This window comes from Schistocerca nitens, chromosome 7, assembly GCF_023898315.1.
Source record: "Schistocerca nitens isolate TAMUIC-IGC-003100 chromosome 7, iqSchNite1.1, whole genome shotgun sequence".
Taxonomy (NCBI): domain Eukaryota; kingdom Metazoa; phylum Arthropoda; class Insecta; order Orthoptera; family Acrididae; genus Schistocerca; species Schistocerca nitens.
Window position 1 is genome coordinate 429146208 of NC_064620.1, and position 576716 is coordinate 429722923.

Sequence of the window (576716 nt, forward strand, 5' to 3'; positions counted from 1 at the left end):
GACAGAGCACTGTTGACATTCCTGTTGTTGTTAACAGGCACTGCTGAATGACACTTTGTTTAACAGCAAGTAACAAGAAGAGCCTTTCGATAGAACACCGTTGAGTGTTCAATGAGCGTACAGTTGAAATTACTGTTATAACCAAATATGTCGTTGCTCTGTGATTATTAATAACTTGGCAAGATTACTATCTTTTGACAGAGTGCTGTTGATATTTCCTGTTGTATTAATGTGCACCATTGAATCACAATTTGTTTAATGGCAAGCTACAAGAAGAGCCTTTCGACAGAGTGCCGTTGAGTGTTCAATCAGCGTACAGTTGAAAATACTGTTATTACCAAATGTTTTACAGGTGCTAGCAGTTATACTCTGTGCTTGTGACTTAGTTGATTACATAGTTTTAGTTTTTTAATATATATATATATATATATATATATATATATATATATATATATATATATATATATATATATATATATAAAAAGAAAGATGATGAGACTTACCAAACAAAAGCGCTGGCAGGTCGATAGACACACAAACAAACACAAATATACACACAAAATTCAAGCTTTCGCAACAAACTGTTGCCTCATCAGGAAAGAGGGAAGGAGAGGGAAAGATGAAAGGATGTGGGTTTTAAGGGAGAGGATAAGGAGTCATTCCAATCCCGGGAGCGGAAAGACTTACCTTAGGGGGAAAAAAGGACAGGTATACACTCGCACACACACACATATCCATCCACACATACAGACACAAGCAGACATATTTAAAGACAAAAAGCTTTTTGTCTTTAAATATGTCTGCTTGTGTCTGTATGTGTGGATGGATATGTGTGTGTGTGCGAGTGTATACCTGTCCTTTTTTCCCCCTAAGGTAAGTCTTTCCGCTCCCGGGATTGGAATGACTCCTTATCCTCTCCCTTAAAACCCACATCCTTTCATCTTTCCCTCTCCTTCCCTCTTTCCTGATGAGGCAACAGTTTGTTGCGAAAGCTTGAATTTTGTGTGTATATTTGTGTTTGTTTGTGTGTCTATCGACCTGCCAGCGCTTTTGTTTGGTAAGTCTCATCATCTTTCTTTTTAGATATATTTTTCCACGTGGAATGTTTCCCTCTGTTATATATATATATATATATATATATATATATATATATATATATATATATATATATATATATGACTTAAGGTTTCGGAAGAGAAGAAACATTGGTATTTATGATCATTGCAGGGCTGAAATTGGTTTCCAATGTTCCACACCCATCTGTGCTCTTACACCCTGACCTTGGGCATGTATTTGGATTGAGAGAGTTGGCTATTCTGAATATTTTTCCACGTGGAATGTTTCCCTCTGTTATATATATATATATAGAGGGAAACATTCCACGTGGAAAAAATATATCTAAAAAGAAAGATGATGAGACTTACCAAACAAAAGCGCTGGCAGGTCGATAGACACACAAACAAACACAAATATACACACAAAATTCAAGCTTTCGCAACAAACTGTTGCCTCATCAGGAAAGAGGGAAGGAGAGGGAAAGACGAAAGGATGTGGGTTTTAAGGGAGAGGGTAAGGAGTCATTCCAATCCCGGGAGCGGAAAGACTTACCTTAGGGGGAAAAAAGGACAGGTATACACTCGCACACACACACATATCCATCGACACATATATATATATATATAAAATTTATGTATGTGTTGAATCGCAACAGGTTGGCGACTAATTATTAGCATTGTCAGCATAACATATTTCTAGTTATATTGCTGTTTAAACTCCCTTATTTCTAATGTATGTATTTGCTGGGTTGCAGGAGGTCTGGTGACTAAGTATTATTGTTGTTAGTAACACCTGCTACTTGTTGCTTCAACGATTATGTTGTTGTAGTCCTTTATCTATGTCTGTTAATATTTAAAGGTAAAATAATTCTGGGCATTTAACAGTCTTACCTGCAGCAGGTTTACCTGGTATTAAACCATCATTATTGAGAATTGTGCCCCTGGTTGTTTGATTGCGTAGTGACCATAATTTTGGTATATTCTTTTATATACATTCTTCTGACTTAAGGTTTCGGAAGAGAAGAAACATTGGTATTTATGATCATTGCAGGGCTGAAATTGGTTTCCAATGTTCCACACCCATCTGTGCTCTTACACCCTGACCTTGGGCATGTATTTGGGTTGAGAGAGTTGGCTATTCTGAGGCTCGCCGCTTGCTACCTCTGTCGGAGCCTGTATTTCTCGATCCCCTGCAACTTGGCCTAGCCCTCCCACTCTCATTCCTATTTAACAATAAATCCAGACTTGAGTAGGGCCATATCAATGGAAGCAAAGCGTGGTTTTTTCTGGGTTATGAGCAGAGCGTGTCAGGTTTTATAGGAGCATGGCTCCAAGGTACTATCCAGGGTTGTCATACTTAAAAATTGACCATTTGGGTTATGAGCTCGCCTGTCTCAGCGGTTTGGCAGGTCCATTCAGGATAGGATTTGCTTGCCTCAGATCCTTGTTCAGCCCACCTTTAAGTATTTTCATACTTCACTCCTAGGCGGGCATTTAGGGATGACCAGAATGGTCGCCAAAATGTGCCAGCATGTCAGCTGTACCGTGATGTATAAGGATGTCTGTTGATTAGTTAGGCAATGTGAAGCCTGTAAAATCAGGAAACCAGGAAATAACGTTTGTCAGGGATTATTGCAATCCGACCAAGAGTTTACCCCCATGGATAAGGTCTTCATTGATCACATGGGAACCTTACCCAGGACCAAGAATGGGAACTGCTATATTTTGGTCATCATGGATACCTTTAGCTGCTTCATGTGGCTCCTACCTAGCAGGGAGATTATGACGCACAGCAGCATTAACCATCTTACTAAAGTTTTCATCCTCTTTGGCCCCCCTAAGACCCTGGTTAGCGACAATGCACCCTGCTTTATTTCAAAAGGGTTTCGCAGGTTCTGCTTTAATAATGCCATCAAACATGTTACCACCACACCTTGCTATCCCCAGCCTCCATTTGTTGAGCTTATTAACCAGAACCTAAAGGCAGCCTTAATTATTTATCATGCCAAAGCACAGGACAAGTGGAATTCGTCATTGCCGTGGCTCAATCTTGCTTTTTACACTGCTCAGCATGAGGGTTCTGGCACGACCCCCACCTTCCTCATGCTTGCTTATCCAATTAATACTCCCTTAGCCAATATGTGGACTATCAAAGACTTCTTACCAGCAAATTTGGATCACCATCAAATTAAGCACAATTGGGAGAATGCTAGGTGCAATATTAAGCGAGCATAACTTTGGCAAGCTCAGCACTATAATGTTGGTAGGGTCCTGGTCTGAGTAAAGGTAGGGGATCAGGTTTTTGTGAGTAACTTTAATGCCCATGTGACCAGAGGAGCACCTAGTGTTGGTAAGTAACCCCCCCCCCCCCCACACCCCCCCCCTCCCTTTCCTCCCTTTATTGGTCCATGCCAGGTCCATAAGAGACTGGGTCCGGTCAACTTTCTGGTTAAAAACCTTGCTAACAATATGTTCATTTGAGTGCTTGTTAGTCAAATTAAGGCCTAAACTGTCATGCTGCCGTCCTTTGACATTCCCACTCACCTCCCACTAGCGTATGAGCAGTTGATGGCAGGTGGCCCGCATGGATGGCCATGTTTTGCGAGCGGGATTGTATCATACGGTGAACTGTTTTGAGGTGGGAAGCCATGCCTAGTCGAGGTTTACAATTGCGACTCATCGGGAAGGGTGGTGAGGCGCTGTGCCTGGAGGAATGATGTTCTGCCGTTTGTATTATTGAGTTCCTGGCTTCTTGTGGTAAGATTGCTCTTTCTTTGTGTAGCCCCCCCCCCCCTCCCCCCCTAAAGAGAATGTGGTGGTTTAAACTGTGGCCGTTGGTCTGTGAAACTGTGGCTGTTGGTATTCGAAACTACCTCAGGCAGACTAGACTCTTGGTTGCTAGTGTGCGCCAGTTGTTTGCTATTTATTTTGCTGTCCACAAGGTTGCACCAGTGAGATTGCCTCCTGGTAGAGTGACGTTCACTATTCGACAGTTTGAATCTGCCTATGGTCACATGTATGTATTAAACACTAAATGCTATATTGTCAACTTGGTCAGCAAGTTTGCATCTTATGGATTTGTGTCATTTTCCTGTTGTTGTTAACAAGCACCATTGAATTACAATTTGTTTAACATCAGTCAACAAGAGGAGCCTTTTGACAGAGCAACATTGAGTGTTCAATGAGTGTACAGTTGAAATTACTATTATAACGAAATATATCGTTGCTCTGTGGTTATTAAATACTGTTGACAAGATTACTACTTTTCGACAGAGTGCCATTGATATTCCTGTTGTTGCTAATGTGCACCATTGAATGACAAATTGTTTAACAGCAAGCAACAAGAAGAGGCTTTCGACAGAATGCCACTGAGTGCTCAATGGGATTACAGTTGAAATTACTGTTATAACCAATTACGTCATTGCTCTGTGATTATTAATAACTCGGCAAGATTACTATCTTTCAACAGAGCGCTGTTGATGTTTACTGTTGTATTAACATGCACCATTGATTCATAATTTGTTTAACGGCAAGCTACAAGAACAGCCTTTCGACAGAGGACCGTTGAGTGTTCAATCAGCGTACAGTTGAAAATACTGTTAGTACCAAATGTTTTACAGCCGCTTGCGGTTGTAATCGGTGCTTGTGACTTGGTTGAATATGTAGTTTTAGTTTTTTAAAAAATATATATATATGTTGCGGTTTAAGCCCCGTTTATTTATATATATGTTGTGTCACAGCCGGTCTGGTGACTGATTATTAGCATTGTCAGCAAGGTAACATAGTTCTAGTTATATATATATATATATATATATATATATATATATATATATATATATATATATATATATATATATATATATATATATATATATATATATTATATATTGCTGTTTTAACTAACTTATTTTTAATGTTTGTCTATGCTGGGTCGCAGGAGGTCTTTCGACTAAGTATTACTGTTGTTAGTAACACCTGCTACTTGTTGCTTCAATGATTATGTTGTTGTAGTCCTTTATCTATGTTTGTTAATATTTAAAAGGTAAAATAATTCTGGGCATTTAATAGTCTTACCCGCAGCAGGTTTACCTGGTAGCTTACGGCCATCAGATGCAGTATTATTCTGGGCTTCTTGCTTGTTTGATTACATTTTTCTAGGGAAACATTCCATGTGGGAAAAATATATGCAGGACCAACATTGGTTTTTGATATTCTCCATCCAACCGTGGCCTTGTACCCTGTACCTTGGGCACATATTTGGGTTGAGAGAGTTATCTATTCTGAGGTGCACCACTCACTATCTCTGTCGGAGCCTGTATTGCTCGATCCCCCAGAACTTGGCCTAGCTCTCCAACTCCCATACCTACTTAATGATAAATCCAGACTCGAGTAGGACCATATCAGGAATGTTATGGGGTTGATATAAGGAAGCGTTGTGTCACCATTATTATTTGTAATGGTGATGGATTAAATTATGAGAGAGAGAAATGAAGCATATAGAGGAAAAGAAATGCTGTTATTGCCAATGGTATCATATGTGGAGAACTAACAGTAAGGATGTACAAGAACAACTGCACATATTAAATGAAAAATTGAGAAATACAGCTTGAAATGCAGTCTGGAGAAAAAAATAAAACTATGCTGGTAACCAGAGGAGATAGAGAAGGGAAAGGACAAATTAGTATTAAAAGACAAGAAATTGTAACTAAGGACATCTTCAAATAGATAGAAAATGAGTTAATGCAGAATACAAGGATGGGGCTACAAATCAGTAGAAGGGTGCAGCAGAACAATGCATTTTACTAGTATGTGAGGGGCTTAGTCTGGGGAAGAGAAGTGCTAAAGAAATGTAAGGAAGTGATGTACAAGACATGCTTTGTACTCATGCTGCCATACACATGGGAGACCTGGACAATGATCAGAAGAGAGGAGTGAGAAATGAAGAAGTTGTGAAGGAAACTGGCATAGAAACATTGAGTGACAGAACTGAGAAGAATAGACTAAAATTGGGTGGATGTGTAAAGACTATGGAATATGGGGGAATTGCAAAATGAATGATGGAGACCAAGTTTGAAGGCAAGAGGAATGCCTAAAACAAGCTGGATTAATTCAGTTGAGACCAGTATAACAAGAAGGAATTGGGATAGGAACATAACAGTTATACAAGAAGGCTGGTGGAAAGACAACAAAGAGTAAAGAAACAAAGCCTGATGGGGGATTACATTCAAATCTCCTGCTTTACAGTACCCACTCAGTGGAGACAAAGAGGTTTGACCTGTATGTTCTACAGTGGCTGCTTTACATGGTGACCTTGCTGTTCATTGCATAATGTGTATCTGCAATGCATGCTTTCGTACACATGATCCACAAACCCAGGAACACATCTGTGGAGCACTGCAGTCAGGTCGCTTAGTTGCAAAGGTATCCATTTCTCGGAGAAGTTGTTGGAGTCAGATGAAAATGGTATGTGACGAACTGATATGATCCAGAAAATGTTCTTGATGCATGAGTTGTGCAGCTCTACCTTATACAGTGAACTGTGAAGTGGGTCATTTGAAAGTAATCTGATGTTCACCATCCAAACAGCACATTTCTGAATATGGGTTCCTTATCAGAACTTTATCTATCAATTCCCCTTGACATCCACTACAATCCTGTTATGGGAATTATGAAACATCATGTATACAGCTGAGATCTTGGTAGTTATGGAAGGATAACATATTAAGGTAGGATAACATATAGAATACAAAAATTTCTAAAATTATAATACTAACAGATTGCAGAAGTACATTACAAAAATTGGAATATTCCAACATCTAGACTCAAGCAAGTAAATATGTAAAAGATGTTTTGCATGAAATATGGATTACAAAATCGAACCATCAAGATATTAATTTGATATGTATTAATGATCATGATGATAGGTAACACAACAAAAGCATGGACACATTAGCAAAGCATAGTGTTACAAAAGACCACTCTCAAGTCATTTCTTTACATTACACTGATTTTATTTCTTTAATCCAGAAATATGTTCATGAGAAATGGTTCAGCTACTGGTTCACTACACAGATGGACAGAAGAAAATTGTATCTCCAAGCTCAACCTGTCATCCAGCAAAATAAACTTAAAATGAATTTTGGCATACTGCATTTCCCATTAGGACATGCCTACAACATGCACATTATCAAACCCATCTTTAATGGTTAATCTATACTACTCCCAGGAAGTTTTTGAAATAGTCTATCTCAATCACATTATTCTGGTATGCAAAATGTAGAGGAAAAAGTAAGAAAACTTTATAAACATAACTTGGAGAACAAAGATTTCCGATCCCCATGTCAGTATCTGATTTAATGCAGGGAAACAGATACACCATTTATAAAAATTTAGCTTCTCATTTGGCTGAGGTAAATATCATTTTTTGAATTAACAAATAATCTAATACTATTCAAATATCAACTCATGACAATGAATGTAAATGAACACTGAGTGTCAATGCTAATATGACACTATGTTTCAACAGATTTCAGTGTTCTTATACTTTACTAAACCATTCAACAGTGGTCTTAATTTAGGTTCACTGCATCAGTAATTGTTAAAGAGGCTGGCTGTACAGTTTGATTGACTGAGGTGGATAAATAAATAAATAATGATAACCATAGCTGCAGTAAAAATGTCTACAGGATGTATTTCCTTCTCATTCTGTTCTGCTATATCTTTTTTGGTGTGGGATCCTGGGTAGATTCCTTATTTAATCATGTCATTATATGTTTGCATCACTTTGAATTGAAAAGAAAATTCATTTTTTTTTAAAAAGAAAAGGAAAAGAAAAATATTGGATTAGAAAAATGGACAGTATGGTTAGCCAGTACTTACCTGGAAGAGATGAAATTCCAGTCCTGCTGATACATTTAAAAGGTAGGAAAATGATCTCATTTTCAGAACTTTTAGTTTATACTTCCAGGAAGAAAGAGGGGAAGGTTAGGAAGGAGGGGCAGGTGGCTTACACCCCAGTATGAAAGGGAGCCACCTGTTATGAGGAAAGGGCAAAAGACAAAGGGGGAGGTGCCAGAGAGAGGAGGAGGCCAAATATGTTCTTTTTTTTATAATGAACTCAGACTGATTCTCAGTAATGTCTTAGGAAAAACTCATTAATGGTAAAAGCTGTTGCAAGTGTTATATTAGTACATCCGTTTTGCTTAAATTTATGTGTGTTTGTCTTTAATTCATCACATCATTTCTATTTATTTTTGGTAAATTATCACAGTTGGTAGTGAGCAAACAAATAATTAAACTATTCACAATATTAAAAATATTTTAAGAAATATGTATTTAATTTCATACATTGGTCATAAATATGCATTTCTGTGTTAATTTATATATATTACACTCACAATGTATGAAGTTCAGCTTTGTAACTAAAATATTTATCTTAACACTCCACTAATAATATAATACATTTCTTTTGATTATAAAAAAGAGTACAACAAGATACCTGCAATGTCAGTCTCATGCAAATTTACAACTTCTAAGGAAAATCACAGACATTTAAAGGTAAACATGAATACACAGAAAAAAATGTAATTAATCATAACAGCTTAAGTGCTCAGCTGTACTCTAAATGAAGTAAGTTGCAGTACATATTTCTCACACTATCATTTAGAGTTAAGAAATGAAGTGAAGATCATAACTCTTAACATATAAGTACTGCCCTGAGACAGTGTCTGAGGCAGCCTCACTACAACTGTGTAACAGGTACAGACTCTGTTGGCTTGAAACTAAAATTGTCATTTCCTTCATAATTATCTGTGTTTGTCAGATTTCCGTTGGCAAGAGGATTTACACTTTGAGTTTTCTGATTAAGATCATTAGCATCATTGTCATATTGCAAAATAAAATTGTTATTAAGTGTTTCAGTAATTCTTCTTGGTTGTTGTCCTTCACCTAACGAATCAGGGCTTAGGTACTGACTTTCAGTTTTTAATTTGTCGTCAGAGTCATCTGGATGAAAAGTGAATTCTTTGTTGAGAATCCCAGTAAGTTTTCTTGGCTGTGGACCGTCAAGGAACTGTGATTTGTTCTTACTGGGCTGAAACTCAGGATTGTCTTCTATGCCAATCATATCAGAATCACCACTACTTTGGCTGTAAAAAAAGGATATGTCTCCATTAATTTAAAGTTTATAAATTTTGTATCACTGTAACAAGTAGGCAGAATTATTAAGGATTTACAAAAGATCTGCTACGATATTCTACAAAGTTTGTTAGATGTGATTTCACATCTTCATCTTATCATCCTTGTATTGAGGAGGCATTATATATGCAACGACAATGCAAAATATCATTTCGTGATTCATTTCCAAAAATTAGTAAATTGCAGTTTATTTGAAAAAAGATTGCATGTAGACACACACACATCATAAATAATAAATTACATAAGAAGAAGAATCTCCTTTGATATTATGTAATACATAAAAGGCAAGTTTGCAGAGCTTTATGTATAATTGTATACATAAAAATAGTTAATTATATTATTCCTATTAAAGGAAAAATTCAATCCAAAAAACTATAAAATCACATGACTACATGGTTGGCCAGAACTTACCTCCAGGTAAGCTTAGCATCATTGCACATATTTAAAATATGGTATATAATGAGTCACAGTGTCAGTGCAGTCATCTTGTTAACAGCACTATTGTATGAAACTAACTGATGAACAGTCAGCACAAAAGGACTGTGTCATAAGCTCATTAGATGTTGCTATTGTAGGCTTACTCGTGTTCATCAGTTGTATAATTGTATGATATGGGATAAAAAGAAGAATACAATATGTACAGTCGATAGTGGCCTTACCAGGTGTATAAGTTATTACAGTAATAAAATGATATAAATCAAAAACATGACTGAAGTTAAACATAGATTCTTAAAAAGGAAATGGTTTAGTGACAATAATTCTGATACATTGTTGTAGTGATTTTAGATAAAAATATAATGACACACATATTGACACGCTTACAGAGCCAAATGAATAAAATAAGAATGATAAAATAAATAGGGGAAGAAGGCAAATCTATGAAACAACAGACTGCAATAGGTAATTAGTGGCCTCCAGACTGCCACTTAGGCAAGAAATGATCAGAGGAATTTAAGTCAGAGGGCCTGTTGTACCCTTTGACATGCTGTTCCAAGAAAAAAATTATAAAACACCACACACATCAATTAATTAGATTATCTAGTTAATGAAATGTATTACATAATCAGAGAAGGGACAAGTAAACATGAGACTAATATGCTCAGTGTAAGAATGTGAAGCAAATATGTAATGCAGTTTATAATGGGTAAAGACAAAGGTGATATATAAGAGAGGCATTCAGTAATTAGAGGAGAACATTGTTAAACAAAGCAAAGAAGGCACTGGGCACAAAACTGCTCTATCCATTGAGCTCTTTTGCTGGCTCTTGGTACAGGTGATGTACTGTGTCTGTGGATTGGAACCAAAAGACAACTGAACACATTCTTTGAACACCTAAACTCCCATCACAAAAACATATAGTTTACCATGGAGATTGGTGAGAAATCCATTAACTTCTTAGATTTCAACATAGATATCACTACAAATATACATAGTTTCAAAATTTACAGAAAACCCACTACAACAGATACTGTAATACCCTCATGTTCACAACACCCAATATCTCACAAAAATGCTGCCTTCCATTCCACCTTCCATTCCATTGTACATTGTCTTACATCCATACCAATGTCAAAAGAGAATTGTCAAACAGAGTTAGACACCATTAAATGTATTGCGTCAAACAATGGCTATCCCCCTGAATTAATTGATAACATTTTACACAAAAAACAAAGAAGAAAAATGTTGCCCTTTGTGTATGCCCCCTCTGCAGCAAGAGTCATATCTAAAACCAACTGGTGTACCATTCCTTATTTAGAAAAGCTATTTGACAAATTGGCCAAAACCCTCAAATCATGCATTTACAGAACTTCATTTTATGTAAAAGGCAGTATGTCCTATTCAACAGGAAGGGCAAAACAGAATTATTAAATAACAGTGGTGTTTATAAAATCACTTGCAATGACTGCAACAAGCTGTATATTGGTTAGATTGGTAGGTCCATAACAATGAGGCTGATTCAACACAAAGGCAGCTGGAGATCACTTAATTCAGATGCCACCTTTGCTGAACATGTGTTGAAGAAAGAACACAAATACCAAATTCATACAGAAGTACTACATTTAATCAATAAAGGAAGAAAACAGCCTATCAGAATCACTTGAGATATACAGACATTTAGCTTAAAATCCCTAGCTGCTTCTAAACAATTATTTGCAGCTGAACATGTTCCCACTTTTAAACTTCACATGATGCTATCAACCAGCCACATACCCACAAACTGCCACAGTGAAACATACTGCTACAAAAACATAACAGAATTTCCCATTTCTTACCAGACAAACTTCAACATAAAAAATTTATTTGCAATATAAAACATGTTTTCTCCTCAAAATAAGTTACTAGTGCCCAGTGAGACAGTTCTCAACCAATGTCATAACCTCAACCTCACAACTGTGACATAACCTTATATACAGTAATAATGAATGATTATGTATTATAATTATTGTGTATAATACTGTCCATTGCCTAAAGTTTAGTTTACAATTAAAAAAAGGTTTTTTGTACAACATAAATGAAGACTACCCAGTTTAACATTATCTCAGGTGGGCGGGGGTGGGGTGTGGGTGTGTGTGTGTGTGTGTGGGGGGGGGGGGGGGGGGGGAACTGTGTAAAGAGCAACTGCAACATTAAGAAACAAGTGTGATGCACAATGCTCTATGCAAATAATTGTATCTTCATGTATAATGTTTGGTCATCTAAGAATTAGTGTCCATTCCAGATGCTAGGCAGTTGTTTCCTGAACATGACTTAATAAGCTGAAAACTAGTTCAAAATAAACATTATTCAACCTTAAAAGTATTGTAAAGTTGTGAATCTTGAGAGCTGTGTCTTAAAATAATCTCTATACAAAATTAGAGAATAAAGTAGTGGTCATTGAAGCACACAAGAGGAATGTGGCAGTACTTACATATGAAGGTGATGACATTAGGAAAATAGACTAATTCTTTGCAGAAAATGAAATAGAAGAAATTTACAGAGATCCAGCTTAGTAGTTCCAGACTGGTCTACGTAAAATGATAGACAGCCCCCAATATCTTCTTAATGACCATGAAAAGATATCAGTTAAAATGATGAGTACTAAGATTCACAAAGATGAAAATACAGTTCATCGATTGTGAACAACATGTTGCCACCATGCTATAAATTAAATAAATTTCTTAACAATTAACTTATATCAGTTCACACATTTCAATTTTGTTTTGGAGCTTAAAACAGTGATGTGACTTACCAAACGAAAGCGCTGGAAGGTCGATAGACACACAAACAAACACAAATATACACACAAAATTCAAGCTTTCGCAACCAACGGTTGCTTCATCAGGAAAGAGGGAAGGATAAGGAAAGACGAAAGGATGTGGGTTTTAAGGGAGAGGGTAAGGAGTCATTCCAATCCCGGGAGTGGAAAGCCTTACCTTAGGGGGAAAAAAAGGACAGGTATACACTTGCACACACACACACATATCCAACTGCACATACACAGACACAAGCAGACATTTGTAAAGGCAAAGAGTTTCGCCAGAGATGTCAGTCGAGGCAGAAGTACAGAGGCAAAGATGTTGTTGAAAGACAGGTGAGGTATGAGCGGCGGCAACTTGAAATTAGTGGAGGTTGAGGCCTGGCAGATAACGAGAAGAGAGGATATACTGAAGGGCAAGTTCCCATCTCCGGAGTTCTGACAGGTTGGTGTTAGTGGGACGTATCCAGATAACCCGGACGGTGTAACACTGTGCCAAGATGTGCTGACTATGCACCAAGGCATGTTTAGCCACAGGGTGATCCTCATCACCAACAAACACTGTCTGCCTGTGTCCATTCATGTGAATGGACAGTTTGTTGCTGGTCATTCCCACATAGAAAGCTTCAAAGTGTAGGCAGGTCAGTTGGTAAATCACGTGGGTGCTTTCACATGTGGCTCTGCCTTTGATCGTGTACACCTTCCGGGTTACAGGACTGGAGTAGGTGGTGGTGGGAGGGTGCATGGGACAGGTTTTACACCAGGGGCGGTTACAAGGGTAGGAGCCAGAGGGTAGGGAAGGTGGTTTGGGGATTTCATAGGGATGAACTAAGAGGTTACGAAGGTTAGGTGGACGGCGGAAAGACACTCTTGGTGGAGTGGGGAGGATTTCATGAAGGATGGATCTCATTTCAGGCCAAGATTTGAGGAAGTCGTATCCCTGCTGGAGAGCCACATTCAGAGTCTGATCCAGTCCCAGATATATACACCAAATAATACAGCATTAGCATCCTTGGATGTAAAAAACCTGTACAGTACTGACCCAATAAAAGAAATGATTGAAATTATTGGATGTTATCTGTCAACCCATAACGAGATCAGAACTGCTTCTGCAGAATATACAGAACTAATTGATTTTTACCAACGTTGGTTGAAATAGATCCAATATTTTAGTAGTAGATGTGGAACACATGCACAACCATTACAACTGTGCTCATAAATTGAGTAGCTAGTATGTGAGTATTGATGCTACAAACACAAGAGCAAGATACACAATACACTCTCTATATAAGCAAAGTTGCTGCTTTTGTTAAAACTGACATCCCTATATGCATAATGTCCTTAGTATTATTAAGTGTGAGTAGCTTAGCTATATTTGATGTGCAGATATGTGAACCCTTTCTATGTTGCACCATTATTTTCAAGCACTTCATCAAATTTGCAAATAAATTTCTTTTTTTACAATCAGAATTGACTAGAAGAAGGGATCGGTTGGTAGGACATGTTTTGAGGCATCAAGGGATCACAAATTTAGCATTGGAGGGCAGCGTGGAGGGTAAAAATCATAGAGGGAGACCAAGAGATGAATACACTAAGCAGATTCAGAAGGATGAAGGTTGCAGTAGGTACTGGGAGATGAATAAGCTTGCACAGGATAGAGTAGTATGGAGAGCTGCATCAAACCAGTCTCAGGACTGAAGACCACAACAACAACAACAATCAGAAAAACTATTTACAACTACTAATTGAATTATTAAACAGTAGGTGTGATCAGCAAGGACTACACTGGTCCCTTTACATTGTCAGTGCAGCATTAATGTTTTGTTCAGTATATATTTTGGGAGGGAGGAGGTTAGATTATCAGTTTTTATTGCAGTGTCCTCTTTTGAACTTTTCTGTGGCTTGCTGAATCATATAAAATTTATGACACACACACGCACACACACACACACACACACACACACACACACACACACACACACACACACATATACACATACAATGAATCTCAATTATAATATGACAGGAGTTTAAGGAAGGCTACACAGCATATGTGACTAAGCTACAACCATCAAACTCACAACATATTTCTGTAGTACACAAAAGCTATCAGTTTTCTCAACGTTTCTTAACAATTTTTGTAAATGGAAATATGCAAAGCATTTCAACAACTTACAGGTGTAAAGATAGTTTGAAATGCCTTTTAACACAAAATATACTGAAGTTCATTCCTTGAACAGCTGATCTCAGTATGTTCATTCTGTATTTTATGATTGTGTATTAAACCGGGGACCTAGAAATGTCAGAGAGGCTTCAACCCTCCGTAGCCCTCAGTGGTTGACAACCCTACAACAGGCCACAGCAGTCCACCCACTCCACCGCCACCCCACACTGAACCCAAGGTATTTTGTGATACTCGCTATTAATTTCAACAATGGAAAATCCAGGATGGAATGTAACAACATTATGAAAAGAATAGTTGCTACTCACCATATAGTGGAGATGCTGAGTTGCAGACAGAACAAGACTGTCAGAAAATGAGCTTCAGGCAACAAAGCCTTCATTGGAGATAGAACATACACTCTCTCTCTCTCTCCCTCCCTCCTTCACACACACACACACACACACACACACACACACACACACACATACACATACACATACACATGCAAATCACACATACATGACCACAGTCTCTGGTTGCTGAGGCCACACTGCCTATCTACGACTCAGCATCTTCACTATATGGTGAGTAGCAGCTGTCCTTTTCATAATATTGTTACAATCCCTATTAGTTTTTGAGGTATTAAAATGTTCTAGTGTATTGACAAGAGCTGCCACAATGATGAAGAACGGAAGAGGAGAGAAGGCTGTGAGACTATTTCAGCCAGTAGTATGCTGGCTAAGATGACACCAAGACAGGAGTGGCATCTATACGAACAGAATATAAGCTCCATCCCACATAGCCACAGCCACAGTGGAAGACGAGCCATCATATAAATGCTACACCAGTGACTTATGAACAGAATTGTTTTGCTTGCATTGAAATTGTATATACCAAAGGACAATGATTATTTGCATGTCGGCATTTGCTTTTGACAACTCTTTGTGAATATGCAGAGTTAAGCATCGTCAATTTAACTTACTGTAATAAACTCCATTAATATGATTTGCTTGAATTGTTGTCCAGCAATCCGAGAAAACAGCTTCCTAGTCACCCTATATTAGAAGAGTGGGCAGGATACTACAAAAAAAGTATCTAAGAACTATTTGTAAATCTACCTTATCACTCTTTTGTCTGTGTCCTATCATATGGAATGTGAAGAATTGATTAGAACAACTGTATAACTACAAACATCTACTGTGTGGCCTTTTTTTTCTTTGTAATGCAAAATCGGTTAATTAAATGAAGAAAAGACACTGTACTTTATGTGACTATATGCTGAATTTTGTATGACAATTGCACCTTGTAACACAAAGTTTTGTTTACTATTGTTGCAAGAGTCTATTCAATAATTAGGACTATAATATAAATGGATAGATTAAAAATCTGTTCACCAAGTGATGGCCGGAGATAACAGATACAAAAGTTATGGATATGTGCAATCTTTTGGAGCCAGTGGCTCCTTCTTCTGGCAGAAATCTCGAAGAGAAAGGGAGAGGGATGAAGGAAAAGGACTGACAAGGTTTGGGAAATGGGAAGAGTTACAGAAAAGTCACTGAGAACACTTGTTGAGGAACATTTTCTGGATGGGATGAGAAGGAAAGACCAAATGTTGGGAACTGCACTGGAGAAGATTTGAAAACCTGAGAGCTTAAAGGTGAATGATTGGATAGCAATCAAAACAGATTATTGACAAAACATCATGAAAGAATTAATAGAAGCACAAAGCTAAGTGTATTACACACGGTAGATAGGTGGCGGGAGGGTGGGATTGGGGAGAGAATAGACAGGTATGAGAATAAAAGATATAGAAAAGTAAAAGAGAGTGAAGAAAAGGAATAACTACTGAAAAGAAATGTTGAGATTGAACAAATTAACACAAATTTAGGTCCAGTGCATGACAAGAGGCAAGGATGTGTTGTACCACAAGTTCCCACCTCTTGAGTTTTCAGAGACTGATATTGCAATGTCAGGAGGGGGGTTGGGGGGGGGGGGGCAGACTTTCATGTTGTAGAGCATGCTCTGGCACAGGATATTGTGTGCTGTTGGTGTATAACTGTGCCCCTTCATCCTAACTGATAACTTGGTGGTAGTCATACCTACATAGAAGGCCAAACAGTGCTTACGTAATAACTGGTATGAGACGTGTTGGATCTTCCTTTGGCAGTATGTTTGCTAGTTACAAGGCTGGTATATGTGGTGGTAGGAGGGTGCTTAGGGCAAGTCTCACAGCATGGACAGTCACAGGGGTAGGTGCCATAGCATAGAGAAATGGGTGCAGAAGGAGCATAGGGTCTGACAAGGATATTATGGTGATATGTGCGTGAGTGGAGGGGAGGAAGGAGGGCAACAAAAAACTATTCTCTAGTTGTGATGGGCAAAATGTCAGATGGAATGGACTTCATTTCAGATCAAGATTTTAGAAGGTCACAGCCCTGTTGAAGTAGCTGATTAATACATTTAAGACCAGGCCAGTACTGACTGAGAAGGGGTGCACTCCTAAAGCCATTTTTTTGAGGATTCATCAATACCAAGGTTGGATGTGATAGCCCAAGAAAATTGCTTTTAAATTAGATTAGTAGGGTAATTATGTCCGGTGAAGGCTAAAGTGAAAATTGTGGAATATTGCTCTAATGAGTGTGCATCTGAAAAAATACCTTTGCCTCAAATGCTAAGGCTGTATGGGAGGGAATATTTGACCTGGAAAGGATGACAAAATGGAAGTACTATTATTTAATTGCACGTTTAATGTGAACAGAAGTGTGTAGCTGAGCCTTGGTGAGGATGAGGTTAACATCAAGGAAAGTAGCATGTGATTCAGAACAGGACCATGCAAAATTTAACTGTGGGAAAGTATTTAGAGGTTCCAAAAATTTTAACTGGTCAGTCTCATTATGTGTTTATATGGCAAAAATGTTATTCAAGCAACCCATGAAAACATTGGCATAGATAGGAGACATCCTGGTTGCCAAGGTTGCACTACCAATCTGTATGTCTGCCCCATAAAGGTAAAGTAGTAGTTCATAAGTATAAGGAAAGCAGGAAGGATGTCATAGGTCTGGAATCAAGTGGACACTGATTGACATAATTTTCAGCAGCAGACAGATCATGTACAAGGGGAATGTTGTTATAGAGGGAGGTATCATCAATCCTGATACTCAAGGTGTGTGGTAGGAGTGGGACTAGCACAAACTGTAGATAATCTAGGAAATGGTTGGTGTCTTTCATATACGAAGGGAGTCTTTGTGCTACAGGTTTCATGTGTTCAGCTATGGTATTCAGTTGGTGCCTTGAAGACAACAGTTTTGGGGTGGCTGGAATGATTGGCTTTGCACAATGTTCTGTCAGTAATTTCTGACTTTTTATTGCCCTACTTCCACCTTGAAGGTCTCAGGTTTTCAAATTTCATCCAGTACAGCCCTCAACAGTCAGTCTTTCATCTCCTCAACAGTCAGTCTTTCCTTCTCACCCGGTCCCATAAGTTTCCCCGACCAGGGTTGCGGGCAACTTTTCAGTAACTCTCCCCATTTCCTCAACTTTTCCAGTCCTTTTTCTTCATCCCTGTTCCATTCCCTTCTACCTTTCTTTAGGAAAAGGAGCTACTGGCTCTGAAAGCGTGCAGAATTGCATAACTTTTATATGTATTTTCTCCTGCTTTTGCTTGGTGAGTAGATTTTTTATCTACCTAGTAATGTTATATTTTCAAAAACTGATTAATTTTAATATATAGGAATGTACCTTCCATCATACTATGGAAGATTATCAATGATGTTTTGTAAGGAACATACTCAAAGCCCCTATGAAACTGGTAGAGAACCCTTTGCAAAGGCCAAACTATAAAGAGCACATTGCGCCTTTTTGTGGGAAGTGGGCACTGGTCTTTTTACAAGGAATCTAGGCAAATTTTTATGACAAAAGCTGACTCAAAAGATGAGCTGATATTTATGTGATATGCTTGTAGCATCTGTTGTGAACTGGTTACACTACTAAATATGTGTGTCACTCACCCAGAATATAAATGTTTTTAGTACATCCTTTGATACATCAGTTTACCCAGAAGAACAGGTGCTTTTTGGGAAGAATTTAATGATCCTTATTATATTACTAGTAATTCCACTTTCTGAGAAACTCTAGCTACATTTTCCATAGTGAGCTTAGTATATTTTGCTTGCATTTTACAGTTGATGTAAGAACAGATTCAGTGATTTCTATGTAAGCTAATTTCATGTTTATTAGAACTATCATTGACAAGCAAATAAAATACTCCTGCTGTTGTGATTTTCTCTCCCTAGTTGACTCTTGTATTATGTTAGTTCACATGATTACAACTTAATGTTTGGAAATTCCCTGTGTACTGTATTATACACAAATGTTGGCCTACCTAATAGAACAACAGTTCAGATGCGTATAGACACACACACACACACACACACACACACACACACACACACACACACAGATTATATTCCATAAATCCTATCTAAAAGACAAGCATAATCCCTGAGAAAGCCCATATAAAAAAGAAATGGGCTTTTAGGAAACATATACAACCCTATTTACAAAAACACATAATTTAAATGCAGTGATTAATATTTGATTTAGTCTGCTGTCGTTTACACAAAATTCTCTCCTTTAGAACATATTAATATACATAGTATCATCTTAATTTCCATGTATACATTAGTACCATAAGTATTACCACAGACACTGATTTAGGTACGTTCAAGTGAAGTTCTGTGAATTTATTATATTATCATATAATGTTAGTCTTTACTTCAAGTACAAGTGAAGTTCTACAACTCTTATGAATTAAGCTACAGAGACAAGCAAACAATTATAAAAATTCAGTTTGTTTGCTCAAGGTGAAAATGTTGACCAGAGAGGAGTTTCAAATGTAGTAGTAGTAGTAGTAGAGACAGAGAGAGAGAGAGAGTGAGAGAGAGATAGAGAGAGAGAGAGAGAGAGAAAGGGCAGCCATTGAGAGCACACACAAGGATGTGGATGGATGGTCAAATACTTCTCTGGTCAACTGCTGCAAAAATATTTCGTGCTGATGTGTACGAATACAAGAATTATAGTGGATTAGCCACAGTTACCCCACATCCCCTGCCTACCATAGTTTTTGCTGTGTGTTACAGTAACTGTGATCCTGGACAATCAGGAGAATGTTTGTTCCATCCAAGAAAACCTTGGATATTACTTTCCAAACAAGTAAAATCTGGATGGATTTGGTTTTGCACAAAGACCTAAGTGACAGAGTTGTGATGATTGCTTGTTTTCTGGGACAAAGTAGGCATCCCACATGTCACCCCAATCAAAATTATGCCTCAGATGTTAAGTCCCACAGTGCTTCGAGCCATTTTTTAACTATTTTTTGTTTATTATTGTTGTCATTAGAGCATACCTGACATTGTCATAATCAATAACTGCTTCTGTTCTCCACATAGGATTTGACCCTTCTACTGCATGTTTGTTGGTATTAGGTACAGCAACTCCAACACGATTCAAGCCAGAATTTTGGGATCCAAATTTTAATTCTTGGAGAGCCTCTAAGCGACGTTTCAATCTGAAATACAGAGTTCAAATACTTTAAGAAAGTACATTACTTTTAACATTCATGAAGGTTTGCCAAACAGAAAACATTATCAATGGAAATATGTGTTACGGTCTCCAATGAAAGAAAAAATGGAACACAGAAAAAAATAATATATGAGTCACAGATTTACAATGATTTTTTGGATGGAAAACATCGTTATGTATAAAACCATAAGCTTTTTTACAAGATGAGAGAAAGATGGAGAGAGAGAGAGAGGGGGGGGGGAGGAATGGGGGGAGCAGAGGGTAGGAGGGATCGAGGGTGACAGAGAGGAAGAAGGAGATATTTATGTTAGGCAAAATGGTTTAAAATTTAAATAAAATATCTGGTACAAGCTGCTAAACAATATATGTAAACACAAAGAATTTGAGATGCATTTTATTCTTTTATAAGAAAAAAGAAAGGCTGTTATAGCCAGGTCATTTCACATTGATAACTATCAGCTGCTAAGAATGAGATAATCTTCATTTGAAAACAATTTCTTACAAAATAAGTTTATCAAATAACAAACAATTAATTTATGGATCTTATGGTTTGTTACCATAAGGAACATGATAGGAACTAACCATATTACTTCTGATGGTCCAGTTATGTGAGTTGAGTGGTGAAAGGGGAGGGGGAGTGCAGACTGGATATGGAGTGCAGACTGGATATGAGAGTGTTATGGTGAGGATGTATAAGGGCTACATATCCAGAATGAGATTTGCACTCTGCAGCGGAGTTTGCACTGATATGAAACTTTCTGGCAGATTAAAATTGTGTGCCGGACCGAGACTCAAACTTGGGAGCTTTTCCTTTTTCAGGAAAGTGCTCTACCAACTGAGCTACCCATCATGACTCATGACCCATCCTCACAACATTAATTCCACCAGTACCTCGTCTCCTACCTTCCAAACTTCACAGAAGCTCTTCTGCGAACCACACAGAACTAGCACTCCTGGAAGAAAGGATATTGTGGAAAAATGGCTTAGCCACAACCTGGGTGATGTTTCCAGAATCTCAGTTGGTAGAGCACTTTCCCATGAAAGGCAAAGGTCCTGAGTTCGAGTCTCAGTCAGGCACACAGTTATAATCTGCCAGGAAGTTTCATATAAGGGCTATGTACACTTACAAGTGATAGTTATTTTTTATTTTCTTTTTATTTGTATATCAATAAAGTTCCCATTGGTGGTAGGATGATGACAAAGGACAAGCAACATAATTCTGTTTAATTCTGTTGAAAAGTAAGAAAAGTATGCTGCTGACTGCCAACAATGAACTATAAAGGAGCAGTGTTACAGCTGCCTGAATTCATAGTAGTTTATTGTGAGGCACAATGCATGGACAAAACTTATGCTAGCATATAGAGCTGATGGTCAAGAGCATGAGCATACCAGATTATAAAATGAAGTTGCACATTAATCTTGAGGACATATAAGTTATCTAGAATTTCAGTGTGAAAAATCTTATTGGCGTCTCAAGGCAAACAGTCTCTTGAGCTTTATTGTGCATCATTATGGGGCACTGGATCATAAATCAATTAATAAAATAATGTTTGTTTGCTGAATGTTAGAGTTCTTTTGTTCAAATCTGAACTACCAAAATCATTATGGAGGAATATTCATATATCATAAAGCTGGAACAGGAATGCAGCCTGTAACAGTTTCAGAAAAGTAGTCAGATCACCACAACAAAGCTACGGCAAGTGTATTTCTAAATTCAACAGCACTTGTGAAGATACAAACTTTATGCATGTGTCTCAGTATATAATTTATCCTGTTTTAATAGTTGAGTTACCATTTGATATTTTACATGGAACAAGTTGTAAGAGTATTTTCTTCTTCTTCTTTGTCTTCTTGTTCTTGTTCTTCTTCTTCTTCTATGGTGATTCACCCCGGGAGTTACCCTTTCTGACCTCCACAGGCTTCATTTGTTCCAGTCACCAGTCCTAAATTTCTGTCTTCCATCACTCCCTGTGGTTGAAATTCTCTGTACATATTCCCTTGTTAATTGCAGATGTCTTCTCTCATAATTGTGCCTCACAATGAACTACTATGAATTCAGACAGCTGTAACACTGCTCCTTTATAGCTCATTGTTACATAGTATTACCACTGTCCTAATTTTATTTCTAGCTTTCCTTGTCTGAGGTTACATCTCAATTCTGTATAGAATTATTTTCTCCACAAAAGCATGAAATACTCTTTCTTAATGTCCCACTGAATATTATTATTCCATATTATCCCATGCAAAACTTTATCAGTTCTCTTCCCCATTGTTATTCTGGAAGTAATGTCCTTGTCTCTTGTAATGGAATTATCCATTATTGTTTCCAAATATTTGTGTTCAGAGTATTTTATTTCTCCTTCCTCTGCCTTAATTTCCACAGAGTCAGTCCTGTCCCATACACATACACTCTGCCTTGTCCAGATATATTCCCAAACCCAGTTTGTTATACCCCTCCTTAAGCTTTCTCAGCCAAGTATTCCATATCATCTTCATTATGAGAGAAAATTGTCTGGTCACCTGCAAATAAAAGAGAATGAAGAGCATTGTCACCATCTTTATTCCCATGTCTGAGCATTTCCTATACCAGCCATCCAGTGCTTCTTCCAAATAAATGTCAAACAAAACAGATGACAGTCCACAACCTTATTTCAGAACTTCATTAAGGGAAATACTTTGGGTAACCTAGTTTTCATTTATGTCTCATTAACCCTCCTCATTGCTTCCCATTCTAGGGACATTTTCGTAGACTTTCTGCATGGCCACAGAGTCATATATACACTTTTATTTTTATTTCTATATTTTTCCAATAATTGTTGACACAGTGAATGTTATAAAGACAGGATGGTCCTTGCCTAAAACCACTTTGCTCTTCACTAAAATCTGACACATCATTTTCTATTTTCTTACTGATAAAACTAGAAAAAAACCTAGCTGTTGCTGGGATAACATCTATTCCTCTATAATTTGTACGTACCCTCTAGCTGTTGCTGGGATAACATGTATTCCTCTATAATTTTTACATACCCTCTTGTCATCTTTTTTTATAAATCAACATATGACAAATTTCATTCCTTAGGGGATCTTCTACTTTCCCAAAAAGTTTCTGTTGAAAACTTATTGTTAAACTTCCTCCACACCTCATAAGTTACATTCATATACTTCCTGGTCCTGGAGTCCTATCTACTTTTCTTTAGACATTGCTGCCTCCATATCTTCCTCTGTTATTTCTATATGTTTTCTTCTAAGATACTAACTTCTTCTTCTCCATTGTAGTTCAACTTATTTAGGTGCAATAACATTGAATGATGTCCTATTCATTCTTGAGTGAGAATTTTTCTTACAATGTCCTTACTCTCATGTTACTTCTCACTTTTTAAATAACCTCCTATGCTTCATTAGACTTATTTCATACTATTGTCCCATCCATATTCCTGCATATACTGTCCTGATGTTCATTCCTCTCCATCCTGGCACTCATTTTAGCCTGTTGTCTGATCTTGATATATAAGTCTCTTGATTATGACACCTTATCACTTACACATTCCATATATGTTCTTTTCTTTTCATGAATCATGCCTTCCAGCTTACTGCAAAACTCATCTACATATTTCTTCTTCTTTTCATCCTATACAAGGGCTGTTCTTTCTGCTTCCAAAACAATTTCTTTCTGGGATTTGTACATAGTTATGATGTCTTCCATCCTTCCTGTGTTAAGTTTATTCTGGAGCCTACTTAAGTATAGCATTTTGATGCTATATTGTCCAAGAAGGTCTGTCTAAAACTTCACTTCTGTAACTTCACCCTCTATTCTTATCCTAGGTGGTCTTGCCTTGTTGTAGCATGTTTTCCCCACTACCAGTATTTTTTAAAGTGCTGAATAAATTCCTTGCTGTTCGACCCTGTATACAGTCAATTAGAGTTGAGCACAGATCAGAAAGAGAGAGAGAATGAGAGAGTTGGTGGACAGGCATTTTAAAGTGTGTCAAAGAAATAGAATGTACACTCCTGGAAATTGAAATAAGAACACCGTGAATTCATTGTCCCAGGAAGGGGAAACTTTATTGACACATTCCTGGGGTCAGATACATCACATGATCACACTGACAGAACCACAGGCACATAGACACAGGCAACAGAGCATGCACAATGTCGGCACTAGTACAGTGTATATCCACCTTTCGCAGCAATGCAGGCTGCTATTCTCCCATGGAGACGATCGTAGAGATGCTGGATGTAGTCCTGTGGAACGCCTTGCCATGCCATTTCCACCTGGCGCCTCAGTTGGACCAGCGTTCGTGCTGGACGTGCAGACCGCGTGAGACGACGCTTCATCGAGTCCCAAACATGCTCAATGGGGGACAGATCCGGAGATCTTGCTGGCCACGGTAGTTGACTTACACCTTCTAGAGCACGTTGGGTGGCACGGAATACATGCGGACGTGCATTGTCCTGTTGGAACAGCAAGTTCCCTTGCCGGTCTAGGAATGGCAGAACGATGGGTTCGATGACGGTTTGGATGTACCGTGCACTATTCAGTGTCCCCTCGACGATCACCAGTGGTGTACGGCCAGTGTAGGAGATCGCTCCCCACACCACGATGCCGGGTGTTGGCCCTGTGTGCCTCGGTCGTATGCAGTCCTGATTGTGGCGCTCACCTGCACGGCGCCAAACACGCATACGACCATCATTGGCACCAAGGCAGAAGCGACTCTCATCGCTGAAGACGACACGTCTCCATTCGTCCCTCAATTCACGCCTGTCGCGACACCACTGGAGGCGGGCTGCACGATGTTGGGGCGTGAGCGGAAGACGGCCTAACGGTGTGCGGGACCGTAGCCCAGCTTCATGGAGACGGTTGCGAATGGTCCTCGCCGATACCCCAGGAGCAACAGTGTCCCTAATTTGCTGGGAAGTGGCGGTGCGGTCCCCTACGGCACTGTGTAGGATCCTACGGTCTTGGCGTGCATCCGTGCGTCGCTGCGGTCCGGTCCCAGCTCGACGGGCACGTGCACCTTCCGCCGACCACTGGCGACAACATCGATGTACTGTGGAGACCTCACGCCCCACGTGTTGAGCAATTCGGCGGTACGTCCACCCGGCCTCCCGCATGCCCACTATACGCCCTCTCTCAAAGTCCATCAACTGCACATACGGTTCACGTCCACGCTGTTGCGGCATGCTACCAGTGTTAAAGACTGCGATGGAGCTCCGTATGCCACGGCAAACTGGCTGACACTGACGGCGGTGGTGCACAAATGCTGCACAGCTAGCGCCATTCGACGGCCATCACCGCGGTTCCTGGTGTGTCTGCTGTGCCGTGCATGTGATCATTGCTTGTACAGCCCTCTCGCTGTGTCCGGAGCAAGTATGGTGGGTCTGACACACCGGTGTCAATGTGTTCTTTTTTCCATTTCCAGGAGTGTATACACCTTAGATAATTGTTTTACTAATGACGCAGAAACCCATAAATCACCATAGACTGTGTACTGAGACAGGTGACTGTACTCTTTGTAATAGATAACTGTGTGATCAGTGAAGGGATCAGACAAACAAACTGGAGTGAATACCAGCGCTTTTTTACGAGATTGCAGTTTTTCTATCATGTCATGTAGTTCTTCACACATGACAGTATCCATCTTGGAAATCAAAAGCAGCCTGTTCACCATTTGCTCAGAAAATAGATGTTTATGAAAGATACAGGATCTCACATGTTCTATTATGTAATTATTGTTTGTTATATTAAAAAAATGTGAATAGTATTCTCTCAGTAGTGAGCCAATTATAATGAAGTGATTGTTGCCCATCTTGGATTATTTTTTTTGTTCTCAGTTCACAGTTTCAAAACACTGACTCAGAACTTTATGTTTGCATTAATAAATATATCAAATAAAACATTGAAGGCAGTACTAAATTTGGAATTAATTCTTTTCTTTTGTTAACATTACATCCAAAATACAAAATTTCATAACCAAACCATTACTGGTATGTAGGTACTATGTGCTGTTAAAGAACATTACTGGTATGTTGGTACTATGTGCTGTTAAAGAATGTTCAAAAACACCTTCTGAGACACATTTACAATACTACCTAAAAACATAAAATATTATATAATTACACTGCAATTCTCACTATTGTCAAGTAAACAGTATTGACTTGTGTATATATGATCTTTTGAAATTTGCACCTGTGCTCTCGTCTTCAAATATTCTGGCACTGTGCCTCTTCATCAATAACATTTCAATGCATGCAAAAATTCCTAGGTTGAAACTTTGCCTGCAGTAATTTTTCTGAAATTTGAAGTGAATGCTTATTGCTCTCGCTATTGAGGGAGCGGTCACTGGCCAATCAAAATATTTTTTATAATTCACTGTTTGCCATATTGTGGCAGTTTTAGACAATCAGGTGGGATGTTTTGACATATTGTTGCTGAAGATACCAGTAGAGCCCAGACCCGAGCTACCATTTTTATGACATTGCCAATCACAGCAAGCAATTGTGCTGTAGATGTTGAGACATACAAAGTTAGATTTACTTCCATCTCTTATGATTTCCACTCCTGTGTTCTTTCTCTAGTTTTCTTACTACTTGGATAAAGATACTTACATAATTGAAATGTGGCAAATGCATAAATATTTCAAAATTCTATTTAGCAGCACACAAACTAAGGTAAAGTCACCTCCTTACCTACGGCAGATCAGTGTGTGGACTTATCTACAGCAGATCAGTGTGTGGAGCACAGAAACAAGTAACAGAAAACAGCGTTCACACTAGCTTTCGAGCAATAGCTCTTTTTCAAATACAAGTACACACATTCACACATACAACCACTTGGACAACCAAATGCACGCTGCTGTAGTCATGGCAATATGGCAGTCTTCTGTTACTTGTTTTTATGTTCTATGCATCAATATCGATCTGCTATAGGTGAGCAGTTGCCTTTCCCTTATTTTATTTATTGCTTCAGCCAGGAATTTTCAAAATGTTGTTTAGGCTGAATTTCATTTAGGTTCATGGTTCAGGATGTTATTTTTAATGTGATAATTCTTCTAGTGCACATAGTTTTCATGAAAGTGTTGCTAATCAAAAGATAAGGGCAGATAAAATTTTTACTGCAGTGTAATTCACCAGATATCTTATGAACCAATATGTATTTCCACACTTAGTGACACCACTTCTTATAAAGATTGACATTCTGACTGTTTGGTAATGGGGCTCAAGTTAACTTACAAAATCATCAACAGTAAATTTCAGAAGCATTTACATTTTCCATACCAGACTTGGCCTCTGTGATTGTTAGATTCTGACTATATTTTGTTGACCTCATTTTTATTCACAAGGTGATTAGGATATTAATTAAGATTTTTGCATAATTTATCAAAATTCTTGATATGGTGCTTATACTCACAAATAAAATGGTCCCACAAATGACAGCCCTTAAATAGTCAGACATCACCCTGACTAGTCTGTCTGTGACCAGAAAATAGCTGCATAGCATCTTTGAGAGTCCCAGTTGAGTGAGTAAACAATGAACACTTCATTGAGTCTGCTGTGTGTAACCAGTCTACACAAATATGCATATCAGCATCCATGAACACTCGGTAATGTTGGTTTTCTTTAACACAAACTCAGAATTTTTTGTTCCTGAACTGCTTTGTGTTTGGTAGGATGGTTGGAGAATAATTGCCATTGGAATGATTGATTGTTGCAAGTGGTGACTTTGCCTAAGTGAAACACTGCTTTGTGCTTTTCTATGATACTTTACTTACTGCAAGGCAGTATGTGTACTGTGAGACACAGTATAAATCTGGACTGCATTTTGTGTTACACATAATCTCTTGCTTTTGTGACTCGTTAGAGTTACTACTGATCTGTGGGCAGTGTTTCTATAAAATTACAATTCATTTCATGAATTCTAATACTGGACTCTTGTTTGTTTGTGAGTGCTGAGCTGGTTTGAGCACTATTAATCATATGAGATTGAGAAACTGGTCATCAACCAAATAACAGGTCATTAAAGATAATAAATGTGTGAAAAATTTAAACCAAAATTGTGGTGTTGTCCACATTATTGAGCAAATACGTTCCAGTATTCATTAAGCTTTTCAGCTTCACAACTACAGACTGATGTGACACTGAAGAGGCGATGGATAAGAGGTTATGAAAACCAGATTAATCACCTTACTATGTTAACAAATGCTTTATTTTGTGATATGCATTGCTCATTTTCTGTTTTCTTACTTTTAAGTGAGCCAAAAGACTAATCCTGGACCATGATAGATGTCAAGTATGCTCTTCACAACAGAATAAGGGGTCAGTGATCTCTGTGACTATTACTTCAGTTTGGCTTTTCCAGGAGCACAAAACATGGATGCGTATTGCCAGCTCTGAGAAATGGAGGTGGGTGTTTCCCCATAAACCCCTCTCAGCTCAGACTGAAGTTTGATAGTTGACAATTGCATGAACCAAAAATTTGCTTACTTTGTTCTCCATCTGTTATCAAAGCATTACAATAGAGATTTATGGAAATTGGTTGTAATTGTACATCACAATGGGTGACACAGACACACTATGCTACAGGAATCCCTGGCTTGTTTATTTTATCTAATATCTTTATTTACTTTTTGAAATGTGCCAGTCAATGGATATTGTCAGCGTGACAGAAGTAATTCTGGGTTGTTCATAGAGAGTATAAGATGTGGAATCAATGGCATATACAGATAACATAAAGTCTGATTTGGTGAATAACCATAGCTGAGGATCATATTGATAAAACTGAGAAGTTGTAAATGACATTTTAACTGGCATGACACCCGCCACCGGTAGCTGAGTAGTCAACATGACAGAATGTCAATCCTAAGGGCCTGGGTTCAATTCTCAGCTGGGTCAGAGATTTTCTCTGCTCAGGGACTGGGTGTTGAGTTGTCCTGATCAGAATCATTTCATCCCCATCAACGCGCAAGTTGCCGAAGTGGCGTCAGATTAAAAGACTTGCACTTGGCGAAAGGTCTACCTGACGGGAGGCCCTAGTCACATGACATTTACATTTATTTAACTGGCATGACTAGTTTTGGAGGGTATTGCTTCATAACTGGGTGCTGCACACTGCAAAAAGGAGGGGAAAGTGTGGTGTAATACAGTGTTAACATTACAAGTCAAAACTGTTAAGGCCTTGGTTAATGGCTGCTTACACACATGGAATGCCAAGTCATGGGTGTGGGACAAGTGAGCCCATTAACAACAATCATTTTACTCAAAAAATGGAAAGTTCAGGTTGGGACATCAACAATATTGTGAAATGGTAGACTGCTACTCACAATGAATATGACACTTTGCATTGCAGATAGGCACAATAAAAAACACTGTTGAACATTGAGATTGTGGCCAAAGCCTTCTTCAGGAAGGACAAGAAAAACACAAAGCATTCACACAAATAAGCACATCTACTGCACACATGTCCATTATCACTGGGTCCTCTCTGGCTAGATGAAAACTGTATCATTTTGAGTGGAAGCAGCAATCTGGAATGGGGTAATGAAGGGGGAGGGTTAACAGGGGTGCGGGGGGGAGTCAGCACTGCCTGGAAGAGCAAGCATGCACTAGGTGGCAGGATAAAGCTGCCAATTGCAGCGTCTGGAGGCTGTGGGGGTGGGAGGGAGAGGGGAATAGGTAGTGGAAAAGAAGAGGAACAGCAAAGGGAAAGACAAGTGGGTGCACTGGCAGACAGTGACACATAATGAAGGTGGCAGGACGTGAACTGGGAAGAGATGATAGGACAGAGGGGCCAGAAACTGTTGGGTGGGGATGTGGGGACAATAGATTACCATAGGCTGAGGCTGAGATGAGAGTGTAGAATGTGTTTCAAGGGTAAAACCCATGTGTACAGTGCAGAAAAGCTGGTGATGGATGGGAGGACCCACATGACTAAGGTTGTGAAGCAACCATTGAAATCAAGCATGTTATGTTCAGCTGCTTGTTGTTCAACAGGGTGGTCATTTTAATCATGGAACAGTTCGTCTGTGGCCATTCATCCTGGTGGACAACTGGTTGGTTGTCATACCAACATAAAAATCTGTGTGATGATTGCAGCAGAATTGGTATATGTAATGGCTGCTTTCATAGGTACCCTGATCCCTGATGGTGTAGGATAAACCTTTGGCAGGTCTGGAATGGGAAGTGGTGAATGTGTAGACTGGGTCTTGCAGCGATGTCTTGCAGCTGGGCCTTCCACAGGGATATGATCTGTGTTGCAAGGGGTTGGGATTGGCAATGGTATAGGGATGGAATAGGATGTTGTGGAGATTGGGTGGGTGCTGGAACACTACATTAGAAGGGTTGTGAAGAAATTCAGTTAGGTTGTCCCTCATTTCAGGGCGTGAAGATAGATAATAAGATACCCAATGAAGGATGCTGTTAAGTTGTTCCAATCTGGGATGGGATTGGGTGATGAAGTGGGTGCTCCTTTGTAGCTGGTTCAAGTTTTTGCTTCTTTGTAGCTGGTTCAAGTGGGTGCTTCTTTGTAACTGGTTCCTAGGGGTGGTGGGAGGACTGAAGTTGTATGGGGATATAGATTTTGGCAAGCATGTAGAAGATGGGAGTGTGGGGTGTCATATGTTGAAGAAGGAAATGGATTTAGGTGAGAGGTTCTGGAAAAGGCTCAAGGCTTTAGGAAAGGAGGATCTGCTCCATTTCTGGGATGGGATAACTTTGGCCAAGTTTATAGGTAGAGTAGCCAGACAGCAGGCATAGGCCTTCACTATCCTCCAGCCCTAGTCTGCATGCCTGCATGCATAGTTCCCATGTTGTATCCCAATACAACCCCCCCCCCCCCCCTCCGGAGTTCGGAGATGGGAACTTGCCCTTCAGTATATCCTCTCTTCTCATTATCCGCCAGGCGTCAATCTCCGCTAATTTCAAGTTGCCGCCACTCATACCTCACCTGTCTTTCAACAACTTCTTTGCCTTTACACTTTCACCTCGACAGACATCTCTGCCCAAACTCTTTGTCTTTAAACATGTCTGCTTGTGTCTGGATGTGTGGATGGATATGTGTGTGTGCGCGAGTGTATACCTGTCCTTTTTTCCCCCTAAGGTAAGTCTTTCCGCTCCCAGGATTGGAATGACTCCTTACCCTCTCCCTTAAAACCCACATCCTTTCATCTTTCCCTCTCCTTCCCTCTTTCCTGATGAGGCAACCGTTGGTTGCGAAAGCTAGAATTTTGTGTGTATGTTTGTGTTTGTTTGTGTGTCTATCGACCTGCCAGCACTTTCGTTCGGTAAGTCACCTCATCCTTGTTTTTATATATATATATATATATATATATATATATATATATATATATATATATATATAGGGAAACATTCCACGTAGGAAAAATATATCCAAAAACAAAGATGATGTGACTTACCGAACGAAAGCGCTGGCAGGTCGATAGACACACAAACAAACACAAACACATACACAAAATTTCAGCTTTCGCAACAAACTGTTGCCTCATCAGGAAAGAGGGAAGGAGAGGGAAAGACGAAAGGATGTGGGTTTTAAGGGAGAGGGTAAGGAGTCATTCCAATCCCGGGAGCGGAAAGACTTACCTTAGGGGGAAAAAAGGAGGAGAAAAGGACGGGTATACACTCGCACACACACACACACACACACATATCCATCCATATATATATATAAAACATGTCTGCTTGTGTCTGTAAGTGTGGATGGATATGTGCGTGTGTGCGAGTGTATACCTGTCCTTTTTTCCCCCTAAGGTAAGTCTTTCCGCTCCCGGGATTGGAATGACTCCTTATCCTCTCCCTTAAAACCCACATCCTTTCATCTTTCCCTCTCCTTCCCTCTTTCCTGATGAGGCAACAGTTTGTTGCGAAAGCTTGAATTTTGTGTGTATATTTGTGTTTGTTTGTGTGTCTATCGACCTGCCAGCGCTTTTGTTTGGTAAGTCTCATCATCTTTCTTTTTAGATATATTTTTCCACGTGGAATGTTTCCCTCTGTTATATATATATATATATATATATATATATATATATATATATATATATATATATATATATATATAAAAGTACTGTGTAAATTTATGTTATGTTGGTGATTAATAATGGAGACAGTTCAGTGCATCCAAATGACACTGGGAGGCCCTCACAAATTGCCAGTTCCAGTTGCATGCAAATTGTTTTTATAATATACTGATTGAAAGGGGAGGAAAACTAAAAATAAATGGAACAGTGACATAATAATAATCAAACAGAATGTTATTATGACATACATCAAATGATTCTGTCTCATTGGAGGATTAAAAAACCATAATTGGATTTTGTCTTGGTAAAGTATTAAGAAAGTTATTGATATGTCTTTATCAATGTTTTAACTAATTAACAGTAATCAAGACATTTCTTTTACGTGAAAGTAACTGTCAGAAGTGAGATATTGTGACCTGTTTCAAATCATGTACATCAACTGCTTCAAAAGACTTTTATAAAAATGTGTCAAAATTAAGATGAGCAGTGTTATCATACAGCCTTTGCAGGATTAGTTGATGGATAGTGTCTCCAACGAAACCTTTTATGTGACTGCCAATAAGAGGTGGTTCTGACTTTTAATACATGTTAGCAAAGATGGGTACAATTTCTGAAAGAGAAATCAAATATGAAAATGATAACCATATGAAGAAAGCTGGTAAAGAAAATATAGGTAAAAAAGTTGGATGAAAAGGGATGCATAATTTCAAGCAATTTTGACTTAAGACCAAAACGTTTCTATTACGTTACACCAGAACCAACTATTGTTGTGTAAAATTTAGAGAATGATAAAGAAAGCAATATTCATCTAAAGTAAGCAATCCAGAATAAATTGATTGGTCACAGTTGGTAGCAGATTGATGAAAAATTCAGTGATTTGAATAGAACTATATCACAACCAGTTTTACATTTGTGTAGGCAATTGATATTTCAGATGTATTGTCATATACAAAATTTAACATACTGTTTTAGGATTTTATTTTAAAATCATAATCAAATTGATTTTAGCAAGTAAATTTATTTGTGACTAAGTTTATAACATTAAATAATTCTTGGTAAGTGTTACAATAGGTTCTTGTCATAATTGAAGATTTTCACTCAGACTGAATCCCAGTATTGCACATTTCTTCATAGTTTTATATGTTTCATAATCTAATCAAATGGCATTGCATGGGAGTGAACTTTAAATGGTAAATTCAAATAATTTGAATCTAAGCAGCACTACTTAATGTTTGTAAAATTGTGAGACTGAAATAGCAGAAATGACTCAAATTAGAATGTCATAATGAGCTAAAAGTCACAAATAATCAGGAGTATGCAAAGTCTAATGTAAGTAAACTCCCATATGCAGGTACAAGATTTGGCAGTGAGTAATCCTGAGGCTAATAATGTGCAAGAGAATAATAACCCTAAACCACACTTCTTGCTAGGACTGAAGGTAGAAAGTAGGTTGTGTCACATGATAACCTGGCAGTGAATGCAAAAATTCATCCATTGATTTAGTCATCATTTTCTGTAACTCCCCTAAGCTGGTGGAGACAGTTGCAACACCAGCAGATGGATACATCTTGATTAATCTATCATTAGTTTGAATGAGAGCACTGAGGTCACTGTTGCAGACTGTGAGTATTTTCTGTTTATAAACAGGCAATGTGTGACAGATATATGTCCTGAAGATTTTTGTCATTAATTTCCTTGCCTGCCTTTGTTTAAAAATGATGAAGTAACTGGGATGATTGTGGTTGCTGAGTTCTTGAGTGTGGAGCACTGTGCTTGATGTGAAGACATATTTATGGAGATATCTGAGAGGTGACTCATTGATTTGAGAAGGGGCAGGTGAAGTGGATTTGGGAGTAGATGTTGAGGTAATGGAGGAAAGAGCAAAGAGCTTTGCCACCTTCCTACATGTCAATCTCCACCTCTCAGTCATCTCCATAAATACATCTGTTTATATAAAGTGCACCAAGCACAGCTGTCATCTGTTCCATGTCAAAATGTCTCATCCTTACAGCCTCAAAACCTATGGATGTCATATCTGCAGCAGAAAGCAAGAGTTGCTAAAATGTACCTTATATCTTACCAGAGCCTTTATTGACAGACAGTATTCTATCAAGCTCATACATAAACAGATCTCCTGTGCCATCTCCTCCTTTGATGCTAATAAACTTGTTAAACAGCCACCAACCAGCAGTCCTCTGATCAACCAGTATTGTCTTGTCCTTAAAAAACTTTACATTATTCTTCATCAGGGCTTCAGCTACCTCTTGCCATTCCCTGAGATGCGGGATCTCCTAGCCAAAATCCTACCCACATCACCCAAACCTACAGAATATCTTTGTCCATCCATGTTCCAGCCCTACTCCCGATCCTGCACTCCATGGGTCATTCCCTTGTCGACAGCCCAGGTGCAAGACCTGTTCCATACACCCATACACCACGTCCTACCACAGTCCAATCACAGGCATTTCCTACGCAATAAAAGGCAGGGCAGCATGTGAAAGCAGCCACATTATATATCAACTATGCTGCAATCACACTACAGTATTCTATGCGGGCATGACAAGTAACCAACTGTTCATATGACTACTTCCAAATTGTGGCGAGCCACCAAACTTGACCATCAAGTTGTCAAATGTGCCACACACCAAAACACAAATGACTTCAACAGCTGATATTACTCTCCTACCCAAGTGTCACTGAAGCCCACAGGTTGGAACTGCCTTTCAAGGATATCCTGCACTCTTGCAACTCCCTAGCCTAAAACTCCATTGATTTGTTTCCCACTGCCTCTTCTCTCCTTTTCCCGTCTCTCTTCTGTCTACACCACTCCTCCCCCATCCATATAATGTACTGCATTTTCCCACAACAGCCTTCCACTCCCTCCATGTGGACATTCTCTCTCTTCCATCACTCTCCATCTTAATATTTCTTATATGCTCTGCCATCTTAACTCCTGTCACCTGTCACCTGTTATGTGGCTTCTGAGTCATCTGTCAAAAGACCTGCTTTACACTATCCCATTACCCATTTCGTACCTCATGCATAATTCACTACCCACTCTTCACCTCTATGACAACAGGCAACTGCTCCCAATAATGTCTCACTATGGTTGTGCATGTTAATGTGCATAGTGCATACTTTTGCCAAATAACACAGCACTCGCTTGGAAGCTAGTGTGAATACTGTTTTCTGTTACATTCATTTATGCATCACACATCAGATCACTATAGTGAATGCGAGTGGTTGCTTTTACCATACTTTACATTTATATTTGTATTAATTAGGTTCAGGATTTTGGTCTCTTTTCTTTGTTTGGTGGGCACTGTTTTTGATTTCGCACTAAAACTGTAGGTTGCTCCTAAACTTCCAGTTTAAAATTTTTTATGGTCAGGAATGAATAACAGCTTTGTATTATTGCACATAATATTTCTGAATGATGTTATTTACTTTTGTACTTAAAAAAGTCTTTCATTTGCAGTCTAGCTGATTATGATTGGTAGGAACACACCTGAAACTCAAGTAACATGCACCTGTTGAAAGAATAAGAAATGTATATCACTGACCATCAACAATGGACATAGAGAAGCATTATCAGAGCACGCTGCATTCAAAGTTCTTCACTGTAAGATGGAATGCTGTTGTCATGGGGAAAGAGACTTGATGATTTGATGAAGAATGGTTCCTTGAAAGTTAAATACATTTTCTGACCAGTTACATGTATCTATATACAACCCATCATTCATCTGCTAGTGGATGATAGCACTTTGTCAGTTTTGTTTGTTCATGTCCCAAAATTTTCATAATTGTTATATGGAGAATAAATTTTGAGAAAGAAAAATATGGCAATGGTTAGTGTGTTTATGGGTCTCTGTAACAAAGTGAATTTCCAATCTCAGTATAATTTCCCTTGGTATAACAATTGGGATGCTTATTGTAATAATAATAGAACGTGCAATTAAGCTTATAGACTTATTAAAAGAGATATATGTTGCTCTAAGTCTACAGAATACACTTCAAAGGCACCAGAAACTCAGGATAATAAAAGTAAACTTATCGTTCTTTTTCCTGTAATTACTTAACTTGGAAAAGCGACTCTGATACAGAGTTTTGTCAAATATCAGTATCAGAAAATTTATATAGCCTAAGCAGTAGAATGCAAAAAAGTTCCAATCATTCTTACGTTTTTGTTCGGAGGAAGAATGCCACGAACAGCACTATTACCATTGTTCCAAGCACTGCTGAAACCACAATTAATATTATGGTTAGAATGCCTTCTATGTTTGTAGCATCTTTGCTGCCTACTTCCTGGTAACTCTTAAGGTTAAGGTTCAGCTCTATCCAAAACCTTGACTGCAGCTGGATGAAGGTGTCTTGCTCATAAAATTGCCTGAAAAATGTAATTGTCTTTTTTTTATCATATAATTTTTCTGTCAGGTAATCCATCATAAAGATTTACATTTCTTAAAGTCTTAACTTTTTATGGGCGGTGCATCACATTCTTAGTAGGTCTTAAGAGGAATGAAATTTGTGAGACAGAAATATTTTATAAACATGTTGATTCAGTTTGTACCACTATGGAAGAATTTTTTATGACAATAATTATTTATCTTTAATTCCTTTGAGATAACATGCTATCTTCAGAACCGCAATACAATACATCTAGCATAAGACTGAAAATAAGGATGATAATTTAAAGATAGACCACCAAAATGTCATGTGATACTGAAAAAAAGCATGTGTATGCAAGAATTTTGGTCTAAACTGAGTGAAAAGTCATCCCAACAAATGTAGTTACAGATATGAATTCCAATTAACTATCTTCAACATTTTTCAGAGTTAATTAGATATCTAAGAGCACTAAATAATATTTTTCCATTTCCCTAATGTACATGGATGTAGATAATTAAGGTTCATGTTAATAACAGTGGAATTATCTCAGACAGAGTGCTGCTCACATCTTATTCGTTATTTCTTTCCAGAGAACAATATTCATGTTTCTTCTCCTGTACTTTAACTTTAGACCTTTTTCAGCTATAGTGCCCATCTCATCCTTGGCCTTGTCTGATATGCCCCTTACTTCAGTTATGTCACATGTCCACCATTCAACAGTTTTATTTGCAACATGTCACATTATCTAATTTCTGAAGAATAACTTCCTTGACCAACTGAATCCTCAAATAAACTCAGTTCCAAAAATAACAGACACAGGTTTAATTCTTTAGAGCCTGTATGAATGAAGTTTGTTATAATGACACTAAGTCTGACACCTTCCAAGCATGAGAGATGTAGGAAAAACAGAATACCAAGCTCTCTCCACATGGCAACATCCCTTTTGCAAAGTCCAACTTCCTAATAATGGCAAAGAGTAATAGAGCTGATTGTGGTAGTGCATCATCCAGGCAATGTCTTCCCAATGTAGCTGGCTGTTCTGGAACCACTGGCTGCCACTGCAGAATGGGCCTACATAGTTGTCTCACAAAGGGACACTTTCGCCTAATTAGCTCAAACCCAGTTTTGCTGGAAGATGGAAATAGTTCAGCATGCAGGCACTGATCAGGAGTACTACCACTGTGATTTACATTGTTCAGGTAGCTGTTGGCACTTGTTACACTTGTTGTCACAGCATTCCTGTCTTTCTTTATCATATCGCATTATAATTTCTGACTGCATAAGGTAGTCTTCGATTGTTCCTTCTGATAAGATGTTCACTCCATTTTCATCTGTTGTCTTCAATTTTGTTTCTTCTGTTAAATATGTCACTCTTTATTGATATATCTACTTTGGTGCATCTTTTCAAAAGCCTTCATTTCAGCTGCCTGGATCTGACTTTCTTGTTGCTTGTAAAAGACCCTTGACTCACTTTCATAGAGTTATGTGGGGATGGCCATTACTTTAGAAATCTTCACAAATTGCTTTTTGTGTCTTCTTTCTAAAGTATCTCTTTATTGTACCATGTATCTTTCCTTTTTCTTCCTTGTTTTTGCTTTCTCATCATCATACTTGCATGTGATATCACATCCCAGAGAATTAAAATGGCTGACCAATTTTGCTGCTGTATTTTTTTCCAATGACTTTCCTCTGTTACAATTGTGACATCATCGGAATATAAAATACAATCCAGAGTAATTTCTTTGCCTATTGTAATACCTACATTAAAAACTGATTTTCCCTATGCATTCAATATATTTTTTATCTCATACGTTAACCAAATAATTTATGGTTTTCAATCACAAACACATCAAAACAAGTTTTGCATCACCCTGGTTACGAGAACTCCTGAAGATAGACGCTGACTGTGGATATTGGCCCTTTCCTATTTTATTTGACTGTTCTGAGATGTCACTAAGCCCGCACAAAGATGTAAACAACCATGCATGAGTAGCACCTATTGGACGGAGGGGTCTGACACCCGATCAGTTCCAGTTATTCCGCCAGTAAGGAGGTACATGGCTTGTGTTGTCTGTAGTTCAACCATGCCTAGATGGTCAATATTGTGGTTTGATTATGTCTGCACTGTTACTTTATGCTAGGAAGGGCTCTGAACAAGGGAAGTGTCCAGGTGTCTTGGAGTGAACCAAAGCGATGTTCTTTGGATATGGAGGAGATATAGAGAGGCAGGAACTGTCAACGACATGCCTTGTTCAAGCTTCCCAAGGATTACTACTGCAGTGGATAACTACTATCTATGGATTATGGCTTGGAGGAACCCTGACAGCAACACCACCATGTTGAATAATGCTTTTTGTGCAGACACAGGACATTGTGTTACAGCTCAAACTGTGCGCAATAGGCTGCATGATACACAACTTTACTCCTGACGTCCATGGCTTGCAACCAAGACACCATGCAGTGCAGTACAGATGGACCAAACAACATGCAGAATGGACCACTCAGGATTGGCAACACGTTCTCTTCACCGATGAGTGTCACATGTGCTTTCAACCAGACAATCGTCGGAGATGCCTTAGACAACAGTCCAGCAAGTGCAGCAAGTTGAGGGTTCCCCGGCACTACATTGGGCCGACTTACGCCACTGCTGGTCATGGAAGGTGCCATAATGGCTGTATGATATGTGAATGCCATCCTCCAACCAATGGTGCAGCCATATTGGCAGCATGTTGGCGAGGCATTCATCTCCATGGATGACAGTTTGCACCCCCATCCTGCACATCTTGTAAATGGCTTCCATCAGGATAACAACATTGCTTGACTAGAGTGGCCAGCATGTTCTCCAGACATGAACCTTTTCAGACATGTCTGGGGTAGATTGGAAAGGGCTGTTTATGGATGATGTGACTCACAAACCACTCTGAGGGATCTATGGCAAATCGCCATTGAGGAGTGGTATAATCTGGACCAACATTGCCTTGATGAACTTGTGGGTAGTATGCCACCACAAATACATGCATCCATCAATGCAAGATGACGTGCTACTGGGTATTAGAGGTACCAGTGTGTACAGCAGTCTGGACCACCACCCCTGAAGGTCTCGCTGTATGGTGGTACAACATGCAATGTGTGGTTTTCATGAGCAATAAATAGGGCAGAAATGATGTTTAGGTTGATCTCTGTTCTGATTTTCTGTACAGGTTCCAGAGCTCTTGGATCCAATGTGATGCAAAACTTTTTTTGAGGTGTGTATTAGTATACATCAAATGTTCTAAATTCAATGTAGGAGTTCTTGATCTAGACTAAATTTGAAAATGCCATGCATAAAAAAGGAGAAATCTTCAACAGAAGTATGATGACTCTCATTCACATATGGCACAGAAAGGCATTTAAAATTTACACAGGTAGCAGTGAAGTTCTCAATGAAATATGTAATGGTGATCAAAACCATGAATTTTCCTGAACTGAAACATTAAAATCCTGATTTTGCTGGTAGTCTTATGCATGCAACAAAGTCAGTGGAAAACTGTTCTGGGGATATTGTGTTCCGGTGGAGAGCTTACCGTGTGATTACATCTCTCTCAACTGGATGTTTCCCTACAGCATCAACGAAATGAGCAACTACATCAGTTGAATCTGCTAGTGCCAGTCCACTTGAAGGATCAACACTTTGCTTGGTGCTCTCAATGCCACAGTCATACTGGAATACGTCACTGAAAATGTCTTCCATCTGAAACAAAAATGAATATTGCCATGATACTCTGAATTCCATAGTTAGTGTTTCAGTAGTTGGAAGTGCTAGAAGACTGTGAATAATTTAAGGAGTAAAGGTACCAACTCACGAAATTGTAGATCAGTTGTGGGGAGTGAGAGGAAGGGTTGGGAAAGACTGACTGATGACTGGGGGGGACAGATGGTGCATGAAATATAAGTGTGGGAGAATAGCAGGTGCACAGGATAGGAATGGAGCATGGGGACCCTGAGCAGTATGTTTTTGCAGTGTCCAATAACAATGATGTGAATGACTGGACTGATGGGGGGAGGGGGACAGAACTGGGAAATGGGCAACTGCAGGAAAGAAGTTATGGATGTAAGATGAATGATGATGTGGTGTTGCCCTAGAAAAGTTCTCAGTCTTGTTTATGTGCCTATCAGCAACTCAAGGCTTCTACTATTTTACTCCTTAAATTTTTACACATGTAATATCTTAAGTATCCTATACAACAATACATGGTATTTTAATTACATAACCTTGCCCAGTCACAGTAATACATGCCAGGAATGAAAATTGCAATAAAAATATTATTTTACACCAAAGTTACAAAAATTAATCAAATACCTTTTTAGTGCCGTTTTTGGTTATATTTGTGTTTCTTGGGGGTCAACCTTAATGCTCTTTGTTGATTATTCTAGATTATACTTCTTTTTCTCTAGTTTATTGTAATTATTCTCATTATTTTTAACATATTGTTCCACTTTATTTTGTTGATAGCTTCCTCTAGGTGCACTAACATCATTAATATAGTGTAGTTTTTATTTATCAATTCTTTCATTAGTATCCACAGAGTCAGAATTGTTTCTCTGCTATCTTTATATTTCTCAATTGCCATTTTCAAGTTTTTTCTGTTCATTAATGTGTGGATAATAAAGTGATAGACAGCATTTTTACCAAGTACCACTTGTTCACAACTGGTGTTCAAAGCAACAGCAGTGTAAATACAAGTCCCAGAGAAAAAAAGTCTTTTTCTGGGCATATATTGCTCTTATTGCACAAAGGCAGATAACTTCCTGTTGGAGTTTGAAGTATTACTAAACAGGATTAGAGGAGAATCCACAAGCTTTATGACAAAAGGTGAGACAAAACATTAGTGAAAGAAACTTACAAGACTTACTTTCAACCTTCAGACATGTACGAATATCTTAACAAAATGTAAAGATACAGCATGCAATAAAAGACCATGTAATCACTAACATACCTGAGAATATGAAGAGCTGTGTAAGTTGTAGATGTAATAATTATTTATCACTATTGCCAAAAAATTGGAGTATATGGTAAGCCCATGTAAAATGATGAAACAGAGATAGACTAGACTAGGACATATAAATGGCTTGGAAGTATTTAAAAAAAGTTCAGTAAAGACAGCATCACAGCAAAAATTATTCACATCAGGGTGGAACAAATGGAAGTGTGTAAAGATTATGAGGCACTCAGATATCTAACAAAGAAATTACCAGTATATGGATGTGAATAAAACTTATAGCAGGGTCTTAAAGGAGGCAAAATTCAGATATTACATACATAAAATTGTAACTTCTTAACATATCTCTGGAACAAGAAAGAGTCAGATGTACCAGTCCATTGAAACATAGCACTTACTATGGAAGGTACAAAATTGAATGAGCCTTATGAAGTATGTGATATATTCAAAGAGCACAACATAGCAGTAGTGGATGGACTGCTCAAATAGCAAAACATCATGATAGCAGATACCATGAAAATTTCCACAGTGGCTACAGAATGTGTATTTCTGTCACCTACAGATGAGTCATAAGTCAGAAATATAATAAAATGAGAGAAAAGTAAAAATTGTATGAGCTTAAATGACATATCCCCAAAACTAGTTAAGTATGTATGATAGGTTTCTGGAAGCATGTGGTACCAAAGGTCTATGTACAGGTCATGCAATTTGTGTAAATTATGGGCTGCTGGTTTGTGAGCATGGAGCTGATGCCCAGTAGTGTCCCAAATGTGTTCCATCAGGTTCAGATCAGGAGGTTTTGGTTGCCAAGATGGCAATGTGTGTACACTATCACCAGCATGAAACCATACAGCATGATTGTGGCCTTGTGAAAGGGACAGTCATACTGCTGGAAAAAGTCATTGTTGTCATGAAAGACATCAAGTATGAAGAGAAGCAAATGGTCCACAATAATGTTTATGTAGTCAACAGCTGTTACAGTGCTTCAGTGCCATGGATTCCACAGATTACAAGTGAATGATACCCCCAGCACGTCACTGCACCCACCAGTGTGTGCCCATGGTGAGGTACGCTTTGAGCAGGCATTGATATGGATAATGGCATATCCAGATAAAACCACTGAACTGGAGTAGCAACAAACATGATTCATCTGACCAGAAGACATGTTGCAATTAATCCATGGTCCAGTCAGTCTCTATGTTCCCATGTCTACTACAGTGGTAATTAATGATGATACTGGGTCAACATGGAAACATTCAGGAGCTGTCTGCTGCAGAGCCCTGTGTCCAACAACATGCATTGAACTGTGTGCTTTGAAAAAAACACTTGTGCTTGTACCAAGATTGTACACTGTCATTAGATCTGCAACAGATCACTGCTTACCCAGCTTTACAGACCAGGTAAGGCTGACCTCCAATTTGTGTGATGAGGCACTGACAGTCAACATCTTATTGCCCACTCATGGTTTTACAATCCTTCAATCATTTTCCATATATGCTCACAACTGTAGTACGCTAACAGCCAAACATCTTCACCATTACTGAGTTGTCCATTTCCAGGTACATGGCAATAACATCTACCCTTTTTCGAATTCACGTGTGTCAGTTGATTTTTCAGTTAGCAGCTCATATCACCACTGCTCTGCTTATATACAAGTTGCCCTTAAGTCAGTTGTAAATAATGTGTTTGGTGCAATAACACTAAACAAATGAAAAAACAAACTTATTATCAACACAACAATGCATGTAGAGTTAAATGAACCTACAAATGATGCTCAAGTGGTCCCCACACTGTTCTGTGCAAACATGGCATGTTTTCAACAATCATTTGCAAATTTGGTTACAAATCTTTCAGGAATGTAGGTTTTTCTAATTCTGATAGGATACATTCCTTCAAATGCCCAACATCACTAATTTTTATGAAATAAGCATCATTTTTTAGTAAACCCCAGAATGAAAAATCAATATGTGTGATATCTGAGGATCATGGAGGCCTTGCAATAGTACCCAGGCTTCTAATCCATTCATTAAAGTTTTTTCATAGAAAGTCAGCCACTATAACTCCATAATGCAGGGATGTTCCATCTTGTTGCCATACCCAGTTTCTCTTAACTGGCTGCACTTATTCCAAAAGTTGACTATTTTCCAGTTCTTCTAACACTTCAGGAAGCAAATCTTAATAATTTAAAGAACTAACAGTACCATTATAAAAATGAGGACCAGTTAGCCCACTGCTGAAAATCCCTGTGCATACACTCATGCCACTCTGTCTGTACTAGAATTAATAAATAAGAAATTATTATTATTGGGAATATTTTGCAATTTGACTATGTCTTTTGATTGTGTGGACTATGATATCCCTAAGCAAAAGTTGAAATAATGTAGGATAGCAGATACAGAAGGTTTATAGTTTTTGTCTTATCTGCATAAGAGAATCTCTGTTTCATGTCACATAGAAATAGGCACTCAGAATTTAAAACAATCAACACAGTTTACCAAAGGTTTCTATATGAGCCCTCTGTTGTTTATGAAACACATAAAATATGATCGTGCAGGTGCTCTGTTAGAAGATGAAAACGTTGTCCATATTTTTCAAGAAAAATGGATTACAATTAAATTTTGACAATACTCATATCTACAAACATCTTATTACTTCTCATACAACTCCACAGTCCATACAAAATAGTCTACTAAAAAGAAAAAAAATACAATAAGCATGTAACATTAAAGTTTTAAAACTATAATTAGGTAATATAGTTAATTTGGAGAACACTCACTTTCAATTTGATGAAATGCCTTAGTTGAATAACTTTTGCAGGCTGCATGATTTCTGCAATACTGATTTTTTTTTTAAAAAAAAAAAGTTTCATGTTGTGATGATTGTTTCACAATACATATGATCATTACTGTCTTCTGTTACTAGCAGTATTTTTCTTTTCTCAAAAAATAGCATAAAACATGATTATAATACTGTAGAAGAGTCTACAAAGACTTCAAGGGCTTAACATTAACGTTAAATTATTTCTTTGTATTACACTTAAATAAAACATACATCCTTGATGGGACCAGATGATGCTTGTTTCTCTGTAATATGATTAAATGACAGGGCAGAGTATCTTCATAAACTTTTTGTGTAACTCAAATTGTGCTGTGCCAATATGTACTACAACATTGCAGTGAGAGATGACCATTTATACAAGAGAGAGAGAAGTACTTGCAGAGGCATGTCACTAATTTCTGTAAAATGCTTTCCATAAGCTATGGAAAATTACAAAACTGGAACTTAAGGAATCATAATGGGACTGTCACAAAAATTACTGTTGTTAACACTATAATGTCACAATTATCACACAAAACTTGTGGCACTGCAGTCTATTGGCAGCATCTGTACGCAGTAATAGCTACATGTCTAAGAGTAGGGTGGGAACTTGTGCTGTGAAACTGAAATGAGACTGTTGCGATAACTTAATAGTCTTGAGGTATCATTTTTCTGACTTAGTGATATGGAGGAGAGGTGTCACATGTGAGGCAGATAAAATTCAGACAAGAGATGTTTGAGTTGCCAATTGTTGTTCCTTCTGTTGGCTGCAAGCTGTAGCAACAAATTTTAATCACATATTCAGCACATAGGATGTTCCCCTCAGTGACTAACAATGGCTGCATTGCACTCACATGACTTCACAAAGGTGGTGTGCGTTTAATATGATCAGCTACTTGCGCACTTATCAGTCATCACTTGGCGAGTGTTCACAAGTAGGTGTACCAATTTTTACAATGGCTTTCAGATTGATAAAGTTTCATTTTCTTTCTGGATGAGCCTTGATTTATATCATGAAGTGATAACAGATGAGCCTTCATTTGGTAAGAAGCCAGTCACTGAAACCTTTTAGCACCCATCAGATGTGAATTGAAGGATGCCTTTTGACAAGTTGGTCTCTGTATCTTGGGAGCTACACCCTTAAGTGCCACTGACAATCATGTCTTTTTTAACTTTGTTGTAGACATTGGTGCATGACACCTTGTGCTCATAGTATGTGGGTATTGACAACTGCACAATAAAATAGTTACCCTAGTGTGCAAACTTAGTTATATTAAATTTTTAAGATTAAGTCTTCAGAAAAAATCTCTTTACTGAACCAACTAGAATGCTCAACAGGTAGTAACACATGCTGCAACAATTATTGTATTCAACATATATTAAAATATTATAAAATATCATCTTACAAGGGCCATAAATTAATTTATACTGAAATTCAAATTGTAAAACTGTTTTCCGATGTGAATTCAATAATTACTGTAAGAAGTAGCAAATTATTCTGAGTGAAAAGTGAAATCTACATTTGTCCTCGTCACTTCCCCCATTTTCCTGTTCCAGTTGCATATGGTTTACGGGAAGAACAATTTCTGCTAGGCCTCTGTGAAGACTAAAATCTTTCTAATTTTATCTTCATGGGCTTTTTGTGAGTATACTGGTTGACTCTTCTAGGCCCTTAGGACTTTAAGAATAAACCACACCATGATGCAGTATGCCACTCTTGAAGCAACTGCCACTGAAGTTGGTTGAGCATCTCCATGACACTTTCACAATTACTAAATGCATCTGTAATGAAACATGCTCCTCTTCTTTGAATCTTCACTATTTCCTTAATCAGTCCCATTTGGTTTGGATACCGTACTGACAAGCAATGTTCAGTTATTGATTGAACAAATGTTTTGCAAGCAACTTCATTGATGGACTACATTTCCTGAGGATTCTCCAAATGAATCTCAGTCTGGCAGGTGCCTTAGTCAAGATTAATTCTAATTGCTCCATATTCATAGTCCTAGATATTTTATGGAAGTAACTGCTTCCTGTGACTGTTCTGCAGTTTTTTAATCATAGAATAAGTCCTTGTCTGCCTATGTATTCACAATACATTCCATTTCTTTATGTTGAGAGTCAATTGCAATTTCCGGCACCAAGCATCAATTCTGTATATTTTCCTGCATTTTACTACAGTTTTCTAGCATTGTAACTTCTCTGTGGACAACAGCATCATCTGTGAAAAGCCTCATGGAACTTCTGACATTATCTACAAGGTCATTTATACATATTGTAAAAAGTAATGATCCTGCAACACTCCTCTGGGGCATGCCCAAAGTTACTTTTATGTCTGAAGACTACTCTCTGTTCAGAATGGCATGCTGTGTTCTGTTTGCTAAAAAGTCTTTGATCCAGTCACACAGCCTGTCTGATATTCTGTACACGTGTAATTTGTTCATTAGGCAGCAGTGCAGAACTGTAAACTGTATTAAATGCCTTCCAGAAGTTAAGGACCTATCTGGGTACCTGCATCTACTACTTTCTACACCTGGTGGATGAACAGAGCATGTTGGGTTTCTCATGATCATTGTTTTCAGAACACATGTTGGTTCCTACAGAGGAGATTTACAGTTTCCAGAAATGTCATAATATACAAGCATAAAACATGTTCAAAATTCTACCACGGACCATCACCAGAGATGTGTGGGGAATGTTTTATGTGTATCTTTGACGACCCTTCTTGACAATGGTGATGATCTGTGCTTTTTTCCAATCATTAGGAATACTTTGTTCCTCAAGATAAATAATATGATTTGGGGACTGAATACATAATGAACTCAGCTGCTGTCATTGTAACTTCTTATTGGTTGCAAGAGAACAACTGGTGCTTTAAATTTCCATTTGACTCTTGTCACAATCACTAAATGCTGTTTCATTGATGCTAACTCTATGCACATGAGACAGAGAACATTCGTCACCAAATGTTAACCTGGAAATTATGGCAATGTGTAGTACCTGAGCATGGTACCTTCTAGGAATGAATTTTTTGTGTTACATTTTGTAGTGAATCAGTGACCTGACACAGTATTTTCATCTTCAACAGTAAACATTTCAGTGTATGGACTGGCCTGCTTGATCTCCTAGGCAGAATACCACAGAATAATTGAGATACTTTCAGGAAGAGTGTTGTTGGTCACAATCCTTATTCCTGATCAATTCTGCACTCAAGTAGCATTGTTAGAAGAATAGTATTCATTTGATGTCAAGACAGATTATCACTCCCATTGCTGCTTGGACTGGTTTTACTTGTGTCGTATGTAACTTCCACAATCATTTTGCACCTGAATTTAAATATACAGTACATTCTTTGCTTGGAATAATACATCCAGTGTTATTTGTGATGTATTGTACTTTGTATGGTTCGGCTACATTTCTTCAGTTTTACCACATGATCTTTTGAGCTGTTACATTTTTTCTGTTTTTTTTTTCTTTGATTTGTGCAATGTAGAGGGTGTGCATAACACAGAAAAATAGTACATCTAATGTACACATTTGCAAGAAGAATGAATCATAAGAAACTGGTTAATGAGTTCTCTATTATTAGTTTTCAAATTACTTAAACAGAAAAAACAATTGTTGATAATTGAATCTGTAAACATTGTAGAATATCTAGCTTTTACTTGCCATATCTCTTGTGCTCTCAACATATGTCCTGTTGTTGAGGAACTGGAATGTGACTCGATGAATATTTGATATTACATGCACCTGCACTTCCGCATCTGCATAATGACCAAATACGTCTAGAAGAAAGCAATAAAACATATCATTAATTGGCTATGTACCTAAGTACATCACAGGCTATTAAAATTGTAACATCATGACGATGACATGCAACAAACTTCAAATTCACTTGAAATGTAGAATATGCTTGGATATTCAAGTTAACATTTCAGCTCAACCACCTAAAGCACATAGGTGTAATGCCAGCAATATCCTGTAGATAAAGAAATTTTGTGCCTGGGTTTGTCAGTCATTAATCACATTTTACTTGAATTTGTTTGTAGGAAGCTCATGTTATGCCTCATTTAAGTACTACAAACATCTACCAACATGTCAGAGTTCGACACTATACAGATTGTGGCTTACTGAGACTACAGTTTATTGTCCTTAAATTTTGCTGCTCACATTGCCAGGGATCACAACTGTCATGTGAATGTGGAATCATGGGGTTCAGGAGGGCAGTACTCAACATCATGCAAGATCTCAGCAATTCCATGTGATTAGCAACCAAGAGGATGGATATTGTTTGTTCAGTTGGCAGGATTGTAAAGCCATGTCAGTTTCCTTCCATCAGGAAGATGGCATGTTTGGAACAAGACAAGTATCAACAAGCAACATCTAAACACTGTCAGCATGGTAACCACATTGTTGTGGCTTCCCTTGAAGCAGCAGCAGAGACAGGCATGCCAACAATGGTCTGCCCAATGGGAACACTGGTCTCAGATGTGGCAAAACATCATCTTTTTGGATGAGTCCTGTTTCCAATATAACACCACATGAGACATATCTGTGCGCAGAGACTCTGAGGAAAATGAATGAACTGCCTTCATCGTCATCGTATTGGCCTAATAGGTACTTAGCAAGATGGTACAAGATGATCACCTCTAATTATTAGACACCAGGCACTGCATATCTAATGGGTTAAGGCTGGTGGCTGTTTCCTATCTTCAGTATCAGCATGATGTTATTTTTTGACAAGATAATGCTTTGTCGTATCTTTGTAGTTTTCTTCAAGCAAGTAACACAAGTCCCAATGTTGTCTGTGCTGTCTTGATCTAGCTCAGGACAGAGGGAGTTTGACTGTTGTTGTGACCAGCACTTCCCTCAGTTCCCTCCCCCAGTGAAAACGTCTGGTCATAGGTTGTAAAGAGATTGGAAAGTTGCTGCTTGCAACTATGATTGATGAAATCTATCATAGAGTTGAAGAGGCATGGAATGACATACCCATATTTTTTTATCCTACCTCAGTTTGACTCAGAACCCAGCTGGGTTCAAGCCCCTTTTAGTGGTAGAAGTGGCAGCTCTATGTATTACATTTTGCACCCTATAAACTCCCAAATCATCTACAAATTTAGCCATATATTCTTCATATTATACTGTATATGTACAATAAGTAAAACTTTGTTATTTGCTGTTCTTAAAGACCAACAGTGTAGTATTGATCCATATTTTATTTATAAGTGGACTACATTTTATCTTTTGCTAGTGGTAATCTGCATATTTCAAATCAAATTGTTGATAATGTAAGAGAAAGCTGAAAAAGAGTAAATTTATTGATAAAGGAAAAAATTTACTGCATGGATTCATAAACACTGTGAGTACAGGAGTTTGTATTCTTTAATATTTTTTTATTTACTACACTATTTCAGTTACAGCCATTGTCAGATATCAAACTGCTTAGAACTTGCTAAACAAGGTTCTGTGTCACTATTAAGATAATGTGCACCATTGACACACCCCAATTAAGCATCGGTTTTTAATACTGATACAAAATCTTGTTTAGCAAGTTCTAACCTTTTTGATATTTGATCATAATAGTAGCCAAAATGGAGGAGAAAGAGAAAGTGGTTATCTCCCTTTCCCAGATGTACTAATATGGGAAAGGGCAGATGGTACAATGGACCATTCAGTATATAGGCAGAAGACACATGCAGACCTGTACATGCGTGCAACAGGCTGCCACCATCCAGTGCAACAGCAGACAGCACTGACCCCCTGATACATAAGGCGTTTGTCATCTGTGATAAAGAAAGCTGTCCAGACAAACTGCAACACTTAAGGAATGAATTCTGCAACAATGGTCACAATGGAGCACAGATTAGGAGGGCATTCAAGAAGAGACAGGATAGTGGAAACAGTGAAGAAGAGGAAGAAGACAGGAGGCTCACTTTTCCTTCTGTACTTGGATTAGATTAGGTTATAGATTAGATTGAGTTTTCGTTACATAGACCCAAAAAATTAGATGATTCTTGTGGGCGTGGAACATGTCAGAAAGTATAACATAAAACCATAAAACATTTGAATATAATACTTACTACCCTGATCATTTGTCAGGGGATTGTCGAAATAGGTAAATACAATGAAGTTAACTGGAACAGCTAATATTTACAGAATTAACACGCTGTCAGAATGAAACACTGTTATGTACTATTAACAAATATTCATACACAAAATACCTAATCTTGACTGTTGTGACCAAGCACTGTCAAAACTGAAATCTAACAGATATTTTTACCTAAGCTGGCTTAACAGTCTCTGCTAAAATATTCATCCATGGAGTAGAAGGAGTTGCCTATCAAAAAGTCTTTCAAACTCTGTTTAAACCAAATCCCTTTTTGTGCACTAGAATCATACACAAACCCAGTGATGAACCAGGATTAATCTCTTCAATCATTTCAAAATTAGAAAAGAAAACAATGAACCATTGTAAACAAGATATATCAGGCCCAACCTCTACAAGCATCTTACTCAACCTTAGTTCAAAATAAACCACATCCAATGGCTATGTGTAAGTATGGGTAATTTTGTATGATACAAACTTTAGCTAGACAACATGTGTTTCTTTGTTCTGAGACACTAGGTCCTACTGCTGAGTCCTAGATAGCCATATGCAACACATTTTATAGGGACAATTTAATCACCCACTGTGTAACATGGCACCTGAATGTAATTTACAAGTGCACCAATATGTTGTGATTGATCAGAGGTTTACTATTTATTTTGAAAATCCATCCTGATGAACATTATCTTTTCCAACTGGTCCATGCCAGATGTGCTATACCGGTAACAGAAAATTGGTAATTTTTTCAGTTTTCATCTGCTGAAAATAATGCTATTTCAAACAATCCCTGATACAATAGTACATCTGGAAACAATTCACTATGAAATAGCTTTTATTACATAAATTCATATTTTCATGTTCTGAGGCAGAATTTGCACCTAAACTTGCATTTGTCAAAGAAAGTGAATTTTTAGATCCCTAGCAGTTAGTTATACCACAATACAGTGTGAGGAGTAATAGTGGGGATCTGTGCATTCTAAGAGTTCACAGTGGGTATGGTAGACTCATACATTATCATCTTGAAAAATGAACCCACCACTACAGTGTCGAGTACAGGGCAGAACAATAGTTTGGAGGGTACCTTTATAATAAAACTTGACAGAAGTGAGAGATACCCAACAGCTGTAAATGATATAGGCTCAGAACATGATTGACATACATACCTTCTGAGTCTACAAGACTTTATGCCTGAGACTTTAGATTCACTGCATGTGGTATGGACAGATAGTCTCATGAGTAATTTGAACACATTTTCCTAAAATTGTCTTGAGCAGCTAATTTTGTAAAATTAGCTGCTCAAGACAATGCAATGCAATCCAATGGAAATATTTTAGACCTTATAGTTACAAACATGCCTTATAGACAGTGTTGTATAGAGATAGGGATTAATGATCTTGATGTCATCACGGCAATGATGATTGCAAAAGTTAATAAACCCATCAAGAAGGGTAGGAGAGTATTTTTGCTCACTAGAGAAGATAAGAAATATTTAGCATCCAATTTAGACAATGAATGAACTTCATTTGGTTCCAATGAGATGGACATAGAGGAATTTTGGGCAAAGTTTAAACTGATTGCAAATTACACTCTGAGGAAGTATGTGCCAAGTAATTGGATTAAGCATGAAAAAGACCCAATGTTGCTTAATAACAAAATGCTGAGAAAGCAAAGGCTATTGCACTCTCTAGTCAAAAAGAATGTACAAAAGTCAACAGGCAAAAGTCAGTAGAAATTCCTGGATCTGTGAAAAGTGTGCTGTGCGAAGTATACATTAACTTTCTCTGTCATACTTTAGGAAAAGAACTTTCCAAGAACATGAGGAAATTCTCATTCTACACAAAATCACAAAGTGTGTTGAAATCTTCTATATAGTCACTCAACAACCAGTCTGCAGTTTTAAATTTCGTGTTTAAGAAATCACTCCACAGAAAATCATACAAACATACTGTTGTTTGACAGTCACATAGACTCCAATATGCAAAACATTGTAACAGAGACTCAAGTGATAGAGTTGAACACAAATAAATCATTTATTCCAGAAAGAATCTGAGTTCAGTTTAACATAAAATACACTATGGCACTGGTCCCTTTCTTAGTTTGTATTTATTTTGAATTTGCCTGGAAAAAGTGCAGGTATCTCATAAGAAAGGTAAAACAATGGAACTGAAAAATTATAGACAAATATCATTAACATCATTTCCCTGCAGAATTCTTGAAAATATTGTAAGTTTGAGTGCGACAGATTTCCTTGTCATGGGAAAGCTCCTGTCCACAAATCAACAAAGATTTAGAAAGAATAACTTTACTTGAGGACAATATTATGGAAATGGAAGAGGATGTAGATGAAGATGAAATGGGAGATACGATACTGCGTGAAGAGTTTGACAGAGCACTGAAAGACCTGAGACGAAACAAGGCCCCCGGAGTAGACAACATTCCATTGGAACTACTGACGGCCTTGGGAGAGCCAGTCCTGACAAAACTCTACCATCTGGTGAGCAAGATGTATGAAACAGGCGAAATACCCTCAGACTTCAAGAAGAATATAATAATTCCAATCCCAAAGAAAGCAGGTGTTGACAGATGTGAGAATTACCGAACAATCAGTTTAATAAGCCACAGCTGCAAAATACTAACACGAATTCTTTACAGACGAATGGAAAAACTAGTAGAAGCCGATCTCGGGGAAGATCAGTTTGGATTCCGTAGAAATACTGGAACACGTGAGGCAATAATGACCTTACGACTTATCTTAGAAGAAAGATTAAGGAAAGGCAAACCTATGTTCCTAGCATTTGTAGACTTAGAGAAAGCTTTTGACAATGTTGACTGGAATACTCTCTTTCAAATTCTAAAGGTGGCAGGGGTAAAATACAGGGAGCGAAAGGCTATTTACAATTTTTACAGAAACCAGATGGCAGTTATAAGAGTCGAGGGACATGAAAGGGAAGCAGTGGTTGGGAAGGGAGTAAGACAGGGTTGTAGCCTCTCCCCGATGTTATTCAATCTCTATATTGAGCAAGCAGTAAAGGAAACAAAAGAAAAATTCGGAGTAGGTATTAAAATCCATGGAGAAGAAATAAAAACTTTGAGGTTCGCCGATGACATTGTAATTCTGTCAGAGACAGCAAAGGACTTGGAAGAGCAGTTGAACGGAATGGACAGTGTCTTGAAAGGAGGATATAAGATGAACATCAACAAAAGCAAAACGAGGATAATGGAATGTAGTCAAATTAAGTCGGGTGATGCTGAGGGAATTAGATTAGGAAATGAGACACTTAAAGTAGTAAAGGAGTTTTGCTATTTGGGGAGCAACATAACTGATGATGGTCGAAGTAGAGAGGATATAAAATGTAGACTGGCAATGGCAAGGAAAGCGTTTCTGAAGAAGAGAAATTTGTTAACATTGAGTATAGATTTAAGTGTCAGGAAGTCATTTCTGAAAGTATTTGTATGGAGTGTAGCCATGTATGGAAGTGAAACATGGACGGTAAATAGTTTGGACAAGAAGAGAATAGAAGCTTTCGAAATGTGGTGCTACAGAAGAATGCTGAAGATTAGATGGGTAGATCACATAACTAATGAGGAGGTATTGAATAGGATTGGGGAGAAGAGGAGTTTGTGGCACAACTTGACCAGAAGAAAGAATCGGTTGGTAGGACATGTTTTGAGGCATCAAGGGATCACCAATTTAGTATTGGAGGGCAGCGTGGAGGGTAAAAATCGTAGGGGGAGACCAAGAGATGAATACACTAAGCAGATTCAGAAGGATGTAGGTTGCAGTAAGTACTGGGAGATGAAGAAGCTTGCACAGGATAGAGTAGCATGGAGAGCTGCATCAAACCAGTCTCAGGACTGAAGACCACAACAACAACAAACTTATGCAAACCTCAACTTGTCCTTTTCTCACATTATACCCTGCAAACCACAGATGAAGGACAAATGGCAGATTCCATATTGCTAGATTTACAGAAAGTATTCACCATTATGTGTCACTGCAGACTGTTAACGAAGGTCCAGGTGCGCAGATTGGGGTTCCCAGTTAAGTGAGCGGCTGAACGACATCTTAAGTAATAGAAACCAGTATGTCATCTGCTATGGTGAATGTCCACCAGAGACAAGTGTATCATTGGAAGAACCTCTGGGAAGTGTGATACGATTGCCCTTACTCACTATATACCGGGTGATCAAAATTGTAGATAGAGAGGTAAAAATTGGCATACATGCTTGGAATGACATGGGGTTTTACGAGAACAAAAAAAAAAAAAAAAAAAAAAAAAAAAAAAAAAAAAAAAAAAAAAAAAAGGAGCAAAGTTCACAAGACGTCCGACAGATGGTGCTGGACAGCAAAACGTCAGTGACTGTGCATGACAATTGTTTATAAAAGGAGCTGTAATGAGAGAGAGAATCAGATGTGCCAGCAGTCACAACATGTTCATGTTACCTGAAAAGGTGCTTTCAGTGAAGCTGTATTATCAGAATGGGTAATGTGCTAGTTCAGCATTACCATCCTATCACCATAGGAAGGGGATTCGAATGGGTAAAGGTCTGTTGACAATTGCAGCTGTGGCGAGAATGATTTTGAAGTTCGTAGCCATGGGTTGTTTAGATGATAGACCCCGTAGTGGTCGACTGAGCACAAGGCGTAATGCTGCTGAGACAGTTCAGGAAGAAATGGAGACTGTAGTGGGTTCATCTATGCATGGGGAAGTCAGCACTCGTGCAGTCGCACATTGCACCGGCATTCCGTACCCTACTGTTTGGTTGGCACTGAGGCGTACCCTCCAATGCTATCTGTCCAAAATCCATCGGCATCATGAACTGTTACCTGGCGATTTAGTGAAGCGGAGTGCATTTGCGGTGTGGGTTTTTCAAAAGATGGTGGAAGATGACGATTGGTTGAGTAATGTGTTGTGGACTGACGAAGCTCATTTCGTGCTCCGAGGGTCTGTCAATGTCCACAACTGCAGAATTTAGGCTACAGAAAATCCTAGAACTGTTCTGGAAACTCCATTGCATGATGAGAAAGTCATGGTATGGGTTTGATTTACCACATCTACCATTATTGGGCCTTTTTTCTTCGAGGAAATGGGTGATTCTGGTTTTGTAACTGCTACCGTGACGGGTAAGAGGTACGCCGATATGTTACAGAATCGCATCATCCCCAGCCTGGCTGATAAATACCAGCTGGAACGTACGATGTTTTTGCGGGATGGTGCACCACCCCATATATCTAGATGCGTGAAAGATCTCTTACGCATGTCGTTTGGTGATGATTGTGTGCTCAGCCACCACTTTCGTCATGCTTGGCCTCCCAGGTCCCCAGACCTCAATCCGTGTGATCATTGGCTTTGGAGTTACCTGAAGTCGCAAGTGTATCGTGATTGACCAACATCTCTAGGGATGCTGAAAGACAACATCCAACGCCAATGCCTCACCATAACTCTGGACATGCTTTACAGTGCTGTTCACAACATTATTCCTTGACTACAGCTATAGTTGAGGAATGATGGTGGACATACTGAGCACTTCCTGTAAAGAACATCATCTTTGCTTTGCCTTACTTTGTTATGCTAATTATTGCTATTCTGATCAGATGAAGCACTATCTGTCGGACATTTTTTGAACTTTTGTATTTTTTTGGTTCTAATAAAACCCCACGTAATTCCAAGCATGTGTGTCAATTTGTACCTCTCTATCTACATTATTCCGTGATTTATTCAGTTTTCAAATTTATACTGATTTTTTGATCGCCTGGTACACAAATGACCTGACAGACAGGGTTAGCAGGAACCTGCTGCTGTTAGTTAATGATTCTGTGGTGTATGGCAAGGTGTCATTGAATGGACTGTGGGAGGATACAAGATACTTAGGGAAAATTTCTAGCTGGTGTGATGAATAGCAGCTTGCTCTAAAAGAAGAAAAGTTAATGCAGATTAGTAGGAAAAACAATTCTGTAATTTTCATAAACAGTGCTGCTTGACACAGACACATTAAATGTCTAGGCATAATGTTGCAAAGCAATATGAAATGGAATTGGCACATAAGGATGGTAATAAGGAAGGCAAATAGTTGACTTTGGTTTATTGGAAGAATTTTAGGAAAATATAGATCATGTGTAAAGGAGATCATCTATAGAGCAGTTGTGTGACCCACTCTTGAGTACTGCTAGACTGCTTTGGATCCCCACCAGTTTGGAGGAAAGAAAACACTGAAGCATTTGAGAGGTATGCTGCTAGATTTGTTGCTGGTAGGTTCAATCCATATGCAAGTATTACAGAGATGCTTCATGAACTCAAGAGTGAAATCCTGGAGGGTAGATGATGTTCTTTTCATGAAACACTATTGACAAAATTTAGAGAAGTGGTATTTGAAGCTGAATACAGAATGATCCTACTGCTGCCGGGATACACCTTGCATAAGAACTACGAATATAAGGCAAGAGAAATTGGGGTTCATATTGAAGCTCTACTTGAGTTTGTGTCAGAAAATATATTTTTATGCATATTTCCTTTAAAATGGATATTTGTAAGTTTGAGAATTGAAATGTTTGATACTGGTGAATTATAATATTATTCAGTTACTATGTCGGTTGTTTCTAATGTGACTGAGACTGTCCCCTTCATAAGGTTTCTCATGCCACAAAAAAAGATTAACATTTAACACAGGTTATTCATGCACAATGCCTGTAAAAAAAAAGGGATGCAATACCATGCACATGTGTTCACATTAGACATCTATCATATCCAAATGAGTATCAACAGTGATTCTGATGGTTGCAGCTAATTCATAATAAATTATCTTCATTTCCAAGAGTTGCAGTGTTCTAATACATCCACACTGGACAAGAATTATTAACTAAATTAAACAATGGAAAAATCCAGGGTGGAATGTAACAATATTATGAAAAGGAAAGTTGTTACTCACCTTGTAGTGGAGATGCTGTGCTACAGATAGGCACAACACAAAGACTGTCACAAATAAGCTTTTGGCCAACAAGGCCTTTGTTGAAAATAGATCTCTATCTCTCTCTCTCTCTGTCTCTCTCTCTCTCTCACACCCACACACCCACACCCACCCACCCACACACCCACACACACACACCCACACACACACACACACACACACAACACCCCCCCCCCCCCACACACACACACAAATGCAACTCACACATACACATGACTGCAGCCTCTGGCAGCTGAAGCCAGAGACTGCAGCCATGTCTGTGTGAGTTGCCCTTGCATGTGTGTGTGTGTGTGTGTGTGTGTGTGTGTGTGTGTGTGTGGTCTTTTGTTGACAAGGATCTTGTTGGCTGAAAGCTTATTTACGACCTTCTCCACTGTATGGTAAGTAGAAACTTTCCTTTTCACAATATTGTTACTAAAATTAATTTGAGAAGGAGTATGAAACAAAGTTTGGCAGTTAGGTAGGCAATCCCAACTACAAACAAGAAGCAGAAGTTCTGTGATTTTTGGTCACAGGCAAGTCATTCAAGTGTTTGAAATTTAGTGTGGTCATATCTGTCAACACAATTAGCAAGAATTTTTGTAAATATTTGTCCAAAAATACTTTTGATGATTGATCATATAGGGGTGCATAATTTCTGTACATTAAATAAATTAAACACTTTCTCTCTCTTTTTCTTTCTTGGGGGAGGGTGGATGGATGGTACATCTGCAATGTCCATGAGGAACTTCTTCACAAATTCACCTTGAGCAAAACGCCTTAACGATTTGGCAGTTCTTCTGCTCATTATGAAACTAGCCTTAACCAAATTGTCACACGGTGTCCTCAATTTGGTGAACATTTGCTGTTTCTAGCCCAGATTAGAAATTATTATTTTCATTTTGTCTTTCTACAGTTACACTGTAAACTGTTAAGCAATGTGTTTTGTAGAAAACTGTCTTCTCATACTCCTTCACAACAAATAGTGATTCACTAACAAGTAAACAGGTTTACCTTTGTGTATGCTAAAGAAATAATTCTCCATCACTTTCTCCTGGAATTGGCAACATTCAGCTTTTACTTTTATCTTCCTGATAACCGATAATTTGTAAATAAACTCAGTAAAGAAGGAAGCAACATTTGCACAAAATTAACAAACAACTAGCATAGGATTTCACATGTGAGCTTTGAGCAGTTTGTTCATCAAGTTATGGCCCCTACTGTCATTGTTCAAATCAGCGCATTTCATGAGTAGTAGGTAATTTTCATGAGATCGTTTTCTATTATAAACCTTTTTTGATATGTCAGTGTATAGTGCAGTTGTAGGCAGTTAGCAGTAAATAACATGCGTGCTTTCAGCAATGATCCAGAGGTGAAAATATTTCTCCCCACACCACTCCCAGGTAGTGAGCTACTTCCCCCATTGTCCATATACACATGAGCACACTCAGACTGGAAACATGTTTCTCTTTCTTGCTCAAATCCAGTGGTGGCAAAATGGCACTGCTCATGCACTGAGCAAGCAAAACTTTCACTGGTCTGCATCATAAGCCATAAACCCGAAGTGTGCCAAGCATAGTTGAAAATATCTGAAAATTCTTCACAGGCTGAGTGTAAAATGAGAGCACAATGCTATCTTTCCCACAGATTTCTTCTATGGCTGTATTGAAACCATTCATCACTGGTTGCCCACTCTTGCTCTACATGCACATAGAGAGTAAAATTGATGAAAATTATCAGAGCTACTGCTATTACATTTAATTCAAATTATGAAATTCATATTGCTATATGAATACATTTATTTCACTCATGAATCTGTAACTACACAATTTCCCACAACCATATATTATCATTTTAAGATATTTACATTTCTCGGCAGCAAATGAATACTTACTGCTAGTATGAATGGAACATTTTTAGATAAAAAATAAATTTAAAAAATGTGGTTGAAATTAGGAACTATGTGAATAAAATTTCCACCAAAGAAAAAAGGATGGTTACCTCCTTTCAGATTCTTACCATCTGGACTAAATGAATCCCTAGCACGTACTTCAAATGAAAAGAATCCATCCAGTGACTCATCTTGTGGTTCAAAATTGAGAACTATATCACCATTTTCTTCTACCAATAATGCATTATCTTTAATACTGGTTAGACTGTCAGTGGATGCACTAATGTCACCGTACAGACGATAAGTTACCACGTCATTCAGATCTGGATCAGTGGCCTATATGAAAACATGTTGGGAAGTGTTCATTATTAGAATGTAATCTTATAATTTTATGCATTGATTTCAGATTATTTGCAAACAAATAATTTTTGCAGGAAGCAAATACACGAAGAAAAAATATTTCAACAAATTAAATGTTTTAAATTATCAAAAATTCTTAACACTATTTTAGTACAAAACAATTTTAAACATATACATTTATGACATGCAAAAACTATTGCAGCATCAGCCTGCAGAAAGAGCATTGTGATCTTTGAGTTAACCACCAAGCTCTTTCAGCCATCCTCAGCAGAAGTATGCTAAAAGCCTCTTTGAAACTATTATTAAAAATCATCCATTGTACTCACATTAACGATGAACACTATGTTTTTAAAATAGATACAAATGTATCTAAGTGACTAAAATTAAATTACTTGTCAGGGCACAATGTAAGGTGTTGTATGAAGACAGGTTAATATGAACATGTTTCCTATCAAAAAGATTTTCAATACAGCCCACTTATTGCTTTTATACTTGTGGCACCTCTGGCATAAAGTGCCATATCTTTGGACATGAGGATCTTTGGCTTACTTTGGCTATGTCTGCTGAGCACACTACATTTGTACAACCAGGTTGTATTCTCCTTGTTCTGTGCTTAAATAAATGTTCATTCAACAGCTAAAGTGTGTTATTACTAATCTATGACCTGTAATATCCACAGTGGTGACCCCAACATCATCATCATGTGTTTGGGAATTATTTAGTTCTTCATTTCATCATTAACGGACTTTGTGTGCCGGTCCACATTGTCTTCGGAACAAGGGATCTACCAGTGTCCTTTTGTGCTAGTGCCTCGGACCCTATTGACTGCACTTGCGTATTTACTAGTGTACCTAATGTGCATTTGGTGAGAAGTGAACAATTACCTGGCCCCAGCCATGCCAGCGACCACTTAACCATAACCAGCCCCACAGTCAAGTGCAACTATGCAGCAACAGCTTATACATGGACAGAGCACGCCGCTTAGTGATATTGTGGATGATAATCAAGTGATGGATGTCGTGGTTCACCCCTCAGCTAAGTAGTCCCCTTTGGTTTGGTCTGATGTGCCGAACTGTAATCCGAACGTTCATGTGCACAGGGTCACACATTCTTATATGCCTGACATATGCCCCCGCAGGCCGTCTCAGTGACACCAGTCACCTCAACCACACTGGTTTCCACGACCATGGCTTCATGGTGGCGCAACATCTCTACATGATGGACTTGTCATCAGTCACTCACTTTCTCGTTGACACTGGCGCCAAGCGCTATCCCAGCCAAGCATGCACCAGAATGCATTCTCCTGCTAACCTCATTTAGATCACTGCAAATCACTCTCCTATCACAGTCCTTGGCTCCATCAAGATGTCGCTTCACCTATCATCAGTCATCACCCTTCCTTGAACTTTTCACGTAGCCTATGTGGATGCACCTGTGATCGGGTTGGACTTTCTACACCGTTATGAACTTTCACCAGACCTGCAGGTTGCAGCACTCTGCCACGCATCTGGTTCTACCGTTCTGTGCCAAAACAAGTTCGCACAACTCTGCTCTCCGCCCCCTTACCTACCCTCTCCACATGTGCATCTCTGCTCGAGGGTATTACTGCACGACTCTCTGATTTATAGGATGTGCTTACACAGATTGATGAGCTCCACAACATAACGAGGTTTTACGCACTTGCATTACCACCACATCTGCTGAATTGGCTCACACATGGAGTATGATTCGCGGCCTGTCCATAGAGCTGCATCATTTGGAACTATCATTCACTTCTACTGCAGCTTCACACTGCATCACTCCTGTGTCAAGTTTCCCTCCTCCTGCTGCCGGTTAGGATCCTTCACAGGTGCATCTACAAGACACTCATGTTCTTGCTTCACGAGATCTCTTGCATCACATGGCTGTCACGCCACATCCTCTGCCACCGTCTGCTGCCGATGCCCCAGCCATACCATTCCGGCCTGGCAAGGTCAGTGAATGAACCAATCGTGCCCCCCCCCCCCCCCCCCCCCCCACGTGTGTGTCCCTTGCCAAACTAGTGAAGTGGACAGACATGCACAGCCTCCTTTAGGACAGTTCGACGTCCACAGCGGTCACCTTTGGGACGTGGACATTGACAGGGTCACTCCTCTCCCCCCTTCCGAACGGTACAAATACATACTGTCTATGATCGAGAATGCAACCCGTTGGGTTGAGGCAATTCCTCTTGTCAACATAATGGCAGAGACCATAGCTCGTGCTTTCCTATCGGCATGGGTCATGATATTTGGCTGCCCCCTTTCACTTACTATTGATCAGGGATGACAATTCGAGTCCACACTTTTTGCTCAACTGTGTGAGCTGTGCGGAGTAGCAAAATTCCACACTATGGCATATCAGCTGCAGGTGAATGGCCAGGTTGAGAGATGGCATTGAACTCTAGAAGCTGCTCTGATGTGCCATGGTGGGCTGTGGTCTGAGGTACTTCCTTGGGTCTTACTCAGCATCCATTCTGCCCACAAGGAGGTCCTGAATGCTTCACTGGTGGAGGTCTTATATGGAGAACCCCTCCTTCTGCCAGCTGAATTCATCAAGGATGCACCCCAACTGATGCAACCAACCATCTGGCCCTTGTAGAATGACTGCGTATGCATGTTTCCCACCTTTGATGACCCCTGCCTACCACTCAAGGTGTTTGTACACAAAGACCTGGCATCGTGCGAGTTTGTAATGCAGTTTCAGTTAACCGATTAAAACTGGCATGGTCCCTTGCCAAACCGTGTTCTGACACCTCCAATCTGCCTGCCGTCACTGCCACTGATGTGGCCTCTAGCGACACTCCACCACCTGCGCAGCAGTCCGGCGCACATTACCTTGTCGATGCAGCTTCTGAGGATACACAGAGGCGCACACTTCTTGTGCTGGACCTCACCTTTAACCACCATGCTGGCATGAGGATTTTGTGTTCAAGTGAGAAAGCTTCCCTCTGCTATGCTCCGCTCTGCCGGGAAAGGGGGGGGGGGAGAGGGGTGCTCTGTGGCACCTCTGGCATGAAGTGTCATATCTATATCTCTGGACCTGAGGATCTTTGACTTACTTTGGCTATGTCTGCTGAGCATGCTAAATTTGTAAAGCCATGTTGTATTCACCTTGTTCTGTGCTTACATAAATGTTCATTCGAGAGCTAAAGTGTGTTATTACCGATCTGCAACCTGTAATATCCACATACTATATAATATTATTATTGTCTACAATAATCTTTTACCTCATGCTACATAACTTTTAATGTCATATCTTCAGTGAAGATTTGCCAATAAATTGGATTATATCAGTTATTTACTATGAATCTACATTTGCATCTGCACTCTGCAAATACTGCAAAGTGTGCTGTAGTGACAAGTCTACTTCCCATTGTTCCATGTAAAATGCTTTCTTCCTGTTCCATTAACGTACGAAGTGTGGGAACAATGAGTGCTTAAATGTCTGTGTATGTAATTATAACAGCAGAAAAAAACAATTATTGACAAAATTATTTAATTGGATAGATAAAAAATCTACTCACCGAGCAGTGGCAGAATACACACATAAAAGACGTTTGTAATTGGCAAGCTTTCAGAGCCTATGGCTCCTTCAGGGGTGAAGGCAAAGGACTGGAGAGGTTTAGGAAAAGGTGTAGATTTTGGGAAAGTCACCCAGAACTGTGGGTCAGGGGATGGGATGAGAAGTAAAGACTGATTGTTGGAGACTGCATCGGATAAGATTTGAATACCTGAGAGCTTAAAGGTGGAAGATATGGTAATATGCAGACAGAGATTACTGCTTAAATATCATGCATGAGTTAATAAGATTGAAAAGCTGAGTGCATTGTATGTAACACAGGTGGGAGGGGCGTGTGGGGGGGGGGGTGAAGGGGAGGAAGTGGGGGGGGGGGGAGGAAGTGAAAAATAGATGGGAAAGACAATGAAAGATTGTTTTCATTGTTACTTTAACCTATGTGGCCATCTTAACTTCTTATTTAAACGTCTTGCCAGTCTTTGTTGATGTCTGTCTTGTTCAAATGGTCGTCTATTTTCTACATTATGTGCTAATCCATTGGTTTATTTATCTGTATCTCCAACATTAAACAACACTTTGGCCTTACTTCTTTTATAGTACTGATTTCCGTGCTCGTAGATGAATCCATTTGTATTTGCATATATTTGTTCCACTGTTATTTACGAATTTGTACACAACAATTAACTGTTCATTACACTGCATGACTCTCTCTTGATCATCTTTCGCCAATTTATCTGCAGTTTTGACAGCTATTTTCTTTTCCACCATCCACTTATTTATGTGTAATTCTTTCGCGTTTTTGTGGGTTTGTATTTCGGCAAACTGCTCTGATTGACTTTTATTGCCACATATTGCATAACTTTAATCTCCGAGCTAAGTAGTTTACATTTTCTCCTATGACTTTTGTTTCTGTTTGCCAGTTTTTAAAATTTCGTCTGTTTCCACGACTTTCCTGATCGGTTTTTTTCCTTTTTTCTTTTAAAATCATTTGTTCATATCATGTAGATTGCCCACTCATTACCTCTTATTAACAATTTTTCTAATTTTTCTGATTTTTCCGACTTCTTCTTTGCTTTTCTTCTGTTTTTCTATCTTTTCCACCCTCTGATTAATTTTTTTTTTGCCACTCCCACGATTTCTAACCCTCCAAACTGTCCTCTCTTGCCATGATGAATCACATCTCCATTGTTTCCAAAAATATGCCTTTGCACTATCAAACCTAAGGTCCCACATTCTGTTTTTTGAAATCTGCTTGTCCCTTGGAGTTACTCCAAAAGCGCTAACATTAAAAGTCCCTGTTTTTGGATGCAATCCTACCCTACACCAGGCTCTTTTATAGTTTCAAACACAGCAATCTCTTACTCTTACCTGGCTAATCTGTGACATATATGCCTCATCAGCAAATTTCCACTCTACCAGACTTCCCTCCTTCTGAAAAAATGCTGCAGTCATCTGCCCCTCATGTTTCCTTGAACGTTATCATCCACCAAGCCAACTTCAAGCTGCAACAACATGCCAGACTTCACTTCAGAAATGTATCCCACCTTCTCCTAAACCACCTGAAAGTGGTGTTTTCCTTGCTGTTAGTGCCCACCTGATTCCAAAGATATGACATCCTCCATACTCACCTTAATCAGCTTTATACTTACCAACAACTACTTCACCTTTGAGGGACAGACATACAAACAGATCAGGGGTATGGCCATGGGAAATGGGATGGCTCCTGCCTGTGCCAACCTTTTCATGGACTGCTTGGAGGGGGCTTTCCTGGGATCCATAAGTCTTCAGTACCTGGATTAGTTTGTATACATTGATGACATCTTTACCATATGGACTCATGGTGAGGCTGACCTGCTAAAATTCCTCACATCTCTGAATACCTTCTACCAATTAAATTTCACATGGTCCTAATCTGAATCCCATGTCACATTCCTTGATGTCAGTGTCATCCTCACCAGAGGTCAGCTACATGCTTCCATCTGCATTAAACTGACAAACAAACAACAGTACTTACATTTTGACAGTTGCTATCCTTTCCATGTCAAACGTTCCCTCCCATACAGCCTTGGCATCAAAGGCAAATGTATTTGTTCAGGTACAGACTCTTTACAGCAATACACCACCATTTCACCTCAACCTTCACTGCATATAATTACCCAACCAGCCTAGTTAAAAAGCAGATTTCCTGGGCCATCACTTCCAATCCTGGTACTCTGATCCCCCCAAAATACAGCTTTGAGCACACCATTGGTGAATCAGTATCATCCTGGTCTGGAATGTGTTAATCAGCTACTTCAACAGGGCCATGATTCCTAAAATCATGCCCTGAAATGAGATCCTTTCTATCTGAAATGTTGCCCATTACACCTAGAATAGCTTTCCATTGCCCTCCCAATCTCCATGCCCACCACACCTAGAACAGCTTTCCATTGCCCTCCCAATCTCTGCAATATTCTTGTCAGACCCTATGCTACTTCTGCACTCATCTCCCTATCCTATGGCTCCTGCTCCTGTGACCATCCCCACTGGAAGACTTGCCCTATGCACCCTCCTACCACCGCCTATAATAATTCTGTAACTGGCAAAACATACTGTGTACCATCAAAGGGAGAGCCACCTGTGAAATGGCACATGTCATATACCAGCTGTTATGCCACAGGCTCCAAAAGCTTACCAATTACAACTGTCTTTTATGTCTGTGTTCTGTAGCCAAATTGTGAGTAGACTTTTTATCCATTTAATTAAATAATTTTGTGTATGTAATTAGTCTAATTTTGTTATTGTGGTCCATGCAGAAAGGTTGTTTTTAGAGATTTCTCACTTAATACTGGTTAACAGTTTATAGGTAGGATTTTAAGAGATAGTTGGAGTTGCCAAAGTCAGTTTTTTCAGCACCTCCAAGACAGTCTCACATAGGTCAAACAAGCTTGTGATCATTTGTGTTGATCTTGACAAATGTTCAGTAGACTCTGGTAGTCCCATCTGGTATGGGTCCCACACATTTCAGTAATGTTCTAGGATGAACATATGTTTTGTAAGCAATCTGCTTTGCAGACTAACTGCCTTTTTGTACTATCCTAATAAGAAACTGAAGTCTGCCACTGACTTTACCTTTGACTGAGACTACTTGATCATTCTGTCTCATATCCTCATGAATTGTTAGCCTGAAGTACTTGTATCAGTTGACCAATTCCAACTGTGACTTACTGATACTGTAGTAATATTATACTATATGTCTGGTTTTGTTTTGTAAAGAGCACATTTTTACATTTCTGGATATTTAAAGCAAGTTGCCAATGTTTGCAGTGTTTTGAAATCTTGCTGAAATATAAGTGAACATTTTTTCAGCTTTCTCTAGATAATATTTCATTAATTTTGTATGCCACATCATTAATATACAGCATGGACATGAAAGTTCCCAACAGACTCCCCTGGACCATGCCTAAAGTTACTTCTACTTGCAGTACTGATTCTCCATCCAAGATAACATGCTATATCTTCCATAGCAACAAATCCTGAATCCAGTCACAAATACCATTTGATAACGAATGTGATTGTACTTTCATTAATAAGTGTTGGTGGGCTAAATGCCAAATGCTTTTTGGAAGATGAGAAATGCTATTTTTTCACTGCTTCGATCCATGGCTTGCAGGATGCTACAAGAGGAAAGCCCAAGTTGGGTTTCATGTGACTGATTTTTTCAGAATCCACACTGGATAAGATGCACTGGTCATTCTATTTCATCTATTTAATTAATTATGAACTCAGAATAAATGCTAAGATTCTACAACAGACAGATGTCAATGGTACTGGATAGTAGTTATATGGCTCATTCCTGCTAACCTGCTAGAAGATAGATGTGACTTGTGATTTCTTCCAACTACTGGGCACATTGTTTTCTTTGAGGAATCTACAGTGTATTACAGATTAAAGAGAGGCTAACTCAGTCACAAACACTGTATAAAATCTAATAAGTGTTTGGTCACTCTAAGTGAAATATAGCAAATGGATTTAATCCATCTGCAATAGTTCTGCTCCTTGTAAATGACTAATTTTTTACCTTATCTTTCATCTGAAGCTATTAATGCTCATAGTGTATTTGTAGGGAACATCTGGAACTGACAAAATGATGTTCATACAATATTTCACATGATTTTATTATCGATGAGTCTGCTGATCATAATGGTCTATTTAGTTCTGCTTAAAACCTAGTTAATTATTGGAAATTAGTAATCAGAATTGTTACAGTCACATGCTATAGTACAATTAGTGGCATAAATTGAAGCAGGGAATTCACTGTGAGGGCATACAGTGTGCTAGTCAAATAATACTGTGAACTTTTATGGAAGGAGGAAATTCGCTGCACGGGCATGCAGTATGGTAATCAACTAGTACTGTGAACTTACAAATTTTTCTATCCATCTAACATTTAGTTAAAGCAAATCATTGTTGGAACCTACAGGTCATCTGCTATGGTAATTTTCACCCTACAGTTCTATAAACTAAAGTGTAAAACTTAAGACCATAAAATATCATTATGTCAGTCTAAATGCACTACACCCCCCCCCCTCCACACCACCATCACCACCCCAAAACCCTCACCTGGAGCCTAATAAGAATAGAGACAACATATACATAAATGTTCAAGCCTAATAACTGTAAAACACACGTACATGTGTTGAAGACAGAGTTAGTTATGAACATATTAACATTTAGACACTAAACTTCTTCGATTGTTACAAATATGAGCTGTGTCAGTCAACTGGTGTGTAATATTGGTGTTTTTACCCTTGCATTTAAGATAGATTTTATTCAGTCAGTGAATTTTCATGTATTATATATATAAGAGGATGGAATACAATGCTGTGACAATAAAATTTGAGAAAAATGTCTTGTGTTATTCTTGTGTTTAGTAATAATGAAATTTGTGTAAGTAGTAACAAATATTTTACAGATAAAGCAATATAAAAGCCTGAAGTAAGCCAAGAATATGGTAATTATTAAAAAGTTTTGTTGAACAACTAAGAAAGAAGCATAAATATTTCAAGCTCTAGATATCCATGCAGGAACAGTAAATGAAATAGTTTGAATAAAGAATTCAATGCTGTTTGCCATCCACATAAATTGCACTAGTTGACTGTTCTGTCAGTTTTTGGCAGAATATTTAAAACATTATGAATGAGAATACACACAACACTGGTGTAATATTCTATAATACTTATTATTTCTCTCATGAACCGTTTTTCAGCTGCTATCTGATGATGGCATTAACAGCTAAAAACCAGTTTGTGAAATAAATAGTAAATATTGTACAATATTTCATCAGTGCTGTGTGTGTTTTCATTCGTAATCTGTAGAGATATTGTTAATATGATATATTCAGCTTAAAGTCAAGTTCAGTTGCCCATGTGAAAGACTATTTTTCAGTAAAACTTTGTCACATTATGGTCCTGCAGTTTAAAGTAACTAAAGTTGAAATGAATGGCCCTGGGCACTTTGGGACTTAACATCTGAGGTCATCAGTCCCCTAGACATAGAACTACTTAAACCTGACTAACCTAAGTACAGCACACACATCCATGCCCAAGGCAGGATTTGAACCTGCGACCGTAGCAGCAGTGCAGACCCAGACTGAAGTGCCTAGAACCACTTGGCCACAACTAATGTTCCCTACAGTAATGTTTACTGAGAACAAAAGTTTGTCAGCATGTAGCCCTTAAGGCTTGAGTAAAGAGATATATGCTGTTTAAAGTAGAGTAATGTTTGAAGTAACTAATATTTTGTCTGTTATAAAGGTAAAGTTTTGTCTATAATATGATTGTCTACTACTGTGAAATATAATTCTTCAGAATTAGTTTTTGTAAGGAATTAAAGCAGTGGTTTTGAAGTGTAAGGAGTATGTAATGCAGAAACATGTAATACAATATGAAGTAATGAACTGACAAAATATAACGAGGTATATGCAATAATGACATATCACTGAAATTTTATGATGTATGTGTATTAATGCAGTAATAACAACTGATGCAAGTAGTATTATGTGGAGTAGTAATGATTAGGGACACTGTCTTTGTGTCAGTTAAATTTTATAAATGCACTTCTTCAGTTAATGTTGGTAATGTGGATGAATAATTAAATATAAACATGAGTAAGAGAGTTTATTCTTATCATGATAAGACATCCACATGAAGTCAGGCATTTCCAGTATACAGTTTGAATAGAATAACCTGTAATATCCAAGATTACAAAATATCATTATACCAGTCTATACACAGTAAACTCTCCCTCCCCCATCCCCCCTCCCCACCGTCCCTCACCCAAAAATCCTGTCGGGGCCTAACAAAAACATGTCCATAAAAGTTCACACTTGGTAATCACAAAATATAGATATGTGTGTTAACAGTTCAGGTTAGTTCTGCACACATTAACATTTCTGTGAACATCATACAGTCACCAAACTTCTTTGGTTATAACAAATATGAATTGTGTCTGTCAGTTTGTACTTGGTATTGGTGTTTTTACCATTGTTGTATTAAATGTTTTGGTGACTTACTTTGAGAAATGTGCATAATGGGTCATTTCCTTATGAACTGTGACCTGTGGAATGCTGATATATACAAAATGTGTTGCCACCGAGTAATCAGGCAGTGTATGTTCTAACATGGTGTTTGTGAATTGTGAACCAAAGCACAATGTATAATGGTCATTAGTCATCTGCAATTTAAACACAATAAATGTGCAGACTATGATAACTTAAAGCATCAATGTTGCAACAGTTATTATTTGACTTCATTAAGTATCCAAACTATTTTCCATAACAGACTATGAATTTAAGGTGCTAATGAGGGTCTTCAGTCTATAAACAGGTTAGTAATATTACATATGGAGTTTTTTTATTGGATTCAGGTGTCTTTCTATGCCACTAATGATAATATCTCTTCCACTGAGTTTGTTAAATTAAGGCAGTAATCCACGATTTTTCTTCATAAAGGAAGACCTGAAAACTGAGTTCAGCATTCCTGATCCTACTTTGCTGCCTTCAGTTTCAGCTCCTGTGACAGTGGAAATTAAAATCTGAGGTCCTAAGGTATTGTTTAATTTACTGAAAGAGCAAAGAAGTACTTTTCAGTTAAATTTATGGAATAAGTACTCAGAAGAGAGAACAGTTACCTACCTTAACAGTCAAGATGACTGTACCAACTGCAAAGTCAATAGTAAATCCTCCAGCAATCAAATTATTTTCAAATTCTGGAGGCATGTCATTTACATCTGTTACCTGGAAAAAATTTAAGTTGATCAAATGTATTTGGCATATAATAGTGAAAAAAGTGTCACATACAGCTTTAAAGTGTTTGTGAAAACAAGCTGTTGATCATAAGGAAGATTTCATAAAGTTAGTTTAGGAGAATATATTTAACTGTGGACATAGATTGCTTTTAGTTCTCTAATTCATCAGCCACAATAAATTATTAAGTGCCTATGCATAACTTTACATACATGGATAAGCACTCTATTTACTGATGGAGCCACTGGCATACATTCAAAAATTCTAAGTTGATTTAGGACATTTCTTGCTCACTGTCTTGTCCATCTTGACAACCTTCTGGCTAAATATGCAAGATGAGATTTGTCAGACAATCTTGGTTCAAATGGCTCTAAGCACTATGGGACTTAACATCTGAGGTCATCAGTCCCCTAGACTTAGAACTGTTTAAACCTAACTAACCTAAGGCCATCAGACACATCCATGCCCGAGGCAGGATTCGAACCTGTGACCATAGCAACAGTACAGTTCCGGACTGAAGTGCCTAGAACCGCTCAGCCACAGCGGCCGGCTCAGAGAATCTCTTCATTTATATGTCATATGCAGATTTCCTAATAACCCTTTTTGTTAAACTATGATTCTGGATTCAGTGTGATGCATTGTTGACTTCAGCCTAAAATGATGATGGTAGTATGGTAGTACTGATTTAATCAACAAGCAGTGAGTCATTTCGACCAAGGTAAGGTTCTATTATTTGTTGCACCATCTTTCTGTGGTATGTATGGGTGGCACTGTTGAACATCACTGCATGCCTACCAGCTTGAGAATGGTGTCCACTCTGTAATTTCAGCTTGCCTTACCATTTTCTGACTGAAGTAATTTAATCTTATGACTAGTCTGATTTTACAACAGCTTTTTAAAGTGTCAGCAGCCTCTTCCATAAGATGCAGGAAATCCAGTGGGCATTACATCTGCTGTTATAATTTATGAATTTCACAAAAATCATGCACCATCTTAAAATATGTACATCATTAGTTTTTAATGGAACTGGTCAGTGACACACCTATAGTTTCCAATAAGCTACATGATACATACAACACATTTACCATGCAATATGCTAACAGTTCTCCCACAACATTAATTCTTGATTTTCTGTTGCATCCAAACTAGTATTAAAGTCTGCCTTGCTTATGTGAATATGTAAAACTATGTGTAAAAGAGATATTTTTTTCAGGTTTAACAGCAAAATTTGTCAGACATATTTTGTAATCTTTAAGAAACTAGTGACAACAATTATTACTATTTTTCATAATTATTATTATTATTTGTGTCAGATTTTAAAATTTTAGTACCAGAACACTAAATTGTAAATGAAAAATAAACAAATTTAACTTTATGGAATTCACAAGTAACACCTTTCTATAGATTGATGTATCTGTGTTCACTTTGCTTCTGGTGGGACTGTGTCATCAGGAATTGTGCCTATTTCTTTGTGTTGTGCATACTAGTTCAATGTAATGTACTGTGAATAATGAATCTAACAAGCGTTTATTAAAATGTTGACAAAACAAATTACATTTCTGTTACTTTTCTTTAAAAATTAATGAAGTTGTTTCTTAATGGAAATCGAATAACCTCTTTTACCAAACAGCAAACAAATCATAGTCCAAGACTAGCTGTGCCAAGAATATGAAGAAGCTGTGATTGACATCGCTCAAAAGATAAGCAAGAAACTGAGCTATTAACATTCAGAGACAAATTAAAGTGGAAGTTCTAATCCTGAGCTTTATGTCACTTTTTTATTTTTTAAATGCTGAAAAATGTTTGTGTGAACAAGTTCATTGTGAAAGGGAGTTAAGCTAAACATTATTTTAATTTTCAAATTTGTCATTATTAGAAAAAGATCAGAGCAGAATAATGGCTTGAAGTTCTTTTTTGAGTTAACTTCACATTTCCTTAAAAGAAAGAGCATTGTCTTTCCTTGAATTCATGCTGTACATTTTCAGAGATCAGCTTTATTACTGGATTTCACATCTTTCACATGCTCATTTCTGAGCATTTTGATCAAGTCTCTTGTGGCTCACTAAAGAATGACAAATACCCCTTACAACTTTCTGTGACCTGTCTGTTCAGCAATGACTCACACCATTGGATGATTTCTTTGTAAACAGAATATGTTACCTAACCTTTTCACAATCACTTTAGCTTGGGCTTAGCACTCTGACAGCAAATCCCATCGACTGACAAGACACAAAAATTTCAGTAGACTATCCTTCCCATCTTTTGTTGGGGTACATGAAATCGTATATATTGACAGCTTAATAGGTTTCCATTGTTGGCTACTCTTCTTAATAAATGCTGAAAAACTTTAAAAATGGCCAGCATCCTAAGAAAAACCAATGTTTATATGATCAGCAGTCAAAGAGTTAAAATCTCTCGTAACAGCAGGAGTTCTATCAGGTGACAATTTGTAGTTCTTGTTCACAGTTTTTGCCATTCAAATGATATAAATTCTGAGGTTTGGTTCATATCAAGCACTGTGGAGTTGTGAGAATTGTTTGACATACCAATTTGGATGCTGCCTTTAGCCTTTAATTGTATGGTATTGTCACCACATGCAGCTGCAGATAGTAGCCGTGTGTGTGTGTGTGTGTGTGTGTGTGTGCATGTGTATGTTTTACACATTGGGAGGATCTTTTTCCAGAAACTTAAATGTTTAATGGTCCTTTTTATTGTGATTGCCTGGAGCTCAATACCTCCTCTATGTGGTGAGTAGCAATGTACCCTTTTCATATTATTGTTATTCCATCCTGGACTTTCTATTTTTTAATGATAGAAATTACTCTTGTACAATGTTTTTAAATGATAACACTGCTGTGTCTTGACCACATGTTTTTAATTATTTCCATTATCATAGTTTCAGCTTCTGAGACATTGTCAAGAGCAACTAGAAGCCATAAATATATAGATGCTAAATGTATGGCTGGGGAAACTGAAAACAAAACATGTATAAATGGTGAATATATGGCATATTGTGATAACATTAACATGTCTGCATGAAACACTACTAACAATATTAGTTCATGTCAGACATGTTTGGGTAACACATTATCATCAAAATATTATAATTCTTATCTGTGTACCCCAAATGATTCAGTGTAAAATAAGAGCACAAATCATGCACAGGGGTTACACTTAACATTGTACATGGCACTTTTACATCTTGTGCTGTATTAATTTTGGAAAAGAAAGTGCTGCAATATGCACAAAACATGTCTAAACAGTAAATGACAGTGTAATTTTCATGTGACAGCTTACAGCTTCTTATTCGAGTCAGAGTCACATATACCACTATATATTTTAATTGTGAAGGTAATCTTTGGTGTGCTAATGGCATGTTAAGGATGAGAAACAGTTAGTCTGTTGAACCTGTGGCAATTTCTATTCCACAGCAAACTGATAAAGAAAGATCACCAACACAAAAATGAACTTAGAGAAAGTATTTTTATTGAAGTTAACAAAACACAACAAGAGCCATTAACAGATACAATGGAGGTTGAAAACAGGCTGAGTGAAAGATAATCACACAGTCCTTCACAGTATTTTTTATTCAGTGCTGGCAGTCACCAAAAACTCAAAGCTCGGACTATAATTATATAATTCATATTTAAAGTGCTGAAAGCAAACTTGAGTGCCGAGTGGCTCATCTGAAGAATCTGCCTCATTTGTATGGGGCACCTTCGGTTGCAGTATGCCACAAGGCTTCATTTTGGGTCCACTACTATTTCTTGCTTTCATTAATGACTTTGTTTCGACACAAAATGTAAATTTACCTTTTTTGCAGACGATACTACAATTCTCATTGACGGCCTTGAACAAAGTTTTCACTAAAAATCACAAACTTGTTTTCTTCAAGCTCTGTCCATATAACATCTATTACATAAGATTCCCTGCACCTCAAAGAAATCTTGTAGAAATTAACACAACGTGAAGATAACAAACAATAGTGAAAGCTGAGGATAAAAAATTCCTGTGTGCTTATATAGACAGCAAATGTAACTGGTCAACTCACATTCTTCAATTTTTTAAATTATATTGCTCAACAACGGTTACAATATGGATTAGTGCTTCAGTGGCTGAAGCAGGTATCTTTGAAACTTCCTCCTATGTCTACTTTCATTTATTATGCCATATGCAATTATATTCTTGGGGCACCCAACTCTCTTAAAAAAATTTCATTGGAAAAATATCTTTCCGTACAATGAGTGGTGTCTGTCATAGACAGTCTTACAGTTTCCTGTTTTGACAGAAGGAGATCATTAAAACTACCTTGTAGTAGATTTTTTTCCCCTTGGTAATTTTTTTCTGTAATAAAGTTTCTGTTCCGACATAAAGTCAAGTGCTGCCACACCGGTTGGGAACTTTAGAACACAGAGGGCTGCGAAGAGGACGTCAGCCAATCACACTTGATCGACCCCTCTCTAGGACAACAACAGTTGCACCCTCGATATGAAGAGGATGTAAGGGCTGCGGTGCCCGACCATAGTCCAGATGAAGACTAGTAGTTTGCCAGCTCCAACAGCAGTGTCAAAAATAGGCACTTGTATAGCAGTGACTTAGGAACTGTATTACCTTCACTTGTGTTGGAGTTGCACATACTGAAGAGATTGCTTATGTCGCATGTCACCCTTTGCTTGCGACACATTGTTGTGCCAAAAAAGTCTGTGCATTGAATTAAAAACTCTTAATCTGGTCGAAAAAGAATTTTATTGCTTTGGTGTTAAGCTATTCAATGGATTTGCAGCACATATTCAATGTCTTAATGAGCAATTGCCCAAATTCAAATAAATTCTCAGTGAGTGTGTAACAGATAAATCTTAGACAAAATGATTATGATTGGTAACCTTAATACATGTTTCAGAACTAGTTTGAATTAATTTTATATTGGAATATATAGATTGAACATGTTTGTGGTGAAATACTTAAGAACAGCGTAAACAACAATGTCTGTATCATATTTTTCACCTTTTCTGCCTTCTTAAGTGTGTGTTAAGTTTGAACTTTTACCACTCTTATATTACTTTGGTTTATGTATTTATTTATTGTAATATTTAGCGTAACTTTACTCCTTCTATACAAGGTGAATCATCTAGAACTTGCACCACGAACTTTGAGGAAATAGAAAGTGCTATTGATGTGCAATTTTCACAAAATGGACTGGTAGCTGGGGCTCATATTGTTAGCCAATAAAAAGATTGTAATAATACATCAAAAGTGAATGTTTGTGGAAACATATGCTTTTTTAAATGGAACGATACCTACTGAATATTAACAAACTAGAAGTAGGTTAAATTATAATGTCAGTGGTGTTTGTTGTTTACAAGATATCGTATTTTAAGAAGTTTCCATGCCAGTATTTGTTTGTGTTATTCAACCTGGCTAGTAGCTAGGTACTATGTTGTTATGTTTGCTTACAATGAGCTTGTGCATTCCTTGATTGAACTGTGACTTGCTAGTCAGTTAGTGTGTTGTGTCCCAGGCAGTAGGTCATGAGTGGATGATGGTATTTATTAATTTAGAACAAGCTGACATGTTCATGGTGTAAGGAGAATGTAGGAAGCACTCAATTTGTTCTTTTACGGTGTATGTGGTAAACTATACAATAGAAACCAACCATCTCAGCAATTATTTATCAACCTCTTTAAGCACTTACATGAAAGTGGTAGTGTAACACCTAGGCAACATAACAGAAGGATGCAAGTGATGGCAGGAGAAGGAGAAATTAATGTTTTTAGTGCTGTTGCAGATGATCCACATGTGAGCTTCCACATAATCACACAAGGAAATGGAATGAGTCACGCAAGTGTCCTACACTTTCTCCATTAACATAGTTTCCAACACTGTCACATCTCTCTCCATCAAGAGCTACATGGAAACGATCATGAGAATTGTGTTAACTTCTGCACATGGGCATTAAGACAGGATTCTCCAGATGTATCGTGTATCTTGTTTAGTGATAAAGTCACATTTAGCAATCATGGGCAGGTAAACCGTCAAAATTGCACTACAGGTCTGTTGACAATGTCTGTTGGCTTTTTTAGGTAGAACATCAGTTTCCATGAAGCATAAATGTGTGGTGTGATAGTGAACCATCAGCCTGTTTTTCATAGGCAGAACACTGAATGTGAACAAGTATCACAGACTCCTAACAGACAACCTTCAATTGATGGTAAAAGATGCCTCTATAGGCTAGGAGGAACTTGTGGTACTATCATAATGGCTGTCCACCCCATAATGCATGAAGTACTACACTATGTCTTCATGAATTGTTTCCAAATCCCTGCACTGAATGCAGAGGATCTGTGCCTTGACCAGCCCATTCCCTGCATTTGATGCCTGTAGAATTTTTTCTGTGGGGGAAGCTCAAAGATGCTGTCTACAAGGATGTACCAACTAATCTTATGATATCCAACCATGTATTACTGCAGCCTGCTTGGACATATCTGCTGAAATCCTAGCACGTGTGCAGCAGTCACTCCATACCAAATTGGAAGTGTGTATTTCCACCGCCAGTGGGCAGAAATGAATCATTTGGACAATTTTTATGTGACAAGAACATTTATGGGCAGAAAATGCATTCAAATGGGCAACACGAGTCAGGCCTAGAGAGGCGAAGGTGAGCCAGAGTGTAGTGGTAGGCGATGCATAGTTTGCATCAAACCTGAGCAAAGTTAATGCATAGTGACGTCTGCCATTTGGGCAAGTGTGAATTGCGTGGCAGCTACAGAGACAAAGTCCACGGCACTGCAGCACCGGGAGAGGCAGGTGGTATTCACAGCTACAGGGCATGCGGCAAAGAGAGAGCCTTGCCGATGGGTGATGGGGTACGTCTGGCACGGCTGCATGGCTTCCTCCACCCTGATTGGTCAGAAAGAAGCCGAGAAACCCACAGGGGCAGCATGGAAAGTTCCGAAGCGTGGCCTGGTCAGCGTCGCCTAGGTGGCATTACCTTGTCAGGATCTGAGGGAGGCACGTGATCGAGATTTCCCACCCTGGTGCTAACTTGCTGTTGTCAGACTGTGGGACGAGAAAATTACAGGCAGCCGAAGCTCCCGGCTAATGCCTGACTTTAATGAGAGAATGAAATTAACCTTTTGAATTGAATTAATGATAGAATCCCCTACTACCTGCCTCAACCTTACAGTACTTACAAAATAGCTTTACTGTTTATGTTTCTTGTGCAAATGGCTAAATACAAATTAGTCAAGGCTCGCAGTGTAAATGAAAACAAAGCACGCAGCTACTCAGGTGTAGTAACATCTGTATATACAAAAGAAAGTGTATGCTGGTAACAACTTAAATCTTAACAGTGAATTCACAAATTAATCTAAATACGGTTGCTTCCAATCTTACATTAAGAAAAACTTTATTATCTGAAAATGGTAGAATAAAACTGATGGGGTGGCAAATAAGACCATCATGATTTACAAGTTACAGATTTAACCAAACATATAACATGCAATAACTCAAGATTATGCTCGTGTTAGTTAGTGTTTTCTTCCACCCAGCCCTTCAATTGTTATACGTTATTTGTCTTACACAATACAGCAACTACAGGTGAGTACAAAACATTAACAGTAATGTAAGGGAATATCTATAGAAGTGGAATATGAGGATACTAATGTTACAATTTGTAGTTGGATAGCAATCTCTAAACATGTGAAATTGTTGAACAATGATCACTACTGAACAATCTCTAAACGTCTTATCACCATGTGCAGTGGATCAGAAGAACACTGATACTTCTGAATCCATACAACATAAAAATGGTGAAGTGAAACAGTAACATCACCCAGTCTGTCATCCTTTAGACTCTTATAAAAGAACAGCACAATTGTATGTATAGTGAATGTTCACTGAGGCTTATCGTTATGTCTCCCTGCTTTCTCGCATTATATGTTCAACATCTTTTTAACCTAGTCCACATCTGTAAGAAACATTTCACTAAGGGTGTATGGCAGGAACATTCATAAATCTCTTTGTATATATGTATCAAATATTTTTGTTTTATGACATGTTTAACATTCCTAGCACTAGATGATATCATTAGTAGTTCAGAGGCTTTACAGCTCACACATGAAGAGAGCCACCAGAGGCATAAAAGGCATGTCATGTTGACTCAGCCACTCACCGAAATGAGCTAGGCAAGCAGCTGCAGTTCAACCTAGAAAAGTACACTGCATGAGCAATGATGAGTTCCCATCCTATTTTGTTTATGGCATTGTGCTCACACCCAGTTCCTGTGTTACAGACCCCAAGTTTTTGCAACTTTGGCAGCAACTGCTGTGACTGCAACAACAGCATCAACAGTTTGTACCTTAATAATAATCCACAAAGAATAGCAGGCCACTCTCTAGGCTGTTCTCCTGCAGCTAGTGTCTTAGCAACAACAACCACATCAGTCAGTGGCCATGGCTACACCTCCACCACTGTTCACTGCTGTGGGGAGCTGGGAAGTCTAAGTCCACCATTTTGAAATGTACTGTTTTTCTTACGGCATTTTTTGAAGACAACAAATTGCATTGCTCTCATCTTCTAGTACTCCCTTATATGAGATGGTGCAGTAACTGCAACCAAGTGAATTGTCTTTCAGTGATCTCCTTGACCTGTCACCTGAATGCTATGATGGGAGAGCACCATGCCATGGCTAGCCTCCAGTTGAATCCATGTCAAGAAGAACATGGACAATGCAGCATGGGCTGCTGGCTTATAGGTTCTCACACACAAATGCAATTTCATGTGGCAGAACTGAAATTTTCATTTGGGTAATCTTCGATTCAAGATTTGATTGTGCACCTTGCACCTCACAGGGAGTTCACAGCTAAAGCTTTGCAAAGTATGGTCCCAGTACAGCTGAAGTGCTTACAATTCTAAATCTTTTAGGTTGCTTTGACAGTTTAGATGGTTTTACAAATGAAATTAATATTTTACAAATTTTTAGCCACCGTTACAAGCAGCAATTGACTGATGATTCTGACTCTTCATCTTCTATTTCTGTCTCTAAGTCCCACCCAAGTTCACAGGGATCTAGGTTACCAGCATTTCATTACAGATTTAGGTACATCAATCATTCTTCTCCCACTTCACCACTGAATGCATTTTTTGCAATGTCAATTGGGTAGGTCAGAAACCCCTCCCTCCTCAGTGTTGTGAAGCATGTCATGCACATTGAAGAATCCCTAGTCCTGTCATAATTGTGGCAGTGGAATACCAGAAACAGATGCCTATATCATGCAGCAGACTGAACAGAAAGAGGCCAACACTGCAGTCCCCACAATCATGGCTACAGAGCAGGTGGCTTCCCTATCACTGTGAACACTCACTTTGGATTTTACACTATTTATATGAGAACACTTTGGGTAGCTTCCTTGTGATGTACAGATCTACCCCCACTGTTGGAAGCAATCTAGCCAAAATCCTGCACCAGCAGTGGCATCACACCCTGTTAAACATCCTTAGGCCCATACAATGTGTCCATTCTGTGTACAAAATAATGTAATTGGATTGATAAAAAATCTACTCATCAAGTGGTGACAGAACACACACATGAAAGAAATTTGTAATTAGGCAAGCCTTTGGAGCCAGTGGCTACTTCTTTAGGCAGAAGTCTGGAAGGGGAAGGAAGAGGCGTGAAGGAAGAGGATTGGAGAGGTCTAGAAAAGGGGGTAGATTTTGGGAAAGTCACCCAAACCGTGGTCAGGGGAGACTTACTGCATGAGATGAGAAGGAAAGACCTCTCCAGTCCTTTTATTTCACCCCTATTTCTTCCCATTCTACCCTTCTGCCTGAAGAAGGTGCCACTCCAAAAGCTTGCCTAATTACAACCTTCTTTTATGTCTGTGTTCTGCTGCTGCTTGGTAAGTAGATTTTTTATCTACCCAATTAACTTATTTTGTCAAAAATTGATTGTTTTCATTGTTACATCCTGTGTATCAATGCATCTATATGTGGTGACACCTTTGTTGGGTCACGTACATGTGACCAGCACCTGGCTCAGATGCAAGGAGTCATCATAGGCCACAGGCAACATCAGCTGTTTGAAATAGTATCTGGGTAAGTCTGCCTGACCCACCACAACAACCAGCTCCAGCTGCAACTGTAGTCGCAAAAGATGCCATTGCCCTCATTTCTACCTCTTACTCTTTAAACAGATACCAGGGTTGCCACCAGCTAGGTCTCTTGCTGTCTCTCTGCACCGGCTGCACTTCAGTGTGACAACCGCCCCTCCGCCCATGTTGAATGGTAGGTTGGTAAGGGGGTCATGGTCTGGGAGTCTATAGAAGTAGAACCACTTACTCCATTCAGACTTCCCTCACTCTGGTGGCATCACAGCAGTCTATTGCTGAGGGCACTCTGTTGCCTCCACTGCACCCTCAGTTTTTGGCCGAGTCTCCTGATGAAGTTGGCCCCAAGTTTACACTACTTGAGTCACTGACGGTGAGTTCTGCCACTCCACCTACACCGCACCATTGATACTGGTATCATCTAGGGCATTTTTATCCCTACATGCTGATTTCAGGGGGCAGGGATTTAATATTCCTGCCAGTGGATGGCATCAATAGTGACTCAGAGGTGTTGCAGCTCACTAGAGGTATAAAAGGTGTATCATATGGGCTCAGCTGCTCGCAGCTATGGGTGAAATAAGCAGCCATGACTCAATCAAGAATAGTATGCCACATGCTCTACTCATATCTCACTTAGGTACTATTTTGAATCTGACCTGGCTATCAAGGCAAAGAGTACTTGGTATGCAAATAGAATAGTTAATTCACAGGATAAAATTAAAACCATATGGTCAGTTGTGAAGGAAGTGTCTGGTCAGGAGTACAAGATCAATGATATAAAGTCAGTTCCTAGTAAGACTATTTCTGTTACTGATAAATCAGATATATGTACAGTACTTAACAATCATTTTCTGAGCATTGCTGGTGAATTCAATAAAAATTTAGTTTCTACAGGGAATCATATAACTTTCTCAGGAAATGCCTTTCTGAGATTGATGTCTGAAATACTCCTCTGTGGTACAGACAAGGGGGACATTGAGTCAATAACTACTAAATAACTGAACACTAAGGACTCTCATGAATGTGATGGAATGCCTAGCAGATATTAAAGTCCTGTGAACATGTTAGCCATATTTGTAATTTTTGCTTTAGGAATGGTCAGTTTCCTGAATGATTAAAGTACTAAGTAGCAAAGCTGCTTTATAATAAGGGAGAAAGGGATAATGTAGGTAATTTTAGATCTATTTCTATGCCATCAGTATTTGCTAAAGTTATTGAAAAGACTGTGTATGTAAGGATAATTGATCATTTTATATAACTTAATTTGCTATCAAATGTACAGTTCGGCTTTAGAAGTCATTTAACAACTGAAAAAGCTATATTCTCTTTTCTCTGCGAGGCACTGGATGGGTGAAACGAAAGGTTTCAAGTGCTAGGCATACTTTTTTGATTTAACTAAGGTGTTTGATCATGTTGGTCAGAAAATATGGCCCCAGAAGTTGGACCATTACGGAATATGGGGAGTAGCTCACAATTGGTTCACCTCTTGCTTTAACAACAGACAGCTAAAGATCATTATTCAGTGTTGAGAATGGCTGTGATGTGGGGTCTGAGTGAAGTATGATCAAATGGGGAGAGTCCCAAGGATCAGTGTTGGGGCCACTCCTGTTCCTTATTTATATAAATGATATGCCCTCTAGTATTACGGGCAACTCTAAAATATTTCTGTCTGCTGATGACATTAGCTTGGTAGTAAAGGATGTTGTGTGCAACATTGGCTCTGTTTCCAATAGTGCAGTTCATAACATAAGTTCATAGCTTGTAGAAAATAAATTAACACTAAATCACAGTAAGACAGTTTTTACAATTTTTAACACACAATTCAGCAAAACCCAACATATTAATTTCACAGAATTGGCATATTATTAGTGAAACTTAACAGTCCAAATTTCTAGGTGTTCAGATAGATAGATAACTGTTGTGGAACGCCCATGTTCAGGATCTTGTTCAAAGACTTAATGCTGCCATTTTTACTATTAGAATGGTATCTGAAGTAAGTGATCATTCAACTTGAAAATTAGTCAACTTTGCTTATTTTCATTGGCTTATGTCATATGGGATTATATTTTGGGGTAACTCTTTCCATTCTCTAAGGATATTTTTGGCTCAGAAATGGGTGGTTCGGGCAATAAGTGGTGTAAGTTTGCAAACCTCTTGTCAACACCTGTTCACTAGTCTGGGTATTTTGAGATTGGCCTCTCAATATATATAAATATATATTACTGTTGTTTCTTGTTAACAATATCAGATTATTCCCATGAATAAACAAGTTTCACTCAGTTAATACTCTGTGGAAATCCAAACTGCATTTGGATTGGACTTCATTAGCTCTTGTGCAGAAAACGATGCAGTATACTGCTGCATCCATTTTCAATAAGCTACCACAAGAATTAATAAATCTTAGCAGTAATCCATGTGCTTTCAAATCAAAACTGAAGAGTTTCTTCATTGGTCACTCCTGTTCTGTTGAAGAATTCCTTGAAAAATTAAGCTGAATCTTATGTTACATTGTTGATCGCGTTTACTTAAACTTATGGCTTGACTTTTTTTGGGTTCATAAACATTTTATTTTTATTTGTTATTTCTTTTACATTGTAATTTCATGTACTGACATATTCCATGACCCTGGAGATTTGCTCCCCAATTTGGTCTTACGGAACTTGATGTGTAAATAAATAAATAAATAAACTTGGGATATTCTGGTAATAGTTATTGGCATTCCTTCTGTTTTCTGCTCATAAAGTACTAGGGAATTGTTAATTGATTATGCATTTATATTTGGAGCAGACATAAAAACTTGTAATACATCCTGAGGATAGCTTCACTATGGATCCATGGAGTGAAAAGTACATCTAATATAGTCTAATCTGTGCCATGTTTATACAAGATGCATCTGTAACTATGCAGGTTATGGTGTAATAATACTGTATTAGTCCCATCACTATATATAATTTGGCAGTAATAATCTATAAGACAAGGCTCCCTGATGATAACTCAAGTGGACTATTTTTAGGCATGATCAGAAATACTTGAAACAATACTGGGAATAACATGAGAACTGCTATTATCCAACTTTGTAACTAATGTAGGTAGCAAAATTTACTAATTTTCAAAAAAAATTTTGAGACTTTCTAAAGGACAGAATTGCTGTTAACAATGGCCAAAAGCTCTAATGAGATGTATATTAAAAAGATGATACAAACATCATGCTTAATTCTGTAACTGTGTAATTAATGAAACTGTTAAGAGCATTATTCATTCTGCGTATGTGACATAAATTCAAATGACAATATTGTTTTCTGACTGATTTTATGTATGAAAGAAATAATTGTGACTGCAACACTTCTGCATGTATGTCACACTAAATTGATGAGATATTTTTAATTGTAGTATCTAAAACCACAAATATCAACAATGAAGTATTTGTTTTAAAAATATGTATAAGTGTATGAGTTGTGGAGTCTGTATCATTTTCACTGTCAAGAAATAAAATGAATTTAGTTGAAGTTACATCTCAGAGAGACCACAGGAGAGAAACAAACTAATTAGTGGTTGTAGTTATGTTCAAAGGTAACAGAATGACAAGTTGGAATAGGTGGATTAAGAAGTTCTGGTATTTAAACATAGCTGCAATGTCAGAATCAATATTAAAAGAAAATGTACATCAGCATAAAATGGGCAGTGTAAAGATCTGTGCAAAATATATGAAAAATACTGGATGAGTGTTGATAAATAAAGGTTATTTATATAGTTTCAGATTTCATTGGTTTCAGCAAAACAATGAAAAAGATTTTTTTCTGGATGTACAAAGTAGTTCAGCATTGGTAGCAACTGCATACAACATTATGGTGTTATGGCTGAGCAGTGTAAATCATCAAAGTGTTTTATTGAAATGTTTAATTTTTTAAAAATCTGATGGCAATATATTCAGTGAACAAGAAAGAATCAAAACTAGAGCAATAAGAGCGTGCTTCATATTTTGTGCAAAGCAGTATGAGAAAATTTCTTATTATTACATTTTAGCATATAAGTAAGAAAATAATCAAGTTGCATCATTTTACTATTTAATATCAACATTCCAACTAATGTTGTTTTATTTTCTGTTAAGAACAAAAATTAAGTTAGTCTACTTACTTGTATTATGCATTTCAGCACTGAATCATTGTTCTCAAGAGCAGGGTCTTCTTCTGGTTTTTTTTCACTATTAGTTGCTAGTACATATATGGTGTGGCTTGTAGCATCTTCATAATCTAATTCTTGACCATTCAGTTTTAATTCACGAGAGGTGTTATTCAGCTGAAACAAATCCTCATCTCCACCTAATAGAAATGAATAATTTTCCATTTATAACTTTACTATAAAAACTGAGGAACAAGGGCATACCCAGAAAAGGGCAGAGAAGGACAACTGGCTCCTCCCCCAACGCTCCCCCAACCCTCACCCAACCCTCACCCAACAACTCATTACAAAAAATATTATTATCTTCACTAACTGAACTCATGATTTACCCTCAAGACAGACAGACGTGTCAGTTTGAAAATATCAACCGTATAAGGGAAACTGACAAATATCAAAGGCGCCAAAAGGCATTTGTCATGAAATCTCAAAGTTTTTTGCTATTCTCTTCTTGGAACTAATAATGTTGATTCCTTCAAGTTCTAAAAACTTCCAGTAATGTTATACTTCCAAATTGCAATGTTTTTCTCTTGTTTGTAACAAGAACCTATACTAAAAATTTCTAAAATGTAAATACAATTAGCGTGTAACTGAATGTTACCTGTCACTCAGAAAAAAGTTCAGCAAATCTAATACAAACTACAATAAATAAAATAGAAAGAAACATTCCATATGGGAAAAATATATTAAAAACAAAGATTCCATGACTTACCAAACGGGAAAGCGCTGGTAGATAGACACAATAAAAAGACACACAAACACACACACAAAATTTCAAGCTTTTGCAACCAATGGTGGCTTCGTCAAGAAAGAGGGAAGGAGAGGGAAAGACGAAAGGATGTGGGTTTTAAGGGAGAGGGTAAGGAGTCATTCCAATCCCGGGAGCGGAAAGACTTACCTTAGGGGAAAAAAGGACGGGTATAGACTCACACACACACACACACACACACATACACACACACACACACATATCCTTCCACACATATACAGACACAAGCAGACATATTTACAGGCAAAGAGTTTGGGCAGAGATGTCAGAGGCGGAAGTGCAGAGGCAAAGATGTTGTTGAATGACAGGTGAGGTATGAGTGGTGCCAACTTGAAATTAGCGGAGATTGAGGCCTGGTGAATAACAGGAAGAGAGGATATATTGAAGGGCAAGTTCCCATTTCTGGAGTTCGGATAGGTTGGTGTTAGTGGGAAGTATCCAGATAACCCGGACGGTGTAACACTGTGCCAAGATGTGCTGGCCGTGCACCAAGGCATGTTTAGCCACAGGGTGATCCTCATTACCAACAAACACTGTCTGCCTGTGTCCATTCATGTGAATGGACAGTTTGTTGCTGGTCATTCCCACATAGAATGTGTCACAGTGGAGGCAGGTCAGTTGGTAAATCACGTGGGTACTTTCACATGTGGCTCTGCCTTTGATCGTGTACACCTTCCGGGTTACAGGACTGGAGTAGGTGGTGGTGGAAGGGTGCATGGGGCAGGTTTTACACCGAGGGTGGTTACAAGGGTAGGAGCCAGAGGGTAGGGAAGGTGGTTTAGGGATTTCATAGGGACGATCCAAGAGGTTATGAAGGTTAGGTGGATGGCGGAAAGACACTCTTGGTGGAGTGGGGAGGATTTCATGAAGGATGGATCTAATTTCGGAGCAGGATTTGAGGAATTCATATCCCTGCTGGAGAGCCACATTCAGAGTCTGATCCAGTCCCGGGAAGTAGCCTGTCACAAGTGGGGCACTTTTGGGGTTCTTCTGTGAGAGGTTTTGGGTTTGAGGGGATGAGGAAGTGGCTCTGGTTATTTGCTTCTGTACCAGGTCGGGAGGGTAGTTGCGGGATGTGGAAGCTGTTTTCAGATTGTTGGTGTAATGGTTCAGGCATTCAGGACTGGAGCAGATTGGTTTGCCACGAAGGCCTAGGCTGTAGGGAACGGACCGTTTGATATGGAATGGGTGGCAGCTGTCATAATGGAGGTACTGTTGCTTGTTGGTGGGTTTGATGTGGAAGGATGTGTGAAGCTGGCCATTGGACAGATGGAGGTACCCTCTCCCTTAAAACCCACATCCTTTCGTCTTTCCCTCTCCTTCCCTCTTTCCCGACGAACCAACCGTTGGTTGCGAAAGCTTGAAATTTTGTGTGTGTGTTTGTGTGTCTTTTTATTGTGTCTATCTACCAGCGCTTTCCGATTTGGTAAGTCATGGAATCTTTGTTTTTAATATATTTTTCACATGTGGAATGTTTCTCTCTATTTTATTTATATAATTAATTTGAACCCAACAATTACGTTTGTTATTGTCACTGTTGCATTTCGAAATCTTTTCTGTTGTCTTACTTTCTCTTTTTGTTTGTACAAGTAGTTTCACTTTGTATTCATCTTCCCTTTTTTCCGTAATCTACCATATATTTTATCCTGCCTAAATATACTCAATAATACATAATTTACTTCCAAACCATAACCTAAAAATTTTTAATGCTTTCAACATTACTGCTGCTATAAAATCCACTGTTCCCAGTTTACAAACATTTCGTGTAATCTCTTGAATACTATTTCACAGCTTCAGTTCCTTTCACCCATTAAACAACCATTTCAGCTATTTCCAACAACTTTCGTTTTATTTCCATTCCCGTTTTTTCCCACATAATCGATCATTTTTTAGCAGCTTCCCACAGGCTTATACGTTATTATTTCTTTGTCAGACAATTGTTAGCCTCATTTTCATAATCTGCCAGCACATAACCAGTCCATTGAATACATTTACACGCAGTTTTTTCGAAATTTTCCTGAATTTCTCCACCCTTTAACGTGTTTTGGAGGCAACACAACTACCTAACCTTTGTACCCATCATTGTTCGCCAACCTAAGTTCAGCACAGGATCAACATAGCTCATCTAAAACCAACACTTTTTCGACTTTTTTCACACCTTTATCTCTCCCTATATATTTTTATTTTCACTTTAGCCTCATGTTAACGACCCCATTAAATTTTATTTACATTCCCTCCGCAAACATGCCTTCACCCTAGCCAGATTATGCTCCCATATTTTATTTACTCAGGCTTGTCTGACATTTGGCATTACCCCCAAAGGCCTCACACTTAAAGTTGCCATCTCTGGCTGTAATCCTTCTTTCCATCAGTCCCTATACCAGTTCCAAACTGCACAATCCATAGCCCTCACCCACCTAATCCTTCACCTACACATCGACTCAGCCAATGAATACACCCATCAACTCCTATCCCTAATCAAGGTCCTCAATCTTTCCTCTCCCACATCCACACCGGCTGTTCAGAGCATCCTCCTACAGGCCAACCGCAAATTAGAACAGCATGCCACCCTCCACCTCAAAAAAACCTATCCAATCTCCTGGTTTCCCACCTCCGGAAAGGCAACTCACTCACCCTGCACAACCTTCCCAACAAACCTCAACCTCCTCTCATTGCACACAGACCCAGTCTCTCCCATCTACTCAATCTCCCACTTCCAGCTCCACTCCCCCCAACACCTCAAAATTCTAGTCAACACAATCTGGAACCACAACACCCCAATTCAGTAGTTAACCTTTCCTCCAAACCTCTCTCCCAATCCAAAACCTCTGTCCTATCCAAAGGCCTCACCTTCAGCCCCACTCCCAGATTCAACCAAACTGCCCTTGTCAAAGATTTACTATCCTACACTCGTAGTCTCCACTGGAAATATCACTTTGCCACGAAGAAAAATAATCCTGATCCCACTCCTAATGATTCAACTCCCCAAGACACTATCCAAATTGAACCCTGCCTGGAACAGTTCCGTCCTCCATGGCAGCAGGACCCACCTCCTCTTCCTCAATATCACCCTCTCCAAACCTTTCAGGAATTTCTCACTTCCAGCCTTGCCTCTCAATCTTTCTTGAAAAACCTTAGTCCTACTCCCAACATCACCACAGCCAAAGCCCAGGCTATCCGTGATCTGAAGGCTGACCGATCCATCATCATTCTTCCGGCTGACAAGGGTTCCACAACCGTGGTACTTGATCGTCGGGAGTATGTGTCAGCTTTCAGACAACATGACATACAAAGTTTGCCAAGGTAATCCCATTCCTGATGTCCAGGCAGAGCTTCAAGGAATCCTCAGAACCTTAGGCCCCTTACAAAACCTTTCACCTGACTCCATCAACCTCCTGACCCCACTGGCATCTCGCACTCCTACCTTCTACCTACTTCCTAAAATTCACACACCCAAACATCCCGGCCGCCCCATTGTAGCTGGTTAGCAAGCCCCCACAGAACGTATCTCTGCCTACGTAGATCAACACCTTCAACCCATTACATGCAGTCTCCCATCCTTCATCAAAGACACCAACCACTTTCTCGAATGCCTGGAATCCCTACCCAGTCTGTTACCCCCAGAAACCATCCTTGCAACCATTGATGCCAGTTCCCTATACATGAATATCCCGCACGTCCAGGGCCTTGCTGCAATGGAGCACTTCCTTTCACGCCGATCACCTGCCACCCTACCTAAAACCTCTTTCCTCATCACCTTAGCCAGCTTCATCCTGACTCACAACTTCTTCACTTTTGAAGGCCAGACATATCAACAATTAAAGGGAACAGCCATGGGTACCAGGATGGCCCCCTCGTATGCCAACCTATTTATGGGTCACTTAGAGGAAGCCTTCTTGGTTACCCAGGTCTGCCAACCCAAAGTTTGGTACAGATTTATTGATGACATCTTCATGATCTGGACTCACAGTGAAGAAGAACTCCAGAATTTCCTCTCCAACCTCAACTCCTTTGGTTCCATCAGATTCACCTGGTCCTACTCCAAATCCCATGCCACTTTCCTTGACGTTGACCTCCATCTGTCTAATGGCCAGCTTCACACATCCGTCCACATCAAACCCACCAACAAGCAACAGTGCCTCCATTATGACAGCTGCCACCCATTCCATATCAAACGGTCCGTTCCCTACAGCCTAGGCCTTCGTGGCAAATGAATCTGCTCCAGTCCTGAATGCCTGAACCATTACACCAACAATCTGAAAACAGCTTCCACATCCCGCAACTACCCTCCCGACCTGGTACAGAAGCAAATAACCAGAGCCACTTCCTCATCCCCTCAAACCCAGAACCTCTCACAGAAGAACCCCAAAAGTGCCCCACTTGTGACAGGCTACTTCCTGGGACTGGATCAGACTCTGAATGTGGCTCTCTAGCAGGGATATGACTTCCTCAAATCCTGCTCCGAAATTAGATCCATCCTTCATGAAATCCTCCCCACTCCACCAAGAGTGTCTTCCCGCCATCCACCTAACCTTCATAACCTCTTGGATCATCCCTATGAAATCCCTAAACCACCTTCTCTACCCTCTGGCTCCTACCCTTGTAACTGCCCCCGGTGTAAAACCTGTCCCATGCACCCTTCCACCACCACCTGCTCCAGTCCTGTAACCTGGAAGGTGTACACGATCAAAGGCAGAGCCACATGTGAAAGTACCCACGTGATTTACCAACTGACCTGCCTCCACTGTGACACATTCTATGTGGGAATGACCAGCAACAAACTGTCCATTCGCATGAATGGACACAGGCAGACAGTGTTTGTTGGTAATGAGGATCACCCTGTGGCTAAACATGCCTTGGTGCACGGCCAGCACATCTTGGCACAGTGTTACACCGTCCGGGTTATCTGGATACTTCCCACTAACACCAACCTATCCGAACTCTGGAGATGGGAACTTGCCCTTCAATATATCCTCTCTTCCTTTTATTCACCAGGCCTCAATCTCCGCTAATTTCAAGTTGGCACCACTCATACCTTACCTGTCATTCAACAACATCTTTGCCTCTGCACTTCCACCTCTGATATCTCTGCCCAAACTCTTTGCCTGTAAATATGTCTGCTTGTGTCTGTATATGTGTGGAAGGATATGTGTGTGTGTGTGTGTGAGTGTATACCCGTCCTTTTTTCCCCTAAGGTAAGTCTTTCTGCTCCCAGGATTGGAATGACTCCTTACCCTCTCCCTTAAACCCACATCCTTTCGTCTTTCCCTCTCCTTCCCTCTTTCTTGATGAAGCAGCCATTGGTTACGAAAGCTTGAAATTTTGTGTGTGTGTTTGTGTGTCTTTTTACTGTGTCTATCTACCAGCGCTTTCCCGTTTGGTAAGTCATGGAATCTTTGTTTTTAATATACAAACTATAATAATCAATATATGCAATTCTGAATTGTTGTGAGATTAATTTTGCAAAAACATGGTTTTCATTCCCTCCACCCTTCATTTTTCCATATCAAAGCAACTTTAATACAAGCTACCATCCCCCTTCTCACCACAGATCTTGGGTAAACTCTTGTCCAGAAATATGAAGTACATATGTAAGATAAAGACTAAGATTTGTGTATCATTGATTGCAGTACTCATAAATGATGTAGAACATGATACATGTATACATTTCATTTTTGGTTGTTCATCTTTCAGTTTTTTACTGCTTCATAGCATTACATTTGTATTATTCAATAATGCTCATTTTTCAGTGGTTTTCCTTTTTATCATGCTCATCATTCTAAAAAACAAATCAAATTAGAACACTGATTCATAAATCATTGTATTGTTAACATCACATAATTCATGCAATTTCCACAAAAAGATACAAAGAGTTGTATTTACCAGAAAACTGCTTATGCTAATTAATATTACAGATGTTATGAAAGTGTAAAATAAATAAGATAAACATGTAAAAATAAGGTAAATTTGGGAACTCTACTAATTTCATCAAAAAAGGATAGCTATGACAAAAATCCTTGTTTTCATTGTGTTACTCTATATTGTCAAGGAAAATTTTAACCTGACTCTTGCAGGGAAATTCATTTGCAATTCATCATAAGCTCTAACAACGAGGTTAACACTATTCTCATTTGTGCGCCTACAACTTTTTGTGCTGTAATAATTGATCCATTGAAATTCAGAGTCCAGTCGCAAAAACTCTATTTCTGCTACTACTAACATTTTAGCTTATCTTCAGATTGAGCCAGCAGACTGAAGTTTCACTACTTCTTGCATAATTTTTTTAAACCACCAATACACAACTGCCAGAGGCGCTGATTGGTGACTAAGAGTAAATTGAACCTAGGGCTGTATGGTCAATCCGTGATGGGATATTGATGTATCATTATTAGCTGCACTGGAAAGACATCTTTACAAGTTTATTAAAGAAAGCACCAGATGCCACAATTTGCTCATGTTGAAACTGCTATCTCTGTTAATAAAATTCTACCATTGCTTTCATTTTTTTGGGACTTGGTGGTGAAAGAAGCAGTTGAATTTTCTTTTTGGTGACTATTTTAATTAACAAAGATAGTGGTTCCAACATGGACAAATCATGGACTCTGGCACTTTCTTTAATAAATTGGAAAAGATGTTACTACAGTGAAGCTAATAATGATACATCAATATTTCAGGAATGATTGTGTAACCACAGATTAAATTTATTCACACTCTTTGTTGGCAATCAACATCACTGTTGTCTGTGAATCTGCAGTTTAAAGCTCTTTAGCTGTGGTCTGTAGCTTTACTCTGAAGATTGCTGAAAAGCATACAATCAAATGATTAGAAGGGGAAGAAAGCACTTCTGAATTTAATGAATAAACTATTCTCATTGCTAAAATGATGTATATGTAATATGGCTGTAACCCCACAGCACAGATTCAGTTCAGTTTTTAGTTCCATACAGTTCAGGCTAGTTTATGCTCAGTTCCTTTGTAACCTTCCGTCATAAAGTGTCTGCCTAGTTTAATTGCCAATGAAAAGTTTTGCAATGGGAACATGATAAATTACAATGATACTCATAGGTCCTGCTCCTACTCCTCATGTCATGTATCCCTTTCAATATAAACAATCATGAAGCATTAGTACACTATGTGATCAAAAGTATCTGGACACCTGGTTGAAATCGGTAATGCTGGAATTCAATATGGTGTTAGCCCACCCTTAGCCTTCATGACAGCTTCCACTCTCATATGCATATGTTCAATCAGGTGGTGGAAGGTTTCTTAGGGAACGGCAGCCCATTCTTCATGGAGTGCAGCACTGAGGAGAGGTATCAATAATGGTTGGTGAGGCCTGGTGCGAAGTCGGTGTTCCAAAACATCCCAAAGGTGTTCTATATAATTCAGGTCAGGACTCTGTGCTGGCCAGTCCATTACAGGGATTATATTATCATGTAACCACTCTGTACAGGCCGTGCATTTTGAACAGGTGCTCGATCGTGTTGAAAGATGTAATTGCCATCCCTGAATTGCTCTTCAACAGTGGGGGGCAAGAAGGTGCTTAAAACATCAATGTAGGCCTGTGCTATGATAGTGCCATGCAAAACAAGTGGTGCAAGCCCGCTCCATGAAAAACACAACCACATCATAACACCACCATTTCTGAATTTTACTGTTGGCACTATATGTGCTGGCAGATGACGTTCAATGGGCATTCGCCATACCCACAATCTGCCATTGGATTGCCACATTGTGTACTGTGATTTGTCACTCCACACAATGTTTTTCCATTGTTCAGTCTTCCAATGTTTATGCTCCTTACACCAAGAAAGGCGTTGTTTGCCATTTACCAGCATGTGTGGCTTATGAGCAGCTGCTCGACCATGAAATCCAAGTTTTCTCACCTCCCGCCTAACTGTCAGTGCTTGCAGTGGATCCTGATGCAACTTGGAATCCATGTGTGATGATCTGAAAAAATGTCTGCCTATTATACATTACGACCCTCTTAAAATGTCGACGGTCTCTGTCAGTCAACAGATGAGGTGAGCCTGAACACTTTTGTGCTGTACATGTCCCTTCACATTTCCACTTCCCTATCACATTGGAAACAGTGGACCTAGGGATGTTTAGGAGTGTGAAAATTTCACGTACAGACTTATGACACAAGTGACACACAATCACCTGACCACGTATGAAGTCCATGAGTTCCGTGGAGTGCCCCATTCTGCTCTCTCAAGATGTCTAACGACTACTGAGTTCACTGATATGGAGTACCTGGCAATAGGTGTCAGCACAATGCACCTAATATGAAAAACATATGTTTCTAGGGATGTCTGGATACTTTTGTTCACAAAGTATAAGTTCTGTGAGGGTTTGGCTGTACACCATTACTCCGTAGTACAACAACTGAACAAAATAATGTTTATATCAAAACCTTACACTAACAGTGAGATACATTAGTGAATAATTAAATAAGGGGAACCTAAGTTGGATCTGTTAGTCAAAATTCTGAAGCATAATAATATTGTCTAAAATAGACTGATTTTAACTTTGATATGAATCTCACTTATTTTTCATAAATGCACAATGTATGCAAATGGTGGCCACATACAAATAACTCATTGAATAACAGTCAATATCTTTCAGCAGTACTGTCTACTTTGTACAAACAGCTGTTACACCCAACAATATGAACTAAATAATGAAGTACATCAGGGAAATAAACTCTCAAAAATCTAAACTGTCTCTCAACATTTGTTAGCATGAGCATTATCATTCCCAGCAAATCTAAATGTCACAGCCATTAATGTTATTCCAACTAAATCAGTTAAGTCCATCACAATAAAAATCCATTAAAACCACAATTTTTAGAAATTCACCATTGCAATGACATACCAGCAGCTCATGAGTTGTCTCATCACTAACTAAACTGCCTCTAAAGATTGAAGTCAGAGTCCTGAGATTTATAAGTTATCACACGTACCCAAGATTATTGTAAGTACTGCTGCATGAAGGTACAATCACAGTAAACACACAACCCACAATTTTACAACAAACCACCTGAACTGACCAACTCCAGACAAAACCAAGATGAAAACAGCTTGCCAAAAATCCAGGTGCAAGACGACAGACTAAAAACCATGAGCTCTGCCCTCACTCATATGTATAGTTTCGGTCACATGACCATTCACCAATTCAATGAATATACTTTCATCCTGATCACTATTCATAATTTTCACAATCATTCCATATAAATATTTATGATAAAACATAAAGAAAATCTTTGCAATATGTTTGCAACATCTTAATAAAATAATTTATTATTATTTGAATAATTTTAAACAAATCTCAGACACATAAATCACCACATCTTGCACTCAAACCAAAAAATATTAAAGGAAGAAACTCATGCTGATAAAATCATTTGTATATATGTAGAGGATTCCATAGTTAGGGGACTACAGGCATAAGTAAACCAAACTGATAATCAAATTTTTGCATATTTTTTAATTAGAAACTTAATCTGTTGATAAGATTTCTTTTGATGTACAAATCACACAGATTACATGATGGGCTTTGCAGTTATAATTTTTATTACTATTATTATTAATAATAATAGCAATAATAAAAACAATCCCATGGATTACACAAGTCACACTTGACTTAGAAAAAACATAAATTGATCCAACAGAAATTGAAGAAAGAAACATATACAGAGACAAGTGGAATGTTAGGGCAGAGTATGAAGTCCCAAGGAAACCAGAGACAAAGTGAACTGAGGACAGAAAGATACTGCATGCAGAAAAAATGAGAGAATCATGGAAGATCAGAAAGAATGCGCAAATGAGCCAGAATGCATTACATGATCCTACTGGATCTCAAGGCAGATAACAATAATAATGATAATAATAATAGTAAATGTTAATAACTTTTGAAGTGTTTAATTTACAATCATAGTTTAATTTTCAATTGGTCTGTGGCATTGCCAGGATTTTAAAGCTGCCAGTTGTTGTTTTTCTAGCATGTCTGTAAGGAATTGTAAATATTTTCCATTATAATATTTGGTGATAATATTTCAAGTCACATGGGTCATCCCATCTTAGCTCATTCTACTACCATGCTGTCAGAACTCACACATACCACTTTCCACTGTGGAAAAATCACAATGACCACAGCTCTTTTGAGCTTGCTAGCCACTCCTATACTTGCGCTCAGTGCTCTGACAATCTCAGTTTGGCTTCTCACAATCCATTGGACAGCTCCCCAAAAAACTTTTATATTGCCCTAGAGCTGTCTGATATGATTTAAACTGCCCTGTGGTAATGGAGTCTGCCGCTCATAACATTACAAAATGTAGAAACTACTAATAAATCAAATGTGTTGATAAAGAATTTTGCTTGTGTAAAAAGATATTTATAGTGTCATAAGAATATAACATATTTGAAGAGGCACATCAGTACTTTCTGCAGTGAATGAAATTGAGGTGCTAATTTGGTCAACAATGATCATCACCTACAATTCATCAAGGTACATATTTGAATTGTAATGAATCATTTCCACTCCAGTCTTTTGAAAACATAAAATAATGAGAAGACTGCAATTTTTAAACTGAAACTTTCAATCAATTTACAGTCCATGGGTGTACTGCTGGTTCTCAGTGTCTAACGGGCCCAATATTTCTTTCCACCTTGAAAACTAGAATTCATTAATTTTTACATAATGGTAATGGTATCTATATAAAATTGATTGGTTTCATTTACTACACATACCATCATGTTTAGTATTAGGAATATTATGAACGATGACCATTAATTTGAAGGCCTGCTGAGTATGGAAGACAAGTCATGAAACTTACGTGCAACTGAATGAAAGTCAATTTTTCTAAGTAAAACGTACATCATAACCCCCTTTTTTACACTTTTTAGTAGACTGATTCAAAGAAGTGTACATTCAATGAATTGATGATTGAATTATCAACACTGACATTCTCTTGAAATGTAGATAATATGCCTACCACAGAAAAATCAAGACTCAGACAGGTCTTTTTACAGTGGCGTCTGTGTGTTTTCTGTGAACTTAAATCCTGCTTTCATGAAACAGTTACAAATGATTAATGGAGTCACATCCATCCAAGTTTTGGCTATGTAATGCATAGCATCCAAAACTGAATGGTCATAGATTTTGGGTCCGTGCTATTATCATACGGCCTTCTCAACAAGCATTTTTCTATACCTACATTTAAATGAATGGATGATTCGTAGATCTAATGGTTGAGGCCCACTCACACAGTCAGGAGGCAGTAACACTAACTTAATAATTCTGAGCTGCAGACTGTCAGGGTATGCTGGACAGCTATCTAGTAGCAGCATTATTTTCCTATTTTTTGTCCCTATTTTAGCATCCAGTGCATGCATGGTGGATGTGAATATGGAATTGGTCATACATGTGGTGTTGTTGGAATCATAATTAGTGGCCAGAGTTCTCACATTTGTGAAACACATTGGCTTTTTCAATTTACCATCTACCAAATGAAGTAATTTTTCAGACCCATCAGCTTTGACCAGAAGTAAAAAAAAAATATTCTCTGCATACTTAGTTTCCCACCTAGGCATTTCTCACCTTTAAAGTGTAAGGCCTTACTTGGTAATGTGATGCAAAAAAGATCAGCTTCATGAACATTAAAATTTTTTTGGATCATAATGTTTAAAGATATTTTGCAGTTCTTTTTTCCATTGGCCCACAGTTCCACTATCAACACTTACACTTTCACAAAACTGTTGGTTGTAAACAATATTGTGATGAGAAGGAAATGTATGTTTGTGCGTGGGCAGTGGCTGGGTGCTGACAAACACAAATGTGTACATGTGTTTCACTGTTTGTTCTGATCATGTCCAACAGTGTAAATAAAACAGGGAAGCAAAAGTCTTTTGTGAAACCACATTAGAAACATATTCATGGTCTAATACAAGACTTATTATTGATAATAATTATAAAACTATGGTAAATAAAACTTTTAACACAGTATTGGTTAAATCACTAAAGTTTGCAGTTTTCGTAATAAGAGAACAACAAGCATGAAATCTATAGCTTGTTGCCAACAAGGTCACTAAAGGACATCCTGGGTGAGAAAGAGCATGGAAACTTCATCAAGTTACAGGGCTTCTTGAGGAAGAATGTTTACATCTGATATCAGATCATACCAATGTAAGACTGTGTCCCTAGTATGGATTAGTGTATTTCACATGGACGTAACAATGATTCATGAAAACCCATTACAGAGGTGGTTTACTGCAAATGTAGTGTTTATTTGTATATATGACAGTGACATTAAATTAAAGCTGTTGTAATACAACACAATGATCAGAAGGAAAGTTGTTACTAGAGTCACTGTCATCAGATTGTGATTATTACTTAGGGAGTGATTCTGGATACTTTCCCACTCTTCCAAACTCTGCAAACAAATAATACCGGTGGCAATGACCCAACAACTGGCAGTGAAAGTCTACTAGAGTCACTATCATCAGATCGTGATTATCATTAAGGGACTCAGGATACTTTCCCACTCATCCAAACACTGAAAACAAATAATAGAGGTGGCCATGACCCAACAACTTGCAGTGAAAATCTTAATTGCTAATGCTGTGTTACATGAGCAATAACTTTGTGTATAGTCTGCTTCTTCTGCTTTGTTCCAAGGCTGACTTTGTGCAGGAATATGCTGCACTTTTTGCAGAAAACGGTATTTAAATCAATGTTAAAGATCATAATAACATCAAGGAAAACTTAAAATGTAGGAAATTTTGTAAGACAAGTCATTAATGACAGGAAAGCATTGTATGACAAAGCAAGACTTCTTTTATAAATGTGTGGTTTCTGCTCTTTTGGACATGTCCAAAAGACACCATGCATTTTTATAATTGATTACTCTCAATGGGAAATAAATCCACTACCTTCAGTGCAGATGCACAGTTATGTCTGACCTCCTGCAGGAATCGAAGCATGGTGAACAGGGAGAACATGGACAAGGATTACGGATAGGTGGTGCTAGGTGTGAATTTAGGTCAGCTAAAAGGCATGCTGAGATAGTCCGCGTAATAACAATGAACACTGTGTCTAGGTGGTGCAATAGTTAACACAACTGCCAAGTAAGTGGTAGGTCCTAGTTTCAAATTCCAGTCTGGCACACATTCACACTCATTGCAACTGATTCTGCATTAAGTCCTGATGAAACTGACATCAATAGTCCCTTCTCTTTCTTTTCCCTTCTCCCACCCTTTAGATTCCATTTACATAATAGGACTTCTATTGGGACTAATGAAAATGAACATAAAAATTGGGAAAATGTAAAATACTAGAACATAAAAAAGGGGTTTAGTATATTGCTAATGCACGGTCCTTTTCCAAGACTTTCACCACTCTTTCAGATTCTGTGGAACTGAAAATGACAATTGTGTTTATACCTGCTTGAAACACAAAAGACAGGAACAACTACATTTACTATATTTCTACTCCTGTGACAACTAATTTTTTTTCCTTTTTACTGTTACACTGCTAGTAAATGTACTACAGTTAAGTAAATTATTGAAATCTTATTTAGGCAATATTTCATTATTACTTATTATTCAGTAGTTTGTTAAGTTATGCTGATTCAAATTACCCAGTTTGTTGTCCTTTCCCAGGAGATGTCTGTAATTGCCTATTTTTGTATATCACATGATCATAAAAATGTTGTGAGTTAGTACTTGTTTATCCACAAAAGGATGCAGCTTGCTTGAAATACCTATCTTTCTCTTTGCAGTAAATAGTTAACTTTATCTGAAAAGTCATTACCTAAAAAATTATTCTTAACTAAAGTTCTCACCCACTTGATAATATTTTCATTACTTCAAATTTTAAGTTTTAATTCCAAGAACTGGTTTCATAATTTTGTTGTTCAGTTTTGCCTAACTTTGAAAACACCTCTGGCTATCCACATAATGTGATAATTAAAAAATGAAACAAATAAGGAAAATTGTTATCCTGTAAAATTTACATTAAACTTGGTAAATCCCCATAGAAGTATACACTGTATTAACTAAACAGTCCATCTAAATTTATTAGTTTTACAGTTATCTAGCATGTAGTTAAATCTAATAATTATGTTACATTTAAGTCATTATTACATGGTGCACTATAATGCAATCAGCATAAATTTGGTCTTTGGTGTCTTTGTAAAGTATAATGTAATAACCAACTTCACCTTTTATCCTTACACATATTTATACACACCATCACCAGACAATAAGTCAGCAGTTTGTACCTGGTAATCACTCAGTCAATGTCTCTGCATCAAAGTCTGTACTTGAAAATCATCTTAACCAAAAAGTTTTCAGTTAATGTTCACTACCATGTAAAGTTCAGAGTGTGAAAGTTATTCTTAATTACTCAAGTCACCACAATTAAACAGTGTGAGTCCTTTATGAACTTATTTTGAGCAGTATGGATGTAGTAATAAACATAACTTTCTGTGTTAATAGACTACTAAAGATCCAATCACTGATACAAAGAACTGTTTGTAATTATCCATTTTCTTTTAAGCTGTGTTTTGGTGAAGGTGCTTCATTTGTAGAAACATGCGTAAGGACTTCATTATAATAGCACATTTTCCAGAAATTGCCACTGGCTTTAAACCAGTTGGTGGACTTACTAACTTGGTTTACTGGTAGTGTTATCTTGAAGGAAAGTGGTCTCCTCAGACTAGATTTAATAATGACAGTCCTCCTGACAAACAATTAGTAATATAAAATGCATAGAGTGAACTGATCATCATAAAATGCATTTTGATCTTGATAAATATAAAATATTCTCAAGGTTAATTTAATGGTTTGCATCAGTTATTGAACAGCAAAACTAACAGCTCAGACAATTTCAGGAGACAAGACTTTGAATCATCAAGCATTACTGAGGACATTACTGAGGACCTGCATCAGCACAGCCATATTAATGTTGTCATGTTCTGAAATTATTTCGAGATTAAAGTATTCTAACAATGTTTAGCAGTTAACAGTTAATCTCCTTTTTAGCTCTACAATACCAAGAATTTTCTCCTCTGTGAAAATATGATGCTTTTCCATTTCTTAGCAGTGCTGAAATGTACTCCACCTTTGACAAGAAGAATAATGAAGATAACATTAATCTAATGACAACAATACAGACTAGATAGAAATGTGAAGAGATGCCAGAAATAGCAACAAAAGACACCAACAGCAAACATCTGCAAGTATACATGTAAATAACCCAAACTTTGAGAAGCTGCTGGCTCTACAGGACAAAAATATGGGTGAGAGTCTGAGTGGCAGCACATCTGTATGCATCCACAGCACTCAGCAGCAGAGCAGGAAGCCCATGTATACAAATTCACAACACTGTTGGAAAGGCAAGTCGGCTGTGCAAAAGACAGGAAGCCATGCATAAGGTGTCCCCAGGACTGGGGAAAGTTACATTGCTTTATCTTAACACAAACACTCCAATCAAGTGATTGAGTATAGTGCCATTCATAATAGTTAGTTGTCATTGTAAGTTAAGGAACCAGTTAATTGTAATTCTACAGCTGTGACATAATTTAGCTGTACTTGTTCTACATCCTTGACTGTTCCCCCTCATGATTTAATATAGAAAACATTTCTGTTAAATTGTCACATGTACACATCCCTTGCCATTTTATTAAAGTAACAAAGTGTTTCAATCTTTTGCTTGTCTTGCAGCCAGTGCATTACTATCTCTTTATGTTATCTGTCACAAATATATTCATGTTACTACTCACCAACAATATAATAGTATATAGCCTGTTGGTCATCTTCATCAAGATTTTCATTGTTGGGATCTGTTGCCTCTGGTATTATTCTGATCTCGTTAATGCCGCTGCTATTCTCTGCAAACAGAAGTTACAAGAAAAAAAGAATGACATATTTATTCACTAAAGGTAGAAGCTGCTACTACAATGCTTAATAATTACAGTTTTCAATGTCCTTTGTAAAAATAAACAATTAAAAATGTTTTCAATTGGTGATTATCTTCTAAAGCTCCTTTGTATCTTTCATTAACATAAAACAACTAGAATATCTATGACTGTCAGCATATAGTCACATATTGACAGTGGTGGGAGCCCAGAGACTATGTTTGGAATTAGTAGTTCTATGGCAGATTAGGGGTTTCTGACAGTGTGAGGCAGTAGATCAGCAAGACAGGATCTACATACTGCTAAGAAGTGATAGAGTTGGATGGATAGACAGTGGTACCTCCACATGTCATCAGGACGTAAGTTGTTTAGATAGCTTCCACAGATGGTTCTGAGAATGTTGTTGCAGCTGTTGTAGTGCAAGTGTTTTAATCAGAGATAAGTAACAGGGAATACTTGTTACAGAATAAAACAATCTTGTGAAAGAAAGACATGCAGTTGAGTAAAGCCTATGCTTGTGTGATGTAATTATGCTGGACCAGAGAAATGACGGTTAAGATCTTTGCAAAATAGCAGTCAGCAGAAAGAGGTAATAATTTTGTTTGTTTGTGAAGTCAGAGTGATACCAAACCCCATGCATCTGTAAGCAGTTTGGAGTAAAATGACTGTCCAAATTGCCCTTTTAGTTTCATTATAAAAAAAAGACTTATTTCAGACCCTAGGGCTGTAGTTATTGAAGCACTATCAGAATATGATGTACAAAGGAATTAGTTATATAGAGAAGAACAAAGTAACATGTACCATTAACAGCAAACAGATTAATGCAGCCCCATTGTGAAAGCCATTCTCAAATACGGGATGAGTTGGTTGACGTTTGTAAGCAGTTGAAAATTGCCCTGAGTACTGTCTAACAATTTATGGCTGCTGCAAATTGGCATGTTGGAAGAGCTCTGGAGATTCGTGTTGCTCTGATACCTGTTACAGAAATAACTCAGGTACTATCCTCACCTGTGGATCGTGTCTCCTCTGCAGAAAGTGCAAGATCTGTCATGACCCATCCACTTGACTGCAAGTGGCATGTCAGTGGTAGATATAGATATCCTGTATAGGGTGCACGAGGACCAGGGAGGACTCAGGGTGTTGTACTGATCTCCCTAACTAACAAGTTCAAAGTGCTGCTTTCACTGAAACTGGGACTCACTTCAATTATTTTGGGGAAACTTGTTTTGTCTAGTGTCAGGAGGAGCAAACACAAAAGCAATGGGGTCTATTAATTCTTGGCAGTTCAGAGATACAGTGAATGATGGCATCACTTAGGGAAATGGCAGTAAGGGACAGGGAAGGACATCAGTGGCAGTCAGTGTATGGCTGGGGGCCTCATTCAACATGTTGAAGAGGCTATTCCAGCAGCCATTGAGGGGACACGTTGCAACTAACTGCAGATTGTGGTGCACGTTGGAACAATGATGCCTGTTATCTGGGTTCCAAAGTTATCCCTGGGTCATTCCAGTGACTGACAGAGAAGATTCTGAAGACCAGCCTTGTGCATGGAGTTTCAATGAAGGTCACAATTTGCAGCATTATCTCCAGAGCTGATTGTTGGCCTTTGGTTCTGAGTAAAATGGAAGGACTGAACCAGAGACTTTAAATTTCTGTAACGAGGTAGGCTGTGACTTCCTGGACTTGCGCCATAGGTTCAAGGACTATAGGCTCCCCCTAATTAGGCCAGGTGTGCTCTACACATCAGAGGCTGCTATTCAGGTAGTTGACTGTGTGTGGGGTGCAGACAAGATTTTCTTAGATTAGGCAACTCTCTATCCAACCCAGATAATGATTGCTATAGGAAACCCAGAAATACCAGTGTCAGATTGAAAGAAATGCCACCGGCAGTTGAGAGTATTAAAATAATAATAAACTGCCAAAGCATTCGCAACAAAGGGCCAGAGCTTGAAACACCTGTGAAAAGCAGTGAAGCTCAAATAATACTAGGTACAGAAAGCTGGTTGAAACTGAAAATTGATAACAGTGAGGTTTTTTGGGAAAAAAATAAGTTTGTATTGAAAGGATGGGCAAAGGGGAAGTGGAGGTAGTGTATTTGTTGTAGTAGACAAAAAAGTCAAATCCACTGAGATAGAAATTGAAACTGCATGTGAGATTGTTTGGGCAAGACTCAGTATCAGGGGTGGGCATAAAATGATAACTGGAACTTTCTGTCGCCCACCAGTGTCATCTCCAGATGTAGCTAGAAACTTCACAGAAAACCTCATTTCACTTGTACATAAGTTCCCCAATCATACTGTGTTCTTTGATGTAGACTTTAATCACCCAACAATTAATTGGGAAAATATAGTTTTGTTAGTGGTGGATGTGATAAGATATCATGTGAAACTTTACTAAATGCCTTCTCTGAAAACTACCTAGAACAAATAGTTAGGAACCCTACTCATGATGGAAATACATTTGATCTACAGGTGACAACCAGACCTGACCTATTTGAGGATGTCCACATCAAAACTGTTATCAGTGACCACAGCACAGTCCTGGTAACAGTGATTACCAAAGTACAAAGCACAACTAAAACAAGCAGAAAGATATATATGTTCAGTAAAGTAGATAAAAAGTCAGTAATGTCATATATCAAAGAGAAACTTGAAACTTGCAGCAAATGTCAGGATCATGTAGAGGAACTCTGGTCCAAGTTTAAAAGAATAGTTGACTATGCACTGGATAGATATTTACCATGTAGAACAGTTCATAATGGGTGGGAGCCTCCATGGTATACAGTTACTGTAAAGAAACTTCTAAACAAACAGAAATTACTGCATATTAGGTGTAAAACAAAGTGTAGGGCTACAGATAAACTGAAGCTAAATGAAACTCATTTGACTGTCAAGAGAGTGATGCATGATGCCTTCAATGACTACCATACCAGAATATTGTCAACTGTCATGTGTAAGGGCTGTTAGTTGCATCAAAGTTTGTGTCCAGTACCTAGCAAACTGAGACAGGAACTGAAATTGAGAGTAGCAAAGCAAAGGCTGAAATGCCTAACTCCATTTTCAAATGTTACTTTACAAAGGAAAACCCAGGAGAACTGGTCCAATTTAATCCTCATACCACTGAAAAGATGAATGAAATGAGTATTAGTATCACTGATGTTGAGAAACTGCTGAATTTTTTAAAACTGAGCATAGCTCCAGGTTCCAGTGGAATCTCTATCAGATTCTATACTGAATTTGTGGCTGAGTTAGACTCTCTTCTCACTATAATGTAACATAAATCCCTTCAACAATAAACCATGCCCAGTTCTTGGAAAAAGGCACAGGTCACATCCATCTACAAGAAGGGTAGTAGAAGAGATCCATAAAACGACCATACAGTATCATTAACATCGATTTGTTGTAGGATCTTAGAACATATTCAGAGCTCAAACATAATGAGGTACCTTTAACAGAATTACTTCCTCAGTGCTGACCACCATGATTTTCAAAAACATTGATCATGTGAAACACAACTTGCACTTTTCTCACATGGCATCCTGAAAGCTTTGGATGAAGGCAATCAGATGTACTCAGTTGATTTCTGGAAAGCATTTGACTCAGTACCACAACTATGCTTACTATCAAAATTACAATCATATGAGGTATCAAGTGAAATTTGTAACTGGATTGAGGACTTTTTGGTACGAAGGACATAGCATGTTATCTTGGATGGAGAGTCATCATCAGATGTAGAAGTGTGTGCCCCAGGGAAGTGTGTTGGGACCCTTGCTGTTAATGTTGTATATTAATAACCTTGCAGACAATATTGATAGTAAAAACAAGCTTTTTGTGGATGATGCAGGTATCTGTAATGAAGTACTATCTGGAAGAAGTTGCATAAATATTGTCAGAACTCGATAAGATTTCAACATGGTGCAGAGTTTGGCAACTTGCTCTAAATGTTCAAAAATGTAAAATTTTGCACTCCACAAAATGAAAAAACATAATATCCTATGATTATAATATTAGTGAGTCATTGTTGGACTTGACCAACATACATATACCTGTATGTAACACTCTGCAGGGATATGAAATGCAATGATCACATAGGTTCAGTTGCGGGTAAAGCAGAATGTAGACTTCATTTTATTGGTAGAATAGTGGGGAAGTGCGATCAGTCTACAAAAGAGATGGCTTACAAATCACTTGTGTGACCTATCCTAGGATATTGTCAAATGTATTGAACCTGTACCAGATAGGGCTAATTGGTGATATTGAATGTATACAGAGAAGGGCAGCATGAATGGTCACAGGTTTGTTTAATTCATGGGAGAGTGTCACAGAGATACTGAAAGGACTGAAATGGCAGACTCTTGAAGAAAGATGTAAATTATACTGAGAAAGTATATTAATAAAGTTACAAGAATCAGCTTTAAATAGTTACTCTAGGGATATACTAAAATTCTGCATGTATTGCTCACACAGGGACTGTGAGGATAAGATTAGAATGATTACTGCATGCACAGAGGCATTCAAAAAATCATTCGTCCCATGCTCCATATGTGAGAAGAACAGGAAGAAACCCTAATAATTGATACAATGGGACATACTCTCTCCTGTACACCTCATGCTGGTTTCTGCAGAGAATAGACATAGATGTAGATGTAGAAATAAAATAAATAATATTGAAAAATAACTCATCCAAAAACATCATAAACACATCATAGAGATGATACATATAGTAAATAATGTTGTATAAACTTGTCCAAAATTTAAGAAATAGCTGTATGTGAAATGCAGCTATATGTAACATGTATGTAGCTGTGACTTTTCATGCTTTCCCGACGGATCTGCTGCAAATACGCTTCTTGGGTTTGCCGCCAGATCGTATTGTGTAAATCGTACAATATTTCCTCGATGCAACTGCTCGACATCATCAGGTGGTGGTAGCTGCTGCTGTCACTGCTGCAAGGCGTGACTGATGATAATCGCGCGGCAGCGTCGGAATTTATCATGACGGGAGCAGGCAACACGCGTGCGCGAGAAGGCGCTCATAGTTGGAGAAAGCGGCGCTCCTGGTGCCCCCTACTGGGAGCTGCAGAAAGGCCATCCACGTGTGCGCTTTGGGCAATAACTGTGCTGCCGGACGCTCCACATTGGCATGGGATTTTGTACACGCCACGTTTTCTGAGGCCAAGGTCGTCTTTGACAGAGCACAATAAATTCCTCAATTTTGCCAAAAAACACACTTGACGTCGTGCTTTTTGAGGATTCTTTTTATTCTCGAAGACATGCCGCCAAAATAGGGCAAGAACGCTGTTGGAGTGGGTGCCTCCGCATCTTCATATACATCCCTGCGTCGAGTTTGCTGAGAACGGAATGCATGGCGTATCTGCCTTTCTGAATAGCCATTCTGTTGGAATACCGTTCTCAGGTGTTGTAGCTCACCAGGTAGACTGTCGGCATCTGAGACTACATGTGCTCTATGCACCAAAGAGCATAGGACACTACCGCGTTGAGCAGGATGATGGCAACTTGTGGCCTGCAAATATAGCTCTGTATGAGTTGATTTGCGATAGACGCTGTGTCCCAATGTACTGTCAGCTCTTCTTCTGACTAAGACGTCCAGGAATGGTAAGAGGCCATCCTTTTCCACTTCCATAGTGAACTGTATATTGGGATGTAGCGAGTTCAGATGTCCGAGAAACACAGGTAATGCCTCTACTCCATGGGGCCACACCACAAAGGTATCGTCTACATACCGCCAAAAATAAGAAGGTTTGAGACTTGCCAACTGCAGTGCTTTTTCCTCAAAGTCTTCCATAAAATAGTTGGCCACCATGGGAGCTGCCATTAAACCAAAAACAGGGAAAACAAGAACTTCCGTTTCCTCAAGTGACTCAACGCGTAGCTGAGATTTAGTTCAAACTTTATCCGCAAGAGCGTCCGGCAGCACAGTTATTGCCCAAAGCGCACGCGTGGATGGCCTTTCTGCAGCTCCCAGTAGGGGGCACCAGGAGAGCCGCTTTCTCCAACTATGAGCGTCTTCTCGCGCACGCGTGTTGCCTGCTCCCGTCATGATAAATTCCGACGCCGCCGCGCGATTATCATCAGTCGCGCCTTGCAGCAGTGACAGCAGCAGCTACCACCACCTGATGATGTCGAGCAGTTGCATCGAGGAAATATTGTACGATTTACACAATATGATCCGGCGGCAAACCCGAGAAGCGTATTTGCATGTATGTAGCTATTTATTAAATTGTGGAAGAGTTTATGTAACATTATTTACTTTTTTGTGTTGTTTTTGTGATGTTTGTGCATGAGCTGTTTTTTAACATTATTTATTTTATTCATGCCTCTTTTTGATTATGCCTGCTGCCGACATTATTTTCTGTATAACTAATTTCACAGTAGGTTGTTTTTTAATACTGCATAGGTAACCTATGGATAATAGCCTTGGAGGCAAACCTGCCCATGGTTTTTAAAATAAAAATAAAGGTGCAACTAGGGCTATCATTTTACTCCACAGCAACACTGCTATTGCAAATCATGCATCACATGAACAAGAAACATTTCTGGAAGTATATATGATATTGGCTTTTGGCTAGAATGAAAGAGGGTTTTCTGAATTGGGAGAAATACAATGAGCAAATGAGCTGTTACAAACTTGTGGTAAACATAGTGAAATGGAGACAAGAAGTTGTGAATTTGAGTCCACATACTCCATTAATTTTCAGACTGCATTTTGGCTGTCTGCTCAAGTAATTGGTCAGATGAAGTATTATAGATAATTCACCAATAATAGCAATAAACTTCCAGAAACACTTCTGAAAAACAGCTTGTGGCTGTGCTGAGATCAGAAAGTACAGGCATGAGAGATTCCTTGCTCTATTGTGGCCACTGGCTACCAGCAACCGGCCACATGCCATACACTGCCTCACATCAAATGCCTACTGACCAGATGACTGTGCCATGATGTGGTGCTATGAGTGTAGTAATATAGTTCTTGTCTGAAGTCCTAGTATTTACCTTGCAGTTATGTATAGGATTTTGCATGCTTGAAACTTATGAACATTGCATAAACATTGTGAAATAGAGTCATGAGTAGAAAAAACTTTAACCTTTGTCACTTATTGTTTGCTTTGGGTTTAATACAGTGGTGCAGGCAGCAGCACAAGCATGAATTCTTTGTATTTTGTATGGGATGAGAGGTTTTGGGCTAAACATGTGGCAAAAAGATTTACTTGTTTTAAGAAAGATATTTCTGTCATGAATGACATTCAACACTCAGAAAGTCTCAGTAACTGATGTATATGATGAGGTGGAACGATTTAACTGCTGTGTGACACTTGCATTTAATAAGCAAGGTTCAAGAGTCAGGTTAACTGCATGATCAAATTCAAAGCAACAAAACTAATTGCATTACTTCATATTTGCTTGAACATCAGTTCACTTATTGGGAATTCCTGTGCAGTATTGTTACTGGTGGTAAGTTATGATGCATTTATGTTAACTTCTTAACAAAAAATTAATGGTTGTACCCTAATGAGAAATATATACTTGAGTAAAGGCCAATGTCAACATAACATTTTTTCATCTGGTGGTTGAAATACGGTGTTTTGGTATACAAACTCCTCCCCAAGGCCATGTCCATCACAGCTGGTATTGGTTGCCAGGAACTGAGAACTTTTTGGTCACAGCGTAAGCAAAATGACTGACAAAACTTCATCACACATTTCTACTATGTGATATGTGCTCAAGTGTATATGTTTCCTGCTCCTTATTGGACAACCATGAAGAAAATTCCTTTCAGGATGAAAATGCAGTTCAAACCTAGTTTGATGAAAAATTTAACTCAGAATCAGAAGGTTTCTAAAGGTGTGGAATCAGTAAACTACCTGCGCATTGTCAGACTGTTTTAGATATTGTGAAAGAATATACAGGTTGTCCCAGAAAGGTTGAGAAATATTCAGGTATATGACAAGAATGAACTTTTGAAGCAAAAAAAGTCTAGTGAATATTGCATCTAAGATGCACACATTAAGAGCTATGAGCCTTTCAGCTTTTATGCAGTGAAACAAAACTCTTGTACTGAATCCCTTTGCTTTCCATACTTTTGGAAGAGGTAGTATGGATCAAAACAGGTAATAATTGTCACGTAAACATGGGCTCTAAAGTGCATACCTTAAGCACTATGTTGTTCAGTATAATAGATGTGAACCACAGTAGTGAAATGAATTTTGATGGGGAAGATTTCTATACATTTCCTTACTGATTTTCAATCTGGCCAATTGTAGCTTTGTTACAGAAAAGCTAAAAATATAGCCTTCAGCAAGACTGGAACTGTGATCTGAAGCAGCCTTCATTTTACAGGTGACCATATTGACTCAGTGCTAGCACAGAGCTGCCTTATCCATATCTCCCTTATTGTCCCAGTGTTGGCCAGCACAGATAAATCACAATGCAAAAGATGAGAGTAGTTGCAATTTCTGCATAGGATGACTTTTCTGGGCTCAAAATCATACACTGATAACCTTATATCACACCTTAAGTGAAAATCATTCTGATTATTCAACGAAAATGGCACAGATAATCAAGTGAATTTAGCATGATAATACTGTGCTAACCAAGAAGTAAGTCATCAGTCACAGAGCTGCCAAAAATATTCTGTGTTGTTGCCAAGATTCAGTTATACTACCAGCGTCAAGATTGCCACTCAATGAGTTCCTTGAGTGGGCTAGGAAGTGACTACACCTCATGTCTCAAAGATGCAGTTTTTGAAGGCTGAAATACCCAAAGTGTATGTCATTGAGCATTATTCACATTTCTATAACTAAGTTTAGGGACTAGAGCATTGTTACTAATAATACTCAGATGCACTGACTGCAAAATAAATATCATAAATCAGTAAGTGTCACACTTATTTGTCTTTTTCTGTCTTGAGCATACTGAAAACTAAAAAGCTCATTCACCCGATCGGATTCACTTTTTTGAAGTGTCGCAGTGCCTATACTGTAAACATTATGAGTAGGCCACATATCTTTTAATCATTATGGACTTTGAATATATTTTTCTTAAGAATGCTGTCATTGGTACTATCCCCAAAACACGGTAATACAAATGAATATATAACAACACAGCATTTATTGAAAAATGTGAACAACCTCAAATACCCTTTGTAAGATATGAATTGCATAAACTTCCATTTAAAGGAAGTTTATTGTGCATGGACACCACACACCATGACCAACAAAGAGGGCTCAAAACTTGGTGGAGAAAGTCAAATGAGCTAACATGAAGCTGATGCAGTTATCACCAGAATGTGGACCAAGGAACACAGAATGATGACAATATTGTGTATAATGAAATATTCTTAAGCAAACTATAATTCATTCTATAGATACTGAAAACATGTCAAAAATCTTCTTCTTGTAATTTTTACAATATTACCATTTCCAGGGCTTTGTCAGTAAAAGTGGAAAGCATTTATGTTGAAGAGCTTTTCAATTTGCAATATCCTTACGATAGAGAGAGAAACAACCTGAACATGGTGCTACCTGTCCATGCAGCACTTCACAGTCAGCATAGTCAGATATTAATTTATTCCCCTATGACACTTCTAGATTTCCAAGTTATTCATATGAGAATTATCGATGCATAACGCTACAGCTTTGAAGTAGGTGATTCCCTCTTATGAGCTGGTGGGTGCCAGATCATATCTACATCTACCTATTTATGTGCCATCTGAAGAAATACTTCCTAGCTGTCCAGAATCCCCAAACCTAACAATGATACCTGGCTGCCAACTGTTCCACACTAAGTAACATCTTCCAGCAAACCTACCCCCCTGTGATCCTCATATTTGCAGTCTCAAGCAGTCTGTTTTGAAGTGTGCCAAGCATGCCGCAACAGCGTGGACGTGAACCCTATGTGCGGTTGACGGATTTTGAGCGAGGGCGTATAGTGGGCATGCGGGAGGCCGGGTGGACGTACCGCCGAATTGCTCAACACGTGGGGTGTGAGGTCTCCACAGTACATCGATGTTGTCGCCAGTGGTCGGCGGAAGGTGCACGTGCCCATCGACCTGGGACCGGACCGCAGCGACGCACTGATGCACGCCAAGACCATAGGATCCTACGCAGTGCCGTAGGGGACTGCACCGCCACTTCCCAGCAAATTAGGGACACTGTTGCTCCTGGGGTATCGGCGAGGACCATTCGCAACCGTCTCCATGAAGCTGGGCTACGGTCCCGCACATCGTTAGGCCGTCTTCCGCTCACGCCCCAACATCGTGCAGCCCGCCTCCAGTGGTGTCGCGACAGGCGTGAATGGAGGGATGAATGGAGACGTGTCGTCTTCAGCGATGAGAGTCGCTTCTGCTTTGGTGCCAATGATGGTCGTATGCGTGTTTGGCGCCGTGCAGGTGAGCGCCACAATCAGGACTGCATACGACCGAGGCACACAGGGCCAACACCCGGCATCATGGTGTGGGGAGCGATCTCCTACACTGGCCGTACACCACTGGTGATCGTCGAGGGGACACTGAATAGTGCACGGTACATCCAAACCGTCATCGAACCCATCGTTCTACCATTCCTAGACCGGCAAGGGAACTTGCTGTTCCAACAGGACAATGCACGTCCGCATGTATCCCGTGCCACCCAACGTGCTCTAGAAGGTGTAAGTCAACTACCCTGGCCAGCAAGATCTCCAGATCTATCCCCCATTGAGCATGTTTGGGACTGGATGAAGCGTCATCTCACGCGGTCTGCACGTCCAGCACGAACGCTGGTCCAACTGAGGTGCCAGGTGGAAATGGCATGGCAAGCCATTCCACAGGACTACATCCAGCATCTCTACGATCGTCTCCATGGGAGAATAGCAGCCTGCATTGCTGCGAAAGGTGGATGTACACTGTACTAGTGCCGACATTGTGCATGCTCTGTTGCCTGTGTTTATATGCCTGTGGTTCTGTCAGTGTGATCATGTGATGTATCTGACCCCAGGAATGTGTCAATAAAGTTTCCCCTTCCTGGGACAATGAATTCACGGTGTTCTTATTTCAATTTCCAGGAGTGTATTTGTTGTCATAGCACAGCACTGTTCCTGTCAATGACGTATCAACCATTAAGGAGAGCAGTGCCTGCAGGACATGGTGCGCTAACAGAGAGCCTTGGTGATAGCTGTCTTCATATTGTTGAAAGCTGTCTCAGCTTCATTACTCCACAGCAGTCTATCAGTTATTAGGTTTAGGTGAGCCAACAACGCATGATTGCATATGCAGTTATGGTAGAAGTTGGTGACGTCTAAAAAGCACCATAATTCATCAACAGTCAGAGTTTGTGGAAAGTTTACCACATTCTCTTGTGGTGAGCCAACAATGCTTGATTGCATATGCAGTTATGGTAGAAGTTGGTGACGTCTAAAAAGCATCATAATTCATCAACAGTCAGAGTTTGTGGAAAGTTGACCACCTTCTCTTGTGGTGAACAATTTCTATGGGCATTGATTGTGCAGACCAAGGAGTAGACTTCTAAAACTCCAAACGCACATTTTCAAGGATTACTGAGTAATCCGTGGGACTAAAGGTGTGTAAATATCTAGTGCGATATCCCAGATGATGGGGTTTGGAACTGGACATAATCAACTCATTGTCAATATATGTAGCAAAAATATAGATCTCACATCACCTTGTCCACAAAATGCTGAAATTTCTGTGAAGCACTGCATAATCCAAATGGCATTTTTTTAAATTTCAAGAGACCACATGGAGTTGTGCTGGCAGTTTTAGCTATGTCTCCTGGCACTACAGTATCTGATAGTATGTATGCATGAAGTTGGAAGCCGGCCGCTGGTGGCCGAGCGGTTCTAGGCGCTTCAGTCTGGAACCGTGTGACTGCTATGGTCGCAGATTCGAATCCTGCCTCGGGCATGGATGTGTGTGATGTCCTTAGGTTAGTTAGGTTTAAGTAGTTCTAGAGGACTGATGACCATGCCTCGGGCATGGATGTGTGTGATGTCCTTAGGTTAGTTAGGTTTAAGTAGTTCTAAGTTCTAGAGGACTGATGACCTCAGATGTTAAGTCCCATAGTGCTCAGAGCCAATCTAAGTTGGAAAAGATGTGCTTGACATAGATGTTGCACATGAAGCCTTCAATATGTGGAACTGGGTAGCAGTCAGGGGTTGCTAGTCACCACATGGATGCCATCCATTGGTCATTTTGGAAAAAACGTGTAGTAATACTGAGCCCAGCTGCTACTTAATGGTCACCGGATCCCTTATTCAAGCCTGAAAGGAAATTCTTGTTTGGCTATTTTTAGCTTCTCCAGTGTCAAGCAGCATGGCCAAGAATGGGCTGGTGATCATGGTCTTATTAGGACATACTGTACTGTTGAATGGCCTTGGCATACTGGTGCTAGTGTAAGTTGTTGTTGGGTTACCTCTGGGAACTGTTTAAGAAGCTCTACATAAGAAGAGTCACCAGAGATCATCCAAATCGTGGTACTGTCCACAAAATGTACACATGCCTGACTGCCCTGATTGTTAGTGGTGTCAAGAACATGACGATGTCAATGGTCTGATACCGGGCCATGAAATAACAGAAAGTAGTTCCAAGTATAGAATATGTCACATTAACCACAATAAATTACCATTCAGCATAGAAATAAGTTCAGTGAGTGTGTCACAGGACCATGTGACTGATCTACTAATGGCAAAGAGATGACAGTCATCACTGCTACATCAAGGCAGATTGGAGGATAAGTATACAGACATCTGTGTATACCAGGAAGTGAAGCTCTGTGTACAGGTAGGAGATGAAGAGTAGCTTTTACCATATTAGTGACTTGAATAGACTGGAGCTCTCTTCCTGCATCTGTCCTAAGGAAACTGAAGAAGTCCATTGTCAAATGGACACTTCACTTCAGTCTATTGCCACTGCACAGCAGGTCCACTAAAGTGAGGAAAATCAAGAATGGTGACTGCAAGATATTTATAAGGTAAAAGTTGGCACATATATCAGCAGGGTGATAGATCATGTGTGGTGTGGAACACTTCGCATAAAAATCCCACTTGTGTCTCTCCAGCACCTTGTACCTCATTTGAGCTTTGTATTGTAATAACAGATTGAAATGATTATAAATATGGACACAGACTTCTGAGCTAATGATTAGTATAAAACTGCTCAGGCACTTAATATTTTGTCAAACTGGCACAACCTATGCAATAAAGATACCTCCTCTCATCCTAAATCTGCTTATTTACTGCTATGCTTGTGGTGGCATTCTGTCATTCAGATTAATTATTTTATCTTATTCTTTTTGTATGAACACTGCATTATGAGAACCTTTTACTTTGCCACTTGTTACTAATGTAGCACAAATAATGTAATTTTTCAACTCAGTCTTATCACCTGGTGGCAGTTCGTAACAGATACTTTTTATAAAGCTGTTTTTTTTTGTATGAAAAGTGCATTATGAGTAGTTTACATTTCATCATTCACTATTAATGTGATGCAGTTATCATCTTTTTTCAACTTAGTGTCACCACCTATCAGGAGTTTCTGTCAGCTACAAATCTTGTATTTGTACAAACTGTTGTATATACTCTTGGTTTATCACATTTTTAAGTCTATAATTAGGTTTTTCTTTTATTATTTATATGTTTAATAGGAGACAGTTCAACTTTTTCTATGGATACAATACAGTACCACTGTCCTTACATATTCAGGCTATCTGGAATCAAGTGATACCAGTTAAGCTTTGTAACACCAGCCTGCACTCAGTTAAGTTCCAATGCTAATGGGTGATGCACATGACTCCAAATCCTGTATGAAGACTTTGTTCTTATTTTTGGTACATCTGCTTCTGTACTATATGTGCTACCTTTTGTAAAACTTACTTTAAGTAATGTATCATTAACTGCATTTGTGGCTTTGAGTTTGCATTCTTCCTTGGCAGATATTTTTGATGGTGGCAGAGCCCAAAACATGTCAGTTAATCAGTTATGAACAGCAATATGAATGGTTATTTCAGGGACCTATTCAACAGTGGATAAAGATTCAAGTTTATATTTAAAATCATTAAAGGAGTATTCTGATGTCATTCACAAGAAAGAATTTTGGGAAGACATTTGCATAGATGTATTTGGCTGGGAAGATCTGGATGCAGAAAGTTGAAGAAAATTTAGTAAGTTGTTATTTATTACATATTAATTCGCACTCATATCTTTAATTATTACATAACACTGCTGCAGTAATCATTATATGAATTCAGATTCTGTCATACTGCTATGCTATAAATACTTCTGACCAAAGTGGTTCACAATACCTAGCAACAGAATCTTTGAACCACATATGCAGTGATAATATGTAAATTCTATTTTTTCATTCACAAGATGTGTTTATAACAACAGTGCAATATTGTTGATTTCTTGCTGATTCCACAGATATGATACAATACTTCTGAACATGTATTTTAGGATTCAAGTAAGAAATCCGTATCTCAAAGTTGAAACCAATTAAATTCATCACCCAATATTTTGCTGCCATGTATTGAGGATCTATAACAGCACAATATCATAATAGGATAATAGGTTTCAGGGGGAACAACTCATTTGTGTAATTCTAAGACTGTGCCACATATTAATGATGGAAGTTATGGCGCAACATTTTTCCCTTCAGTGTCGTATATATGTACATCACTGTTCTTCTCAAACTGTGATGGATTATTTATGACAAATTTCATTAGTGAAAATATGCTTTGTGACAGTACAGCTAAAAAGCCTAGCTTCCTGGAGAGATACCTACATGACATCAGTGGATAGATGCCGCATCTTATTCTTACTCTTTGCTTTTGTGCAATCAATACTTTCTTTCTAACTACTGAGTTACTCTAGAAAATTATTCCATACAACATATTTGCATTCCATTTACATGTATATATACTCTTGTGTATTTTAGTTTTTCAAATATTTTGGAAAAAGATATCAGTAAAGAAACTGGACAATAATTGTTTAAGTCTGTCTTGGTACCTTGCTAATGAAGTGATTTAATAATTGCATATTTTAATCTGCATGGAAAAATTCTCTGTGTTAGTGATGGACTGCAAATATCACTAAGAACATTACTTATTAAGTTGGAACAAATTTTCCGAAATTTTACTTGAAATTCCATCGACCACACATTGCTTTTATTTTTAGAATTGTATTAATTTCAGTCAAGGATGTTGGTGTTACTTTTAGTTTCTTAAAGTTTTGTAGAATGATATTTTTAATACATGCTTCTTCTTTTTCAACTGAACCATTTAATCCTATATTTGCTACTACATTTAGAAAGTGATTGTTAAAAGATATTACAGCTTGTTAAAAGTGAGTTGTACCATTGTTATTTAGTTTAATTTTTATGGAATGTGTACACTGACTGGCTGTCCTGTCTCCCATTGGCCAATGTCTCATATAATTTTCATCTTATTTTATGCATTATTTATTTGTGTCAGGACATGCATACTTTGGAACACTTTAATGACTTTCCTTAAAATACTGAAGTACATTATATAGTATGCAAGTAATGTTGAATATTGACTTACTCTGGACTTACTTTATATTTCCCTCTTAAGTTTACAATGGAAAATCCAGGATGGTATGTAACAGTGTTATGAAAAGAATAGGTGCTACTCACCATATAACAGAGATGCAGAGTCACAGACAAGCACAACAAAAAGACTGTCAGAAATTAAGTTTTTGGCCAACAAAGCTTTCATTGGAGATAGAACACACACACACACACACACACACACACACACACACACACACACACACACACACACACACATGCAAACACAACTCATGCACACATGACCTTAGTTTCTGGCTGCTGAGGACACACTGCTAGCAACTGCATGTGATGGACAATGCAACTGGACAGTGGGGATAAAGAGGAGGCTTGGGTGGTGAGGCAGAGAGATATCAGGGTAGGGGATGGGAGACAGTAAAGTGCTGCTTATGGAAGCGTACAGGACAGGATGGAGGGTAGGGCAGCTAGGTGCAGTTGGGTGGCTAGACAGAGCACTGGGGTGGGGGTGGGGAGGAGTAAAAAGAGAGAGTTAGTCTCTGTATGCTCCTACATGCAGCAATTTACCATCCCCCACACCTACCCTGCTATACCTCCCTTCACCACCACAGTCTCCTCCTTACCACCACCACATGGTTGTGTCTCCCATCATGTGTAGCCTCAGCAGCCAGAGTCTGTGGTCATGTGTGTGTGTGTGAGTTGCATTTGTGTGAGTGTGTGTGTATGTTCTATCTCTGATGAAGCTCATTTTCTGACAGTCTTTTTGTTGTGCCTATCTGCAACTTAGCACCTCTTGATCTTACATAAGATTTTAATTCCCTCAGTTATCCATGGCTTACTTGTTTTTTAAATGGTTCTTTTGAATTATTTTTTGGGAAAGCAACTTTCAACTATTGACACAAATTCATTACAGAACAAATTGAATTTCATGCTAGTAGTTCTTTCCACATACACCTCATTCCATACCACACTTTTTAGCTTACTCTCAAAACACTATCCTGTTCACACTAAGTCTCTCTGCTATGTATGGACCTGTCTCCAGATTGAAAGGTGCCATATTGTTTATTTCCATTAATTGTGCATCATGATCACATTGTCCATTAGCAACTGGATGCACAGTAATTGTTTCACCCTAAGTGCTGTCTATAAAAACACTATCATTGTCCTACTATTTTGCTGCATGTGAGTTGGAAAACTGGCTACTGAAATTAGAATGAAATACCCAAATAATAACTCTAGAATAATTTTAGAACCTGTGCAAAGAAATACAATGCAACTGCAGAAGGGACAGGTCACACTTCATTAATGGTATCTGTGATTAGATACAAAAATATCAAAATCACAATCAAATACTAGATCTGTTCAAGCAATTCACCAACATCACTGGTCAATTTAATCTTTGAATGTGAGTGCTAGATGATGAGAATGGCAACCCTATTGGAAACAAGGAAGGCACTGTTGCAAAGTACTGTGGAAAGTTGTATTCTGGAACTAACAACAGTATGGACAGTCGAGGAGTCATGTAACTTACATCAGAACCTACAGTATTATTCTGCAACACAGAGAATACTGTTCAACATCTGAAGAACTTTAATTTGCCTGGTCCAGACAATATATTTGGGGAGAGGATCAAAGAAATGGGGCAGGAAGGTGTTGATATGATGCATTCATTGTGTACAAGAGTATGGGGAACTGAGGAGTGGCAGGAGTCTAATCAAAGCCTCCCCTACACAAGGAGGAACTGCCCCAACAGCTGAACTATTGTTCTCATATCCCATGCAAGCAAAATTCTTCTCTTCATGTTGAACCAGCATTTGAAGCCATTTATTCTGCCTCTTATCCTCAAAGAAAGCAAGTTTTGTTGAAGGAAATGGAACCTATGAACAGGTTCTGAACATATGACAAATAATTGAGAAATCGTGAGAATTCTGTGTTCACACTTTCATCTGCTTCCTAGACTATAGGAAAGCCTTAAATGGTGTAGTTTGGGAAATATGTGACAGTTGCAAGCAGAATTTGGTGTAGCACCACATTTGCACTATTGATCAGAAGTCTGTATAATAATCATCTTGCAACTCTGAAGGCAAGTGAACCATTATAAAAGCTTGTTAGTGACTTGAAATGGTAAGATTTAGTGGCACACATTTTAAATTTTGCTTCAAGTGATATTGGATTTAGCTGGTTTGTATTGTGGAACAATAGTGAGAATTTATCATTGAACTTTAGTGTTAGATTAGAGTTACTTCTGCATGGAAAATAATTGATGTACTTACATAAATAACAATTCATTTATTCAACACAAGTAAGTTATTCTGAGGAAGTGGTGATTTTACATGAGACTTACAACATTGGAAAAATGCACACATTAAAAAAAAAAAGTTTTGCATCACCTCATTTCGGAGAGTTCTGGAACCTGCACAGAAAACTGGAGTAGAGATCAACATTAACATCATTATCACCATTTTAGTTGCTCATGAAAACCACACATTGCATTTTGTACCACCATACAGTGAGACCTTCAGAGGTGGTAGTCCAGATTGCTGTATACACGGTACCTCTATTACCCAATAGCACGTCCTCTTGCATTGACGCATGCCTGTATTCATCATGGCATACTATCCACAAGTTCATCAAGGCACTGTTGGTCCAGATTGTCCTACTCCTCAATGGTGATTTGATGTAGATCACTCAGAGTGGTTGATGGCTCACGTCGTCCATTAACAGCCCTTTTCAATCTATTCCGGGCATGTTCGATAGGGTTCATGTCTGGAGAACATGGTGGCCACTCTAGTCAAGGAATGTCATCATCCTGAAGGAAGTCATTCACAAGATGTGCCTGATGGTAGCACGAATTGTCATCCATGAACATGAATGCCTTGTCAATATGCTCTGATGCAGTTGCACTATCGGTTGGAGGATGGCATTCACGTATCATACAGCCATTATGGTGCCTTCCATGGCCTCCAGTGGTGTACATTAATCCCACATAATGCCACCCCAAAATAGCTGGGAACCTCCACCTTGCTGCACTCACCAGACAATGTGTCTAAGTCATTCAGCCTGACCGGGTTGCCTCCAAACATGTCTCCAATGATTGTGTGTTTGAAGGCATATGTGACACTCATTGGCGAAGAGAATGTGATGCCAATCCTGAGTGGTCCATTTGGCATGTTGTTGGGACCATCTGTACCATGCTGCATGGTGTCGTCATTACAAAGGTGGACCTTGCCATTGACGTCACGAGTGAAGTTGTGCATCAGGCAGCCTATTGCGCACAATTTGAGTCATAACACGGCGTCCTGTGGCTGCACGAAAAGCATTATTCAGCATGGTGGCATTGCTGTAAGGCTTCCTCTGAACCATAATCTGTAGGTAGTTGTCATCCACTGAAGTAGTAGCCCTTGGGCAGCCTGAGTGAGGCATGTAATCAACAGTACCTATCCCTCTTTGTATCTCCTCTATGTCCGAACAACATCGCTTTGGTTCACTCCGACATGCCTAAACACTTCCCTTATTGAGAGCCCTTCCTGGCACAAAGTAACAATGCAGACATGATTTAACCATGGTATTGACTGTCTAAGCATTGTTGAACTACAGACAACATAAGCTGTTTACCTCCATCCTGATGGAATGACTGGAACTGATCAGCTGTCGGACCCCCACCATCTAATAGGAACTGCTCATGAAAGGTTGTTTACATCTTTGGGTGGGTTTAGTGACACCTCTGAACAGTCAAAGGGACTGTGTCTGTGATGCAATATCCACAGTCAACATCTATCTTCAGGAGTTTTGGGAACTGGGGTGATGCTAAACTTTTTTTGATGTGTGTGTGTGCCCAAAGTCTGTTGTTACTGTGAATTAGTGTTCTGAACTGTGCTTACGTACTGAATATAATTCTATGGAGACATGTTTTGACTTATTACTTGATACATGGAAACAGCACATAGCTCAGTCCTGAGACCAAACTCCTAGAATAAACTGAAGCCAGTTCAGTTAATCATTTACTATAAATAAAATCCATAAGATGTATTTTAACATCATTTGAATGAGGGCTCAGAATTTAATTTTTTATTGATCTTAATCAGAAAATGCTACAACAATAAAGTATTGAAAGTAAATTCTACTGTTAGGTGAGCTCTTGTACACCTGTAAGCTTAGACATTTTTGTCATATGAAGGCTGTTTTTGGAGTAAGGTTATAAGACATTACTTGATAACCCAAAAGCATCATCAACAATAACATCAAAGGGAAAGATTTTCCCTTCTTTATCATTGTGCAACCTTATTTTACTGACATATAGAATTTATTATCAAATAATATTTTTCTCATCATCAAGCATGTAAAAATGCTCAAATTGCAAGAATGTCAACTCAGACCATTGTTTGCAGTGACAAATTTCAGTCCAGGTCATCAATCAACATGAAAATAAAAGTAAATAAATAAATACTTGGAGCTCAAAAGTGTGGATCTACACTCATACTATGAAAACCACAGCAAACTGCAAGACTGAGTGTACTTCCCATTGTACCACATGTTAGAGTTTCTTCCCCTTCCACTCACCTACGGAGCACAGGAATAATGACTGTGCTCTGTAATTAGTCCAATATTGTGTTTATGGCACCTCCTGTAATGATATGTAGGGGGTTTCAGTATATTCCGAGCTCCCTTGCTTAACACATATTTGAAACTTGTAAGTAGCTTTTTGTGTGATAGTTAGTGATTATCTCCATGTTTTTTAGATTCCTCATGATGCTCTACAATTAGTCAGATAAACTTGTTACAATATATGGCTACCCTTCTGTGTGCATATTCTGTTAATTGTATTTGGTTTGTGTCCCACACACTTGAGCAGTATTCTAGGATGGGTTACATGATCATTTGTAAGCAATATATTTTTTAGACTGATCACATTTTCTCAATACCCTACCAATGAACTCAAGTTTGTTACCTGCTTCACCTATGACTGAGCCTAAGTTATCATTTCATTCTTTATCTCTAAAAATTTCTACACTCAGATATTTACATGAGCTGACTTATTTCACTTGTGACTGATTCTAATACAGTTTTACATTTCTGAACATTTAACAATTTCCATTGTGATGGTGAGTGGTATTCGATAGTGTGAATTTGGTTTTCCGTTCAGGTGTCGAGCCTCATTCAATGTGATTTTTCACAGGTCTCACATGCTCCATTTTTGAATGTGATTGTATTAGACATCAGTGCTGCATAGTACTGCCATCTAGGGAAGTCTGTGTTAACTTGAGAAAGAAGTTGTAATTATTACATTCAAGTTAGTATGTGCAAAATGGCTAGTTCTTCATGCACAGTCCTTTCTGAGGAAGAGGCTGTAGAGCTTTTAGAGGAATGTCTAAGTGAAAATGAGAGTTACAATGATTTTGATTTTGATGTCAGTGATTTTGATGGTGACAGTGATTCATTTGTAAATAATTTGAATGGAATGATGACTGAAAAAGTTCACCCTGAAGTTTTAGAAAATATTACACAAGGAAAAGTTTTGTATTGTGATGCATTTGCCAACTTATATGACTGGAAGTGCATTTTTTGCTTTCAAGTAAATCCTAATTGTTGATCAGTGGCCTTATTCTTTCCACAAAGAGTTTTGCAGAATTCTATGTGGCGAGCTGGCTGCCCTCATGACAGTGTTTTAAATAAGAGTGCTCTTAGATGCACTATGTCTGCATTATGGAGTGTAAAGGGTTGAAAGTGTGTTGACAATCTTTATATCAGTTTCAATTTTTTAAGGTCTGACTGAATATTTGTGTACCAGAAAAAGAATGAGGTTACTAATAATATAATATGCTAAGTCATTATACACATCATGAAGGGCAATGGACCTAACACACTTCCCTGAGGCACATCGGATGTTAAATCCACATCTGTTGAAGAATCATGACCCAGAATAACAGGCTGTATCTTCCCTACCAAGAACTCCTCAGTTAAGTCAAATATTTATTTTAATACACACACTACATGACACCCTTTCATTAATAAGCATTCATGTGGTATAGAGCCAAATGCTTTTCAGAAGTGAAGAAATACTGCAGATACCACAACGGCCTTGATCAATGGCTTATGGGATATTGTGTCCACGGTTTTCTGGTTGTATAACCAAAGGTGCTTTGTACCAAGTGTGTATCAGCTTATTCTGCACATAATATTATATGTCATTTTTAGTTCAGTCTCATTTAGCCTTGCAGGACATATAAATTGACTACAGTATGTACTAGAATTTGTTGTATTTTCACACAATCTCTTTTATGTTATTTCTTCTATAAATGGCACAATCCTGAAATTTGCAGCAGATGACACATATCTAAAATAATACTGTGACATGTAAATTTGCAGGTTTGTTTCATATTGGAGATGCAGACATGCAGAACTGGATGGTACTGAAATCTCAAACTAAATCAAGAAAAGTCACTAGTAAATGTCAAAATTACATAAACTTTGATAAGTTTCAATTTTGAAGTCCAAAGCTAAAATCAAAAACTTTCAAATGAAATCAGTCATTTGACTGATTGGATGTTGTCCTGTCTCTTTTCCTTTTCCTTCCAAGTTTATGAGAGCAAAATTCAGAAAGAATCACAGAGTTTGCAGCAGAGTCTTCTGTGCACAATCAGCTATCTCACTTTAAGCACCCTTCTTCTTCATTAACTCTGAATTCTCTGTAAATCTGCCAACAGTCTTCATGATGGATTTCTGTCCTTTGCCAGAGTATTATACTTCACTTGTTATGATTTACATGATGTTTACTTAATAAAAATGAAATCAAAATAGCTAAAATATGTTTTGCATACCACCTGATGATATTGAGCATTTGTGTGGTGTTTGAGGATGTCTGTATGTATAGCTCAGTTACTGACAGAAGTTCATTAAAACAGAAACTCATTCTATAAAAGTTGAACCCATTTAACAATGCATTGCTTATAATGAGATGTGCACAAAACTCCCTCTGTTTCTCTTTGTTATTTATATAAAGCAAAGTACAAGCAAGTGTTTTTCTATTAATCATTTGGTAGGCATAGCATGAGTAAGAGGCTTGCATATGAATATCTGTTACAAAATCTCTGTAGCAAATGACACATTGTCCTTCCAGGTAAACACTTCTGTCTAGCTTCAGTCATGAGGCCCATCAATTTGAACTCAATAGCTAAGTCAGTCATGTACTATAACCTATGTTTAAGTGAAACAAAGTTGCTAAGATGAACAGATGGCATCACAAACTGGACCAGTTACACAAAATGACATTGGGTAATGCACTATTATAGTGCCAGTTCAGCAAAAATTAATTCTGAAAAATCTGGTTTTGGTTTTTTTGGCATCTGCTGCATGCCGAAGATCATTATCAAAATTAGACTATAGAATGGGTGTTGAACAAAAGAGGCCCATGGCTTGACCAAGATAATACTAGGCAAGCATCCTATATATTGAGCTAAACAATATAAAAATCACCTTGATACAGTGCAAAAGCGTGTTAATTGGAGAAGATATGCAATATGGATTGATATTTGTTAAACAATAAGAATAAGATCAAGCAAAGAAACACAAATGACTGCACAATAACGATTAACACATTTACTGCTGTGACTGAGGATGCAACAAAGTATTCTACAAAGCACTCTGGTTTTATCTGGTCTTACGTGGAATTATAAATTTCTGTAACCACAAAGATCATGATAATAATAATAATTTTTATGATATGATTCCAATATCTGTTTTGATGTACATTCATACCCTAAAGTAGCAGTTCAACAACAAAATTCACATTTTTAAAATTTACAAATAGATTACCTGGAAAACTTGTTGTCCACTGTGGATTTGAGAAAATAGGGGGCTGTTCTGTAATAGTTATGATCTTGATGTCCAACGTTATATTTCTTGATTGTACTGGAACTCCACCATCCATTGCTGTCAGTTGTAACTGAAATGTTGTAAAATGTACTTCATAAAAATTAATTTTGGTGAAGAAAACAGTTACTTGTTATGGTGACTAACACATGCAAAAAGCTTGAGAAGCCCATGTGTTGTTACAATTAACAAAAACTATTAAGAAGATATCTCTTTATTGTTACTTACAACAACTGAAGTGCTGTTTCAGTTTCAAAAGTATTTGTGTAGTTATTGTGAAAAATAAATTTATGTGCTGGTCTTACTAAACAAGAATGGAAGCCACATTTTTAAAATGACAACTTTTTATCATGCAAGTGTACTTAAAAGTCACATGCTCTCTGCTTCTCTGTAAATTAACTACTAAGATGGCACACTGAGATTTCTCACTTATAATTTAGTTTTTAATATGTTTGTAATACCTGAGACTTTGACTTAGCAGCTATCATCAATCACAATATAATCCATATAGAGTAAAAAGTGTAAAACAGTTCTCAACTAGGAAGTTGGTTTGAGCTCCACAGTGCTTTATTGGGCACAGTTCTATTTTAAATGTTGTGCCCTGCATTCCCTTCACTTTCGTTACTGTGTTATTCATCCAGTTATGTAGGGATCCACAGCTATTCATGGAGTCAGAATCACAGAAGAACTTATCATTTTCATCCTAAAAACTCATTTCTGGTCTAAATTAAGCAATAAATTACAGAAAAAATTATAGGACTAACATATCATTGAAAGCCACACTTTAGATTTGTAATTCAGCTGACCAGAGTTTTCAACACAGAGACTTCTACTAACTTTAGATGGCTCAAAATCAATTGCTTTCATCTAACTGTTAACTGAATCACTAACCCATGGCTTTTTTCCAGAGAGATTGAAAGATCCCGATGTTAAATTCATCTTTAAGAAAGGTGATAATACAAATGTCAAACTCTTTGGGTAGGTGATATGTTCTAGAATAGTATCTCACCTTAGCAACAATAAAATCCTCAGAAAACCACAGTTTGTGTTTCAGAAGAGTTGCTCTACTGAGAAAGCCATTTACAAGTTCACTCAACAAATTTTACAAGCATTAAATAATAAAAAAACCAATAACAGTAGATATTTTCTGCAACCTATCTAAGGTGTTTGTATATTCTCCTAAATAAATTGCAGTCTTATGGGTTTGATGGTACAGCCAACCAATAGATTATGTCATATCTAATGAAAATAAGTCAGAGAATTGTACTTAGTAATTCAACCAATACACCCTGGGGATGTAATTCTGAATGGGGATTAAAAAAAAATCATGACTGGGGTTCCCCAAGGTTCAATCATAGGTCCACTATGGTTCCTCATATAAGTTAACAATCTTCCATCTAATATACAAGAAGCACTATTCGTTCTTTTTGCATACAACATTAGTATTGTAAATATCCCAAGCAAACATACAAAAACAGAAGAATTAGTGAAAAATGTTTTTAAAAGCATCATTGATTAGTTTTCCGCAAATGTTCTCATTCCAGTTTTAAAAAGACACAACACATTCAGTTTTGCACATTTAGGGCCACTATACTAATAAGTGTAACACATGATGTGGAAATAATAAATAGGATGGACACTTACAAATTCTTAGGTGTCCATGTTGATGTGACAATGCCATCTTTAAGAAAGAAAGTCCTCATTGCTCAAAATTCTGCTGTAGGTATGATGTGTGGTGCCCACATATGATCATCTTGCAGACATAGGTTTAAGGATTTGTATATCCATCCTTCTGACAGAAAATCTGAGGGACTTTGGCTGTTCACTTATGTAATAAAACTGAGTACATACAACCATACTTTCAATGTTATTTATTGTATGGCTACCACTTTCAGTGATTCAATACACCATCTTCAGGCCTTAACTGACACTGAGGGCGTTAACTCTAATTGCATACACAATTTCAGCAGTGGTCAACATCTATGAACTGGTTTCCATAGACCTGTAGAAATGGTGTTACATCAGTTAAGGCCTCAAAACAGCAAGTTGCATCAACAAAACTGGCAGCCATATAACAAATAACATAGAAAAGAGGCTACAGGTGTTCCATTTTAATACATCTGTTTAAGGAACTGTTTAGGAATAAAGGAGATGACTGACCAAAAGGCAGAAGTGTTGCATCGTCTACAAGTACACAAATGTAAGGTAGAGAGCATGGCTAGATTTTGGAATGCACTCCCTTTTTGAGGCTTGCAGGAAAAACATGCACACAAACACACACACACTTACTCACATGCACCCACCTGTCTCCCTATATTGAGCTCAGTCTAATGTAGCTCTTTCCTAGCCTACAGTGAGTGTACTGGGGTGAGGTGGCGATGTGGGGTGGGGTGGGATAAAAGATGGAAATAAGTGGGAGGCACAGAGGAATTGGGGACAAGCATCTAGCAGATCATGGGAGACTGGGGAGCTGTCTGTGGGCTAGCTAGGGGTACAGGTAGAGGGGACAGGTGGTAGATGGCAGGCACATGGTTTCATGCACTAGGGAACGAGACAACAGCACACAGCCAGCTGATGAGGTTAAATACATTTGGCAGGGGTACTGGGGCAGGGGATGATGTGTGGACACACACACACACACACACACACACACACACACACACACACACACATACACACACACACAGGCACATGCACATGCACACACACACAAACACACACTATTGTGTGAGGTGTGGGCAGTGGGTTACCTTATGTTTACACCAGGAAAGTTACAGGAGTGAACAGTGTGCTGTAAGCATAGCTCCCATCTCTGCAGCTCAGAAAAGCTGGTGGTGGAGGGGAGGTTCCTGATGGCACTGGTTGTGAAGCAGCCATTGATATCCCACATGTAGTGGTTTGCTGTATGTTGTGCCACTGGGTGGTCCACCTCGTTTTTGGCAACAGTTTTGTGGTGGCCATTCATTCTAGTTGACTGCTGGTTGATTGTCATACCAATGTAACCTGCTGTGCAGTGGTTGCAGCAGAGCTGGTATGTAACATGGCTGCTTTCACAGGTGGCCTGGCCTCTGATGGTATGGGATAAGCCTGTTACAGGATAGGAGTAGGTGGCATTAGGTGGGTGGGCTAGGCAAGTCTTTCATCTGGATCTTCCATAATGGTATGACTCCTGTGCAGAGGATACGGGGTGGGATTGGTGTATTGGTGGACTAGGATGTTGTGGAGGTGGGGTGGGTAGCAGAACACCATTCTGAGAGGGGTTGGATTTATCTTGGAAAGGATGTCCTTCATTTCAGGGCATGATGATGGACAATCAAGGCCCTCATGAATGACGTGGTTTAGTCTTTCCAACCTGGGGTGGTGTTGGGTGAGAAGGGGGCTGCTTCTTTGTAGTTGGTTCTTGGGATAGATGTGAGGATCAGGTGTGTATGAGGATTTGACATAGGAGATCTGTCTATGAATTAAGTCTGGAAGGTATTGCCTGTCTGTAAAGGCCTTTGTGTGGCATTCAGAATACTGGGCAATAGAGTTCTTACCACTGCAGATGCATCTACCACAATTTGCCAGACAGCAAGTGAGGGATTTTTTGGTGTGCAAGGAGTGGCAGCTGTCTGAGAGCAGGTACTGTTGGCGATGGTGTATAATGTTCTATGGGTTGGTTTTACTCATTGTAGCTGGCAATCTGTTGCAGCAGAAGTCCTGGCAACACAAACACAAATAGTCACAAGTTTGTTTGAATAGTGGATTTGGGGGCAGGGAGTCATAGAGATGCTGACAGAAATGAACTTGGAGACACTTGAAGAAAGATGCAAACTATCTCAAGAAAATCTGCTTACAAACTTTCAAGAACCAGCTTTAAATGAAGAATTTAGGGGCACACTGCAACTCCCTATGCATAGCTTTCATAGGAATCACTAGAACAAGATGTGACTAACTACAATGTGCACAGAGCCTTAACAAGTAGAACAATGGGCAGTATCCTCTGCCATACACTTCACAGTCATTTGCAAAGAATGGTTGTAGATGTTGATTGCAGATATAGACATGGCCAACTGCAGCAGACAAAAGTGCATTCTGCAGTACAGGCAGTATGCTTCTCTGTTTGAATGACCCTAAAGAGTTGAATAAGCTAGTGCAACACTACGAAAATCACTTAAAAATGAATGAAAATTGTTTAGAAAAGTGAAGTGTTTTCATAGAAAACTGTAACTGTCACTGTAAGCTTTTTATAATGAAGATGTTTTTTGTAGCCAACCAGCCCTTACTTCTCAAATACATCTAGTATATACATTAACACTGACCTACAGAATTCCCTCTGTCATGTATGACATTTGATTTGTACATTGGCTGACTGACAGATCCAGATCTGTCACATGTTATCATCACATCCATAACCCACATAACTGCCTACATCCAAATACAAACTTAATTACCAAGTCACTTAATAAACACCTTCCATGTGACAGATCCAATCATTAAAAATCATTATGGCATGTAGAAGCAGTTAAACAACTCTGCAATTGAAAATGTAAACTGATTAGGGAAAATTAATCACAGCAGTCATTCAAGAACCAAAGCCTAAAACTTTCTATGTTCCACTGTTAGAGTATGATATTACAAAAGTTTCTGCAAAAGATTTCCACTTAGAATATATTACAGTAAAACTGGACAAAGGAAAATTCATTTCCTCAATTGAAATAATCAGTTCATTGTAAATTGTAAATATATTTCAGAATTAATGACATGTTTTAGTTAGGTTAATTTTTGTGTACTTTTATGTATCCCTTGAAAATACTGATCAGTTTAATACAAAAACAGTATCTACATAAGAAATGAGGAATCAGGGAAGGGCTATGTATTAAGTTTGAAACATGCATCTATTAATATAAAATTAATGATATTAATATAATAGAGGGAAACATTCCACGTGGGAAAAATATATCCAAAAACAAAGATGATGTGACTTACCAAACAAAAGCGCTGGCAGGTCGATAGACACACAAACAAACACAAACATACACACAAAATTCAAGCTTTCACAACAAACTGTTGCCTCATCAGGAAAGAGGGAAGGAGAGGGAAAGATGAAAGGATGTGGGTTTTAAGGGAGAGGGTAAGGAGTCATTCCAATCCCGGGAGCGGAAAAAAGGACGGGTATACACCCGCACACACACACATATCCGTCCACACATATACAGACACAAGCAGACATATTTAAATATGTCTTTAAATCTTTGTTTTTGGATATATTAATATAAAATGATGAACATTTAAGAAATTATCTTTTATGGAAATGATGTGTAGTCATAGATAACCTTCACAAGTTTCATGCCCATTTGAGTTTTGTTACTGCATTATTGTTCTTCAGCAGTCAAATATTTTGTGTATATTTAATTTAATTTCTATAGCAATTACTGTGTCTGTAAAAGAAAACTTACGTCAAAGCTTGTGTTTTTGGGGAAGTCAGAAAGTGGCTGTAGGAGTAAGAGTTGGAATTTATTTTTATCCTTACTGTCACCTATTGTGAAGATATCTTCAGCCCCACCTGCAAGTTAAAGCAACACTTGTAAGCTTGAAAAACATATAAACTATAAACTATGTTAAAGAATAAACTATTCCATGTTTAATGGTATGTATGAATATGACAAATTACTATTTGTATATTTCTTTTGAATGATTGCCAATGTAATTTTGGCATAACAGTGTTATTATCCTTGGTATTTAATAAAAAAATAAGAATGTTACTCTAATGTTGCTGTGATTCAGATTCCATTGTGTGCAAAAGAAAAAAATAAATAAATGGAATGATCCACATTAAACTGTGTCCTTAATGAACCAAGTGTGCAACAATTTGGAAACCCCAGTGTGATTGGCAAGACAACATTTGTGATGCAATTTTTGACAAAGTTTTCAATGTGACATTTTTAGCTTGAATTTGTCTTATACTGAGTTTAAATACAACAAAGAAAAGGGGGAGAGAAAGAGAGAGACAGAGAGAGAGAGAGAGAGAGAGAGAGTTTTTTTAATATGGTCAAAAGTAATTCTTTCACAGGAGAATATTTATTGTTCGCATCACTTGTAACTATATTCCACATATTATCAACAAATTTTGGCTCCAGCTGAGAGAGCAAGTAGTTAAATTTAGTCACTGCAGTAGCCATACCAATAATACTCAAAGTATTTTAGTTATATCTGATTGTCAAAATGCACTCTGTTGAGGATGTTCAAACTGCATTAGTTCAGTCCATTCCATCAAGACTGTCATCTATGTCAGTTCAAGATCTTCTCGTAAGAATTGGAGAACTAGAAAATGAGATTAAGATGCTTTGAAAACCAAGCAGGCAAAGATCATGCAGTAGAAATAGAAACAGAACAAAATTCAATGAAAACTGTAAAAACTGTTGTCATGTTTTAAATTTAGCACACAGTGTAGGCTATAAAAATTTGTTCAGCCTTGCCTATGGTAAAGAAAGGAAAACTAGAAAGTGTCCACACAACAGCTGCTGAGTGTTCTACCCCAGTACCCACATCAAGGTGCCAATACTGCCTACTTGTTAAATATTGAAATTATGGAAGAAATTTTCTTGTAGATAGTGGTGCAAGTTCATCTGTCATGGCAGTTTCAAAAGGCAAGAAAATTAAACCTTCTAACCTCAATATCTATGCTGCAAATGAGTCAGAGATAAGAATTGCTGCTCAAAGCCATTAACCACTGACATAGGGCTCAGCTGCAATTTTGAATGACCAGTTATTGTAGCAGTGTATTAAAATGTATATTGGGAGCTGATTTCCTTCATCATTAGGGTTTACTTGTTGATCTCAAAAATAAAAAGTTGATAGGCAGCAGCACCAAATTGAAAATTTCAGCAGAAGTAACTGCTGTGAATACTGAAGACTAAGTAAGCTCACTCTATGCAACATGCTAGTTTCCCAAACTTTTGGAGATATTCCCTGTACTAACAAAAGCATCCATATTACCTATGGTAATGAAGTGTAAAGAGCAGCATTATATCACTATGTCTAATAGCTGATCAGTATACAATGCAGTAGTGCTTGTAGATTGGACCCAGATAAGTTGAAAACCAGTAGCAAAGAATTTCAGTTTCTGTCAAATAATGGTATTGCATGTCCATCACAATCCATTACACCTTGTTATGAAGCCAAATGGACATCGGCAAGTTTGTGGAGATTATCACTGTCTGAATGAGAGGACTCACCCAGTTCAGTACCCAGTTGTATGAATTGATGATGCTTCAAAATAAAAAGATAATCTAAAGGCTTATTACCAAATTGCACTGGCTGAAGAAGATAAACCATAATCAGAAATTATTACACCTTTTGGACTTTAGAAATTTAATTATATGCCCTTCTGCCTTCACAATGCATCTAGCACATTTCAGTGGTTTATAAATGAAATTGTAGGAGAACTAGATTTCTGATATTTTAATAGCATCTGACTCTCCATAGTAACATGTTGAATATCTAAATTTACTCTTTTCATAGTTGAATAAGTATGGTCTCATAATAAATAATGGAAAAATCAGCATTTGGTATGAAAAAATTAACATTCTTAGAACACTTTATTACACCTGCAGTAACAAATCCAGATTCAGAAAGGGTTGCAGCAATAATAAACTAAAAGTGACCCAAAACAGTTCTTGAATTTAGAGCATTCTTAGGGAACATCAACTTCTATTGTTAGCTTTTGGGACATGCTGTTGAAAATCAAGCCCTGCTAAATGAATACCTAAAAGGCACAACTAAAAGTGAGCAAAGACATACTGCCTGGACAGAAGTAGCAATTGCTCAGTTGTAAAAATGCAAAGAAATCTGAGAAATACCATGCTTTTGACATTTCCTAGTTTGCAGTTTTTTTTTTTTCAATACAGTTCACAGTGTCTCAGAAGTATTCCACATATGACAAAGAGCTGCTCAGTATACACATGGCTGTCAAATATTTCAATTATGTTGTGAGGAAGAGACTTCATTATTTATACCAACCATGCTTCTCTAAAATATGCATTTAAGCAAAAGAATGCAAAAGCAACACCAATCCAATTATGTTATCTCCAGTATATTTTGCAATTTACTACAGATCTGTGCCATGTATCAGGTAAAGAAAATGTTGTTGGTCATAACTTATCAAGACTTGAAGAATTAGTTCCAGTTAACTATGAAAATATAGCCCAAGCACAAGAAGATAATGAAGAACTTCATCAGCTACAGTCCAGCTGTGTTATGTCACTTAAATTAAAATACCATTTGACACATGAAGGAAAGCAACTGCATTGTGATGTGTCAAAAACAATTATTCGCCCATATACAGGGTGTACATAAAGTCCAGGAACACTTTCAATTATTTATTGCACAAGAACCAAACATTGTATAGATATCAAACATATGTTATTTTGAAAAGAAACCCTGAAAGTTTTTTTTTTCATGTATACTGTCACAGCTTAGTTTGATAATTTGTTGATAGTCAATGCTAGTTGCAAACTTGGGGAGTTCAGGTGAGGAGCGAGCTCTCTGTGTGTTGGAGTTCGACAAAAACAAGTATGCTACAGCTGTTCAACGGATGTTTAGAACCAAGTATGGTAAGAAGCCACCAACAAGGAAGGCCATTTACCACCGGCACAACAAATTAGTTACAAAGGGTTGCTTTTGGCCAGCAAAGAGAAGCAGATGTCCCAATGTGAGTGAAGTGAATGTGGAGTGTATACGAGAGGCACTCATAAGGAGTCCAAGGAAATTGGTGTGTTGTGCATCCCGTGAACTTGAAATGGCTCCAATGACAGTGTGGAAAGTCCTGTGAAAGAAGCTGTCTATGAAACTTTTTAAATTGTAGCTACTGCAGAAGCTCAGTGATGATGACAAAGACAAGCATTTTGAGTTTCGTTTGCAGCTGCAACAGTTGAATGAGGATGGCGATGACATTGTTGATTGCTTAATTTTTAGCAACGCAGCCACTTTTCACACTAACAGGGCAGTGAACAGGCATAACTGTCAAATCTGGGGTACAAAGCATCCATACAAATGCATTGAATTTAAGTGTGATTCCCCAAAGGTAAATGTCGAAAACTGTATGGGCCATTCTTCTTCACAGAGAGCGCAGTCACTGGCTATTTTTACTTGGACTTGTTGCAGCAATGGCTGATGCTTCATATGCAATTGAACTCTCCATTCATCTTTCAGCAGGATGGGGCTCCACCCCATTTTCATCATGAAGTTCGTGGGTACCAGAACATGGAGCTGCCACATTGATGGATTGGCTATGCTACAGAAGGGGACAGCTGTTTCATGAAACGATGCCATACTGGGATGAGTATGGCAAGAATTGGATTACTGTCTTGATGTCAGCCAGGTCACTCATGGTTTGAATATTGAATATTTGTGAAAAAAAAGAAAAGAAAAGAAAAACCTTTCAGTTTCTCTTCAAAATGCAATATCAATGACATCTGTACAATGTTTAATTCTTGTGCTATAAATAATTTAAAGTGTTCCCAGACTTTATGTACACCCTGTATTGCTGAACCATTTAGATACCCCATTTCCCAACACTATCATGATTTGACTCGTCTGGGCATTAAGACAATTGTAAATATGATCTTAAGACGGTTTGTCTGGATCAATATAATAAAGGATGTTCAAAATTGGGCTTCACTGCTTGTAAGAAAAACAAAATAACATGTCATGTTCCAGCATCTTTAGGACATTTTCTTGGTAAAGAGAAATACTTCAAAATAACTCTCCTTGACTTGACAGGAGCAGTGCCTTCTTCTAATGAGTATACTTATTGGTTAACATGTATTGCCAGATTTAAAAACTGGACCGAAGTAGTACCTCTTCAAGGCGTACAAGCAGAAGCAGTAGCACGAGCATTTTTCAGCTCTTGAATCACTAGATTTGAAATGCCATATCAAATAGTGACTGACCATGGAAGACAGTTCAACTCTGAGCTATTCCAAACACTATCAAAAACATGTGGCCGTAACCAAACCTAAACTATAGCATATCATCCTCAAATAAACGGAAAAATTAAAAATTTCATCACACACTTCAAGCAGCCACACATGCCCATGTTACTGCCAAATAAGCTCAATCAATATCTGTAATCTTTTTTGTCTTTGATTCCCCATCAGAGAGAACAGTAATGCTACAATTCCAGAAATGGTTTATGGCTCACCCATCAGGATACCAAGGGACTTTTTTCAAGAGTATGGCACTCAATTTGTTTTGCATCTGAAACAGCAAATGAATCATTTGAAATCTGTACAATATCCCCAAAAGAAAAGGATAAAAACATTCATATGCAGGTATGTCAGCAACTTAACACATGTTTGTAAGGGCTGACAGTGAAAAGACATTAGAGCCCCCATACGTAGGCCTATGCAAAGTAATTGACAATTCCCCAAACTTTTCTGGACAAAATGAATAACCAGGTAAGGAATGTCTCTGTCAATTGATTGAAACAAATATATCTGATGGATGAAATGACAAAGAGCCTGAAGACACTCCAGTTGAATCATCACCTCTGGGCAAACAACCAAACTCTACAGAGAGGGTGAAAAACCAAAAAGAACAAGAAGCTCTGTGCTATTGAGAGGGAGACAATGTGGAAGCATGAGAAATTGTTATTTGTATGTCTCTGTAGAATGTTTGCCATGATAAGCTTAGCTTAATAGCATTATTATCTTTAGTATTTAACAAGAAAAGGAGGTTGAAACTTTGTTGTTGTAATTCAGTCTTAATTGTGTGTGAGACAAAAAAATAAATAAATAAATAAATAAATGAAAAGGATAATGTTAAATTGAGTCATTAAGGAACTTAGTGTGCAACAGGAATTTATGTAAAAATAACTATAATCTTTTATGTAACGAACATTTTCTAGACATCAAGGCCAGTCTCTTGATATACAACAGTATAGTGATATTAGCTCCTGTCAATACAACATAGCATGGCAGTTACAACATTATACTTTCTGGTTTACATCATCTTGGGCATTCAAAAATAGTTGTAACTAAATTTTTTTATGTTCACAGGAACCATTTATTAAACAAATGAATACTGATTATATTATAAGTATTCCCTGCCAATAACTTTTCACTTTTGCTACCACTGTGGCAACTACAAACTATTCTTTGGGGGGCATTACAGTGCCACTGATGGACCACTGCAAGAACTTCATAATTGGTGGTGAATTTCTTAGCCTGTGTGCCCTCTTTTATTGTGTCAAATACGGCATAGTCACTAAGATCCATATCTGGTGAATACGGAGGATGTGGCAGCACAGTAAACCTTAGTTCACTCATACTGTGGCAATGGCTGTGGCTGTGCATTGCCATGCTGGAGCAGAAGACCATGGCCCCATTTTCTGTGGAAACATTGTTGAATGCTTCAGTTAAGTTGGTGCAGTGAACTGGAGTACCCAGCTCCCATTCACTCAACAGACTGGAAGAGCCATGACTCATTGACAGTGACCAGAGGTTCATTGAACTCTGTTGGGTCCACACACTACTGTTGCACCAATTGTTAGGATATCTCCACACACTTCCATTTCTGTGCAGTGGAGACAGAATGGGGCATTCATTATGCACATACCTTTTTCATCTTGTCTTGTTAATGTCCACCAGCGTACTCACAAGCCAGAGCACCTGGCTGTCTAGCCTTGCCCATTCATCCTGGGAGGTTTACTAGTTATCAGGAGCTCCAATGTTAGATGTGATATGGAACCCATTAGGCAGGAAGCATTCAGGGCCAGAAAGAGAGCCAATGTCCATTTGGGATGTCTGCTTGGAGGGGGGGAGGGGGGGGGGCACTCGTCCGAGACGTAGAGAGGGAACAACTGTCAGCAAGTTGTGGCTAATGTTGGCACCAGTGACGCCTGTCGCTTGGGTTCTGAGGCCATCCTCAGTTTGTACAGGGAGCTGGCAAATGCTTCTGTCTTCAGGCATCAAGCACAAGCAGAGCCTGCAATTTGCAGTATTGTTTCCAGAGTTGACTGAGGTCCTCTGGTGTGGAGCTGAGTAGAGAGTCTCAGCCAGAGGCTTTGTCAGCTCTGTGGTGGTCTGGACCGCAGGTTTCTGGACCTGTATTATTGGCTGGGAAATTGTAGGACTCCTGTTGATAAATCAGGGGTGCACTACACAAAGGAAGCAGCTACTTGGGTAACAGAGTACTTGTGGAGTACAGATGGGGATTCTTTAGTCTAAGTGGTAAATGGAGATTCTGTGACAAACATTCACCAGATGACGCGCAGATAGTGAAATCAGATTGCGTTCAGAATAAAGACACATTGACTGTCAAAATGTCATCAATAAACTATCGCAGTATTTGTAACAATGTTTCTAAAAGTACTGTCAACCAGGAAACTTCTCACACTCGAATTACTCTCCGGGCTGAGAGCTGGCTGCAACCAGAAGTAGAAAGCTCTGGGATATTTAGTGATTCATGGAGTCCAGGTGAAATCAACTTAATTGTTGGATGTTTTTACTGGTCACCCAATTCACTGTGACAGTTTTAGTCACTGAAAGAAAGTCTAAAGTCAGTAGTGCAGAAATACTCAAAACAAGCAATATTAGTTGTAGGTGACTTTAACCTACTGAGTATATGTCTATGGATTCATTGCAGGGAGTACAGACAGACAGTCTTGTGAAGTTCTTTTGAACATGTTTTCCAAAACCTGTCTGCAGCATCTAGTTCAACAGCCCACATACAATGGAAATATTTTAGACCTTGTAGCAACAAACAGGTATGCATGACCTGAATGATGAATCAGTATAGAGACAAGGATTAGTGTCCACAATGTCTTCATAGTGACTTTGGTAGTTAAATTTAATAAATCAATCAAGAAGTCTAGGAGAGTGTTTTTACTAGAAAGAGCTGTTAACGTCACATTTAGACAATTAATTAGTTCCAGTGTGATGGACATAGAGAAATTATGGGGCAAACTTGAAACAGATTGTAAATCATACTCTACTGAAGCATGTGCAATGTAAGTAGATTAAGGACGGAAATTCTCACAACAGCTCAACTTGAAAAATGCTGAGAACATAAAGGCTGTTGCACCCTCAGTTCAAAAGAGGACACACAAATGAAGACAGGCAAAACTTAATAGAAATTCATCCACCCATAAAAGTATCTATACGCAAGCTGACAACAACAGTCAAGATGGTAGCAAGTAAAAGTGCAATGTTTCTTAGTCAATGTAAAAACCCTAATTTAGACAATGAACAGTGTAGAAAATGCGAAAAAGTGTTAAAAACTGGCATCAGGTGCATGGAATGTAAACATTCTTCCCATTTCCGATGTGCTAAAATTGATCCATCAGTGAAACAAAGCAACAAGTTCATGACAAGCTGGAACTGTATTATTCAATGCTGCCTCAAAGATGAAAGGAAAATAAGAAATGGGAAAAATTGTGACCATAAGTGCGAATTTTCTTTTGAAGATCATTGCCTAAAGGCCGAGGTAACTGCAAAAAGCTGCCAGTAACAAATTCAAAAAACAAGCCCTATCCTTATGTGCTAACCTAAGTGAACGTGAACAAACTGTCCAAGATAACAAAAGTGAAATCTGTGAAAGTGTATGGAAGAGACCTGTCCAAGAAAACAATTAAAGAAATGAGGTGAACCAGAAACACAAGAAGGGACAGAGTCTAATATATGGAGACAGTCACAGTCGTGGAATAGCGCAAAACATCGCGAGTATCAAGGACGACATTACAATTGTGACTCACATTCAACCTGGAGCTCATCTTTCTGCTGTAGTGAAGCTGTGTGTGCAGATGATTGTGTCATAATCATGTTAAGTGCAAATGATGTAGCAAAAACCCAAGCAAATGACGTAATAGGCACATGGAAGTGGCACTCGGTAAGTTGATTGACACTAAAGTAATTATCATTAATATTAGGCAGAGACACGGGTAATTTCCAAAAATTATTGTCTATCAAAGTTGCATGGTCCAAACGATACATATCAAACATGCAATCACAAATCGATCATGCGACTCTGGTGGCGGGCGTTATGAGTATGTTTATGGTGGTCACTACAGCAACGACAAAAGAAGAGCATTACAAAAATACTTGTAATTGCAAAGGCGGTGACTTACTCTGCTCATCGTTGGTGTTGTCATCACGTGAAAGTCCCTTACAGTGGCCTGGTTGGATAATTTGGAAGAGTCAAACCATGTTTCTTTCTGATACTTGTTCATTTTCTGCATTGTCATAAATGAAATTGTAGTATTTCAGCATCGAAACTGTTCTTACGAAGTTTTACATACTTCACACCACCACAGTCCACACAGTCCCTCCGCTCCTCGTCCAGTAGTAGTCCATATTCACAACAAGAAGTCGAACAATTTTATACGCTGGATAAATATGGAATTAGATATTTCCATGTGAGAGGATCCGCCAAAGAAATGTCAAAAACACCAGACATCCCACTAACTGCTGACATAGATCGCCTGGGTTTTCCTAGCAACCAACTCTGTCTCTTCTTGTGTTTCTGATTCACTTCATTTCTTTAATTGTTTTCTTGGACAGATCAAAATGACAATCAAAAATAATTGATCATAACGCCCGCTACGAGAGTCGCATGATCGACTTACGATCGCATTTTCGATGTGTATCGTTTGGACCACATGACTTTGATAGGCATTAGGCAATCATTCTTGGAAATTACCAAGACACGGTCTAATGGAACAATCTGTAGTGAACTTTGAAATGCACGAGACATATGACAGACTTAAAACAACATGTAATAAATTTCACAATGTGTTCCTGGCAAATGTGAGCAATCAGGACAGAGACATGTACACAACACATGGTATGCGCATGAATAAAAGAGGGAAAAATACTGCCAGAAAATTAACTGTCAATAAAATTAGATGAAATTCTCCATAAAGTGGTGTAAATAGATGCATTGCCATGGAATGGCACAACCCACCAAATCAGAATCTGCCACACAAACAGCCACTGCAAGCAAGCCTGGGAAACTTGTAAAGCCTGTTTGACAGTTTGGTAGCCCAAAATCATACTGTATAATCCAACAGGAAAAACTCAGACTTAATGCCATACACCAGAATTTCAGTAGTCTTAAAAAGAAGCACGATGATCTGGATATTATTACATGTCTTGGTAAACCTGATATTTTAGTCATAAATGAACATTGGCACACTGTAGACCTAATTAGCATTAGTCAACCACCCTCCATGAAATTTTGTACTGCCTTTAGTAATAAATACAAATCTGGGGGTGACATAGCAATCTTCACTGTTAAAGTAAGTAATTTCAGTATTATTGATGTAAGGGCGTCCTGCATTAAATGACTTTGTAAATACTCTAATAACAGGGGATATAAATATAGATTTATCAACCAATGATGCCAACACCAAAAGGCTACACTTCCTACTTGATGAATTCAGTCTGACCCCAATTATCCATAAGCCAACTAGAGAGATTGGCAACAGCAAAACATGTCTGGATAATATAATAACAATTTTTTCTTATTTAGTGGTCTTCCTTTGGTATTGGACATTACCAACACATTTTTCTGGTCAACCTTTATCTGTACTTTTCCCTATAGTGTTTTTCTTATTTATTGGTCTTCCTTTGGTATTGAACATTACTAATATAATAACAAACATGACATACCTTTCCTACAGTTCATCTGTTCTAAAACTAGTCATCTCTGATCACCATGCAGTACAGCTTCAATTGGAGGCAAATGAGATGGCCTTTGTCACTAAAAGGAAACTATATCTAAGCAAAGGAATTATGTATAATGATAATATCAATAGACTGAACTGTATGTTAGCACACATACCATGGTTTGAAAATGATAGCTTTTCCTATGATAACTTTGCTGCTGACTTCTAATACTGTATTGATACCACATGCCCAGTTGTAGCCAAAAAAGTTAAATAAACTAAAAATATAAACAAAAGTATCTGGTTAAATAATGATGTCATTGAAGCAAGGGAAAATTTAAAATTATTCCATAGTGCAATGGTGAATAATAGGCAAAATCTCTAGGTAAAGGAGGCCTTCAAAACTTATCAAGAATATATAATGATTTATTAATACAGCCCAGGAGCAACTACTTTGGAAACAAGCTTCAGGCTTCACACAGTGTTACCACTGGTGTCTGGGGAGTGACAAACAGGTTTAGAACAGGCACAGACAAATCCTGTATGGACTTTATTATTGATCAAAATGAGATAGTAACAGATCAACTTGAAATTGCTAACATATTCAATGAATATTTTTCTTCAGTAGGGGAAGCTATCAATGTCAAACATAATAACCTGCAGTATGTTTTTAAAGGCATTCCATCTGAGCATAGCATATATCTAGCCCCCACAAATTGCAAAGGAATAGTTAACATCATTAGCTCTGTAAAATCTTCCAGTTCTGCAGAGGATGATGACCTCAGTATTAATGCATTAAAAGTGTGCAGACAAAATGTTTCTATACCTCTGTCTGTAGCAGTAAATAATATAATATAATCAGGCACCTTCCTAGACAGACTAAAACATCAATCTTTAAAAAAGAAGACAAACTCAAAATTCAAAACTCCAGACCAGTTTCAATACTTCCTCTCTTTTCCAAAATAGTTAAAAAAAGTCATATACAGCAGAATTATAAACTTTCTCCAGATGCACAATCTAATGTTTGAAAATTAAAATGGTTTCTTAAAATGTAAATCAACAAGCACAGCAGTTGCTCAGTTAATTGGAGAGATAATAAGTGGCATCAAGAACAAGCAACATGTTGCTGGTATATACCTGAATATTGAGAAAGCTTTTGATTGTGTGAACACCACAGCCCTATTGGAAAAGCTATGGAACACTAGAATCAGAGGCACTGCTCAGACCTAATAAAATCTGACTTGTGTCACTGAAAACATTTCTACTGCTTGAAACTGAAAGTGGTGTTCACAAATTCAAAATCACTAACATAAAGTATGGGGTGCCCCTGGGTTCAGTACTGGGTCACCTTCTGTTTCTGAATTATATAAATGACATAAGATATTGCACTAAGAGTTCCAAAATAGTTCTTTATGCAGGTGGCACATCCACTGCATGTAAAAAGGGATCATTTAATGAACTGGAAACTCATAGTAATAATTTGACAAACGAAATTGTTCAGTACTTTAATGAGAGCCACTTAAATGTAAGCCATAGTAAAACATGTCTCACGGATGTAACTAACAATTGTTTTAATGATGAAATTAAACTATTAGTAAAAACAAGAGTTTAGTGTAAATTTCCTAGGTTTAATTAGTCAAAGCAATCTAAAATGGGACACACATGTTGACACTCTTGCATATGAGTTGTCTAAGAATACATTTGCAATTAATATGATTAACAAATTCTGCAAATATCCTGTTGCCCTAAAAACTACTAACCATGCTCTATTTTCCTCCCACCTGAATTATGGAGCAACAACTGAAGCAAATGTAAATAAGCTATTGCTACTTTAAAAAAAGCGCTATAAAAGTCATGTGCAGAGCAAAATATAAGGAATCACAATGTGGTTTGTTTCCAAAAGCTGGTGTACTAACATTAGTAAACATGTATATTCAAAAATCCATATTATTTGTTAAAAGACTGCAGCTCAACATTTGTTCTAATTTATATCACTACAATACCATAAATAAAGAAAAATTCTACATCAACAGCCACAGAACAGCACTCTATGAAAAGGGTCCACAATATGCAAGTTTAAAGTTAGCCAACACACTGCTCAGTACAGTTATGACCCTACCCCAGCGAAGCTTAAATTTCAGTTAAAGAAATTCCTAAGACAAAATCCATTTTACACATTAGAAGAATACCTTGCTGACATGCAGAATAAGAAGTGCTCCAAAAAATTGTAAAAAGTGTTGAGCACCATTTTATTTGTAATTTAATCATTGTGTTAAACAATGATGTCTTCAGAAGAATGTAATATTGTGTTATGTATCAAGAATGGTAACCTGTTTTTATACATATGCAATGAGTCATCTGATGTTGAATAAATTATTATTATTATTATTATTATTATTATTATTATTATACCTTAGCTAAATATCTTGCTGAGAACCCAAGAAAATCCTGGTCCTACATAAAATTGCTATGTGGGTCTAAGGATTCTATCCATTTACTTGTTGACCAGTCTTGTGTGACAGTAGAAGACAGCAAATGCACAGTGGAAATTTTAAATTTCTCATTTAAAAAAATAGTTCATGCAGGGGAATCGTACAAACATACCATCATTTTACCATCACACAGATGCCCATACGGAAGACATAGTAATAAGCATCCCTGGCACAGACAAATGACTGAAAGAGTTCAAAGCAGATGTCACCAGGATTGATGGAATCTTGATTTGGTTTTACAAAACAAGCACAAAGTCCTAAGTAACTAGAAAAATGTGTAGGTGGCTCTGCATATAAGAAGAAAAAAAGAACGTAGCAAAAAAATTACAGACCAATATCCTTAACATTGGTTTGCTGCAAAATTCTTGAACATATTCTCACTTTGAATATAATAAATTTGCTCAGCTTGCCCTTTTCTCATAGATATCTGGCAAACTATGGATGAATGGCAACAGATGAATTCCACATCCCTAGATTTCTGTAATGCATTTCACACAGTGCTACACTGCTAACTGGTATCAAAGATACAAGCCCACAATAGATTCACAGATATGTGAGTGGTTTTAAGGCCTTTTAAGTAACAGAACCCAGTAAGTTGTCCTCGACAGTGACTCTTCATCAGAGACAAGTATACCATCAGGCAGACAAGGGAAGCAGCAGTCTACCAATGTTTGCTGATAATGAGATGGTGTAGCAGATGGTGTTATCATTGAGTGACTGTAGGACAATACCAGATGACTTAGACAAAATTTCTAGTCAGTGTGATAAATGGCAGCTAGCTCTAAATGTGTAAAAATGTAAGTTAATGCAGATGAATAGGAAAAACCAACCCATAATGTTCAAATAGAGCATTATTAGTGTGTTGCTTGCCACAGTCAAGTCAATTAAATATCTGAGCATGATGCTGCAAAGCAATATGAAATGGAATAAGCATGTAAGGATGATAGTAGGGAGTGGTGAACTTCAGTTTATTGGGAGAATTTTGAGTGCTGTTCAAGTGTTTGGAATCCAAACCAGGTCAGATTAGAGGAAGACATCAAAAAAATTTAGAGGCAGGCTGCTAGATTTGTTTACAGTACATTCAAACAACACAAAAGTATTATGGAGATGGTTCTGCAACTCAAATGGGCATCACTGGAGGGAAAGCAACATTCTTTCTGATGATTACCACTGAGAAAATTTAAAGAACCCACATTTGGGGCTGATTGCAGAATGATTGCGTAAGTATCACGAAGATAAGATCAGAGAGACTAGGGCTCATATGGAGGCACATAGACAGTCACTTTTGTCTTGCACTGTTTGCCAGGGGAACAGGAAAGGACATGTCTAGTAGTGGTAAAGGGTATGCTCTGCCACATACCAGAAGGCAGCATGTGTAGTATGTATATAGATGCAGATATAGAACATATGCTGCTGCAGTATACCACCTATTGGAAGCAGCAAAACCATCTAGTGGTGGCAGACTGTAATATAGTCTTGACACATATTTCCAACTGCTGCTCTGCAGCAGTTAAAGGGGGAGTGCCAGTCAATAATGAGTGAACTATATATATATATATATATATATATATATATATATATATATATACAGTTATAAATGATTAGTGAATGATTATTGTTTAATTTAGGACTCTAAAATGATCCTTCAATTTTTTTCTCTTGCATCTGCTTCACATGTTATGATCCATTAAGGCTAAAAGTTGTGAGATTGTGTAGCATATATTTATTTTTAATTTTTAAATTTTCTTTGAGGGAAATATGAAAGAAATGACTCCTTTGTTGTGAGTTGAGAGTGGCATAGCTTCACAATAGGTGTGTCAGTTTATGATATATCCAATACACTGTGATACTGAGAGTTGCAAAAGTAAGTCTTTGTAATGTCTATTAATGCTGCAAGTTCAACTATCATATTACTGATATGGAAGCACTAACAACAAACTAAGTGTGTTGAATCCTCATAAGAAAAAAATTACAAGCAAAACATTTCAAAAAAATATCTTTTGTGATAAGGACACACCCTAGTTTTTGTGTTGATGCTATTTATTAAAAGTGACTGTGATAAATTTCACAGTTCCTGTTACAGCAGCAAGTTCAAACATGCAGTATTGTGATTAGCAGAAATAAATCATTTCAAATCCTCAGAGACAGCAGCAGAAAAAGTAACTAATATTAGGATGGAAAACATTGATTTTACAAGGGAAAATACCAAAATTAGAAAGTAGCTTCAGTTTACAAAATTTGAAAGATATTAGCTAAAACACTCCATTTACTGACTGCAGCACTTATACAGCATGTTTTCAAATGAGTGTAATATATTACTATGAGAGGTAGTACCAGTTGAAACAAAAAGAAAAGTTACTATGGTTGCATTTCCATTAACCAATAGCTGCTTAGATGTGAGCTGTTTTACATCTGACAAGTGAAACATAGTGTTCATTGATGTAGGTTTCCCTTCTGTTGCAGTAAGTTGTGCAATGTACTACCAGCACTTTTGAGAACTTTATCCTTGGAGAAAGATAGCAGCTGTGGTTTTCGCATGTTGTAGCACCTCTATCTTCTATAGATTGTGTGACAGTTCTGCACAGCAATGTCCATTTGTAATAGATTGCTTGAAGAGGCTCAGCAGGAAGACCACTCCATTCACTGGACATGAATACATTGTATTTCTGACTATGGGGACATTTAAAGGCATTGGTTTATGTCTAACCCATTAACCTTGTGTAGACATCACAGGAGCAGGTGATTAAAGCATGTGATGCAGTCTGAAAGGAGGCAAGTGTATTTGAAGGAATGCATGACTCACTGTGAAAAAGTGCTAAAGTGTGTGTCAGGATGTGTGTTAACCACATGTAGCACTGCCTGTAGTGTCTACTTCTACATAATACACAGGCAGTTTCTAGACATGTCATTATAGGCATGTCAAGTTTTGACCAATTCTGTCTCTTGTAAAAATCTGCAAGACTTATTTTTAAAGACCTGTACAAGTGATCAGGTGGAAAATATCTCCCCTTCAACGTTTCATATTACACTGCTTTCATAAACACTTATGTATTACACAGAATCACAATAAACACTGATGAGCCAAAATATCATGACCATCTGCTTAATAGTTTGTTTGTCCATCTTTGGAATGAAATACATCACTGATTCTGCATATCAGGCTTCTAACAATTTCTTGGTTTGTTTGTGGAGGTATGTGGCATTAGATGCCTATTCACAGGTCATGTAATTCACGTAAATAATGGGCTGCTGAATTGCATACACAGTGTGGCACCCAGTAGTTACCCAGATGGCTTGCATAGGATTTACATCAGGAAAATTTGGTCCCCAAGACATCAACATGAGTTCATTATAATGCTCCTCAAATCACTATAGCACAGTTCTGGCTCTGAGACATGGACAGTAATAATGCTGAAAGATGACACCACCATTGGGGAAGACACCAAGCATGAAGGGATATAGGTGGTATGCAGCTGTCAGTGAGTCTTCAATTACTACCACAGATCACATGCAAGATCCCATGCATCTCTCATAGCATAATACTGCCCCCACCAGGTTGTTGTATTGCACATTTTGAGCCACTGCTCACCTCGATGACAGTGTTTGTAGAGACAACCACAGACCTAATGTCACAAAAATACGATTCACCCAATGAGCCAACACGATCCATTGATCGACTGTTGAATCACAGTGGTCCTGTGCCCGGTGTAATCATAATGATGATGTCACTGGGTCAACATGTGAACACATAGGGTAGTCTGCTACAGTGCTCCATGTTTAACAGTGCACAATGAATGTCGTGTTCCAAAACACTTGTGCATGCACTGCATTGCACTCTTTCAGCATAGATGTCACATGTCTGTCCTACTTTACAGCAGACAAGCCTCCAAGGTCCATGTTCTGTCAAGAGTTGTAGACTTACAATATTTAACACCTACTGGTAGTTTTACTGTCCTTCTGCCTCTTTCTATAGATGCTCACAACAGTAGCATGTGAACATTCAACCAGCCTCACCATTTTCAAGATACTCATTCACAGGCTCTGTGTAATAATATTCTGCCATTTTTCAAAGTGATTTATCTCAATGGATTTCCCTATTTTCAGCCAATAGGATGATTCCCTGTCCGTGTCTTCTCCACTGACATACTTTTGTTACTAAATGTGCCATGCGCCAGCCTGGTGGGAGCAGTATTATGCCATGGGAGATATTCTCCTATGCTTGCATGGGATCTGTGGTAGTAATCATAGACTCACTGACAGCTGCAAGCCAGCTTATCCCTTCATGCTTGGTGTCTTCCCCAGTGGTGGTGTCATGTTTCAGTATTATGTTCCTGCAACACCAACAGGCAGTCACAGTGGGCAGTGGCTGTAATGTTTTGGCTTATCAGCATATTGCATATTGCGCCTGCGATAAAACTGTTGTTTTTGGCAATGGTCTATATATGTATCACTGAAGTATGAAGAATTCACAGTGGCCACATACAGTGGTCATGTGATAGTAAGTTCTGCTTGTATGAATGTGTGTGAGTTTTCTACTTCAGAAGACAGTATCTGAGTGAGAGCTTAATATATAGAAGTCTTTTTGTCATATCTGTCTGTGGCTAAAAATGTCTCCTCTATATGATGAATCATCAGCAGGAGTAAATGAAACCTTAGGGATATTTATTGGTATCCTTGCTTTCCAGGTTGTACATTTATGACATGGCAGAAAATATTAATTTTATAATCTCAGACTTTTTGCACATAATAGGCCTACAGTTGTTTATAATGATGTACTATCTGAAAAAGTTGTACATATATCTAGTCAGATCTGACAAAAATTTCAACCTGATGCAGAGGCTGCCAATTTACTTTAAATGTATGGAAATATAAATTCTGCACTGCACTTCACAAAATGTAGAATAGTGATATCTTATGATTGCAGTATCAATGAGTCACATTTGGATTCAGTCAACTCATACAAATACTGGGGTAGAACTATTTGTGGGGACATGAGAGAGGAAGGGGGGGCATTATCTGTTGAGAAGTCAGATAAATGTGTGGTTCCTGGAGAGGGGCAGCAGCCTTTGCAGTATTTGCAGGGGCAACAGTCCAGATGATTGACTGATCTGGCCTTGTAACATCAACCAAAACTGCCTTACTGTGCTGGTACTGGGAAGAGCTGAAAGCAAGGGGAAACTACAGATAAAATTTTTTCCAAGGGCATGCAGCTCTACTGTATGGTTAAATGATTGTGGCATCCTCTTGGGTAAAACTTTATGGAGGTACAATATTCCCCACTTAGATCTCTGGGTGGCACTACTCAGGAGAATGACATCATCAGGAGAAACAAAACTGGCATTATATGGTCTGAGTATAGAATGTCAAATCTCTTAATTTGGCAGGTAGCTTAGAAAATTTAAAAAGGGAAATGGATAGGCTGAAGTTAGATATAGTGGGAATTAGTGAAGTTTGGTGGCAGGAGAAACATGACTTCTGGTCGGGTGAGTACAGGGTTATAAATGCAATATCAAATAGGCATAATGCAGCAATAGGTCTAATAACGAACAAGATAACAGGAATATGGGTAAGCTACTACGAACAGCATAATGAATGGATTATTGCAGCAAAGATGTACATGAAGCCCACACCCACCACAGTAGTACAAGCTTGTAGGCCAGCTAGCTCTGTAGATGAAGAAGAGATTGAAGAAATGTGTGATGAGATAAAAGAAATTTTTGAGATAGTTAAGGGAGAAGAAAATTTAATTGCAGTTGGGGGTCTGGAATTAAATAGTAGGAAAAGGAGGAGAAGGAAAAATAGGAGGTGAATATGGACTCGGAGAAAGGAATGAAAGGGGGAGCTCCTTGGTAGAGTATTGCACAAAGCATAATTTAATCATCATTAACATGGTTTAAGAATCATGAAAGAGAATTGTATATGTGGTAGAGACATGCAGACACTGGAAGATTACAGACTGATTGCATAATCACAAGACAGAGATTCTGGAACCAGATTTTACATTATAAGACATTTCCAGGAGCAGATGAGGACCCTGATCACAATTTTTTGATATAAATTATAGATTGAAACTGAGGAAATTGCAAAAAGATAGAAATTTAAGAAGCTGGGACACAGATAACTTGAAAGAACCAGAGGGTATTGAGAGTTTGAGGCAGCATTAGGCAATGATTCACTACCATGAAAGGAAGGAACACAGTAGAAGATGAATGGGTGTTTTTGAGAAGAGGATCAAATAGGTAAAAAGACAATGTCTAGTAGAAATCCTTAGATAACACAGGAGATACTGAATCTAACTGATGAAAGGAGAAAATGTAAATACGCAGTAAATAAACCAGGTGAACCAGAATATAGACATGTAAAAAAATGAAATTGCAGCTTGTAGAGACATATGTCGTGTTCACATGAAAAAAAACTGAAAATTATACTAGTAAAAGCAGTGTGTATACAAAATTTTAGTGATCAAATTAACATTCTAATGAGTGATATGGAAAAATTTACACCTGAAAAGTGTGAGCCATCACGAAAATTCCATATAGTTTCACATCATAGCCAAACTGTTTCAGATATGAATACAAAACAATTAATGTCTAAAGAGTGTTGTGAACCATTATTGCTATAAAATTGCATATATTTATGAATGATAGTCAAACTTTTCCAAATAAGTGGACTACAATTACTACTAAAACATTTTTAGTGATAAGTATGAAAGAGTGAAAAGTGATGGCAATAAAGTTTGTAAACACTGCACCAGTGGAGCAAACAAATCAGCAATGAGACACAGTGGCAACAGAACCAAGAATCTGTTGCAGAAAAGGTACAATATTCTTATCTTAACAGAAAACCATGACATAAATGTGGCAAGTATTTTGCAAGAAAATAACAAAGATTTCCAAGCAATTGGAATAATAAATCTGGGTGCAAGTATGTAAAATGTTGCTGATGTCAACCTGCAGGAAAAAAATAAAAGATGAAAATGAATATGTCATGTGTATAGCTAGTGCCAACATTGGCACAAGAAATGAGGCACAAAACTGTTTAGCAAAACTTGAAAAGTTCTTAGAAGTTAAAAAAAACTCAAAACAATAATTACAATGGTGTTTCACAAACATGACCTAATATACAATTTGTGTGCGTAAACAAGGAGATACAAAAACTGAACATCAAAGTCAAACAGATGTGTGCTTGATTTGGAAAATGTAGAATAGTGGATATAGATAAAATGGACAAATGCCTGCATACCAAACATAGGATGCATCTAAATACTGAAAGCAAAAAACTCGTATGTGAGAAAACAGGTAAAATTATTGTAGAATAAGATTTAAACAAGGTTATCAATCACAAAGGCAACAGGAATGCTTTTTTAGAGTAAAACACAACAATCTAATCCTTACATACTGGAATGTTCAGTATATACTGAATAAAACAGAGCACTTGGATGTATGCCTGAATTAATCAAAACCACATGTTTTCATAATGAGTGAATTAGGTCACAAGGTACAGGATGCTTATGGATACATGCTAAGAAATTATGAATTCATAAATTTGTACTGTAGAAGGACACGTAAAGATGGCAGGGTAAGCATTTTAGCAGAAATAATATAACATGTGAATAAGTTAAATGGACCGATGATCTGAGTAAAGAAATGGTTGAGGTTTGTAATGGATCTGGGAGATGTTATTTTTTTTTTTTTTTACTGTATTTGTCGATACCAAATTGTAAATGTTTTTTTTATACTTTTTGTCAGAATTTATTGTAATTTGCCTTATTATATGTTAATTTACTTATGTTTTTGAGAGTGAAAGCATATTGATTACTATTAGTAAATGTATCGAAGAATAGCAAAGAGACTGATTACAAGTGGAAACTTGTGTGTTGTGTAAAATATCTTTGACGCTGGAGTCGTTTTTGACTATAGTCAGTCGGCAGCTAACTCTTGGTGTGTGTTGACGGAAGAACAATGTGAAGGTCGCCGTCATAAATAATTTTGAATTATGTTACTATCTTTTTTGTATTAACCATAAAAAAAGAAACTACATTTGAAGAAATGGTATTTGAAACACCAAAATGAGGCAAACACGTTGAACCACGTCTTTCTGCAGCCGACAAAGATGCATTGTGAATCATACTTAGACAACTGAAGCCAAGACTAATATTGCCTTGCAAACGTCTAACGGAAAAGGTACTGTCACGAAATATGGCAAATTTAAGTATATAAAAAATAGTGACCATATTTTCAACTTGTGTCTTAGCCGGGATACAATATTTCAGGTTGCAGCAATAAATTTAATGCTAGGGAACAACAACCTGATTATTGCAGCTCTGTACAGGTCACCTGGAAGCAGTATTGAAGAATTTTTCAATTGTCTGAAGGATGTGCTGGGGAAATCATCAGTGTATAAAAAGCATGTGCTGTTTGTTGAAGACATCAACATAGACTCTTTAAATAACAGCAATAATTATTTGTGTTATGTTGGCTTACTTCAGTGTTATAAGTATTATCAAATAATTCAGAACCTACAAGAATTACTGTAGAAACATAGACGTACACTTACCACAGTCTCACAAATGTAACAAAGGAGTACATAAAAATAACCACCATAGGAAATGACATATCTGATCACAAAGCCCTTTCTATGGAAACTGATGTAGGGACTGTGGATATATCCAAAACTGATATGTTTATGAATAAAATAAAATTTAATTATAATAAACTTATGAAAGCATTAGGCAATGAAAAATGTGAACTGGTTTACAATGCAACAAATATGAAAGATAAATGGGAAAATTTCTATAGACTATTCAATAAAACTTTAAATGAAACATGTGCTTTAGTAAAACAAGTAAACAATGCTATTAATCACAAAGGTGAGAAGTTCCCTCCAGCAATCATTGAACTGAGAGAGAACATCAAAGACTGTTAAATACTCTTTAGAGATACCAATTTACAATACCATTTAACAAGATACAAACTGCTCAAAATAAAACAAAAAACAGAGGTTCCGTGAAGGGGATAAAAACTGACACAAAAAACTATGGGCCAATATCATTAACTTCAGACCTTGGGAAATTATTAGAGAAAGTAATATTAAATCAATCTGAGGCATATTTCATCAAACATAATCTATTTAATGATCTACCACATGGTTTAGAAAAGGAAGATCTAGGGTAATAGCAGTAGCAATTTTTATACATAAAATATTAAACAAGCTAGATGAAGGAGACAAGGTAAAATGCTTCTTCCAGGATATCAATAAAGCTTTTGATACTGTGAATCATACAATTCTACAGTTGTGTAGGGGAGCTGCATGGTCTGAGGTGCCTTGTCATGCTCTATGCAGCTCCACCCATCGGAGGTTTGAGTCATCCCTCAAGCATGGGTGTGTGTGTTTTGTCCCTAGTGTAAGTTAGTTTAAGTTAGATTAAGTAGTCTGTAAGCTCAGGACTGATGATCTCAGCAGTTTGGTCCCATAAGACCTTATCACAAATTTCCAATTATAATGCATAAATTAGAAGCATATGGGATGAGAGGGGTAACTTCACAGCTACTTATCTCCTATTTGAAAGACAGGAAACAGTTTGTCAAGCTAACTTATAAAAGGAATTAATAGTTGGTAACAACCAAATAAACCCGTGGCTCAAGGAAGTGTATTGGGGCCTTTTCTGTTTCTTGTGTACATTAACGATTTAATTGAACCCCAAAGGTTTTAAGCTACACTGATGACACATCCTTTGTCAGCAGGGGCTGTGATATGAAAACTACTACAAACAGTAGTGAAGTCAATTATAATTATCTGTCAAGGTATCTTACTGCAAGTAAGCTACTCTTACATAAAGAGAAGACAGTGACAATGCAATTTATGTTTAGTTATAGTCAGAATATAAATAGAACTCTAGTTACATCTCTATTGGACCTTAGCTACCCAAACAAACAAATTTTTTGGTGTAATTGTTGCCAAACACCCATCATATTAGTAAGAAAATCAGTACAATCATGTAACCACTGAAATGGGTCTCAGCTTTCCTGGCCCTGATACTTGAGATAAATATACTTTGGAATGATACACCCATGTCTTTGGTATGGTACTCAGATATGGGGTGGGGCACCAACTATCTTTGCAGAAGGGCTCTTCAGACTGCAAAAACAAGGCAGTACAAGTGGTACCTGTGGTACATGGAGAGAACCTCATAGAGAAATCTTCAGAAAATATAAAACACTAACCTCTATCATCCTGCAGCAATAATGTTTGTGAAACAAAATCCAGAATATAACATGACATACAGTAATGTACATAGATACAACACATGGAGAAAGGAAAATTTTCACAGAACTTCAAGAAAAGAAAGGCTGCAGACTGTAGTCCACATACGGTAGGAACAATCTTTTATAACAGACTTCCATCTGACATCAAGACAGCTCCAGGCTGTGGGAGTTATCTTTCCAGTGTCCCACCACCTCCAAAAGTCCCACAGTCTGGCCACAGAGGAGCACTCCCCTCGTAACTCAGTACCATCTGGGACTGGAGCAACTGAATTACATTCTCCGCCAGGGTTTCGATTACCTCTCATTGTGCCCTGAAATGAGAAATGTCCTTCCCACTATCCTCCCCACCCCTCCTAGCATTGTATTCCGCCGTCCACCGAACCTACACAATATATTCGTCCATCCTTACACAACCCCTGCTCCCAGTCCCTTACCTCATGGCTCATACCCCTGTAATAGACCTAGATGCAAGACCTGTCCCATACATCCTCCTACCACCACCTACTCCAGTCCGGTCACTAACATTACCTATCACATCAAAGGCAGGGCTACCTGTGAAACCAGTCATGTGATCTACAAGCTAAGCTGCAACCACTGTGCTGCATTCTATGTAGACATGACAACCAACAAGCTGTCTGTCCACATGAACGGCCACCTATAAACTGTGACCAAAAAACAAGTGGACCACCCTGTAGCTGAACACGCTGCCAAACATGATACCCCTTATACCAATGACTGCTTCACAGCCTGTGCCATATGGATCCTTCCCAACAACACCAGCTTTTCTGAATTGCGCAGGTGGGAAATTTCCCTGCAGTACATCCTACGTTTCCGTAATCCTCCTGGCCTCAACCTTCGTTAGTCACTGTCCTCACCCATCCAGCCCCCTCCCTGTTCCCATTCCAGCACTACACAGCCGTCATTTCACCGCCAGTCTTTTAATTTCTTTTATTTTTATTTTTACTTCTCTCCTTTCCGCTACTTACCCCCTCCCCCTCCACACCTTCTCTCCTACCCTCCGTCTAAACTGCAACACTTCACTGTCCGCCACTCCCACCATACTATCCCTCCCCCTTCCCGCCCCAGCCTCCTCCTTACCCCCACCCAGTCGCCACTCCCATCATGCACTCGTGCTGCTCCTCGCAGTGTAGTTTCAGCTCTCTGAGACTGCAGATATGTGTGCAAGTTGTGCTTGCATGAGTGTGTGTGTGCATGTGTGCATGTGTGTATGTGTGTCTACTACTGACAAAGGCCTTAATGGCCAAAAGCTATGATTGTGTGAATCTTTTTATTGTGCCTATTGCGGCTCAGCATCTCCACTATATGGTGAGTAGTAACTTTCCTCCTCTCGTATTGTTACATTCCATCCTGGATTTTCCATTGTTTGAGCCAAAATAGCATAGAAGTGAATGTAGTAGTATTTCTTGATTTATGAAAAGCATTCGACACAGTACCACACCTATGCTTATCATCAAAAGTTCAATCATATGGGGCATCAAGTGAAATTTTTGACTGGATTGAGGACTTTTTTAGTAGGACACAGTACGTTATCTTGGATGGAGAGTCGTCATCAGGTGTAAAGTAAATTCAGCTGTGCCCCAGGGAAGTGTGGTGGGACTCTTGTGGGCCATACCAATAGTAACTTCAGACTTATTGCAAATGGTGTAGTTATATATAATAGAGTACTGCCTGAAGAAAGCTGCAGACATATTCAGTCAGATCTTGATAAAATTTCAAAGTGGTGCCAAGACTGGAAACTTGCTTTAAATATAAAATTGTGCACTTCACAAAATTAAAAAAAGTAGTATCCTATGATTATAATATCAGTGAGTCATTGTTGGAATTGGACAACTCATACAAACACATGTGGGTAGCATTTTGTAAGGATATGAAATGGAATGATCACATAGGCTCAGTTGTGGGTAAAGCAGGTGGTAGTCTTCTGTTGATTGGTAGAATATTGGGGAAGTGCAATCAGTTGACAAACATGATTATTTACAAATTACATGTGAGACTCCTTCTATAATATTGCTGAAGAATGTGAGACCCATACCAAATAGGACTAACAGGGGATATTGGACGTATACAGAGAAGGGCCCATGGGAGAGTGTTACAGTGAAGCTGAAGAAAGTGAACTGGCAAACTCTTGAAGATAGATGTGATGTACCTTGAGAAATTCTACTAGCAGTGTTTCAAGAACTGGCTTTAAATGATGACTCTAGGAATAAACTATGGTTACCTATATGTATCACTCATATAGGGATCCTGAGGACAAATTAGAATAATTACAGCACACACAGATGCATTCAGATGACCTTTCTTCCCTTGCTCTATATGTGAATATAATGGGAAGAAACCCTAATAACCGCTACAGTGGGCTGTACCCTCTGCCATGCACATCACAGTGGTTTACATAGTATGGATGTAGATGTAGATGCAGTAAAGATGGGTGTTGGTTGGGAATGTTTATCATCTTTGTTATGTGTAGTGTTGGAAGTAATAATTTAAATAAATTTGTTGATAATAAATTTGCACCAAACAGACAACTACATGCTATGCCACTTTTGATATATGTGCAGGATGTTATTCCAAAGTGATGGAAAGAAAAAAATAAAATTAATTGTGTAAGGAATCTTTCAACTAGAGACAGTGTATTGTGGTGGTGACACATCAGAGAAAGAAGCAAAATGTTAAGTAATTTTATAAATTGTTTCTGGAGGAATACTGATCCAATGAGAAGTAAAGAGAAGTTAAAATTGGTTTTAAGAGAGCACCTAGTTACAGAAGAGATGGGAAGTCCATGAGAGAATATTTTGAAGGTGTGTTGAAACAATTAGAATACCTTGACAATCAATATGAGGATGAAGAGGTAACTGAAATGTTGTAAAGCAAATTACTGAGTAGCATTAAGGAGGTCTATAAAATGTCAAGTTCTGAAATTGTGAATTTTTTATGTTGAAATATACGATGAGAGGGATGAGTAAAATGAAAGACATTGTAATTAAGGTTTCTGCCATGATGCTGGACCAAGGTGTGGGCTCCCAGCTCAAAAGTGTACCTATGTAATGAAAATATTTAAGGAAAAAGAGAATTTAGTATAAATAGACGGTGTTAACACTACATGTATAGTATAAAATAGTAATGCACATGTTTGTGAATTAAAAGAAAGTAAAAAGCCAATTAGCATAAGGAGACTAAGTAAAAGCCGTGCGGAGTGGCTGTGTGGTTTGAGGTGCCATGTCACGGTTTGCGTGACCCCTCCAGCCAGAGGTTCGAGCCCTTCCTAGGGCATGGGTGTGTGAGTGTTGTTCTTGGTATAACTTAATTTAAGTTATTTAAATAGTGTGTAACTGTATGAACCAATGACCTCAGCAGTTTTGTCCCTTAGGAATTCACACACATTTGAACTAATTAAAAATATAGTTAATGTACAGAACGAAGAAAATGTGGGACTGGATAAACTAGAAGTCACTGGTTCAGCTGGAGAAGGTTGTAAGGAGAAGGAGAAGAAAATTCGAACACATCTGCGAGCATAACTGAAGAACTACGCAATGTAGAGGAAGAAACTGGAGTGAAGAATGAAAATTTGCATGATAATGAGTGGAATATTTTAAAAAAAAAAAAAAAAAAATGAAAAAGAATGAGATGGTGATACTGATATGGATATTAATAGTGATTTGGAGGAATTAATGGAAATGTTGAAGTAGGTGATGTGAAGCTTGAGGTGAAACACATTTAAGAACAGGAATCAGTACTTGAGAAAGAAGAAGTTAAAATTTTTTATGTAAGAAAGGAAACGAAGAGTGATAGTTACACAATATACTCAAGAGTCAATCCAGACTGAGCATCAAAAACTGGGGCAAGGAATCTAAAGTGGTAAAAGGAAGAAAGAAGAAGGAGCCACCTGACAAGAATAGGATATGACAGATGAGATTGTTGCAAACAATTGGTGGTGATTTTATGCTTGATAAAGAAGAAAGGGAAGAATCTGTACAACCTGTAATAAAAGTGGAAATAAATGGAAATGAAGAAGAATCATTTTTGGACACCAGGAGTGAATTATTAGTGACTGATATTTTTAGAGAGGAAAGAAAACCAGTACACATACCAGTAATTTTTGAGAACATGTCTCTCTGGAGCAAAGCAGTTAATTTATTATTTAAAACTGAATGTAACAGTCACAACAGCAGTAAACTTTTTTTATACATAAGGTTACTGGTATTGATCTTAGACCATCTTCAGACACCCACCACGATGGCAGATGGTGGCTGTGAATGGAGCTGGCACTACATTTCCACGAATGCTAATTGTGCTGCAGTACGGTTTAGAGCATTTAGTGTCCATAGAGGTGTAGCACCTGCTCCATTCACAGCGAGCATCTACCACCATGGTATGGGTCTGAAGAGGGTCTAAAACAGACTGACACTGATAGCCTTACATGAAAAAAAAGTTTATTGCAGTTGTGACTGTTTATATTCAATTTTAGACACGAGAATTTAGGGGCAATGGGAAAGTCAACCAAATCACTAAAGTACCAGTTATTGGTTACTGAACTAGTACAAAGAAAGGAAATGAAAGTGAAATTCTTCATGGTAGCAGAACTAAATGTAAGCATAATTTTAGGAATGGCTTTATGAAAGAAATATTTTTAAAATGTATACTGTGAAGATGATAATGTGTGTCTCAAGCTTTTAAGAAAGAGACTGAGTAGAGTAACGCAATGGGAAAATTAAAAATAAAGAATGCTGGAGAAAATATACAGTGGAAATGAATCAGTTGAGTCTTAAGAGAGATGACATATGACACTGAAGATCAAGAAACAGAAAAGCAAGTTAGGAAGAAGTTTCAGAAGTTTCAGAAGTTCAAAGTATGACTAAGGAACAGAAACAAAAGTTATTAGACATCTTGTTGAAGCATCATGGAATATTTTCTAACAAGCTTGGTGAGTTAATAAATATATACTGTCAGTGATCTGAAATTGTGCAAAATTCCTGTAAGTTCTACTTGAAATGTAACCACATATTAATTTTTACATTTCTTTTTTCCAGATTAGATGTATTTTTCACATTATTAGCATAAGTTCAATTTTTTTAGAGTAATGTCTTACCAAATGAGTTAATTCATTTAATGGAAACATGATGAGTTTGCAAGTGAACACATGTAAATGACAAAGAATTCTTCCAAACAGTTACATCTTTCTTGTGCAGCCAAATACATATCTCAATTTTTATAATTTTTTAAATGAGTATTCCATTATGTATGATACTTTCTGGATTAAATTTAGAATGTGACCAAGATATTATTGTAGTCTTTGAGTGCTGAATATTGCTCATTAACTTTCTGGAACACAGCACCACAATTAATACACATCATGGACATTTTGCAAAAAGTTAAGTGCACTATCAAGTTGAAATGTCGAGAAATGTTGACAGATGGCATCACTCTGTTGCAGGATAATGCCCACCCACATTTTTACCACGGTAGTTTTGTCTATACAGCAGAAGTTTCATCCTTACATATTCTCTGTACAGTTCCAGTCTCTCCCGATGTGACTTCCTTATTCTTGAAGCACTAAAGAAAATGAATCGTGACCATCAATTGACTTTGGATGAAGGGGAACATGCCTGGGTATAATCACAGCTCCATAGACAAACACAATCATTTTTCTCCGAAAGCAGTGTCTGTCTTGTCCCACAGTGGTGTAAATGTTTTAACAATTATGGTAATTACTTTTGAAATAATAACAGTTTATTTATTTTTTCATCTATCTCATGTTTATTTGAATGATACTTACATTTATAAATTTTGTGTTCTAAAATGTTACAATCTCAAAATTTTATTCTTTCAAAAATCTGGAAGTACAGTTCAGTGCATCTGATTTTTCTGTATGTAGAAACATATACTTACACTACAATAACAGCTTGTTAATTGTTAAAATTAGAAAATTTATGGTAATTACTTTTGAAATAATAACAGTTTATTTATTTTTTCATCTATCTCATGTTTATTTGAATGATACTTACATTTATAAATTTTGTGTTCTAAAATGTTACAATCTCAAAATTTTATTCTTTCAAAAATCTGGAAGTACAGTTCAGTGCATCTGATTTTTCTGTATGTAGAAACATATACTTACACTACAATAACAGCTTGTTAATTGTTAAAATTAGAAAATTTCACTACCTAAAAAATTCTCTGTCTATTTTGGGAATCTCTGTGGACATTAATACTTGGCTCTCACAAAATAGTACCTATTATTTTACTATTTTTTATTTTGACAGCTGTGAGTTATGTCAGTTCATCAGAATTATGTAGACAAATAAGTTTGTCTGTTCCAAAAGTGAACTTCAAGAAATTTTTATTTACTGTCAAATATTGGGACTCCTGCAATTTACCAAGGCATGCAACAAAAAGGAACTTTGTACCAATAAATATGGAAAGATCAGAACATAATTACTCCCGTATAGCGTAGGATGCTTCATAGATAATCATAAAATCCAACAATCCAAGGAGGTTGATTTAAGAAGAAAGGTAAAAAAACCTAGCTCAGTAATGCTTCAAGCAGAAGTAATTATAAATATGTCTGTATGAAGGTATATATCACTTGATTAACTTTCTTTGTTAAACTTGTAGGGTATGTTTTTTTCATGCTTACAGTAAGTAGTTTCAAGATAATGTGAACATAACAATAGAGAAACCATGTCACCCAAGACTATGTATTGCAGGAAAAAGTACCAGGGAAGCTGCCATTTTAAAATTCTCTGTATAGGAATAAGTGTAATTTTCCTATTGTGAATATTTCATTTGTATTTAATACCCCCATAAATGGGAAACTGTCATTTTTTGAAGTTACGTATCTTATTAAAAATACTTTCATTTTGAGTGATTTTATTTGCATGTTAACTTTGCTTTGATGTGACACTTTCCAGACTGTATAAAGATGCCTAACCCATTAATTGGAGTGTAAAGATGGAATCTGGAAGAAAGTATTTGATAAGTGTGCATGCAGCAGAGCCATTGAATTGGCAATTTCCTCAATTGATCCAGAGTGCGACCCTTGTGAAAATAAAGGGGCAGATGAAACAGAATAAGGTGTTCATATATTATACAGATGACACCTGTTTGTGTCACACGAGGGAAACACCAGACAACAAACTAAAGCAATGGTCTGGGGACTATTGAGAGATCGAGAAGGAGTGGCCTATTGAGAGGAAAGAGGAAGATGTGAGAGTGGGTGACTGGAACTGGAACAGCAGGTTGATGGTGAATCAAAAGATGATTTGATGTATTTTTCATAATTTACTTTCACATTTGGCTAATTGTTTTCATTTCAGCTTTGGAATATTAAATGTTGTCAGTATATTTATGGATATGAAATAATAAAATTATATTGATCACCACCTCAAAGTTTGTCCTTATTTTTTGTGATTACTAATACTAAAGAAAAATTCACTTTTCATTAAAGTAACAGAAAAAATTTACCTATGTTTCTTAAATTTTTCAGAAGCTTATTTATTACCAGATAAATTTTTTGGATATTGTTAACATCATGGATTTTGTAACTGTGAGAATACAGAAACTGTAGGTCAGCAGTTAACTATGTTACCATACATTGTATTAATTAGAGTTCAAGGCAGTAATATATATAAGGGAGAATTGAGTATTTTATAAATTTGATGGGTAATTTGTGCAGTGTTATAATTTCTGGTTACCTTTGCATGTAATTTCCAGTGAGTTATTAAATATAGTTTTGACTGAATGAAAAAGATTTTTCTATGTGATCATTATTTACTATCATTCATTTTGGACTGATGGAAGTTTTTGTGTTGGAGTATTGCATAGTTCAATTGAATCTTTTCATCAATGAATGCCAAATCTTTCATTACATTTTGGCAATTGTTCTGATGATGAGCTACGTGTAAAACATGTCAGAAGTAAAATTTTCAAAAAGTGACCTGCTGATTTTGGTGACTTAATGAAGCAGTGATTTAAGACATGCTCAGAAATAATGCTAGGTGATCATGTGTCATTAACAAGGATGTGAAGGTCACTGGCCTCCACTCAGAATAAACAACAGATTTGAAAAGTGAAATTTCATGTTCCAGAGAGCATATTCTGCTAAAGAAGGAAGAGAAAATTCTCCTAATTGTATAGAGACTTGAGTGTTATGTTTTTACAGCTGATGATGGCAACAGAATAAAAAGAGAGGTTGACAGACGCCATTTCATAGACTACTCCTGTGGAATAGTATCAAGGAGGTAGTAAAACCACAATCAATGGTATATATATTGTAACATCCACAAGATAAATTTTAGCTACAGTGTGACAAGAGGAAATTATGCCTCTAACAGTTATAAATGTTATCTATCTGACATATGAAAAAACAGTGAAATAAATGTTAATTATTTATATAATATTTTATGAGATCAACGCACATGCACCCACAAATAACTATAACAAGAAGACCTGCCAGAAAGTGGATGACTTCTGGAATGACCTTGAAGAGACGACAAACAAAATTGCCAAACACCATGTAATAATCTTGTTAGGCGACTTTAACACACAATTAAGTAAAGAGAAAAAATACAGGAAAATCACCGGAATCCATACAGCTCACAAGAGAACTAACAAGAATGGGGAAAGATTGATAAGCTTTTGCGAAAATTTTGGCCTCGTAATTATGTCAACACAATTCATAAAACCCAACAAGAAACTGTATACCTGGAAGTCGCCCAACGCAATGTTGGGTGAATTCCAGATAGACCATGTGGCCATCTCCAAGAGTAACACAGTAGAAATTCTGAATGTGAAAACGAGAAGAGGATTTTTTGACTCAGACCACCGTCTTCTACAGATAAAGACCAGATTACAACCCAATAGAAAAAAGCCAAAACTAAACAAAGTGCTGAGACCAGACCCCGAATACATAAAACTCAACAAGGAAAACATCTTACAGGAAATTAGTCAGACAAACACCACAAAATGGACAGAACTTGTGGACGTCCTCAAATCCACAATGCAATTGGGTCAACCCCCGAGAAGGAGAAAACACAGGTGGTGGAATATAATATGTGACCAAGCAATAGAAGAAAGGACCAATGCCTGGAAAAACTTCAATAGTCACAAAACATCAGAAAAATGGCAACAATTTCTAGTTATCCAAAAACAAACATTGAAAACTATTCGGAGGGAAAAAAGAAATTATGACAAACGGCGACTAGATGAGATAGAACAAGACTTGAAGAAGAACAACACCAGGAATTTTTATAAGACGTTTAAAGAACATATTGCAGGATACCAGCCACCCAATCTTTGCTTCAAGAAACCGGATGGTTCACTAGAAACTAACACGAAGAATAACTGCCAAATCCTCGCAGACTATTTCAACAAACTTCTCAACTGTGAAAGACCTACAGAGGACATTCACTACGAGACGTCTACACCAAATCCTGACGCTAAACTGCCAACCATCAACGAAATAGTAGAAATTATCAAGACACTGAAAAACAATAAAGCCCCAGGAGAAGATGGAATTATTGCAGAAGTATGGAAACTAAATGATGAAAGATTAACAGGAAAAATTCACAAAATCATATTAAACATTTGGGAAACAGAACAGATCCCATCTGAATGGAAATGCGCACTCATCCATCCGCTCCACAAAATAGGGAACAAAACTGAACCAAATAATTACAGGGGTATGTCACTCGTACCGGTCACATATAAAATCCTATCAAAAGTTCTCATGAATAGATTTGAAGAACAAGCTGACACACAAATACGAGAATACCAGGCTGGTTTTCACAAGGGACGATCATGCATAGAGCAGATCTGGAATCTGAAAATGATTCTCCAGATGAGAAACACCCGAAACACAGTGGTTACTTTTGTAGATTTTAAAAAGGCCTATGACTCAATAGACAGAGTAGTGCTCTGTAAGACGCTGGAAGAATTCAGGATTGACAGAAAGACAAGAGCAATCATTCAGGAAACATTAACTGACACAGTCTCCAAGGTTAAATTTATGGGGGATATCTCAGAACCATTTGTAATCCAAACTGGAGTGCGACAGGGTGACGGACTTTCACCATTACTCTTTAATATCATTCTTGAAAAAATCATCAGGACACGGGAAAAAGAAGTCAAAGGAATCCAAATTGGCATTAGAAAAGATAATAGATTCAATGTGAAGTGTTTAGCTTTTGCAGATGACCTTGCAATCCTCACAAATAATAGAAAAGAAGCCACTAACGCCATAGAGAAGTTACATGAAATTGCATAAAGAACTGGCCTGCAAATCTCATATGAGAAAACCCAGTACATAGAAAGAGTGCCACAAGACAAATTGCCTATTGTGACAACCCATGGGAAAATCGTACAAGTACCACATTTTAAATACCTGGGAGAAATTATCCAGCCATCAGGGATCAACCTAAAGGCCAATGAGGAAAGAATAAAAAAACTACAGAAAGCATATAAACTCACGTGGAACTATTATAACAAAAAGTCCATATCCATTAACGCAAAATTGAGGCACTACAACACTGTCATACTTCCAGAGGCACTGTATGCATCTGAAACAACACAAATAGGTGGGCAAACTAAAATGAAAGAAATAGAGAAACAAGAAAGGAAAATTCTTAGGAAAATTTTTGGCCCGATACAAGAGCAAGGAATCTGGAAGAAGAGACCAACATCAGAATTATATAAATACACAGACAAGATTACGGACACAATAAGGAAAAGAAGAATGCAGTTCTACGGACATATCCACAGGATGAATGAAAACAGAATTTCAAAGCGAATTCTTAAAGCCAACTCAGGCAGGGGAAAAACAAAATGGATAAAAGAAGTTGAAGAGGACCTCAGACAAGCACAAATAACAGTAAACGATGCAGAAAATAGAACTGAATTCAGGAACATCATCAAAAAACATAAATCTGACACCACAACACAGAAGAGACCAGGATGCAAATGGACAGCGGAGTGAAAGAAACAACACAGTGAACACATGAAGAAAATTTGGGCTCAGAAAAAACATAAACAATCATCATAAAGGAATTCAAGTTCAAACACGCTCTTAAATGGGAATAATCGAAAATAATAATAATAATAATAATAATTTTATGATGTAATTGGACATATCAATGTATATCATACAAAGACAATGATAATTGTAAATTCCTTTTATGATCTGCGTTTGTCTTCCTTTGTTTTTACCTTTTGTAGGTTGCGGATGCAAGATGCATATCAAACTGAGGTCTGTTAAGAAATTGTAATTATTTGTTAATTATTACTTGAGAATAGAGTTCATTATTATTATAAATATTAGTTAATAATTATTTGTAACTTTAATTCCTCTCTCAATAAGCATTATCTCTGTTAATTATTTCTTTCTGCTGCAAGGAGTGCAGCCATTGATGATAGCGATTTTATTGCGTTTTTATCTGTTTTCCTTATGAAAATGTCAAAGGTTTGCTTGATGACAATTAGTCTAAATAGAGCACAATATGAAAGTAAAGTTTAATAAGCATTTCAAATACTTATCCTATTTCCTCTAACAGTAGAAAGTCTCTATCAATTGTCTGCTGCCATCTTAACAATTATCTCAGCGGCAGATACAAATTACGCAACTCTGCAGACATAAATGACGAAGGTAATAAAAATGTGTAAAAATAAATGTGCACCGGTGGTCCCGAACTCATTTTAATGAAAATAATTCGAATTAGATTGGTCCTTTAAAAACAGTGCTCATAGCATGATCCTTATAACAAACTTTTCTAGCTGATGTATGGAGCCAAAATTAATTATGCACAAGTTTCGAAGAATATTGTTTCAGGTAACATACGTCAGTGTTGTGCGTGGCTGATATTCGGTGGTTTTAATGATCATTTTGCTGAAGATATTTGTTTCCATCATAATCAATAGTTTTATAGAATCTGTTGTATGAACTGTGATTTAGTGACACTTACACAACTTACAGACAACACCTTAACACAATGTTAACTTGGAGTTCTTTAGCAACTTGACCAAATCTTTGGCCGGGAGAAAAATTATTTAGTAATTACTCAGTGTAATAAAATAAGATTATCATTTTCATTTACAAATTAGTTAAATACCAAACCACTGACTAGCACAGCGAACGCCACAATATTATCACTCAGCAAGTTGTGGAGAGGTTTATAATTTAAATGAGGTAGTTTTCCAGGAATCTAACGTCATAAACTTTATGTTATCGCATGTCCTCCCATTGATAGCCAAAATAATGGTCATTTAAATTTCTTCCAACATAATGGTTGGAACATCCTATATCTGGATAGTGTGTTCTCACACTAGCAAGCAATAGTGATATCAGCAATGAAGGTATGTATAATAATAGTTTATGAGTAGTGAAATGATTATTACCATATTTATTTTACTTGTCAATTATAGAACCGAAATGTGACTGATTAAAGTAACCATACCTCCTCCTTGAATTCTTCCTAGCAAATAATATATTTTGCAAGTAAAAGTGGAAATACTGTGCAGTGATAAATAGTGACACTAATAACAGTATAATAATATTAGTGAGTGTGCTATTAATGCAGTGAAATTTAGGCTACTTGTGGCAGGAAAGTTAATCAAATTATAATAATTTGACAGTAACAACAGCCACATCAGCATGAAGAGAGTATACCTTGTCTATCATTTCATGTATCTTTCTAAAAGAACGAACAATAAAGAGGGGGAGAGACAGAGAGAGAGAGTGGGGGGGGGGGGGGGATTGGAGGATGCTGTTTGTTCAAAAACACAGTACTGTATGTCGTTATTCATGATCCACATGTTATTGTAAATAAAGAGCATCTCCAACACAAGAAGAAATATGCATGATGAAACACACTTTTCAGTTCAAAATACATATATTATTAATGCAGATTTTAGAAACACAGAAATATGTTACCTGTGACAGTAACTGTCACCTGTCCATTTCCAGTTGATGGATCATCCTCATCTGTGACTTCAAAATCTGGTAATGGTTGATTTTGCCAATCATAAAGTCGGCTTCCAACACGTTGTGTCTGCAATGAAAAGAGAGTATTGGACTGGCTGGCAATAAAACATTATTGTTACCTTTCAATAATGCAAGCTCATAAAGCTATGTGCAGATATATTATCTGATCAAAAGTATCTAGACACTGCTGTGTGATGTGGAACTGACTTCTAGGTGTCATGAGAGGTGCAGCCACTAGTATAAAACAAGGCAGTGTTGTGTTGTCAGTAGAGAAACAGTAACAGGAGAGTTGTTGGTCAGGAGTGCTCAGTGACTTTGAACATGAACTATTAATTGGATATCGCTTAGGTAACAAATCTATTGGTGGCATTTCATTCCTTCTAAAGCTGCCTAATTTGACTGTTGGTGATGTGACTGTGCAGTGGAAATGCAAAAGAACAACTACAGCTATGCCAAAGCCAAGCAGACCTCATGTGGTAATGGACAGGGATGGTCAAGCATTGTGGAGGATAGTTGTAAAAAATCACCTGAAATCAGAAGAAGAAATCACTTATCAATTTTGAAGTCTACCAGCAATCTAGCTAGTGTACAGTGATTGTAAATAGGGAGTTGAAGGAATGAGGTACAACGCGCAAGCAGCTCCTCGCGAACAAGACGTTTCTGTAGTCGACGCTAAGTGACACTTAAGGTGGTGTATAGAGTGACACCACTACACAGTGGATGGCTGACAATGAGTGATGAATCATACTATACCTTGTGGTAATCTGATGGAATTGTCTGGGTTTGGCAAATGCCTAAAGAATGTTAGCTGCCATCTTTTGTAGTACCTACAGGAAAGTACAAAGGAGGTGGTGTTATAGTATGGGGGTATTTTTTGTGGTTAGATTCTGGTTTCCTTATTGCACTTCAGAAAATCATAAGTGCAGAAGGATAGGTACATATTTTACAGCACTGTGTACTGTGTACAGTAAATGAATAGTTCAGCTGTTTTTATCAGCATGACAATGCACCAGTCATAAATCGTCATCTGTGAGGCAATGGTTTATGGAAAATAACATTCCTGAAATGGACAGACAGACGCCTCATTGAAAATGCCTCCAGCAGAGTTCAAGCCATCATAAAAGACTGTCATATTTAAAAAAATAAGTGATACTCAATATACTACTGAGGAGCAATACCATGTTAAATGTCACAGGCCAAATACTTTTTGAAAAATTAAAATATAAAATAAGAAAACAATTTTTTCTTTTCTTTTTGGTAACATGCTTTTCAGAAGAGAACAAGTAGACTGTTACTATGATTAATGAAATCCACAGCTACAACACTCTTGAAACAGGAGTGATAGATGTCCTGAGTTGTCAACTTTTTTTTTTTTTTTTAAATTTTAATTTAAATGTTGGAATCGATGTGTGTGACTGTCAGGTTATGACTGCTACAATTATTTCTTAGTTTGTATCAGTGCCACTTTAAACTGAGCAAATTTTAAATGTACTGAAAGGGAAAAAATCATTTGACAAAATTACAAGATGATAGAATGGAAAATCCATACATAACTTCAGGAGGGGAAATTCCAACTCAGGCTCATGCCAACAGATACAGAATCAGCAAGTCTTAGAGTTTTTTCTCCTGAAAGTAGGTATTACCCAACCATGTTGCTTTACAGTGGTACACAATATAAAATTGTGGAGTGATATCATATTAGTAGAAGCTGTAATATAGAATTTTATGCCAGTAAATGTTTAAGCACTGCCCTAATCTATATGTTTGTTAATGATTTTCTTTTCTTTTTCTTTTTTTTTTTTTGTATCTACTCATACCTTTGTATATTAAAAAGGAAAAAATCTCTTAATGTTCTGCAAAATTGTTTCATTCTGTCGTGAACTGGCTTTCGGCTTCTTCGACCATCTTATGAATGCTGCAAGTACAGATAAACAAGATGTGCAACTTACACAGATATTATTTGTATACAAGATACAAAACTGACAGAATGTTTACGTATGTAAATATTACACTTTTTTGGTCACATAGAAATAATTACAATAACTAAAAAAGGGAGTAAATAAAATTTTTATGTGGTGGTTCATTTAACAACAGGTGAGATATAAGACGGATTTACAGCTTTTATAATGAAAACATAATTTGACAAAGGGGAAAAGGAAAATTGAGTCTGATCATTTAATACTAGACTGGCACTCTATGTCATGTGCTAGTTAATTTACAGTATTTCCGGTAGGGTGATCTTTATGAATTTTTTTTTTTTTTTAACAGAATGTAATACTTCACATTCTACATCACCTGAATGGTTTTCTTCTAATGAAGGTTGAATCTTTCTTCCTTAATCTGCAGCTTCTCTCCTTTTTAAGGAGCATAATTACCACAGCTCTGCCTGACAGACCAATATAAAGTTTTTCACACTGCTTGCAAGTGATTTAATATACACCACTGTATGCCAAGAGTTACAGTTTGTCTTTACTATTAACTAAAAATTTTTGATATGCTATTGGTCAAATGGTCAAATGGCTATGAGCACTATGGGACTTAACATCTATGGTCATCAGTCTATGCTATTGGTATTATAAAATGAAGGTCTGTAGTCCTGATACTTTAACTTTTTGCAAGGTTGTCTGAAATTTTGCCAGTATATGAGATTTTGCACCCGACTTTGTAACTACTGAAAGATGTTGTTGGCTAATGTACAGAAGTTGGCTAATTATATGCCTTTTCTCTTTTTCTTAATGTATTATCCATCAGTGCAGAGCTATAGGAATTGCTGGAAGCAATATGTTTGATGGTCTGCTGTTCTGTTTGAAAGGCTGAGTCAGATATGGGAAGGATATGAGGCTATGCCTGACTGAATGGAATGCTGCATGTTTATGACTGTATGGATACTGGGAGCTTGAAGGGATTACTGTATTATCAGCTATTCATTTCTATAAATGTTAAATAAGTGTCTTCTTGTATTAACATCTAAATTTATAGACGAGCCTCTCAGCTTCATTGTAAACTGTATTTTCTTATGTTGCAAGTTTAAGTTTTGTAGTAATGTATCTAACTGTTCAGCAGTACTGGTCACAAACACAGTACATCATTGACATATCTAAATCAGAATTTTATTTTTCAGTTCAATGGATCACTCTGTAAGAAAATTTGTTCAAAATTGTCCATGTAAATTTCAGATAGTATAGGACTAAGAGATGAACCCATAGTTAGGACATCAGACTTATTTTAAAATTAAGTAATTCTGTTTTGCCCACAGTTTCAAAACAAGTACTATAGTCAGTTTGGTAGCACGGACAGAAAATTCAGTTAATTTGATTCCTAATAAATGCTGCCCGAAAAAAAAAGTACACTTGGAAAGATGACGTCAATTTTGATTTGATAATGGCATATACCACCTGGGAGATAGTAGATGTACTGATAATGGTTTGAGCATTGTCTGCCAACAGACAGTATAGTGGCATAGCTACCAGAGTGCCATCTGTGTCTCCCTTTAACAGGGAATGCTCACAGCCAGAAGGCTCAGTGTAGTGGAAACAAGTGAAGCAAGCAGGCAACCATGCCATGCAGATGCACTTGTGCTTTCTACAGCCAACAAAGCAAGTTTGAAAGAGTCAAATTATGACCTTCCAAGTGGTGGGATGGTCCTTTTGGAATTGCCATAAAAATTGTACATGCTGCATCAGTTGTGCAACAATGCTGGTATCAGTGGCCACCTGAACATTCATACATCCATACATTCTGGATGTCCATGTTGCATAGACATCCACCAGGCTTGTTGTGTTGTAGGAGAACAGTGGTAGAATGTAAAGCTACCATAGCACAGGTAAGAGGGCTTGTGAGCCCAGATCTTACAATACAAACTGTTGCAAACCTGTTATTACCAGTGGCACTACTGGCAAGCATGATGCTATCCGATCTTTCAGTCACGTCACAACATTGATGTGCATGGCTTGATTGGTGCTATCAGATGAACACTTTGAAAATCAAATGGTGCAAGCTCGTTTTCAGTGATGAAAGCAGATTCCACCTGAACAAAAGTGATGGTTGTCTGTATGTATGACAAGACCTGGTGAACGCTGTCTCGTAGAGGGCATTCACCCAAGACACACTGGCCTCACCACAGGCCTTATGGTCTATGGTGTGATAAGCTACAACTAGCATTCATCTTTGGTGTTTCTCAGGCGATGTTAATCACTGCTTGGTATATGCAGAATATTGTTAGACCTGTTCTTTTGCAGTTCCTATAACAGGAAGTTGATGTGTTGTTCCAACAGGATAATGCTCACTCACACATTGCCCATGAAACTCAATATCTTCTGCAAGACATGCACCAACTTCCCTGGCCTGCATGATCTCTGGACTTGTCTGCAATCAAGAATGCGTGAGATACTATGGGACGAGAAGTGGCTCTTGTGACTTGGTCATCCAACAACTCATATGGAACTACGTGAACAGGTCAAGCATGCAGTGCATAACATATCTCAGGACAGTATTTCCCATCTGTAAAATTGGCTGGATGGCAGAGTCAGTTTCTACATTGCTGGGCAATGGAGGCTACATCATGTACTATGATGGTTAAACACCCAAGGCATGGTTCGATACCTGGTGCCTCAGATCCACTTCTGCTCTCGATCTGTAAATGTAATCACTTCATGTACTCTGTAAGCACTGTTACAACAGTAATCTTGAGTGAACTGGAAACCTCTAAAAGGGAGCACTAATTTTTTTTCCTGGCAGTGTAGTATAACTAACTCAATTTGTCCCACACTGGACATCTGTAAGTAGTTGCACTTTAATAATAATGAAATTATTGTGCTTCAAAACGTGCAATTTTTTTTAAAAAAATGAGATTTTTTATATATTGATGAAAGATTATCAGATTTCCAGCTGTTCGGTAGTAATAAGATACTGCAACATTTTGATGAGTGTGACAGTCTTCATCAGAAGATAATGAGTATTACACTAACTGAAATACTGCAGTATTTTAACACCATCATCTGGCTTGAAACCTGACAACTTTTCATTGGTGGTGTGTGCTGGGAAACTATATATTCACATGCATAAGTGTCATCATATGATGAGTATTTAATGTTGTTGACAACTCATGCATAAACAATATCAAAGCACTACACAAGTCCCCACTAACAATAAAGAAACAAGTCCAGCTGTATACACTTCTTTCTGGATGTCATTCTCCACTTTACATATCAAATTTAGCAGCGCACCTCTGAAAAGTTTGAGAACATTCACAACACTTAATCATTAAAAAAAATCATACAGAATGATGACACTACTCCAAATACAAATTAGCTCTGAAGGATAATCAGAAGCCTCAATAAAAATCTTTGCAAAGTCTGCCAAAAGTAGTGTATTGAGGAGAAAACCAATGTAAAGGTACTTGAAAGAAAAAGGAATTTTAGAGCTCAACATCCCACTGATAACTGTATCATTAGAGATGAGCAAAGGGTTAAATGGGACAAGGATATGGAAGAAAACTAGCCATGCTCTATCCAAAGGAACAATTCCAGCATTCACAATATGTAAGTTAGGGAAACCACAGAAAATTGAGATTGGCTCATGGGGATTTGAACTCAAGTCCTCTCAGATAAAAGTACAGTGATTGTAACACCTCACTCAGTAAGGATACTATAGTTTCACAGCCAGCAATGTAGATATTTGCTCACGTATCACATTTCTGTCAAATTACGATTCATGAGGAATATAGCACAAGACATACAATCACACTACTCATACCAGAGTATGTCTCAAAAACAAACCAAATCTTCTTTCTGTGAATCAAAATTTGTTTTGTCCTTTCCCTTTGCAATGGATTACTTCCATATCTGCATGATTACTCTATAATTCACACTTAAGTGTTTGACTATTTCTCAACCATTCCATTCTCAAATAGGATGTCAGAAAAATGAAGTCCTAAATCTTTCAATGTGAGCTCCTATTTTATCATTTATCCTATTTAATCATGGTAATAATTTCTCCCTGTGTTGGTGGAAATCAATAAAATGTTTTCATTTGGAGAAAGAAATCAGTATTGAAATTTCATAAAAAGATCTCACCACAATGAAAAAAGACTTTGTATTAATGATTGACATCCCAACTTGCTCATCACATCTTTGACACTCTCTCACCTATTTAATACAAAACAAGCTGCCATTCTTTGAGCTTTTTCAATGTCCTCTGTCAATTCTATCTGGTAAGGAGCAGATACTGTGCACCAATACTAAGGAAGCAGATGGACAAGTGTATTGTGGGCAGTCTCTTTAGAAGATTTGTTGCACCTCAAAAGTGTTCTGCCAATAAAACACAATCTTTTGTTCACTTTCCTCACAACATTTACTATTTGATGATTCCATTTTAAGTTGTTCATAATTGCAATCCCTAGGTTTTTAGTTGAAATGGCAGCCTTTGATTTTGTATCATTTATCATGTAATTGGAATTTTGTGGATTCCCTTTACTACTGATGTGGAGGATCTCACACTTTTTATTGTTCATGGTCAATCACCAATTTTCACACAATGCAGATGCATTATCTAATTTTTTCATAAGTATTTTTTTATCTTTTGGTGACTTTACTAGAAGGCATGCAGTCAAATTAAGTCGGATGATGCTGAGGGAATTAGATTAGGAAATGAGACACTTAAAGTAGTAAAGGAGTTTCACTATTTGGGGAGAAAAATAACTGATGATGGTCAAAGTAGAGAAGATATAAAATGTAGAATGGCAATGGCAATGAAAGAATTTCTGAAGAAGAGAAATTTGTTAACATCGAGTATAGATTTAAGTGTCAGGAAGTCGTTTCTGAAAGTATTTGTATGGAGTGTAGCCATGTATGGAAGTGAAACATGGACGATAAATAGTTTGGACAAGAATAGAATAGAAGCTTTCGAAATGCGGTGCTACAGAAGAATGCTGAGGATTAGAGGCATAGATCACATAACTAATGAGGAGGTATTGAATAGAATTGGGGAGAAAAGAAGTTTGTGGCACAACTTGACAAGAAGAAGGGACCGGTTGGTAGGACATGTTCTGAGGCATCAAGGGATCACAAATTTAGCATTGGAGGGCAGCGTGGAGGGTAAAAATCATAGAGGGAGACCAAGATATGAATACACTAAGCAGATTCAGAAGGATGCAGGTTGCAGTTAGTACTGGGAGATGAAGAAGCTTGCACAGGATAGGGTAGCATGGAGAGCTGCATCAAACCAGTCTCAGGACTGAAGAACACAACAACAACAACTAGTTGGCAAAGAGCTCAAGAGTGCTTAAACACTCATTCTATACACCCACTCTACCTGTTTTATACATATCATGACACCAGTTTCATAAAATTAATAATTACACCTGATGAATGTCCTATTATGTTGGCAGTTTTGTTTATTAGAGAGGCCTAACTCCTTCTAAGCCATTACACACATTTCTTCGGCAATAGACAGAGGCATTTCATGGGTCAGTATAGTATTTACTGTTCCATGTTACTCACTGATGTCTCTTCCCAATAAAAGTACAATGACTTGTTTAAATTTGGCCCCATTCCAGGGGGCAGCAGCTGTGAGTTCACACCACTTTCCACCAATGAAACAAATTTTGTTGATTCCCATGTCATACTGTGACTTGAAAAATGAATACTTGTCTTGCTTTGCATATTCCTAGGAACTCATAATTTAACTTAAAAGCATCATATGAGGAAGTAAATAAGTAGTTGGCTTTAAAATTTAAATTTCTCTGACTATATTTTCCAGGTAACCTTTTTCAATTGCTGCTATATGCTGTTTCTCCTTGATGAACCTAACTTCCACTCCTGGTAATAGTTTGAGTAGGTGCCAATATGATTTGGGTTTTGTGTTAAACTGCCTGGTTGATGAAGTTCATGTGATAGACAAAGGTGATGACATACCACATCTAAAAGGACTATAAGCAAAACAATGTACTGTTTGACTTTATACGTTGTGATGACATTGCTTTAGTGTGATGTGCATCTGCAGTGTTGTGTGTGGGACAATTTATCCCTGCAAAAGAGAAAATTACTGATTTAAATTCTCACATCAATTACAATTACTCAAATGTTGCAAAGTTGCTTTTACCAACACCTACTTCTCTTAAGCGAATGGTGTCTCCATCTTCTGGGTAGACAAAGGAAGGTTTATGGTTATTTACATCTTTAACACAAAAGGTGTAGGTGATATTGCCAGTCAGAGGTGGTGACCCAAGATCAACTGCCTGAAAGAAAGGAAAAAAGCAGCATTTAATAATAATATGTCATAAATCTGATTTAAGTGCAACACACTAGAACGTATGAACGGGTAGAATATTAGAGTGATAGCAGGAATTATATTACAGAAAAATACATTAGCCTTCAGAAATCCTTTAATTAATTCCTAAATTCCTAACTTCCATTATATATGCTGTGATAGGTTGTCCATCTCTCTCTCTCTCTCTCTCTCTCTCTCTCTCTCTCTCTCTCTCTCTCTCTCATACTTGTTTGTACATTTGGACAACATCTGTACAATGTTTATTGTCTACAGTGGGATGAACAAAATACAAGGGTTATTCAGAAAATAGGGAAAGTTTTGGCATTAAAAAAATCTAACTACAATAAGTACATTTTATTATATACATCTGAAACAGTGACTGACATATCACTTTTCCACATAGTCACCAAACACACTGAGGCACTTATCATAGTGATCGAAAAGATTTAAAATACCTTCATCTTAAAATTCTGCCACCTGAGACTTCAGCCAGTGAGTCATGCCCACCTGGAGTTCTGCATCATCATCAAAGTGCTGTGTTGCAAGTCAGTTCTTCATCTTGGGAAACAAGTGGAAGTTGCATGGTGCAAGATCAGGGCTGTAGGGCAGATGAGGGAAAATTTCCCATTTGAATGAATTAAGGAGTTCTTTAGTGTGGTTTGCCATGTGAGCTCAGGCATTTCTGTGCAAAAACAAAATTTTGGACATCAGCTTTCCTTGGTGTTTGTTTTGAACTGCTCTTCTAAGGCTGTGCAACGTTTGACAGTACCAGGCAGAATTTATGGTTGCTTGCCTATCCCAAAACACTGTCGCCATCAACTTCCTTGCTGACAAGGTTTGCAAACATTTTGCTGGTTTTTGGGGGGACCTTGTGTGCCCCCACTTCATGGACTGTAATTTTGTCTCACAATTGACATGTTTCACCCAAGTCTCATCACCGGTTACGATTCAATCCAGTAATGAATCACCATGTTTGTGGTAGGCCTCCAGAAATGTCAACGTTGCCCCATTTTGCTGTTCAAAGTCCATGAAAGTAGTGGAAAAGAAAGCAAAGCTCCATTATTGTTAAGCAATGGTTTTCATGAATCATTTCACCAACTTTAGCGACAAGTTCATCAGTCACAATTCTCGGGCATCCACCCTTCTCTTCATCATGAATGTTGGTTCGCAAATTTTTAAAGTGAATGCACCATTTCTGGATGGAACATTCACTCATTATGTTGTTTCTGTACACTTTGCACAGTTCACGATAAATTTCTATGGGTTTTAGGTTTATTGCCAACAAAAACAATATCACAGACTGCACCTCACAATTGGCAGGATTTTCGATTGCAGAGCACATTTCAACTGTGAATATTAGAAAAACAGATGCAAGGAGACATTCCCGCTGTTATGGATGGATGCCAACTGAGCTGCCGAGGATGCACATACCAAAATATACATGATCGGCATGTGCCTAGTGGCGTCAGATGGAAACATTCCCTACTTTCTAATAAGCCTTAGCAAATAAAGACCTGTTGATTAGAATGAATGCAAAACTTAGCATAAAATAAGGGTTAATGATAAATGAAGCTAAGACAAAGTGATGAACAGTATTGGTAACCAATCAAAGTATTGTATAAACATTCTCAAACTGCTTGCTTTGTCAATTCAGGACAAAACCTCAAGCTTGCAGTGACTGTCTTCATCAGAAGTAACTGATTGTTTAAAGTACTGCTGTGGTGGCCTAATATAGCCAATAGTCGGCTTCTGATTGGTCAGTAATTATGCAATGCTTTCGTAGTTGGTGTCAACGTCTGCACTGATTATTATTATTATTCTCGAGTTAGAAACATACAGGTACTGATGGTGCCACCACTCCAATATTAGTGTCGATATTGCAGTGAATCTCTCTGTCTCTTCTCTTCATTGAAAGCTGGCTTCCATATACTGCTAAGATTATATTCACTGTCCTGGTTGAAATTCTTCTTGTACATTCTTAGTTCTACAGCCTCTTTAACTAAAGAGTCCCAGTATGTAGGAGCCTAGGACAAAACTTCTGTTCTGTCAAAAAGTATTTTGTGTTTGTTTATGAGGCTGTGCTCAGCAACTGCAGATTTCTCTAGTTTTTGACTTTTTTTGTGTGCCACTGACATTCTGCACAGCAGTTGGAAATGGTGTGTATGAACTGACCAATGTAACTGCTTCCACACTCACAAGGGATGTTATAAATCCCAGGAATCCTCAGGTTGAGACTGTCCTTAATAAGGCATAACATTTCCTTTATCTTCTTAGCAAGTCAGAAAAAAGGTCTTATATCACATCTTCCCAGGACTCTGCCTATTTTACTTTATGTAGCACACAGAAAGGAAGAAATACAATTACTCATCATGCAAATGATCAGCATTTTTCACATTTCTTTTTCATGGAGCACACTTACTCCATACCATGTGAATCATAGCCATTCTTTTGGAACATGTACTTCAGATGATTAATCTCAGAATCCAAGTGGTTCTCAACAAATGCAGTTTTTGGTCTGTGTACCATTGTATTTAAAACTGCTCCCTTATGGACTGGACTATCAAAATTCTGGGTACTAAGATATAAAACAGTGTGTGTAGCTTTGCAGTACAGTGAGTGGCCAATACCTCCATCTGACTTTTGTTGTAATAAAACATCTAAAAATGGTAGCCTTCTTTCTTTCTCTGTCTTGACTGTGAACTGGAGTTTTGTGCATGCTGTTCATATGTTCAAGGAAGTGCTCAAGAGCTTCTAAGCCTAGTGACTTGACCATAAATGTGTTGTCACTATAATGATAACATGAAGATGGATGAAGGGCAGCCAAATTTAATGAGTATTTCTCAAAATATTTTATAAAAAAAGTAGGTCACTGCTGGAGATAATGGAGAACTCATAGCCATTCCGTCCATCATTTCGTAAAATTTACCAGCATACAGGAAGTAGGTTGTTGTCATATCATGTTGGAACAACATTACTGTTTCAGGAGGAAAATGCTCTGCCAACAGTTTCAGTGTGTCCTCCACAGGAAGTTTTGTAAATAGTGAGAGCTTCAGGCTGACTAAAATATTGTTTGGGATAGTACTAATCTGTTTAATTTTCTCAATGAACATCTGAGAGTTTCTGAAGTGATGTTCACAATGGCCAACTATCAGACTCATTAATATAATTAAATATTTGGTTAATTTGTAGGTAGGAGAATCAATAGTGCTAACAGTTGGTCTCAGTGGAATACCTTCTTTTTTGGTCTTTAGGTGATTCCTAAAGCCTGAAAGGTGTAGGAGCTCAGGCTCTAAAGTATTTCATGATATCCTCTGGTACACCACAGTTCTTCAGGAGCTCCACTGTTTTTCTGCTTTATGACTGAGTAGTGTCCAATTTTAGGAATTTTTACATGCTATCCTAGACAACTGTGCCACTTTTCTGTGATATTAAAAAGCATTAAGAACAACCGTGGCATTTCTATTGCCAGCCAGAAGTACCACAAGATCATCATCTTTTTGCAGCGCACAAAAACACTCTACTTTTGCTCTGCTGAGCTTAGATCTTGGTAGTCTGGCTGGGGCAAAAATGCGACTGACGGTATGTCTTACCTTGATGCACACTGTTTTATATTTTAGTGCCCAGTGTTTTCATCATCCAGTGCAGAAGACAGCAGTTTTAAATACATTGGTGCACAGAGCAAATACTCTTTCTGATGAGGACCACTTGGATTCTGAAATTAATCATCTGAAGTACATGTTCCAAAACAATGGCTATGGTTCAAGTGATATGGAGCCAGCATTCTGCGTGAAAAGGATATATGAAAATGATCAGCATTTACATGATGAGCAATTTTATTTCTGCCTTTCTGTGTGCTACATCCAGTAAAATAGGCAGAGTCCTGGGAAGATGAGATATAAGACCTATTTTCTGACCTCCTAAGAAGATAAAGGAGATGTAATGCCCTGTGAAGGACAATCTGGGCCACAGAACTCCTGGGATTTATAACACCCCTGGTGAGTGTGAAAGCAATTAAATTGGTCAGTCCATCCATACCAATTCAAATTGTTGTTCAGAATGTCAGTGACACATTAAAAATCAAGAACTGGAGAAACCTGCAGTTGCTGCATACGGCCTCACAAAGCAACACAAGATACTGTTTTACAAAACAAAAGTTTTGTCTCAGGCTCCTGCATACTGGGATTCTATAATTAAAGAGGCTCTGGAAATAAGAAGGTGTAAGAAGAACTTCAAACATGACTGCAGATATAATCTTAGCAGTGCATGGAAGCAAGCTCTTGATGCAGAGAAGCAGAGTTCTTCATCACAATGTTGACGCTACTATGGGAGTCGTGGAACAACCAGCACAGACTCAGACACCATCTATGACAGCTGACAGCATTATGTAATTATGCACCAATCAGAAGCTGTCTACGAGGTACACTATGTGATCAAAAGTATCCGGACACCTGGGTGAAAATGACTTACAAGTTCGTGGCACCCACCATCGCTAATGCTAGAATTCGGTGTGGTGTTGGCACCCCCTTAGCCTTGATGACAGCTTCCACTCTCCCAGGCATATGTTCAATCATGTGCTGGAAGGTTTCTTGGGGAATGGCAGCCCATTCTTCATGGAGTACTGCACTGAGGAGAGGTATCTATGTCGGTCGGTGAGGCCTGGCACGAAGTCGGCGATCCAAACATCCCAAAAAGCATTCCTTAAGATTCAGATCAGGTCTTTGTGCAGACCTGTCCATTACAGGGATGTTATCATCACGTAACAACTCTGGCACAGGCCATGCATTATGAACAGTGCTCGATCGTGTTGAAAGATGCAATCGCAATCCCCAAATTGCTCTTCAAAAATGGGAAGGAAGGAGGTGCTTAAAATATCAATGTAGGCCTGTTCTGTGATAGTTTCACGCAAAACAACAATGGGTGCAAGCCCCTCCATGAAAAACATGACCACACCATAACACCACCACCGTCGAATTTTACTGTTGGCACTACACATGCTGGCAGATGATGTTCAGTGGGCATTTTCCATATCCACACCCTGCCATTGGATCGCCATACTGTGTATCATGATTTGTCACTCCACACAACGTTTCTCCACTGTTCAGTTGTACAATGTTTATGATCCTTACACCAAGTGAGTCGTTGTTTGGCATTTACCAGCATGATGTGTGGCTTATGAGCAGCTGCTCGACCATAAAATCCAAGTTTTCTCATCTCCCACCTAACTGTCATAGTACTTACAGTGGATCCTGATGCAGTTTGGAATGCCTGTGAGATGGTCTGGACATATGCCTGCCTATTACACATTACAACCCTTTTCAACTGTCGACGGTCTTTGTCAGTCAAAAGACAAGGTTGGCCTGTACACACTTTTGTGCTATACATGTCCATTCATGTTTCCACTTCACTATCACATCAGAAACAGTGGACCTAGGATGTTTAGGAGTGTGGAAATCTCGCATACAGATGCATGACACAAGTGACACTCAATCACCTGAGCACGTTTGAAGTCCATGAGTTCTGCGGAGTGCCCCATTCTGCTCTCTCACGATGTCTAATGACTACTGAGGTTGGTGATATGGAGCACTTGGCAGTAGGTGGTAGCACAATGTACCTATATACTTGTGATCACATAGTGTACATAAGGCCACTGCAGCAGCAGCTTAGACAGTCAGTTGTTCCTGATGAAGACAATTGAAGTATTCGAGTGAAGTTTTGAGGTTTTTGAATAAACTGAATTGGCAAGAAATCTGAGAATATTTTATACAATAATGCCATCATGAAAGACTTCATTCTCTATCAATGTACTGATGTCATAAGAAAAAACACGAACAATATGTAACACTCACCAGCAGTTACCTATGCTTGAATAAACTTACCTTGAATAACACCTCATACTCGCCCCACAAGTCTAAGAGGTCAACAGCAGCTGTCACTATTCCAGAGTCCTCATCAACAGTGAAAAGTGCTGGTTCTTCCCCTGTACTTATATCTGTGATGGATACGATGGAGTAGGATACAGTTCCATTTTCCCCGGCATCAGTATCTAACGCTTTTACTTCTCCAATATTTTGATCCTATGAAGAAATCAGAGCACACATTGGGTGTCAAATTAAATTACATTATTTTTACAAGATTTCTAAAAATTTGTCTGAGCTGATTTTACACTATCTCACACTGTGAAATTACTGATAACATGTAGAAGTCAACACTGTAGGAAAAGATAAATTGCTGCTTACCATAAAGATGACATGTTAAGTTGCAGGCAGACAGAGTTAAAAGACACTTCACATGAGGTTTCAGCTACAGCCTTCATCAGAAAAGGTTAAAGAAACACACACCATTCATTCGCACAAGCAAACACACCTCACGTACACATGAGCGTCAACTCTGGCAGCTTGGGCTGCAGAAGTCAGTTTGTTGTAATATTAAATGATAAGTTTAAGTTTTCCAAATACCTTTCAAGCAGAGATAAATTACTATCTCACTGTGAAACAAGAATAATTTTTACAAAGAATGCAGGCTCCAAATTGAGCCTGTCTCTTGTCATTTATCATATAATGGAAAATAACCAGTTTCTCATGCATTTGTAAATTGCTGTAATTTAGACTATATCAGCAGATTGTAAATGATATGTAGGAAATGCAATTAATTTGTTTGTTATTGTCTCAGGTGCCTGAGCGTTCTGCAAATATACACTTGCCAAATGGGAGCAAGGTGGTCAGCCACTATAAATACTAACTTAACATTCACAGACACTTAAGAGAATAAAAGCAATCATAAAATCACTGGACTACCCAGGAATATGAGTGAGGTGTTACCTGATTTAAAATGTATTAAAAATTCTTAATATGCCATATTTTGGAAGAATAAGTAATGTACATGAAGCTAGTGCTGTCAGCATTATTGATTGTGGTATGCATGATTTCAATAAAGAGAAATAATTGCCAATTCTGCCTCACACATCTACTGCTTGTTGCAAGATGAGACCATCTTTATTGGAAAGCATATAACATTTTTCTGATGATTATTGTAAGTTGGTCTGTTAATGAGCTGGACAACACCATCTTGTGCTGATGTTAGGAAAAAATACTTCAAACCATTATGACACAGTATGGGAGCAACAAGGTATTACATGACATCTGAAAGCTGCTTTATGTGAAAAAATGTATTCCCAATACTAACAAAGAGATAGAGGGGCTGGCCAGTACTTACCTCAGCTCAGTACAGCTGATAGATACACAAAAAACAGAACCAAAAATTTACGTTCCTAGCTTTCGGAACAAATGTTCCTTCATCAGGGTGGAGAGAGGGGAAAGAAAGGGAAGAAGGGAAAGTAGATTCAGTTACTCACAACCCAGGTTATGAAGCAACAGGGAAAGGAAAACAGGGAGGGTAGCAAGGATGGAGGCATGGTTGTCAGAGGGAAGCCAAAGATATTCCACTGTAAGTACTGTGCCAGCTTCAAACCAAAGAGGATGCATACAGAAGTAAAGAGATATATAATATAAAGATAAACACAACTATGTAGGATGAAAAGATGCATGAATGGGTAAAGAGGAAAGGGAAAGAGGAGAAGACTGAAGAGTAAATGGGAGTGAGGTTGTTTAATGTAGGTTCAGTCCAGGGGGATGGCGGGATGAAAGGACGTGTTGGAGTGCAAGTTCCCATCTCCGCAGTTCAGAGGGACTGGTGTTGGGTGGGAGAAGCCAAATGGCACATACAGTGTAGCAGGCTCCTAGGTCCCTAGAATTATGCTGGAGGACATGCTCCGCTACTGGGTATTGGACATCTCCTAGGTGGACACTTCGTGTGTGTCCGTTCATGCGCTCAGCCAGTTTAGTTGTTGTAATAACCGATGTAAAAGGCTATGCAGTGCAGGCATGTCAGTTGATAAATGACATGTGTAGTTTCACATGTGGCCCTGCCTTGAATTGTATATGTTTTACCGGTAGCGTTGCTGGAGTAGGTAGGTGTGGGGGGATGCATGGGGCAGGTTTTGCAGCGGGGTCAGTTACAGGAGTAGGAACCGCTGGATAGAGAAGGTAGTCTGGGAATATTGTAGGGTTTAACAAGGATATTACGGAGGTTAGGGGGGCGACAAAAGGCAACTCTGGGTGGTGTGGGGAGAATTTTGTCAAGGGATGATCTCATTTCAGGGGTTGACTTGAGAAAGTCCTATCCCTGGCGGAGTAATTTGTTGATGTTTTCGAGGCCAGGATAATATTGGGGGATGCTTCTGTGTGGGATGCTTCTGTGTGGTCTGGGGATAGGAACATTGTTGTTGGACAGGGAGGAATGTATTGCTCGGGAGATCTGTTTGTGGGCAAGGTCTGCAGGAGAGTTGCGGGAGAGGAAAGCACTGGTTAGCTTATTGGTGTAATTGTTGAGGGATTCGTCACTGGAGCAGATACATTTGCCACGAATACCTAGGCTGTACAGCCTTGTCTTACACCCTTCTTAAAACGAGCACTTCGTTCTTGATTGTCCACTCTTATTATTCCCTCTTGGTAGTTGTACATATTGTATATGACCCGTCTCTCCCTATAGCTTACCCTTACTTTTTTCAGGATCTCGAACAGCTTGCACCATTTTATATTCTCGGACGCTTTTTCCAGGTCGACAAATCCTATGAAAGTGTCTTGATTTTTCTTTAGCCTTGCTTCCATTATTAGCCGTAATGTCAGAATTGCCTCTCTCGTCCCTTTACTTTTCCTAAAGCCAAACTGATCGTCACCTAGCGCATTCTCAATTTTCTTTTCCATTCTTCTGTATATTATTCTTGTAAGCAGCTTCGATGCATGAGCTGCTAAGCTGATTGTGTGATAATTCTCGCAGTTGTCAGCTCTTGCCGTCTTCGGAAAGTCTGAAAGTCAGATGGTATGTCGCCAGACTCATATATTCTACACACCAATGTGAATAGTCGTTTTGTTGCCACTTCCCCCAATGATTTTAGAAATTCTGATGGAATGTTATCTATCCCTTCTGCCTTATTTGACCGTAAGTCCTCCATAGCTCTTTTAAATTCCGATTCTAATATTGGATCCCCTATCTCTTCTAAATCGACTCCTGTTTCTTCTTCTATCACATCCGCCAAATCTTCACCCTCATAGAGGCTTTCAATGTATTCTTTTCACCTATCTGCTCTCTCCTCTGCATTTAACAATGGAATTCCCGTTGCACTCTTAATGTTACCACCGTTGCTTTTAATGTCACCAAAGGTTGTTTTGACTTTCCTGTATGCTGAGTCTGTCCTTCCGACAATCATATCTTTTTCGATGTCTTCACATTTTTCCTACAGCCATTTCGTCTTAGCTTCCCTGCACTTCCTATTTATTTCATTCCTCAGCGACTTGTATTTCTGTATTCCTGATTTTCCCGGAACATGTTTGTACTTCCTCCTTTCATCAATCAACTGAAGTATTTCTTCTGTTACCCATGGTTTCTTCGCAGCTACCTTCTTTGTACCTATGTTTTCCTTCCCAACTTCTGTGATGGCCCTTTTTAGAGATGTCCATTCCTCTTCAACTGTACTGCCTACTGCGCTATTCCTTATTGCTGTATCTATAGCGTTAGAGAACTTCAAACGTACCTCGTCATTCCTTAGTATTTCCGTATCCCACTTCTTTGCGTATTGATTCTTCCTGACTAATGTCTTGAACTTCAGCCTACTCTTCATCACTACTACATTGTGATCTGAGTCTATATCTGCTCCTGGGTACGCCTTACAATCCCGTATCTGATTTTGGAATCTCTGTCTGACCATGATGTAATCTAATTGAAATCTTCCCGTACCTCCCGGCCTTTTCCAAGTATACCTCCTCCTCTTGTGATTCGTGAACAGGGTATTCGCTATTACTAGCTGAAACTTGTTACAGAACTCAATTAGTCTTTCTCCTCGTTCATTCCTTGTCCCAAGCCCATATTCTCCTGTAACCTTTTCTTCTACTCCTTCCCCTACAACTGCATTCCAGTCGCCCATGACCATTAGATTTTCGTCCCCCTTTACATACTGCATTACCCTTTCAATATCCTCATACACTTTCTCTATCTGTTCATCTTCAGCTTGCGACGTCGGCATGTATACCTGAACTATCGTTGTCGGTGTTGGTCTGCTGTCGATTCTGATTAGAACAACCTGGTCACTGAACCACACCCTCTGCCCTACCTTCCTATTCATAGCGAATCCTACACCTGTTATACCATTTTCTGCTGCTGTTGATATTACCTGATACTCATCTGACCAGAAATCCTTGTCTTCCTTCCACTTCACTTCACTGACCCCTACTATATCTAGATTGAGCCTTTGCATTTCCCTTTTCAGATTTTCTAGTTTCCCTACCACGTTCAAGCTTCTGACATTCCACGCCCCGACTCATAGAACGTTATCCTTTCGTAGATTATTCAATCTTTTTCTCATGGTAACCTCCCCCTTGGCAGTCCCCTCCCGGAGATCCGAATGGGGGACTATTCCGGAATCTTTTGCCAATGGACTTCTTCAATTACAGGCCACATGTCCTGTGGATACACGTTACATATCTTTAATGCAGTGATTTCCATTGCCTTCTGCATCCTCATGTCGTTGATCATTGCTGATTCTTCCGCCTTTAGGGGCAATTTCCGACCCCTAGGACAAGAGAGTGCCTTGAACCTCTATCCGCTCCTCCGCCCTCTTTGACAAGGCCGTTGGCAGAATGAGGCTAATTTCTTATGCCGGAAGTCTTCGGCCGCCAATGCTGATTATTTATCAAAATTTAGGCAGTGGCAGGGATCGAACCCGGGACCGAAGACGTTTTGATTATGAATCAAAGACGCTACCCCTAGACCACGGGTGATCCTTGCTACCCTCCCTGTTTTCCTTTCCCTGTTGCTTCATAACCTGGGTTGTGAGTAACTGAATCTACTTTCCCTTCTTCCCTTTCTTTCCCCTCTCTCCTACCTGATGAAGGAACATTTGTTCCGAAAGCTAGGAACGTAAATTTTCGGTTCTGTTTTTTGTGTATCTGTCGGCTGTACTGAGCTGAGGTAAGTACTGGCCAGCCCCACTATCTCTTTGTTAGTATTTGTTTCACATCTTTATATGAGATTTTCCATTAATCATTTAAAATGTATTCCCATTCCATTTGCCACTGAGATGTTGTGGGAGACATACGTCTTCACCAAGTGTTTCCTGAGGCTGGATGCCTGATTTACCAGGCCCCGTATTTATGCCTGGGTGATGCCTGCAGTTTCATCTGCAGGTACCACCAAGGTATAAATCTGGGACTCAGTCAGCGAACAGCCAGTCTAACCTGTCAAAGACATCATTCTGGTGTCGAAATGTCACGTTGGGAAAAGAACAGAGCACTGGCAGAACACCTGATGTCAATGAGATGAAAACGAGTCACTGTAAAAGTCTAAGAGATTACAATAAAGCACCTATTTTATATGTAACAACGAAAATAATCTGTTATTGACAATTACTTACAAAATTATTTAATGGATAGATAAAAAATTTACTCACCAAGAGGCACTAGAACACTCACATAAAAGACAGTTGTGATTGGCAAGCTTTCAGAATCAGTGGCTCCTTCTTCAGGCAGAAGGGTTGAAGGAGAAGGAAGAGGTGTGAAGGAAAGGGACTGGAGAAGTCTAGGAAAAGAGGTAGATATCAGGAAGGTCTCTCAGAACTGCGGGTGATGGTAGGCCTAAGTGACATGTGTCATTTCACGGATTGCTCTCCCTTTAATAGTATATGTTTTGCCAGTTACAGGGCTGTTATAGGTGGTGGTAGGAGTGTGAATAGGACAAGTCTTGCAGCAGGGATGGTCACAATGGTAGGAGACGTAGAGTACGGAGATGGGTGTAAAATGTACATAGGATCTGACAAGAATATTGCAGAGATGTGGAGGGCAACGGAAAGCTATTCTCAGTGTAACTAAACTAACTCCTCCCAAACATGCCATGAAGGCCCAACGGTACTGATTAGTTGTCATGTCATCCTCAGCTCATAGGCGTCACTGGATGTGGATATGGAGGGGCATTTGCTCAGCACCTCACTCTTCTGGCCATATGTCAGTTTCCGAGACTGGAGCTGCTACTTTTCAACAAATAGCTCCTCAGTTTGCTTCACAAGGGCTGAGTGCATCTCACTTGCCAACAGTGCTCAGCAGACCGGATAGTTACCCATCCAAGTGCTAACCCAGCCTAACAGCGCTTAACTTTGGTGATCTGACAGGAACTGGTGTTACCACTGTGGCAAGACCATTGGCCTATTATAGGTGTGGTGGGCAAAATTTCAGACAGAATGGATCTCATTTCAAGGTATGATTTTAGGAAGTCATGGCCCTGTCAAAGTAGCTGATTAACACATTCCAGACCAGGGTGATACTGAGTCACCAATGGTGTGCTCCGAAGCTGTTTTGTGGAGTGATCAGCAGTACCAGGATTGTATGTGATGGCCCAGGAATTCTGCTTTTTAACTAGGCTGGTGGGTAACTACATGCAGTGAAGGCTGAGTTGAGAACGGTGGTGTATTGCTGTAAAGCGTCTGCATCCAAACAAATACATTTGCCTTGGATGCCAAAGCTGTATGTGAGGGAACATTTGAAGTGGGAAGGATGGCACCTGTCAAAATGTAAGTACTGTTGTTTGTTGGTAGGTTTAATGTGGTCGGAAGTGTGTAGCTGGCCTTCAGTGAGGACGAGATCAACATCAAGGAAAGAGGCATCGGATTTGGAATAGGACCATGTGAAATTTAATTGGGAGCCGGTATTCCAGGAATTTTATCAGGTCGGCCTCACCATGAGTCTATATGGTAAAGATGTCATCAATATATATGTAAACCAAACAAGGGACTGAAGACTTATGGATCCCAGGAAAGTCACCTCCAAGCGACCCATTAAAAGGTTGGCATAGGAAGGAGCCACCCTAGTTCCCATGGCCATACGCCTGATCTGTTTATATGTCTGCCCTTCAAAGTTGAAGTAGTAGTTGTTAAGTATAAAACTGATTAAGGTGTGTTGGAAGGATGTCATAGGTTTGGAATCAGGTGGGCACTGACTGAGGAAATGTTCAGCAACAGACAGGCCATGTATGTGGGGGATGTTGGTATAGAGGGAGGTGGCATCAGTGGTGATAGGATAGGTGAATGGTGGGAGATGATCTAGGAAATGGTTGGTACCTTTGATGTAGGAGGGGAGTCTTTGTACCATGGGTTGCAGGTGTTGATCAACTAAGGCAGATATACGTTTGATGGGTGCTTTGAAGCCAGCAACTATAGGATGGCCAGGATGAGTGGGTTTGTGGATCTTAGGAAGAAGGTAAAAGGTGGGGGTATGTGGTTTGGGTTGGGTGAGAAGTTCTATGCATTGAGGTGTTAGTCCTTGTGAGGGGCCTGAGGTTTTAAGAAGGGACTGCAGATCAGTTTGAATCACAGGGATGGGATCTTAATGGCAGACACTCTATGGAGAGGTGTCAGACAGCTGGCATAGATCTTCACAAACTTACTCCTTTCGGTCAAGTACTACAGTGGTATATCCTTTGTCTGCTGTGAGGCTAATGATGGAGTCACCAGATTTTAGGGAATGCAGATGCTGGAGTTCTGCAGAGGACAGATTAGGGTAATGTTGTAGGGACCTGAGGAAGCATTGTGAGGCAATCCCAAGAATCATTCACAACAGTACAGTGTACTTAACCTCTATCTAAAGCACTCTCCCCTCTCGAATTGCCTGTGTTATATAAGGGTCTCACTTTCAGCCCTAAACCTGCATTTGATCATGCTGCTTTGGTGAAGGACCTTCACACATAATATCCATTGGAAATATCACTTTGCAACCGAACCCCAAAACCTTTCCTACAGCAAAACTGACATTAAACCCTGTCTTGAACAGTTCAGACCATGACTCCAACTTCATTCACCACCACTACCTCAAAATCATCCATTCCAAGCCTTCCAAGAATTCCTCACAACCCTTCCTCCGGTCCCTACAACATACCCTAACCTGTGCTGGGAAAAAAAAAATAATAATAATACACTTGGAAAGGCAACATCAATTTTTATCAGATGACAGCATATGCCACCTGGGGAATAGAAGATGTACTGATAATGCTTTCACTGTCATCTGCAAACAGATAATGTACTGCCATAGGTTCCAGAGCGCTATCTGTGTGTAGCCTTTAGTAGGGAATGCTCAAGCCAGAAGGGTCATTGTAGTGCAAATGTGTGAAGAAAGCAGGCAACCATGCCATGGAGACACATTGTGCTTCCTGGAGCCAACTGAGGGAGTCTGAAAGGGGTCAAATTGTGGCCTTCTGAGGGGTGGTTCAAATGGCTCTGAGCACTATGGGACTCAACTGCTGTGGTCATTAGTCCCCTAGAACTTAGAACTACTTAAACCTAACTAACCTAAGGACATCACACACATCCATGCCCGAGGCAGGATTCGAACCTGTGACCGTAGCAGTCGCACGGTTCCGGACTGCGCGCCTAGAACCGCGAGACCACCGCGGCCGGCTCTGAGGGGTGGGTTGATCCTTTCAGAGAACTGCCACGCAAGTTGAATGTGCTGCATCAGTTGTGCATGAGATCGATCAATGAAACATGTAACTAATTAACTAACTAATGGATACTGGTATAGTGGTCATGTGAACATTCTCACTCTTGTAAATAAGGTTCTGGATGTCCATGTGGCACTGACACCAGCCAGGATTGTCGTTTTGTAAGACCAGCAGTGGCAAATTGTACAGCTACCACATCACAGATAAGAGGGCTTGAGAGCCCAGACTTGTCAACATGATTGCAAACCGATTATTAGCAGTGGGACTATGGGCACACACACTTCTGGTCCATCTTCTACTCATGCTTCAGCTTCAATCTGCATGACTCGACTTGTGTCATCAAAGGATCACTTGGAAAATGGAATGGCATGCCTTGGCCTTCAACGATGAAAGTGGATTCTACCTGCATGCAAGTGATGGCCATTTGTGTGTATGACACAGGCCTGGCAAGTGTTGTCTCATAGAGTGCCATCTTCCAAGTCACACGGGCCCCACTGCAGGCCTTATGGTTTAGGGTCTGATAATCTACAGGTCTTGTCCATCTTTTTTGTTTCCTGAGGGGATGATAAGCAGAACTCGGATGGTTTAGAATGTTGTTAGACCTGTTCTTTCAACATTCTTGCAACACAAAGGCGATGTGTTGTTCCAACACGATAAAGCTCTCCCACTCACCACCCATGAAACTGAAAGTGCTCTGCAAGACATGTAGCAACTTCTCTGTCCAGCACGATATCTGGACTTGTCTACAGCCAAGCATGTGTGGGATATGAGGGGATGAGAACTGACTGTGCTACTCATCAACCAATGCCTCTTTCAGATATATATGAGCTTGTAGTGCAGGGGTGGCATAACGTATCCCAGGGCAGTATTCACCAGTCTGTAGTATCAACTGGATGCCAGAGTCATTGCCTGCAATGTCTGTCTTGGAGGCTACACCACATAATAAAATATGTGTTTCAGCATGGGTCAGTACCTCGTCCCTCAGGACCATTTGTACTATTGATATGTAAATGTATTCATTTCCTGTATTCCATAGGCACTGTTGCAACAATAAATCTTCAGTGAACTGGAAACCACTAAAGGAGTGTATTGTATTGTATTGTATGTTAACCGAGGACTTAGAAACGACAGAGAGGCTCTGTCCCCACCGCAGCCGCAGTGGTCCACATCCCCAAGACGACTACTGCAGTCCACTTCATCCCTCTGCCGCCCCACACCAAACCCAGGGTTATTGTGCGGTTTGGCCCCTGGTGGACCCCCCCAGGGAACGTCTCACACCAGGCGAGTGTAATCCCTATGTTTGCAAGGTAGAGTAATGGTGGTGTATGCATATGTGGAGAACTTGTTTGTGCAGCAATCGCTGACATAGTGTAACTGAGGCGGAATAAGGGGAACCAGCCCACATTCGCCAAGGCAGACGGAAAACCGCCTAAAAACCATCCACAGGCTGGCCAGTTCACCGAACCTCAACACAAAGGATTCGTGCCTGGGACCAGGCGCTCCTTCCCACCCGGAAAGTCGTGCGTTAGACCGCACGGCCAACTGGGCGGGCTCTAAACAGGTGTACTAACTTTTTTCCTAGCAGTGCATTTTGGGAAGTTATTTGGAAACATTATCTCATCCTCTTGTAATTTTGAATTGTAATGAAAATCCTGATGTCTTGTTATATTTGTGATTTTGTATCACTGTGTTGTTTGCCAGAGACAGTGAGCAAGAGTAGTCAGAGGAAACTTTCATATATACATTCTACTGTTATAGAAAGAGTGTATTTGGTGTTCTGGCTTGTATGCAGTTAATTCATTTTTTAATCTGTCACTTGTTTTGAATTGTTTTCGTTCTGTGGACTTCCCGTCTGTAATTTTAACATGCTTTTTTTATGGTACTATGGCTAGTACCTTTGGGGCCTGTAACCTGATTTTGAATTTTAACTAAATTGCATATGCCCTCCTGCTTTTGTGCTCTCTTTTGTTGTCGCCACCACATATCAACCCAGTCTCAGCTAGCAGGAGTTAGCAAAAAAAAAAAAAAAAAAAAAAAAAAAAAAAAAAAAAAAAAAAAAAAAAAAAAAAAATCACAAACCTTTTGACAAATAACATATTTGCTTCAGTATTGATCACTAATCTTTAATGTCCTACAATACCTTAGCCATTGTACAACATAAATCAATTGTATATGTGATTTCGTTGTATTTTGTAGTTTTTGTATTACACACTATCTTGTATGAGGGGCAACTGCAGCCATAAGCAGATATCTTGAAAAGCAACCACTTGGCTGCGATTGTAAATAGTTTATTTAACAATCAGTTTCATAGCCTAGAAGCCACATCATCAGGTTAAAAGTGTTAAATTAGAAAAAGCATTTGCTACAGTTGTGGTCGAATTAAAGTTGCAATCAATAGTGACAAAGAGCACATTACTTTTACATGAATCATGACATTAAAGCTGCAACATGGACGGGGCGGAATATTCCTCCTCTATGAATAAACGAGGCAATTAGTGGATCGTCAGATCAGTGGAAAGTGTGGGTCTGTGGTTCCATTAAGTACTTGAGAAACTGTGGACCTATACCTTCCACTTACCTGACGATCCACTAATTGCGCAATTTATTCATAGAGCATTAGGGAAGCTCAAAAAACATCTTTTATCTTGACAAGTAGTGGACTTACAGCAACCATACGGCAAATGTTCATAGAGGCCGCAAGATGTATTGGATACTGTTATGCGGGGAAGTGCCTCCAGAAGAATGATAATGGCAAGTATTGTCTTCAAAATAGGTTTGAAAAGCAAGCGGAGCTAATGTTCTAGGCAAAATTGAAACGTGGAGATTGGAGATTATCACAGCCAAATGAACTCTGAGTATTACGAGAAGTGTTTTCAACGCAATCTCCTTTATAGACTGCTTGTATTTATCCAGTACCCTAACAATGAATCGAAATCTTGTCACCTGCTTTAATTACGATTGAACCTAAGCGATCTTATATATCAGAAGCCTACAACTTGTTACACCACGATATTTGCATAGGTTGACACATTCCAGTCTTAACTCGTTTTTATTCTAGATGCAGGATACCATTTCACTTCATTTTGTGAAACGTACAATTTTACATTTCGTAATATTTAAAGGTAGCTGCCAGCCTGTGCACCACATTCAAAGGTTATCGAGATCTGACACAAAAGAGCCATAAACACCTTAGCTTGAAATTTTATAACAAACTCCCAAAGGCTGTGAGCGAACTACCAATGAATAAGTTTAAGCAAACAATAAAAGTGTGGTTCAAATGTACGCCATATTACTCACTTAACGAGTTTCAAAACAGTGACACAAAAGAGATATGCTACATAAAACAAAAAACTGCCACATGAATTATACCTATCTGTTTGTGACAGTAATGTACCAACAAAGACTTTTTACATGGATACGTAAGATGTACCATAAATATATCTTGATACTATTGTATAATTAACTATTATGATTTATCATTACTATTGTGAATGAATAATTGTTGTATTATAAATATTACTTTACCATGCATATATGCTTGCCCTGCACAGGCACAATTATGTACAATAATAATTATTGTAATTTTTAAAAAAATGTATTGAACACACTGACGATGCCAATTGTATGGAAAACATACTGAAAGGCAAATAAAGATTCTATTCTATTTGTCAGCTTTTCTCAAACAGAATTTCACTATAGATAACTAGATGTACCCGGCCACGCTTAGCTGTGGCTCAGTCTACTTAAATGGAAAAGAAAGAAAAGAGAAAGCACACGTTTCTAATATGTATGGGGATTCGATATATGTCCTAATTTCCTTCTCCCTCTGTCTCTGTAAATCTCCACGTCCTCCTTTCTTTGTTCACCTCCTCCTCCTTAACCCTCCCTCCTCGCTCTCTGTGCAGTCTCCGTGGCATTGTTTCGTCGTTGCTTTACTTGGTTGCAACATAATGATCCATCTTGCTGTGAGTATTCCCATTTAAGTGGTAGACACAGATGGCCCGCTCTGGTAGCTATGCCATTACGCTATCTGTTGGCGGACGACGCTGAAACCATTATCAGTACATCCACTAGCTCCCAGGTGGCATATGCCGTGATTGGATCAAAACCGACGTCGTATTTTTTTTTTTCCGGAAGTGTATTTACAACGTTGACGGCTGCCGCCAAGGAATCATGCTTGTTTAGCATTGCCAAACGAATCATGTTAACAAACAGGAGCTGCTAGCGTTAATCCACTGTGTGACGGAAACTGCCTTTTTCTAAAAGGAATTGCTCAGCTAAAACTCCTGGATCCATGCTTCTGTGCAGTGGATGGAAGTGTGTTATGAAATACCAGTACTGTCCCCGATTCTATTAAAGAGTCGAACTCTCATGCGCAAAAGAGCTTCAAACGTCTGATGACCTTACAAATGAATTAATGTGTTAAATACGCACATCAAAAACAGTTTTGCACCACCCCAGTTCCGAGAACTCTTGAAGACAGACGTTGACTGTGAATATTGTATCACAGACACAGTCCCTTTGACCGTTCAAAGTTGTCACTAAACCCGCCCAAAGATATAAACAACCATGCATGAGCAGCGCCTATTAGACGGAATGGGTCCGACAGCCGATCAGTTCCGGCCATTCCACCAGGAGGGAGGTACACGGCTCGTGTTGTCTGTAGTTCAACCATGTCTAGACGGTCAATAACACGGTTCGATTGCTTCCACACTGTTATTTTGTGCCAGGAAGTTCTCTCAACAAGGGAAGTGTCCAGGCGTCTCGGAGTGAACCAAAGTGATGTTGCTCGGACGTGGAGGAGATACAGAGAGGCAGGAACTGTCGATGACATGCCCCGCTCAGGCCAGGTCCATCTTTGCAACCACGACACCATGCAGCGCGGTACAGATGGGCCCAACAACATGCCAAATGGACCGCTTAGGATTGGCATAACATTCTCTTCACCAATGAGTGTCGCTTATGTCTTCAACCAGACAATCGTCGGAGACGTGTTTGGAGGCAACCCCGTCAGGCTGAACGCCTTAGAGACACTATGCAAAGAGTCCAGCAAGGTGGAGGTTTCCTGCTGTTTTGGGGTGGCATTATGTGGCCAAAATATGCCGCTGGTGGTCATGGAAGGCGTCGTAGTGGCTGTATGATACGTGAATGCCATCCTCCAACCGATAGTGCAACCATATCGGCAGCATATAGGCGAGGCGTTCGTCTTCATGGACGATAATTCGCGTCCACATCGTGCACATCTTGTGAGTGACAACGCTCGACTAGAGTGGCCAGTATGTTCTCCAGACATGAAGCCTATCGGACATTCCGGCGATAGATTGAAAAGGGCTATTTATGGACGACATGACCCACCAACCACTCTTAGGGATCTACGCCGAATCGCCGTTGAGGAGTGGGGCAATCTGGACCAACAGAGCCTTGATGAACTTGTGGACAGTATGCCATGATGAATACAGGCCTGCATCAATGCATGAGGACGTGATAATGAGTATTAGAGGTACCAGTGTGTGCAGGAATCTGGACCACCACCTCTGAGGGTCTCGCTGTATGGTGGTACAAAATGCAATGTGTGGTTTTCATGAGCAATAAAAAGGGCGGAAATGATGTTTATTTTGATCTCTATTCCAGTTTTCTGTACAGGTTCCGGAACTCTCGGAACCGAGGTGATACAAAACTTTTTTTGATGAGTGTATTTGACTTAAGCGTGGAAGCGAAAAAAAGTTGAGGAAAGGTTTGAAATTGGAAGTCGCCAAGTGTTCCCATTATCGAACACTGGGTGAATATGGTCTGGATAATTTGTGCTATATTTCGGGCATCTAAATATTAATGACGTCTTATTTCCTGAACTAATTGTTGTAGAATGATATAATTTTGCAGGTAAATCAGTAGTATAGGTAGATACAGTTTGCAAAGTATGTTGCGAATAGAGTTGGTAGCAAAGGAGTAGTAAATTAAAATATCTTGCGTGATTGAAATTTTACTGCGTGCCATTTCAAGCAAACGTTTGTTTTGCACGCATCTATTTGTGTACGACAACATATTTCTTGCACTATGTGTTGTACAATGATATAGTTTTGGCGTTACATTTAGTAGTACATTGGATACTGTCTGCAAACTGTACTGCTAATAGAGTCGGTAGCAAAGAAATACTAAATTAGAACGTCATGACCACTGCTGAAGTTTTACTGCATGATAAGCGAAAATGAAGTAAGAAATGAACTTTTGTCCTTTCATCACTTTTTGAGTGTGTCAGCGAGGAAAAGTATCGAAAAGTTTTTAAATTATGTGTAAAGTTTGTTGACAGTTGCTAAGTATTCTCATTCTCAAATAGAAAGCCCGGATATATACTTGCCGTCATTTACGCTGCCTCAGGACCGACACATGAAGAAACAAGCACAGTTGGTGCTATCTGTAATACTTGTCTGATTCTGTTAAACTTTTGACGTAAGATTATACCTCTTGATGTGTAGACTACGACACATTTAAAAATTTTTAATTCGGTCGATAATATGCGAAATACTGAAAATCAAATTTTTGTTGCTCCTGCAAGACGATAGATAGGTAACTGTTGCTGGGTTCCGGGTTAGCGGTTTAGTAATATACACTCCTGGAAATGGAAAAAAGAACACATTGACACCGGTGTGTCAGACCCACCATACTTGCTCCGGACACTGCGAGAGGGCTGTACAAGCAATGATCACACGCACGGCACAGCGGACACACCAGGAACCGCGGTGTTGGCCGTCGAATGGCGCTAGCTGCGCAGCATTTGTGCACCGCCGCCGTCAGTGTCAGCCAGTTTGCCGTGGCATACGGAGCTCCATCGCAGTCTTTAACACTGGTAGCATGCCGCGACAGCGTGGACGTGAACCGTATGTGCAGTTGACGGACTTCGAGCGAGGGCGTATAGTGGGCATGCGGGAGGCCGGGTGGACGTACCGCCGAATTGCTCAACACGTGGGGCGTGAGGTCTCCACAGTACATCGATGTTGTCGCCAGTGGTCGGCGGAAGGTGCACGTGCCCGTCGACCTGGGACCGGACCGCAGCGACGCACGGATACACGCCAAGACCGTAGGATCCTACGCAGTGCCGTAGGGGACCGCACCGCCACTTCCCAGCAAATTAGGGACACTGTTGCTCCTGGGGTATCGGCGAGGACCATTCGCAACCGTCTCCATGAAGCTGGGCTACGGTCCCGCACACCGTTAGGCCGTCTTCCGCTCACGCCCCAACATTGTGCAGCCCGCCTCCAGTGGTGTCGCGACAGGCGTGAATGGAGGGCCGAATGGAGACGTGTCGTCTTCAGCGATGAGAGTCGCTTCTGCCTTGGTGCCAATGATGGTCGTATGCGTGTTTGGCGCCGTGCAGGTGAGCGCCACAATCAGGACTGCATACGACCGAGGCACACAGGGCCAACACCCGGCATCATGGTGTGGGGAGCGATCTCCTACACTGGCCGTACACCACTGGTGATCGTCGACGGGACACTGAATAGTGCACGGTACATCCAAACCGTCATCGAACCCATCGTTCTACCATTCCTAGACCGGCAAGGGAACTTGCTGTTCCAACAGGACAATGCACGTCCGCATGTATCCCGTGCCACCCAACGTGCTCTAGAAGGTGTAAGTCAACTACCCTGGCCAGCAAGATCTCCGGATCTGTCCCCCATTGAGCATGTTTGGGACTGGATGAAGCGTCGTCTCACGCGGTCTGCACGTCCAGCACGAACGCTGGTCCAACTGAGGCGCCAGGTGGAAATGGCATGGCAAGCCGTTCCACAGGACTACATCCAGCATCTCTACGATCGTCTCCATGGGAGAATAGCAGCCTGCATTGCTGCGAAAGGTGGATATACACTGTACTAGTGCCGACATTGTGCATGCTCTGTTGCCTGTGTCTATGTGCCTGTGGTTCTGTCAGTGTGATCATGTGATGTATCTGACCCCAGGAATGTGTCAATAAAGTTTCCCCTTCCTGGGACAATGAATTCACGGTGTTCTTATTTCAATTTCCAGGAGTGTAGATGGCGCTATTTAATACAGATACTGTAAACAGTGAGTATATTACGTTAACTATTTGTGACTCTAAGCATTAAAACATTTACCTTCAACACCTCCTCAGTGATTTCCCCCATGTCCGATACGAAACACCCATCCACCATGACTTCATCAGGCGATAAGAATTCTGGTGCGTTGTCGTTGATGTCTTCTAGGGTCACGATTATTGTTGTCAAGTTGGAGTTGGAGTCTCCTGCAATGCACAGCGGAAAGGATAGCAGTAAATCTCGTTTCAGGCAACTAACTTACAATAGACATATTTAATTCTTAATTAGCCTTTTTACGTTACTGTTTATGGCACCTGAATTCATCCTGATACATAATTCTCATTTAGGTTTCCACAGTTGTCCTTTGAGACGCTAAAAAAATACGGTAACACGAACTAAATATTAATATCTGTGCAGGAAAAGTCTGCTTATGGCAACTGACAGAAGGTTTCTCAGCAGCTACACGTTGTGGAAGGCCTTACACAGTGGCTTCCGTTAGTCAGAAAACGAATGTCTTATTACTAGTGCAAAGAGCAACACATCATACCGTTTGCGCTTTGAAAGAGGAACCCGTTAGTCCGAAATACAAAGTGGTATTCAAGAAATCCAGAAATGTGTAATTTATGCACAAATCGTTACGAGTACACTGACAACGGTTTGGTGTCTCCCCATGCATCCATCTTGAATCAGTGTGGTAAAAGGCTGCGGCCCGAGACGTTTGATTAAGTGTTGGTGAGTACATGTCCACAGTCGTGTTTCCGTGCGCTTGCGGTTTTGCGCTGGTTGCAGAGTGCGTGTATAAAGTTGTGAAAAAAGTGATGCAGAAATGCATAAAATTTTCAAGAAGGCTTTCGGTCAGATGCAGGCGTACGACAGGTATAAGCGTCTCAAACACAGCCGAACATCGACTAATAATGATGACCTTTAGGTCGGCAATCAGCTGGTATCACTCTAGAAAACGTTCAGAAGATAATTCTCGTAGATTGTAGACAGACTATCTAGGACCTGTGCAGCATCTAGGGAATAAATTATGGTACATGTGAACGTATGATGTCAAAAGAATTGAACACGTGAAGGACTGTTAAGATTGTGGCGAAACTGCTTCAGGACGATCGAAAACAACATAGCATGGAAGGCTGCGGTCCTTTCAAAGGGTGTCATTGGCTAAGAATGTTGGGTTTATGATCCTGAAACTAAGGTGCAATCATGGCAGTGGTACACTACTTTTTTACTTACGCCACAAAACTCCGACAAGAGTAACACTAAGACCTTGTTGATAATTCATCGTCATCCCCCTCCTCCCACCCCCTCCCCTGATTAGATGGGTCAATAAAGAGTTCTGTCGCGATGTTCTAAGGCCTTTTTGAGCAGGACATGAGGAGAAAGCGTCTACAGAAGTGGCGTGCGAACTACTGGATACTCCACCACGATAATGCACGATTGCATACGGCCTGCATTATTCAACAAATTTTGACGGTAAACAGGATGACGGCTGTTCACCAGACTTATCCCCTGTGAGTTCTTGCTCTTCCTGAATATGAAAGTTATGTCGAAATTCCCCTGGCCTCCCACGGGAGCTGTGGCTGTATTCCAAAGCACCATGACAGCCGCTGGCTACGTCAACACTATTGCAGACCAGCTGGGCCCCTTCTGTTCCCCGCAGGCGATAAAATCTTCCAACAGGATAACTGACAGTGTTACAAGGCCAGAATCATGCTACAGTGATTTGAGGGGCGTATAGTGACATGACGTTGATGTCTTGATCACCAGCTACGCCTGATCTGAAATCGATGTAACACGTCTTGGATGCTTTCGGGCGCCAGCTCCCTGTATATTAACCAGCTACCAATAACTTATGGGAATAGCGTGACCTACGTTCGGACATCTCATGGTACATATCTCCATAAACCCACCTAAGACTTGTCATATCCGCTGCCAGAAACTGAAGTTGCTTGAATGTGAAGTTGATGGGGTGAAGATTTGAAGCAGCTGATAGAACGAATTCAAAAGTAATAGCAGTGTACATGGCTACAACACTAGGAGAAAGGATGATCTTCACTACTCAAGGTTAAATCTAACTTTGGCTCAGAAGGGGGTAAATTATGCTGCCACAAAAGTCTTTGGTCTCTTACCTAATAGCATCAAAAGTCTGACAGATAGCCATATAGCGTTTAAAAGGAAATTAAAAGAATTTCTTAATGGCAACTCCTTCTACTCATTATATGAATTTTTGGATATAGTAAGTGGGTAATTTCCCAACCCCCCGCCCCCCCCCCCCAAAAAAAAAATAATTGAGTGTCATGTAATATTTTGTCTAATGTAATATCTTGTATAGACCCCTTTTATTAACCTGACACGTTCCACGTCATTACGAAGTGTCGTATTCATAATCTATGGAACAAGTACTAATCTAATATAATCTAATCTAGAGGCTCAAACGGAACCGCAGAGGGGTACTTAAACACTCTAATGAAGATGCTAGGATACATTTCAAATTTTCGGGGCAAGATTGGCATATTTGCGCCAAAGGGGACTACTGTGAAGGTGATGGTGGAGAGTAAGATTTAGATAAGGCGTAATAACTTTAAATCACATACTGTATTTCTGTGAATTCTGGATACCACCTTTTATGTTTCATCATTAGTGTCAGTATTTTTTTGTGTGGGGCGGGGGGGGGGGGGGAGGGGGGGGAGGGGGTGACAACGAGGCAAGCTAGTCTTACATTACCTCCAGCTGAAGGCTCCCAGTTTAGCTGGAATGTTTCCTACTGCTTGTCAAGTTTCAACCAACGGAAAAGCATTGCTTTTTGAATTTTCTAGAATTCCTTATCACTTTCGAGACCCTTAGATTTTAAACCAATTTATTTTCCGGATTTTAGCTAAAATATATGAGAATTGATATATGTAAGAATGTAAATGCTTTTAGAATATTGGTCATGGTTCATGACAATTACCCTCCCCCCCCCTCCCCCCCCCCCCCCTTCTCTGACCACCCTCCAGCAACCGCGCCTGAAGGAAATTCCCAAGTCTTCTTCAACTCCATTCCAAAACGTTTTGAGGCTCTGACTTCACAACTAACGGGTGCTACTACCGATAGTAGTACGACGTAGTCAATCGCACCCGTTACACGTGAGTGGAAGATCTCTGGTGCATTCGGAGCCGAGGGAGTCTTTAACGACAAACAGGCTACGGCCCATGGGCCTTTAAGTGAGAAGAGGATGGTCGTTGTTCAGGTTCCGCGTGGGGAGGGGGGCTTCGCATGCAGTCTAGTAGCACCAAAATTACATGAACAATAAGCAGATGTTGATGAAATATGAACGTAGAAGTTTTCCGTCGAATGGTAGGGCAACAGTGAGTGACTCATCGCATTATTCGCGGAGAGTACGCATAATTACACACGAAGTGAGGGGACAAATCAGCATCGTCATTATTAGTCAGTAATATCCTTTGGCGGGCAGTATTGTTCTTAAAACCATTATTAAGGTTGCAGTGAACTGTTGTAGCGTTATGATTTAATTTGAAAGGCAATACAACAATGACAAACTTCGGTGTGAATGCACAACTAGATTTAGCTGCTAGTATTAGCATGGTTGGGTCTAGACATTATTAAGTGATATGAAACTTACGAGGAGACATGTTTTCGCTTTATGCAAAACTTTCAGGTTTCGTGCGAAGGATGTTCTCTCTATTAGTCATACCTTCACATGTCCGATCGCCGCAAAGAAGACTGTTTCAATTAAGAATCAGCACAATGTAATGGGAGGGGGCGTTACACAATCGCACCATCGAAGACTATGTATAAGTTATTCCGTAATTCTAATCATTCCAATTACATGTTTTCTCCTCGGTGATGTACTTTTCACAAACGTTAGTATAGTGTTCATACAACGACATTGTTGCAAGGTAACATAAACCACATTCAAAGACATTGTAGATAAAGTAATATATACAAATATGTAATTTGTTGTAAATACGTAAATAGCTGCTTAAGCATAATAATGAGAACATGAGGATGGAGAGGCCAGACTAATGTCAAAATTGATTCGATAACTTTTGAATATCACGAGGATGTTCGCTTTCATACTAGTAATCGGTGTCATTTAGGTAAGAGATACACGTTATCCTTTCCCCTTCTCGTCTCCCCTTTTACCCCTGGTTGTTTCACAGTTAAAAAACCAGGAATTCATATTACACCGGCTGAAGGATGTTCGGTGTGATAGTTATCTAGAGATGAACAGAGTAATACAAAATATGGAAAGATGGAAGGCAGAGTCAAAACAGTCAAAGACAGACTACTTAAAAAAACATCATATCCCAACTAATTACAGGTTCATCGTAAAGATGTGCTGTTACCAGTACATATAATAGTACAAAATATTTACAAATTTGTAAATAAAAATTCAATGCATGTGAAAGAAATATTTTGCCTTCCTGCTGTGAACAATACCCGATCTTTGCGAGGGTGTAACTAATGGCAAAGACATTAACTGCCGTGATGCTGTTACGGGAGCGATGGTCGCTTAAGGTAAAAAGGTTATCCGGAAAAGTTTGGTCACGAACAACTTACTTAGATGATAACCTGAGAACATCCAATTCAAATCAGACTAGCGCAGAAAAATGATGTTTATAACTTAAAGAAACAAAACAAGGAACATTCGGTTTAACGTCCCGCAGACGTCGCGGTCATTATAGACGGAGCACAAGCTCGGATTATGTCAAGGATGGGGAGGGGAATCGGTCGTGCCATTTCAAATGAGCTATTGCGCCATTTCCCTGGAGCGATTTACAGAAATCACGAAAAACCGAAATCTGGATGACCGGATGCGTGTTTGAACCGTTGTCCTCCTGAATGCGACGCCAGTGTGCTAACCACTGCGCCACCTCGCTCGGACAAAGAAATTGGAGGACTTGGCCAGCACTTATCAAATATAGAATGTTGCGGAATAAGAGACTGCTGTACTCTTATGAAAAAAGTAAATGCTGAAAACACAGAAAACTTAATGGCAATTCGTGCATTCGTAAGAAGGCTATGCGTAGAGCCTACAATAATTCCCATCAGATCCTGGTGAAAAATCTATCGGAAAATCCTTCGAAAGTCTGGTCATATGTAAAGCCAATGAACGGATCTAAAACTTCCATCCAGTGTCTTGTGGATGAGTCTGGTGTTGAAAATAAAAACAGCAGACAGAAAATTGAAAGACGGAATTTCGAATTTGAAAACCTTTTTGCGAATGAGGATACTAGTTTAACAATGTTTGGCTCCCGCGTACACACACACACACACACACACACACACACACACACACACATGTCAGGTACTGGGAAACAACTAAAACCACTCAACGTTAACGAGGGAATAGGCCCTGACGCAACTCGCACTAAATTTGATGTTGAACACGCTATGGAATTAGGCCCTTTCCTAGCTCATATTCATTTAGAATCTCTTGTGCAGCCAACAGTTTGTCGTAAACGGAAAGAACGTAGGTCACTCCTCATTACAAAAAGGGGTAAAATTAATCCACAGAACTGCTGGCCAAAATCGCTAAGGTTAGTCTGTTGCAGAATCCCAAAGATGGAACTTTATGAAATTCCTGGAAGAAAAACAGTCTCCCTCAGAGAATCAGCTCTGATTTAGGTTGTTCTCTTTTCCTAGATTTCGGAAAGGCTCTCGACACTGCACCACGTCGACGACTAATAACCAATCGTACGTAATACGGTAGTGGATCAGATATGTCCGGCTCATAGCCAAATGTGTTTCGTACATCTGCCCTGGCACTATGCTTCTCTTCAGCAGAATACGCAGCAACAGTTCGGCGAAATTCCACGATACGGACCGAATTAAGTGTATGTATTTTATAATAATACGCATTTAGGAACTAACAGCAGAAACCAAAAAGTCAACTAACGTTAAGAACTTCCTAAGAGTGGATTTTTCTTGGTCAGTAACAAACAAAAACACTTAGAGACAATGATATTTTTTAAGATGGACTTAATTTTAATTGGCTGTGAATTCGGTCGTGAGCTAAGTAAAATTTGCCTCTCACCTTAGGGGTCGAGTGGTAAGCAACAGTCACTGTGGGGTTAATAGCAGTGAGAGGGGGAATATTTCATTGTTCGTCTTCCAGTGCTGACAACTTACTAGCTGCTATGTCATAAATTTCGATCGGAATTCCCGTGGATTCGCGAATGCGCATTATAGAGACAGTCATCTTCTAATGTGGTACATGTTTGTAGCAAATAATATGACATCAAATGAAGGCTGTTGTGATACAGCGCAATCAGTAGAAGAAATAGACATTAAAAATAATTTAGTAAATATTTGCGTTCGTTTCTGATGTCTCATTTTTCAGTTATTGCTACTTATTGATACAATGTACTAATTTATGAAGATCACCAATTAATAACAAGATGGGTAGGGAAAGATGTGATAAAATAGCCAGAACGGGAAAAAGTGACCATTACTTAGCTTTTGCTGTGAATAATGCTGTTGGCTGTCGAGAAGTCATTTACGTTGTACTTGTTATGTTACTTGTATAGAGAGCAATAATTTTGTTCAATACCAATGTTTACAGTAGCAATGTTTGGCCTCCATTTGTAGTTCCTTGTTACTTCTTTCAGTTTCATAGTTTCTCCTGTAATCATTAATGCCGACATGGCGTACGGTTGGGAAAAGTGGTCTCAGTTCTCGTCAGGAAAAGTGGTCCAAGTGGTTACTTTAATAACAGTTACTTCCCAAAAAAAAAAAAAAAAAATCATACAACATATTAAATTGGCATCTAAACCGTTTTATATACAAAGCTATCAGCCGACATCCTATCCCCTCTGACAGTTTTGAACTAATTAAGTTTTATTATTGAAAACTGTCTGTTCTGCTTTATTTGACCTAATACACAATCCGTTTGAAAATGGACTGCAGCAGCCGCTTGGTATTCTTTCAGATACTAGGCCGTAAAGATGCCTAGAAAATGTACTCGGCGCCAGAACAACGAAGACGGGATCCTGTTGCGATTTCAGTTCAAAAAAATGGCTCTGAGCACTATGGGACACAACATCTCAGGTCATAAGTCCCCTAGAACTTAGAACTACTTAAACCTAACTAACCTAAGGACACCACACACACCCATGCCCGAGGCAGGATTCGAACCTGCGACCGTAGCAGTCCCGCGGTTCCGGACTGCAGCGCCAGAACCGCTAGACCACCGCGGCCGGCTGCGATTTCAGTGGCCACAGTATCCGCTTACGTACGGAAAGCTGGTCGCTCTGTAAGCCTTTAGAAAAATGCATGTAGTTCCTGTACATTACTTTCAGTAGTTGCAGGGGCAACAGTCTGGATAATTGACTGATCTGGCCTTGTAACACTAACCAAAACGGCCTTGCTGTGCTGGTACTGCGAACGGCTGAAAGCAAGGGGAAACTACATCCGTCATTTTTCCCGAGGGCATGCAGCTTTACTGTATGGTTAAATGATAATGGCATTCTCTTGGGTAAAATATTCCGGTGGTAAAATAGTCCCCCATTCGGATCTCCGGGCGGGGACTACTCAAGACGACGTCGTTATCAGGAAAAAGCAAACTGGCGTTCTACGAATCGGAGCGTGGAATGTCAGATCCCTTAATCGGGCAGGTAGGTTAGAAAATTTGAAAAGGGAAATGGATAGGTTAAAGTTAGATATAGTGGGAATTAGCGAAGTTCGGTGGCAGGAGGAACAAGACTTTTGGTCAGGTGAATACAGGGTTATAAATACAAAATCAAATAGGGTAATGCAGGAGTAGGTTTAACAATGAATAAAAAAAATAGGAGTGCGGGTAAGCTACTACAAACAGCATAGTGAACGCCTTATTGTGGCCAAGATAGAAAAAAAATGGCTCTGAGCACTATGGGACTTAACTTCTGAGGTCATCAGTCCCATAGAACTTTGAACTACTTAAACCTAACTAACTTAAGGACATCACACACATCCATGCCCGAGGCAGGATTCGAACTTGCGACCGTAGCGATCGCGCGGTTCCAGACTGTAGCGCCTAGAACCGCTCGGCCACCCCGGCCGGCGCCAAGATAGACACGAAGCCCACGCCTGCTACTGTAGTACAAGTTTATATGCCAACTAACTCTGCAGATGACGAAGAAATTGAAGAAATGTATGATGAGATAAAAGAAATTATTCAGATATGACGGGGGACGAATATTTAATAGTCATGGGCGACTGGAATTCGATAGTAGGAAAAAGAAGAGAAGGAAAAGTAGTAGGTGAATATGGAATGGGGGTAAGGAATGAAAGAGGAACCCACCTGGTAGAATATTGCACAGAGCATAACTTAATCGTAGCTAACACTTGGTTCAAGAATCATGAAAATAGGTTGTATACATTGAAGAAGCCTGGACATACTAGAAGGTATCAGATAGATTATATAATGGTAAGACAGAGATTTAGGAACCAGGTTTTAAATTGTAAGACATTTCCAGGTGCAGATGTGGACCCTGACCACAATGTATTGGTTATGAGCTGTAGATTAAAACTGAGGAAACTACAAAAAGGAGGGAATTTAAGGAGACGAGACCTCGATAAACTGACTAAACCAAAGGCTGTACAGAATTTCAGAGAGAGCATAAGGGAACAACTGACGAGGATGGGGGAAAGAAATACAGTAGAAGAAGAATGGGTAGCTTTGAGGGATGAAATAGTGAAGGAAGGAGAGGATCAAGTAGGCAAAAAGACGAGGGCTAGTAGAAATCCTTGGGTAACAGAAGAAATATTGAATTTAATTGATGAAAGGAGAAAATATAAAAATGCAGTAAATGAAGCAGGCAAAAAGGAATACAAACGTCTCAAAAATGAGATCGACAGGAAGTGCAAAATGGCTAAGCAGGCATGGCTAGAGGACAAATGTTAGGTTGCAGAGGCCTATCTCACTAGGGGTAAGACAGATACTGCCTACAGGAAGATTAGAGACCTTTGGAGAAAAGAGAACCACTAGTAGGAATATCAAGAGCTCAGATGGAAACCCAGTTCTAAGCAAAGAGGGGAAAGCAGAAAGGTAGAAGGAGCATATAGAGCGTATATTCAAGGGTGATGTACTTGAGGACAGTATTATGGAAATGGAAGAGAATGTAGATGAAGATGAAATGGGAGATATAATACTGCGTGAAGAGTTTGACAGAGCATTGGAAGACCTAAGTCGAAAGAAGGTCCCGGAAGTAGACAACATTCTATTAGAACTACTGACAGCCTCGGTAGACCCAGTCCTGACAAACTCTGCTGAGCAAAACGTATGAGACAGGCGAAATACCCTCAGCCTTCAAGAAGAATATAATAATTCCAACCACAAAGAAAGCAGGTGTTGACAGATGTGAAAATTACCGAACTATCAGTTTAATAAGTAATGGCTGCAAAATACGAAAGCGAATTCTTTACAGACAAATGGAAAAACTGGTAGAAGCCGACCTCGGGGAAGATCAGCTTGGATTCCGTAGAAATATTGGAACACGTGAGACAATACTGACCCTACGACTTATCTTAGAAGCTAGATTAAGAAAAGCCAAACCTACGTTTCTAGCATTTGTGGACTTAGAGAAAGCTTTGTACAATGTTGACTGGAATACTGTCTTTCAAATTCTGAAGGTGGCAGGGGTAAAATACAGGGAGCGAAAGGCAATTTATTTGTACAGAAACCAGATGGCAGTTATAAGAGTCGAGGGACATGAAAGGGAAGCAGTGGTTGGGAAGGGAGTGGGACAGGGTTGTAGCCTCTCTCCGAAGTTATTCAGTCTGCATATTGAGCAAGCAGTAAAGGAAACAAAAGAAAAATTCGGAGTGGGTATTAAAATCCATGGAGAAGATATAAAACTTTATGATTCGCCGATGACATTGTAATTCTGTCAGAGACAGCAAAGGACTTGGAAGAGCAACTGAACGGAATGAACAGTGTCTTGAAAGGAGGATATAAGATGAACATCAACAAAAGCAAAACTAAGATAATGGAATGTAGTTGAATTAAGTCGGCTGATGCTGAGGAAATTATATTAGGAAATGAGACACTTAAAGTAGTAGAGGAGTTCCGCTATTTGGGGAGCAAAATAACTGATGATGGTCGAAGTAGAGAGGATATAAAATGTAGACTGCAATGGCAAGGAAAGCGTTTCTGAAGAAGAGAACTTTGTTAACATCCAGTATAGATTTAAGTGTCAGGAAGTCGTTTCTGAAAGTATTCGTATGAAGTGTAGCCATGTATGGAAACGAAACATGGACGATTAATAGTTTGGACAAGAAGAGAATAGAAGCTTTCGAAATGTGGTGCTACAGAAGAATGCTGAAGATTAGATGGGTAGATCACATAACTAATGAGGAGGTATTGAATAGGATTGGGGAGAAGAGGAGTTTGTGGCACAACTTGACTAGAAGAAGGGATCGGTTGGTAGGACATGTTCTGAGACATCGAGGGATCACCAATTTAGTATTGGAGGGCAGCGTGGAGGGTAAAAATCGTAGAGGGAGATCAAGAGATGAATATACTAAGCAGATTCAGAAGGATGTAGGCTACAATAGATACTGGGAGATGAAGCAGCTTGCACAGGATAGAGTAGCATGGAGACCTGCATCTAACCGGTATCAGGACTGAAGACCACAACAACAATAACAACAACAACAATAACAACAACTTTCTTTTTTGCTTAAAAATATTCTTGTGATATCTTATAATGTGTAGTTTCAATATGCGTGTTTGGTAAGCTTCAATCGGGAGACGTGGTTAGGTGAATATAGAATTTCTCTTCGAATGGCCCCTTTACTCCCCCCCCCCCCTCCCCTCCCTACGGTTCTTAAGCCAAAACATCTGACGACCATTGATACAGGTGGATCAGCGTTCATTGACACTGAGCACATTGTGACTGGCTCCCAACGGCCAACTCCGGTCACCGAAATTTATCAGTGGCTATAACGTCATCCGACGTCCGCAGAACAGCAGTCTCAGAAATGGAGAAAAAGGAGGAAATCGATCCCAGAAAACAGTTGTTAGGATATGAACCACAAAAACCTGAGCTTGATGCTAACTCAGCATTTCTGTCAGCACCTGGAACTCACCGAACAGAAATTCATTAACCCAATGGTTTGGGGAGAGCATCAAAAAGGAATCTTCTGCGGCTTTTCGTCTGACGATGTGACATGGAAAGCACTAAACCTATTTTGGACAGCAGTGTCACGACGCAAGACGAACCTCAGAAGTGGGGCTTCATGACTGAAGACGACTCCCGTAAATATGCAGACATGCAGAATCCACAACAACACCTAGTATGCAGAAACCCGCACAGTCCTTGTAGCAAAAATCTATACGCGGCAAATGGTAAGGCCACAAAGACAGCGGAATTCTGGAGTCTACAATCCATCAAAGAGAAAATCAACAGTGCCGGGCAAAATTTTGTTAGTATTTTTATTATTTTGTATTATCGAAGTGCTGGATGTAAAATAAATAATAATATACCTATGAAATGCGGAACTGGCCACTAGATGTCACGAGAGGTGGACACGTCAATATAAGAGCAGTCAGGATGTATTGCATTGTCAGTATACACGCAAAAGAGCAGAGTACACTATGTGATCAAAAGTATTCGGACACCTGGCTGAAAATAAGTTCGTGGCGCCCTCCATCGGTAATGCTGGAATTCAATATGGTGTTGGCCGACCCTTCGCCTTGATGACAGCTTCCACTCTCGCAGGCATACGTTCAGTCACGTATTGGAAGGTTTCTTGGTGAATGGCAGCCCATTCTTCACGGATTGCTGCACTGAGTAGAGATGAGGTGAAGCTTGACATGAATCGGCGTTCCAAAACATCCCAAAGGTGTTCTATATGATTCTGGCCAGGACTTTGTGCAGGCCAGTCCATTATAGGTATGTTACTGTCATGTGACAGGTCGTACATTATTGACAGGTGCTCGATGTTTTTGAAAGGTGCAATCGCCATCCCCGAATTGCTCTTCAACAGTGGGGAGCAAGAAGGTACTTAAAACATCAGTGTAGGCCTGTGCTGTGATAGTGCCACGCAAAACAACAAGGGGTGAAAGCCCCTCTATGAAAAACACGACCACACCATAAAACCACTGCGTCCGAATTTTACTGTTGCCACTACACACGCTGGCAGATGCCGTTCACTGGGCTTTCGCCATACCCAGACCCTGCCATCGGATCACCACATTGTGTACCGTGATTCGTCACTCCACACAACGTTTTTCCACTGTTGAATAGTCCAATGTTTACGCTACTTACACCAAGTGATGGTCATTTGGCATTTACCGGCGTGATGTGTGGCTTATGAGGAGCCGCTCGATCATGAAATCCACGTTTTCTCACCTCCTGCCTAACTGTCATAGTACTTGCAGTGGATCCTGATGCAGTTTGGAATGTCTGTGGGATGGTCTGGATAGATGTCTGCCCAACTCTTCAATGTCGACGGTGTCTGTCTGACAACGGACGAGGTCGACCTGCACGCTTTTGGAAACAGTGGACCTAGGGATGTTTACGAGAGTGGAAGTCTCACGTACAGACGCATGACACAAGTGACACCCAACCACCTGACCACGTTCGAAATCCGGGAGTTCAGCGGAGCGCCCCATTCTGCTCTCTCACCATGTCTAATGACTACTGAGGTCGCTGATATGGAGTACCTGACAGTAGGTGGCAGGACTACGCACCTAATATGAAAAACGTATGTTTTTGGGGGTGTGCGGATACTTTTGATCACATAGTGTATGTCGGTCAGGTGAGCTCAGCAACTTCGGACGGGGTCTAAACATTGGATGTCACGTGAGTAACAAATTCGTCACCGGCGTTTCAATGCTTCTAAAGCTGTTAAAGTCGTATGTTGATAATGTAATTATGAAGTGGAAACGCGAAGGAGTTACAAAAGCTAAACCAAGACCAGTCAGACATCACGTACAGACGAACAAAGATCTTCGAAGAATGCGGAGGGTGCTTCTAAAAAATCGGATTAAACCGACGTACGGAAGCACTCGTGAGTTCAGGAGTGCTATCTGAAATCCAGCTGGCACAATGAATGTGCGGAGCGAGTTAGGAATAAGGGGTGCAAACGGTCGAGCAGCTTCAGAAGCCACATATTTCTGTAAACAATCCTACGAGACGATTGGGGACAACTGGAAACGAGGGACTTGGAGTGATGAATCACGCTGTACGCTAATGCAGTCCGATAGAAGAGTCTAGGTTTGGCGAATGTCTGAAGAACAGTACATGCCACCACGTGTAGTGCCAGTAGTGACATGCACAGGAGATAGTGTTACGGTATGGGGGTATTGTGTGGTCCCCTTATTGCGCTTAAGGAAACGTTAAATGCGAAATGATATGAGCACATATTGCAGCATTGTGTATTGAGTACAACAGAAGAACAGTTCGGAGACGATGGTTCTTTGTATCAGTATGACAACGCCCAAACCATCAAAGGTTTGAGGACAATAACATTCCTGGAAAGGATTGGCCGGTCCAGAATCGCGAACTTAACCCGATGGAGCACCTTTGGTATAAGTCAGGACGTCGTCTTTGCTCGAAACAGACCACAGCGTTCAACATCACTAAGTTATCTAGTTTCGGCTCTTTAAGAGGAAAAAATGGAAATGAGCGTATGGCATTGTTGGCCGGGAGGCCCCATTCGGGGAAGTTCGGCGGACGAGTGCAAGTCTTATTGCAGTCGACGCCACATTGGGCGACATGCGTGCCGGTAATGAGGACAACACAACACCCAGTCCACGAGCGAAGAAAATCTCCAGCCGGACTGGAAATCGAACCCGGGCCAACTTGCACGGGAGGCAAGCACGTTACCACCCAGCTAAGCAGTTGGACCTTGAGGAAGGACGTGCTGCCGTTGCTCCACATACATATAGACACCTCACTGAAACTTCCCCCAGCAGAGTTCAAGCAGTCGTTAAGGGCGATGGTTGGACTCACCCATTATTAATGTCCATTAATGGGTGTCCGGAAACTTTTGCTCGAACACTTTATCTTCACGGATATGCGATTTTCTGATGAATTTGGACTGACAGAAAGCAGCACGCTATACTGGACGGAGAACGTTCTCCCTCTGCATAACTGTATACTATAATGTACTAGCGTTCTCGTAAGCGCATTTGTACAAAGTTATATTGACTCTTATCGACTCGGTATGTGCATTTGTTTATTCCACATATGTCGTCAGTTGGTGCAGCGCCTCAGTGTGCTGAGAAGTTACAAAGAGTTAACTTGTCTGTTTGAATGATCTTTATGGTGCTTATAAACATACGTAAAATAACGAATCTTGTTTGGCTTACACTCGTACTTTGACTGTAGCATACTTACTTACGTTGCCTCGATGTCACTGAAAAATTATTTGCACTCACTGTGCATATATCATGAGAAATATTAAGTTTGCCACTACAGACATCTTTGCGTGCCTGAATACGTACTCTTTGGCTACCTAATTTTGCATTACTGAGTAGAGCTCGGGTGTGCGAATGAGTTAGTTGCAGATAGATAGGTAGGTACGTAGGTAGATTGTGGGAGAGAGAGAGAGAGAGAGAGAAAGAAAGAGAGGGAGAGGGAGAAAGAGAGAGTGAGAGAGAGAGGGAGAGAGAGAGAGAGTGTGTGTTGAGTCGTCACAGAGGCGCTTGGATGGAAGACGTGGCGCTCAGAGATTGAATTTCATCTGAGGTGGTGTCTGGTGTGTAATTGAGGTTTGAGGACAAAGGATGATTTTAAGAGGGGTTTATAGAGAGAAGGATCACCTGCAAGGAGACAATTTGTATTAAATGTTATTTGCTGCTGGCGCTAACCCAGTAGTTACTGTAAGGCAAAGATTTCATTGTGTTTAACGTGTTGGTGTCCAATATGAATTACCAGTCATGTTTGGAATATTCTAATTAGCTTCTTCCCTCCACTGTTACTTATGAGTACTTTGTTAGGAAACCAAAGAATAAACTTAACGTAATTTAAATATTGTGCGTAAAAGTAATTTTTACAGTGTACGACATTGCTGAGGAGAAGTTGTGGTTTACGCTAGTACTAGTCACTTGCATGACATTAAAAGGATTTATTCTAATTTCAAAATACCCTTTTATTCATTTACAAATATTTCACTGAAGCTAATCCTCACTGTTAAATGAAAAGTAAATCTGGTTAAATTAGCACTGTCGCGCCTTGCGCTATAGCGTGGTCAGTGAGTTGCATTTTTAAAATGATAACAAAAGTTTAACAAATGTAATGACACAGTTTCAGAGACTTTGCTGGTATCATACAGGTATGATTTTATGTATACAGACTGAAGTGGCGGGTGAAATTTTGTACCAAGGCCGGGAATCGAAGCCGGATGTCATTTTAGCTAGGCAGGTGCGGATTACCCTGACACGCCTCCTTCCTAGATCCATATTCTCACTGCCGTCCCAGTCTACTTTAAATTCCCCCTTACACACGAAAAGAATTGTCAAGGCTCCCCATATTCTGGAATATCACCTCAGCATCAAATGTAAGTGGGGATCCAGCCTGAAGCTCAGGTGCAGATTACTTATACAAACGAAATGACACAGTTTCAGAAACTTTACTTTTCTCATACAGATACGATTTTATGTATATAGAGTAAAATTTGTACCAAGGCCAGGAATCGAACTCAGGTCTCCTACTTGTTAGGCAGGAGCACATTACCCTGGCACGCCTCCCTGTTCGTTCCAAAGTCTCACTGCCGCCCCAATCTGCTATAAATTCCCACTCACACGCGTGTTTGTGTGCAGTGAGAACTTGGACCGACGAGGCAGGTGTGCCACGGTAATCTGTGCAGGTGTGTGAACTGCTGTCTCAAGGTGGCTTAGTGGTCAACTTGCCTGCCTAGTAAGTACGAGACCTGGGTTCGATTTCCGCCCTTGGTACAAATTTTTGCTCGCCACTTCACTCTATTCCATAAAAACAAAAGTTTAATTTAGGAAAGCAGCTTAAAGTAAAGTAATTTCGCCGCACTGTGATTTACACTACTGGCCATTAAAATTGCTACACCAAGAAGAATTGCAGATGATAAACGGGTATCCATTGGACAAATATATTATAGTAAAACTGAAATGTGATTACATTTTCACGCAATTTGGGTGCATAGATCATGAGAAATCAGTACCCAGAACAACCACCTCTGGCTGTAAAAACGGCCTTGATACGCCTGGGCATTGAGTCAAACAGAGCTTGGATGGCGTGTACAGGTACAGCTGCCCATGCAGCTTCAACACGATACCGCAGTTCACCAAGAGTAGTTACTGGCGTATTGTGATGAGCCAGTTGCTCAGCCACCGTTAACCAGACGTATTCAGTTAGTGAAAGATCTGGAGAATATGCTGGACAGGGCAGCAGTCGAACATTTTCTGTATCCAGAAAGGCCCGTACAGGACCTGCAACATGCGGTCGTGCATTATCCTGCTGAAATGTAGGGTTTCGCAGGGATCGAATTAAGGGTAGAGCCACGGGTCGTAGCACATCTGAAGTGTAACGTACACTGTTCAAAGTGCCGTCAATGCGAACAAGAGGTGACCGAGACGTGTAACCAATGACACCTCATACCATCACACTGGGTGATACGCCAGTATGGCGATGACGAATACACGCTTCCAATGTGCGTTTACCGCGATGTCGCCAAACACGGATGCGACCATCACGATGCTGTAAACAGAACCTGGATTCATCCGAAAAAATAACGTTTTGACATTCGTGCACCCAGGTTCGTCGTTGAGTACACCACCGCAGGCGCTCTTGTCTGTGATACAGCGTCAAGGGTAACCGCAGCAATCGTCTCCGAACTGATAGTCCATGCTGCTCCAAACGTCGTCGAACTGTTCGTGCAGATGGTTGTTGTCTTGCACACGTCCGCATCTGTTGACTCAGGGATCGAGACGTGGCTGCACGATCCGTTACTGCAATGCGAATAAGATGCCTGTCATCTCAACTGCTAGTGAAACGAGGCCGTTGGGATCCAGCACGGCGTTCCGTATTACCCTCATGAACCCACCGGTTCCATATTCTGCTAACAGTAATTGGATCTCGACCAACGCGAGCAGCAATGTCGCGATACGATAAACCGCAATCGCGATAGGCTACAATCCGACCTTTATCGAAGTCGGAAACGTGATGGTACGCATTTCTCTTCCTTACACGAGGCATCACAACAACGTTTCACCAGGCAACGCCGGTCAACTGCTATTTGTGTATGAGAAATCGGTTGGAAACTTTCGTCATGTCAGCACGGTGCAGGTGTCGCCACCGGCGCCAACCTTGTGTGAATGCTATGAGAAGCTAATCATTTGCACATCACAGCATCTTCTTCCTGTCGGTTAAATTTCGCGTCTGTAGCACATCATCTTCGTGGTGTAGCAATTTTAATGGCCAGTAGTGTATTTCGGGAACATGCAGTTCGACACTTCATATTCATGCATCATACGGACGGAGCAGAGTTATGCGTTGCACAAAAAAATATAATTGTAGGACCTAAACGAACTTTCTGAGATGAAATTAGGAACTGTTATCGTTTTCAAACTTTCGTGTAAATTCAGTAGATGCTATTCTCTAACAGGGCACATTTTTAGTTTGCAGCAGTTAGCCTTTGTGTGTGATTGTTTGATGAGGAAGATATTCTGAGTATTACTGGTATTTATTCTTGATATTCAAATGGGACAAATGGCTCTAAGCACTATGGAAGTTAACATCTGAGGTCATCAGTCCCCTAGACTTAGAACTACTTAAACCTAACTTACCTAAGGACATCACACACATCCATGCCCGAGGCAGGATTCGAACCTGCGACCGTAACAGCAGCGCGGTTCCGGACTGAAGCGCCTAGAACCACTCGGCCACAGCGGCCGGCTCTTCACATTCAATATTAGAGATAATCGGGTGCTGTTTAGATTAATTGGTACCACACAGGTCGGAAATATTTTACACAGTTATATACGTGTTCAAAAGTAGCAGAACACATGGGTGACAGTGTAATCATAACTCAAAAGTACTTGTAATTTCTTAGACTTTCCCGGTGATTTGATGACATCTCGTGGAAATCGAGTTTTCTGCCGGATATCAGCGTCTTCCAAACACGATATTTCGACGTCATTACTTGACGTCTTCATCAGGTGATCCCTGAGACTGGCTGCTTGCTGGACCGGATCGCATATTTATACCTGCCCGGTGCCTGGTGTTGTGTTTGCCGTTCCCTAGTCGGTCCGCGCCCGCGGGTCGCGCTATCCTGCCGCTCTAAGTGTTCCCTATTCCGTCCGCGCCCACTCCGGCCGCCTCCAACTGCGGTCGTGGCCTCCTTGTGTTGTACTTGCTTTACTTGCTTTACACAGCTGGGGAGAAGTTTTGTCACACACACACACACACACAAACACACACACACACAGCTTCCAATTAACAAGCAACAGTTCTCAACTTTGGAAGTGTAATTTACACTTAAATTGATTTCTGTTGGCCTTACTCTATAAGTGCGATACAGTTTGTACAGCACCCCCTACCTCTGTCTTATTGTTTTGTAGGTCTGATGACAGTCATAACAGACCGAAATTAATTACATAATGTAAAGTATTGAGGTCCGCAACTGGATTAAATATGCGATGAGCGTTCAATAAGTATTGCAACCTCTTTCTTTTTCTCTGCCACTTTCCGTTGAAAAAATGCGGAATTTTTTTCTGGGACATAATGAAATATTCCCGCTTCAGCTCCCATAGTTTCATAAAGTTCCGAAAGGTGTCGGCGCTATACGTTGCCTTCCAAGAGGCGTATGCAACGGAGGTTCATTTCAAGCAGAGAGCTGTCATTGAATTGTTTTGGTGGGAAACCAGAGCATCGCACATATTCACAGGTGCTCGCACAATAAACAACAGCACGGTGAGTCGTTTAGGCGAGGGGTCTCTCATCTTCGCAACACGTTCGCGCAAACCTGCCCGATCTCCCGCATTCCGGCTGGCCGCGTACAACTGTGACTCTTTCAATGTTGGAATGAACGCACACTGTCATCCGTGGTGATCGGCTGATCACAGTCAAACATCTCGCTGCTCAACTTGACAAAGCAAGACGTCACAGAAGTCTGCGCACCCAAGAGGAGCTCACAAAACTGCATTGGACTGTTCTTCCTCATCCACCCTACAACCCGGATCTCGCACCTTCCAACTTCCATCTATTTGGCGCAATGAAGGATACACCCCGCGGGAGGCAGTACATGGATGATGGGGAGGTTATAGATGTGGCACGACGTTGGCTTCGACATCGATCGGTAGAGTGGTGCATGTGGGCATACACGGTCGCCTAGAAAGGTGGCGTATGGCCGACGCACTGAACGGAGATTATATTGAAAAATAGGGCTCTGTAGCCAAAAGTGTGGGGAATAACGTGGTGTCCTGAAATCGTGAATAAACCCAACCCGCACTCAGTAGAAAAAGGTGTTGCATTACTTACTGAACGCTCCTCGTAAAAATACCTTTCCTGGGTAACTGCGGATATTTTGCTGCGACTGCGTCGCAACTCCTGAAACTATCAATGCGTAACCTGCAAGCAATTTCGTGCGAACGCCAGAACGTACTGTGAAACATTTCAAGGTGGTGACGGTACGAAACTGGAACCTGAACCGCCAGGGTAGCCGAGAGCGCTAACGCGCTGCTTCCTGGACTGGGGTAGGCGCGTCGGCCCCGGATCGAATCCGACCGGCGGATTGCCGACGAGGGCCGTTGTGCCGCCCAGCCTGGATGTGGTTTTTCGGCGGTTTTCCACATCGCGCTTGGTGAATACGGGGCTGGTCCCCACGTTCCGCCTCAGTTACACAGCTCGCAGACATCTGAACACATTGACTCTATTTCATGGATTCCACTGGACACAGACAGTTGGGGTACACCATTTCCATCCTGGGGGGTACGGGGTGGCGGCAGGAAGGGCATCCGGCCACCCCTTAAAATTAACATGCCAGATCCGATTGACCATGGCCGACCCTGCGTTAGCGCGGGACAAGCGATAGAATAGAACAGAACAGTACGAAACTAGAACCTGACGAAATAGGGCTGGATGAGACCCCAGAAAGTCGGCACAGTGCCAATGTGGTGGCTGATGGGCAGGGACGCCAATGACTCACCATCACCAGGCACGCCGTCGATGTAGTTGTCCCGCGCCACGATGTCGATGGTGAAGGTCTCTTTGTCTTCTCGACGGAGCACCTTTCCCTCGGCTAGCCTCACACTCAGGACGCCAGTCACGCTGTCCACCGCAAAATAGAGCTGGTTGTCGTCGGTGTTCTGCATTTGGTACCTGATCGTGCTGAACTTCTCTGTGAACAGACAGGAAAATCACTAGCAGTCTCCTCCACAAAGAGATGTAGATTCGAGGAGCGAGCAGACTTACGGAATAGGTAATCCTGAATTTTTACGCTCGGTGCCTGAGCCTCAATGGAATATGATTGACAGGTTTTGCTTTTTCGCAACACTCATCTGTATGTTTGTTTTTACTCAGGTTTATTTGAGGCAGAAATTTCTGAGAATGTATGGAGCACAGCACTGCATTGTATGGAAGTAGATCATGGACAGTGGGAACAGAGGAAAGAAGAGAATCGAAGTGTATGAGCTGCGATGCTATAGATCAAGCCTGTTCAAGAGGCGGTACAAGCGTTCACACTCGCTCGCCCCTTGGGTAATGAGCGCTCGTGGTAAAATGTGGCTGTCACATGTCATATATGTATTGCAGAGGAACTGCAAACTGTGGCCTGCTATCAGCGGAATTAAAATATCTTAAGTTCGCTGTAGTTTTAAATGTAACTGTATATACAGTGATGAGCCAAAACATTATGACCACCTGCTTAACAGCTTGTTTGTTCATATGTTCAAATGTGTGTGAATTCCTAAGGTGCCAAACTGCTGAGGTCATCGTCTCTAGACTTACACACTACTTAAACTAACTTACGCTACGAACAACACACACACCAGTGCCTAGGGAGGACTCGAACCTCCGGCTGGAGGGGCCGGGCAATCCTTGACATGGTGCCCTAAACCACTCGGCCACTCCGCATGACAGCTTGTTTGTCCACCTTTGGGATGAAACAGGTCACTGATTGTCCGTATCAAGGATCCGACAGTTTGTTGGTAGGCTTGTGGAGGTATGTGGCATTAGATGTTAGGTCATGTAATTAGCGTAAATAACGGGCCGCTGATTTGCATATGCGGTGATGGCTCCCGATAGCGGCCTACATGAGATCCATAAGATTTACATTAGGCGAATTTGGTCGCCATTAACGTGAGTCCACTACAATGCTCTCAAACCACTGTAGCACGATTCTGGCTCCGAGACACGGACAATTATACTGCTGAAAGATGACATCGACGTCGGGGAAGACATCAAGCATGCAGAGATGCAGGTGGTTCGCAGCTGTCAGCGTGTTCCATGCAAGCGCAGGAGAATGCCTCCCATAGCATAATGTTGCTCTCACCAGCCTGCATCCGTGGCACTCTGAAGAGTCGGGCCGCCGTTCACCTCGATGGCGGCGTTAGTGGAGACGACCATCGACCTAGTGTAGCAAAAATGATATTCAACCGAACTTCCGACACATTTACTTTGATCGACGCTCTAATTCCGATGGTCCTGTGCCCACTGCAATCCTAACTGCCGATGTCGTTAGGTCAACATGTGAGTACGTGGGAACAGTCTGCTGCAGAGCTCCATGTTCAACAATGTATGATGAACGGTGTGCTCCGAAACTGTGGTGTGCGTACTGTAAGACCTTCGGTACACACACCATCAGATTATTTGACTTGTCGCTCTAACGAAGTAGGCGAGTGTCAGCAGTATGTCTCGTGGTCTTATCTTGGCGTGTTTATCTTCTGCCGTTAGGTCAGACGATAGAAATGCCACTTGCACGCTTAGAGTAGCAGATTGACGGTGACCAACTTTAAACAGAACTTGATTAATTTTCACACATATTTATTAAAATAATAAAAAGCATAGAAATTTCTTAACATGATTCTGGATACTGTTTACAATTGACAATCTGAAGTTCCTTTGGTCTTGGTACGTTAATCTTATTCTCACATATCTCTGATACTTGACAAAGTGTCTATACATTTCTCTTCATGGCTATGTACAGGAATATGATAATCTTATTAGGCGCAGACTGAAACTTGACTATAGACTGGTACAGACTAATGCAGACTAATGCAGGCTAATGCAGACTGACTAATCGGAGGTCTGTACACTCGTTATAATACCTCGCGCGTTCAGGTATCACTGCGCGAGTGTGATCCGCGAGGAGAAAAGGTCCTACGTTAGCACCAATCTCATTGGCTGCGTTACATATTAATACGCGGATCGGCGGAAGCAGAATTTGGCCCGTCTCTAAGACAGCGCCATCTCGTAGTGCGGAGACGGACGAGCGCTGCGGCTGCGCTGTTGTGCTTAGCTGGGCGCGCTCTAGTGGGAAAGTTTTGCACGCGCTGACTACGCGGAACTATGTGCACAACAGAAACATTCGTGCGTGCACCAGTATTGTGCTCTCACGACAGAGAAGCTACAGATCATCTATCCTACTTTACAGAGCAGACAAACCTCCGACCCCCACGCTCTGTGAAGAGCTGTGGACTTCCAACCATTTAGCGCTTAGTGGTAGTTTCACTGTTCTTCCACCTCTTTCCGTACATCCTCACGACAGTAGCAAAAAATGGCTCTGAGCACTATGCAACTTTGAGCACTAGGCGACTTTGAGCACTATGCGACTTAACTTCTCAGGTCATCAGTCACCTAGAACTTAGAACTAATTAAACCTAACTAACCTAAGGACATCACACACATCCATGCCCGAGGCAGGATTAGAACCTGCGACCGTAGCGGTCGCTCGGCTCCAGACTGTAGCACCTACAACCGCACGGCCACTCCAGCCAGCGACAGTAGCACGTAAACGCTGTAACAGCCTCACCATTTTCGAGATACTCGTTCCCAGGCTCTGCATAATAATAATCTGGCCTTTGTCAAAGTCGCTTATATCAACGGATTTCTACATTTGCATCCCATATCTTCGCCAGGGTGATGCCTCGACCGTGTCTGCTCCGCTTACATACTGTTGTTACCGCGCCACGTGTCAACAATGCCACCAGGCGGCATCCATCTTCGCGTTGGGCACTGGTCACAATTTTTGGGCTGATCAGTGTACTTAATGGTTCAGTGCTGAAACTGGAGAGTAGCTCTTTTAAAATTGATGAAAAGCAGCATTATGGCCGGGTTAGGAACTTCATTGCGAAGGCCAGACATATCAGTATCATATCAGTGGTGTTCGTTCTTCCGAACATGTCTGAAAGAACAGACACCATTTTGATCCTGCAGCTACTGTGGCACCAGATGTACAATTAAGGCGATGATGGCCAATGACTCATTCAGTGCAGATGCACACCAAACTCGAACTCTTACGGGCATTGGCGAGATGCCGCGAGTGACGATCCTAATGGGCGGGGGTGTGTGTAGTACACGTTGAGAAGTTGGGTTTGACAGGAGGAGTGCTAAGGCAGTCCACGTCATTGTGGAGACCACTGCGTCTCGTGGCGTAGTTGTCAATGCATTTGCCAGCAAGCGCGAGATCTGGGTCGAATCTCGGTCTGGCATAAATTTTCATCTTGTCCCATTGATATAAATCAGTGCCCATTGACAGCTAATGTCTTTCGTTTCTTTGTGTCTTGATTTATAGTGGCCGCAAGTTCAAAATATACCGGGTGGTCAATTGACAGTTGACCGGGACAAATTTCTCACGAAATAAGCATCAAACGAAAAAACTACAAAGAACGAAACTCGTCTAGCTTGAAGGGGGAAACCAGATAGCGCTATGGTTGGCCCCCTAGATGGCGCTGCCATAGGTCAAACGGATATCAACTGCGATTTTTTAAAATAGGAACCCACATTTTTTATTACATATTCGTGTAGTACGTACAGAAATATGGATGTTTTAGTTGGACCACTTTTTTGGCTTTGTGATAGATGGCGCTGTAATAGTCACAAACGTATAAGTACGAGGTATCACGTAACATTCCGCCAGTGCGGACGGTATTTGCTTCGTGATCCATTACCCTTGTTAAAATGGACCGTTTACCAATTGTGGAAAAGGTCGATATCGTGTTGATGTATGGCTATTGTGATCAAAATGCCCAACGGGCGTGTGCTATGTACGCCGCTCGGTATCCTGGACGACATCATCCAAGTGTCAGGACTGTTCGCTGGATAGTTACGTTATTTAAGGAAAGAGGAAGTGTTCAGCCACATGTGAAACGTCAACCATGACCTGCAACAAATGATGATGCCCAAGTAGGTGTTTTAGCCGCTGTCGGGGCTAATCCGCACATCAGTAGCAGACAAATTGCGCGAGAATCGGGAATCTGAAAAACGTCGGTGTCGAAAATGCTTCATCAACATCGATTGCACCCGTACCATATTTCTATGCACCAGGAATTGCATGGCGACGACTTTGAACGTCGTGTACAGTTCTGCCACTGGGCACAAGAGAAATTATGGGACGATTTCTATTTAGCGGCGAAGCGTCACTCACCAGCGGTAAAGTAAACCGGCATAATATACACTATTGGGCAACGGAAAACCCACAATGGTTGCAACAAGTGGAACATCAGCAACCTTGGCGGGCTAATGTATGGTGCGGCATTATGGAAGAAAGGATAACTGGCCCCATTTTATCGATGGAAATCTAAATGGTGCAGTGTATGCTGATTTCCTACGTAATGTTCTACGGATGTTACTACAAGATGTTTCACTGCATGACAGAATGGTGATGTACTTCAAACATGATGGATGTCCGGCACATAGCTCGCGTGCGGTTGAAGCGGTATTGAATAGCATATTTCATGACAGATGGGTTAGTCGTCGAAGCACCATACCATGGCCAGCACGTTCACCGGTTTTTACATCCCCGGATTTCTTTCTGTGGGGAAAGTTGAAGGATATTTGCTCTTTCGTGATCCTCCGACAACGCCTGACAACATGCGTCAGCGCATTGTCAATGCATGTGCAAACATTACGGAAGGCGAACTACTCGCTGTTGAGAGGAATGTCGTTACACGTATTGCCAAATGCATTGAGGTTGACGGACATCATTTTGAGCATTTATTGCATTAATCTGGTATTTACAGGTAATCACGCTGTAACAACATGCATTCTCAGAAATGATAAGTTCACAAAGGTACGTGTATCACATTGGAACAACCGAAATAAAGTGTTCAAACGTACCTACGTTCTTATATTTTAACTAAAGTTCAGTCTTGGTCACAAAACTTATGTCTCAATAACATAGGTGACTGGTTTCGGTTATATTTAATAGGTAATCCAAAATATATGAAGTTGACATATATGGGAAACATATCAGATAGAATTACTAATTTATTCAAAAATTCTGAATAACAATAGCATTCACAACTCACAATACTTTACAACAAAAATTAAGACATAACATAAGTAAAGATAATGAAAAATTTAACAGATCAGGAGTGTATAAGATCCAATGTAGAGACTGTGAGAAAATATACATCGGTCAAACAGGTCGAAATTTTGCAGTAAGGTACAAAGAACATACGTTGGGTACCTCACGAACAAAATCTGTATTCGGCCATCACAAAACATTTAATAATCATGCTGAGGGGACAGTAGAGCAAAATCTACAAGTTCTTCATTATGGAAATAAAGGCTTACTTATGAACATCTTAGAAGAAATCGAGATACATGCTCATTTGAAAACCAAATCATCAATGTTGCTCAATGAACAATTAGATTTTCGCGAAAAATATTTTTACGAGCTTTCTGCACCAACTCTTTTGTTTTAAAATATAAGATTAGTTATACCCATGGCAAAAGCTATGTATGAAAAATATGCTATACAACATATAAAATTTTTATTAAATTGAAATTGATTATTGTAAAAACTATTAGATCGATGAGTTCTAAATATTTAATCAGCGGTCTCATGAGTTATTCAGACATACATAATGCGGAACGTACTCTTGGCTCCTACCCTACTGTTATAAAGAATGTTACTATGAAAACTACAGTTAAAGTAAGACGATTCTGCAGCATCCATCAAAGACGCAATTGTGATGTAGGCGACTCGGTGTAATCGATATATACCATATATACCACAACTCCAAGGACTTTTACATCTTTGATTTAAGTGACAATGTAATAGTATTAAGGTTGCCCATAGAGGGCACAGCTATTACACATCGTAGTTTACCGTTTTTATCTAAAATATAAATAAGTTTTACACATACTAACTATCTGTTAATCAGACATTTTAAATGAATCAATTTTATGTTATTAGTGTATTCTGTATTTTTATACTTTGACGATAGCGTCATATTATGAACGCTGATTGGCAGTTGTGAAGTAGTGTGAGAGGAAACTTTGACGACAGCGTCATATTATGAACGCTGATTGGCAGTTGTGAAGTAGTGCGGGAGGAAGTAGGCAGAGCCTCTGCATATTGAAGCTGATTCTCAGCACTCATAACCATCATTTTACTTCGTAGCAGCTGAAGAGAGCTCCGCCAACCATCCTCCAAGGAAGCCATGGGTATAATAAGTTTTATTTCATCTTGTTAAAATTTTGTCGTCATTAGACACTTTTCATTTTATTTTAAGATTGGTTTCTAGTATTTTCTAAAATTAATTCACAGGTCTGAAGATGGTTATATAAATATAACCGAAACCGGTCACCTATGTTATTGAGACATAAGTGTTGTGATCAAGACTGAAGTTCAGTTAAAATATAATAATTTATTGATCACTGTATTCCAAAAATGTTTACCAAAATACCTACGTTCTGTATTTTAATTTATAAAACCTACCTTTACCAACTGTTCGTCTAAAATTGTGAGCCATATGTTTGTTACTATTACAGCACCATCTATCACAAAGCGAAAAAAGTGGTCCAACTAAAACATTCATATTTCTTTACGTACTACACGAATATGCAATAAAAATGGGGGTTCCTATTTTAAAAAACGCAGTTGATATCCGTTTGACCTACGACAGCACCGTCTAGCGTGTCCAACCATAGCGCCATCTGGTTTCCCCCTTCAAGCTAGACAAGTTTCGTTCTTTGTAGTTTTTTCGTTTGACGCTTATTTCGTGAGATATTTGGCCCGGTCGCGATCAATGGACCACCTAGTATAATTAAGGTCATGACGGCCAATGATCCCTTCTGTGCAGATGCACACCAAGCTCGAACTCGTACTGGAACGCCACGAGTAGTGAGGCTAATGAGCAGGGGCACTACACCAGTAGTGTACAGTATCATTTGAGAATTTAAGTCTGACAGGAGGCGTGTTAAGGTAGTTCGTATCGTTGTGCTGAGCACTGTGTCGAGCACTAATTTTCAACTTGCCCTACTTATATAAATCTGTGGCCACTGGCAGCTAATGTCTTTAATTCATCTATGTCTTGACACCAGTATCAGTTTATGATACCTCCGTGCTGGAACCGCAGGTACAATTAAAACTTATAGACACTCTGGCAGGCAGTTGAATGATACGTTTCGCAATAAAAATAAGTCCTATGGACTCGTATAAAAATTTTCTGCAACATAAATTTTCACAGCTTCATAAGTTTGCAGCCATGATTACGTCGATGCTGGGACCGACGTATTTTTGTGAGCGGGCTTTTAGCGTAATGAACGGAAAGAAATCTACCCAAAGAAGCTCTCTGTCAGACTTCCCTATATAAGCATCTCTTCGAATCAACAGTACTGCATATACTACGCAGCGGGCACAGAAGCATATAAGAAAAATAGCATTGAGCACGAGGAATGAACTGAACGAGGTTGCACCGTTGTAAACAAACTGGCCTTGTATTTAGGAAAAAGACGATCCTAACATCCATCTAGGACACCTGAATGAACTTAAGCAAACAACGATTTGGTTCATAATTCATTTGTAGCCATTAAAATTGAAGCATGTGAAGATGGCATGCAAGAAAGCAACGGAACAAAGTAGGTAAGAGTAGTGCCTTCTACATGCTGCACGTAAGAAATGATTATGCAGTAGGTTCTTAATTGAAAAATCACATTCGACCGTTGGTTGTTTATGACAGCGTATTGTGCCTCGTGTCGTGTTGGATAAATGTGTACCAGCACGTGTAGGGATTCGACAGCGGCAGGTTTGTGACATATTGCGACTGTAGTTTCTAGTCCTGCGGTACTGCAGCTCAAGTTGGCCAGGACAGCAGGATTATCATGCAAATATGAAATAGAATATTTCAGAAGGGCCACATTCAACACTATTCAGGATCTTAGCGGCACAGCGCGACTGGAAAACCGTGGCCTGGCCAGATGAGTCCCGATTTCAGTTAGATGATGGTAGGGTTGCGTTTGCAAGCTGGTGGTTGCTCCACAACACTGTGGGCTGAGTGTACATGGAATGGACTGGGTCCTCCGGTCCAACTGAATCCATCGTTGACAGGAAATTTTTATGTTCGGCTTCTTTGAGTGCAATCGGCCATTCATGGACTTCATATTCCCAAAAATTTTTTACAGATGACAAGACAATGCGCCATGTCGTAGGGCCACAACTGTTTGCGATTGGTCTGAAGAACATTCTGGACTTTTCGAGCGAATGATGACATGAATCCCATCGAACCTTTATGGACATAATCGAGAGCGTCTCTAATGACCTCGACGTCGGCGGGACGTTAAACTCAGTCTTCCTTCCTTCACCGTCGAGAGGTCAGATCGTGCACAAAATCCTGCACTGGCAACACTTTCGCAATTATGGATGGCTGTGGAGGCAGCATAGGTCAGCATTCCTGCATGGGATTTCCAACGACTTGTTGAGTCCATGCCAAGTCGAGTTGCTCCACTACCCCAGGGAAAAGGATGTCCGACACGATATTAGGAGATATCCCGTGACTTCTGACACTTCAGCGTAAAACTGAAGAAACTTGTTGCGTATATAGCTCCGCGTAGCCACCGCGTACACAACTTTCCCACTAGAGCGCGCCCCGCTAAGCACAACAGCGCAGGGGCAGCACTCGTCCGTCTCCGCACTACGAGACGGCGCTGCCATAGAGACGGACCAAATTCTGCTCCCTCCGATCCGTGTATTAACATGTAACGCAGCCAATGAGATTGCTGCTAACGTAGAATCTTTTCTCCTCGCGGATCACACTCGCGCAGTGATACATGAATGCGCGAGGTATTATAACGAGTGTACAGACCTCCGATTAGTCAGTCTACATTTGTCTGCACCAGTCTGCATTTGTGTGCAACAGTCTGTACGAGTTCTACATTTGTATGTACCAGTCTATAGTCAATTTTCAGTCTGCACTCAATAAGATTACCATATTCCTGTACATAGCGAAGATAAATGTATAGACACTTTTGTCAAGTGCCAGAGATATTTGTGAGAATAAGATTAACGTACCAATACCAAAGGAACTTCAGATTGTCAATTGTAAATAGCATCCAGAACCAAGTTATGTAATTTTTATGCTTGTTATTATTTTAATAAATGTGTGTGAAAATTAATCAAGTTCTGTTTAAAGTTGGTCACCGTCAGTCTGCTACTCTAAGCGTGCAAGTGGCATTTCTATCGTCTGACCTAACGGCAGAAGATAAACACGCCACGATAAGACCATGAGACATATTGCTGCCACTCGCCTACTTCGTTAGAGCGACAAGTCAAATAATCTGATGGTGTGTGTACTGAAGGTCTTACAGTATGCACACCACAAAACTGTAATAATGTAGGAAATTGAGATGGGACCTGGATAAGTTGAAAGAACCAGAGGTTGTTACAGAGGGAGAATTAGATAAATATTGACAAATACGGGGGAAAGGAATACAGTAGATGACGAATGGGTAGCTTTGAGAGATGAAATGGTGAAGACAGAAGAGGATCAAAAAGGTAAAAAGATAAGGCCTGTTAGAAATCCTTGGATGACACAGGAGATACTGAATTTCATTGAAGAAAGGAGAAAATATAAAAATGCAACAAACGAAGCAAGCGAAGGGGGATTCAACCGTCTAAAAAAATTAGACTGACAGGACGTTCGAAATGGCTAAGCAGGACTAGATAGAGGACAAACGTAAAGATATCATTAGCGGTAAGATAGACACAGCCTAAAGGGAAATTAAATAGGCCTTTGAAGAAAGGAGAAGCAGCTGTATGAATATCAAGAGCTCAGATGGAAAGCTAATCCTAAGCAAAGAAGGGAAAGCTGATGACCTCAGATGTTGAGTCCCATAGTGCTGAGAGCCATTTGAACCACTCCGCGCGGCTTCTGGTAGAAGAAACAAAAATTTTGAGGTCTTCCGATGCCATTGTAATTCCGTCGAAGACAGCAAAGGAGTTCGAAGAGCAATTGAATGGAATTTGGAGAGTGTCTTGAAAGGAGGTATAAGATGAACAGCCGGCCGCGGTGGTCTCGCGGTTCTAGGCGCTCAGTCCGGAACCGCGCGACTGCTACGGTCGCAGGTTCGAATTCTGCCTCAGGCATGGATGTGTGTGATGTCCTTAGGTTAGTTAGGTTTAAGTAGTTCTAAGTTCTAGGGGACTGATGACCACAGATGTTAAGTCCCATAGTGCTCAGAGCCATTTTAAGATGAACATCAACGAAAGCAAACCCAGGATACTGAAATGTTATCGAATTACATTCAGTGATGCTGAGGAACTAGGTTAGGAAACGAGACACTTAAAGTAGTAGATGAGTTTTGCTATTTTGGCAGCAAAATATCTGTCCATGCCCGAAGTACAGAGGATGTAAAATGTAGACTGCCGATGGCAAGAAAAGCGTTTGTGAAGAAGAAAAATTTGTTCACGTAGAATATAGATTTAAGTGTTAGAAAGTCTTTCCTGAATGTATTTTTACGGCATGCAACAGGAATGGAAGTGAAACATGGATGATACACAGTTTAAATAAAAAGAGAATAAAAGCTTTAGAAATGTGGTGCTACAGAAGACCGTTGAAGATTAGATAGGTAGATCCCGTGAGTAATGAGCAGGTACTGAACAGAATTGGGGATACAAGAAATTTGTGGTACAACTCGACCAAAGGAAGGAATCAGTTGATAGGACAGATTCCGAAACATCAAGGGAACAGCAATTTAGTTGGTCAGTTGGTTAATTTGGGGAGAGGGGACCAAACAGCGAAGTCATCGGTCTCACCGGGAAGGAAGTTGGTTGTGCCCTTTCAAAGGAACTATCCTGGCATTTGCGTGAAGCGATTTAGGGAAATCAGAGAAAACCCAAATCAGGATGGCCGGTGTCGGGTCTGAACCGTCGCTCTCGCGAATGCGAATCCAGTGCGCTAACCACTGCGCCAATTCGCTCGGTCACCAGTTTAGTATTGGAGGGAAGTGTGGGCGATAAAAATCGCAGAGGGAGAGCAGGAGATGGATACAGTAAGCAGATTCAGAAGGATGTAGGTTTCAGTAGTTTACTCGGAGATGAAGAGGCTTGCACGGGGTAGAGTGGCATTGAGAGCTGCATCAAACAAGTCTTCGGACTAAAGACCATAACACATAATGTTCTAGAAGTATTCTCCCAGTACACAACAAAATGGTTCAAATGGCTCTGAGCACTATGGGACTTAACATCGGAGGTCATGAGTCCCCTAGAACTTAGGACTACTTAAACCTAACTAACCTAAGGATATCACACACATCCATGCCCGAGGCAGGATTCGAACCTGCGACCGTAGCGGTTGCGCGGTTCCAGACTGAAGCGCCTAGAACCGCTCGGCCAAACGGCCGGCAGTACACAACAAATACTGGTAATGTGTGCATTGTTATTCAGAAGAAACTGTAACATGGCAGCAGCAGAATCATCTTAGTTATAACTACAACATTTATTATGCAGTATGTCTTAGAATACTGTCATAGTACACTGATACACACCAATATATTTGGAATACACTAAATAAATCCCGTCCGCAGCTCGTGGTCTCGCGGGAGCGTTCTCGGTTCCCGAGCCCGGAGTTCCGGGTTCGATTCCCGGCAGGGTCAGGGATTTTCACCTGCCCCGAGATGACTGGATGTCGTTGTGTCGTCTTCATCATCATTCATCCCCAATACGGCCGGAGGAAGGCAACGGCAAACCACCTCCATTAGGATGTTGCCTAGTACTGCGGTGCGGGTCTTCCGCATCGTTCCCCCCCCCCCCCCCCCCCCCCCCGCTCTGTCAAGGAGCATGCGACATCATTTCCAAATAAAGCACAACATGAACTATTTGAAGCATATTATTTTCACCCTACAGATCCCACAACCGTGAAACACTGTATGTAAATTGAAGGGGAATCACTGCTCTCAGATGCTGCGGGACATCAAGCGGAATCAGCGGCGGCGAGCGAAAATGAGTACCGGACGGGGACTCGAACCCGGGATGCCGGGATGGCCTGCTGAGTAGCCAGGTGCGGTAACCACTGCGCCATTCGAGACACAGCCTTGTCGCAACTGTATGGATATCTCGGTACGCTTCACGTTCGATCCACATTCCTACCGAGGGCCACCTATCCTCAGTCCCTGATCATTATACTTCTGTTCACTATTTAGAGATTCCCACCGGAGGTCGGACGTATTTGTGCGTTGGCACTGTGATCCCTCTTCAATTTACATATAGTGTTTCACAGCTACATGATCTGCATGGTCCCTTCTTTCGAAGGAACAGACACCACGCATTCAAGTAATTGAGAAGCCTAGCTGGACAACGGACCCACTTTCTTCAGTGCGAATGCACAAATACGTCCAATCTCCTGTGGGCCGCGCGGAGTGGCCGCGTGGTTAGAGGCACCATGTCACAGACTGCGCGGCCCCTCCTGCCGGAGGTTCAAGTCCTCTCTCGGGCATGGGTGCGTGTGTGTGTTGTTCTTAGCATAAGTTAGTTTACGTAGTGATTAAGTCTAGGGACCGATGACCTCAGCAGTTTGGCCCCTTAGGAATTCACAAACACACAATACATCTCACGTGGGAATCTCTAACAAGGGAACCTCCCCACCGCACCCTCCTCAGATTTAGTTATAAGTTGGCACGGTGGTTAGGCCTTGAAAAACTGAACACACATCAATCGAGAAAACAGGAAGAAGTTGTGTGGAACTATGAAAAAAATAAGCAAAATATACAAACTGAGTAGTCCATGTGCAAGATAGGCAACATCAAGGATGATATCCGCTCAGGAGTGCCGTGGTCCCGTGGTTAGCGTGAGCAGCTACGGAACGAGAGGTCCTTGGTTCAACTCTTCCCTCCCCCCCCCCCCCCCCCACCGACTGTAAATTTTATTTTCGCAAAGGTATGATCTGTAGTTCGTTCATTGACGTCTCTGTTCACTGTAATAAGTTTAGTGTCTGTGTTTTGCGACCGTACCGCAAAACCGTGCGATTAGTAAACGAAAGGACGTGCCTCTCCAATGGGAACCGAAAACATTTGATCGCAAGGTCATAGGTCAACCGATTCCTCCACAGGAAAACACGTCTGATATATTCTATACGACTCTGGTGACGGCATGTGCGTCATATGACAGGAATATGTTGTCGACCCACCTAACTTGTACACTTGGCGAATGGGTAAAAAGATTCTTCTACCTTGCCCGATTTAGGTTTTCTCGTGGATGTGATAATCACTCCCAAAAAAGTGATGAAAACATAAGAGTTTGTCACATAAACTGCAACAAATGAATGCAACAGTTTCACAATCGCTCAGTTTTCTCTGTGCTCTGCCAAAACATGTTTTTAACGTTTTCAAATTTTCCCGTGTGTAGACCGTCAAATCCTACACATGTCCAAGCAAATCTGAACAAGTCCTGGAATTTTGGAGAGCGAAGTTGATTATGTGTGAGTGCTTGAACTTCGATAATTGACTGAAAATAAAAAAAAAAACTTTTCACTCAAGGGAAGACTTGAACCCAGGACCTCTCGTTCCGCATTTGCTCACGCAAACCAGGGACCACGGTGCTCCTCAGCTCATATTAACCTTGATGTTGCCTATGTTGCACATGGACTACTCAGTTTGTATATTTTACTTATTTTTTCATAGTTCCACACAACTTCTTCCTGTTCTCTCGATTGATGTGTGTTCAGTTTTTCAAGGCCTATCCACTGTGCCAACTTATAACTAAACCTGAGGGGGGTGCGATGGGAGGTTCCCTTGTAAGTAGCGAACAGGAGTATAATGGACAGGCACTGCGGATGAGCGCCACTCGGTGGGAATGTGGATCGGCCGTGAAGCCTGTATCTGCATTAACGCTGTGTACTGGATGGCGCAGTGGTTACCGCACCTGCCTATCAGTCTGGAGATCCCTGGTTCGAATCCCGGTCTGATACACATTTCCGCTTGTCGCCGCTGATTGCGTTTAATGTCGCGCTGCAGCTGACGGCAGCGATCCCCCTTCAATTTACTCATACCTGTTTGTTGTTCTTGCAATTGGAAAAATACCAGTCTGCAGCATTTTCCTGTTTCGGAGTAAAACTTGATACTCACTGCCACTGCCACTGCCGAACCAAGATGGAAAACTGTTGAAAATCATCGTATCTACGTAATCGTACTGACAATATAATGCTTATCTCTCAGCCCACGCATTTTCTTTTTTTGGTTTGTATTCAGACATTGGAAGCCTCCTGCCATCAATGTTCCTTTCTGCTGGAGTTTTTCTTTATATCCGTATCTCCTTTTCACTGGACCCTGAGATACTTTCTCTGTATACTGCCTGTATACTGCCTGTATCTAACAACTGTCCCTGCAAAGCTGGGTAGAGGTGTTTTACGGGTTGAAACCAGTCCATTATTATTACTTCAGATCAAAGTTCCTTCATGGTTCAATAGGTAGTCTATGGGTCTAAGCACTACGGGACTTAACAAGTGGCTCTGAGCACTATGCGACTTAACTTCTAAGGTCATCAGTCACCTAGAACTTAGAACTAATTAAACCTAACTAACCTAAGGACATCACACACATCCATGCCCGAGGCAGGATTCGAACCTGCGACCGTAGCAGTCGCTCGGTTCCAGACTGTAGCGCCTAGAACCGCACGGCCACTCCGGCCGGCTGGGACTTAACATCTGAGGTCATCAGTCCCCTAGACTTAGAACTACTTAAACCTAACTAACCTAAGGACATCACACACATCCATGCCCGGGGCAGGATTCGAACCTGCGACCGTAGCAGCACCGCGGTTCCGGACTGAAGCGACTAGAACCGCTCGGCTACAGCGGCCGGCGTCGCTAGTATATGATACTTGGCAATACACAACCCATACATTGTCCACACGTAATACCAAACACAACCATTCGGCTACAGAGGCCGTAGTGTCATACAATAATCGTGTTAACCGGAGTTGTCAGTACATCTTCATAATACTCTACTTACCTGCACGAGATTTAGTTAATTTATTTAATTCTTAATGCCTTCATTTTCCTACATTTCATTTGAACACTTTCATTTCACTCTGGACACTGAAAGATTCGTGCACTTTGTTGTCGAAGCTGAGCTTCACAAGTTCGTCAGTGAAATAAAATGAAAATAGGGTCGTGTGGCATTGATGGCCGGGAGACCCAATCCGGGGAGGTTCGGCCGCCGGGTTGCAAGTCTTATATCAGGTGACGGCAGATTGGGCGACTTGCGTTTCGGCAATGATGAGATGATGACGAGGACAACACAACTCCCAGTCCACGACCGAAGAAAATATCCAACCCGCTGCATTGCAGCACTCAGCTAAGCAGGAGGACTCGCAAGTGAAATTATAGGTGGTCTTGACATGTTGATTGTACGGGTTACATCTGTATTTCGAATAGCCCGTCGGACTAAATGCTCCAATTCTGTTCCTCGAGATTCCAGGAGAAGGGTCCTTCCAGAAATCAATATTGTTGGCTCCCCGTGGCGTTACCACCTGCCGAAAGAGACCTGTTTAGTACGAGTATGTACACCCTTCGAAACCTCACGGATAGCAGACAGCGTTGCCGGAACGGTAGCTCAGCGTGTTCGGTCAGAGAGCTGGTTGGTCTCTGTAATAAAAAACTGAGTGAAAGGATCAACAACGAACTTCAACAGCTGTCATGTTACCTCCGCTACAAAAAAAGAAATAAAAGAGCGGCAGCACGCTGCTTCCGGAAACTGGGAAGCTAGCCTGAACGGGTCGAATCCGTCTCCCAGACTGACGACTAGCGCTGGTGAGTGAGCCGACGAGACTGGAAGTGATTTTCAGGCGGTTTCCCTCATACCACTAGATGTGGTACCCACAGCCCGCCTCAGAGGCGCGCTACAGAAACATTTAGAAAACATTCGCACTCTTGCACTTAGGATACATTCCAGATGCAAGGAAACAGGGTACACAGATTCCCTCCTGGGGGATGAATAAGAGACGGACGACCCTTGATGTTTAGTCTCTTCGAACGCATAACAATAATAATACTAAACAACAGCAGTATACCCTTAAGCCGTCGGCACACGGACCGTGCTGTCGAACGTAAACGTTGAGCGTGCCAAGTTGAACGTGCTGCTGAACGCTCAGGAACGATGCGACTTGTGCATACGGTACGTGGGCCCCGACGTGGTATACGCGATCGCAATGCACTCCAGAGGCAGTTGAGGGATGTTTCTAGTTCGTAAATCACACTGTTTACTCAACGGGCGAGCGTAAAATTCCCACGTTAGCTATTTTAAAACGCACATTTCCTCCATCGTCCATGAAAAGCGAACTACCAAGTCAAATCAATAGGGAAACAGGCTTACAAAAGTTACATTACAAACCGTGCGGTACAAATTTGGAATACTTCTCCGCATAAGATAAACATTATCTCATCATTCCCACATTTTAGTAAAACCTCAAGGTCGGTCTTACTTGATCACTGTTCCTTCCCAGTAGCAGAATCTTTGCAACATGTGAACTACGAAACGTGAAAGAAAAAGGAGCAAAATATCTTTATGCAAGTAGCGCAAGCTGTCCTGTAGATTAAGCCACTCGAATAAAGTCACCCCTCAAAAAAAGGTGAACTTACATTTACATAACATCAAATATTATAGTATATACTTACATTAAACTAATAGTACAGTATCAGAACCTAATAAAAACGCGAATATTAGGGGAAAAAAATTTGGATGTGGCAAGATGCGAACCCCCACCCCAACAACCTACTCAAGTCATGACAGTGACGCTGCTCATTACTCTACACCAACAACACAACCCTTATTTCTACATATCGTATGTTACCCCTCGCTGAAAACCTTAATCGTGAATATGGTACTAATTGAAATTTAATTATAACAAATTGTACCAAGAACAATACGTTTTGGGTAGATCTTCAGTGTGTCGCTGCCTTCAAATAGCCTACTCTCATAATACGCAAGTTACAGTAATTCTTTTGCCACGGATATGACGTTTCTCATTATTTTATTGGAACGAATCACTCAGTTAACAACTGGTTTTCCAGTGATTCTCAATTTGCTGGCGATCAGAAACGGCACATATACATATAGGCTTGAAATGAATGCCAATATGGCACCTCACAACTCTGTACTGAAGGAAGACGGCGTGCGTGTGACGTAGGTGGCATTGTGCCATCTCATGGGTCAACGCTCAGACGTATGCTCAGAATATCTGACATGCCAGATACTGCTCTGCACGTTCCGAAAGACTCCCGAACGTGCTGTTCCACGCTATGACGTCAGAAACTCGGCACGCTAAACGCTCAACGTCCGGATGCACGTTCCGTGTGCCGACGGCTTTAGGGAACGCAGTGAAACACGACCGATTCTGTTAGTAAGCAATCATTCTTAAACGTAATTTCCAATTTGACAATTGCGTACCAGGAAGACATCAGCAATGTAGCATTCCGGTGCACGACCTTCTTGTGTGCCGTATTTGGGTGCTTCATTGTTTGCAGTCTTTGTCCCTAGCCTAATCTGGTTGTGTAGGACTAAGGTCGCCGCAGAGCGCAACTTTATGATTCGGTTGAAGAGAAAATTGAACATCAACGGTGTTTTTAAAATTTTATTTTTGTGGGGGTCAAAAACCTCAACGTGGTTTGAGATTGAAAACATGATCCACGTAGGCTGTAATCTATTTATCATCCGTGCAATTGGCCCATGGCTGAAACGGGCCAATTGCATGGATACTACTTGAACCGTGTTTTCATTCTCAAATCAACGGTATTACACGCCTTCCATCCGCAAGGAAATTTTGACACTTAACTCTACACACTGCCGCATAGTGATGGGCCAGACAGTTAATTTTTTGTAAGAGGTTAAAACGATCCATTATAAACAGATAACAGGTTCCGGGAGCAATAAGTTAATTTAATAGGTTCCACGTAGTTGACGAAGTATGGAAAATATTTCTCATTTGTGTAGCTTATGGATATCATTTTGAACTTTTATTTATTTAAGATTCGAAACATTGTAGGCAACCTAGTTTCAATAAATAAAATTTAAAAAGAGAACCTTTTGTACATGTTTATCTGTTAAGCGAGTACGGCGACAATATTAAAAACTGATAAATTTATTGTTGCGTATCTTCTCTACAAATGATTTCTCAGGTTGTCAAAAGCCGTTTGTTACTTTCTTCTATTACAGAAAAAAAAATCCCCATAGAATAGCTAGACTTTTGCCATTTGTTCATTGTTGACAACCACGCGCTTGTTGGTACAAAAATTTTCTGTAGTATGTTACATTTACATAATACGCAAGTGCAGGACTGCAGTCAGAGAACGAACGACACACCAGGGTCTCACAAACGTATCACGACCTCCGTTTTGAACAAGTGACTCCGCTTGCGCAGTGGAACGGCACAGCACACGGCAGTCCATCCCTGTTAACTATTACAGAAGGAATGAATATGTTCCAGCGAGAAGTTAGCGAAATTACACCCGTTATAACTGTAGTATCATTGCCACAGATACTACTACAACGCCAACACAAGGTTGGCAGCCCGTCATCTGCTGAGCACAGGGCACTCTAGCGCGCTGTGCAGCTCGACGGAACTGGAGTGTGCCTCGTTCACTTCTTAGCTAGATTTCAACCTAGGCAGAGGCACTTTCATAATCGGCCCTCAGCCAGTTCTGATTCTCTGAGGAGGGCCCATCAGGCTTAGTCCCTGAGAATAATACTGAAGATAAGTAATTTTCACTGTACTATGTGTTTCTTGAATAGTAATCCTTCTGGAATGAGATTTTCACTCTGCAGCGGAGTGTGTGCTGATATGAAACTTCCTGGCAGATTAAAACTGTGTGCCCGACCGAGACTCGAACTCGGGACCTTTGCCTTTCGCGGGCAAGTGCTCTACCAACTGAGCTACCGAAGCACGACTCACGCCCGGTACTCACAGCTTTACTTCTGCCAGTACCTCGTCTCCTACCTTCCAGACTTTACAGAAGCTCCCCTGCGAACCTTGCAGAACTAGCACTCCTGAAAGAAAGAATATTGCAATAGCGTTTCTTTCAGGAGTGCTAGTTCTGCAACTTCTGTAGCTCAGTTGGTAGAGCACTTGCCCGCGAAAGGCAAAGGTCCCGAGTTCGAGTCTCGGTCGGGCACACAGTTTTAATCTGCCAGGAAGTTTCATATCAGCGCACACTCCGCTGCAGAGTGAAAATCTCATTCTGGAAACATCCCCCAGGCTGTGGCTAAGCCATGTCTCCGCAATATCCTTTCTTTCAGGAGTGCTAGTTCTGCAATGTTCGCAGGGAGAGCTTCTGTAAAGTTTGGAAGGTAGGAGACGAGGTACTGGCAGAAGTAAAGCTGTGAGTACCGGGCGCGAGTCGTGCTTCGGTTGCTCAGTTGGTAGAGCACTTGCCCGCGAAAGGCAAAGGTCCCGAGTTCGAGTCTCGGTCGGGCACACAGTTTCAATCTGCCAGGAAGTTTCAGTAATACTTCACTCTAACAGTGTGCCGTACTGCATATTATTGCAACCTGAACTCCTTCAGCTCCTATCAACTCGGCCTCCTACTTATTTGCATTTAGTTCAAAATTGGTTCAAATGGCTCTGAGCACTATGGGACTCAACTGCTGTGGTTATCAGTCCCCTAGAACTTAGAACTACTTAAACCTAACTAACCTAAGGACATCACACACATCCATGCCCGAGGCAGGATTCGAACCTGCGACTGTAGCAGTCGCACGGTTCCGGACTGCGCGCCTAGAACCACGAGACCACCGCGGCCGGCATTTGCATTTAGTAACGAGCTGAAAACAACCACGCGTTTTGTGCCTCTAAACAGTGAGACACAATAAAAACTTAATAGAGCAGTGAGTAACAGTGTTATTTTAATACTTGTATTATGCTGACATGCAGTCATGTCTCCGACACGTGTCTAACAAATTCCAGCGAATGTAAACCTCTTCCACACGCCAATTCAGAATTAATTAATTCCAAATAGCGTGTCAACACAGTAAGTGATTTAACATCTTCCCTCACATTTTTGCTGCGTCCGTTCTCACCCACCTTCTACTGTGCCGGAGCTCGTGGTCCCCTCTGCCAGTCCATTTCTCTCGAAACAATGTTATATTAAACGAGGACACTTAATATTTCATTCCGCAGGCGTCGTAGTTGCACTTGGAAACTGTCTTAGCCCAATTTAGACTAGTAAACTCACCTGTGATGTCAGCATCGGTAGCGATGATCTGCAAGATTTCTGTGCCGTCATCGCTGCGTTCTGGGATGGACACAGCCGTATCGAAGTCTTCGAACACCGGTCCATTGTCATTGATGTCGATTACAGAAATTGATATCTGCAAACAAAACCACAGAGCCGTTTTCAAAACGCTGTCTACAACATGGATAGTGCAAACGAAAAGAAAGTTGTACACCTAGTGCTGCCACTTCCTAACTGAAGAATCTGAGATATGTCGCGAGTAGAATGAAATTACAACTTTATTTGATGTTCCTCTTGTTCATAGTCTGAACATGTCCAGACGAACGTCTCTTCTGGGTCACATACGCTTTACTTCCTTCTTCTGCTTTTTGAAACAGGCACATTCCCCTCTTAGTCTGTGCAGCGATAGTGGAGCTGATTACCTAATAACTTGTTCATGAATAACATTTGTGCTATGTTGATAGGACAGGTCTACATTTTGAAACAGGCTTATAGGATAAAAAGAATATAAGCGAAAAAAATCAGATCTGCCTAAATGAAATATAATTTACAGTAATAATGGCCCTAGAATGCAAATCACTATGATTAAAAATCACAAGTGGTTGGTACTAATAAATATTACTTAATTATTTACAACATTAGTTATTGTATTTTGCTCTGAAATCAATCATTCAAAGAAGTAATGAATATCCATTTTCAGACACTTATTTACAATCGTCTTCACATGATATAATTTTGAAACTGAATTTCACAACTGTAGTTCCTCGGATGGCACTGAAAAACGATTCCTTTCTTTAAGTATCAAAAATAACGCAGTTTGTTTTATTTTTATCTCAGCCATTCTCAAAACAAGTGCGTAACTGTTGTAATTTATCCGAAACTTTTCATTTCCTTTCTCTCTCCTCGCCACTTTTCAACATGAGAAGTGATCTGTGTTATTGCTTGTCAATATATTAACAATAAAATAAAACTGTGTGCAGAAAACGAATTGCTTCTATGTTTACTCAAAGCTACCAAAGCAAAGACCCACTTACGTTGCTGAACCATGGCAGTCTATAGTTGGACATTCACGATCGTTTGCCTTATACTCTGCGATCACAGTCTAGGCTCCCAAACCACAGGAACATTATTTACGCGAATCGCACGACTTGTGTATAGACTTCTAGCACAGTGGAAACCAAGTGTGAGCGTAGCTCGGGGCACACCGTTGTGTTCGTAAGATCGCGCGCGAGTGTAGCTCGAGCCGCGACTTCCTCGACGTGCGAGCCACCTGTCTCTCGTCAACCGGACGCATTTTGTATAAGAACAATGTACGGACGTCTAGCTATCCGTCCCTTGACAGGAGCTGCCTTCTGTTGTCAGTTTCTAGAATTATTTCGAAAGAAACTTTAGTGTATATAACAGCTGCGAATGGCTGAGCTAATATCTACATCTACATTTACATCTACACTCTGCAAACCACCGTGAGGTGCGTATCACAGGATACGTCCCATTGTACCAGTTATTAGGCCTTTTTCCTGTTTCACTCACGTACGGAGCAGGGAAGAATGATTGTTAGAATGCCTCTGTGCGTGCAGCAATTATTCTAATCTTATCCTGACGATCCCTATGTAAACGATACGTAGGGGAAAATACTGCCTCAGTTGTAAATTACACTACTGGCCATTAAAATTGCTACACCAAGAAGAAATGCAGATGATAAATCGGTATTCATTGGACAAATATATTATACTAGAACTGACATGTGATTATACTTTCACGCAATTTGGGTGCATAGATTCTGAGAAATCAGTACTCAGAACATCCACCTCTGGCCGTAATAATGGCCTTGGTACGCCTGGGCATAGAGCTTGGATGGCGTGTACAGGTACAGCTGCCCATGCAGCTTCAACACGATACCACAGTTCATAAAGAGTAGTGACTGGCATATTGTGACGAGCCAGTTGCTCGGCCACCATTGACCAGACGTTTTCAATTGGTGAGAGATCTGAAGAATGTGCTAGCCAGGGCAGCAGTCGAACATTTTCTGTATCCAGAAAGGCCCGTACAGGACCTGCAACATGCGGTCGTGCATTATCCTGCTGAAATGTAGGGTTGCGCAGGGATCGAATGAAGGGTAGAGCCACGGGTCGTAACACATCTTAAATGTAACGTCCACTGTTCAAAGTGCCGTCATACCATCACGCCGGGTGATACGCCAGTATGACGATGACGAATACACGCATCCAATGTGCGTTCACCGGATGCGACCATCATGATGCTGTAAACAGAACCTGGATTCATCCGAAAGAATGACGTTTTGCCATTCGAGCACCCAGGTTCGTCGTAGAGTACACCATCGTAGGCGCTCCTGTCTGTGATGCAGCGTCAAGGGTAACCGCAGCCGTGGTCTCCGAGCTGATAGTCCATGCCGCTGCAAACGTCGTCGAACTGTTCGTGCAGATGGTTGTTGTCTTGCAAACGTTCCCATCTGTTGACTCAGGGATCGTGACGTGGCTGCACGATCCGTTACAGCGATGCGGATAAGATGCCTGTCATCTCGACTGCTATATTGATACGAGGCCGTTGGAATCCAGCACGGCGTTCAGTATTACCCTCCTGAACCCATGAACCCACCGATTCCATATTCTGTTAACAGTCATTGGATCTCGACCAACGCGAGCAGCAATGTCGCGATACGATAAACCGCAATCGCCATAGGCTACAATTCGACCTTTATCAAAGTCGGAAACGTGACGGTACGCGTTTCTCCTCCTTACACGAGGCATCACAACAACGTTTCACCAGGCAACGCCGGTCAACTGCTGTTTGTGTATGAGAAATCAGTTGGAAACTTTCGTCATGTCAGCACGTAGTAGGTGTCGCCACCGGCGCCAACCTTGTGTGAATGCTCTGAAAAGCTAATCATTTGTATATCACAGCATCTTCTTTCTGTCGGTTAAATTTCGCGTCTGTAGCACGTCATCGTCGTGGTGTAGCAATTTTTATGGCCAGTAGTGTACTTTATTTTCACACGACCGGTTCCAGACCGTTACAAGCCCATCCAGGGGTGTCGTATCTGTGGTGTGGTCCCCGAGCGCCGCGTGTACCAGGCGTGGTGAGGCACCATCTTCAAGTGTCTCCCAATTCAATTCCTCTAGTATCTCGGTGGCACTCTACCTCACATTACACAAACCTGTGACTACTCGTGCTGCCCTTGTCTGTATTCGTTCAATATTCCCTGGTAATCCTATTTGGATCCCACACACCCATACACTTGAGCTATATTATGGAAGAGGTCTCACGAGTGGTTTGTAAACCACTCTCCTTTGTACAGTGATGGTACACAATGTGATCAAAAGTATCCGGACACCACCAAAACCATACGTTTTTTATTTTAGGTGTATTGAACTGCCACCTACAGCCAGGTACTCCATATCAGCGACTTCAGTCGTCATTAGACATTGTGAGAGAACAGAATGGGGCGCTCTGCGGATCTCAAGGACTTCGTACGTGGTCAGGTGATTGTGTGTCACTTGTGTCATACGTGTGTACGCGAGATTTCCACACTCCTAAACATCCCTAGGTCCACTGTTTCCGATGTGATAGTGAAGTGGAAACGTGAAGGGACACGTAAAGCACAAAAGCGTACGGGCCGACCTCGTCTGTTGACTGTCAGAGACCGTCTACAGTTGAAGAGGCTCGTAATGTATAATAGGCAGACATCTATCGACACCATCACACAGGAATTCCAAACTTCATCAGGGTCCACTGCAAGTACTATGTCAGTTAGGCGGGAGGTGAGAAAACTTGGATTTCATGGTCGAGCGGCTGCTCATAAGCCACACGTGCCTTGGTTGGTGTAAGGAGCGTAAACATTCGACGATTGAACAGTCGAAAACCGTTGTGCGGAGTGACGAATCACGGTACACAATGTGGCGATCCGATGGCAGGGTCTGGGTATGGCGAATGCCCAGTGAACGTCATCTGCCAAAGTGTGTAGTGGCAACAGTAAAATTCGGAGGCGGTCGTGTTACAGTGTGGTCGTATTTCCATGGAGGGGGCTTTCACCCCTTGTTGTTTTACGTGGCACTCGCAGCACAGGCCTACATTGATGTTTTAAGCACTTTCTTGCTTCCCATTGTTGAAGAACAATTCGGGGATAGCGACTGCATCTTTCTACACGATCAAGCATCTGTTCATAATGCACGGCCGGTGGCGGAGTGGTTACACGGCAGTAACATCCCTGTAATGGACTGGCCTGCACAGAGTCCTGCACTGAATCCAATAGAACACCTTTGGGATGTTTTGGAACGCCGACTTCGTGCCGCCGGCCAGGGTAGCCGAGCGGTTCTAGGCGCTACAGTCTGGAACCGCGCGACCGCTACGGTCGCAGGTTCGAATCCTGCCTCGGGCACGGACGTGTGTGATGTCCCTAGGTTAGTTAGGTTTAAGTAGTTCTAAGTTGTAGGGGACTGATGACCATAGATGTTAAGTCCCATAGTGCTCAGAGCCATTTTTTTGAATCATTTGACTTCGCGCCAGGCCTCACCGACCGACATCGATACGTCTCCTCAGTGCAGCAATCCGTGAAGAATGGGCTGCTATTCACCAAGAAACCTTCCAGCACGTGATTGAACGTATGCCTGTGAGAGATGAAGCTGTCATCAAGGCTAAGGTGGGCAAACAGCATATTTAATTCTAGCATTACCGATGGAGGACGCCGCGAACTTCTAAGTGATTTTCAGCCAGGTGTCCGGATACTTCCGATCACATAGTCTACTTCCTCAGTATTCTAAAATGAACCGAGGTCTACCACCTGCTTCATCCGCGACTGAGCGCCTGTGATCACTCCATTCGATATACGTACAAAGTGTTACACCCAGGAATAGTATGAGTAGACGGATTCCAGCAATTACTCATTGATATTATGTCGCAGCTCGTAGTCTAATGGCTAGCGTTCCTGCCTCTGGATCACGGTGTCCCGGGTTCGATACCTGACCGGGTCGGGGATTTTCTCCGCCCAGAGACTGGGTGTTTTTATTGTCCTCAAAATTTCACTATCATTCGGAAAAGTGGCGACAATGGACAGGGAAAATGGTACAAATGGCTCTAAGCTCTATGGGACTTTATATCTGAGGTCATCAGTCCTCTAGACTTAGAACTACTTAAACCTAACTAACCTAAGGACATCACATACATCCGTGCCTGAGGCAGGATTTGAACCTGTGACCGTAGCAGAAGCGCGGTTCCGGACTGAAGCGACTAGAACCGCTCGGCCACAGCAGCCGGCGACAGTGAAGGGAGTGGGAATTTGTACCGGCGCTGAAAACGACGCAGTTGAGCGCCCCACAAATCAAATTTCATCATCATTGATATTATAGTCATAGGGCACTACGTTTGTGATCTTGTTGACGAATGTGCCTGCATGTACAAGTTAGGATTCGCAGTTAGTCGTGTGAGCAAGAAATTTTGGAAGCTCAAGGGGAGGAAATTGCTCAACTCACCCGCACTTTTACTTTGGGAGGATAATTATAATTTCTGTGATCATTATTTTACAATTAGTACTCTACAAAGGAAAAATAAATCTTTAAATCTTGGTCTTTTTTCAGTACGTATTACTCTTGATGACAGATGAGTTACGTATCCAGCAACACTTTAAATAACGACAGAAATGGCCGGATTTCTAGGCTTAATGTTCTTCTACATGGCCAGTCTTCAAAGTGCTAGAGTAGTGTTCCGCAAACAACGTGCTGGTAATTGTAATAGTTTCATAGAAGTTAAATGTTGTTTATTTACTCACTTTTACTGTTATACTTTACGTATCGTAAGTTAATTGTATTCTCATCTGTAGTACTGCACTGTCTGTGCCGCTAGGTTCAAAATGGCTCTGAGCACTATGGGACTCAACTGCTGTGGTCATAAGTCCCCTAGAACTTAGAACTACTTAAACCTAACTAACCTAAGGACAGCACACAACACCCAGCCATCACGAGGCAGAGAAAATCCCTGACCCCGCCGGGAATCGAACCCGGGAACCCGGGCGTGGGAAGCGAGAACGCTACCGCACGACCGCGAGATGCGGGCTGAGCCGCTAGGGCGAAAGTACTTTGCAACACCGTATGTTTCGGGCAAGGCTGGTTGTAACCAAGGACGCACATACGCGGGAGCAAGAGTGTTAAGAAATGGGATCAAAACATATTACACCTCTGCTACATACAGAAGTCCGATGGTTACCTCGAAGTAAAGTGCTACCGCGAATGTCTGAACTTAGGGGCGAGGTACGCACATTTTTCACTACTGAGGGGCGTGAGTATGCGGATTTATTTGCAGATGATAAATGAGTATAAAAGCTGGAACATCTTCCCGATATTACCGTACACTTAAATGGACTACACAGAAAAATGCAAGGTAGAAATGAAAATCTTCGGACTAGTATGGACAATATTGGTTCAAATGGTTCAAATGGCTCTGAGCACTATGCGACTTAACTTCTGAGGTCATCAGTCGCCTAGAACTTAGAACTAATTAAACCTAACTAACCTAAGGACATCACAGACATCCATGCCCGAGGCAGGATTCGAACCTGCGACCGTAGCGATCGCTCGGTTCCAGACTGTAGCGCCTAGAACCGCACGGCCACTCCGGCCAGCATGGACAATATTCAAGGATTTATTAATAAGTTGAATTTCTGGATACAGATGATTGAAAACGGATCCTGTGAGATGTTACCAACTATATGACCACTTACTGACGTTAATGAGGTGTTGGTGGACTTAATTAAAGAACATTTAGTACTCTTAGAGCAGAATTTCAAAAAACAATTTGGGGAGAGTGTTGAAGAATTTGACAAGGTTCGTAATCCATTGGTGGATTTGAAACGTCGTCTGAATAATTTAGATTTAGGCTTACGGAACGAAGTGACAGATTTGAAAGCAAACAGAAACCGAAATCAAAATTTTTCGAAATGCCTTTGCATCCATTTTGGTTTTCAATAAGCAATGAATATCCAGCTATCCTCGAGATGGCAGTTAATATGTCATTGCCATTTTTTTTTAGCAATTACCAATCACACATATTTGTGTAGACTGGCCATCTCGACGTTGACTGAAATTAAAACAGCGATAGCTCAAAATCCGTCGATGAAGAAATGAGCCTTGCTATGTAACGATTCTGACACAAATCAGCAGCCTGTGTGCAGCTAAGCAGGCTCAAGTACCACGCTGAAAGTAAGAGTAGAGTTATTTACTTTAAAAATACGTATGAAAATGTCTAATTGCTATTCTGAATTAAAGTTAATAAGGTAGTAATAAATGCATGAGTCTATTCCTGTTTTATAATAGTAACAATAATACTTTTTTTTTGAATCAACAATCTTCTGACTGGTTCGACGCGGCCTGTCACGAACTGCCCTCCTGCGCCAACCTCTTCATTCAGAGTAGCACGTGCAACTTACGTCCTCAATTACTTGCGGTATGTATTCCAATCTGTGTCTTCCTCTACAGTTTTCACCCTCTTCAGCTCCGACTACTACCATGGAAATTATTGCCTGATGTCTTAATAGATACGCTATCACTCTGTCTCTCCCTCTTGTCAGTGTTTTCCACATATTCCTTTTCACTCCGATTCTGCGCGAACCTCCTCATTCCTTATCAGTTCACCTAATTTTCAACATTTGTCTGTAGCATCACATCCCAAATGCTTCGATGCTCTTCTGTTCTGGTTTTCCCACAGTCCGTATTTCATTACCATAAAATGCTGTGCTCCAAACGTACATTCCTAGAAATTTCTTCCTCAAATTAAGGCCCATGTTTGATACTGTAGATTTCTATTGGCCAGGAATGCCGTTTCTGCCAGTGCTAGTCTGCTTTTTATGTCCTCCTTGCTCAGTCCGTCATTGGTTATTTTGCTGCCTAGGTAGTACAATTTCTTAAGTTTACCTACTTCGTGACCGTCAATCCTGATGTTAAGTTTCTCACTGTTCTCATGTCTGCTACTCTCTTTACTTCCGTCTTTCTTTGATTTACTCTCGATCCATATTCTGTACGCATTAGACTGACTCTTCCTTCAATTCAGCAGATCATGTAATTCTTCTTCACTTTCGCTGAGGATAGAAATGTCATCACCGAATCGTATCATTAATATCCTTTCACTTTGTATTTTTATTCCACTCCTGATCCTTTCTTTTATTTAAATTATTGCTCTTCGATTGTACAGATTGAACAGTAGGAGCGAAAGACTACATCCCTGTATTACACTCTTTTTAATCCGAGCCTTTCGTTCTTGGTCTTCCACTCTTATTATTCTCTCTTGGCTCTTGTACATGTTGCATATTACACGTCTCTTCCTGTAGCTTACACCTATTTTCCTCAAATTTCGAAAATATTGCACCATTTTACAAATTCTATGAACTTGTCTTGATTTTTCTTTAGTCTTCTTCCATTATTAACCGCAACGTCAGAATTGCCTCTCTGGTGCCTTTACCTTTCCTAAAATTCAAACTGATCGTCGTCTAACACATCCTCAATTTTCTTTACCGTTCTTCTGTATATTATTCTTTTCAGCAACTTGGATGTATGAGTTGTTAAGCTGACTGTGCGATAATTCTCACACTTTTCAGCTCTCACAGTAATCGGAATTGTGTGGATGATATTTTTCCGAAAATCAGATGGTATGTCGCCAGACTCATACATTCTACACACCAACGTGAATAGTCGTTTTGTTGCTACATCCCCATACGATTTCAGAAATTCTGGTGAAATGTTATCTATCCCTTTCTGCCTTATTTGATCTTAAGTCTTCCAAAGCCGTTTTAATTTCTGATTCTAATACTGGATCCCCTATCTCTTCCCTATCGACACCTGTTCCTCCTTCTGTCACAGTAGACAAATTGTCTCCCTCATAGTGGCCATCAGTGCACTCTTTCCATCTATCCACTGTCTGCTCTGCGTTTAACAGTGGTATTCCCATTGCACTCTTAATGTTACCTCCCTTGCTCTTGGTTTCACTGAAGGTTACTTTGACTTTGCTGTATGCTGAGTCAGTCCTTCCGAGAATCATTCTTTTTTCGGTTTCTTCACATATTTCATGCAGCCATTTCGTCTTAACTTCCCTGCTTTTCCTAATTATTTCATTCGTCAACGACTCGTCTTTCTGTATGACTGAATTTCCATGAGCATTTTTATAGTTCCTTCTTTCACCGATCTACTGAGGTATTTCTTCTGTTATCCATGTTTTTTCCCAGGTATCTTCTTTGTATCTATGTTATTCTTTCCAACTTTCCTGGTTGCCCTTTTTAGAGATGTCCGTTCCTCTTCAGCTGTACTGCCTTACTGAGCTTTTCCTTATTTCGATATCTATAGCCTTAGAGAACTTCAAGCGTACGTCGTCAATCCTTAATACTTCCGTATTCCACTACTTTGCGTATTGAGTCTCCCTGGCTAATCTCTTAAGCTTCAGCCCACTCTCCATCACAACTACATTGTGATCTTATATCTGCTCCTGGGCACGCCTTACAATCCAGTATCTGATGTCGGAGTCTCCGCCTGACTATGATGTAATCTAACTTCAATCTTCCCTTATCTCCTGGCCTTTTCCAAGTATCCCTCCTCATCCTATGATTTTAGAGCAAAGTATTCGCTATGACTAGCTGAAGTTCGTTACAAAACTCAATTAGTCTTTCTTCTCTCTCTTTCCTAGTACCAAGCCCACATTCTCCTAACCCTTTCTTCTGCCCCTTCTTCTACAACATTCCAGCCCCTCATGACTACTATATTTTCATCTTCTTTTACGTACCGTGTTATCTTTTCAGTATCCTCATATAGTTTCTCTATCTCTTCATCTTTAGCTTGTGACGTCGTCATGTATACTTGAACTATTGTTGTCGATGTTGGTTTGCTGTCGATTCTGATGAGAACAACCCTGTCACTGAACTGTTCACAGTAACAAACTCTCTGCCCTACCTTCCTATTCATAACGAAATCTATTCCCGTTATATAATTTTGTGCTGCTGTTGATATTATTCTATACTTCTCTGGCCAGAAATCCTTGTGTTCCTTCCATTTCACTTCACTGACCCGTACTACATCTAGATTGAACCTTTATATTTCCCTTTTCAGATTTCCTAGCTTCCCTACCATGTTCAAGCTTCTGACATTCCACGCTCCGACTCATAGAACATTGTTCTTTCGTTGGGTATTTAACCTTTTCCTCATAGTTATCTACCCCTTGGCAGTCCTTTCCCAGAGATCAGATTGGGGGACTATTCCAGAATCTTTAGCCAGTGGATAGGTCATCAAGAATTTTTTCAATTACAGACCACATGCTCTGTGGATACACATGATATGTCTTTAATGCAGTGGTTTCTATTGCCTTCTGCATTATCGTGCCGTTGATCATTCCCGATTCTTCCTCCTTTAGGGACACTGTCCCACCCCGAGGGTAAGACAGTGCCCGAAACCTCTGTCGCTACTCCGCCCTCTTACGTTACATAACGACGTAACAATTCGTAGTTATATTAGGATTCTCACAGTTCTGAGGGGAAAGATATTATGATGTGCTGTGTTGAGTCTAGGAGCGTCTGGACGTAACGTGAATAACAAAAGCTTGTGGAACACTACTCTTGAGCAATATGCTTTTGGAAACGTATTAAAGACTTATCGAATCCATTTTACCCAGAATCTGGATACGGACTTCCGCTAAGCAACTCCCTGTATTTAAAGTCTTTAATTGTATGCAGTTATACCTCATGATAGTTTTCTAGGTCAGCCTTACACTCTCATTATTTCGTCGTCTTGATAATTCATTTCTCGGAATCAAACAAAGGACTTTCTCAATCTCTCTCTCTCTTTCTTTCCCAATCAGTCACTCATATCCACTTAGTTATACATACAGACCCACACACACAGGCCGGCCGCTGTGGCAGAGCGGTTTATGGCGCTTCAGTCTAGAACCGCGCTGCTGCTACGGTCGCAGGTTCGAATCCTGCCTCGGGCGTGGATGTGTGTGATGTCCTTACGTTAGTTAGGTTTAAGTAGTCCTAAGTCTAGGGGACTGATGACCCCAGATGTTAAGTCCCATAGCGCTTAGAGCCATTTGAACCATTTGAACCCCCCCCCCCCCCCCCCCCGCACACACACACACTTTTATGTGGTTGTATAAATACGATTTTATATATAATTTGTTCGTATGTGTTATGGAAATCCAATCTGATCTTATTAAAAGTATACAAGGAAGATTCCTGATAGGTCATCCATTCGGAGTATATCTATACTTACTGTCTTTGTGGTGTCGAGCTCTCCGTCACTGGCTTTGACGACCAATGAAATGTTGGCGTAACCCTCTTTGTCGCAATCTATCTTCTTGATTGTCCTGATTTCACCCGTCACACTGTTTATAGTGACATAACCGTCGTACATCTCCAGCTCACCGCTGTTAATAGACACAGAAACATAAAAAGTGAGTGATGTGAACGTACCATTGAACTCCTTAAAGAGAACAAGGAGAGAAACAGGCGATTAGTTAAGCAGGATATGTGCGTTTAATGCAGATAAATAGAAATTCAAATACATAATTCATTATTAAAATGTAACTATAGGGCTCCACGTAAATTTACCTGACGGGTGGGGGGAGGGGCGAGGGAAGGGATGAGAAGGACGGGGGAGGAATTCTAAAAATGCCATTTTTATATTACTGTGAGTTTGAAGTCTTATCCTGCACCAGGAAGTAAATTTTACAGGAGTTACACGATATTCATTACATCCAAAATGAGTGACAGTTATTAATTCAGTCTCTAGTGTAGGTAGATTATTACGAAACATACAATATGCAGATTAATCATCAGTACGTACTAACAATAAGTAAATATTTTTATGGTAATAATACGATTGCAGATCTCACCAGTTTTAATTAAACTTTGTGTGAGTTTACATCGTTGTTACATATTTTTTACTTTATTAAATCCAGCAGCAACCTAGTGAAATGATTGACAGATTAAGACGTAAACGTAGAAAATCTTCACGACGCATGTTTTTATACGTGTATCAAAAATGTTAAGTTCACACTGGAAATTAAAAGACAGAATTAGAAGCCAAAGCAACTGCAATAATCTTAATAGACACAAAAAAATAACTGGTCAGAAAGTGCCATTGGCCAGAACTTCTCAGAAATGGAGAAGTAGGAAATAAGCGTAGAAACTTTGATGCCCTCTACAGGGTGTTCACAAATACTTCTAAGAACCTTGAGAATCTATTGCTTACACCTAAACAGGAAAAAAGTGTTAACTGCCTTCACGTTTGGTATAACAAAAGTTAAAACAGCAATGTCTTCAAGGAAAAATCAACAGCTCAAGTTCATAATTATCGAATAAAATTTATTTTGTGATAATGTCGATACAAGTTAACCCGCTGATCTGTGGCGAAGGGGATGTGGGGAGGGAGTTTGGGGGAGCCACCCCATGTGGCACAGACGTGGGGAGCGACTGTGAGCGGCCAAGCCGATTAATCCTGTCTGTGTGGTCATTACATCAGATAATTTATTGATTGGCGACTCCATGTTGTCTTGTGCACAACGACCAGATAACAGGTATACTTGAAAAAAGAGACAGCATTGGTCGTATATTTTTTACTATTGCAAAATCGATTTTCTGTCACTGAGTGACCATCTTCAGTGCTATATTGTATAACTTAAATTGGGATGCACTGTTGTCACTAAGCTTACGGCGATCACATAGTCTATGTGATCGCCGTAAGCTTAGTGACAACAGTGCATCCCAATTTAAGTTATACAATATAGCACTGAAGATGGTCACTCAGTGACAGAAAATCGATTTTGCAATAGTAAAAAATATACGACCAATGCTGTCTCTTTTTTCAAGTATACATCAGATAACTGTATTGTGGTCGGGACAATACATAGACTTACGCGGAATTTCAAGGCCACTGGACAGCTGGAAGTGGTTCAGAGTAGACTTGTAAGGTCTGACCTGAACAAATATACGACAAACTAAGACTACTAGAGCTCTAAGGGTTATATTGAGCCCGAAAAGGAAAAAGATTCGTTCTACTGTCAGAGGCAACATTTACTAAAGAGATTGTTAGCACTACGATTTTTCAATAGGCAGCAGCAGCGTTTTTAGTACAGATAGACCTGTTACTTCATACACTGGCCTCAAGAGGCTCTGTTCTAGCTCTTCTTTTACAGTGGAAAGTTATTCTTTCGTTTACTCCTCAGCTTCCGTCTATACATGCACCATCATACGATACAATTGTTGGTGTTTTTTTTTCTTCAAATTTTACACCTTTTATAATTTTATCCATAGTCTAATGTCTTTATAAAGTCAACCATAAATATGTTGATTTAAGAACTGAACAACGTAACGTGCAAAAGTGGACTTTGTGAGCCCAATGCTTTTTTCATGTGATTTTGACTCGAGTGACCCTGAATGACATTTCTAACCTTCAAATGCGATATAACTATGGGCTCGAGTTGACCATAAAATAGATTCATTTGCAAAACTACATTGCTATTTATAAAATTTAGTTAATTCAAGGGTTTGCGAGTAATTGTCAAGTAGAAGACAAGTATTCTCTAACCGAATGGATGAAGTCCACCGATAATGTCTGGAAATGGTCCCTTCGGTTAGCAACATGCCACGCTGACCGCGTAGTTACCATGACGGACCAGTTCCGACCTTGATTTACTCGATCAACTTATTACTCTCTCGTTCTGTCCCCGCTGTTTCTCGTTCTCTAATTGTTGTTGTTGTTGTTGTTGCTGTTGTTATTGTCCACGTGTTTACTCTCAGGCGACTAGCTGTGGCGCGGTCGGCAATCGCCTTGTTCTACTATCTATTATACTCGATCTTGTCTGATTTCCAGCCACTATAGAATCTTCTCTAGATTTCAGTGAAACGAAAAATAAAGAAGCCAAAGATATCAGTGAGATGATACTAAGTGACCTCGACGTTATGGATTTGACATTATGAACAGTAGAAGTCAAGTGTACGATAATGCCGCTACAATGGCTGCAAGACAGACAGGTGTATGACAACGGATAAAATATACACTACTGGCCATTAAAATTGCTACACCGAGAAAAAATGCAGATGATAAACGGGTATTCATTGGACAAATATTTTATACTAGAAATGACAAGTGATTACATTTTCTCACAATTTGGGTGCATAGATCCTGAGAAATCAGTACCCAGAACAACCACCTCTGAGCCGGCCGGAGTGTCCGTGCGGTTCTAGGCGCTACAGTCTGGATCCGAGCGACCGCTACGGTCGCAGGTTCGAATCCTGCCTCGGGCATGGATGTGTTTGATGTCCTTAGGTTAGTTAGGTTTAATTAGTTCTACGTTCTAGGCGACTGATGACCTCAGAAGTTAAGTCGCATAGTGCTCAGAGCCATTTGAACCCAACCACCTCTCATCGTAATAACGGCCTTGATACGCCTGGGCATTGAGTCAAACAGAGCTTGGATGGAGGGTACAGGTACAGCTGCCCAAGCAGCTTCAACACGATACCACAGGTCATCAAGAGTAGTGACTGGCGTATTGTGACGAGCCAGTTGCTCGGCCACCATTGAGCAGACGTTTTCAATTGGTGAGAGATCAGGAGAATGTGCTATCCAGGGCAGCAGTCGAACATTTCCTCTATCCAGAAAGGCCCGTACAGGACCTGCAACATGCGGTCGTGCATTATCCTGCTGAAATGTGGGGTTTCGAAGCGATCGAATGAAGGGTAGAGCCACGGGTCGTAACACATCTTAAATGTAACGTCCACTGTTTAAAGTGCCGTCAATGAGAACAAGAGGTGACCGAGACTTGTAACCAATGGCACCCCATACCATCACGCCAGGTGATATGCCACTATGGCGATGACGAATACACGCTTCCAATGTGCGTTCACCGCGATGTCGCCAAACACGGATGCGACCATCATGATGGTGTAAACAGAACCTGGATTCATCCGAAAAATGACGTTTTGCCATTCGTGCACCCAGGTTCGTCGTTGAGTACACCATCACAGGCACTCCTGTCTGTGATGCAGCGTCAAGGGTATCCGCAGCCATGTCTCCGAGCTGATAGTCCATGCTGCTGCAAACGTCGTCATACTGTTCGTGCAGATGGTTGTTGTCTTGCAAACGTCCCCATCTGTTGACTGAGGGATCGAGACGTGGCTGCACGATCCGTTTCAGCCATACGGATAAGATGCCTGTCTTCTCGACTGGTAGTGATACAAGGCCGTTGGCATCTAGCACGGCGTTCAATATTACCCTCCTGAACTCACCGATTCCATATTCTGCTAACAGTCATTGGATCTCGACCAACGCGAGCTGCAATGTCGCGATACGATAAACCACAATCGCGTTAGGCTACAATTCGACCTTTATCAAAGTCGGAAACGTGATGATGCGCATTCCTCCTCTTTACACGAGAAATCACAACAACATTTCACCAGACAACGCCGGTCCACTGCTGTTTGTGTGTGAGAAATCGGTTGGAAACTTTCCTCATGTCAGCACGTTGTAGGAGTCGTCACCGGCGCCAACCTTGTGTGAATGCTCTGAAAAGCTAATCATTTGCATATCACAGCATCTTATTCCTGTCTGTTAAATTTCACTTCCGTAGCACGTCATCTTCGTGGTGTAGCAATTTTAATGGCCAGTAGTGTATTAGCCTAATGCCGAAATTGTGACCTACTCAAACAATTTATTGAAACCAGTTTTCCTGCATGCAGATTCGATGGAGGTGATTTCACTGACTTTCCTCGGCACACTGGAACATTATTCTTATTTCTTTTCTATGTCTAGGCAACGGCCTTGCCGCAGTGGATACACTGGTTCCCGTGAGATCACCGAAGTTAAGCGCTGTGGGGCGTGGCCGGCACTTGGATGGGTGACCATCCAGCCGCCAGCGCTGTTGTCATTTTTCGGGGTGCACTCAGCCTCGTGATGCCAATTGAGGAGCTACTCGACCGAATAGTAGCGGCTCCGGTCAAAGAAAACCGTCATAATGACTGGGAGACCGGTGTGCTGACCACACGCCCCTCCTACCTGCATCCTCAACTGAGGATGACACGGCGGTCGGATGGTCCCGATGGGCCTGAAGACGGGGTGCTTTTCTATGTCTACACACGGATGGAAGGTCCTGATTGATTACTGCTACAGGCACGGTTTGGAAATGATGCGGGACACACATTGGAACGCAGGAGGCAGTGCAGTAAACATAACGTAAAATCATTAATAAGAAATTTTGACAACGCTAACATAAAGAGACGAATGCTTGACCACCCGGATGGACGCACGGACTTCGTAAGTGGCGATGCTGGCATTTTTGTTTCTATGTTTCGTGGGTCTACGGCAACTGGTACTGCGTGAAGTGAATGATGCACACAATTCTTTGCAAATGGAGAAATCTAGTGTCCAGAAAATAAGCGCCGTACGGTTGGCATTGGAAGAGAAGCGAGAGGAATTTTTACCCGAGGCATTAAGCCACGGTAAAAGCTTGTGTGAAGAACTTGGCATTTCTATTGATCTTCCATGAAGAATTAGGAGGCACATGTCTGGCGAAACAAGGTGAAATGCTTATCGCATGAAGGCGATTTAAAATGAAAAAAAAATTTCTTCATTAGATAAAGAACTGCTGAAGTTCGAGAAAGGTTTCGGTAGCTGCCAAATCTGACTGAAAAATATGCCTTCCTAAGGCCTGAAATAATACTGGATGTCGACGATAAGGGTAGCAACTTCGACTAAGCCCATCAAAATATCGACAAAGAAGAATTTATGCTTCAATGCGTGCGTCTACGAACTTTTTAGCTACAACATACATGAAAGAACTTAAGGCCTACTGATTCTTGTATGTCCATCCTTCTGACTGAGGGTTTGAGGGACTTCCGGCATTCACTTATGTAATAAAATAGAACACCTGCATCCGTTCTTTCCATGTTGTTTATTATATGACTGCCAGTTTCGGTGATTCAGTGCACCATTTTAGGTCTTTACTGACGCTGAGGGAGTTAACTCCAATCGTATAAATGATTCCATCAGTGGCCAATATCTATGAACTGGTTTCCGTAGACTGTAACAACGATGTTGTGCCTCCAACCATCAACTACCATTGTTACAGTCTACAGAAACCAGTCCATGGATGTTAACCACTGATGGTATCCTGTATACGATTGGAGTTAACCACCTCGGCGTCCGTTACGGCCTGAACATACTGCACTGAATCAGCGAAACTGGTATCCATATAATAAATAACATCTAAAAGACGGCTATACGTGTTCCATTTTATTACTTATTGCTTCTGGCCCACTGGGTTTATTGAAGTTTATTTTTGAGTCCAAACTTGAAAAAGGATTACCTAATACAGTCGTAATGCTGAGAATATTCCTTACAGTTGCCATAATTAATGTCAGTTGTGAGAGAAGCTTCTCTAAATTGAAACCAATGAAAAATGGTATTGTATTGTATTGCGTTGTATGTTAACCGGGGTCCTAGAAACGACGGAGAGGCTCCGTCCCCGCCACAGCCGCAGTGATCCGCAACCCCACGACGACTACCGCAGTCCACTTCACCCCTCCGCCGCCCCACACCGAACCCAGGCTTATTGTGCGGTTCGGCTCCCGGTGTACCCCCCAGGGAACGTCTCACACCAGACGAGTGTAGCCCCTATGTTTGCGTGGCAGAGTAATAGTGGTGTACACGTACGTGGAGAACTTGTTTGCGCAGCAATCGCCTACATAGTGTAACTGAGGCGGAATAAGGAGAACCAGCCCGCATTCGCCGAGGCAGATGGAAAACCGCCTAAAATCAATGAACAGACTGGCAGGTTCACCGGACCTCGACACAAATCCGCGTGAAAAATGGTATAAGATGTGCAATGTTCTCGTTGAGATTATCAAATCTGGCAAGTTTGGCAATCGAACATGAAGTAATAATTGACATTGACGAGTGTCTTAAATAGTTTGCGTTGCAAGAAACACACATAACAAAATTTTAATTTAAGAAAGATGTTTTATTTTGAATCTGTCTCAAATAGTGACATGGTATCATAGATTTTTTTCCCTTCCCAATTCATCGCATGCATTTTCAGTCAGTAGAAGGTAAGTTAGTGCTTCCGTGAACTTCGAAACTCCTTGCGGATCCTGAATATGTTTGGAGTGATTACTGTATTTGAGGTTCATTCGTGAATAAGTTTTAGGATTTACAAGGTGAGGTCGTGCGACCTCATTTCACGCGCCGTTTCAGTAAGGTTCAAATGGCTCTGAGCACTATGGGACTCAACTGCTATGGTCATAAGTCCCCTAGAACTTAGAACTACGTAAACCTAACTAACCTAAGGACAGCACACAACACCCAGCCATCACGAGGCAGAGAAAATCCCTGACCCCGCCGGGAATCGAACCCGGGAACCCGGGCGTGGGAAGCGAGAACGCTACCGCACGACCACGAGATGCGGGCGTTCAGTAAGGGAAAACATGAAGACACTTAATGGATTTACCAGTAAATTAAGAGCTGTGATTATAATGTTATTCTTGCATTCAGTTAAATATATCTCCAAGCTCGGCTTATATTTTTCGTTGCTCTATGAAATCGCTTCTTACTTCTGAATACGTGAATAAAATCGAAGGCAGATCGTGTAATATTCATTTTTGGATCAAAATCTTGTGTGAAAAGGGGAGTGTTTTCAGGACTTTTTACTGAGGTCATACTAGTTATATACCCATTTTAGTTCAAAAAGGAGTAGGAGGCTTTGCGAAAGACAGACTGGAAAGATGTATTCAACACATTTGGTGTCAATGGAAAATGTGTTGTACTCTGTAATATGGGACGCAGCTCCCTGTAAAAGCATTCTGAAACAAGTTTCATAAAGTTTATTCGGTTTGCTATTATTTTTTGCAAGTAACAGCCAACACAAGAAGATCAACGCTATCGCTTCTAAAAACAGGAATTCAGTTTCTATGTCCGTGCTTAAATACACAGTGACATTCTAAATAATGGTTGAAATTGGCTGCTTAGTCGCTTATGTGTGATGGGGTTAAGGAAACAAGGAAAGGACCGAATGCAGGCAATATTGCTGGCGTTCGTGTGTATGCGTGCGGGAGGGAGGGGGGAGGGGAGCGGTAACAGATTATTTCTATAAAGCAGAAGGATGTTACAAATAAAACATCATTAGGTACTTTTACGTAAAATGCTCTTAATTTCGATGTCAATAGAACAATTTCATTCCATTTCATTGTTCTCTGTCTGACAAGATGCCTAGGACATTAGATGTGAACGAATCCCAAAACGTAGTGAAGTTGTGATGTGTATTTTTCCGTTTTCGCGAAGTCTGTGAGAACGTCCGTTGCCTTCCTCCCTATGCTCAAGGTGACGTGAGGTGGAATCTGTTTCGTTACGCAAAGCAATCTTGACTATATCTCAATCACTAAAGGAAAAGTTAAGTACATTTTTACCTACGACTCTAGAAATATTTTATATTTCGTCACAAGTAGAATGCCACTGATTTAGTCCTAACTACAGATAAGTCTATTTTCTCAGTCACCTGCGTACTCTATCACCTCTACAACTTAACACATGGCTACCACCGAAGGATATCGACATGCTTAAGTTAGTACTTAATCACCCAACCTGGAAAACCAAAGCTGCCAGAAATAAATCTACCACTTGTTTCACGTACTCCGCAAGATCTCTTCCATTATCCTAGACTCCGTAAGCGTTTGTTATTAGTCCCTCTAAATCTCTAGTCTGGAGGAAATTCAATTTGTATTATATGTGTCAGTCAACAAGTATTGTGGTAACACACTGACTGGCTTCTGCCCCAGTATAAGCATCTCCATTGGCTCCTTCCCTTCTTCCGTTACTAGTACTTTCGTTTGTGCTACTAGCACTTTGGTCCTGGCATGACTGCTCGTACTATTAATTTCATCCTGACGTTACGTACACTGTATATGTGAGAGGCTGAATTCTCTTGAGCCCAACAAAGCCTAGTTTAACTAAATTCTGATTGTCTGTTAGTGGTAACAAGTGGACAAAATGTAGCATGCCCGTCCATAAGCAAACTGGACGTATCTCGTGTAATGGGCTGTGTAAATGCCTACTTATTATTATTATTTGTTTAATTTAGGGTAAAAGTACTTCCAAAACTTACATCAGAACATCATAATTTATTGCTGTGAAAGTGTATTCCCTGTATCTCCAAATATTACAAATTATTTTCTTCTTAATGCATGAATATAAGTAATTTATTTGTTCATCTACTTCTACGTCTACATCCACACTCCGCAAGCCACCTGACGGTGTGTGGCGGAGGGTACCTTGAGTACCTCTATCGGCTCTCCCTTCTGTTCCAGTCTCGTATAATTCGTGGAAAGAAATATTGTCGGTATGCCTCTGTGTGGGCTCTAATCTCTCTGATTTTATCCTAATGGTCTCTTCGCGAGATATACGTAGGAGGGAGCAATATACTGTGAAGGTGTGTTCTCGAAACTCCAACAAAAGCCCGTACCGAGCTACTGAGCGTCTTTCTTGAAGAGTCTTCCACTGGAGTTTATCTATCATCTCCGTAACGCTTTCGCGATTACTAAATGATCTTGTAACGAAGCGCGCTGCTCTCCGTTGGATCTTCTCTATCTCTTCCATCAACCCTATCTGGTACGGATCCCACACCGGTGAGCAGTATTCAAGCAGTGGGCGACCTTTCTCAGAAAATTATTTTGAACAATTAGTTCATGAGCCCACTCGAAGCGTAAATGGCGAAAGCATACTTGACCTTTTAGCAACAAATAATCCTGGACAAGTAGTGAGTGTTGTGACGAATACAGGGATTAGCGACAACAAGGCAGTTGCTGCTAGGCTGAATATTGTAACACCTACAACCATCAAAAAGAAACGTAAAGAATATCTATTTAAAAAAGCTGATAAAAATGCTCTTAACGCCTTTTTAAGAGGCAGTCTTCACTTCTTCCTATCTGATCATGTAAGTGTAGAAAAGTTATGGAATGTTTTCAAAGAGATAGTATCAACAGCAACTGAGAGATATATACCACATAAAAAGTTTGAAATATGGCGCGTACTTCAATGCGAGATGCTTTTAATAATTTCCACAACGAAATTCTGTCTCGAAATCTGGCAGAAAACGCAAAGAGATTCTGGTCATACATAAAGCACACCAGTGGCAAGACGCAACCAATACCTTCAATGCGCGATAACAACGGTGAAGTCACTGATGACAGTGCCACTAAAGCAGAGTTATTAAACACGGTTTTCCGAAACTCCTTCACCAACGAAGACGAAGTAAATATTCCTGAATTCCAATCAAGAACAACTCCAAAATGAGAAACATAGAAGTAGATATCCTCAGTGTAACAAAGCAGCTTAAATCACTTAATAAAAGCAAGGCCTCCGGTCCAGATTGTATACCAGTCAGGTTCCTCTCAGAGTATGCTGATAAAATAGCAGTTATATAAACCCAATCGTTCACAGAAAGATCCGTACCTAAAGACTGGAAAATTGCTCAAATCACACCAATACCCAAAAAGGGAAATAGGAGTAATCCGCTGAATTACGGGCCTATATCACTAACGTCGATTCGCAGTAGGGTTTTAGAACATATACTGTATTCGATCATTATGAACTACCTCGAAGAAAACGATTTATTGACATATAGTCAGCACGGATTCAGAAAATATCGTTCTTGTGAAACACAACTAACTCTTTATACTCATGAAGTAACAAGTGTTATCGACAGGGGATGTCAAATTGATTCCATATGTTTAGATTTCCAGAAGGCTTCTAGTTACTGACCTGTTATATTGTAGCTAAATGATAAAGGATCTTTCTTTCTACACTCCTGGAAATTGAAATAAGAACACCGTGAATTCATTGTCCCAGGAAGGGGAAACTTTATTGACACATTCCTGGGGTCATATACATCACATGATCACACTGACAGAACCACAGGCACATAGACACAGGCAACAGAGCATGCACAATGTCGGCACTAGTACAGTGTATATCCACCTTTCGCAGCAATGCAGGCTGCTATTCTCCCATGGAGACGATCGTAGAGATGCTGGATGTAGTCCTGTGGAACGGCTTGCCATGCCATTTCCACCTGGCGCCTCAGTTGGACCAGCGTTCGTGCTGGACGTGCAGACCGCGTGTGACGACGCTTCATCTAGTCCCAAACATGCTCAATGGGGGACAGATCCGGAGATCTTGCTGGCCAGGGTAGTTGACTTACACCTTCTAGAGCACGTTGGGTGGCACGGGATACATGCGGACGTGCATTGTCCTGTTGGAACAGCAAGTTCCCTTGCCGGTCTAGGAATGGTAGAACGATGGGTTCGATGACGGTTTGGATGTACCGTGCACTATTCAGTGTCCCCTCGACGATCACTAGTGGTGTACGGCCAGTGTAGGATATCGCTCCCCACACCATGATGCCGGGTGTTGGCCCTGTGTGCCTCGGTCGTATGCAGTCCTGATTGTGGCGCTCACCTGCACGGCGCCAAACACGCATACGACCATCATTGGCACCAAGGCAGAAGCGACTCTCATCGCTGAAGACGACACGTCTCCATTCCTCCCTCCATTCACGCCTGTCGCGACACCACTGGAGGCGGGCTGCACGATGTTGGGGCGTGAGCGGAAGACGGCCTAACGGTGTGCGGGACCGTAGCCCAGCTTCATGGAGACGGTTGCGAATGGTCCTCGCCGATACCCCAGGAGCAACAGTGTCCCTAATTTGCTGGGAAGTGGCGGTGCGGTCCCCTACGGCACTGCGTAGGATCCTACGGTCTTGGCGTGCATCCGTGCGTCGCTGCGGTCCGGTCCCAGGTCGACGGGCACGTGCACCTTCCGCCGACCACTGGCGACAACATAGATGTACTGTGGAGACCTCACGCCCCACGTGTTGAGCAATTCGGCGGTACGTCCACCCGGCCTCCCGCATGCCCACTATACGCCCACGCTCAAAGTCCGTCAGCTGCACATACGGTTCACGTCCACGCTGTCGCGGCATGCTACCAGTGTTAAAGACTGCGATGGAGCTCCGTATGCCACGGCAAACTGGCTGACACTGACGGCGGCGGTGCACAAATGCTGCGCAGCTAGCGCCATTCGACGGCCAACACCGCGGTTCCTGGTGTGTCCGCTGTGCCGTGCGTGTGATCATTGCTTGTACAGCCCTCTCGCAGTGTCCGGAGCAAGTATGGTGGGTCTGACACACCGGTGTCAATGTGTTCTTTTTTCCATTTCCAGGAGTGTATGTATTCGCAGCACATTACACTTGTCTACATTGAGATTCAAGTGCCATTCCCTGCACCATGGTCAATTCGTTGCAGATCCTCCTGCATTTCAGTACAATTTTTCATTGTTACAACATCTCGATGTACTACAAAGCCTCAGTGGACTTCTGATGTTATCCACAAGGTCATTTATATACAGGGTGGTTCATTGATCGTGACTGGTCCAAATATCTCACGAAATAAGCGTCAAACGAAAAAACTACAAAGAACGAAACTCGTCTAGCTTGAAGGGGGAAACCAGATGGAGCTATGGTTGGCCCGCTAGATGGCGCTGCCATAGGTCAAACGGATATCAACTGCGTTTATTTAAATAGGAACCCTCATTTTTTATTACATATACGTAAAGAAATACGAATGTTTTAGTTGGACAGGGTGGTTCATTGATCGTGACTGGTCCAAATATCTCACGAAATAAGCGTCAAACGAAAAAACTACAAAGAACGAAACTCGTCTAGCTTGAAGGGGGAAACCAGATGGAGCTATGGTTGGCCCGCTAGATGGCGCTGCCATAGGTCAAACGGATATCAACTGCGTTTATTTAAATAGGAACCCCCATTTTTTATTACATATACGGAGAGAAATACGAATGTTTTAGTTGGACCACTGTTTTCGCTTTGTGATAGATGGCGCTGTAATAGTCGCAAACAGATGGTTCACAATTTTAGACGAACAGTTGGTAACAGGTAGGTTTTCTAAATTAAAATACAGAACGTAGGTACGTTTGAACATTTTATTTCGGTTGTTCCAATGAGATATGTACCTTTGTGAATTTATCATTGTTGAGAGCGAACGCCCGGGTTCCCGGGTTAGATTCCCGGCGGGGTCAGGGATTTTCTCTGCCTCGTGATGACTGGGTGTTGTGTGCTGTCCTTAGGTTAGTTAGGTTTAAGTAGTTCTAAGTTCTAGGGGACTGATGACCATAGATGTTAAGTCCCATAGTGCTCAGAGCCATTTGAACCATTTTTGAGAATGCATGCTGTTACAGCGTGATTCCTGTAAACACGACATTAAGGCAATGAATGCTCAAAATGAGGTCCGTCAACCTCAATGCATTTGGCAATACGTGTAACGACATTCCTCTCAACAGCGAGTAGTTCGCCTTCCGTAATGTTCGCACATGCATTGACAATGCGCACCATACATTAACCCGCCAAGGTCGCTGATGTTCATCTACATCTACATCTACATGGATACTCTGTAAATCACATTTAAATGCCTGGCAGAGGGGTCATCGAACCTCCTTCACAGTTCTCTATTATTCCAATCTTGTATAGCGTGCGGGAAGAATGAACACCTATATCTTTCCGCACGAGCTTTGATTTCCCTTATTTTATCTTCGTGATCGTCCCTCCCTATGTAAGTCGGTGACAACAAAATATTTTCGCATTCGTAGGAGAAAGTTGGTGATTGGAATTTCGTGAGAAGATTCCGTCGCAACGAAAAACGCCTTTCTTTTAATGATGTCCATTCCAAATCCTGTGTCATTTCTGTGACAATCTCTCCCATATTTCGCGATAATACAAAACGTGCTGCCTTTCTTTGAACATTTTTGATGTACTCAGTCAGTCCTATCTGGTACGGATCCCACACCGCGCAACAGTATTCTAAAAGTGGACGGACAAGCGTAGCGTAGGCAGTCTCCTTAGAAGGTCTGTTACATTTTCTAAGTGGCCTGCCAATAAAACGCCGTCTTTGGTTAGCCTTCCCCACAACATTTTCTGTGTGTTCCTTCCAATTTAAATTGTTCGTAATTGTAATACCTAGGTATTTAGTTGAATTTACGGCTTTTAGATTAGACTGATTTATCGTGTAACCGAAGTTTAACGCGTTCCTTTTAGCACTCATGTGGATAACCTCACACTTTTCGTTATTTAAGGTCAACTGCCACTTTTCGCACCATTCCGATATTTCTTCTAAATCGTTTTGCAGTTTGTTTTGATCTTCTGATGACTTTATTAGTCGATAAACGACATCGTCATCTGCAAACAACCGAAGACGGCTGCTCAGATTGTCTCCCTAATCGTTTATATAGATAAGGAACAGCAGCCATCGTGGATTTTCCGTTGCCCAATAGTGTATATTATGCCGGTTTGCGTTACCGCTGTTGGTGAATGACGCTTCGTCGCTAAATAGAACGTGTGCAAAAAATCTGTCATCGTCCCGTAATTTATCTTGTGCCCAGTGGAAGAACTGTACACGACGTTCAAAGTCGTCGCCATGAAATTCCTGGTGCATAGAAATATTGTTCGGGTACAATCGATGTTGATGTAGCATTCTCAACACCGACAGTTTTGAGATTCCCGATTCTCGCGCAGTTTGTCTGCTACTGATGTGCGGATTAGCCGCTACAGCAGCTAAAGCACCTACTTGGGCATTATCATTTGTTGCAGGCCGTGGTTGACGTTTCACATGTGGCTGAACACTTCCTGTTTCCTTAAATAACCTAACTATCCGGCGAACGGTCCGGACACTTGGATGATGTCGTCCAGGATACCGAGCAGCATACATTGCACACGCCCGTTGGGCATTTTGATCACAATAGTCATACATCAACACGATATCGACCTTTTCCGCAATTGGTAAAAGGTCCATTTTAACACGGGTAATGTATCAGGACAATCCAGCTTAAATTTGGCTACTTGTTAACCTAACTGGAGAACCGCAGCAGCTTGGTTGGGAAAGGTTTGTATTTTTTGCACTCAGTGTGATGATTCCACATGGAGTATTGAGTTTGTGGTTTTTGTGGTTTTGCTGTTGTAGTTGTTGTAGTTGTTGTTGTTGATGATGATGATGATGGTTATGAAAGAGAAACGAGATGGTGGGATTTAGTGCCAGCGTTTAGCCTACTACTCTAGAATAACACAAGGGAGTCACCGAGCTGGTCTACATCCAACGGAACGATCACCATTAGCAGACTCACCCGCTTTTCCTCACTGAGACAGTGCAGAAGGATTTGGGGTTTGTTTCAGTACACTGGCGCAGTGAGATAATCCGAGAGTTAACGTCACTATTTCGTCTCTCCTTGCCAACTGCATACTGTAGCTCAAATTTCTTCCTACACAAGAGTTCGGAGGGTAATATTGTTGATATTGGACCACTTCCTACATTGAACTAAGTGGGAAAATTAGCAAGGCAGTATGGTGTATACTCTAGCAGCTTTAAACCAAAGCTTGCCGCCTGTTCGCTACAGAGATGTTGGTCAGTGTTACGAGCTTATGCTGTGCTGTTATGTGTCGTTTCCTTTTAAGTGCTTATAGTATAAACGAGGACTATTTGGAAAGTAAGGAACTATCGTCCGCGAAATGGAAACCACAGTGAAAATCAAAACGGGTTTTATTTGCAACAGCCAGCTACACCTGGCAGTTACTTCCCTCCGTCGCTCCGACGTAGCCGTCTGTCGTAGCGCTATACCAACTTTCCAATACCCTCGCCATAGAAGGCAGCCGCCTGTGCTTTTTGGCAGTTTTCTACACTGGACTGCAGTGTTGTCTGTGCCGAAATGTTGTCTTCATAGCCAGCGGTTCGTTTGAGCAGAGATGAAAATCAGGGGAAGGCAAGTTGGGGCTGTACTGCGAGTGATCAAAGACTTCCCATCGAAAATGCTGCAAGGGGTCCTTCATTGCCCCTGCGATGTACGGACGAGAATTACCATGAAGAACGCCAAGCACGACAGTTACGTTACGTGGGGTTGTATGAAATGGGGCGAAATCTCCCGTCAGGCACGCATACTTGGTGGGCGAAACTACACTCCTGGAAATGGAAAAAAGAACACATTGACACCGGTGTGTCAGACCCACCATACTTGCTCCGGACACTGCGAGAGGGCTGTACAAGCAATGATCACACGCACGGCACAGCGGACACACCAGGAACCGCGGTGTTGGCCGTCGAATGGCGCTAGCTGCGCAGCATTTGTGCACCGCCGCCGTCAGTGTCAGCCAGTTTGCCGTGGCATACGGAGCTCCATCGCAGTCTTTAACACTGGTAGCATGCCGCGACAGCGTGGACGTGAAGCGTATGTGCAGTTGACGGACTTTGAGCGAGGGCGTGTAGTGGGCATGCGGGAGGCCGGGTGGACGTACCGCCGAATTGCTCAACACGTGGGGCGTGAGGTCTCCACAGTACATCGATGTTGTCGCCAGTGGTCGGCGGAAGGTGCACGTGCCCGTCGACCTGGGACCGGACCGCAGCGACGCACGGATGCACGCCAAGACCGTAGGATCCTACGCAGTGCCGTAGGGGACCGCACCGCCACTTCCCAGCAAATTAGGGACACTGTTGCTCCTGGGGTATCGGCGAGGACCATTCGCAACCGTCTCCATGAAGCTGGGCTACGGTCCCGCACACCGTTAGGCCGTCTTCCGCTCACGCCCCAACATCGTGCAGCCCGCTTCCAGTGGTGTCGCGACAGGCGTGAATGGAGGGACGAATGGAGACGTGTCGTCTTCAGCAATGAGAGTCGCTTCTGCCTTGGTGCCAATGATGGTCGTATGCGTGTTTGGTGCCGTGCAGATGAGCGCCACAATCAGGACTGCATACGACCGAGGCACACAGGGCCAACACCCAGCATCATGGTGTGGGGAGCGATCTCCTACACTGGCCGTACACCACTGGTGATCGTCGAGGGGACACTGAATAGTCCACGGTACACCCAAACCGTCATCGAAGCCATCGTTCTACCATTCCTAGACCGGCAAGGGAACTTGTTGTTCCAACAGGACAATGCACGTCCGCATGTATCCCGTGCCACCCAACGTGCTCTAGAAGGTGTAAGTCAACTACCCTGGCCAGCAAGATCTCCGGATCTGTCCCCCATTGAGCATGTTTGGGACTGGATGAAGCGTCGTCTCACGCGGTCTGCACGTCCAGCACGAACGCTGGTCCAACTGAGGCGCCAGGTGGAAATGGCATGGCAAGCCGTTCCACAGGACTACATCCAGCATCTCTACGATCGTCTCCATGGGAGAATAGCAGCCTGCATTGCTGCGAAAGGTGGATATACACTGTACTAGTGCCGACATTGTGCATGCTCTGTTGCCTGTGTCTATGTGCCTGTGGTTCTGTCAGTGTGATCATGTGATGTATCTGACCCCAGGAATGTGTCAATAAAGTTTCCCCTTCCTGGGACAATGAATTCACGGTTTTCTTATTTCAATTTCCAGGAGTGTATTTCTAGGCATCTTTACGTGATCACTGTGCACTTAGAACTGTGGGATGCGACGTGACGCTATCTACAGGTGAAGTAGAGACCCTGCCCAACACATCTGTGCAAAGGTTCATCAGATTTTCACTGTGGTTTCCATTTCGCGACTGATTGTTCCTTACTTTCCGAATAACCCTCGTACTTTTTGGTGTCTACGCGAGCAGAAGGAGTATTCTTTAAGGTTGGTAAGATGTACTACACACTTGTAAACAGCACTTACACATGAAAGTAATTACGTATTTACACTTTTGACGGTACACTTTGTAATCCGTTTGTTATTGGTAGAAACAAAAATAGTATATTTTTCCTATATTGGACTTCCCATTGGAATGTCCTGTACAGTCCATTAACATGTTTAACATAGTGAAATGCTCAGAAATTCCTATAGCAGAGCTGCAGCAGTAGTCAACGCTGTGCACCGATTCAAGATAACTTGAGTTTGGCCTGTAAACAGAAATATTATTGATGACAGATTCACTCGACGCCATCCAACTGGCAGATACTTATTTTCGGAGTTGCTTGTTTACATGGCTTACACCCACCGACATTTTTAACTGATAAAAAGTCTTACCTTAGATTTTACCTTTAGGGAGCTAAAGTGAAGAAAACTCCTATCTGGCAGCTATGTGTATTACGAATTCAGGCTCGACAACCCGTAACTGTGATGGAAAAAGTGTTTACTCACCTAATGGAGTATGTGACATCGTTGTTACCAGGGCCGTCAGCGTCCACTGCGGTTATGAATGCGATCGGGAGGTCGGCCTCCTCTTCCTTCACACTCAGCGTGCCCACTTCACTGAATACTGGCGCGTTGTTGTTTTTGTCATCGATGGTGATTGTCATTTGGACTAAAAACAGAATCAACGGCAATGAATACTTCAAATGTGTCTGAATATCTAAGGGACCAACCTGCTGAGGTCATTGGTCCCCAGACTTACACATTACTTAAACTAACTTAAACTACCTTATGCTAAGAATAACACACACACCCATGCCCGAGGGAGGACTCGGGCCTCCGGCGGGAGGGGTCAATGAATACTTCACATCCGTTTCATGTTGCACCAACTTTCACGACTTCACAATCAAAAAAACAGTCATGATGAATGATATCACAGCTACAAGAGTGTCTAGGCAGTGCCAGGAACTGTTGTAATGATGGTCTGGTGGGTTCAGAATAGACCGTTACTTCTGGGTGATGCCGAGTGAACGCAAGTGTCCATTTTAATACATAGTGTGTCCCAGTTCCGTTAGGACTGGTTGTGTGAAATTCCACAGTACAATGCTATCTCGTAGCGGGTTGGAGCATTACGAAATTGAAGTTTCAACAACAGCCATGCAAAAGGTCAAAGTGCTAGCATCGCTGAAGCGGGCGTACTGACTGCGAATGCAGCAGTACGTGTCTGACACCTGTCGGAAAATGGTGGGGGAGAATTTTTCGAATTCGACCCGAATGCTCCATCCCACAAAGTGAATATCGTGCTCGAGTGTTTGGCCAGAAAACGGATAACAGTCTTGAATCACGCGCCGTATTGGCCAGATTTGGCCCCAGCCGACTTCTGGTTGTTTCCCAAATAAAAGTTGGCCATGAAAGGACACACCGTTACGATACAATTAAAGACATCCAGGAAAATTGTACTGCATTACTAACTGCTACACTGACTGTTTCAAAACACTTCTAAAACGATATCAGCTGTGTATTGGGTCAGGGGGAAACTATTCTGAATAAATTTCATTTTTGACACCCGTAGCACTAACGGAACTGAGAGACATTGTATATTTTAGGCAGTAACGCGTACCGTGTACATTGGATTCAATTTAGAATCTGGCTTGAGTACCAGTGCTGCTGTCTTCAACGAGAAGACCACTCCACAATAATTAGAAGAAAAGTAAGTGTATCACCTGGTTTCATCCTGAATCCCGTATATAACCGATTTCGCATCAGAGTAATTTGCCTGGCAACAACTACTGACTGTCCTTCAGGAAAAGTGGAGGAAAAATCTGCTTTCAGTGTGTTATAAGTAGCATAAATATTTCTCTTACGGCTGAATGTTATAATAAAAGCAAAATAACGTCCTAAGTGTTATCGTATACAGGACTGTTGGGTTTGGACGGAGTTTCAGTGATTGTCCGTAAGTGTACTGCACAGGCAGGAAAATACACATGTTCCATTTGTGATAGAGGGAAAGTAAGTGACTCACCTGTCTTCTTGCTGTTATCAAGATACTTCTGATCCGTAGTTGTGTCGTGCGCCACCAGCACGAGGTAGATGGTGTCAAGTTTGCCCCAGTCCAGTTCTGGATATCCAGTGGTAACTAAGTTTGCCATTACATTTCTCTTATTGTCTTCAATAGTCTCAATTTCGAAGGCGCTACGGAAAGACACATAGTGTTTGACAGATGGGTCTAAGCGAAATTACATTTTTTTTTTCAAAAATAGAAAGTGATGTGCTGGATTCATTAAGTAAAGTGAAATGATATGAACTGATCCTGTATTTCTTTCCCTTGTTGTTATTTCATTATGACATCTGTCCAGAGATGAGGTACAGTGATCATGAGCCAGAAACATTTAAAAAAGAAACTACAGAAATAAGCTACAATAATTGATGTACGTGCTTGCAAAACTCTTAGAATGATGGCTTATAATGACGATGTTATAACTGAATAAATCCACTATTAAATTTAAAAGCAATGGTGCTGTTAAGGTCATGATATTAAACGAAATACTGCAGGCTTACACTGCAGTGAGCAATTAGGATTTGCATTGGGAAATGATGAACTGGAAGATGATAATGGGGAAGGGGCTGAATGAGGCATGTGCGTAAGGTGTAGGGTATTAACGGAGCAGATATGTTAGAAGATGTGATGCTCAGTGTAATACTGAAGAATCTGTAAAATGAATACATGCAAGATGGGATAAGTTAAAAGAACGAAGGGTAAGTAATGGTCATGGAGAGAAAGGAAAAGAGAAGGAAGACAATAGAAGGGGAATGAAGTGAAGGGGAAGGAATAGAGAAAAAAGAAGAGTATTGGAGGAAGAAGAAAGAAAAAAAGGAGCTGTTGGAGAGGAGTAGGAAAAGGAGTAGAGAAAAACGAAAAGGAATGGAGAAAAAGGAGTAGAGAACAAGGAAAAGGAGTAGAGCAAGAGGAAAAGGATTAGAGTAAAAGGAAAGGAGGTGAAGCAAGAGAAAAATTAGAGCAAGACAAAAAGAATAGGAGCAAGAGGAAAAGGACTAGAGCAAGACGAAAAGGAGTACAGCAAGAGTAAAAGGATTAAAGCAAGAGGAAAAGGATTAGAGCACGAGAAAATAGATTACAGCAAGAGGAAAGGATGTAGACCAAGAGGAGAGGGTGTAGAGCAAGAGAAAAAGGGTGATGGGAGACGAAAAGAATTTGAGCAAGAGGAAATGGGAAGAGCAAGACGAAAACTAGTAGAGCACAACAAAAAGGAGTAGAAGATGAAAAGAAACACAGCAAGAAAAAACGGTACAGCAGGACGAAAAGAATTATACCAAGACGAGAATGATTAGGGCAAGGGGAAAAATGTAGAACAAGAGAAAAAAGCATAGAGCAAGACGAAAAGAATTAGAGCAAGAGGGAAGGGAGTAAAGCAATACGAAGAAGAGTAGAGCAAGACAAAAAGGAGTAGAGCAAGGTGAAAAGAGTATAGGAAGAGGAAAAGGGGTAGAAGAAGAGCAAGGAATAGAACAAGAGGGAAAGGAGCACCACAAGAGGCAATGGAAGAGAAACACGAGGAAAAGAAATAGAAAAAGAAGAAAAGGGATAGAAGAAGAGGAAAAGGAGTAGAAGAAGAGGAAAAGGAGAAGAGAAAAAGTAAAAAGACTGGAGGAAAAGGTGAATGGAAGGCTGAAATCCTGATGTGAGAAAATTTACGAAGACTTGATGAGATCTGGTAGAAAGGATAAATATTATGGTTTATTTTATTATTTTCAAAACGGCTTACTCTCCTGTAAAAACACTTAGCATTTTAATTTGAAAATACATCTTGTGATCATCATCAAGCTATAGTAAGGTCTAAGAGACAAGAAAATAAAACCAAATATGCAATTCTGCTTGCATCAAAATTAAAACCTGTTCTAAGAGCAAACAATAGCTCACCCACAGGGATACTGAGAAACAACATTTTCAATGGTTATGAGGTGTGAACATCATGCACAAAAAGGCTTATCCCACTGTGGGCATGTGACTAACTATCCATGTGTGCTATCCCACATACATTCATATCCATCTAACAGTGCTTAAAAGTACATGCAAAAATATTTAAAGCCAAAATAATCTAAGAAATAGCATCAAAAAATCTGAAATTAGTTACTGTATTTTGGAATACATTTGGTATGCTTCTGTGAAGTGATGATGTATTGTGTAAAAATACTGTGATTATGGCAATAAGTCTGAAAAAAAATTAAATGTTAAAATCATTCAAAAATCCATGCAGTACAGTATTTTTATAAGTGTAACATTATTATAGACCTGAAGGAGGGTCCACAACACCACCTTATGCCAGTTAAGAGATAGTGTACAACATTTCATTTTTGTTATGTAACCTGTAAAAATGAAGACCAAGATCATAGTGCATGGATTGAAAAGGTTCATTAGCCCGATTAAAATTCTGGGTGAAAGGATACAAATGATACGATTTGCTGATGACTTTCCTATCCTCAGTGAAAGTGAACAAGAATTAGAGGACTTGTTGAATGAAATAACTAGTCTACCAAACATATAATATGGATTGAGCGTATACCGCAGATAGAAGCAAAGAATGTGGAGTAGAAGAAATGAGATGAGCGATTAAACTTAACATCAGAATGCGTGACTAAAAAGCAGACGACGTGAAGGTGCTTTACCATGTTGGAAGCAAAATAACAGTTGAATGAGAAAGCAAGAAGCACATAAAAAGGACACTAGCACAAACAAAGAGAGCTTTTCTGGCCAAAAGAAGACTACTAGTATCACAGACTTTAATTTGAGGAAGAAATTTGTAACGATGTGTTTCTGGAGCACAGCATAGTATGGAAGAGGATCATGGATTGAGGGAAAATCGGGAACAAAGAAAATTGAAGAGTTTGAGAAGTGGTACTATAGAAGAATGTTGAACATGAGGTGGACTGATAGGAGAAGAAATGAGAAGATTCTCCGAGAGAGACATGTGGAAAACACTGACAAGAAGAAGGGACAGGATGATAGGACATGTTTTAAGAAATCAGAAAATAACTTCCACTGTAGTAGAGCAGCCGTAGAGGGTAGAAAGTGTAATGGGAGACAGAGATCAGGATATATCAAACGAACAATTGAGGACGCAAGTGATACTGTGAAATAAAGGGGCTGGCTGGGGAAGTCGTGACGTGACGCATTATGCCTGTCACGAAACTGGTGATTAATAAAAAGAAGCTACTAGAATCGAATCTTAACAGCTGGGAACTGAAACTTGACTGTGCCGTCTCCCCTGTTTGAAAAGCAATGTTGCAGCCATGCCAGCTGGACTCCAGAATTCGTAAGTCCAGTTTAAGCAGGTCCCAAGTTCTGAGGAGAACATCTTTTCAACCTTGAAATTTCACACTTTTTCACTCTCATCGGGCAGAAAATGGCATGTCTCTTTTTCGACTCATGGATTTGGCTACGTATGTGAACATTTTAGCATGCTCTAGTTTTTGGACACTACTGTAATCGAGAAACTTCATCGTAGATGACCATCAGCTGTTTATTTTTATGCTAACTACTACCGGTTTCGATCAGCAGACCATACTAAGCCAAAGCAAAGTGTAACCAGCTTGCCACTACATATTTGACGTGAAGTAATCTCCAACAGATACAGATATGTAGGAAACGCACAAAAGACGATCATACGTTTGGTGAGAGTCACAGATGTGTAGGAGTCACACAAAAGTCGTTCATACATTTGGTGATCGTCTTGTGTGCGTCACCTACATATCTGTGTCTTTTTGAGATTATTGTAACAGGAATTAAATTGAAGTTTTTTTTTTCAAATTTTGTAATGACAAGCTGGTTACGCTTTGCTTCGGCTTGATAATGGTCTGCTGATCGAAATCGGTAGCACTGAGCACAAAAATACATAATAATAAACTGCCGATTGTCATCTACAATGAAGTTTACAAATTATTTCATAGCTGTTAAGCCCAACCTCATAACAAATCTACTATAATCGTTCTACCGCGTAAACTGAAACTTGCGTTGGCAATCCTTGACGGGTCTTCTTTGTCCACAGACAAACGGTTAAAATACGTGCTAGAGGAGAAAAGATCTGTCCTTGTGGTGATTGGGAACAGATACACTGTGGTGACGAAGGTCGTGGGATACCTCCTAGTATTGTGTAGGACTTCCTTTCGCCCAGTGTATTGCAGCAGTTCAACGTGGCACGGTCTCAATACGTCGTTGGAAGTCCGCTGCAGAAACAGTGAGCTATGCTGCCTCTACAGACGTCCATAATCGCGAAAATGTTTCCAGTAAAGGATGTTGTGCGTCAACTGACCTCTCGGTTAGTCCCATAATTTTCAGAGGGATTCATGTCGGGCCCGAATTGTCCAGAACGTTTTTCAAATCAACAACGAGCAAATGTGGCCCAGTGTCATAACATCGTTGTTTGTGAACATAAAGTTAGTGAATGGCTGCAGGTGGCCTCCACGTAGTCGACCATAACCATTTACAGTCAATGATCAGTTCAGTTGGACCAGAGGGCCCAGTCCAGTCCATGTAAACACAGCCCACACCATTCTGGATCCAACACCAACTTGCACAGTGCCTTGTTAACGACTTGGGTTCATGGTTTCGTGGGCTCTGCACCACACTCGAATCCTATCATCAGCTCTTACCAATCGAGACTCATCTGGCCAGGCCATGGTTTTCCAGTTATATGGGGTCCAACCGATATGGTCACGAGCCCAGGAGAGGCGCTGCAGGCGATGTCGTGTTGTTATCAAAGGCCCTAGGTCTGTCTTACGCTGCCACAGCCCTTTAACGCCATATTTCGCCGCACTGTATTAACGGATACGTTAGTCATACGTTCCAACTTGATTTCTCCGGTTATTTCACGCAGTGTTGCATGTGTGTTAGCACTGACAACCCTACGTAAAAGCCATTGCTCTCAGTCGTTAAGTGAACGCCGTCGGCTACTGCGTTGGCCGTGGTGGGAGGTAATACCTGAAATTTGGTATTCTCGACACACTCTTGACACTATCAGTCTCGGAATATTGAATTCCCTAACGATTTCCGAAACTGAATATACCACGCGTCTTGCTCCAAGTACCATTCTGTGGTCCTAGTGCCGCCGTAATCACGGCGGAAAACGTGTAAAAAAGAAGTAGCTGACTACAAATGACAGCTGTGCTGCTGTTGCATGGCAGGGGCACATGGACCCCTGTTGTGCGATGGAGTCCAACCGTGAGAGCTATACCTCCAAGGTGGCGAGTGGTCGGACGTTGTCCTGACTTCATGATGATGTCCTTGCAGTCGGCTGGGATGGTGTCTTCCTGACGCATTTGTGATTTATTGGTCGCGAAGCAGGTGGGGCCACCTGGTTGCGTTAAGTTGTTGCACCCGGTGACCCAGTGCTCGGAGGAGCGGATTTGTGGACTGAGCGGACTTCTCATAGAAGAGCCGCGCAGCCTGGCGGAACCTATCACAGACAGTAGGTATGTTTGACACCCGGTTGAGGTCGACTGACGGGAAGTCCCGAGGCAGGTGGGTGCAGCACCAGCCGCAGGATCCGGTTCTGGAGCCGTCGTAGTCGTCCGACGTGGGTCGCTGCAGCATTGCCCCAAACCACAGCGGCGTAGTCAATGCACGGGCGTATAAGAATGATGTAAAGCGCAACACCCAATTCAGGTGGTAGCGGATTGAGGAAGGGGTATAGTTGTTTCATTCTACCCCTGACCTTTCTGACGACATCGTCAACATGCTGTCGCCATGTGAATCCTCTGTCCAGCGTCACACCCAGGTACTCAGCTGTAGGGCCCCAAGGTACGGCGGTTCACCGGATGATGATCTGCGGGAGGTCAGCTGGGACATGCTTCTTTGTGATGAGTAGGGCTTGCGTCTTAGCCCCATTGAAGCTAAGGCTCCACCTTCTCGTCCACTGACTAAGTGTGTCAGCTGCTGCCTGCATGCGGCGCTGGAGCAGAGCTGCATCCATACTCCGTGTGTACAGCGTCGTATCGTCTGCATAGAGTGCGTGGTGGACTCTGTCCATCCGGGGCATGACAGCAGTGTAGAGGATGTAGAGTGTGGGGCCAAGGACGGAGCCTTGGGGAACTCCGGCCCTGACCAAGCGTCGACAGGTGTCCGTCCGTACATGGAGGCTTCTGTCGGCGAGGTAGGATTTCAAGAGACGGACATTCGGCAGGGGCACGCCGAGGTCCAGGAGTTTGTAAAGAAGCCCCTCATGCCATACAGAATCGAACGCGCGCGAGACATCCAGGAAGATAGCCCCAAAGTACTCCCGATGCTCGATGGCATCAAGGGCCTCTTCAAGGAGATGTCGTCGCGTGGCCTGGGCGAAAACCACATTGTTCGTCCGGCAGGAGATGTTCGTCCCGGATGTGGCGCAGGAGGCGTCGGAGATAATAGTCGCGCAAAGACCTTGCTGACCGCTGGCAGCAAAAAATGACAGCTCTGCCAATGCACTGCCCTTTTATACCTTCTATAAGCGGTACTATCGCCATCTGTACATGTGCATGTGCATATCGCTATCTCATGACTTTTGACAAAACAGTATATAATGCTGTCACGTTCACCTTGGGCTATAGTTTCTCATAGGAATCCGCGTTCCTCGGTGTCGACATTGTTCCTTACAGCACCTCGAAAGATATGAAGAAGCGACTATTTCGGCGAACACTGTCAAAACGGCCGCAGCTTCATGGAAACGCTGTAATTTTTGATAAACGACCAAACAAATCGAAACTAAGAAGCGCTTATGAATCCAAAGTGTTTCCATTGTCATTCAGTAATTTCAAATGTGTAGTAAAGAAAGAACATGAGGACACTGAAATGATAATTCAGCGTCAAATAGCTGCGGGGGATTGGGAGGCTGTAGTATAAGAGCAAATAGAAGAACAATTTGCGGTAGAATAATGGGCTAGGTACCAGCAATGAGACAGAAGAAAGAGTAATCGAGTTGTAAAATAAATTCAGCTAGTATAGCGAATAGACCTTTCCAACATCACAGTGAATACACTGTTCCAAAATCGCAATGGGATGAAGTATGCTTGTAAACGGCCCGGAGACACTGAAAAATCCCACTTGGGCTACATTACGCTGAGACAGAGACTCCAAAATCAGATAGCGCATTATAAGAAGTACACAGGAGCAGATATACATTCAGATTACAATTTAGTAATGGTGATGAGCAGGCTGAATTTTAAGAGAATTATCCAGAAGAATAAATGTGGAAGTAAGTGGGATAAAGAAGTTCTGAGCACAGATGAGATGCTTTTGAAGCGTTCTATGACTGTAAATAATGCGATAATTAATACCAGAGTAGACATCTCTAAAAAGGGGAATAACAGAAGTTAGATGGGTAAACGTAGGTGCAAAGAAAATAACTACCAAGAAGCTTTGGGTAGCAGAAGAAACCCTTCAAGTGATCGACAAAAGAAGGAAACAGAAAAATGTTTGGGAGAAGACAGGAATACTGCGATTTAAAACACTAAGGAATGAAAAAAATAGGAAGTGCATGGAAGCTAAAGCGGAATGATCACAGGAAAAATGTGTAGAAATCGAAAGAGGAATGATCGTCGGAAGAACAGGTTTAGCATACAGTTAGTCAAAACAGCCTTCGATGAAATCAAAAGCAAAGGCGGAAACATTAAGAGGCGATCCTCGCGCAAGACTGGAAATGGTCAAACATTAATGCACGATTACAGACAGCACTCAGTACCGCCGAGCCTTGGTTGGTACGACGGCGTGTTAAAGTAAACGTCGACAAGTGCGAGGCTGTTCTGTTCGCACGCAAACCAAAACACTTGCACAAACACCAAAACTGCAGAAAAATAACACTCCACATACACCCAATACGTTTTTGTAACAAAGTCACATACCTTGGTACCTGGGTGGGCCAGAAACTTATATGTGGGGACCACATACAATACGTAACCAACGGAGCAAACGCGACGCTCAAGCAGCTTTACCCCATGCCCATCAGACAAAGCAGGCTCAATAGGAGGGTGTCGAGCTCCATGTACACGACACTAAGTAGACCATTACACCAATGATGACGTATGCGACTCCAGTTTGGGGATACGCAGCTCCAACACGTCTGCGCCGCCCGGAGATCATACAGAACAAAGCGCTCAGTATCGTAAGCAATGCTCCACGATACACACACACATTGCAGACCTTTACAGAGAATACCGCATTGAGATTCTCAAGGAGGTATTCAAAAAACTTGCCACTCGATCGTACAAGAAAATGAGATACGCTAACAATCCTTTCATCCTTAACTTGGGTAACTACGATCACAGCCACAGGTGGAAAAACACTACTACAATTAACCGCCTATGGATAACAGAAACACACAGAGAAGAAAAATACTGGTGAACCCCTACAGCACAGTGAAATTAACTAGCACCATCAGATATAAACTAGCCGACCAACCAGCAACGCATGGAAGCCGTATTGCACACTAAATGTCAACAAACTCAACCAAAATCCTTACACAATGATCAATTGATGACCAATCGACCACATATATAGCAACCTTGCCATGTTACAGGTAGAGACGCTGTAGCTGGCCCAGGAGACTTCGCAGGTGTCCAGCCCAGCAGTACCCCTCCTCGAAAGGACTGACACTCTTTACGACGACCTAACTTATGACAACGGTGCCGAACATTGTGCGATACCCAAAACTAACAACAACCCTACTGTTGCATAATCTGTTGCAGATAGCAAGAAAGCGCTACTGCCCTTACTATCCGACCAGACTATCGCGGAGGTTTTTTCCCTTGGCGCCTGCCCTGACACTTTTTTTCCTCTGCCCCAGAAACCTCTACTCTTCGTTCGCTTTTCGCCCAGTACCTATCTCCTGGATGCGATCATGGTAGTGGGTATTCCTGCCCAGACACACGGGTAACATCCCGACCCCATATCCCTTGAAGTCCTCGACTAGTAACTAACAAATACGGAGATGACAATAGATTACTTGTGATGGTCACACGTCGGTGTAGGCGCAGAGGGGCTCCACCTCCAAGGCAGAGAAATTCCGATGTTAAACGCATGGAAAGAGGAGACAGGAGGAAGAATATATTGATGGCCTCTATGAGTGGGAGAAATTGCTTGCTGAAGTGACAGACGAAGGAATGTGACTCAATACGAAATTTATAGGGAATCGAGTATTACAGTTTAACAGAGCTTTGGAAGACGTAAGATAACATTCCTTCGGAATGTGTAAAAGTACTGGGGGAAGTGGCAATCAAACGTGGTTTATAGAATCTATGAGACTCGGATGGTACCATCAGAATTTCGGAAAAGTATCATGCATACAATCCTGGATAGAGGAAAAGCAGATAAGTGCAAATACTGTCGTACAAACAGCTGCCGGCCGGAGTGGCCGAGCGGTTCTAGGCGCTACAGTCTGGAACCGCGCGACCACTACGGTCGCAGGCTCGAATCCTGCCTCGAGCGTGGATGTGTGTGAAGTCCTTAGGTCAGTTAGGTTTAAGTAGTTCTAAGTTCTAGGGGACTGATGATCTCAGAAGTTAAGTCCCATAGTGCTCAGAGCCATTTCAACCATTTTGAACAAACAGCTTAAAAGCTCATGCACCAAAGTTGCTAGTAAGAATAATATTCTAAAGAATGCAAAAGATAATTGACAATCCGTTAGATGACCACCATTTTCGATTTAGAAAAGGTAAATCGGCCAGAGAGGCATTTCTGAGATTGAAATTATTAATCGAAGCAACGCTTAAGGAAAACAGTTACTCGGTCATAGGACTCGCGGATTAACAAAAGTGTTTGACAATGTAAAACGATGCAAGGCGTTCGAAATTCTGAGTAAAATTGGAGTAAGCATAGGTACGACTATATTCAGAATGTACAATAACGAATGGAGAACAAGAACGAAATGCTCGGATTAAATAGGGGTATAAGCCAACAAGGAAGCAGTCTTTCACCACTACTGATCAATCCATCCTTCGAGGAAGAATGACGCTAATAAAAAAAAGCTTCAGGAGTGGAATTAAAATTCAGGATGGAAGGATATCTATGATATGTTTCCTTGGTGACATTGTACCCTTAGTGAAAATGGAGAAGAATTACAGGACGTGCTGAATGGAATGACTAGTCTAATGATAAAGAACATGAGCTGAGGGTAAACCGACGACAGACGAAAATAATAAGGAGTAGCAGAAATGACATTAGCTGAAAACTTAACATAAAAATAAGTGACTGAAAAGTAGGTGAAGTGAATTTTACTATCAAGCAACACAACTAAGACAAAGCAAGGAGGACGTAAAAATCTGGCTAGCGCAGGCGAAGAGGGCATTCCTGGCCAAAGGCAGTCTACTGGTACGAAAAATCGACCTTTATTTGAGGAACAAATTTCTAAGAACACATTTTTGGAGCACAGCCTTGGATGGTAGTCGTACGTGAACTGTGGGAAAACCGGGAAAGACGAGAATCGAAGTTTGAGATGTTGTGCTATACCAGGTGAACTGATAAAAAATGAGGAGGTTTTTCACAGAATTGGCGAGGAAAGGAATATCTAGAAAACACTGACAAGAAGAAGGGACAGGGAGATATGACATCTGCTAAGACACCAGGGAATAATTTCCATGGTTCTAGAGGGAGCTGCAGAGAGTAAAAACAGTGGGAAGACAGAGACTGAAATTATTGAACAATAAAATTAGGACGTAGGAAATGAAGAGGTAAGCCGAGTACAGCACGCCAACTAGGCAACTGAGCACCAAACAATGAAAATCTTCTTGCCTCACTATAGCGAGGTAAAAATTTAATAAGGCACAATAAGAAAGTAAACAGTTATCATCACACTCTCTCGTATTGTTTAGTGGATTTTTTGAGATGGAAGATAAGAAGCAGGTAGGTGAAATTTAACTTAGGTCTACGTCGTGGTAACAGGAAACTAAACCCTGTCTCAGCGAGAAAAGTTGCGGCCCGCAGTCTTTTAATGAAATGAGAAGAACCAAAGTAATGGAATCAGTAATATATTAAGATATTATGTCGAACTATATACATTTATGTATGGTTTATCGGTTTACGGAAATTCCAAGGACGCGAAGGGAATTAATACATTATGCAATTTGTGGCGAATCGAGGATGTTCAAATGGCTCTGAGCAGTATGGGACTTAACTTCTGAGGTCATCAGTCCCCTAGAACTTAGAATAGCTTAAACCTAACTAACCTAAGAACATAACACACATCCATGGCCGAGGCAGGATTCGAACCTGCGACTGTAGCGGTCGCGCGGTTCCAGACTGTAGCGCCTAGAAGAGCTCGTCCACTCCGGCCGGCAATCGAGGATGTAGAACTTTCTGTGACATAATACTCGTTAGAAAACATGAAGCACGTTCGGCTACAAACCTGCAGATAAATCGATAACTTGAAGAGGAAGACGGCACGACTTGAAATTTCTGAGATATGTTCAGTGCTATAACGGCCTGGGGAAACTCCGTTTAGACTTTCGCTGAGAACTCACCCTGTGTAGAGAAGTTGATCGACTTCGTCCACTTTTCTACCGAGTTTGGTGGCGGAAGAGGCGTCCCAGTCGATGGAGAGTTCCAGGACTGCTGCCGTGTCTTGGTCGGAGGCAGTGATTTGTGCTATGACCTTACCTTCCTCAGGTACCTCGGTCACATTAGTAATGGAGGGCTCCTGTAACAATCAAAGAACAGCCACGTCAGTTTCGCTTAATTCAGGTACTCTAAAAAGCTCTGAAACACCGGACAGTCAAAAGTAACAGGAAAACTAAAAATGTAAGTAATTCATAAAGTATCCTGGTGTGTAAAACTTAAGAACGAAAGTAACTTTCGCTTGTTGTGTCACTTCCAAATAACATAGCTCTATGAAACTTTGACCATACTCAGAAAGAACTGGTACAGTACGAGGTGCATTCAAGTTCTAAGGCCTCCGAGTTTTTTTCTAATTAACTACTCATCCGAAATCGATGAAACTGGAGTTACTTCTCGACGTAATCGCCCTGCAGACGTACACATTTTTCACAACGCTGACGCCATGATTCCATGGCAGCGGCGAAGGCTTCTTTAGGAGTCTGTTTTGACCACTGGAAAATCGCTGAGGAAATAGCAGCACGGCTGGTGAATGTGCAGCCACGGAGAGTGTCTTTCATTGTTGGAAAAAGCCAATAGTCACTAGGAGCCAGGTCAGGTGAGTATGGAGCATGAGGAATCACTTCAAAGTTGTTATCACGAAGAAACTGTTGCGTAACGTTAGCTCGACGTGCGGGTTCGTTGTCTTGGTGAAACAGCACACGCGCAGCCCTTCCCGGACGTTTTTGTTGCAGTGCAGGAAGGAATTTGTTCTTCAAAACATTTTCGTAGGATGCACCTGTTACTGTAGTGCCCTTTGGAACGCTATGGGTAAGGATTACGCCCTCGCTGTCCCAGAACATAGACACCATCATTTTTTCAGCACTGGTGGTTACCCGAAATTTTTTTGGTGGCGGTGAATCTGTGTGCTTCCATTGAGCTGACTGGCGCTTTGTTTCTGGATTGAAAAATGGCATCCACGTCTCCTCCGTTGCAACAACCGCCGAAAAGAAAGTCCCATTCATGCTGTCGTTGCACGTCAACATTGCTTGGCAACATGCCACATGGGCAGCCATGTGGTCGTCTGTCAGCATTCGTGGCACCCACCTGGATGACACTTTTCGCATTTTCAGGTCGTCATGCAGGATTGTGTGCACAGAACCCACAGAAATGCCAACTCTGGAGGCGATCTGTTCAACAGTCATTCGGCGATCCCTCAAAACAATTCTCTCCACTTTCTCGATCATGTCGTCAGACCGGCTTGTGCAAGCCCGAGGTTGTTTCGGTTTGTTGTCACACGATGTTCTGCCTTCATTAAACTGTCACACCCACGAACGCACTTTCGACTCATCAATAACTCCATCACCACATGTCTCCTTCAACTGTCGATGAATTTCAATTGATTTCACACCGCGCAAATTCAGAAAACGAATGATTGCACGCTGTTCAAGTAAGGAAAACGTCGCCATTTTAAGTATTTAAAACAGTTCTCATTCTCGCCGCTGGCGGTAAAATTCCATCTGCCGTACGGTGCTGCCATCTCTGGGACATATTGACAATGAACGCGGCCTCATTTTAAAACAATGCGCATGTTTCTATCTCTTTCCAGTCCGGAGAAAAAAAATCGGAGGCCTTAGAACTTGAATGCACCTCGTATAATACAGAAGGTAGTTCAAAGAAATACGAAATGACGCGAACAGAAAATATACTTGTATTCAGAGACAGTAATCACACCGTCCGCCCCCGGTAGCTGATTTATTCTCTAAATTAAATTACGTGGCGCAAGCCCTGCCAATGCCGAGGGAAGTGGCGAACAGGATTTTGGCTGCTTTTGGCCACTTCGTCAGCCGCGGCCACATCTTCAAAGTCAAGTACCAAACGTTGACTCTACCGACTGACAAAGTGGATTGAATCTCACAGACGTGTACAATGAAGCACAAGCATCGTACGTCTGTAAAACATATAAACTGTGGAAGCGCTCAGTCAATAGTGTAGCCGCATTTCTATTAAATGAAATAGCACCGGCCAGCCAGGACGCCCCAATAGACGTTCACCACATTCCAAATGAACTTTAGCACCTAAAAAATTTCTTCGTAGAATATAGCTACATTAGACTGGGAACACCCGAGAAAGATGTCATCAAAGTCAAGAAAATATACCAAAACTTAATGAACTTTCAGACCAAAAACATCATAGAACAAAAATACGTCGGTCACTCATGGCATGATATCTGGATACACCACCCGCATTTATCAACGAAAGTGCGGTCATTGTGGTACTATTTTGTGAATAGGAAATTTCCAACGAACTCCAGGCTACATTCCATTCGTCTGGCTGATTTCCCTTTGTGTACCACTTGCAACCTAATTGACACAAAAGAACATCAATTTGTCTGTGGAAATTCAAATAATATATGGTTGTCAATAAAAAAAAATAACAACTATGCAGAGAAAATCGCCGTATTTGATAACGCCAACGTGCCTTTTATACCCGGAAGAAGAGCTATACCCCACATGGAAGAAAAATGCCGTCAGCTGGTTGAAGGGACACGCGGTATTTTACTTGCTGTCCAGTGAAGAAAGGAGCGAAGGAGATTTTTGGACGTACATCTCCGACCAGCATCACGAGCTACTACGCATGAATAATTATTATGATACATACACCAACTTCCTCAAAAGAACAGTCATGTGAACTCCATTTTCGATGATGCGATTGAGAACATGAAGAAACGAGAGACAATTTGATCTTTGAAAAACAAATACAATCAAGTGACGAACATCACTATCTGGTTTAGACTTGGATTTTTTCTAAAATTTCAAGGAACCTGTAATTAATTTTAGTTTGTTTTATTACTTTTAAATGTCAGTTGAATATTATGTACTATTGTGGAATGTTATGACCAATGAAATGAAAAAAAAGTGGTCAGCACGACTGAATGTCAATCGTAGGGGCCCGGGTTCGATTCCCGGCTGGGTATGAGATTTTTCTCCACTCACGGACTGGGTGTTGTGCTAATCGTCATCATTTCATCCCCATCGACACGCAAGTCGCCGAAGTGGCGTCAAATCGAAAGACTTGCACCTGGCGAACGGTCTACTCACACGACATTTACGTATTTATTTGTCACACTGAAGTCACCGCGATTTGTGATGATCCCCTGGACATAACAAAAGGCGGGAAATCTTTCTCAACAGCGTGTGTGATCACCACGGAAGGCAACGCATACTCTACAACGTGCAATCATTGGGGCCACAAGGCTGATAAGGTGTTCTGGTCCTAGGGCGTTCCATTCTTCCTCCAGCACGGTTGACAACTGTTGGATAGCCGTTGGTGTATGTGAGTGTACTGCAATACGTCTTCACAATGCATCTCATACGGGCTCTCGATGGGATTTACGCCGAAGCTAACGGGCAGACCAGTCAATTTGCCGAATATCCTCTCCTTCCAAGGGCTTCTCCACTTGCGCTGTTCGATGCGGTAGCGCACTTGTGCTGTGTCAAAAGCACGGATTCCGTTCGCCATTACAACTGCTGAACATCCGATCCGGTAAATCTTCGTCTATCCATTATGGACCGTGGGACAGCGGCTGGCATGTATTTCTTGACGCATCAATTTACCATCAGCCGTATGTATTGTAGAAATTTATTTTATAAACTTCTTATGTGCTACCAGTTTTCGCATTACATTGACGCCATCTTCAGGCCCCACACGTCGTAAAATCGCTATACACGGAAGGAGCCATATAACTAGATACGTGTCGCCTGGCCGCCAAGAGCTGTTACATAACGATTTGATTCACGGATCCAGTTATATGGCTCCTCCCGTGTATAGCGATTTTACGACTATGACGTATGGGGCCTGAAGATGGCATCAATGTAATGCCGAAACTGGTAGCACATAAGAAGTTTATAAAATAAATTTCTACAGTACATACGGCTGTTGGTAAATTATTGCATCAAGAAACCCGGTAAATGGCCAATAACACCTGGTGAATACAATAATCATACGTCTGTGTATGGTGCGTTAAAAGGCGATATAAGATGTTCTAGATGACCCGAGAGCGCCTCAGAGAAAGCAGGTGGTGAACGCGTGCGGCTTCAGCGATGTAACAACTCGCCATCACAGAGTCCGGAGATGCTGCGTCAGCGACGCGACGCAGCCGGTCGCTATCGACGTTACCCGACTGCCAAAAGGAATACTAATTGAACTTTCAAAAGTTGGCGTGGCGTTGTGTGTTTGTTCATGTAAACGGTTCCCATTCTATGAAGTCAGAAAATAGTTAGTTCCCCATTAGATCTCTTACCGATATTGTTAATCTCGGGGTAGGTCTAGGTCGGATATAGTGCCGATCCACTGCGTGTTGCATAGAGGCACCGCAATTGATATTTAAGGCTTGGGAGTGGTGAAGGAGTTTGGCTGGTGAAGCCAGTGTAGTATTTTGTGCAGTTTACGGATACGGTGTGTCAACTTTATCGTTTAGGCCCCTGTTGATAGACGTAGCTGCGACTGTATTTTTCCTCCCAAGGCCGAGCTGCGGAATATATGTAGGTTCCGGGATTTTGAAGTAGTCGCGTATTAGACACTGCTTTGGCGAAACTGTGTTTTTGGGCGGTCGACTGATTTTCGTCCTGTGGACAGTTCGGGAGGAAGGAGTGGTTATTTTGCTGTGATAGGTAAGTATTAGCCGTATTAGAGAGAGAGAATTTCATTTGATGATTTTTTTTAGGGACTCGGTAAAACCTGAGATCCTTTTTGTGTTGTATGATTAGTGGTTGCGGCTCACCCAGAGGTAATTGGGTTGCTAGCCGTTTTTGGGAGTGGTTTAGTAGTGAAAGCTTCGAACACATTTTTGGTTGTTGTTTGGATGCCACGACCGTACAGCGGATCTAGAATTTTCTCGTGTATATTAGAACTGTTTCACCTTGATAAGAGAGAGCGCACCAGTAGGCTCAGTTGGTAAGTGACGGGAATAGAAAGGAACCATTTACAAGCAATACATAACTAAACAAAAAACTTGGTTAGTAGAAGTGACGAGTCGCCTGATTTAATTTAGGGAACTTTAGTGGGTCGCGTTGTGCTAACGCCTGAAGAGGCCCAATTTCGTTTGAATTGTTAATTAAATTTAAGACAAAAGAGGCGGTGGCGCCTAGGGTATTTGCTATGTTTTTGTTTGTTATTGAATTTCCGTTTCTGTAGGGGGGGGGGGAGGGGTAATCTTTATTGGCACTCGATCACTTACGAGATTTGAACTCGTATTGAGATACCTAGCCCAAATAAAGACAAATTTTCTTGGGTCAAAAGAAACCTTTACGTGTGGTTACTTACTAGCTATTGATTGTAATTCATTGTGTTGTAATTGCAAGTTCAAGTGTCACCCTAAAAGTGAAGGATATTTAATTTCAAAGTGCAAGGGAAACGTATTTTGGTTGAAATTGAGTGACGAATAATCTCTGAAAACAGTTTTATTACGTAAAGGTGAACCAGTAGAAACTCTTACAAAACGATGAAAGCAAAGATTTAAGTTTCAACGAAATTACTAGCTTCTCGCATAACATAATCTCTAGTTGGTATTAGGACGTTTTGGTTTCAGTGAAAATAACTTAATTGCGTTGGTACCCGCAAACTACACAAGAGGCCGATACTAATAAAAGTTAAGAAAAGTTATAAGTGAGTGAAAATCAGAACTGAATTTATTTGAAGTTGATAGGAAAAGTCAGCGATCATACTCACAAAGATGTAGTGGTTAATCTGTGGATTACATTACGCATCATTATTTACGTAGCAACGTTAGACTACACAGAGAGAAATAGAATTATGGCTTCAGTAATCTTTATCCCTATATAAACGCTGTCCAAATACGAGTTTAATATGAATCGGTCTTTGCACTCACTTCATATTTGAGATGAATGTTAAAAGTTATTAAAAGATTACCAGGCGGTTCCAGTGACATCGTTCTGCGTTGGAAGGAAGTCGTTGCTTGTGAGGACAATTCCAAGGTGGATTTACGATTTAGCTTGACATAATATAAACAGGTATCGTACTGAAATAATTGTGATGTCTTGTTTTGGACGATAGGGAAATTACGTGTGTTGTCACTGTATTCTGCTACTTTCGTCACTGACGGTAGATACCTATTTTCAGTGTCATTCGGATGTATCGGTGTATCTATTTGTGGTGTAGTAGAATTGCTGTACGACCTCGAATTTTGCGTATAATGAAAATGCTGTTTGTTATAATCTATCATTTGAGTCTGCTGTCTCGTCAGTGTTTATTAACGTTGCAGTTGCTAATCACCAAAGTTTAGAAAACATGGCCCCCATCACTTGACTGCGCTTAATTCTTGGATATTGGTGTGAGTCTTTATCCTAACTAGTCAGATAACTGAAGATGATCGTGAAATATGTGTCTGTAGTGGCATTAACTGGTTCTTTAACTGAAATTTCGTCAGTATTTTTCTGTAGAAGGGGCATGGTGCTACTAATCCGCTTTCTACTTCACAATCGCATCATCAACAATCCACTTGGGCGGCATTAGAAGGGTTTAAATATTCCAGATTGATTTGTTACTCAGGTAATATCCAATGAATAGTCCACATTCGAAGTCACTGAGCTTGCCTGACCGACTCATTGTGGTTACTTCTTTTGTACTGACAACATAATACCCGCCGTTCCCTTTTATACTGGCGGATCTGCCTCTAGTGACATCTAGTGGTCAGTGCCACTTTACGTAATGAAGCTTTTGATCAGGTGATGTGGGCTGCAACTTGAAAGAATCCCAATGAACTGCCCGATGGGAATATGAGGGACATGTGGTGTCACCGCTAGACACCACACTTGCTAGGTGGTAACTTAAATCGGCCGCGGTCCTTAGTACATGTCGGACCCGCGTGTCGCCACTGTGTGATCGCAAACCTAGCGCCACCACAAGGCAGGTCTCGCGACACTGACTCGAACTCCCCCCAGTTGTACGGACGACATGGCTAGCGACCAGACGTACGAAGCCTTCCTCTCATTTGCCGAGAGACAGATAGAATAGCCTTCAGCTTAGTCCATAGCTACGACCTAGCAAGGCGCAGTTAATCCATATCTGGAGAGAGATTCACTTGTATTACCAAGAGATGTACCACACCAGATAATAAAGATAAGTATTATTCCAGCTACGTACTTTTCTTCATAGCATTAATTACGTATCCTGTTCCAGTACTTCACGCCCGTCTGCGTTAGTCTCGCGTGCATTTTCAGCCACTTCTATCTACAAGGTGTTGGCCCAGCTGCCGACACATCAGGACATAAATCATTGTACAGATCTTATGCACCTATACTAATGCACTAAGAACTGTGATGGGGACCCATGCTGTGAATTTAAGGAACGTTGGCAGTCGACAGTAAAAAATTAAAATAGACATACTAGGTGTCATTATTATAGATACAGGGGCAGAGATGAGCATTCTCTTCTCCGCACCATTCCAAAAAATCACAGAACAAAAAGCGCCCTTTCTGTGAGTGAATGAGTGGAATAAAAATTATTAGCGCAGTTGGCGCGACGTCAAAACCAGTGAAACCACAGAACCGTTTATAAATGCACTTCAGTGAGTTTGTCGCTGAGCACATATTTTGGATGGCGGACGACCACATCGGAAAACGATTCTAGAGTTTCTTCAGAGCCTTGAAGTATGCCTCTGTATAAATAGAATGATACCATCACTATCCCAGAAGGCCGTCATCATGAATTTGTCAGCAGAGGGAGCTGCCTTACGTTTTCATGTGGTGACACTCCAGTGACAGCCTTTCTGTCTTCGGTTGAAAGTGATAAGTCCAGGGTGCGGCAACTGTAATGATCCGTGACAAAAGGCACTCTCCATTGCCCTCAAACTGCTCCAACAGTTCAGTTAAAATGGCACTTCTTTGAATCATATGGTCTGTTGAGACCATTCATAGAACGCATCTTGAGCACAACTTCGAATATTAAAGAGTCTCAATAACTCACACATATTACCAATGATCATTGATAGCTGTAGACCCAAACATCCAGTTGTGATGCATAGGTCCGCACAAATAATAGCATGCATTCGCCGTGTCGGGAGCAGTGATTGTGATGGGTGGTACCTAACGTGGAGCTCATATTCTGCACTTCCTGGCGCTTTAACACACTTTATCCAGCGCGCAGCTGCGTGCAACCACACACTGTACACATACGTTTATGGATGTTCACCACGGTTTCTTTATCCTCAATCAAGATTTTAACTACGTCACGTTGCTTGTAACGAGTTAATGCATAGGCGCCGTTATGATGGTTTTTTACGGCTCTGCCATTTGTCGTAATTGTTCAAAATTTCTCATACATTCTGAAGAAATACAAAATTTGAAGTGTCTATTAGGATGTTTCCCCATATACGGATTGCTTCAGCTGCCGCTACTGAGAGATTATATGCAACCTGCAGCGCCTTCTAATACCACTTATAACAATTTCATATTCTCTTGCTCGCTACGTGCCATCTACACTGATAAGCCGAAACATTATGACTACTGCCCACCGTGACATTGGATGTCGCCTGGCGGTGTTGCGGGCACGTGACGTGGTTAAAAAAAAAAAAAAAAAGTAAGCGGAGCAGACTCGGACGGGGGATCATCCTAGCGAAGATATGGCCTGCAAATGGGGAAATCCATTGAGATAAGCGACTTTGACAAAGGGCAGATTATTATTACGCAGAACCTGTGTCAGCATTGCGCGCTGGCTGCACGGCTAGAGTAGTGCTCCTCTGGTCAGAGACGCTGAGCTGAGTGTATTTGACTGGAAGACTATTTAAGTGCGCCCGGCGTGTCGGTTACTCTCGAGTCCTCCAAGTTTGGTTTCGCGGTGGTGCGACGATACTCTGCGACATGGCGTGTCACGCGGCTGCTTGTTAGAGATCCTGTATACAGAGAGTGTGGCCATAGGTGAAGTTGCCCGTGTTTGGTTGATTAGCTTTGGCGCCATTTTTCTGCCAAGCGTCTCTCGCGCTTCCTATGTTCGCCGTGCTTTTGAGTTGAATTAAAGTTCAGAGGACTTTTGGAAACGATTAAAAGGCATTTGAATTATTGGGAGACTTGTTATGCGTTGTGCATGCATGTTCGACTTAGTTGTATATCGTTTTTAGTACGTAATTAGCGTTTGCGTGCATACTGGTAGCATCACAAGCTTTTCTGAAGCCAATATCTGACAGTCCTTGCTAGAAACGGAAAGTTTCTGTAATTGTTGTGCCATGCTCATTCGACTATATAGCATCAAACTTTATTTCGTTCCGAATCAGAACACTAGGCATTATTTTCGTTTCAGTATTATTGCCTGACTGTTGACGCAGGCAAGTTGTGGGCACTTTTTCCGCAGTTGTCGTGGTTGCTGAAACATTATTCGTAGTAAATAATTGTGGGTACTCTTGAAGACAGTTTTTAATAGGCCTACTTACTGTGGGGTAGAAGGGATATGGTAGTTTTCTTGTTATATTTGGTCGTTATTACAGTAGCCTACATTTAACATTAACTGATTTTTGTAATCGTTTTCGCTTGTTATTTACGAGAGTTATTCAGCATGTATATATGAGACGTGACAAGAAGTACTAATACGACTCACACTTTTTGCATGTCACAAGTAAACAACTGCTTACGACTTTCATTCATCTGACGTAATACAGGTACGTTAAATCTTTAGTGTTATGCGCTTCCGATACAAAACAAATGCTATACACTATATTTTTTTATTTGCGTTACTTTCATTGGAATATGTCTAGTAAACGAACTTTAAAGGAGATAAATGCAAATAAGAAATAATTTTTACAGCCACTGTATCAAATTTTCCTGTGCTGTACGTAGTAGGCTACTATGAGTGTATTATAGCTGTAAAGAAAGGCATTTAACGAATGATTTCGCCATATTGTCTTGTGCTTTTGATTCAGTGAGTGTATACTCCACTACTCCACTACTGGCCATTCAAAAGTCCCGCCCGCAGTTTGGCAGAAAAATGGCCGCCGTATCGTCCGATTGGCCACTCTCTCCCTATACAGGCTCTCTACTATCTGTAGAGTGAGAGCGCGAGCGGGCGGTCCTGTGAGGGGCGTGTTGTCCACTGTGACTGGTCAGAGCCGGCGTAGTCGCTGAGCACGAGTCCAACGAGAGTACTGTACCCCAGTCTGAGGCGCCAGTTTGCACCGGTGTTCACAAACAGCAGTGAGCGTTTGTTTGGTTGGTTTGATAGCTGAAAGACTGTTTAAAGCATTAATGTATCCCACAGCCTGGTTACAGTAAAAGTAGGAGTCCCAGTTACGCTGTTATATACAATTCTACAGCAGGATTGCACTACTGAGCATATATATGTTATGAAACAGCTGGTTGGTCTAAATGATCTGATATTTGTAATTTGTTGACGTTTTAAGGTTCAAATTTCTTTCGCTGTTACGAACTGTCTGAACTTCAGTTGGCTGTAATTTAGTATAGTGTTCATATTTGAAGAACTACCATGTGCTGTTGTTTTTTTACTGTACATTAGATATTTTGTGCGTTAAACACAGTTCCTTTTACTCAACTAATACATAAAGATTAGCTGGATGGTTGATCACTGAATTATTTACAATACTCGTACGGTTAAGTGGACTGTATTGCTTCTTGTAAACCAAGGTTCAAAAATGGTTCAAATGGCTCTGAGCACTATGGGACTCAACTGCTGTGGTCATCAGTCCCCTAGAACTTAGAACTACTTAAACCTAACTAACCTAAGGACATCACACACATCCATGCCCGAGGCAGGATTCGAACCTGCGACCGTAGCAGTTGCACGGTTCCGGACTGCGCGCCTAGAACCGCGAGACCACCGCGGCCGGCTGTAAACCAAGGTGTTGGTAAATAGCTGTTAATTTCCTGATTGCGTATGGATTTTTTTTTATTTAGCAACTGACTTAAACTGTTTACACTGCTGTTGATCGGAAATTGTTTCATGAAGTCAAGTGCTCTTGCTAGCACTTGTCAAATAATTACACTACTGGCCATTAAAATTACTACACCAAGAAGAGATGCAGATGATAAACGGGTATTCATTGGACAAATACATTATACTAGAACTGACATGTGATTACATTTTCACGCAGTCTGGGTGCATAGATCCTGAGAAATCAGTACCCAGAACAACCAACTCTCGCCGTAATAACGGCCTTGATACGCCTGGGCATTGAGTCAAACACAGCTTGGATGGCGTGGACAGGTACAGCTGGCCATGCAGCTTCAACACGAACCACAATTCATCAGGAGTAGTGACTGGCGTAACTGGCGTATTGTGACAAGCCAGTTGCTCGGGCACCATCGACCAGACGTTTCCAATAGGTGAGAGATCTGGAGAATGTGCTGGCGAGGGCAGCAGTCGAACATTTTCTATATCGAGAAAGGCCCGTACAGGACCTGCAACATGTGGTCGTTCATTATTCTGCTGAAATGTAGGGTTTCACAGGGATTGAATGAAGGGTAGAGCCACGGGTCGTAACACATCTGAAATGTAACGTCCACTGTTCAAAGTGCCGTCAATGCAAACAAGAGGTGACCGAGACGTGTAACCATTGGCACCCCATACCATCATGCCGGGTGATACGCCAGTCTGGCGATGACGAATACACGCTTCCAATGTGCGTTCACCGCGATGTCGCCAAACACGGATGCAACCATCATGATGCTGTAAACAGAACCTTCATTCATCCGAAAAAATGACTTTTTGCCATTCGTGCACCCAGGTTCGTCGTTGAGTACACCATAGCAGGCGCTCCTGTCTGTGATGCAGCGTCAAGGGTAACCGCAGCCACGGTCTCCGAGCTGATAGTCCATGCTGCTGCAATCGTCGTCGAACTGTTCGTGCAGATGGTTGTTGTCTTGCAAACGTCCCCATCTGTTGACTCAGGGATCGAGACGTGGCTCCACGATCTGTTACAGCCATGCCGGCCGGCCGGAGTGGCCGAGCGGTTCTAGGCGCTTCAGTCAAGAACCGCGCGACCGCTACGGTCGCAGGTTCGAATTCTGCCTCGGGCATGGATGTGTGTGATGTCATTAGGTTAGTTAGGTTTAAGTAGTTCTAAGGTCTAGGGGACTGATGACCTCAGATGTTAAGTCCCATAGTGCTTAGAGCCATTTGAACCATTTTTGAACAGCCATGCGGATAACATGCCTGTCATCTCGACTGCTAGTGATACGAGGCCGTTGGAATCCAGCACGGCGTTCCGTATTACCCTGCTGAACCCACCGATTCCATATTCTGCTAACAGTCATTGAATCTCGACCAATGCGAGCAGCAATGTCGCGATACGATAAACCGCAATCGCGATAGGCTAAAATCCGTCCTTTATCAAAGTCCTCCTTACACGAGGCATCACAACAACGTTTCTCCAGGCAACGCCGTTCAACTGCTGTTTGTGTATGAGAAATCGGTTGGAAACTTTCCTCGTGTCAGCACGTCGTAGGTGTCGCCACCGGCGCCAACCTTGGGTGAACGCTCTGAAAAGCAAATCATTTGTATATCACAGAATTCTCTTCCTGTCGGTTAAATTTCGCGTCTGTAGCACGTCATCTTCGTGGTGTAGCAATTTTAATGGCCAGTAGTGTACATAAAGGTTAGCTGGGTATATGATCACTGAATTATTTACAATATTAGTACGGTTAAGTGGGCTTCATGTAAACCGAGGAGGTGTTTGTGAAATAGCTGATAATTTCTTGCCGGCCGAAGTGGCCGTGCGGTTCTACGCCTGCAGTCTGGAACCGCGAGACCGCTACGGTCGCAGGTTCGAATCCTGCCTCGGGCATGGATGTCCTTAGGTTAGTTAGGTTTATCTAGTTCTAAGTTCTAGGTGACTAATGACCTCAGAAGTTGAGTCCCATAGTGCTCAGAGCCGTTTTTGTTAATTTCTTGAGTGCGTTCGAAACTGTTTGCACGGCTGCTGATCGGGAATTGTTTCATGAAGCCAAGTGCGCTTGCTTGCACCGGTCAAATGATACTTCTCACCTGAAGTTTCTGGAAGTCACTCAAATTGTTGGTTTGTTAAGTTTGTATGAGAGGGAGCAATCATCTAATGGCTTAATTCACAGACGGCTACATTAAAAGGTTAAAATTAACTGGGTTTGTGACGTTTAAAGCCAAGGGATAATTCTAATACTTGCATTTCATTCCAATTTTTCTGTGTATCTATGTGTGTGTGTGTGTGGGGGGGGGGGGGAAGTATGTATGTTTGTTGCCGTTATTAAACATCTCAATTAAGCGCTGTGACTCCTTGTCTGTGACTGGTGCTAATAAGTTTATGTTAAGGTATCATAAGTTATTCTAAGCAGAAGCGAAAAGAGGCGGGCTATTTTAAAGACAAAGGCCAGCAAGTGCAGTGAAGCACCTACCATTTGTGAAACTAATACCAATATTGCGGCGCGTAACCCTCCCTCCCCCCCCCCCCCCCCCTCCCCACCTCAAAGTACTACTGTTTATGCCTTCGTTGCCAATGGATTCGCAATGACTGTGTCTGTTGTTTAGTTGATTGTCCTGAGTGATTTCTCGGTCCAGCCGCTTGTTAAATCGTGGGTTGCAATTATTTATTTTAAGGAGAAAAATCATACTTGAAGATTCTCGGAATTCTTTGTACATATTGTTTATGATCGATATTATTTTACTGTCAGTGAATGGAATTGTAAGGTTACGAATGTTCTTTAATACTGGTAATCAGTTTGTTTAAAGTTTTCTGAACCGACCATCTGTGTTCAAGTGTTTAAAAGTTTTGAAGTGACTAACAATAAATCTGTTTACAAGATATGTTTATGAAGTGGCTCCGTACCTTACCACTCCCCTACCGCTCCTACCATTTCACTATGAACGAGTGTCTCGAAAACGGTGAAGCTGATGGGATGTTTACGTGCTACTTTCGCAGAAGGACAGTGAAACTACCACTAGGCGCTAAATAGTTGAACGTCCGCGAGTCTTCACAGAACGTAGGTTTCGGAGGTTTGTCTGCTCTGTAAAGTAGGATGGATGGCGGTGGTTTCTCTGGTGAAAGAGCACAATGCTGGCGCACGTACAAGTGTTTCGGAGCACACCGTTCATCGTACATAGTTGTAAATGGAGTTACGCAGCAGACCACATGTTGAGCCAACGATATCGTCAATTACGATTGCAGTGGGTGCGGAACCATCGTGATTCGACCGTCGATCAATGGACGCGTGTCGGCTCTTCAGGTGAATCACATTTTTGCTACAATAGGTCGATGGTCATCTCCACAAACGCCGCCATCGAGGTGAACGGCGGCTCTAAATGTACAGCGAGCCTCTGACGCAGGCTGTTGGGAGGAGTATTATCCTATGGGAGACATTCTCCTGCACTTGCATGGGACCTGTGGTAATAATCGAAGACGTACTGACAACTGTCAACCACCTACATCCCTCCTCGCTTGACGTCTTCCCCGACGACGATGACATCTTTCAGTAGTGTAATTGTCCGTGTCTCGGACCCAGAACCGACTACACTGGTTTGAGGAGCATTGCAGCGAACTCACGTTGCTGTCTCGACGACCAAATTCGCGTGATGTAAATCCTATAGAACCCTTCTGGATCTCTATCGCGCTATCACCGCGAACGAGGACCAGCGGCGCGTTATTTACGCGAATTACATGACCTGTGTGTTGAGATCTAATGCCACATATCGTAAAAACACCAACAAACTGTCGGGCAACTGATATGCAGAATCAGTGGTGTATTTCGTTCCTAAGACGAACAAGTGAACTATGAAATAGGTAGTCATAATGTTTTGTCTCATCAGTGTATTAGTCGTAAGAAATTTAATGTAGTTAAATTTTGTACTGGGCTACGGTTCCGCTAGAGGCAGTAGTTTTCGAATTATTCAAGAAAAACACACAAAAGCGACTTTCAAACGCGTTTTTCTTGAATGTCTCGAAAAGTGTGTCCTCTAGCGAAATCGTATCCCAGTACAAACTTACTAGATGAAATTTTCTGCAAAAAGGTAGTCCATTATTCTGTCTGTCAAATAGCTTGCACGTAGCTAGAGAATAAAAAAATGTCGTGCGTGTTTCTGAAGGCATTGCAAGCTGCATAAAACTCATGAGTAGGCGCAGACGAATTACCCTGTATATCAATGACTGTAAAACATAATTTGGGATATTATTTATTGAACGCTGGCAGTCGTATTTGTTGTGGGGAGTGGGGCAGTAACAAATTGTGACCCCCCCTCCCACAAATTGTTCAAATGTGTGTAAAATCTTATGGGACTTAACTGCTAAGGTCATCAGTCCCTAAGCTTACACACTACTTAACCTAAATTATGCTAAGGACAAACACACACACCCATGCCCGAGGGAGGACTCGAACCTCCACCGGGACCAGCCGCACAGTCCATGACTGCAGTGCCTCAGACCGCTCGGCTAATCCCGTGCGCTCCCCCCCTCCCGTTGCCCACTCACGCACGCAACCAAACTCTCGATCCGATCCCGCCAGCGAGGAGTGATGCATGGCGTGTTTGTGAAGGGAACTTGCACTCACCGCTTCTATGTCAGGAGCTTCGTCGTTGACGTCGATGATGGTGACGACCAGCTCAGCGTATGCACGGTGGTCAGCCAGATCAGTGGCCGTCAGCTGCAGTATCAGCTCCGGAGTGGTCTCGTAGTCCAGTGTTCGCTTCACGGTCACCTCTCCACTGAGTTCGTCCACCTGCAGCTGGGTCGATGGAACCATCCTGTAACTGTAACGAAACCAAATCGTCGTGACCACAGATAGAAATTCCGTGCACATGTAAGTGACACCTGTAGCTTGGTACCCAAAGATACACTCACGTTCAGAAAAAGCGGATCACCTGGAACTAATAGAGATAGGAAATTCATATTCACAGATCACGTACATGTTCAGCAGAAACGATTAACATTCCAGTCACCTCGATTCAGCATGTGTTCTGTTGCCTAGCCGGCACAGGGTCCTTGATAACTTGTTGCATGCTTGATGGCACCGACGCGTATAAGGTGCGAATGGCGTCTTGGGAAATAGTCATCCATGCTGCATTCATCTGATTCCAAAGTTCATCTGTGGTGGTTGGCATTGGGTTACAGTACAGCACCCATCGGTTCAACAAAACCCCTGCCAATTTAGAATGACGACAAGTCTCGTGGCCTGGCGGGCCATGGCAACAGGCAGACATCCTGTGACACCTAGAAGCAGCAGCAAATAATCGTGGTCTTGCTGAAACATGGCGTCTGGGGTGCGGGGCAGCGAGTGTATGCCTACGGGTCGCAGGATGTCGTTCATGTAGGTCACAATGGTCGCAGTGGTATGGACACGAAACAGATGTGGTTTGTGGTTGTACCCGGTAGCACCTCAGACCATAAAGCCTCGATATGGCGCTGTATGTCTTGTGCAAATGTAGTCACTGTGATGCCGCTCCCCCTGTCCGCGGCGAACCAAAATGTGGCCATCGTTTTCAAACAAACAGAACGCGGTTTCGTCCGAAAATTCTATCTGATACCTTTTCTATCCCATGTTGTTCCGTACAACATACACCATTCGTCAAAGGTAGGCGGAGAAGTCAGAATAAACGGCGGCGGACTGTCACCCCTGACAGTGTACAATGTGTTACACAATCAAAGCTGAGAAGGACACAGATCTGACCTGCAATCCCATTCGCATGAGGTGTCGATCTTCTCCGGAGGTGGTGAGAAGCGAGAAACTTAACTTCAGGATTGATGGTCACGAAGTAGATGAAGTTAAGGAATTCTCCTACCTAGGCAGCAAGATAACCAATAACGGACGGAGAAAGGAGGACATCAAAAACAGAATAGTACTGGCGAAAAGCGCATTCCTGGGCAAGAGAAGTCTACTAGTATCAAACATAGGCCTTAATTTGAGGAAGAAATTTCTGAGAATGTATATTCGGAGAACAGCATTGTATGGTAGTGAAACATGGACTGTGGGGAAACCGGAACGGAAGAGAATCGAAGCATTTGTGATGTGGTGCAACAGAAGAACGTTGAAATTTGGTTGCACTGATAAAGTAACGAATGAGCAGGTTCTGCACAGAATTGGAGAGGAAAGGAATATAGGGAAAATACTGACAAGGAGAAAAGACAGGACGATAGGACATGTGTTAAGTCATCGGGGAATGACTTCTATCGCACTAAAGGGAGCTGTAGAGGGCATAAACTGTAGAGGAAGACAGAGATTGGCATACATTCAACAAATAATTGAGGATGTAGGTTGAAAGTGCTACTCTGTGATGAAGAGGTTGACACAGGTGGACAGTTCGTGGCGGGTCGCATCAGATCAATCAGAAGACTGATGACTCAAAAAATAGGCAGTACCAATTTTTTTTCGACAATGTATTTACGCTGTAAAGAAATCATGAATGTCATGAAGAAATAACTGTTGGTCGTATTGCTTGCAATAACAGGAAAAGAACATGTAACAAAGCTGGCAGATTAGAATGCACAACTTATAAAGAACTCTACAAAAGACAAATAAAAAAATGGAGTATGATGTCAGCAACAATGTTAACCAGCACACACCGAAACAAAAGCAGCGAGACAACACTCTTTGAGCATCTAAGTAGGGATATGAATACAAGTATCAACTAAAGAAACGTACAGACGTCCCCTCAGCAAAACACAGATATGAACACCAGCATCTCACCTCGCAGAACCAAACACAAATCACCAGCAACCAAAACAAGAGTGTGGCGATGTGCAGTAGCCTGGAGGCAACAACTTGGGCTGCTGCTAACCAAAGACACTCCGAAGGACATGAACCCCCTCAATAGTTGCAACATTGTGCGAGAAAAGTATTTTACCCTAACACTTTACATCGACGAAGCGTGTTTCTACGGCGCCACGGACTACAATGTGGCGAGGCACATTAAACACGAACTTTTTCGGTTGCCAACAATCCAAACGGCGACCTTTCTTAGAGTAGAACAACTGGAAAAGGAAGCCGTGAGTAAAGAATACCTTAAAAACAACATACTACTAACAACAGAAGTACATAAAACTGGCGACAGACATCCAAGATACGGTCACGCCCAGCAAGAACACGACCATGACGCAGTCCTAACACACCACACTTAACAGAAATACATAACATTGACAACAGACGTCCGAGGCACGCCCAAGCCCATGCAGAACAGAATAATGACACAGGCATAAGCCAGCACATCCGGACACACCGAAACAACATAAAAGCAAATTAATTCTTCCATCGCTAGAGAATAGGCTAATGTATGGCGAAACAACAACTTCAGAAAAATATGAATGTAACACATGAAATTGTAAACCATACACACAGAATGTACGTTTCGTCTACGGTGGCAATACGCACGAAAAGAGAACTCACATGCAAGAAACAGTTAGCAACGAGAAACAAACGCAAATAGAAAACTTCAAACAACAGAAAGTGACCACACACCATAAGGATACTAAAACCAACATGAACACACAAATACTCACATTGAAAAATCACAACAATCTTCAACTGACGAGACGTCACATCACCAAAACCGGAAACTACATCAAGAGATAAACACCACGACCCAGTACATCAAACAGAGCTAAGTCGACTGGAAAGGAAAGGTATTTTTCAAATTGCACTAAGACTGGCAACAAGACTGAATCATCGATTGGGCGACACTCCCAGCCTTCAGTTGCAAGGTAATTTTTACTCGTTTACCTAGGTTTCGATTCCAGTAATGGAATCTTCTTCAGAACCTATAATTAAACCACATGCGGACATATATTACTCACTGAAATGCATCATCAGTCTAATGATTGAATAATAAAGAAATCGTGATACTAAAAAAAATTAAATTATTTTGAGAGCCAAACACTGGCCATGTCATAGATTAAAAATTAAAACAATAAAGACGCATAATCATAAGATTATGTCTGTCAAAATTAAAACCAATAAGGCGAACGTAGACGGAGCTACGCTGGCCAGAAATAAGGACCAACTGTGAGCGGCACGGAAACTAGGCGTCGCGAGCAGTTCCGCGGCGAGGCGCGGCCGCGGCCAAGCGCATGCGCGAGCGCAAGCGCAGGCGCGAGAGACAAACTGTCTCAAAATTACATAGAGCCAATATACATATAAACAAAATGTGACTGAAAGCCGTCCTACAAATGGATAAACCTATCTATTGGTATAGCAACATTAAACAATTTACCTGAAAACAAACTACAAAGCCAAGGTAGAAAAATTTTTTTACATTTAAATATTATAGTAAGAGGGCGAAGCCCCGCTACAGTAACTAAAAAATTAGTGTCGAAACCATGCCTCGCCGCGGAACTGCTCGCGACGCCTAGTTTCCGTGCCGCTCACGTGTGGTCTTTATTTCTGGCCAGCGTAGCTCCGTCTACGTTCGCCTTGTTGTTGTTGTTGTTGTTGTGGTCTTCAGTCCTGAGACTGGTTTGATGCAGCTCTCCATGCTACTCTATCCTGTGCAAGCTTCTTCATCTCCCAGTACCTACTGCAACCTACATCCTTCTGAATCTGCTTAGTGTATGCATCTCTTGGTCTCCCCCTACGATTTTTACCCTCCACGCTGCCCTCCAATACTAAATTGGTGATCCCTTGATGCCTCAGAACATGTCCTACCAACCGATCCCTTCTTCTGGTCAAGTTGTGCCACAAACTCCTCTTCTCCCCAATCCGATTCAGTACCTCCTCATTAGTTATGTGATCTACCCATCTAATCTTCAGCATTCTTCTGTAGCACCACATTTCGAAAGCTTCTATTCTCTTCTTGTCCAAACTATTTATCGTCCATGTTTCACTTCCATACATGGCTACACTCCATACAAATACTTTCAGAAAAGACTTCCTGACACTTAAATCTATACTCGACGTTAACAAATTTCTCTTCTTCAGAAACGCTTTCCTTGCCATTCCCAGTCTACATTTTATATCCTCTCTACTTCGACCATCATCGGTTATTTTGCTCCCCAAATAGCAAAACTCCTTTACTACTTTAAGTGTCTCATTTCCTAATCTAATACCCTCAACATCACCCGACTTACTTCGACTACATTCCATTATCCTCGTTTTGCTTTTGTTGATGTTCATCTTATATCCTCCCTTCAAGACACCATCCATTCCGTTCAACTGCTCTTCCAAGTCCTTTGCTGTCTCTGACAGAATTACAATGTCATCGGCGAACCTCAAAGTTTTTATTTCTTCTCCATGGATTTTAATACCTACTCCGAACTTTTCTTTTGTTTCCTTCACTGCTTGCTCAATATACAGATTGAATAACATCGGGGAGAGGCTACAACCCTGTCTCACTCCTTTCCCAACCACTGCTTCCCTTTCATGCCCCTCGACTCTTATAACTGCCATCTGGTTTCTGTACAAATTGTAAATAGCCTTTCGCTCCCTGTATTTTACCCTTGCCACCTTTAGAATTTGAAAGAGATTATTCCAGTCAACACTGTCAAAAGCTTTCTCTAAGTCTACAAATGCTAGAAACCTAGGTTTGCCTTTCCTTAATCTTTCTTCTAAGATAAGTCGTAAGGTCAGTATTGCCTCACGTGTTCCAGTATTTCTACGGAATCCAAACTGATCTTCCCCGAGGTCGGCTTCTACCAGTTTTTCCATTCGTCTGTAAAGAATTCGTGTTAGTATTTTGCAGCTGTGGCTTATTAAACTGATTGTTCGGTAATTCTCACATCTGTCAACACCTGCTTTCTTTGGGATTGGAATTATTATATTCTTCTTGAAGTCTGAGGGTATTTCGCCTGTTTCATACATCTTGCTCACCAGATGGTAGAGTTTTGTCAGGACTGGCTCTCCCAAGGCCGTCAGTAGTTCCAATGGAATGTTGTCTACTCCGGGGGCCTTGTTTCGACTCAGGTCTTTCAGTGCTCTGTCAAACTCTTCACGCAGTATAGTATCTCCCATTTGATCTTCATCTACATCCTCTTCCATTTCCATAATATTGTCCTCAAGTACATCGCCCTTTTATAGACCCTCTATATACTCCTTCCACCTTTCTGCTTTCCCTTCTTTGCTTAGAACTGGGTTTCCATCTGAGCTCTTGATGTTAATAGAAGTGGTTCTCTTATCTCCAAAGGTCTCTTTAATTTTCCTGTAGGCAGTATCTATCTTACCCCTAGTGAGATAAGCCTCTACATCCTTACATTTGTCCTCTAGCCATCCCTGCTTAGCCATTTTGCACTTCCTGTCAATCTCATTTTTGAGACGTTTGTATTCCTTTTTGCCTGCTTCATTTACTGCATTTTTATATTTTCTCCTTTCATCAATTAAACTCAATATTTCTTCTGTTACCCAAGGATTTCTACTAGCCCTCGTCTTTTTACCTACTTTATCCTCTGCTGCCTTCACTACTTCATCCCTCAAAGCTACCCATTCTTCTTCTACTGTATTTCTTTCCCCCATTCCTGTCAATTGTTCCCTTATGCTCTTCCTGAAACTGTGTACAACCTCTGGTTCTTTCAGTTTATCCAGGTCCCATCTCCTTAAATTCCCTCCTTTTTGCAGTTTCTTCAGTTTTAATCTACAGGTCATAACCAATAGATTGTGGTCAGAGTCCACATCTGCCCCTGGAAATGTCTTACAATTTAAAACCTGGTTCCTAAATCTCTGTCTTACCATTATATAATCTATCTGATACCTTTTAGTATCTCCAGGGTTCTTCCATGTATACAACCACGTTCGCCTTAATGGTTTTAATTTTGACAGACATAATCTTATGATTAAGCGTATTTATTGTTTTAATTTTTAATCTGTGACATGGCCAGTGTTTGGCTCTCAAAATAATTTAATTTTTTGTAAGTATCACGATTTCTTTATTATTCAATCATTAGACTGATGATGCATTTCAGTGAGTAATATATGTCCGTATGTGGTTTAATTATAGGTTCTGAAGAAGATTCCATTACTGGAATCGAAACCTAGGTAAACGAGTAAAAATTACCTTGCAACTGAAGGTTGAAAAAAATTGTTTATTTTCTGTACATTTCACGGTTGCTGACGCGCTGCATTATGTTAAAGATTTGTGAAACATACTTAAGACATTCCTGTGGAAATGGGGTGAACAAATTTAAGTATTCCACAACATCTATGTTGTAATAAAGTGAACTACAATGAGGTGAAAAAAGTCATGAGATAGATTCTAATATCGTGTCAAACCTGTTTCGCCCGCTGTAGTGCACCATCTCGACGTGGCATAGACTCAACAAGTCTTTCGAAATCCTCTGTAGAACTCTTGAGCCATGCTGTCTTATAGCCGTCCATAATTGTAAAAGTGTTGTTAGTGCCGGATTTTGTGCACGAACTGACCTCTCGATTATGTCCTGTAAATGTTCGATGGTGTTCATGTCGTGCGACCTGGTAGGTCAAGTCATTCGCCTGAATTGTCCAGAATGTTTTTCAAACCAATCGTGAACAGTAGCTGTGACCCCGTGGAATGACGAATTGTCATCTATAAAAATTCTGTCGTTGTTTGTAAACATGAAGTTCATAAACGGCTGCAATTGGTCTCCAAGTGGCCGAACGTAACGATTTCCAGCCAATGGTCTGTTCATTTGGGCCAGAGGACCCAGTCCGTTCCATGTAAACATTGCCCCACCATTACGGAGCCAACACTTGCTTGCACAGTGCCTTTTTGACTACTTGAATCCATAGTAGGTGGAGTCACCGCCGCACTCGAACCTCGCCATCAGCTCTTACCGACGGAAATCGGGACTCATCTGGCCAGGCCACGATTTTCCAACGTTTAGGGTGCAACGAATATGGCCAAGAACCCAGGAGAGACGCTGCAGGCGATATCGTGCTGTTAGCAAAGGCACTTGCGTCGGTCGTCTGCTGCCATATCCCATTAACCACAGATTTCACCGAAATGTCTTAACGGATGCTTTCGTCGTATGTCTCACACTGATTTCTGCTGTTAATTCAAGCAGTGTCGCTTGTCTTTCAGCACTGACAACTCTACGCAGACGTCGCTGCTCTCGGTCGATTAGTGAAAGCCGTCGGCCACTGCGTTGTCCGTGGTGAGAGGTAGTGCCTGAAATTTAGTACTCTCGTCACGCTCTTGACGCAGTGGACACGGAATATTGAATACCCTAACGATTTCCGAAGTGGAACGCCCCATACGTCTCGCTCCAACACCTATTCCGCATTCAGAGTCTGTTAATTCCTGTCGACCAACCATAGTAACGTCAGAAACCTTTTCACAAGAACCACGGGAGTACAATACACTGTCCTTTTATACCTCGTGTACGCTGTACTACCGCCTTCTGTACAAATGAATACAGCTATCCTTGACTTTTGTCACCTCAGTGTAATATCTTGCGTGTTATACATTACTGGCCATTAAAATTGCTACATCACGAAGATGACGTGCTACAGACGCGAAATTTAACCGACAGGAAGAAGATGGTGTGATATGCAAATGATTAGCTTTTCAGAGCATTCACACAAGACTGGCGCCGGTGGCGACACATACAACGTGCTGACATGAGGAAAGTTTCCAACCGATTTCTCATACACAAACAGCAGTTTGACCAGCGTTGCCTGCTGAAACATTGTTGTGATGCCTCGTCTAAGGAGCAGAAATGCGTACCATCAAGTTTACGACTTTGATAAAGATCGGATTGTGGCCTATCGCGATTGCGGTGTATCGTATAGCGACATTGCTGCTCTCGTTGGTCGAGATCCAATGACTGTTAGCACAATATGGAATCGGTGGGTTCAGGAGGGTAATACGGAACGCCGTGCTGGATCCCAACGGCCTTGTATCACTAGCAGTCGAGATGACAGGCATCTTATCCGCATGGCTGTAACGGATCGTGCAGCCACGTATCGATCCCTGTGTCAACAGGTGGGGACGTTTGTAAGACAACAACCATCTGCACGAACAGTTCGACGACGCTTGCAGCAGCATGGACTATCAGCTCGGAGACCATGGCTGTGGTTACCCTTGACGCTGCATCACAGACAGGAGCGCCTGCGTTGGTGTACTCAACGACGAACCTGGGAGGACGAAACGTCATTTTTTCGGATGAATGCAGGTTCTGTTTACTGCATTATAATGGTCGCATCCGTGTTTGGCAACATCGCGGTGCACGCACATTGGAAGCGTGTATTCGTCATCACCACACTGGCGTATCACCCGGCGTGATGGTATGGGGTGCCATTGGTTACACGTCTCGGTCACCTCTTGTTCGCATTTGACGGCACTTTGAACAGTGGACGTTACATTTCAGATGTGTTACGACTCGTGGCTCTACTCCTCATTCGATCCCTGTGAAACCCTACATTTCAGCAGGATAATGCACGACGGCATGTTGCAGGTCCTGTACGGGCCTTTCTGGATACAGAAAATGTTCGACTGCTGCCCTGGCCAGCACATTCTCCAGATCTCTCACCAATTGAGAACGAGCAACTGGCTCGTGACAATACGCCAGTCACTACTGTTGATGAACTGTGGTATCGTGTTGAAGCTGCATGGGCAGCTGTACCTGTACACGCCATCCTAGCTCTGTTTGACTCAATGCCCAGGCGTATTAAGTCCGTTATTTCGGCCAGAGGTGGTTGTTCTGGATACTGATTTCTCAGGATCTATGCACCCAAATTGTGTGAAAATGTAATCACATATCAGTTCTAGTATAATATATTTGTCCAATGAATACCCGTTTATCATCTGCATTTCTTCTTGGTGTAGCAATTTTAATGGCCAGTAGTGTAGTATCCATCCGGTCTCCTCCCGGAGCAAACCAAAGATCCCACCGCTGTACCTTCTAATGTATTTTTGTTCGGCACAAGACATACGGTCAAGATGTCCATGGTGGAACACTTGGAACACTTTCCATTCCCGTCAGCGTCATTAGGAGGCAACGTTAGGCTAAAAGTGTCCATCACAGTAAACAGAATGACTTTTCACTGAATAGGAAAAGCTCGGAGCATCGAAATGTGGTTCTGTTGGCAGTTGCTCAATCTACCACAAGTGGTCATACGACTATATCGTTGGCAAGTGCGCTGCCTCAAGTGCTGCTCTTTAACTGCATCAATAATGTGCTGATAGGGAAATTCTCGATGAGCTAGAGACGCCACTTCGTTACTAAATGGTTCAAATGGCTCTGCGCACTGTGCGACTTAACTTTTGAGGTCATCTGTCGCCTAGAACTTAGAACGAATTAAACGTAACTAACCTAAGGACATCACACACATCCATGCCCGAGGCACAATTCGAACCTGCGACCGCAGCGGTCGCTCGGTTACAGACTGTAGCGCCTAGAACCGCACGGACACTCCGGCCGGCCCCCTTCGTTACTCATTCCTAATTAAAATGCTAGAATACCCAGAGGAACAAGTTATATTTTGCGTCAAGTTACTGATGTTGGGCGTTTTGATGTCCTAACATAGACAGAATTATTCTTTACAAGCAGACAGCAGGCAGCTACTCACCTGATCTGGTCACCTTCATCCTTGTCGGTGGCGCTGATAGTGGTGACGAGATAATCTAAGTCCGCGCTCTCTGACACCTCCGCTTTAAACGACTCGCTCGTAAATTCCGGAAATTCGTCGTTGGTGTCGTTGAGCTCGATGATGAAATCCCTGGTGGTGACGTGGGTTTTGTCTGCCTCCTCCGTTGCTACAACCTGTGAATTGCGGTTATTAGTTGTAGCGTCAATATTTTAAGCATGGTGGACAGGATAAGGAAAGGTATGTGGCTGTTCAGTGGCGTTGGGTACTAAATGGGACACATAAAGCTAGTTTCATCTTTACACACGTTTAGAGCGACTTTCTCTGCGCAGTACGTTTCGCAGATGTGGTACTACAGATCTAGGCTACTTGCAGTAATCTCTGAAATACTATATTCGTATGTAAAGGGAAGAATTCACAGTCTTCTTTTCTTTATTTGTTTACCAATTTAATATGAATCACACTACACAACTTACCGCTGATTAGTCGAACAGGATGAAAGAGAACATCATGTGAAATAATATTATCTAGGAACTCTTCCATTTGGTCCGTGTTTGCATAGAAAAACAATAATATCAGAAATTGAGTCCGCCTTGAGGCAAAACACCTTATTATTCGTTTATTTATTATCTCAAACTAGTTTCGGCGACAAATATCACCATCATCAGTGGGGTTTTTTAATCTAAAACTTGCAGAAAATGGCATGATTGTACAAACACAGTAAAACATAATTACATTTTTGCAATTAGTCTTTTGAAATATAGTTTACTATTGATACTTTCATACTACCTTATTTATTGTATTTTACAGCATGTTTTAAGCAATTATTGGCGCTGTTTGCAACATATTTTCTGTGCTCTTTTTTTCTGTTGCCGTCTTTTTACTTAGCAAACATTATGTCATGATGATGGTGATATTTGTCGCCGAAAGTAGTTTGGGATAATAAAGAAATAAACGAATAAAAAGGTAATTTGCATCAAGGCGGACTCAGTTGCTGATATTAATGATGTGAAATATTCCAACGATTATGTCACCCGAAGATGACTGGCAGGTGTCCAGTTGAAACGTTGCCGAGTGACGTTTACGACCACTGGCTCCAATCCCGAATATGTGCGTGAACGACGTACTATTGGAAAGAGCAAACTCTCAAGTTTCACCTTGTTCCCGCTAGGTAGCAGCAGTGTGAGCCCGCTTCAGTTCTAGTAAAAATGGTGTCGGGACAACAGAAAACGTTTTTCGTCCTACGTTTTGCGCATTGCGGTTCAAAAGTAACTGTTCGGCATGACTTTCGTACTAGGTACGGTGTGGATCAGCACATAGCATTAGACGATCGCATGAACAGTTCCGAGAAACAGGTTGTTTGTATGAAAGCAACTCGCCGGGCCGTCCCAGAGTGTCTGACACAGACGTGGAAAGCATCCGACATAGTTTCACAAGGAGTCCGCAGAAATCTGTTCGCCGTGCAACTGGACAGCTCATCATGCCTCCGACGTCCGTCTGGCGTGTGCTGCACCGCCTCACGGGCATCTGGATGTGCGGTAATTTTTAAATTAAAGGATTACTATGCGATGGATCGGTCGCACTGGACCAAATGATTCAGCCTTACATTACCGGCCTCCAAGGTCGCCGGACCTCTCTGTATGTGATTATTTCTTGTGGGCCTTTATAAAGACTCTTGTTTATGTGCTTTTGTTACCAACAACAATGAAAGATCTGGGACATCGCATAACAGCAGCTGTGGAAGCTGTAACTCAAGACATGCTCGCTGCAGTGTGGGAACAATTTGAATACCGCACTGATGTATGCTGTGCATCTCAATCAAGGAGGGCATACTGAACATCTATGAAAAGGTATGAAAAAAAAAGATTTTTGAGTTTCCCGTACATCAAAAAATAAAATTCATTGTATACGTTTATTAATTTCAGAAATACAGACGTGCCAAATTGGATGATTATTTTTGATACACTCTGTATTTCAGTTGGATATGATACTGGCCAAGGGGCCTGTACCTCCCTTATGTTTTACTCCAGCTGATTTCTTCTAAATATCGCATAAGTAAATCTAAGCAACAACGTCTAGAGACAGCTTTTAGTTTAAGTTCGGTTCGGCCGTTTGCGGCACCCTGAATGTTCTAGGCAATTTCCCGTGAAGGTCTCACGAACTTCGCGCTTTTTACCTTGTGTTTTCATTGGCCATTGCGCCATAAGATTCACTGTATTTATGAGCCTGATATCCTGCCTGATCGAGGAGAGGCATGACAGCAGGCTTTTGATTCTGTTATTCTGTATCGGTCTTAAGTGTTATTAAAGGTTTTTGAGCAGTGAAATTTTGTTCACTTATAGGTGCGTTTACACGTGTGCGCCTTGCGTCTAGTCAAAAAAAAAATGGTTCAAATGGCTCTGAGCACAATGGGACTTAACATCTTAGGTCATCAGTCCCCTAGAACTTAGAACTACTTAAACCTAACTAACCTAAGGACATCACACACATCCATGCCCGAAGCAGGATTCGAACCTGCGGCCGTAACAGTCCTGCGGTTCTGGACTGAAGCGCCTAGAACCGCACGGCCACCGCGGCCAGCTGCGTCTAGTAGCAAAGCGGCTTTGCTTGCTCCACACCACACTCAAAGAGAAGCACACGTATAGGTGCGTGCCTTTTGTGTAAAATGTGTCCACAAGTGATTCTATTCGGACCTGTGTTTATCCTGGCCGCCTCTATTTGCGTCTGGGACCAGTGCCGGTGATTTGCCGCAAGGCGCACAGATGTAAACGCACATTAAGAGCAGTCATTGTTGCTGTAAGCTTTGCTTTAGGGGCGAGACATCTTGTTCATTAACGGAATTTGTATGTAAACTTTAGTTACTTGAAAGCAGTTCGCCATGGTAGGCATTTACCATCGAGCGTTAAACTGTTTGTGCAGTTGCTAAGTGTAGTTACTCTTGAAATTTAAAGTTTTTATAACTTTCTCAGTGAATTAAGTGTTCGAAGGTATTTCGGGATTGTAGCTGGTTGTCGTAAATTTCACTCCATGATATTTCAATTTGACACCTGCCAGTCATCTTCAGGTGAGCCATCGAAGACTTACAAAGGCATGTCCTTTTTCTCTTCTTTATTGTAATTTCATTCCCCGACTCCATACTTGCATAATCCGCCGCTCTTCACCCAGAGAGATATTACAGGCAGGAAAAAAAGATGGAAAGATACATATATAAAAGGCGATAGAAAGAGGAACACATATAGTAAGGGAGAGATAATAGGGGTTACAATATACACTTATGCAGAGACTTTTATTAGAAGACACAGTTTAAAAAAGGCCACATGAAGACAAAAACACAGTTGAGTTTGCTATGTGGGTAGCAAATAAAGTACACCTAGTCACAAGCAAAACATAAAAGTTGCCCACACCAGATCGACGGCACTGGCACTATTCAAACCACTGCAAGAGACGGAGCATACAAGACAAAGAGTAAAATCTGCCAAGAGGTATTTTCCAAGGGAGGATAGGGGGGGGGGGGCTGAGAGTAAGGTAGACAGTGGAGAGGAGGTAGCAATGAGGGAGGGGGGGCTGGAGATGGTGGGATGAAAAGAAAGGGGGCGGGTTGCGCAGCAAGGGAAAGGTGATGGATGGGATGGGAGAGGGAGAGGGAAAACCAGCCAGGATAGAGTGCAGAGATGCAGAAGGGCTGTGCAGAATAGGGAGTGGGCGTAGGAGGGAGTAAAAAAACGCCCAGGGGAAGGGAAAAGGACAGGAAAGGGAGCTCCGAGGAAGAGTGTGAAGGTGGGGTTAGAGTTGGTAGGAGATGTAGATATCAGGGCAAAGCTCATTATTGGAGAATGATAGGTGCTGGAAGGTACGTTGGTAAAGGAGGTGGATGATGCTGACATCGAGAGAGAGAGTGGGACATAACAGTAAAGGCATGGTAACAGGGGGGTAGAGGGGTAGAGAGGATAGGAGAGTTTGTGGGGGGGAGGGGGGATTGAGTCTGCGGATGATGTACAGCATGTGGATGTGTTTGAGGAAAAGGAGAAAATGTGGGAACGGGATGAGGTCATGTAGGATCTGTGTGGGGTATGGTAGGCAGATACAGAAAGTGAGGTGGAGTGCATGGTGTTCGAGATTTGGAGAAATTTATGCAATCTGGGTGAGGTGGAAATCCAGGTGATACTGAGATAGCAAAGGATGGGATGGATCAATGATTTATAGATGTGAAGGTTGGTGGAAGGATGCAGTCCCAATGGCCGGCCAGACAGGAGTTTCAGGAGGTGAAGTCATTGTGGGCTTAGTGACGGATTGTAAGCAGATGGGGAACCCAGGGAGGTGATGGTCGAGGGTGAGACCAAAGTATATCAGGATAGCAGTGAGGTGGATAGGACAACCATAAATGGTAAGATAAAAATAGTGGAGCCGGAAGGAGAGGGTGGTACAACCTATGGTGATTGACTGGGTCTTGGAAAGGTCAATGCAAATTAGCCACTGGTTGGTCCAGGCAGTGAACTAGTCGATGTGGGTTTGGAGGGTATGTTGGGACTGTTGAAGGGGAGGATAGAGAGCCAGAAAGGCAGTGTCATCAGCCTATTTGAGGAGGTAAACAAGTGGGGGAGGTTTGGGCATATCTGCAGTATGCATGAGGTAGAGGAAAGGGGAAAGGACAGAGCCTTGGGGCATGATTACGGTAGGATAAAAAGTGTGGGAGTTGGTATTGTGGTTAGTGACATAGGAGGTACGAAGGGAGAGGAAGGAAGGAATGAGATGGAAGAAATTGACAGGTAGGACGTAGGTCTATACTTTAAAAACGAGCCCATGATGTCAGACTTGGTCATAGGCATTCTGGAGGCTGAGAGAAACAAATATAGTGGAACGATGGGAGTTAAGTTGGAGGAAGAAGATAGGTAAGATTAAGGAGCTGGTCATCAGCAGAGAAGGAGGGACAGAAGCCACACTGGGTAAGAGGAAGGAGTTTGTGCTGGTTGAGGTGCTGATGAATGTCAGGAGAGGATGGAGTCAAAGACATTACTGAACATGGAGGTGAAGCAGATAGGGCGATAGCAAGAGGTGTCAGAGGGGGTTTGTTGGGTTTGGGGAATAGCAGGACGTGGGAAGTCTTCCACAGGTTTGGGCAAAAGCCAGTGTAGAGGATGATGTTATACAAGGCAGCAAGGACGGCCAGGAGGGAGGCAGGGGACTTCTTGAGGTGGCAGTAAGTGACACAGTCGTGATCGGGGCAGATGTTGCACTTGGAGCGGAGTTTGATGCCATGTGCAGTAATGGGAATGTTTAAATCTGACGGGGGTAACTGATCCAAGTACTGGAAACTGGGGGCAAGTGGCAGATGGAGGTATCGGTGTGTACAAAGACTCTGGGGAAGAGGGAGTAATCAAAGTGGGGATCGTCGGGAATGGAGAAGACCCCAGAGAGATGGGAAGCAGAATTGTTAGCCTTACTGAGGTTGTCAGGGAAAGGGTGGTCGTCGTGAAGAAGGAAGAGATGTGGGGCGCGATAGCCATGTATGCATCAGGGTCAGGGTGACAGAAGGGCCACACCGCCTAGCAGCAGCGCTCTCGCTGGTGGAACTGCAAGGATCAACTGTCTTCGGCGTTGCCGTTCGCCGCAGTTATCGGAGTATTCTGGCGTCTTCGTCTGGAGCAAATCTCGGAGATAACGAGAATCCACGCATTATGCAGCTGTTAGCCGTGTTTCGGTTCATAAGAATTTCCGTGGTGCATATATCAATGGATTTTTTGTAATGGAGTCCCAAAAAATTGTTGCTGTGGCCAAAATTAATGTTTTAACATACTCTATTGAATGTCCGTTGGAGATACAATGTTCTGCACTGCAGACCTACTGGGTTGCAGTAGGCGAGTGCAACGTTTATGTCCAGAGAAACGTTCTTCCACTGTGCATATTGTTTGTCTTATATAGGCCGTTCCACACTGGCAAGGTATTTTGTAAATTCCCGCCTTCCGCAATAACAAATTACCCTTCACTGATCGCAGCAGTTCCGATATCTTAGGTGGTGGGCGGAAAATCCCTTTCACATGAAAATTGCTAAGGATTCTTGCTATTTTGAAGGAAATATTTGCAACGAATGGAAGAAAAACTAAGGATTTTGGTGGCGCGTTCTCCTCTTTATCCACTTCCCGGTTCTTGGTTGTAGCTGAGAATGGCCTGTTAATTTGCTGGGTCGAGTATCCATTGTCTCTGAAACACTGTCCTTACAAGTGCAGCCTATTTAGGTAAACTATTTGCTTCCGACACTGTCTTCGATGGTTCACCTGAAGAAGACTGGCAGATGTCGAGTTGAAATATTGTGGAGCGATGATCACGACGACCGGCTGTCATCCCGAAATCTTTTCGAACACTTAACTCGCCGAGAAAATATTAAATTTTACATCAAACGCCTTTACGGGGAGGAGATGGCCCCACATATAAGAAGTTTTGACAAGCTACGAGGTAAGAGAGCAAAATTCTTAAGTTCTTTAAATTTTTTAATGAGATGTCGGGGCCATGGCATAAGACCAAAATTTGCCAGAGTGTCACATTTTATTAAGATGCCACTGCACAGAGGATAACGGAGAAGGCCACTCATGCTATTGTTAAGGAGAGAATTGTTATACGAGACGAAGGTTAGATGCCATTTCAGAAAAACTGTTCCACGTACATCTGATGATTGCAGCACTTCTATCTTCTGTATCATGAGATAGGGTTGATGGAGTGACTTCAGCAAAGTTTGACTGGTCATATAAGGATTCAAGTTCTCTACAGATGTCAAAATTTGATCGTTTTGTGCCACATCAGCCGTCATCACAGGGAATAACTGCACGACGTTCCGTTGTTAACTTCACGGAGAAGAACTTTAGACGATGCGACGCCGTCTGTTTTGGGTTAAGGACTCAATTTTGCACCTACACGTAGAGCACTACCTCTGATAAGATTCGTGAGTGGTGTTAAAGAAGCTCTACGACGCCTTCCTATGGACGCTGCCGAAGAAATAAGAAGGAAAACTTGCCGTGCTCTCTTGAAAGCTCCTTCTCAACGCAATAGAAAACATCTGAAGAAAGGGCTGCACTTCGAAATCTCAGAGAGGATCCGGGCTCAGTGGTGCTCAAGCTGCTAAAGGTCGCTCAACCGATCTGTTACCTCTGCAGGAGTAGCCTTGGGTGGCCTGAGCGAGACATGTCATCGACAGTTGTCTTTGATCAGTCAAAGGGACTATGTCTGTGACACAATATCCACAGTCAACGTCTATCTTCAGGAGTTCTGGGAACCGGGGTGATGCAAAACTTTCTTTGATGTGTTTATATACATCCTCCATACGAGCCGTAATCTCTGTAATCTTATCTTCGCAGTTCTTACGTGAAACGTATGTTGGCAGCAGAAGAGTAGTTCTACAGTCAGCTTCAAATGCCAATGAAGTGTTCCCAGAAAATAGTGTTCCCTGAAAAGCGTTGCCTTCCCTCCACGGATACCCATTCCATTTCTCGGTAACACTTTCGTGTTGTTCGAACCAACCGCTAACAAACTTGCAGCCCTCCTTTTAATTGCTTCTATCTCTTTTCTCAGTCCGATCTGGAAAGGATTCCAAACATGCCAGTAGTACTGAAGAATAGGCCGCACTAGCGTCCTAAATGAGGTCTTCTTTACAGATGAACCACACTTTTCCAAAAATTATCCCATAAAACCGAAGTCGACCATTCGTCTTCCCTACCACAATCCCATATGCTCGTTCCATTCCATATCACTTTGTAGCGTTGCGCCCAGATATTTAAACGACGTGACTCTTTCAAGTAGGACTGTACTAATGCTGTATCCGAAGGTTACGGGTGTGTTTTTCCTACTCATCCGCACCAACTTACGTTTTTCTACATTTAGAGATTGCTGCTATTTATCACACCATCTGCAAATTACCTTCTACAAGTTACCTTGTAGCCTCCTACAGTTACTCAGCTTTGACAACTACCGCACATCGCGGCATTAGGAAACAACCGCAGATTGTTGCGTGCCCTGTCCGCCACATCAGTTACGTAATAACGGTCCTATCACACACTCCTGTTTCATTCCTAACGATGGCCTTATCTCTGATGAACATTCGCTGTCGAGAGCAACATAAAGGGTTCTATTACTTAAGAAGTCTTCGAACCAGTCACATATCTGGGAACCAATGCCATATGCTCTTACCATTATTATCTTCTCTGCTGTAGGGTATCGTGTCATATACTTTCCGGAAATCTATAAATATAGAATATGCCTGTTCCTCTTCATCCATAGTTCACAGCATATCATTTGAAAAAAGGGGAAGCGGAATTTTACACTAGCGATGATATCTGAATCCGTGTTGATTCGTGGGCTTAAGCTTCCCGATCTCATGACAATTTTTTTATATTCAAGCTGAGAATATGTCAAGAATTCTACAGGAAACTGATATAATTTTGGGTGTCCCTTCTTTTACCCTTCGTATATGCAGGAGTCACCTGGCTTTTCTCCAGTCACTTTAACTTTGGGTTGGGCGAGAGATTCGCGATAATTGCAAGCTAAGTAAGGGACCAAGGGCGTAGACTACTCTGGGATTCCATCCGGACATGGCGACTTATTTTTTCAACTCTTTCAGTTGTTTCTATGAACCTGGGTCGCTTACTACTATGTCGTACGGACGGCGTCTTTTCGACCGTCAAAGGAGGGTATGATTGCACGATGCTCCTGCGTGAACGATTTCTTAACCACGAAATTTAAAACTTCGGCTTTCGATTTGCTATCTTCAACTGCCATACCAGACCGGTCGAGTGACTGGATGGAAACTTTAGACCCGCTTATCGATTTTGCACTGTACCAGAATTTTCTCGCGTTCTTGGCGAGATCTTTTGTTGAGTTATGACGGTAGAAGTTACTGTATGCTTTGCCCATCAAGCTTTTCACAGACGCACGAATGTCTATTAACTTTTGCCTGTGATCGTTTGCACCTTCTCTTTTGAATTAATAGTGCAACAGTCATTGCTTCCTTATCGTTTTCCGCATTTCATTGTTAAACCATGTTGGGTCTTTTTCTTGCTCAATCCACTTACTAGGCATATAGTTCTCAAGACCGCAATCTGTTTAAACTTATCCCGTAATTCCTCTATGTCCATCTTAGTGGAACTAAGAGACGTCAGTTCACTGTCTAAGTGAGACGCAAGCATCTACATCTACGTCTACATCTACATGGTCATTCTAGAATTCACACTTAAGTGCCTGGCAGAGGGTTCATCGAACCATTTTCATACTGCTTCTCTACTATTCCATTCTCGAATGGCGCGTGAGAAAAAGGAACACCTAAATCTTTCCGTTCGAGCTCTGATTTCTCTTATTTTATTATGATGATCATTTCTCCCTACGTAGGTGGATGTCAACAAAATATTTTCGCATTCGGAAGAGAAAGTTGGTGACTGAAATTTCGTAAATAGATCTCGCCGCAAAGAAAACCGCCTTAGTTTCAGTGACTGCCACCCCAACTCGCGTATCATATCAGTAACACTCTCACCCCTATTGCGCGATAACACGAGACGGGCTGCCATTCTTTGCACTTTTTCGATTTTCTCCGTGAATCCTACCTGGTAAGAATCCCACATCGCGCAGCAATATTCCAGCAGAGGACGGACAAGTGTAATGTAGGCTGTCTCTTCAGTGTGTTTGTCACATCTTCTAAGTGTTCTGCGAACAAAGCGCAGTCTTTGTTTCACCTTCCCCACAATATTTTCTATGTGGTCTTTCCAATTTAAGTCGCTCGTAATTGTAATTCCTAGGTATTTATTAGAATTGACAGCCCATGGATTTTTGCGATTTATCGGATACCCAAAATTTATCGGATTTCTTTTAGTACCCACGTGGATGACCTCAAACTTTTCTTTGTTTAGTGCCAAAACACTCTCCTAGCCTTCTTGACTGATTTATTGACTTACGTAACCATAGTTACTGTAATGACATCGTGATCACAAATCCCCGTCTCTATACTGACACTGTCGGAAAGATCCGGTCTAAGATACTGTGTTGGTGCATAAGTCCACAGCGTTTTTCCATATATTGAACTAACGCATCAGGTACACATAACAGAGTCTTTGGACATCAATAATACTTTCTTCTTCACTATTTACAACAGCTTGCCAACGCGGGGGCAACTATTGATTGTGCAAGTGTAGAAACAGCGTGGTTTTGAAGCGAAGAATTCGTCGAGTCACGTTCGGAGCGCATTTTCATGCGGAAAGGAAGTTCGTTGGAAGTTGTTCAATAAAGAGCGGAAAAAATGAAAATCTGAGGCTACAAGATCAAGTGAATAAGGTGGGCGTGGAATGACTTCTAACTCAACTCCTGTACAGCGTTTTTTGTCACTCTAGCATAATGCGCGTGGGCCTTATCGTGGAGCAGTATAATTTCACGCAGTCTGGTCGTTGTTCTTGGATTGTTCTGCAAGACGCCTCAGTTGTTGACAATAAATGTCAGCAGTTATAGTTACACCTCGGGGAAGCAATTCTTAGTACACCACAACGTCCCTGTTCCACAAGACGCATAACACTACCTTTTGTGGATGCACGCGGGTCTTTGTACGGTACATTGTCGCTTTGTTTGGGTGCGGTCATTCCTTTCTTTTCCATATGTTAGCATAGAGACTCCATTTCTCGTCACCATTAACGATACAGGATAGAAATGGTCGATTTTGTTCACAAACCAACTGATGACGAACAAGGAGAGATGCACATATGCCTCCAGCTGATTTATGTGATTTTAGCGGTACGCATACTCCTAATTTTTTATCCTTCCCCACTGCATGCAAATCTCGCACGACGGTGGGACGATGACAGTTAATCACATTTGTCAGCTGACGAATACACTGACGATTATCATTGTGAATTAATGCGTTTAAACGATCATCAAACCCCGAAGGTCTTCCTGAACGCGAAGAGTCAGTAATGTCATAAGATTCTCCTTAAAACGAAAGAGCCATCTTTTTACCGTGCTCTGTCCAATAGCACTATCCCCATACATGGCGCAAACGTTTCTCGCTGCCTCCGCTGCTACCACCGCTCTAGGAACTCAAAAAGAAAAATATTTCGGAAATGTTTCAACTTCTTCACTTGGTTTTCTAGCGATCACATTTCCACTCACTCTCTCCAAATGACAAAATAATAATATTTAAACTCAAATAGCAAAAACTCAAATAGCAGCAGTGAACTATAAATAAAAAATTACAGTCGATAAATAAACCCATAGCAACCGGAACAATAACATACAAAACAAAAACACTATCACTACACCACTAAACTAATATTTCCATTGCGTTTGGGCTGCCGCATTAGCTGCTCAGATAGTTTTCAGAAAACGTGTTCAAAAGTACTTCGCAAGACTGTCTGTATATATCCCGGCACAATGAGTCCACAGACGTCCCAGTTTATATTCGGTTGGTTAAAGTTGCCCCCATCTAGTACTGCATGATCTGGTATTTACGCGCTACCGGCCGTAGACTTCTTTTAAATGATTCTAGAACTGTCACAGCGGAATCGGATGGCCGGTAGAAAAGTCCAGCAACTAACTTGTTTCACCTAGACCTGTTACACACGAACACCTGACATCAGTGTCACACTCAACTTCGACCTAGTAGATAGTGTCGGAAGTTCCATGCGGCTTTTCGCGGATGATGCTGTAGTATACAGAGAAGTTGCAGCATCAGAAAATTGCAGGGAAATGCAGGAAGATCTGCAGCGGATAGGCACTTGGTGCAGGGAGTGGCAACTGACCCTTGACATAGACAAATGTAATGTATTGCGAATACATAGAAAGAAGGATCCTTTATTGTATGGTTATATGATAGCGGAACAAACACTGGTAGCAGCTACTTCTGTAAAATATCTAGGAGTATGCGTGCGGAACGATTTGAAGTGGAATGATCATATAAAATTAATTATTGGTAAGGCGGGTGCCAGGTTGAGATTCATTGGGAGAGTCCTTAGAAAATGTAGTCCATCAACAAAGAAGGTGGCTTACAAAACACTCGTTGGAGATATACTTGAGTATTGCTCATCAGTGTGGGATCCATACCATCTCGGGTTGACAGAGGAGATAGAGGAAATCCAAAGAAGAGCGGCGCGTTTCGTCACAGGGTTATTTGGTAACCGTGATAGCGTTACGGAGATGTTTAGCAAACTCAAGTGGCAGATTCTGCAAAAGAGGCGCTCTGCATCGCGGTGTAGCTTGCTGTCCAAGTTTCGAGAGGGTGCATTTCTGGATGAGGTATCGAATATATTGCTTCCCCCTACTTATACCTCCCGAGGAGATCACGAATGTAAAATTAGAGAGATTCGAGCACGCACGGAGGCTTTCCGGCAGTCGTTCTTCATGCGAACCATATGCGATTGGAATAGGAAAGGGAGGTAATAACAGTGGCACGTAAAGTGCCCTCCGCCACCCACCGTTGAGTGGCTTGCGGAGTATAAATGTAGATGTAGATGTAGACCTCAATAGAGACAATATTTTTGTCAACTACTTTGCTATGGACCGTATACTTGCTTGCGGAGTATCTGAGAACCTATTACGTACGCTTGAACCGTTGTTAACAATCTGCAGAGTAGCACTGTGTCAAATTATTTTCGGAACTCTAGGGATATGGTTTGTCTGCAGGACTTGCTATGGACTGGTGTACGGGCTGCCACTTCAGCCTGGTATCTGTACTAGAACTTCACGTGTTGTCGTGTGTATTCGTGCTTGTAGTGACGTCCATACGCTTAGAATATTTCATGTTATAGTCGAGTGACGAAGGCCGGCGTGACGTACCACAGGGTCCTACATGGTTCTTCTCGAACCTGCATAGCAATATAGTGATTAACAATTGTCCCTTACCGTGAGCGTAATGGTTCTCCAGTCGATGTTCTCGTAGTCCAGGCTCGCAGGGTTCAGCACTGAGATGGTGACCTTCGTCGACTGGTACCCGCTGGCTGGCACCACCAGGAAGGCGTCGCTCCACTCGTTTTCTTCCAGAGCGATGCTGAAGCGCCCGTTGTCCGCCTGGTCGCACGGAAGAGGCACTTAGAAGTGTTTGTTAATGTCGTCTGCGTTCAGAGTGCTTCTACACAAATGTTGCGAAACATGGAAAACAATAAATAACTTTACATTCAATTTACAAACTAGTTTATTAGTCAGCGCGGCCGGTTTATCCTTTTTTTCTCATTTTATCAAAATACAAATGCACGAAAAATTGATTCATTATACGTTTTGTTCCTTCTACGAAGTCCCTAGAGAACCCTACTGAGTGTATTAGAGTAGTTATGATGTTAAATGTCAACTGCCAGGAAATTGTCGGTCGCCTTCGATTTTTTCCACTTCTTACCTCATATACCAATGAATGTTTTGTGCGTTCTGGTGTGTCACCGCCAGACACCACACATGCTAGGTGGTAGCCTTTAAATCGGCCGCGGTGCGTTAGTATACGTCGGACCCGCGTGTCGCCACTATCATAGATTACAGACCTCACGCCAGCCTGCGTGAGCTTAAACGCGTGCCTTTCGGCTTCCTCCAAGCTCCGTGGGTTGGCTCCTGCCAATCCACAACACCTTCATTAGCTAATGTACAACTAATAAGTCATATATGTACCAAGTGTGTTTGAAATTACTCCATTTGTTACAGCGATACCCTAAATTTTACGTGTCACCCCATCCGTATACTTGCCCCACAACTAGGGACGGTTGAGGTCTTTCACCCTCGCTATAAATTATTTTTCATTTGGTAAGCTGCTCTGAACGAATTTCCTTCAGTTTTTTTTACGGGTTTCAGAGTTTACACTTCGCGTCTGCCTGGGTGTTTTAACCCAACAGTTTCTTAACAGTGATGTCATACACGAATTAAGTTTCGCTTACTTTGTTCCATGTGTTCCATTATTGCGCGTTTGCACTCTAAGACAAAAAAACGACGCACCACGAGGGAATTATGCAAATTGGTTACAAACAGGTATTCGTACAGGTACCGAGGGAAACTGCAGAATTGTAAACTTTGTCGGCCGACAGATGAATGTGTGACCCTGCTGCGCAGGTGGTAAGGATAGAAAACAGGAGACATGTCGATACCAGGGATACATTCGACGATGATGGCGGGAGTGGGTGAACAATGAGCGAATGCAGCGTCAAGAAGGGGGTCGATGTATTGAGATTCAAGTGGTTCAAATGGCTCTGAGCACTATGGGAACATCTGACGTCATCAGTCCCCTGACTTAGAACTACTTAAACCTAACTAACCTAAGGATATCCACCCGTCCATGCCCGAGACAGGATTCGAACCTGCGACCGTAGCAGCAGCGCGGTTCCGAACTGAAGCACCTGGAACCGCTCGGCCACAGCGGCGGGCATGTATTGAGAGACAACAGAAAATCAGGACAGGGCAATCATCAGAGAGACACTCGAGAGCCCTGGATTCACCGATTCGAGATGAAACTGGTGCTTCAGTGATCACAACGAGCATTAATAGACGGATCGCAGAGAGGGGGCGAAGCCCACGGCGTCCCTCACGCTGACTACCATTCACCTCTGTACACCAACAAGCCCATTTGCAGTGGTGTTCGGCACATTCGGCCTGGTACCTCACTGACTGGATTAGAATTGTGTTCAGTGATGAGTCCCGCTTTGAACTGAGCCCCGGACGGCGGTGGGATACCAACCTGAATGTCGTCTGCCATCCGGCAGCAATGGCGGCCTCAGGGGCCATTTCATTTCATTGCACGACCCCTTTGATTTTCATCTGCGACACCATACAGCACAGCGGTACGTCGACGATATTCTACGCCCTGTTTTTTTGTTCTTAATGGCAAACCATCCTACGCTTACATTTCATCAAGATTATGACCGCCCGCACACGGCGAGAGTTTCTGCTGCCAAACCATACCTTGGCCAACAAGGTCACCGGATGTTTCCTCAGTTGAGAACATTCGAAGCACTATGGGCAGGACCCTCCTACCAGTTCGGGATTCTGACGATCTAACGTACCAACCGGGCAGAATTCGGTATAATATCCCTCTGGAGGACACCCAACAACTCTATCAATAAATGCCAAGCAGAATAACTGCTTGTATATCGTCCAGAGGTAGATCAACGCGTAACTGACTTGCTCAACTCGTGAATCTCTTTCTCTCGAATAAGTCATCGAATTTTCTGAAATTCTAATCATTTGTTTGTCTTTACATGTACGTCACATCTACCGATTTCCCTCCAATTCGGATAATTACTTAGTGGCGCATCGTTTTTCTTGTCTTAGGGCGTACGTTACACCCCCGAACCAATCCCGCGCGCTCCCTAGACGTACTGTAGACGACGTACTCTCACAGTGATTTCTTTCAGATAGTAAGCCGCAATGTATCCAGGTTGGTTAAAATTCCACCTCGTGTTCCAGAACAACGCTGATTTTTACATGTCGTCCTTTTATCATCTCGAGTCCAACCTCAAGGGAGATAAAGGCGTCTCATCCACGTAGTACTCTTTTCGCAGTAGTGAGTCATTTGTGTAAAAAGGTTGTATGAAATTTTGCGAGGTGTTCCGATAGTCGGATTCTTGACTGTTGCTCATCACTTTGGCGCTCTTATGAGACAGAATTAGTAGTAGAGTGAGAAGATCCAACGAAGTGCGACAAGTTTCCTCACTCGATTATTTAATAAGTATGAGAGACGCTCAATAAACAGTAGTGCAATGATTCCCAACCTTCCGAGACCATTACCCTTGAGTGCATTCAGATATTAGCGTACGCATTGCAATGACTTGGAAGCTTGTATTTTTTAAACTGCCAACAGACCACAGACCATAGAACATGGGATAAATTTCAATCTGATACTTACACCCCTCCCTGAGAAAAAGGAGCCGTAACACAGAGACAGGTATCAGAGCAACAAAAGGCAAAATATTTTTTAATTGACAATTACAAAATAACGATTTTCGGATTTTTTCCTTTTATTGTACTGTTAAGTCTTGCTTTTTGTCAAATGTCTCGATTCTAGGTCAACAGAAATTACTCTCCAGAATGAGATTTTCACTCTGCAGCGGAGTGTACGCTGATATGAAACTTCCAGTCAGATTAAAACTGTATGCCGGACGCAGACTCGAGCTCGGGACCTTTGCCTTTCGCGGGCAAGTGCTCTACCAACTGAGCTACCCAAGCACGAATCACGCCCCGTCCTCACAGATTTACTTCTGCCAGTACCTGGTCTCCTACCTTCCAAACTTTACAGAAGCTCTCCTGCGAACCATGGAAGACTAGCACTCCTGAAAGAAAGGATATTGCGGAGACATGGCCTAGCCGCAGCCTACGGGATGTTTCCAGAATGAGATTTTCACTCTGCAGTGAAGTGTACGCTGATATGAAACTTCCAGTCAGATTAAAACTGTGTGCCGGACCCAGACTCGAGCTCGGGACCTTTGCCTTTCGCGGGCAAGTGCTCTACCAACTGAGCTACCCAAGCACGAATCACGCCCCGTCCTCACAGCTTTACTTCTGCCAGTACCTCGTCTCCTACCTTCCAAACTTTACAGAAGCTCTCCTGTGAACAATGCAAGACTAGCACTCCTGAAAGAAAGGATGTTGCGCAGACATGGCTTAGCCACAGCCTAGCGAATGTTTCCAGAATGAGATTTTCACTCTCACGCTCATGTTTACCGCGTTGCATGGTGTCGTGGTTGCAACGATGGACCTCGCCTTTGACGTCGGGAGTGAAGTTGCGCATCATGCAGCCTATTGCGCACAGTTTGAGTCGTAACACTTCGTCCTGTGCCTGCACGAAAAGCATTATTGAACATGGTGGCGTTGCTGTCAGGGTTCCTCCGAGCCAAAATCCATAGGTAGCGGTCATCCACTGCAGTAGTAGCCCTTGGGCGGTCTGAGCGAGGTATGTCATCGACAGTTCCTGTCTCTCTGTATCTCCTCCATGTCTGAACAACATCGCTTTGGTTCACTCCGAGACGCCTGAACACTTCCATTGTTGAGAGCCCTTCCTGGCGCAAAGTAACAATGCGGACGCGTTCGAACCGCGGTATTGACCGTCTAGGCATGGATGAACTACAGACAACACGAGCCGTGTGCCTCCTTCCTGGTGGGATGACTGGAACTGATCGGCTGTCGGACCCCCTCCGTCTAATAGGCGCTCCTCACTCATGATTGTTTACATCTTTCGGCGGGTTTAGTAACATCTCTGAACAGTCAGAGAGACTGTGTCTGTGATACAATATCCACAGTCAACGTCTCTCTTCAGGAGTTATGGGAACCGGGTTGATGCAAAACTTTTTTTGATGTGTATGTGGGTGGGAGTGTTGGTTAGTGGGTCTATTCCAACATAGCTTCAGAATACTTCGCCAACTTTTACACGAACTCCATATGCAAACGATTCGCTAAGCTAATAACAATAATACTAATACCTCGAGGATGAAACGCTCTTATATCTCCTTGAGAGTGGGGTCGATATGGCAAATGCATGATATGTAAATACCGACACTGTTTTGGAGTACCCTGAGAAATTTCGGCCATTCTCGATACATGCGGGGTTTACTTTTTTGAGCAGACTCCATCTACACACTGCAACAGCAAAATGACAAATATTCGCCGAAACACCAGAGAAAATGCGACTGATGACCTTTTGGAGGGACACCCTTTCCCCAGTTTCTTTTGTTTGTTTTGTTTTGTTTTTGTTTTACAGGCTGTACTGATTGACTGGACCATCTTAAGTCATTGTATCATTTAACTCAATTGTTAGGCTGTAAATTAAGGTAAACAATATACTGAGAGATACGTTGGTTTTGTGGTATCGACAAAATAATTATTGGTTAAACAATGCTGTTCTCAGAAGCCAATCCGCTTGAGTGATTCCACTTTGCTTGACTGAGCGAAGGAGCGCACAGTACGATTGAATAAAGTCACTTCGTAACGTGTCATAGGGATCGAAGATGCTCTTACCCATAATAAAAGGCTCATGTTAGTTCCATTGGAACATTTTGTAATCTTGAGGATGACTCTGTGTCTACACAGCGTTGCCGGCCGGGGTGGCCGAGCGGTTCTAGGCGCTACAGTCTGGAACCGTGCGACCGCTACGGTCGCAGGTTCGAATCCTGCCTCGGGCATGGGTGTGTGTGATGTCCTTAGGTTAGTTAGGTTTAAGTAGTTCTAAGTTCTAGGGGACTGATGACCTCAGAAGTTTAGTCCCATAGTGCTCAGAGCCATTTTTTACACAGCGTTATCCCTAAGTATCTCTGGTGTTTCATAAGATGACTGTGCGGATGTTACAAGACATGTAGAACTAGTCACAAATCTTTGTAAGGAGCATGTCTCAGTGTGGACACACTTTGTGAGGGGCAAATGCCGTTATGTGTGCTCGATGTGCGTGCGTACCCAACGACAGCAACCCTCTTTGGAAATCTGTTCACAGGCTTGCCTGCCTGCAGGTATCAACTAATTCGAAGCGACAGTACAGAGCGGATGATTCGTCCACAAGTTCTGAAACGTTTGCCTCCTAGCTGTGAGCTCTGCAACTACTCTGCGGCGGGTATTACGATAAGAAATTTGGAGATATGCTCTACCTAATGATCTGTGTCATTTTTAGTGTTCCGTCATTCAATCTGAAAAAAAAAAAACGGAACCCTTTATAGGACCGCTTTGTTGTCCGTCTCTCTGCCTATCTCTCTGTCGGACTGTTAAGATCCCTTTTAAATAAGAAATGGGTGAACATGTCAAGTTGAAATTTATCTCACATACTAAGGTCTACGGTCACTTGGCGGTGAAAAAAAATTAAGCTTCTACTTTAATGCAATCAAAAGGTACGGACATTTACGTCAAGTTTTTTGATCTTCGAAAACTCAGTCATCAAAACCTGTAGGTTGCTTCCTATAAGTTTTAATGAGTGAGTTTTACAAGTTTACGAGTATGTGACAAATGGCCGTATCTTTTGATTGCGGTAATTTAGAAACTTAGGTTTTTACAGCGCCAGTCGACCGTAGATCTCAGTAACTGACATAAATTTCAACTCCATACGTCGTCCAGACAAAGAATTCTTAACAGTCGGCCAGACACACCGACAACAAAGTAGTCCTACAAGGGTTCCGTTTTTATCGATTTAGGTAATTAAACCTAAAAAGCGATCCGGGTGAACCGGACACCAGGATTAATGAGTGCCAGGCATACGAGTTTCTATGTCACGAACTTTTGTTTAATGGAACCAGTTTTTATCGCCTGTCATATAAACCGTCTCCTTCATTTCGAAGCCACACCACTGGTTCTTCTCTGAACTTTGAACTCTTTAGTCTATAAATGTGGGAGCCATGGATACGAAGTTCCGATAACCCAACTTCTGAATGTTTTGCAGCACAGAACTGAATCAGATTGGAAGTTGCGTTGCGATTTCATTCTCAGCGACAAGTCTGTCTTCTGTAACGAACTCGTCATCTCTTTCCTTGTTGCCTACCGTACGGACGGTTGGAGGTAGACCGCTACGACGCTCACTTTTCATACGCGTTTTTCTAAATTTGAAGCGTTTCACTCGTCCCCTAGCACGCCTGTCGGTCATTCACATATCTCCACACTCACGTCTGAAGTCTGTGGCGGCTTGAGTTTTCCTCTATAGCAAGGAATTCATTGACAGTGCGCTGTTGAAACGAAACATTTATGAGCCGTGTGTACTTCCATCTTTCCACGGCTCGTTTCCTGAGCGCCGTGTGGAGCCAATATTTTTGGTAATCGACAGTGTTTGGGCGCGATCGGGCTCTAGCATCTCGTTGCTGTCTCTTATTGCTTCCCTTCTATTTCGTTATTCCGCGGTTGTTCAGGGTTGGTCTTTTATGAAACTCTTTCGTTTGAACTACCGCCCGTAGTGTACCCACTATCGATTGCGAGTTCTGTCTTTGGTGTACTTAGAAACTGTAGGATAGTAAAACGACCGACTCACATGTTTACTGCAGCAGACTCTTTAGCCTGTACTATTTATAGGCGAGCGCGGTCACGCTGGAGCAGGAGGTCATTGTAGGCAAAACCACCCCTTCCTTCCGCCTTCTCGATTTCTATATCACCATCTATGGCCGTCCTATCACCCTCACCCCCACCCTTAAGTACCTTGGCGTCACCCTCGACCGTCGCCTCTCCTGGACCCCCCATCTCCGGACAATCCAAGCCAAGGCACGCTCCTGGCTCCGTCTCCTCAAGCTCCTTTCTGGCCGTACATGGGGTCTGGACCCCTCCACCATCCTACACACCTATAAATCCCTCATCCGCCCTATCCTCTGCCACGCCCATCCTGCCTGGATCTGCGCCCCTCCTACCTTTTACAAATCCCTTCAAATCCTTGAACGCCATGCTCTCCGTCTCGCCTATCGTATCCCTCTCCTCTCCCCCACGCGGATCCTCTACGATCTTATTCCGTTCCCCCACCTCCTCCTCTTCCTCGAACGGATCCGTATCCTATACACCTCCCATAAACTAGATCCCCGTCACCCGCTTGTCTCTCCCATCCTCCCCCCCCCCCCCGCCTGCTGCCGCGGCTGTACTTCCACGTCCCAGCTGCTCTCCATCTCTCCACTCTCCACACCCTCTCCCAAGGTGGCTTCCGCCAGCTCCCCCTCCCTGATGATGCCCTCCTCTCCTCCATCTACCCCTCCTACCAACTTTGATACTCCCTCCCTCTTCCTGTGTTTGGTCCTATGGCCACCCTCTCTCCCTTCTCTCCTCTTTCCCTCCCTCCTCCCTCTCTCCCCCTCCTCCTCCAGGCTTCGCCTACCCCCTCACCTTCCTTCCTCCCCCAATCCCCTCTGCCCTTGGCGTCTTTGCTCTCCCCTCTCCCTCCCCCACCACCTTCTTCCCCTCATGGCAGGTCCCTGGACTCGCACACGCTAAGTGGACATTCGCACGCCAGAGATCATCGCCATCTGTTTCTCGTGAGTGCGCCATCGTCTTTGTGTTTGGTGTTCTTCGCCATCACGCTCCTTCGTTCACCTGTGCCGTCGAAGTTGTCAGTGTTTGTGCGCCGTACCGACAGTTTTTAGTGTTTTTTTTCGTCGTGAACGGCTTCATGTTCTTTGTTTCTGTGTCTATGGTTTTTTTGCCCACAGCTTTGTGTTGTATCTTCTGTGTCTCCTTTGTATTTTCATTGTACAACTTGAGGCTGAAGAGGAGCGTAACATGCTGCTGCCAGCCCACCTTATGTGAGGTGTTATAAATAGCAATAAAGGAAAAAAAAAAACACGCTGGAGGAGGTTGTCGCGCAGTGGCCTTCGTGTCTGCTCTGGTGACGTCGACATCCTGCCTTCCGCATAGGGGTGTTGTTATCGAACCCGCAATTCTACCCGTGGAGGAACGCCGGCCTGGTTGGGCCCCTCTGTCCGCTCTTCACTGGTTGTCCGCGGGAGGCGGATGGCAGTCTAATCATCGCCTGCGTCACCGAAGGCAAAAAAACAGTAACCATCATGGGGCGGTGGACCCGCCGTTCGGCGAGGGTTTGAGTCCGGGAGCAGTTTGGCTGGGTTGGTGTCTGCCGAGACGACTGGGGACGGCTTACAATTGTGCACAGCAGTCCCGGAAAAACGACGAAGTGCACCGAGGGAAAGGAGAAAAGAAGTTAAGTGTGAATGTTTCAAGTTGATCGTCCTTTGGGATTGAGTTCATCCAGTCGTCTTTCCCGCCTTGTGACCACCACTGTGGCAATCCTCTGTTCTGTTCACTGGTGCAATTCTGACAGTGCAGATTCCTCCACGCATCGTTGCTAACCGGTGTAGTGGTGTATTTTGGTAGTTATTTGTGTACGTTTGCACTTCTATGTTTTGGTAGTTCATCCTCTCGCCCTGTGGTTGCAGAATTTCGGGTGGGGAGTTAGTTCCTTGTCTCCCAAGATCTAGTGCTGTATTACTAAGGTTAATTCTAGTTCAGTCTAGCGTTCTGTTAATCCCTGGGTATATGTGTCCGCCAGACTATTTGCGCTGTATTTATTCTAAGTGAGTTGCACTGACAGTAGTTGGGGGTTAGAGTCCTGTCACGGAGCTGATAAGGGGTCACATTGGTTTCGGCTTGTCAGTTGGAGGGTGTTGGCTTAGAGGTTTGTTAACATTGGCATGTCAGCGTTGTCTAGCGCTACCGGGACCTAAAGAAGAACATTGTGTTGATTAGGGAATGTTGTTACACGTTCTTCTTTTCATTTCGATACCTGTATTTGTGATGGCAACCGCATGAAGTAAGATCTGTTCTGAAGCTATGCTGGATATTGCGCTCTTGGGATTTTTGGTTTTGTTTTGATCCCGACTATTTGGGTGTCAGGAATATGGAACTGTGTTGTTAATGTTTGGCTTGAACAGCGGATACGCGGCTAGTTTAGTAGTGAAGGCGTGCCCGCTAAATTGCTATTGCGTCTCCTCAAAGCGTAATTTTCACCTTACTAAAACCCCCTTGTTAAAAGGGAGGAAGGAAAAAAACCTTTAGAAATACCTTCTATTTGCATTAACTATCTTAGCTGTCGCTTAAGTAAATATCTGCTCAGTGATTAAGCTAATGGGAGAATCTATCCTAAAAGCAACTAGCGCTCTTCTGTTATCGTGGCCCTCGTGCGTATTTTGGTCCGAAAGATTGTATAAACAGGCATACATCCTCCGTATCGAACTTGTTGTTTTTTTTGAGTTATTGTGGATTATTAAAACTGATTATAGTGCAAACTTTTGTATTTTACCAACCGTGATTATAAGTTATTAATGTGATTGGCTGGAATGTAATACGAAAGTTTTAGGACCATAGGTTGTCCTGGTAGAAATTTTGAAGTCATGCTGGGTTGTGAATTCATGTATTTATGTTTTATATTGCAATGAGAATTTAAATGTGGTAAACCCAAGCTTTGTGATTAATAATTAAAGATTTAAAAGTGCGTTCACTTAGCGCTAACTTATGTGTTGTGTTATTATTATTTTTAAAAATTATAATAGGCGTTTTAGTTTCTTAAATTAAAGTCTTTCCAATTCAAAAGTGGTGGCCCTCCCATTTTGGGCAATCGTAAGCATCGAAGCAGGATTTACGTAGTTGGTTTTATGTATTGTATGTTATGAATAAATTATTTATGTGTTAAATCAAGTCTGATATATCAATTCCTTGCCCCCGTCCATACCTTGGTCGTAGTCTTTTAATATTAAATGATCAGACCACCGTTCCAATTTATGTCAACCATTTTGTAAATGTAACTGGTGGCCACGGATGGAAGTTAATGGCGTCACAACGAATCGACACACAGACCAGAGTCTTCAGTTTACGAAAGTGCAGTCGTTTTCACTACACTGCCAAAATGAAAGTGGAAACAAACGGTTGCTCACGACTTTCAGAATCACGCTCGTACCCACGAGGAACCGCGCTGTTATTTTAATAAAAATGGTTCAAATGGCTCTGAGCACTATGGGACTCAACATCTTAGGTCATAAGTCCCCTAGAACTTAGAACTACTTAAACCTAACTAACCTAAGGACATCACACACACCCATGCCCGAGGCAGGATTCGAACCTGCGACCGTAGCAGTCCCGCGGTTCCGGACTGCAGCGCCAGAACCGCTAGACCACCGCGGCCGGCTGTGTTATTTTAATATTCCCTATCATTTTTGCCAATCCAGTTGTTGAGGGTTCTGTACTGACGAATAATCAAAACCGGAACTTTGCGGTACTGTTCTCGAAGATGGCGACTGAGTGAAGAGGTGAAAGCGATTTGCATGTCCGTTAATGAAGACTTACCAGGTCTGGATCTTCGATGGTGATGCCGAAGTCGAAAGTACCAGAGTAGCTTTCGTTGACCGCTGTGCTGAGGCTGGTCGCTGTGATATTAGGTATGTTATCATTGACGTCCTTCACGATCACCACGAGGTCCTGTGTGACCAGCGACGAAGGGTCGTCTGTCTCGTACGCCGTCAGCAGCACCTCGAACGTTTCCTGCTTCAGCTCGTCTCGATTTATCCATCCGATTTCCAGCACTCCGTCCGTCTCTCCAATCGCGAATAAGTCTTGGTATTCAGCTGTGGAAAGCACAAAGACCATCGCTGAGCCACAAATCACAGAATCAGGCAAATTTAATAGCAGTCTCTCGAATTTGTAGTAGTATGTCCAATTTTTACAGACCTATCATTTTTACTAAAATTTAGTTATCCTTTCAATCTACACTACTGGCCATTAAAATTGCTACACCACGAAGATGACGAGCTATAGACGCGAAATTTAACCAACAGGAAGAAGATGCTGTGAAATGCAAATCATTAGCTTTTCAGAGCATTCACACAAGATTGGCGCCGGTGGCGATACCTCCAACGTGCTGACATGAGGAAAGTTTCCAACCGATTTCTCATACACAAACAGCAGTTCACCGGCGTTGCCTGGTGAAACGTTGTTGCGATGCCTCGTGTAAGGAGGAGAAATGCGTACCATCACGTTTCCGACTTTGATAATGGTCGGATTGTAGCCTATCGCGATTGCGGCTTATCGTATCGCGACATTGCTGGTCGCGTCGGTCGAGATCTAATGACTGTTAGCAGAATATGGGATCGGTGGGTAATACGGAACGCCGTGCTGGATCCCAACGGCCTCTTATCACTAGCAGTCGAGATGACAGGCATCTTACCCGCATGGCTGTAACGGATCGTGCAGCCTCGTCTCGATCCCTGAGTCAACAGGTGGGGACGTTTGCAAGGCAAAAACCATCTGCACGAACAGTTGGACGACGTTTGCAGCAGCATGGACTATCAGCTCGGAGACCACAGCTGCGGTTACCCTTGACGCTGCATCACAGACAGGAGCGCCTGCGATGGATTACTCGACGACGAACCTGGGTGCACGAACGGCAAAAAGTCATTTTTTCGGATGAATACAGGTTCTGTTTACAGCATCATGATGGTCGCATCCATGTTTGGCGACATCGCGGTGAACGCACATTGGAAGCGTGTATTCGTCATCACCACAATGGCGTATCACCCGGCGTGATGGTATGGGGTGCCATTGGTTACACGTCTCGGTCACCTCTTGTTCGCATTGACGGCACTTTGAACAGTGGACGTTACATTTCAGATGTTTTACGACCCGTGGCTCTACCCCACATTCGATCCCTGCGAAACCCTACATTTCAGCAGGATAATGCACGACCGGATGTTGCAGGTCCTATACGGGCGTTTCTGGATACAGAGAATGTTCGACTGCTGCCCTGGCCAGCACATTTTCCAGATCTCTCACCAATTGAAAACGTCTGGTCAATGGTGGCCGAGCAACTGGCTCGTCACAATACGCCAGTCACTACTCTTGATGAATTGTGGTTCGTGTTGAAGCTGCATGGGCAGCTGTACCTGTCCACGCCATCATAGCCCTGTTTGACTCAATGCCCAGCCGTATCAAGGCCGTTATTACGGCCAGAGATGGTTGTTCTGGATACTGATTTCTCAGGATCTATGCACCCAAATTGTGTGAAAATGTAATCACATGTCAGTTCTAGTATAATATATTTGTCCAATTCATTTCTTCTTGGTGTAGCAATTTTAATGGCCAGTAGTGTATATAAAAATTCGAATCGAGAACAACTGCCAACGTAAATAACTTAGAAGTACCCGTAGATATCCTCGGTGTAGCGAAGCAGCTTAAAGCAATAATGACTATTTTTTCTGCTCCAGATAGCATACCAACAAGGTTCGTTTCAGAATATGCTGATAAAACAGCCTCATATTTAGCAGTCACATACAACCGGGAGTCTCAAATTCATAGCATATTTGTAGATTCCCAGACGGTTTTGGACGCCGTTCTCGACAAGAGAGAATTCTAATCAAATTGCATGACAATGGAGTATCGCATCAGTTGTGCGACTGAGTTCATGTTTTCTGTCAGAAAGGTCACATTACGTAGTAATTACTATTACAATTGCGAGCAATTTGAATTGAAACGCTCATATAGATTTATTGGCAGACCACTTAGAAGTTGTAACAAATCCACTAAAGAGACTGCCTACATACACTAGTTCGTCCTCTGCCAGGGTACTACTATGCTATGTGGGAATCTTTCCAGATAAGGTGGACGGAGGACATGGAAATAGTTCAAAAGAAGGCAAAACGCGAAGTGGTGGACAGAGTGTCACGGATATGATAACCGATTTGAATGGCAATAGCTAAAACAAAGGCGTTTTTCGTTGCGGTGTGATCTTTTCACGAAATTTCAGTCACAAGCTTTTCTTCAGAATTTTATTGTCGCCAACATACTTAGGGAGACATGATCATCATAATAAAGTAAGAGAAATCTGAGGTCGCACAAGAAGAGTTAAGTGTTCATTTTTCCCAAGCGCTGTTAGAGATTACAACGGTAGAGAAATATGGCTATATCTTCAGCTCTTAACTTGAGAATAGGCTTTTCGTTTGATTAATAGCTCTTTAATCACATTCAGCAGCAACACATTTCTGACACCGGATGTAAACCTGTTGGAAACTGTCAGCAAATACACTCCTGGAAATAAGAACACCGTGAATTCATTGTCCCAGGAAGGGGAAACTTTATTGACACATTCCTGGGGTCAGATACATCACATGATCACACTGACAGAACCACAGGCACATAGACACAGGCAACAGAGCATGCACAATGTCGGCACTAGTACAGTGTATATCCACCTTTCGCAGCAATGCAGGCTGCTATTCTCCCATGGAGACGATCGTAGAGATGCTGGATGTAGTCCTGTGGAACGGCTTGCCATGCCATTTCCACCTGGCGCCTCAGTTGGACCAGCGTTCGTGCTGGACGTGCAGACCGCGTGAGACGACGCTTCATCCAGTCCCAAACATGCTCAATGGGGGACAGATCCGGAGATCTTGCTGGCCAGGGTAGTTGACTTACACCTTCTAGAGCACGTTGGGTGGCACGGGATACATGCGGACGTGCATTGTCCTGTTGGAACAGCAAGTTCCCTTGCCGGTCTAGGAATGGTAGAACGATGGGTTCGATGACGGTTTGGATGTACCGTGCACTATTCAGTGTCCCCTCGACGATCACCAGTGGTGTATGGCCAGTGTAGGAGATCGCTCCCCACACCATGATGCCGGGTGTTGGCCCTGTGTGCCTCGGTCGTATGCGGTCCTGATTGTGGCGCTCACCTGCACGGCGCCAAACACGCATACGACCATCATTGGCACCAAGGCAGAAGCGACTCTCATCGCTGAAGACGACACGTCTCCATTCGTCGCTCCATTCACGCCTGTCGCGACACCACTGGAGGCGGGCTGCACGATGTTGGGGCGTGAGCGGAAGACGGCCTAACGGTGTGCGGGACCGTAGCCCAGCTTCATGGAGACGGTTGCGAATGGTCCTCGCCGATACCCCAGGAGCAACAGTGTCCCTAATTTGCTGGGAAGTGGCGGTGCGGTCCCCTACGGCACTGCGTAGGATCCTACGGTCTTGGCGTGCATCCGTGCGTCGCTGCGGTCCGGTCCCAGGTCGACGGGCACGTGCACCTTCCGCCGACCACTGGCGACAACATCGATGTACTGTGGAGACCCCACGCCCCACGTGTTGAGCAATTCGGCGGTACGTCCACCCGGCCTCCCGCATGCCCACTATACGCCCTCGCTCAAAGTCCGTCAACTGCACATACGGTTCACGTCCACGCTGTCGCGGCATGCTACCAGTGTTAAAGTCTGCGATGGAGCTCCGTATGCCACGGCAAACTGGCTGACACTGACGGCGGCGGTGCACAAATGCTGCGCAGCTAGCGCCATTCGACGGCCAACACCGCGGTTCCTGGTGTGTCCGCTGTGCCGTGCGTGTGATCATTGCTTGTACAGCCCTCTCGCATTGTCCGGAGCAAGTATGGTGGGTCTGACACACCGGTGTCAATGTGTTCTTTTTTCCATTTCCAGGAGTGTATTTCTTTGCGGAATCGCTCGAAGCACCGGGCTCACGCGTTTCTGGATATCCGCAACGACTGCGAATATTTGTGAACAAAAGTGCTTGTCTTTGCTTACGTTCAACTCTTCTGCACTCGTTCTCAAAGACAGCCGCCAATTGTCCGCAAGCGTCCATCGCATTCGTGTCATTGCAAAATGGACCAACGCGTAAACGTAAAATATTTAATCAGATTAGGGAAAATGGTGAGAGAGAATCCTGGTATGCTATTGCAAGTGTATGGTGTTGAAGCAGTGAGTAAAAAAGTGTGCATTTCAGTAGTTTAAACGCTTCAGAGGCCGAAGAAGGGTCGCGTTCGGTTCAACGCGCACAGTCCCAAACAACGTCTAACGACTGCGACAGATGCTTGTGGATGATCGGCGACTGTCTTTGAGAAGGAGAGCGGAAGCATTGAAGATAAGCAATGGCAGTGTAAGAACTATTGTTCGCGAACATTCGCAGACGGTTTAGATATCCAAAAACGCCTGACCACAGTGCTTCGAGTGATTCCACAAGAAGCGTTTGCTGACGATTTCCAACCGTTTTACAGTCGATGTCAGGAGTGTGTTGTAGCTAATGGTGATTTCCTTGAAGAGCAGTAAAGGTATTTTGTTCGTAACTCTTCTATCCTTTATTTTCTGAGACAATTCACCGAACTTTTCAGACGCACCTTCTGGTCTGCATGTTCACCTTCGTTCACAGAATAGTTGGTAAATTTAGCCTGAACGTTGTCCCCTGATGAAGTGGGTCGTCCATTGTTTGTAGTTTCCATACTTGCGAGATCACCTTCTAAGATATTTTAATGTCTAAATCCATCTCCCATTCCAAATTAGTTGCGAGGTACTGTAATCAATATTAGAATGTGTTCAGTGTGCAAACCCGGGGTAGGCGTCATCCCACATATGGAAGAAGTCCTTTCTGATGCCTTGAAGAGCACAAGGTGTAACCAGGTGCAAGTGGTAGCTTATGTCGGTACTAATGCTGTGTGTCGCTTTGGATCGGAAGAGATTCTCTCTGACACTCGGCGGCTATCTGAACTGGTAAAGACTGCCAGCCATACTTCCGAGATGAAGGCAGAGCTCACCATCTGCGACACAGTCGACAGAACCGATTGTGGATCTTCAGTGGAGAGGCGAATAGAGGATCTGAATTAAAGGCTCAGTCGGTTTTGCGATTGAGTAGGCTGCAGATTCCTCTACTTGCGGCATAGGGTGGTGTGGTATCGGGTTATTAGATCAAGGAGTCCATTACATACAGGAGGCGGCTACACAGGTAGCGGTGTCTGTGCGGAGTGGACTCTGCGGTTTTTTGGGTTAAAGAGTCTCGGGAAAAGAACAAAGAGGGCTTCAGTCTCAAAGGATGTAGGTCAAACACAGGTGAACGGTAGGCCTAATAACCGTAAGTATTATAGTTGTAAATTGTTGCTGTGTTGGGAAAAGACCAAGAACTCCAAGCACTAACAGAAAGCACGAAGCTCAAATCGATATAAGTACTGAAAATTGGCTAAGGCCGGAGACAGGGCCAGTCGAACTTTTTACAAAGGACTAACGGTGTTCAGGAATGATAGATTAAATACAGTTGGTCGTAACGTGTTTGTTGCTGTTAGAATTATTTTATCTTGTATAATTGAAGTAAATAATCGCTGTGAATGAACATAGGTATAGGTTATGCTTGACAACCGGAATAAATTAGTAATTGGTTCCTTTTACCGACCCCACGAGCCGGCTGATACAGCTGAAAGACTCTAAGAAGACTTCAGTATCGTCTCAAATAGGTACCTCACATATGCAGTTATAGCTGGTCAATATGTTGTCGAAAATACATGTCCAGAGCCGGTAGTAGGCATAAAACTTCGTGGGTAGCTCACTCGTAAATGGTTGCGAAACCATGTGTGTCCTCTCAGCAACAAATAATCCTGAGTAAATAGCATCATGACGGATACAGGAATATAGTACGTGGCAAATTGGTAAGGAAACGGGAGCGTAAAATTTTCTAAGTTCGAACAGCCGACGTTACTTAATCACACGGAAGTACCAACAGCCGTCAGCCGGGAAGCATAAATATTTCATCACCATTACTGTGCCAGGAAGACAGCAATTACGACACACTTCAGCGAGACTGCGAGCGAGCTCAGCAAAAAATCGTCAGAAGGGTGCAGACCGAACTACCTTCGTAACATCATGTAAGAGACAATAGGTAAGACCCGTGTCGCCTAGAAGGGGTTTGGCTAAGTAGTAAAGACACTGCATCAAATTTTATTAAGTAAATGTAGCGGAACTAAGACCGCAGACGGCTCGAGAAGAGGAGGACCGATTCGGTCATTACGAATGACGTCATAGAGCGTAACCTCACCACCGCAGCTACACTAGGGCACTTGATCATTGGGATCGATGGCGCTCATGTCGTTCGCACTCGGGTCTCTGGTTATGGTACGGTAACACCTTGTGTCTGAGATTCTTTTAGCGCTGGCCTTACACTTGCTGCCTCTCGAGAAGATTTGCGATCCGTAGCCACGGACGATATAGTCCTGCATCCAGTACTGAACTCAGCACAGCAGCCAGCATTGACGGGAAGTCCAGGGGTCTACCAACACGACTCCGGTCCTGGGCGAAAGCTGCCCGAAAAGCCCCCAGCACAAGTCTGACGGCCTGCCGTACCAGTGTACAAGGTTCAGCATTCAGCACGACACCTCGACATCCGACGTCACGGCCCATCTAGTGAGAGAACGCGAGCAGTGGTCGGAGGGATTGAGTACTCCTCTAAACGGCGCGTGAATCAAACACACACGTTACGGTCACCTCCATCTCCAAGCAGGGTTACCGAAGGGGAGTGCCTCACCAGAATTTCATCGACTTCCACTCCGAGCTGATGCAGATGATTTCCCTCCGGATTACATGGCTACCAGCAACGACCTGCATTCTGAGTAATACACAGAATAATCTTGGATACTGTTTTACTGCGTCTAGCGACGTCACACAGGTACTCGATCTGCATGTTGACAAAACAATAGGGGTTTCCAGCCCGGGACTGGTCTATCCCCGCAGATTAGTGACCACAAGGTTGCTGTAGCGAGACACAATACCGTAAAATCCAAATCCTTCGAAAATAAAAATAAAATAGATCTGTTTAAAAAAGACAGATAAAAATTCGCTTGACGCCTTCTTAAGAGGCAGTCTACATTCCTTCCGAACTAACTATGTAACCGTAGTACAGATGTGGCTTGATTTGAGAAAATAATACGGACGACAGTTGAGAGATTTATACCATATAAGTTAATAAGAGACAGAACCGATCGCTCATGGTACACAAAACAGATCAGAACACTGTAGCTAGATAAACGGAAAATGTGTGCCGAATTTAAAAGAACACAAAATCTCAAAGATTGCTGAAGTTTTACAGAAGTTCGAAATTTAATGTGGATTTCAGTGCGAGGTGCTTTTAATGATTTCCGCAACGAAGTTCTATCTCGAAATCTGGCAGAAGTCCCAACGAAATTCTGGTCGTATGTGAAGCACCAGCGGCAAGACGCAATCAATACATTCTCTGCGCGGTAGTGACGGTAATGTTACCGATGACAGTGCCACAAAAGTGGAGTTATTAAGAACAGTTTTCTGATATTCCTTCAGCAAAGAAGACGAAGTAAATATTCCAGAATCACGAACATCTGCCAACTTGTGTAACTTAGAAGAAGACGTCCTCGGTGTAGGGAAGCAACTGAAATCGCTTAATAAAGGCATATCTTCCGTTTCAGATTGTATACAGATCACACTAACACTCAAGAAAAGGAATAGGAGTAACCCGCTGAATTACAGACCCACATCACGAACGTATATTTGCAGTAGGATTTTGGAACACACTCGCTGTTCGAACGTAATGAATTACCTCGAAGAAAACTCTCTATTGACACATAGCGTGGATTCATAAAATATCACTCGCGTGTAATATAACTTGTTCTTTATTACCACGAAATAATGAGTGCTGTCGACAGGGGATATCAAATTGATCTCTTGTTTCCAGATTTCCAAAGGACTCCGGTCTTCGAAACCGATCCTAATCAAACTGCGTGATTAAGGAGTATCGTCCCAGCTGTGCTTACAGCATTCGTCAGGAACGTCACACTTCGGAAGTAATCGACGAAAAGTCGTAGAGTAAACCAGAAGTAATATATGGCGTTGCCGAGGGTAGTGTTATAGGTCCTCTACTATCATCTACAGGGTGTTTCACAATTTATGTTACATATGGTTCAAATGGCTCTGAGCACTACGGGACTTAACTTCTGAGGTCATCAGTCCCCTAGAACTTAAAACTACTTAAACCTAACTAATCTAAGGACATCACACACATCCATGTCCCATGTCCGAGGCAGGATTCGAACCTGCGATCATAGCGGTCGCGCGGTTGCAGACTGTAGCGCCTAGAACCGCACGTCCATTATGTTACATACTCCTCCACTATGTTACATACTCCTAAAGATTGTAGACGGAAATTGGTACTTGTGCATAGGAATACATGTCAGGAAACGTCATTCAGCGACGCTACAGAGCATTTAAGTTACAGGCGCCGGCACCTGTTAACTTATGCGTAAACAGATTGATTCCGTGATGATGTTACGAACTTCCTAAGATGATGGAGATAGACAAATGTACCAATATGAGGTAAGTGTCCCTGTACCGGAAACGAACGGGTTGTAAACGAAAAACGTTCTGAAACGGGTATATATGTACTGGTACTATTGTTGCTAACATTGTAGGGTAGCCGGCCGCTGTGGCCGAACAGTTCTAGGCGCTTCAGTCCGGAACCGCGCGACCGCTACGGTCGCAGGTTCGAATCCTGCCTCGGTCATGGATGTGTGTGATGTCCTTCGGTTAGTTAGGTTTAAGTAGTTCTAAGTTCTAGGGGACTGATGACCTCAGGTGTTAAGTCCCATAGTGCTCAGAGCCATTTGAACCATTATAGTGTAGGTAACTTTCAGAGGTGATAATATAGACCAAAACAAGAATAGATGTCTAGTAAACACGAGCTCTAAAATGAATACTTTAAGAGTTGTGAGCACTTGTTCAAAGAGGAGATGTATTCTACAGTAGCGAAGATGAATAAATGCTCATAGCTCCTCATGTATGCATTTTAGAGCCCATGTTTACTGGACTTTTTTCCTTGTTTTGGTCCATACTACTATATCTGAAAATTGCCTACCCTACAATCTTAGCAATAACAGTACCAGTTCATGTTTTCCACACTGTCAAAGGTATCAGATAGGTTTTCGTTTCTAACTTTCGACTCCTTCGTTTACGGTCCAGGGACCCTTACGCCAAATTGATACATTTATCCTTCTCCACAATCCTAGAAAGTCTGTAACCTCATCACTGTATGTTGTTGTTGTGGTCTTCAGTCCAGAGACTGGTTTGATGCAGCTCTCCATGCTACTCTATCTTGAGCAAGCTTCTTCATCTCCCAGTACCTACTGCAACTTACATCCTTCTGAATCTGTTTAGTGTATTCATCTCTTGGTCTCCCTCTACGATTTGTACCCGCCGTGCTGCCCTCCAATACTAAACTGGTGATCCCTTTATGCCTCAGAATATGTCCTACCAACCGATCCCTTCTTCTAGTCAAGTTGTGCCACAAATTTCTCTTGTCCCCAGTTCTATTCAATACCTCCTCATTAGTTCTGTAGCACCACATTTCGAAAGCTTCTATTCACTTTTTGTCTAAACTACTGATCGTCCACGTTTCACTTCCATACATGGCTACACTCCATATAAATACTTTCAGAAAAGACTTCCTGATTCTTAAATCTATACTCGATGTTAACAGATTTCTCTTCTTCAGAAACGGTTTCTTGCCATTGCCAGTCTACATGTTATATCCTCTCTACTTCGACCATAATCAGTTATTTTGCTCTCCAAATGGCAAAACTCATTTACTACTTTAAGCGTCTCATTTCCTAATTCCCGCAGCATCACCCGACTTAATTCGACTACACTCCATTATCCTTGTTTTGCTTTTGTTGATGTTCGTTTATATTCTCCTTTGAAGACATTGTCCATTCCGTTCAACTGCTCTTCCAGGTCCTTTGCTGTCTCTGACAGAATTACAATGTCATCGGCGAACCACAAAGCTTTTATTTCTTCTCCACGGATTTTAAGTCCTACTCCAAATTTTTCGTTTGTTTCCTTTACTCCTTGCTTAACATACAGATTGAATAACATCGGGGATAGACTACAACCATGTTTCACTCCCTTCCCAACCACTGCTTCCCTTTCATGCCCCTCGACCCTTATAAATGCCATCTGGTTTCTGTACACATTGTAAATAGCCTTTCGCTCCCTGTATTTTACCCCTGACACCTTCAGAATTTGAAAGAGAGTATTCCAGTCAACATTGTCAAAAGCTTACTCTAAGCCTACAAATGCTAGAAGCATAGGTTTGCCTATCCTTAATCTATTTTCTAAGATAAGTCGTAGGGTCAGTATTGCCTCACGTGTTCCAACATTTCTATGGAATCCAAACTGATTTTCCCCGAGGTCGGCTTCTACTAAGTTTTCCATTCGTCTGTAAAGAATTCGTGTTAGTATTTTGCACCCGCGGCTTATTAAACTGATAGTTCGGTAATTTTCACATCTGTCAACACCTGCTTTCCTTGAGATTGGAATTATCGCGGTATATACACACATATTTGTGTGCCGTTACCTATAATGTTGACTCTCTGTAGCGTCTTTGGATGACGTTTCCAGACATGTGTTCCTATGTAAAACTTGATCTACTAAGTCCCCTCTAGAACCTCTAGAAATGTATAATATGAATTATGAAAAACCCTTAAATATAAGTGACGGAGGAGGAGGCGTAGTGATTAGTACGCTGAACTCCCATTCGGGAGGACAACAGCTGAAACCGGCATCTGGCCATCCTGATCTAGGTTTCCGTGATTTCCCTAAATCGTTTCAGGCAGATGCTGGGATGATTCTTTTGAAAGGGTACGTCCGACTTGCTTCCCCATCCTTCCCTAATCCGATGGGACCAATGACCTCGCTGTTTGGTCCCCTCCCCACAATCAACCAACCAACTATTCAAGCAGCCCTCTGAGAATGTTTACAGATGATGCTACCATCAGATTATCAAAAGCAATTGCAAAATGATTCAGACAAGGCATCTGTATGGTGCGAAAAGTGGCTGTTGACACTAAATAATGGAAAAGTGAAGTAATCTACAATACTACTACAAGGAAGCCGCTAAATTACGATTACACGATAAATCACACAAATTTAAGGCTGTGAAGTCAGCTAAATACACTCATGCTCATAAATTACGGATTATGCTAATACATGGTGAAACAACGCTCTGGTGGGCGGTTTGCGGGTTTAAATCACCTCGGGGCATGGCCATGCGGTGCATTTGACCTGCGGTCATCGCACGATGGCGCTGGCAGCAGTCCACATACGCAGTGTTCGTGCATGTCAGACTAGGGTGCAGCGAGTAAGTGTGCAGACGTTTTCAGATGTGCTAATGGTGACTGTGTGTTGAAAATGGCTCAAAGAACACATATTGATGACGTTATTATGGGTAGAATACTAGGGCGACTGGAGGCTGGTCAAACGCAGCAGGTTGTACCACTGGCCCTCCGTGTACCACCAAGTGTGACCTCAAGATTAAGGCAACGATTCCAGCAGACAGGAAACGTGTCCAGGTGCTACATTACGGAACGTCCACAGTGTACAGCACCACAAGAAGACCGATATCTCACCATCAGTGCTCGCAAACGGCCACGGAGTACTGCAGGTAGCCTCGTTCGGCATCTTACTGCAGCCACTGGAACAGTTGTCTCCAGACACACAGTCTACAGACGACTGAACAGAAATGGTTTATTCGCCCGGAGACCTGCAAGGTGCATTCCACTCACCCCTGGTCACAGAAGAGCCCGTAAAGCCTGGTGTCAAGAACACAGTACATGGTTATTGGAACAGTAGTCCCAGGTTATGTTCACGGATGAGTCCAGGTATAGTCTGAACAGTGATTCTCGCCGGGTTTTCATTTGGGGTGGACCAGGAACCAGATACCATCCTCTTAATGTCCTTGAAAGGCACCTGTATGGAGGTTGTGGTTTGATGGTGTGGGGCGGGATTATGATTGGTACACGTACACCCTTGCATGTCTTTGACAGAGGAAATGTAACGGGTCAAGTGTATCGGGACGTCATTTTGCACCCGTACGTCTGCCTTTTCAGGGGTGCAGTGAGTCCCACCTTCCTCCTGGTGGACGATAACGCACGGCCCCACCGAGCTTCCATCGTGGAGGAGTACCTTGAAACAGAACATACCAGGCGAATTGATTGGCCTGCCTGTTCTCCAGACCTAAACCCCATCGAGCACGTCTGGGATGCTCTCTGTCGACGTATCGCTGCACATCTTCAAACCCCTAGGACTCTTCAGGAGCTCCGACAGGCACTGGTGCAAAAATGGGAGGCTATACCCCAGCAGCTGGTCGAGAACCTGATCCAGAGAATGCCAACCCCTAGTGCGGCCTATGTACGTGTGCATGGTGATCAAATCCCATACTGATGTCGGGGTACATGCGCAGGAAACAGTGGCATTCGTAGCACATCTGTTTCGGGGCGGTTTTCTCAACTTATCACCAATACCGTGGACTTACATATCTGTGTCGTGTGCGATCCCTACGTGGCTATGCTATTAGCGCCAGTTCTGTGTAGTGCCACGTTGTGTGGCACCACGTTCTGCAATAATCCTTAATTTATGATCATGAGTGTACTTACGCATTACAATTGCGAATAATTTAAACTGAAACCATCAGATAGATGATGACGTTTTGGGGAAAGAGGGTGGCCTTTTCAGATGGATAACCTTTTATGTTCCATAGGACAGATAACCACTGGCGTGTACGGCATGAAACGTCTGAAAGCAAGGGTCCACGCCAGAGGAGAGCGTTATTCTCTAGGAAATGTTTAGGTGGTATTCCCTGAGTGAGCTCGTCCTTGTGGAAGGCACAGTGGATCAACACAAGTATGCATCTATCCTTCGGGACCATGTCCACACCTGTATGCAGTTGGTCATTCATCGGCACGATGGCATATACCAGAAAGATAACGCAACGTGTCACACAGGTCGCAGTGTACGTGCGTTGTTCGAAGAGCTACAGGGTGAGTTTACCCTAATCACGTGGGCACCAGACTCACTGGGTTTGAACCCAATCGAGAAGCTGTGGAACAACCTCGATCGGTCTACTCCCTCCACGGATCCTCAACCGAGAAACATGGCGCAGCTGGTCGCGGCACAGGAGTCCGCATGGCTCCACATCGCTGTCGGCACCTTTTCGGATCTACTAAATGTCTTCTTGCACGTCTCGCAGATGACTATTCAGACATTTGACAGGTGGTCACATTAAAGTGACTCGACAGTGCATTCGGATGTTATGACGCAGCGGTTGGCCAGACCTCATTCCAAGGACTTTAAGAAAGGCTGTCTAGCCGAAACAGGTATGTGTCAGCGTTGCTATGGGCGTTATAAATAAATTTAAAATTTTCGCCCATCTCAGTTTAGAATGCAGTCTTTGTCCGTACACTTTGTCCTGTGCTCTGTGGTTGCTAGAGAAACGTTCAGAGCCGATCTTAGTTGCATGACGAGCAATATCATCCCGTTCTCTCCGGTTGCTAGGGTGTGTAGACCTCTGCTTCAGCGAGCTACTGTTTCTGTAGTACACTGGAAGTTTGTTGCAATAATTAGTCCATGTACAGGTCAACAGCCTCAATATACACTACTGGCCATTAAAATTGCTACACCAAGAAGAAATGCAGATGATAAACGGGTATTCATTGGACAAATATATACGCCAGTACTACGGTCGCAGGTTCGAATCCTGCCTCGGGCATGGATGTGTGTGATGTCCTTAGGTTAGTTAGGTTTAAGTAGTTCTAAGTTCTAGGGGACTGATGACCACAGATGTTAAGTCCCATAGTGCTCACAGCCATTTGAACCATTTATACGCCAGTATGGCGATGACGAATACACGCTTCCAATGTGCGATGTCACCAAACACGAACGCGGCTATCATGATGCTGTAAACAGGACCTGGATTCATCCGAAAAAATGACGTTTTGCCATTCGTGCACGCAGGTTCGTCGTTGAGTACACCATCGCAGGCGCTCGTGTCTGTGATGCAGCGTCAAGGGTAACCGCAGCCATGGTCTCCGAGCTGATAGTCCATGTTGCGGCAAACGTCGTCCAACTGTTCGTGCAGATGGTTGTTGTCTTGCAAACGTCCCCATTTGTTGACTCAGGGAGCGACACGTGGCTGCACGATCCGTTACAGCCATGCGGATAAGATGCCTGTCATCTCGACTGCTAGTGATACGAGGCCGTTGGGATCCAGCACGGCGTTCCGTTTTACCCTCCTGAACCCACCGATGCCATATTCTGCTAACAGTCACTGGATCTCGACCAACGCGAGCAGCAATGTCGCGATACGATGAACCGCAATCGCGGTAGGCTACAATCCGACCTTTATCAAAGTCGGAAACGTGATGGTACGCATTTCTCCTCCTTACACGAGGCATCACAACAACGTTTCACCAGGCAACGCAGGTCAACTGCTGTTTGTGTATGAGAAATCGGTTGGAAACTTTGCACATGTCAGCATGTTGTAGGTGTCGCCACCGGCGCCAACCTTGCGTGAATGCTCTGAAAAGCTAATCAATTGCATATCACAACATCTTCTTCCTGTTGGTTAAATTTCGCGTCTGTAGCACGTCATCTTCGTGGTGTAGCAATGTTAATGGCCAGTAGTGCATCATCTAAATGACGGAACCATTCTAATGACCGTGTGCCGTCAATTTTATTCCTTTAATGCGCCGAGCACATAAATTTCATTAGTGGCCAAGTTCAGATTTAAGCCACTTACGCAGTATAATACCGAAAGTACAGTAGAAAAGACGCATTAGTGACCAACACCATGTTAGCGTAATGCAATTACTGTTTAAATTGATTTCATGATAATTGAGATGCACGTGTCAATTTTCAAAAATTTTTTCGTGTTATGTAATGATAGGCACGTTCCCACACATACATATGAGGAAGAGACAAGCAAAGACGGACATGTCCGTTAAATGTAGTTTTTCACAATCAAAATAAAACTTATTTCAGGCATACGTATGTATTAAGGTAATATACTGCAATACAAACGCCTTTGATATTCCGTCAATGTCCTGTTCACATCTGTAAATCAAATCTACAACGAGAATAGTCCTTAATACACATTTAAATATGGACATATTCTCCTTTGCACGAACCATTTGGACGAGTTCGGCGTTGAATGATTTTCAGAAACCAATATCTTGTGTTTTCGAAATCACTTACATCATATTGTATTAGGTTGGTGCACGAGTTCATAGTGCTTTACCGTAAGCTTAATAAACACAATAGATACACATCACAGAGACACTAGTCTTCAGTGATGTATTCTCGTTCACTATTTACAACAGTCTGCCAACTCTGGGGTGACTTTTAGATTCCGCAACTGTAGAAATCACTTGGTGTTTATGCGAAGAACTCGTGGAACCACGTTCAGAGCGCATTTTTAACCGGAATGGGAGTTCCTTGAAGAGTGTTCGATAGAGAGCGGAAACGGCGAGGGTGCAAGATCAGGTGAATTAGGTGGGTGCGGATGGACTTGTCAACGCAACTCCTGTACAGTGCTTTTCGTCAGTCTAGCACGATACGGGCGGGCGTTATCGTGGAGTAGCACAACTTCAGGCGGTCTTCCTGGTCGTTGTTCTTGGACTGCGTCTGCAAGACTTCTCTTAGCTGTTGATAATAAATTTTAGCTGTGATGAATACATCTCGGGGAAGCAATTCGTATTACACCATACGGTCGCTATTCCATCGCATAATACGAGGATGAGTGAAATGAAAACCTTAAATTTGTAATAACATATCGAAATTTCGCGCCGTTATCCCGTAAGTTGGTAAGTGTGCTACAAACAGCGTGCAGAATGGCCTGTAGATGGCAGCATAGTGCAGTTGCATACATACCGTTGCAGTATCAGTATAAAGATGGCCGCCCTACTTGCGACTTGCACCAGGGAAGAACAGTGCAACATTATCTTTTGTGAATGCGCATAGGATTCTGTGCGGTGAGTTGCTGCTTTGTCTGGGTTCTACCATTCCTTTATTTTCCTTTTGTTAGCATAAAGACATCATTCTAGCCACCAGTAACAGTACAAGATGGGAATGGTCGGTGTTGTTCACGAGCCAACTGCTGTCGAACAAGGAGGATGCACATATGGCCACCTACTTATTTTTGTGCTGGTGGCCTAGAGCATACGGTAACTATACAGCTAATTTTTGAACCTTCCCCAATGCATGCTGATCTCGAGTGCAGTGACGTGTATCACTTGTGGAGTAGTGAGTTTAAACGGTCTTCATCAAGCCCCGTAAGCCTTCCTGAACGTGAAGAATCGCTAACGTCAAAACGATCCTGCTTAAAACGAGAAAACCATTTTCTTGCCGTGCTCTGCCCAGTGACTTTATTCTCTAACAAGGCGCAAATATTTCCGGCTGCCACAGCTGATGTCACCCCTCTTTTGGTTTCAGACAGAAGAATACGTCGGAAATGTTCTGATTTCTCCACTTGGTGCTCTGTTTTCTAGCTTTCACAGCTCCACTCACTATCTCCAAATGACAGAACGACAGTATGTAAACTCTAACAGAAACCGTAAAACAACCGTAATACCAACATGCAAAATAAAAAGACTACGAACTTATGCACCCACCGAATATAATGCTTTCCACACTGTACCATATCAGGTATTTGTAACAATGGTTCAAATGGTTCAAATGGCTCTGAGCACTATGGGACTCAACTGCTGAGGTCATTAGTCCCCTAGAACGTAGAACTAGTTAAACCTAACTAACCTAAGGACATCACAAACATCCATGCCCGAGGGAGGATTCGAACCTGCGACCGTAGCGGTCTTGCGGTTCCAGACTGCAGCGCCTTTAACCGCACGGCCACTTCGGCCGGCCTTTGTAACAATGTAGTGTGTGATGTCAAGGAAAAAATTCAGTGTTTTACCGAAAGTTCTTATTTCATTGTTGCTTCACAATTATCACCAAAAAGAATATAATGATGTAAAAATGACATTAACTATTACTACAAAGATTCTTTGAACTAACTGTTACACATGAACGTCAAAACCAGAATCGTCTTCTAATCTACCACAAGCAATTTCTTTTGCCTTTGTATTGAACAACAAAGGTATATCAATGATGGATGTATACCAAGTTAAGTCCTATTGATTTCGCTAGTCTTGTCCAAAAATAGTTTATATAAACCACCAATATCTTTGTTCTAGACATCTGAGAGTGGATGGTCGAGAAGTATTTCAGCTCGTGGTTAAGGGAAGAGTTCCATAATGGTCCATCTGCGTTTCTAAAGAGACTTTTGCTCTTTTACATCTTGCTGGAACCTCTAGAATGCAACTGATTATACATTAGTATGTGGGTTTCCCACAGCTTCGTATTTTTATATGAAAAATCGCTTTATTTCACTTATGTGATCTAGATTTCGTAGGCCTTTACATAGAAGTCTTACGTCTGTCGTTCTTCAGTCTTTACCGGGTATTTTTACATTCCTCTTTTGTTACAACCGTTGCCTTTTTCTTAGAAGTTTCTCTATTCTTCAGGAAATGCGATCAGCGTGTAAGAAATAGAAACAATTATTAATATTAGTACTTTGCAATGTTATTACAAGGTATCACAAAAGCACAAACTGATGCCAATAGCTGCTTTGCGCGGGAACGTCTGGCCGTGAATGGAATGGAAACCACATGAGTTGAATCAGCGTCTGCTATGGACCATAATGGGCTAGTTCCCCTTTACACGAAATGTCCATGTGGAGAGGTTTGTGCTTATTCTGTACCATGTATGTTCACAGCCCTTTATCTTTCCGCATGTTCGATTTTACTTAAATTGTGTTATATACTTAGATTCTGCTGATCCTGTATGTACCGTTCCATTATGTATGTAATTTGTTTTAAATTGTAGATATGTTTCCATTTGTGTGTCACCTACTCATTTTTTTATTATTATTTGATCCCCCCCCCCCCCCCCCCCCACGCCACATGTGGCCAAGTGGTAGGTGGGCAGGGTGGGGACTGTCAGGGGTACAGCAACCCGCTTTTCAGCCAAATGACAACAACCACTAACTGGGAAGAAAAACAAGAAAGGTGAGAACAGAATGAAAGTTTTCATGTATTCAAGAGATTTGACTTCTTGCACTTGTAGCTAAAAAAAAGAAGCTCTTTCCTCTCACTAGAAACTTGAAGCCCTTCGATAGGAAGTCTGTTGTCGAAGGGGAAAGATTGACTGGTGAGGAAGGTAGCAATGTGGTGGTACAATGATGGAGGAGTGGAGCATAATATCGATTGAGTAGAAGTGGCTGTTGGGACAAAAGAGGCGGTGGAGTTGATGGGGTGCTGATGAGGATGAAAGTGATTGGGGAAAAGGGGCAGGGAAAGACAGGCAGACAGGGAAGAAAGGGGGTAAGGAAATATGAGGAGGGGAGGCAGAGATAGCCCCGATGAGGCGGAATGGGTGGGGTAGACTTAGGATGGGTAAATGTTGCGGCAGAGTCCATGATCTGGGAAGGGAAGGAGGCTGGAGTTTCTTTGGGAGAGAATGTTGAGGGTGTGTAGGTGTAGTGTTGGTGGGATTTGTTGGTAAAGGCGTGGCAGCACGCAAGGATTGGAAAGTAGAGGGGAGATTTTAGGATTATTAAAGTTTGCAGGGGGCGCAGATTGCTGAGAAGTGTTCAGTGTGAGTGAGGAGAGGCAGGAATTTGATGAACTGGTAAATGACCCTTGCGGAGTGCATGGAGTTCCAGGATCTGGAGGGACTTACAGAACTTGGGTGGGACACAGATCAATGCAACTTTTGCACAGCAAAAGATGGGTCAGCTCAAGTTTTGTAGATATGGAGGCGTTTTCGTGTTATGCGTCAATGGGAAGAGGAATGGCTGGCAGTTGGTAAAAATAAGCTGCGTTTGGTCAAGGCCACCACGCGGTCATGGCGTACGTCCTACCAGTCGTGCAGGCGGGATGAGGTTCTCCTCGCTCGCCTCCGCATCGGGCACAGTCCCTTAACGCATGGTTTTTTACTCCGGCGGGAGAACCCCCCAATCTGCAGTGCTTGTGGCGTCCAGATTACTGTCCGCCACATTTTACTTGACTGTCCTTTATTCTCTGACCAGAGGGCGGTGGTTTCCTTGCCACCGGATTTGCCCTCTATTTTGCAAGACGACGCAACGACTGTGGTTAAGGTCTTACGATTTTGTGTCCTGTCCAATTTGTTGCCTCGGATTTTAGGGAGAGGATTTTATTGTGCTGCTGGGTGACTGGCTCACCCAGATTTTAGGTAAGAGGTTCGCCAGTCACGATTACCTACTTGTTTCACTTCGGTTTCTGTTATCTTTTCCTTGTGTTTCCTTTCCTTTTTTAGTGCGTTTCTTTTCCTCTTGTTTTGCCTCTGTATGTGAGGATTTGGAACTGCGTCAGGCCTGTGTCTTTTAGCCGTTCTCCTTGTTCGCTGTCCGTCTTCGTCCCTTCACCGCATGTGTTCCTGTTTCTATGCGTTTGGGCGCTGATGCCCACGCTGTTTAGCGCCCGAAAACCTCAAACCACACACACACACACACAGTGAAGGGTGCAATGCTCAAGCTCTGTCAGTTAGTAGTTTTGGCCTATTTGGGCTTTCCATTGGATGGTTAGTAGGTGAGGTTTCCACAGTAGTTGGCAGTCGATTTTTAGTCCAAGTTATTTTAGTGTGTCAGTTAGCTGGATAGCATGGTCATACATGGTGAGGTAGAGGTCGTGGAGATGGAAGTTATGGATGGTGTGTCCTATGATTATAGCCTGGTTTTTTGGAAGGGTTGACCTTGAGAATCCATTAGTTACATCAGGTGGTAAAGTGATTGAGGTGGATTTGGAGGGATCTTTGGTATTTCTGGAATTTAGGACAGAGAGCAAGGAAAGTGCTGTTATCAATATAGTGAAGGTGGTGGACTGGTGGGAGTGGTTTAGGCGTTTCGAGGAGCTAGAGGGGAGCAAAGAGGACAGCGCCTTGGGTCACACCTGCTGTGGAACAGATGGGCGATAAGAGAGAAAGGATACATTCAGATGGACATAATTAAATAGAAGTGCGCAAGTCTAGAGTTTCAAAAGGAGACTGAAATGCCATACACGGTCGTAGGCTTTCTCTAGATCGACTGAGACAAACATAACAGGTTTTCAGGTGTTTAGTTGGTGGTATAGTAGATGGGTGAGGGTTAGGAGCTGGTCATCATCAGAAGAGAATGTCAGACAAAAGCCGCACTGGTTAAAAGGAAGGAGGTGATGTTTCTTCAGGTGTTGAGGATGCTTCAGAAGAGGAGGAATTCGAAGACCTTGCTAAACACTGAGATGAAGTATATGGGGCGGTAGGAGGAGGTATCAATAGAGGATTTGTGCGGTTTGAGGAAAAGTAGGATTTTGGTAGGGGTGTAAGGGGTAATTTCTATGCAAATGCCATCCTCACCTGCTTGTGGTGCACCCTGCTTTAGACTGACTAAGATCTGGCGACCAAGTGGCTCTCGTGATAAGGGGTCTCCCCCTCTCTCTTGGCAATAGCAGACTGAGATTGGGGCACTCTTTTGCCCTAGAATTGGGAAACTAGTTCTAAAGACGGAGGAACCATGAAGATGGTCAACGGCCTAAGAATGTAGAACATACTGGACAACGACTACATGAAAGACCTTCTGGCATGTCCTAGTAATCATCATGGCAATACCCATGGAGAAATTAGCTTCTGGAGTAAGTTCCTCAATCAGATCTCTGGGAGTAACAGTTATGCGTACAGACATGAAGAAACTCAAATGCCAAGAAAAAATAAAAGTGGCAATCTGGAATGTAAAATCAGTGAGTCAAGGAAGGAAAATACATAACACAATTCAAGAAATAGATAGCATGTGAACAGAGATACTTGGAGTTAGCGGGATGCGATGGCCAAACATAGGAGATATTTACACAAATGGACACAGAGTACTATACTCAGGAAGAGCAGATGGCAAGCACCAACTTGGAGTCACTGTAATACTAGCAGAGAAACTAGCAATGTCTGAAAAATCACATACCTGTATCAGTCTGTATAATGTTATTGCAGCCAAGTGGTAGCCCTAGTGATGTAAATATAATACAAGTGTATGCCCCTTCAACGGACAAAAAGGATAAAGAGATGGAAGAATTTTATGATAATATAAATGGAATTTTGAGGAAATTTAACAATATGAGTTAACAGTTGTGATGGGAGATTGTAATTCGAAAGTGGGGGAAGGTAGAGCATCAGACATGGTGGGACCATTTAGATTAGGAGAGGAGAATTCCAGAGGGGATAATCTTGAAAGTTTTGGGGTGTCAAATGATCTAGTGATCATGAATGCCTGGTTTAAACTTTCACGTAGTAGACTGTATACATGCAAGTCTCCAATGGACAGCCCTGGAAAATGTGTGAGAAACCAGACTGATTTCTTACTAGTAAATAAAGGTTTCAAGAATAGATGTAAATCAGGAAAAACATTACCAGGAGCAGATGTAAACTCTGATCACACACCACTTGTAAGAGTTTTTAAAGTCAGAATGAAGAGAGTGAAGAGAAAGAAAAAGAAAATCTGCAGTTTGAGGAAAATGAAAGACCTGATACTAAAACGGAATATACAAACGGAACTCAACTTAGCTATTAATAGAGAAGACATTACAAGCAATGTCAGTTTGGCAGAAAAACAAAAGAAAAGGTACATGAAACCAGCGATGAAGGAGAGGAAGTCATGGATGACGGATGAGATACTGAGTCTAATGGAAGGAAGAAATAGGAGAAACCCAACGGATTGCAGGAAGATAAATAAGGCAATCTGAAGAAAAATGAGGGAGGCACAAGGAAATTAAAAAGTGGAGCAGTGCAAGGAAACAGAGTTTTATCAAAGTAAATATGATAGTTGTAATGTACACAAGGAAGTCAAAGAAATAACAGGGAAATACAGGGAAAGAATGTTTTGACGAAGGTCGCATATTACTTTTTCCAGTGCTTTCTTTTTCTTTATGAGATGATGTGTTAGAATATGTGTCTTATGTGTGGTTAGTTTAGATACTTTTGAGTGCTGGAGTTACACATTAGGCAGGGGAAGCTGTTATCTTGATTTATCCTTAAAATACCTACTTCTCTTATGCATGACAACAGGTATTTAAACATGTGTGACCCAAGGTCCAACCTCCACATTGCACCAATCTCTCCCCCCCCCCCCCCAACCCTGGTAAGGTGTAGTTCATGCCTGGCGTAATCCTGTCTATTGACGCACAGCGTTGGCTTCCATCAGTGTCATTCCTATCACTTCACTCATCGCTCGATTTGTTTCGAAAACGCTCATGGCCTGGTATGGCGCCCCTACGCTTCCAATCCATTGAGTGCCTACACCTCGCCCATGGCTATTACCCAACAGCAGAACTTCCTTCTTCCTAACATTTTGAACATTCCTAGGCTTCCTCATCTCAGTTGAAGTTTGCTCCACATTTCCCGCTCCTAGTCCTACCTTAGGCTCTTCCCCACTTAATCCTGGTGGTGGTGGATACCTGTTTTTAGTGTCGATGATTATTAGATCACGTTCTCTTTTCCCTCACTTCCTACCGACTACAGTTCCCAACTACCCTCCTCTGGTCTATCTCTATTGATGAGTTTCTTCCTTACTTCCTGAAATTGTGTCTAAAGGACAGAGATTTCCTCTTCCTGTTCCTTGATCAATATGTTCCTGCTGCATACTCTGCAGTTCTAGGAGAGAGCCTCTTGTATTTTCTCAATGTTTCTCCACTACATCCCCCACCCACTCCCTACAGAAAATGGTTCCTACAAGATTGGCAACAATTCCACCTGCTCACCAACATATAACAGCACCCACATTTCCCACTCTTGGTCAATTTCTAAAGATGAATTAAGTTTAACCTTAGAGAATGGCTGAAATGGCTCTGATCACTATGGGATTTAACATATGAGGTCATCAGTCCCCTAGAACTTAGAACTACTTAAACCTAACTAACCTAAGGACATCACACACATCCATGCCCGAGTCAGGATTCGAACCTGCCACCGTAGCGGTCTCGTGGTTCCAGACTGAAGCGCCTATAACCGCTCAGCCACACCGGCCGGCCCTTAGAGAACGCATTAGTTCATGAATGACACGAGTTTGGCTGTATGTAAACAAAAACGACGCTAAAATATTTTGTACATATGCAGCTGTTTTCGTATCGATTTATGGGTTTAACGACATAAGAATAAGTTAAGAGTTGCTTTTTTTAAAGAGAATTCGCGTTACAAAGATATTTTGGCTAGGTTTTTAAACGTTTAGAGCTAGGAAAATTTAGGTCTAGATCGTTTCTTCCCAACTAGGAAATAATTCGAAATGTTTTCAGAAAAACGATTTAGAAATGCTCAGTTCCACTTCGATAATAAGAGTGGGCACTATTGAAACTAGCAATTTCTAAGTTATTCAATCTACCCCTTAAGACTTCGTCACATTTAAAAAGTTTCTGTTCTATTATTGTCTGAACTGTTTCGGCTCTATTATTGTCCGCGCTATCCAGGTTTCTCTTGTTTTCAATGGTACACTCCAGACGAATACCCTTACAAGAAGCTCATAACACTTAAATTTATATTCGGTGCTAACAAACTTACCATTTCTATAAACGCTTATCAAGCTGTTAGCAGTACGTATTTTACATTCTCTTTAGTTCGACCATGATGAGTTATTTTGCTGCCAAAAAGGAAAACTCATCTACTACTAGCATTACTACCTCGCACTAGGTGATTGATGACTGGAGAACGGCATTAGACCATCACCACCAAAGCCAAAATTGTTCCATTATCACGATATTTTACGATGTAACAAATTGAAGATATTTCTTTCTGTTCATCCCTTGTGGTTTTAAGTGGATGTAAAATTTGTTATTCACTTACCATTCTTCGCCTCCAGCTTGTAAGAGATATCGGCGTCAATACTAATGTCACCGTCGTGTGCTACCACAGTCGCTTTCTGGAACATCAACAAATCGTATTATTAATCGAATGTCTTGTAAACTGAGATTTAACATTAGCTGAGAGCTAGACCATACGAAACCTATTGTTTTTATATGTAGGGTAACCTAGTGTTGAACTGTAATATTTTGAGGTCTACAAGCCAAAAAATAAAAATCTGTAAGAGTCTGAGAGGCTCTCCTACGAAAGGATTATATTTCACAATCTTCGCGTTTGTCGTCCCTGAAAATCTGTGGTCAAGGTGACAATCTCGATCCAGTAACTTCGGTCTTGAATCTTTGCGAAGCAATTATCTTTGAACCGCTCCTATCGTAGCCTTCCATGATCGCATCATGTTCGACATGTAAGGGTTTAGCAAACACATTTCGGTGTTACTACTTATTATATTCTATTCTAAGTAGCGATGACATTGATATATCGGAAATTTTTTACTTTTGATTAATACTTATACAAAATAATTATCTTTCACTGGGTACTGGAGATAGATCTCATTTCTTTTCACACGCACCTGTCAAATTAACTCGAAAATATTAAGTATTTCTAGTATCACAATCATTTGACAATACAGAAGGTCAGAGACAGGCTAATCAAAGGCTCAGTATTATCATTCGATGTGAGGACATGTTAGAATTACACATTCCACATGATAGAGCGATTTTTGGCTTTGTCACACCTTATTTCTAGGCTTGAGCTACCTCCTAGATTTACTACTAGAAAATATTAAAAATTAGTCATACACGACTTTTGGTACATACTCACTTTCATAAGAGTGGACTATTCATGAATTCGTGATCCTTTGTTAGGCTGCCTTATTCTGAGTCCTCAGACTGGTCTGTAATGATTTATTATTTTATTTCAAATAACTGAACTTCAGAAAATCATGTCCTCTCATCAGACATGCCTCAGAAATAAGTACATCTTTCTAAATTAAGATATGTCTGCTATAGATAATGCCTACAGAGAGATTCCCACAACACACTCAAACACATATTATTTTGAAGTGTTGTACTTAGGTTTTGACATACATTTGACGATGGGACATGCTGTCCCGAACTGGATAATTTGAAAAAATAAAAAATAAATAAAAATAATGAACTTTTACTGTCGTGATGTAACACCATAATTGCCGGCCGCGGTGGCCGTGCGGTTCTAGGCGCTTCAGTCAGGAACAGCGGGACTGCTACGGTCGCAGGTTCGAGTCCTGCCTCGGGCATGGATGTGTGTGATGTCCTTAGGTTAGTTAGGTTTAAGTAGTTCTAAGTTCTAGGGGACTGATGACCTAAGATGTTAAGTCCCATAGTGCTCAGAGCCATTTGAACCATTTTTGAACACCATAATTAATAGTGTAAGTAGAATGAAATTTTCACTCTACACCGGAGTGTGCGCTGATATGAAACTTCCTGGCAGATTAAAACTGTGTGCCGGACCGAGACTAGAACTCGGGACCTTTGCCTTTCGCGGGCAATTGCTCTACCAACTGAGCTTCCCAAGCACGACTCACGCCCCGTCCTCACAGCTTTACTTCTGCCAGTACCACGTCTCCTACCTTCCAAACTTTACAGAAGCTCTCCTGCGAACCTTGCAGAACTAGCACTCCTGAAAGAAAGGATATTGCGGAGACATGGCTAAGCCACAGCCTGGGGGATATTTCTAGATTAAAATTTTCACTCTGCAGCGGAGTGTGCGCTGATATGAGGCAAAGGTCCGGAGTTCGATTCTCGGTCCGGCACACAGTTTTAATCTGCCAGGAAGTTTAATACTGTAAGTATTTTGTACTGATTAATTCTGTTTAATGTCAAGTATATATTTCTCACTATGTAATGTCTTTGACCTATTGTAACGAAGTGGAAAGTTGTGTAAAATATTTTCTCTTTACTATTCCTTGTATTAACTGAAGGAAAATGTTATATACTTATGTGGCTTTTGTGTTGACATGTTAATATATTTAAATGTTAAGATTTTTTAAAAGGTGTTTGTTTACAAATATGTACAAGCTGGTTCATACCTACGAACTTGCATTGTATAAAATGAAAAGCAACAGTACTTTCCATTTGTAATGGAAGTGAGTTGGCACGCGCCAAAATGTGGTTGGCGCGGGCTAAAAGGTGGATGTGGCGCTCAGTCTGGGCGCCAAGTAAGAGAGCACAGTCAGTCGGCGGCTAGCTACTGGATAGTTTTGGTCTGAGCAGCAATAGAGTGAGCTGCGCAGGTGCCAGGTGAGGCTTCCAGTACCTGGATGTAATATGGAAAGGCCTCAGATGTGTGTACGGCGACAAAGTGGTGCTCTATTAATGGAAAAGGCTCTCATGTTGGAAACGTATCGCCAAGAAGGAGATAATAGAGCCAATTACATCCAGAGGAGAAACCAGGTAGCCACCATGTACTCGCCACCAATATTGCGCCATCACTTCAACAAAATCTAACAGGACAGGTTTTTGTCAACGTATGAACCAGTACATTTAAGTGTTGTTTAATTTGCAATAATAAAGCAAATTATTTTAAAATGTGTGTCCGGCCCTTGAATTGGTTCCTATCTCCATACCTCTTAGGATCCATTCTACATAATTACACTACTGGCCATTAAAATTGCTACACCACGAAGATGACGTGCTACAGACGCGAAATTTAATCGACATGAAGAAGATGCTGGGATACGCAAATGATTAGCTTTTCAGAGCATTCACACAAGGCTGGCGCCGGTGGCGACACCTACAACGTGCTGACATGAGGAAAGTTTCCAGCCGATTTCTCAGACACAAACAGCAGTTGACCAGCGTTGCCTGGTGAAACATTGTTGTGATGCCTCGTCTAAGGAGCAGAAATGCGTACCATCACGTTTACGACGATGATAAAGATCGGATTGTAGCCTGTCGCGATTGCGGTTTATCGTATAGCGACATTACTGCTCTCGTTGGTCGAGATCCAATGACTGTTAGCAGAATATGGAATCGGTGGGTTCAGGAGGGTAATACGGAACGCCGTGCTCGATCCCAACGGCCTTGTATCACTAGCAGTCGAGATGACAGGCATCTTATCCGCATGGCTGTAACGGATCGTGCAGCCACGTATCGATCCCTCAGTCAACAGTTGGGGACGTTTGCAAGACAACAACCATCTGCACGAACAGTTCGACGACGCTTGCAGCAGCATGGACTATCAGCTCGGAGACCATGGCTTTGGTTACCCATGACACTGCATCACAGACAGGAGCGCCTGCGCTGGTGTACTCAACGACGAACCTGGGAGCACGAAACGTCATTTTTACACGTCTCGGTCAGCTCTTGTTCGGTTTGACGGCACTTTGAACAGTGGACGTTACATTTCAGATGTGTTACGACCAGTGGCTCTACCGTTCATTCAATCCCTCCGAAGAAGGATAATGCACGACCGCATGTTGCAGGTCCTGTACGGGCCTTTCAGGATACTGAAAATGTTCGACTGCTGCCCTGGCCAGCACATTCTGCAGATCTCTCACCAATTGAAAATGTCTGGTCAATGGTGGCCTAGCAACTGGCTCGTCACAATACGGCAGTCACTACTCTTGATGAACTGTGGTATCGTGTTGAAGCTGCATGGGCAGCTGTACCTGTACACGCCATCCAAGCTCTGTTTGACTCAATGCCCAAGCGTATCAAGGCCGTTATTACGGCCAGATGTGGTTGTTCTGGGTACTGATTTCTCAGGATCTATGCACCCAAATTGCGTGAAAATGTAATCACATGACAGTTCTAGTCTAAAATATTTCTCCAATGAATACCCATTTATTATCTGCATTTCTTCTTGGTGTGTCAATTTTAATGGCCAGCCGACTGAAAATAAGTGATTGTTGGTATTGCTTAATTCTGAATGCAACAAGACGTATAGAAATACTGTGGGGTTCATTGTAATCACGGGAGGTAGTTAGTATAGCATTTATGAAAACCGATATAATGTTTGATTTGTTTTAATTCAAAGTGTTTGTGCTTTAAAGATTAACTGCATTTGTTAGTGAAAATTACTGGTTGTATAAATGGCAATAAGACAGCACGTTGTCTTGAAGTTAGTTAGAGTGTAAATGCATTTAAAGTCATACTTAAGAACCTGTATGAAAAATCACTGGCATTAACTGTTTTAAAATCCATGCAAGGCGAGTGAAATTTGTGGAAAAGTAATACCTAAATTTGCATCTACCGAATATTCTCAGAAAAGTGTGTTTAGTTGGTTTTCGTGTAATGGTCAGTTTTACTAATGGCATTATGAAGTAATTCTAGAGTTTTGTGTGCTTTGTGTAGTAAAAATTGGAAAGACAGTTTGAGGGCCCCATCTAAGTCTTTGGCTATGAAAGATAAACTTAGAGTAATTGCGTTTATTCATAAAAAGAGAAACCGTATTGCTTCGTAGTAAGCGTAAAAATCCTATTGCCAGTGACTTTTAATTATCATTGTACTATATGAAAAGTAACTAACGAAACAGGACTGTGTCCATGTCCATTTTTGGTTTAGTAGTCTCTTTCACTACATTTGATAATGAGATAATTTATATAAAACGAAGCATTACTGTGGAGAAGAGATAAAGTGTCAGTTGTTCTTGTGAGAGCTTGCACATACTATTTATGACTGCTAGTATTCACTGTATCACTTGTCTTATTATTGCAGAGTTTCATTGCACTTCTCTGTGAAAAAAGTAATGGTAACTTTCCTTTACCAAAATTTAATACAGATTCTTTAAAAGTAATGTTTCATATTACTATGCCTAATTAGACTGGGGACCGTATTTTATTTCATTTTAGTAAACTTGGTTACTTAAGAAATTTTCCAAATTTCAATCTTTAGGTTCTACAAGAGTTATCACACTACTAGCTTAACAGCTCATGCATCAAAGGTACTTACAAGAAAAATGTACAGAAGAATGGAAAAGAAAATTGAGGGTGTGTTAGATGACGATCAGTTTGGCTTTAGGAAAGATAAAGTTACCAGAGAGGCAATTCTGACGTTGCAATTGATAATGGAAGCAAGACGAAAAAAAATCAAGACACGCTCGTAAGATTTGTCGACCTGGGAAAATCACTCGACAATGTAAAATGGTGCAAGATGTTCGAAATTCTCAGAAAAAAGGGTAAGCTATAGGGAAAGACGGGTAATATATGATATGTACAAGAACCAAGAGGGGATAATAAGAGTGAAAAACCAAACGAAGCGCTGAGATTAAATACGGTGTAAGACAGGGATGTAGTCCTTAACTAATACTGTTGAATCTATACAGCGAAGAAGCAAAGACATAAGTAAAAGAAAGGTTGAAGAAAGGAACTAAAATTCAAGGTCAAAGGACATCAGTAATAAAATTCGCTGGTGACGTTTCTATCCTAAGTAAAAGTGAAGAGCCCGCATCTCGTGGTCGTGCGGTAGCGTTCTCGCTTCCCACGCCCGGGTTCCCGGGTTCGATTCCCGGCGGGGTCGGGGATTTTCTCTGCCCCGTGATGGCTGGGTGTTGTGTGCTGTCCTTAGGTTAGTTAGGTTTAAGTAGTTCTAAGTTCTAGGGGACTTATGACCACAGCAGTTGAGTCCCATAGTGCTCAGAGCCATTTGAACCATAAAAGTGAAGAGTTACAGGACGAGCTTAATGGAATGAATAGTCTAATGAGTATAGAACACGGTCTGAGAGTAAATCGAAGAAAGACGAGAACGATGAGAAGCAGCAGAAATGGGAACAACGAGGAACCCAACGTCAGGATTGGTGGTAACGAAGTAGATGAAGTTAAGGAATTCTGCTACCAAGGCAGCGAAATAACCTATGGCGGTCGGAGCAAGGAGGACATAAAAAGCTGAATAGCACTGGCCAAGAGAAGTCTACTACTACGAAACATAAGCCTTAATATGAGGAAGAAATTTCAGAGAATGTACGTTTGGAACACAGCATCGTATGATAGTGAAACATGAACTGTGGGAATACCAGAAGAGAATCTAAGCATTTGAGATGTGATGCTAAGGAAGAATAATGAAAATTAGGTGGATTGTTAAGGTAAGGGATGAGGAGGTTCTCCGAAGAATCGGTGAGGGAAACAATAGGTGGAGAAGGGACGGAATGGTAGAACATCTGTTAAGACGTCAAGGAATAACTTCCATGGTACTAGAGCGAGCAGTAAAAGGTAGAAACTGAGGAGAAAGACAAAGATTGGAACACATCCAGCAAATAATTGAGGACGTAGGTTGCAAGTACTACTCTGAGATGAAGAGGGTGGCACAGGAAAGGAATTCGTAGCGGGCCGTATGACGTCACTGAGCGGGATTAAGCTGATAGGAGTCGCCCAACTTGCCTTTCGCGCAATCGTCACTCAGGCCCTGTTTGGAACGTTCAAGGGGTGCCATTGCATCTCAGTACGAAAGCTCGAGTGTTTCGTTCTAAGCAACGCGGCTTGTGAAACGAGAAGATTTTGTTGATGGAGACATAGTACTACAAAGACGGCATCACTCAATGAAGAATGTTCTCAAAATTTATGAGACTTATGCATAAGTTCGTAGTGTTTCCGTTTTGGATGTTATTGTTGCTATGGGTTTATTTACCGATTGTCATTTTTTATTTGTAGTTCACTGTTGATATTTGAGGTTACATACTGTCATTTTGTTATATGGAGCTAGTGAGCGGAACTGTGGATGCTAGAAAATGGAGTGCCTAGTCAAGAAACTCTAACATATTCGACATATTCTTCTGTTTGAGTTCAATAGAGGCTTGACAGCAGCGGGGGAGCCAGAAACATTTGTGCCGTGTATGGGGATAATGCCATTGCACAGAGCACGGCAAGAAAATGGTTTTCTCCTTTGAAGGAGAATCGTTTTGACATCAGTGACTCTCCACGTTCAGGAGGGCCTTCAGGATTTGACGAAGATCATTTAAACCCATTAGTCCACAATGACCCACGTCAGTATGCTCGAGAACTAGCAAATGTGACGAACTGTGATCATTCCACCCCCGTGCGACGTCTGAATGCAATGGAGAAGGTTAAAAAATGGGGTGTTTGGGTACCGCTTGCTCAAGCCAAAATCACAAAAATCAGCGGGTGGCGTATGTGCATCTCGGCTTGCTCGTCATCAATTGTCGCGTGAAGAACACTAGCCATTCCTATCCTGTATCGCTACTAGTGGTGACAAATGGTGGCTTTATGCTAACATAAGGAAAAGAAAGGAATTTTTGAGCCCAAACCAAGCAGCAACTCTCCATAAAAAGACTTGCGCACGCACATAAAAAAAAAAAATCACTCATCTGGTGGAACAGCGACGGTGTGATGTACTAGAGATTGTTTCCCCGAGGTGCAAGCATCACTGAAGACATTTAATGCCAAAAACTAAGACGTCTTTCGGACCCAATCCAAAATTAATGACCAGGTAGGCTGCGTGAATTGATGTTGTTGTTGTTGTGGTCTTCAGTCCTGAGACTGGTTTGATGCAGCTCTCCATGCTACTCTATCCTGTGCAAGCTTCTTCATCTCCCAGTACTTACTGCAACCTACATCCTTCTGAATCTGCTTAGTGTATTCATTTCTTGGGCTCCCTCTACGATTTTTACCCTCCACGCTGCCCTCCAATGCTTAATTTGTGATCCCTTGACGCCTCAGAACATGTCCTATCAACCGGTCCCTTCTTCTTGTCAAGTTGTGCCACAAACTCCTCTTCTCCCCAATTCTATTCAATACCTCCTCATTAGTTATGTGATCTACCCATCTGCCGGCCAGAATGGCCGAGCGGTTCTAGGCGCTACAGTCTGGAACCGCGAGACCGCTACGGTCGCAGGTTCGAATACTGCCTCGGTCGTGGATGTTTGTGATGTCCTTAGGTTAGTTAATTTTAAGTAGTTCTAAGTTCTAGGGGACTGATGACCTCAGAAGTTAAGTCCCATAGTGCTCAGAGCCATTTGAACCATTTTTTCTACCCATCTAATCTTCAGCATTCTTCTGTAGCACCACATTTCGAAAGCTTGTATTCTCTTCTTGTCCAAACTATTTATCGTCTAGTTTCAGTCCACACATATACTTTCAGAAATGACTTCCTGACACTTAAATCTATACTCGATGTTAACAATTTTCTCTTCTTGAGAAACGCTTTCCTTTCCATTGCCAGTCTACATTTTATATCCTCTCTACTTCGACCATCATCAGTTATTTTGTTCCCCAAATAGAAAAATTCATCTACTACTTTGTCTCATTTCCTAATTTAATTCCCTCAGCAACACCCGATTTAATTCGACTACATTCCATTATCCTCGCTTTGCTTTAGTTGATGTTTATCTTATATCCTCCTTTCAAGACAACCTCCATTCCGTTCAACTGCTCTTCCAAGTCCTTTGCTGTCTCTGACAGAATTACAATGTCATCTGCGAACCTCAAAGTTTTTATTTCTTCTCCATGGATTTCAATATCTACTCCGAATTTTTCTTTTGTTTCCTTTACTGCTTGCTCAATATACAGATTGAATAGCATCGGGGAGAGGCTACAACCCTGTCTCACTCCCTTCCCAACCACTACTTCCCTTTCATGCCCCTCGACTCTTATAACTGCCAACTGGTTTCTGTACAAATTGTAAATATCCTTTCACTCCCTGTATTTTACCCCTGTCACCTTCAGAATTTGAAAGAGAGTATTCCAGTCACCATTATGCTACTTCACGATAACGCCGGCCCTTATCCTGATAGGATAACAAAGAACACTAGATAGGAGTTGGGAAGTCATTCTGCACCCACCTTAGTCACCTGGTCTTGCACCCTCAGATTTTCACCTTTTCCGCACTCAATCGAAGAACCTTCAAGGAACTTACTTTTACGGATGAATTTGCGCACCGAACATGGCTCGGCGAGTTATTCGTCTCAAAACCACATGTTTTATACAGTTGCGGAATGGAAAAGTTACACAAGCGTGGGCAGACTGTTGTAAACAGTGAAGGAGAATGTATTACTGATGATTTAAGTCTCTGTTATGTGTATCTGTTGTGTTATTAAATCTATGGAAAAACCCTACGAACTTATGGCTCAAATGGCTCTGAGCACTATGGGACTCAACTGCTGTGGTCATTAGTCCCCTAGAACTTAGAACTACTTAAACCTAACTAACCTAAGGACATCACACACATCCATGCTCGAGGCAGGATTCGGACCTGCGACCGTAGCAGTCACACGGTTCCGGACTGCGCGCCTAGTACCGCGAGACCACCGCGGCCGGCCCTACGAACTTATGCACTAACCTTATTCTTACACGTCAAAACTTCAAATCGTGATAATTATATTATTCAATTCCATTATTCAATTTGACACTGAGAGCGGCTCCCCATTTCCAGAACGATGTGTGAAAGTAAACAGTGACTAATTGGTCGTGATGAAAATAGGATCATGTGAGGGCGAATAGATCAGGTGGAAAGATACAGCTAATTACTAAATCTAATGATTTACTTACTTGAGGGTCTTTCTCATTGATGCTCATAGACGGCAGAAAAGTATCCCACACTGGCGGTGTATCAGGGAGGTCGATCACGTCCACAACATACGATATCGTCGTTTCATTGACTCCATCCTGGAAAAAACAATGACCAGCTCAGTTTTCTTACGGAAGAGACTCTCTAGTCTACTGAACGCAAACGCTGCAGTTAACTGCATTCTTCCACAAATGCCATCGTTCTTACTTTATGTAAAGGGGACTGAGTTGTATGCCAACAAACACCATTCCTGCATTATTGTCAACTAAATATTTACCACCTAACTTCATTGTAAAAGTAGGACTACAGTGATGTATGAAAGTAAACGACATCAGTTATATGTAATTTAGGCATACACTATGTCGCGAACCTGAGATATATTATACGTAAAAAATAACTTAAAATACACTATCTCATCAAAAGCACCCAGAACCCAATTAGTGAACATTATTATGGTGCAGGTCCACCCTTCGCCTTTGCGATGACTTGGGGAGTGTTGGGGACAATTAATTCAGTGACGCGTTTGAATGTCGGTGGAGGAATGGAAGCCCAGAATATCTCATGAACTGAAACCAGGGAAGGTAGCGGTGGTCTCGATTTATCTGTTTTGCTACTCAGACAGAATCCGATGATTAGTCCACTTTCGAAGTCACTGGCCTCTGCTGACCGCAACCACACTTCTACTGACCACGCAGTACTACCGCCTCCTCTCATTCTGGCGGGGGACACGTGAGGACAGTTCCTACTCCTCCAATATTTTGGAGAGGCACAGTGATGTTAGGGTGGCTTCAGGGTGTGGTGAGTCATCGGGTATGACTTCAGGTCGCAACTGGTAATGGTACAGGACAGTACGTCATGGGCACGGGATGTATTGCCTCTCGTTCAACCCTATCATGGTGCTATTTTCCAGCAGAACAACGCTCGCCCACACGTGGCACTTCTCTCTACAGAACTCTTACCGACAGGCTCTGTGCATGCATACAGGTCAGAGGAGGTGTGACGTCATGCCAGTAAGTGGTATCATACTGCGAAATTCCTTGTAAACTTATTTCGAAGTTGTAGTCACTGAAATAGCATCAAACACGCTCTCAACACTTGGGAAGTTTCATTTCCTTTCCTCCTTCCCTTATGCGTGCTCACTTTTTGTGTCAAGCAGTGTATATGATTCGTCGTAAATTTCTTTTCTGCGGCTCTCCAACATAAACTGCAGGTATCCGTACACCTGGACACAAGTGACGTGGAAGGAGCTCTTCCTGGGAATATTCCCTCACACTGTTTTTCTATGTATGCCATAACAAACAGAGGATTTAATAATAGCGCTCGGGCGAGTCGAACTATTCTACGTTTGGTAAAATTTGCGTACAGTTGTGTAATACAGACCGTTCGTCTTTTATCATACACCTGATTTATGCAAAAGTTCATGTTTGGCATATGTATTCTTACTGGTGTCGCAATTTATGCAAACAGCAGCAGCAGCACTCCGTCTTCAGGCCACAAGTGGCCCATCGGGACCATCCGACCGCCGTGTCATCCTCTGCTGAGGATGCGGATAGAAGGGGCGTGTGGTCAGCACAGCGCTCTCCTGTTCGTTATGATGGTTTTCTTTGACCGGAGCCGCTACTATTCGATCGAGTAGCTCCTCAGGTGGCATCACGAGGCTGAGTGTACCCCGAAAAATGGCAACAGCGCATGGCGGCCCGGATGGTCACCCACCCAAGTGCCGGCCACGCCCGACGGCGCTTAACTTCGGTGATCTGACGGGAACCGGTGTGTCCACTGCGGCAAGGCTGTTCCCTAATTTGTGCAAACGCTGCCCGTATATTTATTATCTTTGGTCACACAGTATTATGGCTCAAAGTCCTCTTTGCCATGTGCAAACCAGATTCAAAGAAATCCTCTGCATTGTTTGTTGTGTAAGCAGTATCATATAACTCCACTATCAGCTCTTTCCCTCCGACAACTCGTTCGTGAACAATATTCCAATGTGCTTTTCTAACCGATTTCAGCACAATTGTGTTAACCGCTTGCAAGTGGTTAATCTTACTATTGCTAGAATCTTTCCATCTCCTGAAAATACGAGACTGAAGACCTCAGATGTTAGGTCCCATAGTGCTTACAGACATTTTTGAAAATACGAGAGTTGAATGAAAAGTAATGCCTCCACCTTCGAAAAAATGGTTCAAATGGCTCTGAGCACTAGGGGACTCAACTGCTGAGGTCATTAGTCCCCTAGAACTTAGAACTAGTTAAACCTAACTAACCTAAGGACGTCACAAACATCCATGCCCGAGGCAGGATTCGAACCTGCGACCGTAGCGGTCTTGCGGTTCCAGACTGCAGCGCCTTTAACCGCACGGCCACTTCGGCCGGCCTCCACCTTCGTTAATTGGGTTTGGATAGGAATATTTTAATAAATCAAACGCAGAAATAATCCTTAGAGTGTGATCTTTAATTACCAATATTCACTTTTCTACATAATCACCAGCCAACTGGATACATTTCAGCCAACGATGAACAAGTTTCCTGAAGCCATCACGGAAGAAGTCAACACTCTGTTTCCGCAACCACAGTCTCACAGTTCTCTCGACGTCTTCATCAGAAGCATACTGATGTCTCCGCGGATCGTCTTTCATTATCGGGAAAATATGAAAGTCAGACGGTGCTAAATCTGCATTGTATGGAGGACGCCGTACGTGGGTGAGATTTAGTCTCTGGAGTTCTCCTGTGGTGGCACGTGAAGTGTGTGGTCTGGCATTATGATACTGCAGGAAAACATTTCCGTTTTCCTTTCGGACCCTTGTTAGCCGTCGTTTCAGAGTTCGCAGCGTTGCGATGTATCGCTCTGAATCAACATGGATAACACCATCTGCGTCCCAGAACACTGTGGCCATGATTTTTCTAGCTGAGGGCTGCGTCTTGAACTTATTTTTCTGGGGCGAGTCTTTGTGTTGATATTCCATAGGCTGACGTTTCGTCTCCGGGTCGTAAAGGTGTACCCACGTTTTGTCTCCTGTCACAACGAATGGAGAAAGGTGTCACCCTCATTCTCCTGACTGCGAGAGGAGTTCCTAGGAAATTTCAAGTCTGTGCACTTTCATTTCAGGAGTCAGCACCCGGGGCACCCATCGTGCACAGATCTTCCGATAGCCAAGCAAAGCAATAATGTGACCCACACGTTCTTGTGAAATGCCGATTGTGCTTGCAGTTTCTCTCTGAGTGATACGACGATCGTCCTGAATCAGTTTGTCAACATTTTGCTTGTGAGACTCGGTGGTTGTTGTCACAGAACGTCCAACTCTTTGTTTGTCACGCAGGTCAGATGTTCCCACTTCAACATATTTAAACTTACTCGCTCAACGATACACAGAACCCACATCAACACGATCACCATAAACTGCTTTCATTCTCTGATGAATGTCCTTTGGGGTGACACCTTCTCCTGTCAAGAATTCAGTGACTGCACGTTGCTTAAATCGCATTGACCGACCTTTGCGCAGATTTCCATACTTTACACTGCAACAACACAACCATTCAATGCTAAGGCTTCCCACCAGCTGGAGCTGTAGAGAAGAGGCTATGGAACAAGCCAGTACCTGACGCATACCAAAGCTTCCGGCTGTTGAAGAGTTACGAAGGTGGAGGCATTACTTTTCAGTCTAAGTGAAATAGTTCTACAGAGGCAAGAACGTACAATGTAAATGTGGTGTGGATTGGGGGGGGGGGGGGGGAGACATTTTATTTTCTTGGGAGGGATGCGGTTGGAGAAAGCGAACCGCAATTTCTTAGGAAATAGAACTCTAAGTGGGATTTTGCTTCCAGTGTTTCCGGCAGATAATATTCAACTACGTGCTACTACTTTCTGTTTCCGCATTTTGGAAATTTTTACACTGACGGGTAATATGGGAAAAAATTTCATAATTGTAGGTACAATGATACTGGAAGCTTTTTGAACGCTAAAGCATCTGGTGATTTCAATTGCAACCAGAACTGACGCGAACGGCTAAATAGTTTTGAATTTTCATGAGAACTCTCTGTGGATTAATTTACTACTCTCTTTCAGTATCCAGTGCATTTGATTTTCTTCAAAGCGATAATGAAACGATATGTCCCTATATATATATATATATATATATATATATATATATATATATATATATATATATATATATATATATATATATGTGTGTGTGTGTGTGTGGTTACACTCTTTTCTATTGGGTACTTACGTTTGCTCGTATGTTGAGAACATGTACTGCATACTCCTCGTAGTCCAAGCCTTTCACAAGATACAATACGTAATCCTGTTCAGTTTTCCCATTTTTCGGACTTCCCTCTTGTCTCACTTCGAATGCCGTAGCGGTCTGGAAAATAAATAATTTGTAACGTAAAAGTCAATAATAGAGTGCTACACGATGTTGTCATCACGTCTGTTATCAACATCTCTAGACCTCTACAAGGAAAATGCGGTGTGGCCCATAACAGGGGATATTTTGTGACAACTGACCATAAATACAGCAACAGTTTTTGATGTGGCTGAGGAACAGTCATACAATAATTGTTAAATGAACACACCTCCATTTGACTGAGTTGGTCTTTATTTAATTACGACCCAGGTTTAGGCCTTTTATGCCATTTTCAAGTGACTCAGTTTATGTCATTTCCCGAAATATGTTTTGATGACATAAACTCAGTCACTTGACAATGACATAAAAGGCCGAAACCTGGGTCGTACTTGAATAAAGAACAATGCAGTCAAATGGCGGTGTGTTCATTTAAAAATAAATATAGCATTTTCAGAACTGCTGTGTATTTTGGAATTAAAAGCTTATAACACAGTAGTTTTGGCTTATTAATTAATTTTATAAAATACTAATATACAATTTGATTTCATCAACTGATGACATTAAAAAATGAAAACCGCTGAAACCATTAAGCTATTCATCACAACTTAAAACATCGTTATGAATAAGTGCATTTAAAAAAAAGATACAAAAAATTGTGATTCACTGCCATGGAAAAGTCAGTATTTCAATTTTAAAAATAATATACTGTAACTCTAACAAAGCATGTTTGTTTAGTTGGGCGTTCGTAGAAATAATTCCATGGAGTGGCCAAACTTTAGAAATTCCCATTTATTATATCAATGAGTTGGTCAGTTTCATGACTTAATAACCAAAACTTGTAGATGAGACAAGAAATCGAGAGGGTTTATGGTTATCCACTCAGTATTGGAATAAGAGCACTCACTGTACTCCATGGGTGAGGGGCAAGCGCCACCCTCCCGTCCCAACTCCCCCTCACCATTCCTTGTGGACGCCTATACTTGCTTAGCAAATCCAAGAGAACAGAAGCAGTGTAACAAACAAGCAAATTATCTTATAGCTACTTCGAATACAACACTTGCCAAATCAGTCAGCCTTAAAATGAAAGTCTGAAACAATCGTATCGACTATTTTGCGCCTACACTTAATGCCAAGGAAGTTACTTGCAATGTTGCGGTCTTCAGTCCTGAGACTGGTTTGATGCAGCTCTCCATGCTACTCTATCCTGTGCAAGGTTCTTCATCTCCCAGTACCTACTGCAACCTACATCCTTCTGAATCTGCTTAGTGTATTCATCTCTTGGTCTCCCTCTACGATTTTTAGCCTCCACGCTGCCCTCCAATGCTAAATTTGTGATCCCTTGATGCCTCAAAACATGTCCTACCAACCGATCGCTTCTTCTAGTCAAGTTGTGCCGCAAACTTCTCTTCTCCCCAATCCTATTCAATACCTCCTCATTAGTTACGTGATCTACCCACCTTATCTTCAGCATTCTTCTGTAGCACCACATTTCGAAAGCTTCTATTCTCTTCTTGTCCAAACTGGTTATCGTCCATGTTTCACTTTCATACATGGCTACACTCCATACAAATACTTTCAGAAACGACTTCCTGAAACCTAAATCTATACTGTATGTTAACAAATTTCTCTTCTTCAGAAACGATTTCCTTGCCATTGCCAGTCTACATTTTATATCCTCTCTGCTTCGACCATCATCAGTTATTTTTCTCCCTAAATAGCAAAACTCCTTTACTACTTTAAGTGTCTCATTTCCTAATCTAATCCCCTCAGCATCACCCGATTTAATCTGACTACATTCCATTATCCTCGTTTTGTTTTTGTTGATGTTCATCTTATATCCTCCTTTCAAGACACTGTCCATTCCGTTCAACTGCTCTTCCAAGTCCTTTGCTGTCTCTGACAGAATTACAATGTCATCAGCGAACCTCAAAGTTTTTATTTCTTCTCCATGGATTTTAATACCTACTCCGAATTTTTCTTTTGTTTCCTTTACTGCTTGCTCAATATACAGATTGAATAACATCGGGGAGAGGCTACAACCCTGTCTCACTCCTTTCCCAACCACTGCTTCCCTTTCATGCCCCTCGACTCTTATAACTGCCATCTGGTTTCTGTACAAATTGTAAATAGCCTTTCGCTCTCTGTATTTTACCCCTGCCACCTTCAGAATTTGAAAGAGAGTATTCCAGTTAACGTTGTCAAAAGCTTTCTCTAAGTCTACAAATGCTAGAAACGTAGGTTTGCCTTTTCTTAATCTTTCTTCTAAGATAAGTCGTAAGGTTAGTATTGCCTCACGTGTTCCAACATTTCTACGGAATCCAAACTGATCTTCCCCGAGGTCGGCTTCTACCAGTTTTTCCATTCGTCTGTAAAGAATTCGGGTTAGTATTTTGCAGCTGTGACTTATTAAACTGATAGTTCGGTAATTTTCACATCTGTCACACAAAGGGGGCACACGTCCGAGACAACAGTGAGTACCAGCTTGCGAATCACTTGACGTAGTTTTGAGTCCGATGGTTGGAAAATGTGAACGCCACATCGAGAACTCGGCTCAGTTTGTGAAAAGTCTACGGAACTCAGACTGACAACCTCAGACCTCATAGTGAGGTCCGACATAGTGCCACTTTTTACCACAGTTCCACTCAAGGAGTCGCTGGAACTTACTGAAAAGAAATTTGGACCCTCATTCACCAAACTTTTCAGTTTTTCCGTCACGTTCACATACTTTTTTTTGACGGACATTACTATGAACAGACTGACGGTTTGTCTGTTGGTATCCTCCGTCAACTGTGGTGGCCAATATGTACACGAAGACATTGACGATAAGTCCCTAGAGTCAACACCATTAAAACCGACAGAGATGTAGAAGATACACTAGTCATTTGACCTTGCAACACCTGAAATCTATTCACAACCAAATTCAGTTTACCATGGAGGTGAATCAAACCTGTCAGTTGCCATTCTTGGATGTTCCGGTGCGGAAAAAGCCGCACAAAACAAAGGGACACCGCATCTAACGGACGAAAACGCACACGGAACAGTACCTTCACGCCTATAGCTGTCTGTCATCAGCCGTTAGAAAGGGGAGGACTGCTAAACACACTGGTCCACAGATCTGGTGTAACTCACGAAGAAACCCTATAACCGGAGCTGCACCACCTCAGGGACGTGTTCCAGAAAAACGGCTGCAGCGATCAACAAATTCTACGTGCCTTCAAGCAAAAGACCAACCGATGAAGACCAACCGAAAAAGATAGCCTATTTTCCATATGCGGACAACGTACCTGATGAGAACTTCATCAACAAGACAGCGGAATTCATCTTAGTCAAGCGTGAGCTCCAGCACTGAAACTTCTCCAGACGAAGCGGAAACGGAAGACCGAGCACGACGAAGGTGGAGCGCAGACTGAGGACCGCCATTCGACTCCCGAGCGTGTGCTACCCCCACCACCGCGGCCGGTGCATCGCGCAGTCCATATACGAGGTCAGTACAGGGGGGTAACGACCGGCATATAAATCGCACCCACTGGTCCAGAATGTCAGTCAGCAGGAGTAACCTGATGATGATGTCACCTTAAGCCGTCGAAAATTCGTTCTACAATCATCAATCAATCCGGCTGTATGCCTGAGAGACTTCCAGGCAGGAATCTGAATGTTTGTGGAAGAATGGCAGCCCATTCTTCTTCAAGAGCCAAAACCAAAAAAGGATGTCATGTTGGACGGTGGGTTCTGGAGCGAAGTCGACATTCTAACCCATCCCAGAGGTGTTCCATTTGGTTCAGGTCGGGACTCCGGACAGGCTAATCTACACTCATGCTCATAAATTAAGGATAATGCTGATACATGATTAAATAACGGTCTGGGCCGGTTTGCGAGTTTAAATCTCCTCGGGGTATGGCCACGCGGTGCATTTGACCTGCGGTCGTCGCACAGTGGCGCTGGCAGCAGTCCACATACATTGGTGCATGTCAGAGTACAGTGCAGCGAGTAAGTGTGCAGACGTTTTCAGACGTGCTAATGGTGACTCTGTATTGAAAATGGCTCAAATAACACATATTGATGACGTTATGAGGGGTAGAATACTAGGGCGACTTGAGGCTGGTCAAACACAGCAGGTCGTAGCACGGGCCCTCCATGTGCCACAAGGTGCGATCTCACGATTATGGCAACGATTCCAGTAGACAGGAAACGTGTCCAGGTGCTACAGTACGGGACGTCCACAGTGTACAACACCACAAGAAGACCGATATCTCACGATCAGTGCCCGCAGACGGCCATTGAGTACTGCAGGTAGCCTTGCTCGGGACCTTACCGCAGTCACTGGAATAGTTGTCTCCAGACACACAATCTAGACGACTGAACAGATATGATTTATTCGCCCGGAGATCTGCTAGGTGCATTCCACTGACCCCTGTTCACATCAGAGCCCGTAAAGCCTGGTGTCAAGAACACAGTGCATGGTCATTGGAACAGTGGTCCCAGGTTATGTTCACGGACGAGTCCAGGTATAGTCTGAACAGTGATTCTCGCCTGGTTCTCATCTGGCGTGAACCAGGAACCAGATACCAACCCCTTAATGTCCTTGAAAGGGACTTGTATGGAGTTCGTGGTTTGATGGTGTGAGGTGGGATTATGATTGGTGCACATACACCCCGGCATGTCTTTGACAGAGGAACTGTAACAGGTCAGGTGTATCGGGACGTCATTTTGCACCAGTATGTCCACCTTTTTAGGGGTGCAGTGGGTCCCCACCTTCCTCCTGATCGATGATAACGCACAGCCCCACCGAGCTGCCATTGTGGAGGAGTACCTTGAAACAGAAGATACCAGGCGAATGGAGTGTCGGCTGCCTGTTCTCCAGACCTAAATCCATCGAGCACATCTGGGATGCTCTCGGTCGACGTAGCACTGCACGTCTTCAAACCCCTAGGAAACTTCAGGAGCTCCGACAGGCACTGGTGAAAAATGGGAGGCTATACCCCAGTAGCTGCTCGACCACCTGATCCAGAGTATGCCAACCCGTTGTGCGGCCTGTGTATGTGTGCGTGATGATAATAACCCATATTGATGTCGGGATACATTCGCAGGAAACAGTGGAGTTTTGTAGCACACGTGTTTCGGGGCGGTTTTCTCAACTTATCAGCAATACCGTAGACTGTGTCGTGTGTGTTCCCTATGTGTCTAAGCTATTAGCGCCAGTTTTGTGTAGTGTCAAGTTGTGTGGCACCACATTCTGCAGTTATCCTTAATTTATGAGCAAGAGTGTATTTCAGGTGTGTAATTGTCTACAGACCATTGCGACACAGATTTATGTTATATGATAGAGGGAACTGTCATGCTGGCACGACCAATCATTGCCTCCAACTGTTCTTCTACTGTACTAGTGTACAACGTTGTAAAATAGGTTCATATCCTTGCGACTTTAGCGTTTTCTTGTGCACAGTAAGGCAACCACCCCTAACCACGAAAAACCAATCTATATCGTAAAACCACCTCCTCGGTACTGCACTCTTCGCACTAGCACTACACCTGATGGCAGGTAACATTCCCCAGGCATTTCCTAACGTCAGACTATTCCATAGGCCTGCATCACTCCAAATCACTCGATTCAGTTACTTATTGTGCAGTTGGCCGTCTCAAGCGTCACTTAGCATTAACGACAGAAACGTGTGGCTTACGTAGAGTTGCCTAAACATTGTACCACATTCTTTTAACTCTATACGCGCAGTCACTGTGCTACTTAGACTTCCTGGTGGCACTTTGCAACTCACTAGCGATTTCTTCCGCTGATTTCGTGCGATTTTATACAACCACCCTCCAATGGTCGACGCTCCCTATCCGTCAGTACATGAGGTTCGGCTTGTTTTGGTTTAGCTGTTGTTACCCTTTCACGTTTCCGTTGCATAATCACATCACCAACGGGCGATTTGGGCAGCTTTAAAAGGGCCGAAATGTCCGTCGCGGATTTACTGCTCAGAGGAGATCAAGTGACTAGTCCACGATCGAAGACGCTGAGCTCTTCTGAGCGACCTATTGTACCGTTTTGCTTCTCTACTGACAACTCGACAGCCCCGCCACATTTTATAGCGGCGGGTCCGCCTCTAGTAACGTCTAGTGGTGAATTCCGCTTAACAGGGGGGTGTCCGGATAGATTTGATCACGCAAAGTACGAGTACGTTCTGATTTGGATTAAGGACAGGTTCTCATTCAAAGTGGTAGAAAATTCGATGTTTTTTTAATTGCATTTTTTGAGCATTATATGTATCTAGAATGTTGGGACGAAAAGGTTTTTTAATCCGTGCGTTACAAACGTTTCTACAGCCCATTGTTCGAAGCAGTGTCACGGCCGTCGTGAGGCGCTCTCAGTGACAGGCGGCTGGATCAGGTAGAAAACTTGCCGTGGCGTGACGCGCGTCCACAAAATTATACTGCAGTATGCATGCAAACAAATCCGCGGAAAAATCTGACGAACAACGGTTTTTCTCGCCACGAAGAAAGAGGGAATTGCTCTCCGGGAACAATTCGAGTTAGAGGATGGGTTGAATACGGTCCTGGAGTTATAGACTAAACCTAAGTAACGAAAACGCTTTTTCTGGCGAAATTTTGGTCAAAATCGTTCGAAACATAATTTTTGGATCGCCATATTAGATTAGCCATTCTGAATTTTGAAAACCTAACTTCAGATTTGTGTTCAGCGACATAAAAAATATATAATAACATGTAATTTTTATGCAAATTGAACTAATAGTACATCCAAAGGTTTCCCTGAACTATAAACAGCTTTTTTCTCGAGAAACGGTTTTTCAAAACTGCGTGCAGCATGAAATAAAAGCGGTTCAACCTGTTAGCTTCTAGCTGTGACCCCCGAAAAGTAAACACTTTTCTTGCAAATTGAACTAATAGTACATCCAAAGGTTTCCCTGAACTATAAACAGCTTTTTTCTCGAGAAACGGTTTTTCAAAACTGCGTGCAGCATGAAATAAAAGCGGTTCAACCTGTTAGCTTCTAGCTGTGACCCCCGAAAAGTAAACACTTTTCTTGGGAACTTATACCTGTAATATATGAAATTTGTTAAAGATTAGTTTATTGTGATTATGTATAAGTATCGACTGAAATTATCCATTTTTGATTTTAGATAACTCCTGAGGGGCTACACTGCCACGCAGTCCGAGCACTTCAAACCCGCATGACCTTGTTCAGACCATAATTACGGGCGCTATAGTGTTTTTTTTCTTCTATTTTGTACTGAAAAATCAAAAATAAAGGCTAAAGTATGACGAGTCAAACAATTCCTTTGCATGTCTTTTTACTGCCTCAAAAAAAAAAAAAAAGCATTCCCCCTTTTTTTGCTCATTTGAATGAGAATCTTGTATTAAACGTGGCATGGAAAAAAATTGACGTTTCGTGACTTCGAACTCATTTTTCACCAGTCTTAACGCAGTTCTAACTTAATGCTACGCGTTTGACCAAGCGGTGCAGGTAGTTTGGCGTGTGGGTGAAGGGTTTGAGAGGTTAATGCTGCCTTCATCCATATCAGTTGTCTACTGAACAGCCGAATAGCCCCATACAAAATTATTACGTCTACCTGTGCCACCCAATACAAGAGCCCTTCCATTCGAAGCTCGTGGTCTAGTGGTTAGCGTTGGTGCCTCTGGATACGGGAGTTCGACTCCCGGCCTGGTCGGGGATTTTCTCAGCCAGGGAACTGGATGTTTGTGTTCTGCTCACATCTTTGAGGAATTGACGAAACTGAAATGTGCAAAGCTTGGGAATTTGTATGGGCGCTGATAACCACGCCGTTGAGAGTCTAACAAACCAAAAATCATTAAGAGGGCCCCCACCACACAACTGAAGCAAACACAATTTTCATTTAAGATTTTTGTGTTGCGGTATAGCAAATACAGTTCTTTCTGGAATATTAGAAAAATATAGTAATATTCGTTTTATTGAAGAAGTGGTTATTAACTTGTTTGAAAACGTTAATAGATGCTTTGAGGTCCTATGAAAGCTCTGTACGGAGTCACTCGACGAGATGGGTAATGGGAATATCTGAATCGGTAGCGACCAGTTGACTGATTTCTGGTCACAGTCAACTGTACGCGTGGGACTCAAGCGAAAACCATAAACATTTTTTAAAAATAGTTTTACTGAACAGAAGTGGGAGCATACCATTTTTCGGGATAGTCTCCCTATCGTTCAGCACAGTTCTTCAGCGCGCGCGCATTGCTTTGGTCGTGTGCGCACTCACTTGTGACCACTTGCTGCACTTCTTCATCAGAACGAGATTCGTTTCCTCCTGTCGCCTCTCTGAGTTGTCCAGATCTGTGGTAATCACTCGGTATGATGTCTGGTGAGTAGGGAGGATGCGGCAGAGCATCGAAGTGCACAGGTCGTTGATTATTGCATGCGTTGCAGTATGAGGCCGAGTAGTGTCATGTTGCAAAATGACAGTTACACTCACAATCCTCGTCACTTTGATCTTACCGAAGGCGGAAACTGATTTTTTTTAACATACTGGAATATAACACTCTGATGTTGGTGTTTGCCCTATTTGTGCAGTGTTCCAAGCTGACGCTTCATTAATCCCAACAGAGAATCAGCAAAACCTTCCCTGCAGATTTCTGCGTCCAGAACTTCTTGGATTTTGGTGGCGAGGGATGGCGCCGTTGCTCGCTTGCTCTCCTTGTTTAGGGTTTCTGGTAGTGTACACAGGTTTCGTGTCGAAGAAGTCATCACCTTTTTCTTGAAAGAGCTACAAAAGCTCTTAAGGGGCTCCGGAAAGGCTCAAAATCATGAAAAGTTCAATTTTTACTTTTTTGCGTTTTCTGAATCTGCAGACTATTACCTTTTAATAGATATATAATTTATTCAATTCCGAAGACTACAACTATTTTTAAATTTTTTTTGAAATGTGTTCTACATGGGTGTGACCCACTGTGGCGCTGTTAAACTGCTGTCAAATGGTGTTATTATTAACGTCCGTGTTCGTCAGGTACATTTTAGTGATGTGAGATAAAGTATGTGTTGTGGCTAACCTGTGATGGTTCAATATATATCGCTGGTGTGATTGTCGATTGTTTCACGTTTATTTACTCTGTCGTTATCTCGAAAATATTCGTAATTAATTCTGTTTCTTGAGTCTCTGTTTTGTTGAAGTATAATAATGAGTAAAAGTAAAGTTATTAGAAATCCTCTGAAGGCTTTTAAGAAAAGGAGAAATGTTGGAAAGCCAAAGGTATTTAGAAATATGGGAATGAAGATAGGTTCTAACATGGTACGAGCGATGCTTGCATTAGACAAGGAACGCTTTCGGGCTGCAGACAGGGCTGTAAAGAGTCTAGAAATACAAGCAAGAGTAAACAGGAGGAGGAACAAGAGGAAGCTGGAGGAGGAGTTTGCAGAGGATGAAGATAATCCATCCTATGGACCTGGAATGCACTAAAAAGTTAATCCAATCTTTGTCGCTCGATTCCCAAAACTTTTATTTTCTCATACTAATTACATGTTTTCTAAGGATCTTCCAAACATATTTGTTTAAAACTTTCAGTAAATGTTACACAGTACCTTCTGCATAATTTAACACAGCCTTTTTCCAAAAAACTGTATATTTTTGAATATATAAATAAAAAATTTCAAAAAAATGTTGTGAATTTTCATTAAAATTGAAAAAAAAATCATCTTTAATAACTGAACTAAAATTTTGTAAAATCCCTGTGTTAAGTTGTAGCCCATATTCCAATAAATAATCTGTAAAAAGTTCAACTTCCTACCTCAAATACTTTGTGAGGAAAGATGTAATTTATAAGCGTTATTTTAACATTGCAAGTATAGGGCGTTCCGGAGCCCCTTAACAGACGCCTGAGCGTCGCTCTTTTAGCTCTGGAGTGAGCTGCCGTGGCACACATTTTGCAGGCACTTTGAGAATCTTAAGCACGTCATGAATGATGTGATGTGCTGAGTCATGACTAATGTTCAGATTTGCGGCTATTTCATACACCGTTACATGGCGATTTTCCATCACAATAGCTTCAATTGCTGCAATAGACTGGTGTCACAGTGCGGTGTGCCGACATGAGCGCTGAGTGTCTGTCACAGACATCCCGCCATTTCCTAACTTTCTGCTCCGCTCATTCTCTTGCTGCAGTGATACACATGCATCAAAATCCTGAACCTCTTTCGTTTATGGATTTCAATGTGTTTCGTACTTTCACTGCTCAGAAAAACGTATTGCAAAACACAGTTCTTACTTGGTTCGTATCTCAAGCGAGGCAGCCATTTTGATCTGACGTTGTGGCCGCTTTTCGCTCGTCTGTAGTATGCTGCCGCCTGTAGAGCATTCCTAACATCATTGGTAATAGTACTGCCAACCTACTGAGCAATGGCACGAAATATCAGTTTTTAATCACACTTTTAAAGTTTTCATTTGACTCCCACACACAACATTGTCTGTAGTGAGAAAGCGTTATGGAAGAAACGGCACGCATTGTTAACGGCTGATGAAGTAGTGTGCGTGAGTGAGTACCTCGTTTATTGACGTTTGGGGCCATTAAACATATTCTTGTCTGCTAGTTGAAGTAGGCAGAGATCGGAAAAAGTAGACTGTTGAAATATATTCGATTTCTATCGGTGTAGCTTCTCCCATTAGTACCTCACTGAGAGGCTTCTTAGTTGCACTTATAGTAAATGGACTGTCGTTAAATTTAAACATGACTCAGTACATTCACTACATTACCTCTCAAAGAACGGCAGAATATAAAACTAAAACCTACCCAAATAAGGAATAGAAGAAGTAGATACTGTTGTTTTTCGGATTTCAGGCACATTGTCTACAAGCTGAGTCAGGCACATTGTCTACAATCTGAGTCGGAAACTCGACACCATGGACTTAATACAGTGCACTACTGTAGCTGTATGGTCATCGGCTGATAAACAACAGACACAATGCGTAAACTCGAGTCCACTGATCCTAATGTTTCTCCCATAATTTTCAGTTTTGTTTCTCTGCAGCATTCTACTCTCCTCATCTTTCCCTTCCTCTTTCTCCCCCTCCCTCTCTTTGCCATTTCCACTTCGTATTATGGCCTTACCCAGTCCCCAACTACCACTCCCTCCATGTCTTCCCAACATTCGTTTCAACACCTTCTCCATCGATATTATCCGTCAGGTCTATATTTACAACCGCAACCTCCTACGCTGCTAAACACCAAAGTTCCCCCCCCCCCCCTCTCCAAAAATGTATACACTGGCGTGCTAAAAACTAATGCTTCCGAATTTTTAATCTGGAAACTCATAAAAAGACTGTTAAATGAAATAAATTTTATAAACTTTATACATATTTATTCTTTATTTCTAAATATTTATTTCTCGACACAGTTACCGTGGGGGCGAACACGTTCCTCCGAACGAGAGACCTGTTTGGCGATACCGTCACTGTGTCACTGTAGAATGTTTAATTTGTTGACGGGGGCTACATCACCACCTCACGTTGCCCGCTACATCACTATAAAAGTGACGCCCTCGAAGGGGTTCCTTAAGTTCTGGAAACAGATGAAAATCAGGTACGCCCAAGGCGTCGGACTGTTGCAGAGCCTCGCGGGATTTGCCGAGCGGTCTAGGGCGCTGTAGGCATGAACTGTGCGGCTGGTCCCGGCGGAGTTTCGAGTCCTCCCTCGGGCATGGGTGTGTGTGTTTGTCCTTACGATACTTTAGGTTAAGTAGTGTGTAAGCTTAGGGACTGATGACTTTAGCAATTAAGCCCCATAAGATTCCACAAACTTTTGAAAAGCCGGCAGGTGTGGTCGAGCGGTTCTAGGCGCTTCAGTCTGGAGCCGCGAGACCGCTACGGTCGCAGGTTCGAATCCTGCCTAAGGCATGAATATGTGTGATGTCCTTAGGTTAGCTAGGTTTAAGTAGTTCTAAGTTCCAGGGGACTGATGACCTCAGATGTTGAGTCCCGTAGTGCTCAGAGCCATTTGTACCATTTGAACTGTTGCAGATGCCGCAGTGCTCGTATGTGAGCTGACATTTTCATGCTGAGGGAAATGGTGCTCCATGTATTCACGAAGTTTTCTGCGATTAGAAACTCGATTGCATCATGCTGTTCCTTTCGTATCGACATAGTTAAGTTACACACCGCCATGTTACACGCTACAATTCGGAGCCCTCTAACGGCATGAGGTTGTAACTTACGCAGGCGAAGCGGGAAGCAAACCGAGTATTATGCATGACTTGTAACACTTCACGGCCTTGCTGCAGTGGTAACATCGGTTCACGTCTGATCACCGAAGTTAAGCGTTGTCGGGCTGGGCTAGCACTTGGATGGGTGACCATCCGGTCTGCAGAGCGCTGATGGCACGCGGAGTGCACTCCGTCCTTGTGAGGCAAACTTAGGAGCTACTTGATTGAGAAGTAGCGGCTTCGGTCTCGGAAACTGACATACGGCCGGGAGAGCGTTGTGCTGACCACATTCCCCTCCATATCCGCATCCAGTAACGCCTATCGGCTGAGGATGACACGGCGGCCGGTTGGTACTGCTGGGCCTTCATGGCTTGTTCGGAAGGAGTTTAGTTTTTTAACACCACATCCGATATTGAGAACAGATGATTGGGCTCGTTGGTTCAGGCTGTAAATACTGGACTACTGACCTAAGGATCTAGGGTATAATCCCACGTTGATGCCACAGTTCTTATTTGTTTATTTATTTATTTTATATTCATGGCTTTTCTTAAATGTGACAAGGATTTTATAATGTGAAAAACTGCGAGTTGCACTATGGTCTGGAGGGTGTTGAGGGGGGTACGTCTGTTGTAAGGTTTGGTTAGCATCCCTGTTAGTCGTATTTGCTGAATATTCAAACATGGTATGCACGAGTCTTTTGTAAACAGTCTGCTCTGGAGAGTCCTTCTTTAACAGTTGTTGAAGCATGCTGCTTTACAAACCTGGAATTAGTTTCTTTGTCAATTTATATCTTCCATTTTTTCGAAGGCAGCACCGTCTAATCTCAAAATGTGTTTTCATTTTAATCCCCCTTACCCGCAATGCCATGCAGATTTTGAATGTCTATTTTTTTACCTTCACCTGTCAGGCTCTTTATTTCCTTTATAAATATTAAACTAAGAAAATCACACTGTATATTTGTAATAATATTTATATTATACACTGATGGGGAAAAAAGTCACAGTACCAAGATGGAGTTGTGTGACATAAACGAAAGTTGGAAGGCGTGTTTCTATGTCTTCAAGATGATATCTATTCATATTTCGCGCCAGTCGCATAAGAGTTGTGGCTAGTAGCGGCTCCAAGAGGACGCAAATCAGATTTGCTTTACATATAAAGCTGCACCGGTCGTGAGCGTTAGTTACCTTTGATACTGGACGTGGTGAGTTGAAGTTAGTCAACAATGCATTTAAGGTGGCAAAGACGCCATTACTAACACGTTACCGAGTTTGAACGAGGTCGTGTAATGGAGCTACCAGAAGCTGGATGTTCCGTCTGCTATATTGCAGAGGGACTTGGCAGGAATGTAGCCACTGTACATGATCGCTGGTAGCCGTGGTCACATCCAGACGGCCTTGTGTCACTACCTAGAGGGAAGACCTTCGTGTTCGTCCTACGACCCTGGCGCATCGCACTGCATATGTAGCAGCAATCTGAGCAGCAATTGGCACCACAGTGACACAACAAACTGTTACTAATCTGTTAGTTCAAGGACAGCTTCGAGCCAGAAGCCTTGTAGAGTACATTCCACTGACCCAAAATCACCACCGTTGGCGACTTCATAGTGTCGTGGTGTCATGTGAGAGCTCATTAGAGGGCAGGGTGAAGGTCTGTTGTGTTTTCCTATGAAACCTGGTTCTACCTGTGTGCCAGTGATGGCCGTGTGTTAGTTACAAGGTCAGTCGAGAACCTGCAACCAGCTTGTCTGCGTGCTAGATGCACTGAACCTACATGTGGAGTCACGTTCTGGGCTGGGGTTTCATGTGGCAGCAGGAGCACTCTCGTGGTTATACTAGACACCCTGACTGTAAATTTGTACGTCAGTGATTCGACCTGTTGGGGTGCCATTGATGAACAGCATTCCAGCGGGTGTTTTCCAACAGGATAACACTAGCCCACATACCGCTGTTGTAATCCAACATGCTCTGCAGAGTGTTGACATGTTGCCTTGGCCTGCTCGATCACCAGATTTGACTCCAATCAAGCACGTATGAGACATCAACGCACGACAACTCCAGCGTCATCCATAAACAGAATCAAACCCTGTGTTAGCCGACTGCGTGCAGCAGGCATGATACTCCATCGCACAAACTGACAACCTGCACCTGTACAACACAATGCATGCACGACTGTATGCTTGCATTCAACATTCTGGCTGTAAAGCCAGTTTTTAGTGTACAGGCATTTCACATTTGCAATGACTTATCTCGCGCTTACGTCAACCTCTGATCTTGCAATGATAATGAAATATGTTGCCTAGACAAACGTATTCCCGAAATTTCATCACTCTATATTAATACACTTGTTGTAGCTGGGATTCGCAGACATAAAAAAAATTTGTGAAGGAGATCATCTTTACGCCAGTCGCTGTTGTAATGGCGCTCCACACATAGTAAAACAACATCTGTAATCCGTTTACGCGCCAAAACGGTTATTAGTAGCATGCAAACAGTAGTCTGCAGCTGTGGTCTAATGCATGTGAGGCTAGTCATGGGTTAGTGAACATGTGCAATTACATATTATGTTGTTTTACGATGTCTGAATACGTGTGCTTGCACTGTGTAACAACGACACGAATGTATTTAACAGGACTGACAACGACATACAAATGTGCCAGCTTCCATTACGTTGACATGGGTTAAAACCATAATATGGAAGTAACATGGCTACATAGTTAATATGTTTTGAATAATCGGCATAACGTCGAGATACATTATGAATCTGTAAAATAATTTTTTAAATATTCTGTATTTTTCAGCTGCATTTAATGGCGTAAGGCCGAAATTGCAATAGTGCAATAAAAACATGTAAGAGTCACTGGCATAAAGATGATGTATCCAGAAAAGCCCGTAAAGGACCTGCAACGTGCGGTTGTGCATTATCCTGCTGAAATGTAGGGTTTCGCAGGGGTCGTAACACATCTGAAATGTAACGTTCACTGTTCAAAGTGCCGTCAATGCGAACAAGAGGTGACCGAGACGTGTAACCAATGGCACCCCATACCATCACGCCGGTTGATGCGCCAGTATGGCGATGACGAATACACGCTTCCAGTGTGCGTTCACCGCGATGTCGCCAAACACGGGTGCGACCATCATGATGTTGTAAACAGAACCTGGATTCATCCGAAAAAATGACGTTTTGCCATTCGTGCACCCAGGTTCGTCGTTGAGTACACCATCGCAGGCGCTCCTGTCTGTGATGCAGCGTCAAGGGTAACCGCAGCCATAGTCTCCGAGATGACAGTCCATGCTGCTGCAAACGTCGTCGAACTATTCGTGCAGATGGTTGCTGTCTTTCAAATGTCCCCATCTGTTGAATCAGGGATCGAGACGTGGCTGCACGATCCGTTACAGCCATGCGGATAAGATGCCTGTCATCTCGACTGTTGGTGATACGAAGCCGTTGGGATCCAGCACGGCGTTCCGTATTATCTTCCTCGCCGATTCCATATTCTGCCAACAGTCATTGGATCTCGACCAACGCGAGCAGCAATGTCACGATACGATAAACCGCAATCGCGATAGGCTACAATCCGACCTTTACCAACGTCGGAAACGTGATGGTACGCATTTCTCCTCCTTACACGGGGCATCACAACAACGTTTCACCAGGCAACGCCGGTCAACTGCTGTTTGTGTATGAGAAATCGGTTGGAGACTCTCCTCATGTCGCACGTTGTAGGTGTCGCCACCGGCGCCAACCTTGTGTGAATGCTCTGAAAAGCTAATCATTTGCATATCACAGCATCTTTGTCCTGTCGGTTAAATTTCGCGTCTGTAGCACGTTATCTTCGTGGTGTAGCAATTTTAATGGACAGTAGTGTAAGTCCTTCTGCATCTGATTAGCGTGTTCATCTCTTGGTCTTCCTCTACGGTTTATTCCCTTCACGATGCCCTCCAATACTGAATTGGTGATCCTTTGATGTCCTACCAACCGATCCTTTCTTCTAGTCGTGCCACAAATTTCTCTTCTGCCCAATTCAGTTCAGTACCACCTCATTAGTTATGTGATCTACCCACCTAATTTTCAGCATTGTTCTATAGCACCACATTTCGAAAGTTTCTATTCTCTTCTTGTCCAAACTATTTATCGTCCATGTTTCACTTCCATGCATGGCTACACTCCATACAAATACTTTCGGGAAAGACTTCCTCACAGTTAAATCAATACTCGATGTTAACAATATTCTCTTCTTCAAAAACGCTTTCCTTGCCATTGCCAGTCTACGTTTTATGTTTTCTCTACTTCGACCATCATCAGTTATTTTGTTCTCCAAATAGCAAAATTCATCTACTACTTTGTCTCATTTCCTAATTTAATTCCCTCAGCAACATCAGATTTATTTCGACTACATTCCATTTTCCTCGTCTTGCTTTTGTTGGTGTTCATCTTATATCCTCCTTTCAAGACACTCTGCATTCCGTTCAACTGCTTTTCCAGGTCCTCTTCTGTCTCTGACAGAATTACAGTGTCATAAGCATACCTCGAAGTTTTTATTTCTTCTCCATGGATTTTAATTCCTACTCCAAATTTTTCTTTTGCTTCCTTTACTGCTTGCTCAATATACAGGTTGAATAACATCGGGGAGAGGCTACAACCCTGTCTCACTCCCTTCCCAACCACTGCTTCCCTTTCATGTCCCTCAACTCTTATAACTGCCGTCTGGTTTCTGTACAAATTGTAGATAGCCTTTCGCTCCCTGTATATGACCCCTGCCACCTTCAGAATTTAAAAGAGAGGAATGCAGTCAAAATTGTCAAAAGCTTTCTCTAAGTCTACAAATGCTAGAAACTTACGTTTGCCTTTCCTTAATCTAGCTTATAAGATAAGTCGTAGGATCAGTATTGCTTCACGTGTTCTAAGATTTCTACGGAATCCAAGCTGATCTTCCCCGAGTTCGGCTTCTACCAGTTTTTCAATTCGTCTGTAAAGAATTCGCGTTAGTATTTTGCAGCTGTGACTTATTAAACTGATAGTTCGGTAATTTTCACATCTGTCAACACCTGCTTTCTTTGGGATTGGAATTATTATATTCTTCTTGACGTCTGAGGGTATTTTGCCTGTCTCATTCATCCTGCGCAACAGATGGTAGAATTTTGTGAGGGCTGGCTCTCCCAAGGCTATCAGTAGTTCTAATGGAATGTTGTCTACTCCCGGGGCCTTGTTTCGACTTAGGTCTTTTAGTGCTGTGTCAAACTCTTCACGCAGTATCATATATCTCATTTCGTCTTCATCTACGTCTTCTTCCATTTCTATAATACTGCCCTAAGGTACATCGCTCTTGTATAGATACTCTATATACTCATTCCACCTTTCTGCTTTCCCTTCTTTGCTTAGAACTGTGTTTCCATCTGAGCTCTTGATATTCATACAATTGGTTCTCTTTCCTCCAAAGGTCTCTTTAATTTTCCTTTAAGCAGAATCTATCTTACTCCTAGTGATATACGCCTCTACATCCTTACACTTGTCTTCTAGCCACCCCTGCTTAGCCATTTTGTACTTCCTGTCGATCTCATTTTCGAGACGTTTCAATTCCTTTGTACCTGCTTCTTTTACTGCATTTTTATATTTTCTCTTTACATCAATTAAATTCAATATTTCTTCTGGGATTTCTACTAGCCCTTATCTTTTTACATACTTGATCCTCTATTCCTTCACTATTTCATCTCTCAAAGCTACCCATTCTTATTCTGCTGTATTTCCTTCCCCCGTTCTTGTCAATTCTTCCCCAATGTCCTTACTGAAACTCTCTACAACCTCAGGTTCAGTCAGTTTATTCAGGTCCCATCTCCTCAAATTCCCACCTTTTTGCAATTTCTTCAGTTTTAATCTATAGTATAATCAATAGTTTTCGGTCAGAGTCCACATCTGTCCCTGGAAATGTCATACGATTTAAAGCCTGGTTCCTAAATCTCTGTCTTACCATTATATAATCTATCTGAAACCTTCCTGTGCTCCAGGCCTCTTCAATGTATACAGCCTTCTTTCATGATTCTTGAACCAAGTGTTAGCTATGATTAAGTTATGCTCTGTGCAATATTCTACCAGAGGGCTTCCTCTTTCATCCCGTACCCCCAATCCATATTCACCTACTACTTTTTCTTCTCTTCGTTTTCCTACTATCGAATTCCAATCACCCATGGCTATTAAATTTTCGTCTCCCTTCACTATGTGAATAATTTCTTTTACTTCATCATACATTTCACCAATCTCTTCGTCATCTGCGGAACTAGTTGGCATATAAACTTGTACTACTGTGGTAGGCGCGGACTTCGTGCCTATCTTGGCTAATATAATGTGTTCACTATGCTGTTCGTAGTAGCTTACGCGCGCTCCTATTTTTTTATTCATTAGTAAACCAACTCGTGCATTACCCTTATTTGATTTTGTATTTATATCCCTGTATTCACCTGACCAGAAGTGTTGTTCCTTCTGACACCGAACTTCACTAATTCCCGCTACTAAATTAACCTATCCATTTCCATTTTTAAATTTTCTAACCTACCTGTCCGATTAAGGGATCTGACATTCCACCCTCCGATACGTAGAACGCCAGTTTTCTTTCTCCTGAAACCGACGTCCTCCTGATTAATCCCCGCCGGAGATCCGAATGGGGGACTATTTTACCTCCGGAATATTTTACCCAAGAGGACGCCATCATCATTTAACCGTACAATAAATCTGCATGCCCTCGGGAAAAATTACGACTTTCAGCCGTTCGCAGTACCAGCACACCAAGGCCGTTTTGGTTAGTGTTACAAGGCCAGGTCAGTCAATCATCCAGGCTGTAGCCCCTGCAACTACTGAAAAGGCTGCTTCCCCTCTTCAGGATCCACACGTTTGTCTGGCCTCTCATCAGATACCCTTCAGTTGTGGTTGCACCAACACGTAAGCTTAGGCCGCTTCAGCATACTTTTTCTGCGTTGAATCTGCAGCACTCTGTGCATTATTGCGAGAACCTACAAGAAACATACACTCTTTTGTCATTATAAGGGGCGGGGAGTAGAACTGTGTGCCAGAACGGCTCACGACGTGGAGGTTGAGAGCGTAGCTCTCGTAGTGTTGTACTTAGTATGGGAAGTCAGGTTAAAGGAATACACTACTGCCCATTAAAATTGCTACACCATGAAGATGACGTGCTGCAGACGCGAAATTTAACCGACAGGAAAAAGATGCTGTGATAAGCAAATGATTAGCTTTTCAGAGCATTCACACAAGGTTGGCGCCGGTGGCGACAGCTACAACGTGCTGACATAAGGAAAGTTTCTAACCCTTTTATCTTACACAAGCAGCAATTGACCGGCGTTGCCTGGTGAAGCGTTGTTGTGATGCCTCGTGTAAGGAGGAGAAATGCGTACCATCACGTTTCCGACTTTGATAAAAGTCGGATTGTAGCCTATCGCGATTGCGGTTTATCGTAACGCGACATTGCTGCTCGCGTTGGTCGAGATCCAATGACTGTTGGCAGAATATGGAATCGGTGGGTTCAGGAGGGTAATATGGAACGCCGTGCTGGATCCCAACGGCCTCGTATTACTAGCAGTTGAGATGACAGGCATCTTATCCGCATGGCTGTAACGGATCGTGCAGCCACGTCTCGATCCCTGACTCAACAGATGGGGACATTTGAAAGACGGCAACCATCTGCACGAACAGTTCGACGACGTTTGCAGCAGCATGGACTGTCATCTCGGAGACCATGGCTGCGGTTACCCTTGACGCTGCATCACAGACAGGAGCGCCTGCGATGTTGTACTCAACGACGAACCTGGGTGCACGAATGGCAAAACGTCATGTTTGCGGGGTGAATCCAGGTTCTGTTTACAGCATCATGATGGTCGCATCCGTGTTTGGCGACATCGCGGTGAACGCATATTGGAAGCGTGTATTCGTCATCGCCATACTGGCGTATCAACCGGCGTGATGGTATGGGGTGCCATTGGTTACACGTCTCGGTCACCTCTTGTTCGAATTGCCGGCACTTTGAACAGTGGACGTTACATTTCAGATGTGTTACGACCCGTGTCTCTACCCTTAATTCGATCCCTGCGAAACCCTACATTTCAGCAGGATAATGCACGATCGCATATTGTAGGTCCTGTAGTGCCTTTCTGGATACAGAATATGTTTGACTGCTGCCCTGGCCAGCACACTCTCCAGATCTCTCACCAACTGAAAATGTCTGGTCAATGGTGGCCGCGCAACTGGCTCGTCACAATACGCCAGTCACTACTCTTGATGAATTGTGGGGAAGTGTTGAAGCTGCATGGGCAGCTGTACGTGTACACGCCATCTGTTTGACGCAGTGCCCAGGGTATCAAGGACGTTATTACGGCCATGGGTGGTTGTTCTGGGTACTGATTTCTGAGGATCTATGCACCCGAATTGCGCGAAAATGTAATCACATGTCTGCTCTAGTATAACATATTTGTCCAATGAACACCCGCTTATCATCTGCATTTCTTCTTGGTGTAGCAATTTTAATGGGCAGTAGTGTATTTACCAAAGGGGGCCTTGGCTGTAGTGCGGATTCATACTAACTAAACATCCAGAACATCTCCACGACTTATAAAAATGTCAAATGCTATATGTGAAAGTTAAAGGATCGAATAAGTCAAAGAATATGCGCGAAATGTACCTTATCCAGGGTGTAACAGGCACAAGCGCAATTTTCCTGTTTGTAATTGAGGACGTTGTACAGTGCAAGATTACATCAGTATTTATATCGTTTGCAGACTAATAATTGCAGCTGTTACAAGTCGTATGATTTTAAACTGTGCAGTACCTCCATGAACATGTGGCATGAACAAGCGGTCAGTGCTTATTTTTCCCTGCACAGCAAATCAGTGTTGAAGTGTGGACACGTGGACGCGAAATGATTAGTCTATACTGACAGGCAACTATGACCATGCAGTAAATTATGCTTCATGTTTGCGGGAAGATTGTTTTTTTCTCTGTATCGAACAATCAACACACTGATGTATGTACATATTAAGATACCACATAAGTATAAAAATATCTGCACTTAATAGCCGTTACATCCTGTATAAGGAAAGTTTCACACTTCTTCGTTAACTTACTCGAACGTACTGTATTCGATGTTTTTATAAGTCGTGGAAAAGTGTTCAGGCAGTACGAACTTGGATTACGGTCAATTCCTGTTTGGATAAATATTACCTTACACTGAATTCGCACATTCAGTACGACATTGCGACGACTTCATCTCAACCTCAAATGTATTCTGTTTAAAAACATATAATTCTTCCGTGACAAGTGGTACAAGAATAATTACTAGATTTGTTCACAGGACCATGTCTTCCTTCGTTATTCGAGAAAATTCTTTATGCATAATCGTCGCTGCAACAATCGATGACTATCGTGGACTAAATGATTTCACGTCTATTCGTTACTTCCACTATATATATATATATATATATATATATATATATATATATATATATATATATATATATATATATATATATACTTACTTATCGCGAATGGACCCAGAAGGATCGCGCAAAGCTTTCTGACGTCGTTTCTTCCATACTTCTTTCATTCGTTCTCCATGTTTTCTTTTTCTTTCTTCTGTCCATTTTGTTCCTGGTCTCTTTAGTGCTTCCTTCTCCGACAATACATTCCACTTTTCCACCTTATTTCTAAAAGTTTTTCTATCTTTGACATCTTTAAGTTCAATATTTGCTTTTTGTAAATCTAATTTTACTTGGCTAATCAATGGTGTTGTTGATTTGACTTTTTCTATGTAAGTGAGAATTCTGTTGGTGAGTCGTGTGGGGGGAAGTCTAGTGACATGTCCATAAAATTTTAATCTTCGCCTTCTTATGTCTGCTGCCAGGTTTGATATAGTTTCTGTGGTTCTTCTTGATTGTATCCGGTATCCTTCTTCTGTTAATTTTGGACCTAAAATCTTTCTCATAAATTTTCGTTCTTCTTTTAGTATTTTTTCTAAATTACATTTTGTGTGGAGTGTGAGCGTTTCACTAGCATATAGTGCTGCTGGCTTAAAATATATATATATATATATATATATATATATATATATATATATATATATATATATATCGCTTCCTCTCTCTTCTACGAATTGAAGACAAGGAATAATAATCTATCTCCATTTTCCATAGAGCACATAGCGCAGCTAGTCACGATTCGTTGTTATACTGCTATACTACTACAATCGCTGGCGCAATGCTTGCGTGTCGCAATAAATTTTGCGTTATTTAAAACTGTTTTAGATCTCTTGCCAGTAACATAGTCTCACTTCATTTATATTTCACTTTACAGTAACAAAAGGAAACAGGGATAGCATGAAAAGGGAATAGCACAAACAGGGAGAAATGATCAACTCGCAACAATTTTGCTGCTAGCCTTATAGGTAACGGGCTGAAAGTTCCAAGAGTAAAATTCTACGTCAAATTTTGAGGCTGTCGGCATGCTATGCGTCGGTGTCGATCTGTTTATGAGATGATAACAAACGTCTAAGAATATAATTATGCTTTATGGTGTAAAATTACCTCTCCATTCTCAAGGACGGTCATAGCTGTCTTGTCGACATCCCCGTCTGCATCTCGAACAGTGATAGAGCAGGTTGTCTTTACCTCAACGAAGTCTTCCTCTTCACCAACATATTCCTGGAAAGAAAAGGAACTGAAAACATATGCTCCACTGATAAACACGAGACCAGTAATTACATGAGTGAAAAAATAAACAAATTTGAGTTAACACTTTACGTTCGGTCGGTTGGCGTATTGGTTTAAAATCAACACAGACTGAAAATACCAGCAGTAATAATGCACAATGAAGATAATTTAATTTTTTCTTTTTGTTATGACCTCGGTCCAAAGACTCTCCACGTTAGGCTCTCCCGTGCAAATCACAGGAACCAACATTCATTTCAATTTTCTTACAGTATTCGAGACTTCCTTTCTATCTGCAGCTCTTGCCCTATACCATTCCCGTCATTAGCCAATTAAGGATCCCGTGATGCCTCAGGGAATATGTTCTCGAGAAGTATCGTTAATTTCAGTTTTCCCTCGTTCGTTTCAGTGCCTCTTAATCAGTTATTCGATTACCCGTCCAATCTTCATCTTTATCAGCACCATCACATCGGAAAAGCTTCAATTCTCTTCTGTTTTCAACTGCCAATTGTCCACATTTCACTTCCGAACAAGGCTACAATACAGAAAAATACCTTCAGAAAAGAATTTCTAAAAGTACAATTTATATTCGATGTCTACAAATTCCTCTTTTTTAGGAAAGTTTTTGTTACTATTGCCAAGCTGTATTTCATATCTTCTCTACGTCAACCAACATAAGTTATTTTGCTGCCCAGAAGCAAACCTCGTCTACCACATTTACGTGCCTCGTTTATTAGTTTCATTCCCTGAGTATTGCCTGATTTAATTCGAATGCATTCTGATAACCTGATGTTACTTTTCTCAGCTAATCTTCCAAGTACTTTGCGGTCTATGACGGAATTATAATGTCACAGCAAACCTAAAAGTTTTTATTTTCTCCCACTGAATTTTAATTTCTATTCAAAATCTTTTTTGTTTCCTTTTGCTGGCTCAATGTGCAAATTGAACAACGATGAGGATAGACTACAAGCCCGTCTCACTCCCTTCTCAACCACTGCTCCCCATTCATGTCCGTCGACTCTTACAAGTGCAGTCTTGTTTCCGTAAAAGTTGTAAATAACCTAGATACTTGGTTATTTAGCTACATGTTGCACAGATCACTTGAATCATTTTAACGATTCTTTTATCGAAATGATGCGGAGCTCGTCCGTTTACAGGATTTGTGGGTTTGCGTTAACAATAATGAACACATTATTTTTAGTCCTATTCAAGCTATTGTGCATAAAAACTAATTTATTTAAAGGTTACCAGCTTTGAATACAAATTCATTTTGGAAAAGAAGGAGATGTCCAGAAGAAATGACTTTAGTTCATATTTAAAACTTGCTTTCCTACCTGTCACACGTTTTATTTTACAAATGATTAAAAACTTCTGTTACTGAACACTGAACTCTTTTCTGAGCAACTTACAGCTTCAGTAACGGGTAGTAAAGGTCAATTTCTGCTCTAATGTTGTTCGTATGGACATCACTTTCCTTCTCAAACTGTGATGGATTATATATTACGAATTTCATTAGCGAATATACACTGAAGAGCCAAAGAAACAGGTACCCCTGCCTGATATCGTGTAGGGCCCTCGCGAGCACGCAGAAGTGCCGTAACACGACGTAGCATGGACTCGACTAATGTCTGAAGTAGTGCTAGAAAGAAATGACACCACGAATCCTGCAGGACTGACCAAGAATCCGTAAGAGTACGAGGGGGTGGAGATCTCTTCTGAACAGGACGTTGAAAGGCATCCCAAATATGCTCAATCATGTTTATGTCTGGGGAATTTGGTGGCCAGCTGAAGTGTTTAAACTCACAAGAGTGTTCCTGGAGCCACTCCGCAGCAATTCTGGACGTCTGGGGTGTCGCATTGTCCTGGAGGAATACCGCAATTGCGTCGGAATGTACAGTGGACGTGAACGGATGCAGGTGATCAGACGGGATGATTTTGTACGTATCACCATACAGTCGTATCTAGACGTATCATGGGTCCCATATCACTCCATCTGCACACGCCCCGCACCATTACAGAGTCTTCACCAGCTTGAACAGTTGCCTGCTGACGTGCAGGGTCCCTGGATTCATGAGGTTGTCTCCATACCGGTACACGTCCTTCCTCTCGATACAATTTGAAACGACACTCGTCCGACCAGGCAACATGTTTCCAGTCATCAACAATATAATGTCGGTGCTGAAGTGCTCAGGGGAGGTGTGAAGTTTTGTGTCGTGCAGACATCAAGAGTACACGCGTGGGCCTTCAGCTCCGACACGCTGGCCCTAGTTGATGGCCCAGCATTGAAATTTGCCGCAGTTTGCGGAAGGGTTGCATTTCTGTCACGTTGAACGATTCTCTTTAGTCATCGTTGGTCCCATTCATGCAGGATCTTTTTACGACATCAGCGATGTTGGAGATATGATGTTTTACCGGATTCTTGATATTCAAGGTACACTCGTGAAATGGTCGTACGGGAAAATCCCCACTTCATCGCTTCCTCGGAGATGCTCCCATCGCTCGTGCACCGACTGTAACACCACGTTCAAAATCATTTAAATTTCGATAACCTGCCATTGTAGCAGCAGTAACCAATCTAACTAACTGTTGTCTTATCTAGTCGTTGCCGACCGCAGTACCGTATTCTGCCTGTTTACTTATCTGTGTATTTGAGTACGCAAGGCTATACCAGTTTCTTTGGCACTTCAGCGTATGTAGTGTTATAGTGCCATTAAAACGCATAACTCCTTGAAGATGGAGCTACATGACGACTGTCTGTAAACATCACGTATTATTTATTCTTATTGCTTGCTTTTGTACAACCAATACATTCTTTCTAAATGATGAGTTACTCCTCTGTTTGTGTTATGAACTCTGTGGGAAAAGGTAGACGTTGTTCCGCTTACTACGTGTGCAAGACAGCATAAGGCATCGTCATACCCCTACCCACACCCGTCACCCCTTGACCGCTGCTAGACCAAAGCGCAAGTTCCTTTAGAGATTGCGCAACAACATAATTAAGAATCATTGTAATTAAGATACTGTAAATTGTAGCTTAAATGGTTCCGGTATGTATAAAAACAATAGACCCTGAGATTAATACTGATTATGTAATACTTCCCGTAAAAATCGATGCTTTTCCTAATGCTCGTGAGATATGATAGCTACCAACCGAAACATTTGATAGTAATTTTATTTTGTTATAATACCATCTCTCTGATGCCCTTGTTGTAATATTTGTATCATTTATCGACTGTTTCCTAAAAACATAAAATTTAGCAGGAATTAGTAAAAACATAGTACATCCCTTCCATCCCTTACAGACTAGTTAGCAATTAGAAATTTCAGTGACATTTTCTACCCGTAATTGCAGAAAGCTGTACCGAGTTTCAAGACAACTGTAATATTGTATAGTTCCGAAGGTTAGAGGTGGCAAGTTCAGAAGGACAAAGAACAATTTCCTTCGAAAATTTGTAGAGGCCGTAATTGTATAAATGGAGAACCCAAAGATTGCCAGTGTGCTCAGGAAACCTTTCTCTGTCATAGAATAAATTGGAAAGAATGACGGTTCAAATGCCTGTCCGGCGATCCATGATTTCGCTAAATCATTCCAGGTAAATGTGGGGATGGTTCCATCGAAAAGAGCAAAGCCGACTGCCGGCCGGGGTGGCCGAGCGGTTCTAGGCGCTACATCTCGAACCGCGCGACCGCTACGGTCGCAGGTTCGAATCCTGTCTCGGGCATGGATGTGTGTGATGTCATTAGGTTAGTTAGGTTTAAGTAGTTCTAAGTTCTAGGGGACTGATGACCTCAGTAGTTAAGTCCCATAGTGCTCAGAGCCATTTGAGCCCATTTTGAGCAAAGCCGACTACCTTCCAAACCTTTCGTAATCATAGCTTGTGCTCCGTCTCCAATGGCATCGCTGTGGACGGGACGTTAAACTCTAGTCTTCCTTCCTAATGACAAGAATATTTGAGGTCAGATATCGTGGTGTGTGCTTTTCGAGCACGGAGTGGGCGGTACTAGACTTTGAACATTTTATTTTGGTTGTTCCAATGTGATGCATGTACCTTTGTGAACTTATCATTTCTGAGCATGCATGCTGTTACAGCGTGATTACCTGTAAATACCACGTTAATGCAATAAATGCTGAAAATGATGTCCGTCAACCTCAATGCATTTGTCAATACGTGTAACGACATTCCTCTCAACAACGAGTAGTTCGCCTTCCGTAATGTTCGCACACGCACTGACAATGCGCTGACGTGTTCTCAGGCGTTGTCGGTAGACCACGATAGCAAATATCCTTCAACTTGCCCCACAGAAAGAAATCCGGGGACGTCAGATGGTGAATGTGCGGCCTGTCATGAAATATGCTATTCAATACCGCTTCAACCGTACGCGAGCTATGTGCCGGACATCCATCATGTTGGAAGTACATCGCCATTCTGTCATGCAGTAAAACATCTTGTATTAACATCAGTAGAACATTACGTAGGAAATCAGCATACATTGCACCATTTAGATTGCCATCGATAAAATGGGGGCCAAATATACTTCCTCCATAATGCCGCACCATACATTAACCCGCCAAGGTCGCTGATGTTCCACTTGTCGCAGCCATCGTGGATTTTCCGTTGCCCAAATGCCGGTTTACGTTACCGATGTTGGTGAATGACGCATCGTCGCTAAATAGAAAGCGTGCAAAAAATCTGTCATTGTCCCGTAATTTCTCTTGTGCACAGTGGCAGAACTGTACACGACGTTCAAAGTCGTCGCCATGCAATCCCTGGTGCATAGAAATATGGTACGGGTGCAATCGATGTTGATGTAGCATTATCAACACCGACGTTTTTGAGATTCCCGATTCTCGTGCAATTTGTCTGCTACTGATGTGGGGCTTAGTCGCGACAGCAGCTAAAACACCTACTTGGGCATCATCATTTGTTGCAGGTCGTGGTTGACGTTTCATATGTGGCTGAACACTTCCCGTTTCCTGGCGAACGGTCCTGTCACTTGGATTATGTCGTCCAGGATACCGAGCAGCATACATAGCACACGCCCGTTGGGCATTTTGATCACAATAGCCGTACATCAACACGATATCGACCTTTTCCGCAATTGATAAACGGTCCATTTTAACACGGATAAAGTATCACGAAGAAAATACCGGCCGCACTGGCGGAATGTTACGTGATACTACGTACTTATACGTTTGTGACTATTACAGCGCCATATATGACAAAGCGAAAAAAGTGGCCCAACTAAAACATTCATATTTCTTTACGTACTACACGAATATGTAATAAAAATGTGGGTTCCTATTTAAAAAAAAAAAAAAAACACGTTGATATCAATTTGAGCTATGGCAGCCCCATCTAGCGGGCCAACCATAGCGCCATCTGGTTTCCCCCTTAAAAAAAAGTGTTCAAATGTGTGTGAAATCTTATGGGACTTAACTGCTAAGGTCATCAGTCCCTAAGCTTACACATTACTTAACCTAAATTAGCCTAAGGACAAACACACACATCCATGCCCGAGGGAGGACTCAGCGGCACAGTCCATGACTGCAGCGCCTTCAAGCTAGACGAGTTTTGTTCTTTGTAGCTTTTTCGTTTGATGCTTATTTCGTGAGATATTTGGCCCAGTCACTATCAATGGATCAACCTGTATATTCGAATACTCAGCAAGTACAAATCGCTGAAGAGGCTATGCTTAGCTACTAAAAACCCAGAAATACTGAGGCGTCATGTTGCTTGATGTACTGGAAACGTTTGCTGCGCGGGGTTAGCCGAGCGGTCTAGGGCGCTGCAGTCATGGACTGTGCGGCTGTTCCCGGAGGAGGTTCGAGTCCAACCTCGGGCATGGATGTGTGTATTTGTCCTTAGGATAATTTAGGTTAAGTAGTGTGTAAGCTTAGGGAATGATGACCTTAGCAGTTAAGTCCCATAGGATTTCACACACATTTGAACTTTTTTTTTTGGGCAACGTTTGACAGTGTACGGCACAGTGGCTTGCTATACGTCCACAGCTCGTGGTCTAGTGGCTAGCGTTGCTGCCTCTGGATCACGGGGTCGCGGGTTCGATTACCGGCCGGGTTCTGGATTTTCTCTGCCCGGGGACCGGGTGTTTATGTTGTCGTCATCATTTCATCATCATCACTTGTCAAGTGTCTCAACTGAACTGTGGAAAATTCGGAACTTTGTACGGGCGCTGATGACCGCCAGTTGAGTGACCCCCACAATCCAAACATCATCAAGTCTTAGGAGTTGTCGGACCTCTTTTTGCCCGGCGTAGTGCAACAGTTTCATGTGGCATGCACTCAACAAGTCGTTGGAAGTCCCCTGCAGAAACACTGAGCCATGCCGCCTCTATAGCCGTCCATAATTGATCAGCTGTCGTCGGTGCAGGATCTCACGCACGAACTGACATCTCGATTACGTCCCATAAAAGTTCGATGGGACTCGTGTTGGGCGATCTAGGTGGCCAAATCATTCGGTCAAATTGTCCAGAAATGTTCTTCAAACCAATCGTGAACCACTGTGTGCCGGTGACATGCGTATTGTCATCCATAAGAGTTCCTGAAGAGGGGCAGCAGCCTTTTCAGTAGTTGCAGGGGCAACAGTCTGGATGATTGACTGATCTGGCCCTGTAACACTAACCAAAACGGCCTTTGCTGTTGTCGTACTGCGAACGGCTGAAAGCAAGGGGAAACTACAGCCGTAATTTTTCCCGAGGGCATGCAGCTTTACTGTATGATTAAATGATGATGGCGTCCTCTTGGGTAAAATATTCCGGAGGTAAAATAGTCCCCAATTCGGATCTCCGGGCAGCGCTACTCAAGAGGACGTCATTATTAGGAAAAAGAAAACTGGTGTTCTACGGATCGGAGCATGGGATGTCAGGTCCCTTAATCGGGCAGGTAGGTTAGAAAATTTAAAAGGGAATATAGTGGGAATTAGTGAAGTTCGGTGGCAGGAGGAACAAGACTTTTGGTCAGGTGAATACAGGGTTATAAATACAAAATCAAATAGGGGTAATGCAGGAGTTGGTTTAATAATGAATAAAAAATAGGAGTGCGGGTAAGCTACTACAAACAGCATAGTGAACGCATTATTGTGGCCAAGATAGACACGAGGCCCACGCCTACTGTAGTAGTACAAGTCTACATGCTAACTAGCTCTGCAGATGATGAAGAAATTGATGAAATGTATGATGAGATAAAAGAAATTATTCAGGTAGTGAAGGGAGACGAAAATTTAATAGTCATGGGTGACTGGAATTCGACAGTAGGAAAAGGAAGAGAAGGAAACGTAGTAGGTCAATTGGGGCTAAGAAATGAAAGAGGAAGCCGCCTGGTAGAATTCTGCGCAGAGCATAACTTAATCATAGCTAACACTTGGTTCAAGAATCATGATAGAAGGTTGTATACATGGAAGAAGCCTGGAGATACTAAAATGTTTGAGATAGATTATATAATGGTAAGACAGAGATTTAGGAACGAGATTTTAAATTGTAAGACATTTCCAGGGGCAGATGTGGACTCTGGTCACAATCTATTAGTTATGAACTGTAGATTAAAACTGAAGAAACTGCAAAAAGGTGGGAATTTAAGGAGATGGGACCTGGATAAACTGAAAGAACCAGAGGTTGTACAGAGTTTCAGGGAGAGCATAAGGGAACAATTGACAGGAATGGGGGAAAGAAATACAGTAGAAGAAGAATGGGTAGCTTTGAGGAATGAAATAGTGAAGGCAGCAGAGGATCAAGTAGGTAAAAAGACGAGGGCTAGTAACAATCCTTGCGTAACAGAAGAGATACTGAAATTAATTAATGAAAGGAGAAAATACAAAAATGCAGTAAGTGAAGCAGACAAAAAGGAATACAAACGTTTCAAAAATGAGATCGACAGGAAGTGCCAAATGGCTAAGCAGGGATGGCTAGAGGACAAATGTAAGGTTGTAGAGGCTTATCTCACGAGAGATAAGATAGATACTGCCTACAGGAAAACTAAAGAGACCTTTGGAGAAAAGAGAACCACTTGCATGGATATCAAGAGCTCTGTGGAAACCCAGTTCTAAGCAAAGAAGGGAAAGCAGAAAGGTGGAAGGAGTATATAGAGGGTCTATACAAAGGCGATGTACTTGAGGACAATATTATGGAAATGTAGATGGGAATGAAATGGGAGATATGATACTGCGTGAAGAGTTTGACAGAGCACGGAAAGACCTAAGTCGAAACAAGGCCCTGGGAGTAGACAACATTCCATTAGAACTACTGACAGCCTTGGGAGAGCCAGGCCTAACAAAACCCTATCATCTGGTGAGCAAGATGTATGAGACAGGCGAAATTCCCTCAGACTTCAAGAAGAATATAATAATTCCAATCACAAAGAAAGCAGGTGTTGACAGATGTGAAAATTACCGAACTATCAGTTTAATAAGTCACAGCTGCAAAATACTAACGCGAATTCTTTACAGACGAATGGAAAAACTGGTAGAAGCCGACCTCGGGGAAGATCAGTTTGGATTCCGTAGAATTGTTGGAACACGTGATGCAATACTGACCCTACGACTTATCTTAGAAGAAAGATTAAGGATAGGCAAACCTACGTTTTTAGCATTTGTAGACTTAGAGAAAGCTTTTGACAATGTTGACTGGAATACTCTCTTTCAAATTCTGAAGGTGGCAGAGGTAAAATACAGGGAACGAAAGGCTATTTACAATTTGTACGGAAACCAGATGGCAGTTATAAGAGTCGAAGGACATGAAAGGGAAGCAGTGGTTGGGAAGGGAGTGAGACAGGGTTGTAGCCTCTCCCCGATGCTATTCGATCTGTATATTGAGCAAGCAGTAAAGGAAACAAAAGGAAAGTTCACAGTAGGTATTAAAATCCATGGAGAAGAAATAAGATCTTTGTGGTTTGCCGATGACATTGTAATTCTGTTGCAGACAGCAAAGAACTTGGAAGAGCAGTTGACCGGAATGGACAGTGTCTTGAAAGGAGGATATAAGATGAACATCAACAAAAGCAAAACGAAGATAATGGAGTGTAGTCGAATTAAGTCAGGTGATGATGAAGGAATTAGAGTAGGAAATGAGACACTTGAAGTAGTAGATGAGTTTTACTATTTGGCGAGCAAATTAACTGATGATGGTCGAAGCAGAGAGGATATAAAATGTAGACTGGCGACGGGAAGGAAAGAGTTTCTGAAGAGGAAAAATTTGTTAACATCGAGTATAGATTTAAATGTTAGGAAGTCTTTTCTGAAAGTATTTGTATGGAGTGTAGCCATGTATGGAAGTGAAACGTGGACGATAAATAGTTTAGACAAGAAGAGAACAGAAGCTTTCGAAATGTGGTGCTACAGAAGAAAGCTGAAGATTAGATGGGTAGATCACATAACTAATTAGGAGGTATTGAATAGAATTGTGAAGAAGAGGAGTTTGTGGCACAACTTGACTAGAAGAAGGGATCGGTTGGTAGGACATGTTCTGAGGCATCAAGGGATCACCAATTTGGTACTGGATGGCAGCGTGGAGCGTAAAAATCGTAGAGGGAGGCCATGAGATGAATACACTAAGCAGATTCAGAAGGATGTAGGCTGCAGTATGTACTGGCAGATGAAGAAGCTTGCACAGGATAGAGTAGCATGGAGAGCTGCATCAAACCAGTCTCAGACTGAAGACCACAACAACAACAAAAGTTGCATCGTTGTTCAGAAACATGAAGTTCACGAATGGCTGCAAATGGTGTCCACGTAGCTGATGATCTCCATTTGTAGCCAATGATCGGTTTAACTGGACAAGACGACCGAGCCCGTTCCACGTAAACACAGCCCACACCTTATGGAGCTACCTCTAGCTTGCTCAGTGCCTTGTTGACGAGCTGCGCCCGTGGCTTCGTGGGTCTGCGTCACACTCGAAACCCATCATCAGTTCCTACCAAGTTGAATCGGTACTTATCAGACCAGGCCACGGTTTTCCAGTCGGCTAGGGTCCAATCGATACGGTCACGAGCCCAGCAGAGGCGATGCAGGCGATGTGGTGTTAGCAAAGGCATTCTGCTGTCATAGCCCACTGAAGTCAGATTTCGCCCCACTGTCCTAACGTATACGTGCGTCGTACGTCCCACATTTATTTCCGCGGTTATTTCTAGCAGCGTTGCTCGTCTGTTAATAGCGACAACTCTACGGAAAAGCCGCTTCTCACGGTCGTTAAGTGAAGACCGTCTACCAGTGCGTTGCCAGTAGTGAGAGATAATGGATGAAATTTGGTATTCCGGCACACTTTTGACACTGTGGGTCTCGGAAAACTGATTTCTCTAACGATTTCCGAAATGGGATGTCGCTTGCGTCTAGCTCCAACCAGCACACCGCGTTCAAAGTCTGTTTATTCCCGAAGCCCGGCCATATCACTCCGGACAGCTTTCCACAGCAATCACCGGAGCACAAATGACGGCTCCGCCATCGAACTGCCCTTTTATGCTTATATCTGTGTACGCGGTAGTACTGCCATCTGTATATGTGCATATCACTATCCCATGACTTGTCACCTGAGTGTACAAACTGTTCATCCAGGGTCCTCCACCATGTTACCTGCGGTTCATCTCCAGCTATCTACCACACTGTCGTCACCCTTGCAGGAACTGGAATACCAATGGAAAGCCGCGCGGAGTGGCCGCGCGGTTAGAGGCGTCATGTCACTGACTGGGAGGCCCCTCCCGCCGGATGTTCGAGTCCTCCATTTGGCATGTGTGTGTGTGTGTGTGTGTTGTTCTTAGCATAAGTTAGCTCAAGTAGTGTGTAAGTCTAGGGACCGATGACCTAAGCAGTTTGGTTCCTTAGAAATTCACGCACATTTGAACCAATGACAAGAGACATTCCGGATGGGGTAGGGAGGGAAGTGTACTCTTCCCTACCCTATACATTGCTTACCGCTGACTCCAACGTCAGCAGTCTGCAGCTCATGGTCCCGCGATCGCGTTCTCGCTTCCCAAGCACGGGGTCCCGGGTTCGCTTCCCGGCGGGGTCAGGGATTTTCACCTGCCTCGAGATGACTGGGTATTTGTGTTGTTGTCCTCATCATTTTATCGTAGTTCATGCAAGTGGAGAGGCTGGACGAAGAAGAGGTTGGGATTTTGTACGGGCGCTGATAACCGCACAGCTGAGCGCTCCACAATCTAATCATCATCATCATCCGACGTCAGCGAAGAAATGTATGCCGAAGATAGGCTCTCATCATCAGGAGCCCCATCCAGCCGCAATTCACGACCAGTTTCAGCAAGCAAGTTGCGGTTTACAGCGATGTGCTGCAGACAGGCGCATTGAATTTAATGCTGTGAGGAGCCAATGGATGGTTTCTACTAGGAGACTCCCATCAGACGTTGCTCCTCCTGAACTGTTCGCTAGTGGACACCATGCACTCAGTCAGCAAAATACCTTACGGTTATCCTCGACAGTAACGTGGAAGGACCAAGTCTCAGAAGTTCATAAGAACACATCTTGCGCGTTGGAGTGTTACATCTTCATAATGATCAGAACTCGACGTGGTCGATTAACGGCGGTCCACACATTTACCGCATGAGTCGCCAGTTGTGGACTATGCGTGTGAAGGCTGGAGAAATCCTGCTCCCTCCCTACAGCGCCTCCAAAACTTCTTCAGCGTTTGTTCCATGTACCAGGCAGCAGTACCTACGTGAAGCTGTAGTTGCATATGCTAAACTTATTGATGCGCAATACTGACAATGACTAGATTGAAATTTACTTGCATTTCTGGTGCTATATTTTAAACTTGTCTAATATACCTGTCAAATACTTGGAAAGCAACAGCGTAACGACTTTGGAAGTGCATAACAGCGTGGATAATCTTAAAAACAGACTAGCAAAGAGAAAACATGATCTCTTTTTTTAAACATGAAATAGGAAAAAAATTATACTCTTGTCATCACCTGAACTAATAAAATTCATACTAAATTTTCATTATTTGTTGATAAATCCTAACAATACATAAATTAATGGTTTGATTTTAGTGACACAAACTGATAGTTTACACTGAGCAAGATTAATTTGAAATGCAATGTTGACTTTGATCATTTTCATAACAAAGCTGAAAATTAAAGTTTCAAAAACTCAGTCTAAATATGGATGATCTTTATAACAAAATTGCATTGATAAACAAATTATATAACCAAATGCATATTTCTGTAAATTTTTCAGGATTATCCACTGTAGAAAACGACAGCAAATATTTAACAAGGCAAATGATGGTTCTACAAATTTATACAAATTAATTTATTATCTGTTGTCGATTCCCACCACTTCAACATTCACAGAGAGAGTTTTGTCTGTAATAAATATTAAGTGGCGGGGTGAAAGAAACAAATTGTCTCTGAATTCGGTAAATGAACTAGGCCCAAAGCAGAAACAAAGTTTTGAGAAAAACAGATGTTCGTCAAAATTAAATTTGTAGGAAAATCACAAGTCTCATAAGTTTGGCATGTTTTTTAACGAGGTCTCAACGTCCTAAATTTCCTACGACAAAATAATATACATGTTTTATATTAGGGGCTTTATATTATAAAATTTAAATTAATATTTAAAATCATTATTGTTAATTTTAATTTACAAAATTTTCATACGTAGGCTTGTGACAATACAGTCTTCTTGACATTTATCAGTTTTGTAATGAATGCGAAACTAAAAATCAGAACACAAAGAACACTTACTAAATGCAACACAGACACACACACACACAGTACAGTGACGTATTCCAACACTTGACGGTCCTCATTGCCATCACTTACATTAAGCACATTCTGTGACTTGAGTTTCAAATAAAACTGTCTGTCCTCTTCAGGTCTGAAATCAAGTAGTTTTGTTAAATACTTGTGTTTCAGGATACAGTTATGAGGATGTTATGTACAGTTATACGGTTGAAGCTGAAAATCATAGGATATCTGAGAGTGTTCTAAATATTTGACAAGGTGAAGGCACTGTTTAAACTGGTACATCGTATGACTGGGTGAAGATATAGAGATGTGAAAAGAAAATCAGGGTGCATCTTGTTCATAGATTTCAAGGAGTGGTAAAATTTGGGATGAGACAAGTTCATGCGACGCTTGCATAGATGAAAGTGTTGTCTGTCCGGATGATGGATGTGAAATATATTCCTCATTTTTAGTCGGTTAGTGATTTTAGTCTGATGTGGGCTCTTTCGGTTGGTTATTAGATAAGGTTTGCAAAGTTTATCGAGCGCTACTCTTAGATATTTTGTTGTTTTGAATAGATAGACGGTATGGTTGAATGTTGTTAGATAAAGGTTTCAGCGGCATGAGCTTTTGCATGACTGATGGATGAGTTACGTTAGGAGAGGACACTGTTGAGATTGCGCTGAGGGTATCGAGAGAATGATTGGAGAGGTTTTAAACTTTCTCGTGAGGTAGAGTGTAAATACTGGAAGTTTAGTGTTAAGGGAGCAACTGATGTGCCTTGGCTAGTAGATATATGGAGCCTTGGTGAGGTCAGAGTTAGGATTGTCATTGAGGACGGATGTACCGTGAAGACAAGAAGCGAAATGTTTGGCTTTAGTTTTATTGTGAAGATGGACTTATTTGTATACTTATATGGATATGGTGTCTGTTCTTTCGGACATGACACCATTGACGACCTGCAGCCGCCTAGAACGAAATTAAAATTATATTAATACCGTCAGCTGCCGACGGGCTTCGATATATATCAACGGGGACAGCTGAAAATTTGTGCTCCGACCGGGACTCGAACCCGGGATCTCCTACTTACATGGCAGACGCTCTGTCCATCTGAGCAATCGAGGGCACAGAGGATAGCCCGACTGCAGGGATTATCTCGCGCAAGCCTCCCGTGAGACCCACATTCTCACCTTGTATGTCCACACACTACATTCGTAGTGTCCCACCCCAACACACTCATTACTCGTGTAAGACATTCTTACCAGATCCCGTAAGAGTTCGGGAATGTGTGAGCATCCGCACAGAAGAAGGAGGTCATGGCCGGTATTGCCAGAACTGGTATACTTATATGGATATGGTGTCTGTTCTTTGCGTGCAACTCATTCCACGCAACGAGTGGCGCAACCCAGGGTCGTCGTGTAAGCTAGGCTTTGCATGCGTCGCGACAGAGGAACCACAGAATCGTTTGTTTTCAGTTAGAGGTTGGCTTTTCTACACTAATTCACGATGTCAGTAGAACTCGACACGCGATAAGGCAAGGGAATTGGTGCTCACATGTACTTTACTGGGTCTTTTCTTTAATGTGTTGACTAATTCAGGAACCACTGGGGTTTACGTAGACTTGTCTAATTCTATCATTTGAAACGTGTATGTACTCGGTAGCAGCGATGGTGAGGCATGATAAAATCTTTGATCAGAGTTCCTAGTCTGCGCTTGACCGCGCGAGAGGGCAGTTCAGTTGCGAGGCAGTAGCGCGAGAGTTCAGTTCAGTTGCGAGTTAGCTGTTGGAGAGTAGTAGCGCGTCTGAGATGACGTAGTTGCGGTCTAGTTGCGAGAGAGTCGCAGTTGTGTGTGAGGAGTCGGCGGGCGTCGACATGGCACACTGGTCAAGATTCAGGACGAGGTATATTATGTTTTATAAGGTAATGAAGCAGCATTGCGCTCAGCTAATAATGTAAATTAACTGTAACTAATTTGTGCAAGAATCGCCCCAATAATAATTTTGTTTTCAAAGCAATTTTTTAACAAAGAATCATTTAATGAAAGAAATATTTCCTTTGCTATTCCTTAAAGAAAAGTTTCCCTTAAATTCAAAATTTTTAATGACAATGACAATTAAATAAAATTTAGCAATCTGACCCAAGTATAAGTTCCTCACAAAAAAAACATGAAAGTCAATTCAGTGATAATAAAATCTCAGTGACAATGAAAATGCAAATAGACCGAAATGTCGATCTTAGGCCCTGTTCACTAATTAAACTGAAATTATTACCTTAGTAAAACTGCATCTGCTATTATTTTTCGCCACAGCTTGGAGGAAATTCATTGCAAAAATTTTGAATTTAAGGGAAACTTTTCTTTAAGGAATAGCAAAGGAAATATTTCTTTCATTAAACGATTCTTTGTTAAAATATTGGTTTGAAAACAAATTATTATTGGGGCGATTCTTGCTCAAATTAGTTACAGTTAATTTACATTATTAGCTGAGCGCAATGCTGCTTCATTACCTTATTTAAAAATAATATACCTTCTCCTGAATCTTGACCAGTGTGCCATGTCGACGCCCGCCGACTCACACACAACTGCGACTCTCTCGCAACTAGACCGCAACTACGTCATCTCAGACGCGCTACTACTCTCCAACAGCTAACTCGCAACTGAACTGAACTCTCGCGCTACTGCCTCGCAACTGAACTGCCCTCTCGCGCGGTCAAGCGCAGACTAGGAACTCTGGTCAAAGATTTTATCATGCCTCACCATCGCTGCTACCGAGTACATACACGTTTCACATTTCATTTCTAATTCCATCCATCTGTGCCAAGGTATTATTGTGTATGATTAATGAGTGATTTTAGCCTTTGTGCACTTCATAATTATTTATTCTGCATATTCAGTGATTCCTATCATTTTCATTCATATCACAGTAATAAACAAGATTTCATTGTGACCTTTCGTTTGGTTCCACAGTTTGACGAAACCGTATACGTACGTGAGCTACAGCATTCATAGTTCACGTTTTATAGGACCGAACGTTGAAATTCGGATGTTCAATAGTTTCTGTTGTGCTACTTTTTCTTAATATTTCACATGATCCTGTAGGAGCCGCCTGTTCACTGTATAGACCAGCAGGTTCAGAAGTTGTTAGCATCTCAGTGGCAAGCTAAATGCACTAACGTAGCTTCATGGTATGCAATGAAATATATTTATAATTTTGGCTTGCTTTGTAGATCGAAAACCAGTTCATTATAAAAGATAATTATGTGTAATTGTTACTTAAGGCATTTGATGTCCGATTTTCGAATACACCAGAAAGTTAACACCTCTTGAATGAGCTTTGGAGTTCGCCTACTATGCATCCTTTTTCTTTAAAGTAATAAACAAAAGCTACCAATGAGCTGTCAGGCTCAAACTTTGAAACTAAAACTGGTGACTAATGTGACTCTAGTTCTGTTCCAACAATATTTAAATAACAAGTGAATGTTTCTATCAGCATGTTAACGTTATATCTAGCTGATATGCAAGCAACAGAATGTATTATTTATTGTCACATGAGTATCTAGAAGGAAATATGCAATATTTGACGTCAAAACACTGTTTTTTTACCGAATATTCAAGAATTAGTCCATATTTAAGTCCAAATTTGGAGTTAATAAACACTACTGCAATGAGAAGTTGATCTTTCAGAATACTTACTTCGACCTTGCAGGATCGTTCTTGGTTGATGAACTGAGGAGGATTGTCATTGATATTCACCAGGTTGACCGTGACCGAATTTTTTTCATCACCTATCTGGACATTCCAGTCGAACTGTTTCGTGCCACCATTGTCATAGTCACAGGATCCCGTCACCGCCATGGTATACATATTATCAGCGTCCGACCAGGCATACACTATTTTCAGGTCCGTCTCCGCTGAGCTTTTCGGCATTGTAGTCCCTGCGGAAAGAAACTAGTTAAATGAGATTCATTATCATATGTTATTCCGAATGTATTCCTTCCGATTATACTAGAAACATAGTCCTCTAAAATAAGTACAATCAGAAAGAGTCGATACGTTATTTAGATCGTCAGCCCTGAGCCTACGCTACAGCGAATTTTCAAGAATGTGATACATGTCTAGAAAAGAAATATTTGGCTAAAAATCTCTGGGCACCTACTGCAGTTCACTCCAAAGAAAGCGACAGCAAGTTTAGAATTTAACGAGATTATTAGAGACGGAGGGGTTTCGGAACGGACATTACGGACAACTAAGTGGCCGTGTTTTCTCTCGAAGGACCAGCATGCACCTTATACAATTTAGAAAAGCCATTTAAGTCAGATGCCAGGCATGGATACGTATCGTGCTCCTAATAATGTGAGTCCAGTGCCTCAACCATAGCGCCACCTTGAGAAGAAAACCTTGAGACGAAATTTTCTTTGAATGTTAAATTTATATATACGTAAAAGTGACCTGCATATGTTACGGAATTTAAGTTCTGTGTCCACACAAATTAATATCGATGATAAAATCAGTCGGTCAGAGAGAGACATCTGAAGGACAGTGAAGTCGAGAGAGAGTAATGGCGCTCATTGTGTTGGTTGGTGGCACGATGCACGTCATGCACAAGAGGGTGTGCGGCGTATACAGTAAGCGTACACATTTGAAAGTGAGTGAGTCGAAAGACGAGTAAAGGAGTCTTAGGCGGCTGGTGGTAACTTGTTGCGTGAGAGAGATACGTAAAGTTGCTATAGTGAACGTTAAAAAAATTTATCATCTGTGTGGAATGTGATTTAACCTGAGTATGTACTGGTGAAATTCAAAGGGTAACGTATGAAAGGACCTGCTGAAGAGTGTGTGTATTCGATGTACTACTATTAAAGAAGAAAGGATGTTATTTGAAAGGTCACTTATATGACTGGTGTTGTGGAAGGAAGAACATATGTTAGTGGTTAACTATCAGGGCGTAGTATGGCGAATTCATTGTAATTCATAATCAGTAAACGATTGCCCATTTTATTATAATAAAAAACTGAATGTGAGATCTGCACGATGTATGAATTTAATACCCAACATCGTGAAACGAACTGTACTACATAAAACTGAATTTCAGAAAGTGAAAAATTACAGTGATTCATCACTCATTTATCAGCCACCCATAATTTAACAGTGAATTTTGTGATCGGAAAAGCCAGACATTGCTACTGGCTGGAGCAGCATCCTCAACACCTATATACGTCATCAGGCACGGAAAATTTCCATGCTTACCTCTTTGGTCACTAAAAACATCATCATTTTCTTTGGCCTTTTGTCCTGCTTCAATGCGAGGTCGGCCCTGTTACTATGGATTTGGTGGTGTTAGTTGCTGAGGATGGCCGGATGCCCTTCATGACGCGACCTGAACACTCCAAGATGGAATTAATGTACCCCAGCTGTCTGCGTCTAGTGTAAGCCATGAAATACTGCGAACGCGTTCAGATGTCTGCGAGTCGTGTACCTGAGGCGGAACGTGGGGACTAGCCCGATGTTCACGTAGCGGGACGTGGGAAACCACCTAAAAATCGCATCCAGGCCGGCCGGCATACCGGCCCTCGTCATTAATTCGCCTGGCGGATTCGATCCAGGGCCGTCGCGCCTAGCCGAGTTCAGGAAGCAGGGCGTTAGCGCGCTCGGCTACCCTGGCAGGTTTTGGTCACGAAAAACATTGACAGTTAATAGAAACGAACCAAGTAAAGTATCTCATGTGTACATTCAGAATATAGGAAGTATTTGCATACTTAGTTAAAAGCTTCCTTCTCTTGCTTAACTAAACAAGCTAATTATTTACAATCATTCTCGCAAGCGAAATTACACAAACATTTGATAGATTTACTTGATCATTCCGGAGCACGTATGTTTCATTCAAACTTTAGAAATTTTAAATATTCTTGTAGTTGGCTGTCAGTTAAAGAGAACCTTTTTATTACCCAATAAAAATCTCGCTAATTATGTGTAGCATTACAATTTTACTAATGTAAGACAAATTGATTATATATTTCTTTTAATTTACATGTGCCAGTGTTGTGTATTTAGAGGAATTTTGTGTGTATTGTGGAATCAATTTTACAAGGAAATAAAGACTGGCAGGAGGCGAACATTGGTAAGGGAGGAAAAAACTGTTATAACCCAGCTCTGTCATTCCAGACATGCAGCTAGAAGTCTGTAGAGCATGATATTGCTCCTGTTACAGTGTTTACTTTTCGGAGAAGTATTTACATCAAGTTCAGCTTCATACAATCACGTAGCTCATCAGCTTTCGCTGTCGCCACAACTCACCAAAGCAAACACCGTTCGTCAGACATAGGCGTCTTCCACACCGCGCAAACGTTGCCGCTTACATCTCCACGAAACACTTCCTGTAGCTCTGTAGTCCAACGACAGCGCTGACTACATCACCGTATGCGACATTACTGATTCGTTCTTGCGGTCAGTGGCTCCTGCATGACAGCATGGAAGTTAGCGCCTATAGTCGGATCGTTACGTCATTGACCATTGTATCTAAGCAGAATCAGTCTTGTTCAGCGATTAACAAGAAGACTTTTTTTTCTATGTGTAGGTCCATAGATCTTAGCGAATACCTTCTCTGTCTACAAGGTAGTAGATGCGATTTATCAGCCCCACTTGGAGGGTTTCAAAAGCTCTGCTGCACTGATGACTTTCATCATCGCTTTCGATACTGATAAGGGTCTCACGATAACCTTGGCAAGAGTGCCCACGAACATCACACCACACTAATGCAGCTCTCTCTAGATTGTAATGTCTTACTGGAAAAATAAAGGATAGATGGAGTTACTAGAGAAGATTTTAGGAGCAGAAGAAGGAAAATGGATGAAGAGAAATAAAGATATTTACAGACAGACAGTGAAGGTAACACAGTCGATACAAAGGAGATTATAAAACGGATGACGAAATAAAAAGTTCCAAATCATTGGAATGAAATTTTGAATCAAAGGTATTTTTCGAACTGAGTGCTTCCATTAAAAAAAGGATAATAGCCAACAATATTTAGTCAGAAGATAAAGTTGACAAAAGTAGAACCAAAGTTAAATAATTGAAGAGTGGAAAAGTCAAACGATCCAAGTGCCGTTTTTCCACAAAACGCATTGTCAATGCTGTTGTGTTCCCGGTATGCTGTTGCATGATCCTAGCCTTGTTCCAAGTGCAAATCAAGGAGAAAATGTTTCAAACATTCATTACTAGATTAGCTTGATCTTTGTGTGAAACAGTGCCTACCCCTGGTTTTCCAAGTGTTATTCAAGGTTTCCTCCATTTAGTCTGGGATTGCTTTTAGAGATAACACACAAGCTTCGAGTGAGAGGTCACAGCTTTTTAAGCGACGACTGAGACTTTGTAAATACAGAGAAACGAAGTTCCGGAAGACTTACACAAAGTCAGCTAATGCTACGAACACATTCCACGTAATTCCAAAGCATACAGTCCAGACTGCTTTCATCGTAAAGATGCTGCTGAAATACTTGTGTCAAAACTGTTTAAATGTGTGTGAATTCCTAAGAGACCAAACTGGTCGGTCCCTAGACTTACAGCCGGCCGAAGTGGCCGCGCGGTTCTGGCGCTGCAGTCTGGAACCGCGAGACCGCTACGGTCGCAGGTTCGAATCCTGCCTCGGGCATGGATGTGTGTGATGTCCTTAGGTTAGTTAGGTTTAACTAGTTCTAAGTTCTAGGGGACTAATGACCTCAGCAGTTGAGTCCCATAGTGCTCAGAGCCATTTGAACCATTTGAACCTAGACTTACACACTACTTTTAAACGAACTTCATCTAACTTCTGCTAAGAACAACACACCCATGTCCGAGGGAGGACTCGAACCTCTGTCGGGAGGGGCCGCACAATCCGTGACATGGCGCCTCAAACCGCGCGGCCACTCCGCGCGGCGCTAGTGTCAATGCAAGCATGTAAGATCTCGAAATACAGTATGATTAAAGCATCTAAAAAGCTATTAAAGTTCTTACTCTGAAAGAGAAGTTCGGAAAAAGCAAATGTATTGTAAACAAAAAAGACCACGACTGATGTATGCTTTGCCGTACTTCATGTGAAAGATCGGGCATGTTCATTATTTGCAAATTAGAAATACTCGCTGACAATGTTGCCACGTCTTCCTCAACAGTACACCGAGCTCTACAGTAAACTTTGCAACATCTGATCCCAAGAATGGAGTTGTGTAAGTAAATGAAATCAATATGAGAGATTTTATTCCTTGAATTTCATTTTGTTATTCTCCTACAAAAAATTAAAAGCTATGAGAAATGGTTTTTCGTGTCTACAATTCTAATAGTTACAACATTACTACTTTGATTCCGTACTTGTATCACCACGAATAAACCACAGTGCCTCAGTATTAATGGCACTTGAAACAAAAACTTTATTTTTTTTCTCTTTGCGTCACCAGTCTTCTGACTGATTTGATGCGGCCCGCCACCGATTCCTCTCCCGTGCCAACCCCTTCATCGACAGCAGCTCTTGCACCCTACATTCTTCAGTTATTGATTGGATGTATTCAGATCTCTGTTTTCCCCTACAGTTTTTGCCCTTCACAGCTCCATTTAGTAGCGTGGTACGTCTCTGCCGACGCTGGCCGACGCTGAATCGTATCTTGTGCTCAAATGGTTCAAATGGCTCTGAGCACTATGGAACTTAACTTCTGAGGTCATCAGTCCCGTAGAACTTAGAACTATTTAAACCTAACTAACCTAAGGACACCACACACATCAATGGCCGCGGCAGGATTCGAACCTGCGACCGTAGCGGTCGCGCGGTTCCAGACTGCAGCACCTAGAGCCGCTCGGCCACACCGGCCGGCTGTATCTTGTGCGAAGGATCCCTTAGTGTTTGGTTAGTGCTGTATATGTAGGGTTGCCATCGGCCCGACATATCGAGACCGTCAACGTTATGAACCTTCTTGTCCAGACAACCTGACAAGACTCAATTTTGTCCCGGTTTTGTAAAATACTTTTTTTACAAGCTTGGCTCAAGTACTGAGGTAACGCCATCTGTTAGCGCAACATGTAAATGCAGCCTACGATAATTTTATTTATGTCAACATGTTTGTGTTAAGTTGGATTTACTTTCTTGAGGAAACCGAAATACGCAAATAGCAAAGTGCTAAAATTATGCTAGTATTTGTTTTCTATTCCTGCACATAATGCCACTGTGGAGAGAGTATTTTCGCTTATGTTGACCCAGTGGACTCACGAAAGAAATCGACTGCTGCCAGGGACTGTGGAATCAATCCTACGTGCCAGTTTAACTGCAAGATGATTAGCATTGAGTTTTATAAACAAGTAAAACGGAAAAGAGACTTGCTGTAAATGGTAAATTCTCCCGAAAAATGTGGTGGACCAACTACTTCTGTCACAAAAAGTTCCATGCAATTGTGTTGCAAATAAAAAGTAATTATATTAAATAAATTTTATACGTCGTTTCTACACTCGCATCTCAGGGTGTCCCGACGAGGTACCAGCTAGATATGGCAACTCTGTTTGTATGGGAGGTGCATCGTTATGGCGTCTAAAGAAATTTAAAATAAAAGGGGGCACGCCCAAGAATAGCGATCCAAAATTCCAGACACATGAAGAAAAAAAGCCGGACAAGGGACTGGAAGTTTGGCAACGGTCAACAGTTCTGTTGTGACGTGGTGCGCTCTGATTGGAGGACATCAGCTCCAATACGTGAAGTGTCGATCTAGATGAATTAGACAACTTCAGTAATCTTTCCAGCCGTCTACAGAGCAGAGTAAGAACGTTATTAGTCTTGCATATGTGACGCCATTTATTTCGAAACGGCCCGTTTACAAAGGGACGAATTTATCTTTATTTGCAATTGTATGTTAGTACTTATTAGTAACATATAGCCAATCCATCAACTGGAACAGCCAGTGATGTGGATTTTGCTGGATTTATGCCTTAATTACTTAAGTAGACATTTTGTTGTAGAATAATTACAGCAAGTTGCTAAAAGCTTTTGTGTTAAAAACTTGCCAGTATTTTAAAATTATAGACATGCGGTATTCGGTATGGAAAAGAATTTAAAAATTCTGTCAGAAGATGACCGGCAGGTTACAAACGACTCTGTGGTCGGGCCAGTAGTACAGTTTCTAGCAAAAACTACGCAAACAGCTGTATTTTGAACCAGTTTTATTACGGCGCAACCGGATTCGTGGCTTGTAATCACATCATCAGGTGCCTATCTAAACAACAAGAAATAAACAATGACAGTCGTAGCAGTCATGAAAGTCGTAGCAGAGGCATAAGCACCTAATTATGAGAAAACAAAGACAGAAGTTTACTCACAAATATTAAAAAAAGGTAAACAACTTGGCGAAGAACATAGAAGGCACACTCCTTCATAATTAAAACCGGGCGCGCAGTAGTAACATGGTATAGAATGTTCACCGTCACTCAGTTTTTTATCCCTTGGCTTTCCTCTCTACGGACGTTCTGTTTTGAACTATGAAGATTGGGCTTTTTTATAGTCTACCATGTTGTTGACCACGTTTTAATGTTCGCAAGTGCGCTTTTGGTTTTATCTCTTCTCATAATTAGGTGCTTATGGGTCTGTAATTACTTTGATGTGTAGGAGTTCAATCACTATTCCTAATGATTTGTTATTGTTCAGGAATGCACATGATGATGTGGTTACAAGCCACGAAACCGCTAGTGGCTTAATAAAATGGATTCAGAACAAAACTGTTTGCGTAGTTACTGCTACAAAATGTAGTTACAGAATATTAAAAAAAAAAAACTCTTAGCAGCTTGATCTGCTTATTTACCACAAAATGTCTTTTATGAAACTTGTCGCGCACGGTTTTAGGAAGACTTTATTACTTAATAAAGTGATGTTCAAATCAACCAATTCTAACGGAACTTATTCTTTAAGAAGAAGACGACAGTAAAGGTAATTGGAAAAGAAGTTTCTGCCACCGACGTCGATCTGTGGTGGAGCCGTTGAAAAACATCCAAGTCCTTATTCCTGTTCTACTGATGTTATTGTACTAGTTTACGTCCAATTCTGATAGTCTAACGCTATTTGTCAAACGCTAATAATACAATACAATGATTTAAAATCTAATGTTTAAGTTGTAAGAGGCGTCTCCTTGATAGGGAACATGCGGCAATCAATAACCTCCATCACTATTAAACTTTGCATAGAAGATAGATTAAGGAAAGGTAAACCTACGTTTCTAGCATTTGCAGACTTAGAGAAAGCTTTTGACCATGTTGACTGGAATACTCTTTCAAATCCTGAAGGTGGCAGGGTAAAATACGGGAGTGAAAGGCTATTTACAATTTACACAGAAACCAGATGGCAGTTATAAGAGCAGAGAGACATGAAACGGAAGTATTGGTTAGGAAGAGAGTGAGACAGGGTTGTTCAATCTGTCTACTGAGCAAACAGTAAAGAAAAAAAAAAGAATATTTGGAGTAGGAATTAAAATCCATGGAGAAGAAATAAAAACTTCGAGGTTCGCCGATGACATCGTAATTCTGTCCGAGACAGCAAAGGACTTGGAAGAGTAGTTGAACGTAATGGACAGTATCTTGAAAGGAGGATATAAGATGAACATTAACAAAAGCAAAACGAGGATAATGGAATGTAGTCGAATTAAGTCAGGTGATGCTAAGGGAATTAGATTAGGAAATGAGATACTCGAAGTAGTAGATGAGTTTTGTTATTTGATGAGCAAATTAACTGATGACGGTCGAAGTAGACAGGATATAAAATTTAGACTGGCAATGGCTAGGAAAGCGTTCCTGAAGAAGAGAAATTTGTTAATATCGAGTGTAGATTTAAGTGTCAGGAAGTCTTTTCTGAAAGTATTTGTATGGAGTGTAGCCATGTGTGGAAGTGAAACACGATAAATAGTTTAGACAAGAAGAGAACAGAAGCTCTCGAAATGGGGTGCTACAGAAGAATGCTGAAGATTAGATGGGTAGATCACATAACTAATGAGGAGGTATTGAACAGAATTGGGGAGAACAGAAGTTTGTGGCACAACTTGATTAGAAGAAGGGATCGGTTGGTAGGACATGTTCTGAGGCATCAAGGGATCACCAATTTAGTATTGGAGGGCAGCGTGGAGGGTAAAAATCGTAGAGGAAGACCAAGAGATGAACACACTAAGCAGATTCAGAAGGATGTAGGCTGCAGTACGTACTGGTAGATGAAGAAGATTGCACAGGACAGAGTAGCATGGAGAGCTGCATCAAACCAGTCTCTGGACTGAAGACTACAACAACAACATGCTGTAGCTAATATCTGTTTTACTCCAATCACAGATTTTTACATGACTAACGTTGTCTAAAGACCGGTCAGGATCTAGTCTAGCTATACTAAGTTTACATAGTCAGTGGAAGTAACTTGTGTGCTCGGGTCCGTTCCTGGAGTTCCACCAGTTTGAGCGTCTGCGTCGTTCACTCGAGCGATTCTGTTTCGTTAGGTGGAGGGCCGAGTCTCCATATACTCGTTTAGACTTATATCTGACGCTGCTTTTGTATACTTAAACATGTCCACTGCAATGGTTCCCTCACAGCTTTATGTAAGGTAGCTTGCGTTTGTCGAGGATGTCTCGTTTGCAAGTAGTCTACAGCTTAGTACCATGTTTTCAGGGGATCCCCTCACCCATGAGCGCATTGTTGCCTTTGGCTGACAAAGGCATCACCAGACCAGCTAATCAGGAATTTTAATATCTTAGGTATGTTGTAGAGACACATGTCCCGAGTACCTGGCTGGCAACTCTTCATGCGACGGCCCCTAGAGATAATCTACGTTGGTCTTTCATGCATACTGGTACCTCCTATACCTGTAACTTTAGTCATGTTTAGAGCAACTGAGCGTAGCGCCCAAAGTTTACGGCCACCATGCTGGCGGCACAGGTTCAAATCCCGAACGTGTTCTTTCTGTTTCAGCTTCATGATACAGAATATCACTAAATAGTATACGTCATGTAAAATTACTCAAAAATAGTCATTTTCACTGTAATTCTCCATAAATAAATCATACAGCAAACTTTCTTCAAGTGTGTATTCCGTTTGTTGCAGAATAAATTACAGAGTCGTCTTACTCGCTATCGCTTGCTTCACTAGAACATAACTCCAGATTGTATTTGCGCAGAAGCACCCGAAACACAAATTCGTAGATCATAACGCATGTTTGGTGAAAGCTACTGCCTTGGAGGCACGTGGACGTAACAGAAGCGATACAGCAAAGGACAGTTCGTCTAAAGTCAAAACCTATTGTTCTTTCTTCGATCAACTTTGACGCGTATTTGATTAGTCTCGTGAAAGGAAGTGCACTAAACTGATGCAGAATTAAGGAAGGTGTTTTATTATGGAATGCACCCTCGAAGCGATTTCGCTATTACTCTTTAGCAAGACGGGAGAATTTTGAATTTTTTAGTGAAAATTTTAACCTGCCTTGGAAAAAATAAAAATCACAGGGTTGACAAACTAAGAGTACATTTGGTTGGGATATTTTTTACGCTGCGGGTGCATACTTGTCTTTCATCTACGAAGATTTAAGCGTAAAGTGTCCGAATAATCTGCCACACCCACAAAACAATAACGTAGACAATTTTTTTTGTCCGATTTACGAGCGTTTTACGGATTCTAAGAACTCTTCGTGCAGCACTTTCGCGACATTCCCAGTTGTTTTGCAGGTCACCCTTAAATCTTTTAATTAATGAGTCAACTCGTCAACCCTTTTCTCAACAATCCTACCAAATAACCCGGATGGTTCTTACATATATCAGTTACAGTAAACCGTGCTGTGAAGGAATGACTAGCCTTGTAAAAATCAGTTTTCGCTGTTTGTTCCACAAGGGGTCTAGTTAATGTACGACGACGCGCAATGGCACCAGGTTTCATCGATATTAATTAAGTAGTGGAGGTCGAGATTAGCGATGAGTACTTTTGTCTGTACTTAGAATCCTTCAGCAGCTGCTAATATTTCGTACATCGCTGAGAACTCTGTGAAGCTGTTATAGTATGAGGAATTTTAACTATGAACAACAAACAGAACACACATCTGAAGAAAGTGTGCTGTAATGATTGATTTGTTAATGAAATTACTACGGTGTAAATGACTATTTCTGAATCATTTCTTGTGATATTACTATGAAATGACATTCTGTGCGATGAAACTGGAAAGAAAGGTAACAGGCTGCGTTTAAACCCATACCGGCAGCGCGGTAGCGCCAAACTCCCCCGAACTAGGCTTGTTTGAACGAAATACGATTAACGTTCCCGTACTAGCTGGCGGAAGAAACTAATCGATTCAATAACCTTTCTATTGTTATCGGTTTAAAGTGAAGATATATCGCTAGGTGGGGCGTTTCGCCTGCGCAAGGGAAATGTTTATTCCTTGACTCCGCGTTGCTCCATGGCGAGCGAGGAAAAGTAAGAAAATCGGAATGTGACTGGACTTTGTTACGAGACAGGGAAACGAGAGGACGTGTGTGCAAAGAAACAGTCATTGTTAGCCGCCATATTGGATAATGTGTGTTTTTTGAGATTCACAGTGATATGTAATGTTAATGTGGAGTTTAGTAACGTTCATAATACAGTCTGCTGCATTTCAAAGGTAATTTCGCGTATTTAATTGTGATTAAAGGATTCTGTGATGAACTGTTATGTACTACAAGCTTGTAAGGGACTTCGAACATTTGGTGGCCGATGTTTGCTGTAGAACCTGCTTCAATAACACAGTCAAAAGAACAGAGAAAGTTTTCTCTGCTAAAAAGAACTCATTTCACTCGCAGACAATCATCGAATGACCAAATGAGAATGGCAGTGTCCCATTTCGAGAAGATCCTATAGAAGTTTTCTTTCTCTTACATTTCAAGAATTTTACAGGCAACCGTCGGAGTCGGCAGCTGCTTCTCCACCACGAGATTAACTTGTCTACGTGTACGAAATTACGTATGCTGTGGGAATACTAGACGCCGATCAAGATAGTTTCCTTCACAGGCATACAAACAGAGACTCTACAAACAATAGTCCAGAAACAACGAGTTTAATATTACTAGCTATAAAACATTAATTTCTCCGTTTAAGCAGTAGTAATGCTATAGTACTCATAACACGCCAAAATCGATATTCTCGAAAAAGCCGCGAGCCAGGTCCTCAGGACATGTTGCTCTACAGCATACCGTACCTAAGATTCATCAAAATCCGTGATTAATAGGTCTGATGATCCCGTCGTGAGATTTAAACGTTTTAAATGTACTGGATAAAGACTGTGTCTGGGAAGATCGCGTATGTGTATTGTCTGATTTGCAAGTTATTTAGCGTCCTGGCAAACTCCGCGAAGATTTCGCAGGAGCAGAAGGCAGCCATGTCACGTCACCATAGCACCATTTCCAGAGGCCGTAGGAAGCCGGCCAACTATTGCCAACGCAGCTTGTAGCATTCAGCTCGTCTGTCAAGATCCTGCTACGGCAGCAATCGCTAACCATCAATTTTTTATGAAAGCTACATGTTAGCGTACCTCTTGCAAAGACAAATGGTTCAAATGGCTCTGCACACAATGGGACTCAACCCCTAGAACGTAGAACTACTTAAACCCAACTAACCTAAGGACATCACACACATCCATGCCCGAGGCAGGATTCGAACCTGCGACCGTAGCGGTCGCGCGGCTCCAGACTGGAGCGCCTAGAACCGCTCGGCCACTCCGGCCGGCTTGCAAAGACAACAAGTAAATACATTAAAAGCAGTGAACACAGTAAAAAAACTAGTTTAGTTTACTTCTATACAGAAATAGTAAAAAAGGGCAATATTTAAATTTTACACTGCAGCTCCTGCAAGTGACGCTGTTGGTATGTAGTACTTTTTCATCAATATCAGATGCCCTACTGTACTACTGCACCGTTTCAGCACAGTCTAATACATTCGCGACACTATCTGCTGGAAAAGTTGCAACCGTTGCACGGCTTGATCGATACTAGCGCTCCAGTCGGTAAGAATTGTCACATGCGTCGTAAGGATACTGTTTACTTTTAATTATTTTACTACTTCATTAATGAAATAATTATTATATTTTTAAGTTCCATGCATCAGTAAATTACCAAGTGACATGAATTATTGTGAAATAAATATAAAAACAGCCGAATCTCACTGATTCAATAAGCTACAACTTACACGTGAAGAAATACTTTCTTATATGTGTATAATTGCGGTTAACTCTGCTGAAATCAAGAGAATATAAACACACATTTCGTGCATGAGAAATACGTATTTCTGTTGTCTGTTATTATTGCGGTACGAAGTTTACTTGACACGTAATAGTTTCTTATGGAGTCTACTTATTCGCACATTCTTACACTTCGCACGATATTCTAATGAGCTAATATTTTTGTGAATGCAACTGCTTTCGACTTGAAGGCGAATGTGTTGAAGATTCTTGCCGTTTACGGCTCAGACGTAGCAACAATTTTGGAACTCGTTTCTTCTGTATTGTTTTACTGCTTTCGACGTTTTATTGTCACGTCTGTGAGGTTTTCCTTCCAACTACAGGTGTGGTGGCTCATTTGTTACGTTAAGTAATGTACGTATCACATTTCATACAAGTTCCACATTCACTGATTTGGCTGGAAGTGTAGCAAACAAAACTGCGCGTTGCTGAGTAGATTTATGTATGACAGCTTGCTGTAAAAGGTAAGCTCTTCCACAGTTTACTATCAACTGTTTGCTCTTAAAAGGAAACGACATTTTTCAATAAATATCTGTTACGTTACAAGAGAATCGCACAATGCTGTGGAACATCTATGGCAGTTGCTGATATGTTATTCAGAGTTTAAAAAAACACCATTTGGATGTGAATAATGTGTCGTATACTGACAGTGCCAATGTGAACTTTGGAAAAACACATGCCGGATGTTAGTTGCTGAGAAACAGAAACCCTAAATTAATGAAAGATAAATGTTCCAGTCAGGTCATACATACATAATTAAGTTCGCAAGTAACAGATTAGATAATAATGTTGAAAATATAGTCTAAAAATATATAATCACTTCTGTGTTCCAGCCAAACCATTCTTTGATGTTTTGAATTAGGAGTAGGCTGAAATTTTGAGGCAAGCTCCAACTCTCCTCAACCCTGCAGCAGAAAGGTAACTAAAGACGTTAACATTTTTTATTGCAATATGCTTCAGTATCTGTAAAAAAGTTATGATACGTCAGATGACAGCCGTTATGCATCTCTTGCAGCATTGCCTCTATGGGAAGGGAACTAATTCAAATATTTTGAAATGGCTGTAGAACTGCTTAACCCAAGCGAAAATAGTTGCGTAGATAACCTACGAGTATTTGAGTTCAGTAATCATCGAGATTACCTTCCCGGGAGTTTGAACAAAGATAGTGATTATTTTGCAAACTGCCTTAAATTCTTTTCTTCAGTAACTGAGCAACGTGAACCAAATATTTTCAAACTAGTAGGACTTTTGTTCGGTATCCCTGGTACCAATGCCTTTGTGGAGCGAATGTTTCAGTCATAAAGAAATTAACAGAGAGTGAAATTGAATTATTAAAAATGGCGAAAGTTAAGTGAAATTATTAGGATCAGTCTGTACGATTAACCTTTGAAAATTATGAAACATGTACTTTTGGTGTTCTTTAGATGGATATTTCTGCATTATTAATATTTTGTGCAATCTATTAGATATGTGGAAGGCTAATGTAATTTTTTGTGTGATCTAAAAAATATGTGTACACTTTAGTTTTGAAAATCCACACCTGTTTTAAAATATATGTACCAGTACGTACGTGTTTATGTATGTAAGAATGTTCCACATCTCCTCCTAACTCGCTGTACCGATTTCAGCCAAACTCGATACACATATCCGTTACAGTCAGGCAACCATCGCTGTGGGGGTAAGAACCACCTACCCACCACACCTCAGGAGATATGCCATAAAAAATAAGATGCCTGAAAAACTCATAGTGCATGACGTTTAAATTTGTTACTTATTTGCTACTACACTAGTGGCCATTAAAATTGCTACACCAAGAACAAATGCACATGATCAACGGGTATTTATTGGACAAATATATTATACTAGAACTGACATGTGATTACATTTTCACGCAATTTGTGTGCATAGATCCTGAGAAATCGGTACCCAGAACAACCACATCTGGCTGTAATAACGACCTTGATACGCCTGGGCATTGAGTCAAACAGAGCTTGGATGGCGTGTACAGGTACAGCTGCCCATGCAGCTTCAACATGATACCACAGTTCATCAAGAGTAGTGACTGACGTATTGTGACGAGCCAGTTGCTCGGCCACCATTGACCAGACGTTTTCAATTAGTGAGAGATCTCGAGAATGTGCTGGCCAGGGCAGCAGTCGAACATTTTCTGAAGCCAGAAAGGCCCAGACAGGACCTGCAACATGCGGTCGTGCATTATCCTGCTGAAATGTAGGGTTTTGCAGGGATCGAATGAAGGGTAGAGCTACGGGTCGTAACACATCTGAAATGTAACGTCCACTGTTCAAAGTGCCGTCAATGCGAACAAGAGGTGACCGAGACGTGTAACCAATGGCACCCCATACCATCACGCTGGGTGATACGCCAGTATGGCGATGACGAATACACGCTTCCAATGTGTGTTCACCGCGATGTCGCCAAACACGGATGCGACCATCATGATGCTGTAAACAAAACCTGGATTCATCCGAAAAAATGACGTTTTGCCATTCGTGCACCCAGGTTCGTCGTTGAGTACACCATAGCAGGTGCTCCTGTCTGTGATGCAGCGTCAAGGGTAACCGCAGCCGTGGTCTCCGAGCTGATAGTCGATGTTGCTGCAAACGTCGTCGAACTGTTCGTGCAGATGGTTGTTGTCTTGCAAACGTCCCCATCTGTTGGCTGAGGGATCGAGACGTGGCTGCACGATCCGTTACAGCCATGCAGATAAGATGCCTGTCATCTCGACTGATAGTGATACGAGGCTGTTGGGATCCAGCACGGCGTTCCGTATTACCCTCCTGAACCCACCGATTCCATATTCTGCTAACAGTCATTGGATCTCGACCAACGCGAGCAGCAATGTCGCGATACGATAAACCGCAATCGCCATAGGCTACAATCCTACCTTTATCAAAGTCGGAAACGTCATGGGACGCTTTTCTCCTCCTTACACGGGGCATCACAACAACGTTTCACCTGGCAACGCCGGTCAACTGCTGTTTGTGTATGAGAAATCGGTTGGAAACTTTCCACATGTCAGCATGTTGTAGGTGTCGCCACCGGCGCCAACCTTGCGTGAATGCTCTGAAAAGCTAATCATTTGTATATCACAGCATCCTCTTCCTGTCGGTTAAATTTCGCGTCTGTAGCACGTCATCTTCGTTGTGGAACAATTGTAATGGCCAGTAGTGTAACTATACTCAGAACGTATTTTGCAGACAGTGTCTGTGTATGCTGCTGAATGGAGATACACAAATATGTCACTGTTAGACACATAGTTCAGGATGTATGACGTAATAAACATTGAGATGTGTGAAAAATGCCGCGTCGTGCAGGAAGCTTCAGTACATTCATTCTTGCTACTGAGACATTCCGGCAGTGGAGCCTGCTTAAGGAAATCACTGACAAAAATTGTTCAAATGGCTCTGAGCACTATGGGACTTAAGATCTGTTGTCATCAGTCCCCTAGAACTTAGAACTACTCAAACGTAACTAACCTAAGGACATCACACACACCCATGCCCGAGGCAGGATTCGAACTTGCGACCGTAGCGACCGCGCGGTTCCAGACTGTAGCGCCTAGAAGCGCTCGGCCACTCAGGCCGGCAAACTCACTGAGAACTGGCAGCGCTTTTGACAGCGGGAACAATAGCCGTCTATAGAGCTATGAAGAGGCATTGCCATAGAGAAGCTTACAAAATTGTTTTTAGACTCTCGAAGCAGCTGCGGCCGGCATACGGAAACTTTCCGAGATCATTTCGCACCGAATCTGCTGCATAATTTCAAAGGTGTTTTTACGAATACATTGAAATTTCTTTCTCAGCTAGTATTGTTATAAACAAAATATCAATCGTCACTCCTTTTTTTTTTTTTTACAGAATTTGACAACTCTCCCGCAAAGTGTCTCCAAGTGAACCTTACTCTAGCAAAGAGAAGAACAAGTAAGGAAATTGAAAACGTGAACACAGTCGAGAACTTATTAATGGTTAGTATCATACAGAAGCACGCAAAACGAACTACATTAAGCACTATGCGTTAAACCCGCTATAGACGTCTTACCTGCGTAGTTGATTAAAGCGATTATGGGCGTGGCATGTTCGTTGAGATTAATAATGATGCCACCAGGGGATTCTTCATTCTCTGTGAAGGTGAAATCTGCGTTGTCAGGTGGTTGTATGAATTTCGGAGTCTGCCATGCTGTAACAGAAGAATTCAACTGTCTGTTAAAGAAATCTTTGTCTCAGTACATAGCTAGTTGGATATGCAGATCTAAGCATCAGAGCGCATGCTTATTGTGAAGCCGAAAAAGAATAGGGCGCAAGCAATTCCGTATTACTGCCAGTAAAGAGATATGCGATTACTAATTAGGAATACAATCTGAGGCTCTATATTCCTATTAAATTTAGTTTAGATGCGGGTCTATATTCCGATTTAAGTTACTTTGTGACAGACTGACGCGGCGTGGGAGGGAGGCTTTGTTACGTACCTATAAGCCAAGTCCCGCAGCAAGCAACCGTGGCGCTCGAGAAAGAACGTCAGTCACAAAATAATTTTAATCGAAGTATAACGAATCTGAAGAGAACGACGAATAAACTCCAATTTTCGTTTCACCAAACAAATTAGATCTGGCAGACAAAATAATTTGGTATTCCGTGAGTTTTCACAATGTTTATAAGGAGAAAAATTCGCGACTTCTATCTGAAAGAGCAGTTTTCAACAGTAGCGGATATTTTGGAGAAGTAGTCAGATGAAGTGGAAGACTTTCGGGACTTGACAGGAACAACCATCACCGAGTTCTTCTAAAACAGAACTTCAGATACCAAAAAAAAAAAAAAAATGCATTAAAAAAATTTTCTGATGATGGAAAATAATCGAATAGCGGGAAAGAGTGACTGGTACTTTCTGGAAATTGAAACGCAACCGTCGATTTTTCATACGATTTCGAAGCTAATTTGGATCATTTGATTTCCTGTTATGTCATTAGGTCGGACCCATATATGTAATTTCACCTTTTGAACTCTGCAATGTAATTTTCAGCAACTTAGTGTCAAATTGTTCGCTGATAATACGTTCGTCTATTGCTAGGGACATGTACCGTCGATTCGTTTAACTGTAATTAGTACTATTCATTTACAGACAACTGAACAACAAAAAAGCGCAAAATGTACTGTATTTTATAATGTTAGAAATATGTAACAACTCTGTCATACTGTCAGCTTACTATGCTATTGTTTAACATAAAGACGCATCATTTCGTAATTACTATAATTCACAATACGGAACTAAACTGAGAATGTAAATAAAGTGTTTAGTCAGACTAGTGGATTATATATTGAAATTCCGTCTATACTAAAAAACAGTGCACTCATATATGAGGCAGGAAACATGGTAAGACTACTTGGGATAAGGCAGTACAAGTGCGGTTAACAAAACTGTAATCAGCATTGCTTATATGACTCATTTCACTTATTTTTCCATTAAAACGACAGATACGAGTGTGGGAATTTTAATAGAGGCAACTATTTATTTACAGGTCGTACAAAATAGATACGTGTTCCAAAGTTTTACTGATCTTCAAAGTAGGCACCAGTATTGTGTATAACCCGTTACCAGCGATGTGGAAGTCGTAGGATACTCTTAGCAGTGCCAGTTGTGTTGACGGTTCGAGCGGCGCGGTCTGTTGTCCGACGAATTTGTAACAGTTCTGAAGCGAATGCCGTGCAGTGTTTCCTTCAGTTTGGAAATAGAGTTGAACTTACGAGGGCTTAGGTCAGGGGTGTGCAGTAGGTGGTGTAGCACTTAGCAGCCCCATCAGTCAAACACATCAGTAACATCTTGCACTGTACGTGCTTGAGCATTGTCCTGTAAAATGAAGGACAGGTCCTGCAGAAAGTGTAATCACTTCTGTCTCAATGCTGTTCATTTTTGGAACACAACCTACAACTAGCTTAGAGACAGAAGTGATGACACTTTCTGCAGGACCTGTCCATCTTTTTGCAGGACAATGTTCACGCACGTACAGTGCAAGCTGTTACTGATTAGTTTGACTGATGGGGCTGCTAACAAGGGAACCTCCCCATCGCACCCCCCTCAGATTTAGTTATAACTTGGCACAGTGGATAGGCCTTGATAAACTGAACACAGATCAATTGAGAAAACAGGAAGAAGTTGTGTGGAACTGTGAAAAAATAAGCAAAATATACAAACTGAGTAGTCCATGGGCCACATAGGCAACATCAAGGGAAACGTGAGCTCAGTAGCGCCGTGGTCCCGTGGTAGCGTGAGCAGCTGCACAAGGAGAGGTCCTTGGTTCAAGTCTTCCCACGAGTGAAAATTTTACTTTCTTTATTTTTGCATAGTTATTATCTGTCCGTTCGTTCATTGACGTCTCTGTTCACTGTAATAAGTTTAGTGTCTGTGTTTTGCTACCGCATCGCAAAACCGTGCGATTAGTAGGCGAAAGGACGTGCCTCTCCAATCGGAACCGAAAACATTTGATCGCAAGTTCATAGGTCAACCCGTTCCTCCACAGAAAAACACATCTGATATATTCTATGCGATACTGGTGACGGCATGTGCGTCACATGACAGGAATATGTTGTCGACCCACCTAACTTGTGCACTTGGCGAATGGGTAAAAGGATTCTTCTACCTTGCCCGATTTAGGTTTTCTTGTGGATGTGATAATCACTCCCAAAAAAGTGATGAAAACATAAGAGTTTTGTCACATAAACTGAAAATAAAAAATTAAAGTTTTCACTCGATGAAAGATTTGAACCAAGGACTTTTCGTTCCGCAGCTGCTCACGTTACCACAAGACCACGGCGCTCCTGCGGTCCTAGTGTCCTTGATGTTGCCTATCTTCCCACGAACTACTCATTTTGTATATTTTGCTTATTTGTTCACAGTTCCACACAACTTCTTCCTGTTTTCTCAGTTTATCTGTGTTCAGTTTTTCAAGGCCTATCCACTGTGCCAACTTAAACTAAATCTGAGGGGGGTGCGATGGGGAGGTTCCCTTGTAAGTGCTATACCACCTACTGCACTCCCCTGACTGAAGCCCTCGTGAGTTCAACTCAACTTCTAAACTGAAAGACACGCTTCACGGCATTCGCTTCAGAACTGCTACAAATTCGTCGGGCAATAGACCGCGCTGCTCGAACCGTCAACACAACTGGTACTGCTAAGAGTAGCCTACGATTTCCACACCGCCGGCAACAGGTTATACACTATACTGGTGACTACTTTGAAGGCCAGTAAAACTTTGAACATGTATGTATTTTTTACGAGCTGTAAATAAATATGAAACTTCCTGGCAGATTAAAACTGTGTGCCCGACCAAGACTCGAACTCGGGACCTTTGCTTTTCGCGGGCAAGTGCTCTACCATCTGAGCTACCGAAGCACGACTCACGCCCGGTACTCACAGTTTTACTTCTGCCAGTACCACGTCTCCTACCTTCCAAACTTTACAGAAGCTCTCCTGCGAACCTTCATCCATTAGATCTCATTCTGTAAATAAATAGTTGCCACTATTAAAGTTCCAACCCTCGTATGTATTTGACAGTGTAGCCTATTTCACGTGTTTCAGTTGTAAACACCGAATGGTAACTTGTATGTAATTTTGAGCAACTTCAGTGATTACAAGTAACGAAATTAGTGTTTATAACAACGTTCCTATGTTCCGATCGTCAGCCAATGTAATAAAATCCGCGAGAAATCGTACGAAGAGCCAGTACAGTGTGAGACTCTGATGTGCACGGTGTGACGTAACGTTAAGTCAAGAAACAAACAACATTCAGAGTTCTAAACGTGAATACACCTCAATCATTTTTTGACCTTTCACGTTACTGGAGAACCATGTTGTTCTCTGGTCCGTCATAAATTCAGAAAATGACCTTCGTGCATTTTACATGGTGTGAAATTATCCATAAGAATCCTGCAGTATTGGCAAAGGAGGTGGCAAACATTAATCGCCATACATATTTTACATGCTCCCCTATAAACGTTAGATATTGGAAAATTGATGAATAGTACTTATCGATAGCCAGTGCGTCATTGATTTGTGTATCGTTCGATGGTGTTTTCAGGCACCTAGAGTCGCTTTTTATATCGCTTATAAAACTGCAGCGGAGCAACGAAAAGAAGTTCATGTCAATATTTTGAGTAGCATCTGTCCAAGTTCAAGAACTTTTATTTCAGCTGCCTTCTTCAACATTAATATTCGTAAAGACTTTTACTTTGATATATTTATTTTTTCGACAGTCATTATCGCCAGGATACTTAAATACTGGGCAGATTTTTTTTTTTATACTGATGCCGTGTAAATCATTCCAGAAAGATTCTATTGCAGGAACATAAAAAGATTTGCGCATCTTAAAAGGGATATTATTATCACAGAGGAAGTGTTCAAGAGGAAAACCACATGAGAAGGGAATGCAAACATCATCCGATTCTGAATAAAGAATTACAATGTTCTACTCGTATTGTGGAAAAGTGAGGTGCATATTACCATTCTGAGATGACTATTAGAAATTACGAAGGATGCGTCTCGGACATTCTCGAAAATTCATCCATTAGATCTGAGATTGGTGCAGATCAAACTCCTAGCACGCAATAAATCCAGTATGGAGTGGAAGAAGAGTTTTATTACTGAAAGCTTGGAAAGGATAGCATAGACACTTCATCCAATGACACATCTGTCACAAACATTTTATATACACTCCTGGAAATGGAAAAAAGAACACATTGACACCGGTGTGTCAGACCCACCATACTTGCTCCGGACACTGCGAGAGGGCTGTACAAGCAATGATCACACGCACGGCACAGCGGACACACCAGGAACCGCGGTGTTGGCCGTCGAATGGCGCTAGCTGCACAGCATTTGTGCACCGCTGCCGTCAGTGTCAGCCAGTTTGCCGTGGCATACGGGAGCTCCATCGCAGTCTTTAACACTGGTAGCATGCCGCGACAGCGTGGACGTGAACCGTATGTGCAGTTGACGGACTTTGAGCGAGGGCGTATAGTGGGCATGCGGGAGGCCGGGTGGACGTACCGCCGAATTGCTCAACACGTGGGGCGTGAGGTCTCCACAGTACATCGATGTTGTCGCCAGTGGTCGGCGGAAGGTGCACGTGCCCGTCGACCTGGGACCGGACCGCAGCGACGCACGGATGCACGCCAAGACCGTAGGATCCTACGCAGTGCCGTAGGGGACCGCACCGCCACTTCCCAGCAAATTAGGGACACTGTTGCTCCTGGGGTATCGGCGAGGACCATTCGCAACCGTCTCCATGAAGCTGGGCTACGGTCCCGCACACCGTTAGGCCGTCTTCCGCTCACGCCCCAACATCGTGCAGCCCGCCTCCAGTGGTGTCGCGACAGGCGTGAATGGAGGGACGAATGGAGACGTGTCGTCTTCAGCGATGAGAGTCGCTTCTGCCTTGGTGCCAATGATGGTCGTATGCGTGTTTGGCGCCGTGCAGGTGAGCGCCACAATCAGGACTGCATACGACCGAGGCACACAGGGCCAACACCCGGCATCATGGTGTGGGGAGCGATCTCCTACACTGGCCGTACACCACTGGTGATCGTCGAGGGGACACTGAATAGTGCACGGTACATCCAAACCGTCATCGAACCCATCGTTCTACCATTCCTAGACCGGCAAGGGAACTTGCTGTTCCAACAGGACAATGCACGTCCGTATGTATCCCGTGCCACCCAACGTGCTCTAGAAGGTGTAAGTCAACTACCCTGGCCAGCAAGATCTCCGGATCTGTCCCCCATTGAGCATGTTTGGGACTGGATGAAGCGTCGTCTCACGCGGTCTGCACGTCCAGCACGAACGCTGGTCCAACTGAGGCGCCAGGTGGAAATGGCATGGCAAGCCGTTCCACAGGACTACATCCAGCATCTCTACGATCGTCTCCATGGGAGAATAGCAGCCTGCATTGCTGCGAAAGGTGGATATACACTGTACTAGTGCCGACATTGTGCATGCTCTGTTGCCTGTGTCTATGTGCCTGTGGTTCTGTCAGTGTGATCATGTGATGTATCTGACCCCAGGAATGTGTCAATAAAGTTTCCCCTTCCTGGGACAATGAATTCACGGTGTTCTTATTTCAATTTCCAGGAGTGTATATTGTTCAGATGTAGTGAGTCATTCTTAAACAGACTAAGTCGCATATGAAAATCGCCAAACAATTACTTTCCCTTCAACACTACGCGTGCCGTTTCAAGCACTTCCTTTATTAGCCATATAAAAATCGACTCAAGGTGCCTGATATCACTATCGAACGATACAGTATCCATCAGATTTTTCCAGTATCTAACGTTTGTAGGGGAGCATGTAAAATATGTATGGCGGTTAATGTATGCCACCGTTCTTTGCCGATACTACAGGACTCTTAGGGATAATTTCAAACCATGTAAAAAGCACGTTGGTGAACAGAAGCTTCGGGGGCATTCAGAATAAGGTATAAAACAATATGATTACAATTGTAGACAAGGTGAGTTCGAGGACATTTTTGCACACAAGCGAGTTATCATTTGGCGCCCCCAACCCCTTTTCCCTCGTGCATTGTCAGTCGTGTCAGTTTTCGCTAGTCTAATTGTGATACAAAATGTGTACAAGTCTCACACTATGGCATCCCTGGTGCCCCTCTTAGCTTAGCATCGGCTAAACTAAGGCTTCGGACTTAAACCAGTCCTGTTTGCAGAAAGCAAAGCTGAGTGGTTTATCATCGGCCAATCTACGGCACTATCTGTAATAACTCCATAACCACTTGCTACTCTTAACATTAGTTATTATTCTCAGCACAGTCGTATAATTTCAGTCTTGGGCCGTTTTCAAATTAACTGTTAATTTTTTATGAAATCAACAGTATCATACATTGTAAGTTGGAAGCAAGGAAGACTGGGTTTAACGTCCCGTCGACATCAAGATCACTAGAGACGATGCACAAGCTCGTATTGTGACAAGGATGTGGAAGGAAATCGGTCGTGCCCTTTTCCAAGGAACCATCCCGGCATTCGTCTGCAGTGATTCAGGGAAATCACGGAAAACCTAAACCTCGATGGAAGGACGCGGATTTGAACCTGTGTCCTCTCGAAGGCAAGTCCAGTGTGCTAAACACTGCGCCACCTCGCTCGGTCACGACCATTGTTTACTTCAGTTAAAACTTCCAGGCTGACGAACTGTGTTGAATATAGAGGGTGTCTCAAAAGAAAGTTTATAACTGGCGTGTGAAAAATAAAATAGAGGTTAAAGACTATCGGCAGAATCTGTATTTATTATCGAAATATACAGTTTAGGAATTTTCTTCTTACAAATAACGTCATTTAAACCTACTGAGATGGCTGTCATTTCGTTACTGCTGTTTTTTTTTTTTTTTCAGTTGCTCCATAGAAACCGGATTATTGACATACACTTTGGATTTGACTTATCCCTATATGTAAAAATCGATGAGACGCAAATCTGGACTGCATGGGGGCCAATTTGCCTCATCCCTCCTCGAAATCAATTTACCAGAGAAAATTTCACAAACTCGCATTATAGAGGCATTGGACTTGCATGCTATGGCTCCGTCCTGCTGAAACCACGTTATTTGGTTATAGCCAGGAACGTTTTGCAATTTATGGAGTAAAAAGTCATTTAACATCGTCACATAACGTTCTGAATGCACCGTAACTGCAAGATCGCTCCCGTCCTCGAAAAAGTACGGGTCAATTATTTCTCGATCCGACTTCGTAGCCCATACAGTAGCTTACGGCGAATGAAAGGTTCAAATGGCTCTGAGCACTATGGGACTTAACTTCTGAGGTCATCAGTCCCCTAGAACTTAGAACTACTTAAACCTAACTAACTTAAGGACATCACACACATCCATGCCCGAGGCAGGATTCGAACCTGCGACCGTAGCGGTCGCAAAGTTCCAGACTGTAGCGCCTAGAACCGCACGGCCATCCCGGCCGGCGCGAATGAAAGGGTTTCTCATGCTTCTTCCTAGTATTCGTTGCACTACAGTGGCAGCAATTTTGCCTATTGAGATGACAATTCAGGTGCAAATGAGCCTAACAGCAGACTATGTCTGGCATCCTGAGACTTTAATTATTGTACTAATTGGATTTTGTAAAGGTGCAGAATTCGTGCAAATGATCTATGCACATTTAAAGATCTTGCACGATTACAGATTGAGAAGTTAGGATCGTCACGAACGGACCGATTTACACTCTCCACGGATTCGCCCGTTCTTGACGAGCTAGGTCGCCGGATTTCGGTTAGGCCAGAGCTGAACCGGTCTCCTCAAACGTTTGCTCCATTTGCGGTTAAGGAGAACACTTGGAGCGTCATTTACATTATGCAGTCCACGATCATTGTAAAATTTCCTCCGTGCTGCAGTCACCGCATCACCGTTTTCGTAAAATTCTCGCGATCCGCTCCCGAGAAGCGCTCCACATCGACTGAATTACTAACGGCCAAGTAAGCGATTAACGTACCCGCCACTCACCTCCGATTTCTTGCGCATGCACGGAGAGCTCTTCAAACATAATCTTTATTTTGAGACACACCGCATAAAACAATTCCCTGACGTTTCACATCTGACTGCGGAAGACAACCTCGCAGCTAAAACGGGAGCTGCATCAAGGGGTCGAGAGGCTACAGATTTTATGCAGCTGCATAGAGCGCACCACTATTTGTCACGTGCGATGGACCTAGCATTCCTTCCGAGAAGAAAAACAGCAAGGACTAACGAGAAACAACATTCCCAAATTGTTGTGTTGCTATGGTCTTCAGTCCTGAGACTGGTTTGATGCAGCTCTCCATGCTACTCTATCCTGTGCAAGCTTCTTCATCTCCCAGTACCTACTGCTGCCTACATCCTTCTGAATCTGCTTAGTGTATTCATCTCTTGGTCTCCCTCTACGATTTTTACCCTCCACGCTGCCCTCCAGTACTAAATTGGTGATCCCTTGATGCCTCACAACACGTCCTACCAACCGATCCCTTCTTCTAGTCAAGTTGTGCCACATACTCCTCTTCTCCCCAATTCTATTCAATACCTCCTCATTAGTTGTGTGATCTACCCATCTAATCTTCAGCATTATTCTGTAGCACCACATTTAGAAGGCTTCTATTCTCTTCTCGTCCAAACTATTTATCGTCCATGTTTCACTTCCATACATGGCTACACTCCACACAAATACTTTCAGAAACGTCTTCCTGACACTTAAATCAATACTCGATGTTGACAAATTTCTCTTCTTCAGAAACGCTTTCTTTGCCATTGACAGCCTACATTTTATATCCTCTCTACTTCGACCATCATCAGTTATTTTTCTCCCCAAATAGCAAAACTCCTTTACTACTTTAAGTGTCTCATTTCCTAATCTAATTCCTTCAGCATCACCCGACCTAATTCGACTACATTCCATTATCCTCGTTTTGCTTTTCTTGATGTTCATCTTATACCCTCCTTTCAAGACACTGTCCATTCCGTTCAACTGCTTTCCAAGTCCTTTGCGAAAGTTTTTCTCCCGATTGCTAAGATAACGGAACGCATAGGAAAAGTGATTGCCAAGTATGAGGTAGTTCAGATAATCCGTAGTCCAACCAAGAAGACAAACAATAAGAGCTTAAGAACTTTAAAAGATGTATAGCATGCACTAGCGGCGCCTTCGATGTATATAATTCCGTGTAGTGGAGGTCAAGTATACATTTTAACTACAAAAAGAAGTGTTAAACATCTGCTTAACCGATCGCAAAGGAACTGCCTCCAGGGACACACTGACAAATGGATCGTAGCAGAACGTGTTATCCGGCATGGAAATCACAAGATGCAATTCAGTGAGACGAGCATTTTAGCAAAGACAAACCATTATCAAGGGCATATGCACAGAGAGGCCACATAGGTTTGTAAACACATTAAAAATTTTCTTAGAAAAGAAGGTGTTAAGTTAGATGAAATATGGATGTCGACATTGCGCTAAAAGAATAATGATCGAATACATTTAACAGCGAACAATGGGACCAGCAGAGATAATCTCGCAATCGGCATCACCTGAGGAATGATAGTCCTTTGTATGCAGCTTTAGATATTCGGTGGACCCTGGAGCCCCGGATCAATTGCGTTTTACTTCCGAAGTCTCCTGCAGTTGTAGCCGAAACGTAAATGAGCAGTTTTATATATAGACCGCGGCCTCTCACTTGTCAGACAGGAAGTTTTAACAAGGAATATAACTATAGTTTGCCAATTGATGTACCAGTTAGTAATCGGAAGTAATGAGTTAATGGATCCATATTACATTGGATAAAATAACTTTCTTTTTTGAGTGATCGGTCTTCTGCATGGTTTGATGGGGTCCTACACGGAACCCCCTCCTGCGCTAGCCTTTTTATCTCTCAGTAGCACTTCTACCTGACGTCCACAATTACTTATTGGATATATTCCAGTCACTGTCCTCCCCCACAGTTTTTACAGTTTTCGCCTTCTACAGCTCCCTCTAGTACGACGGGGATCATTCCCTGACGTCTTAATACATGCCCTGCCGTCTTATCTCTTGTCAGTGTTTTCCATATGCTCCTTTCCTCGCCGAATCTGAGAAGAACATCTTCATTCCTTACCTAACGATTCCGCCTAATTCTCAACATTCTTCTGTAGCACCACGTCTCAGACGCTTCGATTCCCTTCTGTTCCTGTTTTCCCACTGTTCGTGATTTACTGCCATGCGATGCTGTGCTCCAAACGTATATTTTCAGAAATTAATTTACCAAAATAATTCCTACGTTTGCTACCAGTAGGCTTCTCTTACCAGGAATGCCCTCTTTGCCTGTGACAGTCTTCTTTTTAGGTCCTCCTTGCTTCGTCGGTCGTTAGTTATGATCATGCCCTTTTCGACGTCAGACATTTCGCTCCGTTTCCGCATTACGAGCCCCTTGCCGTCTGTGACATTTAACATAGGCGGTGGTCGCATTAACCTGACTGGACCGTCTGTTTGTAAATGAAATGAAATGTCGAGTGTCCAGGGCCTCCCGCCGGGTAGACCGGTCTCCTGGTTCTTTTAGTTGACGCCAGTTGGGCGACTTGCGTGTCGATGGGGATGATATGATGGAAATGCCGTGTGGCTTGGGCCTTCCTTTGGTTAGACCGCCTGGTGCAAGTCTTTCGAGTTGACGCCACTTCGGCGACTTGCATGTCGATGGGGATGAAATGATGATGAAAAGTGCAACACAACACCCAGTCCCTGAGCGGAGAAAATCTCCGACCCAACCGGGAATCGAACCCGGGCCGTTAGGAATGACATTCCGTCGCGCTGACCCCCAGCTACCAGGGGCGGACGATGATATGATGATGATAACCCAGGGCCCCTTTGCTTGGCACTCTCTCGCGCTGGCCACTCAGCTATCAGGACGGACCGTGTCTCAGTGAGAACTACCCTCACTGTCACACCTCATTATATCTACTGCCATATTGCACCACAACTATTATTGTCTATCATTATGGTACATGATATTTAATTGAAAAACTTTTCAACTTTATTATGAGCACGTAATTTTTGCCTGTCAGGTTCCAAAACGCACAGCACAGTTCCCTATACCGCAACCACAAGCTACAGGTTCCTCGGGCACTGGGAGCACGTTGTGGTGGGACCTCCCTCTGGTATTGGCTCCTGACCCTATAGTTCCATGGAACGACTACTTTGCCTCTCTTAGCAGTCAGAGTCACCCTGGTCATGGCTCCTATTTAATGTATCCGAAAACCTATTAGTCGACTTTAATATGGAGTGAGTCCATCCGTAACCTTTATGGTAGCTTGAGCTCTATTGGGGACACTTGCAGTGGGGTGCCTCAATGTCCATGCAGGAATGGCAACCCATTCTTCCTCAAGACCCGAAACCAGATGCTGCAGTCTGCAGCGATGTCCTAAAACACCCTAAAACATATTCAGGTAGTATCAAATCGGAACTCTCGGCATGCCAGTCCATTTAAAGAATGTCCGCAGCTCGTAATCTAGTGGCTAGCGTTGCTGCTTCTGGCTCACGGGGTCCTGGGTTCGATTCCTGGCCAGATTGGGGATTTTCTCTGCCTGGGGACTGGGTATTTGTGTTGTCACCATTTCATCATCATTATCATTCGTGACAGTGGCTAGATTAGACTGTGTAAAAAATTGGACTGTGTAGAAATTGGGACTTTGTATGGGCGGTGATGATCGCGCAGTTGAGCGCCCCACAAACCAAACATCATCATCATCATCATTTCAAGAATGTTATTGCCTACCAACCATTTTCTCACAGATCCTGACTTATGACACGGTGCATTATCACGCTGATAAGTCATTGTCCTCGAGCTGTTCCTCTCCAGTACACTGTACACAATTGGCACTTCACTTGATGACAGGTAACGTTCTCCACGCCTTAGCCAGACCCATACCCTGCCATCCGACTTCCACAGATTCATCATTCCAAACCACTCGTTCCCAGTCATCCATTGCCCACTGGCATCCTTCTTTATACAATCTCAAGCGATGCGTAGCATTGATTACAGACGTGTGTACCTTGTGAGTAGCTGCTCCACCACTGTACGCCACTATTTTTTGACTCATTATGCACATTGTGCGAGTTGGGCTGTTGGTAGTACTTTGAAATTCACGAATGGTTCCATTCGCTGATTTCATACGATTTTTTACAAGAATCGTCCGCAGTGCTCGACAGTCTCTGTCCGTCAGTGCAGGACGTCTGCGTGAATTTGGTTTAGCTGCGGTTGTTCCTTCTCAGTCACATGACCATGGGTCGAATTGTGCAGATTTCGAACGGTTGAAATGTACCTAATGGATCTGGTGCCTAGGTGACATCCTATGACTAGTAGACATTAGAGGTTACCGAGCCCTCACGACAGACCTATTCTGAATTACTGCTTCTTTACTGACAACGCATTGCTGCCCGCCATCTTTTATACTGGCAGGTCCGTCTCTTGTGACGTCTACTGGTCAATTCTGCATTACATAGTGGTGTCCAGATAGTTTTTATCAGATTATATCCAACGATCGTCATTATTGTCAGTCTTTCTGCCACAGGTATTTGCCTTCGTCTTCGCGGGGTTGCTTTCTGTAGTACAGCGGACAAGAGTTGATTCATTAGGTGTCACTCTACCCAAGCCATTCTTGCAATGGAGTCGGCGATACTGATCTATCATGTATCGCCCCCCAGTATCTCCTTGACAACGGTTCTTTGTGGCGATTCAGTTGTTGCCTGTGAGTATCAACCACTTAGGCATGAAGTGGACACGCACATATGGTATCTTTTAGCGTGCATTCTTCACCACAGGCACATTCAGAGACTTTCCCTCGCTCTCTGCTACGCGAAAAGGCGGCCTAACAAGTGTATCACTCCTTTCGAATTCCTCTCTCGCTGACTCATTTCCAGCAAATCTCTTATGTCTGGTAAGAAACATTAACATCGTCTTGCTGGTTGGACATCAACCCGATATTTCTGACGAGGTTGGAGGACTATTTACTTCTAGACTGTAATCCAGTTAAATTCCGCATTCCATGGTATTCTCCTTTCTTCAGTCATCACCACTTCTATCGTATCTGTGGATCGAAGGGGCACATCCTAAGTACAGGGTGTCCCAAAAATAATGACCTGATTTTAAATAGAATTATTTATTAGAAAGAAGGGCTTAACACCAAAAAATTGCATTTTAAATTACTCACAAAAGACAGACGGTCATAAAAATCCACCATAAATGTTCAATATATCTTCCATTAGGCAGCACAGATGACATCTAGCCGATAGCCGAATTCATCCCAAATTGAGCGTAAGGTGTCTTCTGTCACTGAAGCTACAGCAGCTGATATTCTGGTTTTTAGTTCATCAATGTCACCAGATAAGGGAGGAACGTGAACACATTGTTTAACATATCCGCCCCCTTAACTGCGATCACTGACTAAGTACGACTAAATTCAACAGCACAATATGCCTTCTATGCGGACGCCATATTGCGCGAGACTGGCTGCACGCTCCAGGTAAGCGCTCGTAGCGACATCTAGCGGATTTTTTCTGAAAATCTAGACCATGCCGATTACATCTAGCGCTGTTTCAGTTACCTAGTGACATTTGTCTCAATGTCATTACAAGTTAAAATCGGGTCATTCTTTTTGGGACACCCTGTATTATTTTCACTGCCTCATACAATGTAGTGTATAACTCGCTTCTCCCTAAATCCTCGCGCTGGTATTGTGCAAAGAGCGATTAAGAAGATTCCGTTCCAAGGTCGTAAAGTGCAGAATCGGTATGCCTACCAGGCAAATGCGCCGTTTCATTGAGGCAATCATTCCACCGAAGCACCAGGTTGAAAATGTCCGTTTGGGAAAACACTATGTCCTGCTGCTTGAAGAAGTCCGTAAATGGCTGCTAACCGAGCGAGGTGGCGCAGTGGTAATCACACTGGAATGACATTCGGGAGGACGGCGATTCAAACCCGAGTCCGGTCATCCTGATTTAGGTTTTTCGTGATTTCCCTAAATCGCTTCAGCAAATGCCGGGATGGTTTTTTTTGAAAGGGCACGGCCGACGTTCTTCCCCATCGTTCTCCAGTCCGATGGTACCGATGACCTCGCTGTTTGGTCCCCTCCCCAAAATCAATCAACCAACCAACCAACTACCTGCTACGCATCCTTGTCCGACAGAAATCGTCAATCCTTCAAGGCCTTTTTTAAGGGGCCGATGGCGCGATAATCGCATAGGGAGAGATCAGGACTATAGGGCGGGTGCTCAATTGTCTCCCACTTTTCTGCTTTAAGATATTTGCGATACGGGGACGTGCCTCATCATGAAGCAGCAGTATCCCTTGTTAAATTTTCCCCGACGTTTGGCCCCAACTGCACGCCGTAATACGTATTTTTCATTCTCAGATGCGATGGTACTTGTCCTTCGGCAGCCAAGAAAACAATAGCAGCACGAATGAGATTTTCACTCTGCAGCGGAGTGTGCGCTGACATGAAACTTCCTGGCAGATTAAAACTGTGTGCCCGACCGAGACTCGAACTCGGGACCTTTGCCTTTCGCGGGCAAGTGCTCTACCAACTGAGCTACCGAAGCACGACTCACGCCCGGTACTCACAGCTTTACTTCTGCCAGTACCTCGTCTCCTACCTTCCAAACTTTACAGAAGCTCTCCTGCGAACCTGCAGAACTAGCACTCCTGAAAGAAAGGATATTGCGGAGACATGGCTTAGCCACAGCCTGGGGGATGTTTCCAGAATGAGATTTTCACTCTGCAGCGGAGTGTGCGCTGACATGAAACTTCCTGGCAGATTAAAACTGTGTGCCCGACCGAGACTCGAACTCGGGACCTTTGCCTTTCGCGGGCAAGTGCTCTACCAACTGAGCTACCGAAGCACGACTCACGCCCGGTACTCACAGCTTTACTTCTGCCAGTACCTCGTCTCCTACCTTCCAAACTTTACAGAAGCTCTCCTGCGAACCAGGTTCGCAGGAGAGCTTCTGTAAAGTTTGGAAGGTAGGAGACGAGGTACTGGCAGAAGTAAAGCTGTGAGTACCGGGCGTGAGTCGTGCTTCGGTAGCTCAGTTGGTAGAGCACTTGCCCGCGAAAGGCAAAGGTCCCGAGTTCGAGTCTCGGTCGGGCACGCAGTTTTAATCTGCCAGGAAGTTTCAATAGCAGCACGTTGGACCTGTTGGGACCCATTTAATATGCCATCGCCGTAGTTCACGCATTTACCGCACGTAGGTCGGAAAGACACGAATGCCACACTAGTTCTTTGCCTAAACGTCGCTACTTATATACTCGTATCGGAATCGCGCTATGTTGCATATCCGATGCAACAATGCCCTCAGACGAAACCTTCCTGATCGACACTTGTAAGTCTGTCCGCCCAAACAATCGCACAGTATCCCATCGTTCGTAGTTAGTGAACAGTGTAAGACAGACACAGACTTATTTGTCCGGCGATTTACATGTATTGTGAGCGTTGGTATACCTATTACACTATCTTCAGTTCTACCACTTGCACTTCCCACGAAATTTCCAAGTTAAGAAGGAGACAGTAATTTCCAATTTTTTTAATTCTTTTAGTTTCATAGTGCATAGGCATAGGTATTTTTCCTGTGCATATTTACGAGTATTATATGTTCAAAAATTTCCACTTAAGTTCTATAGTTGGGGTTAAGTATTTATTCTTATGTACTTTTCAAAAACTGCCTTCAACTTTTCGGTTCTTAACTTTTTACTGTGATACTTCATCCCAGATGTAGTTATCTAGGTTTATATGTAATTGCAATATCCTGAGCCACTTCTGTCGTCGTTATCCGACGGGGCTTCCCCAGTATCTCTGCTGCGGTTTATCAGTTTGCCTGTGAAGTGATAAATCGAAACTCTGATTTTCCGCCCTGTTCCCAGCATGAATTGTGCTACAACTCGAACGTTTAAAAAGTATTGCTTGTTGTTGTGGTCTTCAGTCCTGAGACTGGTATGATGCAGCTCTCCATGCTACTCTATCCTGTGCAAGCTTCTTCATCTCCCAGTACTTACTGCAACCTACATCCTTCTCAATCTGCTTAGTGTATTCTTCTCTTGGTCTCCCTCTACGAATTTATCCTCCACGCTGCCCTCCAATGCTAAATTTGTGATCCCCTGATGCCTCATAACATGTCCTACCAACCGATCCCTTCTTCTAGTCAAGTTGTGCCACAAACTTCTCTTCTACCCAATTCTATTCAATACCTCCTCATTAGTTATGTGATCTACCCACGAAATCTTCAGCATTCTTCTGTAGCACCACATTTCGAAAGATTCTATTCTCTTCTTGTCCAAACGATTTATCGTCCATGTTACACTTCCATACATGGCTACACTCCATACAAATACTTTCAGAAACGACTTCCTGCCACTTCAATAAATACTCGATGTTAACAAATTTCTCTTCTTCAGAAACGCTTTCCTTGCCATTGCCAGTCTACATTTTATATCCTATCTACTTCGACCATCATCAGTTTTTTGCTCACCAAATAGCAAAACTCCTTTACTACTTTAAGTGTCTCATTTCCTAATCTAAATCCAGCAGCATCACCCGGCTTAATTCCACTACATTCCATTATACTCGTTTTGCTTTTGTTGATGTTCATCTGATATTCTCATTTCAAGACACTGTCCATTCCATTCAACTGCTCTTCCAAGTCCTTTGCTGTCTCTGACAGAAATACGATGTCATCGGTGAACCTCAAAGTTTTTATTTCTTCTCCATAGATTTTAATACCTACTCCGAATTTTTCTTTTGTTTCCTTTACTGCTTGAGGCTACTACCCTGTCTCACACCCTTCCCAACTACTGCTTCCCTTTCGTCCCCCTCGACTCTTATAAATGCCATCTGGTTTCTGTACAAATTGTAAATAGTCTTTCGTTCCCTGTATTTTACCCCTGCCACCTTTAGAATTCGAAAGAGAGTATTCCAGTCAACATTGTCAAATGCTTTTTCTAAGTCTACAAATGCTAGAAACGTATGTTTGCCTTTCCTTAATCTAGCCTCATTCTGCCAACGGCCTTGTCAAAGAGGGCGGAGGAGCGGATAGAGATTCTGGGCAGTCTCTTGTCCTAGGGGTGGGAAATTGCCCCTAAAAGCGGAAGAATCAGCAATGATCAACGACATGAGGATGCAGAAGGCAATGGAAACCACTGCATTAAAGACACGTAACGTGTATCCACAGGACATGTGGCCTGTAATTGAAGAAGTGTCATGGTGATCTCTCCATTGGCAAAAGATTCCGGAATAGTCCCCCATTCGGATCTCCGGGAGGGGACTGCCAAGGGGGAGGTTACCATGAGAAAGAGATTGAATAATCAACGAAAGGATAACGTTCTACGAGTCGGGGCGTGGAATGTCAGAAGCTTGAACGTGGTAGGGAAACTAGAAAATCTGAAAAGGGAAATGCAAAGGCTCAATCTAGATATAGTAGGGGTCAGTGAAGTGAAGTGGAAGGAAGACAAGGATTTCTGGTCAGATGAGTATCGGGTAATATCAACAGCAGCAGAAAAAGGTATAACAGGTGTAGGATTCGTTATGATTAGGAAGGTAGGGCAGAGGATGTGTTACTGTGAACAGTTCAGTGACCGGGTTGTTCTAATCAGAATCGACAGCAGACCAACACCGACAACGATAGTTCAGGTATACATGCCGACGTCGCAAGCTGAAGATGAACAGATAGAGAAAGTGTATGAGGATATTGAAAGGGTAATGCAGTATGTAAAGGGGGACAAAAATCTAATAGTCATGGGCGACTGGAATGCAGTTGTAGGGGAAGGAGTAGAAGAAAAGGTTACAGGAGAATATGGGCTTGGGACAAGGAATGAAAGAGGAGAAAGACTAATTGAGTTCTGTAACAAGTTTCAGCTAGTAATAGCGAATACCCTGTTCAAGAATCACAAGAGGAGGAGGTATACTTGCAAAAGGCCGGGAGATACGGGAAGATTTCAATTAGATTACATCATGGTCAGACAGAGATTCCGAAATCAGATACTGGACTGTAAGGCGTACCCAGGAGCAGATATAGACTCAGATCACAATATAGTAGTGATGAAGATGTTGGAAGATGAAGATGAAGATGTTGGAACACGTGAGGCAATACTAACCTTACGACTTATCTTAGAAGAAAGATTAAGAAAAGGCAAACCTACGTTTCTAGCATTTGTAGACTTAGAGAAAGCTTTTGACAATGTTAACTGGAATACTCTCTTTCAAATTCTGAAGGTGGCAGGGGTAAAATACAGGGAGCGAAAGGCTATTTACAATTTGTACAGAAACCAGATGGCAGTTATAAGAGTCGAGGGGCATGAAAGGGAAGCAGTGGTTGGGAAAGGAGTGAGACAGGGTTGTAGCCTCTCCCCGATGTTATTCAATCTGTATATTGAGCAAGCAGTAAAGGAAACAAAAGAAAAATTCGGAGTAGGTATTAAAATTCATGGAGAAGAAGTAAAAACCTTGAGGTTCGCCGATGACATTGTAATTGTGTCAGAGACAGCAAAGGACTTGGAAGAGCAGTTGAACGGAATGGACAGTGTCTTGAAAGGAGGATATAAGATGAACATCAACAAAAGCAAAACGAGGATAATGGAATGTAGTCAAATTAAATCGGGTGATGCTGAGGGGATTAGATTAGGAAATGAGACACTTAAAGTAGTAAAGGAGTTTTGCTATTTAGGGAGTAAAATAACTGATGATGGTCGAAGTAGAGAGGATATAAAATGTAGACTGGCAATGGCAAGGAAATCGTTTCTGAAGAAGTGAAATTTGTTAACATCGAGTATAGATTTAAGTGTCACGAAGTCGTTTCTGAAAGTATTTGTATGGAGTGTAGCCATGTATGGAAGTGAAACATGGACGATAACCAGTTTGGACAAGAAGAGAATAGAAGCTTTCGAAATGTGGTTCTATAGAAGAATGCTGAAGATTAGATGGGTAGATCACATAACTAATGATGAGGTATTGAATAGGATTGGGGAGAAGAGAAGTTTGTGGCACAACTTGACTAGAAGAAGGGATCGGTTGGTAGGACATGTTTTGAGGCATCAAGGGATCACAAATTTAGCATTGGAGGGCAGCGTGGGGGGTAAAAATCGTAGAGGGAGACAAAGAGATGAATACACTAAGCAGATTCAGAAGGATGTAGGCTGCAGTAGGTACTGGGAGATGAAGAAGCTTGCACAGGATAGAGTAGCATGGAGAGCTGCATCAAACCAGTCTCAGGACTGAAGACCACCACAACAACAACGAAGAGTAGTCTGAAGTTCAAGACATTAGTCAGGAAGAATCAATACGCAAAGAAGTGAGATACGGAAGTACTAAGGAATGACGAGATACGTTTGAAGTTCTCTAACGCTATAGATACAGCAATAAGGAATAGCGCAGTAGGCAGTACAGTTGAAGAGGAATGGACATCGCTAAAAAGGGCCATCACAGAAGTTGGGAAGGAAAATATAGGTACAAAGAAGGTAGCTGCGAAGAAACCGTGGGTAACAGAAGAAATACTTCAGTTGATTGATGAAAGGAGGAAGTACAAACATGTTCCGGGAAAATCAGGAATACAGAAATACAAGTCGCTGAGGAATGAAATAAATAGGAAGTACAGGGAAGCTAAGACGAAATGACAGCAGGAAAAATGTGAAGACATCGAAAAAGAAATGATTGTCGGAAGGACAGACTCAGCATACAGGAAAGTCAAAACAACCTTTGGTGACATTAAAAGCAACGGTGGTAACATTAAGAGTGCAACGGGAATTCCACTGTTAAATGCAGAGGAGAGAGCAGATAGGTGGAAAGAATACATTGAAAGCCTCTATGAGGGTGAAGATTTGTCTAATGTGATAGAAGAAGAAACAGGAGTCGATTTAGAAGAGATAGGGGATCCAGTATTAGAATCGGAATTTAAAAGAGCTTTGGAGGACTTACGGTCAAATAAGGCAGAATGGATAGATAACATTCCATCAGAATTTCTAAAATCATTGGGGGAAGTGGCAACAAAACGACTATTCACGTTGGTGTGTAGAATATATGAGTCTGGCGACATACCATCTGACTTTCGGAAAAGCATCATCCACACAATTCCGAAGACGGCAAGAGCTGACAAGTGCGAGAATTATCGCACAATCAGCTTAACAGCTCATGCATCGAAGCTGCTTACAAGAATATTATACAGAAGAATGGAAAAGAAAATTGAGAATGCGCTAGGTGACGATCAGTTTGGCTTTAGGAAAAGTAAAGGGACGAGAGAGGCAATTCTGACGTTACGGCTAATAATGGAAGCAAGACTAAAGAAAAATCAAGACACTTTCATAGGATTTGTCGACCTGGAAAAAGCATTCGACAATATAAAATGATGCAAGCTGTTCGAGATTCTGAAAAAAGTAGGGGTAAGCTATAGGGAGAGACGGGTCATATACAATATGTACAACAACCAAGAGGGAATAATAAGAGTGGAAGATCAAGAACGAAGTGCTCGTATTAAGAAGGGTGTAAGACAAGGCTGTAGCCTTTCGCCCCTACTCTTCAATCTGTACATCGAGGAAGCAATGATGGAAATAAAAGAAAGGTTCAGGAGTGGAATTAAAATACGAGGTGAAAGGATATCAATGATACGAGTCGCTGATGACATTGCTATCCTGAGTGAATGTGAAGAAGAATTAAATGATCTACTGAACGGAATGAACAGTCTAATGAGTACACAGTATGGTTTGAGAGTAAATCGGAGAAAGACGAAGGTAATGAGAAGTAGTAGAAATGAGAACAGAGAGAAACTTAACATCAGGATTGATGGTCACGAAGTCAATGAAGTTAACGAATTCTGCTACCTAGGCAGTAAAATAACCATGACGGACGGAGCAAGGAGGAAATCAAAAGCAGACTCGCTATGGCAAAAAAGGCATTTCTGGCCAAGAGAAGTCTACTAATATCAAATACCGGCCTTAATTTGAGGAAGAAATTTCTGAAGATGTACGTCTGGAGTGCAGCATTGTATGGTAGTGAAACATGGACTGTGGGAAAACCGGAACAGGAGAGAATCGAAGCATTTTAGATGTGGTGCTATAGACGAATGTTGAAAATTAGGTGGACTGATAAGGTAAGGAATGAGGAGGTTCTATGCAGAATCGGAGAGGAAAGGAATATGTGGAAAACACTGATAGGAGAAGGGACAGGATGATAGGACACCTGCTAAGACATAAGGGAATGACTTCCATGGTACTAGAGGGAGCTGTAGAGGGAAAAAACTGTAGAGGAAGACAGAGATTGGAATACGTCAAGCAAATAATTGAGGACGTAGGTTGCAAGTGCTACTCTGAGATGAAGAGGTTAGCACAGGAAAGGAATTCGTGGCGGGCCGCATCAAACCAGTCAGTAGACTGACGAAAAAAAAAAATCTAGCTTCTACGATAAGTCGTAGGGTCAGTATTGCCTCACGTGTTCCAACATTTCTACGAAATCCAAACTGATCTTCCCCTAGGTCGGCTTCTACCAGTTTTTCCATTAGTCTGTAAAGAATTCGCGTTAGTATTTAACAGCTGTGACTTATTAAACTGATAGTTCGGTAATTTTCACATCTGTCAACACGTGCTTTCTTTGGGATTGGAATTGTTATATTGTTCTTGAAGTCTGAGGGTATTTCGCCTGTCTCATACATCTTGCTCACCAGATGGTAGAGTTTTGTCAGAACTGGCTCTCCCAAGGCCGTCAGCAGTTCTAATGGGATGTTGTCTACTCCCAGGGCCTTGTTTCGACTCAGGTCTTTCAGTGCTCTGTCAAACTCTTCACGCAGTATCATATCTCCCATTTCATCTTCATTTCTCTTCCATTTCCATAATATTGTCCTCAAGTACATCGCCCTTGTCTAGACCCTATATATACTCCTTCCATCTTTCTGCTTTCCCTTCTTTGCATAGAACTGGGTTTCCATTTGAGTTGTTGATATTCATACAAGTGGCTCTGTTTTCTCCAAAGGTTTCTTTAATTTTCCTGTAGGCAGTATCTATATTGCCCCTAGTGAGATAAGCCTCCACATCCTTACGTTTCTCCTCTAGGCATCCTTGCTTAGCCATTTTGCGCTTCCTGTTGATCTCATTTTTGAGACGTTTGTATTCCTTTTTGCTTGCTTCATTTACTGCATTTTTATATTTTCTCCTTTCATCAATTAAATTCAATATTTCTTCAGTTACCCAAGGATTTATACTAGCCCTCGTCTTTTTACCTACTTGACCCTCTGCTGCCTTCACTACTTCAGCCCTCAGAGCTACCCATTCTTTTCTACGGTATTTCTTTCCACAATTCCTATCAATTGTTCCCGTATGCTGTCCCTGAAACTCTGTACAACCTCTGGTTCTTTCAGTTTATGCAGGTCCCATCTCCTTAAATTCCCACCTTTTTCAGTTTCTTCAGTTTTAATCTACAGTTCATAACCAATAGAGCGTGGTCAGCGTCCACATATGCCCCTTGTAAGGTTTTCAAATGTTGAAATCAAGCGATTCATTGTAATTAAGTTGGTAATACAATTCTCCACTGGCACACGGCGTTCAGTCTATTGCCAGATCCAGACTCAGTTCCGGACCTTAGGTTGGAAATGGAACACGCATATATAGTGTACTGTCACATTAATATGACCACCTGTGAAAAATTGGCATAACTACCTTACGCAGCGTGGAACGCTGCGAGATCGGTAGGAGCCGGCCGAAGTGGCCGTGCGGTTAAAGGCGCTGCAGTCTGGAACCGCAAGACCGCTACGGTCGCAGGTTCGAATCCTGCCTCGGGCATGGATGTTTGTGATGTCCTTAGGTTAGTTAGGTTTAACTAGTTCTAAGTTCTAGGGGACTAATGACCTCAGCAGTTGAGTCCCATAGTGCTCAGAGCCATTTGAACCATTTTTTTGAGATCGGTAGGAAGAGGGTCAGTGAGGTTCTGGAAGGTATCTATAGGGATGTGGAGCAGATGACTCCAGTGCCGTGGCCAGCTGTGTTAGGTTTCTCGGTTGAGGATCCATGCCGCCAACAGCCCGATCGAGGTCGTCCCACAAATTCTCAAATGGGTTTAAATCTGTGGATATTCATGGCCACGGGAGTACGGTAAACTCATCCGTTGCGGAAGTACAAACAGCGTCTAGGTATGGACATGGCCCTTAAGAGCAGATGCATACTCGTTTGATCCACTGTGCCTTCCAGAATGACGAGATCACCCAAGGAATGCCACGAAAACATTCCCCAGACCAAAAATGCCGACGACTGTTGCAGGGTGTTTGCTTCCAGAAGTCTCACGCGGTACACGCCAACGGCACCTGTCCGATGGAGCATAAAATACATCTGAAAAGGCTACCTGTCGCCGCTCGGTGGCTCTCCAGTTGTGGTATTGGCGTGCAAATTCCAGCATTCGTCGCTAGTGAGCACCAGTCGGCATGGGTGTATGAACCAGGTGCTTGCTGCGGAGAACCATCCACGAGACTCAGAGGGGCATAGACACGGGTTCCCAGGTTGATGCCGTGTTTCTTGACTTCCGCAAGGCGCTTGATACAGTTCCCCACAGTCGTTTAATGAACAAAGTAAGAGAATATGGACTATGAGACCAATTGTGTGATTGGACTGAAGAATTCCTTGATAACAGAACGGAGCAAGTCATTCTCAATGGAGAGAAGTCTTCCGAAGCAGGAGTAATTTCAGGTACCGCAGGGGAGTGTCGTAGGACCGTTGCTATTCACTATAGTATATAATTGAAATGAACACCCTTAGCTGCTTACAGTCGTTGACATACGTCAAGGGGAACAGATGAAAATGTGTGCTCCGACCGGGACTCGAACCCGGGATCGCCTTCTTACATGGCAGACGCTCTGTCCATCTGTGCCACCGATGGATAGAGCCTCTGCCATGTAAGCAGGAGATCCCGGGTTCGAGTCCCAGTCGGAGCACACATTTTCATCTGTCCCCGTTGACGTATGTCAACGCTTGTAAGCAGCTAAGGATGTTCATTTCTTTGTAATTTCACTCTAACGAGCTGCTTGGTCACCGATGGTATCCGTTCTTTCGGACATGTCCGAAAGAACAAATACCATCTTACTAAATATATAGTTAAGGCCATCTTCTTCTTCTGTGTGAATGTACAAACAGTGCCCGAACTCTTTCGGGAATCGGCAACGCGCCGCGAGTAATGAGTATAATAGGCGACGGCACTACGAATGTAGTGCGGGACAATACGTTGGGAATGTGGGTTTCGCGGGAGGTGCGCCAGAGATAAATCCCTGCAGCCGCGCTATCCTCTGTGTCCTCGGTGGCTCAGATGGATAGAGCGTCTGCCATGTAAGGAGGAGATCCCGGGTTCGAGTCCCGGTCGGAGCATATATTTTCATCTGTCACCGTTGACGTATGCCAACGCCTGTAAGTAGCTAAGGGTGTTCATTTCATTGTAATTTCATTCTAACGAGCTGCTTGGTCACCGTGATTGGACTGAAGAATTCCTAGATAACAGAACGGAGCAAGTCATTCTCAATGGAGAGAAGTCCGAAAGAACAGATACCATCTTAGTAAATATATATAAATTACCTTGTGGATGACATCGGAAGTTCACTGAGGCTTTTTTTGGGTGATATTGTGGTATATCGAGAGGTTGTAACAATGAAAAATTGTACTGAAATGCAGGAGGATCTGCAACGAATTGACGCATGGTGGTGGTGGTGGTTAGTGTTTAACGTCCCGTCGACTACGAGGTCATTAGAGACGGAGCGCAAGCTCGGGTTAGGGAAGGATTGAGAAGGAAATCGGCCGTGCCCTTTCAAAGGAACCATCCCGGCATTTGCCTGAAACGATTTAGGGAAATCACGGAAAACCTAAATCAGGATGGCCGGAGACGGGATTGAACCGTCGTCCTCCCGAATGCGAGTCCAGTGTGCTACCACTGCGCCACCTCGCTCGGTTTGACGCATGGTGCAGGGAATGGCAATTGAACCTCAATGTAGACAAGTGTAATGTGCTGCGAACACATTGAAAGAAAGATCCTTTATCATTTAGCTACAATATAGCAGATCTGCAACTGGAAGCAGTTAATATAAATTATCTGGGAGTAGGCATTAGGAGTGATTTAAAATGGAATGATCATATAAAGTTGATTGTCGGTAAAGCAGATGCCAGACTGAGATTCATTGGAAGAATCCTAAGGAAATGCAGTCCGAAAACTACTGAAGTAGGTTACAGTACACTTGTTCGCCCACTGCTTGAATACTGCTCAGCGGTGTGGGATCCGTACCAGATAGTGTTGACTGAAGAGATAGAGATTATCCAACGGAGAGCAGCGCGCTTCGTTACAGGATCATTTAGTAATCCCCAAAGCGTTACGGAGATGATAAACTCTAGTGGAAGACTCTGCAAGAGAGACGCTCAGTAGCTCGGTACTGGTTTTTGTTGAAGTTTCGAGAACATACCTTAACCTAGAGTCAAGCAGTATATTGCTCCCTCCTACGTATATATCGCGAAGAGAGCATGAGGATAAAATAAGAGAGATTAGAGCCCACACAGAGGAATACCGACAATCTTTCTTTCCGCGAACAAACGAGACTGGAATAGAAGGGAGAATCGGTGGAGGTACTCAAGGTACTCTCCGCGACACACCGTCAGGTGGCTTGCGGAGTATGGATGTAAATGTAAATACTTATGCTCTACTGCTATTGCTGCTACCTTCCGTCTGTAAGTGGTTATTGCACGCTGACGTCGAACAGAGGCCGTGGTCACATTAATGTCACCTGACTGTGTTTAGTGTGAATGGAGTGCACACCAATTGCTGACGTTTATGTCGTGTAATGCTTCTGGATGAGTGGTTACAGGGGCTGTCAAGATAAATGGGACACCCAGTACGCCGCAGCGGTAAGTATACAGGGTGAGTCAGTAACTATTGTCACCAAGAATAGCTCCGAAAGTACGATAGTAGCTGAAAAGTTTGTAGGACAAAAGTTGCATGGGGCAACGAGGGACATAATACGACGTTGGTTTTTTGTTGCTAGGTGGGGTCGCTTCAGAGATATGATGGTCAACTTTGTTTTTTAAGTGGGATGCTATAGTTTGGCATTTATTTTCTGATAGCGGCTATCGAGACGAATCCATTGGTGTGTAACAGTAAGGTGTTTTAGGGTCAAGATGGCATGAACGTCCAGTTAAGGTGATCGAAGTGATGACCATTGGTATCAATGTAGTGCTGAAATCGTCTTGTCATAGATATTCCTTATCATATCGGCACTTATCGAATCTCATGCTCTGACAATTCTCTCTCGCATATCTTCAGGTGTAGTTGGAATGTATTCATAAACAATGTCTTTTACGAATCCCCACAAGAAAAAATCCAGAGGCGTCAAGTCTGGCGAACGATCCGGCCACGACACATCTCCTTCACGTTCAATCCAACGATTTGGGGAGTGTTCCTGCAACTCATTTCCTAGCCACCAGCGAAAAATGTGCCGGACACCCATCGTCATAGATACCGCAATCTGTTCCTTGTTCCTAAAGGTACTTCTTCCAATAACAGACCTAATGTTTCGTGCAGGAATGTGGTGTACTTCCTACCATTAAGATTTCCTTCGATGAAATAGGGGCCTGTAATTCTAAATGAATTTTATCCATAGTGGATGCTATTGAACTCCGTGACGGTTCCTTTATAAAAATGGTTCAAATGGCTCTGAGCACTATGGGACTTAACAGCTGAGGTCATCAGTCGCCTAGAACTGAGAACTACTTAAACCTAACAAACCGAAGGACATCACACACATATCCATGCCCGAGACAGGATTCGAACCTGCGATCGTAGCGGTCGCGCGGTTCCAGACTGTAGCGCCTAGAACCACTCGGCCACTGTTCCTTTATAGGTTATAGAAAAATTTCCGCCACGAGTCACAATAAAACGTTATTTATTTGTCACACGACCGGTGTGTAACTAAATGGAGAAAACTGTCACCACACCTTAACTATAATAATGATGTTTCATCTTTATGTAAGTACAGATATATTTTCGACAAATGCTGCCCTGCCACTTACAATTGTCCCACTTGTATCTGTTTAGTCACGAGCAAATAATTTTTCTGTATTTATACGGTGATCTTCAGCAATACACACATGTACATGAATGTATAAACACTTGAGGATGGGCGCAAGCCCGAAACCGGTCGTGTGACAAATAAATAGCCTTTTATTGTAACTGGTAGCGGAAATTTTTCTACAGAATCCCACACCATACATTCAACGACCACGGTTTTGGTGTGCAATTTGCCGCAGCCAACAGGAATTTTCAATTGCCCAATAATGTATGTTATGTTAACATTTCCATGGTTAGTGAATGTAGCCTCGTCAGTAAATAAAATCAGATTAATAAATTTGTCATCCCTCTGAATCTGAAGTTGAGCCCAGCGGCAGAATTCAGTGAGACGCATACAATCCGTAACAGTTAATTCTCGGTTGAGACTGATATGGTAAGAAAGATGCGAGTATTTATGGCAATGCAGAAAACGAACAACACTACTCTGGCTCATGCCAGATTCCCTTGCGACTTGACGCGAAGTGTCACAAGGATCTCGAACCACAGTGCCAAGAGTACCAATTTCCGTTTCCTCGTTAGTAACTTCCCTTTGCCGGATGTGTTTCTGATGCGTTAAAGATCCAGTTGTTCTCAGTTTATTATACACATATTTAAATGTACGACGTGTAGGGTGAGTACGTTGAGGATATCTTACAGCAGATAAGTTTCTAGCTCTCACTGCATTTCATTGGCATTCTCTGTAAATGTGAAGCACATTGACTTGATCTTCGAAGGAATACATCATTCACATTCGCTTGATTCGATGATACTAGTCTTACCGTTCCTATTAGCGTTGTATTGCGAATCTGTCGGATGGTGTTTACATGTCAGTGGCACGTTAAATCGATACGCCGTACTCGACGAATATTTACTATTTGCACGATATACGAGAGAGAATTGACAGAGCATGTGCTTCGATAAGTGCCGAAGTGATAACGAATACCACTCAATCCATGATACCGATGGTCATCACTTCGAACACCTTCTGTAAATGGACGTTCATGCTACGTTTGTGACTTTCGTTGACCTTCGAAGACCTTACTGTTACACATCACTGGATTCGTCTCGATAGCCGCTATCAGAAAATAAGTGTCAAACTATAGTATCTCATTTATATAAAAAAAAAAAACCTTGACCATCATATCTCTGAAGCGACCCCACCTAGTAACAAAAAACGAACGTCATATTATGGCCCCCGTTGTCCCATGCAACTTTTCTCCCACAAACGTTTCAGCTACTACCATAATTTCGGAGTTATTCTTGGTGGAAATAGTTAGTGACTCACCTCGTATAACGAAATTTCTTAAGGAGACGTTTAATTTGAAAATATCACATGAATATACCGCAACAAACACTGTCTAATTATTATTAAATATGTCCGAGACGAAGTTATACACAGTTTTCTTTATACAACTGCTGGAATAATACCATTATGGAACGCTTTACTGCAGACACACTAGTTGAAAATTAGCCCTTCTGAAGATGTGACATAATTAATTATCTTCATTTTTCGTGAAAACAAGTGCTGCTAAGGGACAAGTAGATATAAATAAAGCGCTTTCTGGTGGATGCAATATGAATCATATGCTGAGCATAAGCCATTAACAGCTGAACAGCAGTGAGTGAATGTCAAAAACATTGGACACGAAGTGTAAGCTGAGGGGCTGTGTCAGTTGAAAAGGTCCCAGGAAGGAACACACGTCATCGTTTCAGGACAACGTACAAAAGAAGCAGCCTAGCTGCTAGCCTGCTTACAGCAAAACCATTTGGGAACTGTGTTGCGCTCAATCATGTAGGACTTCTTTCGAAAATGCTTTGTTTTCCAGCAGAGTAACATATAATTTCAACGAGAAATTACAAGTTTCGGCCGTCATCAGCTACCTTCACATCTAAAAAGAGGTAATAACATAAGTTTAGTAGCGAAAGTGAAGCTATGCCGATTACATCACAACTATAGCGTGTAATATACCATCATGACATAAGAAGGAAGCAGCAATTCGCTCTCAGATACTGATGTTAATGAGTGTCACGTATGTGCAGGCTGATTTCCTGCTGGGCATCTAACTAACTATTGATGTAGTATTCCACATTGATATATTTAAACAAAATTTAAAGTTTACCAGATATTTTAGTCAAGATAATTTCTAAAATTTCATTGGCCACTTGAGTCCAAACAATACGAAAAAAAATTATGAAAATTTTCATGTAACTATTGTATTGTATGTTAATCGGGGACCTAGAAACGACGGAGAGGTTCCGTCCCCGCCGCAGCCGCAGTGGTCCACAACCCCACGACGACTACCGCAGTCCTCTTCACCCCTCCGCCGCCCCACACCGAACCCAGGGTTATTGTGCGGTTCGTCCCCCGGTGGACCCCCCAGGGAACGTCTCACACCAGACGATCCTATGTTTGCGTGGTAGAGTAATGGTGGTGTACGCGTACGTGGAGGACTTGTTTGCGCAGCAATCGCCGACATAGTGTAACTGAGGCGGAATAAGGGGAACCAGCCCGCATTCGCCGAGGCAGATGGAAAACCGCCTTAAAAACCATCCACAGACTGGCCGGTTCACCGGACCTCGATACAAATCAGGCGGGCGGGTACGTGCCGGAGACCAGGCGCTCCTTCCCGCACGGAAGGCCGTGCGTTAGACGGCACTGCCAACCGGGCGCGCTTCACATAACTAACCTTCATTGTCACGGTAAGCAACGAACAGAATAAGAAATTGGTAAGAAGTAAACAATCAGCTATTTTAAGGAGATGGTTGCACTTTGAAATATAAATGTAAAATTTTCCACAAAATTAATCTTTATTGTCATAGTCCGAATATAAGATGAAATTAGGAAAAGGTAAACAGTCAGTTGTTGTAATGAGGTGGTTTCACTTTAGAACCACTGGGACATTACAGTTTTCAACCTCCCATCGTTTCATGTGATATATTTAAAGGCAAATGCGGATTTCCTAGGAAAAATCCTAAATCTCCAAACTTGTGTGAACTCATAACGCCTGAAACAATTTGTAATCCTAAATGGCAAAAAAATGGCCTAAAATTTAACAAATCTTATATCACAATTACAAACTGTCATTTCTATAATACTCATAAAAGCAATAGTGAAAATTCAGATATACGTTACATTAACTTAGATATACTTACTTTCACCATCAATGATATTCTCAATATGACCACTACGAAAAAAAAGGCAAGTCAGCATCTCCGCACCAACTGTGGCCTTCCCACAACCCACAATGCACTACATTTGTAGAAGTACCTCAGTGTACCACTAGAAGTATCCGTCTTAGGGTCGATGGGTTCATGCAAAAGGCGCTGGTACATCAAAAAAACTTAATAAAATGGGGGTTTCGGGCAGACACTACTGGGGCTCAAGGAGGTAAATGTCTGAGAATAGCATATTTTCTGACACTGATGCTAAACATCTTTCACGAGATGTTACTGTACGTAAAAATAGTATGACCGTTTCTAGTAATTGTGGGTTAGAAATTTTGATGGGATGAGCACTGACGCAGATGTCTGCCTTTACAGGAGGGTGTGTAGTTGTATGGAAAGGATTGAGTGGTCGGAGTGTTGGAGTTAAACTGTTGATAGAATTAGTTGAATAAAGGTTAAGGTTGGAATCCTCATTGGACAGGATGGGTGAGAGAAGAATATGGCTACTGGAATGGATGGGTTTCTTAGTTATTAAGAATTAGAGGGAAATATTTGTTGTTTCCATGACATCGGAGCTGGAAGAGAGGATGTGGCAGAGGGTAGTTTCCACTAGGGTGAATAGGTTGTTTGAATACGACATACGCCCGGTCGAGGGAGTACGTGGCTGTTAGATTGATGAGGAAGAAAGGTTTGGTAGCTAGGGAAATTTGTTGGAGTTTGTGAGGACATAATTGAATAGCTTATAGTATGTTAGATAAATGGGATGAGAAAGTGGAAATACCTGGAGAAAGTTGTAGGAAAGCGGTAGGTGACTTCCCTACCTAGGTTACTAAGCATTTCGAGAGTATGCAGTACACTGGTTGGAGGCTGGTTAGGAGGTACCATATCTTATTTTGGGTTTCGTATGACACGTTTGCAAAAAGCTGCTAGATTGGTCAGTAGATACACACTTGCTCCGTCAGTTTGCGCAGACGCCGTCGCCGCCACCAGACACCATGCCAGCAGTCGGACAACCACCGCTGCCCCCATCTCCCTGCAACATCAGACACCCACGTTAATTGGCAACAGCCCTCCGACAACGTCTTTTGTGCTATGTTTTTTATGAAAACGTTCTGTCCCAGTGGCTAAATATGAGACACAAATAAGACACAGCAACGACTTTTACATTTTGAAGAGCAATGCCTATCAAATAAAATAATAAATACATCTTCCCGCTGCTGATGTACCTTAACTCCCTCCACCAATCCAATTCCTGCTCTGTACACATAACATTGGACTACTCTTATACACCATCCTCCAGAAAATCCAACCATCACCTCAACGTCATCTAAAACAGTTTACTTTGTAGTGCAACCAATGGCTAGGCAAGATCAATTCTTCCGAGATCCAAGCAATAGCTGTACGACGAATCACCCACAGTTTCTCTGCCCCAACAAACCTTCCGTAGTTTCTACCCCACCTTTTATAACATCCTATCTATATTCCGAGGGAAGTACCGACGTCAGTCGCAACTGGGCATTGAATTAATTCAATGGACAAAGTTGAAAATATCTGCCGGACTGGGACACGATCCCGGGCATTCTGATTTACACGAGTGTCTTATTTCCGTACCCAGTTGCGGCTGCCGTTGATACCGTCCTCAATATTGATATTTACGGCCACTATATCAAAAACAGTGGTGGCTTACCCGTCGGACATTCTGACAGAGCCGGCCGTGGTGGAAGATCGGTTCTAGGCGCTATAGTCTGGAACCGCGCTACCGCTACGGTCGCAGGTTCGAATCCTGCCTCGGGCATGGATGTGTGTGATGTCCTTAGGTTAGTTAGGTTTAAGTAGTTCTAGGGGACTGATGACCTCAGAAGTCCCATAGTGCTCAGAGCCATTTGAACCTTTCTGACAGAACGGACACCACACGTACAGTGAAGGAAAAAAATCGCAGAACCAAAAAATAATTTATGTGGAGTAATGAAATTTCGGAAATACATCTCTTTAGGTAACATATTTAAGTGATTAACATTGCATGATCAAAGATTAATGTAAGCGCAAGATAAGCCATTGAAAATGTAAAATACCAGTACACTAATAAATGGTGTAGCCGCCAGAGTGTTGAATGAAGGCATGCAAAAGTGCATGCATTGTGTTACAGGTACCGAATATCTGTTTGTGAGATAGAGTTCCATGCCTGTTGCACTTGGTCAATCAATACAGGGAACGCTAGAGTTTTCGCCCGATAATGTTCCATATGTACTCAACTGGAAACGATCTGGTCATCGCGTAGGCCAAGGCAACGTGTCAACACAATGTAGAGCATGCTCGATTACAACAGGGGCATGCGTGTGAGCATTATCCTGTTGGAAAACACCACCTGGATTGCTGTTTTAAGAATAGCAGCACAAAAGGTCGAATCACAAGATTCTCATACAAATTTGCTATCAGTGTGAGTGGGATACCCACGAGGGTGCTCCTGCTGTCAGACGAAATGACTCCAAACGATAGTTCCAGGTGAAAGTCCTGTGTGTGTAGCACGCAGTCATGTTGGTTGAAGGCCCTCGACTGGTCTCTTTCTAACCAACACACGGGCATCACTGGCTTCGAGGCATCTGTTATGTTTTCATCAGAAAACACAACAGACCTTCACCCTGCCCTCAATGAGATCTCGCTTGACACACTGAACTCGCATATGGCGGTGGCTTAGGGTCAGGGGAATGCACGCTACGCGCGTCTGGCTTGCAGCTGTCCTTGAAGTAACCTATTTGTAACAGTCCGTTGTGTCGTTGTGGTGCCAACTGATGCACGACTACCTGCTGTAGATTCAGTTACGACGCACCAGAGCTATACGCCGAATACGACGGTCTCCAGTCTCGGTGTTGCCAGTGGCCGTCCAGACCCCAGACTTTTGCGACCGTACGTTCTTTTGACCACCACTGCCAGCAATCATGTACAGTGGCTACATTTCTGCCAAGTCTTTCAGCAATATCGCATCCAGCTTCTCGTTGCCCTGGTACACGACCTCGTTCAAACTCAGTGAGGTGTTGATAACGGTGTGTTTGTCGCCTTAAAAGCAATTATGACCAACATCATCCTCCACGTCCAATCTCAAAACTAAAGAACGCTCACGACCATTAGAGCGTGTATTTGAAGCAAACCTGACTTTTATTCTCCTAGTGGCGCTACTAGCGACGGTCTTATCCAGCTAGCGCTAAATTTGAATCGACACATCTTTCAGATGTCTAAACGCGCCTAACAACTTTCGTTTATGTCACGTAACTCCTCCCTGGTGTTGTGATTTTTTTCTGTCAGTGACTATAAAGGGTGAAATTAAAACCGACGGATTCCTGACTGAAAATGGAGGAAGAAAAGGTCCTGTGAATCTGTGTCCGGAAATGCATCGTCGCCATTGTTTATTTTTTATTTATTTAATCGTATGGATAGGGCGCCCCCCCCCCCCCCCCCCCTCGTCGGGCAGACCATTCGCCGGATGCCGGTCTTTCAATTTAACGCCACTTCGGCGACCTGTAGTCGATGAGGATGATAGGATGATGATGAGGACAGCACAACACCCAGTCCCTGGGCGGAGAGTATTCGCCGACCCAGCCGGGAATCGAAACTGGGTCCAGAGATTTGACAATCCGTCACGCTGACCATTCAGCTACCGGGGACGGTCGGTAGATGGTGCTGACGAAAGACAGTTCTTCTTACAACGTGCCGTGTGTCCCTTGTGTGTTTCAGGCTGTGTGATTAACGCTGCGTATTGTAAGCAGCAGAATGGTCTGGCATTTAAGTTGGGAACAAACCGAGATTGTGTTTGGGCACAGCAAGCAGTTGGAAACGCTAGAGATGCAGCATGACTATACTAAAACAAGTACCGTCACAGACACCAATCACATCATATAACTTTTCAACTCCTTTTTGGGCGTTTGTGTGATCAAGGGTCCTTTCAGGCAGACGAATGTGCAGGAAGGTGGAGGGTTGTGCGTACACCAGATATGGAGGGCCAGATTCTACAGGATATTGATATGAACCCTAGTACAAGCTCCAGGCAAGAGGCTCGCCAACATCGTGTAAACCAAAGTACGGTTATGTGTAACCTGCAAGACAACCGCTACTATCCCTTTCACTTGCAATCTCATGACGGGCACTTTGAACATCTGTTGCGACGTGAATGCGGAACAGTCCTGTTGTGTGTTCCGGGACGATTTGTAGTCGTTCGACGCACACAGTCCATTTCCGGATACGTACTGACAGGACCTTTTTTCTTCCATTTCCTGCCAGGAATCCACTCCTGCAGTTTGTCGGTTTTATTAATATTCACCTGTGTAATATATTTGTGGGCTTGACTGCTATATCCTAGTGCGGATGCAAATAGGGTCCAGACCTCTTGCGGGAAAATAGGCGATAACTGCCTTACCTTAACCGATTCCCTCTTCTACTTTAAACTCCAAGAGAACACTACCAGTGTAAATAAACGACCACGATGTAACTTGGCTGGAATTTAGAGGAGTCAAAATAAAACAACACATTTTTTTCATTTTTGCCCAGTTTCGCTTTTAGGGGGTAAAAGACACTCACAAATGCAATTTTACATCTTATGCTTAGAGGGAATATCTTCCAAATTGTGATGTGTAAATATGTGTTTCATATAAAAGTTAAAATGTAATTACCACTCTTGAAAATTGTATAATCAACTTTTGCAATAATTTGAAATTTTGCAGAACACCCTAGCTCCATTAATTAATTTGAAAAATTAAAACTTTTGTTGCAACGTGAAGAAGCTTTGATGCCTCATACGTCAATGTGTAACAAAGCTGGTTTCTGAAATACCGATGTTGCAAAATAAGCTACACACAATGTGTTGTCGGAATATTTTCAATATAACTAGTCAAATTATCTAAACGTTCACTATTGTTATATTTATATTACTTATTTTTGTTTTGTGTTTTAAATTTATATTTTACGATTTACATTCATGTTCATTATTTTTTTTGTTTACCATTTCACATACATGTGTTATGTTAATTGAAAATGATAAGTAACTCATTATTACTCCTATGACACAAAATCATTATAATATTGATTATCAGTAAGGAAATACTTAAAACATAACGTTTTTTACACAATGCACATAAAATGAACGAATTTTTTTCACATAATGCACACGACGGACAACTTAGTGTAAAACAAAATTCAGCAGAATTTCAAGTTGTGACGTTTGAATCTCTAAATATTCTGATTTGTAATAGGCATATTTCAGTACGCTGGAAAACCTTGGTGAAGAAAAGCGATTATGTGTCAGTGACTGCAGCTTGATTATATTGTTTCTCGAATGGAGACTGACATCACAGTCGCTCAGCAAAATCAGATCTGAAAATCTTTTCAAAAAGTTTTTTCAGCTTCGAAAGCCATATACGTCTCTCTGCTGTGCCAATGCCGTCGAGCCTTTTCCTCGTGTACGACGCTGAAAACTGGTTTTTCACGCTGAACACATCCTTTTCATAGTTCAAAAACAAACTAACGTAGAGTTTGGACCGAGAATTCGAGAAAAAATCTTTTTGAAGCCACAAATATCGTAACAGCATCGAAATCCGGTAAACTAACGCCTGACCAGGTCAATAGATATTTGAAAGAAATTTTCTTTCCCAGTGCGGGAGAAAAATCTGTACAATTGTTAGATTGTTTTGGTGCTCGATGAGAAAGAACCGTCGTACTGGAGGACGAGGAATTTTTTCATCTAGTGATCCCAAAGGGCGCGACGGCACAGGTACAGCTGGGGGACATGGTATACGGCTTCTGATGTTGGAAGAACTTTGTGAGAAGATTTTCATTACTAATGGCTAGAAACACGTTTGCTCCACTGGCGTTTAGCCCATCTTTGCACGTTCATTCAAATCAGGTTTCAGGATTTCAAGGCTATTAACACCTGGTTTCAGCCAACTTTCTGTCCCTGTACTACCTTCCATGGTCGCTGCTGTAGTTGATAAATACTGTATTAATGTTTTCGTCTTCAGGTCTGCGATGGAAAACGTTACTACCGTCAGTTACCAGAGCTGATGTTCTTCCCTGTCTGAAATGAGATATCAGCCAGATGGCTGTTGGAACCGAGGATGGCCTCTGAACCTAACTGATTTGTGCTTAATCTTCGTCGCCGGGAAAGCCTCCTTCACCTCTTGGGCGAAACTACGAGGAAACTAAATAGTCGACACTAGCCTTCCTTCCCAACCTGCACTCTACTTCCAGAAGAGGCTTGTAACACGTTAAACCGGTACTGAGTAAGTCGCAATATGGTGCAATATGTTTACGGCATCACAAACCACCTGGAAACAACGACCTCGCTTGCTCCTGGCTGAGCAAAACTCGACCATATAACGTAGCACGAATGCTGCTAATGGCTGAAACACTTGATACAGGAGCTCTCGCGAGGTAGGAGAAAGAACTCGGTGCAGGCCGCAGGCAAGGGCGGTCGAAGAGTGGATTAATAGTTTTGAGTTTTGATCAGGAAAAGACATGAGTACGCTGGAAGCGAGTGCGGTCGTTTATGACCGGCAAGAGTGTAAAATGGTATTTCCCTATTATTACTCATGAGTGTCAAATATTGCATTTTGTGTGATGCCTTTCGTGTAAAGTGCTGTCTCAAGCAGTACAGCGCGGAATAAAAAAGGCGTCTCTTGGAACAAATTTTATATGCTGTTTTTCTTGAAAGGAAGTCCTGAAGTTTTCAACGGTCATCACAGTTACAGTACCACTTTATAAACGAAGTCACGACCAAGCGTTATCCTTAGCAGTGAGAGGGACATTTCAGAGGGATATTCCAGTCCCAACGTACGAAGTGTCCTGCGCTCGTGCAGATTTACTTTCAGAAGTGGGCAGTATCTTAGATCTGTCAAAAGGGGCAGCCGTGAGCCAGTATCCACTATCAGAGGTAGGTGAGTGTTGACCCACTAGGATGGGTGAATTGCAGGATATTGTGACATAAGGGAAGTTTATGACTAAATTTGAGTGGGTCTTTGCATCTATTAGTGGTGTACTTGTTGCCACTCTTGTAGGTCTAGGAAAACAGTTCGTAAGTGTATTACAAAGAAGGATAGTGTTGTTGTTGTTGTGGTCTTCAGTGCTAAGACTGGTATGATGCAGCTCTCCACGCTACTCTATCCAGTGCAAGCGTCTTCTTCTCCCAGTACCTACTGCAGCCTACATCCTTCTGAATCTACTTAGTGTATTCATCTCTTGGTCTCCCTCTACGATTTTTACGCTCCACGCTGCCCTCCAATACTAAATTGGTGATCCCTTGATGCCTCAGAAAATGTCCTACCAACCGGTCCCTTCTTCCAACAAGTTGTGCCACAAACTTCTCCCCAATTCTATACAATGCCTCCTCACTAGTTATGTGATCTACCCATCTAATCTTCAGCATTCTTCTGTAGCACCACATTTCGAAAGCTTCTATTCTCTTCTTGTCCAAACTATTTATCGTCCATGTTTCACTTCCATACATGGCTACACTCCATAGAAATAGTTTCAGAAACGACTTCCTGACATTTAAATCTATACTCGATGTTAACAAATTTTTCTTCTTCAGAAACGCATTCCTTGCCATTGCCAGTCTACATTTTATATCGTCTCTACTTCGACCATCATCAGTTATCTTGCTCCCCAAGTAGCAAAACTCCTTTACTACTTTAAGTGTCTCATTTCCTAATCTATTTCCCCCAGCATCACATTCCATTATCCTCGTTTTGCTTTTGTTGATGTTCATCTTATACCCTCCTTTCAAGACACTGTCCATTCCGTTCAACTGCTCTTCCAAGTCCTTTGCTGTCTCTGACAGAATTACAATGTAATCGGCGAACATCAAAGTTCTTGTTTCTTCTCCATGGATTTTAATATCCACTCCGAGCTTTTCTTTTGTTTCCTTTACTGCTTGCTCAATATACAGATTGAATAGCATCGGGGAGAGGCTACAACCCTGTCTCACTCCCTTCGCAAACCACTGCTTCCCTTTCATGTCCCTCGACTCTTATAACTGCCATCTGGTTTCTGTACAAATTATAAATAGCCTTTCGCTCCCTGTATTTTACGCCTGCCACCTTCAGAATTTGAAAGAGAGTATTTCAGTCAACATTTTTAATGGCTTTCTCTAAGTCTACAAAAGCTAGAAACGTAGGTTTTCCTTTCCTTATCTTTCTTCTAAGATAAGTCGTAGGGTCAGTATTGCCTCAGGTGTTCCAACATTTCTACGGAATCCAAACTGATCTTCCCCGAGGTCGGCTTCTACCAGTTTTTCCATTCGTCTATAAAGAATTCGCGTTAATATTTTTCAGCTGTGACTTATTAAACTGACAGTTCGGTAATTTTCACATCTGTCAACACCTGCTTTCTTTGGGATTGGAATTATTATATTCTTCTTGAAGTCTGAGGCGAATTTCGCCTGTCTCATACATCTTGCTCACCAGATGGTAGAGTTTTGTCAGGACTGGCTTTCCCAAGGCTGTCAGTAGTTCTAATGGAATGTTGTCTACTCCCAGGGCCTTGTTTCGACTCAGGTCTTTCTGTGCTCTGTCAAACTCTTCACGCAGTATCATGTCTCCCATTTCATCTTCATCTACATCCGCTTCCATTTCTATAATATTATCCTGAAGTACATTGTCCTGGTATAGACAAGGATAGTGTAGCAGTCACAAATTGTAGTGAGAGTGCCTTGTCGTTTACTGTTAGGTTGCATCACTGAGCAAGTCGCACGAAACGATTTTGTCGATCCTTTTCTTAATGGTAATTAGAATCGTATTTGTTTTAACGAGAAATATTATGAAGCGTTTCAGAAGGAATACACTCGAGTTGAAGATTTGGCTGCGTGTGATCTTTCGTATTCAGGGTGGGTGCATGACGCAGCCAAGTGGTATAATGCGACCTTTCAATCCCGGCAGGTACGCAATAAGCAGTTGTATTAGCCTGGAGATACTAATATCGGTAAAAGTGCTTTGACTGAGATATCTACATGTATATCGATACTCCACAACCCACGTCAAGGTGCGTGGAGGAGGGTACCCCATACCATTAGTAGTCATTTCCTTTCCTATTCCATTCGGAAATAGAACGAGAGAAGTACGACTGTATGCATCTGTATGAGCCCTAATCTATCGTATCTTATATTCGTTGTCCTTAGGCGCAATGTACGTAGGAGGCAACACAACTGTTCTGCAGTCAGCTTCAGATGCCGGTCCCCTAAATTTTCTCAATATTTTTCCTCGAAAAGAATGTCGCCTTCCCTCCAGGCATTCCTGTTTGAGTTCCCGAACCGTCTCTGTGACACTTGCATGTTGTTCAAACCTACCAGTGGCCGGCCGAAGTGGCCGAGCGGTTCTAGGCGCTTCACTCTGGAACCGCGCGACCGCTACGGTCGCAGGTTCGAATCCTGCCTCGGGCATGGATGTGTGTGTTGTCCTTAGGTTAGTTAGGTTTAAGCAGTTCTAAGTTCTAGGGGACTGATGACCTCAGATGTTAAGTCCCATAGTGCTCAGAGCCATTTTTGAACCTACCAGTAACAAATGTAGCAGCCCGCGCCTGAATTGCTTCGATGTTTTCCTTTAATCCGGCCGGCGAATAGGCCGCATCAGCGTCCTACATACGGTTTCCTTTGCAGATGAACCACACTTTCCTAGAATTCTCCCAATAAACCAGAGTAAACCATTCAACTTTCCTGTTACTGTTCTCACATGATCTTTGCATTTTTATCTTTTGGCAATGTTACGCCCAGACATTTGAACGACGAGTCAACAAGGACACTACTAATGCTGTTTCCAGAATTACGGGTTTGCTTTTCCGAATCATCCACATTAACATTTTTTTGCATTTATATGTAGCTGCCTTTCATTACACCAACTAGAAATTGTGTCCGTCATCTTTTGCCCTTCTCTAGTCACTCAATGACTATACCTTACAGTATACACAGCATCATCAGCAAACAACCGCAGATTGCTGCCAACCCTGTGAGCCAAATCATTCATGTATATGGAGAATAGCAGCGGTCCTATCACACTTCCCTGGAACACTCCTCATGATATCCTTGTCTCTGATAAACATTCGCCGTCGAGGACAGCAAACTGGGTTCTGTAACTTAAGAAGTCTTCGATCCACCACGTGTCTGTGAACCTATCCCATATGTTCGTACCTTCTTTAACAGCCTGCAATAGGGCCCCGTGTCAAACGCTTTCCGGAAATCTAGAAATATGGAATCTACCTGTTGCCATTCATCCACAGTTCGCAGTATATAATGAGAGAAGAGGGCAAGCTGATTTTCGCAAGAGTGATACTTTCTAAAACCATGCTGATTCGTGGACGTAACCATTATTCACAGAATGGAAACTTATTTGTAGTCGGCTGAGCTGGTTTCATTTTATATCCATAAACAACGAGTACACATAATGTATCATTTTATATCCATTAACAACGAGTACACATAATGTAACGATGGCCATTTTATATTTTATGATTGATTACTGTATTTTATTTTGGATTACTCTTGTGACAATCATGCTGTGAAACCGTTTTTAATTCTTGTTTCCGTTGCATCAAGCTTTCTCACAGTATTGCCTGTTTTGCGACCCCATCTCTGAAGCATTTTTACTTACGCATGAGCCCCCACCACTCTTTTTCCTGAGTATCGCAAAATTATGGGTTTCGACCTGGTTCGCCATTCGTGATGCTTTTAACATCATTATTGTCTTATTTTGCACGTTTTTGCATGATGTTCGCTATTGATCCTGTTCAATGCATATTCACCTGCACTTACGATTTGAAAGGACTGTTCATTATTTATACACACCCCAAATTAGTCATCACGTTTTAATCGTCTAACGCAAAATGCTACCTGGACAGGAGACGATGCTCCTATATTTTTTAAAAAAATTAAATAAACCGCATCATCTATTGTCAACGTAATTACTCATACATTCTCATTTACCGCCAAAGAAAGTTCATGATCCCAACCTGAAGCACATCAGTGCCAATTATACCTCACACACATGGACCACATATCCTAAGAATGTAAAAACCCGACCGCTTGTGCCAATTAAGTTTCCCGCCAACGTAATTTTCAATTATTGAACGTGATCTGTTCCTACTATTCCACTAAAGCTGACATGACTCCATCCGCAACCCCAACACACAACCACATCCAAAGAACTCCCAGTGTCCTGCCCCACCACTGTCCTCCAAAATATGAAATAAATAATTGAACGACTTGGTTGTAAGTGGTGCTGTGAACTGAAGACTCTCGCACAGGTAGGAAACAATACGGATCGCATAAAGGCAGAAGACTGACATCAAGAAAAGTGACATATATTTTCCTTGTGTTGTTGAACTTCCATTATTAAGTGTTTCGGTTAAAAACATTTAAAATGCTGTTAGTATCGGAAAATTTGCTGACGATAGCTGAGAAACTAGAAAGTCTGCTGGAAGTTGTACGGCCTAGTTTCAAAGGATGTTTTAGAAGCATCCTGATTTTTCTCACGTTGGTAACTTCGCGCAGTGACAGAAATGCTTGTCTCGTTCCCTCCCGATTCCTGAGCTCTTTTGTACGTACATCTTTAAGTATTCTGTTTGTTCTTCTGTATGTTACTGTGGCCAATAGTTGATAAAAATGACTTGTTGTCAGATAATTTTCACACGTAACGTGGGATTTTATAGACGGAGAATTCGCTCGTTTCATCAGAAATGGGTGGTAGGAAATCGGCCTGGTATTTGTTGAAGGAACCATACCGGTTTTAGCCTGAGGTAATTAAGGAAACCGTCAGAAACCCTAATCGCTAGATTCGGACAAGCATTTGGAAACTACAACGCCTAATCTTGACCAGTAGGCTGAGCAGTGGCGCCAACTAGGCAAAACTGAAGTCTGCCTATGTATAAAAACATGTTATTTTGATAATATAGATCAAAATTAGCGTATCAACTAACATTTCATCAGTCATAAGTTTAGGAGAAATTTGAGTGTTTCATCGTATTGGAAAACACAACTTTTCTTGTTAGAATATGCGCTATTACCTTTTATTACTTGAAAAAGAAGTTTGCCGTGTTTTTCTGATTTTATGCACAATATACTTCATAATTTTGGTTATTTAATAGTAATTTACTGTTTCAATTAGAAGTATATGTTCGTATATCTACAGAATTTTGCTTTTCAATTATGAAATTAAAAACTTTTTTTTCATTTATCATGTTCCGTAGATCCAATCAATACGGAGTAATGTGCATGAAGCGAATAAAAGCGCCTGTTAACTATTTAATCCTCACATACAGTAACTATAGTGCTTGATGATATTCACGCTTACGACAGATAAATGTAAACTAGTAGATTTGTGGGGAAAGCCACTGTTTTTGAAAAGAAAAGAAAAAAAATCATAATTTTCACTTAAATTAAATAACTACTGTTATTACCTGTTGGTAGCATAATATTGCGACGAATACATTGGTACTTTAAGAAAATGATTACCTACACCTGAGACAAAGGGAGCCTGTCTACATTACAGCACTACTTGTCGTGTGGCATTTACAATTAAGAATTCTACTTGCAGCTAACAGGAATTTTCAATCTTTAAGCTAGATAATTTGTATAAAGGGCAATTAACGAGGTATGTCAATAATTTTCCAGCTTTATGTGAGACGGGAGATCCTTAAAGACATTGGCATAACTTCATTCTGAACTCCAGACAGTAAGGCAAATTCGTTAGCAAATCCTCGTGTATATGAATGAAACCACGGCTACATATACCGAGCAGATTCTTTGTCTGGCACTAGCTACATTTTGCGCCTGGATCGTTGTGTCTCTAGCATACTTACATGGATACATTAAATTCACGCGGGCACACACACACACACACACACACACACACACACACACAATGTGCGTATTTTCATTCCACACAGTTTAGCATGTCTAGGAATAACTTCATTTTCCTTATCATTCGTGGGATAAGACATATAGACTTTTGGATGCAGATCTGCACAAAATTCTAATTTCATTTACGTCGCCGTAATATTAATTTCATTCAGTTCAACAGCAACTTTCCTTGCAGCAGTGTAATATTTATTTACGTTCCAGACGTGTTTCGCCTTTTATATTGAAGGCATGTACAGTGTATTTAATGTGGAATAATATAATTTTACATGACTGAAAATTTATAGTTGCCCGTTGGTCCTGTTAAAATCTGTTCAAAATGGTTCAAATGGCTCTGAGCACTATGGGACTTAACTTCTGAGGTCAGTCCCCTAGAACTTAGAACTACTTAAACCTAACTAACCTAAGGACATCACACACATCCATGCCCGAGGCAGGATTCGAACCTGCGACCGTAGGCCCGGCCGGCTAAAATTTGTTTTCTCCTTTTGTGGTCAGGTAGGATGAACGAGTGACTGTGACATTTTATTGAAGTAAAAATTATGGCGTGAAAATTTTTCGAATCTATTTCACACGTAGGAACGAAACTTTACCATTTCTCATTAAATCCAATGAAAATGATTGTAATATAAAAGGTGAAGCGTTTCTGGAACATAAATACGTTTGTACAATTATATTTTATAATTCCAAGTCCGCTACAAAGTTTGATTGCCTTGCTTTACAAAATGCCTATTTCGACTGATTGCTATCATCAGGTTATCTGTGCGTAAATGAGACATAATTTTGGTACATTGTTTCTAGATTGAATTATTAAATGGATTTCATCATTATACATTTGTACATACGTCCGATGGTTTTGATACCCATGCAATATCGATGCTGTTGTCACTATCTGTATGCAAAACCGTATAATAATGAAATCCATTTAGTCACTGTCTTTAAAGTTAGAGATAATGTACCAAAATTATGTACCATTTATTTACCTGATGTACCATTTATTTACCTGATGTACCATTTATTTACCTGATGTACCATTTATTTACCTATGTTGGCAACTGAGCCGAAATAGGCCCCATGTAAAATAAAAGTAATCGAACTTGGTAGCGTACATGAAATTATAAAATATAATCATACAATATCTCAAAAAGATGTCTACAACGCTGTGGGCCCAGGTGAACATAAATAAATAAATCCGGTATTACTCTGCAGCAGGAAAACGGCATTTGAATTTATAAAGCAAATATTTATATATTCGCTGCGGAAAATGGCACATCAGCTAAATTGCCGTCGTGATAATTCGCGCTCACATTTCGTAGACTTCTGTAGATTTATTCAGTAGCACAGTGCGGATTAATTGCGCAATAGATCAAGCACCATTTCCTGACGCATATTAATCTAAGTTATGTGGGTCATATTACTCGACAGCCCATAACTTGAGCGTTACAAGCAGCTGTAAAGTCAAGTGGTGTGATGCCCCCCCTTAAGCCAGTCGTTTGCGTTGAGAGTGGTGGTTACTAACAAAGCGGTTAAGGCGAAACATTATGAATGTGGAGAAATGGAGATCAAATTCGTTTCTTGCCATTCGTATTAGGACCTCCTCAGGTTTCCTTAAATCGCGTCAAGTGAATGCCAGCAGTGGTCATTGATCAAAGTCGAGGCTAATTCATTTAATATTGCTAATCTAAATCCTACGTGAATTGTTGTACATGAAACATCTTTGGGTTTCACTAATTGCCAGAAGTCAAAACAGAGAACGCTGAAACGGATACACGCCATTCGCAAACACTCTGCTAGCAATTGTGCAATCCCATCACGCCTCGCAGAAGAAATGAAGAATGCTTCGTGAGGCTGTTTGCAGACAATGATGTTGTCTATTGGAAAATTGCAGCGCTAGAAGTATGTAACGAAATTACGAAATACCTTCAGTGGATCGGAAGCATGTAACGAAATTACGAAATACCTGCAGTGGATCGATGCTTAGTGCAGGGACTGGCGGTTGACTCTCAACATTAATAAAAGCGACACATGCTGCACAAACGGCGGAAATGACCGTTACTGTAATACATTAGACAATATCATCAGTTTCAAAGCAGCATTTGAATTTTTGTTCTAGGTTGAAAATTGCGGCGCCTCGCACTCCGCGAAAGCCTTTCCTCAATGTCATGTAGCGTCATATGAGTGCATGTTTTTTACTTAAAAATACATAATACAATCTTAAACGTGTACAATAAAAGTCCAAAGTCAGTTTTCTAATTGTTATTTTATTGAAAAATCTTGAATATCGTTTACAAAATCCATGTTATCCTTATCTCCCCTTAAATTCAAAATCTGAGATGGGCTCTATATTTCCTACCACTCTACTTCCGTGTATATACTTTCCACATAAAATACAAGTAACTTTGTTAACTTACCTTCTCTTCGCCGATGGTATCGGTCCTTGCAGAAAACAGTTTATTTCCGATAACACCTGCTACACTCTTAACCACTTCTGACTCACTGCCGCTAATTCACTACTATGTCTTGAAACACACCCGTCTCTCTTTGTGGAGTAAATGTACACCTCCGTCTTTCACAAAGCTATGCAAAACTGCCTGTGACTGAAGAGATTAGAGGTTGCCGCCGATTGCAGCCGCTCCTGACTTATCTTATCGTCCACCTTTTATCGTTGACGCACGTTTTTTCATGCTCTTTTAAAAACAAGATGACAGGATATCACTACATGTCGGGCGCTTGTTCACCTGTCGCTGAAATCACCGATCGATTTTTCACTTTCCTGCTTCTAGTTTCTTCTCAGCCACGTTGTGCTCATACACTTGTCATCCTGTGGTAGGGAATTCACCTCGGAGCAGCTCTCCAATGTGGACAAAGAACTGCTGTTTTTCCTGTTATCGCTGACGGTAGAAGCATCGGAATGTTGACCAATTGCTCAATGTAGATAGAGATTATCTGATAGATATCCAGAAGAGACACCATATGAATGTAAGGTTTTAAATCCCAATAGACAATATAACTGAAGCCATAACAACTGTTTCGTGAAATAAGTAAGGGAGGAAAACAGAAAGACCACCAAGTACGCACTGGCATTCACATACAACTTCTGATTGTCTTGCATTTCATATAATGTAAGGAAAAACCAAGAGACGAGGAGACATTGATATCAAATGAATGTTGGTGGCGAGTACAGGTTTGATAAGGAAGTCACTTGTTGGCCAAGTACGATGAGCCTAACTGAAGTGAGACTTCGAGCTGTACAACAACTTATCATACGCATGAAATGGGCATAGCAAAGGATTGACAAACCATGACACGTTCATTAGCTATCTAAAAATTAGACAATATTTCTATATTTGTTAGAAATGATCCACAGTGTCAACAGTGTGCCGAGAATAACAAATTTCAGGCACGGCCTTCACTTATCGACCGAGAGCAATGACTGTCGCGTAGAGTCGTCAGTGCTAAAAGACTAGCAACACTGCGTGCAATAACCGTAGAAATCAGCGTGGGACGTACGACGAAGATATCCGTTAGGACAGCGCGACGAAATTTAGCGTTAGTGGGCTATGCCAGTAGATGACCGACGTTAGTGCCTTTGCTGACAGCACTACATCACCTGCAGCGCCTCTCTTGGGCACGTGACCGTGTCTGTTAGACCCTAGATAACGGGAAAACTATGGCTTTCAGTTGGTAGTAACTGATGGTAAGGTTCGAATGTGGCGCAGACCCCACGAAGCAATGGACTCAAGTTGTCAACACGTTTCTGTGCAAGCTAGTGGTGGCTTCATAATGGTGTGGGCTGTGTTTACATGGAATGGACTGGTCCAACTGAACCGATCATTTGCAGCCATTCAAGGACTTCATGTTCCAAAATAACGATGGAATTTTTGTGGATGACAATGAGCCATGTCACCGGGTGAAACACGTATGTATTCAGTAGCAGCGATGGCGAGGCATGACAGAATCTCTGACCAGAGAGTTATTTATCGTTGCTAGTCTGCGCTTGACCGCGCGAGAGTTCAGATGCATGTAGGGAGTCGGTAGTTGCAGTTGCGAGTTGCGAGGCTGTAGTTGTACGTAGCGAGTCGCGAGAGCATGTAGTTCGTTCGTGCCAGTAGCGCGCGAGAGACAGTCGGAGTTGTGTGTGAGGAGTCGGCGGGCGTCGACATGGGTGTCTGGTCAAGGTTCAGGACGAGGTATATTTTTTAAATAAGGTAATGAAGGAGCATTGCGCACATCTGATAATGTAATGTATGTTAACTGTAATTAATTTGTTCAAGAATTGCCCCAATAATAATTTTTTTCTCAAAGCAATCCTTTTAAGAAAATAATCATTACAATTGAAACAATATTTCCTTTGCTTTTCCTCCCAGAATCAATTTATCAGGTTGATCATAACGTTAATTTTGTGGGGACTTAATAATTTTGCACATTGTTATTATCATTGAGTTTTATTACTGTGGGAAGCTAACATTTGGCACTATTTGCATTTTTTATTCAATTCATATCATTTAAAAATAATTACGGGGAGGTTACACTTAGCACGATGTCTATTCTCATTTAAAAATTATCTTTCATTTTTGCGGGAAGGTAACATTTGGCTTTATTCCCATTAACATTTAAGTATTGTCAATTTAAAAAAAAGAAAAAGAAAAAAAAGTGTAACCTCACCGGAGAATTTTGAAAATTGACAATACTTAAATGTTTATGGGAATAAAGCCAAATGTTAGCTTCCCACAGTAATAAAACTCAATGATAATAACAATGTGCAAAATTATTAAGCCCCACAAAATTAACGTTATGATCAACCTGATAAATTGATTCTGGGAGGAAAAGCAAAGGAAATATTGTTTTAATTGTAATGATTATTTTCTTAAAAAATTGCTTTCAGAACAAAATTATTATTGGGGCAATTCTTGAACAAATTAATTACAGTTAACATACATTACATTATCAGATGCGCGCAATGCTGCTTCATTACCTTATTTAAAAAATATACCTCGTCCTGAACCTTGACCAGACACCCATGTCGACGCCCGCCGACTCCTCACACACAACTCCGACTGTCTCTCGCGCGCTACTGGCACGAACGAACTACATGTTCTCGCGACTTGCTACGTACAACTACAGCCTCGCAACTCGCAACTGCAACTACCGACTCCCTACATGCAACTGAACTCTCGAGCGGTCAAGCGCAGACTAGCAACGATAAATAACTCTCTGGTCAGAGATTCTGTCATGCCTCGCCATCGCTGATACTGAATACATACGTGTTTCATGGGCCACACTTGTTCGCTATTCCTTTGAAAAACATTCCGGACAATTCGAGCGAATGACTTGCCACCCAGATCCCATCGAACAATTATGGGACAGTTCGTGCACAAATTCCTGCACCGCCAACACTTTCGCAGTTATAGACGGCAGTAGAGACAGCATGGCTCAATATTTCCGTAGGGGATTCCCAACGACTTGTTGAGTCAGTTCAGTAATAGGGCCTTTCGTAGGTATTTGTTTTAAGCTTTTTCTCTAATGTTATAGAGTGTACAAGGCTATGTAAGATCAGCCGCTCTTTAATCGTACAATAGCCATACATTTACTTTAGGAGTATTTTATTGTTGTTCTTTCGTTACATATGAGCGATTGTAGCCTCTCAACGACACAATAGCAGCAGATCTTTACTACCCAGGACACAAGACAAATTAGGATGGCTGAATCAAGGAAGATACTGGAACTGGACTGGCACATGAGGGGGGAAGTTTTCTTTTTCCAATGAAATAGCTGTACTTCTACGTAACTGAAAAAGAAGTTCTTTGCGACGAAGCAGGAGCCTTAGCTGGCTAGCACCAGTGGCGAGCTAAGCCGTCCTCACACGGGACATGTTTCTCGTCGTGAAGCACGCCAAACGTGGTTTTATTCGTGGTCGATGCACGCTCAGAAACTAGCTGGTACGTCACACAGAACGTGCTTCTCATTGTGACTTACACAGTTTGTTTACGAAAATGCCGGCACGTAACTTTACTACGTTCGCGCCATTAATTTCAAATTTCCTCCCTCGTCCATATGCAAGACATATTGTTCTCCCTGCAGAATACGTAAATAAACACTGGAATATTCGTGAATATGATTAGAGACAAAAAGGCAAGTTCTATGTCCAGTTAGTGAGGAGGTCAGATTTTGAAACTTTCACTACAGATAGTGCTAGAGGAAAAATTCTCATTACTCTTCCACATTAGATTAAAATTACCTCATCATTAACACTTTGTAATATAATCCTAAGGTGATCCTTATCTGATCACCACTGCTATCCAGTACGGAATTTTTAGAACATATGAAATATAATACTTGTAGTAGGAAAGTACAACATGTCCTAATGCAATCTTGTCGACAAAAAAAAGACATTTTTTTCATTAAAATTGTTATATGTTCTGTGCTGCTCCTGCGTGTATGTTTGTGTGTGTGTGTGTGTGTGTGTGTGTGTGTGTGTGTGTGTGTGTGTGTGTGTTTGTGTTTGTTTGTGTGTGCATCCGTTTATGCATGCATTTATTTATGTGATTCTGCAAACATCCATTCACAATATTTATAAAAGATTTATGTTTCCCGCAAACTGGCAAGTTAAATCAAACTCCTGCGAGATGATACCCTTATATACAAATAAAATCTAATGTTGCAGATGATATTTTTATGAAATTAATAAGACAGTCCTAGAAGCTTTTAGAAACATTATGGTGAATAAAAATATATTTGTGCTTCTATCTGCTACACTACTTCTAACTGATGTTGTTCTACATACTTTTATGTCTTACTATGCCCTGAAGGCTTTAAAGGTGTATATGTTAATAACTGACATTTGATTACAATAAAGTGTGCCAAGAAAGACGTAGTTTTGAGAAATATTCAATACGTCGTTTCGCTGAAAATGCATGCTTTCATCTTTCAAAAGATATAATCTGAAAAGTCTTTAACAAGACGTTTCCCGTCACCTTATTTTAGTGCGTCGTACCAAAAACGACGCGTTTTTGAGTGATTATCAATGTCTCGGTGCTCTGAAATAGCATATATTCATAGGATGTAGGATCAAAAATATAAAACTGACCAAATACTGGCTTCAACTGCAAACGACTTAATCCGGTATAACGTTTCTTAAGTTCTGCTTGTAACTTAGAAAGTGATTATGCATCTCTTTCGCCACGTTCCTCTCCACGGAGCAGAAGTATGACTCTATGCATATACATATATACACACACACACAGAGAGAGAAAGAGAGAGACTTTCTCTTCTTCTCCATCCAGCCCAAAGGTCAAGCCCAGCGCACGATTCTTTGTTCGTGTGGCTGTCAAAGGATTGCGCAACTGCATAACTTAAAATTTTGATATTATGGTTATGTAATTTGTTAGTGGAATAATGCAGAACTATGAAGAAATAAAGAACACAGGCTCTGAACATCACGAGATAAATATTTTTACCAAATACCCATGTTTTGCGAAATTGTACATCTGGCAGGGTTTAAAGGTACAGAGTTGAAATTTCTATAGAATATGTAACTAGCTGATGTAGAAATATTAATTTTTTTTATAATAAAACAGCCCCAAACGCATAAAAGTGTTTATTTATTTACTGGTGACCAATTTGGACCAGTGTTCTGTTCGTCATCAGACTGCTTACTCTGTGAAGAGAGTAACATGAACGTAGTTAGAGGAATGCAAACTGCAAGCACAAAAAGAAACGTAGTACATCAACAAATATGTAAAATAAAGACTACTCAAGCTGGTGATGAAAAGGCGCCACTCGAGGAAACATGTAACCGCTGCTGCAAGACATGCAGTTTACATCGCTGAAATAGAGGAAGCTCCACCCATTGTTTCCAGCGTTACAACATTGTCAGTCAATGGCCGTAAAACAAGTTAAATAAAACCTACGTACAATTATTTGCGTACAGTATCTACCAGTATACCATACGCATATCGAAAGTTCCAATAAGCTTTATCAAACCATAACATAAAACTTCAATCTGAGTAAAAGGAAGAAAATAAGCTATTAATGTGTAAAAATACGTATCGAGTAAAAATGTTCTGTAAAGTTACCTTGAATAATTTTCGAGTCTTTAAAGGAAAAAAAAAATTTTGGATTAAAAATCAGAAAAGCATAACAATTAGCAAACTTTGCGTATAATCTATAGAGAGGTAACAGCTGCACATTCTGTCTAGACACTGTTTCTGATATACCAACATTTATGCAATCTGTAAGCGTACAGCGACGACAGAATCGCCGATTAAGAGTGTAAAGGCAACTTAAAGTTCTATTTAGAAAATACGCGGTCAAGTCTCCTTAATGTGACTACCGCGTATGTTCGACGTCAACCTGCAATTACCACTCGCAGGCGGCGCAGTGGAGGTTACGTGAATCGCTTCGGTGAGGACGCAGGTAATAGTGCAGTTGTTGGGGTAATGCGGAAACGGAGCGTTTTATCTTAAGTCCAAAAGGGCATCATTATTGGCTTTCGGGCCAAGAGTGGAAACATTTTTGATACAGCTAAGTTTGTAAGCTGCCACCGTGCTTAAAGCATACAGTGCATGGTAAAATAGCGATATCCAAAACCGACGCCGAGGCCACTGTGGTACACCATGGGACATAGATGACAGCGATGAACGGCGGTTGCGGAGATGTGTACGTGCGAAAGGACCTGCAACTGTTGAGCAAGTGACCGCCAAAGATGAAGCAAGTGGCTACCAACAGTATCTCCTCAATGACCTCTCAGGGAACAGTGCTGCGTATGGGCCTTTGCAACAAGTGCCTGGTTCATCCATCCATGCTGACTGCTTTTCATCGGCGACAAAGGCTGGAATTTGCACATCAATACCGGAAAGAAAACACCTCGTAACAATCGCTGGAAGGATCCAGCCTGGATGAGGTAGTGTTATAGTGTGGGGCATATTTTTGTTGTACTTCCTAGGTGATCTCGTCATTAAGGGGCGCACAGCGACTCAACACAAGTATGCATTTATCCTTGGGAACCACATCTGCTCTTACAAGCATTTCTTTTTTTCTCAGCACGATGGCATCTACCTGCAGGACAATGCAATGAGTCACACAGCTCGCAGTACACGTGCTTGTTCAGAGGACACCAGGATGAACTTACTGTACACCCCTAGCCAGAAAACTCCGCGAATTTAAAGACAATCGAGAATCTGAGGGAATACATAAGTCGGACTGAAATGATAATTAAATCAAGACCCTAAGCTGTCGACAGGCGTTGATACACATCAAGGGGAACTATTGAAAATGTGTGCCCTGACCGGGACTCGAACCAGGGATCTCCTGCTTACATGACAGACGCTCCATCCATCTGAGCCACCGCGGGCACAGAGGATATTGCGACTGCAGGGATTTACCCCTTGCACGCTACCCGTGAGACCCACATTCCCAACTTGATGTCCACACACTACATTCGTAGTGTCCCTGCCTATTACACTCATTACTCGCGGCAGACAATCTTACCGAGTCCCGTAAGAGTTCGGGCAATGCGTGTGTATCCAACACAGAAGAAGGTCAATGGCCGGTTAGCCTTTACTCTATGAAGATGGTATCTGTTCTTTCGGACATGTCCGAAAGAACAGATACTGTCTTCATATAGATCGGACTGTTCTCGCCATGGACACTCAACCGAGAAACCTCACTGATTCACCGTCGCACGTCTCGCAGCCGTACGCACCCCAAAAGATGATTATTCAGGTCTTGGCAGGTGGTCACACTAATGTGACTCGACACTGTAATAGCAACTATATTTACAAAGGTGCAGGAATGAAATTGAAATTGAATGTTCCTTACACCTGGATCTACGGAAGGACAAATTAAAGAACGCAATCCAAATTCAGAAAGCCATCAGTGAATTAGTGAGACAAGAGGGTGCTTTTAGAACACAGAAGCAGATTTGCTGGTAGTTTAGAAGCGGTTTAGAAGCAGTCTGCACTGGGCCGTACGGAGGCTCTGTAAGCAATCCCGGAGCTGCCTTAAGGACTGAGTCGCTCACTTGTTAATTGTGTGTGTCTCCATCGGACATCAAGTCAGTGGCGAGTTTTACGATGAATTGCGTTATGCCGTTAGCAACATCTGTGAGTGCGAGACTTGGGCGTCTGTGTAGGGACACATTTTGAGGGATCCCTAGAAACTTTAAGATCGCATGTTATTAGTAACTGAACTGTAGTGTGAACTGCAAATAGCTATAAGCCTCAACTGTTTCATTATAGCATGCTGCTGGCCTTATTCTAAAGCCATCTCCCGAGTGGAATATTAAAACCTTCCACTTTTTCGAAAGCCAAACTGTCCTTTGAATTATTCGAACAGTGTGTCGCGGAAAAGAAAATTGTAGGTAATAGAGTTTTGAGGAGATTGAGGTTGCGGAATGTGCCGAGTACTGAAGACATTTTTAATAGTTACGTGATCTATGAGCAAGTCATGTGTGTGAAATAACACGGTTTTGAATATACTGTAAACATATACATTTATTATAAACTGTGAACTTTTCAGTTTTCTTCATTTCTTCATCATTCCCTCAAAGTTCTGAGTAGGAATTTATTTTTCACCGACGGAGGGTTGAAATGTGGACGCGCGGACTGCAAATTGCGAGTAACACGCTCAGGAATATTTTCTTGTTTTTCATTTAAGTAATTTCCAGGCCCTTGAGATTTGATTTGAATGAACAGTGTAGGAAAACAAGTAGAAAAACCTGCAGCTCGATTACGTATACGGCTCTTAATTGTACGGGGATGACTCGTGGATCATCAGAAATGTAGAGAAGAAGAAACCGGCGCCATTTGAAAGAGGTGCAGTCGATGAATGTTAAAAATTAAACTATCAGATTAAGTAGGAAATGAAGAATAGGTGAGGAAGAAGTCTATTGACGGAGATCCTTATCAGGAGGAATGACAAGCTAACGGAAAACCTGCTACAGCATCCAGAAATAAATTTACGTCGAAGGAGCAGAAAATAGTAACAAAAAAATAGGGGCAGACCAAGACGCAATATACAACATAGTTTATACAGGATGTTGAGAGCAGTAGTTGCGTAGAGATGCAACGATTAGCACACGATAGGGATAAAAACCAGTCAACAGATTGGTGCGTTAAAAAAATAAAAATATCTACTTTTTATAGCTTGTGTTGGGCCTTCTATAGTTTCCTTCCTTGTAGCGATGGCCTTCGTTTCATTGACTAATGTACGGGTATATATTTAGTAAATCGCGTAAGACCTAACATCCCTTTTATTTCAAGAACGACGTTTTCAGATAATGATAGTGCCCAACAGAGGGCAACGTAATTTTGTCGCAGAGTTATTACTCTTAACACTTACGTTAACCGCGATATTGAAGCTAGCATTTTTTTTATTGGAACCTTTTCTTAGCACCATTTGACACTCTTGAAAAGACGATTAATGTCATACAGCGCTTGTTAATGTCAGTGCTGAACACTCGTGTCAGATCCTTTCAATGGTCAATGGTCCGGTAGATCTCCGTTGTATTGTACTGTATGTTAACCGGGGACCTAGAAACGACGGAGAGGCTCCGTCCCTGCCGCAGCCGCAATGGTCCACAACCCACGACGAATACCGCATTTCACTTTACCCCTACCCCCAGGGAACGTCTCACACCAGACGAGTGTAAGCCCAATGTATTGCGTGGTAGAGTAATGGTGGTGTACGCGTAAGTGGAGAACTTGTTTGCGCAGCAATCGCCGACATAGTGTAGCTGAGGCGGAATAAGGGGAACCAGCCTGCATTCGCCGAGACAGATGGAAAACCGCGTAAAAGCCATGCACAGACTGGCCGGCTCACTGGACCTCAATACAAGTCCGTCGGGCGGATTCGTGCCGGGGACCAGGCGCTCCTTCCCAATCCGGAAATCCGTGCGTTAGACCGCACGGCTAACCGGGCGGGCTTAGACCTCCCTTACTCTGCATTTGTATGTCTGCTCTTACTTTCACGTTCCTTACTTTCACCTTCCTATTTCTTTAAAAAAATTGCAGTACACTTCTATTAACTGGTGTGCAAAACTTAAAGACGAAAATGACTTTCCTATCATTTGTCACTGACTAGTAGCATAGCTCGATAATACTTGAACCGTACAGGGAGAGAACTGCTACAGTATCATGTAGAAACTTCAACATAGAATTCTACAGCCAACCGGTTGCAAATAACTGTCAAGTGCATTGACCTACTAAGAGTGTCTTCATCAGAATGACCCTTTTGATAAACTTTAAAATTACATTGCGAAAAAGCAATAGTCAGAAATTAGAAAAGCTATGCTCAAGTCAAAACTAAAATAAAACATTCCAGCCTTTGCCACATGCGCCCAGCTAGGAACAACATCGGAAGGTAATGAGGAACAGAAATGACACTTTTATTCAGAGACGGTCTTTACACTGAAGTCATCGTGATTCAAGAATGTCAAGTGGACAGTACAAAAGGCGGGACGTGGTTTTTAATAGCGTATGTTATCACCACGGATGGAGTACGTACTCTGCAATTGGCCCCCACGCTATAATCCATTCATCAAAAGAATAAAACTGATGTAAACAAACACAAACGCGATGATTGGTCAGAAGCCGTATCACGCGTACACTGTGTTGTTATGCTCTTGGAAGTAATCCCTACTTATGTATTAAATATATTATTACTAAGTTACGTTAAATGAAACTTTAAGATATTCAAATGTATTAACAGCCATCAACGTTTTTTTAATCACGCTTTAGCTACGTATTTTTTATTTCAAAAATCGTGTAGTCACAGCCTCTGCAACGTTGTGCTCTAATTGCCGCGCTATTAATACGGCATTATGAAAATGGCTGAGTCTGCTTCCTGTTCCATAGTGAAACACGTGTGTGGAATACGGTTAAAATTGCCGGAAAATAGGGTGTTCTTGAGGTTTTTCATAAATTTACGGAGATAACCGGCTTCGAAGTTTTCCCAGTGACTCTACGTAAGTAATACATTTGAGTGTTAACTTGCATCGTACGTGTAGCGCAGTCGGTAGCGTAAGGGACCGTACATCAAATACTGTTAATGGCTCGTTGGTTTGAATCTCCGCTGTATAATTTTTTTTCTCGTTCAGTTTGAAATATCTTCATCTCGTAATTATAAAACTCATCATCATTTTTTATGAATAATGCACGTCTTCTTGTTTCTAATTATATGTTGGACACAAAATTCGGGATTTCATTTCAAATACAAACTCTTAATTATTGATGTTTTATGAAAGACTGTTCATACAAGTTGCTTGAATTAAGGAAACAAAACAATTTAAATTTTAAGACAAAAATGAAAAACCATATCCTCTTTATTTGGACTATGTCCATCGCTTTATACCGCAGAGGTAGATAAGTAAATATGAGAAACAATCATTTTCACAGCATCGAGAGCACATCATACAAAAGTCCGCAGCTCGTGCTCTAGTGGCTAGCGTTGCTGCCTCTGGATCACGGGGTCCCAGGGTTCGATTCCCAGCTGCGTTGGGGATTTTCTCTGTCTGGGGACTGGGTGTTTATGTTGTCATCATCATTTCATCATCATCATCATTCGGTACAGTGACTAGATTGAACTTCGTAAAAAACATTGGACTGTGTAAAAACTGGGACTTTCTACGGGCGCTGATGACCGCAAAATTGAGTACCCTACAAACCAAACATCATCACGTCATACAAATGCTACATTTTTACATTTGCTACTGTACCATTACAATATGAACCCAACGGAACTGATCTGCGGCCAAGTTGCGGGATTTGGCCCGAGAAGTAACAAGACTGTTAAAATGCCAGACGTACTGGAACAAATGCACGCAGCTTTTTCACATGTCACTGCCGAACGCTGACGGGATATAGAACGGCTCGTCATAAGAGAAAAAGAGAAAACACGGCGGCTTGTTAGGTTCGTAGATTCTGTTGTGGACAGACTCGTTATCTATGTAAAAGATGACACTTTCAAAACTGAAATGTATTCCTCGGTAAAGCAAGGAGTTAAGCGATTACCAGGTGACTGACTGTAATTAATACCTTCAGCGGCTTCAGTATCAAACGGTACCGTGAAATCACTGCAATATGCTTTTGAATTACACACACCTCACTCAGAAAAGCTACCAAATATTTAAGTTAGAAATTTTCGTCATTCTTTTTTGTGATTAGAATACTATGTCAGGTGAGAACAAGTACATTTCATGCTTTCCGTCTGGTCACCTAACAAGGGAACCTCCCCATCGCACCCCCCTCAGATTTAGTTATAAGTTGGTACAGTGGATAGGCCTTGAAAAACTGAACACAGATCAATCGAGAAAACAGGAAGAAATTGTGTGGAACTATGAAAAAAATAAGCAAAATATACAAACTGAGTAGTCCATGCGCAAGATAAGCTACAACAAGGACAATACCAGCTCAAGAGCGTCGTGGTCCCGTGGTTAGCGTGAGCAGCTGTAGAACGATAGGTCCTTGGTTCAAGTCTTCCCTCGAGTGGAAAAGTTTAAATTTTTATTTTCAGACAATTATTATCTGTACGTCCATCCGTCCGATGCGACTTAACTGCGCCGTAGTATGGGGACGCTACACCTAAACAACAACCTAAACAAACATCGAAACACACGTCAGTCGACTACAGCGCACGGAAGAGAGAGTATTCCTGCTAACGAGGCTCCCTGGCTGGCAGTTGACTGTTAGCTACTTTGGACGAGAGTGCATTAAATACGTGAGATGTATTTCGAGGGCAATATGTTTTCGGTTCCCATTGGAGAGGCACGTCCTTTCGTCTACTAATCACACGGTTTTGCGGTGCGGTCGCAAAACACAGACACTAATCAACAGAGACGTCAGTGAACGAACGGACAGATCATAACTTCGCGAAAATAAAGAAAGTAAACTTTTCACTCGAGGGAAGACTTGAACCAAGGACCTCTTGTCCCGCAGCTGCTCACGCTAACCACGGGACCACGGCGCTCTAGAGCTCACATTGTCCTTGTTGTAGCTTATCTTGCGCATGGACTACTCAGTTTGTATATTTTGCTTATTTTTTTCATAGTTCCACACAACTTCTTCCTGTTTTCTCGATTGATCTGTGTTCAGGTTTTCAAGGCCTAACCACTGTGCCAACTTATAACTAAATCTGAAGGGGGTACGATGGGGAGGTTCCCTTGTAAGAAGCGCATGGTAGTGCTAGAACTTCTCCGAATATTATTTCATTCTCTTTAAAAATTAAATCATATTCGAAGCTATATTGTTTCTTTGATCGCCTCTTTTTACGACTGAACTGCAACTGCTCGCATCTTGGCAGCTTAGCTGGACCGCTGGCTGGCCAGTGCTGTCCAAGTTCAATGCGCCGGTAAAGCTGTTGTCCCGCATTATCGCACAGTCTATGTGCGTGTGACACAGCATGAAAGGGACCCTTATGATCGTACTTGACTCTACTGGTCACAGCTTGGCTTCCGCGTCCCGTGAAACGAAATCCAATGAGATTAAAGCAAACGCGGAAGAACACAAGGCGTAATGTTTACAAAAGGTTTATTCTTGAGACGAACAGAGTATAGTTACAAGGTTGGCAAGAAGTCCATGTGGTATGGCGTTCCATTGCTCTACCACCGCAGTTGACAATTGCTGGATAGCCATTGGTGCATTTGGGCGTGCTGCAAAACGTCTCCCCACCATGGACGGGATTGTAGTCGGATGAACGGGGAGGCTACTCCATTCACCGAACATCGTATCGTCCAACAGCTCCTCCACCAGCGCTTTTGGGTGCTGTCGCTCATTGTCCTCCACAAAAATGAAGTCATTGCCGAATGTACCCCTGGAACGACGCAGAGGAGGAAGGAGTAGAGTGTCACAATAATGTGTACCATATTCACTGACTTGAAAAACATTACGCCCATCAAACGATATGCATTCTCATACTGTAACAGCTGGACCATTGAAACAATCATTTTCGATAACGTTTTTGTGTGCATTACATTGTTCCTACCGCTCGCCATATCAGGGTACGTCATATGATCGAATATGATCGTTTCGCTGGTCAAAGTGCTATGTTTTGGTGAAACATAGTGCTGTATGGGCATTCTGAGCACCAAATGTTTGAACACGGTGCATTCAACAGTCAAGTTTATTGTGACACTGCACTCCCTGAGTATCCTGTAATGCCTTGGAAAGACGTATTGCAGATCGGACACACGCACAGACAACCATCCAGCAGTTTCAAAAGTGCGGGTGAAGGAATGGAACGCCCTGCCACAAGAGGTCCTTACCATCCTCGCGGCCAACATGGGAGCACATTGCAGAGCATATATGCTTTGCAGTCCGTAGTGATCACGCACACTATCGGGAACCACGTCCCGCCTTTTGCGATGTCCAGACGACAATCATGAATCGCTCTGAGTTGTCTTAGAATAAAACTGTAATTTCTGTTCGTCTCATCACGTATTTCTTTGAGTTATCTTCTGAACTATACTGTAGCAGTTCCTGTTATGTATGGTCCAACTTCCATCGAGCTATGTTACTTGGCAGTGAAATATCATATGAAAGCTATTTTCGACCTTACGTTTTCGACACCAGGGAATATTAAAACAAATACCTCCCTTATGTGTGGCAGAACAGCAATTGACAAAAGATTTCTCAAATAACGTTATTGTTCTTCCAACGAGAAGTAGTAATAAAGCTTTATACGGTCCAGTCACATTAATATGACTGTGGTGGGCGTACTGTAAGACCTTCGGTACACACACCATCAGATTATTTGACTTGTCGCTCTAACGAAGCAGGCAGTGTCAGCAATATGTCTTGTGGTCTTATCGTGGCGTGTTTATCATCTGCCGTTAGGTCAGACGATAGAAATGCCACTTGCACGCTTAGAGTAGCAGATTGACGGTGACCAACGTTAAACAGAACTTTATTAATTTTCACACACATTTATTAAAATAATAAAAAGTATAGACATTATGTAACTTGATTCTGGATGCTGTTTACAATCGACAATCTGAAGTTCCTTTGGTCTTGGTACGTTAATCTTATTCTCACATATCTCTGATACTTGACAAAGTGTCTATACATTTCTCTTCATGGCTATGTACAGGAATATGATAATCTTATTAGGCGCAGACTGAAACTTTACTATAGACTGGTACAGACTAATGTGGACTGGTACAGACTAATGCAGACTAATGCAGGCTAATGCAGACTGACTAATCGGAGGTCTGTACACTCGTTATAATACCTCGCGCGTTCAGGTATCACTGCGCGAGTGTGATCCGCGAGGAGAAAAGGTTCTACGTTAGCAGCAATCTCATTGGCTGCGTTACATATTAATACGCGGATCGGCGGAAGCAGAATTTGGTCCATCTCTAAGGCAGCGCCACCTCGTAGTCCGGAGACAGACGAGCGCTGCGCCTGCGCTGTTGTGCATAGCGGGGCGCGCTCTAGTGGGAAAGTTGTGTACGCGCTGACTACGCGGAACTATGTACACAACAGTGACCACCGTCTATATTTGACGTCGACGTGCAATAACCAGCAAGTAGTTGCACTAGCAGCTGACAGCTGAGGGTATATAAAGAAGTGTGCCGGGGAAGAGGGGAAGGGGGGGGGGGGCGGGCAAACATTTCAGTCGTTGTCGTAATGCCAAAAGGCTCATCATTGGTTTTTGGGCCAAGGAAGGAAGTATTTCTGAAACGGCTAAATTCGCAAACTATTTTCGTGCCAAAATGACTAAAGTTTACCGTGCTTCGCGAAACGGCACTATCCACATCTGGCGTCGAGACAACTGAGCTGCACGGTGGGCCATAGATGACAGGGGTGGACGACGACTATGAAGATGTGTCCTGGCACACTGACCGCCCAGATGAATCAAGGGCCTACCAAAAGTGTCTCCTCAATGACCGTTTAGCGAACGTAGCTGCAGGTGCCTGGTTCATGCACCATTGCTGATGTTCATCGATACCAAACACTGGAATATGTACGTCAGTACCACAACTGGTCGACCACTGAGTTTGGCCTTTTCAGATGAATCACGTTTTATTCTCCATTGGATAGATGACCGTTGGCGAGTACAGCGAGAAACATCTGAAAGTAAATAAGAAGGGACTCTATGATCTAGGGAATGTTTCCGTGTCACTCTCTGGCTGACCTTGTCATACACAAAAAACTGATCAAGACAAGTATGCATCTATCCTTGGGGATCAAGTTCACCTCTACATGCAGTGTGTTTTTCCTCGGCACGATGGCATCTACCAACAGGTCAGTGCAACGTGTCTCATAGTTCGCTGTATACGTACGTCGTTCGAAGAGCATGAAGATGAGTTTTCCATATTCCCCTGACCACCAGAATCCCCGAACCTAAACCCAATCGTGAATCTGTTGGACGAGCTCAATCAGGCTGTTCGCACCATGTATCCTCAACGTACCACGGCACTGGGGTCCACATCCCTGTCGGTACCTCTCATAACCTCAGCCGGCCGGAGTGGCCGAGCGGTTCTAGGCGCTACAGACTGGAACCGCGCGACCGCTACGGTCGCAGGTTCGAATCCTGCCTCGTGCATGGATGTGTGTGATGTCCTTAGGTTAGTTAGGTTTAAGTAGTTCTACGTTCTAGGGGACTGATGACCTCAGCAGTTAAGTCCCATAGTGCTCAGAGCCATTTGAACTATTTCGTAACCTCAACGACTCTCTTCCTCTGCGTCCCGCTGCACTCCGCGCTGCAAAAGATGGCGGTTATTTAGGCTTTCGACAGGTGGGCACATTAATGTGAGTAGATAGCGTAATTATCAGCTCTATTACCGCTATCATAAAACATGATCGTGGTGTTCTGTACATGTTCTTTTTAAAATGCAACACATTTTCCCCGACAGTTGATGACTTTGTAGAGATCTCGGCTGTAGAAATCTACATTCTGATTTTTCATAAACGTCTCACCTCGTAATAACTGCCATGCAATCGTTGCTTCTCCCAAGGAGAGGGCGACCTGAGGAAAAGTTAGGTAAATCTGATTGCTGAAAGAAGCAACATGCATGACCGCGTCCTCTGTAAAACGAATTTGAGCAGAGTGATGGAGAAAAAACGCCCTCTTGGATAGCTCCCTGCTCCGCCTTGACAGCTGCATTTAACTTCGTCAGGAGGTTCCACTACTTCATTCTTGTGACAGTTTGCCCCTTACTTACATATTCTCTTGGCACTATACCAAGGTAGTTTCATCTTGTCCGATAATGTTTCACCCTTTTCGGCGGGGTTGAATCTTAGTGTTTCCACTGCTTCTTTTGCATTGGTGTCTTACTGGTACACTCAGCTCTCATTCATTACGGCTAGGTGGCTTAAGAAGGTACCTGCATTGGCCTGCCACAGCTGTAACATTTCCGCTGCTGCCTCGATTCGAACGGCTTCTTAGAGTTTCCTACATCAACCGTTAATCTTTATAAGATCACTTTGTTGTTCGTCTGTCTGTCTATCGGTCGGACTGTTAAAAACACTTTTCCTCAGGAACGGGTAGACGTGATGATGAAGTCCCATACTCCGTGACAGAGCGTAGGGGAACGATGCGGGAGATCCGCACCGCCCTGCTAGGAAAGGTCCTAGTGGAGGTGGTTTGCCATTGCCTTCCTCCGACCGTAATGGGGATGAATGATGATGATGAAGACGACACAACAACACCCAGTTATCTCGAGGCAGGGAAAATCGAACCCGGGACCCCGTGCTCGGGAAGCGAGAACGCTACCGCGAGACCACGAGCATCGGACTCGGGTAGACGAATCAAGTTGGAATTTACATCATACATAGGGTAGGTCAGATAAAAGTGAACAAAGATCGAGGGTATAAGGAAACACAGCAGAGGGAAAAAGATACAGTACTAACCTGACTACAGCAAATGTTGAAAGTGACCACCATTCATCTCATGGCACTTTTGGGCCCTGGTCAGCAAGTTGCTGAAGGCGAATCGAAGCTGGATTGCTGAAATTGCTGAAATCTCATCTGAAATGTTCTGCTGCAGTTCTTGAAGACTATGAGGATTGTTGCGATATACCTTAGACTTGAGGGCTCCCCACACAAAGTAAACATACAACGACAGACCAGGTGACCTCTTCTAACAGCTCTGTCAGGCGTGAAGATTGTGTAAATGTGCTCCAAGATTCGACCGGCTGTATAGGCAGTTCCTCCATCCTTTTGGAAGTAACTGTAGGTCTTGCCTTTCAATCGTACCTACTCATCGCGCCAACTTTCATTTGCCCCACCCTGTACTAAGGTCTGCGGTCTCTTGGCGGTGGAAAAAATGAAGCTTCTAAGCCATGAGACTGGCGACTTACTATCAGTCTTTCGGAAAAACATCATCCACACAATGCTGAAGCGCCGACAAGTGCGAGAATTATCGCACAATCAGCTTAACAGCTCATGCATCCAAGTGGCTGACAAGAATAAGATACAGAAGAATGGAAATGAAAATTGGGGATCTGTTAGACGATTAGGAAAGGTAAAGACGCCAGAAACGCAGTTCTGATGTTGCGGTTGATAATGGAAGCAAGACCGAAGATAAATTAAGACACCATTATTGGATTTATCGAGCTGGAAAAAGAGTTCGACAATGTAATATGGTGCAAGATATTTGAAATGCAGAGAAAAATATGGCAAGCTACAGGGGAAGACGAGTAAAACACAATATTTAGAAGGACCAAGAGGGAACAATAAGACTAGGAGACGAAAAAGGAAGTGCTCGGATAAAAAAGTGTGTAGGAAAAGTGTGTAGTCTTACGCTCCTACTGTTCAGTCTATACGTCGAGGAAGCAGCGATGGAAATAAAAGTAAGGTTCAAGAGTGGAATTAAAACTCAGGGTGAAAGGATATCAATGATAAGATTGGCGGATGACATTACTATCCTGAGTGAAATTGCAGATGGGTTTTACAGGATTTGCTGGATGGAATGAACAGTCTAATGAATACAGAATACGGATTCAGAGTATATGGAAGAAAGACGAAATTAACGGGAAGTAGCAGAAATGAGAACAGCGAGAAACTTAAAATCAGGATTGGCGATCACGAAGTAGATGACGGCAAGGAATTCTGCTATCTATGCAGCAAAGTAACCCATGACGGACGGAGCAAGGAGGACATAAAAAGCAGACTAGCATGGCAAAAAGACATGCCTCATCTCAGTTTCAGGAAGAAATTTCTGAGAATGTACGTTTGGAGCACAACATGGTATGGCAGTGAGATATAAACAGGGGGAAAACAGGAACAGAAGAGAATCGAAGCATTTGAGATGTGGTGCTCCAGAAGAATACTGAGAATTAGAGGGACTGATAACGTAAGAAATAAGGAGACCCTCTGCAAAATACACGAGGAAAGGAACATATGAAAAATGATGACAAGAAAAAAGGACAGAGTGGTAGGACATCTGTTAAGACATCAGGGAATAACTTCCATGGTACTAGAGGGATCTTTAGAGGGCAGGTTGAAAGTGCTACTCTGAGATGAAAAACTCGGCACGGGATAGAAATTCGTGGAGGACCGCATGGAATCAGGAGACAGACGACTAAAAAATAAGTCTGCACCGTAAAAAGAAACCGCTATTTATGTCACATATTTTAATACTCGAAAATTCGCTCACGAAAACTGATAGGGTACTTTCCGTTGACCTAGAATCATGAAATTTGGTAAGAAGCATGTTTTCCATGCGCAAATAAAGCAAAAAAATCTGAGAATTGTTACATCTACATCTGTATGATGACTATGCTATTCAAAATAAAGTGCCTGGCTGAGGGTTCAGTGAACCATCCTCCAGTTCTCTACCGATCCACTCTCGAACGGCGCGCGGGAAAAACGAGCACTTACATTTTTCTGCGCGAGCCCTGATTTCTCTTATTTTATAGTGACGATCACGTCTTCCTATGTAGATGTGTGCCAACAGAATTCTTTCGCAATCGGAGGAGAAAATTGGTGATTGAAATTTCATGAGAAGATCCCGTCGCAACGAAAAACGCCTATGTTTTAAAGATTACCACTCCAATTCCCGTATCATGTCTGTGGCATTAATTTGTCATTATATAATACGAAAAAATTTTATTTTCAATTCCCATCCGACATCTGTTAAGACTCTTTTTCTCAGGAACGGACAGACGTAGCAAGTTAAAATTTATGTCAAATAGGCCTATTAAAGGCCATTGTCCCTTGGTTGTGTAACAAATGTAAGCTTATAAGTCAAGAAAATCGATAGACACTGTCGTTAATGTCACATATTTCGATACTCACTCATTAAGACATATAGCATACTTCCCGTTGATCTAGAATCGTGATTTTTGGCAAGAAGCTAGGTTTGACAGTGCAAGTAAAGGACAAAATCCGAAAATTGTTAATTTTCATTATATATCAATAAAATATCTTTTTGTCGTTAGAAGTTAACATTCCATTCATCACCCGTCAAAAACATAATAGAAAAGTATTGCTTCCTGGAAACATAGAATGTAAGTTGTAGTTATGTTTTAGTAAGTATCGTAAATAAACATATGTTATTAAATCTTCTCTGTCTACATATATAAACATAAGTCCCCTGCTCGCTTCTTTTTTATGTCCGGTCTAGTCTCAGGAAATTCTGTAGTGTGTTTCATAAGGGCCTGGAATTCCCGTGGCCGATATCTTGCCAGTATCGACATCGATAACAGGAAAAAGTCGCCGAAATTATCGATTTCCGGAATGGACGTACTACGTATATATAAAATTAAGGCCGGCTGTTGTGGCCGAGCGGTTCTAGGCACTTCAGTCTGGAACCGCGCGACCGCTACGGTCGCAGGTTCGAATCTTATCTTGGGCATGGATGTGTGTGATGTCCTTAGATTAGTGAGGTTCAAGTAGTTCTAAGATCTATGGGACTGATGACTTCAGATGTTAAGTCTCATAGTGCTCAGAGCCATTTGAACCATTTGGAAAAAAATTAAGTTCGTACGAAATCCTAAGTGCACGATCCCTCCTCGCACTTGGCCAAATCTTGAAGGTTTGTGAGAGGTCGCAGACACAGCGGTTGGAGGTACTTGTGTTCAAAAGGGCGTGCAAGGTGTTGAAAACTGATCGGTGATTGATTTTCAACTGTACGCCACTTCGGCGACTTGCGTGTCCCTAATGTACCCCGGGGAAAAAGAACCTGCAGTTTAACGTGGAATCCGAACCACGACCCATACCTCACGATTCCTCATATTGTTGAGAGGTGAAAGCTAGATTAGAGGGAGACTGAAGATTTCCTTAGATCGACAGAAATTCGATCCCGCAATCTCTCGGTTTCTAGGCACGTGCATTACCACTAGACCATCAGGTCCGAGGGTGGTTCAATGATCCGTTGGCACTGAAGTCGCTAGAAATCAGTCAGAAGTTTGGATTCAACCTACAAGTACATTTCATGCGTGCAGGAAGTAATATTTTTCTATTACGTTTTTGACGGATGAAGAAATTGGGTCAGCTTTCACCTCCTATGGTACAAGTTAACTAGCAAAACGTAAGTCGAACTGCAGCACTGTTGTTTGAGACCCTTTCGTCATGCGTATGAGCTCAAATGTTGTGTCAGGCAACAAAGGAAAGAGAAATCATTGCTAGAGGTTGCATCTGAATGGTTGGCAAAGCAGTACAACTCTGATAGCAGGGCAGGCAGCTCGACAGTCTCTTTAGCAATTCCGCCTCTAGTGCGATCAAATTCCAGTCCCCTTATCACACATTTCACAAAGTCATTAAGTACTGAACACCTACTGGATACGCGATTCATGAATAGGAAGCCGCTCAAGAACAGATCAAAGGCAAAATAACTTTTACGATGTCTTTGGCGTGCATCGCTGCGCGTCAGTCTACTCTCTGCATTACTTCGAGAGATTTCCTCATGTGCTGCAAAATACTTCATTATAAAATATAGCGGAACTTAGGAAACCTCGTCATAGTCTACGGTGTAACTCTTATCATTTTCAGAGAGACGACGCTAGCAACAGCTGAAGAGTAATTTCAAAACGAATTCAGTGTGTAAAGCAACTATTTTACAATATTTCATTGCATTAATGAATTTTTGTCTTTAGAGATAGGAATTTCCAAATGCTTTTGTCGCACACGGAGAAAGATAGTTTATCAATTAAATCCCCGCTCTTAACACGTACATTTTACGGCCTACACTTATTTTCTCTTCCAAGGAAGAGACAAATCGAAAATTAACGACTTTCCAGTATGTCCTCTCAAATAATATCAAATAAACCAAGCAGGTACACACAAACACTTCATACTTTTAAATGAGAAAAGGAAACGTAAGAATTATATTCGCACAAAATAAAACGTTTATTAAGACTTGTTTGAAATATGAGAATACTTATTTCTTAATTTTTGAATCCCGGGTAAAGATGATCAGAATGCCTTACTTACAATCCTGTAAAACTGATATATACAGAATTATTCAAAAAGATGGATCCAGTTTAATTAATTTCCATTTTACGACATATAGAGGGTGATTCACGAAGATATGCAAATATTTTTATCTATTATTCTACAAGTAAAGCTAAAGAAAAAAGTTCGTATAAACATAGGTCCGCAAATGTTTAGTTACGGAGTTAAGGCTAATAAAAGATTTTGCCTAAAATTTAGCAACTTCGCTAATATGAAGCCATCGCAAAACTGTACTACGTTAAAGTAAAGCGCGATTTACATTTAATTTGTTATTATTTATCTGGTGAATCTAATAAAACATGTTCCAGACGTATATCTGCAGTAGTTTTCCAGGATGTCCAGAGAAGCAAAGAAGTAATTTCGTAAAATTTTGTTTTATTAACAACTTGGATCAGTTTGTTTTTTAAACTCCAGACGATTGCACAAAGTTTTCAACAGCAGTTGTACAGAATTTAATTTTGTAACAATGATGGTAAAAACGTTAACTGAAACTGTATGAATGTGTCAGATAATCTGCTTTTGTTAATTCCATAGCACACGTTAGTTCATGTTAAACCGGAAAAAAACAAAGCTCATTGTTAAGGAAGTTGTACATTGTACATACAATTTCACAATACATTCACTAGAAATGTTCAAAAATATCGGCACCGAGTTCAATGTATTTCCCTGTATGCGTGTGAACAGATTTTGTTACTTGTTTCAGTTCCACAGGGTTGTTCTTAATTACGTCTATTGCATTCATAATGCGAGCAAGTAATGCTGCACGTGTATTGACTTTGTCCTCATAAACTATGTCTTTCATCCATCCCCATACACAAAAATCCATTGGTGTTAAATGGGGCCATCTGGGTGGCCACAGACGTGTAACACTACGACCAATCCATTTCGGGGGAAAATGTTCATTTAAATGTGTAGTAACGGCGTTGGAGAAAATACATTTGCAATCGCGTAACAAGTGGAACATCTTCGAACAAGCGGGGCATTTCTTCTTGAAGGAATTGTAAGTACGTCTCGCCAGTTAGACGTCCTGGGAAAATGAATAGTCTAATAAAGTGTGTGTTGATTATACCACACCACACACTTGTGCTAAATCGCTGCTGGAAATTGCGCTGCACTGTTGCATGTGGGTTTGCTTCAGACTATACGAGCTCGTTATGTACATTGTTTATACCATCTCGAGTAACATGTGCCTCATCAGTAAATAAAATGTATTTGTGTAACTGCCGATTAGTATTTAACCAGTTGCACAACTCCAAGAGAAGGGCAGCTCTCACGGATGTAAATGCTGCACTTTTTGTTTATGGTAAGGATACAAATTATTGTACTTCAGTGTACGCCATACCTTAGACTGCGAAATGCCTTATCGTTGAGAGATACGTTGCGTACTGGTACCCGGGTTACATTGAACAGCACCCATAATATCCTCATCATCGTATTCACCTATCGAGCGCTCGTACTGATTATGAACGCTGGGTAGAGATACCGTCTCCCACAACATTCGAAATACTCCACTAATGGTTCGTGCATTCGGAATCCTTCGAGTTGGACAACGTACGCGATATTCGTTAACTGCAGCTGTAACATTACCATCGCATTTGCCATAAATGAACGTATCGGAGTATTCCTCTGCCGTAAAATTGAACGGTATCCCTCTTTCATAAATAATCTACAAACTACAACAATTGCTATGTCGTTATTATGTTCTTTCACTGAACAATACAGAAAACTAACTCATTTCAAGTTTAGGAAACGACTGAAACTACTCACTAACGGTTGCCAAGAATCACATAAACGTTTCTACATTCTTAATGGAAAGTAAACAAATTTACTTGTATAATAATCTTTGCTCCTCTGCAGATACATGTCTGGGTCATGTTTTATTGAATTCAGCAGACCAATAACAACAAATTAAATGGAAATCGTGCTTAACTTTAACCTCGTACAGTTTTGCGATGGTTTCATATTAGCGAAGTTGCTAAATTTCACGCAAAATCTTTTATTAGCCGTAACTCCGTAACTAAACGTTTGCGGACCTATGTTTATATGAACTTTTTTCTTTAGGTTTACTTGTAGAATAACATATAAAAATATTTGCACATCTTCGTGAATCATCCTGTAGATGGAACATGGACTATCTACATACCGAAGGAAGATGGCTATGATGCAGAAGAAGATCTTCTGTGTTCTTGAGTTTGCAAGTTGACAGTTATAGTGCAGCGGACATTTCGTCTCCTGTTCGGCAATGAAAAACCAACTAGGAAAAGCATAGGCATCTGGTACAAACAATTTCAAAAAACTCTTTTTCGTAAGGTACTCTGAGTGGAATAACGTACCTGAACATGTTGGATGAATGGCTTTTTCCTCAACATATCGAAGATTCACATGACTTCATTTTCCCATAGGATCGAGCTCAGCGCCATTGGCACTGTCTTGTCCTAGGATTTTGAAGTCAATACCTTCCTCAGCGATGGTTGGATCGTATTGGAAATTGATACCTGGATCCACACTTCTGGTCACGGATGTCTCCTGACCTCATGCCCTTTGACTTTTTCTTTTGGTGCTATGTTACGGAGGCTGTTTACGTTCACCTCGACCGACAGCTCTGGCTGACTTGCGGAACTGTATTACTGCTGCAGTGAAGTTCGTAACACACGACATTCATCTTTCCATGTGGTACGAGTTTGGCTCTCACTTAGAGATGTTTGCCGTGCAGGAAAGGGAGGAAACATTCCAAATTTATAACCTGTGTTAAAAAAACATTGAAACTTCCTCCTTTCATTGGTATATTGGCTGTTCATGTGTAATTTATACTTCATGAAATATAATTCATCTAAAGTGGATCCATATTTTTGAATACCCCGGCCCCTAAAATTGCAACACAATGTAGGCGGAATGCAACATACGCCAAACTGGTATCAAGTGCACAAAATGCTTGGATATGAAAGTGATTAGCGATTCACTGCACCCGCAAGAAGTACGTAGGAATACTTTCGGTACATAAAGAAATATTACGCAGCGGATTACTTACTCAGAAATCACAGAAAAATTTTTGTTGCTGGTAAAAAGATCATATTATGCCTCATGTAAAAAAGTATAGCCGGCAATTTAGACAGCAGGATTTACATTTCAGATATGCTAAGGATTATGGTTGTGTCCTGTCGTTGATCTCTGCGACCTTCACTAAGTTTACATATGATGCACCTCCCGAAAGACGAAAATCGAGTTTCGGAAAACGTGTTTCGCTTTCGTATTTACATGTCAAGGTCGAAAGAAAGCGACTTGGCTAGCCCAGTTAAATATGGCACCTAAAAAACAGCTGTTAAAGTTTCTGATTTAGTCAACACAATCACTATTTCTCTTCAATTAGAAGAGGTGTGAACAGCTTCAGTCTAATATTTCAACTTATTCTTCTCTGTAGAAAAACCCTCGTGATGACTGGGTGTTGTGTGCTGTCCTTAGGTTAGTTAGGTTTAGGTAGTTCTACGTTCTAGGGGACTGATGACCTCAGAAGTTAAGTCCCATAGTGCTCAGAGCCATTTGAACCATTTTTGAACCAAAGTTTCCAGCCGATTTCTCATACATAAACAGCAGTTGACCGGCGTTGCCTGGTGAAACGTTGTTGTGATGCCTCGTGTAAGAAGGAGAAATGCGTACCATCACGTTTCCGACTTTGATAAAGGTCGGATAGTAGCCTATCGCGATTGTGGTTTAACGTATCGCGACATTGCTGCTCGCATTGGTCGAGATCCAATAACTATTGGGAGAATATGGAATCAGTGGGTTCAGGAGGGTAATACGTAACGCCGTGATGGATCCCAACGGCCTCGTATCACTAGCAATCAAGATGACAGGCATCTTATCCGCTTGGCTGTAACGGATCGTGCAGCCACGTCTCGATCACTGGCGTGATAGTATGGGGTGCCATTGGTTACACGTCTCGGTCACCTCTTGCTCGCATTGACGGCACTTTGAACAGTGGACGCTACATTTCAGATGTGTTACGACACGTGGCTCTACCCTTCATTCGATCCCTGCGAAACCCTACATTTCAGCAGGATAATGCACGACCTCATGTTGCAGGTCCTGTAAGGGCCTTTCTGGATTCAGAAAATGTTCGACTGCTGCTCTGGCCAGCACATTCTCCACATTTCTCACCAATTGAAAACGTCTGGTCAATGGTGGCCGACCAACTGGCTCGTCACAATACGCCAGTCACTACTCTTGCCTGATGCCCAGGCGTATCAAGGCCGTTATCACGGCCCGAGGTGGTTGTTCTGGGTACTGATTTCTCAGGAACTATGCACCGAAATTGCGTGAAAATATAATCACATGTCAGTTCTAGTATAATATATTTGTCCAATGAATACCCGTTTATCATCTGCATTTCTTCTTGTTGTAGCAGTTTTAATGGCCAGTAGTGTACATGGCTTCCTATCTAAACAGCGACATGACATTCTGAAATGGAATGGCACATTGTGACACAATTAGTGCCTTGCAGGCCTGTATTCTCTGCTTGGTCTACTTGCTCTTTCCCCCGTATCTCCACGTCTCCTGCCATCCCCCAGAATGACACATACGAGGGCATGCTGAAAAGTAATGGCTCCGAATGTTTTTGAGACAACTCTTAAATGAAAATTGAAGATGGAGGGGGATAAAGGAAAGGAGGAGAGTGAAAGAACTAATGATATCAGCTGCATCGGGACTTTATGTGGAATCAGCGGCGGGGAGAGAAAATGTACGGTGGACCGGGGCTCGAACGTGGGATCTCCTGCTTACTGTACAGTCGCGTTAACCGCTGTTCCACGCGGAGACAGTGATTATCGTAATTGTGCGGACTATCTAGGCGTGCTCCCAGGCTGACCCACACTACTACCTAGGGACGCGTGTCCGTAGTTCCTATCCATGTGCTCCACGCTTGCTAGTTTTAGATTCGCGCTGGAGATCAGACGTAAATGTACACTCGCAGTGAAAGTGGTGGATTCATGGCTCAACAAAGCGAATCAACTATATGAATGCACCGTGTCTGTTCTTTCGGATATGTCCGAAAGGCGTTGTTCGCAGTCAGTTGTTCAAAATGCGTTCCGTTGTTGGGCAAGTAATGGTATGGCGTGCATATGTCTCTGGTGACGATATGTTTTTATAGCCTTGCTGCACAGATTCCTAATCCTCCCATGAACGTCTCCATGTCAGTATATTTTTACCTCCATTATCTCCCCTTATTCTGTTTTATGTCCACCTTTTTTATCGCCTTATATGTAACATTTTATTCTTGTATTAGTTGTCATGTCAGTCGGCTGAAGAGCGGCGGATTGTACCGCTGTCAGCTGTCCCCTGTCCATATGGGGCAGGGGAATGAAATCACAATAAATAAAAAAGAAAAAAAAAAGATTCCTAACGTGGGGCTATGAGTCACCAGTCTCATCACAGAGGCTTGGAATATGACTGGACCTATCGGTCCCACGGTCAGATGAATCTCGTCTTGGTGCCCCACGTCCAACATTTTAAAATAAGAATTTCATCCAGGGCCGTAGACTGTGCACCCGTAACCGATCTAGGTCTGCACAAAGGCTGCCTAACATGGGAGTAGACAGGTTCGATCTGCTCTCCACGAAGGGTGATCAGTGCCTTTCAAAATATTCATTGCTTTTAAGGAGAGTGATTTTAGGTCTCCAAACTTGAAATCATGAGGTTCAGAAACCTCACCGTTTCCTTAAAATTATCAATAGCTTTCCACATCCTCAGTTCAGGAAAGTTAAAGGGAAGAACGTCAGCCGTTTGACGCTTGAAACACCCGACATGCGCTGCTAGCGCACGCCCTGAGGCTCAGGCGTGAACGCCATGTTGCCCGTAATCGCGATGTGATTGACATGTGTAATCACACCTCCATACTTATCAAGAGGGACACTTACTTGTCAATCACATTGCGATTACGGGCAGCATGGGGTTCACGCCTGAGCCTCAGGACGTGCGCTAGCAGCGCATGCCGGGTGTTTCAAGCGTCAACTTCGGGTCTCAATATCTCGGGATGTAATGGGAATATTGCGATGCAATCAACGCCATTGTGTATGTGCTTTGTCATGCTATGGATTGCTGAGAAAAAATATAGGAGGTCCATTTAAAAAAACATAAGTTTGTGTTAAAAAACACATATGCTTTCGTTTTAGAATGTTTCCAAATATGTACATTTATGGGCCCCAGCCCTACATTGATACCGGTGAAAGTCGGTTTCCAATAGCTGTTATTGTTCCAGAGATATTTTGAGTGGACAAGATAGCTGGGACACCCTGTAGAATAAATGTACACTCCTGGAAATGGAAAAAAGAACACATTGACACCGGTGTGTCAGACCCACCATACTTGCTCCGGACACTGCGAGAGGGCTGTACAAGCAATGGTCACACGCACGGCACAGCGGACACACCAGGAACCGCAGTGTTCGCCGTCGAATGGCGCTAGCTGCGCAGCATTTGTGCACCGCCGCCGTCAGTGTCAGCCAGTTTGCCGTGGCATACAGAGCTCCATCGCAGTCTTTAACACTGGTAGCATGCCGCGACAGCGTGGATGTGAACCGTATGTGCAGTTGACGGACTTTGAGCGAGGGCGTATAGTGGGCATGCGGGAGGCCGGGTGGACGTACCGCCGAATTTCTCAACACGTGGGGCGTGAGGTCTCCACAGTACATCGATGTTGTCGCCAGTGGTCGGCGGAAGGTGCACGTGCCCGTCGACGTGGGACCGGACCGCAGCGACGCACGGATGCACGCCAAGACCGTAGGATCCTACGCAGTGCCGTAGGGGACCGCACCGCCACTTCCCAGCAAATTAGGGACACTGTTGCTCCTGGGGTATCGGCGAGGACCATTCGCAACCGTCTCCATGAAGCTGGGCTACGGTCCCGCACACCGTTAGGCCGTCTTCCGCTCACGCCCCAACATCGTGCAGCCCGCCTCCAGTGGTGTCGCGACAGGCGTGAATAGAGGGACGAATGGAGACGTGTCGTCTTCAGCGATGAGAGTCGCTTCTGCCTTGGTGCCAATGATGGTCGTATGCGTGTTTGGCGCCGTGCAGGTGAGCGCCACAATCAGGACTGCATACGACCGAGGCACACAGGGCCAACACCCGGCATCATGGTGTGGGGAGCGATCTCCTACACTGGCCGTAGACCACTGGGGATCGTCGAGGGGACACTGAATAGTGCACGGTACATCCAAACCGTCATCGAACCCATCGTTCTACCATTCCTAGACCGGCAAGGGAACTTGCTGTTCCAACAGGACAATGCACGTCCGCATGTATCCCGTGCCACCCAACGTGCTCTAGAAGGTGTAAGTCAACTACCCTGGCCAGCAAGATCTCCGGATCTGTCCCCCATTGAGCATGTTTGGGACTGGATGAAGCGTCGTCTCACGCGGTCTGCACGTCCAGCACGAACGCTGGTCCAGCTGAGGCGCCAGGTGGAAATGGCATGGCAAGCCGTTCCACAGGACTACATCCAGCATCTCTACGATCGTCTCCATGGGAGAATAGCAGCCTGCATTGCTGCGAAAGGTGGATATATACTGTACTAGTGCCGACATTGTGCATGCTCTGTTGCCTGTGTCTATGTGCCTGTGGTTCTGTCAGTGTGATCATGTGATGTATCTGACCCCAGGAATGTGTCAATAAAGTTTCCCCTTCCTGGGACAATGAATTCACGGTGTTCTTATTTCAATTTCCAGGAGTGTATATTTCTCAACTGGAAAATTGAAACCTTTATTCTCCATTCATTTCTCCATCCCCCTAATAGTCAGATGCAACTGACGAGTTGCAGTAATGTACGATTAACAAGTGCACGGGAGATACGGTTGCAGCCCACTGGTGACATGATTTCCCATTAATGAAAATATTTCCGTACGTAGATTTTCCTAGATTTCTCTGTTCTGACTTCCTGAAGAGTCTTTCTTTGTTCAGTTTAAACGAAATGAAGGCCAAAGAGTTACAAAAATTCTCTGTTTTAATCAGGAGCTGATCCCCGACTCTTTCACAAACTCTGCAAGTGAAAGTCTTCGCTTGAAGATACGATATCGTCGTAATCTAAGGCCGAGTTTAAGGTCTCTGCAGCTTTGCAGATCGCATTCCAACTTGGTTGCTAGCTCACGCTAAAGTGCTGCAAGATAAGCGTGATTTATACCCATCACTGAACGTTTCGCGCCGTCAGACTTCATGAAGCCTAATTTGTGCTGCAAACGCCTCATGTCGGAATGCTTACCAAACTGAAGAAATTAAGGAATAAAGAGAATAAACTGACGCGGGACTGAAAAATCTGGAGGGAAAGCGAACTGCTTTAGATCAGTTACAGAAGGACGACCTCTGAACTTAATTACTAATTCTGTTAATACACTGTTCTGTGAACAGAAGTGACATGTGGTACAATGCATTGGCGTACAACTTCAATGGTTGACAATGTAAGCGCCGTAGGACGAAAAACGTATCCATGAACGCGAAATGACCACCACGAGAAAATGGTGAAATTTACCCTCAGACTAAGCCTTGCCGACAGTCGTTCTTTTCACGCACTGGTTAGAAGTGGAGCAGAAAATATTGAACGTTGCAGAACACTCAGACACCAATAAGCGAGATGGCTTGGGGAATACGGACACAATTAATGTAGAACAAAATAAAGTAAGCCATAAGCGACAAACCTATGAAACTTCAAATGAATAATCCTGTGAATTACTGTTAGCCAAAACAGTACAGGTATCATCGAAAATGGACGACATTATATCCGCGTGTACCCTACTGTGATATAAAGAAGCAATTGCGTGTAGAGAGACAGATATCAAGATTATATGTCTACATCAGAATTTGGGAGGTCCACCATGCGCTACGTAGCTGTCAGCACCGAGTTGTCGGTTAGGATGAGGGAACCTTTAGAAGCTCCCATGTGATTGGTGATTCTTTTGGTTGGGGTTTGGGGAGGGCGAGGATTGGGGTGCCCGCAAAGCTTAACGCGCAGCATTCAGTTGGTAAGACAGGAGGCGAGTCGGACACGGGTCGTCGAATCTGCGCGGTGCAGTATGAATTTTAGGTGGTTCTCCACACTCGCTTAGGTAAATACGAGGTTGGCCCTCAATTTCCACCTCTAAAAATACGATACACAAATAGCTAATCCACGATTACAAACACTACAACGTTTACTCGATTCACGCACAGATGGCTCACAAGACTTCTCTCCCTTCCAGGTTACCTGAGGACTGTGGCAATAAATCGGCCTTAAAATCCAGGCATTATTATACAAATGGATGCACATATATATGTACAGGGTTATTACAAATGATTGAAGCGATTTCACAGCTCTACAATAACTTTATTATTTGAGATATTTTCACAATGCTTTGCACACACATACAAAAACCCAAAAAGTTTTTTTAGGCATTCACAAATGTTCGATATGTGCCCCTTTAGTGATTCGGCAGACATCAAGCTGATAATCAAGTTTCTCCCACACTCGGCGCAGCATGTCCCCATCAATAAGTTCGAAAGCATCGTTGATGCGAGCTCGCAGTTCTGGCACGTTTCTTGGTAGAGGAGGTTTAAACACTGAATCTTTCACATAACCCCACAGAAAGAAATCGCATGGGGTTAAGCCGGGAGAGCGTGGAGGCCATGACATGAATTGCTGATCATGATCTCCACCACGACACATCCATCGGTTTTCCAATCTCCTGTTTAAGAAATGCCGAACATCATGATGGAAGTGCGGTGGAGCACCATCCTGTTGAAAGATGAAGTCGGCGCTGTCGGTCTCCAGTTGTGGCATGAGCCAATTTTCCAGCGTGTCCAGATACACGTGTCCTGTAATGTTTTTTTCGCAGAAGAAAAAGGGGCCGTAAACTTTAAACCATGAGATTGCACAAAACACGTTAACTTTTGGTGAATTGCGAATTTGCTTCACGAATGCGTGAGGATTCTCTACCGCCAAGATTCGCAAATTGTCTGTTCACTTCAGCATTAAGAAAAAATGTTGCTTCATCACTGAAAACAAGTTTCGCACTGAACGCATCCTCTTCCATGAGCTGTTGCAACCGCGCCGAAAATTCAAAGCGTTTGACTTTGTCATCGGGTGTCAGGGCTTGTAGCAATTGTAAACGGTAAGGCTTCTGCTTTAGCCTTTTGCGTAAGAATTTCCAAACCGTCGGCTGTGGTACGTTTAGCTCCCTGCTTGCTTTATTCGTCGATTTCCGCGGGCTACGCGTGAAACTTTCCCGCACGCGTTCAACCGTTTCTTCGCTCACTGCAGGCCGACCCGTTGATTTCCCCTTACAGAGGCATCCAGAAGCTTTAAACTGCGCATACCATCGCCGAATGGAGTTAGCAGTTGGTTGATCTTTGTTGAACTTCGTCCTGAAGTGTCGTTGCACTGTTATGACTGATTGATGTGAGTGCATTTCAAGCACGACATACGCTTTCTCGGCTCCTGTCGCCATTTTGTCTCACTGCGCTCTCGAGCGCTCTGGCGGCAGAAACCTGAAGTGCGGCTTCAGCCGAACAAAACTTTGAGTTTTTCTACGTATTTGTAGTGTGTCGTGACCATATGTCAATGAATGGAGCTACAGTGAATTTATGAAATCGCTTCAATCATTTGTAATAGCCCTGTATGTATGAACATATGCAACTTCCACATCTCCTAAAGCAATGGGCCGATTTTAATCAAACTTACTGTTTGGAAATCGTCGTTGTGGGGTTACGAACCACCTACCTGTCAAAAGGAAGGTGGTGGGGTGTGAGAAAACAGTGTAGACCATGACGGGTTAATAACCATAGTTTACTCAACAGTATTTGAGAATAACAGCACTTGGTGACGTAGAACAAACTTTACACATAAGTTTAAACCTATACAAATTTTTTTTTCGCTGACAACCCTCACAAAATGTGAACGGAAAAAAGTTTTTCTCTTACAAAATCTTCAGTGTTCAGGCAGTAAAACTATCGGTCTAAGGCGCTGCAGTCATGGACTGTGCGGCTGGTCCCGGCGGAGGTTCAAGTCCTCCCTCGGGCATGGGTGTGTGTGTTTGTCCTTAGAATTATTTAGGTTAAGTGGTGTGTAAGCTTAGGGACTAATGACCTTAGCAGTTAAGTCCCATAAGATTTCACACACATTTGAACATTTTTGAAGTAAAGCTACCGCAAGAAAAGTGACATTTAATTTATTATTTCTTTACTAATAATTGTGTTCGCGACATACTTTTCCAAGAGTATTCGTATATAATACTGAATGAAACAACACATAGCTCAGAAGATATGACGTCATAAACACTGAGATGTGTGAAAACCTTCCGCAACGTGTATGACGTTTTAATTTATTATTCCATTGCTACAAAAACTATCAACACTGATTGAATCCATACATACCGCTAAATGAGCCTACGAAAGTCTATGTTGCTGTACCACACATAGCTCTGGTGATATGTCGTCAAGTACTGAGATGCGTGGAAAACTCCCGCATGATGCAAGACATTTTAAGTTACTACTTCGTTGCTACTAACTGTGTTCGCAACACTTTTCGCAGACAGTATCCCATATGCCGCTAATATACTTAGAAAAATATATCATTGCATGACGCATAGTTCACCATAAACACTGAGGTGGATGAAAAACTGCCGCATCATGTATGACGTTTTAATTTATTTCTTCCTTACTACACAACACATTTCGCGGACAGTGGAAACGTATACCACTCGATGTACTTGTCAAATTACATCATTAAGGAGTACACAATTCAGGTTATGAAGTCATAGACATTATGCTGAATGGAAATGAAAATGCAGGGCGCAATTTACTAGATATGGGTCAAATACGTCTCCAAATACACGTAAAATACGTGACATATACACTCCTGGAAATGGAAAAATGAACACATTGACACCGGTGTGTCAGACCCACCATACTTGCTCCGGACACTGCGAGAGGGCTGTACAAGCAATGATCACACGCACGGCACAGCGGACACACCAGGAACCGCGGTGTTGGCCGTCGAATGGCGCTAGCTGCGCAGCATTTGTGCACCGCCGCCGTCAGTGTCAGCCAGTTTGCCGTGGCATACGGAGCTCCATCGCAGTCTTTAACACTGGTAGCATGCCGCGACAGCGTGGACGTGAACCGTATGTGCAGTTGACGGACTTTGAGCGAGGGCGTATAGTGGGCATGCGGGAGGCCGGGTGGACGTACCGCCGAATTTCTCAACACGTGGGGCGTGAGGTCTCCACAGTACATCGATGTTGTCGCCAGTGGTCGGCGGAAGGTGCACGTGCCCGTCGACCTGGGACCGGACCGCAGCGACGCACGGATGCACGCCAAGACCGTAGGATCCTACGCAGTGCCGTAGGGGACCGCACCGCCACTTCCCAGCAAATTAGGGACACTGTTGCTCCTGGGGTATCGGCGAGGACCATTCGCAACCGTCTCCATGAAGCTGGGCTATGGTCCCGCACACCGTTAGGCCGTCTTCCGCTCACGCCCCAACATCGTGCAGCCCGCCTCCAGTGGTGTCGCGACAGGCGTGAATGGAGGGACGAATGGAGACGTGTCGTCTTCAGCGATGAGAGTCGCTTCTGCCTTGGTGCCAATGATGGTCGTATGAGTGTTTGGCGCCGTGCAGGTGAGCGCCACAATCAGGACTGCATACGACCGAGGCACACAGGGCCAACACCCGGCATCATGGTGTGGGGAGCGATCTCCTACACTGGCCGTACACCACTGGTGATCGTCGAGGGGACACTGAATAGTGCACGGTACATCAAACCGTCATCGAACCCATCGTTCTACCATTCCTAGACCGGCAAGGGAACTTGCTGTTCCAACAGGACAATGCACGTCCGCATGTATCCCGTGCCACCCAACGTGCTCTAGAAGGTGTAAGTCAACTACCCTGGCCAGCAAGATCTCCGGATCTGTCCCCCATTGAGCATGTTTGGGACTGGATGAAGCGTCGTCTCACGCGGTCTGCACGTCCAGCACGAACGCTGGTCCAGCTGAGGCGCCAGGTGGAAATGGCATGGCAAGCCGTTCCACAGGACTACATCCAGCATCTCTACGATCGTCTCCATGGGAGAATAGCAGCCTGCATTGCTGCGAAAGGTGGATATACACTGTACTAGTGCCGACATTGTGCATGCTCTGTTGCCTGTGTCTATGTGCCTGTGGTTCTGTCAGTGATGTATCTGTGATGTATCTGACCCCAGGAATGTGTCAATAAAGTTTCCCCTTCCTGGGACAATGAATTCACGGTGTTATTATTTCAGTTTCCAGGAGTGTATTTCACAGGTACCAATGTGGGCAAAGCCACGATTAAAGGGCTCGTCCTAAATCCATGGAACGATTTCAACTAAATTTCGTACATATATTAGTTAAGATCTGGAAAGAAATACTGTTTGAGCAAGAATCACAAGCGTCATATTAGCGAGAGCGTGGTAACATGGAGGGAGGAGTGGGAGAGGGGGATGGAGAGACAGCGAGGGGGGAGTGACACAGATAGTGTGAGGAGGAGAAGGAGAGAGATGGGGTAAGGGATAAGTTGGACACAGCTAGGGAGATGTATTTAATTTATTTATTTAACTTCAACTGAATAGAGCCATCACGCCCTCTCTCACATCAAACCAGGGTTTCAAACATACAGTGCTTTTTTACAACAATTTTTATATGACAAATAGTATTAAAATAATATACCTATACTGGCTATGAACTAATTAAGTTAATACTGGCAGTGCTTGTACTACTGTTACTACTACTACTACCACTACTACTACTACTACTAATAGTAGTGATAAAAGAACACTGAGAAATGAGAAACATTTGGTTGGAGAGGATAAAGTACAAGGAAAACGACTGCGTACAGGGACAATGGTAATCGCTGTTGTTGGTTTAGTAGAAACGTCATTCACTGTCTTTTGAAGCTGCAGACGTTATTAGATTTTGTAATACACTGAGGAGGTTATTCCAGAGTCAGGATCCTGTTGCTGAGGACTGCGAGCGAGTGGTTGAACGATGGAGTAGACCAGAAATGATTTTGCATGCCCATCATTTTGGCAGGACGTCTCTGGGACGACAACCGTTTACAATCGTGACAAAAAATAAAAACACCTATAGCCGTTCTTATGATTTTATTTTGTTTTGTCGCTACCATGCATGGGGATAGTATCATCCTGTATCGCTTCAAAACAGCCTGAAGATAACGCAATGAAGCGTCGAAACTGGTAGCGACAAAATAAAATAAAATCATGAGGACGGCTGTAGGTGTTTTTATTTTTTGTCACGAGAGAAATGATTTTGCTGTGAAGGCCGACCAATCTGGCCGAGCGGTTCTAGGCGCTTCAGTCCGGAACCGCGCTGCTGCTGCTGTCGCAGGTTCGAATCCTGCCTCGGGCATGGAAGTGTGTGATGTCCTTAGGTTAGTGAGGTTTAAGTAGTTCTAAGTCTAGGGGACTGATGACCTCAGATGTTAAGTCCTATAGTACTTAGAGCCATTTGAATTTTGCTGTGAAGGGAACTGGTGTTTCTTCCATGTTGTTCAGAGCACTGATTCCGTGCAGAGATTTGGGGGACAGTGTAATTTGGTAATTCACTAGAGAAGTGTTTTAACCAACTTTGATACCACAAGGAACGGTTGTACACAACGACTGTACGCAAATTATAGGGTAAGGCAGGAACACAGGGGTCAATCGCAATCCAATTGGCTTTTTATTATTCTTACATATTGATATGGTGACAAGTACTGCTGCGAGTTTGTTGGATTATAACTGACTCAAAATGCACTGAAGGTGGCTACTTATAGCTGAAATCTGGATATGCAAGAATAATTAAAAAAAACAATGGATTGCGACTGATTCCTGTGTTTCTGACTTTCCCCATAATCTGCGTATTTGTTGAAATATCACATCATGTTTCTTTTTTAACGTGCGATATCTCTGTATTTGTTTAAATATCAAACTACGCTAACTGTTTAACATTTTAAGTCCTGTATTTATGTATGTCTTCTTGAGAGAAAAATCGCTAAATTAGCAACAAATTCATGCATATCTGTAAACAGTGTCTGATACATTGGAGTACTTGCAAGGCATGCACTGTGGTAATAATTGCTAACTGTATACAGTCCTGTATTTACGTGCATGTTTGGAGTACTGGGAGAAAACTGTAACCAGTTGTCCCTAAACTGCAAATAGTGTCATACATTGGTGTACTTGGAAGTTATGCACTTTGACGGCAGTTAAACATTGCAGCCTCATATTTACGTGTGTCCTCTAGAAAAGTGAGATAACATCGATGGAATTGTAACAAACTGCACAAAAACTGTAAGCTGAAACAAAAGGCCCCCATTACGTGAGTGGGGAAGAGGAGGGTGCCTTTTTGGATCATAAATTATGGCTGTTAAGACCTGCAAAAATGCCAGTTGGGTACAATACTCTGCTGCAAATTGGGAAAACAAAATCGCTAGCATTGCTTGAAATTTCAGCTTGTGCTGTTGTTGTAGAAAGATGTAGAAAGCACACATGCTAGGTCTGTCTCCTGGTGCTGGTTACCTTGAAGAGTACTGATGGTGACCTGCGGCCTATTAGCTAATAAAACTAAAAAATCCTCCCGAACAGGCCATGAAGGCCCAACGGTACCGACCGGCCTCCGTGTCATCCTCAGCCCACAGGTGTCACTGGATGTGGGTATGGAGGAGCATGTGGTCAGCACACCGCTCTCCCGGCCGTATGTCAGTTTCTGAGACCGGAGCCGCTACTTCTCAATCAAGTAGTTCCTCAGGTTGCCTCACAAGGGCTGAGTGCATCCCGCTTGCGAACAGCGCTCGGCAGACCGTATGGTCACCCATCCAAGTGCTATCCCAGCCCGACAGCGCTTAACTTGGGTGATCTGACGGGAACCGGTGTTACCACTGTGGCAGGGCCGTTGGCCTATTAGCTAATAGTGGCGGACAAATAGGAACGTACTACTTGAGTGGTGCAGGGCAGGCCGTGGTTTTGTATAATAAATTATGGTAATTAAGATTATACTTGCATAAACATAATTATGCTCATTACACTAACAATTATGAGCTATAAACTGTATCCTAAATAATAATAACGGAGAGCACAATTGAGCTTTATTTAAGGGTCTCAGGCTACTGCTTATTTTATGCATTAGGTTGGTGCATAAGTTCATAGCGTTTGTGTTTTGCTCGTTGGTATTCTGGTTGCTATGGGTTTGTTTATCGATTGTCAGTTTTTTATTTGTAGTTCACTGTTGCTATATGAGTTTACATATCGTCATTTTGTCGTTTGGAGATAGTGAGTGGAGCTGTGGACGCTAGAAAATTGAGTGCCAAGTGGAGAAATCGGAACATTTCCGATATACTCTCCTGTCTTGAGTTTAGAGGGATGACAGCAGCGGAGGCAGTCATAAATATTTGCGCCGTGCATGGAGGTAATGCCACTGGACAGAGCGTGGCAAGAAAATTGTCTTCTCGTTTTAAGGAGGATCGTTTTGACATTAGTAACTTTCCATGTTCAGGAAAATCTTCGTAGTTGATGAAAGCCATTTAAACGCATTAGTCCACAATGATCACTATCAGTATATTGGAAAACCTGGCAAATGTGATGAACTGTGATCATTCCACCATTTGCTGACGTTTTCATGCAATGGAGAAGGTTCAAAAACTTGGTGTATGGGTACTGTATAAGCCAAAATCACAAAAATAAGCGGGTGCCCATATGTGCATATCTGCTTTCTCATCATCAATTGGCTAATGAGCAGCACCGACCATTTCCATCCTTTATCGTTACTAGTGACGAGAAATTGTGTCTTTATTCTATCGCTAGAGCCTTGTCGCGCAGTTACTCAGGGTCAGCCATCGTTAATCGGATTTGGCATGTTAATGGTTAAGGGGTGGCCGGATGCCCTTCCTGCCGCCACCCCTTAACCCCCCCCCCCCCCAATCCCCCCCCCCACCCGGGACAGAATTAGTGTACCCCAACTGTCTGCGTCGAGTGCAATCCATGGAATAGTGCGAAAGTGTTCAGATGTCTGCGAGCCGTGTAACTGAGGCGGAACATGGGGACAAGCCCGGTATTCACGTAGTGGGATGTGGAAAACCGCCTAAAAACCACATCCAGGATGGCTGGCACATCGGCTCTCGTCGTTAATCTGCCGGGCGGATTTGATCCGGGGCCGGCGCGCCTACCCGAGTCCAGGATGCAGCGCGTTAGCGCTCTCGGCTACCCTGGCGGGCTAAAAAGTGTCTTTATTCTAATACAAGGGAAAGAAAGGAATGGTTGAGCCCAAAAAAACCACCAACTCCGAGTACAAAGTCCTGCCTCCATCCACAAAACTTAATGTTATGAGTCCTGCGGAACAGCAATGGTGTGGTGTACCACGCAATGCTTCGTCGAAGTGTAACCATCACCGCTGATACTTATTGTCAACAGCTGATATGTTTTGCAGCCGCAGCCCACGGGCAACTACCAGGGAGACTGCGTGAATTGATATTATTCCGCGATAACACCCACCCGCATTCTGCTAGACTGACGAAAAGCAATATACAGGAGATTTGCTGGGAAGTCATCCGGCACCCACCTTATTTACATGATCTTGCGCCCTCAGATTTTCATCTTCTCATCTCTCTATCGAACAGGCTTCAGGGAACTTCCTTTCCGGATGGAAACGCGCTCCGAACATGGGTCAACGAGTTAATCGCCTCAAAACCACGTGATTTCTATAGTCGTGGAATTGAAAATTTGCACCCGCTTTGGTTGACTGTTGTAAATAGTAAAGGAGATGATTGGTTACCAAAGTCTCTGTTACGTGTCTCTGTTATATTCATTATATTAAATTTGTGGGAAAACGCTACGAACTTATGATTCAGTTCAATACTTACGGGTCATTATATGGGCGGGACCAAGTGGCTGTTTCGTTAACGCAGAGAGACCAATGGATCCAATTCGGGTAGAATCTGCCCCGACCCGTTCAGTGATGAAATTTCGACAAGCGGGAGACTTGTGCTTCATGGTATAACATTCCCGTTTCAACCAGAGTATGAGCATTACCTACAGTATGCTGCAGTACTGCATGTGTACTAAGTATAATGAAGTGTTACTTTGGACTGTTCTGACTGTACGAGAGGACTTTAAAAAGTAAGTTACACAATATTGTGGTAGGTCAAGCGACTTTTATTGAACGCTGAAGTGAGACAGATACGTGACACTATTTTCAACATAGTCACAAGGTCTTTGTAAAGAACAATGCGGACACTCTACAAACTGTTCAGTTCCTTGACAACTGAAATTCGCTTCTCGATCACGGAGCATTCGATAATCGCAGTGTGAATGTTCCCATCGTTGGAAAATCTCTTTTTCCCAGATGTTATTTCAGGAAGCCAATAAGATGGAAATTACATGATGCAAGACCGGTATCCACATGTGGCTTAGGTCAAACAGCTCAATTCATGGAATCAATACCAGAAATAAGAATAATCTTCACAAAGATTTAAAGTCACTTAGTCTTGTACAAAAAGGTGTGCATTATTCAGGAACACACATTTTCAATAACTTGCCAGCAGCCATAAAATGCTTAACAACCAATGAAATTCAATTTATGAGAAACCTGAAGGATTTATTGGTGGCCAACTCCTTCTACTCCAATGATGAATTTCTCAGTAGAACCAACTAATAAAATATAACTTCTGCACAATTTCAGTGCAGTAATGTGTTCATTGTAAATAAGTGTGTGTGTGTGTGTGTGTGTGTTTGTGTGTGTGTTTGTGTGTGTGTCCGTGTGTAAGTACAATCTAACTTCTGCACCAGTTCGGTGCAGCAATGTGTTCATTGTAAATAAGTATTATAGTAGTTGTATTACACGTTTATTACCTTATAAGTAAATAAATAATTTTTTATTTTAAATTCAGTGCATTAGTGTTTGTAAAATGATTCTTTCATATAGTGTTCATTAAAAAATGACAATCATTCCACTTGGGACCTGTGGAATTGTGCATTAGCTTATTTGTTTGTGCTGTAAAGATTTGTCATGTATTATTGTTTTTCTGACATGTTCTATATGCTGGAGGACCTCCTCACTACGGATCAATTGGAATGAAAGTAAATCTAATCTAATCTAATCTAATTGCTGGTACCCTTTCAATACGGCGGGATGCCAAATTGCATGTTGTTCATACGTCGCCTGAATTTGCCTGCGAATCTGTGTGCAATTTAAACATACTGTCCAGAAGAATCGTACAGTCCCGCGAACTTCTTCTTTGGACTACATTTTCAGTAGTCTTCATTTCACTGGCGCACAGTGATGCGGCAATCATCCGTACAGTAGCAGAACTGTGTCTGCAGGAAATCAGAAACATTTACCCTCTTCTGACAATATGCAGCTCTTGTTACGCAAAGGTCTTAACGTGGGACGCTATGCCTAACTTCAGAAGTCGTTACGTATTTTTGACTTGATACGTTTCTAGAATCAAATTGTATCTAACAATGAACACTGTCATCTTCTTATTATTTCTATTGCTTGCTTAATTAGTTCTATTCTCACGGCGTAACGTGTGTATGTTTCTGGCGAGAGTTAGTCATGTACTTCAGAACTGAAGTGTGGAATGCCTACAGAAAATCAAACGTGTTTGATTGGGGGATGTGTATTATTACGATACGCAACGTTAGATTACAAAATCAAAATTGCCCACTTTGAATGGTTTGCTATCAGTAGATGATACAGTTGTGAACGGACAGAACTAGGAATTCGTTATGAAAGATGAAATTTGAAGAAGGTGGAAACTAAATGTTTAGTCATGACGATATGCTAATTAAAGCGGCTATTGTTTTGCAGTCCGTCATAGCGTTTACAACAAGCAGCATTTTAATTTGTTTATCAAATTCCAAATCAAAGTCATCCAACAGCCGATACAAGCCGAAACTTATCTGATGACACCACAAGTTAAAAATCACCACTGAGAGACCCAAATTCGGATCGGTAAATCGAAAACTTTCGTTTGTATTCTAATACTTTCCTCGAACTGCAATATTTCTTATTATCTTATCATGTACTCAAACAACGGCAATATCCATTTCGATAATATGTCACCAGATGCAGAAAATTGATATTGTGTGTTGAATGTGACACTCGAGTGCTGATAACAAATAAAGTGCCAGAGGAGACAGGAAAACTATTTCTTGGGAATATGTCTTATAGGACGATGCTGATATTATTCATTGCCGAATGTCTCGAATAAAAGCGGGATTCTTGCAGAAAGCAACGAAATTCGTTATCATTTTCATGTGTCACCTTACATTATGGTCGTTTCAAATGTAGGTGGCGATTACACAGTTCGCCTTTTTCATTACAGTTGTCCGACGACAGTATGTTCAGACATGTTGAATAATAATCACTAACGAACAGACTGGAGTAGTAACGATAATAATTCCATGTACAGGCATTTCTTGCTTTCACTTCTGATCTCCTTAATTCACTGAATGTTATTTCACTAATGGATTATAAAAATTTTATTGTGATTACAATTCAACATGTCATCATTATCAAGCTTAATGGAATGTTGTCTGGGAAGATAAGCTGTAGATTACGAAACACGTATCAAACTGTATCGATGGTTGTATGGAAAACGTTTTGAGACAGAGTGCTACAGATTTTTAAAAAATGAAAGCATACCGAATAAGCGCGACATTTTTCACTGAGCCCTTACGAGATATAGGATGAAAACAATAACGTTGAGGACACGTAGGAACCAACTTCTTCAGTTTATATTTCGGTATAATAACTGAATGGCAATATGAGAACCCTCTAAGCAAGACATTTTTATTCAGAATTGATAAAAGTGTGAAAAAAGTTCAAAGAATCATATTAAAAGCAGAATTGTGCAAAAGGCAATAATACACTGCGCAACACAAGTAAAGACTCACTACTTCGAAACACTGCAGTCGCCTGCCACTGCGACGTATACGTTTGAAACTTGACTCAAATGTGCCTACAGCCCATCGCCCTAGCTGTGCAAAGGAGTTGCGCCCTGCGAAAACATCATCCGCCTTGCCGACTCATCAAATAGCAAGGCATCGACCTATGCAAAATAAAGGCTGTCGCGCAGAAGTCTGTATGAGGTATGAGGTAGTGTAATGATTTTATACTGGCACCAAATTTGGCCACAATTCTGCTCAACACCACCGTGGACGTGTCAAACTACAGAAGGTCGTCGCACTCCGTCTTCCCACATTCAACCCCTTTTTTGACGCCTCTACGATGGAGATCAGAACCAGGACGCCCAGCGTTACAATCATGTGCTTTTCCTATAGCCACTCAGAATGGACACGAAAAGGCCTCTGGGGATGGCTTAAACAGCGTCAGTGGAACCACCTCTATCCTTGGGCCGTTGATTCCCACACATTTCGCGGTCAAGAATGACAGTTCACAGTTCTGTGAACAACAGGAGGACATTATGGGAATCTTTGACATCACTGGCACCTCCCGGACAATCAACACTCCTCTGAGGACATCGTGGGCAGCAAAGCCATTGAATGCTGTTGCACCACTTTGATGTGCAGTGCGATCACGATTTTTGCTCTAGTGTATAGGTGGAACCACTAGCGACCGTTGAAAACCATTCGACGAAATTCCCTCCTGATCCGAATCAGCGAAGTGTGCTTATGCTTTTTCAGCCCTCATGTTTTGCACCCTTGAAAGGCGTGATCTTAGAGGGGTGCGTCATTGTGAACACAAAATGGCGGAGGGTTCCTTTAAGAGCCCACCATTCCGGTCTTTGTTGAGCACTTTAAAAATGTACCTGTACAGAGACATCTAAATCTACATGTACATCTACATCTACATGGATACTCTGCAAATCACATTTAAGTGCCTGCTAGAGGGTTCAGCGAACCACCTCCATAATTCTCTATTGTTCCAATCTCGTATAGCGCACGGAGAGAATGAACACCTATATCTTTCCGAACGAGCTCTTATTTCCCTCATTTTATCACGGTAATCGTTTTATCCCATGTAGGTCGGTGTCAACAAAAACTATTTTCACATTCGGAGGAATTTCGCGAGAAGATACCGCCGCAACGAATAACGCCTTTGTTTTAATTATGTCCACTCCAAATCTCGTATCATTTCAGTGACACTCTCTCCTCTACTTTGCGATACTACAAAACGTGCTGCCCTTCTTTGAACTTTTTCTATGTTCTCCGTCAATCCTATCTGGTAAGGATCCCACACCGCGCAACAGTATTCTAAAAGAGGACGGACAGGCGCAGTGTAGGCAGTCTCCTTAGTAGATCTGTTACATTTTCTAAGTGTCCTGCCAATAAAATGCAGTCTTTGGCTAGCCGTCCCCCCAACATTTTCTACGTTTCCCTTCCAATTGAAGTGGTTCGTAATTGTAATTCCTAGGTATCCAGCTGAATTTACGGCCTTCAGATTTGACTGGTTTATCGTGTAACCGAAATTTAACGGATTCCTTCTAGCATTCATGTGGATGACCTCACACTTTTCGTTGTTTAGGGTCAATTGCCAACTGTCGCACTATACAGATATCTTTTCTAAATCGTTTTGCAGTTTGTTTTGATCTTCTGATGACTTTATTAGTCGGTAAGCGACAGCGTCGTCTGAAAGCGACCAAAGATGGCTGCTCAGATATTCTCCTAAATCTTTTATACATATAAGGAAATGCGACGAAAATACTAGGCGCCTGCAGACAGGCAATCCCTTGACCAACATCCGATCAGATGCCTTATTAGCAGGCACAAGAGCAGCACTGTAGCCTGGTGCTATCCTGTTCAGTGGGGTTACCTGCACACGGTACCTTCAGCAAAGGGTTGAATCGTCTGGGGAGTGTCAGCAGCGTTGCCACGAACCAAGTCCTGTTGCTCAACTGTCTTCTTCGACCTCGAAATGTGTTTGAATCAATGCCCAAAAGAATTTGGTAGTTTCATTGACGCCGTTTAAGCCACCCACTCTGCGTCAGATCACCGAAGTTAATCGCTGTCGGGCTGGGCTATCACCTGGATGGGTGACTATCCGGTCTGCCGCGAGCTGTTGGCGAGCGGGGTATACTCAGCCCTTGAGAGGCAAACTTAAGAGCTGATTGATTGAGAAGTAGGCTCCCGTCTCGTAAACTGACATACGGCCGGGAGAGCGCTATGCTGACCACATGCCCCTCCATATCTGCATCCAGTGATGCCTGTGCGCCGAGGATTACACGGCGGCCGGTCGGTACCGTTGGGCCTTCCAAAGCCTGTTCGGACGGAGTTTAGTTTAGTTTAGTTCTGAGGCCTTTTGGTGTCGATTCTGAGCGGCGGTGTGTGCGAAATGCTCTCTCGGCCACCGTAAGAAAACCGCCTGATTCCAACGACTGGCGTCGTAGTTCCGACCTCCACTGCAAGGGCCTCAAAAGAATGGATGGAACGTGAGTAGTGGTACGACGACGTTCGCATCGTATGATACGTCCACTGTGGCACTGGGCAGAATTGTGGTGAAATTTGGTGCTAATAACATAATTAACCCCGCTTACACACCACATGAACTTTTGAGCTGGTTCAGAAATGGTTCAAATGGCTCTGAGCACTATGGGACTTAACATCTATGATCATCAGTCCCCTAGAACTTAGAACTACTTAAACCTAACTAACCTAAGGACATCACACAACACCCAGTCATCACGAGGCAGAGAAAATCCCTGACCCCGCCCTCCGCTGGGAATCGAACCCGGGAACCCGGGCGTGGGAAGCGATATTGCTATCGCACGACCACGAGCTGCGGACGAACTTTTGAACTCTGGCCTTTTCTTTCGCATATGTCGACACTTAGTTGTTTGAAGCGCCGACGAGCCCAGGAGTGACGTCGCTGTGTTCACGTGTTTGCACCATTACAGAGGAACGTTGTAGGTATCTTTGAGTCACGTTTCAAACTTTGACGTCGCATTGAGAGACGAGCTTTTTTAAATGTGTTTCTTAAAATGTGCTGCACAGTGAATGTACTCTACAGAGTATACAGCCATGTATGTGCTGCCGTTGGTAAAAATGTTATAAAATTCGCAGTAAAGAGATAGGACGTTTCACTGTATTTAAGTTGGTAAAAATACAATACAGAACGAACATGGCACTGCAATTACTGTAATTCATCATTCCGTCGTTTGAATAAGGGATGTTCAAAAAAAGTTCGAATGCTTTGGTAGTTCGTAGTCCTCATCGAAACTAGCAAAAAAAGTACAATAATCATTGGTCTGGAAACGCATACTTTCTCCTATAAACACGTGTTACAGGAGGTGTTCAACGTGACGAACATTCATGACAATGCGCCGCTCTGCCCTGACACAGATTTTCACTTGTCGCCATTGAATTTAAGTGCTCAATTGCAGTCGATGTATATATTGTGAATGGGTTTACGTAGGCCATACTGTTCCACACGACTAGCGTCCCAGAGGGCAAACATACAGTTCGCTTGTCCATGCAGGATCTTACAGCCTCATCATATACCTTGAATCATAGACTGGGCTTGTTTGCAGCAAGAAAATTATTCACAAGGAGAATACTATGACATCTGGACTACCATAGACTGTCAGCACACCAAACGTTGTTGCTGTTTCCTGTGGTGTACCCCACGACAATCTACATCTACATCTACATTTATACTCCGCAAGCCACCCAACGGTGTGTGGCGGAGGGCACTTTACGTGCCACTGTCATTACCTCCCTTTCCTGTTCCAGTCGCGTATGGTTCGCGGGAAGAGCGACTGTCTGAAAGCCTCCGTGCGCGCTCTAATCTCTCTAATTTTACATTCGTGATCTCCTCGGGAGGTATAAGTAGGGGGAAGCAATATATTCGATACCTCATCCAGAAACGCACCCTCTCGAAACCTGGCGAGCAACCTACACCGCGATGCAGAGCGCCTCTCTTGCAGAGTCTGCCACTTGAGTTTGTTAAACATCTCCGTAACGCTATCACGGTTACCAAATAACCGTGTGACGAAACGCGCCGCTCTTCTTTGGATCTTCTCTATCTCCTCCGTCAACCCGATCTGGTACGGATCCCACACTGATGATCAATACTCAAGTATAGGTCGAACGAGTGTTTTGTAAGCCACCTCCTTTGTTGATGGACTACATTTTCTAAGCACTCTCCCAATGAATCTCAACCTAGTACCCGCCTTACCAACAATTAATTTTATATGATCATTCCACTTCAAATCGTTCCGCACGCATACTCCCAGATATTTTACAGAAATAACCGCTACCAGTGTTTGTTCCGCTATCATATAATCATACAATAAAGGATCCTTCTTTCTATGTATTCGCAATACATTACATTTGTCTATGTTAAGGGACAGTTGCCACTCCCTGCACCAAGTGCCTATCAGCTGCAGATCTTCCTGCATTTCGCTACAATTTTCTAATGCTGCAACTTCTCTGCATACTACAGCATCATCCGCGAAAAGCCACATGGAACTTCCGACACTATCTACTGTTGTTGTTGTTGTGGTCCTCAGTCCTGAGACTGGTTTGATGCAGCTCTCCATGCTACTCTATCCTGTGCAAGCTTCTTCATCTCCCAGTACCTACTGCAACTTACATCCTTCTGAATCTGCTTAGTGTATTCATCTCTTGTCTCCCTCTACGATTTTTACCCTCCACGCTGCCCTCCAATGCTAAATTTGTGATCCCTTGATGCCTCAAAACATGTCCTACCAACCGATCCCTTCTTCTAGTCAAGTTGTGCCACAAACTTCTCTTCTCCCCAATCCTATTCAATACCTCCTCATTAGTTACGTGATCTACCCACCTTATCTTCAGCATTCTTCTGTAGCACCACATTTCGAAAGCTTCTATTCTCTTCTTGTCCAAACTATTTATCGTCCATGTTTCACTTCCATACATGGCTACACTCCATACAAATACTTTCAGAAACAACTTCCTGACACTTAAATCTATACTCGATGTTAACAAATTTCTCTTCTTCAGAAAAGATTTCCTTGCCATTGCCAGTCTACATTTTATATCGTCTCTACTTCGACCATCATCAGTTATTTTACTCACTAAATAGCAAAACTCCTTTACTACTTTAAGTGTCTCATTTCCTAATCTAATCCCCTCAGCATCACCCGACTTAATTTGACTACATTCCATTATCCTCGTTTTGCTTTTGTTGATGTTCATCTTATATCCTCCTTTCAAGACACTGTCCATTCCGTTCAACTGCTCTTCCAAGTCCTTTGCTGTCTCTGACAGAATTACAATGTCATCGGCGAACCTCAAAGTTTTTACTTCTTCTCCATGAATTTTAATACCTACTCCGAATTTTTCTTTTGTTTCCTTTACTGCTTGCTCAATATACAGATTGAATAACATCGGGGAGAGGCTACAACCCTGTCTCACTCCTTTCCCAGCCACTGCTTCCCTTTCATGCCCCTCGACTCTTATAACTGCCATCTGGTTTCTGTACAAATTGTAAATACCCTTTCTCTCCTTGTATTTTACCCCTGCCACCTTCAGAATTTGAATGAGAGTATTCCAGTTAACGTTGTCAAAAGCTTTCTCTAAGTCTACAAATGCTAGAAACGTAGGTTTGCCTTATCTTAATCTTTCTTCTAAGATAAGTCGTAAGGTTAGTATTGCCTCACGTGTTCCAACATTTCTACGGAATCCAAACTGATCTTCCCCGAGGTCCGCTTCTACCAGTTTTTCCATTCGTCTGTAAAGAATTCGCGTTAGTATTTTGCAGCTGTGACTTATTAATTTGATAGTTCGGTAATTTTCACATCTGTCAACACCTGCTTTCTTTGGGGTTGGAATTATTATATTCTTCTTGAAGTCTGTGGGTATTTCGCCTGTCTCATACATCTTGCTCACCAGATGGTAGAGTTTTGTCATGAATGGCTCTCCCAAGGCCATCAGTAGTTCTAATGGAATGTTGTCTACTCTCGGGGCCTTGTTTCGACTCAGGTCTTTCAGTGCTCTGTCAAACTCTTCACGCAGTATCTTATCTCCCATTTCATCTTCATCTACATCTTCTTCCATTTCCATAATATTGTCCTCAAGTACATCGCCCTTGTATAAACCCTCTATATACTCCTTCCACCTTTCTGCCTTCCCTTCTTTGCTTAAAACTGGGTTGCCATCTGAGCTCTTGATATTCATACAAGTGGTTCTCTTCTCTCCAAAGGTCTCTTTAATTTTCCTGTAGGCAGTATCTATCTTACCCCTAGTGAGACAAGCCTCTACATCCTTACATTTGCCCTCTAGCCATCCCTGCTTAGCCATTTTGCACTTCCTGTCGATCTCATTTTTGAGACGTTTGTATTCCTTTTTGCCTGCTTCATTTACTGCATTTTTATATTTTCTCCTTTCATCAGTTAAATTCAATATTTCTTCTGTTACCCAAGGATTTCTATTAGCCCACGTCTTTTTACCTACTTGATCCTCTGCTGCCTTCACTACTTCATCCCTCAGAGCTACCCATTCTTCTTCTACTGTATTTCTTTCCCCCATTCCTGTCAACTGTTCCCTTATGCTCTCCCTGAAACTCTCTACAACCTCTGGTTCTTTCAGTTTATCCAGGTCCCATCTCCTTAAATTCCCACCTTTTTGCAGTTTCTTCAGTTTCAATCTGCAGTTCATAACCAATAGATTGTGGTCAGAAACCACATTTGCCCCTGGAAATGTCTTACAATTTAAAACCTGGCTTCTAAATCTCTGTCTTACCATTATATAATCTATCTGATACCTTTTAGTATCTCCAGGATTCTTCCAGGTATACAACCTTCTTTTGTGATTCTTGAACCAAGTGTTAGCTATGATTAAGTTATGCTCTGTGCAAAATTCTATAAGGCGGCTTCCTCTTTCATTTCTTCCCCCCAATCCATATTCACCTACTATGTTTCCTTCTCTCCCTTTTCCTACTGACGAATTCCAGTCACCCATGACTATTAAATTTTCGTCTCCCTCCACTACCTGAATAATTTCTTTTATCTCGTCATACATTTCATCAATTTCTTCATCATCTGCAGAGCTAGTTGGCATATAAACTTGTACTACTGTAGTAGGCATGGGATTTGTGTCTATCTTGGCCACAATAATGCGTTCACTATGCTGTTTGTAGTAGCTAACCCGCACTCCTATTTTTTTATTCATTATTAAACCTACTCCTGCATTACCCCTATTTGATTTTGTATTTATAACCCTGTAATCACCTGACCAAAAGTCTTGTTCCTCCTGCCACCGAACGTCACTAATTCCCACTATATCTAACTTTAACCTATCCATTTCCCTTTTTAAATTTTCTAACCTACCTGCCCGATTAAGGGATCTGACATTCCACGCTCCGATCCGTAGAATGCCAGTTTTCTTTCTCCTGATAACGACGTCCTCCTGAGTAGTCCCCGCCCGGAGATCCGAATGGGGGACTATTTTACCTCCGGAATATTTTACCCAAGAGGACGCCATCATCATTTAATCATACAGTAAAGCTGTATACTATCTACTAGTTCATTTATATATATTGTGAAAAGCAATGGTCCCATAACACTTCCCTGTGGCACGCCAGAGGCTACTTTAACGTCTGTAGACGTCTCTCCATTGATAACAACATGCTGTGTTCTGTTTGCTAAAAACTCTTCAATCCAGCCACACAGCTGGTCTGATATTCCGTAGGCTCTCACTTTGTTTATCAGGCGACAGTGCGGAACTCTCATCACGTCGTTCTCCTGAGTACATCATCACGATGGGCATATCAGGGTACTGAGACTCGCGTCAGGTGTGGTATTGGTGCACAGCCAGTAATACGGATAACAGACAATACATTTATGACATTAAAAACGGCGCTTGTGCCCTGCCTTAGAAGTTTTGATGAAGTTATTATTCAACAGGAAAACGTAAGACTGCATGTTTCTCGCGGTGTCCTGACCTACCCAGTTTGACTTTTGCCCTGGCCACTACCTTCTTCATATCTCTTATCCTTTGAAAGTATCTAGTTACAGACTGTTGAGGGATTTGCAGGATACCCTTAATCAGCCCCTACGACTGCAAGCCCTGGTATAGATTTGGATCAGTATGGAGTAAACTACCCACAACTGTTATCCAAGCTTAATTTGACTTTCTGTGTACTACATTTCTCAATCTGTACATCCACAAATGACCTATTAATTTAATCATGTATTATTACTACTGTACTTACACCTATACTGCATATGCAAAATAAGTAAAATTTCGATATTTACTGACCTTCCTGGTGTTACAACGTCAGTTGTCAGCTGTTACTTTGTCCTTGTTATTAGACAAAACCGATGGTGGGGGTCAAACGTGAGAAATATTCCGGAAATATAGTTTATAAAGACTGCTGAAAGTACATGGCGAAATGAAAACTGTTCATAGTCAACATGTGCAGTCACATACGTGTCACGAAAAATAGGGTAAAAGGTGTCCAGTAAATTAATATGATCATCTGTGAAATGAAATGAAATGATCGTATAACACTGATGTCCGAAAGTCCCCACGTGGGGAAGATCGGCCGCCGAAACGCAAGCCTTCTCAGCTGATGTTACATTGGGTGACCTGCATATCGATGACGATGAAATGATGTTAAGGACAACACAACAGCCAGCGGCCAAGCCGAGAAAATAACTGACCCGATCGGGAATCGAACCCATGCTCGCTGCATGACAGTCACGGGCGGTGACCACTTTTTCTTTCTTTTTTTTTCCAAGTTTGCGACAAGCAAAGTAACAGGAAAGAACCATACGAACAGAAAAGGGACTTCACACTTCGTCCATTTCTTTGACGATTAAATAGTTGGTTCAAACGGCTCTGAGTACTATGGGACTTAACATCTGAGGTCATCAGTCCCCTAGAACTTAGAACTACTTAAACCTATCTAAGCTAAGGACATCACACACATCCATGCCCGAGGCAGGATTCGAGCCTGCGACCGTATCAGTCGCGCGGTTCCGGACTGAAGCGCCTAGAACCGCTCGGCCACCACGGCCGTCGACGATTAAATAGCAGGTACAACATATTCGCTGAAAGCTCATGATTGCGTGGCATCCTTTGCCTTCTCCAATGGCCCGTAACCGTACACCATTGAGTGTACTCAACACCAGTCAATGACAATACTACTCTTCGTGCGCGAATCGATGAAAAAATCACACCTGTTAACCCTGCAATACTAACCCATCAAGCGACAGATCTCGATAATCGCTTTGATCTTCTACGAGCTACCAGTGAGATACACAATGAAATTCTGGAATAAGAGGAAAACTTCATGGGCTACTAAACATTCTACAACAGCACCACGACAGCTTGTCTCTTAGAGTCTCCAAGATTATTTGAAATTACTTTATAACACATTGTACGACGATAAGGGGTTTGGCGTTAATTGCAAAGATGTTGATATTCCTCATCCGAAAACCGCATTTTGATTTGCGTGTTAAGTTAATACACTCAGTTCTCAAAGTTCTCCATGGCGTACGAATACAGCCCCTCGAACTTATGCGACGTAACATTTTCAGAAAAGCGAAACCGCACTCACAGAGCTCACCTCCCGAAGTGCGTTTAACACAGCACACGAGACACTGTTTGCAAGCCTCACTTCTCATCATTTCTTTCTCTAACTTCGTGTTTGCAGTCGTAACAAGTGTCCGCATCATGTGTGTTTGCACAAGCTCGCGAGTTAAGATAATTGTGATTTTACATCTTCCTTCGCAGTGAATACACGTGTCGTATCTCGGCTTTTTATCTCCGTCTAGCCTCTTTAACGGGCCTTCGTAGCCAAGAAGCTAACATACACCAGTGTGGTGGTGTTCTACAGTAAACCTGTTTTAATCCAGGTGGTGGATGAGATTGTTACTGTCAGTATCTTGATGGCAAGGGGAAGAAACCTGGTAACGTAAGGCTCCTGGGAACCAATCTTTGGGCCAATGTCCTGGATTAAATTCTAAACCTCTACTTGGTGTCTCTTGGTGGTGATTCGTCCGTCGGATGAGGACGTTATGCTCAGCCGTTCCATTAATATACGAGGAGAGTAGGCTGCCGACACCGAGTTCACCATCTCCTTCCAGCACAAACACAATACTGCACACGACACAAATACACGGTTGGCACTTCTTAACAGGTCCGATGAAGGCAACAGCAAACCATCTCCACTATAACCTTGCCTAAAACCCACCCGTATTTACCCCCCTATGCTCATTTCCGGAGTGTAGATCCACCTTAACTCTTTAACGCTAAGCAATAACACAATGTGTATTACTTCGTTGTCTCTCTCTCCCTCTCTCTCACTCCCTCTCTCTCTTTCTCTCTCTCCCTCCCCTCCCATCCCCCCCTCTCTCTCTCACTCTCTCTCCTTCTCACTCTCTCTCTCTCTCTCTCTCTCTCTCTCTCTCTCTCTCTCTCTCTCTCCTCCCAGACACACAGCCGCACACACAAACACAAACACACACACACACACACACATACACACACAGCGCTGTCCTCATATCTCTTTCACATAGATATCAGGCAAGCCTTTTACTTGTTATAAAAACATTGAAGAAAGAGCATTTTTTTGGTACAACTATTTTTTTTATTTCTTATTTATTTCTTTGCAAATCTGATGCTGATACCTCAAAAACACGTTGTTGCGACGATTCAGTAGAGTCTCGAGGTAGCAAAGATTACTGTCCATACATTTCGCGTTTCATACAATGAAGCAGAAAGAGCTAGTTATGCTAAAAACCATTCAAAAACCAAGATCGCACGAAATACTATTTTTATTCAAGACAACCGGTCTCAACAGTCTTAGCTGTCATCTTCAGGTCTTAAACATTCTGTTGTAGTAAAACATGTCTATTTTACGTTGAACCTCACGCACAAGAAGTCAAGTGGATATAACTCAGTGCATTAAAAACGTTTGTCGTGGGTAAAATATTTAAAAACACACAGCACATTCTCCAAAAGGCCATGACCATATACATATTTCTCACAGATGCTTGTTACATGATACAAATACGGTACACAATAGATCTGAGAGTATGTGTCCAGCACATGTACAAAAATGGTTCAAATGGCTCTGAGCACTATGGGACTTAACATCTGAGGTCATCAGTCCCCTAGAACTTAGAACTATTTAAACCTAACTAACCTAAGGACATCACACACATCCATGCCCGAGGCAGGATTCGAACCTGCGACCGTAGCGGTGGCGCGGTTCCAGACTGAAGCGCCTAGAACCGCTCGGCCACACAAGCCGGCGCACATGTAGACATATGTGCTATTGTGTACGCTATTTGTATCATGTAACAAGCATCTGTGAGCAATATGTATATGGGCACGGCCTTTTGGACAAGGTGCAGTGTGCTTTTAAATATTTTAGCGATTTTAATGGCGTGTGACTAGGTCCTCCCGTCTGGTAGACCGTTCCCCGGGAATCGAACCCGGGCCCTTAGGACTGATATTCTGTCGCGCTGACCGCTCAGCTACCGGGGACGGACATTTTAGCGCTAACAAACGTTTATAATATATTGAGTTTTCTCCACTTGACTTTTTGTGCATGAGGTTCAGCGTAAAATAGAAATGTTTCACTGCAAAAGAATGTTGAAGACCTGAAGATGACAGCTAATACTCTTGAAACCGGGTGTCTTGAATAAAAAATAATATTTTGTGTGATCTTGGCTATTGAAGGTTTTTAACAGTTGAAACAGATCGCCCTTCAGTACCCTCATAATGAGAAAATTTATTATAGTTCTGCGACAAATCAGATAAATATGCGCACTGAGACATTAATTTCATGCTTTTTCTAGGTCAAGGAATCAGCTGGCATGCTACGTTAAACTGGCAATGTAATGCGACGTTTTCGAGTGTGCTTTCCTCGACTTTGTCGATGACTTGTGACAAACTATTAAATACTTGCTCTTCGATCCCCTAAAGTAGGAACAGCTAGAAACTCTGCCGACGAGCGATGCTCTTGCACACACACTGATCTCTCTCTCTCCCGAATGCATACTTCCCAGTCTACCACGCTACGCCGTCAGAGAGGGAAGAGGGGGAGCATGTGGAAAACTGTGAAAGCGCTGGATGCGGCTGTGTTTCAGATTTCATATTTCTTAACAGGACAGATCACAAACAAAACTATTTTTGGTGTTATTATTTTTGGCACACTGAGACCAAATAAAACTTATATCTAGAACAAACTGTCAGCATGCAGGCAGACGCAGACACTTTTGCAGATTTTCGTCACTCAGGTTGCCTCATAATCGTGACTTATTTAGCTTCATAATCGAAAAACTCATTTCACGCATATATGCTGACTGAAACACAGATTGTATGAATGAGAAGTGTTTGTTATTTCGGACATGTTTGAAAGAGCAGACACAACGCAATCATACAGTTCAGAAGCCTAGCTCGGCAACAGATTCACGTACTCCTGTGCGGATGCACAAATATGGCCGACCTCCTATGCAAATCTTGGAGTAACGGATTTGGAGGAAATAGACAAGGACTGCGGATAGGTGGCATTCGATGGGAATGTGCATCGTCCGTGAGGTTTGCCGAGATAGTCCGCGCAGCTGCGATAACGGTGGTCCCGGATGACGCAGTGGTTAACGCACCTGCCTGCTAAGTACGAGATCCCGACTTCAAATCTCCGTCCGGTAAACATTTTCACTCGTCACCGCTGATACGGTGTAATGTCCCCAAACAGCTGAGAGCAGTGGTCCCCTCCCTTTCCTTTCATTTCTCCCCCTATCCACCTTAAATTAACATATAATGAAAAATAGATGTCACGTTCACACACTAATTATGTGGACCTGGATACTGTTCTCAAGGAAAAATAACGTAGAAGTTTTGCACAGTTTTAAAGTAAAAGAATTTGTCTATTAAAGGGGAACTACACTGGAGCTGTACCAGTTCCATCTGCAGATGTACAGATGAACTGGCCACCTGTCTCGAAGACAGCCCAATATCAGATGCAAGATTTCCAGTGTTCTCAAACATTTAGAAAGCTATTCCTGGAATTGTTTCAACGCCACAATGGATTGTTGTAGATTCGCGTTTTGTTGGACACCGGTGAGCTTATGGAAAAGGACAGTGTTCTTTGACCAAATCTGTGCCTTCCACAATGCGATTTTCTTCTTAAGTTCGTTGATAGAATCTGTGCCACAATGTGAGTTTCCTCTTAGATCCATCCCCTTCCAGCATGAAATCAGAAAAACTTGCTACAACCTTGATGTGTCTTAGTGACGGCACTATGTAAAAATGCAATATTTTCAATCTATTTTCGTACTTGCTTCCCTTTTTCTTTCAGAAAATCAACAATAACCGGTCTCAAAACGAAAACTCGTACCAGGCATGTCTGTTGACTGAACCACCGTACTATGCAATAACATAGAACATCTCCGTACTCTTCATTCGCTTTCATTAAAAACTATTGCAACTGACGATGTAATAGTGTGTGCGACTTCAGAAAATTTACTATTTGCAACACCAATTCCGTTACGTGTTCCATGCCTGCATATTTAACACGGAGTACTTCTTGGTGTATAAAACCATGACGCCTGTACATATCGTCTGCCGATTGTTACACTACTGGTCATTAAAATTGCTACACCACGAAGATGACGTGCTACAGACGCGAAATTTAACCTACAGGAAGAAGATGCTGTGATATTCAAATGATTAGCTTTTCAGAGCATTAACACAAGGTTGGCGCCGGTGGCGACACCTACAATGTGCTGACATGAGGAAAGTTTCCAACCGATTTCTCATACACAAACAGCAGTTGAACGGCGTTGCCTGGTGAAACGTTGTTGTGATGCCTCGTGTAAGGAGGAGAAATGCGTACCATCACGTTTCCGACTTTGATAAAGGTCGGGCTGCAGTCTATCGCGATTGCGGTTTATCGTATCGCGACATTGCTGCTCGCGTTGGTCGAGATCCAATGACTGTTAGCAGAATATGGAATCTGTGGGTTCAGGAGGGTAATACGGAACGCCGTGCTGGATCCCAACGGCCTCGTATCACTAGCAGTCGAGATACTGGCATCTTATCCGCATGGCTGTAACGGATCGTGCAGCCACGTCTCGATCACTGATTCAACAGATGGGGACGTTTTCAAGACAACAACCATCTGCACGAACAGTTGGACGACGTTTGCAGCAGCATGGACTATCAGCTCGGAGACCATGGCTGTGGTTACCCTTGACGCTGCATCACTGACACGACCGCCTTCGATGGTGTACTCAACGACGATCCTGTGTGCACGAATGGCAAAAAGTCATTTTCGGATGAATCCAGGTTCTGTTTACAGCATCATTATGGTCGAATACCTGTTTGGCGACATCACGGTGAACGCGCATTATAAGCGTTTATTCGTCATCGCCATACTGGCGTATCACCCGGCTTGATGGTATGGGGTGCTATTGGTTACACGTCTCGATCACCTATTGTTCGCATTGACGTCACTTTGAACAGTGAAGGTTACATTTCAGATGTGTTACGACCCGTGGCTCTACCCTTCATTCGATCCCTGCGAAACCCTTTATTTCAGCAGGACAATGCACGACCGCATGTTGCAAGTCCTGTACGGACCATTCTGGATACAGAAAATGTTCGACTGCTGTCCTGGCCAGAACATTCTCCAGATCTCTCACCAACTGAAAACGTCTAGTCAATGGTGGCCGAGCAACTGGCTCGTCACAATACGTCAGTCACTACTCTTGATGAACTGTCGTATCGTGTTGAAGCTGCATGGGCAGCTGTACCTATACACGCCATCCAATGCCCAGGCGTATCAAGGCCGTTATTTCGGCCAGGGGCGGCTGTTCTGGGTACTGATTTCGCAGAATCTATGCACCCAAATTGCGTGAAAATGTAATCACATGTCAGTTGTATAATATATTTGTCCAATGAATACCCGTTTATCATCTGCATTTCCTCTTGGTGTAGCAATTTGAATGGCCAATAGTGTACATTTAGCTCTTTCATCGTCAACCAAGTCTTTACATTGTCTCTAAATTAAATAACGCGCAATACCGAGAAAGATCGAGTAAAGCCGAAACGTATCGAGTAGTTGCCGAGACAGGTCGAGTCTCGCGCACACGCTGACAGCTCACTGTTTAGCGCACTGTGGCCGACCCTGCTCTAAAGCAGTGGTTGCTTGCGGCTTTCCATTGTGAGGCTGCTTTCAAACTCGAGGTTTCGTCGCAGCGATTTTCCGCGCTGAACAATTGCTGCAATATGCATCTATCACGCGATTAAGTGGAGCCCTTGAGTCACCATCCACTCGATTGAACTGCGCGGCCGAAGCTCTATGACGAGACTGATCTGTGTGCTTGTATGAGCCAGTTAGGAAATTCATCCTGTCGAGGAAGCGTTGCTTTCCGTTTTGTTATTGAAAAGAAAATATAGATGTCACCGACGTCAACGAAAGTATTGGATATTCGAAGACTGGAATTAATTTGCTATACATCTCCTCCCTAGCAATACGTTTTTCTATCTTATTGTTGCAATCCCAAATTACAGCATGACTTTCTACTTCAATCAGGGAAAGTTCCACGTCGAAAGTAATTTTTGAGGTAGGTAAGTGGACATAATTCCTTAAAAACACATAAGAAATGTATGTAATTCAAAATTCTCAAAGCACAACAAAAGAGAAAAGCAGCGCAACCTGTTGACGTGACAACTGATTACCCCTCCCTCTCTAGCTACACTGCAATATTGTCTATAAAAATTTTGGCGTAAGTTGATCCCTGACAGTTGCAATGAGTTGGGCGCAGCAGCTTCGCGGGCCTACCTCAATCAGTAATTTTGTAAACGTCTCTATGGCAACGTCTCAATGTTTCCACAGCTCTGCAAACAGTTACTGTTTTTCCCTGCAGTCGTTGGCGCTTCGCATTTGAAAGCTGGTAACAGTGCTACCAGCTGTCAGGGATCTTCTTACGCCCTCTCGACAGGCTGAGTCGTTACTACCAGTTGTGGGGACAAGCGGTTGCGCAGTGGGTCATACGGCCAAATCGCAAGTGTCTAAGTCCTTACGGGAACTGCATGTTAAATGAACAACACGGCTCAGTCATGCAAGCGAAACGTGCAACCAAATCGCCGGTGGGTAATGAGGCTGAGCAACATTTAATACCATGTAATACCGCCCCCGGACTTGATAACCGTCTGGATTCGATTAGGAAGTGAGTCCACGAGGTTGTGCAGGTACGTCACATCCAGGTTAAGCCACCCGCTGAGGATTTCATCGCGCAGCTCCATCAATGTGCAGGGATGCTCATGTCGGCGTTTTACCTGCTGTTTCAACATGTCCGGCAGATTTTCTGCGGGGTTCAGTTCAAGTGATTTTGCAGGCCGGTCGAAATGTAATAGGGCGGGGATGTGTTCAGACAACCAGTCACGTATTCTTCCAGCCAGATGAACTTTACTGTTGTCGGCTTGAAAAACAAGGGTGCCCGTCTCCGAATGTTCGTTGCATCAGCCACAATGTTCTCTCGCTAACAGTCTGCTACGAATCTTCATTCACTGCTTGCAAAAATTCCTATCGCAATTGCAAGCGATTTTGATTCACAAGCCGTGAAACGCGTCTCCCCTCTCAGTTAGGATCTTTTTCCGACAACAATACTCGCGTCGTGTTTTGTGGTCAAGGGTGTTATACCACTGCTTATAGAGACGTTGTACAATCCGCCGCAAAAAACCGACAGATCTGTCAACTTCATACACCGTGTGGCTATGGGCATGGCCAAAAATGATAACCCCTTTTGTCACTCTGTCACGTCCTTACATTTACCCACTTGTATGTACAATGTCCACTTGGAACATAAATGTCTCAGTGAGCGCTACTACCTTTAATGCTGACGTAGAGGCACTACACTCGCGGTTGAGCACGTGGCTCGATCGCTGCGCCATCTGTAAAGGCCTGACGATTCGCCTGCGCCTACGCGCTGTGGTGACTATTTTTTTCGCCCTGTGAGATTATCTTCGCAAACTTCATGGAAGCAAGACCACGACTAAATCAGCAAGAAATTTCTGTTTCTCCGCAACACTGTTTCTTAGAAGCTTAATGTAAAAATAATACTTTGCAAATTTCTGAGCTGCTATTATTGTAGCAATAAAAATGACAAATGGTAAGCAAAAAGGATGTCACTTCACAACATTGTTTGTATCTGCTTCCACACTACTCGGGTCAATGTTGGAGTCAAATCTAAAGTCTGGAACTGCGCGACCGCTACGGTCGCAGGTTCGAATCCTGCCTCGGGCATGGATGTGTGTGATGTCCTAAGGTTAGTTAAGTTTAAGTAGTTCTAAGTTCTGGGGAACTGATGACCTCAGAAGTTAAGTCCCATAGTGCTCAGCGCCATTTGGAATCAAATGTAATATACAAGTGCGGACCTTTATGTCCCAATTGAAAGGAAACTTACAACTGGTAAAAGACGAATTGACAGGGTGTCCAGCGGAGGAGTCCCTGACTTAGGAATTAAATACATCGAAAACTAAGATGGATAAACGAGTGCCACAAACGGTGTTTTTCTTGTGAAAGCTCTAAGAATGTTATACAGAAGTTTCTACATACAGCAGAAAAGTTTCGAACAGAAGGCGCTGTGATCGCAATACGTAGAGCCTATAAATAGTGCACCGCAGATGAGAGTAATCAGTTCCACCGTCGAAACGTGAAAGGAAGTTAGCGTACCGAAGGAGGAGGCTGCAGTCATGTATTCCGTTGAACAACGAGTTTTTCTGGTACTGGATTACCACAGACTACAAAACAGGCCTACGGGAACAGGACGATGTTTTCAAACATTATTTAAGGTTTCAAAAGTACCCATTGCGAAAAGCGTTCGCAAACTCTTCGCCAAATTCTAACGAAGAGGCACGGTGGCTGACGATCTAGCGAAGAAAGACTGCTCCAGGGCAAACTATGGTTACTCCTGAAATTGTCGCCACATTTTCTGGAACTATTCAGCAAAAGCTAAGAAAATACGTCGGAAGGATTGCTGCAGAGATTAGTTTGAAGCGCTCCACCACGCGGAAAATACCGAGACAGAGCAGGCACATGATTCCATTCAAAATCTATAACAGAGACTAGTTTGTAGCGCTCCAACACGCAGAAAATACTGAGATAGTACCTACACATGTTTCTATTCAAGATCCATAACCGCCCGAGGCCTACATATAAGAGCTGCGGGAGAGAGTGCTGATTTCCAAAAGATTGTGATGTGACCGCAAAAACTACTTACAGAGTACGAGTTTAATTGGGCACGATTATACTCTACGAGAGCTGCACAGCGTACAGAGCCATCTGTTAGCAACTTCTATATCACATCTATATAAAATTCTTACAGTTTTCACAAAAAATACACCTTTTGTTGCATTCGTCTATCGATCTAAGTATTCGAGATATTTCATTCTGAAATCAGGGATTCCTTCGTTGGAGACCCTGTAATATACGGGCGGCAACGTTCGGGAAGCAAAACTTTTGCAGTAAATGTTCTGTTATCCGCCAAGTATGGCGAAATTTCTAAGTCATGATTATTGGAATGATTGACAGCATCTGATAAAACTTATCGTTCCATTAACTGGACTTGCGTACGTGGGAAAAATATTTATGTCGCTACAGAAGATAAAGCTATAATATGGTTCCAGAACCTCAACTCTGTTTTAAACAAAGAACGAGATTTCCAGATACAAAATTAGTTCTTTTATCTCTAACTTACTGGCCCTTCACACTTTCGGATATCGACGAGGTTGTTATCTTCATGTTTCTCATAGCCTGTCATTTTTCCTTCCTCGTAGCATCCAAATACGCCTTTCACTGATTCGGTAATAGTTATTACTGCATGTGCTTTGCGGAGCTTACAACTTTTTAGCTTCACAGTTCGCTTTGTTCTTATCATGTCACATATCTGGAGACTTGAGCGATGAACAACATTTTTGGGAGTTATTAACATTTCGTTGGCAGTTGTAAAGCTCTATTTCTCATAGCTCACCAAAGTGAGTTGACGCCTTAAATTTTCAAATGCGAAATGCTTCATATTGGTGTTAGTTATGTTTTCACTCACAAAAGACTCTATAAAAAGAAAATATGACACTATTTATTTTTAGTTTCCAAAGCCGACAAAAAAACTTGATTTAAAAGCTTGCGTGTCTTCGTTTTTATAGACAGGGTCAACCCAAACTCCAACGAATTAATTTCGGAGGTTGTGCAAGATTATTTTCTGCATTTTCTGGAATAATAGACACCTGGTCTCTTGTAACTCATCACAGAGTTGTAATGTAATAGTGCATTATTCCGTTTGCTACATCACTCGTCTTTGTTTCTGAGAGTATATACCTACAGTACAGGAAAATGGCATATACTATTCCATCACCATAACGTACAAGACGAAACGGAGGATAATGCAACAACTCTCACAAGGAAACATCGCAAGCTTGACCTCATATTTTAAGAAAAGAAGCACACTTGCAAAATATCAGCCGCAGAAAACAATCCCGCGTCAAAATTTGGGCCATAATTCTGACAGTAAATAGTTAAAAATAGCTCTGAGCACTATGGGAGTTAACATCTATGGTCATCAGTCCCCTAGAACTACTTAAACCTAACTAACCTAAGGACAGCACACAACACCCGGTCATCACGAGGCAGAGAAAAATCCCTGACCCCGCCGGGAATCGAACCCGGGAACCCGGGCGTGGGAAGCGAGAACGCTACCGCACGACCACGAGCTGCGGACAGTAAATAGTTATGATCTTCTGAACGTACAGCTATAAAATATGCGTGTAGACCGCTTGTCATACTCCCTACTGTTCTGTTTCGTGAAACATTGTTTTACATCGCAGTTTTTACATCGTAACGTGGTTTGTTGAATGAGACGAAGACCTTAACTTCTAAGCTGTAGCTGGTGTCAGAGATCTCTTTGCTTCGAACTTCTTATGTTGCGATTGACAGACGCAATGTAGTTAAAGAAGTAGCGTACCGCTATTCCACTATTAACATCGCTGTTGTTTATTTTCTTTGGATTTTAAGGTTTGCACTGTTAAAGTGAAATACATTTGCAGCAAAAAAATCTTATAAATGTTTAGTATGTGGCAATAATTACAAATTAATTTGCGATATGAATGTGAAATGATTCGTTTCACATCATTACGATTTAACGTCCAATTGATCCATGGAACATGACACTAACAACGTGATTGGTATGATTAAATTGCAAATCGAAAGTCGTTCATTTCGTAAAAATTCTTCAGTTGCTTAAGTTTACTCATTTTGATTTTGAAGCCTGCATATAGGTGCTGAATGACAGTACGAGAATACCATTAGAATAATACACTGAAGAGAGAAACTGGTGCGACACGACGTGGCATGGACTCAACTAATGTCTGAAATAGTGCTGGAGGAAACTGACGCCATGAATCCTGCAGGATTGTCCATAAATACGTAAGAGTACAAAGAGCTGGAGATCTCTTCTGAACAGCACGTTGCAAGACATCCCAGATATGCTCAATAATGTTCATGTCTGGGGTTTTGGTGACCAGCGGAAGTGTTTAAACTCAAAAGAGCGTTCGTGGTGCCACTCTGTAGCAATTCTGGACGTGTGAGGTGTCGCAATGTCCTGCTGGAATTGTCCAAGTTCTTCGGAACACACGATGGACATAAAGGATGAGGGTGATTAGATAGGATGCTTACGTATGTGTCACCTGTCAGAGTCGTATCTAGACGTATCAGGAGTCCCACATCACTCCAACTGCACACTCCCCACACCATTTAAGAGCCTCCACCAGCCTCAACAGTCCCCTGCTGACCTGCAGGGTCCATGGATTCAAGAGTTTGTATCCATACCCCGTCTAAGGCGCTGCAGTCATGGACTGTGCCGCTGATCCCGGCGGAGATTCGAGTCCTCCCTCGGGCATGGGTGTGTGTGTGTGTGTTTGTCCTTAGGATAATTTAGGTTAAGTAGTATGTAAGCTTAGGGACTGATAACCTTAGCAGTTAAGTCCCATAAGATTTCACACACATTTGAACATTTTTTTTTGTATCCATACCCATACACGTCCATTCGCTCGATACAATTTGAAACGAGACTCGTCCGACCAGGCAACTGTTTTCCAGTCATCAACAGTGCAATGACGGTGTTGACGGGTCCAGGCGAGACGTAAATGTTTGTGTCGTGCAGTCATCAAGAGTACACGAGTGGGCCTTCGGTTTCGAAAGCCCATGTCGATGATGTTTCGCTGAATGGTTCGCACGCTGACATTTGTTGATGTCCTGATGTCCCAGCATTAAAATCCGCAGCAACTTGCGGAAGGGTTGCACTTCTGTCACGTTGAACGATTCGTTGAAGTCGTCGTTTGTCCTGTTATTTCAGGGTATTTTTCCGGCCACAGAAACGTCGGAGATACATTGTTTAACCGGATTCCTGACATTCACGGTACACTCTTGAAATGGTCGTACTGGAAAATCCCCACTTCATCGCTGCCTCGGAGATGCTGTGTCCCACCGCTCTTACGCCGACTGTAAAACCGCGTTCAAACTCACTTAAATCTCCATAACCTGCTATTGTAGCAGCGTTAACCGGTCTAACAACTGCGCCAGATACTTGTTGTCTCATATAGGAGATGCCGACCGCAGTGCCGTATTCTGTCTGTTTACATATCTCTGAATTCGCATACCTATACCAGTTTCTTTGGCGCTTCAGTGCACCTACTTGTGCTTGACATCGACGTATCACATACTCATGTTACATACTATTTGCACTTAGAGTAACATGTGTTGTCAAAATACGTTGAATGGATGTCTCCACATCGCCATCAACATTCCGCGAACAAGAGGGTTCTGGTTGTCACTGTGCTGTACAGGACTTCGCCCTTGGGTGTTTGGCGGTAGCAGTGGGGTGGAGCGAGCGATAAACAGTCGTTGTGCGTGTAGTTCAAAAGCTGTACATTCAGAGGGTCATAACTGTGTACTATGATAGTTGTGTCTCAGCTTCTCGCATAGGATCGATAATACAACATTTTGAAACACTTATACTAGGGAGCAGGAAGTATTTGAAATATTGTTAGAACTGCTCGTTGTCGATGTAAGTAACATATACATCTATCGTTAGGTACACTAATTTGTATTGTAATTATTTCAAGGAATTACGTAGTTCATACATTATCTTCCTTGCCGTCTTGCGTTCATAATGCGTGCAATATCTGTAGTAACTTCGAGTGTTGCCCAGGAAGTAATGCATCGCATTTTTTTCCTCAGCCGAAAACAATGACACGAATGCGAAACGTTACGTATAAATTATGTGAAGTCTTCTGAGTGAGCGCGCTAAGTTTCCGTCACTTCCGGGAGATAGCATAGCTGCAGGACATTTTCGAAATTGCGTCTGTAGGTGATGTTCGTCACAAACAATGTGCCGTCACTGAATTTCTCACTGCAGAGAAAGAAACTGTTGGGAGTATTCACAAACAGTTATGCAAAGTGTATGGAGCCCTCGCTGTCAACAGAAGTATAGTTAGTCGCTGTGCATGGAGGGTGAGGTCATCAGACGGCGGTTCGGCGGAGCTCCAGGATTGGCAGCGGTCGGGGAGACCATCCGCCCTGTCACGTCTGATGCGTTGCAGCGAGCTGATATTGTTTGGGCCATTAAAGGATGCCATTCGCGGAAGACATTTTGAGGACGATGAGGAGGTGATTCACACAGTGAAGCACTGGCCCCGCCACCAGGACAAGGACTGGTGCTGACAGGGCATACACGCCCGTGGTTCGCGCTGGAGGAAGGCCATAAAACGGGATGGAGATTACATGGAAAAATTGGGTGTGTCGATAAAGCACCATTCTTTCGTGTGTGTAATTCTCATTACGTTCAATAAAGAATCGTCGAAGAAAAAAATGCGTTGCATTACTTTCTGGGCAACCCTCGTACATTGTTATTACAAACACACTTTATCACTAAATAGACAGACATTAGCATACCATACTTTCGATAATACAATCTACAACCCGAATTCCACCAACAAAGTTTCGGAGACATTATAGGGATATTTCTTGAGTATTTTGGCATAAGAGACGCGTGGTCTCCAGTGACTCGTTGAAGAATAATTGCATTTCGGTTAACTTTTCACGACTATTTAACTTTATATACATATTGCACTGAAAATATTTGCACGTCAGATCAAATGCCGAAGGTATGCGCTCTGTCTTGTTTGGAAACTAGCTTGTTCCATTCACTCACGGTACTTGATGTTGCCAACAGTAATGCCAATTTTACTTTTCATCCGCATGTTTGCATTCAGTACCGCTCGGTTGCGCCTCGGTTAGTTACACGTTAACAGCGATACATAACAATACGGAAGAGTTTACTAATGAAGAATCGACCAATACGGACCTCGCGTGTGGTTCGCTGATTATAGTGGGAGAGCGGCGCAATGACGTCATGCTGAGTGTGAGCTGTTCCCGCAGCGGCAGCGTCACAGTGCATCTGACAGACTCGCATTCGGGAGAACGATGCTTCAAACCCACGTCTGGCCATCCTGATTTAGGTTCCCCGTGATTTTCCTAAATCGCTTCAGGCAAATTTCGGGATGCTTCCTTTGAAAGGATACGGCCGACTTCCTTCTCCACCCTTCCCCAATCCGACGGGAGCGATGACCTCGCTGTTTGGTCCCCTCCCCCAAATCAACTAATCAACCAATGTTGTTTTAAAGCTGTCGTGCCTGTTTGCTAATCTATGAATCAAGTATCTTCTATACTAATAATAAAACTGTAAAGCCGTCTTGTCTGTCTCTTCTCCATCGAGACAAAATTGTCACCAAAATGTTGGCGATGCGTTGTCGCTAGTGGTTACAGAATCTCATCCCTCTACTGTAGAGTCGTGAGATCACCGCGAAGCATCACGAGAGGTATGCTCATACATTGCCCCATTATACTGACACAGCAGAACAAGTCCCCACCATCACGTTGTTGCACATGTGGAACGTGTGAGGGAAGCTTTCAGTGTTACCAGGTTGTCTCCAAAAACGTTGTCTGCGATTATCAAGATGCAAACAGCTTCGAGTTTCCTCCGAAAACAATATCGACGCCATTACCGTGGTGTCCATTTAGGGTGGTTGCTTGCCCTTCCGTATCGGAGTTCAGCAGGTTGTGATGTACGACGTGATGCTCACCAAGGTCGTCGGAAATGAAGATTCGCATCATGGAATCGTCTTCTAATAGTTTGATGAGATACATGACGTTCTGTAGCCTCTTGGCCCGCCGATTTCAGGTCTGGAACATTCAGCCCACAGTTCCTTTCACTCAAAACCCGTAGATGTTGACGATCATTAAGTGCACCTGTAGAACGTGGACGAACTACTTGTTGTCAGTCCTTAGCATTGCACAAGTCGAGCAACTCCCCTGGCTGATAAGCTTGATGATGTGGACCCGATCATTGGTCACGGTTGCCCTTTCTGGCATCATGGATGTTCACTTTGTAAGCTTTTTGTGTAATTCTTTTATATATGAGATACTGAATATTCTTTTTTCAAAAAATTTGTCTTTGTGTAATGTGTGCTTTAGATATCGTATTCAACTGCTGGGCAATACTGACTGTTTCTTGGCCATGAGTTGCGCATGTGAACATTGTCGTGAAGCAAAACTTTAATCTTAGCGAAATGCTGTATTTGAAAAATGAAAATAACTCGCCTAAAATCCCAAAAGAAACTAATTGTGTATTTGGTGAAAACTATTTAACGGAACTCAATACCGAACTACTTTATGAAAGTTACGTAACATGACGTGCAAAGTTTGACTTGAAATACCCACGAAATAAAATACTGCTCAACACAGGAGAAAATTTTTAACACTATCTTCACTGTTCACTGGAAACTAACCTGCTTACTTAGTACAACATCTTAAAATTCCGACGACGTGCTGTTTGCTCACAAGAATGCAAAGTGAGGTCAACCTTGAAAGACAAGTAACATAGCATGTAATTTTGTGTCTGGTATACTGACGTTCTCGAAAGCGAATTGAAATCAGCAAATGCAGCAGCTAAAAAAAAATAATTTACCCTAAATATTTTTTTGGTTGCCAGAAACAATCTGCGACAGTGCGTAGAGTGGGGTGTAATGTGCACACGGCAAAATATTTAAAACTTTAGTAAAAATGATGGAGGAGGGTTTTACTTGAAAATTTAAACTTCGATTATTGTCAAAAAAGACAGTACAGCACAAAAAGACTCTAACATTTACGAAATGCTCTCACTACAAAAATACAGACAATTCTACCAACTGCGTAATTTGTGACGTAATGGAAACAAAGAGATGAAATTAACACAAATTATGTATATTATTATTCATATAGGAGACAAAGATATCCTTCAGTTGATAGTTCTGACAAACATTGCGTTCGTACACGTGCATGGATAACATTGAAATATTTCTCTAAAAAAATCTTCTCCATCAGTGCAATCAACAAAATAGCTTCACAAGCAAATTTCCGTTAGCACCGGTGCTCTAGGGGTAGCGATACTGATTAGAAAACGATACTTCCGCAGTCCCTGGTTGGAGCCCCACCACCGCTTAAATTTTCAATTAAAATCGACATTGGCGGCCGAAAACTTCCGGCATATGATGTCACTCTCATTATGCCAATGGAACTGTCAAAGATAGTGGAGGAACGGACAGAGTCCAGGGCACTTTCTTGTCCTTGGGGTAGGAAACTGCTCCTAAAGGTGGAAGAATCAGCAATGATCAATTGTATGAGGATGCAGAACACAAAGGAAACCACTGCGTTAAAGATACATCATATGTATCCACAGCATATATCGCCTGGAATTGAAAAAAATTGTCATGATGATCTCTCCATTGGCAAAAGATTCCGGGATAGTCCGTCATTTCGATATCTGGGAGGGCACTGCCAAGTGGTAGGTGAGCTGGAGAAAAAGACTGAATAACCAACGAAAGGATAACGCTCTGTGAGTCAGGGCGCGGTATGTCAGAAGCCTGAACAAAGTACAGCAGCTAGAAAACCCGAAAAGGGAAATGAAAAGGCTCAATCTAGCATCAATGTCACTTCAGTGGAAATGAGTCAAGGATTTCTGGTCAGATGAGTATAAGGTAATATCAACAGCAGCAGAAAAATGTATGACGGGAGGAGGATTCGTTATGAATGGGAAGGTAGGGCAGAGAGTGTGTTATTGTGAACATGTCGGTGACAGGGTTGTTCTCATCAGAATCGACAGCAAACTAACACTGACAACGATAGTTCAGGTATACACGTCGGCGTCGCAATCTGAAGATGAAGAAATAGGCAAAGTATATGAGGATGCTGAACGAGTAACCCAGTACGTTAAGGGAGATAAAAATCCAGTTGTCGTGGGGACTGGAAAGCGGTTGTAGGGGAAGGAATAGAAGACAAGGCTATGAAAGAATATGGGCTTGGTGCTAGGAATGAGAGAGGAGAAAGACTAATTAAGTTCTGTAATAAATTTTAGCCAAAAGCAGCAAATACCCAGTTTAAGAATCACAAGAGAATGAGGTATACTTGGAAAAGGCGGGGAGATACAGGAAGATTTCACAATTTAGCAGTGATGAAAAGAAGGCTGAAGTTTAAGGGATTAGTCAGGAAGAAACTATACGCAAAGCAGTGAGATACGGAAGTCCTAAGGAGTGTCAAGATTCGCTTGAAGTTCTCTAAGGCTACAGATACAGCAATAAGGAATAGCTCAGTGGGCAGTTAAGCTGAACAGGGATGAACATATCTAAAAAGGGCCATCACAGAGGTTGGAAAGAAAAACATAGGTGCAAAGAAAGTAAATGCGAAGAAACCATGGGTGACAGAGGAAATGCTTCAGTTGATCAATGAAAGAAGGAAATATAAAAATGTTCAGGGAAATTCAGGAATACAGAAATACAAGAAGTCGAAAAATGAAATAAATAGTAAGTGTGGGGAAGCTAAAGGTAAATGGGTGTATGCACAATGTGAAGAAATCGAAAAAGAAAAAATTAAAAGTGAGGGTGCTAACATCAAGAGTACAACAGGAACTCCACCTAAAATGCAGAATAGAGAGCGGATAAATGGAAAGAATACATGGAAAACCTCAATGAGGGGTAAGATTTGTCTGATATGGTAGAAGAAGATACAGTAGCCGATTTAGAAGACATAGGGGACCGGTATTACAATCAGAATTTAAAAGAGCTTTGGAGGACTTAAGGTCAAATAAGGCAGAAGGTATAGATAACATTCTATCAGTCTTTCAAAAATCACAAGTAGCAACAAAATTAGTATCAAAGTTGGTGTGTACAATGTACGAGCCAGGCGGCATACCATCTGACTTTCAGAAAACATCATCCACACAATTCTGTAGACTTCAGGAGCTGACAAGTGCGAGAATTATCGCACCATCAGCTTAACAGCTCATGCACCCAAGTTGCTGAGAAGAATAATATAGAGAAGAATGAAAAAGAAACTTGAGGATGCGCTAGATAACTAATGAACTCGCTCTATTATGCCTCACAGGAAGATAATCCAACTTATTCTTTAAATTATCGTACATAACATTTTTTTTAGTTACTGGAGTACGCCAAATCTTAATTTATGTGTTAGTGAGTTTGCTTGTAGAAATTTAGACTTAATAACTTTGTTCATAAAATCACAGCTACCAAATTGCTTAATTTTCAGCATGGTTTCAAATCGTTTTAGTGTGGTTGTCTTTCTTAATCAGCTACAGTTTAATCATTCGAAATCATTTTTATAGACAGATATGAACTTTACAAGGTATCAATTTTGATTTGATTTATAGATACTGGCACAGTCATTTTACCATTATTTCTTGGTTGTTTGCTAGTTTGCGAAGATACAGGGTGGCGCAGATTAAAGTAGCCCGTGTAAGTATACAGGAAATGCAGTGAAATTACAGAAACGAAGAGCTGAGATTGGCTTATCATTTATTTACAATGAAAAATACATTTATAGAAGACGCTGAAATTGAAAAATGTGTGTGTGAAATCTTATGGGACTTAACTGCTAAGGTCATCAGTCCCTAAGCTTACACACTACTTAACCTAAATTACCCTAAGGACAAACACACACACACCCATGCCCGAGGGAGGACTCGAACCTCCGCCGGGACCAGCCTCACAGTCCACGACTGCAGCGCCTTAGACCGCTTGGCTAATCCCGCGCGGCGGCTGAAATTGACCCCTGCAACATCAACACACAGCTGTGCACATCTAAGCATTATGAGATACACCTGGCGAAAAGTTCGGATACCCATGGCGGCAACTACACGGCTGATGGCTTTCAGATCCTGTAGCGTGTATAATTTTCTTTCATAGACATTGCTCTCCAAGTGTCTCCACAGTCAAAAGCATCCCCACAAAATAAGTCATGTTGAGAGATCCAGCGAACGTGGCGTCCGTTAATATTTGCTGACATTTTCGTTCCTCAGTGAAAACATCATGGACTCTTCCCAGGGACACCTTGGACGTTTGGCATGTTACCTCGTCTTGCTGGAACAACCAGTACTGTATTGTCTTTAAAATTCACTGCGTTGAGCACAAAATGTATCAAAAATTCCATATATGCAGCCGTGATGAGGGTAGTGTCAAAAAATATCGGTGCAATGGTGCGCGTTTGTGTTGCCCACTCCCAACGCCGATTTTTTCATCGTGGGGTGGTTGCTGACGCACAACGTTAGGATTCTCCGTCACCAATTACCTCGTGTTCTGTGAATTCAGCCGGCCGCGGTGGTCTAGCGGTTCTGGCGCTGCAGTCCGGAACCGTGGGACTGCTACGGTCGCAGGTTCGAATCCTGCCTCGGGCATGGGTGTGTGTGATGTCCTTAGGTTAGTTAGGTTTAAGTAGTTCTAAGTTCTAGGGGACTTATGACCTAAGATGTTGAGTCCCATAGTGCTCAGAGCCATTTTCTGTGAATTCACGTGACGGGAAAGATGTCATCTTCCCGTAACTGCTGCACAACCGTCACAAGATATGGCTTCAAATTAAGATTTTTTAATATCCGATGGGAACACCTATTTGCTTGCGCCTGTTGGCCAATTTACATGTAGACTTCTTTGGGCTCTGAATAATTCTTCGGTGAACGTCTGCAACAGCTCTGGTGGGCGAACTGAAGGAATTCTTTGTCGTTTTAAATTTTGCACAGATCCGCAGGTGCACAAGTTTTTATACAGGCTCTGTATTGCTCTCTTTGCTGGTAGCCCTCTATCCGGATATTTGACCCGAAAATTTCGCGAGTTTTCTTAATCGAACTTGTTTTCACGTATTCTTTCACAATTTCAATTCTTTCTTCTATCGAGAAAGTCATTTTGCAGACCGCAGAGAAAATCGTCCAACTTCGCTGATGGAATAAAATGAAATGCTGGCAGAAGAATGCTAACTATCAAATTCTGCATAACACTGTCCATTATTGTAACTGTTTATTCTATATCAGAAATCGAACTATTGCGTTCGCATTCAAAAGGGGATGCGGACTACTTTTAACTGCGCTACTCTATACAAATTTGTTCATTAATTACATTCAAAAAGGAACCTAGAATGTTTTATTTCCTAACTCAGGCTGTTTTTCTAGAGCGAAATGGCTGAAAAATACCTGCAAATGTGTCTAACAGAAGCAGACGAGTTATGTAAGTGGAGGAAGAGACGTTTTCTGCAGACTCTGACACTGAAATGGACTCCAGTGATTCGTATGTTTCTGACGAAACGATCAGTCAATGGCAGAAGACGACACAGGTTCAGGAACATCTGAAAACGAACTGGATCATAATATCTTGTGTGAAGAGAATGTATGAAGATCGGTAGCACCCAGCTGAAAAAGTAAGCAATCTCAGTTCTGAGGAAATGTGCCAAATACGACGAACAAGGAATGTGACCTCCAGATTCACAACGTTTTCCAAATTTCTCTATTGGTTTATCTCAGGAGAGCGAAGTGTCTCTTTTTGCTGTTTCTGTATAACTAAAACACTGTGCAAGACTGATTAACCTTTGTTTGAGACTGATGAAGTTTCATTCTGAAATTGAAAACCAAATTAAAATCTTCGAATCTTAACACTTCATTAATTTCAGATTTACAGATAAATCCCAACATTCAACAATGGCCTAATAAATATTAGGAAAAGTGACATCGCCCCCCAAACAGATGTCCTGACTCCCTATCCGCCTCCAGGCTAATGTTTTGCAGAACACACTGTAAAACGATGGTCCTATCCACGTGTTAACCTGAGGACTCACAGGTTATATTGTGAGGGACAGTGGGGGTTGCATTTTTAACAATGAAACTGCGTCCCACTGTATTGTCTTTGACCCTGGCAGTCTGCAGCATAATGCTGGCCTGGTGACTGCCCGGCCGTCCGCACAAAGCCCGATTCTCCTGCTTTCCCTCGGCCGTAGATTCGCTGTGCAACCCGTAAAGGACACCGCCTCCTGCGTCCCAAGGGAACGACCACCTTGGTGGCCCCTCACTCTCCCTAGCGCTAATACCTGCCCCTGATGTCACAGTGCCCACCTACACACAACTTTATATGAAATCCTGTCAGAATAGAAAAGTGCTTAGTGAATGTATTGCCCCTGCAATCAATGTCATAACACTCATTAAGATTATAAGTACAACTGGCACGTTTAATTTTAATTATTATACTAATCTGTTCCATAACCACTTACACGAATGAGATGTGATTAGTTGGAAAAGTTAGCAACCTCTGTCTGGGCGGTCTGGTGCATGTTTCCAGTCTCTTGATGCTGTCTCTACAAGGGAGTTTGATCAATGCTCATAAGCGGTTCCACTCCGCGGACTGGGTACTGTGATTTTGAACAAAGCTAGTGACGCACCTGGGCACTTGTCGTTGTGGGTGTTGTAAGTGAATGGTATATTGCCTATTTATAAGGCTGTATATTGGGTAAGAGCTAACCCTGGTGGGTTCTGTGTTCAACTTTCTTCAAATTTTGGGTCACAGAGGTGGGTTGGATGTGTTAATTGACCTCTTACAAGCAGTTAGTTTCTTATTTTAAGCATAAGTTGTTGGTAATTGAATGTATGACATGTTTGATAGTCTCGGAGTTTGAAAGTTCATGTAAAGTCGCTTGAGTTAGTTATTTTCTGAAGGGTGTTTTAACCTGGTTCACGGGAATGACTGTTTAACTTTTACATCTGAGGTGAGAGTAACTTATTAAAATATTATCTATATTAAAAGTCTGGGAGCATTCTAAGCTTATGTTTTGGAAAAATTCTAATGTGATCTATTTTCCAGATGAGAGGAGATTCCACATAATATTTGAGTGGCTGGTCAGCAACGACCATATGGAAATTTATCTATAAGCTGTACAGCAGTATTTGTGTTGAAGGAGTGAAAGTGGCTGCCATCCTATTTAATGTAAACCTCAGAGTCAACTTTTGTCGATGTTATAGGACACGGGAGACCGAGATTTCGCCCCATGGACAATGCGCGGACACAAATGTCGTAACGCTCAGCCTCGCTTCACATTCCCCCACCGCCACCCCACGCTGTTTGAGCGCTAGAAGGGGGAAACCTGGGAATGTGCTGCATTTAAATGAGAGTGCAGTCACGTTGCATTCTGCTTGGTTTTATGTTTCACATTTCTCAACAACAAACGTCACAAACAAAATCAATTTTCAGTATTACTTAATTTTTTGGCGCACTAAAGACAACACAATTTTTATCTGGTACAGACTGTTGTCATACAGACAGCGCAAACAATATTATAGACTTTCGCACTCAAGTTATCACATAACCTTGTCTTATTTAGTTTTATAACCGAAAAAGGTCTTTCACACGAATGTGGCGAGCAAAATACTGTACCCCTTTTACAACGTCATTGAGAAGACTTCGATACTCTACCTGAGGAAAGAAATGTAGTCGTCCTGGACGGTTTTAATGTAAAAAAAAGTCATTAAACATGGAATTACCTTACAGAGCAATAATTTACATCAACATATGTACGGGGGCGCTTTCCACTGAAATGGCAAACACTCTTGAAAACAGCACGGGAACAGATGTGAAGTTGATAGTGTCTTCTAAATATTTATATAATTATCCGTGTAGTTCTTCCAAGGCCACAATGAATTCTTCAAACCTCGTGTTTTCTTTAGCACCAGTGAACTTAGGGAAGTGGACTGTCTTTTTCAGAATGTGTCCCTTCTACAACGCGATTTTCTTTTTAAATGCTTCCTCATCAAATCAGAAAGAAGTTATCTTGCAGTGTCTTACTGTGGGCAGTGTGCGGTTATGTCCACTCAAAAACCGCGCGTCTACAATCCATTCTGATGTTCTAATTTTCGTTCTTGCTCTCCAATTTCCTTCATAAATACAACAAGAGCTAGTTTTAAATCGAAAAATCGTTCCGGGCAAGCCCCTTGACTTAACCAAGTTCCAGTTCCAGTTCCAGTTTCACTTCCACTGAAAACGGTTGCAACTGATAATGGAATAACGCGTGCGAATCCAGAAACGTTATTATTCGTACCACAAATTTCTTCGCTTGTTGCAGGCCTATGGATTTAGCATTAAGTGCTTTTTAATGTACAGAACAATAAATCACGCCTGTCGAAAGTTTTTTTGTTCTTTCATTTTCAACTAATCTTTTAAGTTATTTCTGCTTGATATTGTAATGTCGTTTCATACCAAATATCCAGTATTCGTCGTTTATGAGAACTGGGAATTCTCTTCCATCTCTTATGTGATTCCCATTCATTTTAAACGATTGCGACAGTAGATCGCTAGACTGGCTCCTTTTGTTTGAACAGCGACTGGATCTATGAACATTCTTCATACCACCAACCAGTACCGAAGGTTAAAAAGCGCTGACAGCACGGTTCTGCCGAACTCAAGAGAGTTGTGCTGACAAAACAATGCCGCACCGCAGTGCTAAAAGTAAGGTCGCGTTGTTCTGTGTACTTCCGAGAAGGACCGAGCAAAGCCGAATGACAGATCGGAACTTGGCCCGCCTGTGACCCGCACACGCTACAAGCGTGAAGTCGGACACGTCGTGGCCGGCTCTGGTACAGAAGTACGCTCGCGGCATAATGTTATGTAATGTTCATTCTTAGAATTTTGTAATAGTTAGCACATATTGAGTAATAATTCTGCACTATATTTATCCAGTTCTTGCGTCCACTGCCAAACCAGTGTAACAATGCTATTACTGACTCCTTTCCCCAGGCATTGTTTTGACAACCTGTTCTCATGCATTCGTTAGTGGTAGTCAAAGAAAATTTACCTTCGCTCTGCCACTACATGTGATGCGTTCTGTCTATTTTGGTAGGTCTCCTCATTAGTTCTCGTTTTACAAAATTTGCACTTTGTTTGCAGCCACTATTTTCCTAACGATCCATCTTTCAAATATGTGCCCGTATGCTGTCTAGCTCATAATTCATCATCAAGCGTTGACATTCTAATAGACATTCTGATCTTAGCTATAGTGGCATAGTATTTTGTGTTAAAAGCGGTCAGTTTAACAGATCATGTACTGAAGTTGTTAACAAGAATAGCACGCAGAAGCATGGAGAAGAAAACTGTGGATCTGTCAGATCACGATTATTTTGAATTTAGGGACGGTGAAAACAACAGAGAAGCCATTCTGTCGGTGTACTTGGTAATGGAACCAGCACGTCAAAACTCAAGACTTCATAGGGTTTGTCGACCTAGAAAAAGGTTCGACAGTGTAAAATGTACATCTGTACCTACGTCTATACTCTGAAAGCCACCTTGCGGTGTGTGGTGGAAGGTACTCTGTGTCCCAATCTCACTTCCACCTTTTCCTGTTCCACTCGCGAATAGTTCGCTGGAAGAACGATTACCGGTAAGCCTCCGTGTTTGCTCGAATCTCTCTTATTATATCTTCAAGGTCTTTTCGCGAGATATAAGTTGGAGAAAGCGATATATTTGTGGACTCTTCGAGGAACGTAAGCTCTCCGAACTTTAACGACAAACCACAATGTGACGCAGAACGCCTCTCTTGCAGCTTCTGCAACTGGAGTTGGTTGATCCTGTGACGCTTTCGTGCGTATTAAGTTAACATGCAATGAAATGCGCCCCTTTTCTTTGGATCTTCTCTATTTCCTGCATCAGTCCTACGTGGTACGAATCCCATACGGATGTGCAATATGTTAGTATTGGTCGAACGAAAGTTTTGTAAGCTAAATACTTTATTGATGGATTACATTTCCTGGGGATCGTTGAGTTTCAGGCTGGCATCTGCCTTACACGCATCTAACTTCGTGTGGCTGTGCTACTTCAAATCGCTCCGTACCCATACTCCAAGGTACTTTATGGAAGTAACTGCTCCCACTGAGTCTTCTACTGCTATGTAATCGTACAATTAAGGGTCTTTCTGTGTATTCGCAATACGTTGCATTTATTTATACTGAACAGCAACTGTCACTCCATGCACCAACCGTTGCTTCAATGCAGATATCCCAGCATTTCGCAACATTTTATCGTTTGTTCCACCGCCACAACGTCTCTGTACACAACAGCATCATCCGCGAACAGCCTCGAAGAACTTCAGACGTTATCTCCAGACGTTATCTCCTAGATCATTCATATTTATTGAGAAAAGGTGAAATGTAACGGTCCTATAAGACTTCTCTTTATTGTTCAGTTTGCTAGAAACTCCTCAGTCTAGTCACTCAATTGGTCTGATATTCCGTACGCTAATGTTTTGTTCATTGGGCAGCAGTGTGGAACTGCATCGAATGCCTTCCGGAAGACAAGGAACACGGCATCTACCTGGGCGCCTTTGTCTACTGCGTTCTGGGTCTCGAGGGCGAACAGAGCGAGCTGGATTTCACAGGATCGTTATTTTCTAAACCCAAGTTGGTTCCTGTTGTGGTCTTCAGTCCTGAGACTGGTTTGATGCAGCTCTCCACGCTGCTCTATCCTGTGCAAGCTTCTTCATCTCCCAGTACCTACTGCAACCTACATCCTTCTGAATCTGCTTAGTGTATTCATTTCTTGGTCTTCCTCTTCGATTTTTACCCTCCACGCTGCCCTCCAATACTAAATTGATGATCTCTCGATGTCTCAGAACATGTCCTACCAACCGATCCCTTCTTCTAGTCAAGCTGTGCCCCAAGCTCCTCTTCTCCCCAGTTCTATTCAATACCTCCTCATTAGTTACGTGATCTACCCACTAATCTTCAGCATTCTTCTGTAGCACCACATTTTGAAAGCTTCTATTCTCTTCTTGTCTAAACTATTTATCGTCCATGTTTCACTTCCATACATGGCTACACTCCATACAAATACTTTCAGAAACGACTTCCTGACATTTAAATTATACTCGATGTTAACAAATTTTTCTTCTTTCCTTGCCATTGCCAGTCTACATTTTATATCCTCTCTACTTCGACCATCATCAGTTATTTTGCTCCCCAAATAACAAAACTTCTTTACTACTTTAATTGTCTCATTTCCTAATCTAATTCCCTCAGCATCACCCGACTTAATTCGACTACACTCCATTATCCTCGTTTTGCTTTTGTTGATGTTCATCTTATACCTTCCTTTCAAGACACTGTCCATTCCGTTCAACTGCTCTTCCAAGTCCTTTGATGTTCCTACAGACGAAATTTTCGGCATCCAGAAACGTCATAATACGTGAGCATGAAAAACGTTTCAAAATTCTACAACTGACAGATACAGAGATATATGCCTATAGTTTTTGGTGTCTGTTCGACAACCCTTCTTGAAAATGGGAATGGCCTGTGGTTTTTTTTTTCAGTCATCAGAAACTCTTCGCTCCTCCAGAGGCCTGCGGTACACTGCTTCTAGAAGAGGAGCAAGTTATTTCGCATACTCTATATAGAACCGTATTGGCTTCACCTCAGGTCCCGTGGCCTTCCTTTTGTCGAGCCACTTAATTTGTTTTCTATCCAAAAAATGGTGTAAGGCGTTCAAAATTTTAAAGAAAATAGGTATAAGCATTAGGAAAATAAATGTATGCACAAGAACCAGGGGGGAACTTTAAGAACGGAATGTTCAAAATGAGGTGCTCGGATAATAAAGGGTGTATGATGGAATTGCAGTCTTTCGCTTTTCTGCTCAATCTACACATGGAAGAAGAAATGAGGGAAATAATTGAAAGGTCCAAGAGGGGGACTATAATTCGGGGTGAAATGATATTAACGACAAAATTCGTTGATGACATTACCATCCCCTGTGAAAGTTTTGTTTCTACGCGGGTCATTCAATAAGTAGTGCCCCATATTTTTTTCTCAGAACATTTGTGTTGTTGAGAGTCAGAATTTGGTGACAATATATATCAACATGTGTTGTCCATGTCCTATTTTTCTACGTTGTCACCATCACGTTCTATGGCCGTGCGCCAACGCTGTGGAAGTGTTCCCTGTTGGTAAAAGCTCTTGTTCTGTAGGCGTAGCCATGTTTTCACTGCATGACTGATACTCTCGTCATCTTCAAAATGTGTTCCTCATAGAGAATATTTAAGCGACCCAAAGAGATGAAATTCCGGGGGTGCCAGGTCTGGACTGTAGGGTGGATGAGGCAGTGATATTCAAACCAATTTGGCAATGTGTTCCCGGGTTCTTAGACTTGAGTGTGGGTGTGCATTATTGTGTTGGAGCTAGATTTCTGCTGGATTCTTCTCCTATCGAACACGTCGGAAACGGTTCTTCAGTATGAATGGTGGGCTCCATGTAGTTCCCAAGTCGTGCAGCGACCGTAAACCATAAAATTACCAAATATGCAGCAACCAGTCGCCAAATCATGTTTTATTTATTCACTTTTGCAAATCGATTTCAACTGATTAACAGCCATCATCGGTGCTTTCAACCAATATGTGCCCTGAGTAGTAATACTGTCTTAAGCAGAGGTCAAACTTTATGACCCTAGTTGTTGTTGTTGTGGTCTTCAGTCCTGAGACAGGTTGATGCAGCTCTCCATGCTACTCTATCCTGTGCAAGCTTCTTCATCTCCCAGCACCTACCGCAACCTACATCCTTCTGAATCTGCTTAGTGTATTCATCTCTTGGTCTCCCTCTACGATTTTTACCATCCACGCTGCCCTACAATACTAAATTGGTGATCCCTTGATGCCTCAGAACATGTCCTACCAACCGATCCCTTCTTCTAATCAAGTTGTGCCACAAACTTCTGTTCTCCCCAATCATATTCAATACTTCCTCATTAGTTATGTGATCTACCCATCTAATCTTCAGCATTCTTCTGTAGCAACACATTTCAAAAGATTCTGTTCTCTTCTTGTCCAAACTATTTATCGTCCATGTTTCACTTCCATACATGACTACACTCCATACAAATACTTTCAGAAACGACTTCCTGACACTTAAATCAATACTCGATGTTAACAAATTTCTCTTCTTCAGAAACGCTTTCCTTCCCATTGCCAGTCTACATTTTATATCCTCTCTACTTCGACCATCATCAGTTATTTTGCTCCCCAAATAACAAAACTCCTTTACTACTTTAAGTGTCTCATTTCCTAATCTAATTCCCTCAGCATCACCCGACTTAATTCTACTACATTCCATTATCCTCGTTTTGCTTTTGTTGATGTTCATCTTATATCCTCCTTTCAAGACACTATCCATTCCGTTCAACTGCTCTTCCAAGTCCTTTGCTGTCTCGGCGAACCTCAAAGTTTATATTTCTTCTCCATGGATTTTAATACCTACTCTGAATTTTTCTTTTGTTTCCTTCACTGCTTGCTCAATATACAGATTGAATAACATCGGTGAGAGACTACAACCCTGTCTCACTCCCTTCCCAACCACTGCTTCGCTTACATGTCCCTCGACTCTTATAACTGCCATCTGGTTTCTGTACAAATTGTAAATAGCCTTTCGCTCTCTGTATTTTACCCCTGCCACCTTCAGAATTTGAAAGAGAGTTTTCCAATCAACATTGTCATAAGCTTTCTCTAAGTCTACAAATGCTAGAAACGTAAGTTTGCCCTTCCTTAATCTAGCTTCTAAGATAAGTCGTAGGGTTAGTATTGCCTCACGTGTTCCAACATTTCTACGAAATCCAAACTGATCTTCCCCGAGGTCGGCTTCTACTAGTTTTTCCATTCGTCTGTAAAGAATTCGCGTTAGTATTTTGCAGCTGTGACTTATTAAACTAATAGTTCGGTAATTTTCACATCTGTCAACACCTGCTTTCTTTGGGATTGGAATTATTATATGACCCTAGTATTATTTACTAACCTCACATTTAAACGTGCATAATAACTCTTCGAATTTGCCATATTCTGAATTCATAAGCATCGCTTGCTTGGGAATGCTTCACGCTCTTGACGCTCGAATGACGCACTCCTGCCGTGTAGACTACACGTCATTCGGGAACGTGACGGCAGTGGTTTCACAACCAATCTAACGTTTTCGGCTTTGTTATCTAACCGCGCAGAACCGTTCGACGCAATTCTGCGCCCGAGAAATACCGTGTTGTAATCATACAACTATTTGGGTATTATGAATGGTTAATGCTAAAACGTGAAAACTGAGGCTGAAGAACTGTTATTGGTGTTAATTTGTCCTTTTTCAGTGGCTACTAACAGATAAGGCATATTATGTAGACACTGGCAGCGTATCAGCTACTTTCTATTTTTATTGTTGTTAATTTTTTGATTATTTTTACCGTAATTTCCTTCCACTTTTATTATTTCATAGGTATGAAGGACAAATCTTGAATCTTTGAAAGAAAATGAGGCGTTGTACTCCATTACTGTGTTATTTCGTAAACATATTTCCAGGCTGGGTTTGATGCCATTCTGCAATACAACAGATGTCCAGAGACGTCAGTGAGAAGCTACCATTTAGATCAGGTGGGGGCAAGTCTTGCAATCTGTACCTACACGTGTTCTTTAAGCACGACACACCGAAGCAGGGACGTAATTGTATTAGCAATGCTGTACCAATTCTTATTCTATGTGTTTGTTGCTCGTTTCTGTCGGCATTGTTATTGAAATAGCTCTGATCACTTTTCCCATTTTCTAATTCAAGTCTAAGCAAATTTTACGAATAAAAAATACTCCTTTTTCAAAAACGGTTTATTTAAAAACGTAAGTGGCTAATTGAAATTCCGGTTTTTTTACTTGGTTGTTACAGATGGAGTTTAGGCTTCTTCTGCGAAACTATGTCACGCGTTCTCCGACGGCCAATGAGCGTCCAGCAGTATTGTGAGCCCGCTGCTGCGAACGCTCCCTGCAGCAGTGTTGCCAACTTAGCGACTTTGTCGCTAGAAATGGCGACTTTTGCCTTCGTCTGAGCGACAAAAAAAGACTTTTTAGCGACAAAAATTATTTAGCGACTTATCTGCCGACTTTTGGAGTACTGACGACTTTTGAAGTACAAATCAAGACAATTTTGGGTCAGTATTTTCATTAACAAAACTAAGATTTTAACTATAGAATGGGTACTACATTGAGTATGTTCCAGATTTACTAAGTTAAATTAAGTTTTTAGCAGATCATGTAGCATTGTTCAGCATTTAGTAAACCTGAACGTGGGAATTGCCTACACAGTAAGAAAACTTTGGCTATAGAACAATTAATTATTCATTACCCACTGGCCTGTTATCGTCGATAGCGTATCGATCTATAATTCTTCAACTTTTGAACTTCCTTTATTTTTCGAATTGACAAAAAACATACGTAATATTGAGTATAATAAAATACATTTATCTCCAGCAACCTCCAGTTTTTCGAAATGTTAACTCTCAATCAAATTATTACCACATGCACAGTGGTAACGCAAGAACAATTCGGTGGGGGTATCTCAGACATTATTACGTTTTAAACAATGAACAATAGGACTGATATCAAGTTACCGAGTGAGTGGATTGTTTCATGACCTCTAGTTCGCCTGAGTTTTAATGTATTTTCAGTGATTATAAATTGGTGAAACTTATGCTGTGGTGGCTTACATAATGGATTTACCGCAGAAGAAGGAACAGTACGCTCAAAAATATCGGGATGCGTGGGAAGCAGAACCTGAATTCAATGGGTGGCTGAAACCAATCGTTGGAGACTTACCCAAGGCAAAATGTCAAGTATGTGCAACAGAGTTTTATGCTAAATTGCGTGATATTAGAATGCATTCGAAAACTATTAAGCATAAACTAAAAATTGATTAAAAAAAAACACACACACACAAACCACCTTACCTGTGAAAATTGTTCCGAAAACTACAGTTAGAATAGCAAGCAGAGCGGAAGGCGCCCTTTCTTTATTTATTGCTGAACATTGTTCTATTTTAGCTGTAGATCATTTAGGAATACTGTGCAAGAAGGTGTTTTTCGGTGATGAGGACGCTAAAAAAATGCAGTTACATCGTACAAAGTGCACTAACATTATAAATGAAGTTTTGGCTCCATATTTTGCACAATCATTGGTTGAAGATATAGGTAACCAAAAATACAGTGTACTAATAGATTAATCTACAGATGTATCAAAATCTAAAATGCTAGGTATCGTTATACGGTACTATAGTGTAAACAACTAAACCATTAGATCAGCATTTCTCAAACTCGCTGTAGTAGAAACTGCAGATGCAAGAAATCTGGCTGCTGTTCTTGTGAATTCTTTGAAAAATCTCAAACTTCCAATCGCTAATATGGTAGGAATTGGCACAGATAATGCTTCTGCATTGGTTGGAATAAACCATGGGCTTTTCGAACAACTCAAGAGAGAATATGGTTTGAAGCATTTGGTATTGATCCGTTGCATTTGCATTTCTCTTCAGCTGCAGTTTCGCACGCCTCAGTGAATACCATACCTAGAAACATAGAGTTTCTTGTACGGGAAACCTATAATTGGTTCTCCATTTCACGCAAAAGACAAGAGGAATATAAAAAGGTTTATGAGACAATAAATTGTGGAAAACAGCCGCTAAAAATTTTGAAGGTCTGTGCAACACGTTGGCTTTCAATTGAACCAGCAATACGAAGAGTTCTGGAGCAGTGGGAAGAACTAAAGCTACAATTTTCACTTGCCATTGTTCAAGACAATTGTTACACTGCCGATCTTTTGTACAAGATGTATTGCGACGACTCAAATCATCTTTACATATCTTACCTTAAGCATGCTTTAAAAGACGTACAAATAGCAATAAAATCTTTTGAAGGAGAAGACAATGACCCCACTAAATTACTAGATACACTTTTATTTCTCATGCAGTCACTCGGACAAGACATAGTTTTTCCAAACGTTGATTTGTTGACAACACCAGTTCCAAGCGAATGTATGTACGCAAATCCGAACCTTGGCTTTATGTTTGAACAGAAATTGTCTGAGTCAAGTTTTTATGAAGAAAATAAAGTTTATTTGAAGAAGAGATGCATTCAGTTTAGTCTGAAACTCATAAAAGAAATTCAACAAAGACTGCCAAGTAACGTTACGATCCTGACAAAAATGTCAATGCTGAATGTTGAAGAAACACTAAAGTGAATAAAAATAGTGCTGTAGCGGGTGTAGCCAAAGAATTGGGTTTTAGTGGCGATTTCATAGACGGTATGCTGCAAGAATGGCATAATATCAACTTAATTGGGTGGAATAACACTACTAACACTGTTAGATTTTGGAGTGAGGCTTTGCAGTATAAAAATGCTGCAGGGGAGAATCCTTTTTCTTTCATTTCACAGCTAGCAATGACTGTTCTATGCCTACCGCATTCAAATGCAGAAGTGGAAAGAATATTCAGTTCTATGAACATTATAAAAACTAAACAACGTAACAGATTATCGTTAAAGACAATTAAGTCTTTGATAATATTGAGAGACCAGCAGAAGAAACAAAATAAAGATTGTGAATCTTTTGACATACCGTCAGACGTATTGGAGCTTATCGGAACGAACAAAAGTTACTCTTTTGCGACAAAACCAGTCGAACTGCAACATCATCTTTTGAGCGACGTTCAACCCTCTACATCAACTACAGTTCTGTCAGAGCATGAAACGGAAGAGTTATTCGATCTTCTGAGTGACGAGGATGAATAGCTCACATACCGGTATGTATATATTTTGTAACCTAATTTGAGTTCTTGCTTTCTTTTGTTACAAATATAGTTGTATATTTCTAGTATATTTGACTACTGTGATTGAAACAACAATTTATGTGTTGCGTCAGTTGTGATAACATGTTTAGTTAAACGTTAGCGTATTTTATATGTATGTTGTTGCAAGCGACGCGTCATTTAATTAAGACAATATAGCAATTACGTATGAGACAATTTTTATTAATATTTTATTACCCCCCCCCCCCCCCCCGACTGTCTTATTGCACCATTCACAGCACGAAATTTTCAGTACACCCCTAGTAAAATCAGTTTTAGCGACTTTCTAGCGACTTTTGATACTGAATCTAGCGACTCGGGTTTTTTAGAGTTGGCAACACTGCCCTGCAGTGCGAGCATTAAACGTGATCTTAGCGATTTATTTACTGATTTTTGTATTCGATTTGTTGCGAGTTGTCATGGCTGTATTGAGCGACAAATGCTACAGAAGCCTGCGAGAGACGTAATTTACAGGATACCCTCTTTCACCGCCGGCCGGAGTGGCCTTGAGGTTCTAGGCGCTACAGTCTGGAACCGCGAGACCGCTACGGTCGCAGGTTCGAATCCTGCCTCGGGCATGATGTGTGTGTCGTCCTTAGGTTATTTAGGTTTAAGTAGTTCTAAGTTCTAGGGGACTGATGACCTCAGACGTTGAGTCCCATAGTGCTCAGAGCCATTTGAACCTCTTTCACCAAGCGCAAAGCATCAGTATGCGCGTACCGCAACTGTCGCTTGGAGCCGGCAACAAAGAACTCCCTGGTCTCGACATGTGCGAACCGCCATCGTTAGTGGATCGGACTACAGTAAAAAGAAAAAGAAACAGCTTTTGTAACTGAGACTCAACAAATACCGAAAAATATCGGTTCTTTAGAAATAAAAAAACGGTATCGGTTTTAACTAGTCGGTTTTTCCCATCCGTATAACGGCACCCACCCGCCGACCCTTGAGGTCCTCCAACGCCGTAGCAAAGAACACCTTTGTTGAGCAAGTAAGTAGCCGACAGCAGAGTGAACGATGTGCAGTGTTCTCACATAAACCCTATTAGCGATAGTTCGGCAGTGGTCGTTGCTTTATGATACCGCTTGGATAAGCTTGCCATTCGCCCCCTAAAAACAGGACAGTCCCCTTTTTCTGCTTGCGTGCTCCCCTTCGCCAGATTTTGTGTTGGGACACGAATAATTCCCGTATATTTCTTAACACGGTCTTCTTACGTTAGAAACCGAACTGTCTTAACTATTTCTTCATGTGAGAAGTGCTGGATCGGCACTTATCTCAGTTATTATTGTCGTAATTTAGTGTGGCCTATGAACACTGAAGTAAATGAAGTCTGCTTAGTTTATAGTTCTTATAGCTCTGGCAGCCATACTGTCGAGTGCGCGCGAACGCCTGATTTCGCAGTTGTGCCTAGTATCGCGTAGCACTCTGTAACATGCGAAAATGGCAACGCTGAGCGCCCTTAGCTACCTAGTTCGATCGCCGGTGGAGCGTCAGTAGCGAGGCAATGTGCAGATTTTCGTGAAGTTCTTGTTTTCCGTTACTTATTGAGTTATTAATTTCGGCAGTTTGCCTTGTAAAAAAAGTGCATTTTGTAGCATTATTTGTGCAATTGATTTACTGAGTCGACGTGTCTGTTAGTTTAAAATGGGAAATCGGAAAGAAAGAGATACTTCTCCTCTGCTGTGTAGGTCTGGCTTACAAACATTCCCAACATTACCACAAAAAGGCAACTGAGTTTTGGCGTCGAGGACATCTAAAATACAAAATGTGTATAGATATTTAAAACATGTTGTAGAGGATTATGATGAAGTGTCAGCATCTACATGCACGCTCATTACGAAAGATTTGCGAAAGAAGTTAGACATAATCAATAACGAGATATCAAGGAATGCAGTGATATGTTACCGGCAAAACAAGATTTGTAAAAAAAAATAAAAAATAAAACAACTTTCGATTCTCCCAGGAAAAATATTAAATAAGGCAGTGCGTTAACCACACTAAACGTCTTTGATAAAGACATTGTCAAGCGGACCCATCTAGATATCAGATTGGAATTCATGAGGAACCGGTGTGCTCAGCGACTGTACAATGATTTAAATAACAAGGTAGGTATTTGTAGCAATCTGTCAGGTAGTAGTCTGGTTTTATTGCAGATCTAGAGTTCAGCTGTCTTATAGTTAACATCACTAGATTTAGAATGTACCGTAGTAACTAAATAAGCCAATGGCCTTGCCCCAGTGGAGCACCAGTCCCCACCATATTACCAAAGTTAAGTGCTGTCGAGCTTGACTAGCTCTTGCATGGGTGACCGTCAGCGTTTAGCAAGCGCTGTTGGCTAGCAGGGTGCGCTCAGCCTTCGTGAGGTCGATAGAGGAGCTACGTGACTGAGAATTAGCAGCTCCGGTCTCGAAAACAATGGCAGGGAATGCAGTTCGCTGACCACATGCCCCTCCATAGCGGCATCCAGTAACTGCTATCGGCCGAGGATGACACGGCGGTCGGTAGGTACCGTTGGACCTTCCGAGCCCTTTTCGGACGGAGAGATATTAACAAATTATGCATTTCCGTTAGTGTGCTAATTTGCTTGAAATTCCTGTAGTTGTATTTTTTTACCCTGATACGCGATTTTTGTCACTGATTTACGTACATTTACACTTCATATAAACATATAATACCTAATGTTGTTTATAATAATCTTACACACTTTAGGCTGCAAATAACGAATTGAATGACAGGCATTTTAAAATGTTTTTAAATTCAGTTAATGTACGTAACGATATGAGTAACAAAAACCTTAATCAATATTTCATAGCGAAAATTAATTATATTGATTTTATACGTAAATTGAAGGTGAAGGAGGGTAAGAAAGGAAGGAAACGGCAAGGGATTACTGATGTTAGCTGCATCGGGATATTGCGCGGAAACAGCAGCTATAAACGAAATTGTGTACCGAACTGTGATTCGAACCCAGGATCTCTCGCTTTTTAGGCAGTTGCGCTACCTACTACGCCAACTGCGAGTATGACACAGTGTTACTGCAACTGTGCGGACTGTCTCGGCACTCCTCGCGGCCGATCCACACTCCCACCGAACGCCACCTATCAGCAGTCCCTGCCAGTTTCCTCCACGCAGGACGTACTCGTGCATCCACCTTGAAGAAGGTGAATCCATTGCCCATTTAGGTGAACCAATTATATGACGTGTCCGAAAGAACAGACACCATGCATTCATATACTGATTTTGACGTAAGTAGAAACTATTATAATGAGTACCAGAGGTGTAAGTCACTGATAAGTGCCTGTGATTGACAGTCTGGCAACAGTTCACTAAGAGTCACCCGACAGTACGCGCGACCAGAGCTGCAGTGTTGGTAGTTGATGTGGTGTGTTGTTATTTGCTTAAAGTAAGCTATTATGTCTAAACGCAAATGGAACTTCTCTGCCTTCTTTAAGGAATGATATCCTTTACTCAAAGAGACGAAGTTTAGTTATGAAGTTTACTGTAAAAGTTGCAATGCCACATTCTTGATTGCACATGGTGGGAGTTCGGATACTCTTCAGCATGATAAATCAAACAAACATAACCTGGCTTCTTCTGCCGCCTTTGCAACAACTTCTAAAATCAATGATTTCTTCACCAAAAAAATTAAAAACGTAAAACATTTCCAGCATAAACATTCTTTATTAACATGCTATCATGAAATCAGATCCTTCATATTGACGATCAAAAAGCTTTCACATTAATTATAATAACGAAATATATAATATTATCATTGCCCGCATCTCGTGGTCGTGCGGTTGCGTTCTCGCTTCCCACGCCCGGGTTCCCGGGTTCGATTCCCGGCTGGGTCAGGGATTTTCTCTGCCTCGTGATGGCTGGGTGTTGTGTGCTGTCCTTAGGTTAGTTAGGTTTAAGTAGTTCTAAGTTCTAGGGGACTGATGACCATAGATGTTAAGTCCCATAGTGCTCAGAGCCATTTGAACCAATATTATCATTGAGGGTTAACCCTGGGACTTCACTGTAATTGCTGTGCAACATTTTATTAAAGTCGGCTCTATTCATGTTACAACTACGAGCTTTAGTTGCAGCAAGACAGAATGAGTGAATAGCATAGTCGCAATTTTTGAAATTCCACGAAATGTAGCGGCTACATTGGCTGCAGCTGAGGGAACTTCTGCATACCATACCGTGTGTCATAATCATGGACTCCGCAACAAATGTCTGAAAACTCTACGATTTCAAGTTTAGTTGCAAACAAACAAAAACGGATGTCATTGTTAATAACATATTAAATCATTGGTGCAAACAAGCTGTTAAAGATGATCTTGACCATGTAAACTTTGTTAAGTATATCCACAGATACCAGTAATCACAAATTAACAGTGTTTCTTCCAGTATTATTTAAATATTTCATTTCAGAAAACGGGGTTACATAGAAAATATTGGAATTCATTTCTACTGAAAATGAAAGTTCTAATCCAGTATCTGAAAATGTGATGTCGGTTCTGCACGATCTCTGCCTAGAATCGAAGTTTGAGTACTTATCCGCTGGCAATACGAACAGTATGTTTGATGGAGTACACGAAGTGGCAGAGAAAATGTTTTTGCTAAATTATAAGCAAGTCTTAGTAAGAATTATGTTTTAGGTGCGTGTTACGTGGCACATATCATGCACAACAGTGTCGAAACAGAACGAGATTTTCACTCTGCAGCGGAGTGTACGCTGATGTGAAACTTCCTGGCAGATTAAAACTGTGTGCCGGACCGAGACTCGAACTCAGGACGTTGGCCTTTCGCGGGCAAGTGCTCTACCATCAGAGCTACCCAAGCACGACTCACGCCCCGTTCTCACAGCTTTACTCCTGCCAGTACCTCGTCTACTACCTTCCAAACTTAACAGAAGCTCTCCTGCGAACCTTGCAGAACTAGCACTCCTGAAAGAAAGGATATTGCGGGGACATGGCTTAGCCACAGCCTAGGGGATGTTTCCAGAGTGAGATTTTCACTCTGCAGCGGAGTGTACGCTGATGTGAAACTTCCTGGCAGATTAAAACTGTCTGCCGGACCGAGACTCGAACTCGGGTCCTTTACCTGTCGCGGGCAAGTGAGCACTTGCCCGCGAAAGGCAAAGGTCCCGAGTTCGAGTCTCGGTCCGGCACACAGTTTTAATCTGCCAGGAAGTTTCAGTGTCGAAACAGTTGTTGGAAGGCTGCCAACTGATGCCGAGAATATCGTTTGTAAAATTTACGAGCATTTTGATGGTGATGCTGTAAGCGTGCCAAGGCTCAAAGAATTCTGTGATGTTCTAAATGTCAGTTACCGTGAATTACTAGATCACAGCAGTACAAGATGGTTAGCATTGCTTCCTGCTCTTGAAAGGATTTTGAATTTATATCCTGCTCTAAAATTATTTTTATTCGTTGAATTTGGTAGCCATTTGTTTTTGCAATCAATTTTCTACGATGAGAATCTGAATTATGGTCGTGGTTTGCTCACAGTTCAATCTATTTCAAGCAAGCATTCGAGAAATCGAAAAGCAGAATACCTGCCTTTAAGACACAATATCTTGTTGTAAAAAAATTAATGCTATAATGTAACATATGAATATTTGGTTTCCTGGGGTAAACAATTTTCACATTATAGTGTGGGCCCGTCCACATATTGCCAAGGTTGTGTCGACTACGCTTCCGAAGTTTCGCTGAGAAGCCCGTACTCATCCTCCATATAGTCCCGAACTTTCGCCATGCGATTTCGTATTTTTGAATCCCTCAAGAGGGACATTCGTAGCTGTCGATTTGCTTTGGACAGAAAGGTGCACACTTGGAAACAATCGTGAGTCCGCGGACAACCGCAAACATTTTTCCATGAAGGCATTGCCGTCTCGTCTCACAGTGGGATAATGTATTAACAGATATGGTGATTACTTTTGAAATAATAAACAGTTTATTTACTTTTTTTCCATCTGCCTCGCTTTCGTTTGACTGCCCCTTGCAGACAAGACTAAGTCTCCGGGATTTCACAACCTTTACAAGGGGCTCGGCCCTACTAAAATATAGTGTCACGTACAGCTGGAACTCATTGTTCAGAGTGAATAAAATGCAATTAGCGTTTATCATTTGTTAATCCACTTCTTTCACACCTCACTTTGATTGGTCAATATGGACGCCAGGTACTTGAATCCTTGAACTCATTCAAAGATATGTCCGTCAAGTCCGTCAACAACAATGGAGGGCAGGAGAGCTTTACGGCGTGGTACAACGAATATTTTGTTTTGTCATCATTCGTCACCAGTGCACTTTTCTTCCCACTGTGGACAAATCGGTAAGTATAAGCGCATACTTGATCCTGGGTGTCGCCCAGAATCACAACATTGTCAGAAAATTCCCATCCCGCGTGGAAGTATGGATGATATAAACAACAAAATTGGCCACATAAGTAATGGCAACGAGGACCCTTAATAAAGGAGACTGGAAAGAGCCAAACAATGGAAACGGGGATGTGAGAGGCGGCGGTCACCATAGGAAACTCGCTGATACATAATTCAATTAGGGGGCTAAAAGAATCTGGATTTTAAGCTAAAATATTCTGTTTATGTGAAAAACAGTTAAGATCTACTTATTATTTATTTTAATTGGCGGTGACTCGAGCGCATATTAATAATGTAGGAGCCGGCCGTGGTGGTCTCGCGGTTCTAGGCGTGCAGTCGCAGGTTCGAATCCTGCCTCGGGCATGGATGTGTGTGATGTCCTTAGGTTAGTTAGGTTTAAGTAGTTCTAAGTTCTAGGGGACTAATGACCACAGCAGTTGAGTCCCATAGTGCTCAGAGCCATTTGAACCATTTGAACCAATAATGTAGGATCCTAAATCCACAACACGCATGGACACACTTAGCTTGTAGTCGTTTGTTGTCCATACTACAGATCGACGCCTTCATGTACATGTTTGAGATATTCTTTAAACTTTATAAATAATAATTTGTTTGAATAATCTTGGTTTATTTCTGTTCTATTCATAAGCAATATGGCATAGAGCCACAGATTCACTGAACGGCTTGTAAATCAGTGCTACCTAGGGGGTAAAAAAAGAAATGCATGGCCGTTCTGCAAACATATAGTCTGCTGACGTGTCCGCTTCTGATTCTCACTACAACAACCATCCACGCAAGTACTGTTCCGAAGATCCCGCTTCATTTGAAGCTGCTGCTTTTATTCTAGGGTTTAATGGTATTATTTTCATGGCGTCAGACAGTCCCTACGTCAGCATTACATATCTAACGATTCAAGTTAAGTAGGTAAATTCAAACTATGTTCATACAGATCGTAAAGTGCATCCAGAGGACATTGGAAATCCATCACAAATTACCGATCCTGGTTGCAAGCAAACTGTGTTCACATCGTTCTGATTTAATCGGGATAAAAGGGATGGTAAGAGCTAACAACATAAAAAATCAAAATAACTAGAAAAATAAAAATATAACAGAATGTTATCGAGTTGCACTTGAAACAATTCCGTTTCATCAAAATATAACAAAATTGTAATTGGATTTCGTCTAGACAAGGCATAATGAAAGTTTAATGCAATTTTAACATATGATGACATGGTTGAGACCGTGGCTGTTATTTGAAGACAAATGTTGATGGTGCTGAGACAGCAATCAGCCACAAATTTATTTTCAGTTCCTTTATTCAAAAGGTACCGTTACCGGTTTCGAATCATTACGATTCAATTTCAGACGGTTGTCATGCTTTTATTGGAACATGGGTGCTTTTCTTTTACAAATTAATTGTCCTAAAATGTAAATAATACATAATTATAAGCACGCCACATATACGGTTGCGTTACAGATTTGCTTTGGATGTGACTTATGTGAAAAGTTGGATTGGAGTGTTTGCTTTCATAGTTTTCGTCCAACAGATGTGAATACATTCCCACTGCATTCTTATCGTTGCACACTTCAATTTTTCTCACTGAACACTTTACATTTGTCACAGAATAGACTTCTAATATGCACCGCATGTTTTGATAGATACAAAGTGCTTACAAACATATGAGTGTCAAAGATGCATTGATGTATCGTAACATTATAAAGATTCCCATGCTTGGAAAAAGATCATATATTCACTTATTCAACTGAAACGCCTTTTACACTAGTACAGAGAGACAATGATCTTGTGAGTTTTAGAGCGAATACTGTTACATTGATTGTAAAGATGTTCCAAGTCAAAGATAGAGTTTTTTTTGTGAGTACTGTATAGGTAAGACTGAACATTATTTATTTACATTTGGCATCGTGAGTATTGTAGTTACATATAAATGTGCTACTTGATCTGCGGATAGGTGTAGGAATATTATTTGCTTTGGGGGGTGGAAAATAATTATTGGAAATTTTTTGGGAAAGGTATGTTAGCTAACTCGGTTTGTTCATTAAGGGTATAGCCTGGGGTGCTGTTTTTGTGTGTGTGTGTATATTTCTGTTTCTTCTAATATATTCATAGTGGCTCCTTTTTCTGCTAGCCGGCCGGTGTGGCCGTGCGGTTAACGGCGCTTCAGTCTAGAACCGCGTGACCGCTACGGTCGCAGGTTCGAATCCTGCCTCGGGCATGGATGTGTGTGATGTCCTTAGGTTTAATTAGTTCTAAGTTCTAGGCGACTGATGACCTCAGAAGTTAAGTCGCATAGTGCTCAGAACCATTTGAACCGTTTGAACCTTTTTCTGCTAGATGTAAAATTTTTAAGTTGTTCTCAATGTTTCTCACTGAATGGTTTTCTTCAGCAATATGGGCTGCAAATGCAAATGGTTGGCTCTGAGCACTATGGGACTCAACTGCTGAGGTCATTAGTCCCCTAGAACTTAGAACTAGTTAAACCTAACTAACCTAAGGACATCACAAACATCCATGCCCGAGGCAGGATTCGAACCTGCGACCGTAGCGGTCTTGCGGTTCCAGACTGCAGCGCCTTTATCCGCACGGCCACTTCGGCCGGCCTGCAAATGCAGATTTGTTCATATTGCCAAGCCTTAAAACATCAATGTGTTCTTTGTATCTAACTTCGAAACTTCTGCCTCTCTGTCCAATGTAGAATTTTCAGCATGTATCGCATTTGAGTTTGTATATTCCTGATTTACCGTAGCGACTCTTGGAGGTATTTACATCATGGATTACTTTTTGTTGTAATTTATTATTTGTGGAAAATCTTATTGTGATATTCTTCTTTTTAAATAAGTTTGCTACTTGGTATGATAGTGGGCCTATTATGGGAGAGCAGCATACTTAGGTTTGACTTCTGTGGCACACTGATTTGGTTTGGAGTGCATGTTGTGTGGATTTCTGTTAAGTGGATCTTTGGTTTTTGTTTGCATTTTGTTGTGTAGTTTTTTTATTATTATGGGTTTATTGATGAAAGTTATTGATGAGCCTTTATGAATGTTTTAATTAATAACTAGTAATTAAAAACCATCTGTTAAATGAAACTAGTTCTCAGAAGTGAGATATTTTGATCTCCTGCTTCGACTGAAATACATCAGTTGCTTCAAGAAACTTTTCTAAAAAATTGTAGTTGTGGCCTGTGTGGTGTCACAGCCAGACACCACACGTCCTAGGTGGTAGCTTAAATCGGCCGCGGTCCTGTAGTACATGTCGGACCCGCGTGTCGCCACTGTGTGATCGCAAACCTAGCGCCACCACAAGGCCGGTCTCGAGAGACTGACTCGAACTCAGCCCAGTTGTACGGACGACAGAGCTAGCGACTAGACGTACGAAGCCTTTCTCTCTCATTAGCCGAGAGACAGAATAGCCTTCAGCTAAGTTAATGGCCACGAACTAGCAAGGCGCCATTAACCTTACAGTGATTGTAATTAGAGTCTCACTTGTGTTCACCATAGAGATGTACAAGAAGAAATTAAAGATAAGTATATGAGAAGCTCCGTTCTTTTCTTCATAGCATTAATTACGTATCCTGTTCTAGTACTTCACGCCCGTCTGCGTTAGTCTCGCGTGCCCTTTAAGCCACCTCTATCTACAAGGTGTTGGCCCAGCTGCCGACACATCAGCCTGTCGCGCTGCACTGATGACCTGGAAGAGGTAGTCCTCCAGCTGGTCGACCAAAACTCATCGACGGATGCCAGCAACTTCTCACGTTCCGTGAATGTAAACCGAAACGGCGTTTGGCGAGTTCTCCATGAACAGCATCTTCCCCGTACCACGTCCAGACCACCTGATTTTGCGCCACATGTCAGTTACTGCGCATGGTTCCTACACCGTTGGGTAGAATTTCCAGACTTCTCCATCATTATTTTCACAGACGAAGCGCATTTCACTATTAAGGTCTGCTCAGCCGTAGTAACATCCACATTTTGGTGCCGGAAACCCTCATGACACACATCTCCATGGGTTTCAACTTCGCCTCGGTATTAATTTGTGAGCTGTTACTATCCATGGTCGCCTGACAGGCCCTTGTGCTCTACGCCTCGTCCACCGGGTCACAGCTACTTGCTCTCCCTGCAAGACGTACTGGTGCAGCATTTGGAGAGTGTGCCGTTGCATATCCATCTGACGATGTGGTTCTACCACAATGGTGCACCAGTCCGCTTTGCACACAGTGTTGTTGAGCACCTTTACCAGACGTTCGGGGAGAGGTGGATAGGTCGCAGTGGACTGATTCGTTGGCTAGCACTGTCACCTGATTCAACACCTCTGGACTTTTTCCTTTGGGGCTACTTGAAGCACACTCTTTACGAGACTCCTGTGGAGTCACAGGACGATCTCCTTGTCCATGTAATGGCTGCAGCGGAGGTCGTTCAGGACACTCCAGGACTTCTGGACCGTGTGTATGTGAATACTGTTCGCAGGTAAATTTTATGCAAAGAAACTCATCTTCACCACATCGAGAATATGATGTAATTCGCGCAGGTACGACTTGGTTGACACACGTCCAGTATATCTTTCAAAGTCGTTTTTCTTCCAAGCGGCGAATTTCTCGACATTCTTGATACCAGATGTTGCCGTCCTGAGTCCCCTCTACAGCACCTATAATTGTGTTTTATTAATTCTGGATAACACTGTAGAAAAAACACTTTTCAGTCACGATGAGCCCACAAAACGAGCCGTCTACGAGATACTTTATGGTGCGTGATTACGAACCGACACTGGCTTCGCTATCAAGTTTACCCTGGTTAGTTCAAACATATTTCAAATACAAACTTTTCTGTTAAGGTCCCATCCAACTGGACTCAAATTTCAGTCAAGGCCTACTATAATCAAAAATACAGTTCTACTTAAGCACATTATCCCTGTTGAAGTGGGTGTCGTCCTCACATTTTGAGGTAGTACTGCAATCGTCTCTCCAGTGCGTTACGAATTCATTCAGACACCCCCAGATTGTCTCGTAAATCTTGACAAAACTGTACAGTCCGCTGCTTCAATTCTTCAGCCATATCGGTGCGTTAGACGCCTAGCATCACTCGCAAAATGTGCCTCTGGCCATGTCCCATGGTAGCCCATGGTTGAAAGATGAGGCAAATTAGAAGTGAACTTTATCGAGAAGTTAATATTTGAAACACATTTGTGCTAACTAGTACAATATTTCATACAGAGGTCAGTGGCGAATCCCTAACCACACATTAGAGATTCTCTCGCAAACGGTTTGGTTGCGGATCCACGTCTTATAGAATATTTTTGCTTCTATTATAGTATTGCTTCATCTGTGGCAGGTTTCGCTATTAATTATGAGCCACTCTATACATATAATAACAACATTTTTATTCCAATGTTTATCGATAAATCCATACATATTACGTATACAAATGGATGTACTTATTTTGTGTGTATGCAACGTATGTGTGATGTATGTATGTATGTTTCAAATCTCCTCCTAGACAACTGGACCGATTTCAACCAAACATTGTACACATATAACGTACTGTCGAGAAAGAATCACCTACCTATCAAATGGGTGGGAGTGGGGGTGGGGGTGAAAATCGTGAATACCCTTTATTTAGTCATCCAGTATTTGAGAATGAGAGCACTTACTAACTTGCAGCAAACTTTATACATAATTTCAAACGATCGCCTTTTTTCTAGCTGTCGACCCCTACAAAATGATGAAAGAAAAAAAGTTCATCGCTTACTAAACTTTTGCTATTCATGCTGTAAAACTGCTGAATAAAGCATGACGTTTTTAATTTATTACTTGTGTGTTACTAAGAGTATTCGCTACATTTTTGTAGACAGTATTCACTTACCCCGTTCAATGTACCAGCAAAATTATATCATCGTACGACACATAGTTCAGGATATGCAACCTTGTAAACATCGAGCTGCATGAAAATGAAACTGCAGGACGAAATTCGTGTGAAATATATTTGTAAAAATTATTCCATTCCATGGCAGGGTGGTGCTGTAACCAGTTCAAAAGGTATTTCAGGGTAAAAATAGTCCTGGTTGCGAAATTATTTAATGCCAACGACGCGTTTCATCCTTTTCTGGGATCATCAGATTATCTATAAAAACAAGAAACCAATCATTTAATAACAGAGGAAGGATCATTGTTCTATCTTGACGCGTGCGTACATGGGCAAACTTACAGTTAAGAAGTTCGGCCTAGGTCCCCGGAAAAATTTCATCCATAGTTGGTTCACATATTAGCTACAATTTGGAAAGAAATACTGTGGAGTTAAGAACTTCCAGCCTCCTATTGGTGACAACGTGCAGAGACAAGGGGGCAGGAAGAGATGGTGAGACAAAGAGGGTGGAGGAGAGATGGGCATAGATAGGGTAGAAGAGATGGACAGCTAGAGGGGAGGGGGAAAAAGATGGAGGGAAGGGATAGAGGGAGATGGACAGAGGGGGCAGGGGTAGATGGACAGAGAGAGGATGGGGTATCAGATGGACAGGCCGGGGGGGGGGGGGGGGTATGTGGACTGAGAGAGAGGGAAGATGGGCTTATAGAAGACTGGAATGTGCAGGGTGTCCCAAAAAACAACGACATACTTCAGGGACAGGCCCTTTACATCAAAACAAGAGAAAACTGTCTGTAAACGATGGCTCTAAAGCGCGTACCTTAAGTGATTTGTTCATCTTCTACACTATGAAACATTTCTACTACTCTTCAACTGAAATCTATTTGATTGTCATATTGTAGGAAGAGATAGTATAGACCAAAGCAAGGAAAAAAAGTCGAGTACACATGGGTTCTAAAATGATTACCTAAAGAGCTACGAGCACTTGTTCAATACAAGAGGTGTGCTTCACACTTGAGAAGATGACCAACTGCTCACAGCTGTTAAAGTATGCATTTTACATCCCATGTTTACTAGACCTTTTTTTCTTGTTTTGGCCGATACCTCCTCCTCCCAAAATATGGACCTTGCAGTAGAAGAGATCTGTTTCATGGTATCGAAGTAAACAAGTACTCATACCTCTTACGGTATACATTTTAGAGCCCACGTTTACTAGGATTTTTACTTCTTTCTGTATAAAGGAATCTATCCCTGAAGTTTGTGTGTTTTTGCGACGCCCTGTATACATAACCGGGCAACGATGGGTACTCAGCTAGTGTGTAATAAATCTCGTGTGGCTCACAGCGTGGCGCAAATACACTACTGACCATTAAAAATGCTACACCAAGATGAAATGCAAATGATAAACGGGTATTCATTGGACAAATATATTATACTAGAACTGACATGAGATTACATTTTCATGCAGTTTGGGTGCATAGATAACGGCCTTCATACGCCTGGGCATTGAGTCAGAGCTTGGATGGCGTGTACAGGTACAGCTGCCCATGCAGCTTCAACACGATACCACAGTTCATCAAGAGTAGTGACTGGCGTATTGTGACGAGCAAGTTGCTCGGCCACCATTGACCAGGCGCGTTTCAATTGGTGAGAGATCTGGAGAATGTGCTGGCCAGGGCAGCAGTCGAAAATTTTCTGTATCCAGAAATGCCCGTACAGGACCTACAACATGCGGTCGTGCATTATCCTGCTGAAATGTAGGGTTTCGCATGGATCGAATGAAGGGTAGAGCCACGGGTCGTAACACATCTGAAATGTGACATCCACTGTTCAAAGTGGCGTCAATGCGAACAAGAGGTGAACGAGACGTGTAACAAATGGCATACGATACCATCACGCTGGGTGATACGCCAGTATGGCGATGACGAATACACGCTTCCAATGTGCGTTCACAGCGATGATGCCAAACAAGGATGCGACCATCATGATGCTGTAAACAGAACCTGGATTCATCCGAAGAAATGACGTTTTGCCATTGGCGCACCCAGGTTCGTCGTTGAGTACACCTCCTGTCTGTGATGCAGCGTCAAGGGTAACCGCAGCCATGGTCTCCGAGCTGATAGTCCATGCTGCTGCAAATGTCGTCGAACTGTTCGTGCAGATGGTTGTTGTGTTGCAAACGTCCCCATCTGTTGACTCAGGGATCGAGACGTGGCTGCACGATCCGCTACAGCCATGCGGATAAGATGCCTGTCATCTCGACTGCTAGTGATACGAGGCCGTTGGGATCCATCACGGAGTTCCGTATTACTGTCCTGAACCCACCGATTCCATATTCTGCTAACAGTCATTGGAACTCGACCAACGCGAGCAGCAATGTCGCTATACGATAAACAGGAATCGCGATAGGCTACAATCCGACCTTTATCAAAGTCGGAAACGTGATGGTACGCATTTCTCCTCCTTACACGAGGCATCACAACAACGTTTCACCAGGCAACGCCGGTCAACTGCTGTTTGTGTATGAGAAATCGGTTGGAAACTTTCCTCATGTGAGCACGTTGTATGTGTCGCCACCGGCGCCAACCTTGTGTGAATGCTCTGAAAAGCTAATCATTTGCATATCACAGCATCTTCTTCCCGTCGGTTAAATATCGCGTCTGTAGCACGTCATCTTCGTGGTGTAGTAATTTTAATGGCCAGTAGTGTATAAACATCTGACGACATGACGGGCGTGTCAAATTGAACTGGTGCTGTCGGCAGTGTGGAAATCCGGTCCCTGCTACAGAGGGGTGTTATTGTGTTTGTGGCATGAGTAAAAGGCAACATGCAAACGCAAGTTAATATCTGAAGGGTGGCGGGAAGGGGGAGGGGGAGGAGGAGTGTCTCCTGTTTACGCAAAATGTTCTCGAGCCGGTCCTGATTATGCCCCTCCACGCCGTTCAGCTGTGTGGAGAGTAGGCATCGAAAGAATGTCCTTTGGACGAAAGGCAGATAGTGTGTGGAAGAGCACTCACCTCGAGTGGTCCGCGCAGTCGTGTCGTCAGCGGAGAAGTTATCCTGCCTCTACGACGGTCGCCCTGTGGCCAGGGACCGGATGCGGGTTTGGCGGCTCGCGTCGTGGCGCGCTGCGAAGCCAGATAAGGCCAGCCAGCGCAGGGCAGATAAGGGCCAGCTGCATCAGCAGGCATTGCGGCTGCTTGTCGATCGTTATCACGCCTTCTCCACCTCACTGGCGGCGTGCGCCACACCACTGCGGCTCCTCTGAACCTCTGCGTTGGCACGTGCGGTTCAAAAATGGTTCAAATGGCTCTGAGCACTATGGGACTTAACATCTATGGTCATCAGTCCCCTAGAACGTAGAACTACTTAAGCCTAACTAACCTAAGGACAGCACTCAACACCCAGCCATCACGAGGCAGAGAAAATCCCTGACCCCGCCGGGAATCGAACCCGGGAACCCGGGCGTGGGAAGCGAGAACGCTACCGCACGACCACGAGATGTGGCACGTGCGGTTTCCCTGCCACTCGCTACGGCAGTTTGTGTTCTGGCTGTTAAAATTCAAACATAATGCATTCCAATCAAGAACAGCTGCCAAGATGAGAAACATAGAAGTAGATATGCTCGGTGTAACAGAGCAGCTTAAATCACTAAATAAAGGCAAGGCCTCCGGTCCAGATTGTACACCAGTCAGGTTCCTCTCAGAGTATGCTGATAAAATATCTCCATATTTAGCTGTTATATAGAACCACTCGCTCGGAAAGATCCGTACCTAAAGACTGGAAAATTGCTCAAGTCACACCAATACCCAAAAAGGGAAGTAGGAGTAATCCGCTGAATTACAGGCCTATATCACTAACGTCGATTTGCAGTAGGGTTTTGGAACATATACTGTATTCGAACATTATGAAGTACCTTGAATAAAACGATTTATTGACACATAATCGGTTCGGTTTCAGAAAATATCGTTCTTGTGAAACACAACTAGCTCTTTATACTCATGAAGTAATAAGTGCTATCGTCGGGGATGTCAAATTGATTCCATATTTTTAGATTTCCAGAACCTTTCGACACCGTTCCTCACAAGCGTCTTCTAAACAAACTGCGTGCCTACGGAGTATCGCTTCAGTTGTGCGACTGAATTCGTGATTTCCTGTCAGAAAGGTGACAGTTCGTAGTAATAGACGGAAAGTCATCGAGTAAAACAGAAGTAATATCCAGCGTTCCAGAAGGAAATGTTCCAGCCCCTCTATTGTTCCCGATCTATATTAACGACATAGGAGACAATCTGAGTAGCCGTCTTAGATTGTTTGCAGATGATGCTGTCATTTAACGTCTTGTAAAGTCATCAGATGATCAAAACGACTTGCAAAATGATTTAGAGAAGATAGCTGTATGGTGCGAAAAGTGGCAGTTGCCCCTGAATAAAGAAAAGGATGAAGTTATTCATATGAGCCGTAAAAGAAATCAGCTAAATTTCGATTACGCGATATTCACACAAATCCGAGGGCTGTAAATTCAACTAAATACTTAGGGATTACAATTACAAATAACGTATATTGGAAAGATCACATAGATAATATTGTGGGTAGAGCAAACCAAAGACTGCGATTCATTGGCTGAACACTTAGAAGGTGCAACAGGTCTACCAAAGAGACTGCTTACACTACGCTTGTCCGCCCTGTTATGGAGTATTGCTGTGCAGTGTGGGATCCGCATCAGGTGGGACTCACGGATGACATCGAAAAACTACAAAGAAGGGCAGCTCGTTTTGTATTATAGCGAAATAGGGGAGATAGTGTCACAGACATGATGCGTGAATTGGAGTGGCAACCATTAAAACAAAGGCGTTTTACGTTGCGACAGGATCTTCTCATAAAATATCAATCACCAGTTTTCTCCTCCGATTGCGAAAACATTCTGTTGGCACCCACCTACATAGGGAGAAATGATCATCACGATAAAATAAGAGAAATCAGGGCTCGCACAGAAAAAATTTGTGCTCGTTTTTCCCGCGATCCGTTCGAGAGTGGAACGGTAGAGAGACAGCTTGAAGGTGGTTCATTGAACCCTCTGCTAGGCACTTTATTGTGAATAGCAGAGTAATCACGTAGATGTAGATGTAGATAATCAATGCCGCATCCAACAAACGCCAAACTGACAAGTTCTGATTAGCAGTTGATAAGCATTACAATATGTCCTCTCATAAAACAGCAATGCCTTGTGGACAATAACATTCTTGAAATGGACTAGCCGGCCGATGTGGCCGAGCGGTTCTAGGCGCTTTAGTCCGGAACCGCGCTGCTGCCACGGTCGCAGGTTCGAATCCTGCCTCGGGCATGGATGTGTGTGATGTCCTTAGGTTTAAGTAGATCTAAGTCTAGGGGACTGATGACCACAGATGTTAATTCCCATAGTGCTTAGAGCCATTTGAACCATTTGAAACGGACTGGCTTGCGCAAAATAGACAGGAGTAAACACTGTCTACGTTCTGTATACGCCAAACGATCAACTGTATCCGAATATGTATTAGTGGACATTAAAATGGAATGTATCGACCCGTTGTCTGTATGTTACCATGCACTCTGCTGTGGTGGTCTGAATGTCTGTGGACGAATACCAGGACCCTATTCCTCAAGAATCGAAACCAGAGGAGACAGTGATGACGCCGGAGTCTGGAGCGAAGTCGACGTTCAGATTTATGCCAAATGTCTTCCACTGGGTTCAGATCGGAACTCTGGGCAGGCCAGTCCATGTCAAGAACATTATTGTTCACAGATCATTACCTCACAGATGCTGCTTTATGACAGGTTCCCTGTATTGCCCATACAGTCGTAGCCTCCAAACTGTTTTTCTACTATACACAGTACACAATGTTTTAAAAAGTGTTCATACCCTTCCGTATTTAGCGTTTTCTTAAACGCAATTTGAGGACTACACGTCTTGGCAATTAGCGTTTCTCACGCATTCGGCAAATCCAAACCCTTCCTTTGGATTGTCGTAGGTATAGCATGATTCATCACTCCAGATCACTCGTTTCCAGTTGCAACACCGTAGCTCTAATGCTCTACCAATTTATTTTGCCTTTTGTTTTATTCAACTTCACATCGTTGAGCTTCTGTAAATGTGTTTGATTGAATCGATAACACAAAATTGTATACTCCTTTCTTTGTAAAAACTTTGATGTCTTTTAGAGTGTAGGAAGTGTAATCTCTGCAATATGCACAATATGAGCAAATGATCTTTTGTCTTCCTCATATAATCTCTTTGGTTATATTTAAAATTAAAAAAATTTAATTTAAATAATTTGGTGTAGAATTACCAATATATGCAAATGATCTGTTTTGTTTAAAATGTTTGTTTGCTGTTATGTAAACTGCTGACCTTCACTTAGGGTTCTTAGTTATTTTGTATGTAAAAGCTGGTGTGCTTTCCCTCCGGAATGGAACTTAGTAGCGCGCGCAAAATGTGGTTGGCATGGATAGAAAGGTGGAACCAAGAGTCAGTCGGGGGACGAGCTACGAAACTATCAACTGCTCATGTAAAAGTTGTATATTGAGCTGGTTCCGAGAGAGGCTTTTCCTGACGCTTTCCAATGCCTCAGATGGATGACTAAAGAGCTGGAACTATTCTGAAATTGGTATCTATCATCGGCACCAAGAAATGACAGAGTTCAGCAAATCTACCTGCAAATCCACCTACCAACATGCACTTGCCACCACATTGCGCAGTCACTGTAATAGAACAGAAGAGCTATAGTAATGTACAGTGAAGGATCAGCTCAGTGGATGTGTTAGTGTGCTCAAATATAAGGTAATTTATAACTTAATTTATGTACCTACCTTGATTTTTTCCTTATCATAACACCTCTCAGGTTCCTCTCCGTTTGAACTAAAGTGATTACCGAGTGTCCTTTATTGAAAGCATATTGATATTAATATGGCAATAGTGTGCTAAATTTAATATTGTTTGTTGAAAAGATCTTACAAATATCTCAATTTTGTGTTTCAATGCAGTAAAAGTTGAGAACTGATACTGTCGAAAGTTACATGTTCATGCTTGTTAAGGGCTTGTTTCCTTAGTGTATTGAAATTATGTTTAGTTTGCTCTGCTACAGTGGTCAAGATTAAGGGCCGCTCTCCATTGAAAGTAGTTCAAATGCACAAAGTTACTTGATTATAGAAAGTTTCAATTACTCTTGCTATTCAAGTGAAATTCTGTACAATATTGGGTTCCTCTCATGTATTAAAAGTGCATATTAATGGTGTAACAGGGTCAACAGTTGGTCTATTGTGCTCACGCTAGGTAACGATTAATAGAAAGGCCACTATCTATGAAAATAGTAACTTCTTTATTCAAAAGACAGTGAGGAGTAATTTGTTAGTGAACGCTATTTAATTTTCATTCTAAGTAGAAAGGTGTTAGTAGTGAGAGACTTAATCTATGCACAGTAACTAAATTTGCAGTGAACTACATTGACAGTTTTTTGTCAAATAGGAAAATGTTTGAAAAGTAATATTGAACCTTTGCCTATATTATGATTCTACAGTGAATGTTGATAGTAATATTACTGAGACCATTCAGTTTGACCAAGCCTTGAAGGCAAAAGTATTTGTCGTTTTCTGTTACCATTATGCAAATAGCCATGTTCTCTTATAACTGTTAGCACTTTCTTTATCGTGAGCATATGCAGGTGCCATAGTTCATTCCACTCTCGTTTGACAAAGTATAGGCTGTGATTGCCCATTGAAGTTACTTATTTTCAGTTTCTTGAATAAGAATGTTACTCATTCTTACGCCTTATTAGGCTGGCGACCGTTGTGATTATCATTTGGACACTGTGGATAGGCAATATATTGTTTGTTACTGTTTAAATATATACGTAATTCTGACTTTCACTTCCGATAAGCCACCTCCGTTAGGTACAACACGGTCAACATAACAAATAAAATCCTTTCAGAAGGTAACACTGATCTGCTTCTTTATACTTTAATTGCTTGAATAAAAATAATTTCATTACACGAACTGCCTCCAGTTTTGAGGTTAGGGTATAACAGTAGCAGACGGTAGTGTTATATAGTCACCACTCTCCAGTGGTGTCGCTTTTTACACCACCTCAAGCGGCGGTTAGCACTGTCTACAGAAATTTGTGGCTAATGAGGAGATGCTCGACGATTGTATCCCATTCTTTTCAACTTCCTACGCGCAGTAATTGTGCTATCTGGGCTGCTGGCAGCACTTTGGAACTCACTAGAGATTCCTTCGACTTATTTCACCCTATTTTTTACAACGACCTTCCGCAATGCTCGACAGTCTCTGTGCGTCAGTACGTAAGGCCTGCCTGATCTTGTTTTATCTGTGGTCGTTCCTTCTCATTTACACTTCACAAATTTTCGAATTTGGCATCTTGAGAAGTATTGAAATGTGCGTGATGTATTTGTCAGACAGATGACAATCAATGACTGCTTGTCTACTGACAATAAAATACTCCTCGATTCCTTTTATTCTGGTGGGACTACCTCTCGTGACATTTAGTAATCAGTTCCGCGATACATAGAGGTGTGCCGATGCTTTTGGTCAGACAGTGAACGCGATACTGCTGCTCTTATCAGTCACGTTGTAAGAGGTATGCGCTGCCTGCGATATGAGAATCGCTGACCAGAGAGCAGTGTTGACTGCAGTACGAACTGTGTAACTGTAGCAGTTAGTTGTTGCTAGTCGCTAGTCTGAGGTTGTCTGCGCTTGTCTGGAGTCTGCCCTGGTCGGGAGTCCAGGCCCTGAGTATTATTGTATAAGGTAAAGAAGCATTGTCGCGCATATCTAGTAATGTGTCTGAACTGTCATCCAAATGTTTTAAAAAAATGTCTTAATAATAATTTTTGTAATATAAAGTAATTTAAAAAAAAAAGCATTCATTTCAAAAAAATCAGTTGCTTCCTTTCACAAATCACAAATGTATAGGCCAGCATTGCACGGAGCTGTGCCGGAAGAATGTTAAGTAAGAGCAGATATATTCGCCGTTTTTATTGAGGTAAGAATTTTTGCTTTTTATTCAGAATGATCTTACAGGGCCACGACGCAGCACTGCTGTCGTCTAAATTTTACCAGGTTACTGAATTTATTTTTTATTACGAGATTTAGGAATTTTTCTGTTTCGAACTTACAATAAATGGGAAACAAATTTTGTGTGGAGGTTAAATGTGATTGAATTTCTGTAGAGAGCTTACACTAAATTAGAATCACATTCATTATTCAAATTTAAATACTTTTAATAATTTTGTGGCGAGGTTGCACTTGGCGACATCCGGTCAGGATCGTATTTCTTTGTGAATCTCTGAGAAGTAGTCATATATCTGCTCTTATTTACTTAAATGTAGTTTGCATCTGGCGCAACGCATTTACTAATTTGTCACTCTTGCTTTCACAGATCATCGGCAATTTATTGCTCTTTGTTGTAATTGTGTTTGTTCCATTTTTTTGCTTCGTCTTTATTTCATTTTGTGTTTAATTTTGATTTGTGAAAAATGCCGCGGAAAACTGTTAACAGTACATCGCGATGTGCAATGAGTGAAATAACCGATTCGAATAATTTTACCGATAATACTTGCGACACTCAGTGTCTTAATGATAATCCTCCATTTACAGACAATCAGTGCGTACCGACCACTAGTAATGATTTTAATTCTAATGATGAGCGAACAAATTCAATTATGTCCAGAGTAAATGTAACAATTGATGACGCGGCGCGTTCCGATACAATGAACGGTGCCCAGTTTGACACACCCGGTTTGCAAAATTTGAATTGTGAACAGATAAATTCTTCTCATGAAGATGAACAATGTAGTCAGAATACGTCAGATTTATTTGATTCCGAGGTAGTGACCCACAGTGCACATCCGATTGGCAAACCTTTTCAAGAATTACAGAATGACCAAATGGTTACAGAAAACGTGACAAATGCACATACACCATTACACAGCATAGAAAATAGAGTCACTAATTTTGGCTTGGATCAAATTATGGCAGTATTGCTACAGTCTAAGAAAGAACAAGACGACAATGTCAAACGACTTAATGAAACATATGACAATCTTAATGAGTCGAACAAACAAATTAATGAGTCTTAAACAGTCGAAGAAAGAACAAGACAACAATCACAAACAACTTAGTGTACAGATTACAGCAGTTGCCGCGCAATGTCATGATACTAAAGAACAATTACGTGAGGAAATTAAGGCTTGTGCTAGGAGCAGTAGTGAAGAAATTAGATCTGTGGCTCAAGAATTAAGTAATGCACATGCAGCCACAACTAAAATACACTCCTGGAAATTGAAATAAGGACACCGTGAATTCATTGTCCCAGGAAGGGGAAACTTTATTGGCACATTCCTGG

At 41.6% G+C, this 576716-nt stretch overlaps 1 protein-coding gene and 2 pseudogenes across 1 annotated transcript; all 3 read right to left on the bottom strand.

Moving 5' to 3' along the window:
- Positions 1–8386: 8386 nt before the first annotated feature.
- LOC126195147 (cadherin-23-like) lies at positions 8387–469277 on the bottom strand. The gene is made up of 33 exons (XM_049933652.1): positions 469107–469277; positions 454760–454842; positions 423107–423244; positions 406519–406760; positions 390015–390131; positions 367143–367277; positions 362898–363014; positions 353405–353480; positions 329202–329479; positions 318342–318506; positions 305466–305659; positions 295554–295752; positions 279948–280123; positions 268468–268637; positions 266955–267117; positions 249026–249179; positions 237771–237906; positions 217313–217504; positions 197258–197403; positions 180488–180685; positions 174454–174579; positions 166293–166410; positions 130388–130494; positions 124893–125022; positions 101397–101504; positions 84803–84987; positions 70455–70556; positions 59512–59719; positions 48111–48226; positions 40209–40375; positions 36437–36643; positions 20055–20216; positions 8387–9202 (listed from the first exon to the last, which is right to left on the bottom strand). Exons 2-33 carry the CDS (start codon positions 454836–454838, stop codon positions 8797–8799), a joined length of 5217 nt encoding a protein of 1738 aa, XP_049789609.1. The 5' UTR covers positions 454839–454842; positions 469107–469277; the 3' UTR covers positions 8387–8796.
- On the bottom strand, positions 364594–364711 carry LOC126196006 (5S ribosomal RNA; annotated as a pseudogene).
- Positions 469278–506900: 37623 nt separating the features above from the next.
- Positions 506901–507018, bottom strand: LOC126196037 (5S ribosomal RNA; annotated as a pseudogene).
- Positions 507019–576716: the final 69698 nt, after the last annotated feature.

Excerpts from the sequence above, each read along its gene's own strand:
- LOC126195147 (XM_049933652.1), bottom strand. The coding sequence starts at position 454,838 with ATGGGGGCAGCGGTGGTTGTCCGACTGCTGGCATGGTGTCTGGTGGCG. Across the intron at positions 217,505-237,770 it reads TACCGATGCTGACATCACAG|AGAAGTTCAGCACGATCAGG; the intron begins GTGAGTTTACTA and ends GTCTGTTCACAG. Across the intron at positions 180,686-197,257 it reads TCACTGAGGAGGTGTTGAAG|GATCAAAATATTGGAGAAGT; the intron begins GTAAATGTTTTA and ends ATTTCTTCATAG.